Source organism: Schistocerca americana, chromosome 5, assembly GCF_021461395.2.
Source record: "Schistocerca americana isolate TAMUIC-IGC-003095 chromosome 5, iqSchAmer2.1, whole genome shotgun sequence".
Lineage (NCBI taxonomy): Eukaryota > Metazoa > Arthropoda > Insecta > Orthoptera > Acrididae > Schistocerca > Schistocerca americana.
Genome location: NC_060123.1, coordinates 246,323,811 through 246,900,526, shown reverse-complemented (window position 1 = coordinate 246,900,526; position 576,716 = coordinate 246,323,811). Strand labels below are relative to the sequence as shown.

The following is a 576,716-nucleotide window of genomic DNA, read 5'->3' as shown; positions in this document are numbered from 1 at the left end:
CACTTTCTGTTGCGGAGTACACATTGTTGCTGAGTTGCTCTGTACTGCACTGAACGCACGCCTGGACTGAACTATGGGAACAGAGGGAAAAAAACAGCACTGGTGCCGTCTCAAGGTCAAGCAGACCTGCCAACTGCAGGGGAGCCAAACTTGGAGAGTAGATGAATCAAAGACCACGCACTAGAAGAGTGTATGTCACTTTTTACAGATTCTAGGACACATTAAAACTAGGGAGTTCTTTCTCAAGCCCCCTGTATCTCTTCACAAAGACTGACTACCAGTGTACCAAGTACAAGTCGAGAACCTATAGCTCCGGACAGTTGTAGAAATGGTGGACGTCAGAGCACCTGACTTGTTGCCAATGAAGAGCGCGCATCTTTAGGCTTGCGTGCATTTAAGTAGCCAACATGACAAACGTAGCTAGTTTAAAATCGCAATACCTTGTCGGCCCCGGCCGGGGTGGCCGAGCGGTTCTAGGCGCTAAAGTCTGGAACCGCGCGACCGCTACAAACGCAGGTTCGAATCCTGCCTCGGGCATGGATGTGTGTGGTGTCCTTAGGTTAGTTAGGTTTAAGTAGTTCTAAGTTCTAGGGGACTGATGACTTCAGAAGTTAAGTCCCATAGTGCTCAGAGCCATTTGAACCAATCCCGTCGGCAGTCTCTAATGTCAGATCATACATTTTCAGTCGCTTACTTTGAGAACACTCCAATTTGTTGCTTCTTAACATACGTCTATTTAGTCCTGAAATGCTCTGTAGAAAGTGTGTATTATGCTCCATCACTTACCGATTGATATAAAATGCTACTGTAGCTTGCTCGTTTCTTTTGGCTTTGGGAGGATCGAAATGAAAGAAATAAATGGGTTCTAGACGTCACTGTCTTCCCTACTATATGATTACAAGGATCTACTGGTCTCCAGGCCGCAATGTAGCTACTGCATTCATTTCGATTGCTGACTGAAATTAACTGCTTGATGAAGAGTACAGGGGGAGGCCACAGACTGGTAACAGACAAGCAGATATCTTCTCGTAAAGACATTGAAACGAGAGCCAGCTTCGACACACACAGATGGTACCTAGCCAGTCCACAATTTCGGACTACACGGCGATCCGCAGGTTTGTTGTGGGCCAAGCCAAAAGTACATGGAGAGACATAAAATACGAATAAAGATGACGATAACTGTTCCAGTCCATAGAGAGTTTTGATGCAGCTTAAAAAAAGACAAACTATTGAATTCGCATTACAAATTAAGGTAAAGGGCCATGAGAAGAAACACGTTGCGAACACACCGACAGTGCCAGCACGACAGCGACTACCCAGTTATCAGTGATAAAACAGTGAGGCTGATCTGTCGCGGTGCAAACCGAATATTCGCATCTTAAACACGGTGAGTTTACTATCAGCGTTCAGTAGCCAATCACTTGATAAAAACAGAGAGTAACTATGCGTTGTTGCTTCCGTGTCTGTGGAAACGAACACAAGAATCACAAAATGGCGGATACTACAGTGCCATTGCTGGTCATGAAGTAAAGCTTACCAAGTACTACCACGAACTGAGACAATGCAATGAACTGGGTCTACCGAGCACTGCAACCAACTGAGACGAGAGGGTGACCCTCAGCAGTGTTGTAAACTCGGGTCTTCGCACACTGTAAAAGGTTTCTGCTGCCAACATTGGCGGGGACGGGAAAGACAACGGTCGCTTGGACAGTCAGCCGAGGGGCAGTTCGGCCAGCACACTCACAGGTCGGCGTTACTGCCGACAGCTATTTTGAGGAATTTATGAATTAGCTGATAATTCAACCCAGAAATTTCTCCGTCCTCACCATTTGATAGTCCTGTATTCAGGGAAGCTATCTGTGGTTCTAATTGCCTTGAGAAAATTACTTTTAATGCATAACCAAGCAAATTAAATTCATCGTCTTTTGAATACAGTATTGTGCTGCCCTGTGCCTACTATCATTGATCTCGTAATCGTATCAGCAACCCGAATCCGTGATTGGAACTCGAGTTTTAACTTTATTTTACTCCCTCTCTACAAAGAGGGGCTGGGCAGGACTGCTGTAGAAACTTCATCGTTTGTTCTAAACGTCTCTGGATTGCCTCTGTGTTACACTTCATTTTGAAAAGTTAACTTCTCAGAAAAGTTGAAATAGTATAAAACCTGTTAAATATGTATCGCCAAAGCACAAAACGAAGAAATTGTATTGTATTGTATGTTGACCGGGGACCTAGAAACGATGGAGAGGCTCCGTCCCCGCCGCAGCCACAGTGGTCCACAACCCCACGACGACTACCGCAGTCCACTTCACCCCACCGCCGCCCCACACCGAACCCAGGGTTATTGTGCGGTTCGGCCCCCGGTGGACCCCCCCCCCCCCTCCCCAGGGAACGTCTCACACCAAACGAGTGTAGCCCCTATGTTTGCTTGGTAGAGTTATGGTGGTGTACGCGTACATGGAGAACTTGTTTGCTTAGCAATCGCCGACATAGTGTAACTGAGGCGGAATAAGGGGAACCAGCCCGCATTCGCCGAGGCAGATGGAAAACCGCCTAAAAACCATCCACCGACTGGCCGGCTCACCGGACCTCGACACAAATCCGCCGGGCGGGTTAGTGCCGGGGACCAGGCGCTCCTTCCCGCCCGGAAAGCCGTGCGTTAGACCGCACGGCCAATCGGGCGGGCAAATGAAGAAATAGAAGTAGAGGCCTTGATTCTACGAAAGAGAACTACACTCGAAGCAACTGTTGCAAGTCAGACGACACAAACGCTCTTTTCATTTCTTTCATTTGACAGTATGATGCATCGTCGTACACTTATTTTCTTATTTATGTAAGTTAAAAATGGTTCTTACTTATAATTTTAAGGAATAATATACTAATTACTCTTAGACAATCAGAGTGATGCATTTAACAAGAATATTTGAAATAATTATTAAAAATGGGGAACATTGCAGAGCATTATTTTAAGTTCAAAATATATTCCATAAGACTGGAAATTACATTAAATACCACCTTTCAAAAATCACTTCACTAAATCGCTGTCCATTTTGCCGTACATGTGCAATGCAGCCTGAGATGTTGACGACTTTCTGTCCAATCTGACTTGAACCGTGCGTGGGATCTTGGTCTAGTCTCGCATATAACGCTCTACAGGTGTCCCTATAGAAAGCAGACAGAGACTGGAAGGTCCGGAGACCAAGCCGATATATCATTTTAGCATTCCATGAAATTTTGCGAGCCGCAAGCAGACGTTTCACGATTGCCATAGACTCTTACCAGTGTGATAAAACTGCCATGAAACGAAGTGTGCTGAGTGTTGGGTCCAAAATAAAAACGTCCCTAGGTTCAGGTGGGTCAAGTACCTCGTTCATCCTCATAAAAATAAGAGCCGAGTGAGTTTTTCCTACGCACAGTAGCGGAAGTTCAGCTTATGCAATCGGATTTCATTCAACATCCAAAGGTTTTAAATGGCGCCTGTCCTTCATTGACTTTAGCCAACAATTCTCTATAAATTTGCACCGCGCTACACAATCACTAACAATTTTTGGAAAATCACGTGTTTGTACGACTGAAATCAAAGTTGAATGAGTATTCTTTAAACGCTCCAACGATCTACCCGCAATGACGACGCGATTTTTAGCATCAAAGTACGAGGACTCTTTACTATGGCGTCTTGCATGGCAACAATGTTTTCAAACTCTGCTCTGCCCTCAAAGACTTTTCTTCAAGGCTCACAGTTCTTAGAAAATCCAGTCCCATGTTCCCTACGCGTGTCACGAATAAACTTCACCACAGTATCTGTTCTGATAGTGCGCCGAAATTCTCTTTGTGCAATTGTCACTCTGCCACCACGTCAGAAAACCGAATGCTCTAAATCAGACCACTGCTTCATGGAAACTAAATGTCTGTTAACGTGTACACAATTTGTCGCCATTTCTGCAGTGCACGCATTTGGTAACTTTGTTGCTATGTAACTTACTAGCCTTCCTGCACTCCTGTTGCTCTGCACCATCCCGTACCGTTTATCTTAATCTTCACCACATCTGCCGGCCGATGTGACCGAACGGTTCTAGGTGCTTCGGTCTGGAACCGCGCGACCGCTACGGTCGCAGGTTCGAATCCTGCCTCGGGCATGGATGTGTGTGATGTCCTTAGGTTAATTAGGTTTAAGTAGTTCTAAGTTCTAGGGGACTGATGACCTCAGAAGTTAAGTCCCATAGTGCTCAGAGCCATTTGAACAACTTTCACTACATCTCTGTAAATCTTTGATGAATATCATATCAGCTGACTCATTCATAGCCTCTGAATATGTCCTACAAATGATTCCTGTCATACGTAATGCGGCATGATGGGGTGAATGAGTTAAATCACCTTTTCAGCTTTTTTGAGGTTTCTGAACTATTCCAACTGCTAGGAATGATTTCATTGATGTGTCTGCTACTGTTTCATCATCAGATATGATTAGTGCTCTTCATTACATACAGCCTCTTGTTCATTACTGTTCTTCTGTCGCTCTGTGGCTATATATCAAAGGTCAAACCACTAAGTCGTAGTCATCATTTTACGGTTCATTCAGTTACTATCTCAGATCCATAACTTCTGCTGATGTTTGTGGTCACTTTCGCTGTGTTATAGCGCAGATTAAAAAGTAAAAGAAAATGTAAGAATATTTCGATTATGCGCCTGTAGATTATTTATAATTGGACAGGAAAATTGTTGTAGCACCAGTTGACTTCAAGTATTCGTGGTTGTATCTGGACTAGGGCCCCACAGTTCCGCAATTGATCCCCTGTGAACAGCTGACAACTTGAAAGGCACGTCGGCGGCCATTGTGGTGGTAAACTTACCTGCTTTTCGTTATAACGCATCTTCTTATGAATTATGCCACAAGAAAATGCTAATTTAAGACTGTAACTATAAGACAGCAATTCAGTTTATGAACCAACGGCAACTATTCACTGTTTGCTGATTCTTTTATAGATATTATAAGAAACTTGCCGTAACTTTGTGTGCACGACTAAATGCATCTTATTACGAGGGTCGTTCAATAAGTAATGCCCCAATTTTTTTTCTCAAAACATATTTATTGTTAAGATTCAGAATTTGGTGACAATGTACATAAACATGTCTTGTCCGCGTCCTATTTTCTACACAGTCTCCATCACGTTCTATGGCTGTAAGCCAACGTTGTGGAAGAGCATGTTTTCCCTGCTGGTTTTTTATTTATTTTATTTATTTATTGTTCCGTGGGACCAAATTAAAGAGAAGTCTCCATGGTCATGGCACGAGTCAATACTTGAAATTATAACACGATAGCAGAAACAGATAAAATGAAATACAAGAAACGTATTCAGGCGACAATTCGTAAGTTTAAATAAGGAAAATCAACAATGTAACACTGGAATTTGCTTAATTTTCCAGCTCTTTCAGGAGCTCCTCGACAGAATAGAAGGAGTGAGCCATGAGGAAAGTCTTCAGTTTAGACTTAAAAGCGTTTGGGCTACTGCTAAGATTTTCGAGTTCTTGTGGTAGCTTATTGAAAATGGATGCAGCAGAATAGTGCACTCCTTTCCGCACAAGAGTCAAGGAAGTGCATTCCACATGCAGATATGATTGCTGCCTAGTATTAAGTGAGTGAAAGCTGCTAACTCTTGGGAATAAGCTAATATTGCTAACAACAAACGACATTAAAGAAAATATATACTGTGAGGGCAATGACAGAATTGCCAGACTATGGAATAGGGGTCGACAAGAGGTTCTCGAACTTACACCATATATAGCTCGAACAGCCCGTTTTTGAGCCAAAAATACCCTTGTTGAATAAGAAGAATTACCCCAAAAAATAATACCATATGACGTAAGTGTATGAAAATATGCGAAGTAGACTACTTTTCGTATTGAACTGTCACTTATTTCAGATACTATTCTAATGGTAAATAAAGCAGCATTTAGTTTCTGAACAAGATCCTGGACATGGGCTTTCCACAACAGCTTACTATCTATCCGAACGCATAGGAACTTGAACTGTTCCGTCTCGCTTATAATATGATCATTCTGTCTGATCAAAATATCAGTCCTTGTTGAATTGTGAGTTAGAAACTGTAAAAACGGAGCCTTACTGTGATTTAGCATCAAATTATTTTCCACAAGCCACGAACGTATTTCATGAGCTACGTTATTTGATAATGTTTCAATATTACACACAAGATCCTTCACTACCAAGCTGGTGTCATCAGCAAACAGAAATACTTTTGAATCACCTGTAATACTATTTATATAAATAAGAAACAGCAGCGACCCCAACACCGACCCTTGGGGAACGCCCCACTTAACAGTGCCCCATTGGGACTGAACATCACTACCACTCTCAATATTGCGGAGAATTACCTTCTGCTTTCTGTTCTTAAAGTAAGAGGCGAACCAATTGTAAGCTACTCCCCTTACTCCATAATGGTCCAACCCCTGGAGTAATATTTTGTGGTCAACACAGTCAAAAGCCTTCGTTAAATCAAAGAAAACACCTAGCGTTCGCAACCTTTTATTTAATCCGTCCAAAACCTCACAGAGAAAAGAGAATATAGCAGTTTCAGTTGTTAAACCATTTCTAAAACCAAACTGTACATTTGACAGTGAATTTAAATGCTCCAGTAACCTTGTATATACAACCTTCTCGATAACTTTAGCAAACACCGATGGCATAGAAATAGATCTATAATTGTCAACATTATCCCTGTCTCCCTTTTTATAAAGTGGCTTCACTACCGAGTACTTAAATCGGTCAGGAAACCGATCACTCCTAAAGGAAAAGTTACAGATATGGCTAAGTACTGGGCCAGCATACATAGAACAATACTTCAATATTTTGCTAGATACCCCATCATATCCATGAGAGGTCTTGGTCTTTAGTGATTTAATTATTAACTCAATCTCCCTCTTGTCAGTATCATGGAGGAGCATTTCAGGTAACAGTCCCGGAACACTTTTTTCTACGAGCGCTATATCATTCCCTGTTGGGACTAGGTTTCTATTTAGTTCACCTGCTATATTCAGAAAGTGATTATTAAATACTGTACATATATGCGACTTATCAGTAACACGGACATTCCCACTATGCACTGATTCTATATCCTCGACCTGTCTCTGCAGACCAGCCACTTCCTTTACGACTGACCATATGGTTTTAATTTTATCCTGAGACTTAGCTATTCTATCTGCATACCACATACCCTTGTCCTGTAGCCGTAACGATGTTTCCATAGCTTGACTGACACTTTCGCCATGTTCAAAGTGTGTTCCCCGTAGAGAATCTTTAAGTGGCTCAAAGAGATGGAAGTCAGAGGTTGCCAGGTCTGGACTGTAGGGTGGATGAGGCGATGATGTCCAACCCAATTTGGCGATGTGTTCCGGGTTCTCAGACTTGTGTGTGGGCGTTCATTATCGTGATGGAGCAAGATTTCCGCTGGTTCAGTCGAACACGGTTCTTGAGTTTATTCAGTGGCTTCACGTATGCCTCTGAATTGACGGTTGACCCTCTTGGCATCACACCCACGAGAATGACGCCATCAAAATCCCGGGAGACTGTCACCATGACTTTTCCGGCAGAGGGGGTTGTCTTGAATTTCTTCTTTTGTGGTGAATGTGATTTATGTCACTCTATTGACTGCCTTTTTGTTTCCATAGCAAAATAGTGCACCCAGCTTTCGGTCCCCGTAACGATCCATGACAGAAACGCATCTCCGTCAGTCTCAAAATGGTCCAAGAATTCAGATGAAATGGCCTTTCTTTGAATCTTGTAGTCTGCTGTGAGCATTCGTGGAACCCATCGTGAGCACCTCTTTGAATATCCGAGAGTCTCGATCATTGCAGACGCACTTCCAATGCTGACCGACAACTGCAGAGCCAACTGTCGAGTTTTGATTCGCCGGTCGGCACGAATAACGGCATCCACACCATTCAGCATGTCTCGAGCAGTGGCTGTGACAGGCCGGTCCCGAGTGTGGCTGATCATGGAGTTCTGTTTCTGCGTTTCCTGATACTGCAACTACCTTTGCCCATCGCCCATCTGTACCCCTATCAATTGCAGCATCGCCATACACTGCACTGCGCTGCTGTTCCCCTAGGTGCGCCGCTTATTGTTGCCTCAGCAGCTGTTCGTGAGCGAGGTGCCCTTTGGTGATCCCGTCAAGTGCGAGATTCGCTCACCACGGTTTCTTTTTCTGCACACAATAATTCAATAACAGGGCGCTGCTTGTAATGTGAGTCGTATATAGACGCCATTTTAACTCTGTACTACGGCTCTGCCATCTGCCAGAACGGTTCGAAACTTCACTGGCGCACAGAAAAAGCATCAACTGTGAAGCACCAACAAGGACGTTTGTCTATGTATATTAACGACATTTTTCAAAAAATGTGGAGCATTACTTATTGAACAACCCTCGTACATTAGCACGAGCGCAAATTGCAGTATTTCGTTGTTCAGTGCTCCAAATATATGAAGTGAAATGTATTTAGAATCACAAGATTTTTCTGGTAAGAGGTAGACTACATAATTACCTTTTCGCACCTACGAAGCATGCAAGCGAATCCAGAAATCCGATGTTTGGTGTTCTCACCAACATCTGAGTTATTTTACAGCACCACAAAATGAAACGCTTTAAGCCTCACGTCCACCAGCAGGTAACTGTCAAAAACAGCAGCCGCCATTAGAAAAAAAGAATGTCAAGTCAGTGATGTATTCCCTCTAAAAATGTTTAGTGCTACGACTGAAAGTCCCCAATATAACAAATCTAAACATCCACGTACCTGAGAAAGGTAACAGGGGTAGCTTTCCTGTATTTTTTCGTGCAAATAAATGGTGCACAATTTCCCTTCACTTACACGGGGTTGTGTAGAAAATGGTATAGTTAAATCAAATGGCTCTGCGCACTATGGGACTTAACATCTGAGGTCATCAGTCCCCTAGAAGTTAGAACTACTTAAACTTTACTAACCTAAGGACGCCACACACGTCCATGCCCGAGGCAGGATTCGAACCTGCGAGCGTAGCGGTCGCGCGGTTCCGGACTGAAGCGCCTAGAACCGCTCGGCCACAGCGGCCGGCTGACGGTATAGTTACTGCTTAAAAATACTGTATGTATTCCCTAATGAATATAAGAGAGAGCCACTTAAACACTTCACCGCAAATATGTCTGGAACAACAACAAATATTGAAAAACGACTTTCACGGGTATGTATGTAAGGTAGGGGTTCATGAAATACTACACTGAAGAGCCAAAGGTATTGGTACATCTGCCTAATATCGTGTAGGGCCCCCGCGAGGACGAAGAAGTGCAGCAACTTGACATGGAATGGGTTTGACTAATGTCTGAAGTAGTGATGGAGGGAATTGATACCATGAATTCTGCAGGGCTGCTGGGACACCTGAGAGTTCTTACTGTACGAGAGCTTTGACCGAAAAATTCTGGTATCACAAGTGTTGCACTCGATGGGTACCACATATGCTGACAGCAGAACATAAGGAGAAACGCCTTCATTGTGCTCGCCAATTTCTTCAGAAGTGTCGAGAAGATAAAGGAGGATTGTTGGACTCCATTGTTACGAGAGATGAAACGAAAGAAAAATCCAAGCAATGGCGTCATTCAGTGTCACCAGTTGCAAAGAAGTTCAAACACACTCCTTCTGCTGGCAAAATCATGGCCACTGTGCTTTGGGATCGTAAGGGGATACTGGCGATTGATTTCATGGAACCTGGGACAACAATCAACTCAGACAGTTATTGTTAAACACTACGAAAACTCAGACGGGCTATCCAGAAACGCCAGAGAGGACGACTGACAGAAGGTGTAACGCTGCTTCAGGATGACGCCCGACCTAACGTCTGCCGCCAAACCCAGGAACTTTTGGCAAACTTTGGTTGGACTGCCATGCCCCACGCTCCTTACAGTCCGGACCTCACGGCTAGTGATCACTTGTTCCCCAAGTTAAAGGAAACACTTGGGTGGCCAACGCTTCTAGAGCGACAATGAAGGCAAAGACGAGGTGAAACGCTTCCTCAACGGGTTGGCGGCGGAGTCCTACGACATGGGGATACAGAAATTGGAGCACCGTCTACAAAAATGTATAGAAAAAGATTATGTAGAAAAATAGAGCTAAGTCTCTTTTTTCCAATGATGTAAATGTCTATTAGAATAAACTATGCTGTCTATTTGAAAAAATGATGGGAGCTTTACTTTTGGATCAAACCTCGTATTTAAGCTGTTATTAAATGGACTGGAAACAGTACAGACGTTGAGTCACAAACTACATAGAAATATCATTTACCCTTCTGTTAGATCCTTGGTTAGCTATTAATTATGTTTACCGTGGCCGGCGATATTCGGTTATTCGTTGCCGTTATGTCCATTCAAGTACTGATGTAAAGATCAACAAAGGACGAACGAGTAAACCCTTTCCTTATTTTTCAGTGCATGTAACTGGAGATTCTATTATTCCGAGTCCACTTAATAACAGTGTAAATATTCAAAGTTAGTTGCATCGTCGGAATGTGCATTAATTAGCAGCGGGTTTCGTTTATTTCAAGCGTCTACATCGCTTTATAATTACTCGGAATGTAGCTGACGTATTACAACTCAACCAACGCCATTCTTTTCGTGATTTTTCGTGTTATTGCTTAGGTAAGAAATAATATGGGGTGTCCATTTAAAAAAACATATGTTTGTGTTGAAAATTATATTTGCTTACGTTTTAAAGTTTCTTATATTCATTCCCGTGAAAGTCGTTTTTGAATATCTATTGTTTTCCAGAGATATTTGACCTGAAACATTTAAGTGGACTATCCTGTATAATTTGGTATGTGTCATTACAAACGACAACACGCTTCAATTTACCAGACTCTTAAAACCGCAATGGCGTCCAGTTGAAGGTTCAAAATAGTTTGCAGTTAGCATGGGGACTCTAGTTTTCTTTTTCCAGGGTCTTTAATTTGTACACATAGTCCTTTGACGACGATGGAGAAACCAGTCGGTTGCAAATACCGTCCATCCAAAAAGTTCTGAGACTGATTTTATGCCTGTCACGTGTGGGACGTCAGTGCTGTAACCACGGTGGCAACTTTAACTAACAACTGTAAACAATAGTCGACAGTCGACAAGTCAGTTGCTAACAGGGAATGTTAAGTACTGGGCGTGTGGCTTTAGTGTGTCAACTTCGTCGTGTCACAAATGGAACTGGAGCAACATCTCTTAATCAAGTATTCAAGACATTCTCTAGAATGTTTTTTTTTCTGTTTCTATAGATTCAGTTTCTAACTTATTGGACTAACGGGCTGGTAAACATAAATGGACAGACTGTCAGTTCGTCGATAGCTGAACCTTGTACCAAAACTTCCTTCCTTCCTAATCCAATTCTTGAGGAAGTGTGTTGTAAGTTAACAGCCACTAATATTTATTCAGACGTATGAAACAATCATGGCACACCCCAGGGAACACGTCAGTATTTATCTACAGCTAAACAATTAATCATTGACATTCTAATGAAGTACGCTCTAACAAAGAAAAAGAAAAGAACGACGAACCACGGAAATTGGTAGACGTGCCGTAAAAGAACAGACAAAAAAATTATTGTAATTTCAGAGAAGTTGGATGATTTAGTCAAGAGAAACAGCTTCACAAACTGAGCAAGTCAATAACACGTTGGTCCACCTCTGGTCCTTATGCAAGCAATTATTCGGCTTGCCATTAATTGATAGTTGTTGTCCAATTGGGACATAAGATCGTCAAAATCCTCAGATGGTTGGACGGCCCTCCCCATAACGCTCCAAACTTTCCCAGTTGGCGAGAGATCTGGCTACCTTGTTGCCCAAGGTAAGGTCTGGCAAGAACGAACACAAGCAGTAGAAATTCTCGCAGTGTGAAGAAGGGTGTTATCTTGCTTAAATGTAAGCCCAGAATGGGTTGCCACGAAGGGCAACAAAATGGGGCCTTGACTACCGTCGATTTTTCGGTGCGCTGTAAAGGTGCCGCAGTTGAAAACCAAAGAGGTCCTAGCATGAAAACGAAATGGCACCTCAGACCATCACTCAAGGTTCTCGGGACGTATGGCAGCTGAGTCAGTCTGGTATCCCACCGGGTCCTGGGGTGTCTCCAGAGACTTCTTCACTGGTTACATTAATCAAATATCTTTTTTTGTAAGAGCTGGGCGGAAAGGTCATTATGTCCCCTTCATACGTGTGGGAAACATTGACAGTAAGCCTCAGTGTTTACAATTGCCCCCAGCAAGGATTTCAAGAGGAGAGACGTCTGTCTTTCTTCAAAACAAACTTCTCCCCGTTACCAAGAACCAAGTAACGACAACAAACTTAGATATACGTTATAAAACTGTACACGCAAAAACCCAATGTTAATTACAATGAGAAAAATGAAACTCTGTTTTCTTTGAGACTACCGTAGTAACAATACTGAAAGTTCTAAACAAGTTTCTATGATGAAAAAATATTTTCCATCAGGTGGACAGGTTCCGCAGACAGTGTCACTCAAATTCAACAATATGCAGGGTGGTCCATTAATCGTGACCGGGCCAAATATCTCACGAAATAAGCGTTAAACGAAAAAACTACAAAGAACGAAACTTGTCTAGCTTGAAGGGGTAAACCAGATGGCGCTATGGTTGGCCCACTAGATGGCGCTGCCATAGGTCAAACGGATATCAACTGCGTTTTTATAAATAGGAACCCGAATTTTTTATTACATATTCGTGTAGTACGTAAAGAAATATGAATATTTTAGTTGGACCACTTTTTTCGCTTTGTGACAGATAGCACTGTAATAGTCACAAACATATGGTTCCCAATTTTAGACGAACAGTTGGTAACAGGTAGGTTTTTAATATTAAAATACAGAACGTAGGTACGTTTGAACATTTTACTTCGGTTGTTCCAATGTGATACATGTACCTTCGTGAACTTATCATTTCTGAGAACGCGTGCTGTTACAGCGTGATTACCTGTAAATACCATATTAATGGCAATAAATGCTCAAAATGATGTCCGTCAACCTCACTGCATTTGGCAATACGTGTAACGACATTCCTCTCAACAGCGAGTAGTTCGACTTCCGTAATGTTCGCACATGCATTTACAATGCGCTGACGCATGTTGTCAGGCGTTGTCGGTGGATCACGATAGCAAATATCCTTCAACTTTGCCCACAGAAACAAATCCGGGGACGTCAGATCCGGTGGACGTGCGGGTTATGGTATGGTACTTCGACGACCAATCTAACTGTCATGAAATATGCTATTCAATACCGCTTCAACCGCACGCTAGCTATGTGCCGGACATCCATCATGTTGGAAGTACATCAACATTCTGTCATGCAGTGAAACATCTTGTAGTAACATCGGTAGAACATTACGTAGGAAATCAGCTTACATTGCACCATTTAGATTGCCATCGATAAAATGGGGGCCAATTATCCTTCCTTCCATAATGCCGCGCCATACATTAACCCTCCAAGGTCGCTGATGTTCCACTTGTCGCAGCCATCGTGGATTTTCCGTTGCCCAATAGTGCATATTATGCCGGTTTACGTTACCGCTGTTGTTGAATGACGCTTCTTCGCTAAATAGAAGGCGTGCAAAAAATCTGTCATCGCCCCATAATTTCTCTTGTGCCCAGTGGCAGAACTGCACACGACGTTCAAAGTCGTCACCATGCAATTCCTGGTGCATAGAAATAGCGTACGGGTTCAGTCGATGTTGATGTAGCATTCTCAACAACGACGTTTTTGATATTCCCGATTCTCGCGCAATTTGTCTGCTACTGATGTGCGGATTAGCCGCGACAGCAGCTAAAACACCTACTTGGGCATCATCATTTGTTGCAGGTCATGGTTGACGTTTCACATGTCGTTTGACCTATGGCAACGCCATCTAGCGGGCCAACCATATCGCCATCTGGTTTCCCCCTGCAACCTAGACAAGTTTCCTTCTTTGTTCTTCGTTGTTTTATCGTTTGACGTCTATTTCGTGAGATATTTGGCCCGGTCACTATCAATGGACCACCCTGTATACTGGAATAAAAGAAACAACTTTGGATGCATGCCTGCTCTGTCAAGAATAGTCTCTCCTAGAGATATCCTTCCAAATCAACAAACAAGCAAGACAAAATAAATTAAACATATTTTTCTGACTTTATCTGCAATTACAGTTGTCATTACTTTGCTCATTCTCACTTTTCTTAGGTCTTTGGGGATGATTGTACCCACATCATGTTGGTGGAATTGACGAACTGTCAATGAGAAGTGGGAGGGAGGAGGAGGAGATGGAAGGAATGGTCACACAGTACTTTCCATTCGTACCTGGTTTCATTCACTAGTGCAGTGGTGCAGTTGTGTTTGCTGGTTGCAAATGGGCGACTTTTTTCCCTGAGGAGGAGTCGTTGGCCAGGCAGCCTGACCAAGTGGCTGGCCAGCTCCACAAGGGAGAAATTAATTACAAGCAACGTCCAGCAGGAGGCGCTGCCTGAGTGCCAGCTGTCAGCCTGTGGCTGTTGTCTCAATCCGAGGTGGTTGGCTGCAGGTGTGCAGGTGAAACAAGACCTCATATCTCAGTGAACAGTTTTTTATCTCCGAGCTCCCTGAGAGAAATCTGTCTTGTGCGCAGCTGTTGCTGCACCGATCAAATCCTTTGGCAGTCGGCCTTTTTGGCTCATGAAGCTCTTCCTTCCCCGTGTGGGCACTCTTTGCTTGATTTGCCGATTAGATGCCAGGAATGATGAATAAGCTGTGCGCATACTGTCTCAGTTTCCAGATTTGGTTTCTGCAAAGCAAATACTCCTCTTAATAACAATACAAAAATAATAAAGAATGTTGTTATCAATACTATTCTGCGATCACCTTTCTACAAGTGTGGCTCCGATCACTAATTCCAGGGCGTCTTGAGCTTCTAATTTACCATATTTTTCTTAATTCCACAAGGGGTGCTCAATAAGTAATATAGCACATTTTTTTCTGAAAGCAGGCTGGTTTTATTCAGGATTCTAATATACTGTATCATTCCCCACCCTTTTGGCTACAAAATCCTCTTTTTAAATCTCCATTCAAAGCGATGACCTTATGCCACCATACTGGCAAGGCTCGTATGCCTGCATGGTATCACTTTACTGGTCGACGTCAGAGCCAACGTCTTGCTGCATCAATAACCTCCCTATCTTCCACGCACTGCTCCCCGCCGAGTGCATTCTTCATTGGACATAACAGTTGGAAGCCGGAATGTGCGAGATCTGGGCTGTAGGACAGATGAGGAACAACAGTCCAACGAAGTTTTGTGAGCTCCTCTCGGGCGACAGACTTATGTGAGGCCTTTCGTTGACATGGAAGAGAAGAAGTTCGTTTGCATTTTTCTGAAGTCGTTTCTTCAATTTCCAGAGGCCGGCCGGCACACGGGAAATGGTACACGTTTACATAATCTTGTTTTGATGGTAACAGAACCCTTGCACAACCACTCACCGGCTTTTGTTCGGTGCCAGGTCTCCGTATACATTCTTCAAGCGCCTATGATTATCTACAATACCTTGATTTTCCTCCAAAAGAAACTTAACGACAGCTCTCTGCTTGGAACGCACCTCCGTTACAGACGCCATTTTGAAGGCTATTTTAGCGCTGCCATCTGTTGGAACTTCCTGAAACTATAGGGTCTCAATTGGGAATATTCCAAGATATGTAACAACAAATTCCATGTTTTTTCAACCGAAACTGGTCGAGAAAATAATGTATTGTGTTACTTATTGAATGTCCCTTGTAGTATCTAGCATTTAGATTACTCTGCTCCACATTGTTTTGGTGGAGTAGAGGGACACTGGTCTCATTTTGCCTCATTAAATTCATTCAAGTCCATCCACTTTTAAAGCTGTGACCGGTATTAGATAAGATGCCTTGTGAGACAAGGTTAATACAGAATATGTTTATAGGTTATCTTTCCCTCAAAGTGCCACTGACCAAACTGGCTGCGAGAACCAACACAATCCTCATTACTGCCAAGCACTAGTTTGTTGTTGTAGTCTTCAGTCCAGAGACTGGTTTGATGCAGCTTTCCATGCTACTCTATCCTGTGCAAAAAATGGTTCAAATGCCTCTGAGCACTATGGGACTTAACATCTATGGTCATCAGTCCCCTAGAACTTAGAACTACTTAAACCTAACTAACCTAAGGACATCACACACATCCATGCCCGAGGCAGGATTCGAACCTGCGACCGTAGCAGTCGCGCGGCTCCGGACTGAGCGCCTAGAACCGCTAGACCACCACGGCCGTCTACCCTGTGCAAACTTCTTCATCTCCCAGTACCTACTGCAACCTACATCCTTCTGAATCTGTTTAGTGTATTCATCTCTTGGTCTGCCTCTACGATTTTTACCCTCCGCTCTGCCCTCCAATGCTAAATTTGTGATCCCTTGATGCCTCAGAACATGTCCTACCAACCGGTCCCTTCTTCTTGTCAAGTTGTGCCACAAACTCCTCTTCTCCCAATTCTATTCAATACCTCCTCATTAGTTATGTGATCTACCCATCTAATCTTCAGCATTCTTCTGTAGCACCACATTTCGAAAGCTTCTATTCTCTTTTTGTCTAAACTATTTATCGTCCACGTATCACTTCCATACATGGCTACACTCCGTACAAATACTTTCAGAAAAGACTTCCTGACACTTAAATCTATACTCGATGTTAACAAATTTTTCTTCTTCAGAAAAGCTTTTCTTACCATTGCTAGTCTGCATTTCATATCCTCACTACTTCGATCATCATCAGTTATTCTCCTCCCTAAACAGCAAAACTCATTTACTATTTTAAGCGTCTCATTTCCTAATCAAATACTCTCAGCATCACCCGATTTAATTCGACTACATTCCATTATCCTCGTTTTGCTTTTGTTGATGTTCATCTTATATCCTCGCTTTCAAGACACTGTCCTTTCCGTTCAGCTGCTCTTCCAGGTCCTTTGCTGTCTTTATCGCATGGATTTCTCTCCTCGAGTACCGTCTCTACTGTTCGCTTTTCTGCTTTACTTTTAATGCCGAGTTCGGCTATACAACGTGGTATACCGTCATTTCGATTTCACCTTGCTTATCGACGAAGACCTTAGTCTCATGCTTTCGTTTCGCGCTATGCTAATATCGCGATCTCAGTCACCTTTTATTCTTCTCCCATCTTAATATTGTCTTTTTATCGGATCTCTTTTTCTTTTTTTAACAGATATTTCACAATATTAGATGGTAATCTGGACTCCTTCTTCCTCAGCACGTTTGCAGCTGGGAACATGCATAGAAGGACTATTCCTTCCAAAGTCATTGGCCTCTATGTTTGTCAATAATTGTTTGCGCTCACGCTTAATGTCGACAGATTATTTGGTGAATTTTCGGCCGCGTGCTTTGTGGGAGGACCTCAGTGCTGCGGATCGATCCTTTGGTCTAGTCTGCCTCTGGATGGTATTCTGTGGGAGATGTGCACCAATCCAAACCCACTACGCACTAGCAGTAACTGAACAGAGCATCCTGCTGCAAGGGGAACAGTTACTTTACCGTTTCCGCTGCTGTCAAATCAATCCCACCTGAAGATATGGATCCGTATCTCCATCTTCATCTCTATGATGAACTAAGGGCCTCTCCTGGCTATTTCAGAGACTGTCCATTGACAGAGGAATTTTCTTTCCCTTTCCACTGAGTTCCCACAACGGAAGTTCCCACACTTAAACAGTTTGTTACGACATATAAGTACTTACTTGCACAGAAAGCAGTACTTCCACGAAACAAAACTTATGTGCTACACACTGAGACATACCGAAACATAAAAGACATTTCTCATTGCCTTAAAGATTACTCCTTAAATTCTAGTTTGTCACAGGAACGAGACAGAGGGTTGGGCTGAGGGGCCACGAAGGGCGGGAGGAGGGGGAGGAATGTTCTCCAACTAATAATCACCTTTGCCTTTGATTGCGGTATTTTGTATTCACCTGTGACAGGGTATGCTATGTAAGAGTGCTCATCTAGGACCTTCTAACTTTGTACGAGCTATCAAACAAAAAAATAAAACGTAGAGCTTCTTCTCCACTACATCCGACCGTAGGTGGACCAGCGCTAGATCACCCACCTTAATCAAGGACTTTGTTCAGTCACGTTATTCCTTTCGCTAAACTTCCTTTCTTCATAAGCAATCTCTACTTTCTTTTCAGGTTCATATCTGGGAGAGGCGGTGACCTAGCCACTTCTCTAATGGGCATGATTGTTGTCCTATTTAGAATCAGTTCGACAGGCAGATAACCTAAGGCGCCATGAACTGAGCTATTAATGAGAGATTTTATTCAAGGATGCGCTTTAATCACTTTGTATGTTTCTACGGACGGTGTACGTGGGCCAATTTACTGATATCTTAGAAACATCTTTCTATCAGGTTTGCCATGGCATTATACTGTTGATTTCTTGGCGTTGTACCTCATTGGTCCACGTTCGTAAGATGACTGCAGAGCGTTTTCAACTATATTCCTTTAGGGATACCTATGCTAGTATAACTTGAACTCAAGCAGCTGTCTTCACGAATTTTGTTTTCTGATTCTCATTCTGGCGAATGTGAGGGCAGTTGCTTCTGTCTCTTGGTTTTACCATTCTCGCCCACAACCGGGGACAAAGGGCACGTATATATGCCACTTCTTTCCCTGTCTCCAGATAAATGAATGAATGATAACTTACCTGAGGATCTTCCTGTCTCCTTTACTGTGGCAACACCAGAGATCGAGTCTAGAACAGTTTTTCCAGCCAGGTGTAGAACAAAATACACAGTGAAGGTCACAAACATGTAACAGAAAGGGAGAAAGTCAGTTATAGCCACACAAGAGAACGGAAGAGAGGAGAGTATTTACAGAATGGGACAGCACAAGTCAACAATGTTGGATTTCCGTAGTATTACCTCCCCTTCTTGGGAATAAGAATTTATGAAATACTAGCAGGTACCTGTGACTCCACTCACATATCAGTAATTTTGTTGTGATAAGTGACGGTGAGTAAGTAAGCTACTGTGCGTCCTACAACGTGAGCTGCCCTCACATGTCGGTATATTTGGGTAAGCATAGCTGATGATTCGTGCCACCCCCAACCCACAATTGGAAAATTTTGGAAATTTGTGGTAAGTTCTGCGGGACCAAACTGATGAGGTCATCGGTCCCTAGGCTTACACACTACTTGCTCTAACTTAAATTAACTTGCGCTAAGGACAACACACACGCCCATGCCCAAGGGAGGACTCGAATCTCCGACGGGGGGAGCTGCGCGAACCGTGACAAAGGGCCTAGACCGCACGGCTACCACGCGCGGCCCAATTGGTACAGAGCACAAATGACGCAACATGCGTTGTCATAAATCCATAATTTTTAGGTCTAAGTTGAGAATCTTCCTTTATGTATAGGAATCCCATGCATTTCATTAGAGAATTACGCTATGAATTATTATTTATTGCACATATTATTGTAACTCATTTCTGTGATTTTTGTCTTCTACTCCGGTTTTTAAAATATCCTTGTTGACAAAAATATGGAAACACTGCGAGAAATGCATGTTTGAACGTACGAGTAAATGCAAATGCTGCCCAGTACGGTGGTTGCACTGTTGTATTTGACCACGAATGGCACCAGTGCAATATCATCAACATGTTGCAAGTGTCAATCGGGTCAAAACAGCGTTCTGTGTAGTTATGAGTGCCGTATATCGTATGTCGTATGTCGGAACTCAGTTAATTCACCCAGAGTGGGTAAATTGTTAGTGCTCGAATGGTGGGCACTTCCGTAACCAAGACGGCCGATGTGTTTGGTGTCTCAAGAGGTAACCTATCATACTAAGTCACAACGTGAGCGAAAGTGTGTTTTGAGTGACTGTGACAACGCTCAGTGAAGAGCACTGTGGCGATAAATAAAAGGGCGATAGCTGCTAAAGCCACTGCAAAACTAAATATCGCACTCGCGGACATTGTCAGCAGAAAACAACACGAGGGAGCCCCATAAGTTTTTCATTGCAGGTTGAGCTGGGATACAAAATTCACTCGTCAGTGATTCAAATTCCCGTAACAGAAAAACAAGGTGCTGAAGCCATAATGCCTGGACTATGAAGCAGTCGAAGAAAGTCATTTGATCGGGTGACTGTACTTCTAACTTCTGGCCGAGTGTGAAACACGGCAGGGATGATTTGGACAGCCATATTCCATCGTCCGCACGGTTACCAGCTGTGCATGTATGAAACCGGAATTTGCCTATAGATGGTGCTAGCCGTCAGTGTAGGGCCCGTGAGACCGTGTCTGCAGCACCATTAGCCGGCCGCTGTGGCCGAGCGGTTCGAATCCTGCCTCGGGCATGGATGTGTGTGATGTCCTTAGGTTAGTTAGGTTTAAGTAGTTCTAAGTCTAGGGGACTGATGACCTCAGATGTTAAGTCCCATAGTTCTCAGAGCCATTTGATTTTGCAGCACCATCTGCTTTATGTAACGGCTGACGACGAATGTCAACACACAGTAACTCAAGTTCCATACATTGGTATCTGTTTCAAACACGTAAACATCTCGAGTTTTGTGCCTACGAACTATGATTTGCGCACAGCATTAGTGTTCTGTTATCATTTGAACAAAATGCTGCAGAATCGCATCGAATACGAGTCAAAGCTTCGGCGAACATGCTCTTGGTTCAAAAATGGCTCTGAGCACTATGGGACTTCACATCTGAGGTCATCAGTCCCCTAGAAATTAGTGCTACTTAAACCTAACTAACCTAAGGACATCACACACATCCATGCCCGAGGCAGGATTCGAACCTGCGACATTAGCGGTCGCGCGGTTCCAGACTGAAGCGCCTAGAACCGCTCGGCCACTCCGGCCGGCATGCTCTTGGGAAAACAGTGTTTCGGGTAGTTCAAAAAATTCAAACGTGGTGATTTTGACATGAGAAACGACGAGCTCAGTAAACCACTGATGAAGTTCGAAGACAACGAATTGCAGTCCTTATTGAATGAAGATGATGCTCAAACTCAATAGGAACTCGCGGAACAATTGAATGTGACGCAGAATACCATTTCTCTTCGGTTGAAAGGTATGCGAATGGTGCAGACAGTGGTAAAATGGATTCCGCATGAACCGAATGAAAGATAGCAAACAGTTCTAAAGAGCACTTGTGAAATGCTACTCGCCAGATACAAAAGAAAGTCGTTTCTCCATCGAATAGCGACAGGTGATGAAAAACGGCTATATTTTGAGAATCCTGAGCATCATAAATCATAGGTGAATCCAGGCAAACGCCACCATCCACTGCAAGACCAAATCGCTTTGGAAAGAAGACACTGTTCTGTGTTTGGTGCGATCAGAGGGGTGTCATCAATTTTGAGCTGCTAAAACCTGGTGAAGCCGTTAACACTGATTGCTACCAACAGAAAATGATCTATCTGAATCGACCATTATGTGAAAAACAACTGGAATATGGGAAAAGGCAACACAAAGTCATATTCCTCCATGATAACGCCCTATCACACACAACAAAACGGGTCAGGGAAACGATCGAAGCATTCAGTTGGGAAATACTAGGGCATGCGGCTTATTCTCCTGACTTGGCTCCTTCCATTTATCATCTATTCGCATCACTGGGACACGCTCTCACTGAACAACGCTTCAATTAGTATAAAAATGAACTAAAACGGTTCGCCGACTGGTTCACTTCAAAAGAAGTACTGTTTTTTTAGCGTGGCATTCACAGCCTGCCGGAGAGATGAGAGAAATGTGCAAATAGCAGTGGAGTTTATTTTCAACAACCGCTCGCTCAGATCTGCACCTACAGATTGGAAAATTGCGCAGGTCGCACCAGTGTTTAAGAAGGGTAGTAGGAGTAATCCATCGAACTACAGACCTATATCATTGACGCCGGTTTGCAGTAGGGTTTCGGAGTATATACTGTATTCAAACATTATGAATCACCTCGAAGGGAACGATCTATTGATACGTAATCAGCATGGTTTCAGAAAACATCGTTCTTGTGCAACGCAGCTAGCTCTTTATTCGCGCCGGCCGCGGTAGTCTCGCGGTTAAGGCGCTCAGTCCGGAACCGCGCGACTGCTACGGTCGCAGGTTCGAATCCTGCCTCGGGCATGGATGTGTGTGATGTCATTAGGTTAGTTAGGTTTAAGTAGTTCTAAGTTCTAGGGGACTGATGACCACAGATGTTAAGTCCCATAGTGCTCAGAGCCATTTGAACCATTTGAACCATCTTTATTCGCACGAAATAATGGCCGCTATCGACAGGGGATCTCAAGTTGATTCCGTATTTCTAGATTTCCGGAAAACTTTCTACACCATTCCTCACAAGCGACTCCTAATCAAGCTGCGGGCCTATGGGGTATCGTCTCAGTTGTGCGACTGGATTCTTGATTTCCTGTCAGGAAGGTCGCAGTTGGTAGTAATAGACGGCAAATCATCGACTAAACTGAAGTGATATCAGGTGTTCCCCAGGGAAGCGTCCTGGGACCTCTGCTGTTCCTGATCTATATAAATGACCTGGGTGACAGTTGCGTTTCATTGGCAGGACACTTAGAAGATGCAACAAGTCCACTAAAGAGACAGCTTACACTACACTCGTTTGTCCTCTGTTAGAATATTGCTGCGCGGTGTGGGATCCTTACCAGGCGGGATTGACGGAGGACATCGAAAGGGTGCAAAAAAGGGCAGCTCGTTTTGTACTATCACGTAATAGGGGAGAGAGTGTGGCAGATATGATACGGGAGTTGGGATGGAAGTAATTAAAGCAAAGACGTTTTTCGTCAAGGCGAGATCTATTAACGAAATTTCACTCACCAACATTCTCTTCCGAATGCGAAAATATTTTTGTTGAGCCCAACCTACATAGGTAGGAATGATCATCAAAATAAAGTAAGAGAAATCAGAGCTCAAACAGAAAGGTTTAGGTGTTCGTATTTCCCGCGCGCTGTTCGGGAGTGGAATGGTAGAGAGATAGTATGATTGTGGTTCGATGAACCATCTGCCAAGCACTTAAATGTGAATTGCAGAGTAATCATGTAGAAGCAGATGTACTGTTTATCAGTTTCAAACAACAGACCTGTAATTATTGCAATCGAATTCCAGTTTCATACTTCTACAGCTGGTAATCTGCGAGGTCGCCTTACTGTCCAGTGTTAAGTGACAATTTTGGCGGATCACATCCATCCCATGGTACACTTCGTGTTCTACAGTGGTGATGCAGTGTTACAAGACCACAGGACCCTGTTCGCACAGCTCGCATTATCTAGGACTAGTTTAGTTAATTCGAGGATCTCCCCTGTCATCCTGAGTCACCAATGTAAACATTACTGAGCCTTTATGGCCGACTTTCCAGAGGAGAATGCCTGGTTGCTATGCACCTAATGAACCTACCACTATAGGGCAGAAAATGTGATATACACTACTGGCCATTAAAATTGCTACACCAAGAAGAAATGCAGATGATAAACGGATATTCATTGGACAAATATATTATACTAGAACTGACATGTGATTACATTTTCACGCAATTTGGGTGCATAGATCCTGAGAAATCAGTACACAGAACAACCACCTCTGGCCGTAATAACGGCTTTGATACGCCTGGGCATTGAGTCAAACAGAGCTTGGATGCCGTGTACAGGTACAGCTGCCCGTGCAGCTTCAACACGATACCACAGTTCATCAAGAGTAGTGACTGGCGTATTGTGACAAGCCAGTTGCACGGCCACCATTGACCAGATGTTTCCAATTGGTGAGAGATCTGGAGAATGTGCTGGCCAAGGCAGCAGTCGAACATTTTCTGTATCCAGAAAGGCCCGTACAGGACCTGCAACATGCGGTCGTGCATTACCCTGCTGAAATGTAGGGTTTCGCAGGGATCGAATGAAGGGTAGAGCCACGGGTCGTAACATATCTGAAATGCATCGACCACTATTCATAGAGCCGTCAATGCGAACAAGAGGTGACCGAGACTTGTAACCAATGGCACCCCATACCATCACGCCGGGTGATACGCCAGTATGGCGATGACGAATACACGCTTCCAATGTGCGTTCATCGCGATGTCGCCAAACACGGGTGCGACCATCATGATGCTGTAAACAGAACTTGGATTCATCCGAAAAATGACGTTTTGCCATTCGTGCACCCAGGTTCGTCGTTGAGTACACCATCGCAGGCACTCCTGTCTGTAATGCAGCGTCAAGGGTAACCGCAGTCACGGTCTCCGATAGTCCATGCTGCTGCAAACGTCGTCGAACTGTTCGTGCAGATGATTGTTGTCTTGCAAACGTCCCCATCTGTTGACTCAGGGATCGAGACGTGGCTGCACGATCTGTTACAGCCATGCGGATAAGATGCCTGTCATCTCGACTGCTAGTGATAAGAGGCCGTTGGGATCCAGCACGGCGTTCCGTATTACCCTCCTGAACCCACCGATTCCATATTCTGCTAACAGTCATTGGATCTCGACCACCGCGAGCAGCATTGTCACGATACGATAAACCATAGTCGCGATAGGCTGCAATCCGACCTTTATCGAAGTCGGAAACGTGATGGTACGCATTTCTCCTCCTTACACGAGGCATCACACCAACGTTTCACCAGGCAACGCCAGTCAACTGCTGTTCGTGTATGAGAAATCGGTTGGAAACTTTCTTCATGTCAGCACGTTGTAGGTGCCGGTGGCGGCACCAACCTTGTGTGAATGCTCTGAAAAACTAATCATTTGCATATCACAGCATCTTCTTCCTGTCGGTTAAATTTCGCGTCTGTAGCGCGTCATCTTCAAGTTCTTCAAATGGCTCTGAGCACTATGCGACTTAACTTCTGAGGTCATCAGTCGCCTAGAACTTAGAACTATTTAAACCTAACTAACCTAAGGACATCACACACATCCATGCCCGAGGCAGCATTCGAACCTGCGACCTTAACGGGTGTCATCTTCGTGGTATAGCAATTGTAATGGCCAGTAGTGTAAGATACTCTTGAAAACCATACAGGACCTGTGTTTTTCCGTTCCGAAACGACTGCAATCTTTTTGAAAGAGAGGGGTTTCCGAGCGCCGTATCAGGCATGGTAATGTGTTGTATTTTCGGTGTTTCCGTATTTTTGCCCGCCCTCTGTAATGAATCGTTCCATGAACCAGAGCTTTCACCTCACATGGTCCCCTCATGCTGCGACCTGTAGTGTAGTGTTTGTGTGTGGCAGGTACCGGTTCGAGCAGAGCGCGGGCTGGGGTTTCCGCAGCCGCGGCGGCAGCTGGAACGGCCTGGTGGGGCGGCCGCTGTCGGGGCGCGTCGAGGTGGCCGTCGCCTTCGTCATGATGACGCCCGAGCGCCACCGCGCCGTCGACTTCTCCCTGCCCCTCGTCTTCTCAGGGTCAGTGGCCGTCCTTCCTCCAGGGACGACAAGTTCTCCTTGGCTTAAACAGCCGGTTCACTGCCAACTTCTTATCATCCGTAACACCACTTCGCATAAACTGTCCATATAATGAAAGCGAAAAAATTTATTTAGTTGGCCCTGGGTTCCCTCGAGAGTAAAACCAAATTTGTGTGTAGAGTATTTATACAAGGTGGTGCATTGATAGTGACCGGGCCAAATATCTCACGAAATAAGCGTCAAACGAAAAACTACAAAGAACGAAACTCGTCTAGCTTGAAGGGGGAAACCAGATGGCGCTATGGTTGGCCCGCTAGATGGCGCTGCAATAGCTCAAACGGATATTAACTGCGTTTGTTTAAAAATAGGAACCCCCATTTTTATTACATATTTGTGTAGTACGTAAAGAAATATGAATGTTTTAGTTGGACCACTTTTTTCGCTTTGTGACAGATGGCGCTGTAATAGTCACAAACGTATAAGTACGTGGTATCACGTAACATTCCGCCAGTGCGGACGGTATTTGCTTCGTGATACATTACCCGTGTTAAAATGGACCGTTTACCAATTGCGGAAAAGGTCGATATCGTGTTGATGTATGGCTATTGTGATCAAAATGCCCTACGGGCGTGTGCTATGGATGCTGATCGGTATCCTGGACTACATCATCCAAGTGTCTGGACCGTTCGCCGAATAGTTACTTTATTTAAGGAAACAGGAAGTGTTCAGCCACATGTGAAACGTCAACCATGACCTGCAACAAATGATGATGCCCAAGTAGGTGTTTTAGCTGCTGTCGCGGCTAATCCGCACATTAGTAGCACACAAATTGCGAGAGAATCGGGAATCTCAAAAACGTCGGTGTTGAGAATGCTACATCAACATCGTTTGCACCCATATCATATTTCTATGCGCCAGGAATTGCATGGCGACGACTTTGAACGCCGTGTACAGTTCTGCCACTGGGCGCAAGGGAAATTACGGGACGATGACAGATTTCTTGCACGCGTTCTATTTAGCGACGAAGCGTCATTCATCTGCGTCTACATCTACATCCATACTCCGCAAGCCACCTGACGGTGTGTGGCGGAGGGTACCTGAGTACCTCTATCGGTTCTCCCTTCTATTCCAGTCTCGTATCGTTCGTGGAAAGAAGGATTGTCGGTATCCTTCTGTGAGGGCTCTAATCTCTCTGATTTTATCCTAATGGTCTCTCGCGAGATATAGGTAGGAGGGAGTAATATACTGCTTGACTCCTCGGTGAAACTTCAACAAAAGCCCGTACCAAGCTACTGAGCATCTCTCCTGCAGAGTCTTCCACTGGAGTTTATCTATCATCTCCGTAACGCTTTCGCGATTACTAAATGATCCTGTAACGAAGCGCGCTGCTCTCCGTTGGATCTTCTCTATCTCTTCAATCAACACTATCTGGTACGGATCCCACACTGCTGAGCAGTATTCAAGCAGTGTGCAAACAAGCGTACTGTAACATACTTCCTTTGTTTTCGGATAGCATTTCCTTAGGATTCTTCCAATGAATCTGTCTGGCATCTGCTTTACCGACGATCAACTTTATATGATCATTCCATTTTAAATCACTCCTAATGCGTACTTCCAGATAATTTATGGAATTAACTGCTTCCAGTTGCTGACCTGCTATATTGTAGCTAAATGAAATGGGATCTTTCTATGTATTCGCAGCACATTACACTTGTCTACATTGAGATTCAATTGCCATTCCCTGCACCATGCGTCAATTCGCTGCAGATCCTCCTGCATTTCAGTACAATTTTCCATTGATACGACCTCTCGATATACCACAGCATCATCCGCAAAAAGCCTCAGTGAACTTCCGATGTCACCCACAAGGCCATTTATGTATATTGTGAATAGCAACGATCCTACGACTATCCCCTGCGGCACACCTGAAATCACTCTTACTTCGGAAGACCTCTGCATTGAGAATGACATGCTGCGTTCTGTTATCTAGGAACTCTTCAATCCAATTCACCAATAGCGGTAACGTAAACCGGCATAATATGCACTATTGGGAAACGGAAAATCCACGATGGCTGCGACAATTGGAACATCAGCGACCTCGGCGGGTTAATGTATGGTGCGGCATTATGGGAGGAAGGATAATTGGCGCCCATTTATCGATGGCAATCTAAATGGTCCAATGTAAGCTGATTTCCTACGTAATGTTTTAACGATGTTACTACAAGATGTTTCACTGCATGACAGAATGTGCGATGTACTTCCAACATGATGGATGTCTGTCACATAGCTTGCGTGCAGTTGAAGCGGTATTGAATAGCATATTTCATGATAGGTGGATTGGTTGTCGAAGAACCATACCGTGGCCCGCACGTTCACCGGATCTGACGTCCCCGGGTTTCATTCCGTGGGGAAAGTTGAAGGACATTTCCTATCGTGAACTACCGACAACGCCTGACAACATGCGTCAGCGCATTGTCAATGCATGTGCGAACATTACGGAAGGCGAACTACTCGCTGTTGAGAGGATTGTCGTTACACGTATTGCCAAATGCATTGAGGTTGACGAACATCATTTTGAGCATTTATTGCATTATTGTGGAATTTACATGTAATCACGCTGTAACAGCATGCGTTCTCAGAAATGATAAGTCCACAAAGGTACACGTATCACATTGGAACAACCGAAATAAAATGTTCAAACGTAACTACGTTCTGTATTTTAATTTGAGAAACCTAACCTGTTACCAAATGTTCGACCATATTTTTCTGACTATTACAGCGTCATCTATCACAAAGCGAAAAAAGTGGTCTAACTAAAACATTCATATTTCTTTACGTACTACACGACTATGTAATAAAAAATGGGGGTTCCTATTTTTAAAAAAACGCGGTTGATACCCGTTTGACCTATGGCAGCGCTATCTAGCAGGCCAACCATAAGACCATCTGGTTTCCCTGTTCAAGCCAGACGAGTTTCGTTCTTTGTAGTTTTTTCGTTTAACGCTTATTTCGTGAGTTATTTGGCCCGGTCACGATCAATGGACGGACCACCCTGTATGCAGTGACTATCCAGAAAGTAACCATCATCCGGCTATAATACACTCCGACACAAAAAAAAAAACTGACACACCACAAAAGAATTATCCGAATGGGTCGGAAATCAGTAGATGTGGCGTACATGTACAGACAAACAAAGGATAACAATTTATTAAAAAACTGGATGATTTATTCGAGAAAAAGAGCTTCACAAAATGAGCAACTCAAGAACCCGTTGATCCATCTCTGACCCCTACACACGAAGTTATTCGGATTGGGATTTACTGATATTTGTTGAATGTCAACGAGAGGGTATCATGTCAAATTGTGTGCAATTGACGCGTTAGATCGTCAAAAACCCGATATTGCTCTTAACATTCTCTATTGGAGAGAGACTCCTGGAGGAGCTTCAGTATGCGGGTGCAGCGTGTGGGAGGAAACACCACCCGGCATTGAAATTCGTCTCTACCTAACAAAATCACACCCACAGAGACTTTAAGTCTGTGCCGTAAGAAAAAAAATGCGCCATTCCGCGTTAGTGTTCTTAGGCAAATGCTCTGGCCAACCTCGGCACATAGCAGCCAACACACTGTGGAGTAGCGGATTACAATCTATTTCTGCTGCTACTTCGCCCGCCGTAATCGAAAATTTGTTAAGATGTATCATTGATTTGCACGTAAGGCAAAATACAGAACTCCGTGCCTATCAATCTCTGTATCTGGGCTACACAGCAAGTGGGAAAATGTGTCGGGGTTGGAGCGTTGGATCTCATAGGTTTAGTTCCTTACGAACAACACCCACCACTGCAACTGCTGCGCCATCCTACTTGGAAGTTTCGAATGGAGATGGAAAAGTGAAATGAGGGATTTGTGATTGGTGAAACTCAGTACCACAGAGATACACATGAAACTTCCTGACGCCGTATTTGATAGCCAGAGCTTCTTTCTCAATCTGCGAATAGTTCCTGTGCGCCACATTCAATGTGTTGGATGCAAATGTAACGGGCTGTTCTGTGCCAGCGGCGTATTTGTTGACACCGTGACATCGATGTCACAATCTGATGCATCAGTGACAATTGTTAAATGTTTGTTTGGATGGAAGATTACTAAAAAGCGGCCGACCTAAGGTATTTGTTAAGTTGCAAGACAGCCTTCTGTCACACCTCTGACCATGCAAACCGAACAACTCTTTTATGCAATTCATTAAGGGGGTAGAAAATCTGGGCCGCATTGGGAATAAACTTTCCATAATAATTTACTTTACCAAGAAACAACTGAAGCTTTTGGAGATTGAGATCTTTAGGAGCTGGTAAGTTAGTGACTGCATCCAAATTATCCTTTGTGGGTATGAGCTCATCTTTACTTAATGCATGCCCCGAGTACTTGACATTCGGCTCAAAGAAACTACATTTGTCGAAGCTACAATGCAGACCACGGGTTTTTTGCTGCCATACAACATCTGTAGGTTGCACAGGTGCTGCTCTCTCATGGACCCAGTAATTAGCAAGTCATATAAATAATTAACACAGTTTCGGTACCTTGGATGAGCTGCTCAAGCTCTCTCTGAAATATCATGGGAGCACTTACGAATCCAAATGACAACCTGTTATAATGATATGAGTCAAATGACGTATTAATCGCTAAAAATTGTTTTGTCTCATCATCGACAGACAACTGCAAATACTTCTCAGCGAGATCTGTGTTTCAAAAAAATATGTCTGAAAAATAATGGTCCCCAGCCAATTTTGCCAATAATTCCTCTGGCGTAAGAAGTGGATACAAAGCAACATTTGGTTGAGCATTAAAGTAAGACTTAAAATCACTACAAATTCGAAGTGATCCATTAGGTTTCTTAAGTACGACCCTAGGCATAGCCCAATGGCTAGATCATACTGGGGATATAACTCCCATACGCTACAACTTATCTAGTTCTGCTTTGACTTGGTCCCACGCGGCAAAAGGCACTGCCAACTGCTTTAAGGATGCGTGGGCCTGGAACCGCATTTTAGATTCAAACAGCTGCTTAAAGTGCACACATAACGTATCACAATCTGTGAATGGAATCGCAGATGAAACTAGATTTACCTGGTCCTGACTTTCAAAACCAAGTGGTAGAAGCGTCTAAATGAAAAAGTTACTTGACGTCCAAAGTTGACTGCTAGCAAGTTTAGTTGCTAAACTATATCTCTATATTTAGCTTGGACTACGATGTGGCCCAACAATGGGATGAACTAGCTATTGTTTGTCATCACTTTATGCTGAGGAGGCCTCAGCTGCAAGGAGCCAATCCACTGGTACAGTCCTGCTCAAAAGTATCCGAACGACCTGAATTGAATTTCGCCTTATTCGCATGCAACCCGCATAACGCAGCTGTCTAGCAGGTCCACTAATCGCTCCTTGGTACAGACGTTTGACTATTGAAAATGGTTCCAACAGGTCATCACCACACTGCTCTCTATCGCAATAACTCAAGATGTAAAGGAATACCACGATACTACAAATATCAGGGAACACCTTATCACAGATAAGACTGCCCTTGAGGCTTGTAAGCTCACTTTTGTTACAACAAATGACATACCTGAAATGTTACCACCCTCATTAATACGTCAGATAGGTAATGTACGTAGTAATTTCGTCGTATTCATGATTTCCTCTTCAAAGTAACATACTGTACTTATTATTTAACACAAAATGACATTGAAAATTTAAGTTATTCACGAGCAGCTTGTTGAGAATATGTATGAACTTCAAATCATACGACGAACCGTCTCGTTCTGCATATGGATTCATACCCAGGTAATGCAGACTAAGCAAATATTTCGTGACTGACGGAAACTAACAGTCATTCCTGATTAGGCATACAGAGAGTGATATACCTCGATTTTAGACAGTACCAGTTAGCAAATATCTACATTAAATTACATAACGTAAACATTTTTAACGGATGTGAATCCCTACCCAGCATCTAATGTCGCTGTTAACGAACAGCCACTCGTCCTCCCACCGACACATGACTCGGGAGCTCAACAGCGAGGTGAGTGCGTGCAAGGGGATAGCACACTGAGATACGTGTGGACCAAGGAAGCGTGTCTTGATCCACACGTATCTCAGTGTGCTATCCCCTTGCACGCACTCACCTCGCTGTTGAGCTCCCGAGTCATGTGTCGGTGGGAGGACGAGTGGCTGGACGTGACTGACAATAAGCTCCGTCTAGTCAAGCCCACAACGCGTGTGTGGTGTACTTCCTTTCAGCCCCATCGACGGGACGAGGTTCTCCTCACTCGGCTTCGAATAGGCCACAGCCCTATGACGCATGGCTTCCTGCTCCGGCGGGAGGACCCTCCACTGTGTGGTGCTTGCGGCGTCCAGGTCACTGTGCGCCACGTTTTACTGGATTGCGTTTTATTTTCTGACCAGCAGGCCGCGGCTGCCTTGCCAGCGGACCTGCCAACTCTTTTAGGCAACACTCGGACGAATGTGGTTAAAGTTTTAAAGTTCTGTGCCATGTCGAATGTTTTTACAAAGATTTTAGGGAGGGGATTTTAACTTGTTTCCTGTGTGACAAGCTCGCCCATATTTTATGTAAGTGGCCAGACACTGACGGTTTCCTATGTCATTCTTGTCGCTATGTTATCCCTTACCTTAGGTTTTACCTTCTCAGGTCGTATTTTCCCTCTTTTCCTGCTTTGAGTGTGTTTTTCAGTTTTATTAGGTCTCTCCACATTCGTTCCTTTTACTGTGTGTCAGGGCGCTGATGACCTCGATGTTGAGCGCCCATAAACCCCAACACACACACACACACACACGAACTACGAGAGACGTTAAATATCGCTTCTTCACAAATAACTTACTTGAAATGCCGTGAAGTAAAGCTTTGTGTTGGATAGGGATTCGAACCCAGAACCTAATCGGATTGTTATCGAAGCACAATCAACTGTGACATATCGGATTTTGTCGGCAGTAGCTAGATGTTTTAACTGAAATGACGAGACGAAACATTAATTTTTTCCTTCCCAGGACTCCAACCCGGCATCTATCGCTGTTATATTCTAGAGAAAACGAACGTTAAATATGGGTTTCTTACACCAGCAACGACATGTGAGCTTGTCTGAACTTGAAATAATTTGACGAAGAGTTCAGTGCTGACTGGGAATCGAACCCCACACATATCGTTGTTGACTACACACAAAGAGAAGTCAGCTACCGAATTTTTCTCCACCAGCAGATCGGAATAACATAATTGAACTTAAACTGATCTCGCAAATAGTTCTGTGTCTCACTGTGAGTCAAAAACGTCAGATATCTTTAGTGTTGACAACGAATGAAAATACAATAATAATCAAATTTATTATCCACCAGCAGATAGGCGTTCTCATGCTAGAGCTTGATAATACATAATAAAAACTTTAGTGCCTGGTCAGGATTCGAACCCATTCACGCGCACTATGTGGAGATGTTGAGAACTCTGCAGTTTTGAACAAACAACAAGTTGTAGTCGAGCTGTATTGTCACGAAGAGATCAAAATCCGCGTTAAGGGCGGTCTGAGTTGCATTCCAAGTTCAGAACCAATTTTATAGACATACAGAAGCTCAAATAAAAGATGGAATAAGTGTCCTGTGACCATATATAGCGTTTGTTTCGTCACTAGAAATAAATAACTAGTATAAGAAAGGTTACTGGTAATAGAGTTTCTACATGTCGCCACTCCTGACTTTATTGTGGTTCAACCTAATGTCTACTTGGTAGAGAAGGAATATCATGTTTAATGTGAATTTCAGACCACAATGCCGTTATCCCTTCTTCACTTGACGTAGCCAGAAGAGAATAGAATCTGTCTCTTCCTATCAAAAACCATTGGCAGTAGTTGGAATTGAACCCACAGCATTAGTATATGAAACTATCATCAATACAACAGAATACCAAATCCTCATTTGTCTAGCATAACGCCGTTGCGCCACATTGGATGAGAATTCTGACACACGGGCTCCCTGTAGTGGTTTTTCAGCATGTTCAGTACATTCATTTACTTTGTTGACCGAGTCGCGATGAACTAGCTGCCTGGGCTACCCAGTGCATCTGCCTCGGCTACCCAGTGCATACAGTCGACTCTATTTTGTAATCATTGAAATAAAATCACGTAACTGCTACCTTCACAGAACTGCCAACAGTGTGGGATGCAGAAATTTAAATAGGAAGTGTTCTTTTCCAGTTGCGCTACTCTATTGCGCTATCTGTTTGTTGAAAACGTCGTGCAGTACAAAAGAAAAGCTTTAACTGTTTGTCTCTCAGAAGTCTAGATCCGGCCATATGCATTATCTCACAGCACTGTGGAATGTGGAAGTTCTGGAGGAATTGTTGTTGACTTCTGGAGCCACTGTAGTTACGTATCAGCTAGTAGCGTAACGGTAAAGCGTCATGCACCATATACCGGGTGATCAAGAAGTCAGTATAAATTCGAAAACTGAATCAAATCACGGAATAATGTAGATAGAGAGGTACAAATTGACACACATGCTTGGATTGACATGGCGTTTTATTAGAACCAAAAAAATACAAACGTTCAAAAAATGTCCGAAAGATGGCGCTTCATCTCATCAGAATAGCAATAATTAGCATAACAAAGTAAGACAAAGCAAAGATGATGTTCTTTACAGGAAATGCTCAATATGTCCACCATCATTCCTCAACAATAGCTGTAGTCGAGGAATAATGTTGTGAACAGCACTGTAAAGCATATCAGGAGTTATGGTGAGGCACTGGCGTCGGATGTTGTCTTTCAGCATCCCTAGAGATGTCGGTCGATCGTGATACACTTGCGACTTTAGGTAACCCCAAGGCCAATAATCGCACGGACTGAGGTCTGGGGACCTGGGAGGCCAAGCATGACGAAAGTGGCGGCTGAGCACACGATCATCACCAAACGACGCGCGCAAGAGATCTTTCACGCGTCTAGCAATACTTTGTTTTTTTTGTTTTGTTCTAATAAAACCCCATGTCATTCCAAGCATGTGTGTCAATTTTTACCTCTCTATCTACATTATTCCGTGGTTTATTATGTTTTCAAATTTATACTGACTTTTTGATCACCTGGTATAAGACTTCGTGATTTTGAGTACATTCAGTGCTACATTTTTTAAAACGCAATTCTGCTGTCTGCTGAAGTTATCAATCTAATGGAACTTTGAACATAATTCCCTTCACTTCTCAACCCAAAATAGTCGCATTTCGAAGAAGTGCTAACTTCTGTGACATTTTGTTCTTTTCAGGTTTAATAGACAGCCAGGCAGCAGATGCATCTCGAAACTTTTGTATTATGTATCGTGCCCAAATACGTCATAAAAGTATTTTCTACTTTAGCTGTCGTGTGGTAGTGGCATTTTATTCTTCTTCAAACCTGTTTGACAGCTTTAACTCAGAACAAGTTTTCTACATGCATGTAATCAATAAACTGCATGTGCAGTGTCAGACTGTTATAGATAACATCAGAGAATTCCCATATATCATTGATGATTAGTTTCTCTCTCATGTTTACTATTGCTTTAACAACACTAAAAGAAACCTTGCGAAAATCGTTCCTTGTATTGTAAGAAAGGAAATAAAACTACCCATGATAACCTTACGACAAAAATCTGTTTTAAGAAAAATTAAGTATCTGTACACAAGCGTACCTCCATGGGCATGTATTAGTAAAATACTACTCACTTAGATTTCGATAGGGTCTGTGTTTAATTGGTATGCTGTATCATACTCAAGAGATATGCAAATGTGCAATTTCATAAATAAAGTTATGTATTCCCAGAAACCCAAAATTGGCTTGTCAGCAGTGGAAAGAGGCGTTACCTGTTGTGCAACATTGTAAGTTTGTCACCATTGCACTATGAGCTGAAAGTATTTTTTTGCGATTTCCTTATCGATGTTTGATCTGACTGCTTATAGTTCTTTCACAAAAGGGATAAAAACGTTACAATCAGCGAGGGTGGAGCCGCGAACCAGAACAGAGGCTTTTTTACAGGTCAGCACGTTACCACAGAGCTAGCGAATAGGTCCATGAGGATTATATAGCACGAGTCATTCAAATGGAAAGGGAATATCAAGTGAATTTAGCGAGTCAATTCAATACCATACGCGAAAGTGATTGCACTGTCACAATGTTGCCAAATGTTTGTGACGATGCTGCCAGTTCTCAGCTGTGCTAGGAACAGCTCTGTAGCGGTATGCGAGGAGAAGCCCGTGCTCGTGTCATAGGAGGATATGCAGAGGAGGCGCGGGGTTTGGTTAATATGCAGCGTTTTCTCCTACTAGTTGTGTCAAATATTCAGGTGTATAATCTTCCATCACGATTATAGTTTCCCACAAAATATATACGAATAAAACACCTTGTTAATTTGTGACAAAATTTTATTTCAGTACAATAAAAAGTCTTTGGAAATCAACTTTGCCCACCTGTCACGAAAAGTAAGATTAACACTTTGCACCTCGAAATCGATTGCATCTGTGTGCAGTCTTGTGATCATACAAGTAGAGTTTCATGAATTGCACGACAATGTAGAGAAATGTTGGTGCGAATGGAAGCTATAAGAAACACAGTTAACTAATTATTCAGTGCCACGTAATAATCAATTCATATGAAAATTCAGAAGATAAGAAACTAAAAAGTATGCCCATTAAGACAGAAACTAAAGTGCAGATGCGGACACTGTGCAGATCTGCGCTTCTTCATCTTCAGATGTATACAAATAATGTATACTAAACAGTGTATTCATTGCTTTCGTAATGTTTCCCTCTTGGTTAGTCTTCTAATGATGAACTGGATCCACATTCATGAGTCTGATTGTTTCTTTGTATCCTTCCAGCTACTATCTTTATGTGTTATTGCTCGGTGTTCAAAACGAAAAATATTATGCATGCTCCCACGAGGTATTAGGACGAGGTCGCAAGAAGGCTAACGAATTATAATCAAAATACACTGAGACGCCAATTTGTCTGTCGTCATGGTGTTAAGTCGACAGAAATAGTTGGGTATTATTGCCTGCATCACCAGCATCCTGTTGTCGTCTTCTCTTACTGAGATTTTCATATTACTCTGAACACAAGACGTCGACATAAATGTGTATATTCTTCGTGACGAAACATCCCACATCCCATTCATCCTGATCTATTCGTTACATGCATCGATAGCAATGAGTGATAGGAAAGCTGTTGTGATGTGACAAATAACAATAACAATGGTAGTAATAACAAATCAGTAATCAAGGATGTTTACTGCATTACAGACAATTGTTAACGATTAACAAAATAACCAAGAAAGGCTGAGTGTTTAATTGGCGCACTGCATAGGTGTTCTTACCATTTTCTTACTGAATTCTGTTCTGGTTGTTTGCAAAGAGAAGAGGAAAAACCTTGCAGCCATACATAAGGCAAGTACAACGAGATATTACCTATCAACTATCCTTGCTTTATATCACGAGACGAACATGGCGTCACCATGCTGATATTTGAAATACATTTCTGTTTTCTCTCTCTGTCTCTCTCTTTTTATTATTCTTTTTATGTTTTGAGGAAAGCATCGAGAAGCGCGAGTAATAAGCAAGCAGGCATATAATCCATTTACAGTTATTTTCATCGGGATACATAATGCAAAAATACATCTTTTAAGTGTGTTATTGCATAATTACAATTATTGACAGTCTATTCGTGAGCTTGCTCGCATTCAGTGGGGTGAAACATATCACAGAAGCAAGCAAAACACAAATATTTCTTGCACCATGCGCAACACACAAACGAAATATCGCTGCGCTGACGTGTTTTCCGATATATTGCTCGGAAAACATACCTGATTCATGCTGCTAAATACAGCTCTATCAGATATCAATTTGGATGCGTACCAAGTGTATAAATGTATATCTTGAAATACACAGAAAGGCACATAGAGGTATTCAACTGAAACATAGCCATGACCAAGATCGTCTTGACAACTCGAACGTTGACAGTGCTCGGCCGGTTACTTACGTTTACTGGTATCAAAGCTACAGCATGAAAACACAAAAATGTTAATAACCCGAGGACCATTAACTTTGGAACCCATAGTAAAGTAAAGCAGTTGGAAGACTGGTTTGAACACCACACTGCTTTAATAAGCACTGTCCTGTTTGAGGTGGTATGCCGTTGTTTTGAGTTGACTTGCCTAGCCAGTTAATAGGGGAACCTACAGTTTAACATGGTTTTCGGACCACAGCGCAACTCGGATAGCTTAGAATGAAAATCTTTATGGTAATTTCAAAGGAAAACAATTAATTTTCTAAAACATTCTCTCTCATACACAACTGAAAACAGGTCGTCGACCAAATCATATGGAAGAACTGACAGCGACATATATCTGAGGCAGTAAGATCCCTTGGCTTTTGGTTTGGCAGTATTCGACAGCCATTTCTAGGCGCAAGTAAATGAAGAAAGGCAGCGCGTTTTTGTTATCAAGTAACATCTTCATCAATTACTTTAGTTTTAATGTAATCTACGAGTAATTGCTGATGTTTGATATTAACATGAAAAAGATTCCGTAGATAGGGAAAGAATCTGTTCTTGGGCAACTACTTCTATAACGACCAAAAGCCATTAAATGATCTTCAGGCACATGTGTTCCAGCAGCGGTATCAAGAAAATGATGGTAATAATCGAATTATCCGGTAACTTCACACTTCACAGTGGATTTTTCTCGGACTAAGACATTTGCTGAATTAGTGAAAATTTCAAAATGGCTTCACATCGAGGCTATAATGCCTAGAAGAGTCTTTACATCCTGCTGACATGAGAATAGCAAAATCTCCGCGTCAGAAGCTTGCTTTTACTTAACCATTTAATAGACTCGTATTTTTTCCACCGTGGCTAATTTTGTAAGCTAAGCACATCAATCCGTTACAGCACACTCCTGGGGCTGGGAAATGTGGCCACAATGGCCTGGTGGAACGAACTATCACAGGTGTAATGCGTGGGTTCAGGAATTTACTTTTAAGAGACACAAACAGATTTGCTTTACCTCTGGTAACCTGAAGAGAAAGACGTTATAATCCAGAATCCGCATTAAACATCACGTTCCTTCATTACCAACTGGGCAGAGCCAGTTCACGTTGGATAATGACATAGGCGGAAATCATGGTAAACAGAAACACTATCGCCAATAAACTTACTTACATTAGAAAATTTTATTTTATTTGATGAACCGATAGCCATTTAAAGGAACAGGGCTCTTATTTTACTTGTACTTGATTGAACTATAGACGTTGAAAAATTTCGTGCTGGACTGTGATTCGAATTCGTATCTCCTCTTTCGAGGATCTGAAACTCTTGGAACAGTATAGTTCAATCATTTCGTTCCTTTTCCCAAGACTGCAATCTTCTCTAGGTGTCCTCCAAAGGTATGTGGGTCAGAATCCTGATCCAGTACAAAAATATTCATAATTTCACTTCAAGCCCTATCAAGTGCACACCGGCCTGCTAGTGAAAATTAACGTGCATTTTTAATGTCTATTCATGTGTTGCCAACAAAGGCAATAGGCGTCGTTATTTCTGGTCAAACACGCACACATCCTACTGTTGGTGAGTAAGCACTTGAAACTTAAACTATACTCGTGGATTTTAAAGAAGGGCGGTAGGTGTGCGGTTCGATTGTCGCTCAGGCACAAAAATTTGTATCCTTATTTCGATTCAAACACCTAGCAGCTGGTTAGGAAAACCGATACGTAACATTTGATTTTGCATAGTTAACAATCCGCTTACATGTTGGGTTCGTATCTCCGTCACAGAACTTCACATCATGCACTTCATCTTTAAATGCATGCACACTTTGTTACTTCAGAATAGAGGTATATCAGACATCTTTCGTGGTTACTTAACAGGGATGAAAGGGTCTTGATAGGAGTCCCGGTTCATTACCGAAACTGTTGTCTTTTATTTTCACGTTTAGATTTGGTTACTGATATTGGCGAAAATTTCGGTAATTCATGGCCCTTAAGCAAGTAGACGTTAGGTTGAACCACAATAAAGTGGTGACATGTAGAAACTCTATCACCAGTAACCTTTCTTATACTAGTTATTTATTTCTAGTGACGAAACAAACGCTATATATGGTCACAGGACACTTATTCCATCTTTAATTTGAGCTTCTGTATGTCTATAAAATTGGTTCTGATCTTGGAATGCAACTCAGACCGCCCTTAAAGCGGAATTTGATCTCTTCGTGACAATACAGCTCGACTACAACTTGTTGTTTGTTCAAAACTGCAGAGTCCTCAACATCTCCACATATTGCGCGTGAATGGGTTCGAAACCTGACCTGGCACTAAAGTTTTCATTATGTGTTATCAAGCTCTAGCATGAGAACGCCTATCTGCTGGTGGATAATAATTTTGATTTTTATTGTATTTTCATTCGTTGTCAGCACTAACGATATCTGACGTTTTTGACTCACAGTGAGACACAGAACTATTTGCGAGATCAGTTTAAGTTCAATTATGTTATTCCGATCTGCTGGTGGAGAAAAATTCGGTAGCTGACGTCTCTTTGTGTGTAGTCAACAACAATATGTGTGGGATTCGATTCCCAGTCAGCACTGAACTCTTCGTCATATTATTTCTAGTTCAAACATGCTCACATGTCGTTGCTGGTGTAAGAAACCCATATTTAACGTTCGTTTTCTCTAGAATATAACAGTGATAGGTGCCGGGTTGGAGTCCTGGGAAGGAAAAAATTAATGTTTCGTCTCGTCATTTCAGTTAAAACATCTAGCTACTGCCGACAAAATCCGATATGTCACAGTTGATTGTGCTTCGATAACAATCCGATTAGGTTCTGGGTTCGAATCCCTATCCAACACAAAGCTTTACCTCACGGCATTTCAAGTAAGTTACTTGTGAAGAAGCGATATTTAACATCTCTCGTAGTTCGTTAACAGCGACATTAGATGCTGGGTAGGAATTCACATCCGTTAAAAATGTTTACGTTATGTAATTTAAAGTTGATATTTGCCAACTAAAATCGAGGTATATCACTCTCTGTATGCCTAATCAGCAATGACTGTTAGTTTCCGTCAGTCACGAAATATTTGCTTGATCTGCATTAGCTGGGTATGAATCCATATGCAGAACGAGACGGTTCGTCGTATGATTTGAAGTTCATACATATTCTCAACAAGCTGCTCGTGAAATTTAAATTTTTAATGTCATTTTGTGTTAAATAATAAGTACAGTATGTTACTTTGAAGAGGAAATCATGAATACGACGAAATTACTACGTGCATTACCTATCTGAGGATTGTTGCGCTCGCTTACGCCATTGTTGCATGATTGTTGCGCGTCCGTATATTTACTTGATCCGTGTTGCAGAAGAATTCACTTCCGGTCTGTGTTATTCTTATGGAGATACCGCGCTGATAACGAATAATTGCTGAAAAATGACTTATTTAAACAGTATACGTACTGTTTGGGTGGTCCACTGAGTTTAGGAGCGGGGACGGTGGGTGGGTCTCGCGTAATACATGTCTTATGCGAGTTATTGCGCTAGAACTTGAATTCGGACTTAGTTTCTGGCCGCTGCAACACAACACGGGTCCTAGTATTACTAGACCCGTGTTGCAGAAGAATTAGGTTCCGGTTGCGCAACGGCGCTGATAACGGCTGATAAGGCTCCCTGCAGGGGTCCAGCGGCACTTCCTGTTTCAGCGGCAGTCGCTCCGCGTCCGCCGAGCAGTGCGGATGTATAGGGCTATTCATTATGAGGAGCGTCTAGCGGTGTATTTTAGAGTTGTCGATTATAAAATCGAGATTCTTATATTTACTTGATCCGTGTTGCAGAAGAATTCACTTCCGGTCTGTGTTATTCTTATGGAGATACCGCGCTGATAACGAATTGGTCGCGCCAGACCGCTCGTGCGGATAATCGGCTATAGTTGTAATCGCGACATTAACATCAGGCAAGACATTTTAGAGGACTAGAATTCAGTAACACGAAGCCTTTAATCGAACTCATTACATTCAAAATTTGTCACTACTAGACTCACACTACCTTTCAAGCTTGGTTTGTTACTGCTGTCATTTCGAATGGAAACGGTGTTGAGTGTCAGAATACGCAAGTCGTATTCTTATAGGCGCGAGCTTAACGTTTCCTGTTTCACGTCTGCACTGAAATGTCTCCCCAAACTGCTTTATTCAAAAAACTGGAATTCAAACCCAGTAGTTGCGTACTATTAAACTAACTTTTTTTTCCTTGTAGCTTATCAACCGCCGAGCTTCTAGAAAGTTATCACACAAGTACATTTACACAACTTCTTTGTTTGTGCTAGTGTTATTAGCTTAGAAAATGTACTTCGAAGCCCACATTTCTACTGTTTTGTCTGCAGGTATAACGTATACATACAGCAACCGAGTGAGCAAGAGTTCACATGGGACCACTTTCTACGACCTTTCGAGAGTCGCCTCTGGCTGTGCACCATGACGTTGGTAGTCACTACTTGGGTGGTGCTCAGAATGCAGAGGAAGTTTGGACAAGCTTCCGAGAAAGAAGGAGATGACAAGGGAACATACAGCGATTTCCTGCAGGTCATGGGAATATTCCTTATGCAAGGTAAGGGCATAACTTTTGGATAATTGAAGCTATGTGGCTTAAATCTGCATGGAAGCTTACGATGAGCACATAAATTTATCTTTTTTACTTGAAAAATAGGAACGGCACTTACCTAACGCTATACGGGTCGTTTCCGTAAAAGCGGGCAAAAGTGTAACAGGACATAGGGAATGCTCCACTGAACAATTTGAGGTTGGAAGCCTGAGGTCGGGTGATGTGGAAGTAAACTTGTCTACCGCTTTGTCTAGCATTAGTGTTTTCCACCTTATTTATAAACTAACATACATAAAGTGATTCTTCAGTTTCTCCCGGCGTATTTCTTACTCGAACAGTACACGGGTGTACTGCCGGTCCATAGTGTCCAACGGGCACAATATTTCGGCGATCATACATGTCGCCATCGTCGGGTGCGCTGACGAACTGAGCTCCTGAGCCACTGCAGAATATATTGGGGTATCTAGGATTGCCCAGTCTGAAAATAGAAGTTCAAGCCTTGCGGCTACGCCTTCAATAATAAAAAATGACAATAAAACAAGAGCTTTTTGGTTATCTTGTTTTTTCTGCATTTAAATTGGCTGAATGTTGTTTCTTTATTTTTTATTTTAGGTTTTTTAAATTTTTTTATTTTTGTTATTTTTATTTTTATTTTTTCCCCATTCGCTCACACATTCACACGATATATACATTGTACACACTGATACATATTACAGTGAACACATTTGCACACATATGCATTCTATTTTTTAAAAAAATAAAAAAATAAAAAAAATAAAATTAATTTTAAAGATTTTAAAATATATATACACAAGATGTATAGTCTTGTTATTCGCTTAGGTCGTTGGGCCATCTGGTGGAGGCCAGGTAGTGCTCCCTGCGTCCAAGTTCTCGTACGAGGTTGTTATCTGACTGTTGTGTGCTTTCGTAGAAGCCTTTGTCAGTGGTTCTGAATCGTTCGCTCAAATAGGGTACCCCTGCGAGTTGATGAAGTTCGTTCGTTGGGAACCGGTATGGCAGGTGGAGTGCCCTTTTCAGAGCACGGTTCTGAATTCTTTGTAACCGTTCCATGTGGGCTGGAGCAGCATTGCCCCACACAACAGCGGCTTAGTCCAAGATTGGTTGCACCAATGCGAGGTACAATATCACCCCCAGTCTTGATGGTAGTGTTGACGATGGATCTAGTAGTGGGTAAGGCTGTGCCATTCTTCATCTGGCTTTCTCTCGAATGTTTTCTATATGAGGTTGCCATGTCAACGCCTGTCAAGGGTCACACCCAGGTATTTTGTTGTTTTTGACCATGGGACTGGGGTGCCCCTTATCTCAATGGGCTGGATGTTAGGTGGAAGAGGTCTTCTGCAAATAGCTGTTGCCTGCGTCTTCGTGGCGTTGAAAGACAATCGCCATTTCGTCGCCCATTCCCTCAGCTTATTACATGCTTATCGCAGTCTTGCCTGGAGGTGTGCAGCATTCATACTTCGAGAGTAGATGGCTGTCTCATCGACATAGGTGTGTTCTGGCCGTCGATGGTAGGTCAGATAACAGTGGTCCCAGTACACTGCCCTGAGGTACTCCTGCTTTGATGGGTCTGCTGGACGATGTACCATCTTGAGTGTGGACATGAAATGTCCGGTTTTCGAGATAGTTTTTCAGGAGTGTTGCGTGTGACACAGGGACCCCTATATCTAGGAGTTTATACAGGAGTCCCTCGTGCCACACGCAATCAAAGGCGATGGGTTTGTCAGGCGAATAGGTATAGACTCCCCATTGCCTTTTCGAGATTTCCTCCGTGACTTTCATAAAATCCGCGGTAGTTATGGTTTGAAGCTTGTAGAGATCTTTACCAGCTGTTCTGAAGTGGAAAGGGTTACTGAGAAGGCCCTAAATAGTTTGCAGAAGGATTTTATACGCCTCCTTGAATTCTATAATGATGGGAGGAGGTTTCTGTGCTTTTGTAGTAGTCTGGGCCGTGGTAGCCAAGGTGTCGTTTTGGTCGGTTGGGTCGGCGTCCATAGCCGCGAAAGAGTTGTTTGTTGATATCGGAGCAGCACTCGTGATCTTACGGGCAGGAGCCGTCCGAGTGGCTGGGATGAATCCCTCCTCGTCAGAGATGGGGCGGGACTTCTTGTGTCGATTTTCGCTAGCTGACGAGTTCGGGGTTGTCTCGTCCGTCTTTTTCCTCTTGGCAGGCCCAGAAGGTTCTTCTGTTGGCGTAGAACACATGGTAGTGGTTGGCATTAAGCCAGTAAGAAGCTTCAGGCTTTCATTTGGATCCTGCTCGGCATTGCTGGACGTTGAAGTGCCTGTCTGATGCAGGTCAGTGTCTCTCTTGGCGATGAGTTCTTGCTTCTTCTTCGTAGCCTCGGACGAGCGAGGTGCGTTTCGTGTGCAGACATAGCGCCAGTGAAAGCGACGAGATTTGGACATAGAAGAAGGAAAGCTAGCCTTGGCCTCTGCGAGCGCGGGCTTGTCCCATGCGAAGGGGACCATGACTCGCTAAATCCCTCACTATCGGTCCCTAGGTGCGCGGGGTTTTATTTCTGAATAAAGCACTGCGCAACCAACAAGCGCTGGAACACGACGGCGTGAGCTCCTGAGGGCGGGTGGCCGACTTAAATCCCCTCCCCTCACGAGGCGTTCTCTCCTCGGTCCGCGCCCGCGCGTCAGCCGTCGTTGAGACGCTGGCGTCGGCGTCTGTGGTAGCGTCGGTGCAATTGCCTCGTCCGCCCTAGTCGCCCGTTCGTTTCCTTTGCTGAGCGTCTTTTTAATTAGACTCAATGCTGGTTCCCATTCCCTGCTGAGGCTGTAGTCGCAAACTCGGTTGATGAGTCCGTCCCTGGTACGAATTTCGATAGCCTCTCTAACGACGCTGTCCCAGTATTTAGATGTCTGTGCCAGGACCCTGGAATTTCGTGATTTTCGGACAAACAGTGGTCTGCGACCGCCGACTTGTTGGGGTACCCAAGTCGAGTGTGCCTCTGATATTCTCGGCCACGATCTTCGATGGTGCGCACTGTCTGCCCAATATGAGTCTTCCAACACTGACACGGAATCTGGTATATACCGGCCTTCCGCAAACCGAGATCGTCTTTGACACTTCCCGATAATGCTCGCGTTTTATTTGGTGGGCAAAAGACAGTTCCTACTCGGTGTTTCCTCAGTATTCGTCCTATTTTCCCCGATAGTGCGCCAGTATATGATATATAGGCAGTGGCTATATCTTTCTCCGTGACTTCTTCCGTCTCCACACGCTGTACTGTAGAGGTGGGGCGGAAAGCGCGTCTGATCTGCCATTCCGAGTACCCGTTTTCCCGGAATACAATTTCGAGGTGTTCCAGCTCTTGGGGCAGACTCTCTGCGTCAGAGATGGTGTGCGCCCTGTGCACCAGTGTTTTTAGCACTTCGAGGAGGAAGCTTTCGCGTCATCCAAATGGAAACCCACTGGTTTTCTACGTTATGTGGATGACACGTTCGTGATCTCGCCCCATGGAAGGGACAAGCTCCTAGACTTCCCTGAACTCAATACATCCGAACAAATTCACTGTGGAGACCGAAGCAGAAGGAAAATTACCATTCCTGGACGTCATGGTCAAAAGAAGAGCGGATGGCACTCTGGGCCACGGGGTATACAGGAAGAAAACGCAAACCCACCTGTATTTGCAAGCGGATAGCTGCCACCACCCTGCGCAGAGAAATGGGGTGCTAGTTGTCGGTATGATGACGCTTCGCCTTTGGCCTAATACATCCACTAATTCTGTTGGGAAGGATGTCGTAAAGCCATGATGTCCTCTCCTGAGGCAAGATGGCCCACAACAGCTATAACTCTTCCGTGGTATCCTGGACGATGGCACTGGGACAGAGCTGATGTCCCAGCTGAACCAACATATGTTCTGTTGAGGACCGATCTAGGGATTCTGCTGGCCTCGCGAGTACCTCAACAGCACCCAAATGGTTTATTGAGATACGTGCCATGTGCGGACAATTGTCCTGTCGAAAAATGGCACGATGATACTGTTACATGAGAATGCAGGGTGCCTGTGACGTGCCGTTGCGCCATCAGAGTTCCTTCAACCACTACCAGCCGTAACCTGAATTCATACTCGATGGTGCGCGACACCATGATGCCAGAATAAACGCTGCTGTACCTCTCCAAAACACTTGCCGAACGGGTCATCTTACCAGGTCGCAACCATAGTCGCCAACGATAGTCGTATGGGTTATTGCGAAAACATTACTCGTTGATCAAAACAGTACGACGCCATTCAACAGAACAGCAGTCCACGCTTCTCGGTCACGCGGCCACTCTAAACGCAGCCGTGTGTGTTATAGTGTTAACAACAGACTACGCATCGGACGGTGATTTCCTAGTGCGGCTGCTGCTAGTCGCTGGCCAAAGGTGCGAGATCACACAGAATGTTGCAGGCAGTCCATTACCTGCTCTCGGACGGCAGGCGAAGATGTGAAGGGAGTATAATGTGCTTGGTGGACACTATTGCAATCGTCCCTTGTTGTGATAAGACGTGATCGACCAGAACCTTAGCGACGAAAATGCCTGCCCTCAAATTGCCGCATGATCCAATCTCGGATCACTGTCACAACCGAACGCCGCACAAATCTGGATATTGCACGATTCGACCTGCCGTCCAATTAGGTGCTGAGAATGCTGCTTACAAGTACGCAGCATGTCCGTTTCCCTCACTGATCACTCAACATCTGAAGCTGTTCACGTCCCTTCTTTGTCTTACCAGACCTCTTAACAACACAAAACACGAACAACACTAATGCTCTCTGGTGGAAGTTCTGCCAGAGCGAACTGCAACTCATTATACCGATCAACGGTGTGTACATGTACACAGTTACGCTGACATCCGACCTCGTCCCCTGGGTGTCTTATTATTATTATTATTATTATTATTATTATTATTATTTTGTCAGGCAGTGTACAAGCAGTATTTTGTGTATCTGCTATTTCCATTATCTCTGATCTCTCAGGTTTTCTCATTGCAGTTGATTAATGTTGCATTTCTGGGTGTTCTGCCGAGTTCTTCTTCCCATTTTCTTCTTCTTCTCATTTTGTGCTCAATATTCCGACGACCGACCTAGCTGTTCTGCCGTTGGGCGTACTCGCTGCCTGGAGTCCAACCACACTGTAACATGTTCTTGGTCTCGCACCGCCATCTATAGCCAAGTTCGATTCCCGACACTCCTTCCTCTGTTTTCTCAGGGCATGTACTGATATTCAGTGAAACATAAATTCTCTCAGCGTTTCTACAAATGAAAACATCTCGGCAAAACACCCGGAAGCACACCGTTTGCTTGCCAGTTCATTTTCGTAGCGCCTCCGGTATGGTCTTCCATGGGTCAGACAAACTTGTGACCACAATTAATAAAATATTCTGGGCTATTATGCCGTGCTCTAAGGGATTTCACTTCAAAACCCGACGTTTCGTCCCCATCTGCAGAGGACAGTTTCAAGGGGGATCGTAGCTTTGTTGAACGTCCGATTCACACCTTGTCTCGCCCGACGTTTCGCCCCCATCTGCCGAGAACATTTTCAAGAGGGATCGTAGCTTTGTTGCAGGTCCGATTCAGCGAGCCAGGCTGTGAATCGGACGATGAACAAAGCTACGATATCCCTTGAAAATGTCCTCCGCAGATAGGGACGAAACGTCGGGTTTTGAAGTGAAATCCCTTAGACCACAGCATAAGAGCCCGGAATATTTTATTAATTGTGACTCATCCGGCCGTGAAAGTTTACATTTTACAAATTTGTGACCGTTTTTGCCTGTATTTGTATACAGGGTGAATTGCCTAAAACTTGGACCGCAAATATTGCGTAAATGGCAAGTGCTATTGATGTGCAGTTTTCACAGAATTGATTGGTAGTATTGTTAGCCAATCAACAGATTGTAATAATACTTACAAAGTGTATTTTTCTGCAAACATACATTTTGTTTAAAAATGGAACAATACTTATTGGCATTAACAAACTAAACGTGGGGTAAATTAGGATGTCGGTGGTGTTTGCCGCAGGAGTCTAGTGCGATTCATTCAAGAGTTATCCTAGTTTGAAAAGGTTCCACATTGACATTTGTGCCTTTCAACCTGCGTACCTGCTGCGTACGATTGTTACGTTCGCTTACATTGTGCTTTTGTGGTCCTTCAGTGCATTGTAACTCGCTAGACAGTTAGTGTGTGACAGTCTAAGCAGTACGTTGCGAGTGAACGTTGGGATTTACCAATGCAGAAAAGCTAGCATGGTCATGGTGTACGGAGAGTGGAAGAATAGTGCAGTTCTAGTACGGTCTATGCGGCATGATATCCCAATAGACGTCAACCATCTCGGCAGTTATTTATCATCCTTTTCAACCAATTACGTGAAAGTGGTAATGTAACACTCAGACAACGTAAAAGAACGAAACAAGCGGTGACAAAAGAGGGCGAATTTAATATCCTTACTGAAGTTGCAGTTGGTCTGTACCTTAGCTCCCGCGCTATCGCAAGAGTTAGTGGCATGAGTCAGGCAGGCGTCCTACACACTATCCATCAACATAGGTTCCATCCCTATCACATCTCTCTTCATCAACAGCTGCGTGCAAATGATTACGAGAATCGTGTTAATTTCTGAACATGCGCGTTAAGGCAGGTTACTCTAGATATACCATATTCCTTGTTTAAGACGAAGCCATATTTACCAATCATGGCCACATAAACCGCCAAAACGTGCACTATTAGTCTGTTGACAGTCCCCGTTGGCTTCGACTAGTGGAACATCAGCTTCCAAGGAGTGTAAACGTGTTGTGTGGGATAGTGAACCATCAGCTTGTAGATCCGTTTACCACAGACAGAACACTGAAAAGCCGCGTAAGTTTTACCGCCTCCTAACAGACCATCTTCCATGGATGCTAAAAGACCTTCCTCTGCAGACTTGGTACCAATATGATGGCTGTCCAGCAAATAGTGCACGAAGCACTACAGCATGTCTTCACGAATTGTTTCTAAATCATTGGATTTGACGAAAAGGATATGTACCTTGGCCACCCGCTCCCCGGCTTGGACGCCAATAGACTTTTTTCTGCGGGGAAAGCTGAAAGACGCCGTCTACAAGGACATACCAACTATAACTGATGATATACAATGACATATTACTGCAACCTGTTCGGATATCTCCGCTGAAATGTTAGCAAATGTGTTGCAGTCTACCAGACTGGAAGCGTGTATTGCCACTGCGCCACTTCTGGCAGTCATTTTTAACACGACCTGTGATAGTCAGTTGTCTCGTTACTGGTCAGAATCCACATAACTAGTTACGCGCTGTGTTGTTCCTTAGTGTGTGCTGTGACAGGTATTGTACAAGTGTCATCTGTCATGTTGAGTGGCAGATTATACACTTTTAACTGAGTCCGAATAATCATACCAGCTTTGCAGAGTGTAAGCAAATTACAGAGACCCTACATTCTCATTGAATGCACTAAACGAGATAGTTATATATATATAGTGAGAAAGAGAGAGAGAGAGAGAGGTTGCGGTCATGTAAGTATTGGAACAACCTGTGTTCTGAACCACTCTGCATTGTTGCCAGATGTATCCAAGATGGCGGCAGTGATGTCATCAAAGATGGCGGATTTTGGCGGAATGTTTGAATTTTGGCAGGAAGATAGGTCAATTGGGCTACCTCCACTAACCTCACCCCCATCCCCTCCCCACCCCCAGAAAAATGGCGGGAAGTTCAAATTCCAATAGGATAATGCATCCCACCATGGTTACCTCCACTAACCTCAGAAAATGGCAGGAAAATAGTTCAATTAGGCAACCGCCACTAACCTAAGTCATCTGACCACCACCTCGTCTTATGAACGGCGCCAAGCTTGAATTTTGGCTGTGAAATAGGTCAATTGGGGTTTCTCTACCAACCTAAGAAAATGGCGGGAAAGGTAGCTCACCTCCACTAGCCTAAGTCACCCGACCGCCACCTCCTCCTAAAGGATTTGTGGGAAAAGACCTCGACCAGTGCTAGACCTAAGTCTTTAATATTTTGCATGCACTACTTTATTTGAACAATTAGAGGCACTAACACCATCCAGTGTAGTCGCCATCAGGTCTGTACTCCAGCTGACCTAGTACACAGTACCACCACCAGAAGGCACTCTCATCCATGATGTAATCCAAGATGGACATCATGACACGAGTACCATTATCCAAGATGGCGGGAAACTGTGTTCGCCATGAGGTACAGGTCTAGTACACAGTACCACCACCAGAGGCCGTTGACATCTGTTCCATGATGTAATCCAACATGACAGTCTGTGGTTGGGGAAATGGCGGGAAAAGGACTCTGCCTGTGCTGGACATAAGTCTTTAGTTTGCAGATAGTGTCTCCGCTATGAGATCTAGAGTCCAACTGGCCTAGTACACAGTACTACCACCAAAGAGTGCTGTCATCTCCCCTGTGACTCAGCCTGCGCTGGGCTGGTGGAGAGACTGAGGAAGGAGTGTACTTTATTTATTTTGGAACAGTTTATTTAGGGATGAAGTATATTCGTCACACTGATACAAAACACACGCTCTGATACGCTTAGGGTCACACCACACAGCCCACAGATCTGTAAACTACTCCTAAATAACGCTCTACGGACACACAAATAACTCCTAACTTACTGAAATAATTTCAGTACATACCTGCAAACTGCTCCTAAATAATGCAGCACAGTGATGTGTAGACACGCTCAGCACTCATAAACTGTCCAAATAGCGCATAGCCCAGCCTACAGACCAGCACGCAAAATAATGTAACAGGCACGCGCAGACACCGGCCTCCGCACCCTGTCCACTAGACCGCACAGCAGGCTACCGACACCCCTGCAAAGTGACGCGGCCGTCAGTTGTCAAACCACACAGAGGCACCTGTTCAGGTCCCGCACACATGAGGCAAAGGCATCCGTTTCATACCCAACACCCGAGAAATTCCTGTCGAAATACGTGATGACGCAACTGGATGGGAGCAAAGACCTATTTACGAATCGCAGATGTTCCAAGGTGGGCCGCGCACCCCTTTGTTCACCGCTACTGGTGTGAATATCCCCCTCTACCTGCGGTCCAGCGAAGAGCTAATTGCCGGGTGATGCTGCAGAAATCCATTCCAGAATAGCACAAGCTGCTTTCTCCCTAGTGATTCCAACGGACCATACGTGACATGTGGCTGACGCATGGGCATGCTTAGCTACATACCATCACAAGTGCATCTAGCAACGTTCTCAATGTTATATTGAAGCCACATGGCTATCTAAAATAATAACGAAGTCGAATTCTGGTAAATTGCATAGTGTCCCAGAAATATTTAACGTGCACCTTTGTAGTAGTTTTCGTGATGTCTCAGCTTGTATGCACGGAAATTCTTGAACTAACAGAACCTGTTTACGAAAATAGAACAGAATAACATCGAATGCACAAAACCCGATCGCAACAACTACTGTATGTTACTGTCACTAGCGGTCTTGGTTCTACAGGTACAAACAAGTATCCATGTTAAAAGCTATACTTGCTTTATAAATCCACGTATCGCGTTACCTACGAATCACGTGGGTTTTCCAGACAAATACCGAGACGGTGATCGTCTTACAAACAGCCAGATGTTAAAAAACCCGATCCTAACAACTACTGTATGTTACTGTCATAAGCGGTCTTAGTTCTACAGATGCACACAAGTATCCATGTTAAAAGCTATACCGACTTAATAAATCCACATTTGGCAATAGCTATGAATGACGTGGTTTTTCCAGACAATTACCATGACACTGAACATAGACGGTGAGCGCCGGAGTGTATATTATCACACCAGCAGTGCAGTTACATGTCGCCGACAGTGCACCCTTGTAATAAAATTATTCAATTTTGAAAGTGATTCGGCTAAGTAGCGTGGTATGGAACAGATATGTGCAGCACCCTCACGCCGCCGCCACTAGATATTTCTCCAGTATTTGAAACACATTCTGTCTTGATGTCATATCATATTTCTGGCACTCACATATCTCGAAAACAAGCCACCTTTCTCGAACCTATTTGCTACAGTAAAATTGCAACGTGGTTTTAGGTAGCCCCTGTGTACCTTGCAACTACCCCTCAGACTCTACACTACCGTTCCTACAGCTTTGCACATGTGATTGTTCCAATGTAAGTCAGAACTGAGTACCACCTTCGGCAACCCGTGTAGAAACAGTCGAAGCTGAGTTACTGAGACAGAACTGTGTTTGGATCATTTGCCGGAAAAGAAGCCTGATTCTGCAACACGAGGAAGTATAAAATACAGTACGGGAGCTGGGGTAAGGACATGGATTTTGCTACTACATTGTGGTGCTTCTGCAAACTACAAGCAAGACAACAGATCCACATCCCCTCAGGGTCCATTCACGTCTATCACCCCAGCATTCTGTCCTCCTTATTCAATACCATCCACCAGCGAAAAATTATGAACTATAAAAGCTCAAATAACTTCATCCGATAGAGAACAGGATAAAATTTTTAACGCATCTCTCTCCTCCCATATATCGAAACCAAATACCGCATGTGTGCAGGCATCAAGCACATGTGACGATCCTATTAAATATACTGGTACTGATCAACTGCACAGACAATTTTAAGGTTTCATCATCCGTACTGTAGGATGATGACCGTATCCCGCAGACTAAACTGTATGTCGCAAGAGACACTCCCTGTGGCCCTGTGTCGTTGTTTGAAACATTGTTTTCTAATATGCTTTGTACACCGCCATACATTTTATTTTTCTGCCACGACTTTGAGGTCTGTGTCAGGTCCTAAACTGACATTCAGACGCTCTGATCCACGGCAGAAAATTAGACATCACACAGTGTAAATCATTTTGTTACTGCGGTTACCATAACACACGACACACAGTGGATACTTTTCAATAAAAGATAGTTACAACATAAGGAAACTAGAAGAGTTTGGCTGTGTTGAGGAGAGTTTCCAAACTGACGTCAGAAAGTGATTGACGACCTCTACATGTAAAGTAATATGCCCCAGTGACGGAATAGATGATGTCTCTGTGTTCCCTTTCGACTGATTCCTCGTATTGCACTCATGCACGCAATCACTGTTTCGGTGCTAGCAACCCCCAGAAGGTGTCACCCATCTACGAAACTCATTCCCTAACTCAAACAAGAGCTGTCAGTCAATCATTGTGTGGTAACGAACAGTGCACCAATGCACAGATGGGATGGAAAAGACACCACCGATGTACTGTAATAATAAGCATCACAGTTGATAGTGCGAACAATTTTAGCAATTTTGCAGCAATTTCAACACCGGTCAATGATGTGACAGCATGTTTCCCCAATTTCAGTATCACATCTAAACTGCCCCTTCTCTACTTTGCGAGTATCATTGCGAATGTAGATAAATGACTTCGCAGTACGTCCATTCAGTGTTAATTCTTAAACACATAAATCATCAAAGTATACCAGACAGAGCTCTACATATTTCTAACACCTCGAGCACAGTGCTTAATTTGTGATCTACCTCTCTGCGTATGAGAGTCACAGGGCATACTCTTAAGTATTGTTCTAGAGACTAGGGTCGGTACCTGGAAGGTATTGGTAAGAGAGAACATAAACACATGCACTCCTAGGGCTACAACGTTCTGCACTTAAAATGGGCTATTGTGTTAGATCGCCTGCATTTCCAACCTATCAGTCATATGGAATGTAGCGCTGTTAATATTCCAATGTAAGAAATATATTTCAAGTGCTGGACATACATCCTTCTTCCCGGTTTCTCTACGATAAACTGTTATCGAGCCGTAAAACGAAAAAACTACTTCCTTAAAACATTATCCCTGTGTGATATGAGTACAATATAGGTTTCCAGAGATGTATAGTGCCCACTGTTCACATACAATCACGGTTTGGAAATTATACCATGCCTACATCAGCCCTCTATAAAATGATCGTTAGTAATGGCGAATACCTCTTGCAAGGAAACAGATAAACGCATAGCAGCAGCGTCTGACATGTGAAAATTACAAGTCATTCCGTCACTAACTTTGTAAACAGGACACCTGTCAGGCAAATGTTTAAATGTGGAATGCAATGCCTCACAACACCTATCGCTAACTTAGTTTGACGCTGAAGTCCAGATTTTACACCCAAGATGCGACATAGGGGATGGAGAACATCGCATAAATCAAAGTTCGTTTAGAGGAATGTGTCACGTTTCATCACACATGAGATGGAAGTCCTCTGATGACCGATAGGTTTACCGTTAACGGTCGCAAGTAGACAGTGCTTTAAACCACATACAGAACACGTGACTGTATACGAGTAGAAAGGAGGCTATATCATGCGACTGATGCATCCTGACAGAACTGTAGAAAAATTGACCTGCAGCAACTTCCTCTTCTCTAGAATGCATTGTCAGTCAACCATCAAATCGTACCTCATTACAGCTCCATATCAATCGATCACCCTGTCCACACTCTGTTATCCTTTAACAGAGATGCAAGTAAGTTTAGAGGCGGATGGTTCTCTGTCTTCCTGAAAAGTATCAAATACAGCAGTCAACTCGCGTGTATCACTGGTACCTCAAGACATACTGTATAATGCTGCCTCGAAGGAGGAAAATTGACTGCCTCCCTGATTCCCTTCGTTTCCCTTCGTCGGCGTTTTCTCGGATTCCTCTTGCTGCTGCACACTTGTTCCCAAGTACAAATTGTTCAGCGAGAACCACGAGATACACAAATACTTCCTCAATTGCCCCACATTTCGATGTACACTACTGGCCATTAACAATGCTACACCAAGAAGAAATGCAGATGATAAACGAGTATTCATTGGACAAATGTATTATACTAGAACTGATATCCGATTACATTTTCACGCAATTTGGGTGCATAGATCCTAAGAAATCAGTACCCAGAACAACCACCTCTAGCCCTAATTGAGTCAAAAAGAGCTTGGATGGTGTGTACAGGTACAGCTGCCAATGCAGCTTCAACACGATACAACAGTTCATCAAGAATAGTGACGGGCATATTGTGACGAGCCAGTTGCTCGGTCACCGTTGACCAGACGTTTTCAGTTGGTGAGAGATCTGGAGAATGTGCTGGCCAGAGCAGCAGTCGAACATTTTCTGTATCCAGAAAAGCTCGTACAGGACCTGCAACATGTGGTCGTGCATTATCCTGCTGAAATGTAGGGTTTCGCAGAAATCGAATGAAGGGTAGAGCCACGGGTCGTAAAACATCTGAAATGTAACGTCCACTGTTCAAAGTGCCGTCAATGCGAACAAGACGTGACCGAGACGTGTAATCAATGGCACCCCATAACATCACGCCAGGTGATACGCCAGTATGGCGACGACATATACACGCTTCCAATGTGCGTTCTCCATGATGTCGCCAAATACGGATGCGACCATCATGATGCTGTAAACAGAACCTGGATTCATCCGAAAATATGACGTTTTGCCATTCGTGCACCCAGGTTCGTCGTTGAGTACACCATCGCAGGCACTCCTGTCTGTGAAGCAGCATCAAGGGTAACCGCAACCATGGTCTCCAAGCTGATAGTCCATTCTGCTGCAAACGTCGTCGAACTGTTGGTGCAGATGTTTGTTGTCTTGCAAACGTCCCCATCTATTGACTCAGGGATCGAGACGTGGCTGCACGACCCGTTATAGCCATGCGGATAACGTGCCTGTCATGTGGACTGCTAGTGATACGAGTTCGTTGGGATCTAGCACAGCGTTCCATATTACACTTCTGAACCCACCGATTCCATATTCTGCTAACAGTCATTGGATCTCGACCAACGCGAGCAGCAATGTCGCGATACGATAAACCGCAATCGCGTTAGGCTACAATCCGACCTTTATCAAAGTCGTAAACGTGATGGTACCCATTTCTCCTCCTTATACGAGGCATCACAACAACGTTTCACCAGGCAACGCCGGTCAACTGCTGTTTGTGTATGAGAAATCGGTTGGAAACTTTCCTCATGTCAGCACGTTGTAGGTGTCGCCACTGGCACCAACCTTGTGTGAATGCTCTGACAAGCTAATCATTTGCATATCACAGCATCTTTTCCTGTCGGTTAAATTTCGCGTCTGTAGCACGTCATCATCGTGGTGTAGCAATTTTAAAGGCCAGTAGTGTATATTCGGTCAATTTATGTCTATTCTCTCGTCATTTTCCGCAATGCTCTCGATTTTATGTCAGATCTTTCCATGCAGTCATGACATAGCCTCTCGTTCTGTGTTCTAAAATTGCTTGTAAATGTAGTGCAGCTGCCAACACCTAGCCCAAATGCACTGCTTGGGAGGCGTAATACAGCACTGTACTCGACTGTATCCAGTCACCTCCACATTTGGAGAACGTTTGCTCTGTTTTCTGCCTTCCATGAAGCATGCAAATACACAGACATACAGAAAACAGAGAAAACACTCTTCAAATGTGGAGGTGACTGGATGATGCAGATACTCAATGGGCATGTGAATGCTGACTGAGCTGTCTTAACTCTGTAACAGTGTGCTGAGTCCGTTTTGCATTACTAGCGTCAGCAGTGGCAGCTACGCTGTCTTACAGCGCCCTCACGCGCTGCTGTTGTGTACAGGTGTCGGCACCGGACAGGATACGACGTCACGTGACTGCATGCGGGCGTCGCTGGCGGTGGCGTCTTTGTCTGCGCTTCTGCTGTACACAGCCTACTGCGGCGTTATCACAGCTATCAAGGCGTCGGGGCAGCCGCGGCTGCCTTTCCAAAACATGTCAGGACTGCTGCGTGATGGCTCATACACTCTCATTACAATCGCAGATTCTTCTCCAATGAACACCTTAAGCGTTAGTAGTTTTATTTCTTCCTTTTGCCGAGCAGGCTACGCAACGAGAAGTTGGTTTGTGTCTAAGAGTTAACTTTAAAACGCGACTGCAAGTAACAGATGTAAGTTACTGCGTGATGTCTTGTGTATGTGTGTGTGTAGATGTAACTCAATCTTCTTGCTGATTTCCTTAGATTATTAATGCTGCTGCAAGGTGTCTACCTACTTTTTAAATCGGGCTCGATGCAGTAATTTTTAAGTAAAAAATATTCTTATACTATTTTACAGGTATGTATAAGGCCGTCGACACACGGAACATGCTGTCGACCGTTAACGTTGAGTGTGCCAAGTTCAACGTGCTGTTGAACGCTCAGGAACGATGCGACTTGTGCATACAGTAGGTGGGCCCCAACATGGTATACGCGATCAGAAGGCACACAGTTGAGGGATGTTTCTAGTTCGTAAGTCACACTGTTTACTCAACGGGTAAAATTCCCATGTTAGCCGGCCGGAGTGGCCGAGCGGTTCTAGGCGCTTCAGTCTGGAACCACACGACCGCTACGGTCGCAGGTTCGAATCTTGCCTCGGGCATGGATGTGTGTGATGTCCTTAGGCTAGTAGTTCTAAGTCTAGGGGACTGATGACCTCAGATGTTAAGTCCCATAGTGCTCAGAGCCATTTTGAAATTCCCATGTTAGCTCTATTAAAACGCACATTTTCTCCATCGTCCGCGAAAAGGAAAGTACCATGTCCAATCAATAAGGACACAGGCTTATAAAAGTTCCATTACAAACAGTGCAGTACAAATGTGGAATACTTCTCCGCATAAGATAAACATATTTAATCATTCCTACATTTTAATAAAACCCCAAGGTCAGTCTTACTTGATCACTGTTCCTACCTAGTAGCAGAATCTTTGCAACATGTGAATTATGAAGCGTAAAAGAAAAAAAGGAGCAAAATATCTTTATACAGGGTTATTACAAATGATTGAAGCGATTTCACAGCTCTACAATAACTTTATTATTTGAGATATTTTCACAATGCTTTCACACATATACAAAAACTCAAAAAGTTTTTTAGGCATTCACAAATGTTCGATATGTGCCCGTTTAGTGATTCGGCAGACATCAAGCCGATAATCAAGTTCCTCCCACACTCGGTGCAGCATGTCCCCATCAATGAGTTTGAAAGCATCGTTGATGCAAGCTCGCAGTTCTGGCACTTTTCTTGGTAGAGGAGGTTTAAACACTGAATCTTTCACATAACCCCACAGAAAGAAATCGCATGGGGTTAAGTCGGGAGAGCATGGAGGCCATGACATGAATTGTTGATCATGATCTCCACCACGACCGATCCATCGGTTTTCCAATCTCCTGTTTAAGAAATGCTTCTGCTTTAGCCTTTTCCGTAAGATTTTCCAAACCAGCGGCTGTGGTACGGTTAGCTCCCTGCTTGCTTTATTCGTCGACTTCCGCAGATACGCGTGAAACATGCCCGCACGCGTTCCACCGTTTCTTCGCTCACTGCAGGCCGACCCGTTGATTTCCCCTTACAGAGGCATCCAGAAGTTTTAAACTGCGCATACCATCGCCGAATGGAGTTAGCAGTTGGTGGATCTTTGTTGAACTTCGTCCAGAAGTGTCGTTGCACTGTTATGACTGACTGATGTGAGTGCATTTCAAGCACGACATACGCTTTCTCGGCTCCTGTCACCATTTTGTCTCACTGCGCTCTCGAGCGCTCTGGCGGCAGAAACCTGAAGTGCGGCTTCAGCCGAACAAAACTTTATGAGTTTTGCTACGTATCTGTAGTGTGTCGTGACCATATGTCAATGAATGGAGATACAGTGAATTTATGAAATCGCTTCAATCGTTTGTAATAGCCCTGTACAAGTTGTGCAAGCTGTCCTGTAGATTAAGCCAATCGAACAAAGTCACCCCTCAAAAGAAGGTGAACTTATATTTACATAACATCAAATATTATAGCATATACTTATATCAAACTAATAATAAAGTATCAGAACCTAATAAAAACGCGAATGTTAGGAAAAAAAATTTGAAAATACTTAGATGTGAACCACCACGCCAACAAAGAACTCTTATATCAGGCATGCGTGTGACGTAGGTGGCGTTGTGCCATCTCATTGGTCAACGCTCAGTCGCATGCTCAGAATATCTGACATACCAGATACTGCTCTGCACGTTCAGAAAGACTCCCAAATGTGCTGTTCCACGCTATGACGTCAGAAACTTGGCACGCTCAATGCTCAATGCCTGGATGCACGGTCCGTGTGCCGACGGATTAAGACTGAGTTTCAACAGACACTGAACTCACACCATTCCACACTGCCCAGCACTGCCCCAATGGGCACAAACGCCATGGTATAAATATACACCAACAATTAACATATTTTATAGCATTGTTAAATACTTGTTTTTTTGACAAATTGTAAAGAAACTCTTGCTAATGTAATCAGTTTAGTGGTGAATTAAACTATGACATAACTCAAAGCTTTCCACAAGATAATGATTTTACAAATCCACTAACATGAAAATGTGCAGTTACGTAAAGGAAATACAATAACAATAACACACCTGCCTCTGTGGCCGAGGTCGTAGCAAACGTTTGTGCGGTGACAATTGATTCGAGGGTAACCTATTTCGAATTCTGGCAGTGGTAAAAAATTTCACTTCCCGTATTTGGCCGTCAAGGGCTTCAGGTGCCGGTGTAAACTTTCTGACCACCCAAGTTTGCACCAATGTCCTGTTTTAAATACCAAACATCTCCGCAGTGTCTCATGAAGTGAAGGCATGTGACGCTATTGATGGAGATCTGTCTGTCAGATGGGGATGTTAACCTTGGCATCGCCTTGGTTCTATTTGCGAGGAGTAGGTTATGTGCCGGCACCGGGTTTCACCCTCACCCTTCTATCACCACCATCACAGAACACAAGCATTGCACTACACTCCATTCACACATTCAATACATACAAGTAATATTACAAATAATGTAAAGGAGCACATTGTAAACAAATAAACAAAACAAAATGACAGCTAAAGAAACACGAATTACAATGACGCTTAGATGAATTGTAGATTACTAATATGTTTTCAGCAATTTTACATCAAGTAGTTTTTACTAAGCTAATAGTTTTTGTTTAGTAAGGTCGTGAAATCTAGATTCTGGAGTTTGTCTATGTTGTGAGAATGATAAAACGTTTTGCAGTTGGTTACTTTTTTGAATATTTCAGCTGTTTGACAATAAAATAGTTAAAAACAATTTCTGAAGATTACAAATATTTTTCTGCAACTCACATGCATCTATACAAAACTGTAGGTTGTTCACTGTGAATGAATACAATATGTGACAATGGGTACCATAAACTGTGGTTGAAAAAGGTATCGATAGATTTGTTTCGTCCATGCCCATTCTGTCTGTTGAAACGTAACTTCATCCTCATATTGATTTACTTTCTTCTTGTGGTCTGCCATATGTCACTGTAGCAACAATGTCAATATAGATCACTTAACAAAACAAAAAAGCCTAGGGCAGGAATTGTGTGTCCATTTGGGGAAACACACTTGCACTACGTACGCATATTTGAGGAGAAAATGCTAAACCAAAATTGTATGAATTGCAGTTGTTTTTATAGCTTCTTTGCTGTCATGGCACTATTCTTTTTTCACACTACCTACACTCCTGGAAATTGAAATAAGAACACCGTGAATTCATTGTCCCAGGAAGGGGAAACTTTATTGACACATTCCTGGGGTCAGATACATCACATGATCACACTGACAGAACCACAGGCACATAGACACAGGCAACAGAGCATGCACAATGTCGGCACTAGTACAGTGTATATCCACCTTTCGCAGCAATGCAGGCTGCTATTCTCCCATGGAGACGATCGTAGAGATGCTGGTAGTAGTCCTGTGGAACGGGTTGCCATGCCATTTCCACCTGGCGCCTCAGTTGGACCAGCGTTCGTGCTGGACGTGCAGACCGCGTGAGACGATGCTTCATCCAGTCCCAAACATGCTCAATGGGGGACAGATCCGGAGATCTTGCTGGCCAGGGTAGTTGACTTACACCTTCTAGAGCACGTTGGGTGGCACGGGATACATGCGGACGTGCATTGTCCTGTTGGAACAGCAAGTTCCCTTGCCGGTCTAGGAATGGTAGAACGATGGGTTCGATGACGGTTTGGATGTACCGTGCACTATTCAGTGTCCCCTCGACGATCACCAGTGGTGTACGGCCAGTGTAGGAGATCGCTCCCTACACCATGATGCCGGGTGTTGGCCCTGTGTGCCTCGGTCGTATGCAGTCCTGATTGTGGCGCTCACCTGCACGGCGCCAAACACGCGTACGACCATCATTGGCACCAAGGCAGAAGCGACTCTCATCGCTGAAGACGACACGTCTCCATTCGTCCCTCCATTCACGCCTGTCGCGACACCACTGGAGGCGGGCTGCACGATGTTGGGGCGTGAGCGGAAGATGGCCTAACGGTGTGCGGGACCGTAGCCCAGCTTCATGGAGACGGTTGCGAATGGTCCTCGCCGATACCCCAGGAGCAACAGTGTCCCTAATTTGCTGGGAAGTGGCGGTGCGGTCCCCTACGGCACTGCGTAGGATCCTACGGTCTTGGCGTGCATCCGTGCGTCGCTGCGGTCCGGTCCCAGGTCGACGGGCACGTGCACCTTCCGCCGACCACTGGCGGCAACATCGATGTACTGTGGAGACCTCACGCCCCACGTGTTGAGCAATTCAGCGGTACGTCCACCCGGCCTCCCGCATGCCCACTATACGCCCTCGCTCAAAGTCCGTCAACTGCACATACGGTTCACGTCCACGCTGTCGCGGCATGCTACCAGTGTTAAAGACTGCGATGGAGCTCCGTATGCCACGGCAAACTGGCTGACACTGACGGCGGCAGTGCACAAATGCTGCGCAGCTAGCGCCATTCGACGGCCAACACCGCGGTTCCTGGTGTGTCCGCTGTGCCGTGGGTGTGATCATTGCTTGTACAGCCCTCTCGCAGTGTCTGGAGCAAGTATGGTTGGTCTGACACACCGGTGTCAATGTGTTCATTTTTCCATTTCCAGGAGTGTATTTTAATTCAATTTCCAGCAAAAGAATGTATTCAGAAGTGTGATAGATTGTCCCTAGAAACTTACTTCCCTTTCTCTCATTACATGCAATTCGCGTAAAAGGGATTAACAAAATGTGTGACCAATTTGAAAACTCAATAATTAACATTGGCTTCCGGGAACTGCATGATTACCGTTCTTCTAACTTCTAGATAACTTACAAAAATGCAAACAGGATGTGGTTGGCGAAATAAAAGTGTCCTTAATACAGAGTGGTACATTTCAGTAAATAAATATGTTTGTCTTATACTTTATGCCTGCTGTAAGTGGAACAACAGACTTTTGTTGACTGTGGAAAATTTTTCTATGTCCAAGAACTTGTGCAGCTATTTTACAAAGTCATGGACTTGTCACGTGAATATCTCCAAACACTTTTGATTGCAACTGGTACACTGCACATCCACACAAATCTTGCTTCGACATGTCCGTACAACCAACTGTCCTAGGCCAACATGTTCGCTGCCCCCAAATATGTCTTCCATCTGTCGTTGCAAAACTCTAAAAATGCATTTACTATACAGTTATTACAAAAATTGCGCATCTAAACATTTTATATAACTCATGCATACATATTCATACATTCAGCAAGATGCCAACTGGATTTTTTCTATACATTGGAGAGAATAACTTTCACATGACATGTCACTGCCAAATAACATAGCTTGATGGAAGTTGGACCATTTGTAGAAAGAACTGTTACAGTACACTACAGAACGTCCCTGAAAGAAATACACAATAAGACGAACAGAAACGACACTCTTAGTCAAAGGCAATAATTAAACTGAAGTAACCGCTGCTGTGTTGAGGCCTTGCACCTACTCAGCCAGCAACCAACAACACAGAGTTTATGCTCAGACCTTGCAAGAGATAGATCTTCAGATGACAGTAAGGAATGGTCATGCTCCGCTTGGCCACTAGGTGGCAACCTAGGCGCCGCACAGTGGGCCAAAATCTTGAAAAGGTGGCCAAAAAGGCAAAAAAAGTTTATAGATGGGAAGTTTGGGCTATCGGATAGACTTCAGCAATGCTGGAACAACTGAATGCTGGCTGTGCGGACGACCACATGTTCATTTTTTCGGTTATATCTCAGGTCAAATGCGGCAGTTCATTGTTAACTACGTGCAGCTGGCCGGGCTACAGAAACAGCCTTGTTGTTAAAGATAGTTATCTGTGTTTTGTGCAAGTGAAGCTAATGTTTCCAACATGGAAGGTATTCCAGGAGGTATGTACTAATGAAAAACATTTATATCACTATCAAATCATCAATTATGCATGTTTATTTTTCAATTAACGTACTATAGGAAAAAGGACAAGAAAATTTTAAATGCGCTTAAAAAATGGAGATAAGTTATGAATTCCATGACATTCCGCTTTCTTTTGCGCTGTGTCCGCAAGTATATATTATTACCTTTGTAAATTAAGCTTCAAATCCTGATACTGGTCGCTACTCTGGCTTTGAGCCAAGTTTCAAATGACACTTGTAAAATGTCATTGTTGAGACATCTTCAAAAATGACAATAGAATTAATTAACTATGAGCTGCATTGGTACAATTTAAATTATAATCGAAGCGTAGAAGCATTGTAAAGAATAAAATAATTAGAAAAATAACGGATAGTGTAACACAGAACTTTTTTCTTTTAATTTCAGTTTCATCCGCTCCAGCATATTCCAGAATCGGATTTTCGAGGAAAGATATTTTTCTAATAACAAAAGAGTATTTGTCAAATGATTTGCGGTCATAGCACATTTGGAAAAGTCGTCGACAGAAAAAAGTGAATATACATTTATAATTCCCGATGATATGAGGCCAACCATTTCGATTTTGTTGACAAAGTTAAGAAGCAAATATAAGGAAGAAACTGGGCGACAGGATTATTTTTTCAAGAAGAACGAAAGCTGGTTAAATACAATAGTATATATTCCGATTGATGCAAGTGTGACTAAATCCACAGGCCGACCTGCTATAAAATTTGAAACATTATCTGATAGGTCCAAAGGAAGGAGAACTGAGGAGATTCGTACGAAGTTCAGTATTGTCGAATTATCGTTCGCTGCACAAATGAGTCTTCGATCTTCGGGGCACCCAGACGCTGCGAAGATTGTGAAAGACGGCACACTCTCAAGTCCATCCAAGGTGAAGAGTGTCAACATCATCGCCATCCTTGTATGACGCAAATGAAGGTCTAACACTTCTTTTAGACTTGAAATTATCAAAAGAGTCTTACCACAATTTGAGAAATGGGGCTAAAGGAAAAGGCTTAAACACTCTTCATCCACGGTACTCAGCTGTTTTGACAGCAAAACAAGCTTGCTGAGCTCCAAACGAAACCTGCACTTTTAACGAATCAAAAGCTGAGGTACGTTTGCAAGCTTTGTTAGACCACGCCGTTTAACGTGTTCTACTGCTGAAATGAGACAATATTGTGCGTATGAGTGATTCGGAAATGTCTAATATGGCTTTTATTTGTAAGTGGGGCTTCGGCGGATTTTCCGGGCAAAGCATGTATAAAATGAAGTTTTCAGATGCAATTTTATTTTTCACTTCGCTTTTTTCACTGAAACTTGCAGGTGTAAATGAAGAAAGAACAAAAGATCTTATGGATTAATCCGAAGCCGTCTTCACCCCTCTTTTGCAGACCACTCAAGTTAGAATTTACAAAAAAAACAGGGCAAACGTCTGTAAATGAGAAAGCGTATTATGACAAACGGATCGACACAACTCCAGCCATTCGAAACAGTCATTCATGGGAAAGACATTTCCATTAAATACAATTTAAGCATGACCATGGTAGATGGTAAAGTGTGCAATGCTATGACCAACACAAAATCTGCACAACGGTGTTATCTCTGCCAGGCCATGTCCGCCCAATTTAATAACATTGACGATGTTTTGAAAAGACAAGTTACCGCCGATTATCTGTATTATGGACTGCAACTCTTCACACCTGGATTCGATGTTTTGAATGCAGTATTCATTTGGCATACCAAATGAAAACAAAAAAATGGCAAGCTCGTAAAGCAGAAGATAAAGAGGAAAAAGCAATACTGAAGACCAACATTCGAAAAGCTTTCAAAGAGTGGCTTGGAATTTTAATCGATATGCCAAAACAAGGATCTGGCAGTACGAATGACGGAAACATCGCTCGACGTTTTTTTTTTTTTTTTTTTTTTTTTTTTTTTTTTTTTTTTTTAAAAACACTCCAACATCAGCGCTGATATTTGAAGTTTTCGAAGAACTAATCCATCGTTTTCATATAATTTTGCAGATGATTTCGAGCGGACATCAGGTCGACGTTGAAAAGTTTCGAGCATACACTTTAGCAACTGCCAGGCACTACGACAAAGAATACCCCTGCCACGAAATGTCAGCAGCAGTCCATAGATTGTTGATCCACGATCCAGACATTGTTTCTTCAGCCATTTTAATGATCGGTCAACAGTCGAGGATGCTTGGGAATCAACCGACAAGTTGATAAAGCAATATCACCTGAGTATTTCTCAAAAGTTTTCAAGAGCTAACACTGGAAGACGTGTTGAGGACATTGTTGGCAACGACCGACCCCTACATTTCTTCCTTATGCAAATCTTCGCCAAAGAAACTGAAGAGTTTGTCGCTAGAAGCCGTTGCCCTCTTAGTTCCTGTGGCGAATGATTGTGAAGATTCAGATTCAGATGATTAGGAAACAGATGATGATTGTTCAGCTGAAGCAGAAAAAGAAGATGATGAAGGTGAAAAAGAATAAGAAAACGAAAACTTGTAATTTAGTTATAAAAATTTACAAAATAAATAATTTTAATTGAAATGAAATAATTTTTGTAGTATTTTACACTATCTTCTATCCTCTGTTTGGCCCTTTCTTCGATCTTTCCACTTTTTTGGTTTATATATTTAGCCATTAACTACAACCCCTAAATACTGACTTTTATGTAAATAAATATAAATAAAAAGACTTATCATTTTTTGACCGCCATCTTGGATCGACCATTTTTTTATTATTTTTGAACTCAGTCTTCATCAGCAACCTCGATATTTCCCTAAAAATTACTTTTATATGAATAAAATAATAGTAGTTTACATAGAGCCCGCCATCTTGTTTTTTTTTCAATTTTTCATACTATATTCTTAATCAGAAACTTAGTTAACCCTTGTGTACTCAGTTTGGTACAAATTCAACAACTCCTTATATTTTGACCAGCTTTTTCGGATTTCGACCCACTGTGCGCGGCCTTTTCTCCTCCATAAGCCTTGTGACTGGAAGTAGCTGCAGTTTCCTGGCGCTCAGGCAATATTTTGGCTGGCTCCTGGGCTATGCTCGAGAAGTATGCTCCAAGTGAGTTTCCTGGGCCTGGTGCCAACTGGGAAAGCATTCTCACAATCAGAATCTCACTCCGCAGCTGCCACTACGACGATGCCACATTCCACATCTACCTTTGCCTACAGGAGCTGGCAGCTGTGGATCTACACAAACTGTGCCCTTTCAAATGAAGAGACGTGGCCTACAACACTGTGACCAGCAGTTGGATTTTGTAATATGTGTCTTTGTTTCTCATCAGCAATACTTCTGACTTAAACCTTTGTGTGTGCCTTTGGGATTTTTAACTTTGACTCATCATTTCAGGACTTTAACTTTTTGGATGTCCCTTCTGGACTTTGACTGTGGCATGCCTAGTTCATGGACATTGGGTTTTGAAACTTTCAGTTTACTGTTACGTTTTCAGGCTTTCATCTTTCTGATATCATTATTATTCTTTCAGTTTTCAAGAAGTGATTTGTTTGCAGATATTGTGTTCAAAATTATCTCCTGTTGGAGAAGATTGTTTATGTGGCCTAAAATAAACTTCATAGTAATTTATACCTGGGTATTTTTCCTGGACCGCCCTCAGCAGACATATGAACCACAGTTCATTATGGTTCACTGGACATAAGAAAAGGTGGGAGGTTTTTAATAGGATACGTGATCACCTCAGAAGACAACGCACACTCTGAAAGATGCTCCCATGCGCACGATAACGGCGCGAAATTTCGATTTGTTATTACAAATTTAAAGGTTTTCATTTGACTCACCATCGTAAATTGAACTGTTTAAATATATCTAAATTTTGTATTTAGTAGTTTAGCATTATTCTGAATAAAATAAAATGGAGAAAAAGATAAGAGCAGGTATCCAACCTGTCAGTGTGCTTGACCCCTCCATCACAGCACCGTTACGGAAATTGCTTCTCAAAAATCCCTCACACTCTATGCTTGCATTATACGTTACACATATTTTCAAAGAAAAATACTGACTTGATGCTGTAAGAAACGGAGAATCCATAACGCTGGAAAGGATGACGTCACATCACAGTATCTACAATCGAAAACAGACAGCTGTGTCCCTTCTCAGAATTGATCTTAGTCCAGCTGACCATCATTTCAGCGCTTGGCACTGATTTATAGTTATCGTGGAGAGAGCACTACAAAACATGTTTTCGTCCGTTTTATTTGCGTAAAACCTCGCATTTGAAAAGAAATGACGTAATTTTTGGGTGATATCTACAGTGTGCTGTAGCACATTAGCATGCGATAACAGACCACCATTGCCGGTGAGTGTGCCGAGTTCAAAGATTTGGAGGTCAGCATGTCCATGCAACATTATATCTCACCACACCACAACACCTGAACTACCAAAACGGTCATGTTGGACAATGCAAGATTTACCTTCATGTGGAGAGAGGTGGGAATGTGTAATGCGGCCAGGAACATTGTTGAACATCATCCCTTTGGTGGCCCTGGTATTATGATGCATGGGAATACTGACCTCCAAGTCTTAGAATCCGGTACATTCACCGGTCAACGTGACACTGTACTCCTTCCCCATGCACGTCTTTTCTGGGGTGCATTTCGCCATGACCTCGTTTTACGGATGAAAATACGCGATCACATGGAACAGTGCTGGTGGATGAGCTCCTGGGACGAAATGATATTCGGCGAATTGATTGGCCAGACCGCTCCCCGACTTAAATCCCATCGAACATGAGTGGGATGCGTTGGAGAGTCGTGTTTCAGCAGGTCCACATGCGCCAAAGATCATCCAGTAGTTGTCAGGTAAACTAATAGAGCGCTCTATCACAAGAACCCTTGCCAATGTTTTGGCTAGTAAATGTGAATGTTAAGAGCATGAGCTGCCATCCTTGATGATCACACACCCTGTCAAGAACTATTTCTCGTCTTTTGTAATGCTTTGAGGATCATCATGTAATGCGGTAACTCCAGCATAATTATTGTCTTTGAATAAAAGTGTAATTTCTGTACGTCTCATTGAGTATTTCTTCCAGTTGCCAGCCATTCTTTATATATGCGGTCCAAGTTCCATAGAGCAATGTTACTCGCAGTGACACATCATATGAAAATTGCTATCGTCCAAGTTTTGCACATCACTGTAGCTTAATCTGTCTCTCACCAATCACATGCACAACTTTTCATGAATAAAAATTGCAGTAAACTTACCGCTGCCACAAGATTACACATCATATAATACCAGAATTTTAGCATCTGAGCTGGTGACGGTTTTCTGCCTGGGTACTAAGTTCATGAGTGATTTGCGTTCATTATGATGAACTGATAAAAATTAGCACCTCTGGCCATTAACAAATTAAACCTAAGAAGAATACATCTCTACAGACAGCTATTCTGATTTATTATGTTATACTGCTAGTATTCTAGTTCCCCACGTATTTTTTCTTAAACATGTTTTTGTGATCGGAATTAATATTCTAGCTCTTTATTCAAATTGCGTTAATAAAAAAATCTGATACGGACTTTCGACAGTCATGTTAAAGTTCTATCAGAAGAAACTTTGTTTCATGCAATCATTTAAGATATTTTTAAGTTCTTAATCTTTGAATTATCTTCAAGGCAAATCAACATTTTCGATTTTCTGCACCTAATATATTACTGCATCTACAGAATGGGTCTTTAAATGTGCTTCCTCACATCGTTTTTCTCTTTAATGTGATCTTTTACGTGATTTGGGATACTGCGTAGATTTATTAATGCTGGTTGTACTCGTGCACCAGCTACAAAATAATGTGCGGTCTTTGAGTTTACTCCCTCACACCACTCACTGTCTTGCAACAGCCACTCACCCAAGGAAGACCACTGACAGTGACCACCTTGTCTGACCATTGCCCTTCTAACACCTGCGGTTTACTTCATGGGTGATACATCCCACCAACAGCAAAGCTCAGGTGCCACGAGAAAGACAGGCTGTGGCACGTACGTCACAGCACGTGATACAAGTGCCAGGAGCCATCTCCGACAGGGAACGAGTAACTATTTCAGACTATTTTAATAATTCTTAACAGATTGTTTACATGCATACAAGCTCTCAATATCACACGACAAAGTTGAGACTTTGCTTGGGTATCTTTTCACTGAAATATCGATTTCCTATGAGCCCTGCACGGAGCTGAACGTTCGCGGCATATGGCAGAATAGGCGATTAGTGTGACGTCACAAGTTCCTTGCAGGCCCCGTATTTCTCGTAGGCCCCGAGCAGAGCTCAAGTGACGTCAGCTGTTAGTGACAGCTCCAACCACGCCGCCATGCAGCGATACTCCCGCCTATCTACAGACTCATCGCACCGTCTGTCAAATCTCTCATGTCACCCATGCCTGTCTGTCATCTCACATTCCGTGTACCCGTCACGCAACAGCACTGGAAGATCTTATTATACCACTCTTCTCAATGACCAGAACTTTTCACCCACGTTCAAGGTTTCTGACAGGCAATTAAATAGCTTGATCAATCGTTCTGATTGACTATTAGGCGCATAATGTCGACTGTTATTGTGGTTTCCTCATATTACATCTGTTGCTGGAATTCAATACTTCTAAAATTTTCCACATAAGGAAACAGATAAACTGCACTCTGTTGCAGTTCTTTAGCTGCCATAAACTTTCAGATTTTTATGCACCAATAAGAGAAGCTTTCTGGATGCATTATTCGTATAATACTCTCAGGAAAACCCACTGCTGTCCATATCAACGGCACTGTCCACCAACACTGTGCGTGATTTCTCTTTATTACTATTATATTGAAATATTTTCAAATTGGAGAAGCCTTCCAGTATACTGTGGGACCTGAATGACATATTTTGTTTCCCGTTTTCTTAAACAGTGGAAACAGTTGCGCCATTGTACTGTGACATCGGTATGGTGTGCAACCATCCCTCTGTGACACTCCTACATTGTCCGACTGTGTTATGTCGAGGGCTCGAGCAACCAGTGCGAAACAACGATTAGAACTGACGTGAACAGTGACTTCCGTCAAGGCCACATATTGTTTTAACTTCAGGAAATCCACCTCTTGTCAAGCAATGAGTAGCTATATGCGCGTACTGCAAAACAGAAGTTAAAGAAAAGCGTGGGCATACCGTCGCGTTTTACCGTTCTGTACCTGTCAGTAAAAAACAGGACCCTTGTACGATCACTTTATCAGTAAATTAGTTTTTCCTGGGCAAAAAATCAAATAAAAATGAAAATTGCACGTTGGAAATACTACAATAATCATATTACAATAATGTAGTAAAATGACCTTTTACTTGCCGATTTTCAGGATTCAAATAATCCAGTCGACAGGATGATTTACAAGAAGTACATTTAGGGCAAAGATATGCCTCGTACATCAGAAGACCTCTTTGGGAGGCTGCGCAGCTCACGGAAGTACGCCGTGATGGTATCCAAGTCGAAGTTCATCCACAGCACTAACTACATGCGGTGCTCAGTCACATGTGTGTACGAGTCCAACGGAATGCAGGAAGCTTTCGCATTCCCAAAGAAAAGTCCTTACCGGGAAGCCATTAATTACCAGTAAGTACATACGCCTGTGATGCAGCAATTACAACAACCAAACATTTATTCTTGATTATTCTGTCCCATGTAAATGGTATTGTGTGCAACACTTTTGCTCAGTTCCTTCTGTTTCAAACTATATTTTTATATCCAAAAACATGCAGGAAAGATCTATAGTGTAACTCATTTTGTGTTGCTAAGACTGAAACAGGGGAGAAATCACTACACTAATACTTGCTCGGAAAGAACTGTTGTAAACGTTAAGTACATAATGCATACAGTGTGGAGATCTGTACCTGAATCGAATTTTCTTTTTAATGTACACTAAAAGGTAAAAAGGCACTGGCATTTTTGTAACAAGATTATTGCATAACATATATCTTAAAGTAACAAGTCCGTTAACACTATGGGTAAATGTTGTCAGGCGTACCAGACTTTTACAGACTTAGACGCTCTTTCACAGTACTGGCTTTGTGGACACAATACACTACTCTCTAAGATACACAAAGACGTTATTTGAATTGTCAGTATGATTACTTAATAATGAAGTATTTGTGTGAACATTGTGAAGATACTGTTTTAGTTTATTTTCAACATCTGTGTTCAGATCAATTAGTTTTCAGCCGTAGCAATGTACTGATGAGTACCGGTGGCAAGTAGTGAGGAGAGTAGCATGGTTGTGGGCAGGTGGGTCCCAGTAGACACTCTGATAACCAAGAAACAATATTTTTTTTCAAATAACTTCCGGGAATTCAGCCAGGTAACACTTTCAGCGACCGCCGATATTTCGGCGGGAGAACACCCCGCCATTTTCAAGGCAAACTGCAACGGACAGGCGACGTACACGCAAATTTAATACCTCGGTTCTCGGACCCAAGCAGGAAAGATAACACACACACACTGAACACTAGTGCCACCAAAGATGGCCAAAGTCAGAGCTATCGATAGTGAGACTATGAATTCGCAGGTGAGGTAGCATTGAGTCTGTCCCTCTGTTTCTTGACAAGGGAGAGAGCCGGATTCCAAACAGAGTTTAAACAGAAACCTCCATCCCTGTTAACAAGGTTGCTCGCTAATTTAGTCTCAACTGCCTCCCGAATCACACTGTCCCAATAGCTGGACGTGCATGCCAATATCTCGGTGTTATTATATAACATGGAGTGACCAGTATCCAAGCAATGTTCGGCAATAGCAGATCTATTTGGCTGCTGTAATCGTGTGTGCCGTTTATGCTCAGTACATCTGTCCTCCACGGTCCTGATAGTTTGACCAATATATGCCGCAGCTACAAGGGACACGATATACACCCGCCTTACGCAGTCCAAGATCATCCTTAACGGAACTCAAAAGTGCTCTAATTTTAGATGGAGGTCGGAAAACACATTTCACATCGTATTTCCGTAAAATACGACCGATCTTATTGGACGTGTTTCCTATGTAAGGCAAGAAGGCTGTAGACTTAGGTGTTGACTCAGAATTATCATCAATCACCTGATGTACAGTTGGTCGATAGCGCAACGCACGTTCAATCTGTCTATCACTGTAACCATTTTGACGAAATGTAACTTCAAGATGGGACAGCTCAGCTGGCAAAGTCTCAGCGTCAGAAACGATATGTGCCCTGTGTACCAAGGTACGAAGTACCCCTTCACGCTGAGCCGAATGGTGACAACTATTAGCTTGTAAGTACAAGTCGGTGTGAGTACGTTTCCTGTAGACTGCATGTCCCAATGATCCATCATCCCTCCTCCTAACCAACACGTCGAGAAAGGGAAGGCAACCATCCTTTTCCACCTCCATCATAAAACGAATGTTCGGGTGGATCGAGTTCAGATGTTCTAGAAAGACATTCAAATTCTCCCTACCGTGAGGCCAAACAACGAAGGTATCGTCAACGTATCTATAGAAACAGGCGGGTTTTAAAGGCGCCGACTCCAATGCACGTTCCTCGAAGTCTTCCATAAACAAATTTGCGATCACAGGAGACAACGGACTACCCATCGCAACTCCATCTGTCTGCTCGTAATACTGGTCATTAAATAAAAAATAAGTGGATGTCAACACATGCCTAAAGAGATTAGTTAAATCAGCACCAAACATGGCTTCAATTAACCGCAACGAATCAGACAGAGGAACACGAGTGAAGAGAGAGACCACATCGAAACTCACTAAAATATCAGAGTCATTCAGCCTCAGTCCCTCCAAACGACGTAAAAAATCAGCTGAGTTCCTGATATGATGTTCACACCGTCCTACTTGTGGACTCAACAGAGATGCAAGATGCTTGGATACACGATATGTCGGGGCGCCGATGTTACTCACTATAGGACGGAAAGGAACCCCTTCCTTATGAACCTTTGGAAGGCCATATAACCTAGGGGGAACCGCACTATAGGTGTTAAGCCTCTTGATTGTGTCCTGCGACAAACCACTTTTCTTCAGGAGGCTGTTGGTCTTTCTCTCAACACTTTTCGTGGGGTCAGCATCGATTCTGCGATACGTTGAATCAGATAGTAAACGTTGCATCTTTTGTACATAATCATGTTTATTTAAAACAACGGTGCCATTGCCCTTGTCAGCAGGTAAAATAACAATACTGGGATCAACCTTGAGAGAGCGTAAAGCAGCCCTCTCTGCTGCTGTTACATTACTCTTGGGTGGACGAGCCCTAGTCAAAACACGGCATGCCTCCCTCCTAACTTCCTCTGCAGCGTCAGGAGGTAGTTTGCAAACTGCCTGTTCAATTGAACTAATAAAATCAACTACCGGCAAATTCTTCGGAGTGGGTGCAAAATTTAATCCTTTCCCTAGCACGGATAAGGTTGCGTCGTCAAAAGATTTCTCTGTGAGATTTATCACAGAACGTCGAGATATAACATCCGACTCCGCGCGATGAAAACGTTCAAACTTTGCCAAATGCCGGGCAGTAACGGAGTTGTACTCCCAGTCAGCTTGGGTCCATGAGGCACCGTCCAACCAATCCCAAGTGAAATCAGACACTTCAGATGCCATCGCGCGGAGTCGGATGTTATATCTCGACGTTCTGTGATAAATCTCACAGAGAAATCTTTTGACGACGCAACCTTATCCGTGCTAAGGAAAGGATTAAATTTTGCACCCACTCCGAAGAATTTGCCGGTAGTTGATTTTATTAGTTCAATTGAACAGGCAGTTTGCAAACTACCTCCTGACGCTGCAGAGGAAGTTAGGAGGGAGGCATGCCGTGTTTTGACTAGGGCTCGTCCACCCAAGAGTAATGTAACAGCAGCAGAGAGGGCTGCTTTACGCTCTCTCAAGGTTGATCCCAGTATTGTTATTTTACCTGCTGACAAGGGCAATGGCACCGTTGTTTTAAATAAACATGATTATGTACAAAAGATGCAACGTTTACTATCTGATTCAACGTATCGCAGAATCGATGCTGACCCCACGAAAAGTGTTGAGAGAAAGACCAACAGCCTCCTGAAGAAAAGTGGTTTGTCGCAGGACACAATCAAGAGGCTTAACACCTATAGTGCGGTCCCCCTAGGTTATATGGCCTTCCAAAGGTTCATAAGGAAGGGGTTCCTTTCCGTCCTATAGTGAGTAACATCGGCGCCCCGACATATCGTGTATCCAAGCATCTTGCATCTCTGTTGAGTCCACAAGTAGGACGGTGTGAACATCATATCAGGAACTCAGCTGATTTTTTACGTCGTTTGGAGGGACTGAGGCTGAATGACTCTGATATTTTAGTGAGTTTCGATGTGGTCTCTCTCTTCACTCGTGTTCCTCTGTCTGATTCGTTGCGGTTAATTGAAGCCAGGTTTGGTGCTGATTTAACTAATCTCTTTAGGCATGTGTTGACATCCACTTATTTTTTATTTAATGACCAGTATTACGAGCAGACAGATGGAGTTGCGATGGGTAGTCCGTTGTCTCCTGTGACCGCAAATTTGTTTATGGAAGACTTCGAGGAACGTGCATTGGAGTCGGCGCCTTTAAAACCCGCCTGTTTCTATAGATACGTTGACGATACCTTCGTTGTTTGGCCTCACGGTAGGGAGAATTTGAATGTCTTTCTAGAACATCTGAACTCGATCCACCCGAACATTCGTTTTACGATGGAGGTGGAAAAGGATGGTTGCCTTCCCTTTCTCGACGTGTTGGTTAGGAGGAGGGATGATGGATCATTGGGACATGCAGTCTACAGGAAACGTACTCACACCGACTTGTACTTACAAGCTAATAGTTGTCACCATTCGGCTCAGCGTGAAGGGGTACTTCGTACCTTGGTACACAGGGCACATATCGTTTCTGACGCTGAGACTTTGCCAGCTGAGCTGTCCCATCTTGAAGTTACATTTCGTCAAAATGGTTACAGTGATAGACAGATTGAACGTGCGTTGCGCTATCGACCAACTGTACATCAGGTGATTGATGATAATTCTGAGTCAACACCTAAGTCTACAGCCTTCTTGCCTTACGTAGGAAACACGTCCAATAAGATCGGTCGTATTTTACGGAAATACGATGTGAAATGTGTTTTCCGACCTCCATCTAAAATTAGAGCACTTTTGAGTTCCGTTAAGGATGATCTTGGACTGCGTAAGGCGGGTGTATATCGTGTCCCTTGTAGCTGCGGCATATATTGGTCAAACTATCAGGACCGTGGAGGACAGATGTACTGAGCATAAACGGCACACACGATTACAGCAGCCAAATAGATCTGCTATTGCCGAACATTGCTTGGATACTGGTCACTCCATGTTATATAATAACACCGAGATATTGGCATGCACGTCCAGCTATTGGGACAGTGTGATTCGGGAGGCAGTTGAGATTAAATTAGCGAGCAACCTTGTTAACAGGGATGGAGGTTTCTGTTTAAACTCTGTTTGGAATCCGGCTCTCTCCCTTGTCAAGAAACAGAGGGACAGACTCAATGCTACCTCACCTGCGAATTCATAGTCTCACTATCGATAGCTCTGACTTTGGCCATCTTTGGTGGCACTAGTGTTCAGTGTGTGTGTGTTATCTTTCCTGCTTGGGTCCGAGAACCGAGGTATTAAATTTGCATGTACGTCGCCTGTCCGTTGCAGTTTGCCTTGAAAATGGCGGGGTGTTCTCCCGCCGAAATATCGGCGGTCGCTGAAAGTGTTACCTGGCTGAATTCCCGGAAGTTATTTGAAAGTTGTATACGCCAGGAGAAACTCAGGTCTCACAATATTTTTTTTAATTTTAGATACACAATACATGTGAGGCAGGCATGCACCATTTCAGTGATGTAGGCTGCTGAAGCCTCACAGGCGTCGGTTTCCACCCCAGCGAGAAGGAACAACGTCAGAGTCCCACAGTGCTGACGTTGGCAGAGTGATAGCCAATGGCCGAGAGTGGGACACGGCCTCGGCATCAATGACCCTCCATGTTACGCTTCGACAGCATACTACAGAGCCGGGTACCCGCACTTAGGTGACTCACACACGGCCATGTCCACCACACAATCAAATAAGAACTGCTGTGCACGGGACACAACCCACTGTCTTGTGGCAGGAGCCAGACAAGGGAATGTGCAGATGGCAGGACAGCGGCGCCGTGGCACTAAGCCCCACAAGGAGGCTCAGTAATGGCAGCCGCTAGCCCGACCCTGTCCCAAACCCAAGGCTACAGACGTCCACAGTGCACCTGGTGTTGTGTTGGTGCTGCTGAGCTTCAAATGCCTCTACCTCAAAATTCGCATTTGTTACACTAAAACTCTGCATCCAGTCACTTAGCACACAACAAACCCTGCCCTGGTGTGATGACATTATCCTGCTTGCTACAGCTATCAGCGCTGCACAGTGCATTTTTCTGTTGAGTACGACTAAAATGTCTCACAGCCCTTTTGCGTAGATGTTATTCTATCCCACATGTTGATACACTGCACTTACTGACCAGTGCTAGTTCGATGCAATACTACACCGTGACTCCTCATAAATTATTCCAGGTTCTACTAAAACTACACACATCACTCCGGTTCCCAGAACTCCTGAAGATGGACGTTGACTGTGGATACTGTATCACAGACACAGTCCCTTTGACTGTTCAGAGATGTCACTAAACCCGCCCAAAGATGTAAACAACCATGCATGAGCAGCACCTATTAGACGGAGGGGGTCCGACAGCCAATCACTTCCAGTCATTCCACGAGGAAGATGGTAAACAGCTCATGTTGTCTGTAGTTCAACCACGCCTAGATGGTCAATACTGCGGTTCGATTGTGTCCGCATTGTAACTTTGTGCTGGGAAGGGCTCTCAACAAGGGAAGTGTCCAAGTGTCTCTGGGCCCAAGAACATGTCAAATGGACCGCTCAAGATTGCCATCATGTTCTCTTCACCAATGTCCTGCCATCAACCAGACAACCGTCAGAGACATGTTTGGAGGCAACCCGGTCAGGCTGAACACCTTAGACACACTGTCCAGCGAAGGCAGCAAGGTGGAGGTTCCCTGCTGTTTTGGGGTGGCTTTATGTGGGGCCGACGTATGCCGCTGGTGGTCATGGAAGGCGCTGTAATGGATGATTGATACGTGAATACCGTCCTCCGACCGACAGTGCAACAATATCGGCAGCATATTGGTGAGGCATTTGTCTTCATGGACGATAATTCACGCTCCCATCATGCACATCTTGTGAATGACTTTCTTCAGGATAACGACATCGCTCGACAAGAGTGGCCAGCATGTTCTCCAGACATGAACTCTATCAAACATCCCTGGGATATATTGAAAAGCCGGCTGCTGTGGCCGAGCGGTTCTAGGTGCTTCAGTCTGGAATTGCGCTGCTGCTACAGTGACAGGTTCGAATCCTGCCTTCGGCATGGATGTGTGTGATGTCCTTAGAATAGTTAGGTTTATGTAGTTCTAAGTCTAGGGGACTGATGACCTCAGATGTTAAGTCCCATAGTGCTTGGAGCCATTTGAACCATTTAGATTGAAAAGGGCTGTTTATGGCCGATGTGACCCACCAACCACTCTGAGGGATCTACACCGAAATGCCATTGAGAAGTGGGCAATCTGGACCAACAGTGCCTTGATGAACTTTAGGATGGTATGCCACAACGAATACAGGCTTGCATCAATGTAAGAGGACGTGCTACTGGGTATTACAGGTACAGCAATCTGGAGGTCTCCCTGTATGGTGGTACAACATGCAATGTGTGGGTTTCATGACCAATAAAAAGGGCTGAAACAATGTTTGTGTTGATCTCTCGGAACTGAGATGATGCAAAACTTTTTTTTTATGTGTATAGATACTGACACTATTTTACCTCCTGCTGAAGACCTGTCCCCTCGAGTCTTCCCTAGTACCGGTTCCCCACCATAACCACTTCCACCTTTATACTAAAATGTCAACTTCAGATACTGTATATTCATTATCTTAACAGTATATGGCTACCTCCTATCCTCTTCCTCTCCTGCTTTCAGGATCCAATCCACTGGAACCTGGATCACTCATGAAATGAGATTTCTTTATGGCTCACTGTAGCAGATAAACAAAAGCTATGCAGAGCTAAATCAGAGTCACCATAGCATTAGGAGTTGTGACACTCAAGGTCACAGCTGCTAGTTGTCTACCATCCCATTTCTGCTCCACGTGCTGCATTAACAGTGTGATCTGTCTCCCCTGTGTAGCTATCGTCTGACTTATTGAATGGACTAGTCTTCGTTCCCAGGTATCATTCAAGAAGCTAACATTTTGCTTAGGCAACATCTCCAAGGCATCATCTGGCCAATGCAGCTTAAGTTCTGTTATATTTAACTGAAGAACTCCCATTACTGCAGTCGGTAAATGAAAAGTTGGCCCCATAATATCACACATAGCTCCGTTTATCAACAACCTATTACCTCTTAATTCTAAGTGTCTGGCCCCCATGAGCTTCCCTTGCTCAGAGCAGTTCTCAACCACTATTGTTTTATTGTACACTGAATACACCTCAAGTAGTCCTGCTTGCCGGAAGCAGAGTTTTAGTTCCATCACCCCCTTTCAGCGTGGACAACCCTCTGCCTTTCCAGTGGACCACTGCATGGTGCAAGTACTTCCACCTGAATCTTGCGAGGAGTGATAATTTTAGCTGATCAAGTCCATCTCATATACAATGTTTGTTCCCCAGTTGTGATGCTGTGTTCCAAGATGAAAGGGCTTTTGTTAACACAGCTCGCATGGTCAAGGATTGGTTTTGTGAGCACGAGAATAAATAGTCGCATCTCCACTCGAACAGAAAGTACATCTTTTTGGATAGCTCAATTGGAAAGAACACTGACCATGACAGGCAAGTCTTTCCCAGTCTGACACACAGTTTTAATCTATCATTATGTTTCAAAGCAGACATTTGTCCGCTACAGGATGAAAAATTAATTGATTGTTGTGTGTTGCAACAGAAGTCTCTGATGAAACTCCAGGCTTTTTACTCCTCATTATTTTGTTTCACATTTAAGTGTTTCCCTCTGTTATCGTTTGACTCCATTGTCTATTCATAAGCCAATGTAATGAAGCAGCAGCCAGCATGTTAAGTACTAACAGAAGCCTTGTTGAGTGTCACAGTTATCACTGTTTACAGCCTGCTGCGCTTGAGGAATGAGGGGGTGCTGGATCATCTGCTGTGGAACTTGTGGAAAGTGGGCAGCACACAGCACCACCAGCAGCAGTCCACGCCTATGGTAGCTGCGAGGCAAGTCGTCCCAGCACTTGTGGTCCTGGTAGCTGCTGGAGTGATAGCCCTATGCCTGCCGTTGCTGGAGAATGCCTGCTGTAGGAGGGGTGCAGAAGTAGTCTGTGCCACAGGTGGATGCAAAGCTAGTGACTCCAGTTATAGCAGTCACTGTTCTCTCCACCCCATGCCTCCTGCTGCTGTGTACTAATAGAATACAATTACCTTCATGTTAATTTTTTCAGTATGTATTTTACAACTTGTTCAAGGCATAAAAATAGTTGTACATCCATTCTCCCTATTTTATGTGCACACTCAGTAACATTCAGGTGTGTCTCTGAAACAGGGTACGCAATTGAGAGATTAGTTTTCTGATGGGCAAGTAGATTTCATATCATCTTCTTTGACATTACTGTTCCATCAGGCTGCACGTATCCATCTAATACAGTGTTTCTCAACTTTTCTGATATCATCAACCCTAAGCGCAAGCGAATACCCTTACAGGAAAAAAATCACAACACCAAAAAAAATTAATGTAGAATAATAAAATTTCAGGAATACATTGTTCTAGCTAATATATTTCAGTTATTAACATTGCAAGATCACAGGTTAATGTAATTGTGAGATAAGACATTCCAAATGTGTAATTCTGCTACATTAATAAGCGGTGTAACTGGCAGAATGTTGAATGCAAGCATACAAATGTGTATGCATTGTGTTGTGCAGCTGCCAGATATTAGTTTGTGGGATGGAGTAGCTTACCTGTTGCATTTGATCAGTCCATACAGAAACGGTTAATGCTGCTTGAGGATGACACTGGAGTTGTCATACAGTGATGTCGCATATGTGCTTGATTGGAGACAGATCTGGTGATCAAATAGGTCAAGACAACATGTTGACACTCTGTAGAGCACATTGGGATAAAACAGCAGTATACAGATGAGTGTTATTCTATTGGAAAACACCCCCTGGAATGATGTTCATGAATGGCAGCACAACAAGTCGCATTATCAGAATGACATACAAATCTGCAGTCAGGACGCATGAGATAACCAAGAGAGTGCTCCCAGTATCATTCGAAATCATACTCCAGACCATAGCTCCAATGTGTCTAGCACACAGACAAGTTGGTTGCAGGCACTCACCTGGCCTCATAAAAATCATACAGCCTCAATCAGCTTTCATCAGAAAACATAACAGACCTCCAACCTGTCCTCTAATGAGCTCTCACTTGATACCACTGAAGCCACAAGTCGTTGCAGTTTGGGATCAATGGAATGCACGATACAGAGCATCTGCCTTGGACTGTCCTCGAAGTAACTGATTTGTAAAAGTTCGATGTGTCGCTGTGGTGCTCACTACTGTTCAGATTGCTGTTGGAAAAGCAGTACAATGCAATGGGGCCATATGCCTAACACAATGGTCTTCCTTCTTGGTAGTGCTACAAGGCCATCTTGGTCCCGGCCTTCTTGCAACCATACTTTCTCGTGACTATTGCTGCCAGCAATGATGTACAGAGGCTACATTCCTGCTAAATCTTTCTTCAATATTGCAGAAAGAACATCCAGCTTCTCGTAGCCATATTACATGACTTGTTCATGTAGCCCTATTATACAACCTTGTTCAAACTCAGTGAGGTGTTGATAATGGCCTCTTAATCGCCTTACAGGCGCTCTTGACCAGCATCAACTCATCATGTCAAATCTCAAAAATAACTTATGCTCATGATTTTCACAGTGTGTAGTGGCACAAAATTTGACTACACACCATATATCAGATGTGAAAACATGCCTCTCAACTTTCGTTTATGTCACACAACTCCTTCTTGGTGCTGCAGTTTTTTGTTCCTTAGTGTATCAGCTAATGCTCCAAGACCCTGCACCACCATCAACATTAGCACCTGCAATTTCGAATGAAAATTAATTTTCTTTGAACACGTTTGGTTTGCAAATAACTAAAGATAAACAATATTTAGTTTTGTAGGTGTTTTGTTAAACCACATACTAATCAGTGAGAGATTTGGTTTTGCTTATTTCTAATAATATTTTTTTTATAGAACAACAATGCAATTCTCAGTAAACCACAAATGCTACCTACAACTCCTCCTCAGAAAAAAAGCTAACTATCCATACTGAAGTAGACACTCATTCCGAAACATGATTCCTCTGCACCACTCCTCTCTCTAGCAACACTTACTTCTTCCATACATTGCATCCTCATTTAAAATAAACCAAATAAACAATGTATGATCTTTATTTTCTAATCACTGGATTGCTGGTTTCCCCACTTCTGAACTGGCAGAAATTGGTAGACATTGGACAGCCAATGATCTGCATATGACAATTGCCACTAATAATAATAATAATAATAATAATAATATGTAGGCCCTAAAGCAATGTAGTAAGTGGACTATCAGAGCGGTGGCTCATGGGAGCAAACACAAATCCAAAATGCCTTACTGGTCACTCCCATAAGCTGCCGCGACAAGTGTCAACTTAGTTTGTGTAAATAATATTCTGTTGTGCTCCAATTAGTTCGTTTCTCTGTTGCAAAGTGAATAATGAAGCAATTACTGGTCCATTGTGGGTACTGCCTGTAACTTGGAGAAGGCATTTTCATGATATATTTAAAAATATGTGATGTGTTTGGCGTATGTCTTAATTTTACTGTTGTATATACATGGTACAAAGTACAAAATATATGTTGGTGGGCAGACTGTGTGAGGAAGATTACATACATATATGGTATTCTCTTTGAAAGCTGTAACCTTGACTACATTGTGTCACGCATTAATCCTAATATTAAAAAAAAACAAATGTGGTTCTTTGTAGCTTATGTAATAAATATTAGTCTTATGACATAGTGTTAAAAGTTATAATTCATGACCAAAACACACTCAAACACTTTCCTTTTTACCCATTAGAAAATTTCTTTTTGCCCCTCAGGGGTAATTATTTCCGGTTTCCAAACCTCTGGTTTAATAAGTGCTTTAGTAGCAATTTCAACAAATGAGATGCATCACAGAATAGCCACACTTTTCTGTTGTGGTCAGAAGGGGTCAAAAATACATTTAACACATGGATACAAACAAGCAATGTTTGTTTCCTCAAATATGAGGACAGACACCATTTCATAGGATTTAAGCAATGCCATTTTAGTAATAGATTTAATTTTGTAACATCTTTTGAAGTCACCAGTCTAGTCTCCAGTTGCATTGCCAACATTTGAAATCTTGAATGCCTAAACAAATAACTGTGCACTTTAGGGCAAAATTCCCTGTTTTGTTTTCTATCATCATGATTGACACTGGTTGTATATCCTGCTACGTAAACTGATTCGTTCTCCATGTGTGTTTCCTGAATGGCAGCAACGTCAATGTCATTATTGTTTAGAACCTTTTGCAGGACATCACTCTTTGCCCTGCTTATTCCTTCTATATTCAGCTGGCAAATCCTGAGGAAAGGTCCAAGTTTTCTTGTCAGCTGACCATGAGAATGGCCAATGAGTTTCATCTGTGCCATTTCGATTAAGATGTGCTATTAAACAGCCAGGAGATCAATATGATTCCAGAATGAGATATTTTCACTCTGCAGCGGAGTGCGCACTGATATGAAACTTCCTGGCAGATTAAAACTGTGTGCCCGACCGAGACTCGAACTCAGGACCTTTGGAACGTAGGAGGTACTGGTAGAAGTGAAGCTGTGAGGACCGGGTGTGAGTTGTGCTTCAGTAGCTCAGTTGGTAGAGCACTTGCTCGCGAAAGGCAAAGGTCCTGAGTTCGAGTCTCGGTCGGGCACACAGTTTTAATCTGCCAGGAAGTTTCATCAATATGATTGTCTGGCTGCCAGGTAGCACTAATTCATTTAGTTCATATCTATAATTAGATGCTATCCAGGGTGCACATGTAGTATTCTATTACAGACCGAACTAGCCTTACACCCCTGAGCATTGTCAAGCCCTCCCCTGCATCACCGTGACCACCCAGATATGAACTACCATGTAAAATATGGTCATTCCTTAACAGAATACGCACAAATCACAGAAGATATGCAGATACTCTTTAAAGATGGGGAAAAACACCAACTCCCAAATGTGACTGTGGAGCTAACAGACAGGCCATCCACCACATTGTCCAAGAGTGCAACAGAAGAGCATACATTGGCAAGTTCATGGATTTTATGATGGGAACAGACACCACAAAAAACTTTATACATAATCTTGATGTTAGTATTTAATTGTATTGAACATATATAATCTTGGTGTTTGTATTTTTGTTTGTATTTCCCTCTATCTGTATGTTTTATACTTCTTATATAGCATATTTTATTGTGTTTTTATGTATATCTTTCTTTAAACATTTGTAAGAGGTATAAAATGATGTGCATTGCCAAATGCTAAATAAATAAAATAAATAACTGATTTTTTTAGTTTTGTGATTTACAGGAATGTTTTTGTTTTTATCTTGATGATTTTGCTACCGATAAGTAGCTCATTTGGGCATTTATATAACTACTGCCATCTAAGATTCATTTGTCATCAAAAGAAGAAAAACGACATATGAAATTGATGAAAGAAATCGAACTACACCCTTAGGATGGCGTTACTGCAGGGATAGAACTGACAGCATTGTACAAATTTGTATATGTTCATGAGATGATCCGGAAGAGCAAATATTTGAGGTCATTAGCGCTCAGTCACAATTGTTAGAGCACATAGAATCTAGTAAAACTCAAGGGGGGGGGGGGGGGGGGGGAGGTACACCAGAAAGTTCTTACAAAGATGCAGATAAAATAAGTGAAGGAGTTAGATGTCTTTGGACAAGCCAGTCAAAGTAATGAAACGAAGAACACGAGCAGCTGGTCGAGCGTCATCAGCTAAAATATCCTGTAAAGTAGATGGTAGAGACAGGACAACACGAGATTGACTAAAACGGGGACACGACAATAAAACTTGGCACACTGTTAATGCATGACCACAAGGGTGCTGCGGGGCTGGGTCACCGGAGAGCAGGTAGCGGTGGCTAAACCAGCAATGCCCAATCCGCAACCTGGTCAGAAGGACCTCTTCTCGCCGAGATGGTCGGGAGGAGGTTGTCCAAGCAGTTGGGAACAGTTTTACTGCCCGGAGCTTGTTTCCTTGAAGTGATGACCAAGTATCCCACCACAAAGACACAAGCCTCCTACAAACAACCCCACTAATGTCAGATGACGCGACACAATGGGAGGCTGGCCGAGGCAGGAGGACTGCAGCCTTGGCTGCAGCATCAGCAGCCTCATTCCCAGGCACTCCTACATGGCCGGGAACCCACAGAAAGCTAACAGGAGAGTCATCAGCAGCAGAAGAATGGAGGGACTGCTGGATCCGTTGCACCAAGGGATGGACCGGATATGGAGCTCCAAGGCTCTGAAGAGCACTGAGTGAATCAGAGCAGAGTAAATACGACGGATGGCGGTGGCGGCGGGCATACTGAACGGCCTGATGGAGAGCAAAAAGCTCGGCCATAAAGCTGGAACACTGGTCGAGGAGCCGGTATTTAAAGGTGCCGGCCCCGATGACAAAGGCACAGCCGACACCATCGTCAGTTTTGGAGCCATCAGTGTAAATAAAGGTGTGACTGGCAAGTCACGCAATAAGTTTGACAAACCGTGAGCAATACACTGCAGCCGGAGTACCCTCCTTCGGGAGCAAGCTGAGGTCGAGATAAATATGAACCGGAGCGTGGAGCCACAGTGGTGTCGGGCTCTCACCCTCTCTGAAGGTGGTAGGGAGGGCAAAATCCAATTGTCGAAGCAGGCGACGAAAGCAGACTCCAGGGGGCAGCAGGGCAGACACATACAACCCATACTGACGGTCGAGAGAATCAGCGAAGAAGGACTGATAAGAGGGGTGGTCGAGCATTGACAACAGCCGGCAGGCATACCGACAAAGCGGTACGTCGTGCCGGTAGATCAATGGTAATTCGGCAGCTTCAGCATAAAGACTCTCGACGGGACTAGTGTAGAATGCTCCGGTCGCAAGACGTAACCCCCAATGGTGGATGGAGTTGAGACGGCGTAAGAGGGATGGCCAAGCAGACAAGTAGACGAGGCTCCCATAATCCAGCTTTGATCGGACTATGGACCGATACAAGCGAAGCAGGACAGTGCGATCCGCTCCCCAAGACGAACCACTAAGAACTCTGAGGACATTAAGGGAACGTGTACAACGGGCAGCCAAATAAGAGATGTGCGGAGACCAACAAAGTTTCCTGTCCAGTGTGAGCCCTAGAAACTTAGTTGTTTCCACGAATGGGAGAACAATGGGACCGAGATGTAAGGATGGCGGAAGGAACGCTTCATATCGCCAAAAGTTGATGCAAACCGTCTTCTCTTCAGAGAACCGGAAGCCATTTGCCACACTCCATGAGTATAGGCTGTCTAGACAACGCTGAAGGCAGCACTCCAGGAGGCATGTTCTCTGGGCACTGCAGTCATCGACAAAAAGAGAGCCTGAGACATTAGGTGGAATGCAATCCATAATTGGATTGATTGCTATGGCAAAAAGGGCTACGCTCAAGACGGAGCCCTGAAGCACTCCGTTCTCCTGGAGGAAGACGTCGGACAATACGGAACCCACACGTACCCTAAACTTGCCATCTGTTAAAAAGGAATCAATAAAAAGGGGCAGGCGACCGCATAGACCCCACCTGTGCATAGTGCGGAGGATACCTCCTCCCCAACAGGTATCATAAGCCTTCTCCAAATCGAAGAACGCGGCTACCATTTGGCGCTTTCGCAAAAAGTTGTCCATGATGAATGTCGACAGGGTCACAAGGTGGTCAACAGCGGAGTGGCGGCGACGAAAGCCGCATTGAACATTGGTAAGTAGCCGTCGAGATTCAAGAATCCAAACTAACCAAGCATTAACCATGCGCTCCATCACCTTACAGACACAGCTTGTAAGAGAAATGGGGCGGTAACTAGAAGAAAGGTGTCTATCCTTCCCGGGTTTGGGTATAGGAACAACGACAGCGTCACGCCAACGCATGGGGACTTGACCTTCGGTCCAGACGCGATTGTAGGTACGAAGAAGAAAGCTTTTGCCTGCCGGAGAAAGGTGGGCCAGCATCTGAATGTGAATGGCATCTGGCCCCGGAGCAGAGGACCGGGACAGTGCAAGTGCACGTTCGAGTTCCCGCATAGTAAAGGGGGCATTATAATTTTCCAGATTCAGCGAGTGGAAGGAAGGTCGCCGAGCCTCTTCTGCCTCTTTCCTGGGAAGGAAGGCAGGTTGGTAATGGGCGGAGCTTGAAACCTCCGCGAAAAAGCGGCCGAAGGCGTTGGAGACATCCACAGGATCAACAAGGACCTCAGTACCTGTGGTCAGGCCAGGTACCGAGGAGTGGGCCTTAATGCCCGACAGCCGGCGCAGGCCACCCCAGACGACAGAAGAGGGAGTAAAACTGTTACAGGAGCTGGTGAAAGAGGCCCAACAAGCTTTTTTGCTGTCTTTGATGACTCTACGGCATTGCGCTCGGAGTCATTTGTACCCAATACAATTCGCCAACGTAGGATGGCGGCGAAAGGTGCGTAAAGCATGTCGTCGAGCACGGATAGCGTTTCTACAAGCCTCATTCCACCAGGGGACGGAAACGCGACGTGAAGAAGAGGTAGTACGAGGAATGGAACGTTCGTCAGCATTGATGATAACAGCCGTGAGGTATTCAACCTGACTGTCACAACTGAGAAAATCGTGGTCCGGAAAGGTCGCCAGGGAGGAGTAAAGTCCCCAGTCAGCTTTCGGTATGTTCCAGCTCGAAGGACGTGGGGATGGGGTGTGGTGCAGGAGACGAACGACACAGGGGAAGTGGTCGCTCGAATAGGTGTCGGAAAGGACATACCACTCGAACCGACGGGCAAGAGTGGTAGACCAGATCGGGAGGTCCAAGTGGGAGTAGGTATGAGTAGAGTCCGAGATGAAAGTCGGGGCGCCAGTATTGAGGCAGACAAGATTGAGATGGTTGAAGACATCCGCCAAGAGGGAGCCTCTCTGACAGAATGCAGGAGAGCCCCAAAGGGGATGATGGGCATTGAAGTCACCAAACAATAAAAACGGTGGAGGAAGCTGAACAAGCAGGTGCATCATGTCAGCCCGACTAACTGCGGATGATGATGGAGCGTAGACGGTACAAACGGAAAAAGTAAAGGCAGAAAGAGTAAAACGGACAGCTATTGCTTGGAGTGGGGTGGTCAATGGGATGGGATGGCAATAGACATCGTCCCAAACGAGCAACATGACCCCACCATGAGCTGGAATATCGTCCACAGGGGTGAGGTCAGACTGCTCCGAGGTATAGTGGGTAAAAGCAAGACGGTCAGTTGGGCGCAACTTGGTTTCCTGGAGACCAAGGACGAGCGGACAGTGCAGGCGGAGGAGCAGTTGTAATACCTCCCGATTAGATCGAATATCTCTTATGTTCCAATGTAACAACGCCATCGCTAGTCAGAAAAAAGGGGGAATGAAACGGGTGAAGAGCTGGTCACCTCGACGGCCGCGGAGGGCCAGGTTTCGAGGGAACAACGCTACAACCGGCGGGAGGCGGATCCTGTTCCATCGAGTCGTCGCCAGCTGTGGCCGCTTTCCCGGGTTGCGTAGGAGGGGCAGCATCATTCGCCAACGAGAGGCCAGCTGAGCGCCCGGCAGCAGAGCGTCCCGGCGAAACTGATGACGGCCGGGAGCAGCGACTCACGGATGGAGCGTCAGACGAAACGCGACGGGGTGGAGAGGGGGATAAAGACTTCATCTTGGAGGCCTTCTGGGAAGTCTGATGAGGCACGGGGATGGTGGGCTGGACCCGAAGAAGGGCCTCACGCGCGGGGTCCGTTTTGGAACGCCGGACCTGCCGGGGTCCAGAACGTTTCCCCGATGGACGCCTGAGAAGAGGATCGCTTCTCAGGCGGCGGAGGGAGAGGAGGAGGAAGGGTGGCCCCTGCGGCAGAGGGGGCAGGGGCCGCGAGGGAGGAGGATTTGGAAGGGAGGGATTTGGAAGGCGGAGGCATAGACCCCGGATGGGGTGAGGAGGTGGAAGGAGCGGACACGACTGAGGCAAACGAAGTTGTCAACGTCACGGGATGGAGGCGGTCATACTTTTTCCTGGCCTCAGAATAAGAGAGGCGATCCAAAGTTTTTAATTCTTGTATCTTCTTCTCCATCTGATGCGCGGGGCAGTTTAAAGATCTAGGCGAGTGGATGCCAGGACAATTGACGCACCGAGGTGGTGGGGTGCATGTATGTTCCTCACGAAGAGGACGTCCACAATCGCCACAAAGGGGCTCAGCCTCACACCGTGACGACATGTGCCCAAAGCACAAACACCGAAAGCAGCGCACAGGAGGCGGGACATAAGGTCGCACGTCACACCGGTAGCACATCACCTTTACCTTCTCCGGGAGAACGTCCCCCTCGAAGGCGAGGATAAAGGCCCCGGTGTCGATGCGACGGTCTTTGGGGCCGCGCTGGACTCGCCGGACGAAATGCACACCTCGGCGCTCCAGGTTGGCCCTGAACTCCTCATCAGATTGCAGCAGGAGGTCGCGATGAAAAATAACCCCCTGCGTCCTATTCAGTGCCAGATGCGGGACAATGGACACTGGCATGTCCCCTAGTCAGTCGCACGCCTGGAGCGCCGCCGACTGAGTGGCGGAGATGGTCTTTATACGAACGGACCCCGAATGCATTTTACTGAGAGCCTCGATTTCCCCGAAGATGTCCACGATATGCTGGACAAAGAACATGGGCTTGGAGGTGGTGAACGTCCCCCCATCGGTCCGAGAACAGACTAAATAGCGGGGGAAGTACTTCGCCCCAAGCTGGCGGGCCTGTCCTTCCTCCCAGGGAGTGGCCAAGGGGAAAGAGGCAGGAGAACCAGAACCAGAGACAGTACCTTTCTTTTTAAAAGACTCGGCCGCAGAGCGACCCGATACATGTTGACGTTTCATCTGCGAAATGTCCACTTCGATACCACCCACTCCGACCAGGGGCTCTCCCCACGGGCACCACCCAGCCTCAGCAAGGGCCACCTGGCAGGATGATCGTCGCCGGGAGTCCTGATGCACCAAGGAGACGGGCATCTACTCCTTGGCCGACGTGGGGAGCGTGCAGCTCAGGTATCGGCAGTACGATCCCTGTGTTGTCAGGGGGCTACAACCTAGAGGGTACATGACGACCCCACCACAACGGGCTGGCTACCGTGCTGGACTTCGGGTGCCATGGAAAGTCCATCATGATCGTAGGTGCAGATGGGGACGCACTATGGGCGTAACTTGTGCAACCCATCAGGCATTTAGGCCCAATTTGAGGAATAGCGGGTGTGGTTACAACGCCGTTACAATGCTGAGTGCCAAGGTCTTAGTGCACTGAGGACCAGTGAGACACCACGTAACGCGTCCTTCCCCAAAAGGCTCGTACTTCTGTAGAATTTTGAAAAATGGAGGTCAAACCCCAAGGGGGACCATCACATGGAAGCCCGAAACGGTTGAAACTCCTTTTAGTCGCCTCTTACGACAGGCAGGAATACCTCGGGCCTATTCTTACCCCAGACCTGCAGAGGGGACATTGGCATGCAGCAACACAGAGTTCAATACGTGTGCCTGTTAAAAATGTAGGTATGCCATAAAATTGGGTGAATAGAAACAAATTTGAACTTTAGATTGAAAATTTATCTATGGTTTGTTACGTTAAAACAAGAAAATAATACCCAAAACACAGGTCTGTATTGCGCCTGTCAGCTTATGATAGTATTATTAAATTATTTTATTTCATAAAATTTTCAAAAATGTAAACATGGTGTTTTTAATCATCCCACAGATAGGGGAGAATAGAAAGTGTTTTAAAACCATCGTTGTTTCTTTTAAAAGCAAAGAGATGTGGATAGAAACTATGAAATATTTGTATTAGGAAACAAACAGATAAACATTTATTTCACAATAAAATGTCTTGTTAATGTAAAAAATAAGTAATGAATATAATAGAAAGAAACATTCCACATGGGAAAAATATATATAAAACAAAGATGCTGTGACTTACCAAACGGGAAAACACTGGTAGGTAGACACAATAAAAAACACACAAACACACACACAAATTTCAAGCTTTCGCAAACCAAGGTTGCTTCATCAGGAAAGAGGGAAGGAGAGGGAAAGACAAAGGATGTGGGTTTTAAGGGAGAGGGTAAGGAGTCATTCCAGTCCCGGGAGTGGAAAGACTTACCTTAGGGGGAAGAAGGACAGGTGTATATATATATATATACTCCTGGAAATTGAAATAAGAACACCGTGAATTCATTGTTCCAGGAAGGGGAAACTTTATTGACACATTCCTGGGGTCAGATACATCACATGATCACACTGACAGAACCACAGGCACATAGACACAGGCAACAGAGCATGCACAATGTCGGCACTAGTACAGTGTATATCCACCTTTCGCAGCAATGCAGGCTGCTATTCTCCCATGGAGACGATCGTAGAGATGCTGGATGTAGTCCTGTGGAACGGCTAGCCATGCCATTTCCACCTGGCGCCTCAGTTGGACCAGCGTTCGTGCTGGACGTGCAGACCGCGTGAGACGACGCTTCATCCAGTCCCAAACATGCTCAATGGGGGACAGATCCGGAGATCTTGCTGGCCAGGGTAGTTGACTTACACCTTCTAGAGCACGTTGGGTGGCATGGGATACATGCGGACGTGCATTGTCCTGTTGGAACAGCAAGTTCCCTTGCCGGTCTAGGAATGGTAGAACGATGGGTTCGATGACGGTTTGGATGTACTGCGCACTATTCAGTGTCCCCTCGACGATCACCAGTGGTGTACGGCCAGTGTAGGAGATCGCTCCCCACACCATGATGCCGGGTGTTGGCCCTGTGTGCCTCGGTCGTATGCAGTCCTGATTGTGGCGCTCACCTGCACGGCGCCAAACACGCATACGACCATCATTGGCACCAAGGCAGAAGCGACTCTCATTGCTGAAGACGACACGTCTCCATTCGTCCCTCCATTCACGCCTGTCGCGGCACCACTGGAGGCTGGCTGCACGATGTTGGGGCGTGAGTGGAAGACGGCCTAACGGTGTGCGGGACCGTAGCCCAGCTTCATGGAGACGGTTGCGAATGGTCCTCGCCGATACCCCAGGAGCAACAGTGTCCCTAATTTGCTGGGAAGTGGCGGTGGGGTCCCCTACGGCACTGCGTAGGATCCTACGGTCTTGGCGTGCATACGTGCGTCGCTGCGGTCCGGTCCCAGGTTGACGGGCATGTGCACCTTCCGCCGACCACTGGCGACAACATCGATGTACTGTGGAGACCTCACGCCCCACGTGTTGAGCAATTCGGCGGTACGTCCACCCGGCCTCCCGCATGCCCACTATACGTCCTCACTCAAAGTCCGTAAACTGCACATACGGTTCACATCCACGCTGTCGCGGCATGCTACCAGTGTTAAAGACTGCGATGGAGCTCCGTATGCCACGGCAAACTGGCTGACACTGACGGCGGCGGTGCACAAATGCTGCGCAGCTAGTGCCATTCGACGGCCAACACCGCGGTTCCTGGTGTGTCCGCTGTGCCGTGCATGTGATCATTGCTTGTACAGCCCTCTCGCAGTGTCCGGAGCAAGTATGGTGGGTCTGACACACCGGTATCAATGTGTTCTTTTTTCCATTTCCAGGAGTGTATATAGACACACACACACACACACACACACACACACACACACACACACACACAGATATATATTCCTCCGCACATATACAGACAAAGACAGACATATGTAAAGGCAAAGAGGTTGGGCCGAGATGTCAGTCGAGGTGGAAGTACAGAGGCAAAGATGTTGTTGAATGACAAGTGATGTACGAGGGGCGGCAACTTGAAATTAGCGGAGGTTGAGGCCTGGTGGGTAGTAGGAAGAGAGAATATATTGAAGGGCAAGTTCCCATCTCCGGAGTTCTGATAGGTTGGTGTCAGTGGGAAGTAACCAGATAGCCCGGATGGTGTAACACTGTGCCAAGATATGCTGGCCATGCACCAAGGCATGTTTAGCCACAGGGTGATCCTCATTACCAACAAACACTGTCTGCCTGTGTTCATTCATGCGAATGGACAGTTTGTTGCTGGTCATTCCCACATAGAAGGCTTCACAGTGTAGGCAGGTCAGTTGGTAAATCACGTGGGTGCTATCACATGTGGCTCTGCCTTTGATCGTGTACACTTTCCAGGTTACAGGACTGGAGTAAGTTGTGGTGGGAGGGTGCATGGTGAAATATGCTCACTATTTTTATTTACTTAAATTTGGCATATTTCGTGACAGTACCTTTTCCGTGAAATGTTTACAAGACAATATTTGTCTTGGCTTCAGTCGTCTAGTGGAAGTATGATTCCACAATGCAGTTTCGTCGGCTGCAGAAATGACCTGGTTCAATGCGTTTGCCTCATTTTTGGTGCTTCAAATACCATTTCTTTGAATATGGATTCTTCTTAAAGTTTATATAAAAAAAGTAATAACATAATTCATTTTTTTCCTATTCACTAGCAAATATTTATAACGGCAACCTGCACATTGTTCTACCGTCAACACACACCAAGAGTTCACTGCCGACTGACTACAGTCAAAGATGACTCCAGCGTCAAAGATATTTTACACAACACACAAGCTTCCACTTGTAATTGGTCTATTTGATATTCTTCGTCACATCTACTAATAGTAACCAATATGCTGTCACTCTCAAAAATATAAGTAAATTAGCATAAATAAGGCAAATTACAATTTTTAAAAAATTCTGACAAAAATATAAGAAAACATTTACAACTTCCCTCATTAAATTTTGTATTGACAAATCCAGAAGAAAATAACACATCTCCCAGATCCATTACAATAGGACAGGTTTTGCACTTGGGGCAGTTACAAGGGTAGGAGCCAGAGGGTGGGGAAGGTGGTTTGGGGATTTCATAAGGATGAACCAAGAGGTTACGAAGGTTAGGTGGACGGCGGAAAGACACTCTTGGTGGAGTGGGGAGGATTTCATGAAGGATGGATCTCATTTCAGGGCAGGATTTGAGGAAGTCGTATCCCTGCTGGAGAGCCACATTCAGAGTCTGATCCAGGCCCAGAAAGTATCCTGCCACAAGTGGGGCACTTTTGGGGTTCTTCTGTGGGAGGTTCTGGGTTTGAGTGGATGAGGAAGTGGCTCTGGTTATTTGCTTCTGTACCGGGTCGGGAGGGTAGTTGCGGGATGCGAAAGCTGTTTTCAGGTTATTGGTGTAATGGTTTACGGATTCAGGACTGGAGCAGATTCGTTTGCCATGAAGACTTAAGCTGTAGGGAAGGGACCGTTTGATATGGAATGGGTGGCAGCTGTCATAATGGAGGTACTGTTGCTTGTTGGTGGGTTTGATGTGGACGGATGTGTGAAGCTGGCCATTGGAGAGATGGAGGTCAACGTCGAGGAAAGTGGCATGGGATTTGGAGTAGGACCAGGTGAACCTGATGGAACCAGAGGAGTTGAGGTTGGAGAGGAAATTCTGGAGTTCTTCTTCACTGTGAGTGCAGATTATGAAGATGTCATCAATAAATCTTTACCAAACTTTGGGTTGGCAGGCCTGGGTAACCAAGAAGGCTTCCTCTAAGAGACCCATAAATAGGTTGGCGTACGAGGGGGCCATCCTGGTACCCATGGCTGTTCCCTTTAATTATTGGTATGTCTGGCCTTCAAAAGAGAAGAAGTTGTGGGTTAGGATGAAGCTGGCTAAGGTAATGAGGAAAGAGGTTTTAGGTAGGGTGGCAGCTGATCAGCGTGAAAGGAAGTGCTCCATCACAGCAAGGCCCTGGATGTGCAGGATATTTGTGTATAAGGAAGTGGCATCAATGGTTACAAGGATGGTTTCCATGGGTAACAGATTGGGTAAGGATTCTAGGCGTTCAAGAAATTGGTTGGTGTCTTTGATGAAGGATGGGAGACTGCATGTAATGGGTTGGAGGTGTTGATCTACGTAGGCAGAGATACATTCTGTGGAGGCTTGAAACCAGCTACAATGGGGCGGCCGGGATGTTTGGGTTTGTGAATTTTAGGAAGTAGGTAGAAGGTAGGGGTGCGGGGTGTCAGTGGGCTCAGAAGGTTGATGGAGTCAGGTGAAAGGTTTTGTAGGGGTCTAAGGTTCTGAGGATTTCTTGAAGCTCCACCTGGACATCAGGAATGGGATTACCTTGGCAAACTTTGTATGTAGTGTTGTCTGAAAGCTGATGCAGTTCCGCAGCCACATACTCCCGACGATCAAGTACCACGGTCGTGGAACCCCTGTCAGCCGCAAGAATGACGATGGATCGGTCAGCCTTCAGATCACAGATAGCCTGGGCTTCAGCTGTGGTGATGTTGGGAGTAGGATTAAGGTTTTTAAAGAAAGATTGAGAGGCAAGGCTGGAAGTGAGAAATTCCTGGAAGGTTTGGAGAGGGTGATTCTGATGAAGAGGACGTGGGTCCCGCTGTGATGGAGGACAGAACTGTTCCAGGCAGGGTTCAATTTGGCAGGATACTTCCCACTGACACCAACCTATCAGAACTCCAGAGATGGGAACTTGCCCTTCAATATATTCTCTCTTCCCACTACCCACCAGGCCTCAACCTCTGCTAATTTCAAGTTGCCGCCCCTCGTACATCACTTGTCATTCAACATCATCTTTGCCTCTGTACTTCCACCTCGACTGACATCTCTGCCCAACCTCTTTGCCTTTACATATGTCTGCCTGTATCTGTATATGTCCGGAAGAATATGTGTGTGTGTGTGTGTGTGTGTGTGTGTGTTTGTGTGTGTGTGTGTGTGTGTGTGTGTGTGTGTGTGTGTGTGTGTGTGCGCGCGCGCGAGTGTATACCTGTCCCTTTTTCCCCCTAAGGTAAGTCTTTCTGCTCCCGGGACTGGAATGACTCCTTACCCTCTCCCTTAAAACCCACATCCTTTCGTCTTTCCCTCTCCTTCCCTCTTTCCTGATGAAGCAACCTTGGCTTGCGAAAGCTTGAAATTTGTGTGTGTGTTTTTTATTGTGTCTATCTACCAGCGCTTTCCCATTTGGTAAATCACACTATCTTTGTTTTATATATAAAAAATAAGTAAAATATACAAAAATGTTTATCTCACAGGGTCAACGCATTTCTACTTATGGTGCAAAAACAGAATACAACTCTTTACCATGACTCTGGTACTTTATAATTAATAAACTTCTAAATCACACAGATCATCCTCAAATGGCGCGTAATGGGGCCCCTTAGGGAAATGGCAGCAAGAGAGGGGAAGAAAACCAATGTGCACTCCGTGTGCATACCGGGGGGAGTCATTCCAGATGTGGAAAGGGTCCTTCCGGATGCCATGAAGGGTACTGGGTGCACCCACCTGCAGGTGGTTGCTCATGTCGGCACCAATGATGTGTGTCGCTATCGATCGGAGGAAATCCTCTCTGGCTTCCGGCGGCTATCTGATTTGGTGAAGACTGCCAGTCTCGCTAGCGGGATGAAAACAGAGCTCACCATCTGCAGTATCGTCGACAGGACTGACTGTGGACCTTTGGTACAGAGCCCAGTGGAGGGTCTGAATCAGAGGCTGAGACGGTTCTGCGACCGTGTGGGCTGCAGATTCCTCGACTTGTGCTATAGGGTGGTGGGGTTTCGGGTTCCGCTGGATATGTCAGGAGTCCACTACACGCAACAAGCGGCTACACGGGTAGCAGGGGTTGTGTGGCGTGGGCTGGGCGGTTTTTTAGGTTAGATGGCCTTGGGCAAGTACAGAAAGGGCAACAGCCTCAACGGGTGCGGGGCAAAGTCAGGACATGCGGGGACCAAGCAGAAATCGGTATTGTAATTGTCAACTGTCGAAGCTGCGTTGGTAAAGTGCCAGAACTTCAAGCGCTGATAGAAAGCACCGAAGCTGAAATCGTTATAGGTACAGAAAGCTGGCTTAAGCCAGAGATAAATTCTGCCGAAATTTTTACAAAGGTACAGACGGTGTTTAGAAAGGATAGATTGCATGCAACTGGTGGTAGAGTGTTCGTCGCTGTTAGTAGTAGTTTATCCTGTAGTGAAGTAGAAGTGGATAGTTCTTGTGAGTTGTTATGGGTGGAGGTTACACTCAACAACCGAACTAGGTTAATAATTGGCTCCTTTTACCGACCTCCCGACTCAGCAGCATTAGTGGCAGAACAACTGAGAGAAAATTTGGAATACATTTCACATAAATTTTCTCAGCATGTTATAGTCTTAGGTGGAGATTTCAATTTACCAGATATAGACTGGGACACTCAGATGTTTAGGACGGGTGGTAGGGACAGAGCATCGAGTGACATTATACTGAGTGCACTATCCGAAAATTACCTCGAGCAATTAAACAGAGAACCGACTCGTGGAGATAACATCTTGGACCTACTGATAACAAACAGACCCGAACTTTTCGACTCTGTATGTACAGAACAGGGAATCAGTGATCATAAGGCCGTTGCAGCATCCCTGAATATGGAAGTTAATAGGAATATAAAAAAAAAGGAGGAAGGTTTATCTATTTAGCAAGAGTAATAGAAGGCTGATTTCAGACTACCTAACAGATCAAAACGAAAATTTCTGTTCCGACACTGACAATGTTGAGTGTTTATGGAAAACGTTCAAGGCAATCGTAAAATGCGTTTTAGACAGGTACGTGCCGAGTAAAACTGTGAGGGACGGGAAAAACCCACCGTGGTAAAACAACAAAGTTAGGAAACTACTGCGAAAGCAAAGAGAGCTCCACTCCAAGTTTAAACGCAGCCAAAATCTCTCAGACAAACAGAAGCTAAACGATGTCAAAGCGAGCGTAAGGGGGGCTATGCGTGAAGCGTTCAGTGAATTCGAAAGTAAAATTCTATGTACCGACTTGACAGAAAATCCTAGGAAGTTCTGGTCTTACGTTAAATCAGTAAGTGGCTCGAAACAGCATATCCAGACACTACGGGATGATGATGGTATTGAAACAGAGGATGACACGCGTAAAGCTGAAATACTAAACACCTTTTTTCCAAAGCTGTTTCACAGAGGAAGACCGCACTGCAGTTCCTTCTCTAAATCCTCGCACAAATGAAAAAATGGCTGACATCGAAATAAGTGTCCAAGGAATAGAAAAGCAACTGGAATCACTCAATAGAGGAAAGTCCACTGGACCTGATGGGATACCAATTCGATTCTAGACAGAGTACGCGAAAGAACTTGCCCCCCTTCTAACAGCCGTGTACCGCAAGTCTCTAGAGGAACGGAGGGTTCCAAATGATTGGAAAAGAGCACAGATAGTCCCAGTCTTCAAGAAGGGTCATCGAGCAGATGCGCAAAACTATAGACCTATATCTCTGATGTCAATCTGTTGTAGAATTTTAGAACATGTTTTTTGCTCGAGTATCATGTCGTTTTTGGAAACCCAGAATCTACTATGTAGGAATCAACATGGATTCTGGAAACAGCGATCGCGTGAGACCCAACTCGCTTTATTTGTTCATGAGACCCAGAAAATATTAGATACAGGCTCCCAGGTAGATGCTATTTTTCTTGACTTCCGGAAGGCGTTCGATACAGTTCCGCACTGTCGCCTGATAAACAAAGTAAGAGCCTACGGAATATCAGACCAGCTGTGTGGCTGGATTGAAGAGTTTTTAGCAAACTGAACACAGCATGTTGTTATCAATGGAGAGACGTCTACAGACGTTAAAGTAACCTCTGGCGTGCCACAGGGGAGTGTTATGGGACCATTGCTTTTCACAATATATATAAATGACTTAGTAGATAGTGTCGGAAGTTCCATGCGGCTTTTCGCGGATGATGCTGTAGTATACAGAGAAGTTGCTGCATTAGAAAATTGTAGCGAAATACAGGAAGATCTGCAGCGGATAGGCACTTGGTGCAGGGAGTGGCAACTGACCCTTAACATAGACAAATGTAATGTATTGCGAATACATAGAAAGAAGGATCCTTTATTGTATGATTATATGATAGCGGAACAAACACTGGTAGCAGTTACTTCTGTAAAATATCTGGGAGTATGCGTGCGGAACGATTTGAAGTGGAATGATCATATAAAATTAATTGTTGGTAAGGCGGGTACCAGGTTGAGATTCATTGGGAGAGTGCTTAGAAAATGTAGTCCATCAACAAAGGAGGTGGCTTACAAAACACTCGTTCGACCTATACTTGAGTATTGCTCATCAGTGTGGGATCCGTACCAGATCGGTCTGACGGAGGAGATAGAGAAGATCCAAAGAAGAGCGGCGCATTTCGTCACAGGGTTATTTGGTAACCGTGATAGCGTTACGGAGATGTTTAATAAACTCAAGTGGCATACTCTGCAAGAGAGGCGCTCTGCATCGCGGTGTAGATTGCTCGCCAGGTTTCGAGAGGGTGCGTTTCTGGATGAGGTATCGAATATATTGCTTCCCCCTACTTATACCTCCCGAGGAGATCACGAATGTAAAATTAGAGAGATTAGAGCGCGCACGGAGGCTTTCAGACAGTCGTTCTTCCCGCGAACCATACGCGACTGGAACAGGAAAGGGAGGTAATGGCAGTGGCACGTAAAGTGCCCTCCGCCACACACCATTGGGTGGCTTGCGGAGTATAAATGTAGATGTAGAACATTGTCTTGCTTCAAGGAATCGTGCACCTTTTCACCTTAAGTACTGTTGCCTTATTTCTTCCTGGGACTTCCTTCCATTCTTCTAATATTTGGCACCAAGTAATTTTATGAGGCTGAAAAAATACCACGTTCAGCAGTTGTGTGAGGTATGTTGAATTTGCTGGTAGGAATATAAGTCTCATGTCATTGTCTTGACACAGCTTAACTAATTCTATGGACAGTTTTGAAGACAAATTGTCCCCCCAGTAGGCTCATGCTTCTTTAGTGAGTTTGTGCATGGTGCACACGAGGCCCTGAGCTATTGCAGTCAATTCTTCCTTCTCTGGCTGCATTTCCTTCACCCTGCCCTCCCTCCCTATCCTTGCTCCTTCCCTGTTGCCCCCTCCTTCCCCCCTCTCAGTGTTCTGATTTAAATCAACCTGGCTATCCACCTGGTTTCCTGAATTGGTTGCAATTTTGTTCCTTTTGCCTGTTCTTTCATATTTTTGGGCATTTAGGTCCCCACTTGAGGTTTGACCTCCAAAATTTCCTGTTTTTAGTGTGAGCCATTTGCGGAAGAACTCCCTCCCTAGCATCTACGGTGTGCACTCCTCTCCCCACTTCCTTCCCTTCTCCCTTCCCCGCTGTAGCCCCCTTCCACCCTGCTAGGTCACCAACATGTGTAGCTAGTCCATGTGGTAGGGCTGCTATGTTCTCATATGGCTGAGCCCCCTGACAACACAGGGATCACACTACATATACCTGAGCTGTTCCCTCCCCATATATGCCAAGTAGTGGTTGCTTATCTTCTTGGAACATCGGACCTCCTGGCAATGGCCACTGTGCCAGAGGGCCCTTGCTGTGGCTGGGTGGCGCCTATGCGCAGGGAGGAGGGGAGCTGGTCAGTGTGGGTGGTATCAGGGTGGATGCTTGGCACATAAAGTTTACCAAACTGCAAAAATCTGGCATTCTCAAAAGGCTGTTTCTTCAAATGGTGAAGCATCATTGAATGCTGCTTTGTACGACTCAGCAACCTTCCCTTCCCTGGCTATACCATGGGAGGAGGGCCAGGCTCGCCATCTTGGGATGAAACCCTTTCCCCATTACCTCATCTGTACTAATACAAATGGGGGATACACCACAAATCCATTGTTTTTTGTGGTAAATATCGAGTACAAGTTTGGTGAAGTGAAGTCTCTTAGTAAGATCCGGTCAGGCTCCCTGTTGATCAAAGCTTCTTCTGCCATGCAATGCACAGCTGATCATGCCTGTGATTGTCTTGGCAATGTACCGGCGTCTATTACTCCTCACCAATCTCCATATATGGTCCACAAAGTGATTTTTCGTAGGGACCTCATGCTGCAAACTGATGAGAAACTCCAAGCTAATCTGGAGTGGCGCGGCATTCTTTCTGTTCGATGTGTGCAGAAGGGTCATAAAGACAACTGCACTGACACTGGCGCCTTCATTCTGGCTTTCGAGGGGGATACCATCCCAGAGATGGTCAAGGTTATGTGCTACAGATATGACATGAAGCCTTACATCACTCCACCTATGCGGTGCATTTTGGGCATGTCTTCCCGCTGTACGGCAGACCCTTTGTCTGGTGACTGTGGACACCCACTCCATGAAGGAAGCCTCTGTGTTTGTTGTCAGTTGTGCTGACTGCCACTGCCCTCGCTTGCCAGATTGCCTGGCTCACAAGAGAGAAAAGAAGATCCGAGAATACAAGTCCCTAGATCACCTGTTTTATGCTGAGGCTGGCCACAAGTATGAGAAACTCCATCCAGTGTCACTATCTTCAACTTTTTCCTGTGTTACTTCATTTCCTCCTCCTATCTTTTCCTTACTCCAGCCCCATTCCCTCTTCTCTCACCCTCCTCTGCAGTTCCTACGACATCCCAACTGGGAGCCACTCCCCCTCTCTGGCCAAAGAAGTGCCCCCTTCTTCAGCACCTGCTAGTGATTGGGCTCCCTCCCAAGACCCCTCTCCCTGGTGTCTCTCAGGTTACCACAACTTGGCCATGTCATGCACCACCTGTGTACCCCAAGGTCGCCTGCTCTCTTTTGGTTTCATATCTTGCAGACATCTGTACTGCCCTCCTCCACCTCTCGAAGAGGAGGAGGAGGAGGAGGAGAAGAAGAAGAAGAACTTTATGTCTAACCTAGACTATCGCAACACGATCATCCAGCGGAATTTGCAACAGACCCTATCATCACCTACAGGAAATGCAATGTCTTGTTCTACAAGAAACACATTTCCGTGATGACCAACCTTCAACATTTTGTGGTTATCGGGCATTCTGTCAGAACCCTGCCGGCCCCGGGATAGCATTTGGTGCACTTTGATTCGCTATGACATCATTAGTGACTGCATGCCCCTATGTATCAATTTGGAAGCAATAGTCGTTCAAGTGCAAATGACTCTGGCAATAACCGTTTGCAACGTCTACCTCCCTGCAGTAGGCCACTTCCTTATGTTGCACAGTCTACCTTAATCCACCAACTCCCACCCCATTTCTCCTCCTTGGGGACTTCAGTGCCCACCACCCACTGTGGCGGAGTGTCACTTCAACGAGTAGAGGTCTTCTAATTGACCAACGTACCGTGGACCTCAATTTGTGTCACCTCAATTATGGTTCCCCTACCCACTTCAGTGCCGCTCATGGCACCTTCTCTACAATCGATCTCACAGTTTACTCCCCTGCCCTCGTGGCTCCCCTGCATTGTTCATCCCATGATGATCGTGACAGTGACCACTTTCCGGTGATTCTATCATTTCCCTGGTGCCGCCAGGCAGACACGCCACCACGTTGGACATTCTGCAGGGACAATTGGCCTTTATATACGGCTGCTGAGCACTTCAACACCTCCCTCTCAAATTCCATTGAAGTAATCATGCAAGGCATCTCTGCCACAGTTCTTCCCACTGCTGGCACTGCTGTCCCCCTATCCTCATCCCCCCCTCCCCCTTGTCATCAACTGGTACCTTGGTGGACCAAGGATGTCCAGGACCACTGACGGACGCTGCAGCGATTTAAGTAACACCCTTCACAAACCATCCTCCTCGCTTTTAAGCATGTCCGTGCTAAGGCTCATCACCTTATTAAGGGCAGTAAAAAGGAATGCTGGGAGCACTATGTTTCCTCCCTGGGGACATATGCCTCTTCATCGCAGGTTTGGTCCAAGCTCTGTAGCCTTCTGGGCTGCCAGAGACAGTCAACTGTCCAGGTCTTAACCTTCAAGGTGCTCCATGCAATGATCCATTGGTCCTCATGGAACACCTCATGGCACACCTTGAGACAGCATCAGCATCCTCCTCCTATTCTACCACCTTTCTCTAGCAGAAATGCAGAGTTGAACAGACCCCCCTCTGTTTCATCCCACACCATGCTGAGCCCTATAATGCACCCTTCACTGAATAGAAATTCTTGCAGGTTCTTACCTCTTCCTGAGACATGGCCCCAGGCACGGATTCCACCCACAACCAGATGATCCAACACTTGGGCATTCCCCACAGGCAACATCTCCACAGGGTCTTCAACTGCATTTGGCTCATGGGTGCTTTTACATCACAATGGTGAGACAGTATAGTTATCCCCATCCTTAAGCCCAGGATGAACCCAACACCAATTGACAGCTACTGCCAAATTAGCCTGACGAATGTACTTTGTAAACTGCTCAACAGGATAGCCAGCTTCAGATTATGTTGGGTACTCGAATCTCAGGGCCTTTTGTCCCCGTATTAGTGTGGCTTCTGGACAGGACAATCTCCAACTGGCCATTTACTCAGACTGAAAACACCCATCCGACAGGCTTTTATCTCACTACCCGCACCTTGTCACAACCTTCTTTGACCTACATAAGGCATATGACACGGCTTGGCCCCATCACATTTTAGTTACCCGCCATGACTGGGACTTCCATGGTTCCCTTCTTTATCTCACCAGCTCTTCCAGGTTCGAGTTGGCACTTCACTCAGTGCCCCTTGGATTCAGGAGAACAGTATCCTGCAGGCTTCTGTGCTAAGTGTCACCCTCTTCCTCATTGCCATCAATAGGTTTGTGGCCTATGTTGGGGCTCTGGTTACCCTTACATTGTACATCGACAATTTTTACATCTGGTGCAGCTCCCTCTCAGTGGCATCTGCTGAGTGCTGGCTCCAAGGCGCCATCCAACAGGCCTCTGCGTGAACCATCTCCAATGGCTTCCATTTTTCTTCCTCCAAAACGTGGGTTATTCATTTTTGTCATCGACCAACAGTACACCCTGATCCAGGACTTTATTTAGAGTACCAGCTCCTCGCTGTTGTAGGACAGTCACGTTTCTTAGGCCTTATTTTTGATAAAAAGCTGACATGGCTGCCCCACATTTGCCACCTAAAGACTACATGTATACAGAAGCTTGATGCTCTCTGTCTCCTAGCCCACACATCATGGGGTGCAGACCATTCCACTCTTCTCTGTCTTGCTCTGGTCTTGTCCAGACTAGATTATGGTAATGAGGTTTATGGCTCAGCAGCTCCTTCCACTTTGAAACTGCTTGACCCTGTCCATCAATGTGGGGTGCATCTGGATATTGGTGTCTTTTGCACTAGTTCCATTGATAGTCTCCTCACAGAAGTGGGGATTCCCCCTCTACATATAAAACGCAGCCAACTCCTTGTTTCTTACACAACCGCCATTCGCCAATTCCCTGACTGTCCTGTGCTCTTTGCCAATGAGAGATGTCTCCCTCCATGCCAGTTGGCATGCATCTCACATCCTACTGTCGGGATCTCCATCCCCACTCACTGGACTGCACCCCGTGCCTTTCCTCCCATAACCCCCCCCCCCCCCCCCCCTTGTGTCTACTCCACAGATTAGGACTGATCTCTGTCATTCCTATGGTTTTCCAGCATCTTGTATGTGCCATCCTCGCAGAGTTCCAAGGTGCCACCATCTTCTACACTGATGATTCTAAGACAATCGATAAGGTGGGATATGCTTTCACATCTCCTACTGGCTTCGAACACCATTTATTGCCAGGATCATGTAGTGTGTTCACAGCAGAGCTTCTAGCCATTCATAGGGCCCTCCTTTTTGTTTCTCAGGCCTCACTCCACAGTTTTTTAATTTGTTCAGACTCAATGAGCAGCCTGCAGGCTATCGACCAATGATACTCTTGTCTTGGTCTCTGCTATCCATGACCTCCTCTCTGCCCTCGAGTGTGCCACCTGTTTGGTTCTTTCTCTGGGTCCCAAGTCATGTGGGCATCCCAGGGACTGAACTGGCTGACCGTTTGGCTTCCAGCTGCAGATATGCAAATCCACGTCGAATCTCTCATTGCCCAAAAGTATAATGCCATCTGGAGTGCTACTGCTCATAGTAATAAACTCTGTACAATCAAGGAGTCCACTGCAGTTTGGCATTCCTCCTTCAGCTCCTCTCAGAAGGAGTCCACTGTTTTGTGCCATTTACACTTTGGTCATACCCAGCTGACCCATTGTTTCCTCCTACATAACAACCCATTCCCACAATGTGGTTGTGGAGCCAGACTGATGATATCTGACATATTGGTGGAATGTCCCTTTCTATTGGCCCTTCGTATTAAGTATAGTCTTCCTGATTCCCTAAATTTAATATTACCAGACGATCCTCAGTTGGTTGAATTGGTTCTCATTTTCCTCTGTGAAAGTGTGTTTTATTTCCAGATATAAGGCTCCACCTTACTCTTGGAGCAGGGGCAGGTTGGTTGTGTTTGGGACTTCTTTTCCAGTCTTCTTGGTCTGTGACCCCATGACTGCCCCTTTTTTCCAGTTTTTAGCTTCGGTCTCATCTTTTATGCCTCTTACTGTGTGTGTTTAATGTTCATTATTTTATAATTTGACTCCCCTGACTGGATCCGTCCACTTTTAGTGGACCCTCTTTCTTCTGTGATTAACTTTGGAATTGCGGGACTGATGACATCACTGTCTGTTCCCATAACCCCTTGCAGTTAATCAATCAATCAAGATAAATTGTCTCCTATAAGAAATTTCTGCCCTCTTATATTAGATGGTGGCACATTCTCTATTTCATTCGATAGTTCATTGAAGCAACTGTTGATGGTTTCTGGTGTTACACCGGCTCTGGAGTGTTTTATGTTGTGACACATTCACACTGCCAATTGATCTTTTTATTGCCTCTTCCACAAAATCACTACCAGGGAGATTATCCTTAAACCTTTTCACCTCGTCCCCCTTTCTGACCAACAAATCCTTCAGTAAAAATCTTAAGGTTGTAGAGTCGATAGGATAGCCTTATTTGCTGCATATTTTCAATCTATCTACAAACAGCTTCTCTTCTTCAAAATACAAGGTAATTTGTCCATCCTGATATTTAATGTTGAGGTCTCATTTCAGGTGCCTGTGTAGTACATTACAATGAATCCCATGTTTTTTAGCTGCTTTCCACAGGTTAACACCAAATTCAATGTCAGAGAGGACATTTTTTTTATATGTATGATCAGGTCTGTGTTTTCTGTAACCGTCTCCAGCGATGAGTTTGTATCTCCATGGCATATTTGAGCACCAACTCTGAAACAAGAAAGATATGTTAGTTACGCATACAACATAATTATAGAATGAATAATAGGCTTCTATGTAGTATTAATATGGGATAATAGGACCTTTTTTGTGATGTGAATAGGAACACCAGAATTGTTATGTTTCTATTCGTCCCACAAACTTTAAAAACCAAACCTAAGAAATATGAAAATTCTCAGAGCTGATTTCATTAAAAGTAAAAGAAAAATCAACCCCTACTGTTTTATATTAATGTTCTAGGTAGTATTTATGCCATCAACCTTCATATGTATAATATACGTTTACTTACCAGAGAAGTTCGAAGTAGGTAGGCTTGAAAACTTTTGAGGCAGACACTAGGATAAATGTCAACCTACTGTGCTGCCAAACAAACAAAACATAATATCCTTGTTGGTGCAAAGTGTTGCCAACTCAAAAATATTAATAGTTAAAAATAACAGCACAAACATATTGTATCCAAAGTAATTATGTATATGAAGTTTTGTCTCTATTCACCCCACTGTTTCTATTCACCGCTTTTCATGGTAAAACATTTTTGTTATTAAGAGGGAAGTCATAGAAAGTAATTCAAACAAAAATAAGATTATAAAAATTGTGACTGTTGATCAAGATGACAATTTTCTGAGGTGAGCATGCAAAAAACGTCAAAATGGCATGAAGTTTACTACATGGTGGGATTGCAAATGCTTTGTATTTCAGCACAACCACACAAAGTAGGTAGAAATCACGCCATCTAAAGTCTGTGTAACATCACAGAGCCAGGTCATGTTCTGGATCAAGAAATAAGCCTGCTTAGAGCAAGATAAGTATCCACACACACACACACACACACACACACACACACACACACACACACACACACACAGTATAATGACATCCAGAGCACCAAGATGACTGAGTGGCACCACACACTACTTTCAGAGGAGTCCTGCTTCTTGTTATAGCAGCACAGTGGGTGTACCCAAGGAGAACTAATGTTGTTAGATTATACTCATCATTTTCACAAGGGGCTACCACCTGTAAGATTCTATGGAGTACCATTGGGTACAAAATGGTATACTTCCGGTAAACATATCTGGTAATTCAGGAAGCAAATCCACACAATAAACTCAGTTTCAGTGTGGGCAACAATGGGGTGAGACCACTTGTTTTTGCCTCCCTGTGCTAATCAAACCAATTTGGATAGTGTTACATTTCTGACATTTTAAGGTTAGTGGCTGTGCCATATATTTGAAGTTTCAATGATGTTATTTTTCAATAAGACATTGCAAGACTGCATATGATCTGTGTTGTCCTTACCCATCTTGACACAGAGGGCATCCAACTACTGCCTTGGACAGAACTTTCTCCAGAAATCTCACCCAGTGAAAACCTACAGTCATGGGTTGTCGTGGACCAGCGGGGCACCACTTGCCAGTACTGTGATTGATGAACTCTAGCATACAGATGAAGCACTGTGGAGTGATGTAATGAATCTGTTATCCAAATTCACTTCGACTTGATATCCAGCCGGGTTAGAGGGATTGTTGTTGCCAGAGGTGGCAGTCCTATGTATTACAATTTCACACCCATACCTGCACTTCATACTGGTCCCGGCTGGTCATTCAGTACCACCGGTCCACTGTGCCAGCCTTTGCCACTGGCATCGTTCATATTCTGTATGAAGGGGTATGGGGTAGTAATATCATTCTCCCAGCCATTGTCAATTTCCCAGACCTTGGAGCGGCTACGTCTCACACAGGAAGCTCCTCAACTGGTGACACAAAGCTGAATGCAGCCCATTTGAGTTCTCCCACCAAGGAGAAATCTCTGGCAGTACAAGGAATGGAACCCACGTCATCTGCACAGGAATCAGACATGTTGCCCACTTAACTGTGGTGGCAAAGAGTTTCACATCCCGTATACCCACAGATCAGTGACAAATTTAATTGTGTATTTTTGTAATATATTGTACAAGAACAATAAGTAAAATTCCATTATTGGCAGTGTAGTCTCAATCTTAGTCTTAGTTTCAAAAATTTTGAATTGTGCTTTATGTTATTTTACATTAAATTAATTTCTGTAAATTTCATTTCATGGACAAATATGCTAATATGAGTGTATTAAAAACCAGAATTCAAGTTAAAGGAATGGAAGAAACAGCCTGCAGGAAAAAGAGGCAATGGTTACTGGAATAAACACACATTACACTTTGTGTCTATAATAAAATCAGCATTAAGTTTGTAACAGGTCAAGTGATAACAACGTCTTTCCTGAAACATTTTGTGTTTTCTAGTGACTGATTTGGTGCAGTTAGCTGACACGTTTCATATAATGATGGAAGCTGTTTTGTTTGAGACACTATTGTGACTGTGCACACTATGCTACAATGAATATACACTCCTGGAAATTGAAATAAGAACACCGTGAATTCATTGTCCCAGGAAGGGGAAACTTTATTGACACATTCCTGGGGTCAGATACATCACATGATCACACTGACAGAACCACAGGCACATAGACACAGGCAACAGAGCATGCACAATGTCGGCACTAGTACAGTGTATATCCACCTTTCGCAGCAATGCAGGCTGCTATTCTCCCATGGAGACGATCGTAGAGATGCTGGATGTAGTCCTGTGGAACGGGTTGCCATGCCATTTCCACCTGGCGCCTCAGTTGGACCAGCGTTCGTGCTGGACGTGCAGACCGCGTGAGACGACGCTTCATCCAGTCCCAAACATGCTCAATGGGGGACAGATCCGGAGATCTTGCTGGCCAAGGTAGTTGACTTACACCTTCTAGAGCACGTTGGGTGGCACGGGATACATGCGGACGTGCATTGTCCTGTTAGAACAGCAAGTTCCCTTGCCGGTCTAGGAATGGTAGAACGATGGGTTCGATGACGGTTTGGATGTACCGTGCACTATTCAGTGTCCCCTCGACGATCACCAGTGGTGTACGGCCAGTGTAGGAGATCGCTCCCCACACCATGATGCCGGGTGTTGGCCCTGTGTGCCTCGGCCGTATGCAGTCCTGATTGTGGCGCTCACCTGCACGGCGCCAAACACGCATACGACCATCATTGGCACCAAGGCAGAAGCGACTCTCATCGCTGAAGACGACACGTCTCCATTCGTCCCTCCGTTCACGCCTGTCGCGACACCACTGGAGGCGGGCTGCACGATGTTGGGGCGTAAGCGGAAGACGGCCTAACGGTGTGCGGGACCGTAGCCCAGCTTCATGGAGACGGTTGCGAATGGTCCTCGCCTATACCCCAGGAGCAACAGTGTACCTAATTTGCTGGGAAGTGGCGGTGGGGTCCCCTACGGCACTGCGTAGGATCCTACGGTCTTGGCGTGCATCCGTGCGTCGCTGCGGTCCGGTCCCAGGTTGACGGGCATGTGCACCTTCCGCCGACCACTGGTGACAACATCGATGTAGTGTGGAGACCTCACGCCCCACGTGTTGAGCAATTCGGCGGTACGTCCACCCGGCCTCCCGCATGCCCACTATACGCCCTCGCTCAAAGTCCGTCAACTGCACATACGGTTCACGTCCACGCTGTCGCGGCATGCTACCAGTGTTAAAGACTGCGATGGAGCTCCGTATGCCACGGCAAACTGGCTGACACTGACGGCGGCGGTGCACAAATGCTGCGCAGCTAGCGCCATTCGACGGCCAACACCGCGGTTCCTGGTGTGTCCGCTGTGCCGTGCGTGTGATCATTGCTTGTACAGCCCTCTCGCAGTGTCCGGAGCAAGTATGGTGGGTCTGACACACCGGTGTCAATGTGTTCTTTTTTCCATTTCCAGGAGTGTATCTTAATTGCCACTACATTTAATTTTAATTTCCAGTTTGGTGCAAAATTAATTTTTTTGATTGGTTTGGAACAATATATAGTGAAGGAATTTGGTCCTGTCGTAAGTTAAATGATTTCATGCTACATGGATTTGTTTGAGCAGATAAATCAGTTAACAGAAAAAATTAGTAGCCTGATCATGGCCATTGCAACTATGGTTGAGTCACAAAAGAACTGTCAATGAAAGTAGGCAGCACGAGTGAATCACAAAATCAATTGTCAGCACAGCCATTTTGGAACAAGCTATATAGGTAGAAGCAGTCGAGGAAATGCCGACTGAATATGAATATACAATTTTAACACCTAATAGAAAATGCTGTTTAGAGTTGTTTTTTTCCCCTTTGGAAATGTATGTTCACAACACAATTTGATTGGTTGCATTAAGATACCCAAGGCTTTTTTTTTTTTTTTTCAATGACACCAACTACTACTTTTAATTACTATCCTTACAGCCCTTATCTGTAGTTTGAAAACTGTGTTCATGCTTTGATCATTTTATGTGCATATCAAAACTCCATAGCTATGAACTGAATGTACATGGAAATACTGTCACCACAAGACACTAGCTATTACACACTGCTGACATGACACTAAGGACACAATATGTTGCTGATATTCTCCTTGGCAGTATCTTGAAGTGCCACCTACATCAGTTAACAATCAACATTCATCCCTAAAAACTTTGTGTTTGCTACACAGTAAATAGATTTATCATTTATGCTATGGTGCTTTCTCTCTCTAAGCTAAAAGTTATGCTAATTGTTTTCTTTATGTTTGGTTTTAATTTATTACATACCACCAAACTGTACTCATTAACGACAGCTTCATTACATTTAACATTAACTTATTACAAACTGTTCAATTGTACACATTAATGATGGTTTCATTTTCCTTCTCATCTAGAAGTTCTAGTGTTTTATTGGAAACAATAATGTTCTTGCCATCAGGAAAGGGAATTCTTCCTCCGTGTATTACACTGTTTAAAAGGTCTATGGTCTATATTAATAACATAACTGGTCATAATTAGAGTATATTAACATTAATCATAATTTGTCACTGTAGTTTAGAGACATAGCATACAGTAACTACTTCTGCTTGTGAATGTGTAACCTGATTTTTTTGCCACATTCATGAAAGCCCTCCTTGATGATATTTACAGAAAATAATGTGTGAACGAATGCATTAATTCAAGAAGTATGCATTGTACAGTAATTTATCACATATGACACACTGTATTCAGCGGTGAAAATTTACTGTAAAGGGCATCGGATGATTTATGGAGTTCATTTTTATTAAGTCGCCTTTTCTTGACACAATCTAACTAGATACAACACATAACCACAATTTGGCAACAATTTTGTCACTGCAAGGCAAGCTTTTCATTTTCAAATATAGTTTTTACCTCTACGGATCCCTCTAGTATCACAGAAGTTACTCCCTGATGTCTGAACACAAGTTTTCTCACCCTGTAACTTCTTCTTGTTAATGTTTTCTGTCCTTGCTGATTGTGTGGAGAACATCATTTCTTATCTGACCAGTCTACCTAATGTACAGCGTCCTTCTATAGCTCCACATCTCAGACACTTTGATTCTCTTCTTTTCAGCTTCCTCCACAGTCTGTGGTCAGAAATTTCGTCTGCAAAATAAGGACCATGTTTAATTCTAGTAGTCGTCTTGTTCTAATCTGCATTTCATGTTATTCTTGCTTCACCTGTCATATGTTATTTTGCTCCCATGGTACAACAAGCCCTTCACTTCATCTACTTTGAACATCCCAGTTTTAATGATAATTTTGTCACTAAACCCCAACCACATTTCTGCTACTCCTCGTCAATTTCATCTTCCTTCTGTTAACTCTCAGTGCATATTCTGTGCTCACTAGACCGTTCATTTCATTCTGTATGTCCTGTAAGTCTTTCTCACTTCCACTGAGAATAAAAATGTCATCAGCAAGTCTTATCACTGATATTGTTTCACCTTGAATTTTAATCCCACTTCTCAGTCTATCTTTTAATTCCATCATTGCTTCATTGATCTACAGACTGAACAATAACCCAAACACTTCATTCTTGGTCACCATTCTTATTGTTCCTTATTGGTTGTTATACATATTGTGTATTACCCATCTTTCCCTAGTTTCCACCCATTTTTTCGGAGAATTTTGAACATCTTGCACCATCTCACATTGCTGAACACTTTTTGTAGGTTGGCAGATCCTATGAAGGTGTCTTCATTATTCTTAATTCTTGCTTCATTTATCAAGTGCAATGTCAGGATTGCTTTTTGGTGCATTTACCTTCCCTAAAGCCAAATTGATTGTCACCTAAACGATTCTTGATTTTATTTTCCATTCTTTTGCATATTATTCTCATCAGCAACTTTGAGGCAAGAGCTGTTAAGCAGATTCTACTATAGTTTTTGTGCTTTTCTGCCCATGCTATTTTAGAGACTGTGTGGATGATAACTTTAAAAAATTCGGATGGTATGTTTCCATTCTCACATATTCTACACACAACTTGAATAGTTTGCAGCATTGACAAGTACAAACAATATATCTGTCATCGTAAGTTCTTTGAGTCTGAACCTAATGACCCAGGCCATCGTGTTTGTTCAGTTTGCTGTATGATTTGTTGTAATGTGGACATCTGTAGGAAATATACTGATCCTTACAGAAATCAGTGTGTTTCTTTGGGCTACAACCCAACAGAAATCCCACAGTGGTGACCCCAAGTAAGAATTTGCATGTCGTTTCCTCGTAGTGCAAGTATTTTCATGTCTACTGTGCCGGCTTTGTTGATGCCTTCGTTCGTTCCACTTGGCCATGTATCCTGCCATGCAGCAAGAGAATATTGAAGCTCCTGCACCTAAAACGGGACATTTTGTCACTTCACCACCACCTGGATTCTACAACACGTTTCCTGCAGTTTCATCACCTCAACACTTTCGCCATTCAACAATGTGACACGTGACTGCAGACTCAGGCTTTGCCTCTCTAGTGATTGTGCATCGACATGCGCATTTCAAAAACATTAATGAGGAGAGCAAAGTTCCTCCATTTCATCATGCTGATGTGGATTCTGCAATTTCGTGCACAATCTATGTATCAGACGGTTGCTGCCCGGGCGACTGTTACAACAGTGTCGTGTGCAACATCACCTTTGTTAGGACAGACGATGTGTACTGATAGAGCTCCCATGATGTCCGAGCACTTCACCACTTCACCAGTTTACAAAGTGGACAATGCCCAGTGTATATCACAAACAAGTGAAAGACAGTTTCCATCCCCCGTGACCATTCAGCCCCTCAGTGCACTTTACTGGTCCCCACCTGGTGTGAACAGTGTGCCGTGTAGTGATACTAACTGTGGTTTCTGCCCCTCCAAACATGCCCTAGCTCGTCATGTCAACAACCCGGTGGGAACATTTTACTGTGCTGCTCTGTACACATCCGTTATTCAACCTCACCACCACCAAAGTAAACTTGCAGGGGATTTCGGCTGCAGCCATTCCTCCACTTGCTTTTCACATGGCGCCGACTGTGCCTTCTGCGGTGGGACTACCATGCTGCGAACATTGCAATGGACAGTTGTACAGCATCATTTCCTGGTACTTCAATGCCATTCTCATCTCCTCTGACAGACTGCTCGATCGCACCCTACGCAGTGCCTGCCGGTCCAGCATCCACGTCATAAGAGTGATACGAGGGACTCAGATACAGAACTAGCTGCACCTTCATCACCACCACTAGGCCGCTTACTGAGGCTGCCTACGCTATCTGAGGACAACCCAGCAAACCGGTTTGTACTGGCGGAGACCTTGTTCTAACTATACCACGTAACCCATGACAATTCAAAATTCCTGTGCTTCACGACTCAACTGCACGGGCACACAGACCTGATCTGTGACCTATTTCTGACACCGCTGCTAATTTCAAAGAACGATTTCACAAAACAGACTATCATCGAGTGCTCTAAAGTTCCCCACAAGAGGTTATTCTGTGAATACTGTGTGAGGAACATCTTAGCGACCGCACCCCATCCCAGCTTTGGCGCCGGCTATGCCTTCTGGTCAGTAAGCAGATGATGCTGGACAAAACCCTGTGGTTGGTGTGGTTATCAAAACTGCCTACAGATCTCCAGGTTCATCTTCTCGTAAATACCCTTGAATCCATCGATTCGCATTTGCAGATGGCTGACCAGGAATTCACTCACTCACCAGTGCCACCAGCTGGAGCACAAGCAACAGGTTGGCACTCCTGTACCAGTAGCTCACCCGGCCACAGGCACGGCAGGCCACGTTCTGCCCCCCAGACTGCTGCGCCACCTGGCACCCTGCACGTGCCCTCTCTGCCCACCGAGCCGCTGCATATTGTCCCTGCACCGACCACTCCAGTGTATGAACCCAAACACACAGAGGGCAATTGGCCACCTCCTCTCCAAACATACTTTCACTGTTGGTACCACACAGTATTCAGCTACTATGCAAAAAAATGCCACCCCCTATGCAAGCATCCAAAAAGCCAATCGTCTGATAAGTGGCAACCCATGCTACATTCCATCCACACCTCCATCCTATTGAATGACTGCCTTAACGTCAAATACATTATTGGACATTAAAATTGCTACACCATGAAGATGACGTGCTACAGACGCGAAATTTAACCGACAGGAAGAAGATGCTGTGATATGCAAATGATTAGCTTTTCAGAGCATTCACACAAGGTTGGCGCCGGGGCCGACACCTACAATGCGCTGACATGAGAAAAGTTTCCAACCGATTTCTCGTACACAAACAGCAGTTGACCAGCATTGCCTGGTGAAATGTTGTTGTGATGCCTCTTGTAAGGAGGAGAAATGCGTACCATCACGTTTCCGACTTGATAAACGTCGGATTGTAGCCTACCGCAATTGCGGTTTATCGTATTGCGACATTGCTGCTCGCATTCGTCGAGATCCAATGACTGTTAGCAGAATATGGAATCGGTGGGTTCAGGAGTATAATACGGAATGCCGTGCTGGATCCCAATGGCCTCGTATCACTAGCAGTAGAGATCAAAGGCATCTTATCTGCATGGCTGTAATGGATCTTGCAGCCCCGTCTCGATACCTGAGTCAACAGATGGGGACGTCTGCAAGACAACAACCATCTGCACGAACAGTTTGACAACGTTTGCAGCAGTGTGGACTATCAGCTCGGAGACCATGGCTGCGGTTACCCTTGACGCTGCATCACAGACAGGAGTGCCTGCGATGGTGTACCCAACAACGAACCTGGGGGCACGAATGGCAAAACGTCATTTTTTCGGATGAATCCAGGTTCCGTTTACAGCATCATGATGGTCGCATCCGTGTTATGCGACATCGCGGTGAATGCACATTGGAAGCGTGTATTCGTCATTGCCATACTGGCGTATCACCCAGCGTGGTGGTATAGGGAGCCATTGGTTACACGTCTGGGTCACCTCTTGTTCGCATTGACGGCACTTTGAACAGTGGACATTACATTTCAGATGTGTTACGACCCGTGTCTCTACCCTTCATTCGATCCCTGCGAAACCCTACATTTCAGCAGGATAATGCATGAGCACATATTGCAGGTCCTGTACGGGCCTTTCTGGATACAGAAAATGTTCGACTGCTGCCCTGGCCAGCACATTCTCCAGATCTCTCACCAACTGAAAACGTCTGGTCAATGGTGGCCGAGCAACTCGCTCGTCACAATATGCCAGTCCCTACTCTTGATGAACTGTGGTATTGTGTTGAAGCTGCATGGGCAGCTGTACCTGTAAAAGCCATCCAAGCTCTGTTTGACTCAATACCCCGGCATATCAAGGCCGTTGCAACAGCCAGATATGGTTGCTCTGGGTACTGACTTCTCAGGATCTATGCACCAAAATTGCGTGAAAATGTAATCACATGTCAGTTCTAGCATAATATATTTGTCCAATGAACACCCGTTTATCATCTGCATTTCTTCTTGGTGTAACAATTTTAATGGCCAGTAGTGTGTTATTCTTTGAGTCGCAGCTTCCTCATGGACACCGGCGCTGACGTCTCAGTCGTACCTAAATCGATGGTTACATTCCCCCTCACACACACACACACACACACACACACACACACACACACACCTGCAAGCCGTGATCTCATCTACCCTCCAGACCTGCAGTTCCATCAAGCTTCAACTCTGTCTCTCTAACGGCCTCTCCCTCCCCTGGATCTTCCACGTGGCGAACATTGCAGAACTGATCCCAGAAATCAACTTATCACACCACCACCTGTCTCCAAACATTGTTCGAGGTTCTCTATTTCACCACACCTCTAACTCTCACATCCCATGTGACCATGCTCCGCCAACTGCTTGAAGTGTAAACGCCGTTAACTGTTTTGTGAATCAGTGCATGGCTCTCGTGAGAAGGACTTGTGCAACTGTGAATCGCGACCTGGTGGGAAGTGCCAAGACATGCGCTCTCTACTGTGAGAACGCCGTTTTGAAATATCCCATTGCATGCGCTGAGGATGAGCTTGCTGTGATCACTGCCCACATCAATTGACACCGTTCAGCAGCATCGACACCCGAACCTTCATCCGCCGCACCCCACAGCTCTGCTGACAACAGCACGCAGGTTAGCAAGACCACACCTATCTCGTGTGACTCAGTGACTCCAGTCTCAACCACACAGTGTTACCACCCCATCAAGTGTGTTCTGCTCAACATCTCTCTCACCTCTTTCGCAAACTGACACTCTTGCACCTTACAACAATCCACCTGTCTGGGCTCTGACCACACCCCCTGCCGCTGCATGCGCGCCAGCCCAGTGTTGATAAAAACTCCCCCACTCTGACACCTCCTCACACGGCTCGCTCCATAGCTCCAAACAAGCTAGCAGCGCCGCTACTGCCGAGCGTCCCTGTGTTGCACACTATGGGCAATAGACAGCCTCTGCGCACATCACTGACACCCGCCTCATGCTCAGCACTTGCAGACTGCCATCTGCACCGGCGTAAAGATATAAAAATGTGACTTTTTCACTGCCATTCCTCTCTCGAAAAGACAACTATGCTGCTTCCAAGCCATGCGGCCCTAATAAATCGATCAATACCACACCCCACCTGCGCACAGTCATTGAACATTCAGTTTCCCCCATCACGAATGGAACTGTTCATCACATCGTCACGTCCAAGGGCCCACCTTTCCGCCACAAGGCTTGCTGTCTTAACCCACTTGAGTTACGCTAGGGTCGCCAGCAAATACAGGAGCTTTATGAGGTGGGAATTTTACAGCCCTCCAATAGTAGCTGTACATCACCCATACACCTCACCCCTAAACAAGACGGTTCCTTTCGTATGTGTGGCGATTACAGACGCTTTAATGCTGGAATTGTGATGGACAATTACCCAATACCAAACATTTCCGACTTCACTCATCTTCTCGTGGATGCTACAATTTTCAGTGAACTGCACTGTAAATGCACTTATCACCAAATCCAAGTCGCACCAGAAGACATTCCAAAAACAGTGATAATCACGCCCATTGGGTTGTACAAGTACAATTTCATGCAACTCGGGTTAAAAGGCATTGCTTTATTGACTCGCTCTTACTTCAGTTCGACTTCTGTTTCGTATATCTCGATGATATCCTGATCTTCAGCAAATCAGCGCAAGTTCACAAACGTCACATAACTATAGTAAAGGACATTCTCTCTTCAAACAGAGTTGAGATCAACACCGACAAACTGCAACTGCGCCAACAATCTGCCCAATTCTTGGGGAACACAGTCTCGGCCGCCAATAATCATACCCCTGAATCAAAGGTACAACCAATCTTATCCATGCCATGCCCTATCACATACAAAGAGCTACGTTGGTTCCTGGGAACCATAAACTACTAGTGTCGTCATTTGCCTGCAGCAGCCAACACCCAGGCCGCCCTCACTAACGCCATCGCCGGCAAGCAAACTAAAGGGATGCACCCTATTCCATGGACGGAACCAATGTGTGCAGCCTTCCAAGCCCTGAAAGACTCTCTCGCACGAGCCATTACCCTCGCTCATCCAATCTTGGATGTTGAACTCTTCATCACCACGGATGCCAGTGACTCTGTGGTAGGCGTGGTCCTACAACAATGCCGCAACAATGTGGTCATGCCACTTCAGTTCTATTCAAAGAAACTTTCACACACCCAAAAGAAATACTCAGCCTTCGGCTGCGAACTTTTAGCGGTTTATGAGCCAGTGAAACACTTCCACGCCAATGTCATGGGCCAACCTTTCCACATCCTGACTGACCAGAAACCAGTATCAGATGCCATATGCAACCCCCTCTCGACACCCACCCCCCTCCCCCCCGTCACTTTTGGCATTTCGATTTCATCTCTTCAGTTCTCTACAGACATCCGCCATATCAAAGACACCGACAACATCATTGCAGATTTCCTTTCCCACATTAGCACCATCTCAATGGTCAACGACCTTTCCTACCTTGCATCCCTACAGAACCAGGACAAGGATACACAGCAACTTCACAACAGCACCTCCACTATCCTGTCTTTCACCAAAGCAAAATTCGCTGGCATCCAAGAGGAAGTCTGGTGTGACTCCTCCACTAACACCCTAGAACCCCTCATCCCCAACCCCCTCCACCTTCCAGTTTTTGACAAACTACATTCTCTAGCACACCCCAGAATTAAGTTATCGACACGCATTGTGTCCAAATGATTCTTGTGGCGAGACATGAAGTGCGATTGTCAGATCTGGCCCCGGAACTGCATCACCTGCCAGCGCAATAAAGTCACCAGGCACACTGTTCCACCTGTTCGTAAATTCGACATTGCACCTGGCTGCTTTCACCATGTACACCTAGACCTCATCACACCCTTTCCCCCCCACAGAGGGCTTCTGTCATGTTGTTTCTTGCATCGAGCATTTATCTCAGTGGGTAGAGGCCGTACCTCTCACCAACATAACCATCAAGACAACACTGCAGTGTCACGACAGTCTTTAGACCAAGCCCCTCCCGTTGGTACTCCTTGGCCTACAGTCATCGTACAAACCAGATATCAAGGGCACCACAAGTGAGATCATCTATGGTGAAAACCCTGTCCTTCCTGGGGAGCTGTTACAACCTACCTCCCCCGACAATCCCACCCCCCTTCCTGACTTCATAGGCCACATTTTGTGAAAATTTCCATGACCCCTGTCTAGCCATACTTCCCTTCCCTCCGACCCCCCCCCCCCCCCCCGCTCATACTTGCCCTCTGATCCTTTCATGCAAGTTCGTTTTTTTTTCTCTGTGATGACAGTGTCCGGGCCCCATTTGTCCCACCATATTAAGGCCCATACGAGGTCATAAGCCACCCAGCTAACACGGACATCCAGATTAAAGGTTTGCCACTCACTGTTTCTGTCCATTGTGTGAAACTGGCATGTCTTTCATGCCTGCCAACATCATGCACCTCCCAGCACTGAGGACTCACATTCAAGCTATGCCCCCTCAAAGCTGCCACTGCAGCCCTCACCTGAACATGCGTCTGTATCACCATCAATGCCGTTCCTCAGGTTCTCTCTACCTCCTCCCCCCTACCCCCCCTCTATTGGTTCTGCAAACCGACATCCCGCACAAATTTGTGAAGGATGTCACCTTCCTCATCGATGACAATCACATCTTCATCGTGCTGCAAGACAACTCACCCCACCCGACAGGAGATCTGGTTTGTCAGTCAATTGCTGGCTTCCGCCTGCTCACACTTGGGGTCGATTACATGCTCCTCCGAGCTACGGTAAACCCCCTAGGGAGGGTCACAGTTCAAATGCTGCCAGCCAGTCACGCGGGGGGGACAGTCCTTCCCTACACAACTTCATCTTCACATGCGGGCCTACGCCTCTTCCATCCACATCACCTACAGGAGTTACACATCTACCTCCCAGCATGGTCCCTGCCAAAACAACCTCTGGAGATGAACATCCCCATCAGATCACTGCCGTCTCCATCACCGCATTCACCACCGGACACACCCCCCCTTCCACTGCACTCAAACTGTGCACCACACTGCAGAGAGCGGTTTTGTGGCATCGAGAAGTATGAATGATATATCTCTGGCATTGCAAGTTCTTTGACTCTGAACCTAACGGCCCACACCATCTTCCTTGTTAAGTTCACTGTATCATTTGTTGTAATGTGGATGTCTGTAGGAAATATACAATTCTTACAGAAATGAGTGTGTTTCTTTGGGCTACAACCCAACAGAAATCCCACAAATTGTTTGGTTGCCACATCCTCCAGACCGTTTAGAAATTCCAAAAGAATGTTAGCTATTCCTTTCATCTTATTTAATCGCAGTTCTTCTATATCTTTGTTAAAATCTGACTGTAGTACTGGACCACGTATGTCATTCCATATTGATTCTCAATTCTTCTATCTCATCATCAGACAGTACCTCACAGTCACAGAGGACTTTAGTATACTCTTTCCATCCATCTGTTCTCTCCACCACACTTAACAGTGGAATTCCTCTTGCAGTCTTAATGTTGACTCCTTTGCTTTGAATTTCATTCAAGGTTGTTTTGATTTTTCTGCATGCTGAATCTGTCCTTCTGATGACCATTTCTCTTTCGATTACTTCACATTTTTCCTGCTGCCCTTTCGCCATAGCTTCCTGTGATACTTATTTATTTCATTCCTAAGCGACTTATATTGCTGTATTCCTTTCTATTCCTGAGCATTGTTGTACTTCCTTCTTTCATCAATAAATTGAAATATTTCTCCACTGTTATCTTCCTTGTAATTGTATTGTCCTTCCAACTTCTATGACTGCCCTTCTTGGAGATGCCTCTTCAACTGAACTGTAGACTGCTGTACTCATTACAACAGTATATACAGCCTTATAGAATTAAAATGTACATAATCATTCCTCAGTATTTCAGTATCCCACTGCTTCATAGTTACCAAATTCTAGTCTGTGTCTATATCTGCTTCTGGGTATGCCTTATAATCCAATATTTAATATCAGAATCACTTTCTGACCCAGATGTAATCCAGCTGGTATCCTCCCAAGCATTTTCCAAGTATACTATCAACTCTCGTGATTTTTTAACAGTGAATTTGCTATTACCAGTTGAAATTGTGACATGAAAGGTACATATATCACTGTGTGGTATTTGATTTTTTTTTCTGATTGTCTCGGCTATTTTTGAGGAGAGTACATAATTTGCCGACTCAGAAAGAAAGCTTCACATTATCTTGTTACAACCAAGTGGGCCCTCATGTTCACCCGAAGGTCTCACTTGATGACAGGAGGTCAGTCACAGAGGCTCTGAAGGAAGGATGTGGGTCCCCAAACCACTGCAGCTTGTAGACATCAGTTGGACTCAGCCCTGGCTCCACACTTTGTCAGCAAATGTAGTTTGCTCCTTCAAATGCAATCTGCTCCTACATGCCCCTAGTGTATAGTGAGAGTGACAGTCATGTTCCTGTAAGCAAATCAACGAACAGTGCCTTCTCTAACAAATACTGAATTTAGGATGAACTGCGGAAATCACAACCAAAAATCTAAAATTATCATAATCTCCACATAGACAGCCTTGGGCTTGAAATGCAGTTTTATACCCTGGTGCAAAAGTCTGTGACAGGCTGCCAGCAGAAATGACACAAGAGATTGAAAATCCCCAATATTTGAAAATAAAGTAAAAGAACACGTCATTAGCTACTCTTAATATTCCTTATAATATTTGCACTCAGAGTTGTAAATTTACATTAACTCTAACATTGGTATTCAACAAATCTTGTTTTAACTCTTAAATATTCTACTGATAATGTTACATTTCGTGTTGTTGTTGTCATCATCATCGTCTTCAGTCCGAATACTGGTTTGATGCAGCTCTCCATGCAACTCTATCCTGTGCACGCCTCTTCTTCACTGAATAACTACTGCAACCTACATCCATCTGAAACTAATTACTGTATTCATCTCTTGACCTCCCTCTACAAGTTTTACCTCCCACACTTTCTTCCAATACTAAGCTGATGATCACTTGTTTCAGCCAGTGTGTTTTTAACTGATCCCATCTTTCAGTCGAGTTTTGAGGCAGATTTCTTTTCTCTCCAGTTCAATTCAGTACCTCACCTTTAGTTATATGGTCTATCCCCTCTGACTTACAGCATTCTTCTGTATAACTACATTTCAAAAGCTTCTATTCTCATCTTGCCTGAACTGCCTCACTTTCATAAATGGCCACACACCTGACAAATACCTTCAGAAAAGGCTTCCTAACACTTTTTTTTTTTCATTAATGCTTTTCTTTGCATTGCCAGTATACATTTTATATCCTCTCTACTTCGGCCATCTTCATTTTGCTGCACAAACAGCAAAACTCATCTGCTACTTCTCACAACCCATTTCCTAATCTAATTCCCCGTTATTTCCTGATATACTTCAACTATATTCCATTACCCTTGTTTCACTATTGTTGTTGTTCTTAGTCTTATATCCACTTTTCAAGACACTATACATTCCGTTCAATTGCTCTTCCAAGTCCTTTGCAGAACTAAAATGTTATTGGCAAACATCAAAGTTTTTATTTCTTCTCTCTGAACGTTAATTCCACCTCTAAATTTTTGTTTTGTTTTGTTTCCTTTACTGCTTGCTCACTGCACATCTTGAATAACATCAGGGATACGCTACAACCATGTCTCACTCCCTTCTCAATCACTGCTTCCCTTCCATGCCCCTCAACTCTAACAAAAGGCATCTAGATTCTGTACCAGTTGCAAATAGCCTTATGCTCCCTGTATTTTACCCCTGTTACCTGCTTATGTGTAAAGTTGCATAACTATACTGTTTCAAGTATTAGATAAAAACGCCAGGTGAGTGGGAGAAGAGGATTCCTCCTAATACACACGAATATACAGGCAATAATCAAGTAGCAATTCCCTAAATAATTAGTGTGAATATATTATCATACTTAATTTGTTGTTAGTATACTATAAAGAAGCAGGCAGAAGTAGCTGCTTCTACAAGTTAAGGTGTAATCTCACTCACTCCTCATTCCTGAATTAATGGTGGAATTCACAGAATGCTGTGAGAATGAACGAGTGAATGGTTGAAAAGCATAAGGCAATTTCTAGGACTTACTTGTTCAAAATATTTTTTCAGTTTTTATAAATAATGCATTCAGCAACATTTGAGTGCCACAAGCCTCTTAATTTATCTTATGTTGCTCATTAGGACAAAATTATGACCATAATTTAAATGAAAGGCGACTGTTTTGGACATAAAATCTGGCAAATCAATAGGAGATGGACTAAGGAATATCTATGCTAGTTTTCAAGACACAATAAGAGGCCAAGAAGATGACTTAATGAAAGAGGGACAGGCAACATTAGAAAACATCTAGGAGCAAGTGATATTCATTTTCCCATTATACCAGAAACAAGTCACACACATCCTAAAGTTGTTTTCTGCCATCCGTGTTTTTCATTATTGAAGAAATACATGAAATATTTTATGACATACGATGAATGACAAAGTATTCCGTGTGGGTAAACAACCATTTTATAAACATAATCTTTGATAACCCCAGGTCACTTCTCAAACATCTGTGTATATTATAGAAGTGTTGTACATAACTCATCTACTGAGATTTGTGTCTTGGATACTATGTAAATCCTGTTCTCCTTGCCTAGTTTCACTACCTTGTCAAGGAATAAGTTACCTGTCTGTACTCATTACAGTTCATATTATTTTGTCTCCTATGATATATAGCACCTTGCCAATCATTATATCTGCATCTGTTGTTTGGATTTGGCTGGTTCTGGTAGCTTGGTTCCTAGCCACGGCCACCTGTTTTTTGATAACCATTGTTTCCCCAATAACTGAAATTTCTCTACTTATTATCTGGTCGTGACACATTTGGTTGCCAATGGTGGCTGTTGTTCTTGTTACTATAATGGTTGTATCTATTGCTTTGGACACATGACCATACATTTCAATTGTCTCCTTGCCCTCATTCATCCTCATGTATGAGAGCTATGGAATCCAATACCGAGAGAAAATACACAAAGTCAGTTCAGGTACAGTAATAAATTTTCTCACAAATTCGGAAGCAATCTACTTTTCAAGATTTTTAACACATCTTCATGTGAAAGATATGTTGTTGTTGTTGTTGTTGTTGTTGTGATCTTCAGTCCTGAGAGTAGTTTGATGCAGCTCTCCATGCTACTTTATCCTGTGCAAGCTTCTTCATCTCCCAGTACCTACTGCAACCTACATCCTTCTGAATCTGCTTAGTGTATTCATCTCTTGGTCTCCCTCTACAATTTATACCCTCCACACTGCCCTCCAATACTAAATTGGTGATCCCTTGATGCCTCAGAACATGTTCTACCAACCGATCCCTTCTTCTAGTCAAGTTTTGCCACAAACTCTTCTTCTACCCAATCCTATTCAATACCTCCTCATTATTTATGTGATCTACCCATCTAATCTTCAGCATTCTTCTGTAGCACCACATTTCGAAAGCTTCTATTCTCTTCTTGTCCAAACTATTTATCGTCCATGTTTCACTTCCATACATGGCTACACTCCATACAAATACTTTCAGCAACGATTTCCTGACACTTATATCTATATTCGATGTTAACAAATTTATCGTCTTCAGAAACGCTTTCCTTGCCATTGCCAGTCTATATTTATATCCTCTCTATTTCGACCATCATCAGTTATTTTGATCCTCAAATAGCAAAACTCCTTTACTACTTTAAGTGTCTAATTTCCTAATCTAATTCCCTAAGCATCACCCGACTTAATTCAACTACATCTCGTTATCCTCGTTTTGCTTTTGTTGATGTTCGTCTTACATCCTCCTTTCAAGACACTGTCCATTCCGTTCAACTGCTCTTCCAAGTCCTTTGCTGTCTCTGACAGAATTACAACATCATCGGCGAACCTCAAAGTTTTTATTTCGTCTCCATTGATTTTAATACCTACTCCAAATTTTTCTTTTGTTCCCTTCACTGTGAGAGGCTACAACCCTGTCCCACTCCCTTATATATCATCTTTTGTATATATTTTTTTGATTATTTTTGCAATCCTCCATCTTTGCTGTTGAACCTTTGAAGGTCAAACATTTCTCACTGCAATCATTCTTGAACACCAGTGAGCCAAAACTTGTCTAAAAAGACTTGCTCAAACTGTTCATATGTTTGACAATGTCCTGCAACATCTGCTACCCAGAGCAGTGCACCTCTTACGGTGAATATTTCAGTGTAGTGTATTTTTTGTTATTGGTCCAGCTTCATGGCAGTATGTTACAGAACACTCTTGTAAAAGTTAGATGGCAAACCTTTTTTCTCTCTGTGGAAAACACCTGCATTTGGCAGTATTTAATAAACTTCCATCCATCAGTATTGACAAAGCACAGGGTCCTATTTCCAGTGAATGTTGTAGTGAAGTGTGGCAGTGAATGGGGTAATTTTGTCTCCAGTATTGGCAGTTCGCTCTACAAGCTAAAACCCTTTTCATTGACTCTGAGAAACTGGAGAGGTGAAAATGTATTTTCTCTTTCATTTGGAATACTGTTTTGCTTGTTTCTGGTCTTTTAACAGTTTTGTTCAAGCTAACTCTGCAAAGAGTCAGTTTAGAATCTATTTGCTGTACAGTAGCATTGATTTTATTTTACTTTTTGTGCATCCATTTTTCGGTGTCAGTTACATAGGTTTGATGCTGCAATACAAACATTTGAATTAGTGTGATATTGTCGAATGCCCCCACAACTACATTATGTCTTTGTCAATGCATTTTTGTCCTGTTTTTATAAACACTTCATCTTCTGATGGTTTTTTTCACTTTGTTGGGATATTCATTACAACCAGCCCGTATTTCTGAAATCTCTCTCTGAATGTATCTATAGCCTAAGCTATCTGATCATGTGCTGTTTTGAGATTGTTTTGCTTTTCAGTGAGTTCACCTAACCTACCAATTGTTTTCTTAAGTTCAACAAGTAATTGTGAAAATTTTTTGTCAAAACTTTTTGATGCATCTTCAAATTTTTGATCAAGTTTGCTTGACATGTTTGTAAAATCTTGACTGAGAGCATGTGACATATTTGTAATCATCTGTTTGAAAATTTCTACTGTCTCAATCATTGTACTTGGCTTCAGTGAGGTGTTTTTTTCTGATATTTGGGGTACCCTTTTGCTCATAAGGATTTTGTGTTCATGCAATAGCAGACTGTCAGAAATTTCAGTCACCTACAACGCCTCTTCCAAAACTAACAGGTGAAAAATCACTCTCTGTTGACAACTTTGTTGGCAGTGCATCAACTGCTTGCACTGAAATATTTCCTAATAAAATGTGTCTGTCTGTAGTTTTTCTTAAAATGCTAAAAGGAAGGAAAGCAAGGGTCTACTACTATTGAATCGAACTACAGAACACTAATCATTATGATAATTGTTTCTTACCTTCCGCTGATGTGCTCATTTATATAAATTTTCTTTTCAATGTTGATTTTGTATTTCCTTTTACAAGGTGCTATACAAAATTTTTGAGACTGGTGCTGCCATCTGTTGAAAACCTTACCTTTGGACTAATGGTCACCATCACCGTCAAAATGGTTCCTATCCGAAAGTACACACCAGTCCCAGCACTTCTGCACTGGCCAAACATTTTCTGGAAGTCCTGTTCTTTGAGGGTGTTTATCACTGCCAACAACGCTTCTTGAATCCTCTCTAGTGTGTCGAACCAACGGCCTTTCAACTCGAGTTTCAGTTTTGGGAATAGCATGAACTCGCAAGGTGCCAAATCTGGCAAGTCTGGTGCGTGTGGTACAAACGCCATGTTGTTTTTTGCCAAAATGGTCCTGGTGAGCAAGGATGTGTAACAGGGCATGTTGTCATGATGCAGCAGCCAGCTCCCTTGAAGTCAAAGTTTGGGCCATTGTCACCGCACATCTTCATGGAGCTGTCACAAAACGTCCAATAGTATGCAGAATTCACCACTTTGCTCTTCACCTGTGTCCCTTTTTTGGGTCTTGGAGAGCCCGGGCTCTTCCACTGGGGTGATTGTTGCTTTGTCTCTGGGTCATAACCATAAATCCAGCTCTCATCGCCAGTGATAACCCGTGACAAGAAGGTTGGGTCATCAGATGTGATCTGACGGAGATCCATGCACACTTCAACACTGTGCCTTCTGATCAGCAGACAAGATCCTTGGCACAAATTTTGCACCGACATGATGCATGCCCAATTCATCGGTCAACATCCGTTGACATGTCCATAACCAATACCCACTTCATCCACAAGGGCTTAAATGGTTTGACATCGATCCACATGAACCAATTGTTGAAGTTTTGCAACAATGTCTGGCATTCTGCGGCTAATGGGCCTTCCAGTGTGAGCATCGTCTTCGACATCCGTACCGCCAGCCCTGAACCGAGCATGCCACACAAACAAACGTGTACAGCTCATGCTCTATCCCCCAAACACTTGTTGAATCATTGCAATGGTCTCTGTAGCACTTTTCCCAAGATTCACACAGAATTTGATACACACACGCTGTTCTGTTCACGGATCCATCATAAAATCGCCACACACCAAACACAAAAGTATTACGGAAATCACTGTGGACACACAACACATCCTCCCAGCTGAATGCCACTCTGCGCACTGACTCATCAGATATGCAGCTCTCACCACCTAGCAGTGCAAAGATCTACTACTCCTACTTTCCAGATGGCAGCATCAGTCCTAAAAATTTTGGATTCCACCTCGCATTGTAGCTTTGCAAATTTCCCTCTCGGCTTTAATTGTTATTGTTTTCTTGCCAATCTCATATCATGCAACAAAGAAAATGTTCATTATTATTATATGAAAAATAAAATTCTTGACATAGTATCAACAATAGTACTTACATCTGATAAGGTACAGTACCTGTAAGGTCGACAGTCCAATGAAACTACTACTACTACTACTACTACTACTACTACTACTGATAATAATAATAATAATAATAATAATATGCACCACAAAATGTACTGGAAATGATGAATACAAATTATACAGGAACAGAACCATTATAACAGATAAAACAACACCACATAACAAACCTGACATCTTTCTCACCAATAAAAAGAAGAAATTAACACAACTAATCGAAATATCCATACCCAATACAACAAATATACAGAAGAAAACAGGAGAAAAAATTGAAAAATACATCCAACTGGTTGAGGAAGTCAAGAACATGTGGCCTCAGGATAAAGTTGACAGTATACCAATTATACTATCAGCTACAGGAGTCATACCACGCAATATCCACCAGTACATCAACGCAATACAGCTACATCCAAACTTATATATACAACTACAGAAATCTGTAATTATTGATACATGTTCAATTACCCGAAAGTTCCTAAATGCAATGTAACATATACCGTACAGTTAAAAGGAAGTCACGTTTGATCAAGGTCCGCGTCACTTTCCATTTTTGACCAGACATAACGTCTGAGAAAAGAAAGAAAGATAATAATAATAATAACATGTGTAATTATATTGTTTTAATGTGTCCCTCACACAAGCTAAAAGAAACATTAGATAAAAAGATTTTACAATGACCTTTTGTAAACACTGTGTTAAATGTTTGTCGTTTTTTGGATACATGTTGCTACCAATGGGTATGAAATTGTGATCACCTTTTACCTCGGGAGTTCATCGTATTTCAGTTCCTCTGAGTTAACTGTGGTCCACCCAATATGTCCTTTACTGTTTCTGTGTAGCATAGACTCAGCAATCTGACATGGTTTTGCGTTCCATCATGCAGAGTTTCTTTTTCCATCGATATTTCTTCTTTCACATACAAATAAGTAAAAAATTTTGCGTTCAACAACTTTGGCAATCATATTTTCCATTTAAGTGTTTTTATTACAGAGCACTGTTGTGTATGCTCAGTACAGGCATCGCTCTCAACATATCATCAGACCAAGGGAAGAAGTTCATTAAAAAAAATTTGGATGAATTCTACTTTCATTTTCTGCTTCACAGATATTTTATTTCTTGGTTATCATTACACTGTACAGTTTACCACAAGTTGTTGAAAGATAATAAAGTTTATAGTCAAAACAAAACAGAAAAATATGACTTTTTTTCTTTCCTTATGTTTGTATACATTCAAAATATCTTAACCAAAAGAGGCCCTTAGCCATCTAATTTACTTTTCGGATTTGCACTTAGCAGTTACTTCCAATTCCCCAAGCTTATTGCATCATTATTAAGTTCTGCATATATTTTTTTGTAAAAGTCCTTGCAGCATCTCTGAATGAGGTGCGCCACAGGTATAATAAAGTATCCTGAACTTTGAACACACATACAAGAAACGCACGAGCATGTAGTTCTTACTCTTTATTTATATCTAAAAACAAAGATGATGTGACTTGCCAAATGAAAGTGCTGGCAGGTCGACAGACGCACAAACAAACACAAACATACACACAAAATTCTAGCTTTCGCAACCAATGGTTGCTTTGTCAGGAAAGAGGGAAGGAGAGGGAAAGATGAAAGGATGTGGGTTTTAAAGGAGAGGGTAAGGAGTCATTCCAATGCCGGGAGCGGAAAGATTTACCTTGGGGGAAAAAAGGACAGGTATACACTCGCACACACACACACACACACATCCATCCGCACATACACAGACACGAGCAGACATTTGTAAAGGCAAAGAGTTCGGGCAGAGATGTCAGTCGAGGCGGAAGTACAGAGGCAAAGATGTTGAAAGACAGGTGAGGTATGAGCGGCGGCAACTTGAAATTAGCGGAGGTTGAGGCCTGGCGGATAACGAGAGGAGAGGATATACTGAAGGGCAAGTTCCCATCTCCGGCGTTCTGAAAGGTTGGTGTTAGTGGGAAGTATCCAGATAACCCGGACGGTGTAACACTGTGCCAAGATGTTCTGGCCGTGCACCAAGGCATGTTTAGCCACAGGGTGATCCTCATTACCAACAAACACTGTCTGCCTGTGTCCATTCATGTGAATGGACAGTTTGTTGCTGGTCATTCCCACATAGAAAGCTTCACAGTGTAGGCAGGTCAGTTGGTAAATCACGTGGGTGCTTTCACACGTGGCTCTGCCTTTGATCGTGTACACCTTCCGGGTTACAGGACTGGAGTAGGTGGTGGTGGGAGGGTGCATGGGACAGGTTTTACAGCGGGGGCGGTTACAAGGGTAGGAAAGTTCACAATCGAATGCAAGTACTTGGAACAACAAAGGGAAGACTTTCACAGTTAGAGTTGGTTCACTATAAGTTTACTATCCAATATTTAAGACTTCGTTGTCCTTGAGCAGAGCACTTTGGAACAAATTAACACTTACAGTCTATATGAGTACGCAGTTTCTACAGTCTTGCCAAGCGAGACTGACAGAATACCAACGGAACTGCAAGCAGGTTCCAAGGTCTCAGCAGCAATGGTGGCCTGCAGACAGTGGCTCTGGACCTGCAGCAGACTTCCTCTTTTGGCTGGCTGCATTATAACTGCTGTGAGTGTCTTGGACACGGTCCTAAATACCTGCACAGGGGGGGGTTACACTTCTTCCTGATTGGCTGCCCATGGCACTAGCGGTCAAAAGGTTCATGATGTGAGCGACCTCTGTACTGTGATCTGCTGTACATGAACGTCCTCTGCAGATTGCGCTGCAAATCACTGAGTCGGAACATCGTGTAGTCGCAAGGGCTGAGATGGCAGCCAGCCAGACAGCGGTGTGTTGCCTTATGGCATCAGCGCTTGGCGGCTTTTGCAACACATCATATAAAATGCACAATACATTTATTCAGCTCAAACTTTTGGACAATTTTGTACTGTTAGGACACTGTCTATACATAAATATAGGTTGGGGTTTAAAGAGAATAATAAATATTTGTATCTGAAATTGAGAAGTACGAAATATTTTGCCTTGTGGCTCTGATAGTCCAGCATGGTGATTTTGAAATCCCACTGGAGGGTACGGAACTTGATGACAGCCTCTAGATGGCACTGCTAAACCTACAAGTGCCTGTAATCGCCTTTGCAGCACTGGCTGCACATTGCCACCAGGACATGTCCATCTTGCCAGCCAATTAGTGCTTGTGACTGCATCTTCACTCTCATATCATTCTCATTACACATCATTGGTGTGGTTTTAGATTATTCAATTTTTTTTATGTTTTTGATCTTGGATCACTTGTTTGGACTATCATTCTGTGGTGCTGCTCCATTGTTTGTTCTTTTTGTTGCTGTCCTTGTGTCCACACTCAGTAAATCGCTGTTGACAGTCTGTGCAGTTTCTTTGGCTGTTCCTAACTTTCTGCTGAATCCCTGTCACTATAACTGGCAACAAGGTAAAAGGTTAGCAGCGTCCCATGGACACAAAAAGTTCATGCAATTCATGGAACAGAAACAACAACATCTGCTCCAGCTGCTGCAGATGTAACAGCAGTTCCAGCGACAACAACTACAACTACTACTACTACTACTACAGCAGCAGCAAACTGAGTTGCTCCATTAGGAAAGTCTGACTACAAAAGGATCAACTCTATGTTCAGAATACCCACCACCTAAAGGCGAAGATCACCTCCAAGGCGGAGAAGCACACACCCATGTTTCCACTGTTTAACAATGCCAAAGAAGATTGGGACATGTATTCACAGCAGCTGAAACAGCGCTTCACCATCTTTCCATTCTCTTATGACTCTTCAGTGGCCACTTTTCCTTTCTTGGGCTTCCCTAGAGACGTTTCCTTACTGTAGAAGTTGTCTCCCTTCTCAAATCCAGTCGCACTAACATCTGAGGAGAAATGCATGTTTCTTTCAAATTATTATTCGCAACAACTTCATTTGGTCACATCATGACTCAAATTTCATCAGTCTCACAAGCAATTTGGTCTGTTGCAGTGCTCGTAGATGACCAAATTACAGAGATCTAGTTGCTGATGATATTCCACTTGTGTGAACACAGCAGGCAAAACCTCATATGATGACCCTTTTAATTTGAGATTTTGTTGTCCAGTTTGCTCTCCGTCTAGAAGTAAACATAGCAACCTTCAAACCGGACAATCATTTCTTTGACAATTTGAAAATCACATTCATGACTACAAGTAGCAGCAGTTCTGCCCCACATGGGACCAGAATACTGGTACACCACTTCCCAGATGGCAGTGGCATTAATCATTGATTTCTGATGTCAGTGCCCTCTGAACATACAGTCACACCCTGCCAGTGAGATCTTCCATCACATTCAGACTGTTTCACAGCACACACACGTGAACTGTCTGGATCGCTGGGTGCACCACATCCATTGCAGAAAATATGGATTTCTTCAAACTGTCTGTTGTAAACTGTCAAGCTAATTGAACTATGTTCCCTGAATGTGTCAAGGGGTAGTGCATGAACGTAAAAGCAACTGTTCTGCTGGGCATTCCTTTCACAATCAAGTTGCTTATCAACCTCATATCTGTGAACAAGGTGTCTGTATCCAGGCAGACATAGGAGGTTCCATTTCCATGGTAAACCTCCAAATATATGATTGTATGGGTTCCCTCAAAATGGCCTGGCCCTCCCATACATTGGTCACATTTGGTGACTGTTTAATTCCCCACTGTGGTCAGTTCACTGTCAATACCACCTACAAACAAGCCACATGGCTGATAACACTGTCGTCAATATAACCACTTGGCTGGAAACATTTTTGACTTCTAGATGCCTTCTCATCTGGATTCTCCATCACCGATGATGTTCAGGCTGTATCAGATATGTCTCTTCCAGGAACTTTCAAACATTTGAGCCGCATTCGCACAAATCTTTGAGTCTGGCCTATGATGCACCGCAGATATCCAGGACTTCTGTCCTGATGTAGTGCCCTGTTTCTGCAAGGTTAAACCCACACCATCCTCCTAGCACATGGACTTTACACAGGAAGTCAATCACATCCATGAGGCTGGGGTGAGTGAACCTGTTGAAATCAGTGCTTTGGCTACGCCCGTGGTAGTGATCAAAAAACCTAATGGCTCCTCTGGCTATGTGCAGATTTTAAATTGACAATCAGTGCCGAGGCACAGGTGGAAATGTATCCTATACTTCATCTAGAGGGCCTCTTCACGAAACTTGTCAGAGGTGAAAATTTCTGACACATAATTTGCATATCCCATTGGATAAGCAGTTGCAATGCATCACAGTTATTAACACCCCCTTTGGTTTATAAAAATAAAAGTACTCGCCTTTTAGAATTTCTCTCTCTGCGGCAATCTTCCAGTGATACAGGAATACTTAACCTTCTCCATCCTCGCTTCCACTATCTTGATGATTTAATTTTCATGGGCACTATGAGGTCAGGACCACCTGTGCACCCTATTTACTATGTTGTGTGACACAGGGCTCAAGTGTCACACAAATGCCAGTTTTTTCAGGAACAAGTGGGATACCATGGACACTTGTTCAATAAAGAAGTGATTCAGCCTACTGACTGCAATACTGCACTCATTTGATTCTCTATCCCACCCTCCCACAACTTACAGGAGATTCAGGCCTTTTGGGAAAAGGTGAATTGTTATTCTAAGTCTCTCCCACAATTGGCTCACACTATACATCTCTAAACCAGTTGCAGAAGAAGGGCGTTCAGTACAGGTGAACAGCTGCCTGTGAACAAGTTTTCAAGCAGCTGAAGCATATGCTGCACTCAACACTTTAATTTACATTCCTTTCCCCATAATGTCCACTAGTTTTGGGCGTGGGTGCCTCTCCATGTGGCACTGGTGCAGTGCTGGCGCATAGGAACGATGATGGTACTGAGGAACCGATTGCCTGTGCATCAAAGGTGTTGTTGACACTCACTCAAAAGAACCACTCACAGCTCACAGGTAGGAAAGGAAGCTTTCACATTATCACCGCAATTAAAAAGTTCCATATTTACCTATTTGTGACTAAGTTTACACTCAAAACATAACACAATGCACTATTCCGGCAGCGCTCTTGCCTTCCAGAGCAGACAGCACAATGCCTATGACACTGGATGTGTCTCTGCAGCTCCTAAAATTATACCATTAAATACAAGCCCACAGCACATGAAAATGTGGACACATTATCTTGTCTACCCATAGGACCTAACCTGACCTTTGACCAGCAGGAAATCTTATGTTTCCACACAGATGAGGAATGGCGATACATCTTGGATGAGTTTCTCATTACGGCTGCTCAAATCACTGTACAGACAGCTACGGCCCTGTCTTACAGAGTGTCGTGCATTGTGTCTCCCACTGTCTGGCAGTATATCACCAATGACGTTAAGCAGTATACTCATTGTATCATCATCCCAATTGCCCTGCGACATCAAGTCTCACAACTCTTCCATCGTGGGCACTGTGGTGTGTAATGTGTGCAAGCCCTCGCGCTGTGGCATGCCTACTGACTAGTGGTGACCAAGGATGTGGCAGCCATGGTGCACAGCTGTTCCACTTGCAGCTAGTGTTATGGCTCTCCACCCCAATCTTTTGTCACCTGGCCCACCCACATCGCTTCTGTCTTAGTGGGTCCCTTTGTGGGGTTTATGTGACTCATTGCCATGGACACTCACTCTAACTACACACACGGTCAGGACAGTGACAAGCACAACAGATGCCGCAATAAGCACACTCATCCAGAATCTCAACATCAAAGGGCTTCCTCGAACCATTTCAGACAGAGGGCCCCAATTTGTGGCAACAATCATGCATCTCAAATGGCATCAGGCACACATTTAGTCCAATGGCGAAATACACCGTATGGCGCAGACGTTTAAAAAGCAAGTGTTAAATCAGTGGGAACCACCACCACCACCACCACCACCACCACCACCACCTGCACCACCACAACTGCACTCATAATGTTCTTGAGGACCACTAGCATCCAGTCATATCCCAGGAGAGCTCCTTCATGGGTGGCAGCCACACACTCTCCTCCATCTCCTAGCCCCATAGCTCTAAAAATCCCAGACCCAGCACACTGGAAGCTACCCACCGGTCACAACAGTGTGGGCATGCTCATACAGGGCAAAAGAAGCATGGATGCTGGCTACAATGCTTACCACCCACGGGTGGCATCTTACAACAGTTGACACTCCAAGGGGTTTGGAGTGCCATCATACCTACCAACCAAGTCCTCACCTTCTGACTGCAGCACTGTTAGTGGCATAATTGGACTTAGATGGCCCACTTTTGCTGATACCACAACAGCATGGGTAAAACCTGAGTATAGAAATGGACATCTGAACATGGCTCCTGCAATCTAAGCCACCATCACGAAATCATCACACCCCAGTACTTTGTTGAATGGTCCCCAGTTCTTCCCACCAGCCAATGGGTTTAAGTGCCAGGACACCAACCATGCTGCCAGTTCACCCCTCCAAACCATCATCATGGATACTTCTGGGGGAGAGATCCAGTTTACCGGACCAAACCACTGGAGGGCACATGAGTTGATGACAGCCACTAGATAACACTGCTACGTCAGTATGCACTAGTATCACCTGTGAAGCGCTGGCTGCGCGATGCCGCAGGTCCAAGCCCACCTTGCAAGTCAGTCAGTGCCTGCAGCCGTGCTATGACACCAGTTGCATAGGGGCTCTCCTATCTTCAGTTGCGTATTCACTGTACCCTCATATCGCTTTCATTACAGACTTTTGTTATGTCTTAGGTTTTGGTCTTGTTACACTCGTTTGGACTATGGAATGTGCTGTGTGTTCCTCTTTTTGAAATCGTTGAGTTCACATTTGGTGAATGCGTTAGGTCTATTGGTCGATGATGATGATGATGATTGGTTTTTTGTGGGGTGCTCAACTGTGCGGTTATCAACGCCCGACTATTGGTCGATTTTGGAATAACCGTGCTGAGAGGAAGCCCAACAGCCAACACAAAGAATATGAATCAGCATGAAATTTACGTAATGAGGGATCATTACTACTGGAAATACTGGAATTAAAGCATGAATTCTTGTTGAAACTAAATTGGTGCCATGAATAGTCTTCCTCACAGCATAAGAAAAATATATTGTAACATACCAATACTGAAGTCACATAAATTGTATTTTTCAGTAAACTTAGTGCTTAACAAAAAGTCAAGTGTTCGATTATTACATACATATATTTTTAATAGAAGTCACTATTGAGTTATACTGACATCATTAATTTACCTTGAATTTTCCGTGGTTGCCGATCATAGAGTCTGTCCCCTAAATCTTGATGATTAGCACATATAGTATTTTAAGATGTCTTGATGGATGGAAGAAATTACTGCCTCTTCTAATGATTGCAGGCAAAAGACATGCTTGTGAAGAAATATTGGTGTAACACATAAAAATATTCCTGCATGTATGATAATTCTTTACACACAAACACACAAACACAAACACACACACACACACACACACACACACACACACACTTGCATTTTCATCATGCATAACATTTACTACACATTGTTGATGGATGAGTAAAAATCACACGTCCTTTTTGTGTGAGATCTAAAACATAAGTACTCTCAAGCGAGATTGAAAGAAAAGTTGTTAAAAAAATTGAATATTCCCGGGACATTGCCTTTTTATTACAAAGATAATTTTAAAAGCCTATCCTTGCCTTCTTCTGCAGCAATGTACAAATTTTTTATTACTAATGAGGAAAAGAAAACATTTCTAGAAATTAATAATGAGAAAAAAAAAGGTATGATATTGGGAGCTAGTTTTTTTTTGTATTAGACATGAACTGTTGCTGACAACCCGTGACCAGTCAGTTCAGTCTCAGTGGGCTCTCTGATTGTTCCCGAATTTCTGCCAAATATTGGACACTATACTGACTAACAATTGTGACTGCTCCTGGTATCTCAAGATGATTACCAGAGTGGAAGAGATCCCAAAACGTAAGCACTTGTTTTTGTTTAAGCCAAATGGAGACTTGTTAGGAGCTCCAATGTGAGGTGCGTAATGGGGGCCCTTAGGAACATGGCTGCCAAGGAGGGGAAGGAAATCAGTGTGCATTCCGGAGGGAGTCATTCCGGATAAGGTAGGGGTGCTTCCGGATGCCATGAAGAGTACAGGGTGCAGCCAACTGCAGGTGGTGACTCATGTCGGTACCAATGACGTGTGTCGCTTTGGATCAGAGCAGATTCTGTCTGGGTTTTGGCGGCTAGCGGGAATGGTAAAGACTGCCAGTCTTGCTTCCGAGATTAAGGCAGAGCTCACCATCTGCAGCTTCGTTGGTAGAAGCGACTGTGGTCCTTTGGTGCAGAGCTGAGTGGAGGGCCTGAATCAGAGGCTCAGCCAGTTCTATGACTGTGTAGGCTGCAGATTCCTTGACGTGCGCCATCGGATGGTAGGTTTCCGGGTTCCGCTTAACAGGTCAGGAGTCCACTACACACAGGAGATGGCTACACGGGTAGCAGAGGCTGTGTGGAAGGGTGTGGGTGGTTTTTTAGGTTAGAGGGTCTCAGAGAACCACAGAAGGGACATCCATCTAAAAGTGGGCAGGTAAAACACAGTAAGGTAGTTGTAGAAACGATTGGTATTGTAGTTGTAAATTGTCGTAGCTGTGTTGGGAAAGAACCAGACCTCCAAGCCCTAATAGAAAGCACTAAAGCTCAGATAGTTGTAGGTACAGAGAGCTGGCTAAAGCCAGAAATAACTTCAGCTGAAATTTTTTCAAATGATCTAACAGTGTTCAGAAAGGATAGATTAAATACAGTTGATGGTAGAGTATCTATTGCTGTCAGAGGTAGTTTACCTTGTGGCGAAATTGAAGTAGACAGTTTGTGTGAAATAGTATGGGTAGACATTATACCTGACAGCCAGACTAAACTATTAATAGGATAGTTTTACCGATCCCCTGACTCAGAAGATATACTTGCTGAACAGTTCAAAGAAAACTTGAGTCTCATTTCAAATAAGTACCCCGCTCATACAATTATAGTCGGTGGTGACTTCAATCTACCCTCGATATGCTGGAAAAATTATACGTTTAAAGCCGGCGGCAGGCATAAAATGTCATCCGAAATTATACTGAACGCTTTCTCAGAAAATTATTTTGAACAATTAGTTCATGACCCCACTTGAAGCGCAAATGGTTGCAAAAGCGTACTTGACCTTTTAGCAACAAATAATCCTGGACAAATAGTGAGTATTGTGATGAATACAGGGATTAGTGACCACAAGGCAGTTGCTGCTAGGCTGAATACCATAACACCAACAACCACCAAAAAGAAACGCAAAGTATATCTATTTAAAAAATCTGATAAAAATGCTCTTACTGCTTTTTTAAGAGACAGTCTTCACTCCTTCCGATCTGATCATGTAAGTGTAGAAAAGTTGTGGAATGTTTTCAAAAAGATAGTATCGACAGCAATTGAGAGATACATACCACATAAATTAATAAGTGATGGTACTGATCCCCCACGGTACACAAAACGGGTCAGATTGTTGTTGCAGAAGCAACGAAAAAAGCATGCCAAATTTAAAAGAACGCAACATCCCCGAGACTGGCAAAGTTTTACAGAAGTTCAAAATATAATGTGTGCTTCAATGCGAGACGCTTTTAACAATTTCCACAACGAAATTCTGTCTCGAAATCTGGCAGAAAACCCAAAGAGATTCTGGTCATACATAAAGCACACCAGTGGCAAGACGCAATCAATACCTTCACTGCGCAATAACAACGGTGAAGTCACTGATGACAGTGCCACTAAAGCAGAGTTATTAAACACTGCTTTCCGAAACTCCTTCACCAAAGAAGATGAAGTAAATATTCCTGAATTCCAATTAAGAACAACTGCCAAGATGAAAAACATAGAATAGATACCCTCGATGTAACAAAGCAGCTTAAACCACTTAATAAAGGCAAGGCCTCCGGTCCAGTTGTATACCAGTCAGGTTCCTCTCAGAGTATGCTGATAAAATAGCTCCATATTTAGCAATTATATACAACCACTCGCTCACAGAAAGATCCATACCTAAAGACTGGAAAATTGCTCAAGCCGCACCAATACCCAAAAAGGGAAGTAGGAGTAATCCGCTGAATTACAGTCCTATATCACTAACTTCGATTTGCAGTAGGGTTTTGGAACATATACTGGTTTCGAGCATCATGAAGTACCTCAAAGAAAATGATTTATTGACACATAGTCAGCACGGATTCAGAAAATATCGTTCTTGCGAAACACAACTAGCTCTTTATACTCATGATGTAATAATTGCTATTGGCAGGGGATGTCAAATTGATTCCACATTTTTAGATTACCAGAAGGCTTTTGACACCATTCCTCACAAGCATCTTCTGACCAAACCGCATGCCTACGGAGTATCGCCTCAGTTGTGCGACTGGATTCGTGATTTCCTGTCAGAAAGGTCACAGTTTGTAGTAATAGAAGGAAAGTCATCGAGTGCAACAGAAGTAATATCTGGCGTTCCCCAAGGAAGTGTTAGAGGCCCTCTATTGTTCCTGATCTATATTAACGACATAGGAGACAATCTGAGTAGCAGTCTTAGACTGTCTGTAGATGATGCTGTCAATTACCGTCTAGTAAAGTCATCAGATGATCAAAATGACTTGAAAAATGATTTATATAAGATATCTGTATGGTGTGAAAAGTAGCAATTGACCCTGAATAAAGAAAAGTGTGAAGTTATTCACGAGTACTAAAATAAATCAGTTAAATTTCGATTACGCGATAAGTCATACAAATCTGAAGGCTGTAAATTCTGCTATATACTTAGGGATTACAATAACAATTAACCTAAATTGGAATGATCACACAGACAATATTGTTGGTAGAGCAAACCAAAGTCTGTGATTCATTGGCAGAACACTTAGAAGGTGCAACGGGTCTACTAAAGAGACTACTTACACCACACTTGTCCGCCCTATTCTGGAGTATTGCTGTGCGGTGTGGCATCCGCATCGGGTGGGACTGATGGATAACATCAGAAAAGTACAAAGAAGGGCAGCTCGTTTTGTATTTTCACGTAATAGGGGAGATAGTGTCACAGACATGATATGTGAATTGGAGTGGCAATCATTAAATCAAAGACGTTTTATGTTGCGACGGGATCTTATCATGAAATTTCAATCATCAGTTTTATCCTCTGATTGCGAAAACATTCTATTGGCACCCACCTACATAGGGAGAAATGAGCATCACGATAAAATAAGAGAAATCAGGGCTTGCACAGAAAAATTTAGTGCTCGTTTTTCCCACGTGCCCTTCAAGAGTGGAATGGTAGAGAGACAGCTTGAAGGTGGTTCATTGAACCCTCTGCCAGGCATTTTATTGTGAATAGCACAGTAATCACGTAGATGTAGATGAAATAATCACTATGCATTGCAACTCCTTGTCCGGCAGAAGCTGCAAAGTATGAGTCATCCAAATCTAGCTTGAAAAACTAGTCATATCTGACAAGCTTTATGAAGAGGGCTTCTAGATGGGGTATGGGGTAGGTTTGCACTTATGCCTGGGTATTGACTGCCAGTCATCACATAGCTGGATGGAGCCATTAAGTTTCTTGGCCACTACCAGGGGCGTAGCCGAAGTGCTGGTTGTAACAAGTTCAGTCATCAAAACCTCATAAAGGCAGTCGTGTTCTTGCCTAACAGATGTCTGTAGAGAGATTGGAACTGGTTTTGCCCAGCAGAAACCGGGCACTGCATCTGATGCAAGGAGATATGAGCCTGGAAATCTCTGACACAACCCAAGCCAGGGTTGAATGTCATCAAGGACTATTGACAACAAACAGTATCAGTTGCGTGACCCATTTGTAAAACACAATGACTGTGAACTGACCCCAGTGTGGAATCGAAGTCACCATATGTGATCAATGTTCAGGAGGGCTGGGCCATTTTGGAGGAACCCACACAATCACACATTTGGAGGTTTACTAAGAAAAGAAAAGCTCTGGTGTCCACCTGGATACACAGATATCCTGATTCGTAATTGTGAGGTTGATAAGCAACTTGGTATTGGAAAGGGTCACATCTGGGGAACAAATTCCTTATGTTCATTCAACGCCGCTTGACGGAAGAAAGGAATGGGATTCAATTGTCCTGACAGTTTACAACAGACAGTTCGAAGATGCCCTTCTTTCACACAATGTGTGCAGTGCACCCAATGATTAAGACTGACTATACTTGAGAGTGCTATGGGACAGTCTGGACGTGACGTAAGACCCCACTGATGGGATGTGAGTGGCTGTTGAGAGGCAGTCGACAAAGTATGGCATTTGGATAGCTGCAACCTGTAGACAAGCCATGAGGTGCTCATTTTCTGCCCATGCAATTTCAAAAGAACATGACATTTTCAAAATTTTGTCCTCCATATATATATAAAACTGCTGCTGCGTTTTCGTCAGGGTCTACAGTAGAGTTGTGCAGCACGTGCCAATAGTCCGTTTATCTGCATAGTTTAGTTTTCCATGGCCTTTAGTATGAACAGGGACTGCAATTGTTGTGTGCGGATGTGAGCCGAGTTGGTGACACTTCGCTCTCAGCTTCAGGCTGTGATGGCTTCTGTTACACAGCTTGAGGCTGCAGTGGATGGGCACCACTGTTGTGGGCCGGCCATGGGGATCCAATGGACTTACAGCAGAGTCCTCCAATCTGTCCTCACCGGTGGACAACCCAGTTATTACCGGCACTGCGGTTGACCCCTCACCTGGGGTAGAGTGGGAGGTCGCCCTGGGGGGGAAGTAGGCGGTGAAAGGCTTCCCAGGCGGCTGTACTTAAGGCCTCCCCAGTTTGTCTGACAAACAGGTTCCAGGTGTTGTCTGTGGCTAACACTGTAGCTGAGCCAGATGCTATCGCCTGTCCTGTTCCAGAGGAAACCACTCAGCCTGCAAGATCCGGGCAATCGCAGAGGGTGGGATTATTGGTAGTTGGGAGCTCCAACGTTAGGCGTGTTATGGGGCCCCTTAGGGACTTGGCCGACATGGAGGGTAAGAAATCCATTGTGCACTCTGTGTGCATACCGAGTGGAGTCATTCCAGATGTGGAAAGGGTCCTCTCGGATGCCATGAAGAGTGCACGGTGCAGCCAGCTGTGGGTGGTGGTTCACATCGGTACCAATGATGTGTGTCACTTTGGATCAAAAGAGATTCTCTCTGGTTTCGAGCGGCTAACAGAAGTGGTAAAGGCTGCCAGTCTTGCTTGCAAGATGAAAGCAGAGCTGACCATTTGCAGCATAGTCGACAGGACCGATTGCGGACCTCTGGTACAGAGCCGAGTAGAGGGTCTGAACCAGAGGCTTAGACGGTTCTGCGACCGTGTAGGCTGCAGATTCCTCGACTTGCGCCAAAGGGTGGTTGGGTTTCGGGTTCAGCTGAATAGGTCAGGTGTCCACTATACTCAGGAGGCGGCTACACGGGTAGCAGGAGCTGTGTGGCGTGGAATGGGTGGTTTTTTAGGGTAGAGGGTTTCGGGAAAACACAAGAAGGGTTTCAGTCACAAAGGGTGCAGGTTGAACACAGGAAAAACGTAGATACAGAAACCATTGGTATAACAGTTGTAAATTGTCGTAGCTGTGTTGGGAAAGTACCAGAGCTCCAAGTGCTAATAGAAAGCACTGATGGTCAAATCAGCTGGCTAAAGCCGGATATAAGCTCAGCCGAAATTTTTGCGAAGAACCTAACGGTGTTCCAAAAGGAAAGGCTAAACACGGTTGGCGGTGGCGTGTTTATTGCTGTCAGCAGTTTAGCTTGCTGTGGAATTGAAGTAGGTACTTCCTGTTAGTTAGTATGGGCAGAGGTCATTGTTGGCAACCGGAATAAAATAATAATTGGATCCTTTTACTGACCTCCCAATTCAGATGATACAGTTGCTGAAAGGTTCAAAGAAAACACGTACCCAACTCATACGATAACAGTTGGTGGTGACTTTAATTTACCCTCGATATGTTGGAGAAAATACATGTTTAATTCCGGAGGTACGCATAAAATATCATCCCAAATTTTGCTAAACGCATTCTCTGAAAATTATTTCGAGCAGTTAGTTCATGAGCCCACGTGAATAGTAAACGGTTGTGAAAACACACTTGACCTCTTAGCAACAAATAATCCTGAGTTAATAACAAGCATCAAAACCGATTCAGAGATTAGTGAATACAGGGTTGTCGTAGTGAGATTGAATACTGTAATCCCCAATTCCTCGAAAAATAAACAAAAAAGATACCTATTCAAAAAAGCAGATAAAAATTCACTTGACACCTTCCTGAGAGACAATCTCCACTCATTCCAAATTAATAATATAAGTGTAGACCAGATGTGGCTTAAATTCAAAGAAATAGTATCGGCAGCAATTGAGAGATTTATACCAAATAAATTAACAAATGACGAAGCTGATCCTCCTTGGTACACAAAACGGATTAGAACAATGTTGCAGAAACAACAAAACAAACATGTCAAATTTAAACAGACGCAAAATCCCCAAGATTGGCGATGTTTTACAGAAACTCGAAATTTAGTGCGGACTTCAATGTGAGATGCCTATAACAGTTTCCACAACGAAACTGTCTCGAAACCTGACAGAAAATCCAAAGAGATTCTGGTCGTATGTGAAGTATGTTAGCGGCAAGAAACAATCAATGCCTTCTCTGCACGATAGCAATGGAGATACTATCGAAGACAGTGCTGCCAAAGCAGAGTTACTAAACACAGCCTTCCGAAATGCCTTCACAAAAGACAATGAAGTAAATATTCCAGAATTTGAATCGAGAAGAGCTGCCAGCATGAGTAACGTAGAAGTAAATATCCTCGGAGTAGTGGAGCAACTTAAATCACTTAATAAAAGCAAGTCTTCTAGTCCAGACTGTATACCAATTAGGTTCCTTTCGGAGTATGCTGATGCATTAGCTCCATACTTAACAATCATGTACAAACATTCACTTGACGAAAGATCCGTACCCAAAGACTGGGAAGTTGCACAGGTCACACCAATATTCAAGAAAGGTAGTAGGAGTAATCCACCAAATTACAGGCCCATATCGTTAACGTCGATATGCAGCAGGATTTTAGAACATATATTGTGTTCGAACATTATGAATTACCTTGAAGAAAACAGTCTATTGATACACAGTCAATATGGATTTAGAAAACATCGTTCCTGTGAAACACAACTATCTCCTTATTCACATGAAGTGTTGAGTGCTATTGACAAGGAATTTCAAATCAATTCCGTATTTCTGGATTTTCGGAAGGCTTTTGACACTGTACCACACAAGTGGCTTGTAGTGAAATTGGGTGCTTATGGAATATCGTCTCAGTTATGAGACTGGATTTGTGATTTCCTGACAGAGAGGTCACAGTTCATAGTAACTGAAGGAAAGTCATCAAGTAAAACAGAAGTGATTTCTGGCGCTCCCCTAGGTAGTGTTATGACCTTTGCTGTTCCTTATCTATATTAATGATTTTGGAGACAATCTGAGCATCCGTCTTCGGTTGTTTGAAGATAACGCTGTCGTTTATTGGCTAATAAAGTCATCAGAAGACCAAAACAAACTGCAAAACGATTTAGAAAAGGTACCTGAATGGTGCGAAAAGTGGCAGTCGACCCTAAATAATGAAAAGTGTGAGGTCATCCACATGAGTGCTAAAAGGAACTCGTTAAACTTCTGTTACACAATAAATCAGTCTAATCTAAAAGCAATAAATTCAACTAAATACCTAGGTATTACTACTACAAACAACTTAAATTGGAAGGAACACACAGATAATATTGTAGGGCAGGCTAACCAAAGACTGTATTTTATTGACAGGACACTTAGAAAATGTAACAGATCTACTAAGGAGACTGCCTACACTACGCTTGTCCAACATCTTTTCGAATACTGCTGCGTGGTGTGGGATCCTTACCAGATAGGACTGACGGAGTACACTGAAATAGTTCAAAGAAAGGCAGCACATTTTGTAATATCGCGAAATATGGGAGAGAGAGTCACAGAAATGATACAGGATTTGAGCTGGACATCATTAAAAGAAAGGCGTTTTTCACTGCGACAGAATCTCCTTACGAAATTCCCATCACCAACTTTCTCCTCAGAATGCGAAAATATTTTGTTAACACCGACTTACATAGGGCGGAACGATCACCACGATAAAATAAGGGAAATCAGAACTCGTACGGAACGATATAGGTGTCCATTCTTTCCACGCGCTATACGAGATTGGAATAATAGAGAATTGTGAGGGTGGTTCGATGAACCCTCTGCCAGGCACTTAAATGTGATTTGCAGAGTATCCATGTAGATGTAGAGAGCTGATCACACAACGAAGTCTCATATTAGAGTGTCAGCATAAGAGGTTTTGCATGCTGTGTTCACACAAGTGAAATAGCATTGGCGATTAAATCTTTGCAATTCAGTCACCCAAAAGAAATACAACTGACCAGCTTGCTTGTGATATTGATGATATTCGAGTCACAATGTGTCTAGATGAAATGTTTGTGAATAATAATTCGAAAGCAATATGCACATTTCCTTAAAAGTAAGCGCAACTGCATTAAATAGGGAAGCCTACTTCTATAGTGTGAAAAGGTCTCCAGAAGTGCCTGAGAAAGGAACAGCAATCACTGGAGAGAGTCATCAGAGACCCAAAAGATGGTGAAGCGCCGTTTCATCTGCTGTGAAGACATGTCCCAATTTTCTTCCACATTGTTAAAAGGTGGAAATCTAGGTGTGCGACTCTCCGCCTCGGAGGTGACATCCTCCTGTATGGGGTGGGTATCCTGGACCTACAGTAGTAGTAGTAGTAGTAGTAGTAGTAGTAGTTGTTGTTGTTGTTGTTGTTGTCACTGTCTTGGTGAAACTGCTGTTGGAACTGCTGCTGTTCCACAAGTAAACTTTGTGCCCATGGGATGCTACCAATGTTTTATTCTATCATCAATTATGGTGACCGAGATTCAGCAGAAAGTTGGGAATAATGAAAGAACCTGCTGAGACTGGACTGAGCAGACAGGGTTGTCAAGAGTGGTCTGTTAAGTGTGAACACAAGGCCAAGAACAAGAGGAACACACAGTGGAGACATCATCGCAGAATAACAAGGTCCAAACAACTAGTGTGCAATGAAAATGATATGACAATGCAGCAAATACACAAATGAGGACAGAGTTGCTGCATGGTTAGGTTTAACGTAAGCCATGAGCACCAATTGGCTGGAATGGTGGGCTTGGCCCATGGCGCTGCACACCCAGTGCTGATGACGTGATTACTGGTATTTGTAGGAGTAGCAGTGCCATCTAGTGGCTGTTATCAAGTTCCCAGCTCTCCAATGGAATTTCAAACTGCTGGGCCGGACTACCAGAGCCAGACTTAACTTCAGGAGGTGGAATATTTAATACTGCTTATAGGCAGCTATTACAAATATTTATAATTCCCTCCTAACCCCAGCCTTTATTGGGATACAGACAGTGTAATAAACTAAACTAAACTCCGTCCGAACAGACCATGAAGGTGCAACAGTACCGACCAGCCGCCATGTCATCCTCAGCCCTCAGGTATCACTGGATGTGGATATGGAGAGGCATGTGTTCTGCACACCACTCTCCCTGCTGTATGTCAGTTTTCAAGAACAGAGCTGCTACTTCTCAATCAAGTAGCTCCTCAGTTTGCCTCACAAAGACTGAATGCATCCTGTTGTCAAAAGTGCTTGGCAGACCAGATGGTCACCCATTCAAGTGCTAACCCAGCTCAACAGCACTTAACTTTGGTGATCTGATGGGAACCGTGTTACCACTACAGTAAGGCCAATGGTCTCTACAGTGTCATAGCAGTAAAAAATTGCCCAATAGTCTGGGAGCAACTGCCAAGTGCAAATCCGAAAAGTAAATTAGGTGGCTAAAGGGTCTCTTTTGGTTCAGATGCATTAAAGCAGTTTCTCAATGTGTTGTTATGAAGAAGAGGCCAGCATTGAATCCCTGTTCTCCACACTCTAAAGCACTCATATGTCATTGCCTTCGTAACTACGTAATGACTTACTTGCATACTGAGAAACTAACGTATTTTAACTGACTGTAATATCTAAGACTGGGCTGAATGTTGTCAACAAACTCCCTCTCTACATCACATCATTTCCATGTCAACTCTGTCACTGGCAGTGCAACATTATACCACACTTCTCACCCAGTTAATCCTGAACATTAGCATACTAACAGATTGTAGAAGACTTTCTCTCATATAAATTAAGCTCTTTTATCTCAAATGCTACTGGATTATTTGAAAGTAGTAGAACAATATAAAATTAAAATTCTCTGTAGCAGCCATTTCATGCTTTGTTTGCTGAATATCTTTCTGGAGACAGCACATATTCTCTGCTGCCAGTAGCAGATCTCTCGTATATCAATATGCTTTTGTTTGATAACACTGCTTCACCATTCAACAGAACAAGAAACTTGTAACACAAATAAAAAATTTCATGTATTTCTTCAATAACAAAAAACGGATGGCAGAAAACAACTTCAAAATGTGTGTGGCATGTTTCTTGTATAATGGAAAAGTGAAGATCACCTACATATCCAAAAAATAGAAAACTCTGTTGTGTGTTATTCTTCAAATAAACTTATTATAGACGACTAATGATTATCTATCTTTTATAGGTAATTAAACACTGGAATATCCAAAATGGAGTATACAAAAGTAATGTCTCCAAGAAAGTTTACATGACACAGTTAACTTCACACAGCATGTGGAAAATAATTTGATATTTGAGTATATTCACTCATTTCTAAAAGGCAACCTTATTCTGCCTATCAGTAACAGAAAAAACTATGTACACATTACTGAATACTGTCCCTGAAATTCGGAAGACTATTGCCTTTATAAGGAAAACATCCTAAGAACATTAAATATATACTGCTGTAACTTTCCACTTTTTCATTTGCTTATAGAGAAGACAATTTATAGTTACTGCTGATCATCAGTAGATCACTCTGATCAGTGTTCTGGATTTAATTGTCTCCCATGATGTGTTAATAACATGCCAGTTTTAATAAAGCACCATTTCCTAGGTGAGCTTATTACTAGGATAAGTAAGATACTTCATGCTGCAACCAGTCTTGGTAGATGCTTTTCAGGTCTGCTCCACCACTTTGAGATGTCATTATTCATCACCAGGGTGAATTAAAATGTAGAGATCTAGGACATGAATATGTTTTGTTATTCTTCCAGTCCCTAAAACCATCTCTCCTTCTGGGTAACTATGACACTGGACTTGCTGAAGGCCATATGTTAATAAACAAAAAGTGAGAAGTAATGCAGCATGGTGTGAAAAGCATGAAGGTGACACCTGGAGAGCAAAAAATGGTTTTATGTGAGAAAATATTATACAAATTATACTACTTCTGTGTGGCTATAAGACACTATACACTAACTGTACAACAATGATTATGTTAAAAACTGCATGTTGTACCTGAACAACTTACGCACATTTGTCACACACAACTAGGAATTTTCTGCTTTTCATTTATGTCGAGCATACTGAGATCACGGAAAGATGGCCAAAGAAACAGTAAAAACTCCATGTTTGGAAGTAATTACAACCTTGTCAAACTTCAAATCTACAATTTCCTTTTATCATAATGAAACAGTACTTGTAACTGTAGCAAGTAAGTTCACCTCACAATCATTGTCATTGACACTGTATATTTGATAAATTTGTGAAACCAAACAACAGCTGACAGGATTGTAGGTTCTTTTTCATCTTCTAATTCACCTGTGACCTCTTTAAAAGGTTTCAGGAAATCCACTATTCTTCCTGCAAGCTCATTATCATATCCCTTTAACCTGTAAATGAAATTCTTTTCCATTAGTAAAACAGTAACTTTGTGATATCAACTGTGTAAGGACTCCAGCATAGTTTACTCTTAACTGTTCCACAATGTGCTGTCCTCTTGTTTCAAAGATTTGCAGAGGCCAATTTCCTTCATGTTCTGTACAAAATATTATGCAATATGTGTTGTTGCTATGATGTTCAGGACGTGATTTAATGATAAGATATCTTCATCAAAAGTGCACCTAACTTCTCTGTTTATACAATAAGCAGCACAAGGAAGTCTTTTATGATTTTTCGTGCTTTTATTAATCGGCAGCCTGGTCGAAGATAAAAAACAAAATAATGCAATATGTCAGGCAAAACGTTCCAATCAATCAGCCATTCTATCTATTATTTGTTTCATAACATTTACTCATGTCTTCTTAATGTCTGTAAATTTGGTTTTAAATAATATATGTCACAAAGGACCAGTCTGTGTTTCTGTAATGTGCTGTAAGTATCAAACAATGTATCTGATCAGTCAACATATTGACTGTCACAATACATGTTTTGTTAATAAGTTACATGATTACAGAAGGCATTACACTGTTTCAGCAGTGTCAGCCTGTTTGTTGACACGTCGATTTACAGTAGATGAATGTGGCATGACTTCTAAATAATGTGCATTTATATCTGTTAACTCTCAGGTTAGTTCTTTGAAACCTTCACCAGAAGTAGCATCAAAAAGGTCTCATATCTTAAGCACATTTTGCTGTTATACTATTTTTTTTATTACTGCTGGTATCCCTGGAAGGTCTGTGCTTACATGGGATCTCATACAACTGTGTTTCTGTAAATAATTTGTTTCTGACTGGAAACAGAATAATGCAGAGCAGTTTATGCACGATATGTACACAGTACATTTGCTACGAGGATGAGTCAAATGAAAACCTTAAATATTTTTTAAATATTATTTATTGTGCAGAAGTGGTACAAAGCTGTATCACTTTTCAACATAATCTCCCCCATGCTCAATGCAGGTCCTCCAGTTCTTACAAAGAGCATAAATTCCTTTAGAAAAAAATTCTTTTGGTAGTCCATGCAACCACTCACTCATGCACCGCGGCATACCTCTTCATCAGAACAGAACTTCTTTCCTCCCATTGCGTCTTTGAGTGGTCCAAACATATGGAAATCACTTGGGGGGCAAGGTATGGTGGATGAGGAAGACACTCAAAATGCAGGTCTGTGATTGTTGCAACTGTTGTATGGGCAGTGTGGGGCCTTGCATTGTCATGTTGCAAAAGGACACCTGCTGACAGCAATCCACATTGCTTTGATTTGATTGCAGGTCGCAGATGATTTTTTAGGAGATCTGTGTATGATACACTGGTGATAGTGGTCCCTCTAGGCATGTAATGCTCCAAAATGACACATTTTTCGTCCCAAAAGAGAGTCAGCGTAACCTTCCCTGCTGATGGTTCTGTTTGAAACTTCTTTGGTTTTGGTGATGAGGAATGGCGCCATTCCTTGCTCGCTTTCGTTTCAGGTTGGTGGAGGTGAACCCAGGTTTTGTCCCCAGTAACGATTCTCGCAAGGAAGCCATCACCTTCTGGTTCAAAGTGCCGAAGAAGTTCTTCACAAGCATCAACACGTTGTTCTCTCATTTCAGGAGTCACCTGCCATGGCACCCATCTTGCAGACACTTTGTGAAACTGGAGCACATCATGCACAATGTGGTGTGCTGACCTTTGACTAATCTGTAAACATGCTGCAATGTCATTCAGTGTCACTCGGCGGTTTTCCTTCACTATGGCTTCAACTGCTGCAATGTTCTGTGGAGGCACAACTCACTGTGCCAGACCTGGACGAGGAGCACCTTCCACTGAAGTCACACCGTTTGTGAACTTCCTACTCCATTCGTAGACTTGCTGCTGTGAGAAACATGCATCACCGTACTGAAACTTCATTCGTCGATGAATTTCAATAGGTTTCACACCTTCACTACGCAAAAACCAAATAACAGAACGCTGTTCTTCCCTGGTGCAAGTCGCAAGTGGAGCGGCAATCTTTGTACTGATACTGTGACGGTATGTGTGCATCTGCACTATGCTGCCACCTACAGGCCATTCTGCATGGTGCTTGTAACACGCTTACCAACTTACAGGATAACGGTGCAAAATTTTGATTTGTTATTACAAATTTAAGGTTTTTATCTGAAAACCCTCGTATTTTTGTCTACAGTTAACAGAAATCTGTTGCATATTTTGCTTTTTACACCCTCCTTTTTCTTCAATGGATACGCATTGTTTCACTCTTACTGCGCTGGTTTTCCTAAGCTGCATGATTACAGACAGACATACTGCACTGGACATAGTTGTGCACTGAGAAAGGCACATTTAGCATCTTAGGAGTCAAACATTGCCTAGGATTCAGTCATTACTTCTCACACACACACACACACACACACACAAACACACACACACACACACACACACACATTGTGTTACAAATTTCTTCTTCTGTTGGGCCTCAGCACCAGGAGATGAGCTCCTAGATGTTTTTACTCTCGCCTGCCTCTCTTTCATTACACAATCTGGCCATTTACTGTGACTTGGAATCCAGTAAATGAATTCCTTTGTCCACTTCCTATCGATTTGTGTGAATATATGTCTCTATTTCATTTTCATTATGATCATAATTACATTCTGACGAGCAAAATAGGACGTGTCAAGTTAAGAGACTTGTGACACTTGAGAATTACTGAGGGCAATATTTATAAAAATTGAAGAGGTATTAAAAGAAAGTGGGTTCAACAAATTGTCTTGAGGCTTTCCATCCACCCCTTCCATTCACACAATGTTCTGTGAATTCTACCATGAAGGAGAACCCTCAGAGATGAAGAATGAGTCAGTAGGAGCAGCCACTTCCGGCTGCTTCTTTAAAGTATACTAACAACAAACTGTATCTATAGTCCAATTAAAATTACTTGATGGTTGACATCTGTCACTTGCCACTAGCACTGCCACATCTAATGCCAGCTACTGCTCAGTTATAGGCAACACACAAACATGACAGGTCACTTCACATATGCTGTTAATGTGTAACACGGAGCAATGGTGGAAGCGGCTGCCGCAAGGTATGACACAAATGGGAGATGCTCTGTTGACAGCTGAATTTTAAGTGATGAATGACTGAACTGTGCCAAACGACAGGTTTTGTAGCCGTGAATTTAAACTCATGTCCTAACCTGAACACAACCTCTTGATGTGCAATGTGTCCGAGAAAATGGAAATCAACACACTGCGGCAAAACAAAAAAATCTTGATCTCTTTGTTCATGGCATTTAAAGCTAACCTCTATAAGCAAACTCAAGAGAGAAAAATTTCTTAATATGTTTCTTGCATAGCCATCTTCTATAGCAAACTTTCAGGTTTAGTGGTAAAAGCAAACGGTAATTTCTCACTGTCACTGTTTACCTGGAACTATCCTCACATTGGCTACACAAGCTGCCGTGTTACCAACTGATGAGCAGTCCTGGTTGGTACTTGCAGATTATAAGCAACAGAGCAGATTCCAAATGAAAAAAAGAATGATGGGAAGGAAAATAAAATCAAACAAAAAAAGTCAATATGATGATACAAATGACACAGCAAAGTATTAGAAATAAAAAAAATACACTTAAACCAACTAATTGATTAAAAATAATAATCACAGTCTTCTGTTTAAATTTATAAAAATTAAAAATTTCACTGGGCTTGATGAGATTTGTTCCTTCAACCTTCTACATGTCAGGTTTATATGCTAACCACTATGCTATGCCATTACACTGTGAAAGAATGTATTTACTCTGGTATCCCAGTCACGACTGACAGCCTTCAAAAATTCGGCTTTACACACTGTCATGTGTAGCTTGCCTAATGTAAGCCAATCTCTGTGATTTCCATAACTGTGTAAATGAATCTGAAGTGCATCTTGTGCAGAAGAATCCAGTAGTATTCGATTAGTGCCGTGTATGAAACGCGTGTATTCTGTTAGCATCATTTGTGTGTGTGTGTGTGTGTGTGCGTGTGTGGTTGGGGGGGGGGGCAGAAGGGGAGGGGGGGGGGGGGGGTTCGTTGTGGTTATCATGTGTGATGAAATACAAAATAAAAGGGGCCAAACCCAGGATTCAGAATCCAAACATATCAAGAAAGAATGTCCAACAATAAATTGGAACTGAACAAATTGTTGCAGCAGTTTGACAACAGCAAATGGTTCAGGTGTGATACTAAGGGTTCTGATTGGAGGAAACCAGCCACAACACATGAAATGTCAACTATCAAGTAATTTTAATCATAGTATAGAGATAATCTACTCACACTAATAAATTTGGAAATTACTTCAAGATCATTCTACTTAGGTACATGTATATTAGGAAAAAACAGCTATTTTGGGGAAAAAATTGTTCCTCATCTTCTATCACACTTAACACGCAGTATTATCAGTACAATATGTAACAACTGTCAAGCTCCGTTGAATAGCAGCTTTAGAGTTAAGCTAAATTACAGCCCTGAGGCCAAATATTCCAAGGAATTGCAGGAGTGGCTAATGAAGTGTCCTCTTACTTTGTTTTTAAATATATGGGGATTTTCGATTTCCTATGGTGATTTCTGCTAGCAACTTGTTATAGATTTTTGCACCAGAGAATGAAACCACATTCCTAGCCCACAATTATTGTATGTCTATATGGAAAGTATGTTAATTTTAGTTTTGTGATTGTGATATGCACATCATCCTACGTTCATTCTTGTTAGAGGAAGGCATCATGGTCTAGAGGTAGTGTGTTTGAGTGGTAATCAAAACATTCCAGGTGCTGATTTCGAACCCAGTCACTCCTTCAATTTTGAATGACAGCAAGAGACTTCTGGCATAAGGAGTCACCCTAATTCCGCTAACAGTCTTGTCAAAGAGAGCAGAGGAATGGAAAGAGGCTCCGGACAACCTTGTGGTAAGAAACAGTGCCCAAAGGCAGAAGAATCAGTTTTGACCAACAGCATGAGGATGATCCACAGGACATGTATCCTGTAATTGAAAAAGTGTCATGATGATCTCTGCATTGACTAAAGATTCTAGATTAGTTCCTCACTCACATCTCCAGGAGAGAATCATCAATATGGAAGTGACTGTGAGTAAAGGACTGAATAACCAGGAAAGACTAGTATTCTACGAGATGGAGTGTGAAATGTAAGAAGTCTCAATGAGATAGGGAAGCTAGAAAATCTGAAAAGGGAAATGCAAAGGCTCAACCTAGATACAGTGGGAATCAATGAAGTCACATATAGGGTAATATCTATAACTTCATAGAGTAGAATTCATTATGAATAGGAAAATAAGGTGAGAGTGAGTTACTTTGAAAATTGAGTGTTAGGACTGCTCTCATCTGAATCAACAATGACCCAATGCCAACAACAATAGTTCAAGTGTACATGTCGACATCGGAAGTAAATGATAAAGAGAGAGAACGTTTATAAGTACAAGTTTATCAGTACAAAAAGGGGGATGAAAATTTGATAATTGTGGATGATTGGAAACAAAAGTGGAGGAAAAAACAGAAGAGGAGGTTAGAGGAGAATATGGACACTGTAGCCTAGAGCACGGAGAAAGACTAAAAAAGTTCTTTGGAAAACTTCAATTGGTAATACCGAATACAATGTTCAAAAATCACAAGAGGCAGTATACTTGGAAAATGCTTGTAGACATGGAGAGATATCAGCTGGATTACCTCAAGGTCAAACAGTGATTCTGAAATTAGACATTGGATTGTAAGATATACCCAGAAGCAAATACAGACACAGACTACATTTCATAATGATGAAGAAATGAGATACTGAAGTACTGAGAAATGATTATGTATGTTAGAAGTTCCATAAAACTGTAGATCCTATGATAACGAATAACATAGCACACAGTTCAGTTGAAGAGGAATGGACATCTCTAAAAAGGGCTGTCACAGGATGTGGACGAACAGTTTTAAATGCAAGGAAGATAACTGCGAAGAAACCTTTGGTAACAGAAGAAATACTTCATTTTTTTGACAAAAGAATGAAATACAAACATTTTCCAGTAAAGGCAGGAAAAATATGATGAAATCAAAAGAGAAATGATCATAAGGAGGACAGATTCAGCATATACGAAAGTTAAAACAACCTTCAGTGAACTTCATAGTAAAGAAGACAAAGGAGAGAACAGAGGTGGGTGGAAGAAGCACACTGAAGTTTTTTACAAAGAAAGGGAGGAAATGCCTGATGTTGTGACAAAAGAAAAATTTGGAGTCAATTGGATGACACAGTCAATTTCAAGAAATTTTCAAAATTTGCCATCAAATACGCGAAAGGCATAGATAACATTCCTTTGGAATTTCTCAACTCACTGGAGGAAATGGCAACAAAACGCCTATTCGAGTTGATGTGTAGAATATAAGAGAATGGAGACATACAATCCGACTTTTGGAAAAATCCACACATTCCTGAAGATAGCAAGGGCAGATAATTACAAAAACTGTGGTGGAATTCACTTACAAAACAGCTGACAAGAATAATACGCAGAATGTAAAAAAAATTAGGATTTTCTACACGACAATTAGTTTGGCTTTAGAAAAGGTAAAGGCACTGGAGAGGTAATTCTGACATTGCTCTTGATAACTGAAGCAAGAATTAAGAAAAATCAAGACACCTTCATATGATTTGTCAACCTACAAAAATTGTTCAGTCATGTAAAATGATGCAATATGTTTAACATTCTCATAAAAATTGATGTAAACTGTAGAGAAAGATGAGTAATATACAATATGTATAAGATCCAATAAGGAACAATATCAATGGAGAGCACAAATGAAATGCTTGTACTAAAAAGGGTATAATACAAGGATGCATCCTTTCTCCACTAATGTTCAATCTGTACACTGAAGAAGCAATGACAGAAATAGAAGCTAATTTCAGAAGTGCAATTAAAATTCAGGGTGAGAAAATATCAATGATAAGATCTGTTGATAAGATTAACATACACAGTGGAAGTGGGAAAGACTTGAAGGGCATACAGAATGAAATAAACAGTCTATCAGGCTCAGGACATGGACTGAGAGTAAACAGAAGGTATATGAAAGTGACGAGGATTAGAAGCAATGAGTTTTGGGATTAGTGTCAAAATTAACATCATCAACACAGCAGACAAACTGGACATCTGCTACCTTGGAAGCAAAATAACATGTGCCAAACAAACCAAGAACAAAATAAGAAGCAGATTAGCAGGTTGAATGAGAGCATTCCAGGCCAAAAGTAGCCTACCAGAATTAAACACTGGCCTTAATTTGAGGAAGAAATTTCTGATAATGAATGTCTGGACCACAGCATCATGTGGAGGTGGAGCATGAACTATGGAAGAAGCTAAGAAGAAGAGAATTGAAGTGTTGAGATATGGAGGTATAGAACGAAGCTGAAAATTAGCTGGACCGATAAGATAAGAAATGATGTTATCCATGGAATCAGGAAGGATAGAAATATGTGGAAAACATTGAGAAGATGGGACACAATGACAGGATTTGTATTAAGGCAGCAGGGATGACTTCTGTGGTATTAGAGGGAGCCGCAGAGGGTAAAAACTGCATTCTAAAATGAAATGCATGCCTTACAGTGATAAGAGTTGTATCAAATTGTGGTTAAGCATTATATCTAATAAGATTGTTTTAAGAAGCAGAAAGCGACTTAGTAGAAATGATTTTCCAAAACCATATGCTGGCCTGTGTAGTAAATTTTCACCACTGGTTGTCATGTATCACATGTGATTTATTACAGTACAGTGTGTACTTCCTGAATTCATGCATTCATTCACATGTCTTGTTCCATAAATCTCATCATCAAGGACAGCCTTCACAAATATGGAACAAGTCAAGTTATACATTCACGAGCAGAATTTGTATGCTGTGTCTGTAAATTACAGTTTACAATGATATAGAATTTATCAATGTAATACAAGTAAGAGTTAAGTGATATATAGACACAGGAATGTACCTACATCGTTAATGAGAAGAGGATAATACCATTGGCTGGTCATATGAACAAATTTTATGATTACTGTTAATGTACTCACAGTATTATGAACTCTGATCTTAATATATGTCAATGACTTCCTAAACAATACATGAAGAAAGATGAACTAGAACAGTCACAACCATAGGAAACGTCTTTTTTTTATGAGGTTAGCGTTCATTGAGTCCTCTGTTCACAGTCAATGTGTACCATTACAGAGTCAGGTCTGAAGATGGTCCAAAACTGGTAACAACATAAAAAAAGAAATTTCTTGCAGTTGTGACTGTTCATGTTCACTTTTAAGTAATAAAAAACTGCTGTACTGCAAGAGAAATGTGCTCAAAAATTACATGAAGGAAGAATTCTTTTTCCTCATAGCAGCAACATATATAGTCACTGATAAAATGACAGAACTCCTAGTTGGGACGACAAATGGAACCCTCTTTAATGAGTACAACTGGGATATATGTAAAAATTAACATTATACATAAAGAAAACAATCAGCATAAATTTTAGCTTACAGAGAGAAAACAGTTTTAAATCTCAGTGATAAATCTGTACAGGGTATCTCATTTACCTTGACCATCCTAAATAACTGTTTGTCCAGGTGCAAATTACAAAATGTTTCAAGCAAATGTTCTTTAGCTGTCAAGAGGACATCAAACAGAATGATTGCCTTCGTTGCAGCTTTGTTTTTTGCAAAGATATGAACAGCACTATGACTTTTTTAAATGGCACCCTGCATTTTTTATTCAGTAATTCATTTCCTCTCCTAAAGATCTATTCAAAAATATATCACAGTATACCATTTACTGAAACATAATGTTATTAATTACATAACAACATTGATGTTGATATTCCCAGCGCTTAGTGCAGGAACTCGGGGTAATGAAACGCATCCACGCGATGACGATGACAAATGTAAACATAAGTAGAATGCACACCCATCATTCCATCAACCATTGTCAGTTGAAGAGTTGTGTGAGTAGAATGTACACCAACAAAGAGAAGGTAGAAATGCTATTCATCTATGGGGAATGTAAGTTAGCAGAGCAGTAATTGCAATACTGTTTTCTTATGTATGGGTACATTTAGTAGAGTAGTTTAGTCCTTCTAAATACTATTGTGTAGAGTAAGCATACAGTAAAGGCTATCCTTCCTACAAACTGCATTGACATAACGTTAATTTTATTATTGTTGCTGTTGTTGAAGGTAGACAAAATGCTGCGCAGGCAGCGGAACTGTACAGAGAGCAATATCCTGACAAGAACCCACCTTCCCGACGGATGTTTTCTCGTCTTGTTATGAAGCTTCAGGACACGGGAAGTTTCAACCCACGACAACGCAATCGTCGTAGCACTCGCACAGACAAAGCTGCCGAAGTTACTGCTTCCATTGCTATGAATCCACATGTGAGCACACGACAGCTTGAACATAAGATTAGTATTCCTAAAACCAGTGTACATCATATTCTTACACGTTACCGATTCCATCCTTACCACGTACACTTGCATCAAGAATTGCATGGGAACGATTTCCAGAATTGTGTACAGTTCTGTCAGTGGGCACAGCAGCAAATCCTCGCCAACCTGAACTACTTCTCCAAAGTTCTATTTACCGATGAATGTTCCTTCTCAAACAAAGGACAGATAAATACAAGGACAACTCACTATGGCTTAGACAGAAGGCACTTCAGCGTCAATGGAGGGTTAACATCTGGTGTGGGATGACTGGTACTACAATTATTGACCCTTATTTCATCCACAGTAGTCTAAATGGCACAGCGTATGCCAACTTCCTCAGACAACTACTTCCTCCTCTTCTGGCTGAAGTGCTGCTAAGAACCAGAATGCTTATGTGTTATCAACACGGTGGTCCAGCACATAATGCCTTGCATTCACATCATGTTCTGAACCGAAGGTATCCTGCCAGATGGATTGGTCAAGGAGGAACAGTTACTTGGCCTGCTGAGTCTCCTGATTTAAATCCTCTGGACTTTTTTTTCTTTGGGGATGCATTAAAGACATTGTATATCGCAATATTCCAACAACTACAGAGGACATACAGGAACGTATCGTGCTTGCTTGTAATTCACTTCAGCAGGCAACACTGGAAGCAGTAAATAATTCTTTCATTCGACAGGTGCACCAGTGTATCAGTGTCCAGGGTCACAACTTTGAGCACCTTTGAATGTTCTACTCCTGGGCATTGGTACAGGAGAGTCAAAGTCAATTTTGTGTTATGTTTTTACTAGGTTTTCATTTGTTCTCTGACAACTCCAGCAAGTGGACGGGTTTGTGATCCAGAGCTCAAAGTCAATGGTGTGTTAGGGGCCTATGTAATTAATAACATTGTGTTTCAGTGAAAGGTACATTGTGATACATTTTTGAATAGGTCTTTAGGAGAGGAAATGAATTACCAAATAAAAAATACAGGGTTCCACTTAAAAAAGTCATACCACTGTTCATATCTTTGTAAAAAACAAAGCTACAACAAAGGCAATCATGCCGATTGATGTCCCCTTGATGGCTAAAGCACATTTGCTTGAAACATTTTGTAATTTGCACCTAAACAAACAGTTATTTAAGGTGGTCAAGATAAATGGGACACCCTGTATAATGTGTAGCAAACACGATATTTTTAGAGACGAACATCGGTTAACTGATGTGGATGAACACATGAAGACACTGACAAAAAGATCACCAGCAAGTTATGCTCTTAGTGTCATATCATCAGTGCGTAATAGCCAGTGTCCTGTGATTCGGACTTACATTTGCCATGGGCAAAGAAATAAAAAGAGCTAAACAGCAATTTCTGTCAGGTATTAAAACTATGTAATAATTTATAATAATTTGCCTGAGGAAATGAGTGTGACACCTAGCTAAAAATACCTCTTAAATATAGCAGTTAATGATTAATTAGTGTGTTTTGGTGTATGGGGAGGGGGGGGGGGGGGGGGGGGGAGAGAGAAGGTCTAGTTAGTGTATAATACTAATGTTCACCATGTTCTTCCAAGTTCAATGTCCTACTCATCCTGAGGGGATGCTGACACCATTTTTTTGGACGAGCGGAAGGGAAGACATGGTGAAGTAACAATGGAGCGGCAGCACAGTCGTATGCAGCAAAAAGGCTAAATGAACAGTGTATAATAATTATTCAAGTTGTTATGTTAAATGAACATGGCATAATTAATTTCATGTTCAGCTAACTTGTTCCCAGTACATACAAACATAAGAGAACTACATATTAGATATATCCGATGAGGTAATGCATTTGTTAAACCACGGGTGTCAGATTCGGCAGGATAGAAGTTTACGTTTGGTCCAGCCACCCTGATTTAGGTTTTTGTAAATCAGTTCAAGCAAATGTTGAGACAGATCCTTCAACAAGTACAGAGCCAGCCAATTGTCCTGTCTTCTTCTCATTAAAGACATAGGTATATTCCTATGTCTCTATATATCACTTAACTATTTCTTGAATTAAACTTATAAATCCTATATCATTGTAGAGCAATCCTTGGACACACAAATGACTAATTCAGAAGTAATTACATAGCTACAAAGTTTACAGTATTTCATTTCAGAATAAATTAGAGTATCTGTCCTATTCTTTGCCAGTTTTCTCCCCTTCTTTTTCTTTACCTTGAATTTATCTCATCTGGTCTGGGATCCAATCTTCCAGTATTTGGCAAAATTTCATTCTATTATTTAAATTTTAACCCAGATGCTCTTCCTGACACCACAGTAATTAAGTTATCCTAAGGGAGGTGCACTATCTGCCTGTGAATCCTGTAAACTTTGTTTCGTGTGTTATCATATTTGAACTCTCTGTATATCATATTCTCTGAGGTGGGATTGGGGACCAGCTCATCATCTGCCTAAAAGAATGTGAGAAACCACTCTGGATGGCCAGTGTACCACCCTACAGTCATATGCTGTGGACATTAAATTTGATTCTGCTTCACTTCTCTGTCTCACAAGTTAGTGTGCTACATATTTAGCTCTATGAGCAAATCCTCTCCCCTCCCCCAATCATCTAAAATAAATGTCAATGGTCACAGAGACATATTCTAGCCTGAAACATCTATTATGTGTATATGTAGACTGAAGAAACAAATGAATATATGTACCACGGCCGGGATTTGAAGCCATGTCTCCTGCTCACTAGGCAGATGCACTAACCACTAGCCATCGTTGCAGAGTGGCTATGTATCACTGCACAAACTATCCCTTGCATGCCTCCCTCCTCAATCCAAATTCCCACTCGCACCTCAGCCCACTGGGTATATCCTCTAAACTTGAATAGCATTGCAGACGTCCTCCAACTGTATTGGAATAGCACTTCAGCATCAGATAAAATGGGGGAGGTGCTATTCCAACACAATTGGAGAACTTCTACAACGCTGCTCAAGTTAAGGGAAATACAACATCGGATGAGGCACGAAAGGGAATTTCGACTAATGAGGGAGGCATGCTAGGGTAGACTGTACACTTGTACAAAGCCAGGGAGATGTAGTGGTTAGCGCACATGCCCAGTGAGCAGGAGGCTCGGAAAGGAAAATAATTATATGGTGATGTTTAGAGCATAAATTAATTTGCAATATGAATGTAAAATAACTCATTCCACATCATGATGATTTATCGTACAAAATTATCAGTGGAACATGAAAGTAAGTAACTAACTAACTATGTGGCACCTACCCAACAAAGTGATGATCACATAATATAGACATTACACACTGATAAAAAACAGCTGGCTAGGGATCATAGGGCTCCACCTCTGGACAATTGTATTTGGAACACACAACCTTGGGAAACAGTTTTCAGGTAAAAGGGAAACTGATTCATGTGGAATCGTCAACAACTATGATGTCAGTCAGACATAAGGACAAATCAGGTAGGCCTATAGCTAAAGTACACACTCTCTGGCACTAACTACAAAGTAAATACTTCTAACGCAGAAGCATTTTATGCCATTATATCCACGTACTAAAATATTAAGAAATCTTTAAAAGCACAGCAGGAGCAAGACAGAAAAAAAGGATAGATATAACATCCAAATTACCACAGAGCGAAATATAGTCACAACCATGAAAATTTCTTGTCATTTGGTACTTCATACTAACAGAAGATTGTTTGCGCCATACTAGTACAACAACCACAAAGCTTTTGTCAAAACTCTATAATTATGTATAACAGTATGTACGTACTAACAAATAGTGTACTAATGGAATGTGTCACTGCATCATAACTGTACTGGTCTAATTGTTTATATTTGCCAATGTAAGCATTTTACAATATCACAAAAGGAGACTTTGTCCACAACATGTATTTGAGTCATTCCAACAGTACCTCTCTTTCACTAACCTGTCCATCTGCTACATATTCCTGGCTTCTTCCTTGTTCTTTGAATTCCACAATATCTAACAGCTTGTTGAAATATTATTAAAATGTAATCTTCCTCTAGAAGCTCTTCCTGCATATCTACCACCATTATCTTCCACATCAACTAATTTCATGGCATCAAAATTTGATCTTTAAGGATTCAGATTGCTTTCTTACATATTACCCGATTAGGATCTACCATTGCCAGAATGTTTCTACAATTTTTCCCAGAAATGACTCATCCTTTCTGCTTCATCCCTTAGAACTTTAAATTTTCTACTCTCCTACAAAAACTATACTTCGAAAAGAAACGTTTTTTTCCCTTCCTCCCATAGTGCAACTATCACAAAAATTATGCTTAAAACAGAAAAATAAATTCTTCCAAGTGTTGGCTATCAAAATTGACAATCCGGGGTCTTTCAAGATCATAATAAAAGAAGTACTCACGATGTGAAGTTATATTTCATTCATAAACTAACTATAATACATCATACAGATAATTCACACTTGCTACACTGTAAAAAACATGGCTGAATATATTCTGACAAATGGCAAACGAAGAATAGTAAATTGATGGTATCAGAACTCAACTTTAATATAAGACTATGACTGCTTTAAGGATTCCATGTTATACCACTGTTATCAATTTTATACAAAATACATTTAGTTTTGCCTTGTCCACTAATCTGTGCATAGAACATATTATTCAATTGGCCCTGACACTGCTGGAGATGAATTCTGTATGTAGGTGTGGTCTTATCATCATGACCGTCTGTGGAAGATTTTGTTGATTGGAAATATGTTTGCTTGGTATACATTAGCACTAGTTTATACTCCATGAGGCACTTCTTTATCGTCTGAAGCATTTTCTTCACGTAAAGATCCATTTTACGAACGCCACCATGGGCTACATCCTGCCAATAGTACGCCGTTATGCTATCTAGCACGAGCAGACTAACATATCGGTTGACGCTTAACAGTCTTTCTAAAGAATGCAATGTAATTTGATACTGTGCACTGTCGTAGCATTTAAGAATTATAAGTTTTCTTAGAGATTCCTTGATTATTTTCTCCGCCGTCGCCGAATCTAACACTGTTTTGTTGTCCTCAACATCTTCACTGTGTGTCCTACATTTCATAAGATGTAGCTCCATCAAATTTACAAGTTTTAGCAAATGAAAGTGATGGTCTGTATCCATCAATATAGCCCCAACATTCAGCCCGCCAATATGGAATTTTCCCCATTCTTTCGGTAATACGCATTTCACTAAAAACTTCGTCACAAGTAACGTCTTTCCACACGATGGATCGCCAGTAATTTCAATCACATCATTTAATTCGGGGCCAGTTTCAAATATCACCGTGTCTATCCCTTTAAGGCTCAAATTGGCACCACATCTGGATAGAAACTGAACTCCGGATTCCGCATCGCATTGAAATGCCATTACAACCAATAAAAATTACATTTCAATACAGCGAATACACAACACTCAATAAAACTACTGCTATTTAAATAAGGACTTTTCGCGGGGAAAACAAATCCACTTCAAAGATTATAAGAAAACGCGGAAGGCATGTAAATACAACAAAAGTTGATTACTAAACGCCTGAGTCAATCGAAGGCGCCTTCTATTAGCTGACAACGCCGTAGCACGTAACGCCAGTGGCCAAACTAGGTCGAGATTATATTCAATTCATATTGTAATTTAGATTTCGTCGAGTGCAGACGGCAGGACAGATATTATAAATTTGGGGTCTAGTGTAGCAGGGGATACAAGCCGTCGGCTTTGGACAATGACGTCACAAGTCGCCAGAGAGCAGTTTACCATTTTCGCTTTTGCTGTTATGTTTCAGTTTCGTTTTTTTACTGATTGCTTAATAAAGTGGATCTGTTTATTCTATCTCGTGAGATTTTTTTTAAAAAGCCAAAAAACACTTGTCAGCCACTGAAGGGGGCTACAACACTAAGAAGAATCGCTTCTCGATTGGCGACTTGTGACGTCATTGTCCAAAGCCGACGGGTTGTATCCCCTGCTACACTAGTCCCTAAATTTGTAATCAGTTTCCTTTTGTTGGTATGATTTTAACAAATTACACAGTAACTTTGACAACCTAATTTGTTGCAGTGTTATGCAACCTTTTATTGCCACTGCACATTTTATTATATGTCGCAACGATTACAAACTTTTCTGATAGCTTCTCGGAAACATACACCTACTTCAGGATAACATATTATGATGTTTCTCATTCGAGATTTGCAGTTACAAGTTTAGCGATCATGCATTCTAGTTACGTTGGGTTTCCACATTCAACTAAAAAGATGCCACAGCAAGCTGCATGACAATTAAAACGCCAGTGACGGGCGTATGCTGCTGTTTTCACACGTTCCTTTTAACATTCTAGTTGTACGTCTGTCAACACTGCCTCAACTGAGATTACTCTGGACCATGACTCAGTTTGGGTAAAAATACGTACAGATAGGCCTAATATGGACTATAAGGAGTTTAGAGAGCCTAAAATAGTCATCAGAAGACCAGCAACGCAAGAAAAATGCGACTGATCACATATGTTTAACATTAATGGCCAGGGCTCTGCCAATACATTGTTCCATAGATTTTTTCATTTTTTCTTAAATATATTCGAGACCAACTGCCCTCAGTACAAATGTAAAGTTAACCCTAAAATAACAGTGATAGACATAGGGATAAGAATCCACGGTACTCTGCTCAACTAGCCAAAATTAAAAGGAGGTTGTTGTTGTATAGAGATTCTTACAGACTTCAGAAAACTGATATGGCTAAACAAAGGCACTCAAGAGCACAATAGGAATATAAGTATGCTTTAAATGAAGCCAAAAAACAACATAACCTTGTCAGCATTGAGTCATTAAAAAATAAATGCAAAAAAAGCATGGCCTATAATAAATTCAGTGGCCAAAAGCAAGCAGAAAGCTGAGGTAGAAATTTCAGCAGATGAATTTAATAACTACTGTATAAAATCTGTTAACTAAATTAGGGAAAGCATTGGGAGGCCGCAAGAAACTTTAGCTGATCTCATTAAATATAATAACGTAGACAATTCCCTGAAAGATAAATTCCTTTTAACAGAGGTCACATCAGATGTTGTTTTAACTATTGTAAATAATTTTAGGCCCTCTGATAGTGTGGACATATATGGTATTTCTTGTAATATGTTAAAAAAGGTAATTGGGCCCATAGCATATCCTCTTACTAAATGTATAAACAGATGTCGAATTGAAGGAGTCATCCCAGATCTATTAAAATTATCCAGGGTAGTGCCCATTTACAAGAAAGGAGAGAAAAATTGCCCATCTAACTATCGCCCAATATCTCTGACACCTATTTTATCTAAAGTTTTGGAATCTATCATCAACTCATAGTTGTGTGATTATCTGACATGTAATAACATTATTACTGCGGTACAATTTGGCTTTAGGAAGGGCAATCCACAGTCCATGCCATTGACTCCCTAATTAAAAAAGTGCTTAATGCTTATGAAGGAAAAAATTTTGCTCACGCTACCTTTTGTGATCTTAGCAAAGCCTTCGAATGTGTGGAGCATATTTCACTCCTCAACAAACTAGTTTATTATGGAATCACAAACAGTGAAGTTGACAACATTTTAGAATCTTTCCTCAGCAACTGTAAACAAATTGTTTGTATTGATAAACAGAGATTACAGCTAGCTGAAGTTAAGTATGGTGTGTCACAAGGCTCTGTATTAGGACCTCTGCTATTTATCCTAATGACAATCGATCTACCATCTAACATAAATACTCACTCCATTCTCTATGCAGATGATACCACTTTTTTCAATACAAGCTCAGGCATGGATATGCTCCAAACTGTGACAAATGACACAATATCACAAGCATCAGCCTGGTTTCGAGCTAATGGGTTCCTGCTTAATGCGAGTAAAACTCAAAAGATCGTATTTAGTTTAAGAGATCTGCCAGTAGCAGACTTCATGGATAGTGTTAAGTTCTTAGGTATTGTTATAAATAGTAAACTGACTTGGGAGCCACATATTAAATACATTAGTGCAAACCTGTCTAGAGTAGTGTATTTGTTAAGGAATTTAAAAAACCATGTACCTAAGGCCTATGTGAGATCGGCCTACTTTGCTTTTTTTCAAAGCATTATATCTTATGGGCTTTTAATATTCGGCAATAGCTCACACCTTCAGGACATTTTGGTACTTCAGAAGAAAGTAATTCGAGTTATCACAAACAGTGATAAACTGGCCCACTCCAAACCACTGTTTATCAACTTAAAAATATTAACTGTTATAAACACATATATTTACACTACCCTACTGCATATAAAGAGCGACTTATCAGAATACCAGCGTAGAAGAGATGTACAGTTTCATGGAACCAGAAATAGTAGCCATCTTGACATACCTTACTACAGATTATCCAAGTCACAAACAGCTATGGCATTCCCGTTCAGGCTGCAGAGGTGAGCTGATCGCTGCACGTTAAGTGCTCGCTCCCCAGCGTGCTTGGACGTCATGGAAAGGGAGGTAAAGGCGCCGGCCTGCTGCAATTCCTGGGCCTCGTGCTCGGCGCATCAGAAGACGGAGGATGCAAGAAGACGGCGGAGCGAAAGGAGCAGTGCTATCGCTGCCAAAAACTTGGACATGTTGCCAAGTACTGTCGTGATCTAGTGGCGTACCTTCGGTGTGCACAAGCACACGATTCGCACTACTGCACGAAGAAGGACGCCACACGATGCTGCACCAATTGTGGTGGCGCTCATGCGGCGAATTACCGCGGCTACAGCTACATCAAGAATTGGACTCGCGGTGATAAAGCTAGACAGAGACACAAGACCTCCAAGAAGGCGGATACAGCCGAGGCCGTTGCGTCCCTGCCACCCCCCCCCCCCCCCCCCGCCTTTGGCGGATCCGTGGTGGCTGATGACGTGGCACCGCCAACGCCGACGAAGAAATTGCTGCCCACAAAGCCACAATGGCGGAAGAGACGGCAACACTCCAACCCGCACTAGCCGAGGCTCGGTAGCTGGTACACAGTCTCCGTGATGCACTGGCCAGCCAGCCCCACCCAGCACAGAAGAAGGATGCTGACACGCAGACTGCCACCCCCGTGGAACCTGTATTAATGCAGGAAGCCACGAGGGTGGAAACACAAGACGCAGCCGCACAGACAATCGTCGCGGCGAAGAACAAGGCAACTTAGGTCATCATGCAGGAGGCCCCTTCCCCCTCTCCAAGACGCAGCTGCAGAAGATAGTGTCCATTCACTTGGAAACTCTCAAGTCCTACAAAGCCCACACTCCTCTCACATCTGTTGCCTCAATAGAACAAGCCCAGAATGCAAGGAAAGAACAAGGGGCGAGGACCGCCGAAGACGCCGAAGCCGCCAGCTGGGAGGATGTGACAGATCCTGAAGTGTCACAAGCAGACACATACAAGAAGAAGAAAAAGGATAAGAAGAGGTACCCAGACGAAAGGAGGACTTAGAAGACTCTCCTCCTTACTGCGCCTGACACCCATCACCATCATCATCATCATCAACAACAATTCGTCGTGTCAGTCGTTGACTGGCAGTCCCAGGCGTCAACAGGGCCAGTCAAGTAAAGGCCCCTAGCCGACGCATCGCCGTTATTCACATAACATACCGCCTGTCCTTGACCGGCAATCATTAGTACATACTATGCACTACTGTCCCAGTTATTCCTAAATGTCCCAGCAAACTTCAACCCCCTAAGTGAAGTATATGTCTCCTCCTTGCCATTCTCAAGAAGAGGAATTCAAGTGTGAAGCAGCAGCACTGAACAGATACGAAGTGGTAGGTATAAAGATGTTTAACAAACTACCACTACAATGGGTAGAAGCTACATTTGATTTATTTAAACACAAATTATTCAGTTGGTTAGCTGCAAATCTATGCTACTCACTTCAGGAATTTTATGACTGTAAAATATCGTAGTGGTACCAGTTTGGAGAGTACAGCATAATTTCTTTAGCTGAGTAATTTATGATGCAATGCTTTTCATATTATTTGATTTTAAATATTGTATTTTATAGAAAACCAATAGTGACATATTGATATTCAACCCATGTATATATGTTGAATAACTTGTATATATGTAACTTGACTTTGTCAATTGCTGTAATAGCTAAACGGCAGTAAAATTTCATTCAATTCAATTCAGACATTGGTGTTGTCATCCAGGTTGTGGCATTAGATTTGAGTTAAGAATCCAATAAGAAAATGCAGAGATAACTCAGAGGTATCAAACACACTTATAAATGAAGTAGTCCTCGAAAACGAACAGCCATTTGAGACTCGCTTTCGAACAACAAAAGTAAATTCCGAGTGCTTATTGAGATGTATATCGAGCTCTGTTAAAAAAATACAATACTGACATCAGAAAGGCAGTACTTGCTCGAGTGAAACTACAAATAAAACTGATATATTTGACATCTGGTAATTAGCTGTCACCTCTCTACATACACCACGATCCCAAAAACAGAATTCCATCGTTGCATTCAACCTTAATTAATTTCTAAGTAGTACTTGCTTACTCATACACAAAGAATATTCATGGATCAGAAAACATATACACTCCTGGAAATGGAAAAAAGAACACATTGACACCGGTGTGTCAGACCCACCATACTTGCTCCGGACACTGTGAGAGGGCTGTACAAGCAATGATCACACGCACAGCACACCGGACACACCAGGAACCGCGGTGTTGGCCGTCGAATGGCGCTAGCTGCGCAGCATTTGTGCACCGCCGCCGTCAGTGTCAGCCAGTTTGCCGTGGCATACGGAGCTCCATCGCAGTCTTTAACACTGGTAGCATGCCGCGACAGTGTGGACGTGAACCGTATGTGCAGTTGACGGACTTTGAGCGAGGGCGTATAGTGGGCATGCGGGAGGCCGGGTGGACGTACCGCCGAATTGCTCAACACGTGGGGCGTGAGGTCTCCACAGTACATCGATGTTGTCGCCAGTGGTCGGCGGAAGGTGCACGTGCCCGTCGACCTGGGACCGGACCGCAGCGACGCACGGATGCACGCCAAGACCGTAGGATCCTACGCAGTGCCGTAGGGGACCGCACCGCCACTTCCCAGCAAATTAGGGACACTGTTGCTCCTGGGGTATCGGCGAGGACCATTCGCAACCGTCTCCATGAAGCTGGGCTACGGTCCCGCACACCGTTAGGCCGTCTTCCACTCACGCCCCAACATCGTGCAGCCCGCCTCCAGTGGTGTCGCGACAGCGTGAATGGAGGGACGAATGGAGACGTGTCGTCTTCAGCGATGAGAGTCGCTTCTGCCTTGGTGCCAATGATGGTCGTATGCGTGTTTGGCGCCGTGCAGGTGAGCGCCACAATCAGGACTGCATACGACCGAGGCACACAGGGCCAACACCCGGCATCATGGTGTGGGGAGCGATCTCCTACACTGGCCGTACACCACTGGTGATCGTCGAGGGGACACTGAATAGTGCACGGTACATCCAAACCGTCATCGAACCCATCGTTCTACCATTCCTAGACCGGCAAGGGAACTTGCTGTTCCAACAGGACAATGCACATCCGCATGTATCCCGTGCCACCCAACGTGCTCTAGAAGGTGTAAGTCAACTACCCTGGCCAGCAAGATCTCCGGATCTGTCCCCCATTGAGCATGTTTGGGACTGGATGAAGCGTCGTCTCACGCGGTCTGTATGTCCAGCACGAACGCTGGTCCAACTGAGGCGCCAGGTGGAAATGGCATGGCAAGCCGTTCCACAGGACTACATCCAGCATCTCTACGATCGTCTCCATGGGAGAATAGCAGCCTGCATTGCTGCGAAAGGTGGATATACACTGTACTAGTGCCGACATTGTGCATGCTCTGTTGCCTGTGTCTATGTGCCTGTGGTTCTGTCAGTGTGATCATGTGATGTATCTGACCCCAGGAATGTGTCAATAAAGTTTCCCCTTCCTGGGACAATGAATTCACGGTGTTCTTATTTCAATTTCCAGGAGTGTATATTACGCACTTTCACCACATAAATGAATAAGCTAATAACTGCAATAGCAAAACCTAAGCTACCAGCATCCTTAATTGTAGAAAGGTAGTATAATACACCTGTTAAAATACACACCATGTTGTCGTGGACCTAGGCAAATATCATTTACAATAAAAACACACATCTCATATCAGTAATCATCGTATAGAATAAAATCTTACGCTGCATCACTTTGTAGTGTGGTTCCACATGTAAGCTCACTTGTGCAACAGGTAGGTGAAGAACACATGAAAGAAATTCATACATGTAGGAACCTGGCATTTGCAATAATCTCAAGTGGGCACATATTCTGACATATGATCCACAATTTGAGGCAATACTCGAACTACTGTATTTGTAGCACTCGTTTTTGCGCTTCCGTATACAAAATCACTCCTCACGCAGTTCAATAAACTGAGGATGTTAACAACCAGTTTGTAGACATTTTGGAGTACAATACTGCGCAACACATACACACAGAAAAGTTGTTTATATGAAAACCAAAATATTGCTCTTGTGCTTCGAAATTCAGCAACGAGAGCGAAGTAGAACGACGCTAATTGGTGGTGGGGGAATGAAAGTGGTGTCACGAAGTTAAGACGACTTTAACTTTTTTTGCGTGGTTAGAAGTGCCGTCGCTTGAGTGGCGCAAAGGGAATCTGTGTGCATTCACATACAAACAAGATGACGCCACTCGAGTGGCAGCAAAGTGGCGTCACTTTTGTTATACGTGGAAACCTAGGTTTAGATGCCTACTCTACACAAGCTGTAGCCTTCTATATGACAACACTGTGTAGTTGTCAAATAGACGCCAGACTTCCAGAATGGATCTCTCATTGCACATTAAAAATACAGCTGTTTCACTCTCTAATGCATGCACTTGTACGTTTAACACATGCACATAAGAATGACTCACTGATATCTTTCCCTTCACATAGCAAGAAATGGAATTTTAACAAGCCCCCAAAAGCTATTGAACACAAAAATGGACCTAAGTACAGATGGCAGTATATGGCAAAACATGTCATATGCACATAGATGAGCACAATGCTACGATTAGGGCATGTGCACATGAAAGAAACAGTAACACTACTTCCATTTAAATAGTAAAGTATGAAATCTTAACAAATGATGAAAATTACAGTACGTGAAAATAAAACGTCTTACAGCTGTCAAGGATAGGGGCAAATGAACAGTATGTACATACATAACTAAAAAGAATTTTCCCACCCCTGCAAATGTGAAATATGATGGTAACTTCCCAGTATGTACTAAATTTAACATGCTTCAATGTTGTTATTTTATTGCTTAAGGTACATGAATTTGATTATCAGTTTAAACTAAAATTGGGCTTGATGAAGTAGTTTGTAAAGGCTCTCCCACAGGATGGGCATTGTATCAAGTACCTTACCAAGAAATTTCTCTTCACCACATGACACAAACTGAAAGCTGGAATTCTTTTTTAGTCCTTAAATAGATAAACTGATGAAGGGTGAAGAGTCTCGGAAGAGAATGAATAAAAGAGAAAAATGGTGCACGATCCCCTTCCAACCAGTTACTGAGAACTTTCTATGGAATAACAAAGCACCTAATAACAAGGCTATTGCTACAAAAAGCTGCAAAATTTCAAGAAGATGGGTTATTAACTGAGTGTGAAAATCCACTTCCTACACTCACATACCGACTACCAAGATACTCGTATTAAGAGGAAATACCAGTGGCACTTGACAGCAGGTATGTTGATGACTACTGTTGGATGTTGAAGAGGGACAGTCATCATATACCAGGATCTACAAGCAAGTCAAAGACGATAAATTTTAAAAATTCATGCAACATTGTTGACTTCTTGCTTTTATATAAGTCAGTCACAAAACAAATTAGGGGAGTTCTGAGGAGTATTTTTTAAAATTATTTCATTTTTTAAATGTGTTTTGATTAAAAACTCACATTGTGTGAAATGGTGTTAGAATGTATTTGTGGGTACATAAGTGAAAATCGTCAAAATTTTACTTCCTATTTTGTGTAAAAACCTGATGTGACACACACAAATGGTAGTTACTTCCAGAATCAGCATAAAAAATGATTCAAGAACACCTACTTTCAGCAGATCATCTGACAAAAAGTCTGAAAATGCTGACTGGTGTAATCTATTGGAAACTGCTGAAGTTGGAATTCGGCGTGCCACAGATGTAGTAAATGAAATAGGGAATTTGTCATACATGGAAGGTGAGATGGCATTTATTAGCTGTGATATTCCCTTCTGGGTTTGGTCGCCATATTTCAAATCTTTTTAGTTGAGGTCACTTTGGCGACTTGTATGTCAGTGATGATGAGAACGATGATGGATACATAACACCCAGTCCCCTGCCAGGAATCAAACCCAGGCCCCCTTGTGTGGTAGGCAGTAACGCTACTGCTGCGCTATGGAGGCGGACACACGTAAGGTGAACAGATGGAAAGCATTGGTGGACAGAAAGCTAAAAGACAGATTACCGAAATGAAGTACATAGTGTAACTATATGTTCGCCTATTCCTGATCAATTTACGCAACTATTACACGGCTGGTCCCGGCACAGGTTCAAGTCCTCCCTCGGGCATGGGTGGTCGATTTGCTAAACTATTGGTTTGGTAGGGTGAAATTGTATTAAACATCTGTCACTAAGCAAAGCATTTTTGAGTTTCGGAAATGCGTCTTGACAATCTTTAGTCCACACAAACGGTACAGTTCTGCGACGCAAGCGATGCAATGGAACCGCGATCTGAGCGGCATTCGGTATGAACCGAATGTAGTACGTCATCTTGCCTGTCACTAACTCCAGTTCAGACACACTGCGAGGAACAGGCAGGTCACGGATTGCAAGCAAATGAGACTGGATGGCGTGCACACCCCAACTGTTTATCACATAACCTAAGTACTGTAGTTCAGTTTGAAAAAAGTCATACTTTTCGAGGTGACACTTGAGTCGTGCTTCTGACAACACACTAAAAAGAGAACGTCAATTGGCAATGTGTTCCTCTGGTGTACGACCTGAGACGACTATATCGCCAAGGTAGTTTGAACAAAATGTCACTTTTCCAGTCAGCTGTTCCAAGTAACGTTGAAAAATGGCGAGCGCGGAGGCACTGTCGAAGCGCAAACGCAAATACTTGAACAGTCCTAAGTGTGTATTTGCAACAAACACTTTCTGTGATTTTTCATCCAATGGAACTTGCAATAGGCATCACGCAAATCTATCTTAGAAAATAACGTCCTGCACCAAGCCTATCCATGAGCTCCTCAGGCAAAGGTAACCAATAAGTGTCAACTACTGTCTGTGGGTTGGCTGTAAACTTCAAGTCAACACAAATTCGAATGTGACAAGAAGGCTTAGGCAACAAAACGAGGAGACTTGCCCGTTGACTAGGTTGAGTGGGAGCAATTACATCATTATCTTGCAATTCTTTCAATTCATTGGCAACTTTGTCTCTTAAAAATTTAGGCTGTGCATTGTCTTTCAATGTAACATACTCTTCAAAGTTATCAGCTTTGGCCATTCCTTCTTAAAACAGTTCAGGAAATTCTTTAAGCAAGCTAGCTACATGGTCTTTTGGCTCAAAAGCCGAGACTGAAAGCACATTGCCTTGGATATTAAGGCCAATCAAATCAAAGTCATCTAAATCGAATGTTTACTCACTGTCTTTTGATTTCAATACGGTAAATTCCACTGTCCTAGAGTGAGGTTAGTAAGTGGCAGGCAAACTACATTGTGCAAGCACTGGAATTTCCTGTCCATTGTAAGCAGTGAGGTGCTTGCTAGATTTCGATAGGCGTGCAGAGCCTAACTGTTCGTACGTTGCGTGATTAAGCAAAGTTACTGAAGCACCTGTGTGTAACTGAAAGTTCACACAACGGCAAGTATCTCGTAATGAGACAAATAGTATGTTACAACGGCATTGACAGTACTAGGGCGAGAAGGAAGTACAATCTTAATCTTACTTTTTTCACAACCTGTTGTAACTTTGAAAAACAAAGCCTTTACTGCATGTCCATGAGCCAGTTTTTCCTGGGAGTGGGCAAAATTGGCGTTTTTGTGCCGTTGCAAACAAACTGCTTCGACATGGCACTTTTTTCCAAATGTGTTACACGTTGCGTTACGTGAAGGGCAGTCCTGTCATTTATGGCAAGCAAAACATCTAGGGCAAGGCTTCACTAAAATTCACAGGCCTGTTTAGCTGTCTACGTGGCTGTCCGCACGGCTGTATAAGCGCCAGTTGCGGATGCCTTTGCGAACAAAGGGTGACTCGACCCCACAAATCGTGGCCTGGTCAAACTTACCAGCCGCTATGGCGCCCAAATCATGTTGGTCTAAGATGTGCAATACTTGGGGAAGTGATGGATCAGAATACTCTAAGATTTGTTCCTGTATTGTACTATCTCGGACATCGAATGTTATAGCATCATGTATCATGAGATCACTGTAGAAGTTGCCACAATTATACGTAAATTTACACTTCCTAGTCATGCCCATTAATTAAGCAGCAAGTACAGGTGGTATTTAGAATAGATGCTGGAGCTACAAAATGCACCTTCCTAGTAGCCTAGGGACTATCGGTTGCCCATATACTCAGCTGCGAATCCCTTCAAGAGAGAAAAGCAAACATTGGATTCTGATAAGGAGGAATTAGTATTATGAATGAAGAGTAAATGATTTTACAGGCAATGGTTAAAACCATAGAGGTGCATGATAATATTGTAAGCCCATTTTGGTGATGTGTAGGAGGCCAAGTGTGATGCAAATTTGTGACACTCAATACAACAAAGGAATTTACTATTCTAAATCTGAAAAAATTAACTTACCTCGCATTGAAAGTTCGATTGTCTTGAAAACTCAAGAGTTGGAATATCTTAACACAGGCCCACAAGTTAAGTTATCATAGCTGTTGTGTAAATATTTAGAGTGTTTTCTGACAATTCAGCACTATCAAAGGATGCCAATACAAAACAGAGGTAGTGCCACTTACTGTCTTTCCAACTACTTTGAACTGTGTGCTAAAAACGAGTCTGTTATGAAAGAAATCGGAAGATGGTGGAATGGGGATAATAGAACCATCCCTGCCCTTATCTAGAAATTCTCTAACAGCGGTAGCTAAAGCCAGAGGAAAGATCTGACTAGTTTAGACACTAGCAAAATAAAGAAAACTAACATACCTTTCGTTTGAGGTTAGAGAACTTGGTCGAACAGACACAGAAGTTCTATGGGGTTAAGTACCTTATCTTCATAGATTGGTGATGTTCATACTGCCAAATTCCGATAACAGAGGATTTTAAGAAATTTACAGCTTTTATATACAGTGGTAGAAGTTACAGTTCAAGCTACTACTATTGGGCCTGAATGTGAGCACAGGCATGTTGATAACAGCTTTAGATACTGTGCTTGACCTGGAAATGTTGCACAGAGTAATACTGTATGTGGAAGATCTATGGATTGCTACCAAGACGTGGAAGAACCAACTAGAGTTACTAGGGAAATTTGTAGAGGCTGGTGTAATTGTAAACTCAGAATATCCAAATTCGGCAGGCAGCAAACAAAGTTCTTTGGACATATGATTTCAGTACTATTACTCCTGGCCCAAAGGAAATGTGAGCAATGGGAAGTTTCATCAACCACGAGCCAAAAAACAACTAAAAGCATTTGTTGGACTCGTGTTGTTTATTGAGGCATTTCATGCCCTATCAGATCCTAAACAGTGAACCAATATTTAGTTTACCTAAGAAAAATGCACCATGGGTATGAAAAACAGAATTCCAATTAGAATTTGTGACTATTAAAAGAGTAGGGTATTCATACGCTGTGAACCCTCGTATTCTGTGAAAAAATTGGAAGCCTTAGTGGTTGTGTGTCAGCATAAAAGTTCCACTTGTATATCTGTGGTAAACCGGTAGTCGTGTATTGTGACTACCAAATGCTGTAAGCTATTACACGATCGATTAGCGTGCTCAAACATGTCGGAAGGGCTTCATATAGTATTTGCACATGTCGGCATAAACAACTGTGTGACTGTTATCAAAGAGTATTGCCATCAAAAATCTAAGGAGACAAGTGCAAAATACTGTATGAACATGCATCATGATGTGTCAACATGATGTGTCTGATAATTTCATACAGTCTCATATGTAATTCGTCGAATTGCATTACATCATAACATATGGGGACGCCATAAATCCCTCTATGATGAACGTGCACACGAATTAATTAAGATTGTAGTAGTCATTCTACTGGCGTTCCTACAAAGTTTCACTGTTCTTTTACTGATATGTACTACACTTTCTCACACTGAGATTAACTGCAGATGTTCATGTATGACATAGGCGCAATTAGTTCATTTAGTGCTCTTTTGTTTAATAACACTGTTTCTCATCAAGTCCATTTATCATTGAAGTTCAGACATTTGATTCGTATTGGCTATCAACTTCTGTTGCACTTTACTCTGTACAGTTCTTGCAGCTGATTTCTTTTACCATCAATAGACGTTACTCGATATTGATTAACTATTGAGCTACTAATGCATTCTACTGACAAGTGGGGATAAAGATCTGAGGGCTTAGGTCGTTTACAGTATGGTCCTCCCATTCAGGGACGATTCAAGGGGAACAAGGGACATACAAGGAAAAACTTCGAAAGGACCTGTCTTCATCCCAGTATATACTCTGTTTCATTAAGTTCTCAAAAATTATATTACTTTAATAGCAAGATTATTATAAGGTTTGAAATGAATATACATATATAGAAATCTTGCTTGCATACAAATAAGTTAATGTCTTTGGTTTGAAAAATATTCAGGTAGTTTCTCTGCAAAGAGTGATTCAAAATTATACAATGCAAAAGTTGTTTCTTTGTGTCGATCTTCTCTCTTGTTGGAGTCTTCTCCACTGAAGTTGAAGGTATGACACTGGAGCAAAGGTTCTCTAATGAGATATTGCTTAGCGTCTGGCCAGAACTAAAGGTCGAACCCAGGATACTCCACAGACTTCAGGTGTGCTGCTGCTGCTCATGTGCTGTTGTCTCATATTGTGTCCCAGTACTGCTAATCTGCTCATGTTCGGCATATGTGTTCATAAAATCATTTAAACGTGGCATTAGACACAGTTAAAAATTTTACACACTACAGAAGAAATACAGAAGATTAGATGTTTATTATTGTTCACTCATGATCAATATGGCATTACATTCACCACAGCTGCTATTTTGATTTGACACATTGTCATATGCTCTAAGTAAAATTTAGTATTCATAAGCACCCCCCCCCCCTCCCAAGACCCATGGACCTTGCCGTTGGTGGGGGGGCTTGCATGCCTCAGTGATGCAGATAGCCATACTGTAGGTGCATCCACAACGGAGGGGTATCTGTTGAGAGGCCAGACAAACGTGTGGCTCCTGAAGAGCGGCAGCAGCCATTTCAGTAGTTGCAGGGGCAACAGTCTGGATGATTGACTGATCTGGCCTTGTAACACTAGCCAAAACGGCCTTGTTGTGCTGGTACTGTGAACGGCTGAAAGCAAGGGGAAGCTACAGCTGTAATTTTTCCTAAGTCCATGCAGCTTTACTGTATGGTTTAATGATAATGGCGTCCTCTTGGGTAAAATATTCCAGAGGTAAAATAGTCCCCCATTCAGATCTCCGGGCGGGGACCACACAGGAGGACGATATTATCAGGAGAAAGAAAACTGGCGTTCTATGGATCGGAGCATGGAATGTCAGATCCCTTAATCGAGCAGGAAGGTTAGAAAATTTAAAAAGGGAAATGGATAGGTTAAGGTTATATATAGTAGGAATTAGTGAAGTTCGCTGGCAGGAGGATCAAGACTTTTGGTCGGGCAAATACGGGGTGATAAATACAAAATCAAATAGGTGTAATGCAGGAGTCGGTTTACTAATGAATAAAAAATAGGAGTGTGGGTAAAGTACTACAAACAGCATAGTGAACGCATTATTGTGGCTAAGATAGACACGAAGCCCATGTCTACTACAGTAGTACAAGTTTATATGCCAACTAGCTCTGCAGATGATGAAGAAATTGAAGAAATGTGTGATGAAATAAAAGAAATTATTCAAATAGTGAAGGGAGACGAAAATTTAATAGTCATGGGTGACTGGAATTCGGTAGTAGGAAAAGGGAGAGAAGGAAACGTAGTAGGTCAATATGGAATGGGGGTGAGGAATGAAACAGGAAGCTGCCTGATAGAATTTTGCACAGAGCACAACTTAATCATAGCTAACACTTGGTTCAAGAATCATAAAAGTAGGTTGTATACGTGGAAGAAGCCTGGAGATACTGACAGGTTTCAGATAGATTACATAATGGTAAGACAGAGTTTTAGGAACCAGTTTTTAAAATGTAAGACATTTCTAGGGGCAGATGTGGACTCTGACCACAATCTATTGGTTATGAACTGTAGATTAAAACTGAAAAAACTGCAAAAAAGTGGGAATTTAAGGAGATGGGACCTGGATAAACTGACTAAACCAGAGATTGTACAGAGTTTCAGGGAGAGCATAAGGGAAGAATTGACAGGAATGGGGGAAAGAAATACAGTAGAAGAAGAATGGGTAGCTTTGAGAGATGAAGTAGTGAAAGCAGCAGAGGACCTAGTAGGTAAAAAGACGAGGGCTAGTAGAAATCCTTGGGTAACAGATGAAATATTAAATTTAATTGATGAAAGGAGAAAATATAAAAATGCAGTAAATGAAGCAAGCAAAAAGGAATACAAACGTCTCAAAAATGAGATTGACAGGAAGTGCAAAATGGCTAAGCAGGCATGGCTAGAGGACAAATGTAAGGATATAGAGGCTTATCTCACTAGGGGTAAGATAGATACCGCCTACAGGGAAATTAAAGAGACCTTTGGAGAAAAGAGAACCACTTTATGAATATCAAGAGCTCAGATGGAAACCCACTTCTAAGCAAAGAAGGGAAAGCAGAAAGGAGGAGGGAGTATATAGAGTGTCTATACAAGGGCAATGTACTTGAGGACAATATTATGGAAATGGAAGACGATGTAGATGAAGATGAAATGGGAGGTACGATACTGCGTGAAGAGTTTGACAGAGTACTGAAAGACCTGAATCGAAACTAGGCCCCAGGAGTAGACAACATTCCATTAGAACTACTGACAGCCTTGGGAGATCCAGTCCTGACAAAACTCTACCATCTGGTGAGCAAGATGTATGAGACAGGCGAAATACGCTCAGACTTCAAGAAAAATATAATAATTCCAATCCCAAAGAAAGCAGGTGTTGACAGATGTGAAAATCACCGAACTATCAGTTTAATAAGTCACAGCTGCAAAATACTAACGCGAATTCTTTACAAATGAATGGAAAAACTGGTAGAAGCCGACCTCGGGGAAGATCAGTTTGGATTCCGTAGAAATATTGGAACACGTGAGGCAATACAGACCCTACGACTTATCTTAGAAGCTAGATTAAGGAAAGGCAAACCTACGTTTCTAGCATTTGTAGGCTTAGAGAAAGCTTTTGAGAATGTTGACTGGAATACTCTCTTTCAAATTCTGAAGGTGGCAGGGGTAAAATACAGGGAGCGAAAGGCTATTTACAATTTGTAAAGAAACCAGATGGCAGTTATAAGAGTCGAAAGGCATCAAAGAGAAGCAGTGGTTGGGAAGGTAGTGAGACAGGGTTGTAGCCTCTCCCCGATGTTATTCAATCTGTATATTGAGCAAGCAGTGAAGGAAACAAAAGAAAAATTCGGAGTAGGTATTAAAATCCATGGAGAAGAAATAAAAACTTTGAGGTTCGCCGATGACATTGTAATTCTGTCAGAGACAGCAAAGGACATGGAAGAGCAGTTGAACGGAATGGACAGCGTCAGGAAAGGAGGGTATAAGATGAACATCAACAAAAGTAAAACGAGGATAATGGAATGTAGTCGAATTAAGTCAGGTGATGCTGAAGGAATTAGATTAGAAAATGAGACACTTAAAGTAGTAAAGGAGTTTTGCTATCTGGGGAGCAAAATAACTGATGATGGTCGAAGTGAAGAGGATATAAAATGTAGACTGGCAATGGGAAGGAAAGCGTTTCTGAAGAAGAGAAATTTGTTGACATCGAATATAGATTTAAGTGTCAGGAAGTCGTTTCTGAAAGTATTTGTATGGAGCGTAGCCATGTATGGAAGTGAAACATGGACGATAAATAGTTTGGACAAGAAGAGAATAGAAGCTTTCGATATGTGGTGCTACAGAAGAATGCTGAAGATTAGATGGGTAGATCACATAACTAATGAGGAGGTATTGAATAGAATTGGGGAGAAGAGGAGTTTGTGGCACAACTTGACTAGATGAAGGGATCGGTTGGTAGGACATGTTCTGAGGCATCTAGGGATCACCAATTTAGTACTGGAGGGCAGCGTGGAGGGTAAAAATCGTAGAGGGAGACCAAGAGATGAATACACTAAACAGATTCAGAAGGTTGTAGGTTGCAGTAGGTACTGGGAGATGAAGAAGCTTGACAGAATAGAGTAGCATGGAGAGCTGCATCAAACCAGTCTCCGGACTGAAGACCACAACAACAACAACGGAAGCACACACAGTTTTGCTACAGTTTGTTGCGTTTCACATTTCACAGCTAGTGCGGACACATTACTATACCGCAAAGCGAATACTTTCGGCGTCGCGATTGTGCGCTGTCGCCGGTGCGCTGCCGGTAGTTACAGAAGTATACCGATTGTTGGAAGTGAATATTTTCAGTCAGTCCGAACACATCGGCAGCAATCCTTTACGTGCATCGCCACACTGTCACAGTATGCACTGTTCTTGTAAAGGCGCTAAGTACAGTAGGTTTCTGTGTCACAACTTGGTTTTAGGAATAAAAAGTGTTACAATGACATTTCAAAGTAGTCGAGTTCTCGAAATAACATCCATCATTTGCTCTGTCCTTCATCAAGAGGCGTTATACACTTGAGCCAAATATCATACTGCAAAACTTGCACCCTGGCTACAGATTCGCGTAGTTTTACAATAATTGGCATAGTCTTTACACTCATGTATATTATTATATAATTTTAAAATTGCTATGGAGATGTCTCCATTACAAGCATAGTGTATGTACCTCAAATTTACATGACGCACACACATTGCAAAACTAACGTATGATTATTAACCCAGAAGGAGAAAATATGTCTACATGTTGTAGTATGCACTAATGGGTTACACTTTTCCTACTTGAATTCATCTCTGAGTGACACACAAAAGGTATCCTGTTCTAACTACTTCTTTCCATTATTTACTGATGCTTATGCTGACTGACATGACTATCATTTCTCTACACATATCCTGATATATACATAAATTTATTACATTACATTGCAAATACACTAAGACTGCAATTGAAACTTGTCAAGTACTGCTTAAGGCAGGTTGCCTTCTATGATTACAACTTTTTTTATAAGTTTCATTTTAGCCATCTGCAATGTGTATTGCACATTTTGGACATAAAGTTCACGAAGAACTGCTGAAGGCAGTTCATGTTTTCAAATACCTCTCCTGGCTGATAGCCACTAAGGTTTTCTTACAAATTAATAGCAAACATGATGCAAATATTTACTGTATTGGACATAAATCTACTATTTACAAGTTTTACATGTAATGCACATATTTCTTAAGAATCCTTATATGGATAAAATCCCTTGACTTTGCTAGTTTTGATGTCAGCTAAAACATGTTGCATGTTGATAACTTTGTATGGACCTTCACATAACAGCTGCCATTTTTCTTCTTTTTCTGTAATAATGATGGCTTTGGATGACATCCCAGTAGCACCAAATCACCGACTTCAAATGATTATGCACTGTTCACATAAGAGTCACACTTTGCTTTTCTTGCCTCGGCACATGGAGACAAATTAACCACGACTTCAACATGGATCAGGTTTTGCAGCTTGTCTTGCCCAGGAAAGTGTGGTAATGGAATAAGCCAGTCTTTCCTACCTGATTTACCATTGAATACCTCAGCTGGTGCCTATCCCATTGTGGCATGAGGTAAGGTTTTACGAATGTTTTCAAAGGCTGGTATGTAAACTATCCACTTTGCATAGAGGTTTGGTATGTAAGTCCTCATAATTCGACTGAATTCTTTAAGCATTCTTCCAATTGGGTTTGCCTCTGGTGACACATTAAATCATTCTTGTTTGATTCCTTGTTTTTTGAGGAATTGTTCCCAATTAAAAACAGAAAAAGAATGCAATATTATCAGTCATCGCTGCCTGAGGCTCGCTGATCTTGGTCAATCAACACTAATTGCATTGGATTTGTGGGTACAGCTGTATGGAACACGTTTTTGTTTGAAAGATTCATGTGTTTAGCATTTTGGCAGATGATGCATGTTCGTACAGTATTTTGCACTTGTCTCCTTCGATTTTTGATGGCAATACTCTTTCATAACAGTCACACAGTTGTTTATGCCAACACGTGCAAATACCATATAAAGCCCCTCAGACATGTTTGTGCACGCTAATCGATCGTGTTATGGCTTACAGCGTTTCGTGGTCACAGTACACGACTACCGATTTACTACAGATATACAAGTGGAACTTTTATGCTGCCACACCACCACTGAGGCCTCTAATTTTGTCGCAGTAAATGAGTGCTCACAGCTTATGAATACCCTACTCTTTTAATAGTCACAAATTCTAATTGGAATTCTGTTTACCACACCCATGGTGCATTGTTCTTACAAGGGAACCTCCCCATCGCACCCCCCTCAGATTTAGTTATAAGTTGGCACAGTGGATAGGCCTTGAAAAACTGAACACAGATCAATTGAGAAAACAGGAAGAAGTTGTGTGGAACAGAGAAAAAATAAGCAAAATATACAAACTGAGTAGCTCATGCCATGATAGGTAACATCAAGGACGCTAGAATTGCAGGAGCTCCGTGGTCTCGTGGTAACGTGGGCAGCTCTGGAACGAAAGGTCCTTGGTTCAGATCTTCAATTCAGTGAACATTTTAATTTTTTATTTTCAGTTTATGTGACAAACTCTTATGTTTTCATCACTTTTTTGGAAGTAATTATCACATCCACATGAAAACCTAAATCGGGCAAGGTAGAAGAGTCTTTTTACCCATTCGCCAAGTGTACAAGTTAGGTCGGTCGACAACATATTCCTGTCATGTGACGCACATGCCGTCACCAGTGTCGTATAGAATATATCAGATGTGTTTTCCTGTGGAGGAATCGGTTGACCTATGACCTTGCGATCAAATGTTTTCCGTTCCCATTGGAGAGGCACGTCCTTTCGTCTACTAATCGCACGGTTTTGCGATGCGGTCGCAAAACACAGACACTAAACTTATTACAGTGAACAGAGACGTCAATGAACGAACGGACAGGTAATAACTATGCAAAAATAAAGAAAGTAAAATTTTCACTTGTGCGAAGACTTGAACCAAGGACTTTGACCTCCTTATTTGCAGCTGCTCACGCTACCACGAGACCACGGCGCTCCTGAACTCACGTACTCCTTGAAGTTGCATATGTGACCCATGGACTACTCAGTTTGTATATTTTGCTTATTTTTTCACAGTTCCACGCAACTTCTTCCTGTTTTCTCAGTTGATCTGTGTTCGGTTTATCAAGGCCTATCCACCGTGCCAAGTTATAACTAAATCTGAGGGGGGTGCGATGGGGAGGTTCCCTTGTTAGGTAAACTAAATATTGGTTCACTGTTTAGGATCTGATAGGGCATGAAATGCCTCAATAAACAACACGAGTCCAACAAATGCTTTTAGTTGTTTTTTGGCTCGAGGTTGATGAAACTTCTCATTGCTCACATTTTCTTTGCGCCAGCGGTAATAGTGCTGAAATGTCTAAAAAGCTTTGTTTGTGACCTGCCAAACTTGGATGTTGAGTTTTACAATTACACCAGCCTCTACAAATCTTCTTAGAAACTTCTCTAGAAGCTCTAGGTGGTCCTCCCACGTCTTCGTAGCGATCCACAGATCGTCCACATACAGTGTTACTCTGTGCAACATTTCCAGGTTAAGCACAGTATCTAAAGCTGTTATCAACATGGGTGTGCTCATATTCAGGCCAAATGGTAGTACCCTGATCTGTAACTTTTACCACTGATTATAAAAGCTGTAAATTTCTTAAAATCCTCTGTTATCGGAATTTGCCAGTAGGAATATCACAAGGTACCCTCCGCCACACACCGTCAGGTGGCTTGCGGGGTATGGATGTACATGTAGATGTAGAAATCTATGGAGATAAGGTACTTAACCCCATAGAACTTCGGTGTCTGTTTGACGAAGTTCTCTGACCTCAAACGAAAAAGTATGATAATTTCCTTTATTTCGCTGGTGTCTAAACCAGTCAGGTCTTTCCTCTGGCTGTAGCTACCACTATTAGAGGATTTCTAGATAGGGGCAGGGATGGTTCTATTATCCCCATTCCACCATCTTCCGAATTTCTTTCGTAACAGACTCGTTTTTGGCACGCAGTACAGAGCAGGTGGAAAGACAGTAAGTGGCACTACCTCTGTTTTGTATTGGCATCCTTTGATAGTGCTGAATTGTCAGAAAACACTCTAAATATTTACACAACAGCTGTGATAACTTAACTTGGGGGCCTGTGTTAAGATATTCCAACTCTCGAGTTTTCAAGACAATCGAACTTTCAATGCGAGGTAAGTTAATTTTTTCAGATTTAGAATAGTAAATTCCTTTGTTGTATTGTGTGTCACAAATTTGCATCACACTTGGCCTCCTGCACATCACCAAAATGGGCTTACAATATTATCATGCACCTCTATGGTTTTAACCATTGCCTGTAAAATCATTTGCTCTTCATTCATAATACTAATTTCTCCTTATCAGAATCCAATGTTTACTTTTCTCTCTTGAAGGGATTCGCAGCTGAGTATATGGGCAACCGATAGTCCCTAGGCTACTAGGAAGGTGCATTTTGTAGCTCCAGCACCTATTCTAAATACCACATGTACTTGCTGCTTAATTATCTGTGACTGTGCGCCAATAACACCTGTCAGCCCACATTTTTTTTTTTTTTTTTTTTTTTTTGCTGGCAGAATGGGTAGTTTCTAGACCTGTGATATTTTTCGAAATATATCTCCAGTCATTACTTTACCTGTAGCTCCTGTATCTATAATTAAGTTTTTAGGTACGCCACGTATTTCTCCTATCACAATGGCTTACACAAGTTCTGTGTCAGACCTAAAATATGGATGGCGTTTGTTCATTAGATCTCCAAGCACGCTAACGTCAGCATTACATCTTAACATAGATATGTCATTACCAATAACGTATGTAACATTACTCTCACTACGCTGTTCGGACTACAATCAGCTTGCAGCCATGTTTTGCTCTACTGTTCAGACGGGCATGGCTGGTTGACATCTGTAACTTCTACAATACGCAAGCAACAAGCCGCCAACGCCCTCTTGACTGCAAGTATTTAGACTGCCGCCACTGACAGGCTGTCTCAGTCTCAGTCACAAGCTCAGTTCATATCACCGGCTACCAGAGTGTCTAGCGACTAGAGTAGTGTTTATAGCAGGACTTATACGTTACCAGCAGTGTAGCTAATGTGGACTAATATTGAAGAGCTCATACCACAATACATGGACATTGTTAAAGTTAAGTAGCTATTATGCATTTAACTAAATAGAGAACCCAGTTATCACACGTGTGCAGTTGTGTTGTAGAAAGAGGATACTGGCCACCAAACAACATCGTTCCCCTTGATTCCTATGGTAAAAAACTCTACAGCTTCAATGAGGATATAACACTGGCGACCGAAGTTAATCAATTTGGCTGAAGATTTTGCTAGCGTGTCTTGTGTTTTTGCTTGCAGGAGTGCTCATTTCTATATGCTCAATAGTTATTGTGTTCTTGCACTTATTCCAGGAGGGTAGCTGCAGAACTAATCAATTTTCTCTTTTCAGAGGCTATAACGTATTTGTGTAAGCCTTGGCTACCCCAACCACTCCACTTGCTGCTCCCCCACCTAGGCTGCAGATGGCCAATGTGAAGGATCTAACACAAGTTTACAATTTCGGAACCAACAAACTGCTACCTTGCTGACGACGGTACAACAACTACTGGCTGCACAAGCTGTGTTGGCCGTGCAACTGATCAAGCAACCGACTTAACAAGTGCCACCGACCAGCATACCTCCATTCCGGCAATTTAACGACACCGTAAACGAACGGCTCGAATACCTGTCTCAGTTCCAAGCTCACGGTCAAGTTCAACGTGTTCAAGGTAATGTGAAGTTACAATACTTCCTTTAGGTCATGGAGTCCCCAGTGTTCATGTTGATACAAAAAACTATTCCCAACCACATTTTCCGACAAACTCAGCCACGACCCAGTAATCGCTACATTAACTCAGTATTGTGACCAGTAAGTCCAAGTAGCTGCAGCTAGATATCAGTTCTTTCGCTTGCAGGGAAAGCCGGAACAGACGTACTGGCAGCGGTACACAGAATTAACGGGCATGACTAGGAAGTGTAAATTTATGACATTCGATGTCCCAGATAGTACAATATGGGAACTAATCTTAAAGTATTCTGATCCATAACCTTCCCAAGTACTGCAAATTTTAGACCAACATGATTCGGGTTCCATAGCGGCTGGTAAGTCTGACCAGGCCACGATTTGTTGGGTTGAGTCGCCCCATTTTCGCGAGCGACGCAAGCACCCACAACAGGCGCTTATACAGCCACGTGGACGGGTAAACTGGCCTGTGAATTTAGTGAAGCCTTTCCCTAGATGTTTTGCTCGCCGTAAATGACAGGACTGCCCATCACGTAACGCAAAGTGTGATATGTGTGGAAAAAATGGCCATGTCGAAGCAATTTGTTTGCAACGGCACAAAAACGCCAATTTTGCCCACTCCCAGAAAAAACGGGCTCGTGCACATGTAGTGAACGTTTTGTTTTCCAAAGTTGCAACAGGTTCTGAAAAAAGTAAGATTATGATTGTGCTCCCTTCTCGCCCTAATACTGTGCAGTGACGTTGTAACATACTATTTGTCTCATTATGAGTTGCTGGCCGTTGTGTGAACCTTCAGTTAGACACAGGTGGTTCAGTAACTTTACTTAATCATGCAACGTACGAACAGTTAGTTGATGCTTCGAAAACGAACAGTAATACTGTTTACTGACGGTCTGCTGTGGAGGAACGTTATGCGTTAGGGTAACACCATCTCAGTCGTACATGAGAATCACCATTACTTTAGACCGCTCCATTCGCATCATCAACAGAACAGGTTTGCAAACGGTATACTACCCCTTCCACATCGCTGGCAACGGGTTCTACACAACGCTGGTGACTCCTTTGAAGGACAGTAACGGGTGCAAACGTGTTACACTTTTGTACCGGCAGTGAATCAAGAGTTGCCACTATTTAAGTTGCAACCCTCATATTCTTTTTAACATTACTATTATGTATTCTTTCTTAGTAAGTTCATTATTACTTGACCGAGGCATACTGATTTTATTTAGGACACCTTGTATAATTTTCCTACAATTTACACTTTATGAAACAATGTTCATGGAGAAAAGCCTGACGCAATTGACAGAATGGAAGTGATATTGTGTTGGTCTTCATGTAGGATTTACAAACATTAGACGGTTAAATTTCTTGACACCTTGACGCTCTACTCAACAGATCTGAATTGGTTGATGTTGGAACAATTCATGTTTTGTCTCCTGCTAGTGCCAAATTCATGAGCGACTAAAAGGAGTATGATACAATCGGCATTTGGTGTTCAGCTGGCGTTGAGGTAATGTGACGTCTATCACTTTCTGTTTTGGGACATGCTATATTGGATTTCATAGTATTTTGTTGTTTCCATATTATACCTGCGTGTTATGCCAGTATGTCATTTCAAGGCAATGGTACACTGAAGATTTATCACAACCACGTCACTCTGGTTACGAAAAGTTACAATAATATGCCATTTAATAACACATTGGTGGTGAAAGCATTTAGCAGACACTAAAATGAACAATAGTAATGCACGAACTTAGAAGCATTCATTGTGATCTTGTGTTCAGAGGCATGTATTTACGAGACTCAAAGAAGTTGCTTTGGGTCCCATTACACGCTAATAATTTTTTTCCATCTTTGCGTTTCTAACATATTCAGGTTCTTTCTTATTCGTTTGACAGAAATATGTTCTACAATATTTGACATTATTTACATATAAGAGCACACTCCATCACGAATTATTTTCATCGAGTTTGTGACATCAGCGTGGTTAAAAATATATATTCTCGCTTGCCACAAATATATGGCCGTTTTTTCCGAATATGTTGCGGTATCTGTGGGTGTGGTTTGGAAGGTACCTGAGAGTACAGCTTAAACTTCTGCGAGTGTAAGGAGCATGAATGATATTTATATTCTTGCCTGTCATTTCACGATATCCGAGGGTGTCACCTCAGTTCCGAGAGTTCCCGTACCTGTGCAGAAAATTGGAATAGAGATTAATATAATTATCATTTCCGTCCTTTTTATTGCCCGTGAAAACCACACATTGCATTTTGTACCACCATACAGCGAGACCTTCAGAGGTGGCGGTCCAGATTTCTGTACACACCGGCGATTCAGCATAGATCCCTTAGAGTGGTAGGTGGGTCGCGTCATCCATAAACAGTCTATCCTAGGCATGTCGATAGGGTTCGTGCCTGGAGAACATGCAGGCCACTCAAGTCGAGCAATGTCGTTATCCTGAAGGAAGTCATTCACAAGATGTACACGATGGGGTCGCGAATTGTCGTCCATGAAGACGAATGCCTCGCCAATATGATGCTTGTATGGTTGCACTATCGGTCGGAGGATGGCATTTACGTACCGTACATCCGGTATGGCGCCTTCCATGACCACCCGCAGCGTACGTAAGCCCCACGTAATGCCACCCCAAAACAGCAAGGAACCTCTACCTTGCTGCACTCGCTGGACAGTGTGTCTAAGGCATTCAGAGTTGCCTCCAAACACGTCTCCGACGTTGCCTGGTTGAAGGCATATGCGGCACTCATCGGTGAAGAGAACGTAATGTCAATCCTGAGTGGTCCATTCGGCATGTTGTTGGGCCCCTCTGTACTGCGCTGCATGGTGTTGTGTTTGCAAAGATGGACCTCACCATGGACATCAGGAGTAAAGTTGCGCAATATGTGGCCTATTGCGCACAGTTTGAGACGTAACAAGATGTCCTGTAGCTGCACAAAAAGCATTGTTCAACATGGTGGCGTTCCTGTCAGGATTCCTCTGAGCCATAATCCGTAGGTAGCGGTTATCCACTGCAGTAGTAGCCGTTGGGCGGCCTGTGCGAGGCATGTCATCGACAGTTCCTGTCTCTCTGTATCTCCTCCACATCCAAACAACATCGCTTTGGTTCACTCTGAGAAGCTTGGACACTTCCCATCTTGAGAGCCCCTCCTAGCACAACGTAACAATGCTGATGCGTTCGAACCGCAGTATTGACCGTCTACGCATCGTTGAACTACAGACAACATGAGCCGTGTACCTCCTTCCTGGCGGAATGACTGGAACTGATCGGCTGTCGGACCTCCTCCGTCTAATAGACACTGCTCATGCAAGGTTGTTTACATCTTTGGGCGGGTTTAGTAACATTTCTGAACAGTCAAAGAGACTGTCTGTGATACAAAATCCATAGTCAACGTCTATCTTCAGAAGTTCTGGGAACTGGGGTGATGCCTTCGACCATAGATACTAATAGACTGGGCAAGCAGTGCAGCGGCTATACATCTGGCGTGGCTGCAACATAGAATCACGTGACTGTTGGCAAAACGTCGGCGGGAGTTCAAGGCAGCATTTTGATTCCTGATTTCACTTCCAGTATTCCTCAGTGGATTTCCTGCTAACTTCACCACATTAAATGTAGCTTATGTAAACACAGCTAGAAGTGATAAATTATTGCGTAACCACTGTACAAATTTAGTTTTACAGCCATTACTTCACAATGAACTGCTGAAACACTTTCGATGTTCGGCAATATATTCGCTGCGAATATTTGAGTGTTACCAATTATGAGATGCATTCTCTACTAACAATACGCGTTATGCACTGCATAAAATGTAAATATTGCGTGTGTGTGTTTTAGTGCCTTGGTTGTAGAAAGTGTTATAGACTTCATAAATCGACATAAACAACGAAACCTGTAACGTAAACACACGTGTTCACATCGAATGTAACGAACTCAATTGTGTCGTTCACCCACAAAACGTAAAGCAGTTTCATTTGAAAGCTCGTTTTTGGTTTAAACAGTTTGTTTCGTAGGCGTATCAAATAAGATATCTACAAAATCAGTACTTACTTACATGAATACTTGTTCCACAGATCATGAATACGATACATCGCAATGATGTGTCAGTTTAATAAAAGGTAGACCTATCATTACATGACAATTCTTCCAATCACTTATTTATACCTAAAAAATCGCCTACTGAGTAGGAGCTGTCATTCATAGATTCTTTTAGTTTGATTTTAAATGCTGGTTGGCTATCTGTCAGGCTTTTAATACTTTTTCGTAAATGACCATAGATTTTTGTAGCAGCATATTATTTATCCCATACATTATAGCTTATTATCTGGAAACTAACATAGGCCATACAACTACCTTTTTGCAAATGGTATTCAGTATCTGTTTCTGATATTCATATGTTTTGTAACTGGGAAGTACAAAATAAAACTAAACCCTGATGAGAAATCAAACCCCTAACTTGTTTTTGCAAATTGTTCTTTAAAATAATACCAGCATAATTCACCCCTTTTTGTACCAAAGTCAGATTTAATCTAGGATAGTAAAAAGGTAGACCTATCATTACATGACAATTCTTCCAATCACTTATTTATACCTAAAAAATCGTCTACTGAGTAGGAGCTGTCATTCATAGATTCTTTTAGTTTGATTTTAAATGCTGGTTGGCTATCTGTCAGGCTTTTAATACTTTTTCGTAAATGACCATAGATTTTTGTAGCAGCATATTATTTATCCCATACATTACAGCTTATTATCTGGAAACTAACATAGGCCATACAACTACCTTTTTGCAAATGGTATTCAGTATCTGTTTCTGATATTCATATGTTTTGTAACTGGGAAGTACAAAATAAAACTAAACCCTGATGAGAAATCAAACCCCTAACTTGTTTTTGCAAATTGTTCTTTAAAATAATACCAGCATAATTCACCCCTTTTTGTACCAAAGTCAGATTTAATCTAGGATAGTAAAAATCATCATTTCTTCTTATGTAGTAGCAATGCACATTGCCATTGCTTTTGGAGTGGGAAGGGTTATTGGTAATAAATATCTCTCTCTCTCTCTCTCTCTCTCTCTCTCTCACACACACACAATATATATATATATATATATATATATATATATATATATATATATATATATTCTTCAAAGTGCTTCGAACAGATGCGTGTGTGCGCAGTAGGCTTGAAATCTTTTCGTTTCACTGCCTGTATCCACATCTGCCTGCGCCCTTCATCCTTTGGAAACCTATACGAAAGAGAAGAAGCAGCTTTGTAGCTTACCATTTCAAGAAATATATACGATTGCAATGTGCGCCTGGAAACACACACAGCACTTCAATTTACGTAACTGTGGCGTTCTGGGTAAGGATATGATACACACAATAGCTTATCAGTATTCAAGAAATGCCGCTAAATTAAACTAATAATACTTACACGTGAAATTTAATGTTACTTCCCTTCACAAAACGCTCGGTACAACCATAAGCACAACAGGATACCACCATTGTTTTGCCAATAGTCACGTGGTATAGCAGTAGAGATGTTAGGTTCGTTTGAGCAGTTACCAGAAAGCGCCAGACAACAGGCTGTACTGCGCATGCGCAGCTACGATGACGTAGGCAGCCCGTGCTTGGTGCTTGCTCTGCTCATACGCTTTTCGTCGTATTTCTGGTGGGGCATCACGTGATCATGTGTAGCCGTGCCGCCCGTGTGGCATGTTGCTGAGAGGACAACTGAGTTGTACTTAGAGCAATTGTTTTATCATATCCCACACAGATAAAGGATGCAAATAAGGAAGAAGTTCTTGGCAAAATATCATTTCAAAATTAGACTCCACAGCTCGAAGCACCATAAAATTTTGCTAAGGGGTGACTGACAGATTTTTTTTAATTTTTTTTTTTAATTCGTACTCTCCAATATTGTTATGCAGCATTTCCGACAGGTTTACGTCTACACAGCACTGCAAAAAGCTACTAGTATGGAATACAAGTTCCTTGCAACAAAAAAAGAGAGAGTTTCTTGTGTAGCTTATACCGGAATAAAGGACAATAAGTTTCATGACTATTTCAAAATGTGAAAAAATTAACATGGTTGTCTGTGAGGCAAAGAAACTGTACAACTGACAGTTTATATTCTACCCTAGTAATAAATATGAAGCCATGTGGGGAGTTAGAACGATAAAACATGGTATGCTGCCAGTCTAAAATTTAGCATAGAATGGCATTCTATAAATTTAAGACGTAAACACAAATTAAGAAATAACTTTAGGCCCAGAGGAAGTACTAGACAAGTGCCTTGTGATCGAAAAACACTTTCACACAAGGCAGATCTACAAAATTCTGCTGCAGCTGTCATTACATTTGAAACAAAATATTTAGTTCAAAAATACTGACCAAATTTGCCTACTTAGCTTCAAGTCAATGTTTACGTATGTTCGTACGTATATAGCATTAAGAGATCTTACAGTGTCATAAAAGGAACAGGACATCAGAGACTACTCCAGCAGCATCGGAATTTCATAAACCATTCTAAAATACTTCATTCCGCTCTAATTGCGCGTTTCTATGTCCAGATGGACTTTGAAGTACCTGATATTCAGCTTTTCATGTGGTTCTCGTGGTACCAATTTTCTTGGAGGACCCGTACTGTATTCTCATGTTTGGTTCTTTATTATGGTATAACGTCATTCGTCCCAGAAAATGAAATTTTGCACTTTAAACTGAACGAGGTTGAAAGTAGCCAATAGCGCGGAATGAAACACTTCGTTTCAAATAAACTAACTGCCTCAGCGGTAAAAAATTAACTGAAGCAAATTTCTCTATAAAACAGACAGAAATAGCTTCATTAAGACATTAATGGTTGATTGCTAATAACGTGGAAATAATATAAAATCAGAAAATTGAAACTTCTAACTTATTTTGGTCTTTCATGGTTATGAGAATGTATATTAATTCACTTGATGGCTACCGGCTACAGAAATCTGTTTTGTTTTCATTTGACGTGGGAGCTGTAAACGAAGACACGAAGCATATACACGGGTACGAGTCACGTGGGGAAGGACCCCCCACTATAACTCAGCTTGCTCTACGCATGCGCGAATCTGGCAGCTTGGGCGCGCCAAGAAAATTTTTCCGGGTAGCTTCTGGCTACTTGCTGCACACGAGCCCGCTGGCAACTGCTCACCAGTCTACCAATATCTATGGTCGAAGGGTGATGCACAACCTTTTTTGGTGTGTGTACTTTTGGTTTCCCCAAGGCATTGCCTCTGTTGTCAACGTCCCCTTATTTCCTCACGTGCGGTTATTTCCTTGACCAAAAATACATTCCATTCCAAGGATAAGTCTCGGCAGCGCAGCCAACCAATGAGAACCAAGTTACCATAAACCAATGAAAATGTTCGGCGCGTATCGTTTGGAAATTAACTTCCGACGTTTACAAAATATTTGTGTGTGTGTCAGTAAACGATTAGAGAAAAAAAAGAAATATTCGCTACGAAACGGCTTGGAGTTGCAAAAGCCGCAAATCGTACCAGTTTGGCCAACCATGAAACTGTGTGTGTTACCTCTTTTCATCCCCATAGAGTCATGGTTCACCTTGTCATTTAATGTTTCGAGTTTGTTAATGTTATAATGTGGAATTCGTTGAATCTGTGAATATAAAGTCTATAGCAGCGTAAACACTGTGCACCAGTGAAATACGAAATGAGTATTTATGCCACCACAAAAATTTTATATTTCGTGTATGTAGGTCTAATTTGATTTTGTGTTGTGGAAGTCATTAAAACTTTGGATGTGGTGTAGTTACTGTGTTTTCATTAGCTGACTGTAACCGCTGTCACCTTTTGGCTGATTTCGAAATGGAGCAGATCTCTTTTGAATGGAATGTATCTTAGGTTGGGCAAATAAGCATGTGTCTGTTGTCAAGGTCGAATCAAGGCAGAAGCTCTTTATTTGTTCAGCTGGTTCATTTACTACAAATTTGTCTTTTGCTGTCTCTGACAGTATTACAATGTCATCGGTGAACCTCAAGGTTTTTCTTTCTTCTCCATGGATTTTAATACCTACTCCGAATTTTTCTTTCGTTTCCTTCACTGCTTGCTCAATATACAGATTGAATAACATCGGGGAGAGGCTACAACACTGTCTCACTACCTTCCCAACCACTCCTTCCCTTTCATGCCCCTCAACTCTTATAACTGCCATTTGGTTTCTGTACAAATTGTAAATAGCCTTTCGCTCCCTGTATTTTACCCCTGCCACCTTCAGAATCTGAAAGAGAGTATTCCAGTCAACATTGTCAAAAGCTTTCTCTAAGTCTACAAATGCTAGAAACGTAGGTTTGCCTTTCCTTAATCTAGCTTCCAAGATAAGACATAGGGTCAGTATTGCCTCACGTGTTCCAATATTTCTACGGAATCCAAACTGATCTTCCCCGAGGTCAGCTTCTACTAGTTTTGCCATTTGTCTGTAAAGAATTTGTGTTAGTATTTTGCAGCTGTGGCTTATTAAATTGATAGTTCGGTAATTTTCACATCTGTCAGCACCTGATTTCTTTGGGATTGGAATTATTATATTCTTCTTGAAGTCTGAGCGTATTTCGCCTGTCTCATACATCTTGCTGACCAGATGGTAGAGTTTTGTCAGGACTGGATCTCCCAAGGCTGTCAGTAGTTCTAATGGAATGTTATTTACTCCCAGGGCCTTGTTTTGACTCAGGTCTTTCAGTGCTCTGTCAGACTCTTCACGCAGTATCGTACCTCCCATTTCCTCTTCATCTACATCGTCTTCCATTTCCATAATATTGTCCTCAAGTACATTGCCCTTGTATAGACTCTCTATATACTCCTTCCACCTTTCTGCTTTACCTTCTTTGCTTAGAAGTGGGTTTCCATCTGAGCTCTTGATATTCATGAAGTGGTTCTCTTTTCTGCAAAGGTCTCTTTAATTTCCCTGTAGGCAGTATCTATCTCACCCCTAGTGAGATAAGCCTCTATATCCCTACATTTGTCCTCTAGCCATCCCTGCTTAGCCATTTTGCACTTCCTGTCGATCTCATTTTTGAGACGTTTGTATTCCTTTTTGCCTGCTTCATTTACTGCATTTTTATATTTTCTCCTTTCATCAATTAAATTCAATATTTCTTCTGTTACCCAAGGATTCCTAGTAGCCCTCATTTTTTTACCTACTTGATCCTCTGCTGCCTTCACTGCTTCATCCCTCAAAGCTACCCATTCTTCTTCCACTGTATTTCTTTCCCCCATTCCTGTCAATTCTTCCCTTATGCTCTCCCTGAAACTCTGTACAATCTCTGGTTTAGTCAGTTTATGCAGGTCCCATCTCCTTAAATTCCAACTTTTTTGCAGTTTTTTCAGTTTTAATCTACAGTTCATAACCAATAGATTGTGGTCAGAGTCCACATCTGCCCCTAGAAATGTCTTACATTTTAAAAACTGGTTCCTAAAACTCTGTCTTACCATTATGTAATCTATCTGAAACCTGTCAGTATTTCCAGGCTTCTTCCATGTATACAACCTTCTTTTATGATTCTTGAACCAAGTGTTAGCTATGATTAAGTTGTGCTCTGTGCAAAATTCTATCAGGCGGCTTCGTTTTTCATTACTTAGCCCCAATCCATATTCACCTACTATGTTTCCTTCTCTCCCTTTTCCTACTACCGAATTCCAGTCACCCATGACTATTAAATTTTCGTCTCCCTTCACTATCTTAATAATTTCTTTTATTTCGTCGTACATTTCTTCAATTTCATCATCATCTGCAGAGCTAGTTGGCATATAAATTTGTACTACTGTAGTAGGCATGGGCTTCGTGTCTATCTTGGCCACAATAATGCGTTCACTATGCTGTTCGTAGTAGCTTACCTGCATTCCTATTTTTTTTAATTCATTATTAAACCTACTCCTGCATTACCCCTATTTGACTTTGAATTTATAACCCTGTATTCGCCTGACCAAAAGTCTTGTTCCTCCTGCCACTAAACTTCATTAATTCCCACTATATCTAACTTTAACCTATCGATTTCCGTTTTTAAATTTTCTAACCTACCTGCCCGATTAAGTGGTCTGACATTCCACACTCCGATCCGTAGAACATCAGTTTTCTTTCTCCTGATAACGACGTCCTCTTGAGTAGTCCCCGCCCGGAGATCCGAATGGGGGACTATTTTACCTCCGGAATATTTTGCCCAAGAGGACGCCATCATCATTAACCATACAGTAAAGCTGTGTGCCCTCGGGAAAAATTACAGCTGTAGTTTCCTCATGGTTTCAACCGTTCGCAGTACCAGCACAGCAAGGCCGTTTTGGTTAGCGTTACAAGGCCAGATCAGTCAGTCATCCAGACTGTTGCCCCTGCAACTACTGAAAAGGCTGCTGCCGCTCTTCAGGAACCACATGTTGGTCTGGCCTCTCAACAGATACCCCTCCGTTGTGGTTGCACCTACGGTACGGCTATCTGTATTGCTGAGGCACGCAAGCCTCCCCACCAATGGCAAGGTCCATGGTTCATGGGAGGGCTGAAATAACTAGTTCGCATATTTCCTTTTATGCTTTCTAAGACGATGACGGTAATGCTAAGTCACATTTTAATTCTGTCTCACATATGTCAGTGTTTTTTATGTATTTTGTTCTGACAGTAACGGGTGGTTTGTTTTTAGAAACAATATGTTTTGAATATTCACTCTAATCTCGATGTTTCATGCTTAATTTGCAAATTATTGACACTGACAAGCCCCAGTAGCTCGCAGAAACTGAATGTGAATAATAAATTTTTTCCAGTGGCAAGACAGGAAAGATACCTTTTCGAGAGATCTCCTCTATGTGCATTTTGGAACAGCATTTATTTATAGGACATAATTTATAATCCAAATCACACAAAATATGAGCTTGACAAAATCCAGTATGACCTCACCTAGGCGCTTCAACCAAAATATATCTTTGAAATATATACTATAGAGATCACTAACAACCACCATAGACATACTAAAATGAGGCAAGCACAATACTTGGAGTGTCTCGTCTCAGTAAATCATGCGGTTGCATTGATGTTTTGGACCGGAAACCGGCATTTCGCCTCTAGCTGCTGTACATACTTGACTGTAAATACTTGGCTGCAATGATAGATGAATAGCTGAAGCGGAATTCTGCACTTGTCTGGAATATGATTGTATATTTGTAGCTATAAAATCCGTGTACTTTTCCTCATTGTCATCCACCTGTTATCTACGTACATCACATGAAGTAGCGAGTGTGCTTAAATGGCTGACTGCTGTTTAAAGAGTCGAAGCAAGTTGGCTGGAGCATTAAACAGTCCAAAAAACATAACTTTGAATTTATAGATGCTGTCAGGTGTTGTGGAGGCAGTCTCTTCCTAGTCAGCTTCATCAAAATTGATTTGCCAGTAACCTGGCCACATGTCCTTAGTTGTGAAATACCTTCTTCTTTTCAAGCCGTTTACGAAGTCTTCAATGCACAATAATGGACAGACATCATTTTTTTGTCACTTTGTTCAGTCATTAGTACTCTAAGCAAAAATACCTTGAACCACCCTCCTTTTTCACAAGGATCATAGGAGAGAACCAAGGACACTCTGATTGTTCAGTGATATCATTTTACAGCATCTCCATTTCCCCCAGATTATCCCTCATTGAGCTAGCAATGCCCTATGTAAGTGCTGGCTAATTAATGGATGATCTCCAGCATCAATATGATGTTTCACCATGGACCACTTGGTCTATCCTTTCTCTACTGTGCTATGGTTCGCCGGAGAGTGGCGTCATTTAGGGTACCTTCTTGATGGCCTTGTTTTATATGTCAACTGTGATCATCTGCAGATGATTGTTGTGATGAGTGATATGTGGACCATAGTAGTCATCGAAGACTACACATTCTTTCTCTCTTATGGTACGTGTCCCGGGCTTCCACAGTGGAAACACAGGAGCATATTGTCCTCTGTCTCCAAATTTCTGTTGCTCTGTGGGACATTGCACTTGGCTGAGGGATTGGTTGTACCTGCATTAGTCGGGTGCTAGATTGTCTGACAGCTGTGGTGTACATCGAAGTTGCCCCAGCCCATTCTTTCTGATGCATTCGACTGGTGTTTGAGATTGGAGCTAAGGATTAGTACACCACCTATTCATGGCTGCTACCTCTTGCACCACTTGGTCAAACAGTTCCGACTGCAATAAAATACTGTACATCTTCTCTCTCTACAAGTCATATTGGAGATGTAAGGACGTGATGGCACCACTTGATGAATTCCTCAGTTTTTGTGACCCCCTTTACCAGAAGAGCTCAGCGTTTACACCTACATCATATTCTGCGAATCACCGTGAAGTGGTACATACCATTGTGCCAGTTATTAGGGCTTGTTCCCATTCCATACATTACGAAGCACAGGAAAAATGGTTATTTAAGTGCCTCTGTGTATGCTGTAATTAATCTAATGTTATCCTCATAGTACGTATGGGAACCATATGCAGCGGACCATAGTACATTCTTAGAGCCGTTAATTAAAGCCGCTTCTTTAAAGTTTGTTAGTGAACTACCTCAGGATAATTTCCATCAGTCTTCAACAGTCTGCTAGTTCATTCTTCCCACATCTCCGTGACACTCAAACAAACATGTTACCATTTGTGCTGCCCTTCCCTGTGCATGTTCAATATATCCTGCTAATCCTAATTCGTACAGGTCCCACACACTTTAGCAGTATTCTGGGAGGGGTAATGTGAGTGATTTGTAAGCTACCTCCTTTGTGGACTAACTTCATTTCGCTTGTGTTCTTCCAATAAACCAACACATGCTACTCTGAGCCTATGTGACCATTCCATTTCACATCCCTACAAAGTGTTACACACAAATATTTGATCAAGTTTATAGAGTTCAAGTGACTCACTCTTATAATATTCATAGAAAACTATGCTTTTTTCCCCATTTTGGATTTACATTTTGAACATTTGAAGCACACTGCCAATCACTGCACCACTTTGAAATCTTATCAAGGTCTTACTGAACATTTGTACAGCATCATTGTGACTGTACTTTATTACAGATAACAGTATCGTCTGCAAAAAATCTGAGGTTACCGTTAATATTGTTCACAAGATCGTTACTATACAACACGAACAACAAGGGATGCAACACACTTTCCAGGGGTACACCTGAAGTTATGGATGTTGGGAATGATATACTACTTGTATTCTGGTTTCTGTTCATGTAAAAGATGGCTTTTACATTGCTTAAATGTATGCATGGTAATGTATATGTTTTGAAGTACCCAACATCTCCACCAAACAATGTCACACTGTAACCACATCCAAAAGCAGGATCTTCCATGAAGTACTACACTTAGCAGTGAAAGCATGTTTATCATAAACACCAATGTACAGCCAGATCTGATTTGAATCCCTGGATGGAGAGTGCCGTTCTTTGTACAGACATGTAACACTCCAAAATATACAAAAATAAGACATTTCAAGTATTTTTCAGAAATGATAAATACTAAATAACAAGTCAGTTCTGAGCTTCAAGTGGCTCTGACCACTATGGGACTTAACTTCTGAGGTCATCAGTCCCCTAGAACTTAGAACTACTTAAACCTAACTGACCTAAGGACATCACACACAACCATGCCCGAGGAAGGATTTGAACCTGTGATCGTAGCTGTCGCGCGGCTCCAGACTGTAGCGCCTAGAACCGCTCGGCCACTCTGGCCGGCTCAGTTCTGAACTGACAAGCTGCAGGACACCAGCCAGCAACATCAGCTGCCACACTCCGAGCACCACAGCTCCTGGCAGTATTGTGTGACACTAATAGTTTTGCTAAATTAAATGAGATTATATAATACTTATAGCTGCAAAGTAGCATTTATTTATTTTACACACTGACAGAAAACATCACATGTTGTTTCCAGCTCTGATAAGCTATACGACAGGTGTGAAAAGTGTCAGTCCTTGAATGATCAATATAAAGGACAGAGAGACACTGTGTACTCGTGTGACAGTGTTATCCGCACCTGACAAAGTTTGAAATATGCCTCAATGTGGGTCTCCATTCAGCCATCTGGTAAAATTGTGCAATATCCAGGTTTGTGGAGCATTCAGAAGTGTCAGTAGCCCAATGTTGGATTGAATGGGAACATGAGGGCAGACATATTGTTCAAGAATCTGGTCTATGAAATCTGGCCACCACAAGGGAGGATCATCCTATTGTACACCAAGCACATTGCAGTCCCTTCATATCTGCACCTGCCATCCGAGAACAAGTAACAGACACCATGGAACATTCTGTGTCACACTGCATCATTGGTGGATCAGCAAGAGGGAATTGCCATTCCATGTTTAGGACGCTGTTAACACAACCCAAGTGGCTGAATTTGGAAGGGTGTTGTGACATTGGAGCATGAACTTGTGATGAATGGCATCGGACTGTGTTTAGTGATGAATTATGGTTCTGCATTAGTTTAGAACACGGCTGTCTCTCAGCAGCAGATATAAGTTTCATTGGAGAACTAACACAACCAACCAGTATCAAATAATTTTTAATACATTGACCTAGGTTTCAACACCTCTAAAGATGTCTTCACCAGAATGAAATTTTAACAACCCAATAAAATATGGTACATAGAAAACATTAACAAAGATGAAAATGTCGGTAACTTAAAGGTTACTTGCGAGCTGCCAATAGTCAAAATTATGAGCAGACATACTTAGATCAAAAATTAAAAAAAGTTCCAGCATTTGGTATGTATACCTTGTACTGAACATTAGACTGATTGGTCCAGTGGTATACATTGCGGCCACAAAAACAGAATACAAGTTCACCACCTATTAGGTGTGGAAAGTGACATATGCCAATTTGAGACATCACAACAGAAATAATTGAATTAAACAACAGTAAAACATAAAAAACAAAAACTCAAAGAATGTGAGCTTAATGAATTTTTAAAAGTACAAAGTAGTCAATTAAATTAAGTACAACTGAGTGCCATCTATTACATAAAGTACAGAATGTTTACACAAACAGCTGCATAGTAGAAAAAAAAGTGTGTGCATGAAGAAAACTTTAATAGTGCAACTAGGGGCAGAAAAATATAGTAAAAAATTGAAGGAATAAAAATTTTGCAAGCAGTGAATTAAAGCCATTTAAAACATTTTTGTTACATAATAGTGACTGTTTGTCAAGAAAGAGGCCATCGTTCATAGAAATATGTTTGAAAATGAACAGCTCTTCGAGTATGTCAAGTCTGTGATCTTTCTTTTCTCTACATAAAATGGAAATTTCTTCCACACTTTTTGGTTTGCGACCAGAAATTAACATATGATCAGCAAAAGTGCAATTATGCACATTAATGTCTTTTTTTTCCCAATAAATATATGCCTAAAGAAGCAACTTTAGCATCAGTTTTCACTCTGAAAATGTTTCCAACTAACATGGGATCACAACTGTTATTGAGTGCAATAGTTTTTATAAATTCACCTCAGCATTAAGGTCTACTATGAATTGCTGAATGTAAAAATACTTTATGGGAATGAGGATGCAATGAACTAGTGGGCACAGTCTGATCTGTATAAGTGGTTTCTCAGAAAATATTGAATGAAAGTTTGTTGTCGTATATCAAAATACTAAGGTCCAAGTAATGTACTTTATGATCATTATTTTCTAATTCACAAATGAAGTTGATATTTTCATGAAGACTATAAAAATTCAGGGCAATTGCTTAATATCTTCCTGGGAACCAACTGTATATGATCAAAATGTCATCTGCATATCAAGAATATGACAAAATACCCAGGTCAGTAGCTGAAAAATTATTAAAGAATTTTTCTTTCAGCAAATTAATGAATATGTTGGCCAAGACACCTGCCTGTAGATTACCCATTGCCAGGATGTCAGGCTGATGGTACAGTTTGCCACTGACAGCAAAATAGTGGTATTTTACAACTATTCTTAGCACACAAATTAGGTCAGTATTTTGCCCATCAGAAATATCAATGAATTAGGTCAGTGATTTGCTTATCAGAAATATCATGATAAAATAAAAAAGTCTTTTGTTTTTCAAAATAATTATTCTGTCATCAATAGTCAAAAGCTAGTCAGTAAAATCAAAGATTTGCAGTGTGGTCAGGATACTAAATTGCTTTTACTAGACATTACAAACCTATACACTAATGTACCCGTTCAAACAATTACTGACATAATTGAAAAATACGTTTGTACTTTTCAAAAAAATATTTCTAATGAGCAAATCACCGACCTAATACAATTGCTAAGAACAGCATCAAAATAAAACTGATGACATTTTCATCATGAACAGTGGTTCCCCAGAAGGCTTCGAGCAATTGCTTGGAATTTTTAATGCTCTTAATGAAAAAATCAGCTTCACATGTGAATTCGAAAATAATGATTGCCAGCTACATTGCTTGGACCTCAGTATTGCCATGGACAGCAACAGATTTTCCTTTGATATTTTCTGAAAAGCCATTAATACAGAAGAGACTGTGACCCTTAGTTCAGTGCATCCTCATTCCCCTCCCCCCCCCCCCCCCTCCCAAAAAAAATAAATAAAATTGCATTCAGCCATTCATCGTGCATCTTATTGATGGGATGAACTGATGCATCTTAGTGATGGGATGAACTGAATACAAACTATTGCATTCAATAATGGTTAAGATCCCTCATTAGTTGAAAACATCTTCAGAATGAAAACTGATGCTAAAGTGACTACTCCATGACAACCAGTATGGTTTTCAAAAAAATCGATCAAGCACTTTTCTCAAGACATAGTCAAAGCTTTGGCTCAAGGGAACCAGGTAGACGCAGTGTTTACGGATTTCCAAAAAGCATTTGACTCAGTTCTGCATTTAAGCCAATTGTCAAAAGTGTGATCACATGGGGTATCAACTGAAATTTGTGACTGGACTGAGGACTTTTTGGTAGGGAAGACACAGCATGTTACTGTGGATGACGAGTCATTGTCGGATGTAGAAGTAACTTCGGGTGTGCTCCAGGGAAGTGTGTTGGGACCCTTGCTGTTCATGTTGTATATTAACGGCTTCACAGACAATATTAATAGTAAAATCAGGCCTTTTGCAGGTGATGCAGTCATCTATAATGAAGTACTGTGTGAGAGAAGCTGAATAAATGTTCAGTCACATCTTGATAAGATTTCAACATGGAGCAGAGATTGGCAACTTGCTCTAAATGTTTAGAAATGTACAGTTATGTACTTCACAAAATGAAAAAAATGTAGTATACTATGAATATAATATCAATGTGTCACTGCTGGAATCAGGCAACTCATAAAAATACTTGGGTGTAACTCTTTGTAGGGAAATGAAATGGAATGACAACTTAGGTTCAGTCATGGCTAAAGCAGATGGAAGACTCCGGTTTATTGGTAGGATACTGGGGAATGCAATCAGTCTACAAAAGACATTGCTTACGAGCCACTAGTGTAACCCATGCTAGAATATTGCTCGAGTGTGTGGGACACCTACCAGACAGGACTAAGAGAAGATATTGGACATATACAGAGAAGGAGGGCAGCATGAATGGTCAATGTTTGGTTAATCCGTGGGAGAGTGTCACAGAGATACTGAAGAAACCGAAACTGCAGCCTCTTGAAGACAGACATAAACTATTCTGAGACAGTCTATTAAGAAAGATTCAAGAACCAGCTTTAAGTGATTACTCTAGGAGTATACCACAATCCCCGACGTATCACTCACACAGGGATCATGAGGATAAGATTGCAATAATTACTGCACGTACAAAGGCATTCAAACAATCATTCTTCCCATGGTCCAAAGATGAATGCAATAAGAAGAAACCCTAATAACTGGTACAATGAGATGTACCCTCTGTCATGCACCTCATGGTGGTTTGCAGAGAGTAGGTGTAGATATAGACTTTAGGCATCAGTGTTGTGTCTGACAGTAATGAGTATAAAAAAAAGCTTTCTCAATTCCATTTTTAGGCTCTATTGCTTATAGAATCTGTCATCTTCTAGTTAAAAAATGCAGATGCCAAATTGTCTTTACTACTAACAATAGCTTGCAGAAAATCTCATTTACCATATCAAGTCCACAGTTGCTCCTATATATATATAAAATAACTTGCTATATTTGTCGTGTTTACTATACAGGACAAACTGGAATATCTTTCAGTGTCAGGTACAAGGAAGAGTTAGTGGTAAAAAAGAAGAAGAAGAAGAAGAAGAAGAAGAAGAAGAAGAAGAAGAAGAGACACTGATGTACATAATTCCACTTTTGCTGATCATCTGTTAATTTCTAGTCACAAACCAAAAAGTGCTGAAGAAATTTCCATTTTACACAGAGGGAAGAAAGACCACAGGCTCAATGTACTCTAAGAGTTGGAGATTTTCAAGCATATTTCTATGAACTATGGCCTCATAGTCAACAGTTATAAATATGTAACAAAATTTTTTTAAATGTCTTTAATCTACTGTTTGCAAAATTTTGATTTCTTGATTTTTTTTATTATGTTCTCCTGCCTCTATTTCTGAAACATCTTTTCCTTCACATCTCATACAGGTACGTGCTACTGAAGTTTCCTTCATGCACTTTTTCTTTTTGACTGTGCAGCTGTTTGTGTAAATATTCTGCAATACTCTGCACTTTATGTGATGGTCATTTCTGTAAAGCCAAATTGATGGCTCTCAGTAGTACTTAATTTAGTCGACTACTTTGTACTTTAAAAATTTCATTAACCTCTCATCCTTTGAATTTTTGTTTTTATGATTAAATGTTGTTTAATTAAATTGTTTCTGTTGTAATGTCTCAAATTGGCGTATGTCATGGTCCATGCCCGATAGATGGAGCAACTTGTATCCTGTTTTTGTGCCAACAATGTAAGCCACTGTACTGATCAGTCAGATGATTTTCATTGCCAGGTGTACATACCAAACACTGGAACAGTTTTAATTTTTGACTCGAGCACGTCTGCTTGTATTTTGACTATTGTGGGCTCGCAATGTAACTTGACCTAAGTAACCTTTAGGTAATGACATTTTCATCTTTGTTAATATTCCTGTGAAATTTATTTTTCTGTGTATTTTATAGTGTCGTTAAAATTTCAGTCTGATGAAGGATGAAGAGGTGTCAAAACCTAAGTCAATGTATTGAAAATTATTTGCAATCAGTTCTGCATTACCCCAGATGACCACCGTCAGTAACCTGGTCTCATTTCTCCAACATTGCAAGAAGATACTACGGTGTTACTCCTGGCTTCACGGTGTGAGTAACCATCAGGTATTAATTCAGGACAGGGCTCATAGTGATTGAGAAAACTCCAATAGCTCTACAATACATTGTGGACATTCTGCATCCTCTTGCGTTACCTCTCATGTGACAGTATTGTGATATCCATTTTTCAACAGGTCAATGACTGTCTACATGCGGCACTTGCCACTTTGAACTGTTTGCACGATGTTGTGATACTCCCATGGCCAGCAGGGTTCCCCGATGTGTCTGCAATGGTACAAATGTGGAACTAGCTCGGACGTCAATTCCGTCCAAGTCCTAAGCCCCAGGATATCGAGGGCCAGTTATAACAGTTTCCACAGCTAGTTTGCCTAAGGAGAAGATAAAATGGGTTTATGCCACCTTTCCCAAGGGGATACAGTGGCAAGCTAATAAGAGGATCTTTATACATTTGACTCAGTTTTGCAGTCAGTGCAATAAAATCCAATAATATCACATACTCTCTCAACCCGTGAAGGTTTTAGTTTCCACCTCCCCTTCTGTGGACTGACATTTGTTAGGCAGTGTATTTGTGCCATTTTGCATTCTACTGCCACTACAGCACACTGGTCTTCAGCCTATAGCTCCATTTATGGCTGCTTTGTTACAACTCTTTGTTCATGGATTTTTAACTTGTTTTGTTAATAATTTATTGTGAAATAACAATACAGGAAATTTTTAAAAATCTATTTATTTCTTCATTTGTATCAAAGAAATTCTTGTCATTCTTTTAGTATGACTCCCTTTTTGACATTGCTTGTGCTGTCAACCAAACAACAACAATAAAAACAAGAACAAACTATATACTGAGTGGCATCTCAGCATTCAGACGACGACTTATTTTATTCTGTAAATATCTAATAAAATGCTCCTCAGGCAATAACAACTGACTAAACAAATACTAAAACAGTATAATGCACAGAAACAAAGTACAAACCTACAAACACAGAAAAACTGCCATTGTTTTGCAATATTCTGAATCTCATATTTTTTACATATTTACACTACTATATTTCATACACATTTCTTCAACACACAGAAACGAAAGGAAAACATTGCTGAGTGCATATTGATACAGATATCAGAAACTGAACAAGAATAACTTTTTAATAAAAAGTGGGATTTAAGAGACATTATCACAATCTTGCAATGAAGTATAATTAGCTGGTACCCAAAGAGTTAAACCTGCAGCAAGAAGAATAGCCATGAACAAAATATAATCCATTATGAAAGGAAAGCAGATCAAGAGAAACTGGTACAATCAGTATCTGTTCACATGTACACCAGATTATAGTTCTGTATATTGCTTTATGTCACCATGGTCTGTTTTAATAATTGTCATAGAAATATTGGTTACAACCATGAGTGATTTAATCTGTTCAATAAATTTTCTCTCTATATCGCGACTTTGTAAAATTTTACAAGAAATTCAACTAGATGTTTACTGTGAGATACAGGCTTCAGCAGCAGAACAAGGACCTGTGCTGTTGATTGCAGAACACGTACTTTGTATCTACTTAATTTTTTTTGTTACTAAAAGAGGTATAAAGACAACTGTCAACACTGACTTTCTCCCTTTAATCCTTGTCAAAGATAAGAGGTTCTCTTGATTGTAATTTTAGTTTCAGGATTAGCGATAAAACTGCAAAAACTTTACCAGTCACTCTTGTGTGCTAAAAAACAATTACAAAATATTTCAGTATATATACTCTGTCACTATACCAACATTAAACTGTGTAATGATGCTTTCTGTCAGTCATATTTTATGTTGCATTTTTATGCATTCAACAGTAAAACTGGTCTGGCTGAAAATGAGTGAATAGTACGTGAAACATTACACCTATCATGTGTCCAACAAAACAGATTTTTGTTTGTTTGTTAAGACCATAAGATATCAGAATAAGTGAAAACTTTATTTTGTTTTCCTTTAAAGACTAGGCTCATAAAAAACTGAATAGTTACTGCACAAGTTAATTAACAAGTAGTAATTATATTGGTTTCCTACCTAACCATCTTTATACATTTTGGCATGGTTAACAGAGAAAGTACACACACTCATTAAGCAATGTTAAATTACTGTAACAGCAGCAAAAAGGCTTGTCAAGAAGACCTAGATTTCACTTATCTTTTCAGATGTGATTTCAAGAAGAGATGGGAAAATGAAGAGGAACATACGAGGTCATAGTGTGTTTATTAGGTGTTGGAATGAAGGGAAACATGTATGGCTAACAACTCTGTTTGTAGCAGTGGCCACAATGCAAAAACATGCTTCAATTCTTTTCAGTAATAGACAAATGCAGTGGTAAGTGTCTCACATTCATCTGTGAAAGCAGCATGAGGCTTATATCATATCACTGGATGGCAACCATTGACAAATTGTTCTCGCACTGTGGCAAACTGAATTTTCTGAATAGTGTGAATAACAGATATCTGTGAGCAACTAAAAAAACTTATTCAAATATGACTCAATTTTATAAATGATTATGTATTATGAATATGCTTAATAAACAAACAGTAAAATCAGAATAGAAAGCAGAACGTATGAAATAGATATTACATTAAAACAAATAGCATGTGATAGCAAAATTTAGTGGGCTGGATAACAAGCTGAAAGTACTACTATGTCGAAGCTACAAGTGATCAATAAAATAAAAACATCTCAAATGTATGCGTAAGAAAACTAGTCAACTATTTCCGTTTTGAAAGAAGGCAATATTTCACACATTTCTCCCAATGAAAAATGTATTTTCTGTAAGAGAAGTAGTTTGCAAATGACAGAACTCTTAATGTTTGCAATAAAATCTTTGAGTTTCTTGCTGTTTATATTGTCAGTGTGGTCATGACATTATGAAAGGTATGTACCCTTTTTCCGTGTTTAAACACCCAGCTGCTCTGTGGCCACTTAACTCACACCTAGCCTCTGTTCAGTTGTGTTATTGCATATATTTTCAGTGCACTATATTGTAAAACAGTGTAGTGCCTGTCTGCACCTTACTTTGGACAGAAGCAGAGCTATACCACCATATGTTGCACTAGACAGCTACACAATTTAAGACTCATCCAAGAAGTAAATCATTACAATGAGCACAGCTTAGTGGAGGAAAATGTATGCAATTTCAATAATACATATTATCTGTCCAGTGAGTGTTTTTTGGGACAGTATTACTACAGAGACCACCAAAATGAGTGTGACACTAAATCTTGTGAATTGTTCTACAGGTTTTGCTCTCAGAGGAGCTTCACAACCAGCAGAGAAAGTAATAAGATGGAGCAACAAAATGCTGCATTTTGTGGCGCAGATGTGAGAAGTGAGTGTGAACTGCTGGCCATATAATCACAGGCCTGGTTGGAGGTTAAATTGGTTATAGAGTGGCTGTTGCAGGGAATTAAATGTTCACCATCACAGAAGACTATGTAAAGAGAGAGACTGTGCAATACCTACACTTCACCAGAACATGGAAGGAGAGTTTATGCCTTCTGACATGTTGCAGACACACCGAATTGATGACAAGAAACGGGTGAAAAATTTATTGCACTGACATGTTACACGAACCTTCATTTACACTTAATCCTTGTTTGGACTGTTATTTTGTCCTATGTGTGTTTCTTGCAGACTTCCGATAAATTATGAATTTAGATGTTAAGGACAGGGCTCAATCAATTCTTATATCCACATAACAAAGTTAATCAGAGGTACATTCTTACCTCCTAATTACTTTAGATGATACGCTATTGCACTGAGAAAGCAGAGGACAGGTTCATTTCAGCTGCCTTCTGTCTTCATTTATTAATAGTATGGCAAAAAGCTCCCTCTCACCACATGCTCCCCCTCCTCAAACTTGATGCTGCTGTGCCCTAACTACTGGTGACCTGTCCTCTCAATTTGTTTCAATTCCATCTCCAGTTTTTCACAATAATATTTTTTTTTTATCTTTTGTTCTTGTAGAATAATGCCAAAAAATAATATAATATTATTCATGACACCTAAGTTTGCATTTTTGAAGCACAGTAACAAAGCAAAAAATAACTTACTTTATTCAGTTATGTAAAAATATGTGCCAGGTGGCATGTCAATAACATATTGTGTCCCTTCATGCCACCAGGTATTATTTCATTTATCGTACACTCAAGAATTGTCCACGCCACTCTTTTATCCTACATTTTCAGCCAAACACCACTCATTATATACAATGTTAAAAGGTAAAGCATTTACACAAGCATTACAAACTGTTTAAGACCCAGCAGGAAAAGGTGATGGTTGATACAGAATTGGAAGCTCACAAACTAAGGTTTCCCCAAGAAAAATGAGCCGACAATGGAATAAATAGAAAGGCAGCAAACAGAACTTAAATTGAAATGAACACACAAAGTACAGGATGATGTCAATCTATAGAACACAAGATACAAACTGCATTCCTGAGACACTGCTAAAGCAAAGTTAGACAGGAATCGGCCATCTATTCTGAGAATAATGTGTGAAACTGGAGACACAAACAATGAAGGAGGTATTTGGGGAGCAGAACTGAGAATAAATATGTAAGTAACATAAAATTATAGATTCAAGGCAAGACTTTTCGTTCTGTTGGCAGGCTTCTATGACTCAAAGTAATTCACCATTTTATCTGTTTTTAACACAGTTTGTTCCTCTTTTGGTTGTTCTCACTGTCATAAAAATATGACATTGTAAATGGCTTGCATTTCGTACAATGTGGCAATTTATTTCATGAGAATCTCCCAACTTCCAGTTAACGAACTCATTATGTCGACTACAATGCTTTAAAATGCAGTTATTGAAAGAATGAACAGCAGAGTCTGAACTGTAATAGACTAGATGGGCCATTCACTGACTACTGTGCCTTTGTTACGTCATCAGAAACCTAGATAAAGAAAAGCAATCAACAAAACCAACTATTGAATAATTTTTTACAATCTTCCCTCTTAAACGCATAAACATGAAGTGAAACTACAAACCTGGCTTCACATAATTGGCTTGATTATATTAGTTCAGCTGAACAAAATGGCTATAATTTAGACAAAGGAATTTTTGTTTGTTCGTAGTATAAGGTAAGTTCCTCATTTGGCTTCATAAGGCTGAGTGGACCTCATTCCAGATCTCCCACCTCAGATATTTTTTTCTGAGGTCGTACTGGGAATGGAACCCAGGTCCATCCGTACCGAAGGCAGTGATGCTAATCATTCAGCTATGGAGCTTGGATAAAGAAGCAGTGCACAATCAAGATTCATCTACTTGCAATAACAGCTGGATGGATTGGCGACACGCCAATCACGTCCCACGATCACGGATAGCTCCTCGTATTGCCTTGTACGCGCCAGTCAGCCAGTCGGAACAGGCCCAAGGCCTAATACTTTATGTTATGCTTTATAAAGTAAGTAACCATATCCAGCGAAAACATCAAAGCAGACAAGGTAAGGATGAACTCAGATTCATGATGTATTCTAAGCAACTGAGAAAGTGGGAAAAAATTAGAAACCTCTGGGAATGTAACTTGCAGTTAATAAACCAAAGTTTACATTTTTACAGTTATTAATGCTGGAGCCTTCCTGTGCACTAGTAACTTTTGGTTATGACATACATACATACATACATACATACATACATACATCTTTTCCGCAGTAGTATATGCAACGCCAAAAATATTGTGCCCAGAGGGCAGAAAATAAAATGGTTTATGTACAAACTATACCAATAAGAATGGCAAAATCAAATGACAAAGAGAAAAAACAACAAATGTAGCAACACAGAAGATGATGCAACTAACTACCCTTTTTTTAAAGACACTGCATATTTATTTTTCTGCAATATTTCAATCTTACCATGTCCTGCCAATTCTTATAATTGCATTCCTTTCTATGTTTTACAATGTGTGTTTAAATACATGTAAAAGAGCTGTCAATGAAATCCTCATTTTCACAAAATATTACTTACATAAATATTAATCTGAATTACACTAATAGGAATATTCTGAAAGTACATGCCAAACAAACAACGTTAGGATAACAAACAGAGGCAGATTTATTCCAAGAATTTTAGTGATCATACTTGGCAAATCTAAAACATTGGAGTGCAAATACATACCTGATCCTAATTAATCAAAAATAAATAAAATATTCCGATTCTTCAGTTATATCACAAAAGATGACATTGATAATATCTCAATGAGATATGAGCATGTACAATATACAAAAATAAAAATATAATGGCAACTTCAACAAGAAAGTAATGCAGTATATGTCCAACTAATATGCAGAGTCCACATAGATTATTTTTTTTTTTTTTTTTTAAGAATTAAATCTTCATGTTTCTCTTTAAATTTGTTTATTTTACCAATAATGAAATGGTTTTAACATATTCCTCTGCAGTTGCTTATTTGTACTGCATATACTAGCACTTATTATTTTTAGCAACAGAGGAATGCAATATTATGCAGGCTGATCAGGGTCCAGCTCAATGGAATATAATCTTTCTGATTTTCAATATCTGATTCCATACATTACTGTATAAATTAGCAAACAATAAAAAAGTTCTTAAGGACCACTTTGTAAGAGATACGCACACACTTCCATGCATGATTAAGATAAATACTTTCACATAAAACATCTCAAATGGAAAACTAGGCACTATACCATCATTTATGACCTGAGTACCTCCAAAATAAGGAACTCCCACTGTAGTTAATAAACTACACAATTTTTGTATCAGAAACAGGAACAACTGGCGTATTGTCTACTACCAGTGCTGATTCAACATGCCACACTTGAGCCACACTATCTGCTTCTGGAGCACCACGGGCACGACACCACACTTCCAGAGAAGAACCGAGGTCGAAGGTACCTGGACCCGTCGTAACTGCACACAGTGACACGGAAGTACTGTCGTGAGGACTCAGTTCTGAGCACGAGCCTGCCAAGCCAACCCAGTGGAACGTACTTGAAGAATGTGGAGAATACAGCTTGTTTTTACTTGATGATGAACTGCAGGATAAAAAATATATACATGTTTGTCACAGGGTATTTTACAGGCTACTGATGACAATGGCACATTTAGTTTGTACAGAAAAACATTTTATTTAAGGGAATATTAACAATTTTGAAGTTATGCAAACCAAATTCTTTTCAAAATTGTACCCCAATAATAAATGTTTGTTTCAAGATAAACACAGGTTATTTGAAAGCCCTCATTTTACTCTTTCAAACAAACATTTTCCTTTTTTAAAAAACTTTGTATTTAAAATGTAATTCACATTTCACATATTCCAGACTGTTCCAATTTGAAAATGCAATCCTATCACATTTCTACTATTATAGTTTTCTAGCCATGGTTATTCTGATCACAAAAATGTATAACTTTCCAGAATTAACATGTTAGTTTATGAAAAATCCAAAATCTAAACTATTAATTTCCAGAAAATTATTGTAGGCTTTGTAATTCCCAGTGTACATTAAAAACTTCCGTTAAAATTTTTGACATGACTGGAGACGTCAGTCATGTGTGCATGAGGTGTGCTTGCTTGTGTGAATACTAACATGTCATCTCTACAGTGAGTAGCAGTCTATCCTTTCCATAATATTGTGGTATTCCAACCTGGACTTTCCACTGTTTGGTTTTACTGATGTTTTTGCGATATTTTGATTATATAGCTCATTCTTAATCTCAATAACTTTACTGCCTAATTTGTTTCTGCAGTTTTTACTTTTACTGTGTTTTATGCCAATATCTAAAATGTAATAGTCCTATATTTTCCAATTTCATCATTACTGTACTGCATGCCTCTCTATATAGGCCTCAATGCACAAAGGTATAGACAGTTGTGGGCAAGCATTCAACCAGTTCTGACACTATGCTATCCATTTTATTCGTATAGTCAGTTGGCAGTCAGTACTTATGATTCCAAGTAGTTACTATGGGAATCTGTAATTTTGTAAGACCAGTCGCAATCTATGTCGCTTACTGGTGTGTATTACAAAACTGATGTTTGTATATTACAAGCAAGCTGGTCATTGAAACTGTGTTTTGTGTCAATACATGTGAAGAGAATGAAAAACTAAATTTAACTGAGCTGTGTAGATTTATTTATACTGGCTATTAAAACACGTGTAAGACAAGAGGAAAACTAAAATAACGACACATGGAAATGTGACTGGATGATCATCATGGCGTGAAGGTTTTAACCTTATAGAACCTAAAAAGGGCTAAATCATACTTAAAGGCCGAAGAGGGGCTACACAGTATTTCAACAGAAAAAGTAGGACTAAAGAGAAGTTTTGGAGAAAAAACATGGTTTTTAAATAGCTTTCTTGAATTAATACTAAGAAAAATTGATGACGTGTATCTGCATATTTTTAAGAAATGACATAATAAATATATACATACTCAGCTAAATTGTTCCGAAATAATTTCATACAACCATCAACAGGTAAGAATTTCTTTTCTTTCAGACATGTGAGTAAATAAAATTTCTTGTTAGTTGCTGTATTAGATTAGGATTGTCACCATATACTGGTACACATCTCAAGAGAGTGTGAGTGTGTGTGTGTGTGTGTGTGTGTGTGTGTGTGTGTGTGTGTGTGTGGGGTCACATGAATTTTTCAATAAAAGACTTTCCATTAAAACATTATAAAAGGAGAAAACAACTGTAGCACATGTAATTATCTCAACATTTTATGCTTTCTTCTAGTGCCAATATAAGGAATAGTTAATAGTTTATTTTTCGAGAATAACTACAATAACTGTGTCAAAATTATAATAAAATTTTCTATTTAAACATTAGTGTTCATTATATTACTCATTAAAAGTCTCCAAAAACGCTAAAATAGTTTAAAATGAAACAGAAAATAAAGAGCTAAAATCCATTTTATAAAAAGTTGAAAATCCAAGTCCTAGTCATGAGGTACCTGCCAGAGATTCCGCTCATTACTGCTTAATACAGCATTGAAGAGTTGTGTGTGTTAATGGTTTTCAAGCTGTTTCAATCAGTTCAATTCTGCATAAGGCACATCAAAACTTTGCAGATAAAGCACAACATATGCATATCACTGCCAAAATACTTTCTCAAATACAACTTGAAACAACAAGTGTGTTGTTCAAGCATGAGTATTCAGACAGTGCTATATTTGAATGAAAGATACAATAACTGGAGAGTCATCAGCTGTAATGGCTGACGTAAACTTTTACAATTAGTTGGATCTTTTCATTTTCATTTTGGGAATCTATGATGATTATGAGATTTAATCTCACTACAAATTGTTCATGAAATGCAAATCAAAAGTGCATTTAACAAAAATTATGATCTGAAATTACACAAACTGGCCTTCTATTTGTCTTCAGTCATAAAAAAGTATCTTTTCTTGGGACACCAGGGGATATAGGCAAATTAATGTAGAAATCTATGGACATGGTATAGATGTTCAACACACTATTTAAAGTAACTATTAATCTAATCAGCTCCAAAATAGCTTTAAACTAGTTTGCCAGTATTCATTAAAAATGAATACTGGCAATATTTCTGAGAGCACAGGAGTCTGTATTTAACAGCATCCAAAACACCTGAAATATGAATAATAGGGGAAGAAAGGCAAGCATGTTTGTGTATCTTTAGAAGTACAATGTCTGTGAGTTATGTGCAGTAAGATGTTTTACCTGAAATAGTTATGAAGTATAGGCCAGTTTCCCATACTGTTATCAAGGTCTTCATGTACAATTCAATACACATATACTTACCTTCCACTGTCTGACGCATTCACCCTGACAACAAGACTGGTATCTGAACAGTTCTGCAACTGAAGCTGAACGGGTACAAAGCAGAGCCTGTAAGGAAACAAAATTATGTTACCAGTATGAATCTTTCAATCTGCAGTGAAGTGTGTGCCATCTTGAAACTTCCTGCCAGACTAAAACAGTGTCCTCAACTGGTGCTTAAGTTCAGAACCTTTCGTGTCCAATGCTCTTACCGATGAAACTTTCCAGGTGTGACTCTCAACCGAGGTTATGGGTTTGTATACTGATCTGGCACACAGTTTTAATTTTCCACCAAGTTTCAACAATATATTAAATTATCATTTAATGTTAAGGTGTCATCAAACCCTACATGTGGTCCTATTGGAGGTGAAATGCCACTACCTTGCTCTCACATTTGGACCGTCTTACTCAGCCAATTATAAATGAATCAACAGTTTCACAAGGACACCAAACCATAGTGCAAATCAGCATTTTTCATATTGACATTGCCATAGTTGAAAGATGTGATAAGTGGTAGACAAACATCCTTTGACTGACTGAGCAATTATTAGGCTTGATTAAATAAACCATTATACTATAAATAATTTTAAGTACAACTATCTATGCCAATCCTTAAATCCTTACCTTTCTTCCCCAAAAATGTAGCAATTTTAAAGAAAAATATTCTCTCTCTCTCTCTCTCTCTCTCTCTCTCTCTCTCTCTCTCTCTCTCTCTTTGGTGGAAAGATTAACAACAGTATAACACGAATGTTTTGGCTCTGGATTTGGTGAAGTGTTGGTAGGCAGTTTTGGGGGATGTGGCAAGTTGAAAAGGTCAGTTAGGCAGAGTTTAGGTGTTATGAGAGTTGGAAGAGGAGGAACACTGTGATTAGGATACAGGTTGGATAGTGGAGCCCCTCAGCTCCACAGAAGTTTCAGTCATATCCGAAGGCCTGACCTTTAGCCTTACACTCAAATTTAACCATGCAATGAAAACCCTTCTTTGCTGCAAATCCCTCCAGCCAAAGCCAACCTAATTCCAACACTGAACCCCACCTCTCCCAATTCATACACCATCCCAACCATACTCCTCCTCCCCCTTCCACCTAACCACCCACTGGTCATCTTCCAAAAATTCATTACCTCAAACTTGGCCTCACCATCCTTCCCTAGTTCCTTTCCTCAGAACAGCAACTGTTCAGCAGAAGAATGAATAGCCATATGTAACCTCAAAAACAAATCCTGATCTAATCATCCTACCTGCAGGCACAGATGCCACTACTTTCGTTCTGAATCGCAATGATTATCTGGCAGAAAGGCCTCTGCTAATTATCTTTCTCCTCCACCTACAAGCTCTGCCATAGCGATTCCATCCCAGATGCCCAACACAACCTCTAATACCTGCTTAAAGCCTCAGGCCCTTCTTCCATTTTCACCCCAATAACACCATGTGCACCCACCTTCTACATGCTCCCCAAAACTACAGACCCAAAAATCCTGGAGGCACCATTGTGGCTAGTTATTGTGCGCCCACTGAAAGAATTTCAGTCCGCAATGCCCAACACCCCAACCAATTGCATGTAATCTAGCCTCCCATGTCAAAGATACCAACCTCCACCATTCCCGCCCCTTTATCTCCTGGCTCCCTACTCGTAGTAGTGTGAGGAGGGCTATGCGAGAGACGTTCAATGAATTCGAAAGTAAAGTTCTATGTACTGACTTGGCAGAAAATCCTAAGAAATTTTGGTCTTGTGTCAAAGCGGTAGGTGGATCAAAACAAAATGTCCAGACACTCTGTGACCAAAATGGTACTGAAACAGAGGATGACAGACTAAAGGCCGAAATACTAAATGTCTTTTTCCAAAGTTGTTTCACAGAGGAAGATTGCACTGTAGTTCCTTCTCTAGATTGTCGCACAGATGACAAAATGGAAGATATCGAAATAGACGACAGAGGGATAGAGAAACAATTAAAATCGCTCAAAAGAGGAAAGGCCTCTGGACCTGATGGGATACCAGTTCAATTTTACACAGAGTACGCGAAGGAACTTGCCCCCCTTCTTGCAGCGGTGTACCGTAGGTCTCTAGAAGAGCGTAGCGTTCCAAAGGATTGGAAAAGGGCACAGGTCATCCCCGTTTTCAAGAAGGGACGTCGAGCAGATGTGCAGAACTATAGACCTATATCTCTAACGTCGATCAGTTGTAGAATTTTGGAACACGTATTGTGTTCAAGTATAATGACTTTTCTGGAGACTAGAAATCTACTCTGTAGGAATCAGCATGGGTTTCGAAAAAGACGGTCATGTGAAACCCAGCTCGCGCTATTCGTCCACGAGACTCAGAGGGCCATAGACACGGGTTCACAGGTAGATGCCGTGTTTCTTGACTTCCACAAGGCGTTCAATACAGTTCCCCACAGTCGTTTAATGAACAAAGTAAGAGCAAATGGGCTATCAGACCAATTGTGTGATTGGATTGAGGAGTTCCTAGATAACAGGACGCAGCATGTCATTCTCAATGGAGAGAAGTCTTCCGAAGTAAGAGTGATGTCAGGTGTGCCGCAGGGGAGTGTCATAGGACCGTTGCTATTCACAATATACATAAATGACCTTGTGGATGACGTCGGAAGTTCACTGAGGCTTTTTGCAGATGATGCTGTGGTTTATCGAGAGATTGTAACAATGGAAAATTGTACTGAAATGCAGGAGGATCTGCAGCGAATTGACGCATGGTGCAGGGAATGGCAATTGAATCTCAATGTAGACAAGTGTAATGTGCTGCGAATACACAGAAAGATAGATCCTTTATCATTTAGCTACCAAATAGCAGGCCAGCAACTGGAAGCAGTTAATACCATAAATTATGTGGGAGTACGCATTAGGAGTGATTTAAAATGGAATGATCATATAATGTTGATCGTCGGTAAAGCAGACGCCAGACTGAGATTCATTGGAAGAATCCTAAGGAAATGCAGTCCGAAAACAAAGGAAGTAGGTTACAGTACGCTTGTTCACCCACTGCTTGAATACTGCTCAGCAGTGTGGGATCCGTACCAGATAGGGCTGATAGAAGATATAGAGAAGATCCAACGGAGAGCAGTGCGCTTCGTTACAGGATCATTTAGTAATCGCGAAAGCGTTACGGAGATGATAGATAAACTCCAGTGGAAGACTCTGCAGGAGAGACGCTCAGTAGCTCGGTACGGGCTTTTGTCAAAGTTTCGAGAACATACCTCCACCGAAGAGTCAAGCAGTATATTGCTCCCTCCTACGTATATCTCGCGAAGAGACCATGAGGATAAAATCAGAGAGATTAGAGCCTACACAGAGGCATACCGACAATCCTTCTTTCCACGAACAATAAGAGACTGGAATAGAAGGGGGAACCGATAGAGGTACTCAAGGTACCCTCCGCCACACACCGTCAGGTGGCTTGCGGAGTATGGATGTAGATGTAGATGTAGATGTCACTCTTGACGCCACCACCTTATACACCGATATACCGCTTACATAGGGGTTTTTAATACTACCTTTTCCAACATCCTTCAGTCTCCTAAACCACTTCCTCATTCCTCATAAACCTTACTAACTTTTTCCTAACCCACTACTACTTCTCCTTTGAAGAAAAGGTATACAAACAAATCTGCAGCACAGCCACAGGCACCCACATGGCACCTTCCTGTTTGTGGGCCATCTAGAGCAGACCTTCCTAGTCTCCCAAAATGATAAAGTGTTAGACAACCTTGTAGATGGGGGAACCACAGCTATGAGTAGTCATCTTGGGTATTAATAACTGTTTCAGCTGTGATTAGTCCTGTATTATTGGAGGGCACTAAAAGCTACATCTTCAGGTGAGCTTTCTGTACACCAAAACTAACCTTACTGTGTGGTTCAAAAATAGATCCCAGTGATCCACCTCCATACCATACACACAGCACTCCTTGTACATCTGTCAACCAGCCATAAGGAAAGTCCTCTCCCCTTTCATAACTAGTATCACCAATGACTGGCAAATGAACCACATTCTCCACCAAGCATTTGTCACATTTATCACATCATCAAATAAGGAATATGCCTCTGTTCCCTCCTAAAGTGGTATTCTACTGCCTACCCAACGTATGCAATATCCTTATTCATCTGTATGCCACCCCTCAATCGACCCTGCACCCTTGGCTCATATACCTGTGAAAGACTCGACCTTTCTCAAACATCTACCAACCATTGCTTATTCCAGCCATGTCACTGGGATTCCTTACTCTGTCAAGTGCAGAGCCAAATTTTAAATCAGTCACATTGTGCATCATCTTACTGCAATAACTGATCAAATTTCTATGTGGATATGAACATGAGAAAACTAATCTCCCAGTTGAATGAGCACTGCCAAATGGTTCTAGATCAACTAAATCAATCAGTTAAAAATAATGTTGAACTGATTCAGGCTGATCAACTAATTCTCCTCCCGCTCCTCACACAACGTACCCTCTAGTTCCCTACAACCCACCACAGACAAGTCTGCTGTGAATATCAGCCAGTGAAGAATCTCTCTCTCTCTCTCTCTCTCTCTCTCTCTCTCTCTCTCTCTGTGTGTGTGTGTGTGTGTGTGTGTGTGTGTGTGTGTGTGTGTTTGTGTGTTTTCCCACATTACTACTATTTGGTGCTTAGAGATATGTATGTCCTTATAGACATATTATTTAAGGTCAGATGTGACATCATCTCCAAAGTCAAGAAGCTACAATAATGATTCATAAACTAGACACAATTGCCCAATGAAAGAGTCAGAAAGACAATACAGAGTGTACTCACAACCTAAGATTTCAAACGTCCACTCCTGCAGAAAATAACTGACCATCAATATTTACACCAACATTCATACTCCGCAAGTCACTGTGAAGTTCTTGGAAAAGAGTACTTCCCACTGTACTCTGTATTAGATTTTCTTCTCATTCTGTTTGTGTATTCGTCACAGGAAGAATGCCTTTATTTGCTGTCCCTATGGGAGCAATGCATATGAATCTGTAGTATATTGCTAGATTTCTCACTTAATAACTGTTTCTGAAACTCTGTAAGTTGGCTTCCACAGGATGGTTGGGTTCTTTCTTCGGGCACCTGGCAGTTCAAATTTTTCATCATTTCCATTAATCAAACAAACTTGCAAGCATTTGTGGTGCCCTTCTTTGTATATGTTTAACATTCACTGCAAGTTCTATTTGGTACCACCCCACGTACTTGAGCAAAATTCCAGGACAGATGATGAGTATTTTTTAACTAATCTCCTTGGGGCACTAGATGAAATTGCAATATAATAAGGAATTAAAAGTATTTCTGGGCACCGTCATAAATAAACTTTTTCTGTACAGATATTGTTAACATGAAACCCTGCAGTAATGGAATGTAAATGTGTAAAGGTATATTGAAGTACCAGTGGTTTAAAACTGCTGATAATATTATCATGTATCCATGCACATTGAGTAAGAACAAAGGTACCTGAAAACAGACACAATCACATAAAGGAATTATTGTGAAAAAGAGAAAACAACAGAATTTATTTACTTAAAAAAACTGAAAGAAAAGGTAGTAAACAAGGTGGCTAAACTTGTTACACAATAAAAAAGATTCAGCAACAGAAAAGACAAAGTAGACATTTTTAGTATCATGAAGCCACAAAACTATTATTCGCAAGGCTACTGAAAAAGTGCACTAAAGGACAATACAGTGGATATTCACAATTAAACATTCAAATAAGTACAACTGAAGAGAACATGTAAGCACCTCTACAGAAATTACAGTCTCTGGACAATAAGCTACACTTGTGAGGCAACTATGATAAAACTCACTAATTGGTGAATAACAATGTGGTTTTAAGAAAAAAATAGATAATGTTCAGAGTAGATTCTCAACTTTTAAGTCAATAATAATGTATGTGAAAAGACACTGTAAAATATTCATAACCTCTTTTGTTGACTTATTAAAAGCCTATGACTTGGTCAATATGAAGTTATTGTTTGAAATTCTCAAAAATATGGGCTTAGGTAATAAAACTGCAGCTCTTATTAAGCAAACACAAACACACACCCATTCTAAACTGAAATTTAGGTGTGCGATTAAGACTTAAGTCAGACAAGGAGATGGTCTCTGCCCACTGTCTAGCGTTTGCAGATGACCTAGTTATTTTTTCAGTCTGATGAAAACAGCACCTAGACAGAGAGAATTACTGAATGAACAAGCTGAAAAGCAGGCTTACAAATCATCTTTGAGAGAAAAAAGATGAACTTTAGATGGGTAGATCACATAACTAATGAGGTGGTGTTGAACAGAATTGGGGAGAAGAGATATTTGTGGCACAACTTGACTAGGAGAAGGGATCGGTTGGTAGGGCATGTTCTGAGGCATCAAGAGATCACCAATTTAGTATTGGAGGGCAGTGTGGAGGGTAAAAATCGTAGAGGGAGACCAAGAGATGAATACGCTAAGCAGGTTGCAGTAGATACTGCGAGATGAAGAAGCTTGTACAGGATCGAGTAGCATGGAGAGTTGCATCAAACCCGTCTCTGGACTGAAGACCACAACAACAACATAGGGGAGCCCACAGGATAATACTAAGTAAATATGGAAAAACTGAGAGAACTGACTAATTCAAGTACTACGAGAAGTAACTGAATCAGAAAATGTGTCACAGACAGGCACCATGAAATACAGAAAAATGAGTAAGCTTTCGGCCAAAAGACCTGCGATATACCCCCCCCCTCCCCCACACAAAAAAAACTACTGTCTCTGGCTGCCCTACGAACAACTGCACATAATGGGAGAAACAGTCTGGGTGACGGTGGGAGGGGGGGGGGGGGAGGGGGGTAAGGAGGAGACTGTGGCAGGGAGGGGAAGGGATAGCACGATAGGGGTGGTGGATACTGAAGTGCTGGTTGTGGGTGCATAAAAAGTCATAGTGGAGAAAGGGTAGGGCAGCTAAGTGCAATCACGAGATTAGATGGAAGGTGAGGGTGAGAGCAGGAGTGGGAAGGAAGGAAAGTATAAAGACTGTGGCTAGTGCTGAAATGAAAGGTTGTGTGGTGCTGGAGTGGGAACAAGGAAAGGGACAGTTGGCTGAAGAACAGTGACTAATGAAGGCTGAGGACAGGGTGATTACGGGAATGTAGTATATATTGCAGGCAGGCTTCCCACCGGGACAGTTCAGAAAAGCTGGTTGTGGTAGGAAGGATCCAGATGGTGCAGCTTGTGAAGCAGTCATTGAAGAGAAGAATGTCGTATTGGACAGATGTTCTGCAACTGGTTGGTCTAACTGTTTCTTGGCTACAGTTTGTTGGTGTCTATTCATATGTACAGACAGTTTTTTGGTTGTCACACCCAAATAGAACACAGCACAAAGGTTGCAGCTTAGCCTGTAGATCATATGATTGGTTTCACAAGTAACCCTGCCTATGATGGGACAGGCAATGCTTGTGATCGCACTGGAGTAGGTGGAGGCGACTATCCACGAGAGCAGTTATGTGACCTACACGATAAGCTGCAACCACTGTGCTGTATTCTACATGGGCATGAAAACCAACAAGTTGTCTGTCCGTATGAAAGGCTAGCAGCAAACTGTGACCAAGAAACAGCTGGACAACCCAGTTGCTGAGTACACTGCTCAACAACATTCTTCACTTCAACGACTGCTTCACAGCCTGTGTCTTCTGGATCCATCCTACCAACACCAGCTTTTCTGAATTGCACAGGTGGGAACTCTGCCTGTGACATATCCTATGTTCCTGTAACTCCCCTGGCCTTGCCCTTACTAAGTCACTGTCTATCATGCATCTGTCGCCTTCCCCAATCCAACTGCAGCAGTACACAACCTTTATTACACCAACGCACCGACAGTCTTTTTACTCTCTGTTTCCATTTGCCCTACTCTGTCCTCGCTGCATCCATGTATATTCCCGTAAGCAGCACTTTACTTTCCCCCACTCCTACCCAGGTATCCCTCCCCATCCCTGCCCCAGACTATGCCTTATCTCCACAACCCAGATTGCTTCTGCTATTGTGCGCTGTTGCTCGCAGTCTGGCCTTAGTGGCCAGAATCACTGGTGTGTGTGTTTTGCCTATTTCAGTAACAACCTTTTGAAGGTAATAAGTAACGTAAGATAAGACATCAGTATCCCTCAATGGTGAACTTAGACACTATTCTACAGTAATTTGCCTAGAAGTGCTTTATGTAGCACAATGATTAAACAAAAAGGTGATGAGGAAAACACTGGAATTCACAGAAAGAAAAATACTAAAGAATGCCATTGAGGCAGATGGTTGAATTCTCAAAGATCCTATTAAAATTCTGTCCAATGAAACTACTCATAAATGACCTGTATCGGAATCTGCCTAAGGCCTTACCTGTATTTTTTGCAGACAACATGGATTTCCTTTTCCAAAATTCATCTCGTCAGATTGTAAAGGATTTAATAATAAATCCTATCAACAGTATAATTTTCTACATACACATAAACAAGCTATCATTAAACAAAAAGTGTTCATTTGCTTTTCACTGCCACCAAAGATCATCCTACCTACATGGAGCCCATTCTGATCAACTATGAAGCAACGGAACAAGTCAATGAGATTACATTTCTTGGGGTGTGGATGGACGATAACTTACAATGGAATATTCACAGACGAAAGCTGCTAAAGAAACTGAGCAGTCTGTGCTACACTTCTCAGATTTTTAGTCAGTCTTATGATACCTCAACCCTAAAAACAGTTTATTTTGCTTTAGCAGACTCAGTTCCCTCTTATGGAATCCGATTTTGGGGGTCAGCATTTAGTACAATTTTTGTGCGAGAAACGCTTTTAAAGATAATAAGGCCAGGCTCTCTGCATACCTCCACTAAGCCCACTTTTAGGGAACTGAAGAAAACAGCCAATTAGATCTTAGAAAATAGGACTTTCGTTAATAAGAATTTGCATTTGTTTGTGAACAATACATCTATTCACAATCATAGTATTTATTCTAGTGCAGAAATTCATGTTAATAGTTGAAGACTTACAGTTTACTTGGTATAAGAAATATGGGCAGTGTGCTTTGCAGTAAATTACCCCTACCTGTTAAGGAAAACAGAAATGCATTTAGGAATAAAGTAAAAAATATTTTAGTTACACCCTGTTTTTCACCTGTTTGTGACTACCTAAAATCCAATTTGTTTCTAATAGTTCTTTTGCATTTGGTCTATAGTGTGTCTAAATCTAAAAGTTTACTCACACATGACCACTGTCTCTGGCCACCAACGCCAGACTGCGAGCAACTGCGCATGATGGGAGAAGTAATCCGTGTGATTGGGATAAGGATGAGGCTGGGCTGGGGATGGAGAGGTATAGCAGCATAGGGGTGGGGGGACAGTAAAGATCTGGTTGTGGGAGCATACAGGGTCATGGTGGGAAACAGGTAGGGAAGTTAGGTGCATTCAGGTGGTTAGAGTGAAGGTGGGGGTGGGAGTGGAAAAGAAGTAAAGGAACTGTGGGGGCACTGGTGGAACAGAAGGCTGTATAATGCTGGAGTGGGAACAAGGATGGGGACACATAGGTGAGGACAGTGACAAACGAAGGTTGAGGCCAGGTGAATTATGGGAATGTAGTTTATTTTGTAGGCAGAGTTACCATCTGCGCATTTCAGGAAAGCTGGTGTTGGTAGGAAGGATCCAGACGGCATAGGTTGTGAATCTGCTATTGATGCAAAGAACATTGTGTGGGGCAGTGTGCTCAGCAACTGGTCTAGTTGTTTCTTGGCTACAGTTTGACAGTGACCATTCATGTGGGCAGACACCTTGTTGATTGGCATTCCCAAGTGGAATACAGCACAGTGGTTGCAGCATAGGCTGTAGATTACATGACTGCTTTCACAGGTATCTCCATCTTTGATGAGATAGGTGATGCTTGTGAGTGGCTGGAGTAGGTGGTGGCAGGAGGGCGTATGGGACAGATCTTGCACCTAGGTCTAATACAGGGATATGAGCCATGAGGCAAGGGGTTGGGGGCAGGGTTGGAGTAGGGATGGACAAGGATATAGCGTAGTAGCATAGGTTCAATGTGTGGTGGAATATCACTGCGGGAGTGGTTGGAAGTATAGTGGACAGAAAATTCCTCATTTCAGGGCATGATGAAAGGTAATCTGAACTCTGGCAGAGAATGTGAGTCAGTTGCTCCAGTCCTGAATAATATTGAACCATGAGGGGAATTCTCCTCTGTGGCCAGGCAGTGAGACTTTGGAGAGATAAGACATTGGAGACCTGTTCCTGTACCAGGTTGGAGGGTAATCACATAAGTGATGGCCTCGGTGAGATCCTCAGTATATTTCAAGAGGGTCTGTTCAGCACTGACAGATGCAATGGCCATGAGTGGCTAGGCTGTATGGAAGGGACTTCTTGGTATGTAATGGGTGGCAGCTATTGAAGTCGAGGTATTGCTAGGAATTGGTAGGTTTCATATGGACGGAGGTACTGATCTAGCCATATTTGAGGTAAAAAAAACTTTGGAGAGTCGGTGGAGGAAATGGTTGGTGTCTTTTATATAGGAGAGTAGGTTCAGGGAACAGGCTGCAGGTTTTGGTCTCCAAGAGCAGAGATTCTTCCAGTGGGAGGGGGGGGGGGAGGGGGGGGGGGGGTGTTACAGTCACCAACCACAATAGAGCATCCTGGGTGGTTGGGCTTATGGACTTTAAGTAGCATGTTGAAGGTATGTATGCTAGGAGTGGTACAGGCGAGGAAAGAGATAGACTCAGGGGAAAGGCTCTGAGAGGGCCTGAGGATTTAAGGAGACACTGGAGATTCTCTTGGGTTTCTAAAACGGAATCACTGTGGCAGGGTTTGTAGGTGGACGAATTAACAGCTGCCGGAGTCCTTCTGCAGGTAACCCCTGTGGTTCAAAAGCACAGTGGTGGAGCCTTTGTCAACAGATAGGCTTACAAGTTGAGGATGAGTGTGGTTTGTTCTGCTGTAAGGTTATTGTGCATGTTGAGGGATTTAAGGAATGATGGCAAGGAAAGGTTTGAGGGTAACGGGATGATTTGAGGGCAATAAGGGTGGCTCACAGTTGGATGGAGGAGTGCATCGAATCAGGTATGATTTAACATTGGTTTTGGCTTAAGAATGATTGGTAGGTTTGGCAATGAAAAAGTGTTTCCTCTGTAGGGACTGGGAGGAGGAGAGAAGGTCTTTAACAAGTCCAGCATGATTGAATTTGGGAGCAGGACAGAATGTAAGGGTTTGGAAAAGACTAATACTTCTGTGGGACTAACACTTTTGGAGGAAAGTTTTATCACCGTGTCTTCGGCCTGTTTAGGTTCTGGATTCTAAGTGGTGGTGGGAGGGAGTTTTTGAGGGCGTGATAAATGTAGTAGGTCTGTGAGGCAGTGTTTATCAGCTATGAGGGGATGTGGGGGAGGTTCGGAGGCTGTTGTAGAGGTGGTGGATAGTGGTAGTCCAAGGTGGGAGCAGGAGGTGAACAGGTTGGAGTATCTGAAGTGGTGTTGAGCATGCTGCTCTAGTTCCTGGAGGACAAGAGTTTCCATGTGAAAGTGGGATATAGAAATTTGGGACTGCACAGTAGGAGAATTTTACAGATGGAGAGGAAATATGTCAAGAAGGTTTGGGACTGATTTACATGGTTTTGCAAGACTAGATTGGTGAGCACTAAGTACTGATGGAATCTGAGAAGATGGAGGTCACTGTGAAAGGAGAGGTTGCAGCAGGAGGTCAGAAATATGATAGTACAGCATGTTGGGGGGGATTTCAAGAGACAGGCAACAACAAAGGAACAGTATGTGAGACTGGGTTCTGGCATACGTTAAGGAAACTTCTCTGTATTGGTGCAGATGGAAGGAGCAAGGATCCATTCTCAAGGATAAAAATACATAAATAATGCATGAAAATGAGTCACAAAAATATGAAAAAATACATGGGGAAAATCACAAAAATGACAGAACGGATCAAGTAAGGGGAAACAAGAGAATCCTGAGGGAATAAACTGATAGTGAGAGATAAAAACCAAATGAAATTGATGTGAAAATACTTTGAGACTTAAGATAAAAATAAATAAAAAGACTATAACATAGGTTGCAAGTAGGTGGGTGGATATGTATGAAGAAGGGAGGCAGAAGATGTGATTAGATAAGGTGAGGTTAGTAAATGCAAATTGGAATAAGAGAGGAGAAAGGTTGAAGGGTGAGGAGGAAGTTGGTAGTACAAGGTAGAAGTTCTTGTGGCACAGGAAGGTACTGAAAATAACATGCAAAAATGTGCGAGAGTACAGGAAGAGTGATCAATGTGAAATCTCAAAATTTACCAAAGGTGTCACTGAGGACTTCATAGGCCAAAATTACCTTACCAACTTTGTACAGAAATAGATCTCCAATGTCTAGTCCCTCTAGTCACCCACCACCTCCCAAAGTCCCACCTTCTGGCCACAAAGCGGCATTCCCTTTGTGACTCAGTACCACCCATCAACTCGCGCACACACACACATATCCATCCACATATATACAGACACAAGCAGACAGATTCAAAGGCAAAGTATTCTGCCCAAACTCTTTGCCTTTGAATATGTCTGCTTGTGTCTGTTTATGTGTGGATGGATATGCGTGTGTGTGTGTGTGCGCACGAGTGTATACCCATCCTTTATTCCCCCTAAGGTAAGTCTTTCCGCTCCCGGGATTGGAATGACTCCTTACCCTCTCCCTTAAAACCCACATCCTTTTGTCTTTCCCTCTCCTTCCCTCTTTCCTGACGAAGCAACCGTTGGTTGCGAAAGCTAGAATTTTGTGTGTATGTATGTGTTTGTTTGTTTTTCTACCGACCTGCCAGTACTTTCATATGGTAAGTTACATCATCTTTGTTTTTAAATATATTTTTCTCGCATGGAATGTTTCCCTATTATATTCATTAATTTGAACCCAACAATTACGTTTGTTATTGTCACTGTTGCATTTCGAAATCTTTTCCGTCGTCTTATTTTCTCTTTCTGTTTTTTGCCAGTAGTTTCATTTTGTATTCACCATCTCCTTTTTACCGTAATCTACTATACAATTTTATCCCGCCGATATATACTCAATAATACGTAATAATACGTAACCCACTTCCAAACCATAACCAAAAAAATTTTTTTTCCGCTTTCAACACTACCGCCGCATAAAATCCACCGTTTCTAGTTCACAAACAGTTCCTTTCACCTATTAAACAACCATTTCGGCTAGTTCTAATAACTTTCGCTTTATTTCCATTTCCGTTTTTTCACACATCATTGATCATTTTTAGCCGCTTCCCACAGGTTTTAACGTCATTATTTCTTCGTCAGACAATTGTTAGACTCATTCTCATGATCTGCCACCACAAAACCACTCCTTTTAATACATTTACACGTAGTTTTTTCGCAATTTTCCCGAATTTCTCTACCCTTCAACGTGTTTTGGCGGCAACACAATCACCTAACCTTTATGCACATCGTTGTCTACCAACCCAAGTTCACCACAGGATCAACACAGCCCAGCTTTAACCAACACTTTTTCGCCTTTTTTCACACCAGATCTCCAGTTGGTTTCTAGTTCACTTTTATCTCTCCCCATATATATATTTTTTTCATTTTTATTTGGGATATGTGTGTGTGTGCGCGCGAGTGTATACCTGTCCTTTTTCCCCCTAAGGTAAGTCTTTCCGCTCCCGGGATTGGAATGACTCCTTACCCTCTCCCTTAAAACCCACATCCTTTCGTCTTTCCCTCTCCTTCCCTATTTCCTGACGAAGCAACCATTGGTTGCGAAAGCTAGAATTTTGTGTGTATGTATGTGTTTCTTTGTTTTTCTATCGACCTGCCAGCGCTTTCGTATGGTAAGTCACATCATCTTTGTTTTTAAATATATTTTTCCCGCGTGGAATGTTTCCCTATTATATGAAGGCATGTTTGTGGAGGGAATGTAAATAAAACTTAATGGGGTCGTTGTGAGGATGTTGTGAGGGTGTCGTGCGCTCAGCCATTAGTTGTCGTCATAGCGATGTAAAAGGCTGTGCAGTGCAGTCATGTCAGCTGATAAATGACATGTGTTGTTTCACATGTGGCCCTGCCTCGAATTGTGTATGTTTTACCAGTAGCGGGGCTGGAGTAGTTGGTTGTAGGGGGATGCATGGGGCAGGTTTTGCAGCAGGGTTGGTTACAGGGGTAGGAACCGCTGGGTAGAGAAGGTGGTCTGGGAATATTGTAGGGTTTGACAAGGATATTACGGAGGTTGGGGGGGGCGACGAAAGGCAACTCTGGGTGGTGTTCCCACCCACAACCACCTACTCCAGCTCCACACCTGTGTGTCTATCAACCTGCCAGCGCTTTCGTTTGATAAGTCACATCTTCTTTGTTTTTAGATATATTTTTCCCACATGGAATGTTTCCCTCTATTATATATATATATATCTAAAAACAAAGATGATAGACACACAAACAAACACAAATGTACACACAAAATTCTAGCTTTTGCAACCAACGGTTGCTTCATCAGGAAAGAGGGAAGGAGAGGGAATGACGAAAGGACGTGGGTTTTAAAGGAGAGGGTAAGGAGTCATTCCAATCCTGGGAGCGGAAAGACTTACCTTAGGGGGAAAAAAGGACAGGTATACACTCGCACACACACACACATATCCATCCACACATATACAGACACAAGCAGACATATTAAAAGGCAAAGAGTTTGGGCAGAGATATATTTTTCCCACGTGGAATGTTTCCCTCTATTATATCGGCTGCCAAAACTCTTTGCCTTTTAACATGTCTGCTTGTGGCTGTATATGTGTGGATGGATACGTGTGTGTGTGTGTGTGTGTGTGTGTGTGTGTGGTGTGTGTGTGTGTGTGTGTGTGTGTGCGCGCGCGCACCCACATCCTTTCGTCTTTCCCTCTTTCCTGACGAAGCAACCATTGGTTGCGAAAGCTAGAATTCTGTGTGTATATTTGTGTGTCTATCGACATGCCAGCGCTTTCGTTTGGTAAGTCACATCATCTTTGTTTTTAGATATATTTTTCCCACGTGGAATGTTTCCCTATATATATATATATATATAAAAAAAGACAAAGATGATGTGACTTACCATACGAAAGCGCTGGCAGGTCGATAGAAACACAAACAGACACATACATACACACAAAATTCAAGCTTTCGCAACCAACGGTTGCTTCATCAGGAAAGAGGGGAGGAGAGGGAAAGATGAAAGGAAGTGGGTTTTAAGGGAGAGGGTAAGGAGTCATTCCAATCTCGGGAGCGGAAAGACTTACCTTAGGGGGAAAAAAGGACGGGTATACACTCGCGCACACATACACACATATCCATCCACACATATACAGACTGGCTTGTGTCTGTGTTCCGAAAGCTAGGAATGTAAATTTTCTGTTCTGTTTTGTGTATCTATCGGCTGTACTGAGCTGAGGTAAGTACTGGCTAGCCTCTCTATCTCTTTGTTAGTATTTGTTTCACATCTATAAATGAGATTTTCCATTAATCATTAAGAAAAAGACAAGGGCAAACATGTGTACCAACATAGATGAAATCCAAATTGAGCCATGTAACAGTCAGACAAAGACTAAAGACTCGAACTCCTGCGATGGTTAGTGGCAGTAGGCAGAAAACATGCTTTGTTGGTGTTGCGAATCTTGGTGATTTTGACTGAAGTAAGCTCACACTGCAGTGTTGTTCTTCGGCACACCAGTGTAGAAGTGTGCACAGAAATAATGTAAGTGACAGATCAGTGAAATATGCACAATTATTTATACAGCAAAGGTGACTTCGGAATTTTCCTTTGTGTGAGATTGCATGTACAAGATTCGTGTGCCGATTTGAAGTTCTAGATCAGCATATTTTACAGTTTGCACTGATTGTATCAGTATCCATTTATATTGTGATATAGCATGAAATTCTGGTCATTTGTGCATGTCATGACAAACTCTAAGTGTTCTTGTCAATTGTAAGCTTAAGCTTAAATGTGCTCTTTTAAATTGTTTGAGAACAGTAGGCCTATCCTTAAAAAACTGTTCTCAAATTTCATTGTATAATTATGTGAGAAACATGTTATTTTTTAGAAATTTCAGATACTTACAAAACTATATTTTTTGTAAGTTACCGGTACGAGTGTTTTGGATATGTAACTTGCTTTGCACTCAATCAACATTTGTGGTTCACAGTTACTGCCAAAGAATACATCACCCCTGAATTCCATCATATATCATTGCAAATAAATGAGCATTTTTGAGTATTTTTTGAAGATACCACACTCTACAAGTAATTTTGTAGTATCTCAGCATTTGTGATTTAGTAACTATAACAGATATTCTACCTAACATATTGTGTGACATCTAGTTTTCCCTTAAAGAGTAGCAGTGCTACACATAACCTACAGTTATCATAAATTTACTCTGTTTTCACCATACATTTGAACTGCCAACAACCAATAGACCCTTACCCTTTTGCATTTGCCTCCTCTTGGCACTAGATAAAACATGTTCCACCAAAACATGTGGAGTGAGTCCCACTGGGTCAGTTTGAGTGAAAGACAGCACCTCAAACTTGTTGCTTAGGGGAAACCCTAATTAACCTCAAAACATGTTAGGAAATCAGCAATTTTTACTACACTTTTAAGTGTTGCCTTTATAGAAATCTCATTTTGTATATTTGCATAAGGTATTAGCAATTTTTTAGCTCAACAGATTAAAAGACAGCACACTTAATTTAAAGTTGTTTGTTCATTGCCCTGTAAAACACTGCATCAGCCAAAATGCAGCCCCACTGTGAATGCTGCTCTCTAACATGGTTGATATTCATAAGCAGTCCGAAATCGCCCTGACTACTGTCAAATGATTGGCAGCTGCTGCGAATCAGCATGTTGGATGAGCTCCTGAGAGTCATGTACCTGTGATACCAGTATAAGAGGTACCTTAAGTATCATACTCTCCTGTGGATCCTGTCTCGTCTGCAAAATGTACAAGATCTGTCATTATTTGCCCACTTCATTGTGAGTGGCGTGGCAATGGTAGATATAGGAATCCTGTACAGGGTGGATGGGGTCAGGGAGGACTCAGGATGTTTTACTGACCCCCCTAACCAACAAGTCTGAGGTGCTGTCTTTCAATGAAACTGACACAGTTGGACTCACTTCACCTGTTTTGGGGGAACACATTTTATCCGGTGTCAAGAGGTGGCAAATGCAAAAGGGCACAAGTCTATTCATCACTGGCAGTTCAAATTTATGGTGAATAATGGTACCCCTAAGGGAAATGGCAGCAAGGGACAAACAAGGACACCAGATGCACTCAGTGTGTATGCCTGGAGACCTCATTCATGTTTAAGAGGCTATTCCAGCAGCCACTGAGGGAACAGGTTGCAACCAGCTGCAGATTGTGGCATGCATTGGAAAATGATGCCTGTCTTCTGGGCTCTGAGTGCATACTTGGATCACTCCTAACTCTGGCAAAGAAGGTTGAGAAGACCAGGCTTGTGCATGGCATTTCAACAAAGCTCACACTTTGCAGTATTGTCCTAAGAACTAATCCTGGGCTCGTGGTTCTGAATCAAATATAAGGACTAAAGGAATGTTTGTGTGATAAGCTAGGCTGTGACTTCCTGGACTTGTGCCATAGGGTTTCATTACACATCAAAGATTAAAGATTACTACTCAGGTAGCTGAGCGTGGTGTGCACACGAGGTGTTTTTTTTTTTTTTTGCTTAGGTGACTCTCCAGCCAATGTAGATAACGGTAGCTGTAGGAAACCCAGATGTATCACTGTAAGATTGAAATAAATGCCTTCCACAGCTTCCACAAAATTCTAATGGTAACTCTCGAAGCATTTGCAACAAAGTGCCAGAGTTTGAAGCACTCATGAAAAGCAGTGAAGCTCACATAATACTAGGTACAGGAAGCTGGTTGAAACCTGAAATTTATAGCAAGGAGATTTTTGGGGAAAATTTAAGTCTGTATCGAAAGGGTAGGCAAACAGGAAGTGCAGTTGAGGTATTTGTTACAGTAGAAAAAAAATTCAAATCCTCTGAGATAGAAATTAAAGCCGCATGTGAGATTGTTTGGGCAAGACTCAGAATCACAGATGAGCATAAAATGATAATTGGATCCTTCTACTGCCCACGAGCCTCATTTCCCAATGTAACTGAAAACTTCAGAGAAAAACCTTAGTTCACTTGTATGTAAGTTCCCCATCATACTTTAGTCATCCAACAATTAACTGTGAAAATTACAGTTTTGTTAGTGGTGGGATAATAATACATCTTGTAAAACATTACTAAATCCCTTCTTTGAAAACAAAAGGCTTCGTATCCAGGCAAAGGGACTGTCACCAATTATGGTCAACACAGTGTTGAATCAAGTTCTCAGACAATGGACAGCAATAAATGAGGAAATAGAAATAAAAAAGATTTACATGAGGGGAAAAAAATAAAAAACAAACAACAGGGGAAAAAAAGCGCTGCCTTCCCTTTGTGAGCAACACCCAACACCGCAATAGTGATGCAAAAGAAGATACACAACCCTACAACTTAAGCAAAATTTCCAGAAGGATGGGAATGAAAATCAACTACAACAAGGTCAACAGACTGAATACCACTCTGCATCAGAATCATCAGAAAACAAAAATAAAAGGTAGATCAATACGAATATGTGGGAGACTTGATAAAACAAATGAACAATAGTAATCGTGGAATAATAGGGAGGGTGACGAAAATGAAGTCAGCCATTTATATGGCCAGAGATAGAGTACAAAGAACATACATAAATACACAATGACCAGACACTACAAGGCAACAATGAGGACTGTAGTATTATAGATGTCAGAGACAATAACACTAGGAAGACATTAAGCAGAACAACTACAAGAAGAAGAGAGAAAAGTACCGATATAAATATTGGGCCCTAAAAGAGACAGTGTAAGATGATTGTGAAACTCTAAGAAAGACATGTATAGGGACATGAGGGCAATATCAGGAGAAATCAGACTGAAAAGACAAGATTTATGGGACGTGTGATAAGAATGAATACGGATAAAATGACCAAAATAGTATGGGAAACAGTGAGTAAAACAAGGTGAAAGACAGGAACCAAGTGGGGTGTAGATCTCTAGGAAGACTGTTCTGAACTGGGGATCAAGGTGGAAGTACAAATCAACTAGTACATCAGAGGTCAAACACAGAGAAGAACACAACAAAATGATACACATTCACCAGTGGAGAAGACAATAGAAGAAAATACTGAAGACATTAGAAGAAGAATGTAAGAAAAGAGCATAAAAGATGAAGAGGCTCTGGGAGGAGGCACAGGAGCAAATGCTATCTCAAAGGACTACCCAAGGTCCTTTGGAGGCCACAACAAAAGAAGAAGACGAAGAAACTGTTACAATCCTGCTTCAAGCTATTCATGATCATTCCAGCTAAATTTGCTCAAGTAAATAAAAAAGAAATCTGCTAGTCCGAATGAAATCAAATAAATAAATAAAGCTGCTCCACTCTCAGTTGTACTAGGTGGCTGGTATTTATCTGCCATTGCTGGCTTAGTGTTTATTTGACTACAAAGGTATTTTTCAAAAACATCATAATATCCCACCTTCCAGAACCACACGTCAACTATTCCGCTGGAGAGCTGTTTCTCCAATACAGTTTATTATCTACATGGTATTATGGTACTTCTAGTGTATCTGATTTAATAGTCAAGGTTGCCACCACAGAAAATTCTTGTCTAATGTTACAGTCACGGACAGTTGCCTAGCTTTGACTCTTCAGCTGTAACCATTATCTTCAACTAATTTAATTAGTAACTGCATTAACTAGTAGCTGCATTCTGTAACATAACAGACATTAAATGGGGCAAGTTAGTTAAAGCACACGCATTTTTGTATGCTTGTCATTGCTTGGGTGTCATTTTATAGTTGTAGCTCCATAATGATGCACCTATGATCTATGATTATTTTTGCTCAATTTGATGACCCCTAACTTGCTCCAACTATTATTAGGTTGTTTCTCTTCACCTGTACGCATGCATTTACATACCTCCAGGCTTAGTTTGAGAAGGATGGGGCAGGCAGTCTGCCATAGCCTGCAGCAATTTAGGTATAACAAAAAAATCAAAAGCAATATGGACAGATGGAGATTAGAATGTCCACCCTCCTGACTACAAGGTCAGTTTGTCTGAAATGGCACAACCTCATTCAGTCAGTTCCTAGAGTAAAGTACTGTTTTGTTTTCACATTCTTGCAAAGAAGTTATTTAATAATGCGAAAGCCAGCCGGTGTGGCCGTGCGGTTCTAAGCGCGTCAGTTTGGAACCGCGTGACCGGTACGGTCGCAGGTTCGAATCCTGCCTCGGGCATGGATGTGTGTGATGTCCTTAGGTTAGTTAGGTTTAAGTAGTTCTTAGTTCTAGGGGACTGATGACCTCAGTAGTTAAGTCCCATAGTGCTCAGAGCCATTTGAGCCAATAATGCGAAAAACTAGTGCAATGCTGTTCATTCTTTTCTCAAGAACCATCACTACACACTATATTAAGTTCTGGTTTTGATATTTTGGATAAACAACCTATAGCTATTTTAAATTTTGTATTTCGGACAATCATTTTAAATTTTGTATTTCGGACAATCATTTGAAAATGTATACACAGACAAAAATATGCAGTGCCTATGCAAAATGAATGTATTTTTTAATCCAAACAGTCACAGTTTGTGCAGCAAAACGTTATCATTTTTGAAAAAAATAGGTATTACTGAGGAACTGTACATCACCGAGGGAATGGGGAATCTGAAGTCAAAATGTGGCAGAAAAAATTGAGAATGTGTGTGACAAAAGAATCATTCTTCCAAAAGCACTAGTCCAGCAAGGTACGCACGAGAGCATCTGTAAACTTTGTAAAGTATGAGAGAGGAACTGTCAGAATTAATGCTGTGATGGTAGATCAGGAGCTATGCCTTGGCATTGCCTCAGAAAGTTATGGTTCAGCATTCCAAATTCCAAATCCCAGCCCACCATACAGTTGTAATCTGTTTGGAATGCTCAGCCCAGTGCACATACTACTAAGACTGGAAGATGCATTCTAGAAGAACCAGTTACTACCAGATGTGAAAACTAACAGCTGCAGTTGTCTTCACAAGTACATAAATGTAAAAACATTTGATGATCAGAAGCAAAAGTAGGTCCTTACCGTGGATAGAAAAAAAAGCCAGAGAGTGAGGTAAGGTGTCAAAAGTAATCAACAGAGTAGAATTTGAAAGCACAAACTAAATATACTCAACTGCACTATAGTGTAATTATGTATACTACTATGTGAATGAAGATCTCTCTTCCTGAAACTCATGTACTCTACTTTTTTACTCTCTAGGCACAAAACAAATGAAATTGCAAAACACAAAGCACAATCGGTGACTTTTAGCTTACCTCGATACACTAAAGTCGTGGCACACCTTAGGCGAATGCCGAATGTTATGTATGACTAGCCTCTGGAGAACATCGAGAGTGGGGTACTTTTCACTAGTGACACTCTTGTAAGATGAGTCATCTGGCCCAAATATCCTAAGTGGACCTTCAATCTCTGATGGTACTGGTACTTTAGCATCATCTGCTGAGGAAACAGACAACACTGCAATTTTATCCAGTATTAAATGGTGCTGTCCTAGGGCCATCCTTTTTGTTCCTTTCCCATTCCTAATCTCCGTCTGTAATAAAGAGCAATATAATTTAGCCACACACTACGTTCTCTTGTGATAGCATAAATAATTAAAAGAAGTACAGAATGTTGACAGATAAGACTTATAACACAACAACTACAGGTACACAGATACTGGAAGCTATGGATATATTGGACATCTACAAAGTGGCAGATCATAAATTTTGTGACATGTTCGATTTCTCTCAACTGTACATTTCAGTGGCCATCTCTCAACTGTGGATTTCACAGGTAACTGTTCATTTAAAATACTGACACATTTCCTTATCTGTCCTTTTTTTAATGCTCTTTCAAGGACCCCTTGCTTCAAAAGCTCAACATTCAGCTCCCAATTTTCTGAGCAGCTACAGCTAATTTTTGTAACTATAATCTATATTCACCTTATTACATTATTATAAAGTTATAACAGATTTTACGCTTCCGTTGCCAATGGAAAAGGATAAGCGTACAGAAAAAAGTTGTGCAGAATAACAGCAACTGATATTACAGATGGACCACGTCCACGTCCACGACTACGTCTACGTCTACACAATTGCTCTGCTACTCACAATAAAGCGTTTTGGCCTTGTTCTGCAATTGAAATTGATCACTAGATTAAGTTTAGTACAGTCAGCACAACATGAAAGGACAACAGAGTAGTGCATTTTTTTCATGTCCACTTGTTTTCATAGTTACAGTCTTAGCACCTTTTGTGGCAACAGTTCTGTTACTCTGCACATTAAATGTCAAAGGAGTTTTGTCTATACTCACTATCTGGCTTAGTTCCACACTGGTTTTCTTTCGTTGTTGAATAACAAAGCGACGGAAAGATAATATTCTCTCTTCATATTCCTGTAGTTATTTTCTGAGATATTTTGGTTTGGTTTGCATGCTAAGACCATGATGCTTCATAAACCTGTAGCACCAACCAACTCTCCCCTTAAAGCCTGTAGCACTAGTTTACGACATGTATTTGAATCATTTTTGTATTAATTCCAAATCCATTTTGATGGTGTCCTTGATTCCATGGTCTTCTGCACATGCTATTACTTTTAATTTATAGCCTGCATCATATTTATTTTTTCCATTTTCAAAACTAGCTACCAACAAAAATACTGTACTGATACCAAAAACAAAACTTAATTTCAATTCAAGTTCACTGGCACTGTAGACTGAAATGACACATAACACACCAAAGACTAGACGGTGTTAGCTAGCTTGTGAATCCCACAACTTATGTTAATTGCATCAGTGCACTGCTGCTGCCAGTTGAATCCAATGTTTCCAGCTAGAGATAGGTTTACTGCAGCATAGAATATATGGCCATTTTTTTCTCGAAGAAAAAAGTACTTCTTACAGTCCGTAAAATATGGTATGTACGACTCTGGGCCCACTTGTTTCACACAATGTCCACAGGTTTGCACTCGAGCACCTAACAGAGAGTAATGAAATCTTTGAAGACATGCTTCAGTTGGTAGTTACACATCATTCCAACATTCGGTGGGCATCTCCTCCACACCTTTTCCACGAGACAAGTGTGGCAACCCTTAGGTGATTACTGCCGATTGCTTGCTAGTACTGTCCTGGATGAGTATCCTGTGCCTAATATCAAAGACGTCACATGTGCTTTGACAGGTGTAAATGTTTTCACTGCTCTGGACTACCACAAGGCTTATATCAAATTTTGGCAGTGTTCACAAAGCAGCACATTCAGAGACAAAAGCCATGACTAAATTATTAACAAACCATTTAATGAGGCTATCAATAAAAAATGATGCTCAGCCCTTTGCTCATGTGTGCCTTCACTGCAGCACTGCAAGGTGGAATGCCACATTCATGCAGATATCAGGTATTTCCCTGTGTCTCCAGTGAGATTTATTCACATACATATCGATCTTGTTGAAACTATACCGCCTTCAGAAGGTTAAAGTACCTATTAATGGCAACTACTGGATTCACTAGATGGGCAGAACCTATAGCAATCATTGATATATCACTAAGACTATTGAAAAAACTTTCACCACAAATTGGTTAGCGCACTTCAGCTGTCCTCTCTGCGTGGTTTCCAATGCCACCACACTAGAAGTTGTCATTCTGGCAGCAATTGAATTTTTGAAAGATGGCATAGAACTTTTAATGTCACTCTTATGTCACCAACAGAAGTAGATGAATGTTCTTCCTTTGCTCCTATTATGACTAGACAGCTTATAAATCTGATACCAGTGCACTATTGGCTGAAATAGCACATGGGGAGCCACTAAAGATTCCGGGATTGGAACTACCATTATTGGTACAACAATTCAGGAACTGTTGCAAAGTCATCTACTTCATGACACAGCAAACACCTGTTTTTTGTACAAAAACATTTGATGGACTGTTCCCATGTCATGCTCCACATGGATTTAATTCAAGCCCCTTTTCAGCCACCATACATAGGAATTTTCAAGTGTTGTGAATTCGGGACCACATGTTATGTATCTGCCGAGGCACTGAAACCAGTGTGGTACTGTCACTACCTTTGGGCAGCACACCGAAAACCACACTTACATACCACCCTGACACGCCCAAGCAGATCTCAACTATAGGGTCAATGCCATGTCACCCACCCTTAGCCACACTATGACTGCACCAGAACCACAATCAACTGTCCACACAGAGAGACAGTGAGAGGGTTCAGTGGGTGGTGAAACTATAATAAATCTTGTTGTATCTCGCCTTTAAGTATATTCCTTATTGTTGCTATTCTTTTCTATACACTTGAAATGATTATCCACAGGATTACATAACAGTGTGCATTTATTATGTAAACTTACACAACATACTGTATATGTGGATAGTTCAATATCAATTCTAATACTAAAATAAACTCTAAGCATTTTTGTATGAGTTACATAAGGGAGGATCAGAACGTAATGCACAGTATCTCCCCTCCTTCTATGAACTGGGCATATTGAAACTGGTACCACAATGTAAGAAATGTATTGAGAATGGGGTGACCACACAGAAAAGTACGTGAAAGACGCAACTTCATTTGTGATTTTTTTGTTTTCTCACCTATTAAACTTTTAGGTATTAAAATTATTGTGCAATACTTTTTGATCTTCCCTCATATTATAAACATTCTATCATATATAGCTCCTTGACAGATTAAACCTCTTATTCTGAGGTCCAACCTATGACATCCACGCAAAGTTGGAGGCTCTTAGCCACACTTGCTGTGACATAATGGGCACCTGCTGACTAACCTCAAATGCTGCAAGCCTCCCAAGGAGTACCTCAGACAGATATTAATACAACACAAACTGTACACTGATCAGTCAGAACATTACTACCACCAACCTACTATCGATATAAAACCATCCAGGCAATAGCAGTGCCACTTGGTGAGAAATGACTGCTAGTAAGACACACATACAGTGCATGTGATATCAGTGAGCATGCTGCTGTGCGTAGAATGGGGAATGCATGTGATCTATCAGAGTTTGACCGAGGGCAGATTGTGATGGCCCACAGGCTGGGCATCAGCATTTCAGAAACTGCTTGACTTTTTGAGTGGACGAGGAGTGCTGTGGTAAGCATCTTCAAAACATGGTGAAACCAAGGTTAAACCATGTCCAGGCATCCTGAGGTTGGGTGGCAACCCCTCATTACAGACGTCAGATATTAAAGGCTCGGGACACTGGTAAAACAGGACATGTGCTGAACTGTGCTGGCACTAACATCACACTTTATTGATCAGTAGAGTATAAGTGTGTCTGCGCACATAGTGCACACTCCTAACAATAGGCCTCCACAGCCAACAATCCAGGCATGTACCAATGTTAATACCATGACATTGGCAACTATGACTGAAACGGGCACGTGGCCATCTGCACTGGACATTGGCGCAGTGGCAGAGCATTACATGGTCTGATGACACCTGATACCTTCTTGATCACGCTGGTCAGAGGGAGCAAATTGTCTTCTTCTAGGGGAACAGCTGCTTGACACCTATAATGTGGGATAAGGACAAGCTGGTGGCAGTTCCATTATGTTCTGGGCAGTATTCACAAGGGCATCCAAGTGTCCAGTGGAGCTCGTTCAAGGCACCATGTAAGCCAAACAGTGTTGTAAACTGGTTGCAGATCACCGATACCCCTTCATGCTGATCCTGTTTCCCCAACAGCAGTGGCATTTTTCAACAAGATAATGCGCCATGTCACAAGACCAAGGATGTGATGGAGTGGTTAGAGGAACACACTGGTGAGTTCCAATTGATGGGCTGGCCCCACAACTCAACAGATGTGAACCCTGTCGAATACATCTCAGATTGAACATGACATCAGAGTTCATAAGGTGACTTGTGTGTGCAGATGTGCCATCTCCCTCCACTGATCAACCAAGGCCTCATTGCTTCCATGCCATGATGCTTGCCACTGTTTATATATGTCAAAGGTGGACATACCAGCTATTAGGTAGGTGGTCATGATGTTCTGGTTGATCAGTATATGCAAAACATGGACTTATGTTCCACAATATTATTAATAAACTGCACAATTAGTCATTTATGCAAGATGACAAGGGTAAAAAATCTTTGGAAAATCCAGGATGGAATGGTGACACTATTATGAAAAGGCTAGTTGCTCACCACCAAATGGCGGAGATGCTGAGTTACAGATAGGCACAACAAAAACGCTGATGACAGTCTTTTTTGTTTTGCCTATCTGCAATTCAGCATCTCTGCTATACGGTGAGTAGGAACTATCCTTTTGATAATATTGTACATGAAACTTGCACTTCTGACATTTAAAAAGAGAAAAAACCTGAACATAATTATGCAAAATTCTATGCTCTCACATATGCTGACCCATATAAATGAAAAAAAAAAAAAAAAAAAAAAAAAAAAAAGCATGTTACTGCTTCATAAATAATTTAACCGGAATACACGTACACAAAGTACCTTAAACAAATTTCTTTAAACATCCTGTCTTGTTACTTATATTTGGTTTTTAGAAGCTATTGACTACATAAGTAAAGTATACGTATTTCCTTTTTATATCATTGTTTCTCCTTCTTCATTCCCATTTTTTTTCTAAAAGAAAATCATAACCATATACGTTTCAACAAAACAGTTCTTTTAACTGAGTTACTGTGGTTAACATAATATTTCTAAACATTGAAACTGCTGTAATAAAACATGTATGTACATATTCATCCGTTTAGTACTCCTGAAGTTTCATCATTAAAGCAGCTGAAAAATGCTCGTGTCAGAGTACAAAAAAAATGCAAATCTGTTCCTCTTTAAAAGATTCTGACAGAAAATTGGGAAACCACCTGAATCAATCTTCATCCTGCCTTCATCATCAAAAATTTTGGTGTGTGGACGTACTTTTGTTCTTTTAACACAAGAATGTTCTAAATCTTTTCACCAGCTCTCTCCTTGTAGTGAAGCCTTCGTGCTCAGCATCTCCCTCTCACTGTCACTGACTGTATGTGTCTCCCTTCCACTGTGTACTTTTTTTCCTGTTGACTCTCTCACCCCCCCCCCCCCCCTCCTCCTCTCTCTCTCTCTCTCTCTCTCTCTCTCTCTCTCTCTCTCTCTCTCTCTCTCACACACACACACACACACACACACACACACACACACACACACACACAAACAAACAAACTGGCATTGTCTCCTCTCTCTTCCACCATCATTGTCTTTCTACTACTCTTTTTCGGTACAAAAAGTGTGAATATGTTTGCATGGCAAAATTTTTGTTGAGGAAGGTGGAATGAGGAGTGAGGCAGTTGGTTCCTCACTTTTCTGTCAGAATCTTTTAAAGAGGGGCATATTCCCTTTTTTCTGCTCTGAAAGGAGCATTGTTCAGCTGGTTTCCTCCTTTTCCCTGTGCACCAGGGTGTGCTGCTTATATAAAACGAATTCTGTAGGTCAGTACAGTTTTGACAGTTTATTTCTACATTTCAACACATTTAAAAACTTTAATTGGATAGATAAAAAATCTACTCACCAAGTGGCGGCAGAACACACACACAAAAGACTGTTGTGATTGGCAAGCTTTCGGAGCCAGTCGCTCCTCCTTCAGGCACAAGGGTTGAAGGGGAAGGAAGAAGGGTGAAGGAAAAGGACTGGAGAGGTCTAGGAAAAGGGGTAGATTTTAGGAAAGCCACCCAGAACTGCAAGTCATCCCTTATGGTAAGTCTCCCCTGCCCTATGGTTTTGGATGACTTTCCTGAAATCTACCCCTTTTCCTAGACCTCTGCCATCCTTTTCTTTCACATTTTGTCCTTCCCCTTCAACCCTTCTGCCAGAAGAAGGAGCCACTGGCTCCAAAAGCTTGCCAATCACAACAGTCTTTTGTGTTCTGCTGCCGCTTCATGAGTAGATTTTTTATCTTCTATACAGTTAAATAATTTTATCAATAATTGATTGTTTTCATTGTTGCATTTAAATACTTTGACACATATAAACAACAAATAAGTATCCACAATATAAAGCTAACACAAAATCGACTCTCATGCAACCCAAGTTAACTTAACACTACATTAAAATGCACAACATTTGTAGGCTATGCCTATAGTATACCAAAAAATGCAGATTTGGATTTGTAAGTACAAATTCATAAGACAAAAATTATTTTTTGTAAGGTGCTTATGCTGCCAGGTGGCAACATCGAATAATTTCCAGGTCATGAAAGTGTGTGTAGGTGTGAAGCGCCTATTATACAGAGACAGGGCTTCACACAATTCTATTGCTGAAAAAACTGCAACTAAAAACATTGTTTGGTGACCTCGGAACCCTTCTGATGACCCCAGAACTCTGGCCATGTGTTAAACATGTTGGTTAAAACTCCATTTTCACCCCAGACCATATATTACATGCTAATTTTACATATATAAGCACAGTAACTTCAAAACTGTGGCTCTTTGTAATGGCTAATTATATCAAAAAAATTTCATGGCTTCCCGGGATCATCATCTAAAGAACATACGGTAACAAATTTGACAATTTGCCATGAATGGATGATATAGAAGTGGCCATCCCCACAATTGGTACTTTTGGTACCCAAAAATCATGGTTTTTCAGGGTTTTCTTAGAACAGTCCCTGAAAAATGGTGCTTTTATAAGCCACTTACGGCCCACCCTAGTACACACATAATGCAAAGGATTTGCTCTGTTTGCCTGTGCTGGAGGAAATGTACCATGTTTAAATTTTCATTCTGTATGCCTGCTTTTCCGACAGATGTACAAATAGTCATTAGGCTGAGGTGGTCAACTGATCACAGAGATAAGGGATGTCAACTGTTGCGGACAGCCCTCCGCCTAATGAAAATTTGTATATCTATCAGAAGAATGGGCATACAGTAGCTATACTGCAGTAAAGGATGAAAATTTAAACATAGCACATTTCCTCCAGCCCAGGCAAATTGAACAAATCTTTTGCATTAGGTATGTACTAGGGTGGGCCTTAGGTGACTTATAAAAGCACCATTTCTTCATGGGTGGTTCTCAGAAAACACTGAAAAACCATGAGTTTTGGGTACCAAAAGTACCAATTGTGGGTACTTTTTTGCACTTGGCTTTTTGAAACATATTGGTTCTGTGTATTGTAATGCACGGACCGATCTTAGAAAATATTATTGTAACAAGGTCTTCCTTTGAGTCCCTTGTCACATTTCTATGTGGGAAGTTACTTGAGTGTTCCTTCAATCCTACTTGTTAACTAAAATATGATAAGGTCTGATTGGATGTTAGCACTTTTGACTTAAAATTAAGTCCTTTTTAGCTGAGTTGGGTAACTAATTAAGTTAACTAGTTAATCTAAGCTTAGTTACTTCCTTGATACAAACATATAACAATTAACATTACTACCACCCAGTATAAGCCCTCACCAAATTTGTCATTTAATAGGTTAAGTACACAAAAGTGCACTACACTACATGCCATAGAAGGTTCACTTGTAATTTGTTGTTGGCTAAACACAATCATTTATTCAGATAATACAATAATCTTAATCTAAACTTGTTAGGGGATTGATGTCATTAAATTATAGCAGGTCTCTCACATTGAAAGTCTTACCGAATGTTCCTTTCCCTCAAACATTTTAATAAATTTTAATTTAATTAAATTAATTTCAGCCAGAAACTGGTCATTCTCTGTTGGAGAGAAAAACTGTTTCTCTGCACAGGATACTTAGGGTACCTTCCTTGCACAGAGGACAAGGGTACTAAGACCACAATAAATCTTCATAGACTGCCCACAAGCCCCACTCCTTCACACTACATTAATTTACAACATGTAGGTCGTCATTCCTTAAAGGGAAAAAGAAAATGGCTACTTGACCTAACATTAATGTTACAATACCTCTTGAATCTTCATATTAGTCAGTCTATCAAAATTCACTCTAATGAGTGCTGCCTTCTAACCAGGGCACAAAATGTTCCTAGACCACTGCACAATAGTACTTATATAACTTACCAAATGAAAGCGTTGGCATGTTGATAGACACACAAACAAACACAAACACACACACAAAATTCAAACCCTCGCAACCAAAAGCCGCCCCACCAGGAAAGAGGGAAGGAGAGGGAAAGACAAAAGGATGTGGGCTTTAAGGGAGAGGGCAAGGAGTCACCCCAATCCCTGGAGCGGAAAGACTTACCTTAGGGGGGAAAAAGTCAGGTATACACTCGCGCACACACACACACACATATCCATCTGCACATATACAGACACAAGCAGACATTTGTTAAGGCAAAGAGTTTGGGCAGAGATGTCAGTCGAGGCGGAAGTACAGAGGCAAAGCTGTTGTTGAATGACAGGTGAGGTATGAGCGGCGGCAACTTGAAATTCGTGGAGGTTGAGGCTTGGTGGGTAACGGGAAGAGAGGATATACTGAAGGGCAAGTTCCCATCTCCGGAGTTCTGACGGGGGGGAGGGGGGGGGGGGGGTTCGGTAACAATTTGAATGGCTCTATCATGGTAATCCATGGGTACCATGGTTACTCTATGGGGCCTAGTTACTGCCAATGCCAAGGATTAAGTGATCATTTTGCTGATCAGGTCCATGCCATAGTATAATGTTTGTCCCCCCAGTGGTGATGATGTGTCTGAAGATGACAGAGCCCCTATCCATACAGCTCACGTCATCCAAGACAGGTTTTGTGGGCATGAGGATGAAGTGTCTCATTTTCCCTGGCCAGTTACCATATCACTATCCACTTTTACTGAAACTTAACACTATTTTGCATGAAGAATGGTACAAGATTCCACTGAAAATCAAACAGGACATGTATTTATCCATTCCAAGATGAATGGAAGTGCTTCTGAATGTCAATAGTTTTCCTACATCATATTAGGCATAATAATGTGTTATGTTTTTTGTGTTCCCACAATTCTGGCCACCCCTTGTACATGAAAATACTTCCACTTCCCTTAATACTAGTTACTCATATGCTTCCCACTTTGATGATCTAATCACTGGCCATCATCTAGCAATCCCATACAGTTATCAAGACAAATACACTGTTGTCATAATCTATGAAAAAACAGATTGCTATTTACTATAAAGAAAACACACGTTAAGTTGCAGACAGCACAATTAAAAGACTCTTCCACAAAGCTTTCAGCCCAGCCTTCATCAGAAAAAAAAAGAAACAGAGAAACACACACCATGTGTGTTTGAATGGTGTGTGTTTCTCTGTTTCTCTTTTGCTGATGAAGGCCGTGGCCAAAAGCTTTGTGTAAGTGATTTTTAATTTAGCCTGTCTGCAATTTAAAGTGTCTTCATTATGGTAAGTAGCAATCTAACTTTTCCTACATGGTTGACATTCCGAATGTGAAGTTCCATTGTTTGAAATACACTTATTTATGACATTTCCAAATGAAATATAATCTTAATTCATTGCAACACCAAATGTTTTACACTCTCAAGTGCCCACCCATAGATACTTCAATAACCTAAATTTTGAAATTTGGCACATTGGTCACTTGGTACGGGTTTCCATAATAATTATCACATTCTATCTATATTGTCATTAAGTCTACTTTAAAATCAGTAATACTGATTGTCATCATAACCTGTAATAATGTTTATCACTAAATGTGTGTATACAACACAAATACATGCCAGTAGGAGTGCCTGCCGTTCGCCCCCACCACGAGAGAGTGGACCAGCAAGGTTCACTGCCACAAAATTGCTAAATACCTCTGGTATTAATAAACGTAAAATATTATGTGTGCCTGTAATAAATACTTTCACTTTCTGTCATATATACTAACTGTTCTCACTGCTTTCTTTACTATATTAAACATAAGCTTTAGGTAATAATGTTTTCTGATTTTGACCACTCACTTCTTGTGTCGAACATATAATTTATTTAACTATTTACTTACTTCAACATAACTTAATCTAAGGTGAAATAAGTATTAATATCTCCATAATGTGCAGTAACTCACTTATTTCTATTATAAATAAATGAGGCACCAACCTCAACTAGTGCAACAGTATCAGTAACTTAAGATACAAGTAATAGCAGCAGGTAATAAATTTTCATTAGGAGTCTCTTTGTAAAAACAGAGCATACCAATTTCTCATTTGTAACTGTATACATTAAATTTTCAGTAACCACAAACCATGAAAAATTGTTAGTAGAAGCTAATGTTGGTATAATATTTGTACTACAGTGAGCTGGTGGAAGTCCCAGCAAGCAATTTCTCAATGGGGAGCACAGCTCCTACATCCTCAGTAATAACAGAAGGTATACCCTCTTTAAAATTACTTTGTGATTGACAGATTACAGTGGTGTAAGTTTTGTACGTGGTTTGGGGGAGGAGGGAGGGGGTGTAAATGACTAGAAACAGGCAACACAGTGAGCACATGGCACTCGAGAAAGAACTATGATTGGCTGCTGGCAGCTGGCCCCTACTACTCAACTAGCTGAAATGTCAATTACAATTTTAATCAGAGTACAGTAAGTCCTAAGCAGTAATCAATAACAGTAAATTCTCTGAAGAAGTATGTTGTAACCATTTTCCATGGTAATTGACAACATTAAACTGTCAGTAGTAACTGATAATTCTAATTTGTTAAAATTAATAAATGAAATTAGATTATAATTTATCAGACTGTTATAATCAGTTTCGTCACTATTAGATATAATCAGTTTCATCACTATTAGAGGACTCTACAACAGCCTGTAGTTCCTCCAACTACAGTTGTCTTTCATCTGTAATTACTGTAACAGTTTTTACTTTCTTAACTGTATTATACACAAAAGCACTTTCTGTTTCTAATGTTTGTTCTTCAATTGCTAGAATATTCTCTACTAAACCAATAGTAACAGAATGTTCCACACTGTTATCAGTCTTTTCCTCCACTAAATCTAAATAATTATCAAAATTTTGTACCTCATTTTTGCCCATATATATTGTATTCCCTAATCTGATCATCCTTTCATTTAACAGAGAACTTATCTAGACTAGTGGTTTATAATCATCATTTTCTTGTGTCTTTGCCCGTATCAGTGCAAGAGTGGCAAGGTTTTTAAAAGATTTAGCATGGTTAATTTACAAGGTGGCCGGATGCCCTTCCCGTCACCACCTCGTTACCCCCCAGGACAGAATGTGTGTACCCCAAACACCTGCGTATAGTGTTATCCACGTAAAAGTGAGTGAAAGTTTCTTAAATGTTTGCAAATCACACTGTTTGCAAATCACATAACTGAGGCAGGACTTGGGTATCAGCTCAGTATTCATCTAGTGGAATGTGGAACATTGCCTACAAATCATACCCAGGTTTGCTGGTACACTGACTAGTCATTAATGTACTAGGAGGATTCAATCCAGAAGTAGCACATCTCCCCATCCCACAAGCAGCACTAACACGTATTGCTATCATGGCAGGTGACAAGAGTTGTATCCACTTTTCAAAATCTGTTTTCTATTTGAGTAAATTTGTTATCTATTTGATAATATTCTCTCATTCATGTCTGTTGACTGCTGAGAAAGTAACAGTGTTAAATCTGTTGAATGCTGTGAAAGTACCTGAATTAAATCTGTTCATTATTGTGCAGTCACTTGCATTTTTATTTCAAAATTAATATTTTTCTTTATGAGAGCCACTGTCAATTTTCTAAGAACTAGTAAGTAAAAATAAAAAAAAGTTAATGTAAAGTAATTAATAGAAAATATTTAGTTCTCTCTTTCTTTTAACTTTTGGCAAAAAATTACATTCCCTCAACTAGTTTTATTTTTACACTGAAATGTGTTTGATAAACTGACTTCACAATTGCATAGTCCTCTAAACATTTCAGTTGATGACCTGACAATCACTGCACCTGAGTACCCACTTTACAACATTTAATCCATTAAATACAGAGCCCACCAGATTTTAATTAGTGGACCCCACTGGGAAGTGCCAATTGCATCTGATGTCAGCCCCTGCCATCTTTACGTGTTGTCAAATCTCCTCTGCTTGGAGCACCAACTGCATATATTGCTCATGTCTCTGCACGCCGTCTGCCCTGTCAGACTGCCGCTGGATACCGATGTTGGTTGTTGACTGCTAGTCGTGTAGATGCTGTGATGACTGCCAACAGTACTGGCTGATTGTGTTTTGTTCAAATAATTTGTTATGGACAACAGATTTGCAATAATGGTTAAACTTGATAGTGTGCAGCTACTGCATACTCTTCTAGTGCTTCTTCAAAAAAAAAAAAAAAAAAAATTTCACCGATTCAACTTAAGTTAGAAGAACATGAAATGCCTGCAAATCATCTTTATTGTTTTTTTACATCCAATGTATTCGTAAAATCTTATAAATAACAATGTATAATTATGTTACTTATAATTTCTTTATAACTGTTGAATACTATTGGATGTCATTTGACAGTGTCTAACTGCATAATCTTTTTCTTGCTTATTTTTCCAATATTAATGTCAATTTAAATCTTGAATCATTGCATGGAAGAGGAAGTCCACAATCTGGTTGTATTTTCCACTTCAGATGTTGCAAAGTCTTTGGTTTCTTCTATTGTATAGTTTCCATCCTCAGTCAATGTGCTAAGACACTCACACACATAATGACATCATTTGTATTTATTAATTGTTTTACACATGTAATGATATAATCTTCTGTTTTGATAAACTTGTAACAGGGTTTCTGGCCCTTTGTGAAAGTGTAATAACTTCTCAGAGTCAAATTCTTCTTTGTTATTTTCATCTTCAATTGTAGCACCCAGTTCGATCTTTTTTCATTCCAGGTTCATACTACACTTCAGGGCCATAATGTGACAGTTTATGTGACAGAAAAAATGTAATTAATTCTTGATCCATCAATTCTCCTGCAAATTCTTTATAATTATTTTCATCTTCTATTTTAACTGTCAAATCAAACTATTACTGTTCCACATTCATGTTACACTACAGGATTGCCATGTGAGAGGGATAACTGGTGGTGAAATCATAGTAAAAATTGCAGTATCTTGATTTAAGTATGTCTGTTGTTGTTGTTGTTGTTACCATCATCATTGTTATTATTCTTTTCAATATATTTGAAATGATTATCCACAGTATTAAATAACCATGTGCACTTATCAGCTGAACTTGTGCAACATACTGTGTATGTGAATAGTTTAACATCATTTCCAATACTTAAACATACTCTAAGCTTTGTTGTATAAGTTATACCATACACATTCTTGTGAATATACTTCCTTGATGGTCTTCAACCTCTTATTCTGTGGTGCTCCTTATGATATCCATGTCGGGTAGGGAGCTCTGAAGCATATTTGCTGAGATATAAAGGATGTCCGCTGATTAACTTCAAATGCACCGTGTTTCCCAAGGAGAACCTCTGTTACAATAATATTACAATACAAACAAACTATATGTACTAACACACAACACTAAGGGCAAAATATAGACTTATGTGTCACAATACTATTAATAAACTGTGTGATTACTCATTTATACACTCCTGGAAATTGAAATAAGAACACCGTGAATTCATTGTCCCAGGAAGGGGAAACTTTATTGACACATTCCTGGGGTCAGATACATCACATGATCACACTGACAGAACCACAGGCACATAGACACAGGCAACAGAGCATGCACAATGTCGGCACTAGTACAGTGTATATCCACCTTTCGCAGCAATGCAGGCTGCTATTCTCCCATGGAGACGATCGTAGAGATGCTGGATGTAGTCCTGTGGAATGGCTTGCCATGCCATTTCCACCTGGCGCCTCAGTTGGACCAGCGTTCGTGCTGGACGTGCAGACCGCGTGAGACGACGCTTCATCCAGTCCCAAACATGCTCAATGGGGGACAGATCCGGAGATCTTGCTGGCCAGGATAGTTGACTTACACCTTCTAGAGCACGTTGGGTGGCACGGGATACATGCGGACGTGCATTGTCCTGTTGGAACAGCAAGTTCCCTTGCCGGTCTAGGAATGGTAGAACGATGGGTTCGATGACGGTTTGGATGTACCGTGACTATTCAGTGTCCCCTCGACGATCACCAGTGGTGTACGGCCAGTGTAGGAGATCGCTCCCCACACCATGATGCCGGGTGTTGGCCCTGTGTGCCTCGGCCGTATGCAGTCCTGATTGTGGCGCTCACCTGCACGGCGCCAAACACGCATACGACCATCGTTGGCACCAAGGCAGAAGCGACTCTCATCGCTGAAGACGACACGTCTCCATTCGTCCCTCCATTCACGCTGTCGCGACACCACTGGAGGCGGGCTGCACGATGTTGGGGCGTGAGCGGAAGACGGCCTAACGGTGTGCGGGACCGTAGCCCAGCTTCATGGAGACGGTTGCGAATGGTCCTCGCCGATACCCCAGGAGCAACAGTGTCCCTAATTTGCTGGGAAGTGGCGGTGCGGTCCCCTACGGCACTGCGTAGGATCCTATGGTCTTGGCGTGCATCCGTGCATCGCTGCGGTCCGGTCCCAGGTCGACGGGCACGTGCACCTTCCGCCGACCACTGGCGACAACATCGATGTACTGTGGAGACCTCACGCCCCACGTGTTGAGCAATTCGGCGGTACGTCCACCCGGCCTCCCGCATGCCCACTATACGCCCTCGCTCAAAGTCCGTCAACTGCACATACGGTTCACGTCCACGCTGTCGCGGCATGCTACCAGTGTTAAAGACTGCGATGGAGCTCCGTATGCCACGGCAAACTGGCTGACACTGACGGCGGCGGTGCACAAATGCTGCGCAGCTGGCGCCATTCGACGGCCAACACCACGGTTCCTGCTGTGTCCGCTGTGCCGTGCGTGTGATCATTGCTTGTACAGCCCTCTCGCAGTGTCCGGAGCAAGTATGGTGGGTCTGACACACCGGTGTCAATGTGTTCTTTTTTCCATTTCCAGGAGTGTATAACACAACAACAGCACAGAAAACTTCACGCTTCTGATGTTTGATAGGGAAAGATCCCAAATCTAACTATGCAAAATTCTGTACTCTCACGCTTGATGACAGGTGGGGTTTAAGTATCTCTACAGCCCAAGTGCTCCGCACTTTATGGAATGGGCTGTGTGGCAATAAACAATTGATCAATCAAGTTTCATACATGTTCTGTGAAAGTATTGATTGTTCTCTGTCCAATTTGTTCTTCATATCATTTGACATTATCGGTGAATTTCTCAATAAGATGTGTTTAGCATTATTAAGTTCGCCTACAAGTTATGTCTTCTGGTGCTGTTTCACACATACCATCTTTTTATAGAACAGGGGCCAATAATTTACTCCCTTTTCTGGATATCTTCTGGTTTCATTATGATTTTAGTAGAAGTGTTGAATCAGTTACTAAAATTCAGAATACTTGTTTAAGACTCTCTCTCTCTCTCTCTCTCTCTCTCTCTCTCTCTCTCTCTCTCTCTCTCTCTCTCTCTCATTCACTCACTCACTCACTGCCCATCTTGCTTTTACCCTTGTGTTGTGTAAAGTATTCAAGACTGGCTGAGAGAGTGTGTGTAAACTTCTGCACAGTTGCATGCACCTGATTAAAGAGCTCCTTTCATTCCATCCCCATGTCACAGGTGAAAGGATATATGCTTTAAGACGCACTGATTTAGTGGGGCAGAAGGAAGAAGAGAAAATTATCACACAGTAAACTGTATCGATACTGTTTTCACTAATCATGTCTCTAAAGATTAGGCAGGAACATTTAAGGTATGAAAACTAACTTGAAAAGGAACTCTGGCACAGAATAATTGTTAATGTTTAGAAATAAGATAAAAGAGCCAAAAAGGCTCTTAAATGTTTTCAATAAAACATTTTCATGCCAAGGAAATAAAGTGACAAATAAATTAAAATGGATCACACAGGGCATGAAAATTTCTAGGGCAAGGAAAAGGCAGATGCACAAACAACTAAAATATAACAGACATACTGATTTCATTGAATATGTGAGACTATATAAAATTATATTTAAAAGAGTGGCAAAAGCAGAAAAGCAAATATCTGGATAATTTTAAACCAGAATATAAAGCTATGGCTTTGAGGTCAGTCATTAAATCTGAATAAATGTTGATGCCTGTAATGAAGAAATTTCAAAAATTACCTCTAAGAAACAGAAGTCCATCCAACTCAAATGACAGTGTGCTTCAATGAATTATTTATTAATGTAGCACAATCTGTTGTCAATGGAACAGATTACCATAACAAAGTGAGTAAATTTTGGTCTTGATGAAAATTCTCAACATCTTACAAAATTTCAAAGTATTTCCATAAAGGACACAGAAAATTAATATTTAGCATTAAAAAGCAAAAATTCTCTGGGTTGGAATGGAATACACACCAAAGTTATTAAAACAGCATGCACCATAATTGCACACCACCAGCTAAAGTAATTAATGTTTTGAAACTGGTTGCTTCCCACAGGCACTGAAGAATGCCAAAGTTAAACGAGTTTTCATAAAGAGATCAAGAGATATTGTGGGACATTATTGTCCTATCTCAGTTATTTCAGTCACATCTAAAATATTTGAAGTAGCTGCAGTTATCAAACCCAAAACTTTATCGCATATATTCCATTATCCTAAACAGTCAGTTTGGTTATCAACAAGCGAAAAACACTATAGATGCAGTTAACAGTTTTGTTGGTGAAATAAGCACATAATTAAACAAGGACAATAAGATCACAGGAAACTTCTTTGATCTCATCAAGGCTTTTGATTATGTAAACTAAGCCTTGCTTATTTACAAAATCATCAAATTTTGCATTAGGAGCAGTGACCTACAATGACTTATATCCAATTTCTGTAACAGAAAACACAGAGTGGGGTAAATTATTATTCCAATTGAGAAATAATGTCTCTGGATTTTTCACAAGGTTCCATATTCGAGAGAAATCTTTTGTTCATACACAAACACAAGAAACAAAAAAAACTTGATGCTTCACACTGGGTAAAACCGTATACCTAGCTTTGCAGTAAAGGAAACAAAAATTTGTAATAAATTGAAAGAGAACAATTAGGTCCACTGAAAAGAAAGCTATATGAGGCACTGCTACTGAAATGTTATTATTCAGAGGATGAATTATTAATCTGAGTTGCACACAACTGGTCACATATCCAGTTAAGTAAACATAATCATTTATAAAAATATATGAATGAAAATAATTTTTGATAATCTAATGTAACGGGATGGATAAAAAAACCTTCTCAACATGCGGCAGTAGGAGAAAATACGTATACAGCTTGCATATTTCAATACCTTTATAAGCATTCTCTCCTGCTGCTGCTTGGTGAATAGACACAATATCTATCCAGTTACATTATGTTCACTACGGATCAATTGGAATGAAAGTAAATTTAATCTAATCTAATCTTATAAAAATATCATTTTACAGTTATGTTATTGTTTACTAGCATCAAAATTGCTTTAACTATAATGCAAATTTCTGGTATTTCTCCTCTGTGCAAACCAAATGGATTGCAAATGTATGCCATGATATGAATAAATCAATCACAGTTCACACAAATTACTGTACACTGAGAGTGCACAACGATTTCCACTTAATTATCCCAAGGTAAATTATTGTTCATTTCCTTCCATTAACATGCTATGCAGAGTGGGATGAAGTAGACAAAGGAAATTCGAGGTGATGGAAATCATAACATTTCAATACAACAGAATTTTCTACAAATCAAACACAGCAGCACTTATTAGATACTGTATGCAAAGTTCTATATTAACTCTCATATCGCATTTCTCCCACAGCTACTGTTTTAATTTTTCCTCTCTCCCCCTGAAAGTGATCTGCTGAAGTTCCCCTGATTCAAAACTGTCTCAAAAAAGTCAGTGCTTTAAAATCTTCTACTATTATTCCAACAGTTTCCTCCATTTCCATGGATGAAAGACAGAGGAGTGAGGACAATGACAGATAGCTGCATTGTAAATTACAAGAAGTTCACATGTCAACAATAAATATTGTCTTTGTACTTCGGGTATTTTTTGTGCACTGCTGTGATGGAAACTCCATTTTAACATACACAGTTTCAATGAGTAATATGGTCACTGAAATGCTGTGCATAAAAATGAGATCTTCAACCAGGCAAACCTGCTAGACATCTCAGAATATACTTCACAGACAATCTCATGAACCAAATATACACAAAACTATTTACCTGCCACCTGAGAATTAAGGTTGCATTAATATTGAGAGCCTCCTCCATGCCGGTAGTATCATCATTCTCTAGTTGACTAGCAACAGAATTCCTTGAGACTTCTGCAGTTTCATCTGCCCCTGAACTGGAGATGACTCTTGCCCTGTGTCTGTTATAGAAGTCCACATACGGGCTCTCCCTAGCAGAAGTTACATTCTCTACATGGTCTTCAATGGGAAGATCAGAAAATGGATCAGCTCTTTCCTCTGAAACAGAATTATTGTTGATTTTTCTTATACTTAAATTTTTTATGAAATGTAGTCAAAAGTAGTTAGGTATGATATAGCACAGCATTGTAAGTACATCACTGTGTATCACCAGGAGTAAATATGACACAAAGACAAGGTTGGACTTGTGTTATGCTGACTGCCAACGGATTCAAACAATTCAATGCTGAATGGTATGTCTGAAATAAATTTCTCAATGCACAGCATGGGGAACATTTTGAAGAGCTATTTGCATAAATTATTTTATATTTATACCCTCGAGAAAGAAATCCAAGAGAGAGAGAGAGAGAGAGAGAGAGAGAGAGAGAGAGAGAGAGAGAGAGAGAGAGAGAGAGAGAAAAGTAGATTCAGTACACGATGGTTGTATCCAGTATTTCGAGTAAGAAATGTGTACTCCATATGATGGGAGAAGAGCTCTGACAGTTGATGCGGCCTTGGCATGCATGCTTAACGCATCCACGATGGCCAATTACATCGTGAGCTTTTGCTTACGTTACCATGGTAACGGCCCAGTGTTGCTGTAGTGTTGGGCGACTTCATCTATGCATGTTCTGTAGATCTCATCACAAGAAGAGGCGCTACAGATGTGTAACGTCTCAAAATACACAGTCTGTAAACTACACTAATGAGTGTCATTAGTGTATTATTTGTAAACAATATTTGCTTTATTCCACACACACACACACACACACACACACACACACACACACACACACACACAAAATGGGCTCACATTAGTGTCATCTATAATTAACAGAAAAGCAGTTACTGTTCAGTTGATTTTTATCTACAGCAATGTTGAAAATTATGTTATATTGATTGCTATTGAAAGTTAAAAATTATTAATTACATACATAAAATTTTATCTGTAATAAATAATACTTCTTTATAGTGCTACAAGATTTGCAAATCCAGAATTCAAATAATATATCAAACTGAATGTTATCCCAAAATTTGATACTGCTAAAAAACCTGAACTCTAACAAGCGAACTTGACAAAAAACAGTCCAATAATTAGAAAAAGTTAAAAGAAAAGTTCATCAGAACAGCACAAAATTTAATTCCACTTTGAAAGAAACAAAACACCCTTGGTGGAATGCAGATTGTGAAACAGCAGTTAAGTCTACGCATGAGGCATTCAAAAATTGGAACAGTAACAAAGCTGAATACGCACACCACCTTTCAAACAGTAAGTAAAGAAATATCTAAATTAATCTGACAGACTAAACGAAACTACAAACTTTTTGAAACTGAAAAAGACTTCCAAACAAACAATACAAGAAACTTTTATAAAACATTCAAAGCAAAACTAACCGATTACCAACCTCAAAGTCTTTGCTTCAAAGATGAAAATGTCAGTCTGGCTCTTAGCAACCAGGAAAATTGTAAGGTACTTACTAATTATTTAGAAAAACTATTAAACTGTAATCAGCAAATAACTTCCAACCACAGCGAACTAGTAACACCAACCCTAACTCTAAAGAACCGCACAAAATAGAAATAACTAAACAAATTAAGAGACTTAAAAACAATAAAGCATCTGGAGAAGACAGTACACTTGCAGAACTACTAAAATCAGCTGGCACTAATACCATAAAAAAGGTCACTCAACTAATAGGACATATCTGGCAAACTGAGAAAGTATCTGAGGATTGGAAAACTGGCCTAATTCATCCATTGCATAAAAAAGGGGGTGAAACCAATGTTAATAATTGCTGAGGACTCTTGCTTTCTTCTCCCGGTCACATACAAAATTCTACTGCCATTTTTTTTGATTGAGCCCAAGAACAGTTAGAACCTAAAATTGGTGAACAACAAACAGGTTTTAGACCAAACAGAGCTTGTCTGGAACAAATTCTAAATTTAAAACTAATCCTTAGGCACCAAAGTATTTCTAGTAACAATACTGTACGTACATTTGTGCAGTGTCATTTTTTCCTCGTTCCAATTGAGTGCAACAGGAAAGAGAATGTCTAGCAGTGATATAAGGTATCCTGAGCAAAACACCATATGGTCACCTGTGGAATATGTATACAGATGTAGATTGTGGGCCAGTTGCACCTCTCTACTAGCGTAGTTACTGCTTCCTATCATTAAAACACATGTTGTGACCAGTGTGAATAATCTTGACAAATGTTTGCATAAACTCAGTCTTCTTGTGGGTAATTCAGGCAACATTGAAGAATTACAAAAAAATGAAGATCACCACAGAAAAGTACCAGTGAGATGACTGTTGTTAAGCATGAGTAAAGTCATTAGCAATAAGGAAATGCAAGTTACACCATGAGGTGTAACATACCACTACAGTGAAGTGATGTGTTTCAGAACGTTTATAGTACCAATGAATAATGATTGTCAAACATGTAGTTAATTTTTATCAATTGGTTTAGTAAGTTTCGACACACATACTGCCTGGAGATTTTGCGTTATCTGTGCAAGTAACTGAGTCCAGTTGGAGACAGTATTTCTGCAAGAGGGGGTGATGCTGGCAGTTTGGTCAGGCTTTAAGGCACCTGCTAGTTTGGCAGTTATTCTATGCAGCTGTACCCTTGCCTCAGAGACATACTGCGCTCCTTGGAATCGCACACACCATGAAAATGGACAACATCATGAAAGAAAGAGAAGATAGTCTGCTCTGAAGTACGATACAAAGTTTGCATTGAACTATCTATCAATTTGTATTTCTTGATATAATTGCCAAACAATAAAGGCACACAATTATTGTATAGGACGTTCTGAGATTGTATGAGCTGAAAGAATCTATGTATGTCTTAAAAGAGTGACTTCTATTAGTTAGTAGCTTATTGGAACAAGCGCAATTCCATTTCCAGCACAAGCTAAACTGTACAGGAGACAAAGTCCACAAAAAGAAGAAAGAAGACACCAGGAGGGGAAAAATACTCCAGATAAGTAAGCCAGTAATATCTGGACAGTTCACAACATCATGAGAATTAATGCATGAAATCCCGCTCCAAGTATATGTCAAACACAGCTAGGAACTGTCCCAACATTCCGCACCAACGTCCCTACTCACTTCAATTGAGTGACAGGACATGCTTATCCAGGATGAGTTTTTGATTATATCACCAAAACTTTGCAAAACACGGAAATACTTTTTAGACAAAAATAGTCAGTTGTGAGAGTTTTTTGCGATGGTCGTAATTTTGTCCTCATGTTTCCATTTGATATTCTGCAGCTGATTTCAGTTCCTCCTTTTCCAGCAGCTTCCATGCAATGTAAGCCTCACCATTCCATTGCCCTTACTATTTGCTTAAAACATATTTAACTTGGAAAAGATCACCTATACACTGCTGAGAAAGAAAGCCTATACGTTAGGTCTGAGGCATTCGGTATACAAGGACACAAGAGGTATTTCTGAATATTATCCAAAATAGGAAGGAAGGAGGTCAGGCAGGACTGGAGTAGGTACAGATTTCAAAATATCTAGTATGTTATGCATGTCTGGATAAAGCTGGAGATTATGAACAATTGTTTCTGTGAGTTATTCAAGCAAATCAGAAATCTGTTCAGTAGGATATGAGGACAGTAATACTACTACTACTACTACTACTACTACTACTACTACTACTAATAATAATAATAATAATAATAATAATAATAATAATAACACAGGATTTTGATTCTGTTGACAGAGAAACTATAGATAAAATAATCCGAGAATTAGGTGTAAAGTCTAAACTGGCAAAACTGATCCTTGAAACACTTACAGATTCAGCCCGTAAAGTAAAATTTATGGGAAAAATTTCACAGCCTTTCAAAATAAAAAACAGGTGAATGACAAGGTTATGGCCTATCTCCAAATCTTTTTAATAGTGGATTAAAGAAAACAATAAGAATTTGGAATGAAAAATTTATTGAACTCAACACCTCGCCTATAAAGTTAGGAAGAGGGAGCAAAAAGAATGAAATCAACTGTCTTGCATTTTCAGATGATTTTGCTATACTTTCCAAAAATGTGGCATCTGCTATAACACAAATGAATCTCTTTGAAAAAAAAAACACCCAGCAGAACTGGCTTAAGAATTTCTGCAGAAAAAAAGAAAATTTGTAACAAACATTAAGGATGCTCCAAAACTCTTGAAAAACAGATACTGGCCAAATAAAGAGGGTAAAAAAAATTCAAATATCTAGGGGAGATAATCCAAGAAAATGCTTTGGAAAAATCTCCCATACAGGAAAGATTGAATAAAATTGGGAGAGCATATAGTATCATCAAGGAGCTGTAAAATAAAAAGTGTCTATCCAAAAATGCAAAAACCAGGCATTACAACACAGTAGTGAAGCCAGAATGCCTATATACAAGCAAATGTCTGGCATTAAACTAAAATTTAGATAAATTAGAAATACTAGAAAGGTGAATTATAAGGAAAATATTAGGACCACAAAAGAAAATATTAAGTAGAACCACAAAACACAGGAGGAGGTTGAAAACTATGAAGTAATGCTGAAATATACTGAAATGTAGAAAATAATGAGAAAAAGAAAACATGTTTTTTGGACATTTATTTTGAATGCAAGACAGTGGATAGATAAATAAGATTTTCAAATATTTGTGAAGTAAAAAGTCCCAACAAGCCACATCAACAAAGTAAAATAAGATTTAGAAAGAAACAACATAAAATCAGAAGCTATAAACAAAAGAGAAGTCTTTCGGGAAAAAGTATTGAAAATGGAAGGATTCCAAGGCAGGGTAGCTAACAAGATTAGTTCAAAATGGTCTGAAGACAGAAAGAAGAAACATAGTGAACAGATGAAAGCATGCTAGAAGAAAAGAAAGAACAAAGAATGAAGAACTGAAATTGGAATTTGGTCCTTAGGTGGCCTGTTCACAGAATAATAATAATAATAATAATAATAAAGATAACGTAATGAATACCCAAGACCAATGGAAGGAGGGAGATTAGGTTTTAACATTCTGCTGACCATGAAGTCATTAACATTATTAATGGAATATAAGCAAGGATATGACACGAGATCAACTGAAGCCTTTTCAAATGATAGATCTCAGCATTAACATCAAATATTTTAGGAAAAACAATGGAAAGCCTAAATATGGGGATTTGATTCTCACTCCACTGCATATAATTTCAATGCTGCTGCTGAAACATCTCACTAAGCATATTAATGGAAAGGAGGTGAAGGAAGGGCATGCGAGGTTTTGGTAAAATGAGAAAATTTATAAGTTCGGAATTATGACTCAGAATGAGTCTGGTGTATTACGGGTACTTCTACTTTAATGTGTAAAAGGAGAATAGGGCTGTTGTGGAATCCCTATGCAGACTGTATATTTATTCTGAATGAAGTTAAACTGAATATTTTCTTCAATGGTAAAGTGTGTGGAGTGCCATTACTTTGATTTTCATGTATCCTCAGGTTGTGTGATAAGGCAAACACGTTTTATTGCATGTCACAATCCAGCAAAGGAAAATCATTTTGTCCATTACAGCATGAATTTTGCAGTTAGTAAGATTTAGAATTGGCAAGCTTTTATGAATTCACTGTTGGATCATAACACTGCTACAAGCAATGATGGTGAGTTCTGACGTGTGACATGGGCAACAGAAAAAACTACAGAGCCAGCTACTCTGAGGAGAAAACTTGTGTTCTATTATTTATACACTATACACTGATCAGCCACAACATTATGGGCACCTGCCTAATAGCTGGTATGTCCACCTTTGGCCCAGACAACAGTGGTGACGCATCATGGTGTGGAAGCAATGAGGCCTTGGTAGGTTGCTGGAAGGAGTTGGCACCACATCTGCACACGTCATCCAATTCCCGTAAAGGAAGGGGGTGATAAGCTCTGACACCTCATTTAATCATATCCCTGATGTGTTCGAACGGGTTCAGATCCGGCAAGTTGGGAGGAGAGCACATCAAATGGAACATGTCACTGTGTTCCTCAAACCACTCCATCACACTCCTCATCTTGTGATGCGACCCATTAACTTGTTGAAAAATGCTGCTGCCATATGGAAACAATCGTCATGATGGGGACGTACATGGTCTGCAAGCAATGTATGATGCACTTTGGCCATCATTATGCCTCAAACAAGCTCCACTGGACCCATGGATGCCCACGTGAATGTTCCCCTGAGCATAATGCAGCTGCCACCAGCTTGTCTTCGTTTCACAGTAAAGGCGTCAAAGAGCTGCTCCCTCTGGAAGATGATGGATTCACTCCCTCACACCAGCAAGATGAAGAAGGTATTGGGATTCATCAGATCATGCAACACACTGCCACTGCACCACACTCCAGTGCCGATTGTCACATGCCCATTTCAGTCATGGTTGCCAATGTCACGATGTAAACATTGGCACATGCATGGGTTGTTGGCTGCGGAGGCCCATCATTAAGAGTGTTTGGTACATTGTGTGTTCAGACACAGTAGTACTCTGCTCAGCATTAACGTCTAATGCTAGTCCCTTCACAGTTCATTGCCTGTCCTGTTTTACTAGTCTGCCCAACCTATGATGTCTAAAACCTGTAATGAAGGGTGGCCACCCAACTCTGCGATGTTGGGATGAGGTTTTACCACGTGTTGAAGACACTGATTGCAGCATTCCTCTAACACCCGACAAGTCATGCAGTTTCTGAAATGCTCGTGCCGAGCCTCCATACCATCACAACTTGCCCTCGGTCAAACTCAGATGGATCGCATGCCTTCCCGATTCTACACACGGACAGCACGCTCACTGATACTACGTGCAACAACCGTGTCTCTCACTAGAGTGGTTCCTCACCAGCTGACATCGCCTGGACGGGTTTATATCAATAGTAATCAGTGAACTTAGTTTCTAGGTAAGCTTGATGATCATTTAAAGAAAAACTTGTATGATGTTTGAGTTATTCTTGCAAGATTTAACAAAGGCGTAATTGTGAAGCAATTTTATTGTTATTAAGTTGAATGCTGGCCTTCAACAAAAGAATTGGAACAATGACTTGCTGTTTTATGGAAACAAAGATGCTCAATGGGACATCTGGATTGACACTGCTCCATGATCACATCACATATGATGAAGTTCGTAAGTTACATGAAGTATCGACAACAGTAGAGCAGATGCAGCAACAGTAGGGCAGATGCCACAACAGTGGCTAAGACTGGTATTAGTTTGAGAGTAAAGTGTTTCTGGCCAGTAGGATGACTTAGGCAACAATGGCTTGACACCCTGCACAAAGATCTCACGATCTCAGTCCTGCACGTTCATTAGCACAAGATCGGATAAAATTGCAACAGAACACTAAAACAGTGGACCCCGTCAGCAAGAGGGACAGATGGTGAGGGTGAGGAAGAGGAGGAGGAGGAGGAGGAAAAAGAAAAAAAAAAGAAGAAGAACACATTATTTATGCAATTTCTAAAGATGAAATTGTTGACTTGTATAACACGAATGCAACAGCTAAGCTTCTCTAGCTTTGTGCCAAAATAAATGTTATAACATAAAAATCAATGTATACTCCACAAAATTATAAAGGAGGGGTCTCTCTTCCAATAGTGTTTCATCCATCCTTGCGCCACAAAGATTACTTGCGTTTATCATAAATACCACCCAAGGGAAAAAAGGAACTTAAAGTTCAATAACAGTATCTACAATTATACACACAACCAATACCACTTAAAGAAAAATGTCACATTAAAAAGAAATAGTCAAGTCATTAATGAGGGGAACAGCTTCTGCAAAGAATGAAATTTATAGCCAGAAGATAACTAATCTTAGGGACAGCGAACACTGTTTGTGAGTGATAAGCAGTCATATATAAGCAGCTAATATAACATTCTCATCTGCTATGAACCTCTTACACGCTACCATACACCTGATGTACAGAATTTTTAATCATTATTATCTGAAACAATTATTACACCATCCAGTGGTTCTGTATCACAAAATACGATTAACTTACTTTTATGTTTCTGTCTGCGTGCACTAAACACAAAGTGGATTGACTCTTGTGCCTGAAGTTTCACTCCTGAAATGAAATAATATTTAACTCAGTTGAATTAACAAATTATTAACAGCTACAATGATGTTAAAACAAATATAAATTGCAAACTATATCTACATACTACCTGTAGGAACAGCTATTTTTCCACATAGCTGCCACGTTTTGCTGACGAGTGAAACCTGAGAGACTGATACCTCTGTCAATATAGGATCGTGTACCTGCAAATTAAGATAAGGGCATATAGAAATTATTCCTTGTTTCAGTATTACATGATAACATATAAAGAGTAGTTTTAGTATTCACAAATGGGTACAAGGAAGATGCTTCCTCAAAGCTTGAGGAACAATGAGGCGTATCTTTGGCAACATCGAGGAAACCTATGTGGCTGAATCTTCAACCACTGAAGACGCTAAATATTTTAATTTGTTTTTGACTCTGATAAATAAATAAAAAGTACGACATATCAAATAGTAATTATTATTGTCCGTTAACAGTTACATGCACAAAAAGACTGTTCATGCACTTGCAGAGTACAGCAAAATGATTACTTGTACACATTTGGCTCTTCTGAGAGAAGTCTCTGGTGTGTGAGAAGTTGTCACAGATCTGTGTTTCATATGATATTGAGTTAATTTTACGAAATATAGTAGTACTAGAGGCACTGCCTGACTGCAGCTGGTCAGAGTAAATATTTACTGTTACCTTGTTTTTTGGTTACTATCAAATAAATATTTTGTTTTTGTCACTGTTCCTTTTTTATATTTTATTGGAACACTTGCTTATGTACTTTTAATGTTGGCAATCTGATTCAGACATCACATACCTATATGTCACCCTTGAATTATTTTTGTGCCAAAGTACCTACATGTCTACCCTACTTTCCCAACAACAACTGGAAACTGACTATTATTTCGTGGGATCATAAAGGAAGACCACAAATTCTACATTGCATGTTGCATCTAGTCGAATTTCACGAAGTGTGTGAATTTTCTTTCTATTTTTTTCCTTCTGCTATTGTTGTTCACCTGATTTTCAGTTTCCATATGAACATTCTCTAATTCTCACATCTTCTCTCACATTTTCACATAGTTCTTCACTTCAACCTTCTCTTACACATTTTTCTTTCTTTTTTTTTTCAAATTACAGTATGGCGTCTTTTTTCTTCCTTACTGTTTCTCCATGCCCTCTTATATCTTTTAGATTTTGCATGACACTATGTAAACTCGCTCTTATGATATGGCATTTTAGTGACATATAAACAATATTTATTTGTTGCTAAAATAATATTAATGCATTAGCACAAACCGTTATATACCTTAAAGTGGCAAAATTTGTAGAACATAGGCATTTATGATTTATGGTTTCAGAACATTTCTAAAAGCACCTAGAACATTTGACTCTCTCCCATACAGCATTGGTTTCACTGATACATCTTCAGTCTTGCCCATACATCTCTGTTACCAGCACCCTTCTGTATCCATCACGGGCATCAAACTCGTAGTCCCCTGCCAATATAACAGTATGTAAACATTGTGTCATCTTGCATGTAGGCTCACAAAACCTGACTAGTAGTGAATATTTTGGTAGGTGACTACCGAATGACACATGCAAAGAGTATAAAATGAGATTGTCACTTAGGTGTTTCGCAAACTCTTCCCTTCAAAATGTGCTGCTGCTGTGCCCATGGAGCAACAGTGACTGCTTTAACTGAAGAGTGCACTACTGCAGATTCAAGCATAAACAATGCTGGTGTAAGTCGGTAATCTTTGTGACTATGATGTCACACTGTTTTGCACTGGTGCCAATAACATCATTCCAACAGTTGTGGCATCGCATATGGTTGGTGAACAGCTGTTCAGAATTCATTAATAAAGCAATTAGTGATGAAGCTATTCCTGACCAATAATTACTTGTGCTTTGCACAAAATTTTTCTATATAAATTTATATTACTATGAAAACTAAATTTGAAATGTTTCTTTTTTGTATTGTTTTTATATCCTACCTAAATCTGAACCTCGCTCACTTGGCACATGTCAGGTTATGAGTTGGAATCCTTGGTACATTCAATATTTACAAGCATTGTAGGTCTTTTCATGAAACAATAATATTTTGGAATGAGAGAGATTACATCTCACTACACACCCAGTCGCATCCCACACAGTCACTGTTATTAAATTTTCTTATTAGCAAAAGGAGACGAAGAGCTATCTGCTATCAAAACTGTGTATATGTGGTAGTGGACAACAGTGAATGCTTACTAACACACACTTAAAGATATTGGAATCTCTACACTGAGAGAGAAGTGTCTTGTAATGAAAAACTAGTACACTACAACATGGTTCTTGTACAAGAAGCCTTGTATGTGACAGAAACCACATTAACTAGAGGGATTATAACAATCGGTTACACTGAGACATGATTGGAAAATTCTTTGAAAAATCTACAGTGGTGCTCTCTGAGACACAGACAATATCACAGATAAATTTAGGAAAAGATGCCTACACTTGTATTGGCACCTATGTGTGATGGATGAAAAAATGTTCACTAAGAAAATATTTATCATAATTAATGCAATTAAATTAAAGACCACTTGGATGAAAGAAACACAAGACAACCAGGAATAACTGAAAATATCAGAAGAAATTAAGGGCAGAAAACAACTCAGAAATGAACATCAGAAACAAGAAATTGAACAAGTACGAAGAAAAGAAACAACAGGCGAAAAAACAGAGAGAAAAGAAAGAAAAAAACACAGTGAATTAATAAAGAGGCTTTTAAAATTGAAGACAAGGAAGTGAACCTGTGACTGGCTCAAGTGCACACACTCTCCTAAGGCAGGATAATCAAAGAGTGAGAGATAGTATTTTTAATAGGCAATCTGTTAAAGATATTTGCACAAGGCTCTAGAAATCCTTTAAGAATTCTAGAGTAGCAGGCAAAGTCTACATTGATCTTATTTTTGTTTTTTGTATTTTTTTAAGATTGTGATTAATCTGAAATAGGTCTTCAGTATTAATTTCAGATACTGGAGTTCACAGGTTTGACAATTTAATGTATTTTTATATTTGGACAGTTTAAGAGTCACTTATATTTTCTTGAACACAGGAAGAGTTGTTCAGAGAAAGCTACTACTTTCCATATATATGAAGTACACAATAAGGACTCTTACAACACAATTATACTCAAGGTGTCCAGGGAATGAGCAGATGTAGATGTCCAATAGAGGCGGAACATTATTACTATGGGACCCACCACTAATTAGATTTTTTAATTTATTTTATGACCTTTTTCTAGTAAAATATTGGATGAGTTTTGGAACATGATCTGTTCAGTAATTCAGTGAGTGAAATACATCGGTGACACACACAGGAAACTTTCAAACTAATTTAATGTTGCCATTTACTGCAGAAGATAACATTAAAGAGCACTTCACCAAGGTGTCATGTAACAATATTATGAAAAAGATAGTTGCTACTCACCATATAGCAGAGACACAGTCGCAGATACGCACAACAAAAATACTGTCAGAAAGCGAGCTTTTGGCCTACACGGCTTTAGTCAGTTCAGGGGGTTGAGTATGTTACATCAGTCTTTCCATGATGACCATTTTTCCTATGAAAGCCTGGGACAACGGGAGAGAGTAGCTGCATACATGTACACCCTGTGATCATGCTGTATGTAGTGTGTGCTCATACAGAGACATGTGTTCAGAAGGGAAGCTATAATGTTAACTTCTTTGCACGTGTATCATCTGCCTGGAGGTTAATCTATACCATATAGTGGTAATATTTTTTTGTACAATTATTTGCAATTCTGTTATAAATTTTCATTAACTGATTAGAAAAACTCTTATCACTGAATACTCTACTCGTCTACAGTGGTCTGCATCCATTTGACAAGAACACAGAAACTGAAGTATTCGCAAAAGCTCTCCTTACTTGTTAACTTGCTCAATTTTAATAATAGCTTCGACTAGGTTTGTGTATGTTTGTAGCTGAGTGGTACAGCACAGCTGACTGCTACCACGGGGACCCAGATTTGATTCCTTGTATTGCTAGGGATTTATCCTTGGTGGGAAGACTTGTACAGGGTGTATTCTGCATCATGAGGCCAATTGAGGAGCTACTCAATAGGTTAGCAGCAGTTCTAAGGTCAAGAAACCCAACAACAATCGGGAGAGCAGTGTGCTGACCACATGCCCCTCCACACCATGTCCAATGTTGCCACTGGCGGAGGATGACACGGGGGTCAGTTGGGTCTGAGTACAGAGTGTACATAAAGTCTGGGAACACTTTCAATTATTTGTTGCACAAGAACCAAACATTGTACAGATATAATGTATATGTTATTTTGAAGAGGAAGTCTCTCTCTCTCCCCCTCTTCCCCCCCCCCCCCCCTTTCATGTATATTGCCACAGCGTAGTTTGGTAATTTGCCGATAGTCAGCACTAGTCACAAATAGGGCGAGTTCAGGTGCGGACCGAGCTTTCTGTGTGTTGGATTTCGACAAAAACAAATATGCTACAGCTGTTCAACAGATGTTTAGCACCAAGTATGGTAGGAAGCCACCAACAAGGAAGGCCATTTACCACTGGCACAACAAATTCGCTACGACAGGTTGTTTGTGCCCGGCAAAAAGAAGCGGATGTCCCAGTGTGAGTGGAGTGAATGTGGAGTGTGTAAGAAAGACATTCATAAGGAGTCCAAAGAAACTGGTGCGTGGTGCATCCCATGAACTTGAAATGGCTCCAATGGCAGCGTGGAAAGCCTGCGACAGAAGCTGTCTATGAAACCATTCAAATTGGAGCTAGAGCAGAACTACAGTCGACGACGCCATGCTTGGATGGGTATGGCAAGAATTTGATTACCATATTGACATCTGCCGGGTCACTCATGGTTCGCATATCGAATGTTTGTAAAAAAAAAAAAAAAAAAAAAAAAAAAAAAAACGGCTTTCAGAGTTTCTCTTCAAAATGGCAATATGTATGACACCTGTACAATGTTTACTTCTTGTGCAATAAATAACTGAAAGTGTTCCTGGACTTTACGTAAACCGTGTACTGATAAAATAAAATTTTTCTATAAGATCATTTTAGCAGAAAGCTTTATGTACCTCAGATACATGCCATCCATCATCTGTTCATGTCATGCTGTCTTCAACCCAGAACTTGGTTTCTTCTTTCACCTGCAAACTTTCAGTATCAGGCAATTAGGCATTTTTTGCTACGGGACTTCATACACCTTTTTCAGCATCCACTTGTTAGTGTTTATGTACATTGCAGTGCCCAACTGGTGTCTCAGTGTGACTAGCTATCTTACTTGGTACAGTCCAATTTCATTCAATAATGTCAAAAAATCAGATTTTATCTTGTCTATTTTACTTTTTGCATTCCTTTTCACATGTCCTATGACTTTATTTAGTTTTTTGTCTAACACAATGAACTAATACTGGCATATCAAGTAGGTCATAGGGTAATGTTCTGTTGTCCACACATGATCCTATGGTCATGAAAATGTCATCATCTAGATTTATATGGTAATTTCTGGTCAACACAAAAGGAAATTAAAACAACATGTTGATACCAAAGTTTCCAATTACATTTGATCAGTGTCACACGCTGAAAGTGTGATAATGAAAATAGTGAAATATCTGCTTCTAAGTAATAACACTTTTACTATGTAAAATTCAATAATAATTTAAAGCAATCTCACCTGATTAACATTTTTAACTTGTAGTGCCAGATTCAAAACTTGGCTACTCTCATCAGTGGAGGCTACACAACTGTTTGTTGCCATAGATGTACACTGAACTGAACCCAAAACGGTTATCTCCCATGAATGTCTTACTAACCGATACCTGTAACATGTGGTAATACCAACTTATATTTGGTACAGAAATCACTTTAAATCAAGCTACACATAATGAACATATCTTTATAAATAAAATAAACTATTACTTCTTAAATGAAAAAAGGTAGCAAATGCACTATGTTAACTGCTAAGAAGGAAGGAAGGAAGGAAGGAAGGAAAGAAGGTAGATTAGGACTTAACATCCTGTTAACATCATGGTTATTGGAGATGGAGAACAAGCTTGATGTGCTTCAAGAATCGGGAAGGAAATTGGCTATGCCCTTTAAAAGAAATCATTTGACATTTGCCTGGAGGGATTTAGGGATATCACAGAAAACATAAATCAGGATGGTCATATGCAGATACAGACAGACATCCTCCCGAACTGCAATGAATACAAGTCCATTGCTGTGACATAAAATTGCCACAATATTAAGTACGTAGTTACTACTACTGAGATTCAGAAAAATGCTTAGTTAATTGTGTGTGTGTGTATGTGTTTGTGTGTGTGTGTGTGTGTGTGTGTGTGTGTGTGTGTGTGTGTGTGTGTGTGTGTGACGAGGGCGCGAGCATGTGTGCATTGGGAGCTTACGGGCACTCAATGACGGGGTTATCAGTGCCTTTTGTTAATGGAAGAACACTTCAATACCGAAGTCTGCCACTAGTCACTACAAATTCATTACGAAATGGTGATTACAGATGAGGACGTAATTTAACTGTGACAGTAACATTGCATTCAAAAGTCCCCAAATAAATGTGACGTTTTAAATGACTACAGCAAAAAGTCTTAAGGATGAGAGACATAATGAAAAATTTACATAATTATATAAAAACATATTTTACTGCTGGCAGAAAGTCTATGATTATGTCACAACTTCATATAGACAAGAAAATGGTCATTTAGTACCACAATAAACTAATAGTATTTATTTATTTACATTTCTCCGCACAGAGTCACTGACATGAAGACTTTTGCAAATACCATACTTATGGGCACTAGTCTTAAAAGTAGTAATTGCAATTAATAATAATTATCAAAATTTATTACATCCACACATGTATTAGGATAACAAGAAACATTAATTTATCACATACTTAATACCACATGCCTAATTTTTATAATAAAAACATTATTATTTATTTATAAAAACATTGGAAACATTATACACCTAGTTTGCATATACTTTATGTTAAAATGCATCAGTGGACTCTATTTGCTACTTTAAAATGCACTGAGTGGATACAATCATGTTTCAATTAAAAATAGTAAAAAAATTAACTTTCATTTAAACAGCCCCTGGTCACAAGTTTCCAGTGGTTCTGGCAGTTTGTTATCCCTTTTCATTCCATTAATACACTCATGTTCAGCTAAAACAGAACACTTTGAATGACTAGAGATAGGATGTTTAGTATGTTCTGCAGGATTAGCATTTCAGTCACTTTCATGCAGCATGTGTCCTATTGCCTAGTAGGCATAGGATCTGCAATGGCCATGATAACGTGTTCCACGCACGATGGCATCGACATGCACAAAGCACAAATGGTGTCCAGTGATATAGCCATCCATGCTGCATTCACCTGGTTCTGAAGTTCATCTGTGGTGGTTGGCATTGGGTCATAGCACTGCACCCTCCATTTCACCATCTCCCACACATTTTCGATTTGCGACAAGTCTGGTGATCTGGCAGGACAGGGCAAAATGCTGATACCCTGTGACACAAAGAAGGCATGTGCTCATGCAGCAACATGCAGTTGTCCATTGTCTTGCTGAAAAATTGTATCTGGGGTGTTGCGCATAAAGGATATGGCCATGGGTTGCAGGATGTCATTCACGTAGGTCACATTGGTCACAACACCCTGGATATGCACCAACTGTGATTTGTGGTTACACCCAATAGCATGCCACACCATCAGGCCTTGATTTGGCACTGTATGTCTTGTGCAAATGCAGTCACAGTGAACCTGCTCCCCCTGTTTGTGGCGAACCAAAATGCAGCCATCATTTTCAAACAAACAAAACCTGGATTGATTCAAAAACACTGTCTGATACCATTCCTGTCCCTGGTGATGTCATTCCATACTCCACTACTGTCAGGCATGTTTCTGCACATTAGTCAAACGTAGGTGGCGAAGCGGACGATGCGCAAGTAAGCAATGTTGTAATAAATGGTGACATACTACCACCCCTGATAGTGTACAATGTGTTCCACTGTTGCACCAGAGCCAAGGAGGACGCAGATCTGTCCTGCAATACCATTTGCACCAGATGTCGATCTTCTTGGCGGGTGTTCCGAGTGGAGCGACTTGATGCATCTCGTCGTATTCTATGGCCTTCAGTGAACCATTCTGCACATACTCGTTGCACAGCTGAAACACTTGGTCCCACACAAGCAGCAATTTCCTGGATGGATGGAACACATTCTCTCATGCCAATAATGCATCCTCTTTGAAACTCACTGATTTGATGATACGGTGCGCGCATACATCTGTGAAGCATCATGCATATCTGCTGAAGTCACACTGGTCCGTTACCTTCCGTTTATTCCGACAGCAGGAGCCACAGGCACATTTTACCATCAGATGGTGTTACGCTGCAATCTTTATGTTGTCCTTGAACTGTGGGCCAACTTGGTTCAAATGCTAATCGTTTCTGCAGAACATAGTAATGTACACATCCAGTGAATATGAATGTCCTGTCTCCAGTCATTCAAGATGTTCTGTTTTTTTTTCTGAAGATGAGTGTACATAGGCTCCCATCAATCATTTTTAATTTTGTTCTTTGTCTGAAGTACTTGAATTTTGTGTTTTGGTCATGTATATCAATACATTTACTTAGTTAAGGATGCAAAAAAGTAATTAACTCATAGGTGGATGAAGAATAGATTGTGGAGTATCTGTGCTGTACAAAAGCTTCATGACAAGATTCTCTAGAGCCTAATCTGCGTTCAATCCTGAGTGTTCCTTTATTTGTAGCAGCAATATTCTGTTCTGCACCAGAATTCTGTATTTCTGCACAGTAGCTATTGTAGGGATAGATTGTCCCACAATATACAGTTTTCAATGTGTGCTTGAGCACCTGGCTAAAAAGTTACATATCATTACCGATTTTATACTGCACAACACTAATATGTTTAACCATCAGAGGTCCGAGTCCAGATTGACACCAAAGACTTTACAGCTGTCTGCTTCATCTGCCATTATTCCATGGACATCGTTTGCGCATGAGTGATGTAAGCTTCTGGTTGCAAATATTAGCTTCTAGGATTTACTTTCATTGATCTTAGTCTCTTATCATGGGAAGATGTACTTAATTCTAATAGCACCAGCTGACAAAAATTCACACTTGAGTTGAAGGGATGCATAATGTCATTAACACATCCCAGGAAAAGGAAAGGACCAAGCACTGAGCCCTGAGGAATTCTTTATATCACTGCTTCACTAGAGGATTTGAAAGTTACTACCTTATTATCACTGCTTCACTGGAGGATTTGAAAGTTACTAACTTATTATCAATTTGATATCTAAGTTTAATATAATGTTTCAGATTCATCAGTTACTTGGCTAGAAGTATCACTGACACATTATTGATACCATATGGCCTCATTTTCCTTAGAATAAGCCAATGTTTTACATAATTAAAAGATTTTCTCTGGTCAAGAAATATTACAACAATATGTGTACTCTGTTCTCTACAACAGTATGCTTCATGGAAGAATATGGTAATATCAGTGGTTGCACTTGGCTATTTCTTCTATCAATACTGAAATTCAGTAACCATTTTGTGTCTAGAGAGGAAGGCAGCAAGCTGAGATAGGATACTATTATTTTACTGAAGGTGGGATTAGTGACATTGTTCTATAATTTGAAACTTTCCCCTTGCTTCCCTTTTCATGCATCTTACTTATTTTTAAGACATTTGGATATAAGTTTTCTCTAATACTGCTGTTCATAGGATAGGTTTTGATAAATTGCCACTAAATTATCAATGCTGTTTGTCAGTATTGAACTCCTGGGCTATATATGCTGGAGGGATTCTGATGAAAACTCGATTGTAAAGTACAGCCTAAAATTTTACATGTATAAGTTGTTTCTGATGTAAGATAACAAACACTTTTGATTGAAACATAAGATTGCTCTATTCATATTAGAAATTTACTTATATATAGCTCTCATTGTGAAATTCAAATTTTCACTTTTGGTTTCCGTTTTAGAAATTATGCTACCACCACAAACATTTATTGAATGTCAAACCCACCTCTTATCCACAGGGGCATAGTAAGTTACGTGGGAATAGTTTCCATGAATTGACCCTGCCAAGCCTGGTGGAGAGAAACGTTCACCTTAATTTTTATACCCTTTCTTTAAAGCTTTGACGCAAATTATGTATTTTGATTGAAGCATGGGGTCAAAATATCTTGACTGTAACTAGTTTTGCTTAAAAGACAGTGTTTTAATTACTATCAATTAATTAAACCATCAGTAAGAATAGATTGATAATTCCTGTAATACTTTGCCTGGACTAAATCCAACTTCTATTTTGTAATCCTCTGATAAAAACAGAATTGTTTGATGCATTTCACAATATGAGGGGGGGAGTGGAGTGGTCGAAAAGATTCTAGCCTAACAAATAAAGAATGACAGAAATTTCATAATACCAATTTATTTTTCAATACACTTGCAGGCACACTCAGATAACTTCTACAAACTATTCAAATAAAAGGTCTTTGATTTCGAGTCCAACCAAGCATTCACAGCATCAATCACTGAATCATCATTGTCAAATCATCTTTCTTTAGGTATGGGAAAAGAAAAAAGTCTGATGGAGCCAAATCTGGAGAACATAACACAGTTTCAAGTGTTGCGAGGGCTTTGTGCACCGGTGCGTTGTCCTGATGCAAAAAAGCTCCATGCACCAATTTTCTGTGCCATTTTTTCTTTCTCTCTTCTCCCAAATGGCGCAGGAGGATGCAATAGTATGATGCATTGAGAGATATGCCCTTTTGCAAGTAATCCACAATAATTACCCTTTCTGCATCCCGGAAGACCAATGCTATCACGTTACCAGCTGATTTTTGCACCCGGAATTTTTACGGGTTAGGGGATGAAGGTGGTTTTCAGTTTTGTGACTTGTTTTGTCTCAGGATCAAAGTGGTGAATCCACGTTTTGTCCGTTGTCACATACCTTGCAAGAAAGCTGTCTTCATCCACTTCGAATTGGCAGACAATTTCTTCACAACACCGCAAACACTCCCGTGTCTGATTTGCATTCAAGTCTTTCGGGACCCACTGAGATGAAACTTTCCACATTCCCAAAATATCCACAACACTGTCATGAGCACACCCATGGGAGATTCCAAATGTGGTTCCAATGTGCTGCAACATTGTTCGATGACCCTGCAAAATCGTATCGTGAATTGCAGTCACTGTTTCATCATTGGCAACAGTGACAGGCCTTCCACTCCTTGGCGCATCTTCCTCACTTGTTCTTCCATGTTGAACACCCAGTTTTTCACTGTTGCATAAGGCGCAGCACTGTCCTTAAGCGTATTCCGCATGTCCCCTGCAATTTCCTTTGGTGTCATTCCCTTCAAATGAAGATACTCAATAAGAGCATGGTTCTCGATTCTCTTGATATTCACCATTTTGCTTACACTGTGGTATACAATGCATCCTAGAGGCGAAAGTAACACAGATGGAGCCATAAAATTTGACTTGCACACCCACAAAGGGTCACCACAAATGTAGCTGGCGGTGTTTGTGCAAGACATTACGGTAACTAGGGCTCTTTTCAACTGCCCCAAGTAATATTGTCTGATTTTTATCTTCACATTTTTCTAGCAATTTTTGTTTTTGTATATTTTCAGACCTTCAACCCCACTTTTTAATTCAGTTCAATCAAAATATTATAAACATGATTTGCATGTATACAGAACCAGCAATTTTTGAGATGTTACCAAGAGTCAGTTGGATGGGCTTAATTCCTTTTTAGAAACCATCAGCAAAATTAGAATTATATGAATCTTAATTTGAAACAGAAGACCACTGTAATTCTGATGTAAAACTCAAATTATGCCTGAACAATTTCATCACAAGTCACCATGTCAAAAGCACACCCCTCAGCTGGAGACAGCAGTTTTGGCACAATATGAGTAGCAACCAAACATTTTGACAGCTACAGATGTGCATATTTTCAGGATAGCACAATATTTTCATCATCTTTTTTTGCTTGGTATGAAAGTTGCAACACTGATTGCAGCAATATTGCAAGTTTTGCTTGGGAACCAACCACAACTAACATTCCAAAGTTAAATGAAGCTGTGGACCTGCAACCCTCGAGGAAAACTGACCCAACCAAGAAAAGATTATCTACAGGAGTTGCAGAATTGGGATTTTACATTATTAGTGAGGCCTTGTAGTAATGCTGTGTCAAATGAATGTAGCTGGACCTGAAAGTAAGGGGTTCAGTTATTTCATTTGCACATTTCTTTACCATCATACTTGAGATATCATCCATCCAGATGAGTATTTGCTCTAATTTTTGCGTTGCTTGAGCCTGACACAATGTGTGATTTTATATGGTCTCAGCCTGGAAGTCTATAATGGGGCTGATTGGTCATAAGGAGAGATCAAGTACTTATTGATCAAATTACATATTCCATTTGCACCTTTTACTAAGTTGTCCTCAAGCCTAATGTTGGCTGGTTTACTGCACATCTTACTGATAGTTATTCAGTGTTTATTGATTAGTCTCCAGGATGTCTTACTTATGTTTGGATGCACTATGGCATCACTGTTTTGGCCGTAGGGCTAAATAGTGGCCCAACCAACCGGTTAGCCTGCTTAGTTTATAATAAAATGCACAAATGATACCTCCTATGCTGGGATGCCAATGATTGCATTTGTAGGTCAAGTAACACAGAAAATCTTTTAAACACACTGTATGCCAAGACAAGACTCATGAAAAAATGAATAAGACTCTTAATGACTAGTCACTAAGGGCTAGCACAGTGACCATCCCAGCATAACTCACAGAGTAAAGATTAACAAATAAATTGCTATAAACTAGGAGTAAACAGTATTGAGTTAATAGATAAAACACAGTACTCCTGGCAGCTGGCATGGAACTAATTTTACATAACGAAATCTAACACTTGTGGCATGATACTTGTGTGAAACACTTGCGCACTACAGTGTACAGAACAGCTGGGTTGCTAAAACAGCCCCCTTGGCAGAGTGCCACCCAGGAAGCCACGAAGTGTGCGAGGAACTGGGCTTGTCGACCAGATCTCATGGGGCGCTGGTCTTCTGGATCTGAGGTGGCCATTGCTGGTGTCATAGTTGCTGTTGCTGGACCAGGTGTTGAGAGGGGTTGCATCTGTCAAGTCTCAGTGGGGTGTGGCTCATTGAGGACATATGCCAGGATGAACCTGTCTATTATGATGGCAATGTGTTTGCCACTGACTAGAATGTTCAATGGTGCGAATGGTCAGTGGGTGTGGCTCACTGAAGACATATGCCAGGATGAACCTGTCTATTATGATGGCAATGTGTTTGCCATTGACCAGAATGTTCCACGATGCAGCCTTGTGTATGGTTGTTGCAGGGCTGGTTTGACACCATCAGTATGCAACATCATGAGTGTGCACATACTGTGATCTTTGTGGACAAACGTGGTGACAGTTCCCTGTCTGGATGCCTGTGGTGGTCAGATCTTTTTGACATGATCTCTAAGGTAACCAATGAAGGTAGATGGCTCTGTATCAGGCTGTAAAGCCACATCTACAAATTCACCAGGTAGTATTAGTGATTCTTCGTACACCATTCCTGCAGAGGAACCAGATTGTATACATTCTGTAGGCTAGGTACAACCACTGGCAGAGTTCCTGTCCATCCAGTGGTGTGGCACATTAGAGCTGCTTTTAGTGTTCTGTGCCAACACTATATCATTACATTGCTGGCCTGGTGGTAGCTGGTTGTTTTGTGACGAGTCATGCTACAGAATGCTGCGATTTTAATGAACGATTCTGCTTTGAACTGCTTGCCACAATCTGCTGTAATATCCTGAGGACAGCTGAAACATGATAACCAGTTCAGCATACAGGCATGTGCCAAAGTTTCCACATAGATTTGTCCACAGTTGCTACTTCTGGCCAATGTATGAACAGGTCAGTAATTGCCAGCAGGTACTGTTGACCATTTGATGATAGTAGGGGCTCATGATGTCCATGTGCATGTGAGTGAAACGTGGTAGTGTTGGGAAAGTTGCTGATCAGCACATGTATATGCCTGCTAACCTCGTAACGCTGACACTGTACACAACATCATGTGCACTCTTGGCAGTCTTTCTTCATTCCTGGACACAAGAAGTGATCTATGATGAGGCATAACATAGATTACACACCAAGGTGACACAGGTTGTGGAAATATTCAAAGGCCTTCTTCCAAAATCCTGCTGGTAAAAATTGCCACGGCTTTACTGTTGACACGCACAGTATAACTAGATGCCTGTGCCAGGAATGTTGACTAACTGCAACTCTAATGATGATATTGTTTCCCGCAACAGCTCTTGCAGTTCCTGGTCAGTACGTTGTGCTTCTGTAATGTGTATGGTGGAGACACTGCTGACCCAGGAGGGACAGTCTGCTACTACATTCTCAATCCTGGATGTGTTGAATGTTGATGCTAAATTGTGTAATAAACATAAGCTGGTTACGCTGCCACAGCGAACAATTGATGTTTTGCCAAAATTCATGTGTGAGCCACTTGTAGTCGGTAAAGATTGTGAACTCTAAAGTATTTGACTGCCTCGTATATCACTAACAGTTCATGGTCATAAGTGGTACACTTTTGTTGATATGTTGACAGTTTCTGCGAGAAAATGCGAGAGGCTGCCACACATCATTGTTGTGTTGCTGCAACACAACATCTACGGCAGTCTGGCTCGCATCTTCCACCAATGCTCTGTCCAAGTTACTGCTGCATTCCTTTTACATTTTGGACCTGTGAACACAGCTGTCAATGATTCTTGAATTTCTGCTACTCATGGTAGATGCCGATGAAACAAAATTAGAATCCCTAGCAATTCTTGCAGCTCCATAACTGTGAGGATTTTCAAAATGGCTTCCACTTTGTAGGTAGCGGTAAGGAGAGGAAAAATCAATTTCTGGCTGACCAAAAATACATTTTGCTGTGTACAGAACAACACCATATTTGTTCAGCCATTTTAAAACTTCTGACTGACAATGTTGTTCTGTTGAGGCTAGAATACCAGTATGTCATCAAGGTAAGCAAAACAGAGTGGCATGTCTCACAACATGGAATTGATAAATCTTAGCCATGTCTGCACTGCACTCCTGAGGCTAAACATCAGGAATTTGCTTTCAAACAGACCAAATGGTGTAATTATGACCATCTTCAGGATGTCTTCCTTAGCAAATGGTATCTGCATATATGCCTTTGTACAGTCCAACACACTGTACAGGCAGGCACCACTCAACTCAAAGTTGTAACTGCGGAGTAGGAGCACTGGATAATAATCTGGCACTGTACAGGTGTTAAGCACTCTATAGTCACCGCAAGGGCACCATGAACCTTACTTCCTTGGTACTAGATGCAGTCATGATGACCAAGGACAACTGGATGGTCACATGATGCCCTCTTGAATCATGCTGTCAAATTCTGTCTTTGCAACTGCTAAGCGATCTGGAGTTAATCCTCACAGCCTACACCCCAGTGGGGATCCCTCAGGAAAATTTACATAGTGCTTGGTGTTAGGCTTCACATTTTTAGGCATACCAGACGGTCTAGCAAGTGCAGGAAAACATTGTTCAAAGTAGGTGCAGTGTGCTCCCCAGCTGTGGCTTTAATCATTTTGTCAAATTGTGTCAATGCCTGGTGCTGGAAGAACACAGCCGTTAGTCTGGTGGTTCAGTTGACCAAGGTATGTTTTGGTGATATCAGGCAGAAGGTTGTAATATGCCAGGAAGTCCGCTCTAATTATTAGCTCTGTGACATCTGCGATTGTGAAGTTCCACACAAATGCTCACCATAGGTCTTGGTCCAGCTCAAATCGGTGTGTGCCATATGTCACAATTGTTAGTGGCAGCTAGAAAGAAAGACATACACAGCCTACAATAATGTAGCACTGTTCATGGGAAGATACACTCATTGGTACCAGTGCCAACTAGGCATTTATGACCTTTTCAGCGATCACTCACAAACAGATGCTGTGACTCAGACCAGCAATTGGATGAAGCATCTACATCCAACTGGCAGTGGCATTTGGGAATGCACAGAGTCTGGTACAGCAATGTGCTCGATTGCCAAAATCAGCTATGGTACCAACATACATCCTGCTGCATTTCCATCCGAAGAGTCTATGATATACTGCATGAACACTTCAGGAATCTGCATTGGCCATGCCCGCTGTTGGTGATATGTCGAGATAACAGCTGCCTGATCTGTGTCAGCACACCCATCTTTGCTGTCAGAACATTGTAGTCAGCGTGTGATACTGTGGCAGACGCCCTTCACACTAAACAGTTGTTACACTGATAAGCAGGGGTGATACAGTGTCTTGCACCTAGTCTGCTAGCTCTGCCACTGTGTCTAAAAGGCATTTCAGATTGCAATGCACTGATTGCTTTAATGACAGGTGCTAACCGACTATTCCAGATAGTTCTTAGCAGGCTATCTGCTACTGTGCCAGCATTGATCTTGCTTTGCAAGTGCTGCAAGGACTGGGATAGTTTGCAATCCCTGAAGTTGTCCTGTGTCAGGATATGGCAGAGGAGTGATTCTTGTGAAGCAGATGCACAAAGCATTATCTCTGCTTTGAGACGGTTATACAAACCACACTCTGGGAGTGAATTTAACACATCTTTCACTTCAGCCACGTGCTGAAGGTCAAGTTGGCTCACAACCAATGTGAACATGGTGGCGTCAGTAGTTATTCCTCAATAAAAGAATCTGGCTTCAACTTGAGCAAACCAAGAAACTGGGTTGTGAGGCCAAAAGGATGGTTATCATACAGCGAGCCTGAACACAGCATGGTTAGTCATTGCTAAATTTCCCATCATGATGCAGTAGTACTTCCTCCAATTTCTGTCAGGATGGTGTAAACCACGTCGGGGGCACCAATTTGGCTGCAGAGCCAAATACTGGCCCATCTGATTGGTTAGCCAGCTTAGTTTATGGTAAATAACACGCAAACGATATGTCCTTTGCTACAATGACAATAACATTACTCGCTCACAGGTCAAGTAATACAGAATGTCTTTTAGACGCAGTGTACGCCAAGACAAGACTCTTGAGACAACAGCAAGTGAGACTCTTGTTAACTGGTTGCTGTGGACTGAGCACAATCAAAGAACTCAGCATAGGTAAACACAAACCTATACATTGCTATAAGCTAAGAGTAAACAGCACAGAAGTAATAGACAAAATGCAATGCTCCTGGCAACCAGCATGGAACTAATTTGAGAGTGTGAAATCTAATGTTCACAGCACAACATACATGTGAAAAGCTGGTGCAAACAATGTACAGTACTGCTAGCCGCGGTTGCTACACTGCTTGTCTGTTTCCTTAAATGTAAGAGGTCTGTCTTAAATATTTTTTTTAGCTTGATTGTTCTTTTCTTAAATATATTAGCTTTGTTTTTTGACCCTTTCCTTATTTTTGTTATTCTATTCTCAACATTCCATTGTTGGTTGCTTTGTTTCTTAACAGACAAGATCACAATGTTATGCCTTTTCTTAATTAGGCTAGGTGGAAGTTTCAGTTTAGTACTACCCTCACTGTCAAAGTGTGTTAGTCCCCAGGCTATTCATTTCATGAAACAGTAGTAGCCAAAATAGCAGAACACAGTTCTATAATATTAATCCCATTTGCTTCCAGACCCTGTACCCTGACAAATGGAGTCCAACTTCTCCTCTGCTAGCTCATTTTTGAAGGTGCTGATGTTGGCACCAATCAGAATCTGTTTGTACTCAACCTTTCAGTTGTTGAGAAAGGAGAGCTTTAGTATTCTAACAACTGGCAATAATGATTATTTTACTTGTGTCTGACTATGTTACTCCAGTGTCAGAGCTTACTACATTTGTGATATGTTCAGGAGACACCGGAAGGTTTGGATTGGTTATATAATGGTAAGAAAGAGATTTTGATACTAAATTTTGAATTGTAAAACATTATCAGGGGCAAGTGTGGGTTCTGATGATAGTCTGTTGATTACAGACTGTAGGTTAAAACTGAAGAAATTGCAAAAAGGTAGAAAATTAAGGAGATGAGACTTGAATAAGTTGAAAGAACCAGAGGTTGCTGAGAGTTTCAGAGGGAACATTACACAATAATTGACAAGAACAAGGCAAAGGAATAGAGTAGAAGAAGAATCAGTAACTTTAAGATATGAAATAGTGAAGGCAGCAGAGGATCAAACAGGTAGAAAGACGAGGGCTAGTAGAAAACGTTCGATAACACAAGAGATATGGAATTTAATTGATGAAAGGAGAAAATATAAAAATGCAATAAATGAAGCAGGCAACAGGGAATACGAACTTCTAAAACTGATATTTACAGGAAGTGCAAAATGGCTAACAAGGGAAGGCCAAAATGTTGGGATCACATATTTACTTCAAACTTTGTAGCTGTAGTGGGCCATTAAAACAACATAATGTGCAAGTAGTAAGGTGCACTACTCTGGAAATTCCAAGAAAATCAAAAGAGAAGTTTTACACATCTATCAAGTGGCTTAATCAAACCATGGAAAATCCAGGATGGGATGTAACAATATTATGAAATTACCACACAATGGAGATGATGAGTCTCAGATAGGCACAACAAAAAAGACTGTTACAAAATAGACAGCACCCCCCCCCCCCCCCCCCCCCCCCCCCACACACACACACACACACACACACACAGTCTCCAGCAGCTGAAGCCTATTTGTTGTGCCTATCTGCGACTCAGCATCTCCACTATATGGTGAGTTACAACCATCCTTTACATAATAGTATTATGTGGTTTATGTATTTGTGTGTAGCTGCTGGACACTTAGAGTTTATGGTGGTCAAGTGATTAGCATTTGAGCCTCGCAAGAATAACTTGTATGAGGTGATGGTTAGACTCCCACTCAAACATTAATTAATAATTATTAATATTTTTTTCATCACTGGTCATATTATTCAGTTTACGTGACATTTCAGAGATAATATAATTTAAAAAAGAGAGAAAAAAATGTGTATTTGCATGAAGTTTTAGTGAATTTCATGTTATTTGATTACTTACTATTTTTAATCAAATTTAATTATTATAACAAACATATTTATAACTATCAACAAGTAAACAAAGAATTGCATAGAGTTTTCCTGAAAATGTATGCCTCTCATCATTTGTGAAATCCCTTATACATACAATCTGGTAGCGCACCCAGAACTATTTCGCACCTTGACATTTCATGCTGCAGGCACAGAGGCAGGCCTCATTTGGCAGTTAACATGCGTAGCTGTGAGACATTGCTCAAGCAGCAAGAACAAATGGTGTAGATGCAAATTTTTTGAATATCACACAATTTACACTTGTACTACAAAAATGAAGATGGCTCCCTGTTTTTTGACTATTGGAGATAATGAATGTCATGACGATTCAATGCATACTGCAGCTACAAAAAGTCTGTTGTGGAAGTCTTTTTCAAGAAGTGAACCTTATTGACACAGAGCAATCACTGAGACAATTTCTGCAGATGCAATGGCAATTGAAAAAGTACTTTATCATTCTATTGTCAAAATGTTAGGAGAAGAGAGACTTACTACTCATGAGGAACTCACTCATTCCGACAAAGTAGATGGAGGTGGTCTATTTCATGAAGTTGACGATATTTCCGACAATGAGAATTTTCAACCAGCCAAAAATAAGGCAAAAGCTGAACACATTGTGTTGGAGACAAAAATAAAGGTAGCAGCACTGGTAAAAAGAGCACCCCATGTGGAATCTATAAACTCTCCACAGAAAAGGATCTCAAATTTTAAAAAGAGAGGACCATTTGAAGAGAGGACCATTTGAAGAGATGAGAAGAAAACATAAAAACTGGAGGATCAGCAATCAATAAATATGCGCTAATGGAGTCATGGACCAATGACTGCTTCGTGGATCCTCACAAAATCACCAGCAAGGAAGTTACAATTTTGTCAACTGCTCTGTTTTTATCTTCAACAATTGTATTTTAACAACAGATTATGACAGTGATGTGTAACTCTGATTGCACATTTCAGGTAACAAGAAGGATTTTACAGCAGTGGGCTTTGGCTGATGCAGGCCAATTTCAGTCCAAGAACTTCATCTTCAAAGCATCAGTTTCATGGGATAAAAAATTCAAACAATGGCACAGAATTCAGAAGAGGAAGATCGCGACATACGTGAGAAACAGGGAGTCTGTGCCTTGGGAAGATACACTGGAAGTCACAAGAAAGTTTCAACTGCAGACGAAGGCACTTATCCCTAATTTTGACAAAAATTTGAGATTAATACAGACCAGACAGTTTGCCAGTACCGGTCAATTTATGACAGAAATCTTGCTGAAAGAAATTCAAAATCTGTGTTTGTTATAAGTGATGAAAATTTAGATAAAAAAAAAATCTACTCACCAAGTGGCAGCAGAACACACACATAAAAAACTGTTGTGATTGGCAAGCTTTCAGAGCCAGTGGACGGAAGGAAGAAGGGTGAAGCAAAAGGACTGGAGAGGTCTAGGGAGAGGGGTAGAGTTTCAGAAAGTCACACAGAACTGTGGATGAAAGGAGACTCACCATACAGGATACGAAGGAAAGACTGATTGTTGGGGACTGCATTGGACAAGATTTGAAAACCTGAGCTCAGGTTTTCAAATCTCGTCCAATGCAAAACAAGGATAATGGAACATAGTCAAATTAATCTGGTGATGCTGAGAGAATTAGATTAGGAAATAAGATAATAAAAGAAGATAAGTTTTGCTATTTGGGCAGCAAAATAATTGATGAAAGCCTAAGTAGGGATGACATAAAATGTAGACTGGCACTGGCAAGCAAAGGGTTGAAGAACAGGATTATTTTATTAACACCAAATATAGATTTGAGTGTCACGAAGTCTTTCCTGGAAGTATTTGTATGGAGTGTAGCCATGTATCGTAGTGAAACATGGGCAATAAACAGTTTGGACAAGAAGAGAACAGAAGGTTTTGACACGTGGTGCTACAGAAGAATGTCGGAGATTATATGGGTAGATCACATAACTAATGATGAGGTACTGAAAGAATTGTGAAGAAAAGAAGTTTGTGGGAGAACTTGAGTAAAAGAATGGCTCTGATGATGGTATACAGTGTAAGGCATCAAGACATCACCAATTTAGTACTGGAGGGAAGCACAGTGAGGGTGGGGGTTAAAGTCATCAAGGGAGACCAAGAGATGTATACAGTAAGCAGCACATTCTCAAGGAAGGATTTAGGTTGCAGTACTTATTCAGAGATGAAGAGGCTTGCACAGATAGAGCAGCATGGAGAGCTGTATCAAAGCAGTCTTTGGACTAAAGACCACAACAACAATGAGCTTATCATAATGGAATTTTTAGCTCCATTCCGTTCTTGGAGAAAATAACAGTAATGAATTAAAGAGAGTCTATCTTCTTGCAAGAACACAATTATTTGTGTTGTTTTATCCCCAAACATATTTCATGACAGTTGTGGCATCTTCAGAGGGATTTTTCTTTTATTGTTCCTGAAATATATACATACTAGTTTTATGAAGGTTAGGAATATAATGCAGGGTTGCCACAAGTTTCCCCAAGTTAAATTCCCTGATTTCCAGACAAGTTTTAGCATTTTTCACTGACAAATTTTGAGATTTCAAGGGTAAGTAAAGATGGAAGTTGGCAATGTGTCTATGCAGCTACGGTACAAGAAACAATAGAGCCAAACGAGGAAATATCTAAATAGAACTTGCAAGCAGATTGCATTTCCTAATGTGAGAAAAAACCTTAAGTACTAACATCAACATCTTTTGTAATAAATTGTATTTAGATGGAGAAAGCAAGCCAAATGGTATATGTGTTTCATTAAGACCAATGAAGTTATTTTATTTCAATAAAACGAAACCCACTTGGTGATAAAAACACACATTCCCTTGGAGTCGCAAGACAGATTTAAAATACCTTCACCAATTTCAGAAATAACCTCAGAAAGAAATAGGTCTGTTGAAAGAAATGTATAAGGTGGGGAAGATTTGTGTAAACCAACAATATAGATGACTGCCAATAAAATGTTGATTCTACTACGTTAATTATTGTTGGTTATTATCCACTGTGTTATATCTATTATTTTACAGATGTTATGTAAGCTTTCTTTCAAGAAATATTTGAGTACATGGTGTACAAACTACCATCAACTGCCACACTTTTCTTCCTCTTATCATCCATACTTTCTAATGTATAAACTACTTTTAAAGTGCCAAAATGTACTAGCATACGGTAAATAAAATATCTATAAAATGCCATACTGCACAACGTATCTGCAATGAACAGTCGCAGTTTTTGAAATCCATCACCTGTGGCCTCTAGCCTGCCGAGGAGCACTGCAGTCCTCGATCCGTGGGTATATCACAAAAATCCACTGCATTACGCCACATACAAACAGACCAATAAAACGAAACCCACTTGGTGATAAAAACACACATTCCCTTGGAGTCGCAAGACAGATTTAAAATACCTTCACCAATTTCAGAAATAACCTCAGAAAGAAATAGGTCTGTTGAAAGAAATGTATAAGGTGGGGAAGATTTGTGTAAACCAACAATATAGATGACTGCCAATAAAATGTTGATTCTACTACGTTAATTATTGTTGGTTATTATCCACTGTGTTATATCTATTATTTTACAGATGTTATGTAAGCTTTCTTTCAAGAAATATTTGAGTACATGGTGTACAAACTACCATCAACTGCCACACTTTTCTTCCTCTTATCATCCATACTTTCTAATGTATAAACTACTTTTAAAGTGCCAAAATGTACTAGCATACGGTAAATAAAATATCTATAAAATGCCATACTGCACAACGTATCTGCAATGAACAGTCGCAGTTTTTGAAATCCATCACCTGTGGCCTCTAGCCTGCCGAGGAGCACTGCAGTCCTCGATCCGTGGGTATATCACAAAAATCCACTGCATTACGCCACATACAAACAGACCAGGCCTGCGGACAGTTCAGTGGGACTAGGTCTGATGGGTAGGACTTGTATTAGTGGAAAATGAAGGGCTTCAGATTGGCAGGCCCCATCCATTAGAGATACCGGCAGAAATGGCCCGCAGTTTTGGCCTATCATGGAAATCCACTCTTGTGGCCAGATATTCGTGAGTGATGGACAGCATGCTGATGAAATGCGACCACAATGATCAATCCACGAAACAGATAATGTCTGCAAATACTCTGAGAATCAATAATAATGAAGATAGGTAGAATTCACTGTAAAGATGACCGCTGAGCCGCAGACAGGCAGATAGAAAAGACAATCACACTCTCAGAACTAAATATTCGGTCATAGCCTTTGTCAGAAAATGACAGCACATGCACATTCAAACAATCACTCACACACAATTGAGGCTCATGTGACCGCCATCTCCGATCACTGAGAATCAGATCCAAACAAACCACTCCTCACACCTCCCTGCCTATCGTCAGCAGCTGCTAGGCTAGAGGCCAAAAGTGGTGGCAGCACTGACTGCAAGCTGAGGGGTGTGGTAGGAAGGGGAGAAGTAGTAATGAGGGAGTAGGGAAGTGGCGCATGTGCTCAGCTGCACCCAACCAGTGACAATTCACAACATCTCAGTAAACAAACCATTTCATCTACTAAGACAAAAATGAGATTTTTCCAGTTTTTTTTTTTTCTCAAATTTCCCTGATATTTCCCAATTCCTTGATTTCCAGAACCTGTGGCAACCCTGATAATGGCATCAGATTTTGTCGTCGTTTGGATGGCATACGTATTTTACATCTTGTAGCTGATAACAGAAATCAGCCACATGCCTATATTACCACCAAATGTGATCTGCAACACAGGGATGTTAGACCAATGTCTGAAATGAATTTCTGTGTAGAATATAACCTCTAAACTATGCATTCCAGTAAAATAAAGGTATATGGCCCTTTGAGCTGCTTAAACACGTCTCCATGCCCTGTAATTAAGCTAACCTTATCCTCATGATACCTAAAGGGGTGATATGTAGCAGGTGGTTGTGTATTCCTAGAGTCATCATTTACAGCTGGTTCTTGAAACTTTGTTAGTAGGCTTTCTCGGGATAGTTCCCATCTACATTCAACAGTCTGCCAGTTTAATTCTTTCAGTATCTTACTGACACTCAGCCACAGGTCAAACAAATCTGTGACCATCTGTTCTGCCAATCTCCATATTAGTTCAATATCCCCTGCTATACCTATTTGGTATGGGTCACACAGACTCCAGCAATATTCTAGAATGGTCACATGAGTGATTTGTAGACTGACTACATTTTCCTAGTATTCTACCAATAAACTGACATCTGCTACCTGCTTATCCATGACTGACCCTATGTGATCGTTCCACTTCATGTTCCTACTAAGTCACAAATTTGATAAGGTAACTGTTTACAGCCATCAAACAATTGAAGAAATGCATCTCTGAGCTATCAGCTGAGCAAATAAATCTTTATTCTCTATTTTTTTTAGTTAAATAATCATTTCTTTGGTGTAGGTGTTTATTTAACACAAACGGGTAGAGAATAAAGGTGTAGCTGATGGCTCAGAGACGGATTTCTTCTTGTATCTGACAGCTGTAAATGGTTACTTTACAATATTCCCAATCAAATTTCGAGGTCTGGCACAAATGGTAACTTTCTTTTGTATCAATGTCCCGAACTGAAAATTAGAGCTTTTTCTCCTGTGAAGATTGTTATTTACTGAAACCAGTACAGAATAAAGGTGTATTTGCACAGCTGATGGCTCAAAAATGCATTTCTCCCATCAAGTACTGTATTTGCTTGAGTTTACAGATTTGAACTTGGTCTCACTAATATTATATTCACAGGATACTATGTTTTCCATTTTGCAAAGTGCACAACTTTACATTATTGAATATTTAAAGCAAGCAGCCAATCATTGCACCACTTTGAAATCTTATGAATGGCTGACTGAATATTTGTACAGTTTAGGTCAAACTGTACTTCATTACCGATAACTGCATCATCTGTGAAAATTCTTTGGCTACTATTAATAACATCCACAAGATCATTAATAAACAACATGAACAACAGGGGACCAAACACGCTTTCCTGGGTTACACCCAGAGTTACTTCTACATCTGTTGATTCTTCTTCCATCCAAGATAACATGCTACATCCTCCCTACCAAAATGTCTTCAATTCAGTCACAAAATTTGTCTGATACCCCATATGATCACAATTTTGATAATAAGTGTCGGTGTCGTATGGACTGAAATGCTTTTTGGAAATTGAGAAATACTAAATCTACCTGACCACTGTGATCTTCAGCTTTCAGGATGACGTTAGAAAAATATGCACAATGATTGCAGCAGAGCTGGTAAATGACATAGCTGCTTTCACAGATGGCCTGGCACCCGATGGAGTAGGACAGGACTGGAATAGGAAGTGCTGGGTGGGTGGATTGGTCAGGGTTTGCACCTGAGTCTTCCACAGAGATATGATCCTTGTGCCAAGGGGCTGGGATTGGGAGTGGCGTAGGGATGGAGATGGACTGGGATGTTGTGGAGGTTAGGTGGGCAATGGAACACTACTTTAGAGGGGTGGGAAGTATCTCGGGTAGGATGTCCTTCATTTCAGGACATGATGATAGATAATCAAAGCCCTGGCAAAGGATGTGGTTCAGTTGTCCATGTCTGGGGTAGTCCTGGTGATGAAGGGGACACTCCTTTGTGGCTGATTTTTGTCAGTGGTGGGAGGATTTTGGTTTTGAGGATAAACGACATGGGACATCTGTTTGTGTACTAGGTCTGGGGGATAGTGCCTGTCTGTGAAGGCCTCGGTGAGACCCTCAGCATACTGAGCAAGAGAGTTTTTGTCATTGCAGATACACCATCCCATTGTATACGAGGGACGTTTTGGTGTAAAAGGGATGACAACTGTCAAAATGCAGGTACTGTTGGTGGGTTTAATGTGGACAGAGGTGCAGATAGAGCCATGAGAGAGGAAGATGTCAACATCTAGGAAGGTGGCACACTGGGTTGAGGGGGACCACTTGAAGCGAACGAGTGAGAAAGTGTTGAGGAACAAAAAAATAGGGTATCTTGGCACTGGGTTCAGACTTCGAAGATATCAATGAACCTGACACAGACTAGGGGTATAGTGTTTTGGGAGGCAAGAAAGATCTCTTCTAGATGACCCATAAAAAAGGTTGGCATACGAGGGTGCCATGGAGGTGCCCAGGGCTGTGCTGCGGATTTGTTTATTACTTTTCCTTCAAATGAGAAGTATCTGTGAGTTAGGAAAACGTTAGGTGTATGAGAAATGAGGTAGTGGGTTTGGAGTCTGAAGGATGCTGGGAAAGGTAGTGTTCAATAGCGGTAAGACCAAGGACATGAGGGATGTTTGTGTATAGGGAAGGGGTGTCAACAGTGACAAGTAGGGATCCAGGAGGAAAACGGGTGGGAATGGTGGACTGTTAGGGAAGGAAGTGGTTGGTGTATTTGATGGGGAAGGCTAGATTATGGCTAATTCATTGGAGGTGTTGGTGAATGAATGCTGAAATTCTTTCAATGGGGGCACTATAACCAGGCACAATGGGGCCCCAAGAATTGTTGGGTTTGTGGATTTTGGATAGCATGTAGAAGATGGGTGTGTGGGGTGTCATAGGGATGAGGAGGGAAATGGAATCAGGGAAGATATTCTGGGAAGGGCCTAAGGCTTTAAGCAGGTACTGGAGTTTGTGTTGGACTTCTCTCCACTGAAAGAATAGTGTTCTGAGGAAGAGACTGGGGAGGGATGGTAAGGCTAAGTTGGAGTGAGGTATTCCTGGAAGGTGATCGGCAGGTTGTTAGGTGGGAGGGGGGAGTATCACAGTTGGATGGCGGTACGAACTGGAAGAGGCAGGGTTCAATGTTGGAATTAAAGTGGTTTTGGTTGGAGGGATTGGAGGCAATGAAATGTTTCCATTGCAGGGGTTGGGAGAAGGGGAGTAGGTGTTTGACAAGTCCAGCATGGTTAAATTTGGGTGTAGGGCTAAAGGTGAGGCCTTTGGATAGGACTGAAACTTCTGTGGAGCTGAGGGTTTTGGTGGAAAGGATAACAATTGTGTTACAGGAATATTTTGGCTCTGGATTGGTGGACGGTTGGTAGGGAGTTTTGGGGGATGTGGCAAGTTGAAAAGGTTAACTAGGGACTGTTTAGCTGCTATGTGGTGTGGACAAAGAGGAACACTGTGGGTATGATAGGGGTTGGATGGTGGTGCCCTGAGATTGGCAGTAGGTTTCTACATTCCTAGATGTTGATCACCTCCTCTCTGCTGGTTCCATCTGCACCTCTGTCGACATTAAACCTACCAACCGCCAACAGTAGTTGCATTTTGTCAGCTGTCATCTCTTTCACACCAAAAAATCCCTCCCATGTAGCCTGGCTGCCTGTGGACTGCAGTGACAAAAACTCCCTTGCTAAATATGCTGAGGGTCTCACCAAGGCCTTCACATGCAGATACTATCCCCCAGACCCCGTACACAAACAGGTCTCCCATGCCATTTCCCCTCACACCCTAAATCCTCCCACCTCCCACAAAAACCAGTTACAAGTGAGTGCCCCTTCGTCACCCAGTAACACCCCAGGCTGTAATAACTGAACTACATCCTTCACCAGGGTTTGATCACCTATTGTTGTGCCCTGAAATAGGGACATTCTACTCGAAATTCTTCCCAGCCCACCTAAAGTTGTGTTCCGTTGCCCATCCAACCTCCACAAGATCTTAGTCCACCCCTGTGCCACTCCCAATCCCAGCCCCTCGCCCCAAGGATCACATCCCTGTGGAAGACCCAGGTGCAAAACTTGCCCAATCCACCCACTCATCACTTCCTATTCCAGTCCTGTCACAGGTTTATCCTACCCCATCAGGGACTGGAGCATCTGCGAAAGCAGCCATGTCATTTATCAGCTCCGCTGCAATCATTGCACATCTTTTTATATTGGTACGACTACCAACCAGCTGTACACTGGGAGTAAAGGCAACCACCAAACTGTGGCACAACATTCAACTGAACATAACACACTTGATATTAATGGCTCATTCACTACTTGAGCCATCTGGATCCTACCCTCTACCACCAACTTTCCTGAACTGCACAGATGGGAGTTATCCTTAGAACACATTATCCACTCCTGTAACTATCCTGGCCTCAACCTATGGAAACATACTGTATGAACACCCTCTACCGAACAGTTTCCACCCCCCAATCCTATTATCTCCTCACATTCTCATCTCCTATCCTTTTTATTTGCAGCCCTGTCAGTGCAGCCACCTGTCTTTCCCCATTCCCCACCCCCACCTCCCTGCCCCACAACCTCCTGACACTGCACCTGTTGGCAGTCTAATCTTTGCATACTCCATCAGACAGCATTTGTCTCTCCCCACCTCCCCCCCTCGCCCCTCCCCACCATTTGTACACCACAATCACTATCACTTCCACTTACCCACCCTCTCCAGATTGCTGCTTGCATTCATATCTTTTTCACGCCTCTTTTCAGTGGTACAAGAAATAAGTTGGGGCAATATTGAATATAACACACAATATTCAAACTTTGATCAACTGTCAACTGCATGTCTGAAAAAAATAAATGTGTACATGTGATCTCAGATTTCCTTGGTGTAATTGATTAATGGTGTGCTACTAGGCATACAGCAAAGTTATTGTTTCCATTATATCCATATTACTTTGACGCCTGGCCTAGTCATCATCTTCAGGCACTATAAATTTTGCCTTTAAGTAGACACAGCAACTTTGCTGTATACCTGGAAGCACACAAACTCACTGCTGCTTCAGTAGCAACACTAGTTTTCTTGGCCTAGGGCCACTGCCCTAAACTAATTTTTGTACCTGATATTTCATTCCCCATTGCAGGAGTATTTGTTAGAGGCAATGGAGAGCAGGTAGATGATTTTCCAATATGAACTGCTTTAAACAGTGTACCAAAGGCTCAATTACCTGAAGCAGCCAAACTTTTTTATTTGTAACTGTAGAGTTGTGATGTCTTTTGATTGTTGCCAAAGATCATGGGTTCAAACCAATGTATATTAAGGAATTTATAAAGCAGAAGGATTGGTGATGTTTACTTTATTTAGCATTAAGGCCCACAACTTCCCTCATTTCAGCCCTCCTTTTCTGTTTAAAGTTGTTTTTGTGTTTCTGAATTTATATGTTCTCTCTAAATACCCTAACAATGTGGTGATTGGACCCTGCCGAAATTTCAGTATCGAAGCATCAAATTTGGTGGTTCCGTGTTCCCATGAATGAACTACTACTGCTAGTTTATCCATACTAATTTATCCGTGCTATCCAGATGATAATTGCTCTCATGTTCATCACGACATCCAGTGAAGCTTTTATTAGTAATTCAGATGTACATGGCTCGACTATTGTGAAGTCACAAATAAATAGTTCAAACAACGGTAAGTCCAGGATGGAACAACAATATGGAAAGGATAAACTGCCACTAACCATAGAGTGGAGGCCTAAATCGGAGACAAGCACAATGAAAAACAATGGGCACAGTGAAAAAGAATGCTAGAAATATATCAGCTTTTGGGCAAAGTTCTTCTTTAGATGTAGAAAACACGTGCATGCGCCAGCGCAATCTAAGTGGGGTGGACTAGGGACTCCCCTCCCCTCCCCTCCCCTCCCCTCCCCACCCCTCCCCTCCCCTCCATCTCCTCTCCTTCCCCAACCCACCCCACCTCCCCTCCCACAGCCTCCTGTTTTGCACCTAGCAGCTCTATCCTGTCACCATGTCACTCCATGCTCCCACAAGCAGCACTAGCATTTCCCCCCAAACCTAACCTGCTATCACCCCCCCCCCCCTCCTCCCTCTTTCCCTACCGGCCAATGTCTCTTCCTTATCCCATTACCCATCTCAGCTAGACTGCTGCTCATGTTAGACACATTCATAGTTGGGCCTTAGGTTGGTTGGTTGGTCGTTATGGGGGAGGGGACCAAGGACAAAGCAGCAAGGTCACCAGTTCCATCGGGTTAGGGAAGGATGGGCAAGGAAGCCAGCCATGCCATTTCGAAGGAACCATCCTGGCATTTTCCTGAAGCAATTTAGGGAAATCATAGAAGACTTACATCAGGATGGCCAGATGCACGATTGAGCCCTCGTCCCCCGAACACGAGTCCAGTGTGCTAACCACTGCGCCACCTCCCTTTGTAGATGTCCCTTAGCTGAGCACATGTAATGTACAGCACTTTGTTTATTTAAGGCTGATTACATTGGTGAATCAATTACCTGCACCGCCACTGGCTCAGAGGATGTCTCCCACAGTAGCAGACACAACATCAGGAACAAAACCCATGACTAAGACTACGCCTAATTCCCAGAAAACCAAAGTCATTAAGAGAGTAACCACTGATTACTTGTCCTTTTAGAAAAATAATAATTATCAGGAAAAACTGTTTAATAATCATAACTTAAGTCCTTACAGGTTCTAACAAAATGGAGATCACAATCCCATGCCTTCTTGACAATTTCAATACAGAGCACTAGGTTAAACTGGCCAAGGAACTGTAAAAGAATTCTCTACTGATTTGCCAAGGGCACAATTGCATTATTTGCATCAAAAAATTCAGGGAAACCATGGAAATCCTAGGTTTTCAGTGTTTTTACTTCATTGCACTATCATGACTGATCTCATTGTTCTCCTGAAATAATATTACAACATTTCTCAAAACCCTTCCATTCACTATAAAAATTGTAGCACTCTGTTGCCTAAATTTTATATGAGTGCAGCACATACACAATTTGTGAATGTGTGGTGGTGGGGAGAAGGTGCGAGGCACATAATATTATGTTCGAATGCAGAAGTATAAGGAACTGTTGTACTTACCGTGGAATGCATTTGGTGTTATTATTTTCATAGTAAAACATAATTTCTAAGTTGGTGATGCCTCTATAGTCAGGTGCACGAAGCCACATGGATTCCATGTGTTTCTGACCGGGTGCAAGTTGCCCACCCGGAAGGGAAATTTTTATGACTTCTGGAATAGTCCCCTGTCCAGTATCACAAACTGGATAACCAGCACATGAAATCAATTCCGGTACAGATGATGCAAGATATAAATTACTCAATGGAGCACTACCAATGTTCTTGAAACGTATGCTAACATTCTGCATTTCACCACAAAGCATCTGTGAACTCATATTTTGAAATGATACCTGCAAAAGTGAAATGAGATACATTATAATAATACTACTTTAAATATATTATGGCAACTACAGAAAACTAGGTCTTGAAAACTATCCATTTAATGAAAGCACTTTAGAAATTATTGAGTTCTGGATGATTTAAAAGTTGACTTCATCCAAACAAATGGAAAGACGAAATGGTGCTCACTGTTAGATAGCTCAGAATTTCCAATTACGGTTCAGAATTGTATGTACAAATTAAAGCTAGAGGTTCAGTCCTGTAACTGACAATACCAATGCAGAAAAAGTTTTTTATTACTGCGTTCCTTACTACTGTTAATAATGAAAATACAGTTGCAACAAACAATTAAAAACTGACACGTAAAGATTTCAACATGTGGCATCTCAAGAAATTACAACACATGAGAATGGGAGAGTTAACATTTATTACTTTTACTGTGAAAACAGGTTACCCTATGTAACAGGACAATAAATTGAAGAAAAGAGCCAAGTGCTTACAGCTTCAACTGAGGGTTCACTCAGCTCTCTCCAACACAGGAGTGGACCCTGTTGGTGAAGGATGTTTGTAGTTGTTGTTGTTGTTGTTGTTGTGGTCTTCAGTCCTGAGACTGGTTTGATGCAGCTCTCCATGCTACTCTATCCTGTGCAAGCTTCATCATCTCCCATTACCTACTGCAACCTACACCCTTCTGTATCTGTTTAGTGTATTCATCTCTTGGTCTCCCTCTACAATTTTTACCGTCCACACTGCCCTCCAATACCAAATTGGTGATCCCTTGATACCTCAGAACATGTCCTACCAACCGATCCCTCCTTCTAGTCAAGTTGTGCCACAAACGTCTCTTCTCTCCAATCCTATTCAATACCTCCTCATTAGTTATATGATCTACCCACCTAATCTTCAGCATTCTTCTGTAGCACCACATTTCAAAAGCTTCTGTTCTCTTCCTGTCCAAACTATTTATCATCCATGTTTCACTTCCATACATGGCTACACTCCATACAAATACTTTCAGAAACGACTTCCTGACCCTTTAATATATATTCGATGTTAACAAATTTCTCTTCTTCAGAAACGCTTTCCTTGCCATTGCCAGTCTAAATTTTATATCCTCTCTACTTCAACCATCATCAGTTATTTTGCTTCCCAAATAACAAAACTCCTTTACTACTTTAAGTGTCTCATTTCCTAATCTAATCCCTTCAGCATCACCCGACTTAATTCGACTACATTCCATTATCCTCGTTTTGCTTTTGTTGATGTTCATCTTATATCCTCCTTTCAAGACACTATCCATTCCGTTCAACTGCTCTTCTAAGTCCTTTGCTGTCTCTGACAGAATTACATTGTCATCGGCGAACCTCAAAGTTTTTATTTATTCTCCATGGATTTTAATACCTACTCCAAATTTTTCTTTTGTTTCCTTCACTGCTTGCTCAATATACAGATTGAACAACATCGGGGAGAGGCTACAACCCTGTCTTACTCCCTTCCCAACCACTGCTTCCCTTTCATGTCCCTCAACTCTTATAACTGCCATCTGGTTTCTGTACAAATTGTAAATAGCCTTTCGCTCCCTGTATTTTACCACTGCCACCTTCAAAATTTGAAAGAGAGTATTCCAGTCAACATTGTCAAAAGTTTTCTCTAAGTTTACAAATGCTAGAAACATAGGTTTGCCTTTCCTTAGTCTAGCTACTAAGATAAGTCATAGGGTCAGTATTGCCTCACGTGTTCCAACATTTCTACGAAATCCAAACTGATCTTCCCCGAGGTCAGCTTCTACTAGCTTTTCCATTTGTCTGTAAAGAATTTGCGTTAGTATTTTGCATCCGTGTCTTTTTAAACTGATTGTCCGGTAATTTTCACATCTGTCAGCACCTGCTTTCTTTGCGATTGGAATTATTATATTCTTCTTGAAGTCTGAGGGTATTTCGCCTGTCTCATACATCTTGCTCACCAGATGGTAGAGTTTTGTCAGGACTGGCTCTCCCAACGCCGTCATTAGTTCTGATGGAATGCTGTCTACTCCCGGGGACAACCAGAACTGATCCACATTGGCATTGCCACTGACAGCCACATATCTCCCCCTCTTCAGCTTCTTTTCCCCACACTACAGCTTTCTCAATCCTTTAGCCTCCCACAACATGCATCCAGCACTCACATGAAGAGAGATAGAAAGCAGTTTTCTGACCTTTTAAGTTTACATATGCACATCCATCATTCACGTGCAAGAAAGTGGCGGCCATTCTTCATTTCTGGTTTGTCATTTACATTCTCTTAACGAATAAAACAGACACATCAACTGTGTACATAAGTTTCTTCTTCACCACCTTGTGATTTAATAACTGACATTTTACTCTTTCTGGTACTGTATCTCTCATGGAATCTTTCAACCCACATGACATAAGGGCACAAAGATTGTAAAGGACATCATCCCGAGATAGGAAGATTTTTAAGAAGAGCTGCATAACACAGATCACAATCCAGTAACTTTGGAACGTGAATTATTGTACAGTGTGGATGATGATGATGATGAAAACTAGATGACTTACAAACTCATCATATTAAAATTAAAAACCATGAATGAAGGTGAGAGGGGACAGTACCGGCTAGATGCAACTACAAAAATAGTATACAACAGTATTCACTATCTTGGACCATTTTCAGTCTGTATTTAGAAAATACAATGACCACTGGCTGCTAGATTTATTTATTTGGGTCAGAAGCCATACAAAATTCTAAATCACATGACTGTACACTATTAAGAGATACTAGAAAATCAACAGTTACATTATTTACAATTTACATAGATTACATAATTAACTAAACGATCTTCACCCAGAATTGAGCAACAGCAACTGCACCCCCTTCAGCCTTCATCAGCTCTTCATTGCTACATGACTGCAAGGTGATCCACTTTCTGTGCTATTATTTATTCACATTGTGCTGGTACTTTCGAAAATGCCCATTTGACAAGGTTGTCCTTGGAGTTAACAACACTTGACCTTTGTCTGCTCAATGATCTCCAAGAGAACCTATCTAAAGTACCTCCTGTTGGTAGACACTCAGCAGATTTCATGCACGTCTGAAGTTGGACACTTCTACCTACACATACTTTTTCTCTGGCAGCAAGGTAAGATATAATGCTGACAATTAACTAGGGAAACTACAACTGGATTTCAACCTAGATCTCAGTGGTCGATGGCTACAGAGAGATTTTAGGTAACATGGGAGTAAAAATTGGAATAAGAATAATATTGTGTTTGAGATTTGATGATGACATGGTCTTTCTAGCAACAGACAAAAAAGAATTACAGGATATAGCTGAAGTTCAGGGAAAGATTAATGGAATGAAAATCACTACAAATTAAACAAAAGCAATGCCACTAACAAGAAATAAAAGGGTGAAGGTAACACTGAATAATGGAATAGTACAACATGTGCAAAGTTTTAGATCCCTACGAAGCAGGATAGAAACCAAATGGAAGAGCAACATTGAAGCTGAAACAAGGATGGCAATGGCGAAAGTGGTATTTTGTAAGAAAAAGAGAATTTTCTGCAACAATATGAACAAAGATTTGAAGAAAAAACTAGTAAAATGCTTTGACCCATCTGGATTCTTGGATTTGGGGAGATGCACCAGGCCTGGGTTGAATCTGTCCTGCAAATTAAAGGCAAGGGCCCGTACGCTGGCCACCATGGATGTGGTTTTTAGGCAGTTTCCTCACATCTGACTTGGTGAGTACCAAGCTGGTACCAATGCATTGTCTCAGATACACAATTTGCAAACATACAGAAAACTCCACATACTTTCACACGAGATAACACTACACAGAGAGACAGTAATTGTGCCACAAATTCCACACTGTGGGAGAGAGAGTGCAAGAAGGGCATCCAGCCACGCTTTATCTCTAACTCTGCAAACTCTAATAATTAACATGCCAACCCCATGAAGGAATAAAGGCCAGCTACACATCCTCTCTATCTTCATACAATTTTCACAATGACCACAGTAATGTCTACTACTCTTATGTTCCCTCCTCCATCTTTTCGTTTACTTGTGTCTCAGAATAATTCTCAGTACGCAATTCTACAGTACTTACAGAGCAATTTTTGAACGGTTTTTCTATTAAAAGTCCATGTCTCACTGCTAAAAGACAAAAATAGTAAAATTTTACAATTTTAACCTTTCCTTTTCAGATGAATGGGAAGCATGACTTTGAAACCTCTTCTTTACTACAAGCATTCTAGGCCATAATTTACTCTGTTCATTTTTCTTCTTCCTGTCCATTCACTGTTTGTCTTCATATCTATTTTTGAACTTACTTTATTAAATTCTTTCATTCACTGTTCATGTTTGATTACACTAGAGGCTGTTGTTGCAGTCTTCAGTCTGAAGAATGGTTGGATGCACTCCATTCGATTCTAACGTGTGTAAATCTCTACATAACCCCCCTCCCCCTCTCATTTTGGTGATAGTTAATCTCCCGGGCTGATTCTTCTTTCAGTATTGAATTTCTCAATAATATGATGAAATCTAATAGAAGCTATTGTACTGACATACATATCCTTCATGATAACAACACTGGTTGGAGCAATGTCTTGTGTAACTGACCCTGTTCCAGACATTTCCATGTTACATGACAATACACAACCCCCTCTGCAAAGTCACTCCTGGACAGATGCTTGGAAAGATCGGCACAGTGGAATCGCGCATGGCACCCGCTGTGTGTAGTTGTCGCCACGAGTTTTATTCGCGTGACCTGGTGTCTATGCTGTAATTACACTGCAGCCACCAGTACCAGTGCTGGGTTCTGAACAAATGACAACTGCCCGTTTGCTCAGGCACTTCAAAGCTCTGCAATTGGTCACCTCCATGAGACTTTGTCACCAGGATTCTGCTGCCACCTCATGGACATGGCATGACAGGCTACCATGCAGCTCTGTGCCTTCAGAATCTGCCAGCTGCCGCTCACAGGCCATCAGTCCAATGTTACAGCCTGGGCAACACTGGGACCTGCCATTCAGGACAGCCGTGTCCAGTGTGAGGCCGCCACCACTGACTCAGCGCCAGAATGCCACTGCTGTTAGCTCAGCATGCCACCTCCCCTGTCGCAGGCCACATGCTATGTCTCTCTCGCCTACCACTATGCCACGAAATAATATAACTGCAGACCATCTCGGAGCCAAGAATACACCCAAATGACTGTTAAAATTTAATGGACTGATAAATAATTTTTTATGTTCAGTATATGTTTGTCTGCAGTTTCACACACTGCAACACCTGTATCCCAAGCTGGCAAAGCCCCAGATGGGAGTCAAGACCACCCACACCCACACACACACACACACACACACACACACACACACACACACACATGCACACGCACATGCACACCACATTTGTTAATACAAAACTTATTGAAAACAAGTTAAATATTTTCCGTAGATCTATACTGGTGATTACACTTAAGTGGCTGAAATCATGAGACTCTTCCTATATTGTCGCTCATGCCCTTTTGACCAGCATAGTGCAGTAACTCGATGTGGTATAGTCTCAACAAGTCATTGGAAGTCCCCTGCAGAAATATTGAGCCATGCTGCATCTATAACCATCCATAATTGGAAGTCCCCTGCAGAAATATTGAGCCATGCTGCATCTATAACCGTCCATAATTGGGAAAGAGTTGGTGGTGCAGGATTTTGTGCATGAACTGACATCTCAATTATGTCCAAAAATGTTCTATGGGATTCATGTTGGGTGATCTGTGTGGCCAAACCATTCACAACTGTCCAGAATGTTCTTCAAACTGATGGTGATAGTTTTAGGGACCTTTTTTTTTGTGGGGTTTTAGGGCGTTCAACTACTAAGGTCGTTAGCGCCCAGTCACAAATGTAAGTGTACATATAATCTGGTAAATCTCAAGGGGGGGAGGAACACCAGAAAGTTCTTAGAAAGACGCAGATAAAACAATTAAAAGAGTTAGATGTCTTTGGACAAGTCCGTCAAAGTAATAAAATGAAGAACACGAGCATCTGCTCGAGTGTCATCAGCTAAAATTTCTTGTAAGGTAGATGGCAGAGACAGGACAACACGAGATTGATTAAAACGGGGATACGACAATAAAACATGGCGCACTGTCAATGCATGACCACAAGGGCACTGCGGGGCGAGGTCACCAGATAGCAGGTAGCGGTGGCTAAACCGGCAATGCGTAATCCGCAACCTGGCCAAAACGACCTCCTCTCGCCGAGATGGTGGGGAGGAGGTTGTCCAAGCTGTTGGGAACGGTTTTATGGCCCGGAGCTTATTTTCGTGAAGTGACGACCAAGTATCCCACCATAATGACACAAACCTCTTACAAACAACCCCACTAATGTCAGACGATGGGACACAAAGGGAGGCTGGCTGAGGCAGGAGGACTGCAGCCTTGGCCGCAGCATCAGCCGCCTCATTCCCAGGCACTCCTACATGGCCTGGAACCCACATAAAACTAACAGGAGAGCCATCATCAGCAAAAGAATGGAGGGATTGCTGGATCTGTTGCACCAAGGGATGCACCGGATATGGAGCTCCAAGGCTCTGAAGAGCACTGAGTGTATCAGAGCAGAGTACATACGGAGAATGGTGGTGGCGGCGGACATACTGAAAGGCCTGTTAGAGAGCAAAAAGCTCGGCCGTAAAGCTGGAACACTGGTCGAGGAGCTGGTATTTAAAGGTGATGTCCCTGACGACAAAGGCACAGCCGACACCATCGTCAGTTTTAGAGCCATCAGTGTAAATGAAGGTGTTACTGGCGAGTCGCGCATGATGTTGGACAAACCATGAGCAATACACTGCATCCGGAGTACCCTCCTTCGGGAGCAAGCTGAGGTCAAGATGAATGGGAACTGGAGCCTGGAGCCAAGGTGGTGTCAGGCTCTCACCCTCTCTGAAGATGGTAGGGAGGGCAAAATCCAATTGTCGAAGCAGGCGATGAAAGCACACTCCAGGGGGCAGCAGGGCAGACACATACAACCCATACTGACGGTCGAGAGAATCGTCGAAGGAGGACTGATAAGAGGGGTGGTCGGGCATTGACAACAGCTGGCAGGTATACCGACAAAGCAGTACGTCGCGCCAGTAGGTCAATGGTAATTCGGCAGCTTCAGCATAAAGACTCTCGACAGGACTAGTATAGAAGGCTCTAGTCGCAAGACGTAACCCCCGATGATGGATGAGTTGAGACAGCATAAGAGGGATGGCCAAGCAGACGAGTAGACGAGGCTCTCATAATGCAGCTTCGATCGGACTATGGACTGCTATAAGCGAAGCAGGACAGTGCGATCTGCTCCCCAAGATGAACCACTAAGAACACGGAGGACATTAAGTGAACGTGTACAACGGGCAGCCAAATAAGAGACATGTGGAGACCAACAAAGTTTCCTGTCCAGAGTGAGCCCTAAAACCTTCGTTGTCTCTATGAATGGGAGAACAACGGGACTGAGATGTAAGGATGGTGGAAGGAATGCTTTATATCGCGAAAAGTTGATGCAAACCGTCTTCTCTTCTGAGAACCGGAAGCCATTAGCCACAATCCATGAGTATAGGCTGTCAAAGACAACGCTGAAGGCAGTGCTCCAGGAGGCATGTTCTCTGGGCACTGCAGTAGATTGCGAAGTCATCGACGAAAAGAGAGCCGGAAATGTTAGGTGGAATGCAATCCATAATTGGATTGATCGCTATGGCAAAAAGGGCTACGCTCAAAACGGAGCCCTGAGGCACTCCGTTCACCTGGAGGAAGACATTGGACAATGCGGAACCTACACGTACCCTAAACATTCGATCTGTTAAAAATGAATCAATAAAAAGGGGCAGGCGACTACGTAGACTCCACCTGTGCATAGTGCGGAGGATACCTCCTCTCCAACAGGTATCGTAAGCCTCCTCCAAATCGAAGAACACATCTACCGTTTCGCGCTTTCGCAAAAAGTTGTTCATGATGAACGTCGACAAGGTCACAAGGTGGTCAACAGCAGAGCGGCGTCGACGAAAGCTGCATCGAACATTGGTAAGTAGCCGTCGATATTCAAGAATCCAAACCAACCGAGTGTTAACCATGCGCTCCATCACCTTACAGACACAGGTTGTAAGAGAAATGGGGTGGTAACTAGAAGGAGGGTGTCTATCCTTCCCGGGTTTAGGTATGGGAACGACGACAGCCTCATGCCAATGCATGGGGACCTGACCTTCGGTCCAGACGCGATTATAGGTACGAAGAAGAAAGCATTTTCCTGCCGGAGAAAGGTGTGTCAGCATCTGAACGTGAATGGCATCTGGACCAGGAGCAGAGGACCAGGACAGTGCAAGTGCACGGTCGAGTCCCCACATGGTAAAGGTGGCATTATAATCTTCCCGATTCAGCGAGTGGAAGGAAGGTCGCCGAGCCTCTTCTGCCTCTTTTCTGGGAAGGAAGGCAGGGTGGTAATGGGCGGAGCTTGAAACCTCCGCAAAAAAGTGGCCGAAGGTGTTGGAGACATCCACAGGGTCCACAAGTACCTCATTACCTGAAGTCAGGCCAGGTATCACAGAGTGGGCCTTAATGCCCGACAGCCAGCGCAGGCCACCCCAGATGACAGAAGAGGGAGTAAAACTGTTAAAGGAGCTTGTGAAAGAGGCCCAACAAGCTTTTTTGCTGTCTTTGATGACTCGACGACATTACGCTTGGAGTCGTTTGTAATTAATACAATTTGCCAGCTTAGGATGGCGGCGAAAGGTGCGTAAAGCACGTCGTCGAGCATGGATAGCGTCTCTGCAAGCCTCATTCCACCAGGGGACTGAAACGCATCGTGAAGAAGAGGTAGTACGAGGAATGGAACGTTCGGCAGCATTGATGGTAACAGCCGTGAGGTATTTGACCTGACTGTCACAGCTGAGAAAATCTTGGTCCGGAAAGGTCACCAGGGAGGAGTAGTAATAGTAATAATAATAATAATAATAATAATAATAATAATAATGGCGTGTGACGAGGGCCTCCCGTCAGGTAGACCGCTCGCCTGGTGCAAGTCTTTCGATTTGACGCCACTTCGGTGACTTGCGTGTCGATGTGGATGAAATGATGATGATTAGGACAACACAACACTCAGTCCCTGAGCGGAGAAAATCTCTGACCCAGCCAGGGATCGAACCCGGGCCCTTAGGATTGAAAATCTGTCGCTCTGACCACTCAGCTACTGGTGGCGGACAGGGAGGAGTAGAGTCCCCAGTCAGCTTTCAGTATGTTCCAGCTCGAGGGACGTGGGGATGGGGTGTGGTGCAGGAGACGGACGACACAGGGGAAATGGTCACTCGAATAGGTGTCAGAAAGGACATACCACTCGAACAGACAGGCAAGAGTGGTAGAACGGATAGAGAGGTCCAAGTGGGAGAAGGTATGAGTAGAGTCCGAGAGGAAAGTTGGGGCGCCAGTATTGAGGCAGGCAAGATTGAGATGGTTGAAAACATCCACAAAGAGGGAGCCTCTCTCACAGGATGCAGGAGTACCCCAAAGGGGATGATGGGCATTGAAGTCGCCAAACAAAAAAAGGCGGAAGAAATTGAGCAATCAGGTGCATCATGTCAGCCCAACTAACTGAGGATGAAGATGGAGTGTAGACAGTACAAACAGAAAAAGTAAAGGCAGAAAGAGTAATACGGACAGCTATTGCTTGGAGTGGGGTGGTCAATGGGATGGGAAGGTAATAGACATCGTCCCAAACGAGCAACATGACCCCACCATGAGCTGGAATACTGTCTAAAGGGGACACGTCACATCACTCAGAGGTATAGTGGGTAAAAACAATACGGTCAGTTGGGCGTAACTTCGTTTCATGGAGACCAATGACAAGCGGACAGTGCAGGCGGAGGAGCAGTTGTAATTCCACCCAATTAGATGAAATACCGCTTATGTTCCAATGTAACAGAGCCATTGCGAATCAGAGAAAGGGGGAACGAAACGGGTGAAGAACTGGTCACCTCGACGGCCGTGGAGGGCCAGGTTTCGAGAGAACAGTGCTTCAACCATCGAGAGGCGGATCCTGTTCCATCGAGTTGTCGCCAGCTGCGGCCACATTCCTGGGTTGCGCAGGAGAGGCAGCATTGTCCACCAATGACAGGCCAGCTGAGCGCCTGGCAGCAGAGCGTACCGGCGAAACCGAGGACAGCTGGGAGCAGCGACTGTCGGATGGAGCATCAGACGAAACACGCCGGGGTGGAGAGGGAGATAAAGACTTCTTCTTTGAGGCCTTCTTGGAAGACCGATGAGTCACAGGGATGGTGGGCTGTGAGGGCTACACCCGAAGAAAGTCCTCACGCTCGAGGTCCTTGTTTGAACGCCAGACCTTGGAAGCCAGGGTCCGTAACGTTTCCCCGATGGACGCCTGAGAAGAGGATCGCTTCTCAGGCGGCGGCAGAGGAGGCGGAGGAAGGAAGGAGGTTAGTGTTTAACGTCCCTTCGACAACGAGGTCATTAGAGACGGAGTGCAAGCTCGGGTTAGGGAAGGATGGGGAAGGAAATCGGCCGTGCCCTTTCAAAGGAACCATCCCGGCATTTGCCTGAAACGATTTAGGGAAATCACGGAAAACCTAAATCAGGATGGCTGAAGACGGGATTGAACCGTCGTCCTTCCGAATGCGAGTCCAGTGTGCTAACCACTGCACCACCTCGAGAGGAGGCGGAGGAGGAGGAAGGGTGGCCCCTGGGGCAGAGGGGGCAGGGGCCGCGAGGGAGGACGATTTGGAAGGGAGGGATTTGGGAGGTGGAGGCATAGACCCTGGATGGGGTGAGGAGGTGGAGGGGGGACAGGATAGGGGTGAGGATACTGCGGAAGGAGTGGACACGACCGAAGCAAAAGATGTTGTCAACATCACGGGATGGGGGTGGTCATATTTCTTCCTGGGCTCAGAATAAGACAGATGGTTCAAGATTTTCAATTCTTGTGTCTTCTTCTCCTTCCGACATGCGGGGCAGTCGAAAGATCGAGGCGAGTGGAGGCCAGAACAATTGACGCACCGGGGTGGTGGGGTGCATGTATGTCCCTCACGAAGAGGACATCCACAATCGCCACAAAGTGGCTCAGCTTCACACCGTGACGACATGTGCCCGAAGTGCAAACATCGAAAGCATCGCATAGGAGGCGGGACGTAAGGTCGCACATCACACCGGTAGCACATCACCTTTACTTTCTGTGGGAGAACATCCCCCTTGAAGACGAGGATAAAGGCCCCAGTGTCAATGCGACGATCTTTGGGGCCGCACTGGACTCGCCGGACGAAATGCATGCCACGGCACTCCAGGTTGGCCCTGAGCTCCTCATCAGATTGCAGCAGGAGGTCCCGATGGAAAATAATCCCCTGCGACCTATTGAGTGCCAGATGTGGGACAATGGACACTGGGATGTCCCCTAGTCGGTCGCATGCCTGGAGCGCTGCCGACTGTGTAGTGGAGGTGGTCTTTATGAGAATGGACCCCAAACGCATTTTCCTAAGAGCCTCGATTTCTCCAAAGATATCCTCAATATGCTGTACAAAGAACATGGGCTTGGAGGTGGCGAACGTCCCCCCGTCCGAGAACAGACTAAATAGCGGGGGAAGTATTTCGCCCCAAGCCGGCGGGCCTGTCCTTCCTGCCAGGGAGTGGCCAAGGGGGGAAAGGCAGAAGTACCAGAACCAGAGACAGAGACAGAACCTTTCCTCTTAGAAGACGCGGCCGCAGAGCGACTTGATGCATGTTGACGTTTCATCTGTGAAACGTCTGCCCCGATACCACCCACTCCGACCAGGGGCTCTCCCCAAGGGCGCCACCCAGCCTCAGCAAGGGCCACCTGGCAGGATGACCGTTGCTGGGAGTCTTGATGCCCCAGGTACACGGGCATCTACTCCTTGGCTTACGTGGGGAGCGTGCAGCTCAGGTATCGGCAGTACGATCCCTGTGTTGTCAGGGGGCTACAACCTAGAGGGTACATGACGACCCCACCACAACGGGCTGGCTACTGTGCCATGGAAAGCCCATCATGATTGTATGTGCAGATGGGGACGCACTATGGGCGTAACTTGTGCAACCCATCAGGTGTTTAGGCCCAAACTGATGAACAGTGGGTGCAGTTACGACGCCTTTACGATGATGAGTGCCAAGGTCTTAGTGCAATGAGGACCGGTGATACACCACATAAGGTGTCTTTCCCCAAAAGGCTTGTACTTCTGTAGAATTTTTAAAAATGGAGGTCAAACCCCAATGGGGACCATCCCATTGAAGGCCAAAATGGTTGAAATCCTTTAGTCGCCTCTTACGACAGGCAGGAGTACCTCGGGCCTATTCTTACCCCGGACCCACAGAGGAAATAGTTTTAGGAAGTATCGTGTAAAATCTGGAGAGGGAGTCAATAGGTCAAGAGTCTGTTGTGCTCATATTCACTTGGCAGTCCAACTGCCGCACTAGTACAATATAATCAGCCGGGATAATATAGCCATGCTGGTTGTGTGTGTGTGCGTGTGTGTGTGTGTGTGTGTGTGTGTGTGTGTGTAGTCTGCATAAAAATAGCTCTGTTTGACATCATCCAAAGTCTTAACAACATTTTCAGTTACATGCCTATCAAGTGCTTAACACCTCAACTAATGGTCAATTATTTATATTCTATCCATGACTTTCCATCATCACACTTAAAACACTCTTATCAGTTCTTCAATATTATCTGACAGTGAGACATCCTTACCAAGATTAACGAAAAACAATAAAATACAGAAGAGCTGTGTGGTTAGTCAAATATTATCTTACTAACATGAAGCCAGCATTAAATTGCTCAAAAATGTCTCATCAGAGGCTTCTTTCAAAATAAACACGCATTCTAAATGAGTCAAAAACAATTATGATTATGCAGCTGTATATGGGAGTAAATACTATAATAGTAAAATTAGAGAAATTTGGGCTAATATAGAGAAGTATGGACAGCATACCATCCAGAAATGGAATTTGAAGGATTAACATGATACTGAAGGACTATATACCTTCTGACACACATAAGGTAGCTTGTTAAGTATAGATGTAGGTAAAGGAACTGGCGCAGTATTTGTTTCCGTTATCTAGAGAAATACTAGAAAACTTGTAATAGGGTAACCAGATGGAGATTTGATTCCCTTCACACGACTTGATCCACATGCCTCACAAAAACTCAAGAGACAAGGGTTCAATACATTTGTAACAAGTATTTACAAATCAGATGCTTTTATTAAACGCTGCACTCTATCGAAATCTTCTAAACCTAATCTGTAGAAGAACTAGTGCTTTCTGCTACTACTGAAAAAATTGTCCAATTGTTAAATGAAAAACTGAGAATTTCTCTCTTTAATAAAAGCTGGCATCATCTACATAGTTTGTCCATTCTTGTCTTCCTTTCCTACTTTGATCTGTTATCTGACAAGTTTACTTATATTACACACACATTATAGGTCAGAGACCTAAACATGTAATTATTTCTGGAGGGACTATGGACGAAATCATTGAGATGTAAATATGGGTGGCAGATAGTCACGCAAATGTATAGGGAGATGTATTTCAATGCCAAAACATAGTAACATTATTAACCATACATTAAGAAGAATGAACAGTGGTCCATGTGATGCACCAACTGGAACAGCTTTCTATTGTGAATATTTATGTCAAACAAGTGAAACTGATTATGACATCAGCACAGTAAAAAATGATACATCTGAAAAGGTACATTGTGCCAGTTCAGAAACACAAGCACAGAGAAATGTCAGAAGACTATACAATACATAAAAGAACCAATCTTTCAGTTCTCAATAGAAATAAGGTATGACAGTCTCACAGATACATGTAGTTTGGTATGACGCACCAAGCTGGCCAGCCTGCAGGAAGTGATGACAATGTCAAACGTGTTTTACTAATGTTTAAGCATTTACCTCTGCGTATCAGTGAATCTCACAAGAACTGAAAGGAACGGTGAAATTTTCTCAGTCTTGCAATGGAATTTCATTTTTAGGCAATTAAAATATACTAATTTCTCAACAAATCCCTTTTCACGGCCGTAAAATTTGTCCAATGGCTTTCCACTGAGGAGATTCTGCCTAACCTTGAAGATAGATTCTTTTTCTCCACACACAAATGTTTCATTTCAATTTTTCCTGCAGACTTGGATCAATACCTGTTTAGTCTTTGCGAGGTAATCAATGTGAATATCTTCTGTATAACAGCTAAGACATGCCAAAATCTTTCTGGCAACCGAAAGAAATTTTGCTTTTTGTGTTGTATGGCCTCCAACTTTCAGTCACTGCTTTGATTATTACACTGGCCAACGATGCAAAAACTTTTTTGCTGAAAATTATCTTATTCTTTTGTTTTTTAGGGTGGTAAATACAAATATGATACTTAAAAAAACTGTATCACCCACCATTTCTTCACATTTTACAGTTAAATTTATTAAATTAGGCGATTTTTTAAAGAATTTAACAGCTTTTATACAGTTAAAATAATTTAAAAAAGAGGCGTAATAAATGTAGATGATGTTGGTAGCACTGCTGAAAAACATTTGCTGTCAAAAACAGGTCGATTCTAGTTTTGTGTAAACCAATGGTGTTATGTTTACTGTCAACCTAACCTCACTTTCCAGTTTCCTGTACATATGCTCAGTACAATATCTAATTGTGGTTGTAAAAACTCTGCCTAAGAGTTCTTTTTATATTTATGGTGGATTTGTGATTAAAAACACCAAAGAAACATTACAGACTTTGTGAAAAAAGTTTATCTATCACACTTTGGATCTAAACTTGGTGATCAAGATAAATCTTGGGCATTGCATAACATATGGTGTGTGTGTGTGTGTGTGTGTGTGTGTGTGTGTGTGTGTGTTGAAGATCTGAGAAAATGGTCCAAAAAGGAGAAAAAAAAAGCCTTCAGATTTGCTATTACTATGATATGGAACGAGCCAAGAAATCATTCCGATGATTGCTACTTTTGCAGTGTTGATATTACTGATCATAATTCAAAAAACAAGAAAGTAATAAGCTAGCATAACCTTCTGTCCACCATCCGACCAGTGTACATTTGCCGGTTCCTGAACCACCAGACGATTTAAATTCTATTCCAACAGAAGTATTTTCTGATGTACAATCTGAGTTACATGAACCAGAACATGATGATTTCCACTGTAATACAGAAAGTCTAGAGCCCAAATTGTTTAATCAGACCAAGCTTAAAGATCTGGTTTTGAATCTGGGCTTAACGAAAGAAAAAGCTGAATTGCTTGGCTCTAGATTAAAAGAGAAGAACTTATTGGCAGCTGGAACCAGCATATACATATATAGCAAGAGAGAGAGCAGCAATTTTCCAGGCTTTTTCAACAAGAAGGTGATTTAGTGTACTGCTCAGACATTCCCAGTCTGATGAATGAGTTTGGTAGGAAGACTGGAGGCTGTTTACTGATTCATTCAAAACTAGTTTTATTACACAATTTTAGCAGATGACACTGTAATTTACCATCTAGTAAAATCATCAGACCATCACTTCCAATTACAAAATGATATAGAGAGAATTTCTGTATGGTGTGAAGGGGGGAAGGCAAAACAAAGACTGTGCTTTGTTGGCAGAACACTTAGAAGATGCGACAAACCCACTAAAGAGACAGCCTACATTACACTTGCCCGTCCTCTGCTGGAATACTGCTGCGCGGTATGGTATCCTTACCAGGTAGGATTGATGGAGGACATCAAAAAAGTGCAAAGAAGGGCAGCCCGTTTTGTGTTATCGCACAATAGGGGTGAGAGTGTCACTGATATAATACACGAGTTGGGGTGGCAGTCACTGAAACAAAGGTGGTTTTCTTTGCAGTGAGATCTATTTACGAAATTTCAATCACCAACTTTCTCTTCCTAATGCGTAAATATTTTGTTGACACCCATCTATGTACGGAGAAATGATCATAATAATAAAATAAGAGAAATCAGAGATTGAATGGATAGATTTAGGTGTTACTTTTTCCCACACACCATTCAAGAGTGGAATGGTAGAGAAGTAGAATGAAAATGGTTCAATGAACCCTCCGCTAGGCACTTAAGTGTGAATTGCAGGGTAGCCATGTAGATGTAGATGAAATGGTAGCACGTATGCATCTATACCTGTTTGACATTCTGTACATATGAAAGAAAGCTCCGAAAACCTAGAAATAGTGCTAAATAAACTAGGCTACTCTGTTCATGGTTGGATGATATGTGGCACTCTAAAAGTAACATGCATGCTCCTTTGTCAGCAAGGTGGCTTTACCAAATTTCCGTGTTTCTTGCGTGAATGGGACGGTAGGGCTAGAGATCAACATTGGTGCAGAAAGTCTTTAAAACCTGGTGAGATGAACATTCTACACAAAAACCTTGTAGATCCAAAAAACATACTCCTACCACCTCTACATATAAAGTTAGGCCTAATGAAACAGTTTGTAGAGGCTTTGCTTAAAGATGGACCATGTTTTAAGTATTTCTGCCAAAAGTTTCCACACCTTTCAGAAGCTAAACTAAAAGAAGGTGTCTTTGTCAGACCCGACATTAGACAATTGATTTCTGATGTTACTTTTAAATTCACAATGACCTTAAATGAGAAAGAAGCGTGGGTATGATTCAAGCAAGTTGTTACAAAGTTCTTAGGACACGAAAAAGATCCAGAATATGTTTCTATTATAGCTACAATGTTAAAGAAGTTTAACACTTTAGGATGTTTAATGAGCCTGAAAGTTCACATTTTGAACAGTCACCTTGATTACTTCCTGGACAATATGAGGGATGTTAGTGAGGAGCAAGGAGAGCATTTTCAGCAGATTTGAAAGTGATGGAAAAACGCTACCAAGGCCGCTGGAACACCAACATGACGGGGGACTACTGATGCTCACTTCACCGAGAAGTTCCGCAAGAGATGCACCATAGAAAAAGCTACACGAGAAGCTTCAAAGAAAAAAGAGAAAGAAAATACAAACCAATTCCAGCTGACAAGTGAAACCTCTGTTAACACATATCACTGTTTTAAGTAGCTTACTGTAAATACAAACCATGCTTATGTTGTAACAAAGCGTTTCATTAATTTCCCCGTTTAATGTATAGCATAGGATTTTTATACTATATAGTAAGAAGCACATTGCTTGAAAACTGTGGGTGATACAAAAAAACTAAAGCTATATTTGGACCCAGCTCATAAAAATCGATACAGATCTGCAATCAAAGTAAAAAAAGTTCTTCAAAAAACATTTTTTGCTGGCCTGTGGTGGTGTTTCCTTCGAGAATGCTTTTGATCAGTATACAATAAATGATGTTTCAGTTGCCTACAGGATTCTCTCGTGGTTAATTTTACTATAAAATGTACAATATTCTTTCTAGTGATATGCTTATGGCATCACCTATTAAATGAACCCGTAATTGCCAATCATCAAATACCATGTTTTGTAATTTCTAGATGTTTTCTTTCGTGGTAGCAGTTTTGGGACATCCTTTATATATACCATTTTAAACAGAAGTATGGCCAGATTTGTTGCTGCTGCTCATTTCTTAATCTATATAAAGTGGAGAAGACTTCATATAAACTTTAACCAGCTGTCTTACTGATGGTCAAAACAAATGTTAATAAAACACAACAGGGAATTATGGGAAAGATGTACAAACAAAGCCATACTGAAAATTAAACTGACATCTTATTGTCATTAATAATCAAAATGAAGCATCACAGAAAAGGCAAATTTTACTGATATCAGCACAGTTCTATGCCAGCCCAAATATTTTCTCCTTGTCCTTGTAAAAATCCCTACTAAAACTGTCCAATGTGTTAAACATGTTCTTCAGCTATTTTTATAGGAAATGCAATTATACAATAAATTAAATCAGTGGCATTCTTCCTCGTATATGGATGGATATACATCTCTTAAGGAAAAAAGATATTGTGATGAATCAACTTTTACAAGTGTAACAGCAAATAAACGTAGCCAGTAGATATGGTTCTTAGGAAATGCTTGCTGTATTGGTAAGGGTGCATTATTTACCGATGAGAGCCAATGGTACAATATGTTGAAGCTGTATCTATCACCTCAGTTAGATGACTATCAACTGAAAGCATTCTCCAATAGGATGGTGCACCACTGCACCTGGGCATAAGATTTGTGTCTTTTATGTATTCTGATCTTTCGTTCCATTCACTCATTCCTTAGCGCTCTCTGTGGAACTCTGCCAACTAAGTGATTCTTTCAATTTATCCAGTCCCCATAATCTTAATTACCAAGCATTCTGCAGTTTCTTCAGTTTTAATCTGTGGTCCACAGCCAGCAAATTATTGTAAGAATTTACATCTGCCCCAGCACTATTTTGCATCTTGAAAACTGGTTTCAAAATCTCTATCTTACCATTACATAACGTAAAGAGACTCAGTCTCTTTCACAAAGCTTTCAGCCACAGTCTTCTTCAATAAAACACACACATAGAAGTGCCTGCACCTGCCAATTCAAGCATCTCAGGCCGGAGTGCAAGTATAATGTGCAATGCAAGCAGCAGTCTGAAGGAGCAGGGAAGGGGAAGGGATAGCCACTTACACCTTGGGAAAGAGGCAAACGCTATCTGGTGGAGTGTGCAGGGACTAACCTCAACATCATCTCTCCCATCCGCTTCACATGGTCCTCCTCAACCCAGCATGCCACCTTCCAAGATGTTGACATCCTCCTCTCTGATGGCTCCATCTGCACCTCTGTCCACATTAAACTCACCAACCACCTACAGAACCTGCATTTTACCAGCTGTCATCCCTTTCACACCAAAAAATCCCTCACATACAGCATGGCCAGCCGGGACAGTGTATCTGCAGTGACAAAAACTCCCTCGCTCAGTATACTGACGGTCTCGCCCAGGCCTTCAGATACAGGCACTATCTCCCATACCTAGTCAGCAAACAGATCTCTTGTGTCATTTCCCCCTCACACCCCAAATACTTCCACCACCCACAAAAATCAGCCACAAAAGAGTGTCGCCTTCATCACCCAGTACTACCCCAGACTGGAGCAACTGAACCACATGCTTCGCCAGAGCTTTGATTACCTATCATCACACCCTGAAAAGAGGGACATCCTACCTGAGATACTTCCCACCCCTCCTAAAGTGGTGTTCCTTTGCCCACCTAACCTCCACAACATCCCAGTCCATCCCTATGCTGCTCCCTGTTCCAACCCCTTGCCACAAGCATTGTATTCCTGTAGAAGACTCAGGAGACCCAGGTTCAAAACCTGTCCAATCCACCCATGCAGCACTTCCTATTCCAGTTCTGTCGCAGGTTTATCCTACCCTATCAGGGAACGGGTTGCCTGTGAAAGCAGCTATGTCATTTGCCAGCTCTGCTGCAATCATTGCATAGCTTTTTATATTGGTATGTCTATCAACCAGCTGTCCGCCAGGATGAACAGACACCGCCAAACTGTGGCCAAGAGCAAAGTAGACGACCCTGTGGCACAACATGCAGCTGAACATAACACACTTGATTTCAATGGCTGCTTCACTACCTGAGCCATTTGGACCCTTCCCTCCACCACCAGCTTTTCTGAACTGCACAGATGGGAGTTATAGTTACAACGCATTCTCCGTACCTCTAACTATCCTGGCCTCAACCTATGGTAACATACTGTCCGCACACCCTCCACCCAACAGTTTCCACCCCTCTGTATTATCATCTCCTCCCATTCTCCTCTGCCACCCTGTTTATTGGCAGCCCTCTGCCAACACAGCCGCCTGTCTTTCACTACTCCTCTTTTTTTCCCCCTACCTCCCCACCCTATAACTTTCTGATGCTGCGCCTGTTGGCACTCTAGTCCCTGCACACTCCACCAGACAATATTTGTATCTCCCTCAACTCATACACCACTATCCCTTACACTTCCCCTCCCTTCCCCACCCCCTCCAGATTGCTGCTTGCATCCCACCTGATGTTTCAGTGAGTGAATTGTGCCTCTCTGCAATTTAACGTGTCTTTTTTACGGGAAGTAGCAATCTGCCTTTTCCCACATTGTTAATATTTCTATCTGGAGTTTCCATTGTTTGACATATATAAATTTCATCAATCAAGTATTTGCAATGATTAAACTGTGCTCTTTGTTAAATTTTACCACATAGTTTCCCTTTTCATTTTTTTCTCTCAGTCCACGTTCTCCTAGTATTTTTCCTACTCTTCCTTTTCCTACTATCAAATCTCAGTCAATCATTATAATTAAATTTTTGTCTCCACTTATAATTTGAATGATTTCTTTTCTCTGATCATACATTACTTCATTCATCAGCAGAGCTACTACGCCGACATACTTATACTACTGTGGTGGGCTGCTGGGTACTTGCTTTGTGTCTATTGTGGCACCTATAATGTGTTCATTATGCTGTTCATAATACCTCACCTGTACTCTTATTTTCATACTCATTATTAGTTCTACTCCACATAACCCCTATTTGATTTTGTATTCATAAGCTTTAACTAACTTGTGGAGACATCATGTTCTTCCTGCTACTGCACTTCAGTAATTCCCACTGTGTCCAATTTTAACCTACTCATCATTTCTCTTTTATAAAATCTCTAACCTACTTACACTAAGATTACAACAGTCTGTGATTAAACCTGTAGAATGTCAGATTTGTGCAACAGATCACCTAGTCGACCTAGGGATATTATAAATTTAGATTTTTATTTCAAATTTTTCCACTTAAATTTTCATCTGTGATGTACAAGTACAGTCCATTGTGGCCTATATGCTGAGTAGGATCATTGTTTCAGCAAAGGTTGTTTGTTCCTGTGGAATGTGCTGACAAACAAGCTACTATGCACTGCTATGAGAGGAATCGAGTGAAAGAAACCAAATGTTGGCTGCTGAGCATCATCTGGAGCGTTATATTTAGACAGAACACACTTTGTCGTGTCTCCTTTCACCTGACAATGTTGTGAACTAGCTTGTCTTCCCTTATTTCTCACACTTCCTTCTGCCAAACGTAACAGCTTGTTATGACCATCTTGACTGGCTGAAGGCCTCACAGACTGACTTGGGTGTGCCCATATGTATTCTGTATAAAAGAATATAGGGAACTGAAGTTTACTTCTTTCATTGTGAAAACTCCTTTCAGTTGGCCATATCCCTGACAATCTTGGCCAGGAGCCGCTCTGACCCTGTGCAGATTTGCCTTTCCTGAAGACAATATATTCCTGAAGAGTCCCTGTCCATACTTCCCAATGGGAGTCAATTTTACCTCTGGAATGTTTTATCCATCAGGATGCCACCATCATTTAACCTTACAGCAGAGCTACAAGCCCCCAGGAAATTAAAAGGTTGTAGTTTCCCCTTGTTTTCAGCTTTCACAGTACCATGATACCAAGGCAATAACGAGTAACGTTACTAGGCCATATCAGTCAGCCATCAAGCATGTTGGTACTTGCATCTATGGTACTCCTATCTGTATGACTGAGGTGTGCAAGCAACCCCACCACATCAAGGTCCATGGTCTGTGAGGGGATTAGTTATCTTACTGCACTAAAAAGTTTTAAAGTATTTTCTGGGATATGCCACAAACATGTCTATATTAAGTCATCTAAGTCTCACTGTTTACAGCAAGAAGATGTTATCATACTCACTTATGGTATAACAGTTTAGGTGGTATAAACGGTGGTTATGACTTAGGAGGTAAAATTGCAGGGAAAATGGAGGAGAAAAATGGCCAGTTGGGTAAGAATACAGGGATGTCAAGCCATGACAGATCCACAAAAATGAAGGGTTGATAAAAATAGGTGCCTTGTCAAAAATCTGCCATCTGAATGGACGAGAGGGTCAAGAATGATAGAATGGGGCCCCTGGAACACCACATAAAATATGAAAGGAATCTCTCATTACAGTACTAACATTACAATGGAGCCATGCAAGGGATAGTTACTGATATTCAAGATAGTTTCATGAAAAGTGAAGACTACCAGAGGAGTCGGAGAATAATTCCCACAATTCTGAAAAATGCCGAGTGCTAACCTCTCCTAATTTCTACGTACATTTAGTGTCAGTTAAAATGGTACTCATGGTTCACTAAATTTACATGTAGTCTGTTATACAACTGCATCTTACTACTTCATTTCTAAACATTAATTAAGGTGAGAACTTCTATGAGCTCACAGAATAAAGTGTAATGAATGTCCATGGCTTGTGTTAAACTATAACATTTCAACAGTTACAGACTTACCTGAAGACAAGGTGCCGATGTTACAACATTTATTTCCAGTCTTTTGTCATTTACTTCTTGACTTCCTTTGTCTTTTGTTATTTTTGCACGAGGGCACCTTACACGGAAGACTTGCTTTCCTGGTATAGTTATAATACTAGGAGCATTGTTAGTTGTTTGTTCAGGTAATTGTTGTATTGCTGTATTTGTTAAATGGTAAGCAACACCAGTAATGTTCAATTCCCCAACACACTTGGGTATAACACTGAGTATCACCTGAAACAGAAAAGAGAGACTCAATCAGTACACAAAACCCTGCAATCAAAACTGCCAAGTGGGTTAATTTCTTCATTCACATAAATGAAACTGATTTCAAATGCAACTTTTTATTAGTTTGAATTAATGATATGAATATAATAGAGGGAAACATTCCAAGTGGGAAAAATATATCTAAAAACACAGATGATGTGACTTACCGAATGAAAGTGCTGGCAGGTCGATAGACACACAAACATACACATGAAATTCAAGCTTTCACAACAAACTGTTGCCTCATCAGGAAAGAGGGAAGGAGAGGGAAAGACGAAAGGATGTGGGTTTTAAGGGAGAGGGTAAGGAGTCATTCCAATTCCGGGAGCAGAAAGACTTACCTTAGGTCTGCTTGTGTCTGTGTATGTGCGGATGGATGTGTGTGTGTGCGAGTGTATACCCCTTCTTTCCCCCTAAGGTAAGTCTTTCTGCTCCCAGGAGTGGAATGACTCCTTACCCTCTCCCTTAAAACCCACATCCTTTCATCTTTCCCTCTCCTTCGCTCTTTCCTGATGAGGCAACAGTTTGTCGCGAAAGCTTGAATTTCATGTGTATGTTTGTGTGTCTATCGACCTGCCAGCACTTTCGTTTGGTAAGTCACATCATCTGTGTTTTTAGATATATTTTTATTAGTTTGAGTTATACGTAACATGAGTCTGAAATGCTGAGAAAGAGAGGGACTATTTCTGTCTTTCAAGATCTCTCTCACATACTCATTGAATGAAAGACCAGGCTTGGTGGTCTAGTGGTAAAGTGCGAGCCTGAAGACCCGTAATGTCACAGGATCAAAAATCCTGGTCAGACACTGGAATTTTTCCATCTTGCTTTGTGCTACCCTTCACCTCTCAATGACATGAAGAAATGCCAGGAACGACAACTGGATTGATTCCGTGTTAAACTGTAGGGTTACTCTCCTTGGTAGGATTACTAGGGCAGGTTAAGGGCCCACAAGTCACTGAACTGGCATCCAATTGAAAGAACTTGCAAATACGTGGATGAATAATACCTCTTGAGGGGCTCACAACCTATCATGCCAAATAAATTTGGTTTTAACAAATAAAGGGCTATTGAGTTTGTCAATAGCAAACTTATTACATTGACTGGCAAGATCAATGAATGTATCAGGAAAAGCAGTATTCCAAATATGGAATACACCACCATACCCAGTCAGATGAAATGTCAATACCTCTTGCAGTGTAATGTAAATATCCTATTCATCTTTTTATGAATAAAACATTAAAGAATTGTAATAGGACTTCAATTCTTAAGGTTTTATTCATCAAAAAGATGAATTGTAATAATGACATTGTAATTCTGTCAGAGACAGCAAAGGATCTGGAAGAGCAGCTGAACGGAATGGACAGAGTCTTGAAGGAGGATATAAGATGACCATCAACAAAAGAAAAATGAGGATGCAGTCAAATTAAATCATGTTATGCTGAGCGAATTAGATTAGCAAATGAAACACTTAAAGTAGTAAATGGGTTCTGCAATTTGGGAAGTAAAATAACTGTTGATGGTCAAAAGAGGGGACATAAAATGTAGACTGGCAGTGGCAAGGAAAGCATTTATGAAGAATAGAAATTTGTTAACATCAATCGAATATGGATTTAAGTGTCAGGATGCCTTTTCTGAAAGTATTTGTATGGAGTGTCGCCATGTATGGAAGTGAAACTTGGACTATAAACAATACAGATAAGAAAAGAATAGAAGCTTTCGAAATGTGGTGCTACAGAAGAATGTTGAGGATTAGATGGGTAGATCATGTAACTAATGAGGAGGTAGTTAAAAGAATTGGGGAGAAGAGAAATTTGTGGCACAACTTGACAAGAAAAAGGGATCCATTGGTAGGACACGTTCTGAGGCATCAAGGGCTCTCCAGTTTAGTATTGGAGGGAAGCATGGAGGGTAAAAATCATAGAGGGAGATCAAGAGCTGAATACAGTAAGCAGATTCAGAAAGATGTAGGTTGCAGTAGTTATTCAGAGACGATGGGGCTTGCACAGGATAGAGTAGCATGGACAGCTGCACCAAACAAGTCTCTGGATTGACTACCGCAACAACAATAAGTTTTGAAAAGTTGGTGATTTGTAAATTTACATACCATAGAGTTATAAATTTGTTAAATGACTAACGCCATTACATATCTCAGCAACAACAATGTCACAAGTGCTTTGTTAAAAATGGGCATTATGAATCTTAGCAGCTTGTTACTCTTCCCATATTTGCTACAGAATCATGATCTTGGCAATTTTGTGCAACCTGTGATGAAGAAATGATTAATTTCCTTGGCTCTATTACTAAATTACGTGGTGAAGACACATTATCAAAAAATGATAATCGGTGCTAGAACTTGACTATTTGCTCAAGTGCTTCAAGCCCTGGTTTGTTTCAGAATAACCATCTCTTCTGTTCATAGACATGATGAGCAATGAATGCCCTTTTCTGTATTTGTAAGTATTACTTGTGACTAACAGAGTTAAATGAGGTATTTCTTTAACAGTAACTATGTGAGAGATAAATGGATTGAAATCTTATCTTTGGCTATCAATTCATATCTTTTCCAAGTGGAATCTACTCTAAATTAGCACAGAAAGCACAAGGAAGTCAATTAGTGTGGAACTTTTAAGAAATACATGGTAAATCAGAATTTAACACTGGTTTAACAGTGACAGGTTATGTCACTGGGAAAAATATATAAATTGATAAATTGCATAATTATTGTGACATACCTAGAGAGATTTTTTTTTTTTTTGGTACGGTTTAAGGACGCTCAACTGCTGAGGTCATTAGCGCCCAGACACTGGTGTTAGAGCAAATAGAATCTGCTAAAACTCAAGGGGATGGGGGGACACCAGAAGTACCTGACAAAGATGCAGATAAAATAAGTAAAAAGGTTAAATGTCTTTGGACAAGCCAGTTAAAGTTATAAAACGCAGAATACGAGCAGCTGCTCGAGCGTCATCAGCTAAAACATCCGGTAAAGTAGATGGCAGGGACAGGATAACACGAAATTGACTAAAACGGGGACACGACAATAAAACATGGCGCACTGTTAATGCCTGACCACAAGGGCACTGCGGGGCTGGATCACCGGAGAGCAGGTAGCGGTGGCTAAACCGGCAATGCCCAATCCGCAACCTGGTCAGAAGGACCTCCTCGCGCCGAGATGGTCGGGAGGATGTTGTCCAAGCAGTTGGGAGCGGTTTTACTGCCCGGAGCTTGTTTCCTTGGAGGGATGACCAAGCATCCCACCACAACGACACAAGCCTCTTACATACAGCCCCACGAACGTCAGATGACGGGACACAATGGGAGGCTGGCCGAGGCAGGAGGACTGCAGCCTTGGCTGCAGCATCCGCAGTCTCATTCCCAGGCACTCCTACATGGCCGGGAACCCACAGAAAGCTGACAGAACCACCATTATTAGCGAAAGAATGGAGGGACTGCTGTATCCGTTGAATCAAGGGATGGACCGGAGAGGGAACTCCAAGGCTCTGAAGAGCACTGAGTGAGTCAGAGCAGAGTACATACGATGAATGGCGGTGGCGGCGGGCATACTGAACGGCCAGATGGAGAGCAAAAAGCTCGGCCGTAAAGCTGGAACATTGGTCGAGGAGCCGGTATTTAAAGGTGGCGGCCCCGATGACAAAGGCACAGCCGACACCATCGTCAGTTTTGGAGCCATCGGTGTAAATAAAGGTGTGACCGGCAAGTCGAGCACGAAGTTCGACAAACCGTGAGCAATGCACCGCAGCCGGAGTACCCTCCTTCGGGAGTGAGCTGAGGTCGAGATAAATAGGAACCGGAGTCTGGAGCCAAGGTGGTGTCGGGCTCTCACCCTCTCTGAAGGTGGTAGGGAGGGCAAAATCCAATTGTCGAAGCAGGCGACGGAAGCGGACTCTGGGGGGCAGCAGGGCAGACACATACAACCCGTACTGACGGTCGAGAGAATCGGCGAAGAAGGACTCGTAAGAGGGGTGGTCGGGCATAGACAACAGCCGGCAGGCATACCGACACAGCAGTATGTCGCTCCGGTAGGTCAATGGTAACTCGGCAGCTTCAGCATAAAGACTCTCGACAGGACTAGTGTAGAAGGCTCCGGTCGCAAGACGTATCCCCCGATGGTGGATGGAGTTGAGCCGGCGTAAGAGGGACGGCCGAGCGGACGAGTAGACAAAGCTCCCATAATCCAGCTTCGATCGGACTATGGACCGATACAAGCGAAGCAGGACAGTGCGATCCGCTCCCCAAGATGAACCGCTAAGAACTCTTAGGACATTAAGGGAACGTGTACAATGGGCCGCCAAATAAGAGACATGTGGAGACCAACACAGTTTCCTGTCCAACATGAGCCCTAGAAACTTAGTTGTGTCCACGAATGGGAGAACAACGGGACCGAGATGTAAGGATGGCGGAAGGAACGCTTTATATCGCCAAAAGTTGATACAAACTGTCTTCTCTTCAGAGAACCGGAAGCCATTTGCCACGCTCCATGAGTAGAGGCTGTCTAGACAACGCTGAAGGCAGCGCTCCAGGAGGCATGTTCTCTGGGCACTGCAGTAGATCACAAAGTCATCGACAAAGAGAGAGCCTGAGACATTAGGTGGAATGCAATCCATAATTGGATTGACCACAATGGCAAAAAGGGCTACACTCAAGACGGAGCCCTGAGGCACTCCGTTCTCCTGGAGGAAGACGTCGGACAATACGGAACCCACATGTACCCTAAACTTTCGTTCCGTTAAAAAGGAATCAATAAAAAGGGGCAGGCGACCGCGTAGGCCCCACCTGTGCACAGTGCGGAGGATACCTCCTCTCCAACAGGTACCATAAGCCTTCTCCAAGTCGAAGAACACGGCTACCGTTTGGCGCCGTCGCAGAAAGTTGTTCATGATGAATGTCGACAAGGTCACAAGGTGGTCAACAGCGGAGCGGCGGCGATGAAAGCCGCATTGGACATTAGTAAGTAGTCGTCGAGATTCAAGAATCCAAACTAACCGAGCATTAACCATGCGCTCCATCACCTTACAGACGCAGCTTGTAAGAGAAATGGGGCGGTAACTAGAAGGAAGGTGTCTATCCTTCCCGGGTTTGGGTATAGGAACAACAACGGCGTCACGCCAACGCATGGGGACTTGACCTTCGGTCCAGACGCGATTATAGGTACGAAGAAGGAAGCTTTTGCCCGCCGGAGAAAGGTGTGCCAGCATCTGAACGTGAATGGCATCTGGCCCCGGAGCAGAGGACCGGGACAGTGCAAGCGCACGTTCGAGTTCCCGCATAGTAAAGGGGGCATTATAAGTTTCCAGATTCAGCGAGTGGAAGGAAGGTCGCCGAGCCTCTTCTGCCTCTTTCCTGGGAAGGAAGGCAGGATGGTAATGGGCGGAGCTTGAAACCTCCGCGAAAAAGCGGCCAAAGGCGTTGGAGACAGCCACAGGATCAACAAGGACCTCATTACCTGAGGTCAGGCCAGGTACTGAGGAGTAGGCCTTAATGCCCGACAGCCGGCGCAGGCTACCCCAAACGACGGAAGTGGGAGTAAAACTGTTAAAGGAGCTGGTGAAAGAGGCCCAACAAGCTTTTTTGCTGTCTTTGATGACTCTACGGCTTTGCGCTCGGAGTCGTTTGTATTCAATACAATTCGCCAACGTAGGATGGCGGCGAAAGGTGCGTAAAGCACGTCGTCGAGCACGGATAGCGTCCCTACAAGCCTCGTTCCACCAGGGGACGGAAACGCGACGTGAAGAAGAAGTAGTACGAGGAATGGAACGTTCGGCAGCATTAATGATAACAGCCGTGAGGTATTCGACCTGACTGTCACAACTGGGAAAATCGTGGTCCAGAAAGGTCGCCAGGGAGGAGTAAAGTCCCCAGTCAGCTTTCAGTATGTTCCAGCTCGAAGGACGTGGGGATGGGGTGTGGTGCAGGAGACGAACGACACAGGGGAAGTGGTCGCTTGAATAGGTGTCAGAAAGGACATACCACTCGAATCGACGGGCAAGAGTGGCAGAACAGATCGAGAGGTCCAAGTGGGAGTAGGTATGAGTAGAGTCCGAGAGGAAAGTCGGGGCGCCGGTATTGAGGCAGACAAGATAGAGATGGTTGAAGACATCCGCCAAGAGTGAGCCTCTTGGACAGGACGCAGGAGAGCCCCAAAGGGGATGATGGGCATTGAAGTCGCCAAACAATAAAAACGGCGGGGGAAGCTGAACGAGCAGGTGCATCATGTCAGCCCGACTAACAGCAGATGATGGTGGAGTGTAGATGGTACAAACGGAAAAAGTAAAACCAGAAAGAGTAATGCGGACAGCTATTGCTTGGAGTGGGGTGGTCAACGGGATGGGATGGTAATAAACATCGTCCCGAACGAGCAACATGACCCCACCATGAGCTGGGATACCGTCCACAGGGGTGAGGTCATACCGCTCCGAGGTATAGTGGGTAAAGGCAATACGGTCAGTCGGGCGCAACTTGGTTTCCTGGAGACCAAGGACGAGCGGACAGTGCAGGCGGAGGAGCAGTTGTGATTCCTCCCGATTAGATCGAATACCTCTTATGTTCCAATGAAACAACGCCATCGCTAGTCAAAAGGTTGGGGGAACGAGGCGGGGGAAGAGCTGGTCACCTCGACGGCCACGGAGGGCCAGGTTGCGAGGGAACTACGCTACAACCGACGGGAGGCGGATCCGGTTCCATCGACTCGTCGCCAGCTGCGGCCGCTGTCCCTGGTTGTGTAGGACGGGCCGCATCATTTGCCGACGAAAGGCCGGCGGAGCGCCTGGCAGCAGAGCGTCCCGGCGAACCTGAGGACGGCCGGGAGCAGCGACTCACGGATGGAGCGTCAGACGAAACGCGCCGGGGTGGAGAGGGGGATAGAGACTTCTTCTTGGAGGCCTACTTGGAAGGCTGAGGAGGCACAGGGATGGTGGACTGGACCCGAAGAAGGTCCTCACGCGCGGGGTCTGTTTTGGAACACCGGACCTCGGAAGCTGGGGTCCGGAACGTTTCCCCGATGGACGCCTGAGAATAGGATCGCTTCTCAGGTGGCGTGGGGGGGGGGGGGGGGAGGAGGAGGAGGAGGAGGGAGGTTGGCCCCTGGGGCAGAGGGGGTGGGGGCCACGGGGGAGGATGATTTGGAAGGGAGGGATTTGGGAGGCGGAGGCAGAGCCCCCTGATGGGCGGAGGAGGCGGAGGGGGGACAGGATAGGGGTGAGGATACCGCGGAAGGAGTGGACACAACTGAGGCAAACGAGGTGGTCAATGGCATGGGATAGAGGCGGTCGTACTTCTTCCGGGCCTCAGAATAAGAGAGCCGATCCAAAGTTTTGATTTCTTGTATCTTCTTCTCCTTCTGATATGCGGGGCAGTCTGACGATCTAGGCGAGTGGACACCAGGACAATTAACGCACCGAGGTGGTGGGGTGCATGTATGTTCCTCACGAAGAGGACGTCCACAATCGCCACAAAGGGGCTCAGCCTCACACCGTGACGACATGTGCCCAAAGCGCAAACCCCTAAAACAGCGCATAGGAGGCGGGACGTAAGGTCGCACGTCACACCGGTAGCACATCACCTTCACCTTCTCCGGGAGAACGTCCCCCTCGAAGGCGAGGATAAAGGCCCCGGTGTCGATGCGACGGTCTTTGGGGCCGCGCTGGACTCGCCGGACGAAATGCACGCCTCGGCGCTCCAGGTTGGCCCTGAGCTCCTCATCAGATTGTAGCAGGAGGTCACGATGAAAAATAACCCCCTGCGTCCTATTTAGTGCCAGATGTGGGACAATGGATACTGGGATGTCCCCTAGGCGGTCGCACGCCTGGAGCGCCGCCGACTGTGTGGCGGAGGTGGTCTTTATAAGAACGGACCCTGATTGCATCTTGCTGAGAGCCTCGATTTCCCCGAAGACGTCCTCAATGTGCTGAACAAAGAACATGGGCTTGGAGGTGGCGAACGTCCCCCCCATCGGTTCGAGAACAGACCAAATAGCGGGGGAAGTACTTCGCCCCAAGCCGGCGGGCCTGTCCCTCCTCCCATGGAGTGGCCAAGGGGGAAAGGGCAGGAGAACCAGAACTAGAAACGGTACCTTTTCTTTTGAAAGACTCGGCCGCAGAGTGACCTGATACGTGTTGACGTTTCATCTGTGAAACATCTGCCCCGATACCACCCACTCCGACCAGGGGCTCTCCCCACGGGCGCCACCCAGCCGCAGCAAGGGCCACCTGGCAGGATGACCATTGCCGGGAGTCCTGATGCCCCAAGGAGACGGGCATCTACTCCTTGGCCGACGTGGGGAGGGTGCAGCTCAGGTATTGGCAGTACGATCCCTGTGTTGTCAGGGGGCTACAACCTAGAGGGTACATGACGACCCCACCACAACGGGCTGGCTACCGTGCTGGATTTCTGGTGCCATGGAAAGTCCATCATGATCGCTGGTGCAGATGGAGATGCACTATGGGCGTAACTTGGACAACCCATCAGGCGTTTAGGCCCAATTTGAGGAATAGTGGGTATGGTTACAACGCCGGTGCAATGCTGAGTGCCAAGGTCTTAGTGCACTTAGGACCAGTGGTACACCATGTAAGGTGTCCTTCCCCAAAAGGCTCGTACTTCTGTAGAATTTTGAAAAATGGAGGTCAAACCCCAAGGGGGACCATTACATGGAGGGCCGAAACGGTTAAAACTCCTTTTAGTCACCTCTTACGACAGGCAGGAATACCTCGGGCCTATTCTTACCCCGGACCCGCAGGGGGGGCCCTAGAGAGAGCGAGAGAGAGAGAGAGAGAGAGAGAGAGAGAGAGAGAGAGAATTCTCTGTGTTTCTTTAAGACGCATTCAACATGTTGGGCAAAGGAGTCTTCATCACTGCACAGCAAAAGAGTTCTTGTCACTGCAGATATGCAATCCACAGGTTATCTGAGTGCATGGGAGGTATTTTTTGCTGTGGAAGAGATGACATCTGACAGAGTGCAGATACTGTCGATGGTTAGTGGGTTTCATATGGTCAGAGGTGTGGATGGAGCCATCAGAGAGGTGAAGGTCAACATCCAGGAAGGTGGCACGTTGTGCTGAGGAAGACCAGGAGAAGTGGATGGGAGAGAAAGTGTTAAGGTTGTGAAGGAATGAAAATAGTGTGTCTTGGCCCTGAGTTTAAATCATGATGATATCATCAATGAACTTCAACCAAATAAGGAGCTTAGGGTTTTGGAAGGTGAGGTGGTTTCCTCTACATGGCTCATAAAAAGGTTGGCATCAGAGGGTGACCATGGCCATGGCTTTTCTGTGGTTCGGTTTATGTTCCTTCCACTCAAAGGAGAAGTAGTTGTCTGTCAGTATATAGTTGCTAAGATGTATGAGGAAGGTGGTAGTGAGTTTGACAATGGCAAGGCAATGAGCATGAAAGATGTTTGTCTATAGGGAGGTGGCATCAACAGTGACAAGCCAGGATCCAGGAGGTAAAACAGTGGGTATGGTGGATAACTGACGAAGGAAGTTGTTAGTATTTTTGATGTGAGAGACTATGTTTCAGGGAATGGGTTGGAAGTATTGTTCAACAAGTGCAGTAATTCATTCTGTGGGAGCACAATAAACCAGCTGCAACAGGGTGTCCAGGATATGTGCCACAGGGTGGGAGTATGATTCTGGAAACCCCTTCATTAACCTCTCATAGCATCCAGACCCTTCCTGGCTAACCTTTTCAAATAGTCACATACTCTGAATGTTCCTCCCAGCACTCCATGAAATCCAGAACCCAAACAAAACTGTTATTAACCTTCCCAGCAAAAATCTCAATCCCAGAGAAGTTTCAGTCCTATCCAAAGGCCTCACCTTCAACCCTACGCACAAGTTTAACCATGCTGGACTTGTCAAAGACCCACTCTCCTACTCATGATGCCTACAATGGAAACGTTTCTTTGCCACCAATCCATCCACCCACAGCCAACCTAATCCCAACATTGAACTTTGCCTTTCACAGTTCATACCACCACCCAACCATGACCATCCCCTCCCCATCTCACTCCTTTGCCGCTTTCCAGGAATTTATTACCTCCAACTTGGACTCACCTTCCTTCTTCAGGTGCCTTCCTAAGAGCACTAATCTTTCAGAAGAAGAAAGGACAGCCATACATAACCTCAAAAATGGTCCCGACCTAATCATCCTCCCTGCTAACAAAGGCTCCACACCACTGTCCTGCTGAACAGCAGTGATTATTCGACACATGTTCCTGTCAACTGTCTGACTCCTCCATCCACAAGCTCTGCCACAGTGATCCCATCCCAAAGGTCTAACGTGGCCTCCAATCCCTAGTGGAATCCCAGAACCTCTCCCATAAGTCCATCTCTCTCCTCACCCGAACGACATGCCCCAAATACCCATTTTCTTCATGTTCCCTAATACCTGTAAACCAAACAATCCTGAAAGTCCCTTTGTCGCTGGGTATTGTGCTCCCACTGAAAGAATTTTCACTCTTGTTGACCAACACCTCCATCTCATCTCATTACCTGAAACACAGCCTCTCACATCAAGAATACTAACAACTTCCTTCATTAATTATCTACCATCTCCACCCCCTACCTCTTGGATCTGTACCTGTCACTTCTGATGCCATCTTCCTCTTCACTAACATCCTTCTTGCCCATGGCCTTCCTGCTATCAAACACTACCTCTCCCAATGTCCTTCACATTTCAACTCACTAATTCATTCCTCTTACACCTTAGCAACTATATCCCGACACACAACTACTTCTCCTTTGAGGAGAAATCTGTGGCACAGCCATGAACATCCAAGTGACTCACTCCAGTGCCAATCTTTGTTGGGCTACCTAGAGGAAACCACGTTATTCTCCCAAAACCCCAGGCCCCTTGTCTGGTTTATGATCACTGACAGTATCTTCATGATCTGTGCTCAAGGCCAATACACCCTATGTTCATTCCTTCACAGCCTCTATACCTTCTCTCCCAACCACTTTATCTGGTCCTCCTCAGCACAACATGCCCCCTTCATGAATGTTGACCTCCACCTTTCTATGTCTCAATCCACACCTCTGTCCACAATAAACCCATCAAACACCAACGGTATCTGCATTCTGTCTGATGTCATCCCTTCCACAGCAAAAAATCCCTCCCATACATTCAGACTGCTTGTTGGCAGCATATCTGCAATGACAAGAACTCCTTACACCACCCCAAGAATCAGCTACAAAAGAGAAACAACCCACTCCCCCCCCCCCCCCCCCCCCCTCAAGAAAAAAAACCATCACTCAGTACTACATTGGACTACAATAACTGAACTATATTCTTCACCAGGGCTTCGATTATCTACCTACCATGCCATGAAATTAGGGGCATCCCAGCCAAGATCCTTCCACCCACTCCTAAAGTGGTGTTCCATTGTCCACTCAACCTACACACTATCCTAGTCTATCTTGTTCTGGTGTAAAGACAAGTGCCAGAATGAAGAGGAAGAACGCAAGACCAGAGAAGGTGGTGGGGAAACGTCAACCGATAGCCCGCTGACAAGGACCGTGCCACGCCAGGAGCGACCTCTGCAAGAAGTGAATATAAGCGCCACTCCTGCCAGCCTTCGCCACTCAGGTCAGCACTGTATAGGGATATTAGTGGAAGGTATTCCTGGAGTATTAGCACGGCGTAGCAGAGAGGTTGTATACATGGAAGAACCCTGGAGATACTAAAAGGTATCAGATAGATTATATAATGGTAAGACAGAGATTTAGGAACCAGGTTTTAAATTGTAAGACATTTCCAGGGGCAGATGTGGACTATGACCACAATCTATCAGTTATGACCTGTAGATTAAAACTGAAGAAACTGCAAAAAGGTGGGAATTTAAGGAGATGGGACCTGGATAAACTGAAAGAACCAGAGGTTGTACAGAGTTTCAGGAAGAGCATAAGGGAGCAATTGACAGGAATGGGGGAAAGAAATACAGTAGAAGAAGAATGGGTAGCTTTGAGGGATGGAGTAGTGAAGGCAGCAGAGGATCAAGCAGGTAAAAGGACGAGGGCTAGTAGAAATCCTTGGGTAACAGAATATTGAATTTAATTGATGAAAGGAGAAAATATAAAAATGCAGTAAATGAAGCAGGCAAAAAGGAACACAAACGTCTCAAAAATGAGATCGACAGGAAGTGCAAAATGGCTAAGCAGGGATGGCTAGAGGACAAATGTAAGGATGTAGAGGCTTATCTCACTAGGGGTAAGATAGATACTGCCTATAGGAAAATTAAAGAGACCTTTGGAGATAAGAGAATGACTTGTATGAATATCAAGAGCTCAGATGGAAACCCAGTTCTAAGCAAAGAAGGGAAAGCAGAAAGGTGGAAGGAGTATATAGAGGGTGTATACAAGGGCAATGTGCTTGAGGACAATATTATGGAAATGGAAGAGGATGTAGATGAAGATGAAATGGGAGATACGATACTGCGTGAAGAGTTTGACAGAGCACTGAAAGACCTGAGTCGAAACAAGGCCCCCAGAGTAGACAACATTCCATTGGAACTACTGACGGCCTTGGGAGAGCCAGTCCTGACAAAACTCTACCATCTGGTGAGCAAGGTGTATGAAACAGGCGAAATACCCTCAGACTTCAAGAAGAATATAATAATTCGAATCCCAAAGAAAGCAGGTGTTGACAGATGTGAAAATTACCGGACAATCAGTTTAATAAGTCACAGCTGCAAAATACTAACACGAATTCTTTACAGACGAATGGAAAAACTAGTAGAAGCCAACCTCGGAGAAGATCAGTTTGGATTCCGTAGAAATGTTGGAACACGCTAGGCAATACTGACCCTACGACTTATCTTAGAAGTTAGATTAAGGAAAGGCAAACCTACATTTCTAGCATTTGTAGACTTAGAGAAAGCTTTTGACAATGTTGATTGGAATACTCTCTTTCAAATTCTAAAGGTGGCAGGGGTAAAAATCAGGGAGCGAAAGGCTATTTACAATTTGTACAGAAACCAGATGGCAGTTATAAGAGTCGAGGGACATGAAAGGGAAGCAGTGGTTGGGAAGGGAGTAAGACAGGGTTGTAGCCTCTCCCCGATGTTGTTCAATCTGTATATTGAGCAAGCAGTAAAGGAAACAAAAGAAAAATTCGGAGTAGGTATTACAATCCATGGAGAAGAAATAAAGACTTTGAGGTTCGCCGATGACATTGTAATTCTGTCAGAGACAGCAAAGGACTTGGAAGAGCAGTTGAATGGAATGGACAGTGGCTTGAAAGGAGGCTATAAGTTGAACATCAACAAAAGCAAAACGAGGATAATGGAATGTAGTCGAATTAAGTTGGGTGATGCTGAGGGAATTAGATTAGGAAATGAAAGACTTAAAGTAGTAAAGGAGTCTTGCTATTTGGGGAGCAAAATAACTGATGATGGTCGAAGTAGAGGATATAAAATGTAGACTGGCAATGGCAAGGAAAGCTTTTCTGAAGAAGAGAAATTTGTTAACATCGAGTATAGATTTAAGTGTCAGGAAGTCATTTCTGAAAGTATTTGTATGGAGTGTAGCCATGTATGGAAGTGAAACATGGACGATAAATAGTTTGGACAAGAAGAGAATAGAAGCATTCGAAATGTGGTGCTACAGAAGAATGCTGAAGATTAGATGGGTAGATCACAGAACTAATGAGGAAGTATTGAACAGGATTGGGGAGAAGAGGAGTTTGTGGCACAACTTGACCAGAAGACGGGATCGGTTGGTAGGACATGTTCTGAGGCATCAAGGGATCACCAATTTAGTATTGGAGGGCAGCGTGGAGGGTAAAAATCGTAGAGGGAGACCAAGAGATGAATACACTAAGCAGATTCAGAAGGATGTAGATTGCAGTAGGTACTGGGAGATGAAGAAGCTTGCACAGGATAGAGTAGCATGGAGAGCTGCATCAAACCAGTCTCAGGACTGAAGACCACAACAACAACAACAACAAACAACAACATCAGAGAGTGCTACAAGAATAGTTAGTAGTGATTCATAAACAGTTAATGCAGATGTTTTAGTTTCAGATGCAGCACTACTCAACACAGTGCAGCAGCTACTCCCCAACAGAACAAGCACCACCTACTACAGCTCCTGTACCACCTTTTCGACAGTTTAGTGAACCAGATGAGGAATGGCTCGAGTGGCTGCACCAGTCTGATGATCATATGGTAGCTCACAGTGTCTGAGGTACTGTGAAAGTTCTATATCTATTATTCACGGTAGGAAGTGAAGTGTTCAGATTAATTCAAAAACTCTTATCTAACGACACTACAAGTGACCTTATGTATGACAGTGTGATCTTAAATGGAAAGCACCAGTTTGCTTTTGTTCTTCAATATCTCTTCACTGACTGACTATTATGACCAACAAGTGAATGTGGTAGCAGCTAGGTATCGATTCTTTCATTGCAAAAAACTGCCAGAAAAAACTTATCGCGATTGGGTAACAGATTTGCAAGGTATGACAAATAAATGCAAATTCAAATGTGCTTGTGGTGCTTTGTAGTCTGATGTCATGTTGCATTATGCAATCGTGTACAATGTGCCTGATGTCAAAATCAGAGAACAAATTTTGAAACAGTCCGATCCATCATTTCAGCAGGTAGTGCACATACTAGATCAGTACGATTCTGGTGCCTTGTGGGCTCATAGATTTGAGCAGCCAACTATTTATCGCATTGAGTCCCTAGCTTGCGATCACCCTAGTCCACATCAGGGGCGTGTGCTAGTCCTGCCAAGTAAACAACCTTCCACGCCGCATAAGCAGTTCACTAAACGGGTGGCTACACAGGCAAACAGAATAAAGTCTCGCCCTCGCTGTTACACACAGCACAAATGCCAAGACTGCTCCTCCCAACAAGCTCAGTGTTATGCTTCTGGTAGGAAAGGACATGTACAATCTGTATGTTTGCAACAGAACAAACATAAGAATTCGGCTCAATCACAAAAATCTAGCCACAAGGCCCACATCATTAATGCAGTATACTCCAAGTCTGCAACAGGCAAGCGTGCAGTTTCTTCAGTGATACATCAGTCAAACAAACTCTTTGTTCATTTACTTATTTGGGGGAAACATGTGAAATTTCAGTCGGACATGGTTGCCTCTGTCCATTGATCAATAGTCACACATATGAACTGTTAGGCTCTCCACACTTGTCTAAAACTAGCATGCAGCTGACAGCTTATAACGGACAAGACATTCCCATTCTCAGAACATGTAGTTTGCCTGACTTGTATTGCTCGCATATGCAGACAGTGACTTTTACAGTATTACAATCATGTGAGTGTGAGAACATATACGGTTTTGATTCTTTTGATTTGTTTGGCTTTAACATTCAGGACAATGTGTTGTAAGTGTCTGTAGTCAAGGCAAAAGGCAGTGTCACTACTTTGCTAAGAGAATTCCTGGAACTCTTTTCGGAAGGTTTAGGCAAAACTAACAATTTTGTTGCACGTATTATTCTGAAAGACAATGCTCAGCAAAAATTTTGCCAGGTCAGTACTGTTCCCATTGCATTACGGGGTCGCAGCTGAACTTAAAAGAATTGCAAGATAGTAGAGTTATTGCACACATCTCAGCTAGTCAATGTTTTGCTCCCTAAACCTTTAGGTCACATTTGCCTCTGTGTTGACTTTAAGTCTACAGTCAACCCATAAATGGTCATTGATACTTGTCCATAGCCATGTCCAGAGGATCTCGTGGACAAATTAGATGCTGGACACTCTTTTTCAAAAATTGATTTGCGCGGCACTTATCTTCAAATACTGCTCAACAACAAATCTCAGAAAATGTGTGTAGTAAACACTCATTTGGGCTTGTTTACATATTTGCATTTGCCTTTTGGCAGTGCTTCTGCACCCATCATTTTCCGACAGTATTTGGAACAGCAGACTGATCAAATGCCTAACTGTTCAACTATTTGGATGACATTATCATAGCAGATCCTACACCTGAAGAACGTATTGCAAATTTAAGTGTTTTGGTTCACGTGTTATCTGAGGCAGGACTAAAATGTAGACTGGACAAGTGTAATTTCTTTAAACCTGAGTTGCAGTATTTTGGTCATGTCAAACAGTGAAGGTGTACATCCTCTGCAGTCGCATTTGTTAGACATATGAGACTTGTCAGTTCCTCGCAGTATCACTTAATTGCAGTCAGTTTTAGGGAAAATGAACTATTATATTTGGTTCATACCGAATGTTGCACAAATCGCAGCTCCATTGCATCACTTGCATCATAAGAATGACCCCATTGTTTGGACAGATGAGTGCCAAGTAGCTTTTCAAAAACTTAAAGAAGCATTGCTCAGTGATGGATGTTTGGTTCACTTTGATCCTGACAGACCAGTTGTATTGAAAGTTGACGCTTCCTGTTATAGAATCAGTGCAGTGCTTTCACACAGAATTGGTGATAAAGACAGGCCTATTGCTTTTGCATCAAAAGGGTTGCCCAAAGCTCAGTGTAAGTATTCACAAATTGAAAAAGAGGTTTTGGCTATAGTTTATGATGTCACCAAATTCCCCCACTACTTGTATGGCAGAAAATTCTACTTCATAACGGATCACAAGCCTTTGCAGTCCTTGTTTTGTCCAACGAAACTGGTTCCTGTACGAACTGCCCAACAATTGCAAAGATGAGCTTTGTTGTCTCAATACCAGTACGAGATTGTATATCGTCTGACGGCTAAACACGGTAATGTGGACACAGTTTCACGTCTTCCAATTGACCCTGACACATACTTTGATGCTTCTGCTGCATCTTGTTGTCACATCAATGCTAGGATTCTGAATTGCTTCAGTCTTTTCTGCTGAACTATAGAAAAATTGCACAGGGCATGGAATATGATCCAGATTTGAATATTTTGTTAACACATGTTCACTCATCATGGCTTCACTCAATGAACAGCATAAAGAACTCTGTAGTGCGCTTATACTTTGCACGTCGGCATAGCCTCAATCTACAGAAAGATGTAATCCATGTTCAAAATAACAGTGGACAGTCACATGTGCTGACCCCTAAAGCTTTGCAGAAAGAAATGTTGCAGTTACTTCACCAAGGACACTGGGGGATTGTTTGTGCGAAACAGTTAGCGCGTTGACACTGTACTTGGCCCAAATTGAACAGATGACGTCACAGTGTCACACATGCACGGAAACTCAGTCCGCTCCACCACAAAACTTCTCTGCTTGGCGTAAGTCGCAATCACCATGGCACTGTGAGCACGTAGACTTTGCGGGACCTTTTTGGAACACTCAATGATTAATTGTGCTGTGCCAATGAACTTGAGAATGTCATGTACCACAATTCAGGTGTTTTATCGATTTTTTGCCTAGGAAGTTTATCTGAAGTAATAATATCAGACAATGACCCTCAGTTCACCTAAAATGAATTTGAAACATTCTATGAATGCAATGGCATACAGCATCTAACTAGTGCACCCTTCCATCCACAGTGAAACGACAAAGCAGAACATTTTGTCAGACCTTTAAGCAGCAGACGGCCAAACTTCACCCCGCACACACCAGGGATCAAGCGTTGCAACTGTTTTTCGCCTCGTATCGTTCACACCCACAAGATGGACCATCACTGTAGGAACTGCTTCACGGATGCCGCGATCGGGCACTGCTCCACCTGCTGCATCCTCCTCAGCATCTGGTGCTGAAGGAAGGCTGCAAGTGTCACTCGTGCTACATGATATTGTCTTTCACAGGGTTTTTAGCAGCAACAGAAAAGACAGAGGCAAGATTGTCTGTCGACTTGGCCCTTGAATGCAACTTCTTTCAGATCCAGATGATTTGCAGAGCCACCATCAAAATCAGCTTTGCATCTGTCATGTGCATGATGATCTTTCAGTCCCTCTTCCCCCCACATTCACAGGCCCAGAGGACAGCGTGGCCACAGCAGCCACCAGAAGCTATCATCACGACACCATGGGATGACCCCATGGAGACGGAGCCTCTGCCTCCTCTCATCCTACCGATGGAGCTGGACCTGCCCACACTGCAGCAGTTGCTGCTTTCTTCATCTGGTTCATGGCAGCAGGTGGTGGACGTGTACCCTTCTGGTCGTTTTCCGGGGCACATTTCCGCCAGAGCGCAAGCCGGATGGCGAGGTACAGCCGGAAGCTTTGTGTCCCCTGCAGCCACAGCTTCCGGCACAATGTTGTGACCACACTCCTGTGCCCTCACCGTGGTCGCACTCCCTACACAATGACGATCTGTTGCTTTGGGGGGAGGAATGTTCTGGTATAACTACAAGCACCGAAACGAAGAGTAGGAATGCAAGACCAGAGAAGGCGGTGGGGAAAAGTCAGCCAACAGCCCGCTGACAAGGACTGTGCCGCACCAGGAGTGAGCTCTGCAAGAAGAGAATATAAGCGCAACTCCTGCCAGCCTTGGTCCTCTGTATAGAGACATTCGCGGACATTAGTGGAAAGTTTTCACAGAGTATTAGCACGGTATAGCAGAGAGTGCTATGAAAACAGTTAGTAATGATCAACAAACTCTGTGACATACTTGCCTGAACATTGGATATATCACAGGACTCTGATTTATACTGCCTGTCACCCATCGCTTGCAACATTTGTTCTAAATCCAAAGTTAAGTATTGTCAATCTGCTTTATTGAAATAAAACTACTAATGTTATTTGCTTGAATTGTTATATATCATTCTGAGAATGCAGCATCATTCAGGCACCCTATAGGAGACGAGTGGGCAAGACCCAACACATCTCTATGCCACTTCCATTCCAAAACCCTTTCCCCAGGGATCATATCTCTGTGGAATACCCAGGTGCAAGACTGGCCCCCTCCACCCACCCAGCACTTCCTATTTCAGTCCTGTCACCAGCTTTTCCTACCATATCAGAGGCGAGGCTACCTGTGAAACCAGCCACACCATATACATAGAAGTGCCAAAGAAACCAGTATAGGCATGTGTATTCAAGTATAGAGATATGTCAACAGGCAGAATACGGTACTGCAGTCAGCAATGTATATACAAGATAACAAGTGTCTGGCGCAGCTGTTAGATCCATTGCTGCCGTTACAATGAAAGTTATCAAGATTTAAATGAGTTTGAATGTGGTGTTGTAGTCTGCCCACGAGTGATGGGACACAGCATCTCCAAGGTAGAGATGAAATGGGGATCTTCCCATACAATCATTTTACGAGTGTACTGTGAATATCAGGAATCCGGTAAAACATCAAATCTCTGACATCGCTGCGGCTGGGAAAAGATCCTGCAAGAACGGGACCAACAACAACTGAAGAGAATCGTTCAACGCGACGGAAGTGCAACTCTTGTGTTGTGGCACTTCTGCGTGCTTGCGAGGGCTATACACAATATTAGGCAGGTGTACCAGTTTCTTTGGCTCTTCAATATAGTAACTCTGTTGCAATCACTAAACAGCTTTTTATAGGTATGACAACTGACCCACTGTGAATCAGAATGAATAGCCACTGCCCAACTATGACCAAGAACCAAACAAACCACATGTTAACACAACATGCAGCTCAGCACAACATGCTCGATTTCAATGCCTCCTTCATGACCCAGGCCATCAGGATTCTTTCCTCCAACACCAGCTTTTCTAGACCATGCAGATGGGAGTTATCCTTTTGATACATCCTTGGCTCCTGCAAAGATCCTGGCCTCCATTTTCGTTAACAAATTTCCTCATACCCTCCAACCAGCAGCTTCCCCTTTCTCTGCCCTATCACCCCTTCCAAACTCATCTCTACCCGTCACTTCATCTGCCCACCTGCTACAACATCCGTGCATTGCATACCTAACCTGTGCACCTGTCAACACCTCGCCCTCCCCAGCATTCCTAGCAAGCAAACCAGCTGCCTCCCCCCCTAGTTGCTAGCTACCCAGCCACAATCTTTCTTCCTGCCTCCCATGTTTTTCTACCTCCACTCACCCGAATCCACCTTGGGAACTGCATTCCTGGTATTGTGTGCCTGGCCAGCAAAGAGAGAGAGAGAGAGAGAGAGAGAGAGAGAGAGAGAGAGAGAGAGAGAGAGAGAGAGTGTATGTGTGTGTTCTCACTCACTCTAGCCTGATAAAGGATTTACTCTGAAAACTAGCAACTTTTCTTTTTTGTGTGGACCTGTCATCAAGTCAACGCTTCTGCTTTTCAGTAAGTGGTCTCCAGTACTTATGAAGTATTTACATTACACCAGAACCTTCTTACTAAAATGATTGCTTTAAATCAAATGACAATATCCATTTCCCCATATGTAGGTTAAAACATGGGCTGCTTTTGTTGCATTACCATCTACAATCTGTGGCAATGACTTTTAAGACATAATCTACATTGTACAATGTGGCTGACTCAATATCACTCTGCAGATCTACTGAGGATGCTCCTCTTTCACATTACGTAGCCACGTATGAGATAAGTAGACCAGTACGGATACAATGTAAGACTATAACTTCTCTCTGTGAGTGTCAACGTGTTATTCTCCTCTTTGATGTAGGTTTTTATCAAACTTAGATTGTTGAGCTGATTGTTGTCCATCCATTTATCTTCCTATTTTTGTAATATATGGCATCCGAGGCGTGTCAGCGCAGATTTCCTTGGCTACAGTATCAGCACGATGTGCGTGGTGCCTACATGACTCGCATCAGGAGAAATGTCACAGAAGTTCCTGTATTCTGGACATTGTTTAAAATGTAGTGAATGGCAGAGAGCAACAGGTGTATCAAAGAGTAGTTTTCAATTGCCTCCCAACTACTGAGGGATTCACTGCACAGGAGAATATTTCTATGTGGTTGAATTTGTAGGTCTGTGACAGCTTTACATATTAATATTAATGCTCCATATACATACTGCATCAGTAGGAAGACATACTAGTTTTTACACATTTTTGTTGGCTTCTGCTGTGAAGTACAGGGCCTAATAGGTCTACAATAGAAGGGATCGCAGATCCGTAAGTAACACATGCATAGACTAGAGATTGTTGATCTGCTCCTGAAGAAGTGTTTCTGTGGAGGTGCAGAGAGTTTAATTTCCACATACAAATTGTCTTCAGCTGCTTTGTTTGCGGTAACAATGTCAGTTTGTGCTCAAACTAATTTTCTAAAAAGTGATAGTCATGAACGACTTCCAGCCCTTGGCTATTTAGATAAACTTGGGTTTGAGTGGGCAAATCAAATTCTGCCCAAGTGCATGATCTGGGATCTTTTGGATGGAAAACTACACCCATGATTTTGGGCCCACATGTATGTCTTCTGAATGGCTGGCTAAAGGCAATATTCTGCTGAGCTTAACGACACAGAACTATGGTACAGACTTCTCTCAAATGAAATATTATCAGTGTGGATTACAAAAGTGTGGGTGTGGTAGGCATAGTTAGGAACATTCATAGCTGGGAACCAATAAAGTAAGTTTACATGCATTGTGTTGTCATTTATAGCATATCCTGATCATCTGTAATTACCAAGTAGATGATAATTAATTACTGACAAGTCATGACCGACAGGTAGGCAATTTGTTTCTGTGTCAGACAGTTTGTCGTTAAGTTTTGTCCCTTAAAAGTCCAAGCACAGAAGAACTAACAATAAAAATGTTAAATCCAAAAGGGTATGCTTACTCACACCAGTGGTAGCAACAGCCCTGTATTGAAATGCTAAATTTGTTACATTCACTAACGTGTTGTAGCAAATGGTTGTCAGTGTTATCTGGGCATAAGAGTGTTTCCTTGGCACTGTGCTAGTGCACTGTTGGATTCCCCGAATTTAAAATGGGTGTTCTACGTCTCTATCTGTTGAGTCTTAAAAGACAATACTCTGTTCTGTTAATATTCAATGTTAAGTAAAATCTGGGTGAAAATTCTGTGAACTCAATATTTTGGCACAGTGCTTCACTAGTTAATTAGTTATTTCAAAATGAGTGATCTTATGAACTACTCAGTCTAAAACTTCAGATATTCCAACTGAGAAAGAATGTCCATTGTTATGCTGCAATTTTGCCTACACCTAGGCATCTCCTGTAAGTGTGTTCATTGCATATTAATTCAATTGCAGGAAAGCTACCATGGATGGCAGTATGATGAGTTGGGGCCCTGTGTTCATTAGAGAAAAGTTAAAATCCATGAGGTGGTCCTAAAATAGTTGACCTCTACCAACACAGGCCTGTACAGCTACATTGTGACATTGTAGCGGTTGAATACTGGGAATGCAGTTCTAGATGTAGCCTGGGGTAAGGCGTCATGTATGGTGAAATGGCCAAGGGGGGAAGGGACGTGGGAAGTGGGAGGGGGGAGCAGAAGGAGCCAGAAGGTGTACAGGATAGTAATGAGACACACAGACACCTGCACCAATGACTTCATGCAGCAACAAAGACGACGTGGTGGAGTGGGTTTAACATAATTCAACAGTGATTTCAAAATTATGGCCCGCATATTAGCAAGAAGAATAAAAATAGTTATTAACTCTGTACTGGCCCGTACCAAACATGTGTAGGCAAAGACAGAAACATCTATCAGACTATATGCGAATATAGGGATATAATATCAACCACAAATGTATGCCGAATAAAATGTGCAGTGTCATTAGACTTCAAGAAGGCATTTGACAGAACAGATCATAAGTATCTCCTCGGAATCATGGAAGTAATGGGATTCCCACCACAATTCGCGAGGATTATTCAACAAATTTTGAAAAACAGTATAGCACAAATAATGATAAACGGACGACTAAGTAACGAGATTGAGTTGACTGGACCCATACGACAAGGTTGCCCAATGTCAATGGGCCTTTTCGCAATAGCAATAAAACCTCTCCTCATGACACTCAAGCATCACCTGCAAGGATTATGCATAAACGGCAAGAAAATAGTGTGCAATGCTTACGCAGATGACGTGGGCGTCCTGGTTATAAATGAAGATGAAGTGGCAAAAGCTGTTCAGATTGTACACACATATGAACTTGCTTCTGGTGCCAAACTAAATAAAAGGAAGTCAGACATCATGAACGTAAGCAGAGGAATATGCATGCAAAATCAGGGACAATTGACGGAGGTATCCACATTGAAATGTTTGGGTATTGAATTTAGGAGCAACATCGAACACACCATTGCTGTCAATTATAAAAAAACTACTTGCAAGCATATGAGCATCTGTACAAGGAAACAGTATGTGGCAACTGGATGAGATACAGAAAACCACTCTAGTAAATGTGTATATAACATCCAAACTTAACTAAGTTGTACAAGCTTTCCCGGTGTCATTAGAAACAGCCAGAAGAATTTTGTCCGCGACAGGAAGCTTTATAAGCCAAGGCAACATTTTCAAAGTGAAGTTCGATACACTAACAGTCCCAATAAGGAAAGGAGGTTTAAACCACGTTGATGTCAGTTACAGGTCACATGCATTATACGTGTGTTGAATGTACAAGCAATGGAAACAGTTGCCGGGCAGCTTAACAGCCCACTTGCTGAATGACATTGCTCCTGCAAGCATGCAGCCACCAACAGATGTGCAGCATATACCAGCTGGTCTTTGTCACCTAAAAACTTTTCTCGTTGGGTACAGTTATATCTCATCGAGGCTCTCAGAGCAGCAGTTGACGAAAGTAAAGGACATCTGTCCATATTTGATGGAAGATAAGGAAGGATATATTACTGAAAGAAAATACCCCAGAAATGACTGGTCTGCAATTTGGAAAAATATCCACGATCGGAACTTACCCTCTAAGGTGAAAGGAACTTGGAATAATGCAGTCGACAGGAAAATATCAACTAATTCCAAATTGCATGCTATACATCTCACAAATTCGGCCTTGTGTGCGTCATGCAACCTCTTTGACACTGAAGAACACTGATTCGTGTATGAAAGAGTAAGAGACGTATGGCATATAGTTAAGCAGAAATTAGTGACCATTAACAGAACATCTCCAACCGTTTTCACCGCCGCAGATTTTCTGACTCCAGACACAGTGCCACATCCTAATACGAAAAGAAATGCAGTTAACTAGCTAAAAGGTCACATGCTGCACTGTATCTTGAAGGCAGAAAATAAAAGCAAAGAAGATTACTGGGTGTATCTAATGACTCAGCACCATCATATCATGCGGACAAAAGACTACAAAAGAAATTACGCATGCTTCCTAAATAGAATCATGGAATAAAATTATACACAGAACAATAATAGATTAAGATTGGTACAGAATTCAGAGATGTCAGCCTTGCATGATTACAGATAACTGGTACCATAATGTCTTCGATCCTTTCGCGAGACACTACAGAAAAGAAATCAAGTCTGTGGCAAGACGCACCAGACTACATCCTCATGAAGAAATTAGACATCAATTTTATGTATTTTATTTTTTGATCATCTTATGCTATAAGCAGAGAAGTTTTAAGTTCTAAAAAAAGTTTTTCAAAAGTATACAAGATTTTATGTTTTCCTTATGAAGATGAGACTTCACGTTCAGTTTATTTTAATAAATTTGTCCTTCCATTATCAAGAGGAAGATTAATTTCCTGTAATTGATATTAAGAAGAAATATTTATTCTTGTTTATGTTAGTAAAGGTAATTAAGGCATCCAGCTTACATAAAAAAATAGGAAGCCGGATGGGGGGGGGGGGGGGTTGGGGGAAGGGAGGTGGGGGGGAAGAGGCGAGGGGGAGGGGGGGGAGGGGGAGAGGGGGAGAGAGAGAGAGAGGGGGAGAGAGAGAGAGAGAGAGAGAGAGAGAGAGAGAGAGAGAGAGAGAGAGAGAGGCCGAGCACCTGCAAAAAAGTAAGAAAAATGAGGATTTGGCTTCAAAAACATAAAAAAAGTAAAAAAGTTGGTAGAAGGATGGACTCTTAATAATAATAATAATAATAATAAAAACGACAAAAGCATAGAAGCTAGCCGAAGAAGGCAAAACAAGGTGAGCGTTTGGAAGGGCCGTGAGGGTAGAAGGGAGGCCCTAAAAATCAGTTGGATCTTTGTGTAAACCTGAAAATGGTGCAAAAAGGTTTTTTCTTGTAGTGGACCATTGTGTTTTGAATGCTCACACTCTTTACAGATAATTTTCATTTATGTCTGGTACGAGAACTTGGAAAAATTTACTACAGAACAGAGAGGAGATAAGAAAGGAAGATGCTCTGATGACGAGAATTCTCTGCGCTTTACTGGAAGGCACTTTCCACACGTCATTACAAGTGACCAGTCCAAGAAACGTGGACTATAGAATAGACGTACAGCCTGCTCGATAGAGAATGTGCCCCGAGAAACAAAATATGAATGCAAAACACGCAACATGCCCTTGTATGTTGTGCCATGGTTGTGAAACATACCACACAAAGAAAGTTTTAGCCTAGTTTCTACATCTGCAAGATGAAATTAAGCCCTCACTTCTGAAAAAATTATTTAAAAATTAAAAAACAAAAATGCAAAAACAGAAAAATAAGTACAAAAATAAAAAAAATCCTTTTAACTTCACCATTGCCGGTTGAAAGCCTGCATCAGAAAGAAGGATGGGAAATATAACAGTGAAAAAAACATAAAATAAAATAAAAATAAATAAATAAAAATGAAAGTAAATAAGTAAAACCTCGAAATTATCTGAGCTTTAAGAGCCTCTCCAAATGAATTACTCTGCTGACAAACACCTGATTCACGAACAAGTGAAACATCCAGTCTGTGCTAACAAACACAGACTGGATGCTTCAAGTCTAAGACCATAATGAACAAAACAAAAAAAGAATTATTCATATCAATTGTTTCAATCATGAATAACAAATATCGTTGAAAATCACAGAAAATAGCCCTTTCAGTATTTCCAGAACTTTCCAATTTTCTAGGCAACTTTTCCAAACTTTTCTTTCACACAAACCTTGCCTTAACAATTATGAATGCAACCAAAAAAGAATCATCCAAATCGGTTAAGCCATTTTTGAGTTTTAGTGAGACTAGTGGACAGCAGTTCATTTTTATATATAGAGATGTTACGCTCAAAAAAAATATGTATTTATGTTACGTATATATAGAGATGTCATGTACAGTATATTTCTGTTGTACAGTAGCAATTGCATACTGTATAAAAAGAATTCAGAAATGCTGACTTTTTGATTTTTAAGATTCCCTGAGGATAATTTATTGGGTTAATGAGCTCAAGACATAGTGAATAGCTTCGAAAGTATATCTCGGCATCTGACACTTCCTTCAAAAGCTGTTTGTGGGCAAATTATTGTGGTAGTACAGGCGAACGTCAATGTTTGATCGTTACGGGTTCTCCCGAGTTTACATCATAAGTTATGTTTAAAAACCTGATAAGTATCAGATGTCAAATAAAACTCAGATGTATACAGAGGCCTTATGATGATTCACAAGAACTAATTGCAAATGAAAGAAAACCTTCGATGGGGAGTTACATGTTAGCAGCATAAGCAGTTTCAGTGTACATTATGTCTGTCGAGCAGTTCACCTCCAGATTTAAAGGTATGGAATAAGTATCCAGATACACTGTGGTTATTTGTAATGTCGGTGATGACACTCAGACTGCACTGGCTCCAGAAATACTCAGCACATTGCGAGCTTGGTGGAGCCAAGAGCTCTGGCACAGATAGCAGTCCACGAAGATGGCTGTTAGCGCAGATAAATGACTGAGGTGACCTGAAGGGCATGCCTGACATGGCCAGCTGGATGTGCAGCTGCAACAGCCGAAGGGTTAATATACTGTGACTTTGATAAGATTTTTATTGACTGGTCCATGAAACTTCACTCATGAAAACATTCCGAGATTAATGATAGCCCTCTCTCAGAACAGGAAGTAGACAACATTGAGAAATAACATCACAGGAATAAAACTAAACTTACAATGGAGAAGCAAAGTATGGATTGTCATAAAGTTTGGTACTGCCCATTTCTGTTCTTAATGTACAAAAAAAGGCTCTCCAATGTGTGCAAAGGACTGCATGAACGCTAATGTTTACTGATGACACATGCATCCCAATGAAGGGCTTAAACTCAACCATTACATGACTGATAACTAAACAAGTCAACAACTGGTCTACAGCAAACATGAGTAGTCTTAATTTCACAAAACCTTACACTCAGGTGAGAAAAGTCATGGGATACCTTCTAATATTGTGTTAAACCTCTTTTTGCCTGCCATAGTGCAACAACACGATATGGCACGAGTCGTGGGATACCTTTCAATATTGTGTTGGACCTCCTTTTGAGCAGTGTAGTGCAACAACTTGACATGGCATGGAGTCAGCAAGTTGTCGGAAGTCCCTTGCAGAAATACTGAGATATGCTGCCTCTACAGCCATCCGTAACAAAGAAAGTGTTGCCGGAGAGAATTTTGTGCATAAACTGACCTCTCAACTATGTCCCATAAGTGTCCCTTGGGATTCATGTTGGCCAAGCCGAGTGGCAAAATCATTTGCTTGAATTGTCCAGAATGTTCTTCAAACAAATCGCTAGCAATTTTAACCCAGTGATACGGCGCACTGTCATCCATAATAATTCCAACTTTCTTTCGGTCTCCAAGTAGCTGAACATAACCATTTAGAGCCATTGATTGGTTCAGTTGGATCAGAGGTCCTAGTCCATTCCATGTACACAGCCCATACCAAGATAAAAACAGACTTTAAAATAGCTGGTTGGTGATGAAATAATAGTCACAGTCTGTTTTTGGACTATTTCTTCATGCATTATGCATTTTGAGCTCAGTTCATCTTCAGATGACCTGGTGACAAATATACTTTGTCACAATCTTGCAAAATTTACACACACGTATAAATGGAGACCCTGTGCTAAACCACCATATAGTAACAAGACATTTACGATGTAATACATAGGCTTTGATACAAAGTGAACATACAACTTTGACAAAGTTGTCAAGCAATGTCAAAAGTGACAGTTCCATACAGCAAAATAAGATTTCAGCTACACATGTGTGCTGCTAACAGCCGAGTGATGTGGCTGGTGGCCATTCATGCTCAAGAGAACTAGTTGATACTAGGTGGCATGTGCCCTGTGGAGCTGCTGTCAAGGTTGATAAGTCATTACAAATAGAAATAATATTATCAATTACAAAATTTGTACAATTTTTCAATTTTTTATGCCACCCTTACGTGCAGGCAAACTTAAGTCATATATGGTTTTATTTCTTAGTGTGTGCTTGTTCACACTGGCTAGCTTATATGCTAAGGTGCTACCGTGTTTGACGCACACATAATTACAATTTGCAATTTATAAGCACGTTAGATCAAATTATAGACTATACATGAACTTTTCTTTCCTTCCTCTGTTTTATATTATACATAAAATACTATGCCAACATGAGAATAGGTAGTTACAAACAATTTATGGATATTTTCAATAAAGCCATTTAAAAAATATACAATAAAAATCGAAGACAGAGCTTGTGTCAATATGTAAATGCTTTTACAGGCAACATAATGCTTGGAAAAAAGCAATGCCTAACCATGTGAAACATGGAGCTGCAGTTATTGATTTATTTATTTAATTTTATTTTTTCATTCACACCCTCTATATGAATTAAGAACTCATTTATGATGTATACAGGATTCTGTATTAAAACACTAAGTGGTCGGCATTAACAAAGTTCAGTCTGCAAAAAACAAGGGCCTTTTTCGATACCTCCCTGTGGGTAGACTGGGATTCTCCTACATATCCATTGGTTTACCTAGCAACTTTTAACGTAGGGTAAAACTATTAGCCTATATTCTAAAAAAATGTGTTTTAGTACAAAATCCTGTATACATCACATATGAGTTCTTGATTAAAATAGAGGGTATTTATGAATAAATAAATAAATAACTGTAACTCCATGTTTCACATGGCTAGGCATCACTTTTTTGTATGCATTATGGTGGACATAAAAGCTTTTACATATTGACACAGGCTCTGTCTTTCCTGTTTAAAGTATATTTTTTGAACAGTTTTATTGCAAGTAACTGTAACTTGATTGTAACTGCCTATTCTCATGCTGGCATAGTGTGGTGTGTATAACTTAAGAGGGGGCAAGGAAAGAAAAGTTATGTATAGTCTATTTTTCAATCTAACGTGCTTATAAATTGCAAATTATAAATTGTAATTACATGTGCATCATATGTGGTAGCACCTTAGCACTTAAGCTAGCCAGTGTTAACAAGCACACTCTATGAAATAAAACCCTATATGACTTAAATTTGTCTTCGCCTAAGGTTGGCATAAAAAACTGAAAATTGTATGAGTTTTGTAATTGATGTGTTATTTCTATTTGTAACGAAGTATCAGCCATGACGGCAGTGCCACAGGGCGTAAGCCACCTCGTCCCATCTAGTTCTCTTAAGTAGGAACAGCTGACAGCCACATCACTTGGCTGTTAGCAGAACACATGTTTAGTTGAAATCTCATTTTGCTGTGTGTAATTGTAAAACTTACATCACTTTTGACTTTACTTGACAACTTTGTCAAAGTTTTATGTTCACTTTGTATCAAAGAGTATGTAATACCTCTTAAATGTCCTGTTGTTATATGGTGGTTTAGTATAGGGGCTCTGTTTATATATGTGTGTAATTTTACAAGACTGTAACAAAATATATTTGTCATTCGGTCATTTGAAGATGGGGAGAGCCCAAAACGGATGCCTTTACCGTGACTTTCAGTCACATCTATGACATATATCTTATACCATTAGGGATCACCACCAGCTAGCACAGTGCCTTGTTGACAACTTGGATGTACGAGTTTGTAGTGTCTGTTCCACACCCTAACCCTACCGTCATCTCTTACGAACTGACACTGGGACTTAACTGATCAGGCCATGTTTTTCCAGTTGTCTAGGGTCCAACCGATATGGTCACGAGCACAGGAGAGACACTGCAGGTGGTGTCATGCTATTTGCAAAGGCACTCACATTGGTCGTCTGCTGCTATAGTCCATTAATGGCAGATTTCACTGCACTGTTCTAACGGATATGTTCATCATATGTCCGACATTGATTTCTGTAGTTATTTCACGCAGTGCTGCTTGTCTGTTAGCACTGACAACACTATGCAAACGCAAACGCTCTCAGTCATTAAGTGAAGGCTGTTGGTTACTGTGTTGTCCGTGGTGAGAGGTAATACTTGAAATACGGTATTCTCAGCACACTTGACACTGCGACTCTCAGAATATTGAATTTCATAACGATTTCCAAAATGGAATGGCCTGCATGTCTAGTTCCAACAATCGTTCCGCTTTCAAAGTCTCAATTCCCATCGTGCCGCCATAATCACATCATGCACCTTTTCACATGAATCACCTGTGTACAAATGACAGCTCCACCAAAGCACTACCCTTTCAAACATTGCGCACAAAACACTGTTGTCATCTGCATATCGCTATTCCATGACTTTCATCACCTCAGTGTACACTGTGCAATGACTTGCTGGTACTAGAAAGAGACATTAATGGTCATACAGTACATGATACAGTACATATGAAATTACGTAGGGCCCAATTGGATAACCATTAAATAGATTTAAGACATCAAAAAACTAACCAAGAAGCTCAATTCAACAATTCTTCACTTAAAAGTTTCTCTCAGCATTTTGACATCAAGGCACAGGTGGTGGCATATTTCCACTTTCAGTCCCTTTTGTTTTACTGAAGTATCTTCCAGATGCATTGCAGCTAAGGAAGCAAAGAATTCATCTAACAAAAGCTAACAATACAAACTTAGTGTAAAGCAATTAATCATACCTCAGAAGACCTCTCTTCTATGAATTTGTAAACATTATACTCAATTGCAGTGTATTTCTTACTTAATGGTATTTGTTGCTAGTAATAAAATTCCACTTCAGATAAATTTCAAATGTGCAATTTACACAATAACACTAAGACAAAAATTACTTCAAAGTAAACTTTCCCTGCTTGATTGGGGGTTTATTTTCTTGTGCAAAAGTATTCGAACGTTCCCATTTGATATAAGGCAATAAAATGGGGAAAGCCAACAAATTCGAACAAAATTAATGACCTCTCTTACTAACCACGCCTTCTCCAAATTATCTCATTGTACTGATTAAAGATCTCAACATACATGTTAACTGTGTTACACAGATAATTGATGTTTGCAGACAGATTACTATTTTTAAATGCTATAGGTGAGTTACTCTTGACCAATATCAACTGAGTCATTTCATTAATAAACAAGAGGGAGTATTTAAATAACAATGAGTCAATATAACTGATGAAGATCATTTTTTTCTGTAACAGAATGAAAAGAAAAGAGTGTTTAACACTCCAGAAGAGGATTTAGGAAGCCAATGTAGCACACAAAAATACAAATAATATAATATTTCAATGTTTCACAACACACCCTTACCTCTTCATCACTGTCCGGCTTAACAACAACAGCATCTATGCATTGTGTTTCAATTTCAACATTCTTTGTACTTTTGCTGGATTCATTACTTATCTCACTTTTACCATTTTTAAAGTTCCATAATAAATGAACATTCAAAAGAGGCAGTGGAATGTGTAAAGGATTCTTCAGAATTATTCTCACATATATTGGCTCTGTTAATGAGAAAGAGAACCAGTATACAGTTTCCCATTATACATCAACAAATTACAAGGCTAATTCTATTGATAATTTAGCATTATATGAACATAATATCAATCACAAAACCATCTTACCTCTCACAATAGCAATGGGTTTGGAGGTATTCACAGTCTCATTGGAAAAAAGTTGGAGTGTTGGTCTGAAGATCATCGGCAAAGTACCTTGTGCTTCATTTACTAATGTCTCTTCTAATTTTGTCCACCTATGTCAAGTAGAGACTGACATTCAAAAAAGAACAAACCAAAAATATTTACATCTATTTGATCACAATGTTAAAATTCAAAACCTGGGAGAGCAAATTAACTTCGTGTGCTTTAAGATTATAGGACTGAGTTACACCACCTTTTTACCAATGTTAGTTTTTTTCCCAAGCATATTTTAGCACATATGTGCAATTAACAGTGGATCTTATTTTACTGACAATCTGGAAGAGGAAGAAAAGATGTTTCATCATAACAATTGTTAGTGAAAGATAGGTCTAAAATTTATTGTGTCTATTGAAGTTTCTGTTTCTAAATTATTGGTTAGACAGATTTTTTTTACAAGTTCCATTAAATGGTTAGACAGTAAAATCCAGAGTATGACATATGTCTGTGTTAAATGTGGATATAAATATCCAGTTACTGTTAATCCAGTATGGAGAAAGTAGGAACTGCGATGTACATTAAGAGGAGACACTAATAATAATAATAATAATAATAATAATAATAATAATAACAATAATAATTCCCATGGAGGCCCGGGAAAAGAACAGGCCTCCGGTATGTTCTGCCAGTCGTAAAAGGCGACGAAAAGAACAAACCACTAATAGGGCTAACCCCCCTTTTAGTGTGATTACTTGGTTCAGGACAGAACTAAAGAAGCCTCGGACAAGCGCTGTCATGGTCGGGGACGACGCTTGAACCCTATGCCCGCCCACAATGGTAACGACACTGCTAGCCATCTGGAAAATGATTCAAATCCAAATAGAGGTGTTTTGCAGGATATGCTTCCTGCAACCACCCTAGAAGGAAAACAAAGACAGAGGATGAGATGGTCAGATGAAGTTAATCGACACATGTTCTGCTATTACCAAGCAACAAACCTAGGAACCAACACAACTGGATACAGATCACAAGTATACACAACATTTATTACCAGATACCCAGAATTAAAATTTTTAACAGAACAACGACTAGCTGATCAGATCCATGTAATAATCAAAAATAACAGGATACCCCAGTCAGAATTAGAAAACATCAAACAACAAGTACAACAAATACTGGAACAAAATAATGTGCAATCAGAAGAAGAAGAAAATACAGTAATGGACTCAAACATCCAGAGCAAACAAACAAAGAACAACACGCATCAATTAAACAGTCAGAGGAAAACAAAATCTTAAGACAGCCACCAGAACAAGCACAAAGAGAACACGAAGTGACACACATGTTAGATATAGAAGAAAAATTTCAGCTGACATATATAGAATACAAAGACACAAATACAGATATTAGACCATTCTTGCATAGACCGCCAAATAACCCACAAGTCGAAACAACAATAAAAACTATCAACACAATCATACACAACAAAATAAACGGAAACACAACTATGGAAGAGTTACAACTACTGGTTTATATAGGAGCACTCACTACACTAAATATACACACTAGGCAGAGATCAGAACCAACCAACACACAGAAGAAACCCACAAAACCAGCATGGCAACACAGGCTACAGATCAGAATAGAAAAACTGAGAAAAGACATTGGACAGCTAACACAATTTATAAGAAATGAAATGTCAGAAAAAAAAAATGAAAAAGGTTAGGTAAAATCTCACAACAAGAAGTGATAGAGCAATTAGATGAAAAGAAGCAGAAATTACAAGCATTGGCCAAACGACTTAGAAGATACAAAAAAAGTGAAAATAGAAGGAAACAAAACCAAACATTCAACACAAACCAAAAGAAATTTTACCAGACAATAGATAACACACACATTAAAATAGACAATCCACCAAACACAACAGACATGGAACACTTCTGGAGCAACATATGGTCAAACCCGGTACAACATAACAGGCATGCACGGTGGATACAAGCAGAAACAGATACATACAAGATGATACCACAAATGCCTGAAGTGATAATTTTGCAACATGAAGTCACCCAAGCAATTAATTCTACACACAATTGGAAAGCCCCTGGAAAAGACAAAATAGCAAATTTCTGGCTAAAGAAATTCACCTCAACACATTCACATCTAACTAAATTATTTAACATAATAGAGGGAAACATCCCACGTGGGAAAAATATATCTAAAAACAAAGATGATGTGACTTACCAAACGAAAGCGCTGGCAGGTCGATAGACACACAAACAAACATAAACATACACACAAAATTCAAGCTATCGCAACAAACTGTTGCCTCATCAGGAAAGAGGGAAGGAGAGGGAAAGACGAAAGGATGTGGGTTTTAAGGGAGAGGATAAGGAGTCATTCCAATCCCGGGAGCGGAAAGACTTACCTTAGGGGGAAAAAAGGACGGGTGTACACTCGCGCACACACACACATATCCATCCACACATATACAGACACAAGCAGACATATTTAAAGACAAAGAGTTTGGGCAGAGATGTCAGTCGAGGCGGAAGTGCAGAGGCAAAGATGATGTTGAATGACAGATGAGGTATGAGTGGCGGCAACTTGAAATTAGCGGAGATTGAGGCCTGGTGGGTAACGGGAAGAGAGGATATATTGAAGAGCAAGTTCCCATCTCCGGAGTTCGGATAGGTTGGTGTTGGTGGGAAGTATCCAGATAACCCAGACGGTGTAACACTGTGCCAAGATGTGCTGGCCGTGCACCAAGGCATGTTTAGTCACAGGGTGATCCTCATTACCAACAAACACTGTCTGCCTGTGTCCATTCATGCGACTGGACAGTTTGTTGCTGGTCATTCCCACATAGAAAGCTTCACAGTGTAGGCAGGTCAGTTGGTAAATCACATGGGTGCTTTCACACGTGGCTCTGCCTTTGATCGTGTACACCTTCTGGGTTACAGGACTGGAGTAGGTGGTGGTGGTGGTGGGAGGGTGCGTGGGACAGGTTTTACACCGGGGGCGGTTACAAGGATAGGAGCCAGAGGGTAGGAAAGGTGGTTTGGGGATTTCATAGGGATGAACTAACAGGTTACGAAGGTTAGGTGGACGGCGGAAAGACACTCTTGGTGGAGTGGGGAGGATTTCATGAAGGATGGATCTCATTTCAGGGCAGGATTTGAGGAAGTCGTATCCCTGCTGGAGAGCCACATTCAGAGTCTGGTCCAGTCCCGGAAAGTATCGCCCCATAACATGCCTACCAACAATATACAAAATATTAACTTCAGTCATTACACAGAAATTAATGACACATACAACACAGAACAAAATTATAAATGAAGAACAAAAAGGCTGTTGCAAAGGAGCACGAGGATGTAAAGAGCAACTAATAATAGATGCAGAGGTGACATATCAAGCTAAAACTAAACAAAGGTTGCTACACTATGCATACATTGATTACCAAAAAGCTTTTGATAGTGTACCCCACTCACGGTTACTACAAATATTGGAAATATACAAAGTAGATCCTAAATTGATACAGTTCCTAAACATAGTAATGAAAAATTGGAAAACCACACTTAATATCCAAACAAATTCAAATAATATCACATCACAGCCAATACAGATTAAGCGTGGAGTATACCAAGAAGACTCATTAAGTCCTTTCTGGTTCTGCCTTGCTCTGAACCCACTATCCAACATGCAAAATAATACAAATTATGGATACAATATTACTGGAACATACCCACACAAAATCACACATCTGCTATACATGGATGATCTAAAACTACTGGCAGCAACAAATCAACAACTCAACCAATTACTAAAGATAACAGAAGTATTCAGCAATGATATAAATATGGCTTTTGGAACAGACAAATGTAAGAAAAATAGCATAGTCAAGAGAAAACACACTAAGCAAGAAGATTACATATTGGATAACCACAGCGACTGCATATAAGCGATGGAAAAAACAGATGCCTATAAATATCTAGGATACAGACAAAAAAATAGGAATAGATAATACAAATATTAAAGAAGAACTAAAAGAAAAATATAGACAAAGACTAACAAAAATACTGAAAACAGAATTGACAGCAAGAAACAAGACAAAAGCTATAAATACTTATGCTATACCAATATTGACCTACTCATTTGGAGTAGTGAAATGGAGTAACACAGACCTAGAAGCACTCACTACACTTACACGATCACAATGCCACAAATATAGAATACATCACATACATTCAGTAACTGAAAGATTCACATTAAGCAGAAAGGAAGGAGGAAGGGGATTTATTGACACAAAAAAACCTACATTATGGACAGGTACACAATTTAAGAAAATTCTTTATAGAACAAGCAGAAACTAGCAAAATACACAAAGCAATCACTCATATAAATACATCGGCTACACCACTGCAATTTCATAACCACTTCTACAACCCTTTAGATCACATAACATCAACAGATACGAAGAAAGTAAATTGGAAAAAGAAAACACTACATGGCAAGCACCCGTATCATCTAACACAGCCACACATCGATCAAGACACATCCAACACATGGCTAAGAAAAGGCAATATATACAGTGAGACGGAAGGATTCATGATTGCAATACAGGATCAAACAATAAACACCAGATATTACAGCAAGCATATTATTAAAGATCCCAATACCACAACAGATAAATGCAGACTTTGCAAACAACAAATAGAAACAGTAGATCACATCACAAGTGGATGTACAATACTAGCAAATACAGAATACCCCAGAAGACACGACAATGTAGCAAAAATAATACATCAACAGCTTGCCTTACAACATAAACTTATAAAACAACATGTTCCCACATACAAGTATGCACCACAAAATGTACTGGAGAACGATGAATACAAATTATACTGGAACAGAACCATTATAACAGATAAAACAACACCATTAACAAACCTGACACCATACTCACCAATAAAAAGAAGAAATTAACACAACTAATTGAAATATCCATACCCAATACAAAAAATATACAAAAGAAAAGAGGAGAAAAAATTGACAAATACATCCAACTGGCTGAGGAAGTCAAGGACATGTGGCATCAGGATAAAGTGGACATTACACCAATTATAATATCAACTACAGGATTCATACCACACAATATCCACCAGTACATCAATGCAATACAGCTACATCCAAACTTATATATACAACTACAGAAATCTGTAATTATTGACACTTGTTCAATTACCCGAAAGTTCCTAAACGCAATGTAACATATACCGTACAGTTAAAAGGAAGTCACGCTTGATCAAGGTCCGCGTCACCTTCCATTTTTAACCAGACATAACGTCTGAGACAAGAAAGAAATAACAATAATAATAGTCACAATAAACAGGGCTACAGCTGGCAATTTTGAATTAGTTATGACACAATTTGTGCATTATTTAACTTCTTGACTTCCAAGCAGAATGAGTCAGTAATAATGAAATTCAATTTTTTTAGAGCACTCTTATACTAGAGGTATACTTGGGCCCCTTGCCATGTCATATAATCTAGGTCCACTCATGCAATTTGCAGCAATAATTAGAGGAGCTACTGACAGCATTTTTATAGATGCAATGAGACTGGAAAATCATACGGTAATTTCTATAATTAAGTGCTTCTCAGACCACGAAGGTTTACTCCTGATGTTCAGTAGCGGAGTGCATGTCACATAAAAACAATGGGAAAACTACAAGGGTAATAAATGTACAAGGAGTTGAGAGAACTTCAAAAAGAATATAAAGAATACAGACTGAAAATGTGTGTTATTAAGCCCTGGTGTAAGTAAAAAATCTAATGCATTCCATAATTAGTCATAGACTACCATGACAACTGTTTTCCAAAGAAATTAAACTGTGAACGCAGATTAAATGTACCTAAATCCTGGAATACAGAAACGATAGAAATATCATATCAGCCCCTATCACTTTATACGGGAAAACATGCTACATAGTACATAGTCCGTATTTCAAAATGGACTGTCACTTGAAGACGCTTGACAGATGATGCACCAGAACCAACAAATGCAAAATTACTCCCACTGGGAATATTTTGTAACTTGGCTACAATTTTTGATAATATGAGTCATCAAAAAGTTAAAAACAATATGGGATCAAACAGTGGTAAGTCAAGGGTGGAATAACAATAATATTGTGAAAAAGATAGACTGCTACTCACTGTACAGAGAAGTGCTGAGTCACTAACAGACACGATGAAAGTACTGCTATACACTTAAATATTTCGGCAAAAGGCCGCCCCTCCTGAAGTAAGTAAGGGCGCCGCCGCAACCCCCCCCCCCCCCCCCCCCCCCCACACACACACACACAAAACCTGTCTCTGGTTGCTGTGGCAAGCCGGACTATATTATGGAATAGTATATGCAGCAAGTTCATGATTTTTATCTTATATGAATTACAGAAAGCAACGTGTATCAGTTCTGTGCCAATCACATAACAACGGGCATTCAGAATTTGAAGTTATCATATGTGGCATACCACAAGGTTCTATTTTGGGTGTTCTGTTGTTTCTAATATACATAAATATCTTCAACTTGCAGTTTCAGAAGATGCAAATTTTTGGCCTTTTTGTGTATGATACAAGCATATGAATAAAATATAGTACCTATCCCTTTACTGAAATGGCAGCTAATGAAAATTTGGTAACATCAACAGATGGTTTGTGGAAAGTGTTAGGTTTTCAGGACTACAGATAGACCACCACCTTAATTGGAAAACTCACTGTCTACTGCTAATGAAGCACCTTAGTTAAGCTATGTTTGTAGTGTAAGAACTATTAAGTCAATGATTTTTGGGTTAGAACTATCTGTATGCAACTAATAAAGGCAATAAGTGTTTTTGGGGTCATATTCCACTTCAGTTTATTACGGAATTATCAATGGCCTGAAACACACATATATTTTCATTTGTTTGCATCACATTCAACTTATATGTTGTGGTACTGTAGACATAAGTGACAGAACACACTGTCCTAGATCCTTTTCTCTGAATATACTTCTTATAACTTACTGAGGGTATTGAAATGAAATGTAAAGATAGTATGGCATTGTTGGCTGGGAAGCCCCATTAGGGGGAGTTTGGCCGCCGTATTGCAAGTCCTTTTTAGGTGATGCCACATCGGCGACTTGAGAGTCAATGATGCTGAAAATGATGATGAAAGACACACAACACCCAGTCCTCTGCTGGGAATCGAACCCGGGCCCCCTGTGTGGTAGGTGGTAACGCTACCGCTACGGTACGGAGGCGGACACTGAGGGTACTGTGCTCTTGCCACACTGTTGAAGAAGCACTGTCATTCTGCTTTTAAAACTTTGCCATCCGCACATCTCATACAAAATTATTTGCTTGGTGCCAGCAGCACTAATTCGGATTACTTGGCTTGTCGCCAGCCGTTCTTGACATTAATGGGAGATTATAAATTATATATAAAATCAAAGATGAGGTGACTTACCGAACGAAAGCGCTGGCAGGTCGATATACACACACAAACAAACACAAACATACACACAAAATTCAAGCTTTCGCAACAAACTGTTGCCTCATCAGGAAAGAGGGAAGGAGAGGGGAAGACGAAAGGAAGTGGGTTTTAAGGGAGAGGGTGAGGAGTCATTCCAATCCCGGGAGCGGAAAGACTTGCCTTAGGGGGAAAAAAGGACAGGTATACACTCGCACACACGCACATATCCATCCACACATACAGACACAAGCAGACATATTTAAATATTTATATTTGGTCTTTAAATATGTCTGCTTGTGTCTGTGTGTGTGGATGGATATGTGCGTGTGTGCGAGTGTATACCTGTCCTTTTTTCCCCCTAAGGCAAGTCTTTCCGCTCCCGGGATTGGAATGACTCCTCACCCTCTCCCTTAAAACCCACTTCCTTTCGTCTTCCCCTCTCCTTCCCTCTTTCCTGATGAGGCAACAGTTTGTTGCGAAAGCTTGAATTTTGTGTGTATGTTTGTGTTTGTTTGTGTGTCTATCGACCTGCCAGCGCTTTCGTTCGGTAAGTCACCTCATCTTTGATTTTATATATAATTTTTCCCACGTGGAATGTTTCCTTCTATTATATGGAGATTATAAATTGTTACATTTTACTAATATCATCATTATTTCTCATAATATCTCAACCCTGTTCCCCTACTTTCATGAAATTTTGAAGATATAAATACGTAAATAAATAGAAAATTTGTTGGTTTCATATATTTGTTTATTTGCATTGTCTTTGGTAGTTCGTATTTCTCTTTCATATGATATGCAGCAAAACAGTCTCCAAGATGTAACACAACTCCACATGACTGTACATTAAGTTGTTTTTTTTTTTTTTGGGAACATACATGGCAGTTTCTTCATTTTTGTTTATTTGTTTTGGAAATACGTAGGCCTATTAGTTGGTCTTGCTTTATGTGACCGGAAAGTCTGTCAACCGTATCATGATGAGAAGTATGCGACGTAGTGGCAACCTCCAAGTTTTACTCCGCGCATCGTAAATAATCATATCGTCTCTTTCGTCTCCCATGATGAAAGGGCGCAAGTACTTATAAAAACAAAAAACTTGTTGTCGTTTGTAACTTCTTGTTACCTAAACAAAACACACACAGAATGCAAAAGATACTAAAGTGCTGTCGCTGGCCACTGTGCGATATTGTGCTCATGACACCACTGTGGTGTCACTGGCCACTGAGTGATACTATGCATATGACACCACTGTGGTGTCGCCGGCCGTTGACCGCTATTTCGTGCACGGTACCACTGTGGTGTCGCCGGATGGCAGAGTGTTAACACTTAACACAATTTTCAGCACATGATGCAAACTGTACACAAGTGCTCTTCCACCATGTCAACCTTTTAAGTGTTGTGCATTATTTAGGAATAAAGGAGATGACTCACAGAAACGTGGAACCATTGTGTCATCAACAGGCACACAAACAAAAGGTACAGAGCTTTGCTAGATTTCGAAATGAATTTCCTTTATCAGGCTTGTAGGAGAAACATATGTGCGCACACGCACGCACGCGCGCGCGCACACACACACACACACACACACACACACACGCACACACACACACACACACACACACACACACACTTGGGTTGTGGGTGGGGGCCAGTGAGATATCTTAGGTTAGGCCAACGGGAGCAAAGGATGTGCTGTAAGGATAGCTCCCATCTGTGCAGGTCAGAAAAATAGATGGTGGTGGGGAGGATACAGATGGCACGAATTGTGAAGCAGCCATTGAAATATTGCATGTTATGCTCTGCTGCATGTTGTGCCACTGGGTGGTCCACCTTGTTTTTGGCAACAGTTTGGCAGTGGCCACTCATTCTAGTTGACAGCTGGATGGTTGTCATCCCTAGGTAAAATGCTATGCAGTGATTGCAGCAGAGCTAATATACGACATGGCTGCTATCACATGTGACCCAGCCTCTGATGGGTTAGGATAAGCCTGTGACAAGACTGGAGTAGGTGGTGCTGGGTAGATGGATTGGGCAGGTCTTGCATCTGGGTCACCTACCATTGTAAATGTAAGTTAGTTTTGACCTGGGTACTTTTTCCTCTATTATTTGTTATTGCTTACTGTGAATGCTGATACTGTTCAATGTGTGCTCTTTCTTTAGTGCTAATGAAGCTGCTCTGTACGTAGCACATCATACAATCCCTGTGGCAGGGGACTGCGACTGGGAGTGGCATAGGGATGGACTAGGATGTTGCTGAGGTTGGGTGGGCAGTGGAAGACCACTTTAGGAGGGTTTGGAATTATCTCGAGTAGAATGTCCCTCATTTCAGGGCATGATGATAGACAATCAAAGCCCTGACGAAATACATGGTTCAGTCATTCCAGTACCATGTGGTATTGGGTGACAGGGAGATGCTTCTTTGTCATTTATGCTTCGAATGGATGTGAGGATCAGGTGTGTGTGGGGATCAGCTGTGTGTGGGGATATGGCACAGGAGATCTGTTTGTGAATTAGGTCTGGAGGGTATTGCCTGCCTGTGAAGGCCTTTGTGAGGCTTTCAGCATACTGGGTGAGGTAGTTTTCATCACCGCAGATGCATCTACCATGGGTGGCCAGGCTGTATGGGAGGGATTTTTTGGTGTGGAAGGAGTGGCAGCTGCAAAGTGCAGGTATTGTTGGTGATTGGCGGGTTTGATGTGGACTGAGGTGTGGATGGAGCCACCTGAGAGGAGGAGATCAACATCTAGGAAGGTGGCACAATGGGTGGAGGAGGACCACGTGAAGTGGATGAGAGAAGGTGTTGAGGTTGTGGAGGAATGAGGATAAGGCACCCTGGCCTTGGGTCCAGATTATAAAGGTGTCATCAATAAACCTGAACCAGAGGGGGGGGGGGGGGGTTGGGGAGCTAATCATGTTTCCTCTAAGTGGCCCATGAAGAGATTGGCATAGCATGGTGGCATGTGGGTGCCATAGCTGTACCACATATTTGTTTGTATGGCTTTCCTTCACAGGTGAAGTAGTTAGGCATTAGGATGTAGTTGGTTCGGTGTACGAAGTATGAAGTAGTGGGTTTGGAATCTGCAGGGCATTGGGAGAGGTAGTGTTCAATCACAGCAAGGCCATGGGCTTGAGGAATGTTGGTGTATATGGAGGTTGCATCAACAATAATAAGTAGGGACCCAGGAGGTATGGGTGTGGAGATGGTGAAGAGCCAGTGCAGGAAGAGGTTATCTTCAACGTGAGAGGCTAAGTTTCGGACAATTGGTTGCAGATGTTGGTCAACAAGGACAGATTCTTTCAGTGGGGACACTGTAACCAGCCACAATGGAGCACCCAGGATTGTTATTTTTGTGGATTTTGGGGCAGCACAAAGAAGGTTGTGGTGAGTAAGGAGACAAATTCAGGGGAGAGGTTCCAGGAAAGGCTTAATGATTTCAGCAGGGATTGGACTTCTGGGATGGGGTCACTTAGGCAGAGCTTGTAAGTGTAGACGTCAGACAACTGGCAGAAGCCCTCTGCCAGGTAGTCACTCTGATTCATCACAACAGTGGTGGAATCTATGTCTGCCAGGTGGATGCTCAGGTCAGGATCCATTTTTAGGTTGTGTAGGGCACTCTTTTCTTCTGTTGAAAGGTTGGTGTTCTTAGGGAGGGATCTGGGGAAGGATGGTGCGACCAGGTTGGAAAGTTGGAATTCCTGGAAGGTAACCAGGGGATGGTTAGGCAGGAGTGTGGAAGGGTCATGGTTGGGCGGCGGTACGAATTGGGCCAGGCAGGGTTCAATGTTGGGACTGGATTGGCTCTGGTTGGAAGGGTTAGTAGCAAAGAAGTGTTTCCATTGTATGGAGCAGGAGAAAGAGAGTAGATCTTTCACAAGTCTAACACAGTTAAACCTGGCTGTAGGGCTGAATTTGAGGCCCCCAGATAGGGCTGAAACTTCTGTGGGGCTGAAGATTTTAGTGGAGAGGTTAACAACAGTGTTCTGGGATTGTTTCGGCTCCTCCCACCTCACACCAGTACACTCACTGTGGGCTAGGAAAGAGCTGACAGTCAACTGAGAACCAGCGGTTCTGTCTTTCAATGGGTCGTCTCCTTTGCTCCTAAACGATTCGTAATTCTCAACCAGAACTTTCCAAACATTGTTAAATGTTACATATTGTTGTCATTTTTAGTGCTACATGCAGAACAGCTTCACCAGCACTAAAGAAAGAGCACACATCAAGCAGTATTAGCATACACAGTCAGCAATAACAAATAATTGAGGAAAAAGTACCCAGGTCAAAACTAAATTAGATGTACAATGGTAGAATATGCAAGTTGAAAGTGCTGCATATAAATGAAATAGTACACGTACTTCAGGCCACTGATTATGCCTTAATAAACTGAGGTGAAACCAAGTCTGGTAAAACAAATACTACCTTTACTCAGTTGCATACAAATGGTCGTAATCTAAAAATCATTAACATAATATTAACTGCAACTGAGCACTGACATATCACCAACATTAAAGATGTTACTGAAAAAAGTTAGTTTAGTCTGCATATTTCCAACCACTAATGAGTTACAGAAGCATTTTCTCCAGAAAACATACAAGGACAGTATTTTCGGAATACAGAAATGTGTTATAAGAACTATATCTAGTGTCAATTCTAGAATGTTCTGCAGAGATCTCTTCAGAAAACAGAGTATTTTGGCAACTACTACATAAAATTAGTATTCTTTGTTGTTACCAACATTTCTCTTATCTTAAAAAATAGTGGCAAATATAAATACCACTAGGACCAGAAACAAGCTCTACAAAGCCTTCAAGAGGCTATCAATAGTACAAGAAGGAGTAATACACAAGGTTACCCATGTACTCAACAATCTACCAGAGCACGCTATGTATCAGGTAGATAATGTGCTGTTGTTGAAGACTGAATGAAAGAAATGGTTCAAATGGCTCTGAGCACTATGGGACTTAACTGCTGTGGTCATCAGTCCCCTAGAACTAAGAACTACTTAAACCTAACTAACCTAAGGACAACACACACACCCATGCCCGAGGCAGGATTCGAACCTGAGACCGTAGCGGTTGTGCCGCTCCAGACTGTAGCGCCTAGAACCGCTCGGCCACTCCGACCGGCTACTGAATGAAAGAACTTCCGCACCTTCTTCTATTCCACTGAAGATTTTCTTCACACAAATTCTTAAATGTAATATTTTAGTTTGTTTTAGTTTATATTTAAAATTAGCCCTGTAATAAAGTAATGCCTCTGTATTACACTTAAATTAAATCTTCAACTTCTTTCATCCACATCAATAGCTAAGTGGTCAGCACAGCTGACCGCCATGTGGGGGACCCAGGTACAATTCCTGGTATGCCTGAGATTTTTTCCTTGGTGGGAGGACTGGTACGGGATGTGCTCAGCCTCATGAGGCTACTGAGGAGCTATTTAACCCATTAGTATTGGTTCAAAGATCAAGAAATGGTAGGACAGTGAACTGACGACACGCCCCTCCCTACTGCATCCGATGACACCACCAACAGAGGATTACATGGTGATCAGTTGGGCATGACTGGTGCATGTAAAGACAGAATGTGGAACACACTGACTTATTTCCACACGCCAGAGACTACTCTGTAAAAGATCCATGGAATACAGCTTGTGCACCGTAATGTAATGTAATGTAATGTAAAATCCATGACATTGGTGCCCACATCATCTGCACTTATCAGTCAAGCAGTAACAAATTCTAATCACAGATTCAGAATCTATTGATAGATTTTTGTTCTTATGCACTCAAAAGTATATAACTGTGCCCCCAGCTGCGGGCCATTACTGCAGCCATTAAAATAGAAATATCACCAGTACTCTGTGCAGAAACCTTCACACAGTTAGTATGTATATGAGGCAACTAGCCACATGTCTCAAATCATTCTTTTGGGATATTATATGAAGTATGTGAAAGAGATAAAAATTAAGTCTTGAACATACCTTCTGTTGTCAGACTGATCATCTTCAAATTTAACACCAGTTGCGTAGACTATGGCTGCTTCACTTGAGGGTGTTGATGTTAACGAACCAAGTAAAACTTTGATGCTGTCATTGTCCACAACTGGTAGAGGAAGAACAGTTAAATTGTCCGACACATTGCGCTCCTCTGCCATTAACTGCTGGAAAATTAGACACACACATACACACTAAGGACAATTGTGAGCACAATTCTTACTACTTGAATATATACACAAAGCAAAATCAATGTACTGACTATTACAAACAAATTTTAGGTAAAAACTTTTGAACCTAAGTTTTTACTGTTTTGACGGCTATGATCTGCGACAGACATCTATTATAGATTCTAGCTCCAAAAGAACCCAAGTATATTTGGTATAAAGGTTCTTATACTCCTATCACTAACCTTTAAATCAGAAGATAGGCACACATTGTTTGAAAATTGTTTCCAGTTCTTGGGAAGGACTTATAATAATTGTGCTGTGACCCCTCCATTCCCAGTCATTCATTTATTTAAAAAATGCTGCAAGGTTCTAGCTGTCATCATCGCCCCCATCATCACCAAGATTAGCTTTGCATGGTGTACAACTTTAGCACCCTTACACACATAGATAATACAGCACTGCAGGTGACAAATAGAAATTTATCTTGAAAAGTAGAAAAATACCAACATCAGTTATCTATGTCAGTCTCATTTACTACTAACATCGAAGGCATAATTGGTGTGTGTACACCTGATCTTCAAGCAGATATAGTTGAGTTTTTTCAGATGTAGCAGCTGGATGAAAGTCATCAGTTTTATATCTCTTTTTTGCTCTCCAATAGTTACAATATGTCATGTTTATCAGATACACTGCTGAAGTTTATAAATTGTGTTAAAATTGCTTAGATAGGTTTCCAGTAATCTGAACACAATATACAGTTACTACATACATAAATTTGTAACACTGAATTGTGTATCAAAACATAAATAGCCCAAACAGTGTATAAATAAGGATAGGTAGAGCATCGTAAGTCAAAAATCACCCAAACAATTCCAGAGTGCAGATGACAATTCTAAGAAAACAACTAAATTAAATAATTCATCACAATTCAGATATTAAGTACTTAGTATTTATTTCCTATTTTTGCAGTTTTTACATACACATCGTAAATTTAAATTCTTAGATACTATATTTTATAACATATTTATGTAACTGAGTCGCAGGTGACTTCTGGTTTTCATCCTTTTTATTGCTACAGCAGAAACAGCTGTACCTTGTTACCAATAATTAACCAGTGGGTCAGTGAAGCTTTTAGAAAGCTCACTGCAACTGTATTTTATCGTTTTGTTCTTTTTGTATGAAAATTTCTCATTCTACATATAGGTTCACTTTTTAGCCTTTATTTATGTCACTAACCTGGTTATTGTCTGTATTGTCAAAAGCATGTTATGTGACACATATGTAGATACCTAATGCAAATTTACCCAGTATGTTTTATTAAAACACAATTATATATTCCTTGAATCTGGTCTTTAAGTTTGGCCTGTCTGCCCTACGTATTGTAGTAGACACACGTTACACTTTATCTTACAGATGGCAGAGTTGGAGAATTTATTAGTATTTGTTTTTATGATGTGCAGTGTCTTACTAAATGATGTGTTGTTGGAGGATAAAGACGTTTTTATATTGTATGATATAAACCCATCAGCAGGTGGGTTTTTTTTTTTTGTTAAATAACACCAATATATGGAACGCACACTCTGCTGGTGTTAGGTGCATTGTCTTGAATTTTGTTATTGATTATCAATTTTTTAATTACTGAAATATAGGAAGACAACGCCACCCTCAAGCTAAATGTTGATGTTAACACCATAATGGTTTAGTAGGCATAGTGCTTTTCAATATATTATGCTACTGGCTTTCTCTGACATCTGAACCCACCCAGTTACAGGGGGAGCTACTGTTTAAAAAACTGAATCAAGAGTCACAGTGCAGTTTGGCATATTTCACACTAACAATCCATGAATACAGGTGAAGGAAGCAATAAATGACAAAAAAGTTCTAGCAGTGGCAGGACTGAATCCTGGGTGTTTGGATTTGTTGTCTTACACTTTCCCACCTAGCCACTGAATTTATCTATGAGAAAAGGTTTGAACTAATTTGCAGTAGATATTTGTGTTGCTGTTTCGAAGTCAGTTTGGTACTCTTATTAGTGGGTGGCATTTTGAGTGACCTGTGCAGCACAGAGCAATGTGCTGCTAACATGTGAGCATGTAGGTCGCAGTGCACAAATGTATCTGCTGCTGTTTAAGTTTTCTGTAAATGTTAAGAACGTGTTCATCTGTTTGCCCAGAAACAGTGAGGCCAAAAAGATATGAGGCATGCAGCTGCTTTGCTTTGCTTTGTTTCTGTCAAACAACTGCAGCTTTCCAAAAAACATTTCAACATGGATGAAATAACAGTATAGTAAATAACAAAAATGATTCTTAAAGGATGTGTTTGCCACAATAAGGATGTTAAAAATTAAGGATAGCCACATTCTTAGTACTAAAATTTTGAGGTCAAAAAGAGAATCTGAAAGAAGAACTATAATACTCCTGAGGAGTTTCCTGTCATCACCTAAAACAAAGTGTACATTCACATATAAAGTCTTGGACTGCCATGTCATTACTAAACAATCTCCTTTCTACCGTCACGTAGTGTAAAGATGTTTGCAAACCACAACCATCACACAATGCTCTGTCTTTGTGTCTGAAAAAGAAACCACACACAATGCAACAAGGTCTAATTCAGTAGAGCGTTAGAACAGCATTCCTACCTGCCTCATGTGGAAGATGGCATTTTCTGTACTCCACATTTTATATTGTTTTAATACGATATACAGGAATACTAACACTATAGTGTTCATCTTTGGCACGCTAATGCAGAAGGTGTGAAGAAACCAGCTAAGCGCAAAATCCATGCATTTCAGACATTTATTTACTTATATTTGTGTGTATAAGCTGATTCCTGGTATATCCAGTGTGTCAAAATAAAATCACATGTGTCAGGTGCGTTCACTTTGAAAACCTGGGTCCTAAAACTTCATGTAAAATTTAAATGTGTTTTCCATGTTAATTATATCAAAACGTGTGCACTTGTCATGGTATGCTGAGTAGTTTTGAATGTTGAGTGCTACGAAAAATGAAATTTCAGCTGTGGCATCATCTGAATTCTACATTTATGCTTTAAACAACTTTAGTAGTAGTATCTTCATTCAAAAATAATCTTTCATGACAAATTTCAGTTTTTATCCCTGTAAATATAGAGATATTTCTGAGAATTTTTGGAAGTTTTTAGAGCTGTGCGTAACATATTTCATAGTATATCAGAGTTTGTTACTTACAGTTTCTATTTCAGCAACAGCATACACTGATGAGCAAAACATTATGACCACTGCCCACTGCAACATTTGATGCTGTCTGGTGGTATTGCAGGCACGTGATGCCATAACAAATGAGTGTAAGTGGAGCAGACATGGATGTGGGATCACCCTAGCAAAGATATGGGCTGCAAGTGGGGAAATACATTGAGATAAGCAACTTTGACAAAGGGCTAATTATAATTACACAGGGCCTGTGAACGAGTATCTCGAAAATGGTAAAGCTGGTCGAATGTTCATGTGCTACTGTCATTATAATCTATGTAATGAGGTAGAAGGGCAGTGAAACTAACACTAGGCACAAAATGGTTGGACATCCACAACTTTACAGAATATGAGACTATCTGCACCAGACCATCTCTACATGTTCATGTGTTCATCCAATGGTATCGTCACTTACGACTGCAGCGGACTATTGGGATTTGACCTTTGATCAATGGAAACATGTTGGCTCTTTGAGTGAATCACACTAGGTCGATGGTCAACCTCACAAATGAAGTTATCAAGGTGAATGGCAGCTCAAAAAGTGCTGTGTGCAACAAACACAGGCTGTTGGGAGCAGTCTTATGCTTTCTCCTGTGCTTGCATGAGATTTGTAGTAGTAATCAAAGACACACAGACGGGTTTGAGGAGCACAGTGAGCACATGTAGTTGTCTCAGTAACCAAATTCACCTGATGTAATTCTAAAAATTCCATTTGGGTCACTATTGAGTGCCATCAGAACATACGCAAGTCAGCGACCCTTTATTTACACAAATTGCACAAGCTGTGCATAGGCATATATGCCACACAACTCCACAAACCTACCAACAAATTGTCAGACCCTTGATTATGTAGAATCAATGATTTATTTCATTTCAAAGATGGATGAGCTATTAGACAGTCAATCATAATATTTTGGCTCATCAGTGTATTTTATCTGTATTTATTGTAAATTAAAGCTGATGTCTAGCTTGTTCATGACCAAACAATAAAAAAATAAAAATTAAAAAAAAATTTGTCTCCCCGATTTTACTGTTGTCATGGAAGTTGCTGTGAAGGGTGTGTTGAGATGGCTACCAAGGCTCGTGAACCTCAAGCACTATCCTCTCCTCTGTTTACTGTCTGCTCTACATGAAGTACAAGACCTATCACTCATCTACTTGACTGTGAATGATGTGTCACTGGTGATGCTAAGTGTCCTGTATAATTAAGACAGGGGCCATGGAGAACTCAAGAGTGTCACAGCTGTCCTCAAGAAAACACATTTGAAGTGCTGTGTTCCACTGAAACTGAAATTAAGTCAGTGAAACTCACTTGACATGTTAGGAAACCTGCTATCTCCAACATGAAGATGAGGCAAATGCAAACTAGCTGGGGTCTATAAATTACTGGCAGTTCCAATGTACGGTAGATGGTGGTACCCTTTGGAAAATGGCAGCATGGAATGGAAAGGAAAACAAGGTGCACTTGTTGAAGGAGCTATTCTGGCAACTAGTGTGGGAACAGCTTACAACTAATTGCAGATTGTGGGCACATTGAAAGCAACAATGCCTCTCATCTGGATTCAGAGGTCATACTTTTATCGCTCCAATGAGTAGCAGAGTAGGTTGAGAAGAACAGCCTTGATCAAGTTTTAAGGAAGCTCATAATCCGTAGCAATGTCAACCAAACTTATTGTGAACCCCTGGTTCTGAGTCAGGTGGAGTACTTGGATTAGACTTTGATAACTCTGTGAGAAACTAGGCTGTAGCTCCCTAGACATGTGTCATAGGACTGAGAACTGTAGTATTGCATTAAATGGGTCAGGTTTGTACTACACAAAAGGGGCTGCTACAAAAATTGCTAACTGTGTGGGGTACACACCAGGGTTTTGTTTCTAGATTAGGTGACTTTTCAGCCATTCGAGATTACAATAACTGTAGGAGACCCCAAAGTATCAGTACACAATCAGAAGAAATGTCCTCACAGGTTAGAGCATTAAAATCCTAATGATTAACAACTAAAGCATTTGCAACAAAGTGTTAGAATTTAAAGTGTTCACATACTACTAGGTACAGAAAGCCTCTTAACATTATAAAATGGCAGCAGTAAGATTTTTGGGGTAATTTAAATGTATGACGAAAGGAGGTGTGGCTCACGATTTCCATACTGGGGAAGGTTGCAACTAACCTTGACCTGAGGCTATGCTACATATCAGTCTGTCACTATAACCAGGGGGATAGACTGGATGGAATAGGAGGGATAGATGGGATGGAATGAGATGGGATGGGAGGGAGGGAATGGTAATATTGCACTCTAGCCAAATTTTTTACATGCTGCATCTTTTTTCCGTTTCATAACCAACTACTAAATAACATCAAAAGCTACCTGCAAGATAAAATCTATAGGCAGGTTATCTATCCCACAATGTCACATTTCCCAACAATTTACCACAACAAACTGTATTGAAAGCCATGTTTTGGAGGAATCTTTAATGTGGCATATGTTAGCTTTGCTGCTTGCTTTATGTTTTTGGTATTTTCATTTTTAAACTTCAGACGTTTAATGTTATGTAAGCTGAAACTGTGGAGTCTATAAGTTTGCCTGACAAAACAGTGATGTTTCCATGATTTCACATATCTTGTGCTGTGATTGGCTGACATGACTTGGCTAAGTAACTGCCATGTCATTTACACACCATATTCGTCATATTTATAGTTGTGTATTATAAAAATATGCATCACAAGTGACACAGCACACAAAATCACTCAGCAGCAATGTATATTGGTTTGTGCTACTATACCCTTGTCTTGATTTATACAGTTCTTGTTCTTTATTTTTGTTTACATCGGATCTGGGCATACCAAGTTCCTTCACTTTCATCTTAACTGCATGTTCCAAAAATTTACCAGATAAATTGCACACTGACTTCATATTGTGTTGTTTTCAAACTTGGGGTATGCTACTGTTACGTGTAAGAAAGCAAAACTCACAAAACTCATGCATAATACACTCACAAAAAGAAACTTGCTAATAATGCACATTACCTGCAATCAGCAAGCAAAGAAACCAAGTAATAGAAGATCTTTCATACGCAGGGTATGTTTTGCATACTTTTTTCTCTAATCATTCACGAAACTCTTCCTAGGTGGTGATACTTATGCTACCATACTGCAGTGTACTCTAGCGAGACATTTGCAAACTATAGCCAATGTCAGAAACAAAAATACTGTCCAAAGTACTATCAAAGCACGTCAAAGCATAATAGAGATATATAGAGACAGGGATTTGATAGTGAAGTTTCAGCAGCTCTGTTCATTCCCTTTGGATGTATAAGCGGTGAAATGTGAAAATTGTGTGCAGGTTGGTAGGACACCCTCAGGCTAGAACACCAGAGCCTTCTGGATGTCCATGACAGCTGTACTCTGAGGCAGCTATGCCCCAAAACCTCTGCTACACATAGCTAAGCAACATTTCAAGGTGCAGTCTTAAGAGTAGTTACTACTCATTCAAGAAACATTTCAGTATCACATACCAAGCCCTAAAAAATTCTGTAAAACATTATTTAGAAATACATTTTAATGCACATTTTGGGGCAGCTCCACTTCAGAGCGTTTAATTATGAGCCGCACCTGATTGAAATGGTAATCTAATGGGAAATGTAGGTGATGTATTTTTCACAGTGGACAAGAAACTCAATTCCTCTGAGATAGAAATTGAAGCTGTATGGGAGATTGATTGGACAAGATTTAGCATGAAAGATGGGCATTAATTTGTAATTAGATATTTTTAACAACCAACGGACTCATTCCCAGATGTAAACAAAAACTTTAGAGAAAAACTTCAGTTCAGTAATACACAAGTTCCACAATAACAAAATCATCGGATGAGGCCTTAATCATTCAATAATCAAATGGGATAGTTACAGTTACGTAAGCGGTGGGCAACACAGAGTTCAGAACCTTAATCAAGATGAAAATACATTATCTCTAATGGAAACAAATAACACATCCTCTTACAGCATGCCCTCACAAGTGACCATGAAATAATTGTTGTAACAATGATGTCAAAGTACAATGGGCAACTAAAACAGCTAGAAAGATTTATATGTACAGCAAACTAGACACAGAGGCCGAGTGGCATTTCTCAAAGAGGAAACACACATTTAGCTCTGGACAGGAACATCTATAAGAACATTGGCTCAAGATTAAAAGAACCGTTGACCATGCGCTTGATAGATAAGTGCACAGAAAAAAAAAAAGAATTATTTTTTAAAAGCTATATATTTTCAAATTGTTTACAAAACAACATTATCCCCTTCAAAATACCCTGCGTTACAACTAATACATTTGTCCCACTGGTGCTTCCACTGTTCAAAACATTTTTTGTAGTCATCTTTAGAAATGTCTGACAGCTCCTCCCTTTAATTTATGTGATTAAATTAAGACAACATAAGCATAAATAGCATTAGGCAGTATTCTGATACTATTGTTGATATACTACACAGATTCAGTTTCTATGACTTTCTTCTGTTTCCTTAATGTGTAACTTTACCTGTGTCGTACCCCTGGAGGCTTTCCTTGTTGATGTGGTCTACAGAACACTAATGCACATATGAAGGTAAACATACAGAAGATTGAAGAAAATCAACCATTCCTATGAATCTGCTAACTGTATTCATCTCTTGGTCTCCCTCTACAATTTTTACCTTCACGCTTTCCTCCAGTACTAAACTGGTGATTCCCTGATGTCCCAGAATGTGTCCTAACAACCAATCCTTCCTCCTAGTCAGGTTGTGCGACAAATTTCTTTTCTGCCCAGTTCTATTCAGTATTCCTAATCAGTTGCGTGATCTTCCCATCTGATCTGCATTCCTTCTGTAGTATCACATTTCAAAAGCTTCTATTCCCTTCTTGTCTAAAGAGTTTATCATCCATGTTTCACTTCCACACATTGTAACACTCCATACAAATATTTTCAAAAAAAGACTTCCCAACACTCAAAACTGTATTTGATGTTAACAAATTTGTCCTGTTCAGAAATCCTTTTCTTGCCAGTGTCACTCTACATTTTATGTCCTCTCTACTTTTGCCATCATCAATTACTTTTCTCCCCAAATAGAAAACTCGTCTACTTTTAGTATCTCATTTCCTAATCTAATTCTCCCAGCATCATGTGATTAACTCCATTATCCTTTGTTTTGTTTTTGTTGATGTTCATCTTACATCCTCCTTTCAAGGCACTGTCCATTCTGTTCAACTGTTCTTGTTGGTCATGTGCTGGCTCTGACAGAATGACAATGTCACTGGCAAACCTCAAAGTTTTTATTTCTTAGCCCTGCACTTTAATTCCTGCTCCAAATTTTTCTTTGGTTTCCTTTACTGCTTGCTCAATATTGCTTGCTCAGATTGAATAACATCAGATATAAGCTACAACCCCTTCTCATACCCTTCTCAACCAATGCTTCCTTTTTACACCTGCTATCTTTAGAATTTGAAAGAGGATACTCCAGTCAACATTGTAAAAGCTTTCTCTAAGTCTGCAAATGCTATAAACATAGATTTGCCTTTCCTTAACCTATCTTCTATAAGAAGTCATAGGATCAGTATTGCCTCACATGTTCCAACATTTCTCCGGAATCCAAACTGATCTTCCCCAAGGTCGGCTTCTGCCAGTTTTTCCATTCTTCTGCAAAGAAGAATCAGTGTTAGTATTTTTCAACTGTGACTTATTACAATGATAGTTTGGTAATTTTCACATCTGTCAGCACCTGCTTTCTTTGGAATTGGAATTATTACATTATACTCTAAGTCTGAGGGCATTTCACCTGTCTCATACATCTTGTTCACCAGAGGGAAGAATTTAGTCATGGGTGGCTCTCCCCAAGCTATCAGTAATCCCAATGGAATGTTGTCTACTCCTGGGCCTTGTTTCATCTTAGGTCTTTCAGTGCTCTGTCAAATGCTCCATATAGTATCATATCTCCCATCTCATCTTCATCTAAGTCCTCTTCCATTTCCATAATATTATCAAGTGCTTCTCCCTTGTATAGACCCTCTACACACTCCTTTCACCTTTCAGCTTCCACTTCTTTGCTTAGGTCTGGTTTTCCACCTTAGCTCTTGTTATTAATACAGCTGTTTCTCTTTCTCTGAAGTTCTCTTTAATTTTTCAGGAGACAGCATCTATCTTTTCCCTAGTGATATATCCTTCTAAATCCTTAGATTTGTCCTCTAACTATTCCTGCTTAGCCATTTTGCACTTCCTGTCAATCTCATTTTGTAGACATTTGTATTCCTTTTCAATCACTTCATTTACTGCGTGTTATATTTTCTCCTTTCATCATTTAAATCCAATATATCTAGTGTTACCAAAGGATTTCTTCCAGCCCTCATCTTTTTACCTACTTGATCCACTGCTGCCTTCACTATTTCATCTCTCAAAGCTACCCATTCTTCTTCTACTCTTATCGTCAATAGTTCCCTAATACTCCCTTTGCAATTATCTGGTTCTTTCAGTTTATACAGGCCCCATCTCCTTAAATTCCTACCTTTTTGCAGTTTCTTCACTTTTAATCTACAGTTCATGGCCAATAAATTGTGGTCAGAGTTAACATCTGCTCCTGGAAATGTCTTACAATTTAAAATTTGGTTCTGAAATCTTTGTCTTACCATTATATAATCAATCTGAAACCTTCAAGTGTCTCCAAGTCTCTTCCTTGTACACATCCTTCTTTCATATTTCTTAAAACAAGAGTTAGCTATGGTCTGTGCAAACTTGTATGAGACAGCTCCCCCCCCCCCCCCCCCCCCCCCACACACACACACACACACACACACAGTCCATATTCACCTATTATTTTTCCTCCTCTTTCTTTTCCTACTATAGATTTCCAGTTCCCATGACTATTAAATTTTTGTCTCCCTTAATTATCTGAATAACTTCATTTATCTCATCACACATTTCTTCAGCCTCTTCATCATCTGCAAAGCTAGTTAGGATATAAACTTGTTTTACTGTGGAGGGTGAGAGTTTTGTGTCTACCTTGGCTACAACAATGCATTCACTGTGCTGTTCATAGCTGCTTATCCACGTTCCTTTTTTTTCTCTTCATTATTAAACCTACTCCTGCATTACCCCTAACTGATTTTGTATTTATAACCCTGTATTCACCTGACCAAAAATCCTGTTCCTCCTGCCACCGAACTCTGCTAACTCCCACTACATCTAACTTTAACCTACCCATTTCCATTTATAAATTTTCTAAGCTGCCTGCTCAATTATGGTATTTAACATTCCACACTCCAATCCATAGAACATCAGTTTTGTTTCTCTTAGTAACAACATCCTCCTGAGTAGCCCCACCCGGAGATCCGAATGGGGGACTACTTTAACTCCGGAATATTTTAGGCAAGAGGATGCCATCATCATTTAACCACAGGTTAATCAAGTCAAAACAAGCATAAGAACGGCTGTGTGACAAGTGTTCAATGAATTTGAAAAACAAGCTTTTAAATGTCGGATGGTCAAATAAGGCTGAACAGTTCTCATACCCCATTAAGCCAACTAATGGATCAAAGTAATTTTTCCACAAGGTTATTTGTCATTATGGCAGATCATAATATGAAGACTGAAACACTAAATACTGTCTTCCAAAATTGATTCACCAAGGAAGATTAAAAGGCATTTCTTGCATATGATTTTTGCACAGACTCGAATATGATATATATCTATAAGTGAGCACAGAAGTGAAATCTTGCTCAAGACATTTTATAATAAAAAGTCAAGTCTCACTTTTAGTAATAGACCATAAAAGGCTGCTGGGCTAATGGGGCATGTCATTTAACTGCAAATCAGTAACAAGTCACTTCAATCTGTTAAGCGACACTAGAGTGTTGTAATGACACACCTCACTTTCTTTCGCATTACCCCAGTAATCTGGAATGCTAAATTTAGGGAATGAGACGGCCATGTCACCTTGCCAACAAAGGATATCACACAGTTTGGAAATGTATGTTTGATTATAGTCTTCTTTGACATGCTGTTGCAGGCAAAAAAACTCCTCTCTAGAAATAAAAACTGTCACTGAAACAACTTACTATGTCAGTTTTATTATGTTGCATTCTACTTGGGCATGCCAACCAACAAGCTGTTTGTCTGCATGAATGGCCACCGACAAACTGTGGCCAAAAAACAGCTGGACTAGTTGGTGAGCTTGCTGCCAAACACAATGTTTTTCACTTCTATGACTGCTTCACAGTCTGCGCCATCTGGATCCTTCCAACCAACACCAGCTTTTTTGAATTGTGCACTTGGGAACTCTATGTTCTCATAACCCCACTCCTGGCCTCGACCTTCATTTGTCACTGTCCTTCATCCACTTATCTCCTTCCCTGCTCCCATTCCAGCAGTACACAGCCTTCTATTCCACCAACACACCCACAGTCCTTTTAATTCTCTCCTTTCCCAGTGTGTGAATGAATTTAATGGGCTGCTGCTCAATCATCATCAATATTGCGGACTTCTAAACTTAGTTCGAATTCACTTACAACTTTTTTTTCTAGCATTAGGCATAATGGGAAATTATGAGATAAAAGAAGCAGATGACAATGTTTCAGAACTACAAACCATCTTCGAACTGAAGGCATAGGAACATCTTGTGAGAAGCAGATTGTTCTTGGTGAGATTCTTCAAAATTTTCTAATAGCCTCAAAAGGAAGTGTCTTCCATGAACACTGCACTGTACATTTACCTGCACAATTATAAAATTTAGAGTAAAATAACTCTGCAACTGGTTTCTGTAAGTACCAAAGAATGAAGACTTTACCACCACCTAATAATGGACAACATGAACACCATTAATAATTACTATGCAGACGGAGGAAACTGATTGTTAACCTTACATCCTTAGCTGTGCATAATTCTAAGATTATTTGTACCCACACTTTGAGAGATTAAAATTTTTGAAGCAGCAACTTAGAATAGAAGCAGATTTCTGAAATAGTCCAATTACCATGGTTTGCATTTATTTATACTGTCGCATTCTATGGTACAACATGGCACGTTTTGTATTTATTGTCCCTAATCTTCAGAGGTTGTTACTCGCAGAATGCACACACATATGAACAACCACTTAGCAGTACAATTTTTGTTCTAAAAAATTGAATCAATGAAAACAGAAAACCTAAAATTACACCAACTCTAGAACTGCTTGTTCAAAATGTATATTTACTTGCTGAATAGTGAGATATTCACGAAGAAAAGCTGACTGCTGAGGAGCTGATTGTTTGCTTGCTGGGGTGAGAAGCTTGGAGAATGACAGTGAGGCATCTGAAATTTGCTTGAGGTATGCTGCCTGCCTGCCAATCGTGAAATGGATATGATCTTCAGCCAAACTCCAGTTTCTGTTTTCATATATCTGTAACACAGGAAAACATTAATACCTCACAATTAGTTACAACCTGCATCTTCAAAATCTTGTTACTAACTTGGTATGCCTGCTTGTAGCATCTGAGTGAATGTTTTCGCTGTCCAGCTTTGGAGAAACGGTGTCCAGCTAATACAATATGGAATGCATATTTTCTTGCCATGCGAGGTCGAGTTGACTTTAAGAAACAGTAGGACGCTTGCTCCAATAGCAAAGCACTGCGCAAGTCAGAATCTTCACTTGTCATTCTGATGAACTGCTTTGCAGCTTCTCCATACAAACTTCGACCCTTGAGACACTCAGTACTGAGTAGTGTTGCTCGAGTCGCAAACTGAGGCATTCTGGAAGACAAGAAACATTGTATATAAGAAATGTTTAACACTACCAGCAGTACAGAACAGAATTACGATGGCTAACATAAGTTAAGTAGGGTACAGAATGTTGATTGTTATTTCATAATGATCCCATTTCTCATTCAGTCTCATTCTAAAATTCAATGCACATTCCACACGTCTTTCAAAGAAAGATTTTAAGACATTAGTCTCTGGAGACAGCAAAGTTTTCATGAGAAATGCGCGCACACACACACACACACACACACACACACACACACACACACACACACACACACACACACACGTGTGTAAATGAGTAATACTAATACATAAAATGAGTAATAAATGAGTAATACTAATACATAAAAAACATACTTTCAATAACATTATTATTTTAAATGTACTGTTCCTTCACCTGTAACTACACCCCCACCTTCCTCAAGTATTTATTAATTTTTAATTCCTCAAGAACTGTGAATTGTATAATACTTTTGTGCCCATTTATTATGATTATAATCTTAATTTACCTGTACTATTTTTATCTGTAATCATGACATTTACTATTCCTCATGCATTCATTTGGTTCATAGTCTTTAGAGAATGGTGGTTTCCATATATAATACTGTGACTTCTGTAAGCTCATAATGTTATTTTACTATCTCAACTTAGCTATGTTGTTTTACCTGGAATTATGACAGCTATTCCTCCAAAACTTGCCTATTTTATATGTGTTATAGAATTGTGCATTAGTTATGAACTATTTTAACTTCTGGGTGCCTGCACTTTTTTGTTTATTAATATTACAATCTTAATCAAGTGGATTAGTCCTAACTGGAATTAGATCACTAATGATTACCAGTCTTTCAATTTGGTAGAACTGTGTGGTACTTGCATAAATTTTAGAAGTGATCATCCTTTCTGGAGCATCCCATAAGGGTCACCCTCCATTCCTGCAATTTGTTTCAGTCTACTTGTCTTTTTATTGTAAATAATTTAACAATTTACCTTCCCTACCTACATATATTAAAACTATGTGCTTTGTGCACTAGAAAGATTTATATACTGTTTATCTTACAGCACTGTAGCACTATATAAGGCAGAGATGGAATTTGAATACTTTACGTATGCACAATGTACTAGAACTTCAACTTAGTGTATTATACACAAATGTTTATCTCGATGTAAATTATTCTGTTCCCTCATTAATAATTTACTAATGGACATTTTATTTGACTAATATGCACCATAAGGATGTCCAGCATATTTTTTAGTGGTGTTAATATGACAATGAATGTTACATTTGTATAAAACAATAGGGCAGTTTTCAGGTTATGTTGGCTAATTAACATAATCATCTGCACTACTGTATTGTTTTTGTGCCACATATGCACAGAAATATCATGTATGCATGACCACATGTACCAGCGATGTATTACAATGAAACTGGAAGCTTAAGGTAAGTAAGTATCTTGAGTTATAAAGTATACGTATATGCGAGAGCTTGAATAAAATTTAGGTATAAACCAGTATCACTATCTCTGAATGTATTACACGTGCTTGAAAATGACCCAAAGTTGAAATTGGCCAATTCCACGGATAATACGAACAATGCAGCCTACTTGAAACATGTTTTCATTCTCAAAGTATTACCGAGGTTAAAATCCAACATCTCCTTTAATTGCTGACGCCATTACAGTAATTCTCACATTGGTTTAACAGTACTTGTTCCTTAATATTTACACAACGCACCTTGATTGCTGTGAGTAGTAGTAAGATGAGTTGTTGCAAAATGAAACATTAAGTTCACATCATCTAGAATTTCTCCTCCTGCATTTAACACTTTCTTGTATCCCTCTTTTCAGTAAGTATTTAAATCTGACATACTTCTAGCCTTACATTTTGTCTCTTTAGTAGTAAAATAGTACATACTCTTTAAAGGTACAACATGTTGCCTATGAGAATTTTATGAGTTTTACCTCAATTTTGTTCAGTGGGGATAAAACCTCCGCACACAGGCCCAGATGGCCCCATCGATACAGATCAGCCGCTAAGTCGGCCTTTACCAATGGCGTCATTGGAAATGGTAAGGACCAGAGGTGTACAAATTACTGTTTTGATATACCCATGCTTGCCTGTTAGCCGGGTGGGCAAGCTGCTGCATGATAGCAGCAGAATGGGCAGATTGTGTTACTCGCACCTAAGCCTAACTATGCCTAACACAAGCAGGCTAAAGGAAGCTTGCCTGCCCTTCTTCCCACTGTGCTATGCTATGTAGCAGTTTATCCTGTATTTTTTCAGTGTTATAAATAGGGTTCAGAAGTTGATGGAAAGTCTTTTTTACCTGAGTATCACAAGATGAGGGTCAATGAAGTATATATTTATTTTGGGTCATTGTATAGGCCAGAAAATGGAGGTTTTTATTCACCCTTTTCTTCCTTTTCACCATATTTCATGCTTGCTTAGTTATTTCGATATGAACAGTTTTCTCTGTAAATTCACCCTATTTTGATTGCTACTGACTGTTCTGAATTCAAACCATCATCAGGTCAACCACAATACCGTACATCTTTCCTGTAGTAAGCAGAATTGTCTCTGAAAGCCGAGGTTCTTTGCACCTAAGAAATTGAAGATGTTTATCACACAGCAACACCAATTGAAGTAAAGTTTTGGAAGTCTAGTTTCTGTAGCCTCAGCGTGTTTCAGCCAAATATGACCCAGGTATAACAATTTTAATTACTTTTCCCAGTATTTGCACTGCAAGGTCATTGAAAAACAGTTAATTCTAAATTCCCTAAAAGCATTTTAGCAAACATGACGTTTGTTTTTCAGTTTAAATTAAAAAAACTGCGTATCTGAAAGAAGAAGCTTTTCTTTCACACTAAGCTTTCTTTGCACTACATCGCATACCACCAAACGAAGTTTTTTATGTCCACTGACCTATTTTTTTTTTTCCTGTTTCAGTCAATGTTTGCCCTAAATTTAGAAAGCGTATATACTGCTAAATGGCCTTAAGTCCTTAGCATACATTTCCACACATTTGTCAGCCACTAAGCCATTGTTCAGTTTCAAAATATTTAAAGTGAGGAAACTGCTGATCAAATTTAAAACATGCTTTGATATACTCCAGGTTTCTGACAATGTTTAGTAATGCCTCATACAATTTGCACTGCACAACCCATACCAATTTATTTGAAGTTGCCTCAAACACATGAAAACCTTTCCCTTACTGGACTAGGGTTCTGTTTTGCAACTGGTATATTTTCCCCAAATCCTAATTTCTCTTCAATTTTAGGTTTGGTTTGCTCACTTTACTGCTGCCACCAATATGATAAATGAGCTGAAATGAAACTACCCATGCAAACATATACCTGACAAGCCACAATGGATTGATAGCGCAACCGGTTGTCAGGTGTAGCAGGCTGAACAGGTCCCATGAATCTTGCCAGGATTGCGGAAATCCAAGTTGGTCCACTTTACCCACTGTGGTTCGGTACACGTGTACTCTTCTGTCTCCATCACGACAAAAAGAGCTGCTTAAATGGTTGCAGCGAAGACAGGGGCAGACGGGCTGGAAAGAGAACTTGTACATCTCTGGTATGGATGGGGATGGGGTCAGCACACCACTATCCTAGCTATTGTCAGCTGATGTGGCATGGAGCCACTACTACTCTGTGAAGTAGACCCTCAACTGGTGCCCTGAGTTTGAGTACATTTTGTTCCAGTCCTCCCACCAAGGAAAACTCCCTGACTGTACTGGGAATCAAACTCAGGTCCTATGCCTGGCAGTCAGCCACGCTAACCACTCTGCTACAGAGAGAGGTAGACCAGGGGGTGGGAGGCTACAGTGGGGCATTTATATACTGACCAATAAACTGCCACCTGGTATAACACTACACAACTTTATGAAAATAATCATAACTATACATAATTAAATCATGGACACTTTGGTGCATTGCACTGCATTTACCAATGCCTGTAAGCAGCAAAAGGTCTAGATTTCATTATAACTTCATTCTTCGAGAGCTGCAGGATTACCAATGATACCTATACAGATACCAGCTTCGCATAATTATTCAGCGATTGTTTTGAAGTAACTACAGAGTAACAATTATAAATGTAACCAATATAGAAGACATCGTAAGTTGCAGATGGCACAATTAGAAGACACTTACACAAAGCTTTCGGTCACAGCCTTCATCTGCAAAAGAGAAACAGAGAAACACACCAGCCATACACACAAGCAAGAACACCTCAGACACATAACTGCCAACTCCAGCAGCTCAGGCCAGAATGCAACTATCATGTGGGATGGCAGCAGCAATCTGGAAAGGATAGTAGTGCACAGGTGGGGGGACAGAGGAACACTGTCTGGCGGAGTGTGCACGGACTAGAGTGCCAAGGGGTATGGCATTAGGAAGTTGTGGGGTTGGGAGGTAGAGAAAAAAGGAGCAAAAAGGAGAGGAGCGGGAAAAGATGGGTGGGTGTGTTGGCAGAGGCAGCAGACAAAGAGACTGGGAGATGAGAATGAGGAAGAAATGATTCTCATCTGGCATTCTCTTTGTTTGCCACCTCTGTCAATGGACCTGCCATTCTTTCCCCACTCCTCTCCTTTTCACTTCTTTTTTCCCCACCTCCCTACCCCACAAACTCCTGAAACTGTACCTGTTAGCATTCTAGTCCCTGTACTCTCTGTCAGACAATATTGCTCTGTCCCCCACATGTACAACACTCCTATTCCTTCCCTGCCCCCTGCAGATTACTGCTGCAATCACACATGATAGTTGCATTCTGGCCTGAGCTGCTGGAGCTGGCAGTCATGTTTATGTCAAGTGTGCTTGCATGTGTGTGTTTCTCTTTCCCTGATGAAAGCTGTGGCTGGAAGCTTTATGTAAGTGTCTTAATTGTGCCTGCCTGGAACTTAACATGTCTTCTTTATGGTAAGTAGTAATATACCTTTGCCTACATTGTTATATTCCTATGTGGATTTTCCATTGTTTGAAAGTAACAGTGTTCTTATTAATACAGTGGGCTCATTCAGCAACAATAACTGTGCCTCATTCCTCGTATTTTGAGCAGTGAGACTACAACTGTGACAAAGTCTTACATAACCTGCAATGTAAATTATTTCTCAACAACAATGAGGTCCATAAATTAGTCATTAATATTAAAGCAGATCAAAAATATGTAAAAATGTGCATTACTTTCCATCAGATGAATAACAACGTAACTCTGATCATCGCTACATCAAGTTTTAACAATTTTTTTTTTCTGGAACACTGGAAATTATGTTTTTAAAAGTGATTTTCTATGTCATTTTTTGTGTATTTTTATGTGTGGCTATGCATGTATGAAAGTTCCAAAGTAGTTCCTTACAGTCAGTCCCAGATAAATGTACACTGATGAGCCAAAATATTATGACCACCTGCTTAATAGCTTGTTTCTCCAACTTTGGAACGAAATACATCCCTGATTCTGCATATCAGGGATCCAACAGTTTGTTGGTAGGTTTTTGGAGGTATGTGGCATGAGTTGTCTATGTCCAGGTCACATAATTCGCATAAATATTGGCCCATTGATTTGTGTACATTGTGACGGCACCAATAGTGATGCAGATGAATTCCACAGGAATTACATTTCCACAATTTGGTCACCGAGACATCAACACGAGTTCAGTATAATGCTCCTCAAATCACTGTAGCACGCTTCTGACTCAGACATCTGAGACACAGACAATTATATTGCTGAAAGATAGCAACACCATTGGGGAAGACATCAAGCACGAAGGGATGCAAGTAGTTCGCAGCTGTCAGTGTGTCTTCAGTTACCACCACAGGTCCCATGCAAGCACAGGGGGATGACTCCCATAGCATAATACTGCTCCACCAGCCAGCATTCATGGTGTGCTGCACGTTTCGAGCCACGGTTCACCTCAATGACAGCATTTGTGGAGATGACAATCGACCTAGTGTGGCAAAAATGCGATTCACATGAAGAGCCAAAACGTTTCCATTGATCAACGGTTGAATGCTGATGGTCCTGTACCCAATGCAATCATAATCGACAATGCCATTGGGTCAAAATATAAACACATTGGGGTGGTCTGCTGTGGAGCTCCATGTTCGACAATACATGATGAACAGTGTGCTCCGAAACACTTGGGCATGCACCAGCACTGTGCTCTTTCAGCAGAGATGTCACAAATCACAATCTGTCCTACTTTACAGAGCAGACAAGGCTCCAAATACCATGTTCTGTGATGAGTTGTGCACGTCCAACCACTTAGTGCCTAATGGTAGTTTCAGTGTCCTACTTCTTTCCATAGATTCTCAAGACAGTTGCAAGTGCACATTTGACCAGCTCCCCTGTTTTCGAGATACTCATTTACAGGTTCTGTGCAATAATAATTTGCCCTCTGTAAAGTTGCTTACTTCAATGGGTTTCCCCATTTGCAGCCCATATTTTTGCTGAGGCAATCTCCCATCCATGTCTGCTCCACATACATACTTCTGTTGCTGCATCATTGCTCACAATGGCATCAGGCAGCATCCAATGTTGTTGTGGGCATTGTTCATAATGTTTTGGCTCAGTGTACTTTGGCAACACGAGAACATACTGATTTTCCAAAGTTCTTATTTAGAAACCAAGTGAGAGCATTCACTGAAAATCATCTCTTTACTAAATAAAATTAATAGTTTTCCGACACTTTTTATAGGAACTGTGATGTGAAATTACCAATCTATCACTATCAGAAAAAAAAAAAAATACTTGGGATATTTTATATTTTTCAAAATTAGTTTACTTCTGCAGAGACTAGAAGTGGCGCAATGTCCTGGCAGGACAGTATTGTTTCTGAACACTGTCCTATTAAGAATCCTGTAGTGTTTAGAAATTACTATTAAACAAGAAGTGAGTGACCAGCTTTCAGGCTTGGGGGGATAAAAAAGTGCAAAACAATGGAAAGGAGCTTCCTCTAAAGAGTATGGAACAAGTGTTATCTATTTAACCAGAATCAGTTATGGAAAAGGAAGAATGTGTAAAATGTGAAACTGTCAGCGCATTGCAGTTAATACTGAGAAAAACAGAAGCTGTTAGTCACAAAAACTTGGTGAAGAGAGAAAAAAAGGTAAATGAAAAATTCAAACAAAAATTGGACAAATTTAAACAGGAATTGGACTCTGCATTACAAAAGAAAATTTCTGAGGCTAAATTAGGAATGAATAAAGACTGAGAAACTTGAAAATGAAGTTTCAGAAATACAATGGAAACAACAGGTTGGAATAACAACAATATAAGGAAAAGATAGATTCCTACACTCTGTAAAAATGACAAGCTGGAGACAGCCAACACATATAGCTTTCGGCCAAAGCCTTCTTCAGGAAAGGAAAGGAAAACAAACACACACACACACACACACACACACACACACACACACACACACATTGTGCCTGTCTGCAACTCAGTGTCTCATCTTTACAGTGAGTAGCAATCTATCTTTTCCTTATATTGTTAAGTTTCAGAAACAGTCTGAAGTCAAACTTGAGATATTTGTAAAACAAGAAATGTTGATAATCACATAAATCGGGAATGGCCAAGAATTCTTTACACATGCAGTGCTCTCACTTGCGTGCAGAGTTCTGTCACCTGGCAGCATTCTAACCCCACTATGCACCGTGCTGTCTGAGGGGGAATGAGGGGGAAACTGAGTATGTGCAGTATTTGGATAGCAATGCAATTGTGTGACGGTCACTTAACGTGTTACAAACAGCTTGGTTCATATTTCACAACAACATTCTTCTTATACTGTCATCATAGACTCCGTAACATGTTAAAAGTGTGTGTATATCAGTGTAATTGTTAGATGTTCTCTGAAGAGAGATTAAATGCAATGGAAATGAAGTCCCATGCTACTTGACAGAGCACAGGGGATAGATGTGAGAGACTCACACCACCGTACTATGCAAGGTCCTAATGGAGGTGGTTTGCCATTGCCTTCCCCCGACCGTAATGGGGATGAATGATGACGATGATGATGAAGATGACAACAACACCCAGTAATCTTTGGGCAGGTGAAAATCCCTGACCCTGCTGGGAATCGAACCGAGGACCCTGTGCTCGGGAAACAAGAACGCTACCGCAACACCACGAGTTGCGGACTAGACATTAAATAAAAAAATAAATTTACAGCTGTCTTCCAAAACCTTTAATACATGTGCATACCTACATACAAACACACATACCTCTAAATTACATAAATACATTCTCTCTCTCTCTCTCTCTCTCTCTCTCTCTCTCTCTCTCTCTCTCTCACACACACACACACACACACACACACACACACACACACACACACGATCCATCAGGTCAAAAAGGATTTAGAAAATTCTCATACAGGTCCAACAAATATTATTACCAGCAAGTCATACAGACAAAAACTCAGCAAATGGGAAGTACCGCCATAGAATGAAGTCAGTGGCAGACCAGTGACACAATGTACTGAAAAAGGAAAATGCGCCCATCCAGAAAAAAATTAGAGGTGCCTGAAGACTCTGTAGACTGAAACATACGAGCTCTACGTGATCCAATAGGATCTACCTCTGGCAGAAAGATGCTTTGGACTAACGATGAAATGTGCAATAATTGTTTACTCTCTATATAAGAAACAGATCTCAAATACAGAGTTCATGGATGTTGCCCACATTACAAAAGTTCAAAACCAAATGTCAATCCAACACTTTCCCAGGGATACACCTACACAACAGAATCCATGAGTTATAATAGCAGAGAGGAATAGGATGACAGCCAGTAGAAGCCAACCTACTCTGAGCATGCTTCAAGGACGTTGGGCATCAGCAAATCTCATAGGTGTAGCTCGACAACGATAACAGCAAGTGGAACAATGATGCTTCTGGGATGTTGGGCACCAGCAAAGGTCAGAGGCAATGGCTCAACAATGGCACTTACTGGTGGGATGAAGTGTAGCGAGGCACAACACCTGGGATTGGCAGACAGTTGTCTGGTGTAGTGTCAGTGGCAGATGCCTATGGCGACGAATGTTGGTGTGGCCAGCAGGAAGCCCAGAGGGGTACTGGCTGTAGCATGTCCAGTAGTGGCCTAAATACTGTCCAGCAAAGGGATAACACTGTGGCACTGAGTGGGCACACAATATGGTGTAAGAAAGTGGTGCTTTGACAACAGCATGCTCAATGCAATAGGCATGTCACCTATCAGTGAGGTTGGCACTGCCAGTTCCCAAAGGAGGTTGGGCTTGTAAATGGTTACATTGATGTGAACCGTTTACTCACGCCCCCTCGACAGGTGACACCCCACAATACATGCCTGGTACACGATGCAGTGTAGACATAGATGTTTACAATATGCCCCTCCTCTTACAAGAGGAGGTATAGTCAGTCCGAAGGCGTCATGGAAATGATGTGCTGGCAATGGTGTCAACAAGCGTCTATGAACCATGGGAACAACATTTAACCAACAGCAGTCAGCCAGAGGGTGATGCTGTCAAGAGGCCAGCGAGCATCTGATGTGCCCAACAAAAGGCGACCTCGATAAGGGACCTGTAAAACTACAGACTGGCAGCAGCAGCTGGCCAAGACAGACACTGAAACAGGGAAGTAACCAATTCTATGCCTTTTATGAGTTCCTAACCTGGAATGAATTGTATATCACCTGTGTGCTTCAATAGCTTAATTTCTCAAGTTTCTGCATGTTAATTTAATATCTAATAGCCACCGTTCTCGTATTTTTGTTTGTGTCGGGAAGTAAACTGATTTTGCGACATATTACAAGTTCCTAATCAGGGGCAAATTATTTAGTTTCACCTTAGTGCTTTGGTAGTTACATTTTTGAATCTGTGCATTAATCTAATTTATTAGACACAGTTCCTGCGTTTTCATCAGGGTCTATAGTAGAGTCCCATAGCGTGAGTCAATAGTCATTTGTTTGTTCTTTTTAAGCTAGTGGCTGCTTGTTGGTGTTAGTCATCCAGTCAGGTAGCAGCAGCCAGCAGAGACAGACACAGTAACAGCGAAGTAACCGATTTTGTGACTTTTATAAATTCCTAACCTGGAGCAAATTCTATAATATCATCCATGTGCATTAATAGTTTAGTTTCTTGAGTTTCTGTGTGTTAATTTAATATCTAATAGCCTCAGTTCTCATGTTTTCATTTGTGTCGGAAAGTATACCGATTTTGTGACCCATTACAAGTTCCTAATCAGGGGCGGGTTATTTAGTTTCACCAGAGTGCTTCGGTAGTTAGGATATTGAATCTCTGTGTATTAATCTAATTTATTAGACACAGTTCCTGCATTTTCGTCAGGATCTACTGTAGAGTTCTGCAGCACGTACTGATAACCTATCTCGGTAGTTTAGTTTTCCACGGTCTTTTTGTATGGACAGGGACTATGATTGTTGTGTGCGGATGTGAGCCGAGATGGTAACACTTCGCTCTCAGCTCCAGGCTGTGATGGTGTCGGCTAACAGCTTGAAGCTGCAGTGGATAGGCACCACTGTTGTTGGCCGGCCGAGGGGATTCAATGGATGTCCAGCATGTCCGAGTCCTCCAATTGGTCCTCACTGCTGGCCAGCCCAGTTACTGCTTGCACTGAGGTTGATCCCCTCACTTGTGTTCGAGTGGCAGGTCACCTCCGGGCATAGCAGGCAGTGAAAAACTTTCTAACCTTCCTGGTTAGTCTGACAAACAGGTTCCAGGTGCTGCCTGTGACTGACACTGTTGCTCAGCCAGATGCCGTTGCCTGTCCTGTTTCAGAGGAAAACTCTCAGCCTGCAAGATCCGGTCAATCACAGAGGGTGGGATTATTGATAGTTGGGAGCTCCAACATTAGCCGTCTTATGGAGACCCTTAGGGACATGGCTGCCAAGAAGGGGAAGAAAGCCAATGTGCATTCCATGTGCATACCAGGTGGAGTCATTCCAGATGGGGAAAGGATCCTTTCGGATGCCATGAAGAACACAGAGTGCAGCCAACTGCAGGTGAAGGCTCACGTCGGTACCAATGATGTGTGTCACTTTGGATCAGAAGAGATTCTCTCTGGTTTCAAGTGGCTAAAAAGAGTGGTAAAGGCTGCCAGTCTTGCTTGCAAGATGAAAGCAGAGCTGAAAATTTGCAGCATAGTTGACAGGGCCTATTTTGGACCTCCAGTACACAGCCAAGTAGAGGGTCTCAATCAGAGGCTCAGATGGTTCTGCGAGTGTGTAGGCTGCAGATTCCTCAACTTGCGCCACAGTATGGTTGGGTTTTGGGTTCCACTGAATAGGTCAGGAGTCCACTATATGCAGGAGGCAGCTACACGGGTATCAGGGGCTGTGTGGCACGGACTGGGCAGGTTTTTAGGTTAGTGGATCTCAGGAAAACACAAACAGGATGCAGACCGAACACAGGAAGAATGTAGATATAGGAATCATCAGTATAACAGTTGTAAATTGTAGTAGCAGTGTTGGGAAAGTACCAGAGCTCCAAGTGCTAATAGAAAGCACTGATGCTCATATCGATATAAGCCCTGAAGGCTGTCCAAAGCCGGAGATTAACTCAGCTGAAATTTCTGCTAATAACTTAATGTTGTTTCAAAAGGATGGGCTAAACATGGCTGATGGTAGCATGTTTGTTGCTGTTAGAAGTAGTTTATCCTGTCGCGAAACTGGAGTAGACAGTTCCTGTGAGTTAGTACAGGCAGAGATTGTTGGCAACCGGAATAAAATAATAATTGGATCATTTTACTGACTTCCCAATTCAGATGACACATTTGATGAATGGTTCAAAGAGAACTTGAGTTTGATTTCAAACATGTACCTGACTAATTTAATCTCAATATGTTGGCGAAAATACATGTTTAATTCCAGAGGTATGCATAAAACAACATCCAAAATTGTGCTAAATGCATTCTCTGAAAATTATTTCAAGCAGTTAGTTCATGAGCCCATACAGATAGTAAATGGTTGTAAAAAACACACTTGACCTCTTAACAACAAATAATCCTGAGTTAATAATGAGCATCAAAATGGATACAGGGATTAGTGAACACCGGGTTGCCATAGTGAGAGTGAACATTGCAACCCCCAAATCATCCAAAAATAAACAAAAAAATATACCTATTCAGAAAAGCAGATAAAAATTCACTTGATGCCTTCCAGAGAGAATCTCCATTCCTTTCAAATTAACAATAAGCGTAGATCAGATGTGGCTTGAATTAAAAAAAATAGTACTAGCAGAAATTGAGAGATTTATACCAAATAAATTAACAAATGATGGAGCTGATCCCCCATAGTACACAAAACGGGTCAGAACACTGTAACAGAAACAACAATAAAAACATGCCAAATTTAAACAGATGCAAATTCTCCAAGACTGGCGATCTTTTGTAGAAGTTGAAATTTAGTGCGGACTTCAATGTGAGATGCTTATAATAGTTTCCACAATGAAACTTTGTCTCAAAAGCTGGCAGAAATCCAAAGACATTCTGGTCGTATGTGAAGTATGCTAGCAGCAAGACACAGTGAATGCCTTCTCTGGGCAATAGCAATGGAGATACCACCAAACACAGTGGTGCCAAAGCAGAGTTACTAAACACAGCCTTCCAAAATGCCATCACAAAAGATGATGAAGTAAATATTCCAGAATTCGAATCAAGAACAGCTGCCAACATGAGTAACATAGAAGTAGATAGCCTTGGAGTAGTGAAGCACAAATCACCTAACGAAAAGCAAGTCTTCTGGTACAGACTGTATACCAATAGGTTCCTTTTACAGTATGCTGATGCATTAGCTCCAAACTTAACAATCATATACAACTGTTCGCTCGAAGAAAAATCTGTGTACAAAGACAGGAAATTTGCACGGGTCACAGCAATCTCCAAGAAAGGTAGTAGGAGTAATCCACTAAATTGCAGGCCCGTATCATTAAAGTCAATAGGTAGCAGGATTTTGAAACATATATTGTGTTCAAACATTATGAATTACCTTGAAGAATATGGTCTATTGACACACAGTCAACACGGATTTAGAAAACATTGTTCTTGTGAAACACAACTAGCTCTTTACTTGCATGAAGTGTTGAGTGCTTTTAAGTAACAATGCAAAGAAATTTTGTGAACCCTGATAGACGAAACCTTCCAAAATTTTATGTCTTTATGGCTTACGACCACATCATTTGGCAACAAAGTCAGCCTGTGTCTCCCTCTACTGGAATTACATAAAATAAAGCATCAGTAGCATGCAAGCTGTAGCAGCAAAGTTGGTAAAGTGACAAACTGCTGTGGCAAAGGACGTAGGTTCGTATGCTGTACACGAAAATATTTTTTGTCCTCCTTGTGTTTGCAATGCATTATGAGACTTCGTTAATCATCAAAGTTAAGCATTTTTCTGAAATATTCATTGTAATTTACACATAAGAGTGCCCTTTCTCAGTAACGAGTATCTCCGATTTTGTGACTTCCATACGTTCAAGAAATGAAAGATGAAATTACTGTGTGTGAAACAACTGACAGTGACATTTATACTACTTCGTGTCAAAAATAATTCACCATTTTTTTTTTTTGGAATACGTAGCTATTTCCGAGTGTGTGGTCACACAGGAATCTAAGGGCACAATGTAAATTACTGCAAATGAAACTAGCAGCAATTGTCTTTATATTCTTATCTGTGATCAAATCACTGACAACAGTAAACAGAGCTAAAAGGTTCGTGCCATAATATTTTCATACTAAAAAAATGGTTGAAATGGCTCTAAGCACTATGGGACTTAGCATCTGAGGTCATCAGTCCCCTAGACGTGGAACTACTTAAACCTAACTAACCTAAGGACATCACACACATCCGTGTCCGAGGCAGGATTCAAACCTGCGACCGTAGCAGCAGCACGGTTCCAGACTGAAACGCCTAGAACCGCTCGGCCACAGTGGCCAGCTATTTTCAGACTACACCACCATATATGAAACATTTTGGTTCATCAGGTGTATGTTATAAACTACAACAAACTTCTATAGCTGCACTAGCCACACGCCCTTGAAAAGGCGATTTTTTTACAATTTTGTTTTTATGAACCAAATCGTTGATGTATCATGTAGGGAAGTAGGTTACTTCATCATCTGGAATACTAGGAGTGAGCTACAACCATATTCTATGCATCATCATATTCTTTGACACTCTCTTAAACAATTTTTCGGTTCATGGAGAGGTGTTCTGTCTATGCAAATAATTGAAGGCAATTTATTCCCATACATGTTTTGCTTCTTTTATTTGTGAAGCATCATCACGAATACAGGAAGCAAAATACGTATGGCAATAAACAAAATGCCTTTAATTAGTTGCATAGACAGAATGTACCTCCATGAATTTTGAAGCAACTAAGGAATGATGGAAAACAGAAAAAAAATGACAAATTTTCCAAGTGTTTCTATAGATGTATTTGTACAATGTGGTACTACACTCCATTTCTAACACTTATTACAAAACGTAAAATCCAAAACAAGGCATCGATGTAAATGAGAATAAAATGACAATGTGACATTTACGAAAGTTTCCAGAACACAGTCAATTTCTATTGTTATCATGCATTCATGCAAGCCCACAGTCAGTGAAATCTGAACAGTATTACATACTCTAACCACACTTTTTGGTACTGTGAAGAATGGTATGCCTGAGATGGCTGCTAGCCGCTTCGAGTTTGTGCCACTGTGGCGATGCAGTGCGCGTGCGCAGATCTGAGTCAGATTGCTTTTCATTGGTTGACGAGAGGAGAACTGACAACTGTGTTTCGGTTCACTAGGACTGTTTGGCACCGCTTTTGAATTGCTTACTGAATAAAGTTGGAGCTCTGTTTCGGAAACAAGACTGTTTGGTGCACTCACGTACCAAACCGATCCGTTACTGAGAAAGTTCACTCTTATTTATAAATTACAATGAATATTTCAGAAAAATGCTTAACTTTGATGATTAACGAAGTCTCAGAATATGTTGCAAACACGAAAAGGAAAAAAAATATTTTTGTAGCCAGCAGTATACGAACCTACACCTTGCCACAGTAATTCCTCGCCTTACCAACTTCACTACTACAATTTGCATAATGTCGGTGTTTTAATCTATGTAATTCCATTTGAGAGAGACGCAGGCTAACTTCGTTGCCAAATGATGTGGCTGTAAGCTGTAAATGCACGAGATTATAGAAGGTTTCCTCTATCAGACTTCACAAAATTTCTTTGCATTGTTACTTAAAAATTTTAAACATGTTTTGATAGTTAACATATTAACTATTTGTGGAAAAGAGTATGTGAAATCACTAGTAATTTCAGCCAACACTCATGTAATATACATAAGCAGAGCCAATGTCTTGGTATTTAATGATCTTTAAACTCTCAATTGCATAAAAATAACAAGTATTTTGAGAGAATATTGACCAAAAACTTTTTTTTTTTTTTTTGATGTTGTAATCATTCACAGTAAAAACCTAACCTAACCATATTTCTAATAAAGGGTCTATTACGAACTCACTCACGAACCAGGTGCGTCCTGTGGTGATTCTTTAGTACCACAATCACTAAATCCAAAGCTACAACCGCTAAATATGTTTAAAATAAAAAATTATACATTTAAATAAATCACAGCTAACTGAACGATAGGGCCATACTGAAATCCAAAAACTCTTGGTACAGTTGTCAAAAAATCAGAGAGAGTACCGTTCGGTAACAGGCTTTAGAAGCTTGCTGAATACGAAATTTGAATAAAGAACCAAAAATGACGTCACTACCAAGACTAACCTACTGCACCGATCGGTATGAATGATATAGAATAGGGCCCCAGGTAGGAGTGATGAAGTACAACGGAAAAGTTCAAAGAAGGGCAGCACGTTTTGTATTATAGCAGAATTGGGGCGAGAGAGACAGTGAAATACATCGATGTAGATGTAAATGTAGACAGAGAGACAGCATAGGGAAAGATCATCCAGCCACCGGTGGCAGGGTGAAAGGAGGAGGGTGAGTAATGACAGGGCACAGCCCTCCATTGGCCCAGATTTGCAGTGAAATTTCCACGAATGCCAAAACAAAAGCACAGCGACAGAGAGGAGTAGACTGTGACCAGCACAGCCAAAGAAGGGAGCAGCATCAAATGTAAGGCAGAAGTCCCCTGAGAGTGTATGCACAGTGTGCCCAAGAGGCAGAGGAAATGAGGTGCAAGAAGAAACCAACAGTGCCTAAGCAATGGGCGACTAGTCGGCCACAGGGTTGGCTGCAGTGATGGCAGGGATTGTGGCCACAAAACTTGAGAAGATGGGGCAAAGACCACCTGCAATAGGCTTGACAATGACCAAGGTGACGGAGGACGGGTCGGCACCAGCTGAGACAAGGCTGTCCGGAACAGGACCAGTGTCAACTGGGCTCAAGATTAGAGCTGGTGCTGCAGGTAAGATCGACCCCTGGGTAACGAGATCAAAGGATGATATATGCCAAATAGCAGGAAGAGGTCGCAGCAGCAGTGGAGGTAGATGTGGTCACGAAAGTGGCAATGGGTGGCGAGTTGTCAATAGCTGGTTTTGGGAGACGTGGAGGTGAAGATGTCTCTGCAGTCACCCAGGCTAACATTGATGCAGTAACTAGGGAGGGCACAAACATATCAATAGCATTGGAGGCACTCCCCACAGTGGTGGAGGCGGTGCATGTAAACTTGTTGACACCTGAAGCCAGTGTCAGGAGTGGCAGAGGAGAAGGTATCTCCACAATTGCCCCAGGCCAACACTACTGTGCTGACGGGTACCGGAACTTGTGTCGACAAATCCTGGGGTAACAGATGACGCCGAGTGCCCTGGAAATGAAACAGACAAAGGACAGCATAGTAGGCTGTGACCTGGTCCCACAGGTGCACTTCCAAAACAGAGGAAAGATCGACCCCTCAGTTAAGAGATCAAAGGATAATAAATGCCAAATAGCTGGACCAGAAGAAGAGGAACAATTGGTAATGAGAGTCTTCACAGTTTACAGAGGCCTTAAGAACAGTTCCAGTGGACAAAGAAAGCCGGCCACTGCTCCATGTCGTCATGAAAGGCCCGCAATTGCCACACACCATTATTGGAAACCAGATAACAATGTCACCTATTTCACACATGTTGGAACAAAGGTGTGTAGTTGATGCCCATGCATAATTTTCATTGGCAGTTTTGCTTACAAACCCCATCCCCCACAAAAAATAAATAAATAAAATAAACTCAAAGAAACAAACAACTACCATTAGAGAACACGAAGAACAGTCTCAGCACCAGTTGAGTGTGGTGGATGATGGTAGGAGACAAGAACCATACACATTTTGACACTAAAAGAACTGTAACACATATGAGAAACAGACTCTTAACAAGTTGCACGCATGCATGCGCGCGTGTGTCTGAGGGGTGCTACAGACTACCAATGAAATGCGCAAGCATCACAACAGCTGCTTATTATTGATATAAGAAACAGAACTCAAATGTAGTGTCCATGGACAGCTGTCCACACTACTAAAGTACAAACAGAAATGTCACTCCTAGACACTGCCTGGTATGCACCTACATGATGAAGTCCACGAATCCTAGTAGGCAGCAGAGCAGAAGTGTTGAGGATGATCAATGTTAGGACCCAACATGGCACACTGAGTGCACCATAGAGGATCATAGCTTCAGGGATGTAGTGCATTGGCGGGTGTCTGAGATGATAGCTTGATGACAACAGTGGCTGGTGGGACGATGATGCTTCAGGGACATTGTGCACAAGCGGATGGCGGAGGTGTAGCTCACTGACAATCCCAGCAGGTCAAACGATGATGCTTCCAGGGTGTCAGGCATTGGCTCAATATTCGTAGACATGTGGCAAAACACGGCACCTGGGAGTAGCGGACAGCAGTCCAGTGGAGTGTTAGCGGTAGGTACTTGCAGTGAGGGTGAAAACTCTGATTGGTGGCTCAATACTCTCCAACACAGGGATACCAGTGTGGTGCTGAGTGAGCACGTGAAGTAGAGGAAGAAAGTTGTGTCCTGACATCAGCATTCTCTAATGCAATGGGCGTGCTGCCTATCAGTGAAGGTGTCACTGTCAAATGATATGGAGATTGTGTGAAGCTAAGATGTAAACTGACTGAGCTGTCGGACATTAGGTTTGCAAACAGCTTGGTGAGTTATGATGATATGAGCTGTTCACTCATGCCCTCCCAGTAAGATGGCAGCCAACAAGACAACCCTGGTATGTGGTGCAGTATATCCCACGTAGATACAAAAATTGCTAATCAATCTGTCATTGTGCTGGTAGTCAATACCCAATGGTTGTTAACATATCAGTAATGCCTTAAGTCCTCAATTACACTCGCAAACTTGTGTTCTCTCTCTCTCTCTCTCTCTCTCTCTCTCTCTCTCTCTCTCTCTCTCTCTCTCTCTCTCTCCCTCTCTCCCCCCCCCCCCCCCCCTCCCCTCTTCTACCCTGGTAGAGTCCACTTGAACTCAACAAGACTTGAGCAACAAGTGTACAGTTATAAATGGGCAGTGTTGGAGACTAGCGAGTAGAACTTTCGAGTGTATGGGAACGAGTTCAGAGGTGACATCATAGGACCTGGTGGAAAGTTTACAGTGAGTGTATGGAGCTCATTTCTGATCTCTAATGCCCAGAGCCTAGGGTTACAGAGGGCAGGCAATGCTCACCAGTCTTCAGCTCATGAAGCCTCGTTTCACCACACTCCTACACAGCAAACAAATGCTGACACCTCTGAGAAGTTCACCATTACGTATGACCCAAGAGGCATGTGTATCTTATTTTATTTGTTACAACCCAGTTACACGAGTCTGAATTAGTACACCTAACACTTATTCTTGTGGAGGGGGGGGCGCAGAGGGGAGGGGGGGGGGGCAGGGGAAATGGTAAACACTGATGAACTAGGGGGGTACGAGTAACGATACTGCACACTGAATAGTAATGCCTTTCTTTCGTTTTCTTTTTCACTATTTCTCTGTCATATTTTCTCAGGTTACAAGGTTGAGTGAAATATTGTTCTGACTGAGTCACAAAGTGCACTTGCACGCCATCTGGTGCTGGTCAGAGTAACAAGCTGGTCCAAACCTTGCAAGAGCACTTACTTGCCTTACATTGGTAGCCAGAATAGTTGTTATCGTAATCTGTGTGTGTGCATGACAGTGTACGGTATGCATATGTTCCAGAAAACCACATGTGAAAATGTGTTTTTTCAGGCAGTCGTTCATGGGCAGTTCCTGAGAAAACCCTGGAAAACCATGATTCTGGGGTAACAGAAACTGGGTCATTCCGTGTCAAAACACTCAAGGCTTTGTAACCCTCTATCTCAGATTTTCACAAAATTTTGCACATTTGCTTATACTTATAACATAGAAACTTTTGCAAAATCTTTTTGGTCTCAGACTACAACTTTTTTTTATTTATAATTTTAAATATAGTGATAGTTTGATAACTGGGCTCTGCAAGAATGTCAATGCAATATGGTACTTATCTGCATAAATGCCCATAAATCAGGTGTTTATGAAGCTTTTGATATGGAATTTTTTCAGAAGTAAGGCATATAGTTAACAGATATCCAGTTATTGAAGCAGTAAAGCTACAAAGAAAATTTTTAAAAAATATTAATCTATGTAAATTTTAGATTTCAGAAAAATTGCGAGGATGTGGAAAAATGCTTATATCACATTTCTCCAACCTGCTGGGAATCATTTTGGCGCTAAATAATCTCCTTGACTGTAAGCTTCCTAATAAAATAAAATTTTAATGTGACATCTGCTAAATGACAAACACATGTGAAATCAAAATACTTTTGCTGTGTTGGAAAAGGGTCATTTCAAATAAGTTTATCCACTCACTATCTCACTGCCTCAGAGGCAAGAGTGTCAAATTAGCATACTCATGTATAACTCATTCTAGACAGGCAAGTTAATCTTTAAGAGTGAAAATTTATTTCCTTTGATTTGACCAATTCAGTAATTTTTTTTAATGACTATAATCTATATGATTTATGCAATCAGCCAAATCAGCTGCTCACACTTATTAAAAAGTGTATTTAGGCAGCAGTAGCTTGTTTGAAGCATTTATAGGCATGGAAACAATGCAACAATTGCTGACATTCATTAATGAGAATAACTGGCATGCAACAATTAGTCTGTTTGGCCAGTTGCTCTTTGTCTTTCTGTGAAACAGGTCATATCCGTATGTGATGCGGCCCTATCATTCTATTTGTCTAATGTTTGAATATAATAGAGGGAAACATTCCACATGGGAAAAATATATCTAAAAACACAGATGATGTGACTTACCGAACGAAAGTGCTGGCAGGTCGATAGACACACAAACAAACACAAACATACACACGAAATTCAAGCTTTCGCAACAAACTGTTGCCTCATCAGGAAAGAGGGAAGGAGAGGGAAAGACGAAAGGACGTGGGTTTTAAGGGAGAGGGTAAGGAGTCATTCCAATCCCAGGAGTGGAAAGACTTACCTTAGGGGGAAAAAAGGACAGGTATACACTCGCGCGCGCGCACGCGCGCGCACGCACACACACACACACACACACACACACACACACACACACACACACACATATCCATCCGCACATACACAGACACAAGCATGTATAATGTTGTTGTTGTTGTGGTCTTCAGTCCTGAGACTGGTTTGATGCAGCTCTCCCTGCTACTCTATCCTGTGCAAGCTTCTTCATCTCCCAGTACCTACTGCAACCTACATCCTTCTGAATCTGCTTAGTGTATTCATCTCTTGGTCTCCCTCTACGATTTTTAACCTCCACGCTGCCTTCCAATGCTAAATTTGTGATCCCCTGATGCCTCAGAACATGTCATACCAACTGGTCCCTTCTTCTTGTAAAGTTGTGCCACAAACTCCTCTTCTCCCCAATTCTATTCAATACCTCCTCATTAGTTATGTGATCTACCCATCTAATCTTCAGCATTCTTCTGTAGCACCACATTTCAAAAGCTTCTATTCTCTTCTTGTCCAAACTATTTATCGTCCATGTTTCACTTCCATACATGGCTACACTCCATACAAATACTTTCAGAAACGACTTCCTGACACTTAAATCTATACTCGATGTTAACAAATTTCTCTTCTTCAGAAATGCTTTCCTTGCCATTGCCAGTCTACATTTTATATCCTCTCTACTTTGACCATCATCAGTTATTTTGCTCCCTAAATAGCAAAACTCCTTTACTACTTTAAGTGTCTCATTTCCTAATCTAATTTCCTCAGCATCACCCAACTTAATTCAATTACATTCCATTATCCTCGTTTTGCTTTTGTTGTTGTTCATCTTATATCCTCCTTTCAAGACATTGTCCATTCCGTTCAACTGCTCTTCTAAGTCCTTTGCTGTCTCTGACAGAATTACAATGTCATCGGCGAACCTCAAAGTTTTTATTTCTTCTCCATGGATTTTAATGCCTACTCCGAACTTTTCTTTTGTTTCCTTTACTGCTTGCGCAATACACACACTGAACAACATCGGGCAGAGGCTACAACCCTGTCTTACTCCCTTCCCAACCACTGCTTCCCTTTCATGCTGCTCGACTCTTATAACTGCCATCTGTTTCTGTACAAATTGTAAATAGCCTTTCGCTCCCTGTATTTTACCCCTGCCACCTTCAGAATTTGACAGAGAGTATTCCAGTCGACATTGTCAAAAGCATTCTCAAAGTCTACAAATGCAAGAAACGTAGGTTTGCCTTTCCTTAACCTATTTTCTAAGATCAGTCACAGGGTCAGTATTGCATCACATGTTCCAATATTTCTACGGAATCCAAACTGATCTCCCCGAGGTCGGCTTCTACCAGTTTTTCCATTCGTCTGTAAAGAATTTGCATTAGCATTTTGCAGCTGTGATTTATTAAATTGATAGTTTGGTAATTTTCACATCTGTCAACACCTGCTTTCTTTGGGATTGGAATTATTATATTCTTCTTGAAGTCTGTGGGTATTTCGCCTGTCTCATACATCTTGCTCACCAGATGGTAGAGTTTTGTCAGGACTGGCTCTCCCAAGGCCGTCAGTACTTCTAATGGAATGTTGTCTACTCCTGGGGCCTTGTTTCGACTCAGGTCTTTCAGTGCTCTGTCACACTCTTCACGCAGTATTGTATCTCCCATTACATCTTCATCTACATCCTCTTCCATTTCCATAATATGGTCCTCAAGTACATCACCCTTGTATAGACCCTCTATATACTCCTTCCACCTTTCTGCTTTCCCTTCTTTGCTTAGAACTGGGTTTCCATCTGAGCTCTTGATATTCATACAAGTGGTTCTCTTTTCTCCAAAGGTCTCTTTAATTTTCCTATAGGCAGTATCTATCTTGCCCCTAGTGAGATAAGCCTCTACATCCTTACATTTGTCCTCTAGCCATACCTGCTTAGCCATTTTGCACTTCCTGTCGATTTCATTTTTGAGACGTTTGTATTCCTTTTTGCCTGCTTCATTTACTGCATTTTTATATTTTCTCCTTTCATCAATTAAATTCAATATTTCTTCTGTTACCCAAGGATTTCTACTAGCCCTCATCTTTTTATCTACCTGATCCTCTGCTGCCTTCGCTACTTCATCCCTCAGAGCTACCCATTCTTCTTCTACTGTATTTCTTTCCCCCATTCCTGTCAATTGTTCTCTTATGCTCTCCCTGAAACTCTGTACAACCTGTGGTTTAGTCAGTTTATCCAGGTCCCATCTCCTTAAATTCCCACCTTTTTGCAGTTTCTTCAGTTTTAATCTACAGTTCATAACCAATAGATTGTGGTCAGAGTCGACATCTGCCCCTGGAAATGTCTTACAATTTAAAACCTGGCTCCTAAATCTCTGTCTTACTATTATATAATCTATCTGAAACCTGTCAGTATTTCCAGGCTTTTTCCATGTATACAACCTTCTTTTATTATTCTTGAACCAAGTGTTAGCTAGGATTAAGTTGTGCTCTGTGCAAAATTCTACAAGATGGCTTCCTCTTGCATTTCTTACCCCCAGTCCATATTCACCTACTATGCTTCCTTCTCTCCCTTTTCCTACTCTCGAATTCCAGTCACCCATGATTATTAAATTTTCGTCTAAAGTATGTTTCAAATGAAGTAGCGCTCAGTTACTTGCAATGAAAAATGTGAATTCATGCACTGTTGGAAAATTACTAAAAACACTCTGTCATTTAATAACCTATACCTTAGTAAAAACTCTACAAACAATAGAATAGCTGAGTGAAGACCAACGAGATTTGATATTGCTATGATCCAACATAAGCCTTCCACAGGATCAAGGAAGTGCTACTATGTGTGGACATCACAGATACCATTACTTGAAAGTTATCAAAGAACTTCTTGTGATCCTTCCAAAAAACAGAGACATACAGTTAAAAAGATCTTTGTGGTCAGTTTGCTTGTCTTTGTCCAAAACATTAAGTGCTCAAAGAAACGATGTAAAACCAGGCCAGAAACTGTGTACAACAAGCTGTAAGATTTGTGAACAGAAAACTGACATCAGTGATAGATATGAAAGTGATGCAGATGACCCGGAGGTGACACTTCATGAATCAGCATTAAAAAGTCTAAGTATTGGGGAAAGGAAAGTGTGCCGGGCATTAGAATGCAGTATTGAAGATTCTGACCATAGAGAAGAAAAAATTAATGACGAAATTGTCAAGGAAGTCAAGGATTTTGATTCCATGATATTGTTAATGAAAGAAAAAGTGGCTAGTGTAAGAGACCTGAAAAAACTCAAATTTCAAATTTAGCTCCACTCTCTTGGTCAAAAGAAAACAATGTCGAAATTCAGTGTTAGTGAGTATGGGGCTTGACAAGCAAGGAAAGTGAAAACAGATATAGGTATTTTATCAATTCCTAGACCAAAAAGGGGGAAGTTATTGCTGATGAAGTGCTAAGGTTGTCACTGGTTTCTACCAAAATGATGAATATATTCGAATGTTACCAGGAGGAAAAGACAAAGTTAGCATTCAGAAGAATGTGTATACACAAAAAAGACTCATCCTTTGCAACTTAAGAGAACTGTTCTCTTGTTTTAAATGGGAGAATCCAAACATTAACACTGGTCTTTCTAAATTTTGTTCACTAAGACCAAAGTTGTGTATTTCAGCTGATGCTGCCAGTACTCATTCAGTGTGTGTGTGTGTGTGTGTGTGTGTGTGGTATCCACGAAAATGTAAAACTGCTTTTGGATGTAGAACACATTAAAGAAACATACAAACAACTTATAAAATTTCTTGTATGTAACTCTGAACACTATGACTGCATGCTTAATCATTGTGATAATTGTCCCAGTGATGACAAACTATCAGAATAATTAAAAACAGAAATTAGCTTACAAAGATGCTGATGATGAAATTGAGTTCAGCCAGTAGATAAACACAAATCATTAGGCAGAACTGGTAAAGCAGTCTGCAACTGTTGGTAAATATGCAGTCTCATTGGTAACAAAATTACAGTCACTTAATCCACACTGATTTATATCTAAGGGTCCGTCAAAATCATTGAAAAATATTGAAAGAAAATCTAATCCTGGAAAAAGCAATTCTGTTAATGACCTTTGCACAGAACTACAGTTTTGAAAAATTCCTGGCAGATTAAAACTTTGGGCCGGACCACGGCTCGAACTCTGGCCGTAATTCAGAATTAAATTCAGAGTTACCACTGGATGAGAAGCAGCTGTACAATCCCACCTGTGTGCGTTTATGTGACAATGAAGAAAGTAAATTGGTAAAAGTGAACCACTGCTTTACAAGTGATGATATGGAACATGATGTAGGATTTTTAAATGCTGTCCACAAAGTAATGGTAAAGCGGCTGGCAGAGCATTACCAACATGCGAAGAAAGTGCATTATTTCACTGATGAGTGTGCTGCTCAATATAAGAATAGAAAAAGTTTTAAAAATGTGTGTGAGCACAAAAACGATTTTTCTATTGATGCTGAGCATTCCGTTTTTGCTACTAGACATGGTAAATCTGTGTGCAATGGTTGGGGAAGAACTATAAACGTATACTGAGAAGAGCTAGCCTTCAACTGGCAGCTGACACACGCAAACTGGTGTTTACCATTTCTGCAAAGCTAATACCGACAAAAGCTTTTTTCACTTCTTAGAGAAAGTCTATGTAGATTTCCTATGCAAGAAACTCAAGAAGAGATTTTCGATAACGTGCACAATACCTGGTACCAGGAATTTTCACCATAACAAACCACTTTCTTGCGATTTTTTAAAGATTAGGAGAGTAACATCTTCTGAAAAGTCTTCCTTGATTTTTTCATTCAATGAAAATGCGCTGCAATCAACATCATTAGGTGGAATGTATTACTTTAATGAAAAGATACAAAGTTAATTTGTCACAGTGGATTAAAAACAGAGATGCTTTTAAAAAGTTTCATTGGTGGTTTCACAGATCTTCACTGCTAAACATTTACATTTCAAATTAACATTAGCGTGGCTAGAATAACTGTTTGTTTAAAGATGCTGATTTGACACCCTAAATAAAGTGTAATGAAAATGTTTCAATTAAATTTATAACTTTTGGCTCTGTTCTTTCAAGAGGCAGCCTTGCTACAGGTTGTCAGTTTACATAATCTGATCTGAATGATGTTCTGAACAACGATGTGATATATGTTCAGTATACATCCAGTTTCTATGAAAACTCAGGATGCTGCTGCTTTTTTCTTTTAACAATATCAGAGTTTTGATAAAAATAAATCTTGTATCAGCTATCAGAAAGTGTTTTACATATTTAAAAATCATTGTTTTGACCACAACAGCTTAAGTTGATTTTCTATATTCCCATAAATCAGGAACAGTTATTAATTTTTTTCCCATAAAGATACAGCCCTTCTGTGACATCTGGGGAAATATGACAGTGATGTGTTGAAAATAAGATACTTTCTGAGGGAGAGAGGGAGAGAGGGAGAGACTGACTGGGTGAAAGGATTTAGAATGTCCTGTGTTAAAACAGCGCACATATGTTCACACGTCACAAGGAGGAAGGCGGAATGAGGATTGGGACAGCTGGTTTCCCAATTTTCGGTCAGAGTCTTTTAAAAGGAGACATACTCACCTTTCTGTGATGTCCGGAGCATTTTTCAACTTATATTAATATATTTCAAAATTTTTGTGTGTACGAAAACACAACTTTAATATATTTTAGATTAAATATATAAGGACTAGTGAACCCAGAAATGCTAAATATGTATAGGGAATTAATATAGACCCTGAATTCCTCGTCCCCCTCTCTCTGCCCACCTTCCTCCTAACTACCGCGAGCCATGGAAGAGCATGTGCCGCAAGAGCGTCGAGCTTCCTAGGTCATTGTTGGACAACGTCAAAGGAAGAGATATTCTGCTTTCTCTTTGGAAACAGATAGATCGAGTCTTGAAAGGTTCATGTAAAACGTATAGGCGGGTGACACATTAGGTGGGACCCGATGCCTGTAATACTTCCACAGTTATTAAAAAGTTGTTAAACGGCAAAACCAATGGTTAATCATTTATATAGATAAAAGTAGTAAAGATATAGGAAAGGAAGAGTTGCAGCATCAGAACGAAAAGTGATACATCGCTCAGCAATGAAGAAGGACATAGACAGCGGGCATTACGTGGTGAAAACAAATCAACTGATAAAATAGTAAGTCTGTAATTAAGCATGCAATCTCCTCCTCCTCCCCCCCCCCCCCCCCCCCCCCGCCTCTCTGTCCATCTCCTTCTCCTTTCTTTCTATGTCCATTCCTGTCTGAATGTTCAGTAGAGTATCAGGTAAAAATGTGAATTAAACGATGTTTTCAAAATTTTTGGTAACAATATTTCCCATTTATATACTACACAGACACATATACGTAACACATCACAAAAATACATAGCCTACGTCCATCCAAATGTTTACTATACTATCACGTAAAAACTGAAAGTAAGATCTTCTTGAGATTTGTTGTAACAATGCTTCTCCAAATATGTAGACTACCTAACTATGTCAATGTTAGAGCAAATCAGACAATAACTTTTCAAGATCTTTGGTAATTGTGCTTCCCAAGTCAATCAGAACATTCGTTATAGTGTCATGGAAAAATTTGTAGTAAATAAGCCAAGAAATTGTTGGTAACAATGTTTATAACTTTTTCTGTAATGAAAACATGTGACAGCAGAACTGCCAAATTGAACGTAACTTTTTTTTACTTTCTTTTTCGTACCAAGAATGTCATTAACATAAGGAGAAGAAAAGGAACACTCAAATTGGTTGAGCAATTTTCAAGTGATGATCTTTCACAACTGATTATGATTTCTGACTTTTCAAGTGGATTTGCCAAAGATTTTCTTTTGTACAAAGCTTGTCCTGACAATTACGAACACAACAAAGACAAAAATCAACCAAGCCTGTTGGGCCATTCTTAACTGATGATATTTCATACATGTGGCAATAGATGTTAATTGTTGGATTTTCCAAAAATTTTCTTTTGCCCAAACCTTGTCCTGGCAATAATAAAAATAACAACAAAAAATCAACCAAAGTGGGCAAGCTGTTTTCAGGAGGTGATCTTTCATACATGTAGCAACTGGTTTTTATTTACACAGATTTTGTGTCTTACATTCTATAATTTTGTAAGAGAAATTTCTACTAACATTAACTGTACTGTTCATACCATTGAGTAAGGAGTGCATTTTAGGCTGAGTAGAAGTGTGAAATCATAGTTTGGAGAGTGTGGCTCTAGACTCTGAGTGATAATACATTTATGATCTGCATGCAAGATGGATGCACTCAAAACAGAAGGAAACATTATAGAAAAGAGTTTTTAAATGGTGTGTAAAGAGATCAATGAGTGTAAGGCTGAGCAGCCATCATGCTTTAATAGCTGTGTCAGAAAACTGCTACATAAACATAGAGCACTTCATTAGAGATTCAAGAGAAGCCAGAACCTAGCTCAAAAAAGTGAAAATGAGCATAAGGAAAGCAATGAGAGAAGCAATGAGTGACTCTGAAACTAAAATTTTGTCAATCAACCTTGCATAAAAACCATAAATTGTTTTGTTCTTGTGTAAAATCAGTAAGTGGTTTGGAATCCTCTCTTCTTTCACTGTGATCATACTGGCACTGAAATTGAAGATAACAGAGAGGAGGCTGACATACAGAATTTGGTATTCCAAAATTGTTTCACCATGGAAGAGTCTAACATGGTCCCTCCTTTAAATTGTCACACAAACACCAAAATGGCAGATACTGAGCTAAATGATGGTGGAGTATCAGTACATCATAGATACTGCCAGAGCCAATGCCTTTAAGATTCCTGCATGTGCCGCTAGCAGTCTTTGAACATTGCCACCAATGAATAACCTCTAGTCTGTCGACCAATGAAGAATGCCAGGATGGTGTTATAAGCAGCAGCCACTTGGGCACCAGTATCTGCTTCTTTTTCGGTTTGTAGTTCCTTGCTTCTACTGAGAGTTCCATGTTGCCAGTTGGTGCCAAACATTACTCCAGGTTGTTGATAGTAGCTCTATTGACAAACATTAGGTGTTTATAGACACATGCCTATATCAGGCCCCTGCTTATTGCTAGCCACATCTGTAACAAGTTGGCAATAGTGAGCAGTTCTTCAGATTATATTTAGTACAATATATTTATTCACACTGCATTTGCATTAACTACTCTTTTGCTTGCCTGTCCAGATTCCTATGGCTGCAGATCCTTTGGGCATCTTCCATCCATATATCATTAGCAACATGGGCATAATAACTGCCAATGTTCAATACCACGGACTGCAGAATAGAAAAGCAACTCCAATCACTTAGTTGTGGAAATGCATGAAAATCAGATGAGATACTTATAAGATTCCCTTCTAGCAGCTGTACTTCTTAGATCATTGAAGCAACGAAGGCTACATAGCAACTAGAAAAAAATACAGGACATTCCTGTTTTCAAGATGGGCCATAGGACATATGCACATAATATAGGCCTATGTCATTGATGTCAACATGTTGTAGAGTTACAGAACATGTTTTATGTTCAAGAATTACAAAATTTCTGGAGAACGAAAATCTCTTCTATAAAAATCAACATGGTTTCTGCAATCTGAGATCTTACGAAACTCAGCTTGTTCTTTTCCTCCACGAGATGTGCAGTGCTGTAGACAACAGTGCTCAGGCTGATGCCATGTTCCTTGACTTCAGGAAGACATTTGACATCATCCTGTACAGCCAGTTAGTGAAACAAATAAGACTTATTGAGTATTGGGCCAGATTTGCCACTGGATTCAAGACTTCCCTGCAGACGGAGCTCAACACGTCACCTCCTCCTCCTCCTCCTCCTCCTTCTTCTTCTTCTTTTCTTCTTCTTCTTCTTCTTCTTCTTCTTGTGTGGCTCTACAACTCATGCTGAGTCTTGGCCTCTTCAACTATCTCCTCCCATTTATCCTGGTCCCTTGCTAGCATTTTCCAGTTCCTGTAGCCCATTTTCTGAAGGTCTTCCATGACTCCATCCTCCCATCTAGTTTTTAGTTGACCATGTTCTCTCTGTCCACCTCCCTTTCCTTGTAACATCTTTTTTGGTATTTCTGTATCATTCATCTGTGCCATGTGTCCAGCCCACCTCAGCCTAGATGACTTCACAATTCTTCTAACAAGCTGGTCTTTGTAGATGGCGTACAATTCATGGTTGTCTCTCCTCCTCCATCTTTCCCTTTCGCAAATTGGGCTGATGATTCTCATGAATATCCTTCTCCTGAATGCATCCAGTGATTCAGGATCCTTTGCTACCATAGCCCAGGTCTCAGAGGCTGTATGTAAGCACTGATCTAATCAGTGTTTTAAGAATGGTTAGTTTTATGGTCCTAGTTAGAAGCCTTGAACATAGAAGCTTTGTGAACATAAAATAAGCTTTATTGCCAGCAATTAGTCTTTGCTTTATTTAATATGAGGAATCATTTAGGCTGGTTACCATCTAAACCAGGTACTTGAAATGATTGACTCTTTCAAAGGCAAAACTACCCATTGTTATTTTGGGTGGTATGTTCTCCCTGTGCACTTTCCCAGAAGCTAGGTATTTTGTTTTCTGCCTATTGATATTTAGTCCAACATTCCTGCCGGGCTTTTCAAGTGCAGTGAATGTGTCTTCCATTGTCATCATAGTTCTTGCTACTATGTCAATGTCGCCCGCATCTGCACACATTTATGAAAAATCTGTTTCCCTACTCAAGATATATGCTTCTCTCATCACCTTCTACAAGGCGGCACTGAATAGGAGGCATGCCAGTGCATCACCTTTCCATACTCCATTTTTAATTTCCAAAGTATTGGACAATATTTCTCCAGTTTTTATGCAACCTTTCATTTCTCTCGGTGTCATTCTTACTACCCTTATCAGTATTTTTGGAAAACTCAATTTACCTAGAACTTGATATAGTTGCTCTCTGTCCATGCTATTATAAGCTGCTTTAAAATCAATAAAAAGATATGTTTTGATCCCATATTCCTATGTTTTTTCAAGAATTTGTCTTAAGGTAAATAGCTAGTCAATGGTCAACTTACTGGGAATAAATCTGTATTGGTATGGCCCTGTTTCCCTCACTATTATTGGAAGGAGATGGTCGTACAGCATGTTATAGAGGATTTTCTATCCCAGATTAAGCATTGTGATCCCTCTATAGTTACCACATTCCATCTGTTCACCTTTCTTATATATTGGGCATATAATTTCCTCTTTCCATGCTTGAGGCATTTCCTCTTCTTCCCATAGTAAATTAACCAGTTTCATGATGTTCATTTCCAATTCAGAGCCTCTCCTTGCTTGAAAAGTTCTGTTGGTATGCCGTCTGTTCCTACTGCCTTGTTGTTCTTTAATTTCCTCATTGAAGTTCTCACCTCTTCTAAGTTAGGTGGGTCCACACTGTTATCTGAGTCCTCTTCTTCCTGTATTTCTGTTGGATTCCCTGGTACAACTGGTCTCAGATTCAGGAGTTTATCAAAGTAGTGATGCCACATCTCACATATCTCCTTCCCTTCACTTATAATTTCGCCATTATCTTTTATGAAACTTGTTGAACCCTTAAAAGGTTTCCGTACCTTTTTCACCTCCCTATGAAATTCCCTTGCCTCGTCTGCACTTCCCAGAAACCCCATTTCTTCAGTATTTACCTCCATCTACTCCATCTTTTTCCTCTGATGGGTCGTTTTTTTTTTAATTCTCTGTTTTTCTTTATATTCTTCCATTATCCTCCTGGTACAATGTGGTTGTAATGTCCTTCTGTATGCTTTATTTTTTTCATTTGTTACTGCTTCACATTCAGTACCAAACCACGAATTTCTTGTTTGCCTTATGCTGTTCCCAAGTATCTCGCTTGCTGCTGCTTGCACTGTCTTTTTTATCTTTTCCAAATGATGTTCAATGTTTCCAGAATGAGATTTTCACTCTGCAGCGGAGTGTGCGCTGATATGAAACTTCCTGGCAGATTAAAACTGTGTGCCCGACCGAGACTCGAACTCAGGACCTTTGCCTTTCGCGGGCAAGTGCTCTACCACTGAGCTACCAAAGCACGACTCACGCCTGGTCCTCACAGCTTTACTTCTGCCAGTATCCGTCTCCTACCTTCCAAACTTTACAGAATCTCTCCTGCGAAGCAGGCAAAGGCAGCGAAAGGCAAAGGTCCTGAGTTCGAGTCTCGGTTGGGCACACAGTTTTAATCTGCCAGGAAGTTTCATCTTCAATGTTGTTACATTCTACAGCACTTCAAATGGCCTGAATTATTCTCTCCTGGTATCATTCCCTTGCTTCCTCTGATTCTAAAGTTGTGATGTTCTATTTCTGTGTATCGGGCCAGGTTCCTTTCACTGCATTTGATGGTCTTGCCCTCACCCGTGCCCAAACTAGAAAGTGATCCATGTTTATACTTGGACCTCTTAAACTCCTTACATCCAATAAGTCTGACTTGTGCCTCACATCAATTAGTACATAGTCGATCTGATGTACTGTATTTCCATCTGGTGCTGTCCATGCTCCCTCATGTTTTTATTTGTGTAGGAACAATGGTGAGCCTACCACGTTTCTAAATGTTGCAAATAATATCAATCTTGTTGCATTGTCATTACTTATGGCATGTTTACGATAGATGCCAATTATTCATCTATAGCTCTGTTCTCTTCCCATCTGGGCATTTAGGTCTCCAGCTGGTATTTTTATATCCTTCCCTGGGCATTCATCATACACTCATTCCAGATATTTGTAGAAATCATCTTTCTCCTCATCCTCTGATTCTACAGTTTGTGCGTCGGCATTAATCATGGAGTAATTGAAGAATTTCCCTTTTATCCTAAGTGTTGATAGTCTCCGGTTTATGGGGTTGAATCCAATTATGAAATGCTTTACTTGATGATGCACCACAAATCCTGTCCCAAACTCATGGTTCCTTTCATTACAGCTAAAAAACATGTTTGCTTCTTTCTTTTCTAGGATTCCACATCTGGTCCATCTTACTTCTTGTAATGCTATGATTCTCTGCTTCAGGTTCATAATCTGATCTAACTCCCTTCTTCTGTAACTGTCAATGAGAAATAATTCCCTTTTTCCGCAGTTGTAAGTGCATATCTGCTGTATGTTTGGACACTCTCCAAATAGCATCCGACTGGAACAGTGATCACAAATCAGCTGTCTATAGGTTATTTAGTTTGCATAGTAACATTCCACTTGTTCATTGAGCAACTGCCTGCACAGATACAGGTGCATCTTATATTCAAAATTAATATAAAATTTGATTTAAAATTCCTGCCAGTTTTAAAAGTGGCCATATGTTTTCGATGGCATGGGAAACATATCTCTAACTGACAATAGCAGTGCACAAATGCGATGAACTTGAGTTGTGGAGACTGACAAGCTTGCTAACACTGTCTCTCTCCCATCCCACCATCACAAACCCAGAAAACTGTCTAGCCTATGATGCGTCATTGCGGTGATAGTGAGCTTGAATTGAAAATGATTTGTGTTATCAGTAACAGTATGACAATTTTGTTAGTAGCGAGTTTTATAATGGAAAAAACAAAAGGTGTTCATAAGATGTCGGCAATAAATTTAAAGTAACAGCATATGCAGAACAACATGGAAACAGAGCAGCTGAGCAACATTTTGGCCCTCCACCAACAGGAAAAAAAAAAGAGGAAGACTCAATGTGCAGACAGATGACTAAATGCAAAAAGGCCAAAGCTAAATTATGACTTACTGAAATGTATTCAAGGGCACCATCAAAACAGCATTGGAATTAAGACAAAAATGATTCAAGTAAACACTCATAAGCTAGCACTACAGCGGAACTTAACAAACTTAAGGGTGGAGTGGATTGGTGCTACAGGTTTATGAAGCATCATAGACTTAGCATGGGAACCAAAACCAAAATATCTCAGTAAATGCTACAGGGGTATGAAGAGAAAAAAATATCTTCCCATTGCTTTATTATTCAACACTAAAAGAAAACCAGCATGGAACTACGCCAAACAGTGAATATGGACGAAACTCCTCTGACGTTCAATGTATCGAGTCACAGAACTGTTACCAAGCACTGTTGTCACGAAATTATAACAACAAGTAGACAAGAAAAAGTGCATTACATTGTTGTCCTTTCATGTTGTGCTGATGGAATTAAGCTTAATCCCATGATCATTTTCAAGCACATAACAATGCCAACGCCTTCTGAAATACTGCCAGGTGGTGGTGTTCATGTATATGACAAGGGCTGGACGAGGCTGGTATGGAATTATGGATTAGCAGAATGTGGGAGGGAAGGAGAGGTGCTTTACTAAAGAAGAGTTCTCTTCTTGTGCTAAATCAGTTTTGTAGTCATTTGAAAAATTCTTTGAAAGAGAAAATGAGGCAGGGAAATGCAGAGCTTTCTGTTATTCTGGCAGAACTTATTTCACAATTTGCAACTTCTTGGTGTCTCGATAAATAAACCATTTAAAGTGTATACAAGAAAGGGCTGGAACAAATGGATGATGGATGAAACTCGGCATGAATTCACGTCGAAGGGAGCTTTAACCCTCAAGCGGGTGCGCCGTTTTTCGTAACACGAGCGGGTGCGCGGCGCACTTTGTACACGTGAAAAGAATATGTTTCCTTATGTTACCAACATAAGTCATGTATGATCAAAATCACAGTTTAATCTTAGTTTATTTCAACAAGGAGAAAATAAACGTACATAATATGAGCTAAACTACCTACTGTTTTATTAAACAATAATGAAATAAATTTTCACTATAAAACACTGTTGCCAAGGACAGGTGTTAAAAAGACAATAATGACACATTCGAAGCACTAAGCAGTGCAGCTGCACCAAATCTCAGTCAGCTGCTTATTCGATGACTAATTATCTCATAGACAACTGCCTTAACGTGTGATTATGTTGCTAGTTCATAACTGGGGTCATTTTTTTTAACTGATCGTAAATTTTCTCACACCAAGCTCGCTTTGTATTTTATATTACTGCTGCTCCCTTGGACGTACAACAATGCAATTTATCGCTGTGTTACCTGAAGTAATACTGAAGGAATAGGTATAGGTTTGTAGTTATGAAACAAAAATGGAACCGCACAAAATCATTTTATTTTTGGTTGACGCACTGTATACACAGGTTTACCCGCTCGAGGGTTAAAATGATCTACAATCAAACAAGTGAGTCAGTGGATAAAACAGTCTTGGTCTAGAGTCAGAGAAGACATTACTGTTAAGAGGAAGAAGAAGAAATTTCAGATGACAATTCCCAGGGATTCTGGAGGTTAGTTTGGTTGTATAAACAAATTTTTCTTTTGTCTGGTTTCGCACTCCAATAATAAAAGTGGTAAAAACATTAGTTTTAAAAAAATGCTTAAAAATCAAGGTGCATTTACAGTCCATAAAATATGATAACAATAATATATACTCAAGCCTCTACAATATAAAGGCAGTGGACAGTGAGCACGGTGTTAGTCTTCTGCAAAAGTTCCTAGGGAGAAATCTGTTGTACAACATCCTAGTGATCAGATTATCAGCAAATGCAGCACAACATCTGCACAGTTCAGACTCTTTTAATAATTTTCATATGGCTTTAGACTCAGAATATTTTAAGGACAGATTGGACTTTGTTTATGTAGTGCACAGAGTAGACTTAGCTTGTTTTCATCTACAGTTTGTATAATCGGAATACCTGTTGCAGCAAGATCATATGAAGGCTTAGATGAATTAAGATGGTTGCCAATAAATTAGTAGATTTTCCCACTTGCACAGTTTTCTGTCCACTAATGGTCAGAGTTGACTACCTATTCCCTCAGTTAAATATAAGGTCAGTGTAGAAGATGAAAGCAGTAAATACGACAACCTCATTTCTGGGCCACCTAGACACACATATATAGAACCAGCAAATCCAAGTTCCAGTAGGGACAATTAGGTTTTGCCCACAAGAGCCACAGTATCAGTATCACACACCTGTATCACCAGGAGTAGTTTAGAATTATAAATATAGCTTCCGTCAAGTAAAGATAATGTAGAAAACACTTCACAAGTCCATTGGAAAGAGTTCAAAGCCTGTAGCAGGACTGGCATGATTCAACAACATCTGGATGCAGCTTCCACAAATTGTGTGAACAAGCACTAAAAACATACTACTAATGCAGATAATTAAATTGTATGACCACAAGTTAAGGATGAAACCATAAAATAAAAAACCATAAGTTTACAACATCCATATAAGAATGTTTCTGAGCAATGGTGTTTTAGATTTCCTGACATCATACAAAAAGGCATCTACTTTGAAAATCAATTTTTAAAAGAAAGTATTCATTGTATTTTCGTAAAGAAAGATTTTCAGTGCTCATCCCTGAAACTGGCAATGTAATATAGTATTTCCCTTTCACACAACGTACAGAAGCACGGCATTCTAAAGGGAAAGGAAGAGCATCAGACAGAGTGGAGCATATACCATCACCAACACATAAATGCACCACCTCTATTTAATTAAGGGTATTTCTCAAAAATACTAAGCACAATTTCGCTCCTCCTCCTCCACCTGTTCTGATTTCACTAATTACCCCATTCTCTGAGGAAACAGAAAAATTATTTTAGACACTAACAGAATTTCTTTCGTTTATCTTAGTTTCTGAACTTGAGCAATTAGCCCAAAATTAGGTTATAAGGGTAACTATAAATCTATGAAGCTTTTGTTGGTATAGGTAAAGGGCTAAACATAACGTAACAACTTTTTTAAGTGGGTTCAGCAAGTTAGTTCAAAAGAACCATCACCCACTGCTGGGAGTGTCATTGGCTGTAGAAAAAAAGAAAGCGAATAAGAGAGAGAAAGCATTTTGTGTGATGGAATTTGCCTGTTACCAATTGGAAATGAGTGTGCAGAGAGTCTTCCATGGCAAGACATCACCAGTTTACAACAGCACAGTGAAATTGTACAAGAAAATAGAGGACGAAAGTCGTTTGTGCAATGTAAAACAATGGGGCCAACAGCACATGTCAGAATAGATAATGGATGGTGTGAGTGACATGATGATGTAATATACCACAAAATCTACATGTCAAGCTAGTATACAAACTGAACATCCCTCATCAAACAGTGTGGAATATCCTTTGTACATGATTTAGAGTGAAGCCATACACTCCTGCAAGTCATAAGCCACAATGACTAATTGTGCCATCTGCATTTCCACACAGATATGCAAAAACATCTTGAAAATCTTCAGTGAGAAAGTCACTTTTCATCTTCCTGGGAAGGTCAGCCAACCTAACACATGCATATGGGGGGCAGAAAATCCTTAAGCAACTGTTAAATTTGTAAAGGGTTCCAAGAAAGTTAAGGTGTTCTGTGCTATATCCAACAACACTAACACGCCCTTCTTCTTCACTGAGAGGACTATCTACGGTTTCACCTATATCGACAAGATGCAATTGTGGCTCATGCCACAAGCTGAAACTGGTAACAGATTTCATCTTTCCAACATGAGACTGCCCATCCACATTTGACAGTTGTGATTACATGAAGGAGACGTTGCTAGACTGCTGCACAGGCCATGCTGTGGCCACTGGCCTGCCACTACTTGAGGGGCTGCTGCAGTCACCAGACTTTATGCCTTATGATTTTTTTTAATTTTTTTTATTAATTGATTACATCAAGGTCAACATTTATGCTCCAACTCTACCATAGAAACTCAAAGACTTGCAACACTCCAGCACAGCGGCTGTTCTTAGCATCACCCCCGATAGGCTGGGTCAGGTATGGTGAGAATTGGACTATCGATTAAATATTTGTCATGTGATGTGAACACACAGAACATTTATAAATACTATAAAAAATTAGTGTGTCTTTCACATGATGTATCACCTGTTATGTTATTCTTGGCCATTTATCTGTATCAATTTTTTGAAATACTTCATGAACTTTATAATTATCCTGCATATGAAGTCATGCTAAATTTAAAAAAAATATTCAAATCAGCAGAATATAACTCTGCAACTGAGATTTATAGATGGGAAGGAATTAACTTCTGTGAACATACTTGCACGAGTTGAGGTAAGTCGATATGCTCTCCTCCATGTACTCCTGTGCCTTCCTCGTTGGCTCCCCTTGCATAAAGGCAGAGAGTGCTGCCATTTCCAGTGCTCCTGCATAGTAAAGCCACGCTTGGTCAGCAGAGAAATCCCGCTTAGCAGAATGGTATGCTTGGAAAGCCAATGTGTAGTGACCAAACATGAAGCACAAATCACCGAGTCTTCTCAGCTGCAGTTCTGGTGAGTCAGTACTATAGCTGAAAGAAACACACATTACTGAATTGTAATTCATATAGTCTTTCATTAACCATGTTCTTAGATCCCAACAATGAGACCCTTCAGGGCTGTGGAATGAGATGAGTTACACATTAACAAAACAAAAGCAAATCATAAAAACTTAATCTGTACATTGAATTAACAGTAAACTATCACTATCATGGGGAATTATTGTGACACCACTGTCTTTGTTGTCTAAGGTGTGTAATGAGCCAACCACATTTCATCTACAGTCACAATAGAGCTCAGAAAATCCTCACTTTCTAATTCAAGTTGTTCAAGAAATTAGCAGGCACTACTAACACGATTTGTCTTGTGCTCCTCTGTCACCTGTTTTGTGACCCCATCTTGCACACAGTTTCTGGTATACCATCACTTCTGTCGGTGTCTCGTATAAGGTAATTCTGGAGAGTTGTAGAAATATTACAGAAATTTCATCCACTGTCAACTGGTGGTCTTCATGAAAAGTTTCCTTGTTTTCTGCCACCAACTAATCAGTCAAAATGGAAGGTCTTCCACTCCTGTCTTGTTACAGGGTGACAATTATTGAACTATGTGAAATAAAATCATCATAACTTCTGAACGGTTTGCATTATGACATTAAAACTGCATGGTTGACCATGGGGCATGACGGGGATTAGTATGCGCATATGGTTTGGTTTAGTGATGAAGCCCACTTTCATTTGGATGGGTTCATCAATGAGGAAAACTGACCCATTTTAGTTACTGAGAACCCGCATTTCATGATCAGGAAGTCTCTTCACCCTCAACGTGTAACTCTGTGGTGTGCAGTGTTCAGTCACGAAATAATTGGTGCAATATTCCTTGATGGCACACTGACTACCAAACGGTACATGAAAGTTTTGGAAGATGGTTTCATCCCCATTATCCAAAGCGACCCTAATTTTGACAGGATGTGGTTCATGCAAGTCGGAGCTCGACCGCATTGAAGCAGGAGAGAGTTTGATAACATGGAGGAGCACTTTGGGGACTGCATTCTGGCTCTGGGGTATCCAGAGGCCACTGGCATGGGCCTCTATCGGTGGCCATATTCTCCAGATCTGTACACAAGTGACTCCATTTTGTGGGGCTATATTAAAGACAAGGTGTAGAGCAATAACCCCAAATCATTGCTGAGCTGAAAACAGCCATTCAGGGGGTCACTGACAATCAATTTTCCGACACTTTAGCGCGTCATGCAGAATTTTGCTATTCATCTGCACCACACCACCACCAATAATGGCAGGCATACCAAACATGTCATAATCGAAATTTGAATATCTGTAGTGACATTTAAATGTTGAATAATGTTTTTGCATGCCATAGTTTGTAACTAACTTATGTTTATTTATATATATAACTGTCACCTTGTATGAACAATTGTTCTGCCATCTTTAAACTCCCTACACCACATAAAAACACTCTTTCTGTTCATAACACCTTCACCATAAGCAATTCTGATTCACACAAAAAAGTGGGTAGGTGTCACCCCTTCCATGAATAGGAAGCGGATCACAGCAACCGGCTCACACTTGGCGGAAATCCTTACTGATATCTTTCATGCGACTGGACACTACAAAGTGATTTAAGTACTACCACATTCCTGCGATGTTTGCTCTGTTCAGAGGAACCCCCTCTATCACTCAGTGTTGCCAACCCATAAAAAACCACAGCCTGTTACGATAACAGTACACTTACTTTCTGAACATGCTTCGTATGTAGAAGTATTCTCCTCATAGAACAAGATACTTTAATCTCAGTAGTAACCTATCCCTCATCTTTGTTCTGTTTGATTTTACAATAATTTGTTCCAGAGGAAAACAAGACAAGGTGCTACTGGAATATGTTTAAGAAAGATTTAAATTCTCAGTCTACTCTATTTGGCTTTTAAATTTCTCCCAAATATTTCTTCCCATAATTTCTCACTAAATACTAGAATTGAGCCATAGTTGTCAATTCTGTATTACAATCCATCTGATTTGTAAATAACAGGCCAGGATATTTTATGGTTAACTTCGGACCGTCATGGTCTGATGTACCACTGACTATTGGTTTTACAGCTAAATCACTGCAAGTTGTTGGCTCTAAACAAAATGTCAATAGGTGCTGCACTACGTGCCTCCATCTTTATAGGGAATTTTACTGTGGAAAATAATCCAAAGCTGGATATCAACCCTGGGTGCCCTCAGTCAGTGCTCTGTGACAGACTGCCTATTACTGTACTTTTAAACTATTATCGAGTACAATGCTAAAAGTAATTACATCTTGAAGGCATGTCTAGTCTCATTTATCTGATTTGGGCTGACTATCAGATATGACATGTTAATGGTATAAGAACTTTTAGCATTGTCCTCGATAATGGCCAAAGTTTAGATAGTGCAGAAGAAAAATACAGTAATAAACAGTCAAATGGTGGTCTAGTGTTTCAAAAGATTCTACACGACTGTGCCCCCAGTACTATCGAAAACTTTTTACCAAGACTGAAGCCTCTACAAACAATGATCCTCCTGTTAAGTTTGTGTAATCCCATTAAAACCATTTCTAGCTGCTTTGTAAAACTCACAATACTCTCTGTTAATGGCCTATAAACTGTCAGTACTACAAGTTTTGTTTGTTTCTTGATATACTATTGTAGCACAGCAAGCAAAGTTGTTAAACAATATTCACTAAACTGAAGGGCCTGACACACAGCTCTATTTTTACCATATATAGTTACTCTCCTTTTCTTCTTGTTAGTTTTACAGTTGTACAACATTGGTTTGTATCCATCAAGAAGAATCAGTTCAGTTTAAGTGATTTTCATGTCATGTTCAAGCAGTTCATCTCATTTATTCATCTTTCATTTGAATCCCATAAACAAAAATCTAAAGATGTGAAGTCCGGTGATCTTGGTGGCCAGTTAACTTAACTATCATGATCAATCTAATGATTAGAGTAAGTGTGGTTGAGATGTTTACTGCCACATCTAATACAATGTGAAGAGGTTCCATCATGCTGGAAGTACACTGCAGACCCTGGGGATAAAGGAACATCGTCAAGGTGTTTAACACCTTCTCCATGCAGATGGAGAAGCTCGCATGTTTGCAAGAAGCTGAGAGCTACGCCAAGGGTACTGCAGCTACCGGCATCATCTCCCGTGCCAGAGAGGCCTATCCTGTTTTATTTTTTCCATCTAATTTTATCCATTCAACCGCCTAAGTAGTTTATGAAAAAGAGTAAAATGACCACACCAATGAAGCCTATGAAGCTAACGAAAAGAGATGAAGAACATTAATTTTCATATGTTTGTAAAAACTCCTGCCACATGTTTCATCAATCTTGTTCTGTGCCTTTTGCCGTCCATGACAGAGAGATGAAGTGAATTTCTGTTTAGTTCACTAATAATATGGAATATATTAATTCTTATGGTACAAAGTTAATGTCACTTATTAGCTCCTTATTTCACCTGATCTATCTGTCACAGGTACCCGTGATACCTCAGAGAAACAAGAAATTTAAGCATAGAAAGCTGGACACCGTAGTGTTGCCTTTAAAGAATAAGAGTAGGTAAATAGCTTCGAGGCTCAAACAACTATCAAATTGATAACATATTTTTCATTCATATGAAAAATCATAAGCAGTGCTGTGCATAAATTAGCTGAGACACATCCTCCCAAGTGAACTAACTGTTGTTGCGTTTCTTGTGCGGCGCCACAACCGGGTAGCGTCGTAATTTCGCCATAATATTTCACCAGACGTACACGCTGCCATCTTCAGATGGTTCCTGATGAATGCTGTGCTGTTCCTCTCGGCGTCCTATATATACTAGCAGTTATCCCCTCCACCGTTACTCTCCTGGTGTCTTTGATGTGGCTAGTGTGGCAGCTACTGGAGGTGGTGGGGGAAGCGGCGCCTGGGCCTGAACTGGGGTCTGCAGTCTCCCTGCTACCGCTGTCGGGGGCGGTCCTCGATCTCTGGGGCCGCATCTTTCTCTCCAGGCTGAGTGCAGGGTTCCAAGCCTGACTAAGTTGAAGGCCGCTGTCTTTATTAATTAGATCGTCGGTAGCAGTCCCAGAAGTGGGAGGATTGACAGAGTATTTTTGTTTTTTCAAAGTCCATAGTATGGCCAGTCTTTATACAATGGTCAGCCACAGCTGATTTAGTGGCCTGGCATAATTCGGTATGGCGCTTGTGTTCACGGCACCTCTCTTCTACAGTGCAGACTGTCTCCCCAATGTATGATTTTCCGCACTGACAGGGAATTTGATCAACGCCTGGTTTTCAAAGGCCTAGGCCATCTTTCACTGAACCCAGTAGAGTCAAGGTTTTTGCAGGGGGTTGGAATACACATTTTACATTGTGTTTCCCCAGTATTCTGCCAATTTTTTTTTTTTTTGAGGTGTTTCCGACAAACAGAATGCACGCCAATGACTTGTGTTGTTCTGTTTCTTCTTCATGTTCTCTTGGCACAGTCTGTCTGAGTGCATATCTTATTTGCTTCTGGTTGTACCCATTAATCCGAAACGTCTCTAAGTGCTGCAGTTCTGCTGGAAGGCTCTCCTGATCGCAGATCGATCGTGCCCTGTGAAGAAGTGTGTGCAAAATGCGCTACAGGACGATCTAATTAATAAAGACAGCGGCCTTCAAATTGGTCAGGCTTGGAACCCTGCACTCAGCCTGGAGAGAAAGATGCAGTCCCAGAGATCGAGGACCGCCCCCCGAAGGCAGCAGCAGGGAGACTGCAGACCCCAGTTCAGACCCAGGCACTGCTTCCCCCACCACCTCCAGTAGCCGCCGCACCGGCCACATTAAAGACACCAGGAGAGGATCGGTGGAAGGGATAACGGCTAGTATATATACGGCGCCGAGTGGAATGGCACAGCATTCATCAGGAACCAGCTGAAGATGGCAGCGTGTACATCTGCAGAAATATTGTGGAGAAATTACGACACGCAATTGGATACCCGAGAACTGTTCAAATTGGAAATATGCCAGGAAAACTTCAGATCCCATATCAAGTACCTCTACAGGGAGGAAATGCTTCAACAGATGAAGATGCTGGACAAGCTGCGGAACAAGAAGGAGCAACTGCTGTGTTCGCTTGCGTTCCTGCTTAGATGCTGAGACGGTACTGTCGTGCTGCCTTTCGCCAAGATAACTCATCACATAAGGACTGCAACGGCCAGGCGCATCATGAGATGAGCCAGCTTAGCACTGGTAACAGAGAGAATTCATTGTACTCCCCGCTGCCTGGATGACACTTCGAAGAAAATGCCGGATGTCCATCTCAAGATATCTTCAGTTCTACCTCCCATATCACGGGAAAGGGCTGACGCTGCCACCTGGACACAAGGAGATGGCGCACGAAGAAAAGCTATGAGTAAGCAGATATCGAAGTTTGAACGCCTTGTAGGAGGACAGAAGACTACGCAAGAACCACCTAAGCGTACTGTCATCAATCTTACAGGAAGAACGATCAATGATGTAGCAATGTCGGTGCTCAAGAAAGGACTCAACTTCGCCCCAACCCTGACACCTCTACTGATTGTGGACATTATAAGCAGTGTGGAGCAGGTCACCTACACTCTGCCAGCCAATGAAGCAGAAGAAATAAGTCACGAAACGTGCCGTGCGCTCACCAGGCCCATACCACTGAAACAGAACATCTCTAAGGAGGAGAAGGCGGCCATCCGCGAGTTACGCAGCAATCCTGAGTTGGTGGTCTTGCCTGCTGACAAAGGCAATGCTACAGTACTGCTCCAGCACTCAGAATATAAGAGGAAAATGTACGAACTTCTCGATGACGGAGCCTACAGAAGGATAGAAGGAGACCCAACAAGTCGCCTTCAAAGTACCTTTGATGGAAAAACTGTCAAGAAACTTCTACCACAAGCGGCTGCACCGCCACAGCTGTACGGGCTACCAAAGGTCCACAAGGATGGGACACCAATGTGTCCAATAGTCAGCAAAATAAGAGCAGCAACCTATGAACTGGTCCAACACCTGATGGGTGCCCTTAGTCCATTTCTGGGAAAATGCGAACACCACATCCGCAATGCCGTCCACTTTGTGCAGCGTATACAAGAATTTCGGCTCCAGAATAGCGACTTGTTAGTGAGCTTCGACATAGTGTCCCTCTTCACTAGGGTACCACTGAAAGACTCCATCGATCTGATAAGCAAGAAATTCGACAACAACCTAACAAGGCTCTTCGAGTTCGTGCTCACCTCAACATACTTCATGTTTGACGGAAATTATTATGAACAGACAGATGGCATTGCCATGGGATGCCCGCTTTCACCGGTTGTAGCCAACTTTTTTATGGAAAATTTCGAACAGAAGGCATTAGAAAAAGTCAAACAAAAACCAACTTGTTTGTTCCACTACGTGGATGACACGTTCATTGTTTGTTCATGTGGACGGGACAGCTTAAATGAATTTCTCGAACACCTCAACTCGCTGCACCTCAACATACAATTCACAGTGGAGGTGGAGCAGGATGATGCCCTACCGTCCTTGACGTCCTGGTGAAACGGAAACCTGACGGCAAGCTGGGACACAGTGTATACAGAAAACCTACACACACCGATTTGTACCTAAATGCCTTCAGTTGCCACCACAACTCCCAGCGTGAAGGTGTTTTGCGCACACTTGTTCACAGGGCATGATCGATCTCCAATCAGGACAGCCTACCAGCAGAACTGCAGCACCTCAAGACAACATTTCGGAAAAATGGGTACAACCAGAAGCAAATAAGACATGCCCTCAGACAGACTGCGCCAAGAGAACAAGAAGAAGAAACAGAAGAACACAAGTCATTGGCATGCATTCTGTTTGTCGGAAACACCTCAAGAAAAAATGGTAAAATCCTGGAGAAACACAATGTGAAATGTGTATTCCGACCCCCTGCAAAAACCTTGACTCTACTGCGTTCAGTGAAAGATGACCTAGGCCTTCGAAAACAGGCGTTTATCAAATTCCCTGTCAGTGCGGAAAATCATACATTGGGGAGACAGTCTGCACTGTAGAAGAGAGGTGCCGCAAACACAAGCGCCATACCGAATTACGCCAGGCCACTAAATCAGCCATGGCTGACCATTTTATAAAGACTGGCCATACTATGGACTATGAAAAAACAAAAATACTCTGTCAATCCTCCCACTTCTGGGACTGCATTACTAAAGATGCCATCAAAATCCGACTACAGGACGATCTAATTAATAAAGACAGCAGCCTTCAACTTAGTCAGGCTTGGAACCCTGCACTCAGCCTGGAGAGATAGATGCAGTCCCAGAGATCGAGGACCACCCCTGATGGTGGCAGCAGGGAGACTGCAGACCCCAGTTCAGGCCCAGGCGCCGCTTCCCCCACCACCTCCAGTAGCCACCACGCCGGCCACACCAAAGACACCAGGAGAGGAACGGTGGAGGGGGTAACGGCTAGTATACATAGGGCGCCAAGAGGAACGGCACAGCATTCAGCAGGAACCATCTGAAGATAGCAGTGTGTATGTCTGGTGAAATATTGTGGAGAAATTACGACACTACCTGGTCAGATACCCAAGAACTGTTCAAATTGGAAATACGCCGGAAAAACTCCACATTGCACATCATAATTATTATTCTTAAAATTATTAATATATAACTGGTGACTGTTCTCTTGATGGGGCCAAATAGATTACACAGGTCCAATAGTTAAATGATATGAAACATATTGTGCAACATTATATTGTAGTAATTGTTTTTTATTTACTTTGTTTCATGATTGGAATATCACCGAGAGAAAAGCAAGGTCAAACTCTACATGGAATGCATAAATTACAAATGGTTAACCAGAGGAATTGTACCAACATCGTTTAAGATGATTATCTATATGGCAAGAAAGAACTCCATCTTATAGCTCCAATCACTGCTGTTGATAATGCCTCGATCAAAAGTAATATCAATATCTTACCTTGTCCATACATAAACGAAGCATTTCTTTTTGTAAAACAATAGAGATATGAGTTAAAATTATTTTCATTTTTTGAAATGCGGATACAAAAATTGTAAACAGCAACAATAAGCTGCAATACTGGTATAGCATACATCACGTACTGATCAGGAAAATTCTCGCGATCAGTTTGAAGATCAAAATTTGATTTTACTTCATATTTACAAAATGTAACCAGTTAAAAAGGTTGTGCCAACTAATGAAAATAGTGTAGAGATACAAAATGTTGCCACAATGAATGCGATGACAAATGATAGTGACACTGAAAATGTTGATCACATCAACAACAGCTGGGGATACTACACAAATTCAGTTTATGCTAATGGCAATAATGTCTTACCTCATGATGCTACCAGGCTCACAGCAGACAGGACTAATTCCCAATTCTCACAGAGATACATTTTCTCGCATGAAGCCAATGAAAGACACGCTAGTGTGGAGTCAGTAAGTTTCAACTTCCCCATGTCACGAGAATTTGTCTCAAATGTGACAGAACAAGACACAGGTACACAAGATGCTAATGCATCATAGTGCATTCAATGGAGGACATGTATAAAAGGCCTCACTGACCTAATGAAGAATTTATTTAACAATTTTGCTACACAACAAACAGACCAAAAGTTTAATGATTTAAAAATGAACAAAAGCAAATGTTTGATGGTTTTAAGACTGACCTATCACAGAGGTTCAACGTTTTAAGACTGACCCATCACAGAGGTTCAACAATTTAAGTCAAAATCTACACACTACATTTCTAATGATTTAACATACAAACTTACAGATATGGGGAAGAAATTAAAGGTGGAATTATCCACTGATTTGTCTCAGGAAATTGACAACCTAGATCAAGCAGTGTCATCTATAGATGAGGCACAATAGGAAATGGTAGGTAATCTAAAGATCATGAGTGAAGTGCAGACTCAGATACAAGAGGCTCAGTCAGAAATTTGCAGAAATTTAGGAACTGAAACCAGTACTGTTAATGAGTTGCAATCTTCACATAAAAGTTGCTGGAAGCAGTACAGAAGCTGTCAGTAAAACTGAGCACAAGAGCATAAGACTTAAATCAAAGCAGGTGAAGAGGCAGTAAAGGAAAGGGAAAATGAAATGACTGCTAGGACTGAGCTAAGCTTTAAGGCAGCAGGTGAGAAGTTGCAGAGCAGTATAATTAATGCTGCAGATGTCACAAGAGAGATGCCAATAGTAAGCAATCAGGTGCAGTCAGAAAGGATAGATAGTAGTAACACTTATCAATCATTTGCTACCAACCCTTCAGACGGAGAAGAAAGGAATTAAAAAATGCAACAGGCACTGCCAATGCAATACCAGTTGTGCAAACATATCCAGAGTACAATCATGTGCCTCCAAACAATGCCATGGCAGCAACAGACAATATTGTGTGCTTGTCTACTTCATTAATGGATGGGGGTCTGCTCTGTCATGGGCAATTTTCGATTTGTTTCAACAGAGGGTAAGACAACAAAATCCATAGTGTTTATCAGAGCCTTTCACAACATGTTACCCTGCAACTGGTTAAAACCACAGAAAATCCGGTTCATTGTGGGTTACACACAATGTGATGTTTTATTGCGGGCAACAGATATGGCTCAGAGATGCCATATGTATGAGCAATTTTAATGGGCTTTCTTGGACAAATATTGGTCCACAGCAGTCCAAGAGAGGCCACATCGAGAGGCATTCGACTCACCACCATTCAGTAGTAAACATAGGAGACTGAGGAAGTATTTTGAAAAATACTTAAACTAACCTAGGTGATGGACAAACCCAGTTTCCCACATGGACATAATGAAAATACTGAAAAGTCGCCTACCCGCCCACATCAGGAAAAAGCTGATCACAACACCTGGAAAGATATAGAGTACTTCTTATTCGTACTCAACTCGGTTGACATAATTCATAAAGAGAGGCCATCACAACCACAGAACATTAATACACAGTGCAGTGTGCACCTTAGCCAAATAGTCAACAGCAGAATGGCGACGGTGGCAATAACCAACACCGTTGGCACCCACATGCCCTGTGCAACAGCAATAATACAAAAAATAATTATAGTAATGGTGAAACTCAAAGAACACACAAGGTTTCAAAGGAAATCACAAACAGAACTACAACAGACCAGCTTATACTGAACAGAACAGCTATAACCAACAAGTTCACAATGTGCACACAGCAGGCAGCAATAACCAATACACTAATTGGCAGGAACCAACTGCAAATAGACCATTCAGCAGTCCTCTGCCTGGGAATTATAATCAATGGAATAGCAATCATATACCCAGTGTGCGTCAAGATCAAAGATAATTTAATTCTAGGGCAATACAGCACACGGACTGGCAAGGTCAAACCTACAAAGCGCCAGTTGTTGAAGTTACTCACAATGAAGAGGCTAACCCCTCGGGTCAGGAAAACTAACAGGTCACAACAATCCTCCACTTGCAAACCAATAGAAGGGATGGTGACATGCAATTTATTCCAAATTACTTTCCCAGATATGACTGAGTGGAAGATATGAAAGACCAACTGTTTCGGGAAGATGTAAACAACTTAGACAAGGATAATGAGGAGTCACTGCAAGCTGTAATTAATTCTGGGATATGTGATCTAGATGTACCTGTGGTATTTGATATGGGTGCATCAACAAATCTAATATCACAAGGTCTGTATAACAAGTTACAAAGATGATGATATATACCAACTTTTCCGGTACTGAATTGTTGTATTCTGATTGCGATGGGGAGCAAGACAAAAGCAACTAAACTTCAGGCATTAACACCTATTACCACACCCATATTGTAGCTCCATTTTAGCTGTCACCAACCCCAAAGGTGGCATCAGGCTTGCACTTGACGCCTGAAGTACAAACAAAATCATTGTTCCTGTCAGGACATGCCCTGACAACCTTGAAGAATAGTTAATGAAATTTCACAATGTTAAATACTTCACTATAATTGATTTAAAAGAGTCATATTGGCGAACAGCAGCACATGAAAACAGTGGGAAGTACACAGCCTTTGTGTGTGGGGACAGGAGCTAAGAATTTTGTGTTTCATTGTTTGGCTTGAAAGTAAGCACAGGTGTTTTCATTTCCACATTGGACAAAGTTTTGGGACCAGAACTCCTCAGCTGAGTCACTCTCTACGTTGATGACCGGTTAATAATTAATCCCACATGGGTAGAACGTCTGAGGTTTTTGGCACATGTATTATGCCGATTAGCAGAATATGGGGTCGCAGCTAATTTAACAAAATCGAAGTTTAGAATAGAGAAGGTCAAATTTCTGGGTCACACTGCCTTGCCACAGGGTATAATACCTGATCCAGGAAAACTTGATGTGATCAAACATTTCCCAATGTTACAAATAAAGAATAACTCAAATGTTGATGAAAATGAGCAAAAAGTGGTGGGGGATCACCGCTTAACAAATGGCAATGGCTAAAGTGACAGTGCCCAATACGCAACCTAACTAAAATGATCTCACGGTGAGAGGACCAAGAGGATGTCGGCCAAGCTGCTGGGTAAGATTTAATTCCCCGGAGCTTGTTCCCTTGAAGGGAAGACCAGTGGTGATGCCAAAGTGACACCACATGCTAACAGACAGCAACATGGAGATCAGAAGAAATAGGAGAACTAGTGGGCTGAGATAGGAGGACTGCAGCCTTGGCAGCAGGCTCAACAACTTCATTTCCCGTCAGACCTATGTGACCAGGAACCCACATAAACATCACAGTAGCTCCCTCAAAGAGTGAGTAAGTGAAAGCTTTCTTGCAGGCTCTGAAGTGCAGTGTGATAATCGGAGCAGATGACAATTGAAAAGCCTGTGCCACTGGATGTACTGTAAGGCCTGATACTGGGCAAAGAGCTCTGTTATAAATACTGGGCAGCATTCAGGAAACTGATGCCAAAAATCGTCAGTGCCAATGGCAATGGCACGCCCCACAGCTCTGTCAGTCTGAGAGCCAACAGTGTACACAAATGTACCATCAATAAATACCACCTTCACCTTAAAAACTGCCAATTGGGTTTACATGTAAGTGAGATAGCAGTCAGCAAATGGGTAGCACAAGGGAAATGGTCACTCAAGTCGATGCCAGAGAGATGGACCACATGTGCTGATGGGCAAGGTGGGCAGTGCAGAATGAAAGGTCCAAATAAAAATAGGTGTACATGCAGCCTGAAAGAAATGTGGGTGCTCCAGTGTAAAGGCAGATGAGAGTTGATTGAGAAGGTAAGCCAAGAGGGCACCTATCAGATTAGGTTCTGGTTGGTTGGTTTGTTTGGGGAGTAAAGGGATTATCAGTTCCTATTTTTGAGGTCACACAGGTCTCAAATGAAAACCATACCCCAAATGAACCCTACCACTTAAAATTGTGGAAAGTAAAAAAAAAACATAAAAAGAACTGTAACGACACAGCAGGAGAAAATGAAAGAAGCAAGCCAACAGGTTCTCGAAGAGCCCCAAAGGGGACGGTATGCATTAAAAATCACTGAGCAGCAGAAAGGGGTGAGGGAGTTGCCCAATACGCTGGTGGAAGTCTGTCCTGATGACATCGTATGGCGGAGGGATGCAGAAGGTACAAAGAGAAAAGGTAAAGCAAAGTAGGAAAATGCAGACTGTAACAACTAAAAGTATGGTGTTCAGTAAGATGATTTGACTATGAACATCATTCTGGATGAGCAGCACAACTCCCCCATGAGATGGAATGCCATTATTGGGGTGAAGTGGACTGGAAAGAATTGTGAGAGATCAAAGCAGTCACAAGGCTGAAATTTTGTTTCCTGGAGGCATAAAACAAGTGGAAGCTGGGATTCCAAGAGCATCCGCAATTCCTCATTGTTGGTTCTAATGCTGAAAATGTTTTGTTGGGGGAAAGTCATGATGGGGAAAGGAGAGGAGGGAAAAAAATGAAAGGTTGTCACCTCAGCAGCTGCCTATCTGCAGCCTTTAAAGACTCACTGCAACAGGGCATAGAGGCTGGAGGAACCAGTTCCATGAGATCTACAGAGGTGTCAGCATTCTCACTGGGTCGACCTCCACTGGAGGGTGCCCACAAAGAGGGTTTAGTCACCACTACTGTGGAACCTAGTGATGAATGAACTTACTGAACAGTGCAATACTAGAGGCTGATTTTGCCACTGATACACAGATGACAGTCAGGGTAATACTTGGAAAACAATGGCACATAGTACTGTTAGAATTCGCAAACTGTACAACTTTTGTTCAATCATTGCTGTGGTGTCTTCCACATGTGGCAAAACCAAGGTGAAACTACATTCAGACATCGTGGGGTTGGGCAGCCACCCCTCATTACAGAAGTCAGACGTCGGAGGCTGGGCAGACTGGTAAACTGGACAGGCGGCAAACTGAGAGGGAACAAACATCAGACTTTAATGCTGGGCACAGTAAAAATGTGTGTGAACACACAGCACAGCGAACACACTGAATGATGGGCCTCCACAGCTGACAACCTGTGTATGTGACAATGTTAACACCATGACATCGGCAACTATGACTGAAATGGGCATGTGACCATCAGCTCTGGACATTGACACAGTGGCAGAGAGTAGCGTGGTCTGATGAATCCCAATACCTTTATCATGCCGATGGGAGGGCACAAGTCCATTGTCTTCCAGAGGAACAGCTCCTTGACACCTGCGCTGCAGGATGGAGAAAAGCTGATGGTGGCTCTATTATGCTCTGGGGAACATTTCCATGGGCATCCATGGGTCAAGTGGTGCTTGTGCAAGGCACCACGATGGCCAAGGAGTATCATACAGTGGTTGCAGACTATGTATACCCTTTCATGATAATCATTTTTCCCGATGGCAGTAGCATTTTTCAGCAAAATAATGCACCATGTAACAGCCAGGAGTGTGATGGATTGGCTCAAGGAACACTCGGGCAAGTTCCAATTGATGTGCTGGCTCCCCAATACACCAGATACGAACACAATTAAACACATCTGGGATGCGACTGAGTATGGCATCAGATCTCATTGTCCACCTCCCCGGAATTTAGGGGAATTAGGTGTGTTGTATGTGCAGAAGTGATGCCGACTCCCTCCAGCAACCTACCAAGGCCTCACTGCTTCCATGCTACAATGAGTCTCCACTGTTATCCTGGCTATTAGATAGGTGGTCATAATGTTCTGCCTCATCAATGTATGAGGAAAGCATATCCAGCTTACCTACTGGAATTTTGAGATTCTCAATGGAACTACCAGTGGAGTGGATAGTGAAGTATCTATGGACAACTCAAAGTATGAAACTATCATGGAGTCCTCACATAAGCAATACATGTTCGAAGATGAAACGTACTCTTATAACAGGGTGTAATAAATAAAAAAAATCCCTGATTTTTTGGGTTAAAAATACACTACTTCCATTTTAAGTGACAGTATACTTTCCCTCAGAACTGTAAAACTGATAAATACTTTGAATGGTCAAGGTTTTATACACCAGTCGAGAACATTCCGGCACTAAACGGTGAGTTTTGGAGACATCTTTTATGAGCAGCAGTATGTACACTGCATATTTTTGTATTACAGAAGTATAATTTCGAATTCCATCATTCCACCAAACACACACATTAGTTTCCGAAGCATTGAAATTGAGATTGTGATGCACTTTTGTACACCAATCATAGCTCATGTCACATGATCCCACCAAATGACAGCAGATATTCAGAGATAAGATATGTGACATAGTTGGCCAATAGCAACATCACTGTTAATTAACACGAACACAAATAGGTAAAGTTAATTGTTTAAATTAATATATGTAGCATAGTTACATATAATATTGGTCTTTAATAAGTTGCAAGAAAAACTCAGCTTTTACATATAATACTGGTGTTTTTCTGCATATGTTACACTTAGAGATACATAGCACAACTGTGTCAGTGAAATTTTATATAATGACAAATTCCTAGTCTTCTGGGCTCAAAATCTTTCTAAGTTGCATGTCCTTAAAGTGTTAAGTTTTACATGAGAGTCAAACGCTCTGCAATTTAAGAAATTTATTGCACATTCTCACACATTAACATAATCTTGGGAAAAATGAAATTTACTTCAAAAGCAATGCTTTTCAAACCACCATTCACAATATTTTCCTGCAACCTGTTAGAAATAGGTTTGTTTCAGCAGTTGCCAGAGAATGACAGAAGACAGGCATTATTGTGCATGCACAGCTACGATGACATAGGAAGCCTGTTTGTTCATACATATATAGCATTAGAAGATATTACATTACATTGTAGAAGAAACAAGACATCAAAGGATATTCCAAGAGCAGCAGAATTACATAAACCATACTAAAATGCAGAATACAGCTTAAAGTGTACATTTATATGTCCAGATTCACAATGAAGTTGGCCCCAATTTGATATTAAGCTTTTCAGCGTGGTTTTCAGGATGCAAATTTTCTAGCAGTTTCAGTACAATAATATCTTATGTTTGATTCTTTATTATGCCATAATGCCATACATGTCAGATGATGAAAACATTCTCCTGAAATTCAGCAAACAGTTGGAATTAACCAATGGTGTGGAATGAAACACTTTGTTTAAAATAAATTGACTGCCTCTGCAGAAAAGATTAATAAAAGCCAAATACTTTCAAGGATATCCTGAATCCCACACCATACAGCGAATGTGGTAAAAACAGGAATGGTCAGAGAAACACTGGCTGACTATACGAGAACTTCCAGCTGGTTCAGTAAAACTATAACCGTTGAGTGGGTGCACCTATGAATAAAGTGCGTCAACCCCAAAAAAATATTGACTTGTACTGTTCCATTGCTGTTTTACAATAGGGAGCCCATATCTAGTCCTTCATTATTGCTTCAGCTAACACAGTGATGAATTGCGCTGTCATACATCAAAATAAGCAGCAGTAATATAAAATAAACGGCCATCTCGGTAAGAAAAGAAATTACGATACATGCAAGAAAGTGATCCAGATTCTGAGCTGGCAGCACAACCCCAAAATGAGGCACTTGTCTGTGAGGTAATTAATAACTGAATAAGTGGTTGGCTGGGATCTGATGCAATTGTGCTGTTTAATGCTTTGAGTGGGACATTACTGTTGGGTAGCACTTTTATGTGGCAACAGAGTGCTATAATGAAAATTTATTTTATTATTGTTTAATTAAACAGCAATTTAGATCATATAATGTAAGTTTATTTTATCATTGTTCAATTAAACTATGGTTAAACTGTGGTTATGCTCATACTGCATACCTCGGTTACAAAGCTGCTATTCTTTATACATGTGTACAAAGAAGATCGCAGCATAACTACTCATAAAAAATGGTGCAACTGCTCAAGGGTTAAATGCAACAGTAGCAGTGGAAGTATGAACCATGACATCATTCAGGACATGTAGTCTGGTTTACTAATCAGTCGAAAACAGATGAAGGCACTGGGGCTGGGGTACATGGGGTACAGCTTAAGACTACAGAGAGCAATTTCTCTAGCGAAGCTGGCCACAGTATTCCAGGTAGAAATGTCTGCTACCAGGGCATGGGCAGAAGAGAATTTCCATAGGCAATAGAAGATCATAGTATTTACATTCTTTCACACAGTCAAGCAGCTCTGTAATTTTTTCAGCCTCTGCAGAAAGATCAAAGATAATTGCAAAATGTCACAAAGCCCTTCCGAGAATGAGGAAAAGCAAACAGGATAAACCTGCTGTGGGCCCCTGATCCCACAGGAATCAGTGACAATGAACAAGCTGATAGGTTGGCCAGGACATGTGTGATCACTCCATTTATTGGACCAGAACCTGTCCTAACCATCACTAAGTTTATGGTTAAGCAAAAACTATTAAACTGGATCAGAAAGCATGTGCATAATATTGGACTATGACCCAAAAACAAGAAGCTGGCAAGTTAATGGTGTCAAAGTCACGTTTCGAAGAAGCTGTGTGGTGAGGGTGATGAAACTGCTCCACACCTAATCTTCCATTGTGAAGTGTTACAGGTCAAAAGACACAGAATATTCAAGTAATCAAATCCTGAAGAAATTGTATCTAACAAAGAACTAGTAAAAGGCCTCTTACTACTCTAAGAGAACAGATTGGCTTTACTATAATCACAGTGAGCAAAACCACACAATAACCCTGTTTCAGCTCGGCCAATAGAGGGCTAGGACCACTTATGTTTTTACCTCGCGGTTCAAATCAAATCAAGATTAGAAAATTATGCAAGCTATATTAGTGAAAAGACAGACTACAATAATGTGATGTGTTGGTTTCTGAATGGATATGGCAATCAGGTACATGAAATCACCTGTTTCATATATTTTTATCTTTCCATTTTATAATCTCAAATATTTGTCTTAGGGAAAAAATGAAATCATCTTCCTCATAAATACACGGCTTGTAATCGTAGCACCGGCCTAAAGTATTCAGACTGAATTTTCACTCTACGGCAGATTGTGCCAATTTGAAACTTCCTGGGAAATTGAAACTGTGTGCCACAAAAGCACTCAGACCTGGGACCTTTGCCTTTCACACACAAGTACTTTACCAATTGAGCTATCCAAGCACAAATCGCAACCCACACTCACAGCTTTACTTCCATCACTACCTCATCTTCTAGTTATCAACCTTCTCTCAATAACATCCTACTTTACTGGAGTGTGAATCCTGCCAGATGTGGAGAAGAACTGTGAAATCTGGAAGGTAGAGGAGATGACGAAATGATGAAATAAAGCTATGAGAGCAGGTCATGACTTGTGGTCAGCTAGCTCAATCAGTAGAGCACTTGTCCATGTAAGGCAAAGGTCCCAGATTCAGGTCCTGGTCTACCACACAGTTTTAATCAGTCAGAAAGATTTAAATCAGCACACACTCCATTGTAAAGTGAAAATTCATTCTGGAAATATTCTTTCATTCTTTCAAATTTAAAGGAAATTGCTGGAAGTGGTACTGTTAAGCTTCAGCTGCTGTATAATAAGATCAAAAGTTCCATTTAAAACTGAGAAATAGTGCTGTAACATGCATTGTCATTCCATGTCAGCAAAGCATGAAGAGGGCAATGGCAGCAACAATAACCATTATTTTTATCATCAAATTAAAATACACTTTTTTATTGAGTTCATTACTAACGACAAGATGTGTGTGGGGCTCATGGTACAATTCCACTCACTGTTCAATCCCTTCAATTGAAATGAACGTCAACACTGTCATATTCTTTTTTCTTTATTGTGGGATCTGCAGCACATATCTTTTAGTAAACAACTAGCTGTCAAGCTTAAATTTCTACAACCGTTCAGATAATAAAATGCATTCTAATATATGTGAGCAACAGGAAAAACATTGCTGAAAAAATATTGCACCCAACAACTACAGACAGCAATAATGGTTTACTCAAAGTTGACATATGTCCATCTACTTCAGGACATGTACTGATGAAGGCAATGAAGCTGAAACAAGCTTTTTAAATACCAAGCAGCATACTGTCTTCCAATTCTGCGCATACTGCCATACTCAATTTTAAAATGTATGCTCAGGCATCTTTCACAATACAAAACCACTAAAAGTGAAGTGCACATACGCCATCAACTTTAAACCATACAAAAATTGACTCAGGGACAACATTACCAGTACTTATAACAAGAGGCATACTGAAACTGAAATATTATGTTCCAATGTCCCTATTAAGTTTACTTCTGATATATGAATTGTGCAATAAGCATTAATGTCACAGGTGTTGAAAGATTCAAGGACAAGCTTATCTTTAATATTACCACAACATACAATTGTGGCTGTTATTCACCAACACCCATGTTGAGCAGTATCATTCTTCTCTGTGAGTCGCAGCTCATGATTTGCCGCACAACTCTGAGCCGTATGAAAGGAGGGGCATGAGGGGAGGTGGTGCGGCCAATGACATAACACTAATTTTACTAGGCACCACACTTGCTACTGCTGATGTATTGGAAGTAGATAAGGAAGCCAGACCAGAAGTTGTGGTTAGCGATAAGTGATGCCTACATAAGTAATGTATCTGAAAGGAAGGAGTCTGCTGTCGTCCAGATGTTCATGCAACAGCATTTTATGACTTACAGAGATGCCGCATTACTATAGCAGGACAAGGCGAATCTGTGGTATTGTTTATAAGTCTGTTGACAATATATCAATTACTACACAGGGCCAATTAGGAGCTCCCCCTTTCCTTCTGGGTTATCTGTTTTTGCTGAAGGAGTTTTGAACTTTAAGTTTATGAAGAATAATACTGCTCAACATGGGTGTGGGTGGATAACAGCCACAATTGTACATTGTGGTAATGTTAAATATAAGTTTGGCCTTGAGTCTTTTGATGCCTGCGACATTATTGCTTATTGCACTTTGCAGACATCAGAAGTGTTCAATAGGGACTTTGGAACATTATATTTCAGTTCAAGTATGCCTCTTAAGGACTCAATGCTTGTAAGGCCTATGAGTCCGAGTCTATTTTTGTATGATTTAACCCTTTCCACTCCAACGTCAAGTGGCGCTCGACATTGCGAATTCTGTTTTCCGCTGCGATGTCGAACCTTAGACACGATTTTACTGCTCTCACATGATCAATTCTTAATTCTGACAGTACTAGGCATCAATGGTGCTTAGTGCTGCCATCTAGGGGAACCTGCCCTAACTGGTGTCACACTGATGCAGCTGTGTTGAAAGGAATGTTGGAATTATTACATTAAAGTTTGTGCATGCACAATGGCTAATTCCTCACATTCAGTTCATTCTGAGGAAGAGATTTACAGCTTTTAGAGGAATCTTTAAGTGACACTGATATTGAGAGTTATTTGGATGATTAGTGTGATCCATTTCTAAACAATTCTAATGAAGAAGATGATGAAAACCAAGAAAATGCACATTTTTCTAGTGATTCACCAGAAGAGTCAAAGCAGATGTTGAGGGAAAATGACATTGACTTTACAGACTTTCCTTTTGACAATTCAAAGTGTGGTTTTATCCCTGAAACATATAATGTTCCATCATAGCCAGTTTGTTTCTTTCAGATAATTTTTACAGACAACCTATTTCAACAAATACCAGAATAAACAAACAGATGTGCTACAGCAAAAATATGTAAAGTGACACCACTTCCACAACATTCTGCTTGGTGGGATTGGAGAAATGTTACCAAGGAAGAAATGAAACACTTCCGTGGTGTGCTACTGAATATGGCATTACAAAAGAGTAAGGACTTGCAGGACTTTTTTTCAGGAGAGTGGTTATAATCACCTGACTTCTTTTCAGACTGTTTTACACACAGGCGATTTATGCCAATTTTCTGGGCACTTCATGTTTCTAATCCAGAGAGTGCTACACATGTCAACACTCAGGTTCATCCATATCTGAGTAAAGTGAAGAATGTGTTGGGCTACTTGTCTCGCACATTCCTCAAAATTTATCAAAGGTATGTAGCTGCTGATGAATCTTCAGTATGATTCAAGTCCCTTGTGCTATTCAAAATGTACAATCCCAAAAAAACAAGAAAATGAGGACTCAGCGTTTATGTGATTTCAGATTCATCAAATGGTTATATTTGCAGTTTGATACCCTATTTTGGAGCTGTGACAACAGAGTCATCAATTTGTCCAGACTCAGATGTTTCCAAGAATAGTTCTTCAATTGCTGGCTAATATCACAAATGCTACAGGCCAGCCAGGGTATCATTTGTACACTGACTGTTTTTATATAGGTGTTGCATTAGCTGATGAACTGATGAAACAGAATTCGCACCTCATAAGAACAATCCAAGACAATAGCAAAAATGTTCCAGCTCCAATCAAGAAGGAAGTTCTGTGTCTGAAGAAGCACAAAATAAAATGCATCTGCAATAAAAATAATGATGGTTCTAGCATGGCAAGATACATGAACAGTTCTCATGCTTTCTACAACAGTAAATAACTCAATGGCACTTATAGAAAGCAGATACAGAAAGGAACGGAAAGAAATAATGAAACCAAATGTCATTATTGATTATACTTCAAAGATGGGTGGGTCTGATCAATCTCACCATTTTATTCCAGTTATGGTTTTCTAATGAAAGTCTGAAGTGGTGACAAAAACTGTACTTCTGTTTGTTGGAGGTAGGACTTGTAAACACCTATTCGTTACACAAGAATCACTGCGAGAAAAAGAAATTGAAAACTGTCTCACAAAGTATTCCGTAAAACTCTTATAAGATACTTAGTTGGTGAAGAAAGAAATCCAGGACAGAAACAAGTATGTCGTTCAACTTCTGATGATGATGAATGCTTGAATGGACAGTTGCACATTATCAACAAGTTCCTGGGAACAAGCATAAGTATTGTGCAGTGTGTTCAGGTAGAAAAAGAGAAAGGTGGCAGGAATGAAATTGTGTATTACTGTGAATCATGCACATGACACCCAACTCTCCACCCTGATGAGTGTTTGAAAAAATATCATACACTGAAAAGTTTTGTACTGTAATGTTTTGGAAATATATTTGCGTGAAAGTGCACTTTTTGTTTTAATGTATACCCTAGCTGCTGGTCAGTGGCGTCATTGATCCATAAAGAGACTGTGCAATTCTCTGTGGTGTGATTTCCACCCAGGCAATGGTGATTTAAATAAGAATGCGTGGAGTCACACTGTGTCTGCCTTATGGAGTGCAAAGGGTTAATGGTGTGCATACAACTGTCATATTCAGTTTTAAAATGTACACTTAGCCACCTTTCACAATATAAAAGCACTAAAATTGAAATGTTTTGAAGGAGCAAGCTTTTGTCATCAGAATTATTCTTGTGGAATGCAAAAGCACTAAAACTGATACATTTTGAAGGAGCAAGCTTTCATCATCAGAATTTTATTGCAAAAATAATTCTGCTGCTAAAGGTGAAAGATGGTTGAGCCTACATTTTAACATAGAGTTAAATAACTGACCTCATATTCATCATGGATAAAATGAAACTGTGATTCACTACTTACATGACTGCGTTTACTGGATTATTTGCACCTGGTGTCCCTGGTTTGTTGCTTCCGAACCAACGTTTTGTTGCACTAAAAAGAGACCTACTGACTCCTTTCTTATTGGAAATCTGAAACACATCACAAATTGATTGATTTAAACTGTTGTTATACCTCCAGTTTATATGCAAGTGAATTACACACTGCTAATCAGACTGCAAGAGTACCAATCTTCCTGAGAAATATTAGTTTTGTTACAAAGTTGTGGAAAGCTGCCAATGTGCACTTAATCTATAAATTAGCATGTCTACCATAGCCAAAAAAAATACTAGCTTCTAATATTTATACTTACAATATCACTCAATAGCTGAATTTGCTTTTCAACAAAGGGGAGAAGAGATTTAAGGCAGAAATCTTGAGCAAATAATCTTAGCCGCTCCAAATCGCTTGCACTCAAGCAGCTGCCATGCTGAATAACAATGTTGTTGGCACCAGCTGCAGAATGGCCAGCCCAAACATTGTCATTAATGTGGCATGGAGCAGAGAGAACTTCATTGTGCTGTTTCTGTAAGCAAATAAACGAAATGTTACACAGTAGCTAATTACACTAGTGTGTTAATTAATGTGGGGAAAAACAGACTTTCAGAACACAAAATTACAGCCGACCATCTTCATCCTAGTATGCAATACTTCTAAGGTGCAAACCAAGCTTCCCAATTCATAGTTTAGCAGTAAAGGAGACCACTCACCAAACAGCAGAAGTATTGAGTCATCAAAAGGCACACACAAAAGATAATGAAGACTTGCAAGCTTTAGGAAGAGATTCTTTGACAAACCCAAGTACAAACATGCCCCCCCCCCTCTCACACACACACACACACACACACACACACACACACACACACACAAGTGTCCCTAGATTGTGCTGGCTAAATACACCTGACTCTGCTTCGTATGTTAATAATACTGGAATATAGTGCAATGATACTTTTATTTGAGTACATCCATTGTGCAAGTAGTGATACTCTATGCTCGTACTATTATAATTAACTGCTTCTACACGAAGTAGGACTATACCAGATGGATGGTTTGATTCCATGTTCATCACATATACTGATCACCTTCCATTTCCATTATTCACTTGCGAATATCGACACCATACATTTCTTATTTGAGAGTTATGAAGTACATGATGGTGTAACGCATGTGTACAGTATTTATAATAGCTCTTTGAAAGCATGTGTTACCCATTTTTATTTGCTGACAAACCTCGTTCAGTGGCAGACATCTGCCAATTTATCCACCATTGGACTTCTTTGCTGGGTGGACACAAATCATAATGAACTTTCAAAGCAAATTATTTACACATGTTTACATCAGAGAAAAATCATAAAACAGTAACCCTGAAAAACAGCACAGCTGACAGGAAGTCGAGTATATTATCACAGTATAACACCATTAAATGATCTAAAGCACATCAACATTGCATGAATCCACCTGCATCATTGTACATAGCAGGCAGCTGTGCTTTTGGGAGTTAAGATGGGAGCTAATGCTAGCAGGGCAACATAAGTTGGTCAACTCAGTCAAATTAACACTAGGCAACAACATTAATGGCTTCTGGTCGTTCAACTCATGAAGAATGCTGTGTTATCAACTTGGTTGAATGTGCACAGACAGCAGCTACCTTTTCTTTTACAGACAGCTGCAATAGTTGAAGCGTAATCTACTTCCCTACAATCTGGTTCATTATGCACTACAAACCATTTCATAATAAATGAAGTGTATCTAATAAGTATGAGATACACATTACAGAATGTAATGCATATTCATGCTTTTCCAGCCATAAAAACATGAAGAAAAAACCAGTAACACAGATTCTCATGCCGCAGAATGGTTTTTATAATGAACTGCACCTTAAAGAATGGATTACACCCTCTGTTGCCTCCTACTTTATCAACAAAATGAAAGAATCAATTCTAAAACACTCACAGCAGGATGAACAGCATTTTTAACTGTGTTGTATTTTAGTCAGAAAAGTGAGATAAGTAAAATAAAAAGTCCATTACAGAACAGATTATGCTCTGAACTACTTTTTACTGCACAGACAGCTTGACAAGAAAGTAAATGTACTATGAAAATTAGAAAATAAATTTACATCCCATTCACATACATATTTATTCAGATGTTTCACTGTCATTGCCTTCAGAACAAACTGCTGGATGTGGATGCCACACTGACAATTCCCAAATCCATTATTTTGCCTCTAACGACTTTTCTGGTAATCTTCTTCTTTCAGTTTGTCAGTGGGATGTAAGCAACCTTCCCAATCAACAGTACCGATTTTTGTCAATTGCTTCATGGATCAGCCTTCCAGTGCTGACTCCCCTAAATGCATTATTTTTTATCTGCTACATACCCCTTCATCGTTGCCCACATCACTTCTACTGAAAATGATAAGGAGGTTCTCTTATCACCCCGTGACCACATTACAGTGTTATGGAACCAGTTGCATACTTTTTAACCTTCCATTTCACTGATGAAGTCTTCCATTTGTAAGGTATGAGACCATCCAAACTGGCATGTAGTAATTCCATGGAAACATTTTTATCACAGAAAACTTTATTTCTGATGCGTTTTGAGTCACCAACTGATAACTGTTGCGAAATATACTTAAGAGACTAATTAGAAAAACTAATACATAATAATTAGAAGGGCAATGTAACATCACGAACCGAAGTACTGCACATACTAAGTACAAGTGGGTGCCAGACTGACTTTTGGAATCTTAATCAGCTCCAAGAGGTCTGTTCTTGCTTGTGTTTCAGTATGTCATATTATTACAACACAGACATGAAAGAATATCACTTTTTCTTGTGTTTGTAGTGGGAGGCTTGTCGAGAATAACAGTGACAGCTTGCATTGTCCATAACAATAACAGCGCCTCGATTAAAGTAAGTCAAGAGCTGACTCTGAAACCATTCTCAAAATGTTTCTCCATTCATTTCGAAATAAGAGTCAATTTTGGAATTTCACTGGAATATAAGTTAACTTTGATGCACAAATCTGGTAGCAGCAGAACCAGTATGACATATTATAAGATGCTTCCCTTTTCCCATTGGAACTTTGAAGAAGCCTTGTCCCTATGCTGTTTGCAAAATAAAATTTCTAGTGCAGTTTTGATTTACCAAAGTCTTGTCCAAGTAACGCATAGGTGCCATTCAATTTGGTCTGACGTCATGCACTGTTCTTAGCTCGTGTCATTAAAAATTTCTGCCTGTCATTGGATTTTACGTATTTAAATCTGATGTTCTTCAATATTCTTTGGACTGATCTTGCACTTACTTCAAACCCAGTAGCTTGACCCATAACAATTAGCAATTTCATTGTCATGGGCAACTTGCCTACTTCATAAAATTTGAAAACCTTTTTACACAAAACAGCCTGATTGAAGTCATCTATTCCTGTTACCTGCTTTGGCACATTATATTTCTTCCATGGAGATCGAAATTCCATATTTCCAGTTGTCTGCTGACACAGCTTGACCTCTTGCACAATTCATCTGGCAGTATGTACACCAAAATCATCACAGGCCACTGCAGGATGCACCTTGGCGACTGCACAGACTGGCTCGTCTCATGTTTGAAGAACGAGTACACTTTAAAAATAGGGTCCCTTGCCTGTTTTTAAGTGCCTGATGCCTTCTAGGTGTCCTACCCATTATGAGAAAACTTACAGAACACACAGAATACAACAAAAATCAGCCAATCTTAGTTTTGCACTTGTAAAACTCAATAGAACATTCAAATATAATGGAAGTTCACACAGTACAGAGTGCAGAAACCGACTGGCTGGCTGCACAGTGTCTACTGTGCATTCCCTGCCCAGAGGCCATCAACACTGTTGCAGACTGTAGTATCTGAACTACAATAGTAGAAATTTGGCATATCGAGGCACGCCTAAATTCAGAGATGTCAAAGTAATTAAACGTTTACTCTCCTTATTTTCAAAGTTGGCTGCAGCAACTGCTAACCACAGATATGACATCCAAATTGTCAAAGATTCATTGGTAAATCCAGGATAGAATAACGGCAATATTATGAAAATGATAGATTGCTACTCACCATCTTACCATATAGTGAAGATGTTGCGTCGCAGCCAGGTCCAATGAAAAAGATTGCTAAACAAGTAAGCTTTTGACCAAAAGGCCTCCTCTTGACTTATACAACATACATACACACACATTCATGCAACTACAACTCATAGACATATCACCACTGTCTCGACTGCCAAGGCCAGACTGCAAGCAACAATATATGACAAGTGAAGCAGTCTTGATAGTGAGATACAGTAAAGAGCTGCTTGCGGGAGCACACAGGGATGAAGTGGGAAGAAGGTAGGACAGCTAGGTGCTTGAGGAGGTTATATGGAGTGCAGGGGGGGGGGGGGGTGAGGTGGAAAAGGGGAGTGGGAAGACTGAGTGCGTTGGTGGAATAGAAGGCTTTGTAGTGCTGGAGTGGGGATAGGGAAGGGGATGGCAGGTGAAGGACAGTGACAAACAAAGCTTGAGACAAAGAAGTTTACAGGAATCTCGTATATATTGCAGAGAGAGTTCACAACATTGCAATTCAGAAAAGCTGTTGTTGGTAGGAAGGATCCAGATGGCAGAGGTTGTAAAGCAGCCACTCAAATGAAGAATGTTGTTTTGGTCAGTGTGCTCAGCAGCTGGGTGGTCCAGCTATATCTTGGACACAGTTTGTTTGTGACCATTCATGTGGACAGACAGCTTGTTGGTTATCCTGGCCACATATAATGCAGCACAGTACTTGCAGCTTAGCTTGTATATCATATGACTGATTTTCACAGATAGCCATGCTTTTCATAGGTTACATGATACTTGCCTGAAGTGGGTGGTGGTGGTGGTGGTGGTGGTGGTGGTGGTGGTAGGATATATGGGACAGAATGTGTGTCTAGGTCTATTACAGGGGTATAAGCCATGAGGCAAGAGGTTGGGAGCAGGGGTTGAGTGGGGATGAACAAGGATATTGTGTAGGTTCGTTGAGCAGCAGAACACCACTGCGGGAGGGTCATTTTAGGGCATGACAAGAGGTAGTTGAAAACCAGATGGAAAACATGATTCAGTTGCTCCAGACCTGAATGGTACTGAATTATAAGGGGAATGCTCCTCTGTGCCCAGGCTGTGAGACTTTGGGAGGTATAGGTGACTGGATAAATAAGGCGTGGGACATTTGTTTCTCTACAAGGTTGGGCGGGTAATTACAGTCTTTGAAGGCGTCAATGAGATGCTTGGTATATCTGCAAAGGGACTGCTTGTCACTTCGGCTGTGACAGACACAGGTGGTTAAGCTGTTTGGAAGGGACTTCTTGGTATGGAATGGGTGGCAGCTGTCGAATTGGAGATAGTGGTATTAGTTGCTATGTTTGATATGGACAGAGGTACTGATGATGCCATTTTTGAGGTGGAGGTCAACATCAAGGAAAGTTGCTTGTTAGGTTGAGGAGGAAGAGGTGAAGTGAATGGAAGAGAAGGTGTTGAGGTTCTGGAGGAGTGTGGACAGGGTGTACTCACTCTCAATCCAGATCACCAAAATTTCAACAACAAATCTGACCCAGGGGAGAGGGTGGTATTCAGGATCGTTAGGAAGGATTCCTCTAGATGGCACACGAATAGGTTGGCATAGGATGGTGTAATGCCTGTGCCCATTGCTCTACCATCTATAGGTTTGTTGTTGATGCCTTTAAAGGAGAAGTAATTGTGGGTGAGGGTATAGTTGGTCATGGTGAGCAGGAAGGACGTTGTACGTTTGGAACCCATCGAGTATTGAGAAAGGTATTCTTCAATAACGGCAAGGCCATGGGCACTAGGGAAGTTAATGTAAAGGGAGGTAGTATCAATACTGAAGAGCAGGACATCATGTGGTAGAGGAACAGGAACTGTGAAGAGCTGGCCGAGGACATTAGCTTGCCGCTATTGAACACTACCTTCCCCAACGCCTGATGGATTCCTAACATACAACCTCCTTCCTGCTCACCACTATCAACTATACCCTTACCCACAATTACTTTCCTTTGAAGGCATCAACTACAAACCTGGGCACCTGCATGGCACCATCCTATGCCAACCTATTCATGGGTCATCTAGAGGAATCCTTCCTAACCACCCAGAATTCCAACCCCTCATCTGGTTCAGATTCATTGATGACATTTTTATGACATGGATGAAGAGTGAGGATACCCTGTCCACATTCCTGCAGAACCTCGACACCTTCCCCCATTCACTACATCTGATCCTTCTCAACGCAACAAACCACCTTCCTCAATATTGACCTCCACCTCAAAGATGGCTACATTAGTACCTCTGTCCATATCAAACCTACCAACCAATACCCATACCTCCAATTCAACAGCTGCCACACATTCCATACCGAGAAGTCCCTTACATAAAGCCTAACCACCTGTGGCCACTGCATCTACAGTGACAAACAGTCCCTCTCCAAATATAGCAAGCGTCTCACTTAGGCCTTCATAGACTGTAATTACCCATCCAAACTTTTAGAGAAACACATCTACCATGTCTTACCTATCCAGTCATCCATACCTCCCAAAGTCTCACTGTCTGGCCACAGAGGAGCATTCCCCTCACGAGTCAGTACCACCCATGACTGGAGCAACTGAATCACGTTCTCCTCCAGGGTTTCAACTATGCCTCATCATGCCCTGAAATGAGGAATGTATTACTCACCCCTCTCACAGTGGTATTCCACTGCCCACCAAACCTACTCAATATCCACCTTCATTCCTACTCAACCCCCGCTCCCAACCCATTGCCTCATGGCTCATATCCCTGTAATAGACCTAGATGCAAGTCCTGTCAGTCACAAGCAAACAAAAGCGCTGGCAGGTCGATAGACACACAAACAAACACAAACATACACACAAAATTCAAGCTTTCGCAACAAACGGTTGCTCCATCAGGAAAGAGGGAAGGAGAGGGAAAGACAAAAGGATGTGGGTTTTAAGGGAGAGGGTAAGGAGTCATTCCAATCCTGGGAGCGGAAAGACTTACCTTAGGGGGAAAAAAGGACAGGTACCCTTGTCCGGTTTTCAGCTACGCTACAGGTCAATTTATTTATGAAAATATAAAGTACAGTCTCCAACAAATTTAACATATTCACATGTACCTTTACCTTTAATCCAAATAAATACGGTTGCATTAACAGATATCTTATGTCTATTACGTGTATACAAGGAAAAGGGCGAGGGTGACATATAACATGATTTTCCAAAGTCTTTATTTGCGAATTCGGTCACGTGATATGTTCGATAGGCTATGACGTCACGATCGACAAAACTCTCCGGTCCTGATACATTGGGTACGCCTGTACCACCTCGTACAATTGCGACTGTTAACCAGCCATTACCATGGGAAAATGTATCATTCAGATCAATATTGAAGTTCAGTCGGCATCCACAGAAGACTGCGGGTCCATCTAGTAGCGAGTGTGCAGCGACAGACTTGATAGTATTCTTTTTCTTGTCAGCAAAGGATGTTGTCATTTCTACGTCTTCAATAGTTTTATACATTGTCTGTCTTGCACGACGTCGATATCTTCTGTATGGCACGTAATAGATACAGAAGATATCGACGTCGTGCAAGACAGACAATGTATAAAACTATTGAAGACATAGAAATGACAACATCCTTTGCCGACAAGAAAAAGAATACTATCAAGTCTGTCGCTGCACACTCGCTACTAGATGGACCCGCAGTCTTCTGTGGATGCCGACTGAACTTCAGTATTGATCTGAATGATACATTTTCCCATGGTAATGGCTGGTTAACAGTCGCAATTGTACGAGGTGGTACAGGCGTACCCAATGTATCAGGACTGGAGAGCTTCGTCGATCGTGACGTCATAGCCTATCGAACATATCATGTGACTGAATTCGCAAATAAAGACTTTGGAAAATCATGTTATATGTCACCCTCACCCTTCTCCTTGTATACACGTAATAGACGTAAAATATCTGTTAATGAAACTGTATTTATTTGGATTAAAGGTAAAGGTACATGTGAATATGTAAAATTTGTTGGAGATTGTACGTTGTATTTTCATAAATAAATTGATCTGTAGCGTAGCTGAGAACCGGACAAGGGTACATCTAGAATCTGTCGGCATAGAGTATGCAACAGCATGTTACGTCAGCTCTCTGAGCGCTTGACCTTTGACCCCGCCGATAAGGCGGCTCAAGGCCATCTTGGCAGCGCGCCAGCCGCGGACTTAGCTTGCTATAAAAGCGAGCGAGCGCCGCGCAGCGGCTCATTCGCGCTGCTGCTGCTGCACAGGCAACTGCATTGAACGCTGCCAAGATGCCATACAGAAGATATCGACGTCGTGCAAGACAGACAATGTATAAAACTATTGAAGACGCAGAAATGACAGCATCCTTTCCTGACAAGAAAAAGAATACTATCAAGTCTGTCGCTGCACACTCGCTACTAGATGGACCCGCAGTCTTCTGTGGATGCCGACTGAACTTCAGTATTGATCTGAATGATACATTTTCCCATGGTAATGGGAAAATGTGTGCGCGCGCGCACACACACACACACACACACACACACACACACACACACACACACACACACACACACACACACACACACACCATCCCCACATACACAGACACAAGCAGACATTTGTAAAGGCAAAGAGTTTGGGCAGAGATGTCAGTCGAGGCGGAAGTAAGGAGGCAAAGATGTTGTTGAAAGACAGGTGAGGTATGAGTGGCGGCAACTTGAAATTAGCGGAGGTTGAGGCCTGGCAGATAACGAGAAAAGAGGATATACTGAAGGGCAAGTTCCCATCTCCGGAGTTCTGACAGGTTGGTGTTGGTGGGAAGTATCCAGATAACCCGGACGGTGTAACACTGTGCCAAGATGTGCTGGCTGTGCACCAAGGCATGTTTAGCCACAGGGTGATCCTCATTACCAACAAACACTGTCTGCCTGTGTCCATTCATGCGAATGGACAGTTTGTTGCTGGTCATTCCCACATAGAAAGCTTCACAGTGTAGGCAGGTCAGTTGGTAAATCACGTGGGTGCTTTCACACGTGGCTCTGCCTTTGATCGTGTACACCTTCCGGGTTACAGGACTGGAGTAGGTGGTGGTGGGAGGGTGCATAGGACAGATTTTACACCGGGGGCGGTTACAAGGGTAGGAGCCAGAGGGTAGGGAAGGAGGTTTGAGGATTTCATAGGGATGAACTAAGAGGTTACGAAGGTTAGGTGGATGGCGGAAAGACACTCTTGGTGGAGTGGGGAGGATTTCATGAAGGATGGATCTCATTTCAGGGCAGGATTTGAGGAAGTCGTATCCCTGCTGGAGAGCCACATTCAGAGTCTGATCCAGTCCCGGAAAGTATCCTGTCACAAGTGGGGCACTTTTGAGGTTCTTCTGTGGGAGGTTCTGGGTTTGAAGGGATGAGGAAGTGGCTCTGGTTATTTGCTTCTGTACCAGGTCAGGAGGGTAGTTGCGGGATGCGAAAGCTGTTTTCAGGTTATTGGTGTAATGGTTTAGGGATTCAGGACTGGAGCAGATTTGTTTGCCATGAAGACTTAAGCTGTAGGGAAGGGACCGTTTGATGTGGAATGGGTGGCAGCTGTCATAATGGAGGTACTGTTGCTTGTTGGTGGGTTTGATGTCGACGGACGTGTGAAGCTGGCCATTGGACAGATGGAGGTCAACGTCAAGGAAAGTGGCATGGGATTTAGAGTAGGACCAGGTGAATCTGATGGAACCAAAGGAGTTGAGGTTGGAGAGGAAATTCTGGAGCTTTTCTTCACTGTGAGTCCAGATCATGAAGATGTCATCAATAAATCTGTACCAAACTTTGGGTTGGCAGACCTGGGTAACCAAGAAGGCTTCCTCTAAGCGACCCATGAATAGGTTGGCGTACGAGGGGGCCATCCTGGTACCCATGGCTGTTCCCTTTAATTGTTGGTATGTCTGGCCTTCAAAAGTGAAGAAGTTGTGGGTCAGGATGAAGCTGGCTAAGATAGTCCATTCTTTTCATAATACTGCCAATATGTGTTGCCATGCAGTCAAAGAAAGTAAGTTCTCATTAGGTGCTTTCTGCAGACTCCAGCTTAATCAAACAACATTACCATCACCAATAAGTGGCAGTTTAGCTTTGAAAATGATGAAGTATTTTGCCTCCAGCAAAAAGCTGGAAGCCATTAGTATCCATCAAAGGAAAGGACAGCCCGTGTAAGAGTGGTGGATATTTTGCTGCTCACTAGATCTCCATCACTTCCTATGTGGAGTGCTAAATTTGTGCAGTGTGGTAAAATTTCACTCTACAGGATGACAATACATTGTTAGAAGAACTTGACTCATGGAACTTCAACAGCAAACAATTCAGCACACAGTTCAGCTAACTTGATCTTCCAATCTGAAAGCCATCCATCATGCTGGGATACTTTTTGGAGGAATACTGCTGTTCAAGGTCATCCCCCAAGACTCATACCAAATTGGGAGCAGCTTTGTGTAAAGTATGGCATTCAATTCCTATGGATCATCTTTCTTTTTCAGATCCCCATGTTAACCCTGATCATAATTTTCTTACAGCTAGTAAGTAGCTCTATTTAAAAAGACTGTCAACAGCGTAAAGTTCTGCAGAAACTCAAATTAAATATGTTTTATTAGTTTTACAAGATACTTTCAACTACCTTTTATTAACAGCACAATAGTCTAAATTCAAAAGATATAATACCTCACACACTGAATGTAAGGCATTATGTCAGTCAAAACTTCATTTCATACACAATACTGGCTTTAAATAATAACAGAACATGGAGCAGAATGGAGAGAAATGGCTAAATGCTAGCTGTGAATTAAAAACCAGTCACTACATTCATGCAATGAGATGATTTCAGGGAATTTGTTATTCCTGTAGTATAACTTAAGTGAAGAGCAGAGCACTATTACCTACACTTATTCAAAGTACTGTCTAAAACATGCAAAATGATCTTCCGCAGAAGAATGTGTTAGAGAAATTATCCTTATTATCAAGTTGTATTTATACTCTGTAACCAATCACTTTGTAACACCATTTGGTTTAATTATTGGAAATGCTTTGTGGAAGCATAAATAAAGCTGTTGTTACTTATATATGTAAATTTCAATTGCTGTTCTTAACTCACAGTTACTCGCAACCAAAAAATGTCTACATGTTTTATAACTTCTGACAAACCAAACTGTAACAGGATTCAAGAGTGAGCTGTCAAAATATTGGACAATATCTATCTTCCTAACTGTGTCTCAAAATGCAGGTATGTGTCAAATTTTGGCATTCCTATAAGGTCAGTCATATTTTTGCACCCCAAGGACGTAGCTGAAGAAAATTAAGGTATTTCCCTCTGCCACTGCCAGAGTAACAGGTCAAGTCAGATGGCTGAGCAAAGTTTCACCAGAGACATGTGCCTATTGCAATGAGTATTGCTACCAATGTGCCACGGCAGTTATCTCACATTGTCACCACACACACTGACTGGGGGTACAACAGTACTGAAGCACCTGAAAGCCGTAGTCACACATATTGGATGACCTGGTTACTTTACATCTCATCCACAGACTTCTTGTGGCTTACATGATCAAAACTGATGTAGTAGCAAAGCAAGGATGGGCCAAGGCCATACAAAAACTCAATTTTTAGTCAAAGGCATCTCCACTCAGCTGATCACCTGTCTCAAGGATGGACCTATGTTGATCCACGAGTCAACACGGTTCAACCAGTATCCTCTTCAACCTCTGACACTGCTAGCTGTGACAATGCTGCTTGTGTCAAATTCGACACTGTGGACTTGGTGCTCACCACTTCGGGGCCTACTTCAGTCAGTGCCCGCCTTCCATCCTGTAAGCGTCCGGCTCTTGCCTGGAGACATGCAGCCACTCAGCCACTGTTGCCTATGCAGACAAACTTCTTACTGTCTGCCTTTGCACACATTGGCAGACTTAGCTGCTGTGAGCTGCCTCTTCTACCCTGGATCTACAGGGCAATCCGGCAAGCCTCATCCCAAGCTGTTCGGCTGCCACTAAGCAGTGGGGCTGACACAGAGACCTCGCCATGCTGGGATGGGGATCTCCTGGTGCCACTGGGACTGACCCCATCACTCACTCGCCCACTACCTGCTGTGGCCATGTGCCACATACTTACTGTGAAACCCCCTTCAACTGGGCATGTCCTATTTACATATTGTGGGCACCAGCATCCAGGGCAATGACACAGCCGATGTTCTTTGAGTAATAAATGAATGGTTTTTCAATGTTTTTTCCCTGATGTCTCAGCAGGCATCTAACAGCCATGCACTCACAGTTGCGCTGCAAATATAGCCTTCCGTAGTGATATTCCAGCATCGTGACCTCAGTCTAGAAAGATCCATGACCCACCATAGCAGCTGATCAATCTGGTAATTACAATATATATTCTGATCTATTGCTATCTTATTATCAGCAACATCAGGAGGGAGGGTAGATGACACCAGCAAAAGTGCAGAAGTAATATGGATGAATATGGTAAAAGACCATAATCCATGGGAAACTCTAGTGTACTCCTTAATCCAGCACACTATACGAAATCCCAGATGATATTTGTGAAGCAACACGACGTTAATTCCCTAACTCACAGTTAAATCACTACTTATGTTACTGAGTTATAATTTGAGTAAAAATTTGCCCTAACTCTTTTACACTCTTAATGCCCATGCATAGGTCACACCCATCTACAAGAAGTGATCCACAAAATATCATCCAATATCCTTGATATCAATTTGTTGTAGGATCATAGAACATATTCTGAGCTCGAACATAATATGGTATCTTTAACAGAATGACCTCCTCCATGCCAACCAGCACTGATTCCAAAAACATCAATCATGTGAAACCCAATTTGTTCTTTTCTCACATGACAGTGAAAGCTTTCTATCAAGGCAATCAAGTAAATGCAGTACTTCTTGATTTCTGGAAAGCATTTGACTTAGTGCCACATGTAGACTTAGTGTTGAAAGTACAATTATACGGCATATCAAGTTAAATTTGAGACTGGATTGAGGAGTTTGTGGTAGTGAGGACGCAGCATGTTATCTTGTATGGACAGCCATTGTCAGATTTTGAAGTAGCTTCAAGTGAGCCCCAGAGAAGTGTGTTGGGGCCCTTGCTGTTCATGTCATATATTAATGACCTTGCAGATGATATTAATAGTAACCTCAGACTTTTTGTAGATAATGTAGTTACCTATAATGAAGTAATGTCTGAAAGAAAGCTGCATAAATATTCAGTCAGCTCTTGATAATATTTCAAAGGGGTGCAAATATTGGCAACTTCCTTTAAATGTTCAGAAATGTAAAATTTTACACTTAAAAAAAACATAATATCCTATGACAATGAGTCACAGATGAAATTGGCCATATCATACAAATACATGAGTGCAACACTGTAGGGATATGAAATTGAATAATATAAGCTCAATTGTGAATAAAGCAGACGGTAGACTTCAGTTTGTTGGTAGAATACTGGGGAAATGCAATCAGTCTACTAAGGAGATTGCTTACAAATCACTTGTGGGACCGATTCTATAATATTAAACACATTTGTGGGACCTGTATCAAACAGGACTAGCAGGGGATATTGAACGTATAAGAGAAGGGTAGCATGAATAGCCACATGTTTGATCTGTGGAAGTGTCACAAAGATACTGAAGGAACTGAAATGGAAGACTTTTGAAGACAGATGTAAACTATCTCAATAAAGTATATTAATAAGTTTCAAGAACCAGTTTTAAATGATGACTCTAGCAATATACTGCAGCCCCCTACACATCACACACGTAGGAATTGTGAAGACAAGCCTGGAATGATTACTGCACGCACAGAGGCATTCAAATAAACATTCTTCCTGCACTCCATACATGACTGGGATGGGGAAAAAACCATAATAACTGGTACAATATGGCTTATCATCCACCATGTACTTCATGGAGGTTTACAGAGTACAGATGCAGATGTGATTTTCCCCACAATTACGCTTGAAAATTTAACATTTTTCAACTTCGAAGTCCATATCAGATTAGTGAAATATAGCCCAGTTTAGTCCATAAGATTCTTGTGTATCTTCAGCTGAAGGCAATTTCAGTGGGGTTCCTTAGGAATCACATGTCTATGATGCCCCCTGACAGTGGTTACAGTTCAAGTTCTTGACAACAGAATACAGTGATCAATGACTGACTATAAAACAGTAGTGTTAGTTACCCTTCCTAAAAAATTAAAAAAAAATCCATTGCTTGTTGTGAAAGCCTTTCCGCGGAGTTCTTAATATGCTGTTTCAGAAGGTCAACTGTTTAGAAGTTGTCTCATTCACCCTTTCAACAACAAACCTTTCAGAAGCTGTAGCCACTACCTGTTACTAGTGTTCTGGAATAAAAATTTCTCACTGACAATAATGTACAGTTTTCCCAATGATGCCAAATTCCTGATAAAAGAAATCTTGTTAAAAAAAGTCCACTCAGCAACTACAGTTTCAAAAACTGTATCATCCACAACCAAGAGATAGAAATTCATACCTGCAACAAGAGGTAAAATTTAAAACAACCCAGCAAGCGACAAATAGTTTCTTGGCAGCCCAAATAAAATTCATCCATACTCTTAATAACCATTACCTAAGCGAATATATTTGCAATTTTCCCTGCAATTATGCTTGAAAATCTTATCTCTTAAAACATTTTCAACTTCAAAGTCCATATCAGCATATATATTTATCACTTTTGAGCCACAGCATACTGCCAAGGGGACAACATTTTGAGAATAATTTGGCTATGCAGTTTTATTTTCCTTAGCAACCAAGGAATACATTTTAAATCAGGCTGGGCTACTTATTTCTTCTGCTAGATCTCTGAACCTCTCATCACAACTTATATCCCATGGTATGTCAACACAAGAACTCTTACCCACTCAATGATGTAATCAACTCCAGGTACCCAAAAATTGTACTTACCTCCTTGGCTTTTAGATGTCTCCATTTTATTATGGATCACGTAAGTGTGTGCTAGTGACAGGAGTAAAGAAAATTAAAATGATGAAGTGACTCCCATATAGCATATTTCTATTGACATTACTTTAGAAAAAATTGCTTTTCAGTAGCAGAAAGTGGGATAACTGTTTCACACCTAAAGCATACCCGAAGCAAAGTGCACATATTTATTGCAAACAATATTGGAAGATGATTATACAAAGAAAATGTCATGACAGCAAGAGAAAGCTTTGAATACCTAAAGTCAGATTAACAAAAAGTAAGCTCACTTTTAATATACAGGGTGTTGCAAAAAGGTACGGCCAAACTTTCAGGAAACATTCCTCACACACAAATAAAGAAAAGATGTTATGTGGACATGTGTCCGGAAATGCTTAATTTCCATGTTAGAGCTCATTTTAGTTTCATCAGTATGTACTGTACTTCTTCGATTCACTGCCAGTTGGCCTAATTGAAGGAAGGTAATGTTGACTTCGGTGCTTGTGTTGACATGCGACTCATTGCTCTACAGTACTAGCATCAAGCACATCAGTACGTAGCATCAACAGGTTAGTGTTCATCAGGAACGTGGTTTTGCAGTCAGTGCAATGTTTACAAATGCGGAGTTGGCAGATGCCCATTTGATGTATGGATTAGCACGGGGCAGTAGCCGTGGCGCGGTACGTTTGTATCGAGACAGATTTCCAGAACGAAGGTGTCCCGACAGGAAGACGTTCGAAGCAATTGATCGGCATCCTAGGGAGCACGGAACATTCCAGCCTATGACTTGCGACTGGGGAAGACCTAGAACGACGAGGACACCTGCAATGGACGAGGCAATTCTTCGTGCAGTTGACGATAACCCTAATGTCAGCGTCAGAGAAATTGCTGCTGTACAAGGTAACGTTGACCACGCCACTGTATGGAGAGTGCTACAGGAGAACCAGTTGTTTCAGTACCATGTACAGTGTGTGCAGGCACTATCAGCTGCTGATTGGCCTCCACGGGTACACTTCTGCGAATGGTTCACCCAACAATGTGTCAATCCTCATTTCAGTGCAAATGTTCTCTTTACGGATGGGGCTTCATTCCAACGTGATCAAATTGTAAATTTTCACAATCAACATGTGTGGGCTGACGAGAATCCGCACGCAATTGTGCAATCACCTCATCAACACATATTTTCTGTGAACGTTTGGGCAGGCATTGTTGGTGGTGTCTTGACTGGGCCCCATGTTCTTCCATCTACGCTCAATGGAGCACATTATCATGATTTCATACGGGATACTCTACCTGTGCTGCTAGAACATGTGCCTTTACAAGTAAGACACAACATGTGGTTCATACACGATGGAGCTCCTGCACACTTCAGTCGAAGTGTTCGTACGCTTCTCAGCAACAGATTCGGTGACCGATGGATTGGTAGAGGCGGACCAATTCCATGGCCTCCACGCTCTCCTGACCTCAACCCTCTTGACTTTCATTTATGGGGGCATTTGAAAGCTCTTGTCTACGCAACCTCGGTACCAAATGTAGAGACTCTTTGTGCTCGTATTGTGGACAGCTGTGATAGAATACGCCATTCTCCAGGGCTGCATCAGCGCATCAGGGATTCCATGCAATGGAGGGTGGATGCATGTATCCTCGCTAACGGAGGACATTTTGATCATTTCCTTTAACAAAGTGTTTGAAGTCACGCTGGTACATTCTGTTGCTGTATGTTTTCATTCCATGATTAATGTGATTTGAAGAGAAGTAATAAAATGAGCTCTAACATGGAAAGTAAGAGTTTCCAGACACACGTCCATATAACGTATTTTCTTTCTTTGTGTGTGAGGAATGTTTCCTGAAAGTTTGGCCGTACCTTTTTTTAACACCCTGTAGAAGTCAGATACCAAATTTTAGGTGGTAATGTTTATTTACTGTGGATAAATTCAATCAGAATTGCACTCTTGCAAAAAGATAAACAAGAATATTTGACATTTGTTTTTCAAAGAATATGCTCAGAAAATTGGGACTGCAGACATACTTACTGGGTTGCCTGTGTACCTTGGAACTTCTATTTAATAATATACTTTTTATGTAGGTACTGCCTAGAAAGGTCAGTATTTGTGGACTAAGCAGTTCAACTCAGAAATATTTTAAAAAAGGGAACTATTACACATTTTGTAGCAAACTTTCTAAAAGGCTATGTACACAGACTACTGATATATTCCAATAACGATAATTTATCAAAAGAGTGACATTTTAACATCACATACAGATCAGTCAATCAATAACAGTCTTCTTTAGGTAACAAGATGAATTACCAATGAAAAGCTGTGGGTATAAAGTAGTGCTTTTGACAGTGCTGTCTTCACATGCTACAGTATCAGTAAAAAAACCTTCACTTTGTTAGCATAATACATACATCACAATGTTGTTGCATCTGGTAGGGGTCCGCAATATACCGTATAAACAAAGATTTTATATTTAGTCCGCTATTGGAGTTTACATGTGCAACAATGACTTACCACTAAGTGTAACAGGAAACAAAATCTGAGTGACCCTATATTCCAGTCCGTTAATTTAAAGGCTAAGCATGTGTTGTTATAAAATTTCCAAATATAACTGAATGAAGTATTTGCCTCAAAAACAGTGTTACTGTACCTTTGGATGTTGTACTCAGCTTTGCGCACTTCTGCAGCTGTCATGGAAGCCTACTGTAGTATAGAATATGAACAAAAACTTATCTCCATGCACCAATGCAACAGGCAATGAAATAAGTATCATGTTCTAAACAACTCAAGCCTCTGTTATACTTCAAGGCAGGTGACACTTGAGGCAATACAAGACAGAAGTATTAAAAATAGATCAGTTCAAAAATGTTTTAAATTCTCTATACTTATTCCAAGTAAATAACTAGCTGCATTTCTCACAAGACAAAGAAACTACCTAGTTCCCTCTTTATTAACACCTTGATCAATGATAGTTTTCCGCTAGATTTTCACAACAAATATAAACAATATGCAGTATGTGGGCAGCAATAGAAAAACAAACAATGATTAGGTAATTAATTCAATACTTCCCAATATTTACCAAGTTTGAAGAAAAAAATTTTACTATCAAGGTAATACCTCGTCTGAGTTAACTACTAAACAATCTCGGACATCGGCATCAGGGCTGAGGGGGTGGTGGGTGACCGGGACAGGTGAGTTCTCGCCCGCTTCCTGGGCCACTTCGAGAGCACTGCCGGACTTTATTACCTCAGTTGGAGAGGCACTGTCACAGCTAACGTCGGCACTCACACAGCTCGGCATACCCGTCACCCCGCCAACCTCTGCAGGAGTCCGTGGACTACTATCGTGATCACTGGCATCCTACAAACAAGACACACACAAAGCTACAACTAAATTTACCAAAAATGGTGCAGCATACTACTGAACTTCAGAACAACAAAATGTACAGTATCAGTAGTGAAAATGTGACAATATGACAAAAAGACATTACTCAGTGGATAACATGACAAATCTAGTATCCATAGTTAATGCCAGTTTCACATGCAGTAAAAATAACACCATGTCAATGAAAGGGAAATTTCTCAGCAACTTTCCTCTCTCATTGGAGTTAACCGAGTTAACTAGTTTTGCTTCTGAGAGGGGTACAAAACGGAATGAAATGATCACAAAAACTCAGTTGTAGATAAAGCGTGTGGTAGACTCAATCTGTGTGTGTGTGTGTGTGTGTGTGTGTGTGTGTGTGAGAGAGAGAGAGAGAGAGAGAGAGAGAGAGAGAGAGAGAGATGGGGGGGATTTAGGTTTAGGGGAACTCAATGGCAAGGTTATCAGCGCCCTCGATTCATGGATAGTATACGGGGACCATGCACTAGGTCTACAAAGGACGCTAGAATATTGCTCAAGTGTTTGGGACCCACAGAAACATGGGATATTTAAATGTACACAAAGAAGGGCAGCACATATATGGTAATAGGTTTGTTTGACCCACAGAGACAGGGAAATATTTGAACTGGCCAATGTTTGAAAATGGACACCAAGTATCCCATGAAAGCCAGCATTATGAAGTTCTGAGAACCAGTATTTAGTAAGAAATCTAGAAATATATTACAACTGCTCCATATTGTTTCTACAGCGGCTGCAATATAAATAGTAATTTCAGGTATGTAACTGACAACTCATTTTTATTAAAAAATTTCTTTTGGAGGAGTTGTTATTTGTAGATGAAGAATATCTCGGCTTCGTACTTAAAAGGTGACACACCAAATTTGAGTAAGCAGCAGCTGGAAAAAATCAGCTATAGTTTCTCATTTCCAGCCACTTCTCTTCCCACTTATGCACAACATAGTACCTTAATAGTGAAGAGAGTGTATTTAGGGGCACAACAAATTCAACAAAATGATTTTCAGTATATGCTTTCCCAGATATCATCTGCTTTTCATCCTGAATGCCAATGCAGGCTGGTACCAAGTGAAATTGAACCACTGACCCATGCCTTTGTAGGCATTCAAGGATATTCTGGATAGCTTAGATTCGTTTGTTTGCTGAGTGCATTTGTTGTACAGCAGTAGACTCAAGGAGTAAGAGCTGATGAAAAATTCCACAGTCCTGGTATATCTCACTTGCTCCAGTGTTATCAAAATCCTATATAATTCTGAATCAAACACAGTAAATTTGATTGGTAAATGGATCTACAGGTCATACTCAGCGTAAATCACAGAGCAGCCATGACAGCCCCCTGTTAAGGCAGATTGTGGAAATGGTCATGTAATTGTGGTAAACATTAAGAACTATAAGACAATGCATTAATAACAACAAATCCAGGAGTGACGCCCCCTACAATTCATTAAATCTAAAATAATTCTTTACATAGCTCAGGGCTGGAGCCACCCAGTTTCTAGGTGGCTCTAACCCTGAGTTGAGTAGAGTTGGTATTTGTCAGACACTTACAAGGGGACTATGTCTCCTTGTCATCACCAATTTCGCTTAAATGTATGGTATATGCAGGGCTTGGCCAGAAATGAAAATGACAGAAGCGGGAGCTCCAGATAATGAAGCATTTAGAAAAAAATAGCATTTCTGGTATGCGTCAGACAAGGCACAAGCCACTTATGTTGTGTAGTTTCTATGCAGCAGCAGGCACAGTAGAAAGAGCACCGAACAGTAATCCAGGGGTCGTGGGGTTGAGTCTCTAAGCAGAAACTTCTTTTTTTTTTTTCAACTTTTGCATTATTCACACTGCACATTAACTGCTATAATGTCCATATGGTGTATTTATTAATATTTTCATAAAGGGCATAAAATGGAAAGGCAGAGGACATTTTGGGATTGCAGACAAATTTCCAAGAAAGGATTACACTTACAGCTTCCACATAGACTTTGCAAATAAGTTTCAAGGAAGATTGTAATTACAGGAAAGACAGGACTTCATGTTTCATCAGTTTCATGAATGTAAACCAAGTCTGTTTTCCTACAGAAACTTAAAAAGAACCATGTAATTTTAAAAATATAGTGCTTAAAAAGGGTGCGAATATGGAGAAAATTATTGCTTCCCCTGTAGTTACTATGAATATCATCCCAGCACATGTAAATCAACACCAAAACAACAAAAGCATTTAATTTTATATATTAAGTTCTCATGTATGCTTTACAATACCTTCCTGGAAATTTACTTGCAATTTCAAATTTTTCTCTGCCTTTCCTTTTCATGCCTTTTATGAAAATATTAATAAATGTAATATACTGAGCATTATATGTTGATTTATTTGCAGCATAACATAAAAATTTAAAGAGATTGTGCCTAGAGAACCACTTAATTTTAAAAATACTGAGCGGTACGGAGGATATAAAACGTAGATTAGCTGTGGCAAGGAAAGCATTTCTGAAGAAGAAAATTTGTTAACATCAATTACAGATTTAAGTGTCAGGAAATCTTTTCTGAAAGTATTTGTATGGAGTGTAGCCATGTATGGAACTGAAACATGGACGATAACTAGTTTAGACAAGAAGATAATAGAAGCTTTCGAAATGTGTGCTACAGAAGAATGCTGAAGATTAGATGGGTAGTTCACATAACTAATGAGGAGGTATTGAACAGAATTGGGGAAAACAGGAATTTGTAGCACTACTTGACTAGAAGAAGGGTTCGGTTGGTAGGACACGTTCTGAGGTATCAAGGGATCACCAATTTAGTACTGGAGGGAAGTGTGGAGGGTAAAAATCATAGTGGGAAACCAAGAGATGAATAAAGTAAGAAGATTCAGAAGGATGTAGATTGCAGTAGTTATTCAGAGATGGAAATACTTGCACAGGATAGAGTAGCATGGAGAGCTGCATCAAACCAGTCTCTGAACTGGGAAAAAAAAACCAACAACAGAGACTCGACCCCACGACCCTCAGATTATCATGTTATACTGTCTCTGTTGCGCCAGGCACTGCCTGGAAACTGTGGTAACACAAATAGTTCATGCCTGACCTGACACATGCCACATATGCTATTTTTTCTTAATGCCCAGCCATCTGGAACTCCCACTTCTGTACCTATATTTCTGACCAAGCCTTACATTCACCACAAATTTGGGCAAACTCAGTGATGATGAGTAGTTCCAGTCCCCTTGTTAATGCTGCTATGTGGTACTTTGTGTGGATGCCCTGAACACTCACAGTCCTGAAATTAGATCCTAATGAATGGCAACCAACAGTATGCCAATACTAGTGATTCTACAACCACAAGGATCTGCCACTGGATGACACATTGCAGCCCTCCAGCCTTGGCACAGAGGCCAGCCTAATATCTTCATGGAGGTTTGAGTCAATAGCCTTTATATATGTATCTCCGATCTGTATACTGTGGGTCCACAATTCAGCCAGATTAACACAACAGCTTCAGCTTCATGAAACTGGAGTAGACTCTGTCTGTTTTCTTTCAAGGACTTGTGACTAAGGTGCTTGAAGACAGTCAATGCCTTCAAGGACGTTGGGTACAAATCATTCAGTTAGGATAACTGCAATAGCTTTGATTCAAATCTAAAACTTAGAATAGCTTTGTAAGCTCAGCCGATTAAAAATGTTATAAATAGACGAGCAGATAAAAAGGAATGGCCATGGGCAGTTCCCCATCTTCAGTGGTTGCCAATCTGCTCGTGGAGAAATTTTAGGAAGAAGCGTTAGAGACAGCTAGATACAACCCCACATGCTTCTTCAGGTATGTGGCTGATACATTTGTGGAGAGTGTTTGGAACACCTTAACTCATACTACCCAAATCTAAAGTTCACTATGAAAGTGGAAAATAATGGTCTGGTTGGTTGGTTTAAAGGCGGGAAGGGACCAAACTACGAGATCATCAGTCCCTTGTTCCTAATAAAACAATACAAGTGTGAGAATAAAACAGACGAATCATATAACACAAAACGGAAAGAAAGGGAAAGCCACAAGAATTAAGGGAAGGCAGTGAACACTAAAAGGAACAAAAGAGGACAAGAAAACAACAGAGAGATGCTAAAAACAGAAGAGTAAAACATGAAAGATTACAGTTGCTGGCCAACAACGAGAATAAAATGGGAAAACCAGCCACTCTGCAACACATTAAAACCTCCACCCTAAAAGCACTAGGGTGGAGGGGACAGAGGGACAAAGGACATGTGCTGAAACCTACACAGAAGTATAAAACCCAGTCTCACGGATAAAACAAAACTAGAGCTGCTGTGGAGGCATTGTCACCCAACACCGAAGGCAGCATGCTGAGGAAGTTAAAAGTCTGCTGCAGAGCGGCTAAAAGTGGGCAATCCAGTAAGAGTTGGACGACTATCATTTGGGAGCCACAGCGACACTGAGGTGGGGCCTCACGATGGAGTAGCTAACCATGCATTAGCCACATATGGCCAATGCGGAGCCGGCAGAGGACAACTGATTCCCTGCGAGAGGACTGCATGGAAGACTTCCACACAATCATAGTCTCCTTAATGACATGCAGTTTATTGTGTGTGCTGTTAGGCCATTCCGTCTCCCAAAGCTGGAAAACCCTGCGGTGTAAGACAGAATGCAGGTCAGCTTCAGAGATGCCTATCTCCAGAAGTGGTTTCCACATAGCCTGTTTGGCCAGCCTGTCGGCAAGTTCGTTTCCAGGAATTCCAATGTGTCCTGGGGTCCACACAAACACCACGGACACTACAGAGGGTGGCGAGGGTAGCATTGGTTGATAGCTTGTAGGCTGCTCAATGAGCCAGTACACAGGAGAAATGACTCGTCAGGGCATGAGCGGATGTACTCAAGAGCACGAGATACGGCCGCCAGCTCTGCAGTGAAAACACTGCAGCCAACCGGCAAGGAGTGCTGTTCAATATGTTCTCCATGAAGATAAGCAAAGCCTAGGTGATCATCAGCCATCAAGCCATCTGTGTAAACCACTTCAGAACCCCAGAACACGTCATGAATCGAGAGGCAGTGACAGTGGAGAGCGGCAGGGTTAACAGAGTTCTTAGGGCCATGCAAAAGGTCCAGACGAAGTTGCGACCAAGGCGTACACCATGGAGGTGTATGTGAATGGACCGCAAGTAGAGGTGGTAAAGGAAAGGACTCCAGTGCGGAGAGAAGGGGCCGCATGTGAACCACAATCGTTAGCCTCGATCTGGGTCACCGATGCGAGAGATGGACTGCCGCGGGTGGGAAAAGGAGACGGTAATTCGGATGCTCAGGGGAACTATGAACGTGTACTGCGTAACTGGTGAGCAGTTGCACATGTCTGATCCCTCCACCAGTACGCAGGTCACCGGATTCGTCCTAAAAGCTCCTATCACTAATCGAACCCCACAGTGGTGCTTAGGGTCAAGTAAATGCAATGCTGAAGGCACTGCCGAACCATAAACCACACTCTCATAGTCGATTCGAGATTGGACAAGGGCTGTGTAGAGCTGCAGCGGCATACAGCGATCTGCACCCCAATTGATGATGTTCAGGCAACGGAGGGCATTGAGGTGCTGCCAGCACTTCTGCTTAAGCTGACGAAGATGAGAGAACCAAGTCAATTGAGTATCAAAAACCAGTCTTGAAATTGATATGTCTCCACTACAGTCAGTGGATTGTCATTAACGTAAAGTGCGGGTTCCAGATGAACGGCATCACACCGACAGAAGTGCACAACACACGACGTTGCGGCTGAAAACTGGAAGCCGTGGGCTAGAGCCCATGACTGCACCTTGTGGATGGCTCCCTGGATGCACCGCTCAGCAACAACGGTACAACAGAAGCCAGTCTGCATACAGAGAAGGTGAGATGGAGGACCATTAATGGCCACTAAAAAGAGAGAGACACTCAATACAGAGCCCTGCGGGACTCAATTCTCCTGGATACGGAAGGAAATATGGGACTCACCAACATGGACACGCAAAGTACGGAGCAACAGGAAGTTTTGGATAAAAATCGGGAATGGTCCTCTGAGACCCTACTCATACAATGTGGCAAGGATATGATGTCGCCAAGTCATGTTGTATGCTTTACGTAAGTCAAAGCAGACGGCAATCAGGTGTTGCCATCTGGAAAAGGCCGTTCGGATGGCAGACTCGATGGACACAAGATTATCAGTGGTAGAGCGACCCAGGCGGAAGCCGCCCTGATATGGAGCCAGCAAGCCACTTGACTCCAGGGACCAACCCAACCGCCGACATACTATACGTGCCGGATGCTCACAAGGAATGTTGGTGAGGCTGATGGGCCGATAGCTATCCACATCAAGCAGATTTTTACCAGGTTTGAGCACTGGAATGATGGTGCTCTCCCGCCACTTCGATGAAAAGACGCCATTGCACCAAATCCGGTTGAAGATGACAAGAAGATGTTGCTTGTAGTCAGATGAGGGATGTTTAATCATCTGGCTGTGGATGCAATCAGGCCCAGGAGCTGTGTTGGGGCAATGTGCAAGAGCACTGTAGAGCTCCCACTCTGTAAATGTGGGCGTTATAGGATTCACTGCAGCATGTAGTGAATGAGAGGACGTTCCCTTCCAAACACCGTTTGATTGTGCGAAAAGCTGGGGGGTAATTCTCCAATGCAGAGGCTCGAGCACAGTGCTCAGCAATGTGCTCAGCAATTGTGTATGCGTCAGTACATAACTCGCTATTTATGGTAACACCAGGGAGAGCTGTTGGGGCCTAGTACCTGAAAATATGTTTGATCTTTGCCCAGGCTTGGGAAGGTGACGTGTGGCACCCAATGGTGGAGACGTATCTTTCCGAACACTCCTCCTTCCATTGTTTGATAAGGTAGCGAACATGGGCACAGAGCCATTTAAAGGCTATGACGTGCTCCGGGGAAGGGTGCCACTTATGCCACTGTAGAGCTCGCTGATGCTCCTTAATTGCTTCAGCGACTTCCAGCGACCACCAAGGGACTGCCTTACGCCTCGGGCACCCTAAAGAGCGAGGCATCAAGTTTTCTGCCGTAGAAACAATTGTGCTAGTCACCTGCTCAGCCATCACATCAATGTTACTGTGTAGGGGAGATTCAGCAGTGACAGCAGAGGTGACAGTTCCCCAGTCCGCCTAGTTCAAAACCCATCTGGGCAGGCATTTGAGTGCCTTATGCTGGGGCAGTGACAGGAAGATGGGGAAGTGGTCACCACCACAAAGGTCATCATGTGCTCTCCAGTGGATAGATGGGAGAAGTCCTGGGCTGCAAATTGATAAATCAATGGCCAAGTAACTACCATGAGCCACACTGAAATGTGTGGCGGCCCCAGTATTTAAGAGGCAGAGGTCAAATTGCGCCAGTAAAGCTTCAGCATCTCTGCCTCGGCCAGTAAGCATAGCACAACCCCACAATGGGTTATGGGCATTAAAATCTCCCAGAAGTAGGAAAGGTTTAGGGAGTCGAACAATCAGTGCTGTTAATACATTCAGGGGTACTGCACCATCTGGAGGAAAATATACATTGCAGACAGTTATTTCCTGCGTCATCCTTATTCTGACAACCACAGCTTCAAGAGGGGTCTGAAGGGGCACATGTTCACCACAGACCGAGTTTAGGACATAAACACAAACTCCACCTGACACTCGATTATAGTCGCTACGGTTCCTGTAATACACCTTATAGCCGCGGAGGGCAGGGGTCCGCATTTCTGGGAACCAGGTTTCCTGGAGGGCAATGCAGATAGCAGGTGTAAAGCTTAACAGTTGCCATAGCTCGGCCAGGTGGTGGAAAACACCACTGCAATTCCACTGGAGGATGACATCTTGAGACTGGGGAGGCATGGAACATTCAGTGAGGCAGTTTACACCTGTCACCTGCTGCCACAGATATATTGCCTGAGCAGTCTATATCCATTGTGTCCGAGGGTCTGGTGAGATCTAGATCCTCAGCGGACGCCAAAATCTCCACCCCATCCTCAGCCGCAGAGCTTGTACGTACCGGTGGTGTGGGTGGCACCACAGTTTCCTTGGTCTTAAGGGTTTCCTGTTTGGATTTCTCTTGCTGCTCCTTAGGGTTCCCTGGCTGGGAGAACTTCACTGGCTCAGCCTCTGGGACTGAGGATGAGTGTGAAGCTGTACAACCAGCTGCTTTTGGCCTCTTCAGCCACTGGCGTGTGTCATCTTTACCACTAGAAGAAACCTGGGAAGGGAGTGACCCAAGGCAGCACTTCTTCGCAAAAGAAGCCAAAGAAGACTTAAGCTTCTCCAGATTAGAAGTGGGGATGGACGTCCTCAATGGTTGGGGCGGTGTTGGTCCCAAAGTAGGTGGTGTAGAAGCAACAGGGAGGGAAACGGCCTCCACCATCAAGGGGGTAGGTGTAGTCTTCCGGCTCTGAGAGGTGACCTGGGCTGGCGGAACTGATGGTGTCAGAACTGTTGTAGCGGGAGCGTAAGACGATGTCATACGCACAGGATGCAGGCGTTCAAATTTTCTCTTAGCCTCAGTGTAGGTCAGTCTGTCCAGGGCCTTGTACTCCATTATTCTCCTTTCTTTCTGCAGTGAGGTGACCAAGGTGAATGGTGCTCTCCGCAGATGGCACAAATGGGAGGTGGGGCACATGGAGTATTGGGATGTGATGGGCATCTGCAATCTCGACATGTGATGCTGGCTGTACAGCAGGAAGACATGGCCAAACTTCCAGCACTTAAAGCACCGCATCGGGGGAGGGATATAGGGCTTTATATCACACTGGTAGGCCATCACCTTGACCTTCTCAGGCAATTTATCACCCTCAAAGGCCAAGATGAAGGCACTGGTGGCAACCTGATTATCCTTCGGACCCCAGTGGACACACCGGACGAAATGTACACCTTGCTGCCCTAAATTGGTCAGCAGCTCATCGTCGGACTGCAAAAGAAGGTCTCTGTGAAATATGATACCCTGGACCATATTTAAGTTCTTATGGGGCGTGATGGTTACAGAAACATCCCCCAGCTTGTCACAAGCGAGTACCTTCAGTGACTGGGCAGAGGATGCTGTTTTGATCAAGACTAACCAAGATCTCATTTTGGACAAGCCCTCCACCTCCCTGAGCTTGTCCTCTAAATGCTCAACAAAAAACTGAGGCTTCATCATCGTGAAAGATTCCCCATCAGCTCTCGAACGTACAAGGTACCGGGACGAATAAGATCCACTGCCATCCTTAGCCTGACGTTCCTCCCATGGTGTGGCAAGGGAGGGGAACGATTTTGGGTTGTACTTCTGTGCGTTGATTTCAGCTCGTGATTGCTTAGAGACTGCTGTGTTTCACCACCAGCAAGAGATGATGGACTACACTTCATCGCATGTCATCTGCCCTGATGCCACCCACTCCGACCAGGGGCCCTCCCCACGGGCGCCACCCAGCCGCAGCAAAGGCCACCTGGCAGGATGGCCATTGCCGGGAGTCCCGATGCCCCAGGGGGATGGACATCTACCCCTTGGTATTAGTGGGGAGTTAACGGCACAGGCATCAGCAGAGCGATCCCTGTGTGGTCAGGGGGCTTCAACCAACAAGGCACATGGCGGCTCCACCACAACAGACTGGCTACTGTGCTTGATATCAGGTGCAAAGAAGTCCATGGTCATCATCAATGCAGGAATTGACCCTGCATAGTGGATGGTTGAAAACGCACCCAGGAAGGTGTCCCCGCCCAAGAGATGGAGAATGGGCAGGACTGCAATCCAACGATGAGAAAGTGGGCTAAAGATCTCAATGCACGGTGGACACGATGCACCTTGTAAGGTGCCCTTCGCCAATTGGATCGCTCTTCAGGAAAATTTTGAAGAATGGAGGTCAAACCCTACAGGGGAACATCACATAAAGACCAAAACGTGTGAAATTCCTTTTAGTTGCCTCATACGACAAGCAGGAATACCTCGGGTCTATTCTAACACCGGACCCACAGGGGGGAAAAGAATGGTCAGCTGAAATTTCTGGATGTTCTAGTGAAAAGGAGTGCAGATGGGCCATTTGCCCATTGTGTGCACCTCAAACCAACAAACACTGATTTATAACTGCAGGCTAGCAGCTGTCATCTCCAGCACAGAAAAATGGAGTTCTGAAGACACTGGTCCCCAGGGCACCTATCTTGCCACACTAAGATTGTTTGACATCAGAAATAAAGCATCTACAGTCAAGCACGTTCAGAAGGTCTTTCAATCAGCCACTCTACCACACGACAGAGAAGAAGAGGAAGATGAAGTAAACACTGTGGCTTACTTGTCCTATGCAGGATCTATTTCTACAGAGATCAACAGGATTCTCAAGAAGCATAACTTGAGTATGCATTCTGTCCACCTATCAAAATAAAACAGCTACTAAGAACTGTGAAAGATTACTTCAGTTTACAAACATCAGGAATTTATAATATACCTTGGCATTGGGGCATGTCCTACATTGGCCAAAATAGGACAGCGGACATCAGATGCCAAGAGTATCAGAGGCACACCTGGCTGAGACAGACGACTAAATTTCACACTGCTGAGCACTTCTGGAACTTAATCATACCATAATCTACGGAGGAGCGAGTCTTCTGGCACAACCCCCAGATACTGAGATGGTGTTGTATAGGACTTGCAAGAGATAAAGGCTGCAGAAAACCTCATGAATAATGACACTGGATTCCAACACAGCAGAGTCTGGGATCCTGCACCAGAGTTGCTAAAAGATGCAACTATGCATAGTGAAGAACTGAGTATGTGGACATGGGGAACAAGTCTCAGACAGAGCACCAGATACACCATACCGAGATTAGAACACCAGATTGCTAACAGGTGTACCAGACAGAAATGAAATGCCAGCTCACGGCTCTGTGCACCGGTTTGAAGACACTACATCTCAGGACATTTCTAGGGGAAAGAGACCGTAGGTGGAGCACCTGGAACAGGCAATGGAGGTAAAGTCAATAAATATAAATACTGGACCCATTCTACTCTGTGAGCAGTCTCAGGTAGCACCTGATGAAGGTAAGAGTCACATTGTTGAAATATTGTGCTTGCATGACACTGATATCTGGCAGGACACATGATACCTCAAGATGTCATGATGGGAACAGTTAAAACCAACACAAAGACTCATCTAACATGGCTACAACAGTCAAGTAGCTGTGGCAAAGTTGAAGGAAGAACAAAATAAACTGAAAAGTTGTCCAAGAATAAGGAGAATTTTACTGGACACATTAATACAGATTTTACACTATTAATGGCAAAGACAAAGATCAATGCATAAAACAATTGCATTGAGAGAAATCATTCTCCTACTGAAAACTGCTGCTTCCAATCTCCAGCCATGCTGTATTTAATTTTTTAGAAACTGTAACACGGTAGGATACATACTACTTTTCAATGCTGCTCAAATCACTAACTACCACATATCTGTAGGCACAAATTTTCACATGCTTCATTCACTTCACTTGTCTTATTACATGCAGAGTAATGCATTTTTACATATCTGTTTTAGTTTTAATACCACAGTTTTTACTAGGATGGTGATGTCAGATATGGTAAGCTTTTACCTTTCTCCAAATTGAGATTTTTCTTACTCAAGCATTATCACTGAATTAAAACCATGCATGACCTGGCTTTTTCTTATTCAGAAGGCTTTGCCAATGATAAAAATATAACTGTCACCGTTCGTATTATAATACAAGTGCATGTAACATAGTTGCGAATTTCTGGCAGAAAGAATTTATAGACAATGTGCTGCCATTACATTACCCACTAATTACAGAGACCCACATTTTAATGTGACACCTAAGTAGAAAATTAACTGGATTTTTATAGAGAGAAAACTCTAAACGCACTGAGAGTTGTACGATATACCATCAAAAATCAAAAAATGACCAGAGCTTTATAACAGCATAATCACATTACATGACATTATGTCAGGGACCATAACAATCACTTGGCAAGGAAACACATCTGATTCCTGTTATTTGAAAAATGTATTATTTCAGTTAAAAATTACAAATCTTCAATAGTGACACAGAAATTGTGTGACATATGAGAATATTTTAAACGAAATTAGTAAGAATACTGAAGTGTTATTTTAATATTGTTGCAAAGGGGAAAATTTATCAATAGCACAATGCAAAAGTGACTTCAGATTACACTGTGCATCAATTAACATACATGATACTTGAAAAATTAGTCAACTAAGCGAAGGAATAAGACACAAAAATGGGAATGGAATCTAAAAAAATTAAGTACACTCATAACTAACATGACAAGGACAACGTTCCTTGACCTGGTATGGAGATGGCAATGGTACCTATTAACAGACTTATGCAAATGGACAGAGGCAAATAGCATGAATAACTGACACACAGATTATATGCACTGTGTTTTCTGCACACTAGTACATTCTAGTTATATATCGCAGCACTGACCACTCCATTAGTTGTTAAGCTGCATACAAAATTTTGTTATTGAACATGTTGCACAATAACGTAAATCAACTGTCAATTTGATCTGCTTAATATCATTGTTTGTGTGGCATTTTACAGTAACTGTGTGTGGTTCATCCAAATGGGTAAACTGAAATTGCATGCTATCACAAAATTATGTGCTTAGGATGATTTTTTGGTTGATGAAAATTCATTCAATGTTCATGTAGGTTTTTAACCTGTCTGCTGTTTTATCACTGAACAGTTAAGAAATCGCTGGCCCAATACAAATATAATCCACTTGAAGGACATCCCAAAACTGCAACCGTGGATGAAAATATTACAAAAGCATGCAAAATGATGCTGGACAATCAGCAATTTGTATTAAACAGCCGATGTCACAGGCATGTCAGAATAACCATCATTTTTCATCTTCCTCGAAAAATCAGCTTTGATAAAATTTGTGAAATGTAGTATTAGTCAAATATTGACCAAAAGTAGATGTGAAATGAATGTCAGGACAATTTTTAAGAGAATCCTACTGATAGTGTGTGCTGATTTCCTACTGTGGATGAGACAGGATTCACTATTTCAAGTCAGAAATGATAGATATATGGGCAACATTTTCTGATATGGAGAAGCAATTATTCTTTTGATAAACACTAACTTACAAATATTACTTAAGTCTTGCAGATGAAATAGCTACAAAACATTTCAAGTGGTCATGATTGCAAATGTAAAAAGAGTAATCCTCCTTTAGGACAACATACACATCCACAAAGATGCTTTGACAAATGGAAAAATAAGGGATTTTAAGTAAGCAACGTTTGACCACTCTGATTACCATGTATTTCTATCTCATGGAATTTGTGGCTGGAAGATGTTTTGAACTCAATCAAAATATTATGAAAGCTGAAGGCAGGGTATTTTGGAGATCTTCCAGAATCATACTCTGGAGATGGAAAATCTTTAGACTTTTTTTGACCACAATGAGAATCAAGTAAAAAAAAATATTTTTCAACTGTAAAACACTACCTCCCATGGACAGACCACAAAATGTTGTTCTTTCCTTGTACAAACATTCAGAAATGATACTAGATGGAGGGTGAAAAAATTAAAAATATAATTAATTAAACAAGGCAGCATTCAGCACTCATGTCTTGAAAAATGAATATGTAACTGTAATGCAAAGCTCATTCATACGTAAATCAATGAAGTGCAATATTTGCAAACATGGAAGAAAATCTAATTTCATGCACTAAAAATGCAAAAATCAACATATATAATACATACCACCTATAAAAATCTACTTATCAATTTTTCCTGGGACTTGCTGCTGAGTGACACAAAGAAACTTCCACAATAAAATATATCAGAACTACTATTAGCATAAAAAACTACAAACCTGACTATCATGTTGACGGGTGAGAAACTGGCACCAAGGGTCTGGAAGGTGACTCAGGTCCTCCTTATGTCCTGCAACTCTAGAATTTATCTGCAACATATAGCAAGAATTTATTCCATACGTAGTTTTCATTGTCTCAAATACGGCTTCCGCCCTTTCACTGGTAGAGCCTGATACATCATGCAGCAGCACATAATATCGAAGAACATCAGGACAAAACCACTTGGGCAGCTTTGCGGGAGTAACATTCTGCAGCTGTTGGAGTTGCTGTCCCATGTGCACCAACATGTCCAGAGGGTTAGTTTCAGCAGAAGAGACAACCAATATACCTGTATTTCAGTGTCAAGGATACATGCAACTAATGACAATGCTTAAAAGGTAACAAACAGACAATCTGCCAGAAAAACTCACAAATTTGAAGTAATAATCACAACTGTCTGTGGTGTTATACATCATTCTGGATCGAGACCTTACACATATTAAAAGAAAAACAAATAGGGATAAAATCACTAAAATTGTTACACAGTGAGCATCAACCCTACAAAATGACACTGATGCCCCTAACTCCCACCTCACATGCACTGACACACGCAATCACTCCATCTTGCACATTTTAAGACAACAAAGAAATGGTGAAATTAAATGCGCTATACCAAGGATTACAAATTCAGACATGCCAACTTTCAAACGTGAAAAATCAGAAGAATTTTAGCGGTGTGCTATTGTGAATAACAACATATCCCTGACGATTAAAGTTGCAATAATTCAATACCTGTAACAACTCAATTACATTTGCTTTATTATTTACATGTAAGTACTAAATAATGGACATACCTGAGCCTTCAGACTGTATAATTTATCAGTCAACATGCTGAACAACATGAATGATGAGCTCTGCAGGCTCGAGAGAACTACAGTTCGAAATTACGATCCGAGAAAACAAATTAACATCTATTAGATTCCTGTTTTGACATCAGCACACTTTCACATGAATAAATCACTGTTAAATGATCATACGTTTTCATTTCATAATGCAACCCATATTTGCATCGCATCTTATATCCGTAAGACATCTTTCCCTAATTTAAATCAATTTTATGCAGGATGTACCTGTTAGGTTTAGCAAATAATCTGAATAGTTTTTCAGTCTGAATTTGTTTGATTACGGTAATTACTTATTCAGCACACCCGGAGATGACCTAGCCTTCTTCAAAAACCCTGAACTAAATTTCTACTCAAAGCATTTGCCATTTTGAACTGATTTTAAAATAAAAATTTCTCCAAAGACATTCTGGAAGCATGGACCTGAACTGAGTTCTGCTCTTTGTAACCGTGTTAAAAATTCTCTCTCATTCCGCATTACTATGTGGAATTGACAAAATAGCCAGCATCACCTTTGCAAGTTTATCATATTGAAGAACGCCATCAGCCGATTTCATATGACCTACCAACGTCCACTGAACATCAATTCTCTCTGCTGCCAAGTTGGTTTCTTCCAGCTGAAAGTTACAGAACTGAGAGTGGAGAACATCAACTTCTGTATCTAAGTGTTCACTTTTGCTAGTGAGAATATTAGTTAACATAGCCAAGTAGCAGCCATACCTTGTCATCCACCAATATATCGAAGGCACATGGTTTTTAAATTTTAAGGAAAGTATTGAAACTGCTCTGAAAATCGGGAGATCGGTCTTCATGGTAGGAAGATCGGGAGGAAGAAGAAAAAATCGGAGTCTCCTGCTTAAATCGGGAGAGTTGGCACATCTGCAAATTATGTAGAATGACAGAGTAGCTAAAAGAAAGACACAGGAGAAGGTGATTGACTGACCACTTACAAAAAACATGGGTGAACCAGTCATCCTGTTAACATATTAAGAGTGTCTTCCTAAAACCTTAGGAAACATTGGTTAATTCACAAAACTTTAAAACTCTAATCATGTTCATTTGAAAGTCACTAGAGGGTAGGTCTATTGGCAAATCTACTGCTGCCCTCTGTACTGAAAAGTCAGTCTAATAAAATGGGGCGCACTGATCTGCACGCAATAAGAACCACACATTGGAGGGTCCTCTTACCAGAGAAAGAATCGATGCGTCATAGGGCTGTGTTCCATGCAATGATGAGCAAGGAGGACCTCATCCCATCTATGTGGCTGGAAGGAGGTACGCCACAGCCGTATTGTGGACTTTACTATCTAGAGCTTATTGTTCGTCATTTCCACCCACTCATTCCTCCCAATCAACGCTTGACTCTGTATCTCAACAGACAGACGATAGCATGCAGGGGGATAGCATACTAAACCAACCGAGGATCACAACATGCCTCCTTAGTTGCTACATCCACCCTTTCATTCCCTGCAATATCCATGGGCCTTAGCACCTAGCAGAAAGACATTTCCTTCCCCAGCCTTTGTAGTTAAAAGAGGATGTCCTGGATATTTTGAGCTACTTTATCTACTAGATACAACTATTGGAGAGAATGAAGGCTACTCAAGTAATCTGAATGGACAAGGAATTTAGCACTCAAACATCTCATCTGCTGCAGTGCCCACAATATCGCATATAATACCATATTGGAGACACTAAGGTCTCGAGGCAAATGATCCTGAGGTCACAATCAGGCAAAACAATAAAGCAACCAGCAGAATCCCCCAGTTTAAAACCATCCCCAAATACAGCTACAGAGTTGTGATGCTTATCTAAGGTGGCTCTAAATAAATTATTAAAAATGTATGCAGGAGTGCAAAATCTCCAATACTGCACTAAAACTAAAATTACTTGGGACTCTGCAGTAACTAGAGCGTCAGTCACTTAAAACCTCTGATTTCAGCCTGTACATGGCCCGTACCAAGGGACTCCAGCACATACTTCGCACAGATCCCTAACAGCCGCATTGCCCATGGATGACTGTTAACAGGGCATTCCATATCCGGACAGGCAATGGTATGGTATGTAGGGAAAGTAGGAGCAGTGAGGAATGTACACACCTCCTGCACCATGAGGAGCTGCCACCATATGGTGAGTGGCAGTTCACCAACCTCAACAAAGAGGTTGGGCTAGTCTGATAAGCACCTGTGGCCAGCCTGATCCCCTCATGGTGTATAATGTCAATGATCTTTAGGTAAGAAGGTCTCACTAACCCATATACTCTGCACCCATAGTTCAGTCTTGATCATAATATGACCCTACAAAACTGGAGCAGACACAACCTGTCCATTCCCCAACACCTGTGGCTATCACCCTTCAGTATGTTTAGTGCCTTCTAGACCCTTGCATTCAGGTCTTGTAGGTATGGTAATCACAACATTTTGGAATAAAAAATGGGGCCCAAAAATTCCACCTCTTCACTGTAAGTTACAACTGATGACTCACTGCTGCAGTGTTGGAAGAAGAGCAGAACCACAAAATTGTCCACAAATAAGGAGCTTTGGACAGGACACCTTACCATGAACAGGATACTGTTAATGGTTATGGCAAAGAGTGTGACACTTAAACACTGCCCTGGGAAACATCATTCTCCAGCACAAAACTATCTGACAGCTTGTCATCAACTCTGTGCCTAAAAAGGCATCTGGAGAGGAAGGATTGAATGAAGGTGGGGAGGTGGTACACCCCAGGTGTTGCATGCTTCACCCACTGTCCCTGCTGTCGAGACATCTTCGCGGGTACCGGGCGTGGTTGGGCCACCCTCTCCCCAAAGGGAGTGGCGGGTTCAGCGGCATTCGCGGCGCACGAGGCGGAGGGTCCATGTGGAAGCTGGCCATTTGGCATTGCCCGCTCTGCCTGTGAGTGGACATGTGGCCGCTCCTTCAGCAAGGTCCAAGCAGGCACATGGGGGGAGAGGTTTATTAGTTATTGGGAGCTCCAACGTTAGGCGGGTGATGGAGCTCCTTAGGGAAATGGCAGAAAGGTCGGGGAAGAAGGCCAGTGTTCACTCTGTCTGCTTGCCGGGGGGGTCTCATCTGAGATGTGGAGGAGGCCCTGCCGGCAGCGATAGAGAGCACTGGGTGCACCCGACTGCAAATTGTTGCTCATGTCAGCACCAATGACTCCTGCCGTCTGGGTTCAGAGGTCATCCTCAGTTCGTACATGCAGTTGGCGGAATTGGTGAAGGCGGAAAGCCTTGCTCGCAGGGTGGAATCTGAGCTAACTATTTGTAGTATCGTTCCCAGAACCGATCGCGGTCCTCTGGTTTGGAGCTGAGTAGAAGGCTTAAACCAGAAGCTCAGACGATTCTGCGGTGATCTGGGTGCAAATTTCTCGACCTCCGCTATCGGATGGAGAAATGTACAGTCCCCCTGAATAGATCAGGCGTGCACTATACGCCGGAAGCGGTTACAAGGGTAGCGGAGTACGTATGGAGTGCACATGGGGGTTTTTTAGGTTAGAGAATTCCCTCCCTAGGCCCGAAAGGACGCCTCCTGAGACGTGGCAAGGTAGGAGTAGGCAAAATGCAACAGGGAACAACAATATTAATGTGCTAATAGTAAACTGCAGGAGCGTCTATAGAATGGTCATTAATAAACGGTCACAATGCCCATATAGTACTAAGGACAGAAAGTTGGCTGAAACCAGGCGTAAACAGTAATGAAATCCTAAACTCAGATTGGAATGTATACCGCAGAGAGAGGCTGGACAGTGAAGGGGGAGGCATGTTTATAGCGATAAGAAGTGCAATAGTATCGAAGGAAATTGACGGAGATCCGAAATGTGAAATAATTTGGGCAAAGGTCATGGTTAAAGCAGGCTCAGACATGGTAATTGGATGTCTCTATAGGCCCCCTGGCTCAGCAGCTTTTGAGGCTGAGCACCTGAGGGATAATTTCGAAAATATTTCGAGTAGATTTCCCCACCATGTTATAGTTCTGGGTGGAGATTTTAATTTGCCGGATATAGACTGGGAGACTCAAAGGTTCATAATGGGTGGCAGGGACAAAGAATCCAGTGAATTTTTTTAAGTGCTTTATTTGAAAACTACCTTGAGCAGTTAAACAGAGAACCGACTCGTGGCGATAACATATTAGACCTTCTGGTGACAAAACAGACCCGAACTATTTGAAACAGTTAACGCAGAACAGGGAATCAGCGATCATAAAGCGGTTACTGCATCGATGATTTCATCCGTAAATAGAAATATTAAAAAAGGTAGGAAGATTTTTCTGTTTAGCAAAAGTGACAAAAAGCAGATTACAGAGTACCTGACGGCTAACACAAAAGTTTTGTCTCAAGTACAGATAGTGTTGAGGATCTGTGGACAAAGTTCAAAACCATCCTACAATATGTGTTACATGAGTATGTGCCACGCAACATTGTAAGAGATGAAAAAGAGCCACTATGGTACAACAACCGAGTTGGAAAACTGCTGCAGAAGCAAAGGGAACTTCACAGCAAACATAAACATAGCCAAAGCCTTGCAGACAAACAAAAATTACGAAAAGCGAAATGTAGTGTGAGCAGGGCTATGCGAGAGGCTTTCAATGAATTCAAAAGTAAAGTTCTATGTACTGACTTGGCAGAAAATCCTAAGAAATTTTGGTCTTGTGTCAAAGCAGTAGGTGGATCAAAACAAAATGTTCAGACACTCTGTGACCAAAATGGTACTGAAACAGAGGATGACAGACCAAAATGCCGGAATACTAAATGTCTTTTTCCAAAGCTGTTTCACAGAGGAAGACTGCACTGTAGTTCCTTCTCTAGATTGTCGCACAGATGACAAAATGGTAGATATCGAAATAGACAACAAAGGGCAACTAAAATCACTCAAAAGAGGAAAGGCCGCTGGACCTGATGGGATAACAGTTCGATTTTACACAGAGTACACGAAGGAACTTGCCCCCCTTCTTGCAGCGGTGTACCGTAGGTCTCTAGAAGAGCGTAGCATTCCAAAGGATTGGAAAAGGGCACAGGTCATCCCCGTTTTCAAGAAGGGACGTCAGACAGATGTGCAGAACTATAGACCTATATCTCTAACGTCGATCAGTTGTAGAAATTTGGAACACGTATTATGTTCGAGTATAATGACTTTTCTGGTGACTAGAAATCTACACTGTAGGAATCAGCATGGGTTTCGAAAAAGACAGTCATGTGAAACCCAGCTCGCGCTATTCGTCCACGAGACTCAGAGGGCCATAGACACGGGTTCACAGGTAGATGCCGTGTTTCTTGACTTCCGCAAGGCGTTCGATACAGTTCCCCACAGTCGTTTAATGAACAAAGTAAGAGCTTACGGACTATCAGACCAATTGTGTGATTGGATTGAAGAGTTCCTAGATAACAGAACACAGCATGTCATTCTCAATGGAGAGAAGTCTTCCGAAGCAAGAGTGATTTCAGGTGTGCCACAGGGGAGTGTCATAGGACCGTTGCTATTCACATTATACATAAATGACCTTGTGGATGACATCAGAAGTTCACTGAGGCTTTTTGCAGATGATGCTGTGGTGTATCAAGAGGTTGTAACAATGGACAATTGTACTGAAATGCAGGAGGATCTGCAGCGAATTGACGCATGGAGCAGGGAATGGCAATCGAATCTCAATGTAGACAAGTGTAATGTGCTGTGAATACATAGAAAGATAGATCCCTTATCATTTAGCTACAAAATAGCAGGTCAGCAACTGGAAGCAGTTAATTCCATAAATTATCTGGGAGTACGCATTAGGAGTGATTTAAAATGGAATGATCATATAAAGTTGATCGTCGGTAAAGCAGATGCCAGACTGAGATTCATTGGAAGAATCCTAAGGAAGTGCAATCAGAAAACAAAGGAAGTAGGTCACAGTACGCTTGTTCGCCCACTGCTTGAATACTGCTCAGCGGTGTGGGATCCGTACCAGATAGGGTTGATAGAAGAGAGAGAGAAGATCCAATGGAGAGCATCGCGCTTCGTTACAGGATCATTTAGTAATTGCGAAAGCGTTACAGAGATGATAGATAAACTCCAGTGGAAGACTCTGCAGGAGAGACGCTCAGTAGCTTGGTATGGGCTTTCGTTAAAGTTCCGAGAACATACCTTCACCGAAGAGTCAAGCAGTATATTGCTCCCTCCTACATATATCTCGCGAAGAGACCATGAGTATAAAATCAGAGAGATTAGAGCCCACACAGAAGCATACCGACAATCCTCCTTTCCACGAACAATAAGAGACTGGAATAGAAGGAAGAACCGATAGAGGTACTCAAGGTACCCTCCGCCACACACCGTCAGGTGGCTTGCGGAGTATGGATGCAGATGTAGATGTAGAAGCCTCATTGATGTAGCTGACAGAATATTATACCTCCAAGTGGTGTCTTATACTTTACTGAAGTCAAAAAACACTCTTAGACAATATTTTTTTACACAGGAAATCCTGCTGGATTTCCACTTCTAGCAGTGTCAGGTGGTTGACAGTGGATCAACATCTCCTAAATTCACACTGAGACCGGCTAAGGAGCTGCCTGGTCTCTAATATCCAGACCAGACAACAGTTGACATGCACTCTAGGGTCTTTCCTACACAGCTCGTTACGGTGAGACTTCGATAACTACTGAGACATGTTTGGTCCTTTCCTGGTTTGGGAACAGGTATCAAAATTGCCTCCTGCCACAAGTCAGGGAATTGGGCTGTCAGCCATATTGAATTAAAACATCATAAGAGGATTTCCTTGGACACAGTTTGCAAGTGTTCCAGCATGCAGTAACGTATTTGGCTGTGACTGTGCTCCGTATCCCAAGCATCAGACATTGCCGAATCAAACTCCCAAATGGACAATTGCAGGACTCAGAATCGGTGGACCTCAAGTCCGACTCAACCCTTTCCACGGTAGCACAGTAACGATGGAACACTGCATCCCAGCTGGCAGTGGCAGTAGTTAGTGCAAAATGCTCTGTAAATGTCTGTTCAAAGTCTTCAGGGATTGCTTGGAAACACTCATTTCAACAATGTTGCTATAGGTAATCAACTGCCTTTACTGAAAATTCTCCTCATGGCTTCCCACACTATTGTACAATAAGTGCAATGGCTGACAGAGTCCAGAAACACTTATCATGACCATTTCTTGCTCTCCTTGATGATGTGTTGAGCCTTTGCCCTTGCTAAGCAAAAGGCTGCAAGGTTCCCCACTGTTGGGGAACACTTAAATTGCAGCAGAGTGACATGCCTGCCCTGGATTACTGAATGACATTCAGCAGTTTACCAAGGGTCAGGTTGCCTCCACGATGATCTGGAGAAAGCAACAGCACGGTAGATTACTCATGTGATGAAGTTCACACACTCCTGGCTGCTGTAGCAGTATTCAAACACAGCCAGCTTGGTGAACAGCATTCAGTCACCTCTGCTAATCATCCATCGTTTGTGGCTGTGTCCTATCAGGGAGAGCTGCATCCAGTAGGTGAATGCGGAGTGGGAAGTGGTCACTGGAATGTAGGTCATCAATGACTTCCCACTGAATGGAGTCTGTGAGGGCTGGAGAGCAGAAAGATGGCTGAAAATGATCCATTAGCAGCACAGAAATGAATGGAAGTCTCTGATCTGCACAACAGGTGAGATTTCATAAGGTTCTCCGAAACCCGACTCCGAGGCACGTAGAAGCCTTGCCTCACAATACATAATGGCCACTGAACTCTCCCTGTACAAGAAAAGGCCGGAGTAGTTGAGCTACAAGGCCTGTGAGAGCCTTGGAATCTTATCACCTCTTGTGGAGGTTAGTACAATGAGCAAACAGTGATCCTCTGACAACTGAATTTCAACTGCAACTGCTTGCATTTCAGTAGACAGGGGGAGTCCAGAGGATTGGTGCGCATAGCTGACAAACACATCAACCCCTCCCATGGCCCTTTCCCCAGTCGTATCAATGTTGCAATGAAGATTATAGTCCCATGTCACAGAGGCATCAGATGCTTTAAAATGCATTTCCTGCAACACTTTCACCCTGTCTTTCCACCGGGGAGGTGAGCTCAGAATGGGTACAGGCTCACTCTTGAGGCAAGACAAGTGCCCCAGGCCGATATCAAGGTTCATCGGTTATAAAGATGAAGCATGAAAAACATCACAGAGGCGTTGAATTCGTCTTATTGCTTACTACCCAGTAGGTGCTTTGTCTTTAATTTTTTGGCCTGGGGAAGCTTTGGAGCCACAACCACAGTAGTAGTAGTAGTAGTAGTAGTAGTAGTAGTAGTATTGGTGGTGGTGGTGATGGTGGTGGTGGTGATGGTGGTGGTAGAGCTGGATGGTGGACCAGACAATCTTTGGAGGGGCAGGGAGCACCGTAACATTGGTAACTGCAGCCTTTTCTGAATTTTTGTAGAGAGATACAGGCATTGAAATAACTGCAGCAGCACAAGTGCACTGACAAATGCAGTTACTAGTGCTGACACTGTAGTTGGAGTCGTGAGCAATGGCAGTTGGGTTTAGGCTCGTTCTGTGCACTTAAATCATACGTACTCCAACAGCCAGTGAGCATTCAGTAGTGTTCCGAGTGCTCTGCTCTGAATGCCGTTGCTAATGCGAGCATTAAACATGATTTTAGCAAGTTGTTTTGTGAATGTATATTTCATTTGTTGTGAGTTGTCATTGCAGATGGTGGTGGTAAATGATAAATTCTGAATAAACAAGCAAGAGACATAATTTGAAGGATATATGCTTCCTTCAAGCGGAAAGCATGCACATGCATACACCATAGCTGTCACTTGTAATCATCAACAATGCCATTCCCATCCGTGCCTCAACATGGGTGAACTGCTATTATTTGTGGATCGGACTACAGCAACCTCAGCTTGTGTAGCAGCATCAGCTTTCTGAACTGGCTGTTTAATAACCGAAGCAAAGAAGCTAGTGAACATTTGGGTGAGGGGGGGGGGGAGCATGGTCTTTTACATCTTTCTGGCTTCACTATACAGGATACACTTCGTAGTTTTAAGCTCTAGTATCTTCCTTTCTTTAAAGAAGACACTGCATTCCCTAATCCAGACAGAGTGTTCCCCAAAGCAAGTCACACACTTTGGAGGAGACAAACAACAGGCCCCTTCCTGAGCTGCCTGACCACATCTGCTACAAGTTGGTTCTCCCTAAGAACCTAGAGTAATGTGCTGGCATTTAAAAGCATGTGTTGGGTTGTAGACATAAGGCTGCAAGCTTTCGAGAAGGAAACCTACCTTGACATGCTCTAGAAGTTTCATGATGTTAAATGTAAGTACAAATGAGTCTGATTTGAGCAGATCATCATCCACTTTTTTCATTATATTTTGCTCATCAACAATGCCTCCTGGGGCCCACTCAACTTCCAATTTCTCTTTGGGAATATCTACCAGATCCCTGCATAACAACAGCTTTGCTGTATTTCAAGATGATGTGAAGCTCAGTTTGTACGGCCCTTCCCCAAGGCATTGAGCGTTTTGTACATTCTTAACTTGTTGGAAACTACAAGTTTCTACCAACAGTGTCCTATCACACAACTGCATGACTAATTTTAAAGTGCCAGCAATGCACTTTTTTTAGTATAGACAGGCAAAACTTTCCTGAAGCTGCCCTCTCCCCCTTTCACTACCAAAAACACATTCTGATTATCAGCATGCATTCTGTTGCTAGATGCAAAACTTTTGGAATTAATTTCCGAGTTAACATCCTATCGACAAGGTCATTAGAGATGGAGCACAAGCACGGATTAGGGAAGGATGGGAAGGAAATTGGCTGAGCCCTTTCAAAGGAACCATCCTGGCATTTGCCTGAAACGATTTAGGGAAACCACAGCAAACCTAAATCAGAATGGCCAGACACAGGTTTGAACAGTCGTCCTCCCAAATGCAAGTCCAGTGTGCTAACCAATGTGTCACCTTGCTCGCTGGGGAAATAAACATCTAACTAGACACAACCCCACATGCCTAGGTAAGCCTTATGCAACTGAGGTGCAACAGTTCCCCCAGAGGTTGCCTCCTACCAACTGTTACATCTCAACAGCCACTTATCTCCCCAGCATGCAGCACATCTTAAGATTGAGGGATATATTTTTCTTTTTTTTTTATAAAGGGTTTTACCATTCTCACAATCCAGGGTGCCAACCCAAAATCACCTTTCCCTAAGGCACACAACATTCCACCAAAGCACCTTACAATGCTTGTGAAGCACGCCCAGCGGTTACGGCGATGGAGTACTGGCAACACTAACCAGTCCCCAGCTCGCAAACCCCAGGGTTGCCAAGCCTGTATCCAGCAAACGAATTCTGAGTCCCCGTGGGCAAGTGTATAGGAGAGCACAACTACTGTGCAGATTTATTTTTATTTGTATATGGAGAACGAGGCCAACGGACAACATGTCTGCTAGATGGGACAGCAATCGCAGTAACTTCACATGAGCAAGTGTCTGTGTAGGTGAGATATAGAGGCTCAGAGATTCGCCAGCATGTCATTCCCAGAATTAATGCAGAAAATATGGCAGTTGCTGCACTGATAGTGAAATAAACAAATTATGTATTTATATGTCATTCTAAATGGTCATGGTTAATTCTGAATCCTTGATGCTGTGTAAATGGAACTTTGACACAGCGTTTCCAAGTTGGACAGTGTGAAGGACATCTTTTGTTATCTGATGGACACAGTGAATGCTTACAAACAATATATGGAGTACACAAATGAAAGGTGTCTGAACAATTATGGAAGAAGAGTAGAAATTGTTAAATTACGTTTCCTTTCAGCATAAGTTGTTTAACAGGAGAAGTCTTTGACTGCCAAATACACGGGAACGGTCAATTGAGGAGGAGGTTATGATTTAAGAAAGAGTGACATATTTAGTATAGCATAGAATCGACAAGAAAACGAAGCCATTTTTAAAAAACTAACTGAGGAAGTAGAGGGGTGGTATCTATAAAATTTCTCAATAAGACTTTTGTCTCAATTTATATAGTAAGAAGGAAGGAAGATTGGTTTTAATGTCCCTTCGACATTGAAGTCATTGCAGATGGAGCACAAGCTCAGATTGTGTCAAGGATAGGAAAAGATATCTGCTGTGCTCTCTCAAAAGAACCCTCTGGCATTCCCTGGAACGATTTAGGGAAATCTAGGAAAACCCAAATCTGGATGGTTGGACATGGTTTGATTTATCATCCTCCAAAATGCGAGTCCAGGGTGTTAACCACTGTGCGTTCTCGTTTGGTACAGCAATTTTTATAATAAGCTTTATGTCAGGATGTAGATTAGTGGCAACACTATCAATCACATGAAGAAAAGTGCATAACTTATCAAACTTACTATGAAGCTAAATAAAGGTAGTAATTACACTATTTTAGAAGGCAGTGATTGACACTGTGCTCTTTCACTTCTGTGGTGTGACATCAGGCAAAATAAGTCACACACTAGTGATTTATAAAACTAGGCCAGTGTCCGATCCTGTACCTGAAAACAAAAGTAATGCTACACGTTATAAAACTTCATGAACCTCTCTCAGGAGGCCAAGCTCTTGTCAGAAGCCAGAATAAAGAGGAAGGGTGGAGGAGGGAGGTGGGGGAAGATGGAGGGGCGGGGGTGGTGATAGAATAATACCTCCTTAAAAATACCTTGGTCGAACTGGTTCAGCATCCAGTATCATGTAAGGGCCTTTTGCCACAGTTAAGGTATGAAGACTGCCACAGCATACAAGGTGAATGGGACCAAATCTCCAACTTAGCTCATAGGATGGAAGCCTGCAACTCTCTTTTGGTGTTTGTAAACATACAAGCTCCATCCTGAAGGAAGCTTTTTCTGAACTTTAATCGTAGCTCAACACACTGGTCTATAAATAGAATTACTGTCATGCCACACAAGTTTTCCAGTCATAAATACTTTGTGCTACCTGTGCGAAGATAGGGTAAGTCACTAGTATATTACAAATAGTCATAATTATGCTTAATTGTTTTCTAACAGCTATTGTTTCAAGCATAGTGTTCACAGTTATTTGTTCACTGAAGGTGTTAGATCTGACTTTTGTGCAAACACTTCTGAAAATTCACTCTGTATTACACTATTGCAATACATGTGACTTTTTCTAATATAAGTGTTATGCCCCAGGATAGTATCACTGGGGGGGGGGGGGGGGGACAATAAAAATTCATCCAAGTTCTACCTTGGCAGTTTCCAGAAGCCGAATCAGCAGTGTTAGTAGACTGCCAGCTATGGGAAATGCTGAGCGAGTTACAGCAAACATGGAAGTTACCACAGCACGGGGTAACGACTGAGCACCCAAGTCCACAAGCGAAGCATAATAATATCACGGAAGCTGAGAGATACCGTCATACTAGTGATAAAGCAAAGTGTCGTATGATAGGCTAGGTACAACGCAACAATAAGTATTCAGGTGGTGAACCAGCAGAAAAAAGCTTCTGAAAAGTGAAGATACGAATGTCTGAAGTCACTAGGAGACCTAACAGTGAGGGAAAACCTGTATGTATGTCATTATAGCCATTCCCATCACCACAGAGAGCACTGGAAGCACCAAATAAACTTCCCACCCTTCTTAACAAATGGCCGATTGCCGAGTGTCCATTGCCAACTTCCCAGTGTGTAATCTCAGCCCTTGTGTCAGTTGCAGCTATCCAGTGAGAGCCCAGGTTATGGAGGTTGACCCTCTGCACATTTAGCTGCCTTCAACCATCTATGGAACCATGACTCCAGCTGGAAGGACACTGCTGCTGCCAGCTGCACTGCCAACTTCCGAGGCAACGCTCATGGGGTGTGGAGGCTGCCATCACCCTACACATCTGCTGGAGGCTTGACCTGCATGGCCTGGATATTATCTGTCATCTATCTTTGAGGGGGATGCCCACTGCTGTTGCTTATCCCATTCCAGTGGCAGACACTGATGCTGCTGGCTCTGTCTCCTAAGTGGGGGCTGAGAGCTGACTCCTGCGAGAAAGCAAGTACTTCATGTGGACTTGGGAGTGTGACTCCCAAGTGCAAATCTTAGAGGTCAACAAGAACACTTTGGATGTAGAGCTAGGGGGCCACTGGCATCCATGGGTCAACAGTCACCCTGTGACGTAACAACTGCCACTCAATGCTTCACTGAGCTGGGTAAACTGCAAAGCTGAGAGCATGCCAGCCTTCCTCTGCTGATGAGGCCACTGCTCTACCAGCCTCTGAGGGGGCCAGGCAAGCTGTGAAAGCTGCAAAGTCATATACCAGTTCAGTTATGATCACTGCACATTTTTATATCAGTATGACTGTTAACCTCCTGTCCCCACGATGAATGGCCACTGCCAACCTGTGGACGAGAGCAAAATATACCACCCTATAGCACAACACACAACTGAACATAACATGCTTGATTTCAATGGCTGCTTCACTACCCAAACCATCTGTATCCTCCTCTCCACCACAAGCTTTACTGAACTGCAAAGATGGGAGTTATCCTTACAACACATTCTTCATTCCCGTATTTATCTTGACCTCTACCTACAGTAACATTCTGTCCCCACACCATCCACCCAACAGTTTCCACCCCTGTCCCCTCACCCTCTTTGTAAGCACCCTCTGTAAATGCACCCCCATTTCTTTCCTCTTCCGCGCTACTCTACTTCTCCCCCCCCCCCCCCCCCCCATTCCACAGCCTCCCGATATACGCGTCCATTGGCAGTCTAGTCCCTGCACACTCTGCCAGACTACACTCTTCTCTTCCCCCATCTATACACTGCTGTCCCTTACAATTCCCCACCCAATCCAGATTGCTGCTTCCGCTCTATGTGACAACTGCATTCTGGTCTGAGATGCCCGAGATGGTGGTCATGTCTTCGTGAGGTGTGCTTGCTCGTGTGAATGAGTGCGTGCATTTCCTTTTCTGAAAAAGGCTGTGGCCAAAAGCTGAAATCTAAGTGTCTTTTCATTGTACCTATCTGCAGCTCAACATGTCACCTTTATAGTGAGTGGCAATCTACCTTTTCCTTACATTATTGATATTCCAATCTGGAGTTTCCATTGTTTGAAATATATATGACAGGAATTATACATGACCCACACACACATTTCAACTGTAGGACTGCAGTAAACCAATTTCACATATCCCCTCCTAAATTTGCAAAACACTCAAACATGTATAAGAAGACACAGAAATAAGTTTAAAGAATGATCCAGGCATCGGTAGGGACACATTTTAACGACACTTCATCCACATTTGCAGTAGGCTTTACAAAAATGAACAAGGAACGGGAGGAAGAGAACAGTTTTGTCAATCTAAAATCACTTTCAGCCACATGCCTACACAAACATTGTATTTTATACATTTAGTGCCTAAGAAATTTGGGAATCATTGATAAAGGACATGCACAGTGTTGTTCTGTCTGTTTTCACATGAGGTGGAGGAGAACATAAAAAATTCATAAGTAATCATGAAAAAAATCACTTTGCATACAGTTGAAATGGTTTTTCATTAATTTTTGACACTTTCCTATAAGTATGTTGTTGTAGGTAACCAATCCCCAGGCAAATCTAATGAAAGTTCTAAAAAGCAAACAAAGTAGCAATAAGGTAAAAAACTCAACAGTAACAACACCCATTAATGATGATGCTTAACTGTAAGACATTATTCTTAGAGCCCAAACATTAAATTATCTCTGATATGCCACAGAAGTAACACCCACTGATGATGGCAAAAGTATGGGCAAGAAAACTTAAAAGATTTTGTGTTTTATGAAAACCGGCCATAATTTATCTTGCAACAAAAGTGGCTAACTTACAAACTAACAAATGATTAAGCACACTGTTGCACCATTCTGTACATTTTCCATTTTGTACTTAACAACTAGCCCCCTCTGTATAAACGGTAACAGCTAATAATGCCAACAAAGTGCTGCTACTTGCCTAACTCTGTCACAGCCCTTCAAAGATGGGACCATAACAGAAGTATTATTTTGCTTTGATGTCTCCATTCTCATACAATATATTCACAGTAAATCCAGACCGGTGACAAAAGAATCTTCCACTATTATACTAATGCTAACACTTCTGTCATAATTTTATCTCCCACACTACAACAGAAAATCAGAACAAAAATAGTTTACTGCAAGCATCAGCAGCTTGTAGTAGTTGAAAAAGTAAAAGGGGTGGGAATAAAGAAAATGATCCAAATTAAAAATATAGAAACATAGGGTGATGGAAAGGGAGACAGAAATTATGGAAAGAAACATCATGGCAACAAAAGAAAGAAGAGAAACATATGAGAATGTAAGTGGATACAACATTTTAGTAATTACTTCACATAATCAACAATAACAAAACCATAACGGACATAAAAAATTCAGTTTAAACCAAGGCACAAAGTGTAAAGAAAGAGGCAGACACACTGTGTGTGTGTGTGTGTGTGTGTGTGTGTGTGTGTGTGTGTGTGTGTGAGAGAGAGAGAGAGAGAGAGAGAGAGAGAGAGAGAGAGAGAGAGAGAGGGGGGGGGGGGGGGGGGGGGGGGGGAGGAGAAGGAGAGAGAAAACTCTTTCTGATAACACAGTTTATTGCTCAACACATGTCTGTACTCAGTATTGTAATCACAGAGGCAAACCTGATTCTGTTCATCTCTGAAATTCATTAAGTCAATAAAGAAGCATTATTACAGTTTTGACATTTCTTTGTCAAAGGATACAGCCCAAGAAATGTTTTGTGAATTCATGGTCAGAGGGAAACTGAACCTGAAGAAAGGTTTCTCTCCATGCTTCAAACCACGGAGCAGATGCTGGAATTTCTACAGTCTGGTCACCTGAAAACATACAAATTTGATTATTTTCTGTGTGTTTTTAAAATCAGCATGTAAAATTATGCTCCTCCAGATGCGTCCAATGGAAAATGGATCAATACTATGAAAGAAAATATAACTGGCAATATTTTATGAAAATAACATAGACATATTTTGCAACAATCACTGTACTTACAGGCCAGGATCACTATAGGTGAAGCATTCCTCATCCTACCACTATAAAAAAAAGAGAGAAAGAAAAAAGTGGGAATACAGAAGCGTCCGATTCCACCCGTCTGCTCTGACCCATGACGTGACCAATATGGCGGAAACGACCATTCACTACGACTCCAATATGGTGCCTATGACGTCATTACATAAACATAACAAAGATGAAAATAAATTGAAAAACCAACAATATACACATCTTCCCCCAAAAATATAAACAAACTAATGGGACAAGTGTGGGAAATTGGGGTTTTTTGGGTGGGGACAAACTAAATTTAAACACACATAAACACAGACCATCATACCAAATGACACAAAATGACGAAATAAATCGATAACATAAAATTCCCAAATTCCACTACACACAATATCCTCTGGAATCAGTCACTTACCTTCACTCATATACCTCAACCGCAGCTCACAATACCAAACCATAGATACAACTGCAACAAAATAGATCCTCCACAACATAATCACAAAACAACCAGCACCCCCTACCCACCTACCTCCACAAATATTACCAGCAACTATACTTCTCCCAAGTGCCCCCTCCCCCCCCCCCCCCCCCCCCATGAGCCACAGACACCCACTCTCACACCGCCACCTTACCCAACCAGTAGCTCTCAGGGACGCTCTTCTGCCAACAGTACTCATCTAAATGAGACTGAAGGTTAGAAGAGCTTCTATTCCCCCTCCCAATAACTGACTTAACCACCCCCAAAACCCCTCTATCATATTTTTACAAGACCCAGTCTCATAATTTTTGAATTCCAAACTATGGTTAACTACTAAATGCTGATACCCACTCTCATCCAACCCATTATAAAACGAAAAAGCGTCAAACTACTGTACTGCCCTCTTCAATAAACTCCTCAATCAATCCCACCAATTCCCTTTTCATCTGCCCCTCCAAAACCCTAAAAATGCACTCTGAAAAACCACCCCCAGATACAACAGCCCCCCACACCCATAAAGCAACCAGAGACTTAGCCTTCCCGCACTACTACTTCCCAAACCATGACTCGTCAACCTCCACCACCACCCCAGGCCAACCCAACTTACCCCTGTACTTAATATACTCAGAACACACTTCCCTACAAAATGAAAACCAGTCAAGAACTGTCCTCTCACTCACACCAGTCTCATGCGCACAAAAACTGTGAGAGGATCTATAACAAAAATAATACGTCATCAACACAATCTCTCGCAAGCCCAACCTAGACCTCTCGAACCAGGTACCACGCCTTATGGAGTGTCATAGGTTGTCCCTACGGCACTGCCACGTGTAGCCGTCCATGGTCTGAGACGCCGGAACTTTTGCCAACCGTATTTCCTGCCAACACACGCTGCACCTAACCACTTCTGCCAGCAGCCCATACAATAGCAAAAACTTTATAAGGGAAAAAGCACTGTCCCCCATTTCCACATGCAAACGAGCGCTGTTGAATTTATCCATCATATCCATACCTAACAAAAGCAGCCACAAATTAAACTAAACAAAGTAACACATGGCATACAGCAAACAGCACTACAATAACTTGGACACAACAAAAACTAAATTGTTCACTCACTGAAAGCAATTTCTGTCGCGGCACACTCAAACTGATACCTTGCAGGACAAACAGCAATACCAGAATGAAGCCAATACACCACACAACACGCAAACTGCAAACACACCACCAGGCGGCACCACCAACCGCAACGAAATGACAACTATAAATACCACACAAACAAACTAAACTCCGCGGGGTCATGACGTCACATGCCACAACACCCTTACGTCATGGGTCAAAGCCGACGGGTGGGATTAGATGCCTCCATTGACCCAAAAAAGTTGCTACCTGCAGTATTCAACATCCACAACTGCTCTCAAGCAGTGCTCAATAGGATCTCTCTCACTTTATTGACATCACTGTCACAAACAAATTGTTATCACCGTTTTCAAACACCAGTAACTCTATGGTATTGTTTTTAGATCTTGTACCCTTTTTGCCAAACTGTTCTGTAACAACAGATTTCTCAATGTTTCTGAAATTTATGTATTGCAAGTGTTCAGGGCATTATCCAGTGATCACAATACCTGAAAAGTGCCGTAAATAATGTACATGCTATAAACCTGTGTTCACCGCAAGTGGCACTATGGTCAGACCTCACCTCATAATGATCCTGTGTATTGGTGTATTGTGCAAGGGAATACCATCCTTGTCTTACCAACACGCAAGAGTTGTCAGCCAATGACAGCAGAGCTAGTCTATATTTAGAAAGACATGCACAGCAAATGCTTAAGTTAATTTTACTGCTGATGCAGGAGGAAATAGTCTTCAAAATTGTGACCTCTTACTATGTTAAAACAAACACACACACACACACACACACACACACACACACACACACACACACACAAAAGTGACATACTGCGCAAATATCCATTAAATTCCTTATATCACTGGAAAGCTGCTAAAACGTATTTTATGGCTGCACATCTCATTCATTTCTGTGTCATAATATGACTGAGCAACGTACACAAATAATTTCTCTTATTGGTATTATACACCGATGGAAAAAAATACACCACTATGAGGATGCAAATCAGGTTTGCTTTAAATACACGATGTGACGCCCACGGGCATCAGTTATCTTTTGAGACTGGAAATGGCGAGCTGATGTTAGTCAAGAATGACTAAGATGACAAAAGACACCATCATCAACACCTCACTGAGTTTGAGAAGCTGAATGTTCCTTTTGCGATACAGCAGAAACACTTGGCAGGAATGCAGTCACTACACATGTTTCCTGGGAAGTGTGGTCACACGAATGTACGATCACAAGAAGTCTGGGCTCTAAATGGCCACATGGTGCTATCGAGAGATAAGACCACCGTGTTCGGCATATGGCTCCAGTGCATTGTATTGCATATGCAGCAGCAATCTGAGCAGCAGTTGGCAATACAGTTACACAACAAACTGTTACAAATCTACTACTTCAAGGACAGCGCAGAACCAGATGCCCTATAGTGTTCATTCCACTGGCACCAAACCACCACCATTTGCAACTTCAGTCATGTCAAGCAATAACTCAATGGAGGGCAGGGTGGAAGTCTGTTGTGTTTTCTGATGGAAGCTGGTTCTGTCTCAGTGCCAGTGACGACCATGTTTTGGTTAGGATGACGCCACTTGAGAGGCTGCAAGCAACCTGTCTGTGTGCTACATGCACTGGACCTACACCTGAAGTTATGGCCTGGGGTGCGATTTCATAAGACAGCAGGAGCACTCTCGTGGTTATCCCGTGCATACTGACAGAAAATTTGCACATCAATTTAGTGATTCAGTCTGTTGTGCAGCCAATCATGAACAGCATTCACTTTATGTAAAGAGCTTGGTTAATGACAGGCTAACCATTTGATCAATAAATTAGAATTACACTTAGGCACTATTGTGCTTTTACAATGCTGTCAGAAAATCAAATGTTGGCAGCCGAGTTCACTATATGAGGTTTAAAGATTCACTGTCAAATACATCAAACTCAATATGTGTCATAATTTTGAAGACTCTGAAGTGAAACCAAAAGTGTAGTGTTTTTCTGTTATTTACACATCATACCTATTAATTGGAATGAAGGCAATTAATTTATTTCCAGATCTTCTAATTTGTACACCATACAACAGATCTGATATACAGATTTAATCTCCAGTTGAGACTAGAGTAGCATATGGAGTATACATAAAAAAGTCAAGCAGCTCAAATAAACATCAGACACTACCTATAATTTGGAGAACTGTGCAGAGCACGCAAATATTAGTCTTACCACTGGGAAGCACTAATGGTGTTTGTAAGGCTATATGCATAACTGTGGTAACAATATCAGTTGACAATGGACTGCACAGTAACTGTCCATTGTCATTAGATGCAAAGCAGGGTACTTCTTGTGGTCCACATAATGTCTGTCCTTTCAGTCAGTGAAACAACAGATTTGCCATTCTTTATAAGCTTATGCATATTGACGCTGGAAGTGTACAGATAAGGTCTTCCAGGATAGGCTGTCACATCACAGTATATGACAATTATCGAAATGTGAGAGGTTCATTAGTTTGATGTCCAAATACATGCAAGAATTTCTAGACATAAAAGAAACCAAGCATGGAATCTCATTTGGCAAAATGTTGAGTTAAAAAAAATCTTGAACGAAAATATAAATACCATATTACCTATATTGATGGGGTAGTTTCGCTCACTAGATGCAAAGCTTACAGATTCATTAAGAAACTTCCTTGCCAGCGTTGGCTGAGGTGGCCGAGCGTTAACATCCAACACTGTAAATCTTAAGTTTCTCACTGGTATAACACCACCTGATGGTTCTCGGAAATGGGCTGCAACATAACCGTTAACAACATACACAACCTGTATACGGCCAATTGAAACTTGAGTATCACTGTAAACTAATTCAGCTAAACTGTAAGCTGTTGAGGGCACACTTTATCGTTGTCACTATCACACCTGTAATTAACACAAACCTTCTGTATTCAATTTGCAAAACGGCTGAATCATTTCTGTAAAAGATAAGTTGTTTTTCTGGCATGCCTGATCGACCAAGGGGCTACACATAGCGGCTATAAGTGGCGAAAAAGCATTCTGGATGAATTCATGGGGTGTCAACTTGCACTGAGCCATTTCGTAGCGTTAATGACAGTCGTCCCGGTAAATGACAGGTTATGGTATTACTTCGATCATGCCTTTCCCACCATAGTTCAGGTGCAGGTCTTTTCTTTTTGCACTTTCACTACTAACACTTTCATATTATCCCTAACCCCCATTACTCCCATGTTTCACATTAACGTAGATTTGAACTATCTACAGTGTTTGTTGGTTTGTGTCATTATCTTTGATGTATCTCAGCTGATTCGTCAAAGATAACATTCGTGAAGTGTCCAAACGCGAGTCGTGTGGCAAGTAACGTAATATGCGTCGTGCGTGAATGGCACTGCTGCACTGAATGTCATAGAAGTGTAGAGGAGTCGGAGTTGCGCTTCTTAGTGTAAAATTTTGTTACTGTAAAAATAAATTATTTTGCTTCTGTTCAAGAAATTTGTCACTATCCCTTTTTTCTGTGAGAGCGCGGTGCGACTGCTGTTTACGCACGTGACTTGGTATTTTGACGTTTATCGCGTTCGAAACGGCGTCGTGGTTGTGATAACATGTTTCATGTGTGCCAGTATGCGTAAGCGATTGAGGCTTCTTTTATGTCTCCGTAACAGTTTTGTCGGAATTTCTATACAGGAAGCAAAAATGTCAGGAGTAAAAGAGAAGCAAACACAATTTACTGTGCTCGTGGAAGGGAACATAGGGAGTGGAAAAACGACATTTTTAAACCATTTTGCGAATGATGATGCTTTAATCCTTTCAGAACCAGTGGAAAGATGGAGAAATTTAAGAGGACATAATTTGCTTGTTAGTATGACTCGGGCAGAGTCAGTTGCTTTACAAAAAATCTGATGCAGTGTTAAAGCTACGATGATGAATTTGTGTTTCAGGGTCTTTTGTACGAAAATCCAACGCGGTGGGCCCACGTTTTCCAATCGTATGTGCAGTTAACTATGCTGGATTTTCATATGCAACGCTCGAATCATCGTGTGAAATTAATGGAAAGATCCATATATAGTGCGAGGTTAATAATTTGCCATTATTTGTTCACTTCCCAGTAGGAAATATTTGACAAGATTTATTAGACAAAATTTGATATGGCATCTAATTCATTTTGCACAGTCATGAAATAATCTTCTGTAGAACATTCATTTGCAGTCGCCAGAAATTCTGCTGTACACTTTTTTGCCATTTGAGGATGTGGTGGTGCATATCTCCATCTGGCCATACTACAAGAGTATAGGTAACCTTTAAAAGCAAATGGAAAAAAAATCATATGAGTTACCACAACTAGGATGAAATCAACCCATTATTAAGTTCCTTGGAATAGTGAAAATTTCTTCATGTGTTGTAAAAAATCATAAAAACTGTTTCATTGAATTTCAACTTTATCTGTACTTGTTGCTTGGAGGAAATGCTTTGTACACGAGGCTGTGTATTAATAATACTGTTGACATGACATGGTTGGGGTCACCAAGCAAGGTGATGCAGTAATTAAGACACGGGAGTCGCATTTGAGGATGTGGTGCTGCATATATCCATCTGACAATCTAGATATAAGCCACAATTTCCCTAAATCACTTTAGGCAAATGCCAGATTGGTTCCCTGCCAAGTAACATGGCTGATATCCTTCCACTATCCAACATGCTCTTCATCTCTAATAACCTTGTCAAAGACTTGACATTAAAACCTAAATGCCGGCAACATGTGAGAAAGAGGTTGAGCAAGATTAGCAAACACTTTTGAATAAAGCTGTCTGAAATACAGTTCATACAACACTATAGCACATCTGTGAATTTCCACATTTTGCAAACTTGATATCTAAGCAAAAGACTTGTCTTCTACAGACCAACATTCCATATTCTCACTTATGTGCACTCTTCATATGTATATGAGTAAGCTTCCAAAGGACATTCTCTCAAGCTTTTACCTCCAGCTACAACTTCTGCCCTCCATGCTGACACACATGACAAGTTTTGCAACTGTCCCAAAATCTTCTTATAGTTTTATTCTGATTCGAGTGCTTCATCCAGACTTGTTTCCAACTCAATCCATATCATTGCTTGCACATAATATATGCTCAGTCATTCTTTTGCATTATGGAATTACAATGATTTGAAATAGCTGTGCAAGATTTTAGAATTATTTCTTCTTCGTACACTGCATATCAGCTCGGTTTTCCCATATTATAATATCTTCTAAATATATAAAATTTTCTGTTCCTTATGACAATTTTTTCTCTGTTTCATTATACAGCTGCCATTCTTTTATCTTATACTAACTTAGCCCGTGTTGCTTTGCTCGCACTGTATGGTCTGCACAGATTTTTTTTTTGTTTTCCTTTAGTCGAATGTTTATATTGCTCACAAACGGCAACAACTAAACGCTAATTAAGGTCATAGAAGCAGGGATGTACTTCTGACAAAAAAAAAATGATTCTGGCAGCTAGAGTCAAAGGTCTTAGTTAATCTTGCCTTTACAGTCTTTATGCTGATATTTCCAAGGAAATCAAATAAAAATTTTCATAGATTTAACTTTAAAAATTTGTGACATGATAATAATTGTCATCCACTATTTCGACTCCTTAGAGGCTGAATTTCTGAAAAACACTGAAACAAATTCGTTTATTTCCAAACAAGAAGCTAAATATCAGTTTTCTTAGATTTAGCTTAAAATGCTTTCATAATGAAATGATTTTATTAAAGTTTTCCTCCCATATTTAGCTCCATTGGGGGTTGAATTTCCAAAAACACTGAAACACATGTTTTATTATTTCTAACTGAGAAGTCAAATACTAATTGTCATATATCTTGCTTTAAAAATGTTTAATTGGTGCTTTAATGATGATTTATTTTCCAAAACAGGTTTCACTCAATTTTTACCCCCTTATTGGCTGAATTTCCAAAAATACTGAAGCTCTCAAAAAAGACTGAGAAGTGAAATATCTATGTTCATAGATGTAGCTTTAAAAATGCTTCAGTAGTTCTTTAATAATGATTTCTTTTCAAAAAAAACTATCACCAACTGTTTTACTCTTAGGGGTTAAATTTTCAAAAAAGCTGAAACGTGTATGTCTTTATATTTGAGTATGAGATTTAATACCAGTTTTCGCAGTTCCAGCTTCAAAATTGCAGATATAGTGACATATTTTCAAAAAACCTTTTGTCCTTTATTTCAGCCCCTTAGGGGTGAGGGGTGAAATTTTGAAAGAACCCTTGTTTAACAATGCCTACAGTGTAAGATCAACACCCGCTCTAAATTTCAAGTTCCTATACATGATAGTTTGGGATGGGCAGTGAAGAGTCAAGCCAGTCAGACCGTTTCCTTTTATACATAGAGGTTTGTTTTGCTTCAGTGAATCGCAATGCATTGCTTAATATTGTACGCACCTTTTTCAGTTCGTGTCAGTTCCTCAGCCCATTAATGCTCATAGATCCATTTTAATGGTGTGTTCCCATTGCTGAAAGTCACCAGTGGAGTATGTATTCTTTATTAGCATGAGCATAACAGAAATTGTGCGACAAAAATTTGGGTCAAGCTAGTTAACATACAGTGACTGAAAGGCCATAAGAGCTTAAACAGACAACATCTGCCTGCAAATTAGTATGCATGCTACGATACCATGACTCCCTCTTGAGGGTCTCACAACTCTTTGGTGAGTATGTGTATGGTAAACACAGGACACCCAGCCTTGGCAGTACTATCTCCATTCTGCAAGCCTAATCTCGGACTGTTATATGCCCATAGGGGCATAGTTGGTAATCACTGTGTAAGGTCATAGCAATTCTGGTGTGCACACATTGTGGGCTCTTCAACGCTGCCAGTTTCCTATTACCATATACTCTGGGCATGTTTCGGTGACCATCAAGGGGCATCATGGTATAAAATAGCGTGCTTCAGAAAGCAATAATCTTGGTTTAACTATCCAGCTTGTGAGGATGGTAAAAACCACTGTAATGTTAGTGAATAAATTTCCAGTTTTGCCATGGTGTCTTCTGTTAATAAGCCAGCTATCAAGGTTTGATCCATAGTCTTCCGGCATCACAATGTCAAACATAAGACGAAACCAGCCTGTACGCCTAGCTGTAGTGTAACAAAATTAACATGATTAATTTTGAAAAGGAATTTCGGCATGTTGCACAGCATCCTCAGCTTCCTGATGCCTCAGGACGGAGGATTAATCCTCTAAACTGCTAAAATTATTATTAAAGGACATTGTGGCAGAGGCGGAATTTTATTCACTGCAATCAGTAACTACACTTGACTAGTCAGGCCATAGAAAATTTGTGTGTTCCTCAGGAGACTGTGTGAAGGGGCAACCAACTACACTTATTCAGACTAGCTGGGACTCTTATCTTAGAGGACATTGATTGCCCTAGAATCTTTTAGGAACAAAATTATTTTTTATGCCAAAATTACAAGAAAAAGGGTGAACCATAAGGCAGTAATAACGCCAGACAGACAGAGAAAACTTGGATGGTCAGTACTCATGAGAAAGTTTGATCAATCGCAAGGTACCGGTAAAATATTTGTTTTTAAACTGGTCCATGTTGTTGAGAAAAAATTTCATTAGTGAGTAAATGTACTGTGAGGCTGTTGTAAGAATTCCCAGTCTTTTAAAAAGATGCCTGCAAGATGTGTGACTATGAACCCCACACATTATTCTGACCACTTTCTGCTGAGCAGTGAATACTTTTTGTCTAAATGGTGAGTTAACCCAAAATATTATTCCTTATGACATCAGAGAGTGAAAGTATGCAAAGTATGTTAGCTTACTAATTTCTGTAACCTCAAAAGTGGCAATTATTCTGATTACAAAAGTTGCTGAACCTAGTCACTTTAGAAGATCCAAAATACAAATTTTCCATTTAAGATTCTCATCTATATGTACACTCAAAAACTTAGTTTGCTCTACCCTGTTTACTGACTTCTGTTGATGTATTATATTTATTGAAGGAACTGTACCTTTTGCAGCAGAGAATTGGATTTACTGGTTTTTTTTTCTCAAAGTTTAGAGCAAGTCCATTTGCAGAAAACCAATTAATGACTTTCCCAAAGACCTTATTTGTATCATTTTCAATTGGAGTTTCTTTTACTGGATTAATAATGATGCCTGTATCATTAGCAAACAGTGTCAGCTCACATTCCTGTTTCAGATAGGAAGGGAGGTCATTCACATATATCAAGAACAGAAGGGGACCCATGACTGAACCCTGTGGAACACCTAATGTAATTTCACCCCAGTTAGATGAAGTGGCAAACTAATTTAAATCACTTGACCCATATAAGGAAACTTTTTGCTTCCTGTTCTGTAGGTATGACTTAAACCACTCATATGCTATTCCCTTTATACCATAGAATTGTAATTTCTGTAACATGGTTCGCACAATGAAATGCTTTGGACAAGTCACAGAAAATTCCTATGGGTGACATTTTACTATTTAAAGACTATATTACGTGGACAGTGAAACTGTATATTGTTGTCTCAATGGAACAGCATTTTTGAAATCTGAACTTTGATTTACTAAGTATCCCATTACTGTTGAGATGGCTAACCACTCTTGAGTTCATTACTTTCTTGAAGATTTTTGAAAATGCTGTAAGCAAGGATACTGGCCAATAATTATTGACATCTGTGGTGTCCTCCTTTTTGTAGAGAGGCCTGACAATGACGTATTTTAACCTACCTGGGAAAGTACCTTGAGTTAGTGATGCATTAATATGAGAGTCAGAACATCAGCTGTAATTGCTCCACATTGTTTTAATATCTTATTAGAGATGTCATCCATTCCAACAGAACATTTATTTTTCAAAGCTTTAATAATTTTACTTATTTCACAAGAGGTTGTTAGGTGAAAGTTAATCTGACTAAATTTTTTCAAAAGAGACTGGCTTTTTCTTTTGAACTGTTCTCACCAATTTTTTCTCCTACACTTAAGAAATGATTGTTAAATACATTAGCTACTTGTATACTGTTGGTTAGGATGGTCTTGTTCTCTTTAATGGTAATACTACCTACCCCAGTGGTTACTTTTCCTGTCTCCCTCGTAACAACATTCTGTATTGATTTGATTTTATTGCCAGAGTTGTTAATTTCTTCTCTAACACACATATTTCTTGATTTTCATACAACTTTTCTCAGTATGTTAAAATAATTTTTATAATCTAAAACTGCTTCTGGATCTTTACTAGTTCTTGCTGTCTCATACACTTTTCTTTTCCTTTCTGAAGACACTTTAATACCTGTAGTAATCCAAGGTTTCTTTGAAAAGTGTGTGGTGTTACATTTAGTAATTATCTTTGGGAAACAATGTTCAAAAAGGGATATAAATTTATCAAGAAATATGTTGCATTTATCATTAACATTTGGCTCATTATATACGTCTCCCCAACTAACATTTCTTAAGTTTTCTCTGAAGTGCTCTATAGATACCGGGTTGACCAACCTCACGCTTTTACTTAATGGTTTCTGAACTGTACACCCTGTTAGGTTTTGTAAGTTAATCAGTTGTTCATCATGGTCTTGACAATCTATTTACCACAGGGAAAGCATGTGTTTGTTTTACATCCTCTTTCTGTACAAATACATTATCTATTAGAGTGCTACTGTCCTGAGCTTTATATGTAGGGAAACTGATCACTGATCCTAAGTTATTATGTTGTTAATAACACTTCTAGTTCACTTTTCTTATCAGAATTACTTAGAAAGTTTACATTGGAATCACCACAGATTAATAACTTCATCTTTTTGTCTGACAGACAGCATAATAGGAAGTCAAACTTTTTTATGAACAGCTTCCAGTAATGCGAGCAACATGGCAAATTTCATTTATAGTAATCAAGAGAGAGGAGGGATCCTTTCAAATCAGCTCTTAGTTTTCACAGTATTTGGAAGCATCTGATGAAACTTTGAAATATGTCTTTGAAATGGCTTTATAGAGGCCTGTTCTGCTCTTAGGTTAAGTGTTTAGAGTCTAGAAATCAGACAATTTACCTATAGCAACTAATATGAAAAACACCATTAGTTACAGCAAGAGATTCTCATAATATAATGAAAATTTACCCAGAGATATAAGAATGGTCGTTTGTCCAGACGTAAAGGACATCATGAAAAATGTAAATGATCTCTACAACAAAATTTGGAATTTAGATTAACATTTAACTCCTCCATATAAGTAGCTCACATAGCAGCTGTGTTTATTAAGCTCAAAGTTTGACCCAATGTACCAAACTGTATGAGATGTTTTCAATTCCAAAAGTTTGAGCATACGTATAGCTTCATGATTTAACTAAGAATGCGTTAAATTCGTATCGCAGGCATTCACAGAAAATTAACTGTATATGATACCGTCTGCAAGGCATAAGTGCATGAAGGGGGAGGGGGCAAAAGGAAAGGAAATGGTAGGGAACTAATGATATCAGCTGCATCGAGACTCTATATGGAATCAACAGTGATGTATGCCAGACTGAGTCTCAAACCCAGCATCTCCCGCTTACTAGGCAGTTGCATTAACCACTGTGCTACCCAGACACAGTATTTATTGCAAATGAGATGATCATCTCGGCAAGCTCCCCAGCCAGCCGACTCACATTCCCACGCAGTGCCACCTACCTGCAGCTTCTGTCCATGTCCTTCATGTTTACTAATTTTAGGCACCCGCTGGAGGTCATACATAGATGTGCATCCACACTGAAGGTTGTGGATTCATTGCCCATCAAGGTGAACCAGTTACATGAATATGTGGTTCTGTTCTTTCAGACATGTGCTGCTTACCATGTTGAGGAGACATTGAGATGTGGAGAGGCATAACAAAAAGACTACTGTACGTTTAAGCTTTTGGCCACAAGGCCTTCTTCTGAAGTAGAAAATACACATACATTCTCACAAGCATATGCAACCTGACCGCAGCAGCGAGAGGCAGTGGTCTCGTATGTGTGTGTTTTTACACAGTCTTGTTTTTTGCTTTATATATATATTACATTTTATGGTTTCTTGTCAGACACATTTTGCCATGTTAGATCTTTTTAATTAATGACTATACATATTCTGTTTTAAGCTATTGAATTTATGATGCTGATTCCTTATGTGTCTCAGCACTAGTAACCTTTACTGGCTTTAGCTATGTTTGTACAAGTAGGCTATATGATGCCCCATGGCCATCACCAGCATTTGTTATGTACCAATGTTTTGATGCTGATACCTCTTATCAGAATGCTTTTAAGGGTACATATAGTTGCCAGACTCATTGTCTTTTTTTATGGATTAGCCCTCAGTCAATTGAATTTTGTTGTTTGGTACTAGTGATTTTTCTGTTTTGTCCATCTTGATCACATCAAGATGGACATTTATTAATAAAGTGCCACACATTATTGCAGACTTGTTTACAGACCTTACGTCTTCTGTCGATAATTACTTCATCTACCTGAGTGCCTAGAACCGTAGCTTTCATTATACCACATGAGAAAAGTGTGAGTTGATTTTCACAGGACTGATGTTTTTGGAATCCACATTGGTTAGTTTGAAGGAGGTTGTGACATTCTGTCGCCCCACATCGATCTTAGCAGTACGGCCTCATACCATACATGCTTCACTCTCTACAGCCGTCTGCTAAGGCAGCGAGTCTCTTTCTTCATGTGCCTATTTCTGTCCAAAGCTCTCAATTTTGCTGTGCAACCTGATACCCATCTACTATAATTGCTGGGCAATAGGTTTGAGACAATAGCTGCTGAACTAGCTAGGCTTCCACTGCCTTAATGTCATCCTCATTTCTGATTTTCCCTCCACAGTGACACCACTGGATATTAGCACCACACACATGCCACATGGCAATGTACTTCACATCCAAGACACTTGTAGCAAAGTATTGCAACTCACCTGTGCCACACCATTCTCCATACATGCACCACAGTTCAGTATGTAAAATGGTGTTTCATGCTGTAAGATGTTCAATCCAGCCTGCAAGTGTTTGTGTGCACATTACACTAGCCAAAACTCGAGCTCCCACCTATCACAGCTGGTGCACTTGAGTGATAACTGTATTCTGTTCCAGTGGATCTTCCTGGCCATTTTTCCCATGAGAGACGATCAATTCCACACTTCGTGTCAGTAAAAATCGTGTTTGTGCTGGTAAATACTTGGCTACAAGTTAGTGCCTTTGTTCTGTGTCCCGTAATTGTGTGAAATTTTTGCAGAAAATTTTTTTTCTGTATGAGTCAGCACCAAGATACTATTCTTACCGCTGCTCTTTTATTTAGTGCTAACATATCACCAAGTGACTTTTGCTAAAAACTGTTAAATTCTGAGATAATTTTCTGATATCATTCCATTGCTTCCTGTAATAATTTAGTTATTTGAATGAACTTGTTGTTTTTCTTAACCTCTTATGATCATTATTCATTGTGCAGTACCCAATAAGCCATTTCTCATGCCTTCAACTTCAGCTAGTTATTGTCATTATTTTATTAAGTTAGGAAGGAATATTTTCCTACGCTGATGACTGACAGTAAACTCAGGTGACTTAGTTTTCAAATTTGGTATGTTGTTGGTTGCCTCATTCCTTTAAACATGCATTCAGACTTCCACTCCTGTGCACCCCTTGAGCAAATTCCAGTTCTGTCATATGAACTCTGTCACACTAAGAATGTTTGCATGATGAATTATTTTTGTGCTGTGCATGCTATTGCACCATGACCCATATTTTGTGCTTAATACCACAAGCTATTTCCCTTGTGTGCATTTTGTGTATTCACCTCCACACAACCTAACGACCATAAGACTTCCACCACTGGCCCAACCAGCAGCTCACCGCCCACAGTTGGCACTCCAGTATCCCCTGATGTCATCAGCGACCTAGCGCATGTCTCGCAGAACTGCAACGTAAGCGTGCTTAGGCACCTCATGGTGACACAGTGACTGGCGGCCCAGTCTCCACACTGATGCCCTCACCTACCTGTGCATCTCTGCTATTCCACAAGATCTCGAAGTGCCAAAACCCAAGACCTCCTCCCACTGCCACTACTACGTCCAGCTATGCCACAGCTCATTGCTGACCTTCAATCCCCAGAATCTGTATCTGTGATTTTCATCAGCATATGTCATCTTTGCTGGCTGCGACATCACCCATGATGACACCAAGTTTGCAATGGTGATCAGCAAGCTCAAGCTGACGTACACAGTGGAGATCTGCAGTGTCATCTCATCACCCCCAATCACTGACCACTGTGAGACAATCCAGAGACACACTTGTGCAACTCACGTTGTCTGAGATGCAGTGAATTTGGGTCGTCCTTTCCCTCGAGCAGTTTGGGGACTGGCAGCCCTTGCAATTCCTGTGCCACCTCCAAAGCCCAACAAAGTCACACACAGTCTCCAATTGTTTCCTGTACAACATCTGGCTAGCTCGCCTTGTGTCCTGATACAGACAGCTGTGGTGTTGCACGCCGATTTCCCCCTTACTGACATTACCAGCCTCAAGAGACACTGACCTCCCTGCGTACTACTGCCGACACCTTCAAGCACCAGCTCCTGCCCTGCTCATTTCCACTGGTCATTAACACTGATGATGACACCACCACGGAGTGGCACTCGCTGCTCAACATGGTGCTGATGATGTCACTGTCAGCTCCCCTCTCTGCCAAACCACAGCACAGCACCTAGCAACTGGAAGTATAAGACATTCTTGTCTGTCTCAGCACTGACATGGCAATGCTGCAGGCTACGGTTGCCGGCCTGGATTCTGCCCACCACCAATTGCACAGCCTCATCTGTCAGCACAATGACTGCTACCAACACTGCAGCTCCACTCACCTCCCTGATGCCTCCCACGACATGGCTGGTCTCTGCTACTACTGTGAACACCTTGGCCCAGATGCTACTAACTGCTTTTGGGCCTCAATCTGCCACTCCATTCCTGCTCATCAGTGGCAGAGAGTTGTCTGTCATCCTACAGTGACTCATACAGAATCCTGGCACTGTCTCAGTGATCCCCCTGATAGCAACAAACAACGCTACAATTGCTTCCTGCAGCATTCGTCATTGTGTGTTTGACCTCTGCCTATCACAGGACCTCCACTGGGTCTTCCCTGTCACGGACATCACTGACTTCATTATCAGAATGAACTTCATCGGGCACTATCGTCTCCTCCGTGATGTCGCCAGCCATAAAGCAAGTGGCATACTTCAGCCCACATGCCAATCTCTTGGTGTAGTTTCCTGCTTTTACATATCTATCCCCTCACCTCCTCGAGATATCTGTCATTCAACTGTCCATCACATCTATACCATTCCTGAACCACCTGTCTTCTGCCTACCAGTAGACAGTCTCAAGATTGCAAAGACGGAGTTTGATGAGCTGATCGCCATCAGCATTCAGCATCCTTTGAAGAGCTCGTGGGTATCTGTCCTTCACCTTGTCAAGAACGAGGATGGCTCCTGACACCCATGCAGAAATTACCAGCTGCTTAACTCCTGTACCATTCCTGACTGGTATCCAATGTCACCTCTATGTAGCTACACTGACTATAACACTTTGGCATGATCAACTGCACCAAGGCTTTCACCCAGACCACTGTTGCACCCAAGGGTATCCAGAAGACTACCATCATCATGCCCTATAGCCTGTATGAGAGTGCCTTTACGAACTGCCCAAATGTGGCAAAATTTCCTGGCCAGCGTCTTGTGAGGCTTGCCCTGGTATTTTGCCTACAATAGCCTCATTTTCTCCTCAACGCCTAAATAACACTGTGAGCACTTCTGCATAATCTTTGAAAGCCTCCAGGACACCAGCATCATTGCCAACACAGCAAACTGAATTTTTGGTGTCATTGAAGTGGTATTCCTGGGCTATACCATCTCCTCCACAACTTCTCATTCCCTGCCCGGAAAGGTACAAGCCAGCCTTCAGTTTCTGCATCCTGAAACATTCGAAGACCTATGGCATTTCCTTGGCACATTAAACATTTTCTGCTGCCATCAGAGGAATGCCATTGCTATGCAGGAGCCACCAACTGCTGTCCTTCACGACGTCAAAAGAAAGCGGTAGAAGCCAGTGCCAAGGACACCACAAATGGAAGACAGCCTTGCTGTCATCATGTTTGACTTGGGAGATGCTACCCTGCTTGCCCACCCCCACCCCACTGTCCCACTTGCCATCATGGTTGATGGCATACATATCCCCATCACTGCATTCCCAGTCATCAGGTGGCACTTCACACGTGTTCATATGTACGTCATCAGCTCTCAACCTTCCTCTGACAACTGCCGCTGCATCCTCACCATAGTGGAAAGTTTCATCCACTGGCCTGAGGCAACACAAATACCCAACATCACCACCTTCACAGTAGCCACTGCTTTCATCTCCATGTGGATTATCCGTTTCAGTTGCTAGTGTCACATCACAACGGACCATGACTGTCAATTAACATCTTCCCTTTTTTGCACACTGAGGAGCCTCTGTGTGGCTGACCTGCGCTTGACATCGAGTTTTCATCCAGCTGCCAGTGGTATGGTGGAACAGCTCCACCACGCCTTGAAGGCTGCCCTTGCATGCCTCAACAGCAGGTGGATTGCTTCCCCGACTCTAGAACATCTTGGCCTCAATGTCACTCATAAGGCTGACCTGGAGATGTCAGCCACTAATGTTCTCTGTGGCTGCTCACCCTGCTGGGCAACTTCCTGGAGCTCACTCACCTACCAGCAGATGAGGCCATGCCTGACCTCATCACCAACTTGCAGTACTGCATGGCTTGCCTGCAACCCAAACCAGCTCCAGTGCCACAGCAAATGCAGGACATTCATTCACAGTGGCCTCGCCTCTTGAACCTATGCCTTGCTGCACATCGATGCTTAGCAGCAGAAACTTTGCTCCCACTAGGTCCTACGGTGGGACTCCAAAACGTTCATCCTACATCTTCATAGCACCCTTCCCAGCATCTCAATCGACAGGCTGAAGTCCACCTATATGCTGCCTGAACTGGAACAACTCAGTCCATCCACCATCATTGTCAACCACTGTCATTGCCAACTCTGCTCAGTACACCCCCTCACACCTTTCCCTCACTGCCTCCCTCCCCCAAAAAACCACCAGCCTACTGTACCATTGCTGAGGAAGCAGCCAGAAACCAACCAAGCTACCCTGGCATTGCCCCCATGATGCGACCCTGACCCACTGGTCATTGACAATGTAGGTGGCAGCACCTCCAACATACGGAACACTCATACCCTTGCCATTCGACCTGTACTGCAGCCTACATCTGATGTAGTGATTTCACCTCTGCTGTCGCCAACAGCCAACTGTGCCATTGCCCCCCCCCCCCCCCCCAATGCGACTCCAGCCCCCTTTGCTGCACCACCAGCTGATACATCACTTGCACTTGCTTCTGGGATCTCACCAGCCCTTTTTATCATGCACTGGCCTGACACTACGGACACGTGGCCACCCCACTGGTACTGCCCTCATTCATCACCACCTTTCTTCTCCTCCACCCTTGTAAGAGGGATCTGTGTGGTAGCCCTTCACCATCCATCAGTCTTAGCAGTCCAGCCCCATTCCATACATGCCTGTCTCAAGGTGGCCATGTGTTAAGGCACCAGTTTTCTTTGTGTGTGCCTACTTCCACCCAAAGCTCTCCATTCTGCCATGTGAGCAGACACCCATCTATGGTCGCTGGCTATGGGACCAAGACCATAGTTCTGGAGATAGATAGGCTTCCACCTGCCTGTTGTTGTCCTCAGTTACAATCTGCCCTCCATGGCGACAAAATTGGATTTTGGCCCCACACATGTACCATGATGGTCACAGCAAATGATGACACACTTCATATCTGAGATGCTTCTTGCAACTTGGAATGCAAAACATTGCTTTGTGCTGCAAGGCATTAAATCTGACTAACAAGTGCTAGTGCTAACATGAGTATTAGCAGAGATTCAAAATCCTCCATCACTGAAGTACGTACACATGATAACATTGTTCCATTCCTTTGGATCTTGTCCTGGCGATTTTTCCCACAAGAGACTATTAATTCATAAAGCATTTATTATCTTAGCAAGTCAGCACTGAGGACGCTATTCTTACCACACCACCCTTTTAGTTAATGTTGACAGATCACAAGTGACTTTCACTTAGAGCTATTAAATTTTGAGATCATTTCAGAGCTCCCTGCAGTAATTTAGTTATTTGAAGAAACCTGTTGTTTTTCTTAATCTCTTGTGATCATTATTCATTATGCAGAACCACAGGCTACAATTGTCCCAATATGGAAAGTGCAGAAGAAGATGATGATGGATGTCAGTGATATTGGACAGTTATTTTGTGTATCCCTTCTGCTATCCTTTCTGTAAATGGGTGTGACCTGTGCTTTCTTCTAAGTTCTGGGCACAACTTTTTGTTCGAGGGGTCTCTGTTAGATTACAGTTAACAGAGGGGGCAAACTGCTCACTTTAAACCTACTTTTTATAAAACAATATCCATTTTTAACAAACTGATAAGTTACTGTAGATAGTTGTTTGTCTCAAATAACAGCTGACCTGTTATGGAAGAATTTGAGGTTAAAGCATTTCAGTCACCTGTTTTGATCACACTTTCAATATTTATTCTTATAATTCATTGTTTCTTTGCATTTGCTTCATTGCCACCCCTGCCAGTTGGTGCATAGAAATCATCATTTAAGGAAGAAAACTACAATTGTAACTTTTTTATATCATAAGATGGCTTTGTCTTGTACATTTGTACAACCAGTTTACATAAAACTTTCTTAAACTTTGCATGTGGCTTTATTATTTTTTATTTGGTAAAAGTAAAGGTAGCTCAAGTTATCTTTAGCGCCCCCCTCCTTGAGGTTTTTCTGTATCTGCCACTGCCTTGGGCCATGACATGTTAACCAACACATACTTACCTGTATGTATGAGCAACCAGCTGTAATAACCTATCTCATCATACAGTCAACTACAGCCACTCATTCATAGAATGCAAACTATATCACTTCCAGGGACCTTGTGTTCAAATCTTACCACCCCACTCTTCAACTGCTCAGAGTGGATAATTGAAGAAGAAAATCCACTGCATATTTTAACCTGCTTGACATTTAATCTTGTAAACAGCAAGGAGATATGATGATCATGACTATGGTGATTCTGTTGTCCAATGTTGGTTGTGTGTCATTCAAGATTGGTAGTCTATTTATGAAATGCTGAATGATATATGTCATCCATCCTCTGGCATGAGTCCACACATTGCTGAGCTCCATAAAAGAATATCTTATACAAGGGAAGTGGCTACGTATAGAGAAATTGATGTTAAGTTCTAAGGTCTATTAATTAAATAAATTGTGTTAAATAGCTCTTTCAGTGATGTGCAACAACAGTAGATTCGAAACAAAACAGGCTGGCTGTACTGGAAGTTTGGAGGCCACTTGCAGGAAATGCATTATGTTCATTAGACAGTTCAATTGTGCAATGTTTATAAAGTAAAGTCAGCTTTAGTAGAGAATCATTATTTGTAGGTATGTAACTCTTGATATTCTGACTGATAATTCTGATCACAGACACCTAGAGTTGTCAATGTCCAAATCAATGGTTTGATTGAGATGTTTAGAGAAAACTTGCAGGAAGAACACTAGGAAGATGCTTACAAAGCAGACAGATTTGATGAAAAAAGTAACTCTATCTTAAAAGTATTTGCTTAGACCAGCTGTACAATAACACAAAGGTAAAATTAAAGCAAAGCATGATAAACAATTGATAACTAATCAGATTAAAGTGTCTTGTATCAGAAAGAGAAATCACTACAAGTTACTAATGAAAGTTAAAACTCCATTACAATATTGTAAAATACTGCTGTCACATAAAGAGAGCATAACATGTTGTGAAGTCCTGGGTGGAATACAGAGTTGCACATCATTTGTCTGGCTCTTAAAATATATGCAATACAAGTCAGTCTTTGAGTAGTCCACTGGCACATAAACAAGACCACTGGGATTAGGGATGGTGTCAGCTGGAGTGGGTAAGAGGAACAAGGAGACAGGGAAGAGAAGGAAGAAAGGGGTGACTGGAAGGGAGTGATGGCTGAGAGGAGAGGCAGAAAGAGAACAGGAATGTGGTGCCAGTGGCTCGGACAGGGGACATTGTGTATGGGAAGAGAGAGAAAGCAGTGTTGTGGGTGTAGACTAGTGGGATGAAGAGGGAAGATTTTTTGGTGCTTATTTAGATTTAGGTGAGGGACAGGTACGTCCAGAGACTGAAGCCAGGTAGGACTGTAAGATTGAAGAATGTGTTGTAAGGACAAATCTAATCTACGTAATTGAGAGTAGCTGGTATTTGGGGAAATGGGGGGAGGGGCTGTTCAGATGGCATTTTTAACTAAGCAATTATTGTAATGAAAGATCCACTCTGGAAACACTCCTTTAGGTGGAGCTTAAGGCATTTCTCCACAGTATCTTTTCTTCCAGGAGTGCAAGTCCCACAAAATATGAGGTAGATCTGTGAAGTTTGGAAGGCAGGAGAGAGCTACTGGCAGAAGTAAAGTTGTGAGAGTGGCTTGTATGTCATGCCTGGATAGTTCAGTTGGTACCAGTCCATCACAGTTTTAATATACCAGAGATTGTCAGAGCAGTACAGACTCAATTACAGAGTGAAAATTACATTCATTCACAAACACTCTTTGCAAAATTATTTCTATTGGTATTCTACTAAATTTTCTTTGGATAATGTGAATGAGTTGGCATTTATGATTATGTGAAACTATACTGTTCCCATAGCTGAATGTGACTGATGGGGATGATTTAATGCTGCCATTTGACCCTGTTGTTATGGGATTCGCTTGTATTTCACAATGTGCTTCTATGTGCAAAACACTCTGGACTGCATTGTTGATTAGTTTGCTTTTCTGTTTAGAAAGAAAGGAAGATCAACATTTAACAACCCATTAACAATGAGACCATTAGAGATGGAGAGCACTTCAGATTGAGGAAAGATTGGCAAGGAAATCAGCTGAGTCCTTTTCACAGGAACCACTCTGGCCTTTACATGAAACATTTTAGGGATAGCACGGAAAACCTGTGGCTGGACAGAGATTTGAAGTACTGTCCTGAATGTGTGTCCAGTGTTTTATCAGTGTGCCACCTCAGATGATTTTTATATTGAATCTATTTTTGCTTGTTATCTAGCCAGACTATCAGAAATTCAGCATGTATCATTTCATGTGTTGCATCACCATTTGTGTTTATTTTGGGTACCAGCAGGTCATTTTAATTTATTTAAAGTTGCATAAGATGGATCTTTGTGAAATTAAGACACTGTCAGTTGCAAACCAACTCTAATGCTGTTCGGATATAATCTGGACTGCGTTTTGTGTGTTTGTATTTGGGAGCTTTATTAGTATGCTACTTTTAAACAATCAGGTTAAGTTACTAGAAGGTCATTATTGTACTGAGGTCAGGTACAAGAGTGGACTTAATACCAAACCATTTGGGACCTCACATTTTTTATTTCCTCATTCTTAGTTTATTTTTATTCATGTGGTATAAACAGTCAATCTGACCCTCTGTTTTCAGTTATGATTATATGACACCAACTGTGCAACTAGAATGCTGTTACAGCTACAGTATTCTGGTTTCCAAAGCAGAATTTTATGGTTCACACTCTCAAATTCCTTGGCAAAGTTGCAGAATATATCAGTGTGATGATTTTTGTTGTTCCCATCAGCTAGGACTTCATTTGTTAGATCATATTAAGCCTTATATGTAGAGAATCCTCTGCAAAACCTAAACTGAAAGGCAATTAGAATGTTATTTGTGGCAAATGAATCAGTATTCAATTGCAAGCAGCTTTCTGAGTTACATATATATACTCTTGTCTGCTTGTGTCTGTATATGTGTGGATGGATATGTGTGTGTGTGTGTGTGTGTGTGTGTGTGTGTGTGTGTGTGTGTGTGTGTGCGCGCGAGTGTATACCCGTCCTTTTTTCCCCCTAAGGTAAGTCTTTCCGCTCCCGGGATTGGAATGACTCCTTACCCTCTCCCTTAAAACCCAAATCCTTTCGTTTTTCCCTCTCCTTCCCTCTTTCCTGACAAGGCAACCGATGGTTGCAAAAGCTAGAATTTTGTGTGTATGTTTGTGTTTGTTTGTGTGTCTATCGACGTGCCAGCGCTTTCGTATGGTAAGTCACATCATCTTTCTTTTTAGATTCCCCCCCCCCCCCCACGTGGAATGTTTCCTTCTGTTATATTCTACTCTTATATTTTCTTAGACGATGTTTTTGTGTGACTAGACAGGCTGATGATTCCATATTTTTTGATAAAGTCTTTTGAGGTTTACCCCATATCTTACTTCATTGGTAAATAAGAACAATAAATCAAATCTGGACATCTAGACTGATGTACAGTGGTACTTTTCAGGTAGACAAAAAATTTTATGGACAGTATTTTGATTGCTGGCACAGTAGACATTTTCATTTGCTAAGCACATGTGGCAACCACAATCACAGAACCTGATGAAGATATATCAGTTGTCAAAAAACTGTGCAGAAATTTGACATGAGCAACATTGTTGGATCCAAAATTATACCATCAATCAATCTTGCTGAGAAAACCTCAGAAATTAAAAGTCTTCTGTGGCTTGTTAACTTCCCTCTTCTTCACTTTTAACTTGTCATGTCACCAGATCTCATATACTAGTATTTCATTTTTAGTTAATGTCTTCTCCCATCTTACAGTGTCTCCCCCAATTTAGGACCTTAGTGACCTCCACTGTTTGTTGTCATTTCCTATTCCTCTTCCACTCTTTTGCCAGTCATAGTACCCATGGTTAAGAAATCTTGTTTGTGACTCTGTGTAACCACTTATTCCGAGTGGGGTAGTTCAGTGGTCCGAGTGGGGTAGTTCAGTGGTTAGCACACTGGACTGGTATTCGGGGGGGGATGACAGGTCAAACCCATATCCAGCCATCCTGATTTAGGTTTCCTGTGATTTCTCTAAGTCACTTAAGGTAAATGCCATGATTGTTCCTTCAAAAGGGCACAGCCGCTTTCCTTCTCCATCCTTCCCCGATCTGAGCTCGTGCTCTGTCTCTAAAAAACTCATTGTCAACAGGGCGCTAGACACTAATCTCCTCCTCCTCCTCCTGTAACCAATTGTGGATCTGCTTGACATATAGATTTTTTGTGTGATATGTTTATCCAGATGTGTGCACTTGGAAAATGTAGAGTCAGTGAGTGTTGAAAATGAATATTGGACAAGGAAATCATGGCCAGAGACAAATTATGTTAGTGAAGTAAGAATATGCCCAAAGCATATTATTGTATATCACTGGCAAGAAAAACATAAGAATTGCTGTTGTGTAAGTGGTAGTAAATTGTAACAGATTTTTGAAACATGATTCATATTGTTTAATAGCTGGAGCACCCAGTTACATTCGACACTTCACATGGTGCTAGACAATAACTAAGGAAGTTTTTGTCTACACTGTATCTATTACCAAAGATACATATTCAAATACACTCAAAGATAATAGATATACACACTTACAAAAGAACAATCAGAGATAATAAGTGCAAAAAGCTATACTATGCTACAATTACTAGTGATGATGGTATTTTCAATCAAGAAAGTGAAATGCCTGTAATGATTATATAATTTTTAGTAAGGACTGATACACAAAACCTGCACTCAGAAAGTGTTTCTGTATCATATTTATTCGCACATTGTGATCTGCAAATCCTTTCATGGGAGAGAGCTTTTAGGGATGAGCACAAGTTACCCATTTGCAGCCCACGAATAAACATAGGAAGAAAAATATAACAATTTATTTCAAAATCTAGCTTTACTGTCACAAAAAGCAATAATATGATATAATAACAATAGAATTTTAATTTCATAGTATTAAGTTGGTGCATAAGTTTATAGCATTTTGTATTGCTTGTTGGTATTCAGGTTATCAATTGTCATTTTTTATTTGTATTTCACTGTTGCTATTTAAGTTTACAATTTGCCATTTTGTCATTTGGAGGTAGTGATTGGAGCTGTGGATGCTATAAAATTGAGTGCCATGTGGAAAAATAAGAACATTTCTAACATATTATTCAGTTTGAGTTCAATAGAGGTGAGACAGCAGTGGAGGCAGCCAGAAACATTTGCACTGTGTATGGGAATAGTGCCATTGGACAGAGCATGGCAAGAATTTTTTTTTCTCAGTTTAAATAGGAACACTTTGACATTAGTGACTCCTCACGTTCAGGGAGACCTGTAGGGTGTGATGAAGGCCATTTTAACACATTAGTACGCAATGATCCACACCACTCGAGAACTCGCAAATGTGATGAACTGTGATCATTCCACCATCATGCAGTATTTGCATGCAGTGAGGGGGGGGTTCAAAAAGTGGATGTGTGGATACCATGAGCTCTAAGCCAAAGTCACACATTGTTCTCTTGACCTGTCCAATATCGTATGTACAACCTTACAATTCTATGATTTGTATTAACTGTTTTGTTTAAGGTAGATAATTTCCTTGCAACAAAATAATGTAAAAATCAATTTGTAAACATTACTTGTAAATAGCTCTCTTGACCTGTCCAATATCATATGTACAGCTGTACAATACTATGATTGCCTGGATCAATAAAAATACAATACAATACAATACACAAATCAATGGGTGGCCATACGAGCTTGCTCGTCATCTATTGGCTCATGAACAACACTGACCATTCCTATCCTGTATCATTACTGGTGATGAGAAATTGTGTCTTTACACTAATGTAAGGCAAAGGAAGGAATGGTTGAACCCAAATGAAGCAGCAACTCCCTGTACAAAGACCTGCACACCTCCACAAAAGATAACATTGTGCATCTGGTGGAATGGCGACAGTGTGGTGTGCTGAAAATTGCTTGCCTGAGGTGTAATGTCACTGCTGACGTTTCTTGCCAATAACTGAGGTGTCTGGCGGACACAATCCATGAACAACTACTAGGAAGACTGTGTGAAGTGATGCTATTCCACAATGATGCCCACCCACATTCTGGTAGACTGACAAAAAACAGAGTATACACGAGCTGGGTTGGGAAGCCATTCTCCCTTCACTTTATTCACCTGATCTTCCACATTCAGATTTTCATCTTTTCCACTCTTTATTAAACAACCTTCAAGGAACTTCCTTTCTGAATGAAAATGTGCTCTGAACATGGCTCGACAAGTGTTTCGCCTCAAAACCACTTGATTTCTGTAGTTGCGGAATCAAAAAATTAAGCCCAGCATTGGCAGATTGGTGTAAATAGTGAAGGAGAATATATTATTGATAACTAAAATTTCTGTTATGTGTATCTGTTTTGTCTATTCAGCTTATGGAGAAACGCTATGAACTTAGGCACCAACCTAATATTTTGGGTAATCTTAAAGTGAAAACACTGGGCCGTTATGATGATTTTAATGCCTACATTTTTTGTGGAAGTGAGTGAAACACTTCTTTGTATTCATTATACACAAATTTACATTGCATGTTTTACTCTCTGAGAGTGTGCAGTGAGGTACTTTAGCAGTACTACAGTGTACACATCTTCAAGGTAGTCATTGTTCCGGCACACTGGATGCATTGTCAGAATGCTTTTCTTGTGCAATGAATGGTTTGAATCAGTTCTGCTGGATCTGATACCTCTTGTGACTAGGAGTTGATGAAGATACTCCAACTGCACCAGCAGTTAAAAGTGTCTGAATGACTTCAAGGATATTTACCCATGATTGCAATGTTCATTATAAATGTGTGAAGGCATTTACAACAGTGACACCTAGAAAATGCCAGAAAATCCTGTGCTGCTAATTTTTCTCTATAAATTTCATAAATTGATTTTAACATGTTGGATTTGCCTACAAGCCACATTACAATATCTGTGCAAGAAATTTCTACATTGGAACCAGCTTTACATTTCTGATAAGCTGTGCATACATTTTCAATATTATGGAAATTTAAAAGAAACTATATTGGTTTGTGATTTTTCCAAACCATTGTTGTGATACATTGGGTACTACATTGAAACCGAAATTCTCCTGAGGACATATTCATTTCATTCTCAAAGTATTTTGGAAACCCAACTCCCTTTCCTCACTTCCCCTAGACATATGTTCCCTGTTTCTTCAGATCAAGCTTAAATGGTACAGAAGTAAAATAATTATCAAACTACAGCTTGTGATATTTTACTGTAGATTCTGAACCAAGGTGTTTCATAACTTGGGAACTTAAGCACTTTTCTGTCTCCAGGCCAATTTTCCCTGCATAGAGTTGACATCTGGAAAGGAAACCAGATTCATTTGACAGTGCCTAAACTTTTTACCCACATTTTACATGTTTCTGTGACATATACTACTTGAGGCTTCACCTCCCTTTGAAACAAATCATTGATTCATCCTTGATAAGGTGATCTGTTAGTTTATAACTTTTGTAGTAGCTCTTGCTAAACAGTCCAGCAATGGGCTATCTTGAACCATTTTTCGTAGTCTTTCTCCCACTTTTTCGGCTGCTAATCGTTATGTGATTATGAGATCTGTCCAAAAATTCCAGAACATTCATAATTTCATGCCAATGCTGTGTTGGAGCAAAATGTGCTTTGCATCCTTGCACATGCCTTTGTTTAACGTGTAACTGCCAGGATTTTCATTGTTGTATGTCTATTAGTTACTGTTCAGTGCCGTATTGAGCAGAACACTGTGTAACTGAGTTTGCAAATTATGATATGGCAGAGTTAGCGGAGCAATGTGTCTGGTTTAAATTGTGGGTGAAACTCAAGAAAACCTTTACAGAGACACACCAAATTATGCAGGAAGCCTACGGTGATGAGTGTTTAAGCCATACTAATATTACAAATAGTTCAAACAGTTTAAAAATGGCCAGACAGAAGTTAATGATGACCCTCATTCAGGACACCCTTTAATGTCTACCAACAATGCTCATGTCTGTAACATCTATGAAATTTTTCATGCCAATTGAAGACTGACTGTGCAAGAGACTGCAGAAGAATTACGATGAGGAATAATTCTATTTATTGCATCAGAAGTATTATTCTTCGTTTCATCCTTCTGAGCCTTCTTCAGAAGAAGACTAGCACCAACATTTCAGTTGGATCATGTCATGGAATCCTGACACAGCATCTTGGAATGCATCATGTTGCCGCCAAGTTCATCCTACAGCTCATGAGTCAAAATCAGAAAGAACTTTGCCTCGCACTCTGTAAAGAGCTTTTGGATCATCCAAATGTGAATGTGATGTTCGTTAAGAGAATCATAACTGGTGATGAAATGTAGATCTAATGTTATGATGCCGAGACCAAGATTCAGTCTTCGCAATGGGTCGGGAAAGGTTCTCCAAGACCAAAAAAGGCTCATCAGGTCAGGTCAAATGTTAAAGCCATGCTGATAGTTTTCTTTGATTTTGAAGGATTAGTTCATCATGAGTTCATGCCGCAGGCACAAACTGTTAATCAGTGGTATTATTGGGACATGTTGCAAAGCTGGTGAGAAAATGTGAGAAGGAAATAGCCTGAAATGTGGGGAGATAATTCATGGCTCTTGCATCACATTAATGCACCCATCCGTTCATCCCTTTAGGTGCATGACTATTGTACAAAAAACAAAATCACTGTGCTGCCTTAGCCCCTGTACTATCCAGACCTGGCCGCTGTTTCCCTCCCTCCCCCCCCCCCCCCCTCCCAAAATCCCATTGAAAGGATGAAGATTTCCAGCGACAGATGAGATAAAAGAAAATTCGCAGGTGGCACTTTGTGTGATCCAGCAAGAGGCATACCAAGACTGTTTCTGGAGGTGGAAATTCCGTTGGGAGCAGAGTACCAATTGTGGAGGAGAGTATTTCAAAAGAGACCATGCACAATAAGTGAAAGGCAAGTGTAGAAAAGTTTTGTAGACAAAGTTCCAGAATTTTTTGAACAGACCTCGTATACAGGGTGTTACAAAAAGGTACGGCCAAACTTTCAGGAAACATTTCTCACACACAAATCAAGAAAAGAAGGTATGTGGAAATGTGTCCAGAAACGCTTAATTTCCATGTTAGAGCTCATTTTAGTTTCGTCAGTATGTACTGTGCTTCCTCGATTCACTGCCAGTTGGCCCAATTGAAGGAAGGTAATGTTGACTTCGGTGCTCGTGTTGACATGCGACTCATTGCTCTACAGTACTAGCATCAAGCACATCAGTACGTAGCATCAACAGGTTAGTGTTCACCACGAACAAGGTTTTGCAGTCAGTGCAATGTTTACAAATGCAGAGTTGGCAGATGCCCATTCGATGTATGGATTAGCATGGGGCAATACCCGTGGTGCGGTACGTTTGTATCGAGACAGATTTCCAGAACGAAGGTGTCCCGACAAGAAGACGTTCGAAGCAATTGATCGGCATCTTAGGGAGCACGGAACATTCCAGCCTATGACTCGTGACTAGGGAAAATCTAGAACGACGAGGACACCTGCAATGGACGAGGCAATTCTTTGTGCAGTTGACGATAACCCTAATGTCAGTGTCAGAGAAGTTGCTGCTGTACAAGGTAATGTTGACAACGTCACTGTATGGAGAGTGCTACGGGAGAACCAGTTGTTTCCATACCATGTACAGCGTGTGCAGGCACTACCAGCAGCTGATTGGCCTCCACGGGTACACTTCTGCGAATGGTTCAAGCAACAATGTGTCAATCCTCATTTCAGTGCAAATGTTCTCTTTACGGATGAGGCTTCGTTGCAACGTGATCAAATTGTAAATTTTCACAATCAACATGTGTGGGCTGACGAGAATCTGCACGCAATTGTGCAATCACGTCATCAACACAGATTTTCTGTGAACGTTTGGGCAGGCATTGTTGGTGATGTCTTGATTGGGCCCCATGTTCTTCCACCTACGCTCAATGGAGCACGTTATCATGATTTCATACAGGATACTCTACCTGTGCTGCTAGAACATATGCCTTTACAAGTATGACACAACATGTGATTCATGCACGATTGAGCTCCTGCACATTTCAGTCGAAGTGTTTGTATGCTTCTCAACAACAGATTCGGTGACCGATGGATTGGTAGAGGTGGACCAATTCCGTGGCCTCCACGTTCTCCTGACCTCAACCCTCTTGACTTTCATTTATGGGCGCATTTGAAAGCTCTTGTCTACGCAACCCCAGTACCAAATGTAGAGACTCTTCATGCTCGTATTGTGGACGGCTGTGATTCAATACGCCATTCTCCAGGGCTGCATCAGCACATCAGGGATTCCATGCGACGGAGGGTGGATGCACGTATCCTCGCTAACGGAGGACATTTTGAACATTTCCTGTAACAAAGTGTTTGAAGTCATTCTGGTACGTTCTGTTGCTGTGTGTTTCCATTACAGGATTAATGTGATTTGAAGAGAAGTAATAAAATGAGCTCTAACATGGGAAGTAAGCGTTTCCGGACACATGTCCACATAACATATTTTCTTTCTTTGTCTGTGAGGAATGTTTCCTGAAAGTTTGGCCATACCTTTTTGTAGCACCCTGTATATGGCCTAATGACCACAAAAATCTATTCTGAGGTATGAGAACTGAAATGTTGGTATCATGCCTGCTGGGGCAGAAGACCAATAATCCCTGTATGAAGGATATTTCCCGATACTTGTTAATAAATTGATAGCAATAAATTTCTTTATTTTGTCAATATCAGTTGGTTTGAAAGCTGTTGAACCTCCAGGCTTTTGAGTTCCATACATATCTGTTTGGAAGACTGGTTGTTCTAGTAAATCATCACCAAATAAGCAGCCAAGTATTTTAGTGGGGCTTGCTTTGTCAGAAAGTATATTTGAATCATATTTATATGTAAGTTCGATAGTTTCTTTAGTAAGTATTTCTTGCACTCATTCTATTTGCTCTATTAGTTTTGCATTGTCATTACACACAGCATTGACATTGATGCCGTTACTAATGTGAACAGAATCAATTTCAACATCCCCTCCAAGTTCAATTGTGTTCTCACCATGTGCAATAAGTTGTGGCTGTTGATCAGTCCATCTGATTCCGTGTCAATATCTGAAGCAACTGACTTTGGAGCACTAGAAATTCCAGGAAGTATTCCATTAGCATATTTGTGCTGAGGTCACAAGGTCTAAATGTTTTGTTTCCTCTTGGCAGTGGTCTATTATCTATATTAACAATCTATAAAGAAAAAAGATTCTGCATCTATATTGACCGTATGAGGACTGTTACATCCCAGTTGTTCAGAATGAAACTGCATGTAATTTTGTGAGAAACAAAACTGGTTATTATAATTATAAATAAAAAACATCTTCAAAAATCATTAAGTGAAGTATGAGGACAAAGCACTACATGACATTTTGAAGATCTGCTGTATAAATGTCACAAATTGAGTATACATCCAACTAATCATACAACACTATACTGAAAAGGCAATTAACCTTCAACAATCACTTTGCTGATGCAGCTAATTGGTAATCAGTGTATGGTGCAGGCTTCAAGATAAAACCAGAGGGCCGGTTAAGGAAGTGAAGTAAAAATATGATTTAAGACTGAAACCACTGTGCTGGAAACGGTTATACATCAAGAGGCAGAAGCAGTCACTTCTGTAAAGTACACTAACAACATATTCTAACTAGTGCTAAGCCACTCAGACTGTTAATTATGGTAATTACTTCTATATTACTTTATACATGTATATAAGGAGAAAAATACCTGCTTTGAAAAAAGCCAGTGCTCCACTCACTATACTACTTAGTTGCTGCTCATAGTTCATGCGTAAACTTCATACAAAGCATATATGTAACTTCACAAAAAGCACTATCAGCTGTCTATATATTGGCAAAATCGTAATCTATCTAGCACAAATATTAAGTGTTATGCAGAATATACATGCTTGAGTCCAATTATTCTTATAAATTGTGGGAGGAGAGGCTAGTGGAGTATTATTTTACTTTGATCGAAATATTTGCGAATGCTCAGTTTCCTTCCCAATGTCCACTAGCAACCTGTTATAGACTTTTTGCATCAGAGTAAAAGTCCATTCTGAAGTGTAAAGAGGAATGTGTAGTCTATATGGAAATTATTGCTCCCTCTAGTGTTGTAGTTGTGAATTACTGGTTTCATCCTAAATTCAGTGTTGTTGTTAACCACAAATATCATTAGGGAGAGTATGTACTGGCATGTAAGCTTATTCTGAAGAGGCATGTGCAAGATGTTTGGTTATCAACTTTCTACAATGTTCTTATCACACACTTCAATCAAATGAATACTTTCTGCATCTTAGCTGCCATGTCCCAAAATATTATGCCACAGGATCGAACTGAATGAAAGTATGAAAGTGCTCCTGTATGCAGATCAACACAGTGAGAGTGTCAAAGCAGGCAGAATTGAGATTTTTTGGTTAACTTATCCACATGCTGGTGACACCTCAGTTAATTATCCATCTGGATGCCTAGGAACTTCACACATGGACCCTCAGCCAGTGTGTACCCATTGATCTCTACTTCTGATACCTGTAAGTCATTTTATTATTTCAGAAATGCATTATAAGAGTATTTGGAAGGTTAAGGGTTAATCTGTTGGCTGAAAACCATTTGTAAGCCCGCACCATTATTTGCCTAACTATATCTGGCATCAGCTGCTGGGAAGGGAGATATTTTTCTGTTGGTTACCAGGGCACACAGGTAATGCAGGAAATGAAAGTGCATATGTAGCAGTCAAGGAGGTGTATCATGATGCTCAGTTATTTCTGCGTGTCATCCCTTGACATGCTATCACCTGACTGTTGAGGTGCAGAGTTGCATGTTGATGGGAAGATGAGTGGGTGCAAGTGACAGGTAATAAGCTGTGCATAGTGAAGCACACTACACGGCTATGGCATACCCCGTTCCAGCCACGAAGATGGGATGAGGTCCTCCTTACTCATCTTTTGCATGGGCCATAGTCCTCTAACATGTAGCTTCTTGCACCAGCGAGAGGGCTTTCCAGTGTGTGGTGCTTGTGGCATACAGATCACAGTGTATCATATTTTAGTAGACTGTCTCTTATTTTTTGATCAGAGGGCAGCAATAGATTTGCCAGCAGATCTGCCCTCTATTTTAAGTGACACTGAATGTGGTCAAAGTTTTAAGATTTTGTGATCTGCGAGTGAGTTTGTGAGTGTGTGGGTGAGTGGGTGTGCTAACATTTTTAGCCTTTTTAACTATATTTGTTTCTTTTAATATTTGTCAGGGTGCTGATAACCTTGCTGTTGAGCACCCAAACACCCCAAAAATGTACCTAGTATGGTTGTGTTTGAACCTGTTATCAATATACTTGTGTCATCATCAGCAAACATTACAGTTTTTGAAGCATCCTCGAATGTCCCAAGTAAATCATTTATATAGGAAAAGAACAGGAGCAACCACACTATGCAACACACTATATTTAACATTTCTCAACTCTGAATTTAATCTTGTTCCTGTTGCATCATTTGCTAATGTAACACACTGTTTTCTGTTGTTATAATATGACTTTATCCACAAAAGAAGATCTTTAATGTCACCCTTTTAGCTTTGCCAGGCAGAGTTTTATGATCTGCACAATCCAAAGGTAGAGAAGCCTTTACGGAAGCCCAACTCAGTTGTTGTCAAAAGGTTAGTCTTAAAAAGTGGTTCAGTATTCTGTTTTAAGCTAATTTCTCAAACATTTTTGAGAACGTGGGAAGGAGGTATGTGGGCCAATAATTACAGGTCCATTGCTTCCATCCACTTATACAGGGTGTTTAGAAATTCTCATTACAAACTTTCAGGACTTGTAGAGGGAAGTGAGTACATAATATTTTGAATAGGAAATCATGTCTGGAAATTTTCCGTTTACATTCTACAATGGTTTCAGTTCAGGCGCTCAGCTCATCCACTTCTGCATGAGGAATTGGATTAAGCATGACACAGTACAGTTATTAGATAACAGTTCAAAAGGAAACACAATGAAGCATCCCTATATCACTTAAGCACATTTGTTTGTATTAAAACTCAACCATTACATTCTGTATATACAGTACGCTGGGTTCTTTTTTTGTTTTGGAATAATGTGAACAAGTAATGTTAAAGTGGTAATACAAACAAGTGGCTTAAGTGATATATGGATGTTTTATTGTGTTTTCTTTTGAACTGTTACATAATAACTGTACTGCATCATACCTAATTCAATTCCTCAAGCAGAAGTGGATGAGTTAAACATCTGAATTAAAACCATCTTGGAACAGAAATTGTGTTTTTCTGTACATGTGTTTCTATTCAAAATACTTTGTGTTCACTCCCCTCTATAAATCATAGAACTCCATAACGGGAATTTCTGAACATCCTTTATAAACGGCCTGACAAAAAAATGAAGCTCTCAGAAGTGGAGTATGAAATGAAACTTCACTGTTTGAGAAGGTATGTGATGGTATTTCACTGGTTACAAAACTGAGCTAAACATACAGTTAACTCGGCAGGATGAGCCCACTTATCAGTATTACATTGTGCCCTCTGTGGCCTGCATGCTGGCACTGACATGGTTGGGAAGGGTGTCATAAAGCCATTGTATCCTCTCCTGAGGAAAGCCGATGCGGCTATCCCTGAAATCTTGGTTATTGACACTCGGACAGAGTTGAAATCTGAGCTGGTCCAACACATGTTCTATAGTAGAGAGATATGGGCATCTTGTTAGCCACAACAATACCTTAACATCACAAAGACAGTCCATAGAGACACATACTATGTTTGAGTGAGCACTATCTTGTGAAATGGCATCATGATATTGTCACATGAGAGATAACACATGACCATTGTGCTGTCAGAATTCCCTCAATCATTATCAGTCACAACTTGAAGTTATATCTGACAGCTCACCACATCATGATACCAGGAGTAGCACAGCTATCTCTCTCCAAAACATTGTAAGAATGGGACCTCTCCCCACATCACCACCAAACTCACAGATGTTGGTCATCAGGGTAGCGCAGAACTGTGGTTCAGTAGTGCACACAGTAAAACACCTTTCATCATCAGTCTGTGCTGGTCACAGCACACTCCAGATGCAGCCTTTTGTGTTGTGATGGTAGTAGCAGCCTGTGCATGGTACAATAATTCCGTAATCCTGCCATTGCTAGTCTCTGACCAAGGGCTCAGGATGGCACAGAATGTTGCAGGAAGTCCATTACTTGTTCTCAGGTGACAGTCACTTATGTAAGAGGTTAAGATGTGCTTCGTGCACAATATGACAATCCTATCTTGTGGTGTTCAGATGTGGTCGATCAGAACCTTTGCAATGAGTGTTCCAGCCCTCACATTCACAAATCATCCAACATCAGGTTACTGTCACATCTGAATGCCCGACAAATCTGGATATTGCATGATTCACCCAAATGGCTGAATGGAGGTCCACTATCAAAACCCCTTTCAAGCTCTGTCAGATGCTGATAATGCTGTCTCACAGGAGTATGGGGCACTTCCATGACCTTTACAGTGCTCACCGTATATCTGACATTGTTGAAGCTCCTTATATAACCCACCAGGTCTGGTAACAACACTAAACATGAACATCATTCTATACATCACAGAGGAATGCAACTCCAATCATTTGCATACTCACCAATGGTATGTATGTGCACAAAGTCACTCTGATGTCAAAACATGACTTCTGGGTGCTTTGCGTTTTTTGCCAAGTACTGCTGCTTATTTCAGTCTTTCAGAAAATACTCCTTGAGTTGTTGACTGATTACAAAGGTTACTCAAGGGTGGCACTATCAGTTGTAGCACTTTGGCTGAGATACCACCATAGCCAGTGTATTGTTGCCAGTGAGCTATTGATTTTGAGATCCCTCTAACAGATGAGTTTTCAAAACTGAAATCTGGTGGTGGGATACATACTGCCCTTCTAGGTAAGTTTATGGATCTGCTTTCAATAGACCATTTTTGTCACCATGTTTTCAGTTACTCCTCCTCCTCCTTCTTGAAATATTTCTGCTTATGTAGGTCATTCACAGAGCCTCTTCTAATCTTCTCTCTTTTTCCAGAGTCTGCCGTTCACCATTTCCTCCCCTTGTAGTCCTCTGTGATTCACATCATCCTTGCCCTGGTGTCTCCATCTTGTTTGTGGTCTTCCAGTTGATCTTCTTCCAGTTACTGCCCATTCCAGAGCTGTTCATGGTAGCTTTTCTTTTCCAATTCTATTAACATGGCCAAACAATTTCAGCCTATTTCTCTCCATAGTTTCTTTTAGGGGATTAATCTGAAGTGTGTTTTGTATTATTTCATTTCTTGTCCTGTCCCTTCTCATCTTACCGGGCTCTCTTGTAGAAACCACATCCATTTCGTTTTTATTCTACTCAGATCTTTCTTTGCCCATGTGCAACATTCTGATCAACTAGTCACAATTCATAGATTATACAATTTTTATATCATGATCTTTGCTTTGGCTGGTATTTTCCAATTCCTAATTGTGTCAAATATACAGTAATAATATTTGTAGCTATTTTCTTTCCCCTCTGAAATGTCTTGCTTGATGTTTTCTTTCTTGGTTAGCTTACTTCCTTCTACTTCTTTAATATTTTTTCTATTGCTGCTTGTGTTCTTCCCCCCCTCCCCCTCCCCCCCTCACCCCCCCTCCCCCCCCCCCTCCCCCTCCCCTCCCTCTTGCTGATTTTATTACCTCACTTTCTGTTAAGTTTATTTCTATGCTTGCTTTGTCAATTACCCTCTGGAAGGTATTTAGTTGTTCTGCTCATTGCCTTCCCATATAATCACATCATCTACATATGCTATAGTTTTTATATACTGTGCTGTTGACTCTTGGCAAACTTTCCATATAATGTCCATAGTGAGAACATGCCAACTATTAGAACGCAGTTCAGGTATTTGTTATAAATGTCTCTGATTCTGAGTTTCATTCCATTTGGCAACTCCAGTCTATTCAGACCTTCCCATATCTCTTCCCCTCTTTTATATCATTGAATCCAAATATGGTGTCTTTCCTGAATTCCCATTTCTGTCTGATACCTGTCAAGCTGTAAACATGGCAGCTATAGTTGATCTTCCAAGCTAAAATCTTTGTTGTTCTCTTAATTGTGATTCTATATTGTTCCTGATTTTCTATTAAAAAAAAATAGCTTTTCACAATTTTCATGCAATGCATATTAATTCTGTTCATCTGTAGTTCTCACAGAGCACTTGATTTTCCCTTCTTAAAAATAGTTTCAATAATTGCCTGTGTCCACTCATCATGAATCTCTCCATAGGTTCATACTATCATCATTATTCTATACAGTCACTGAAGTCTAATAAGTCCTGCAGCTTTGACAAGTTTCTCTGTGATGTCATCTACTCCAGGAACTTTGCCATATTTCTATTACAGTTTTCTCAATGTCAGATACCCGTAGATCTTCTTGTTCTGTTTCACCGTGTTGTTTATACATCTTTTCCTCCATAATGGTGCTATTTCTTCCATTTCCTTCCATTTTGTTATGTGTATTTATTTCATCTTGTCCATCATATAGATTTTGGAAGTATTCTTTCCATACCTTCAAAGCTACTACTTCCTCTCATGCAAGTTTTCCTTGTTTGTTGTTGTTTTTTGAAGTGATGTCCATGTTTTTCCTTCTGTTACCTAAAATGCAATATGATATCTTCTTGTCTTTCTCAAAATTCTCTTCTATTCCTTTTTTTGTAATTTTTCTCAGGACATCAACATAGCCAATTCTGTCACCATCCTTGCTGCTCTGCTTAGTGATTTCCATTTCTCTCTATTATGTTCCATTATATTTTTGAACTATTCTCCACACGTGTTATTGTTCTTTGTGAGTGCTTCTGCAGTTCCCTCAATTCAATTCACCAAGGAGTTTATTTTGTCTGACTTTTATTGATGCCCTTCCACATGTTCCTTCTGCTGGCTCGATAAGGCATTATAGAGGCCATAGTAGTAGGTGTCTACGGTGGGTGGTGGAACGGGTAGTCAGAGATTGGGATGCCAATAGTTAACACCTTGGGTGGAATAGCAGTGGAATGGTGAGTGACACCTGGTACTTGTCTTATGTGTCACCAAGAAAACAGCATTGTTAAACCATTCATTTATTATTCAGTACTACAACAGTGATGCCCAGAGAGGCCAGCTCTTGCAGAGCACAAGCCATACACGTCTGGTGAGAAAGATGCTACTGTCACATGTGGCTCCTAGTCACAGGCAGCAGGCAGTGCCACGCAGATGGGGAAGTGATGGCAAAGCTGCTGACACCAGCAAGACGGCTCTCCACAGTGACAGCCATTCTTCCTAGAGGCAACCGAGCAGCTCTTGCAGTGCGTCATGGCACGTGGGATCATACCATGGACCCAGTGTAGAAAGAACATCTAACAACACTAGTGTCTGCCCACATGAGCAGAGGCAGACAAGGAGTTTGCCTGCACGGGCAATGGCAATTGAAAGGCTACACAGACCCAGGATTGAGCTGTAGACCTTTTGGAACTGATACTAGCAGCATTGCCACAGCTAGCTGTAGCAGAGTACACAGAGGGTAATTGGTTCAGCCATGTAGACTTGTAAACAAGTGGACTGACATAAAATCTCCCCCCCTCCCCCCAATTCCTTGGTACTGGTGGTTGGCAGACTGCAATAGCTTTGACTAAAGATTATGAGTATTTAAACAATGGATAATCCAGGATGGAATGTAACAATATTATGAAAAAGATAGTTGTTACCATATAATGGAGATGCTGAGTCGCAGACAGACACAACAAAAAGACTCTCAAAAGTGAGCTTTCAACCAACAAGGCCTTCGTCAAAAATAGACACTGCCTCTCACACAGATGCGCCTCACACACACATGATTACAGTCCCATCTGCCAAAGACGGTGGTCATGTGTGTGAGTTGTGTTTGTGTTAGTGTTTATGCATATGTTGTCTATTTTTCATGAAGGCCTTGTTGGCTGAAAGTTCACTTTCTGACAGTCTTATCGTTATTCCTATCTGCAACTCAGCACCTGCACTATATGGTGGGTAGCAACTATCCTTTACATAATATGATTATGAGTATTTATACAGACTTGGTTTGTCCTTGTTTTGCCACAGCATCAGTTTTGGTCACATAAGCCAGAACAAGTCTGTACCTCAGATATGAAGTAACGGGGTCACTGATGCTACAGCAGTGCCACATTCTTGCTGAGCTGGTGATATTCCAACTCTGGTCCCTCAGCTGCACCTGATGATGTGCAGCTTGGCATTGTAATGGCAGTTTCTGTTGTACCAGCAGACAGCCCCCGATATAACAACATTTGGTCAGCTCTGGTCCGACCTGCCTATGTGTCCTCTTGCATTAGTCTTGACAGTTGTCTTAATTGTATTCACTTGTGCCCAGTCAATTATTTGTGGCACAACAGACTGTTTGAATCTCCTCCATTCTTCTTCTACATCTTTCCTTCCATCTTTTCTCTGTATGTCTCTTTTGTTTCTATTTCTTCCAGTTTCCAGAATTTTATTTTTCCCCATCTTCTTTCACTGTATTTACACTCTCTGAATATCTTCAGTGCCCTAGCAATAGTTTGGTCACCACCAAAATTAGTGCTTGGTATTATTTTCACTTCTGTCAGGCATCTTCTGATTTCTGCAATTATTGTTATAAACTCTACTACAGATTTCTGTTGTAAAATTCAATCATATCTGGTGAACTTGTTCCTATCTCTTTCCTTATACCATCCATTACCAATGATCCATTTATTTATCAAATATGTATAATAATACCTCCCCTTCATCGTATCATGATTTTCACTGTGGCTTGCTATGACTGTTTTATATCACCTTCCCAACTCTAGCATCAAATTCTCCAACAATCACAGTCTTTGTTGGATGTTACAGCATCATCCAGTTTAATGGTAATCTCTTCCTTTTCATCTGTCATGTATCTTATTTCTGGAGTTTAAACCTGTTTTGCATCAAGGATATTTCCTTCCATCATTATCTCAACTTTAATTATTCTATCGGATGCAGCTCCCCATCAGATTCTTTCTTCTCCAGTTCTTTATCCATTATTCAGTTACTGTTAGAAAGAATAAATTGAATTTAGTATCCAAAGTGTTGAATTTCATTCCTCTATCTCATTGGTACTGTCATCTGAGAGCTCAATAACATTTTTGTTACCAATTTCAAATGTATTTGCTTCAGGCCTAATAATGCCCCAAACTGTTCATGCCTTGTTCTTGAAATTTTGAATTTTTTTTATAGTACATGGGTTTTGCCTTTTTCATGACAGACTGAAGAATTTTGCATTACTACTTGTAGTGCATTTTTGTCTTGAATAGAGCTAGTCCTTTGCAGGAAAAACAGCTCTCTCTTACTAATGCTACACTGGTGTCCAAAATTAAAGCAACAAACTGCTATTTCCCCATTCTGTGCGTAATTCATGATATAATAATACAAACTGTCAACAGATGTCTATACAATCGCGTTCTGCACAGAAAATGGTATCCCAGGTAATGGACAACCATGCCAATGATGACGTCTGGGAACCTATCGAACGGGATAGCGTTTGCCATGTAGTCCCACATCCACAGTCATTGGGTACACAGTCACATGCGGTGCAGTATGGCACAGAGAAAATCCCTACCCAACTGTCAGCAGTGGAGGGCCATGTGAAGACTGGAAGCTGGATGCTCACAAACTGATGTGACCCAATGGCTTAATATGAATTGTTCTGTTGTTTCTCAACAGTTTATAGAGACCATTCCAAGGCCAAACACATGTGACATCAGAAAGAGAGGACCATTATTTGGCTGTAAGGGCACAAGAGTACCACCTAGTACTGTACGGCAACTGGTATCTGACTTCACAGCATCTACTGGACATGTTGCATCAAGGCAAATGGTATGCAGAAGGCTTTGGTAGAGTGGCCTTTATTGCTGGAGAGCTACTGTCTGTGTACCTCTGACACATCTCCACAAAAGGGAACATCAAAAGTGGAGTCGCCAACATGCAACCTGGACAGTCAAACAGTGGGCCAATGTTCTTTTCACAGATGAGTCCCAATTTGGTCTGGAGAGTTATTCTCGATGGATCACATCTGGAGGGAATGTGGAACACAATTTCGGGATACAAACATTGTGGAAAGAAACAAATATTGTGAAGAATCCCTTATGATGTGGGCAGGGATTATATTGACCACTCAGACACTTCTTCATGAATTTGTAAAGGTGAATTGGCAAGTTTTAACTGCTGTCAGGTATCGTGATGAGATCTTGGGACCTCATGTGCAGTTGTTGTGTGGTGCTGTGCTCCCAGACTTTGTATTGAAGGGTGATAATGCTCGAACTCATAAAGCACAGATGGTTGATATTTCCCTGGAAACAGAGAAGATACTGCCTACATGGTGTAGTCTGCTCATTCTCTCGATATGAATCCCACAGAGCATGTCTGGGATGCATTAGGGAGATGAGTTGCATCATGTCAGCATCCACCAACCACTCTCCAAGACCTGTGAGCAGTTCTGCAGAAAGAATGGGCGTTATTGCTCCAGCAAGAAATGGATGGCATCATTCACAGCATGCCCCATTGTTGTCAGGCCTGTATTGGTGCCAGAGGTGGTCGCGCTCCATACTGAGCACATTAACCTGTTGTCGGAACATGTGCAAATCCGTTAAGTTGGAAAAAAATTAAGAACATTTTTGTCTACTATTTTGTGGCAATATAAATGTAACCTTGTAAAATTTCTGTTTGTTGCTCTAAGTTTGGACACCAGTGTAGATATTTTGATCCCAGATATTGGCAACCTTATTCCTCAGTTTCTATTGTAAATATCCCTGACCCACTGTGAAAGAAAATATAATGTTGTGAGAATATTTTTGGGAAAGAGTTAAATTTCTCATCTGCTGTGGATTCTAGGAAAACTTCTTTCTATTTTTCTTCCTGTAAATAGTCTCTGAATAGTGTTACTGAGTCATTATTTACAGTCTGTGAAATTTTCCTTTTCCTTTCTTGGTTAAACATGATTGACCAGTGTTCTTTATTACTATCATTTAATCATCATAGTCAGATGAACCATTTATTATGGTGCTCACATCTATTTTGTTAAAGACAGATGGATTTATATATAAATCAATAGCTGTTGCACTCTGTCCTATTCTTGATGGGAGTGTTACTGTGTGAGTCAAGCCAAAGTTGGACATCAGTAACTCCATGTACCCTCAATCATAACTATATATGAGATGAAATCTTCATTGAAAGCTCCACACACAGTAACTTCACAGTTATTTCTTTTAAGTCAGACTATTAGAACTGCTGTCTTATATGTTTCTGAGTCTGTTATTCAGGAGGACTACAGTTCAAACTCGTGTCCGACGGTTCTGATTTAGATTTTTCATAATTTCCCTCAATCACTCAAGGCAAATGTTGGGATGGTCCCTTCAAAAGAGAATGGGCGATTTCCTTCTCCATCCTTCACTAATCCAAGCCTATGATCCATCTCCAATGGTCTCATTGTTGACGAGACATTAAACACTAATCTCCTCCTCCTCCTACAAGTCTATTTCTGAAGTACAGCACTTAGAAAGATGTTCAATGCAGTATTCAGTAAAGTCTGTTGCCTAGAACATTATTCCCTTTTTTGTGTAAATACTCACCCTCTTCCCCCTATCCTCAAGTTATATTGAAATTAATGTGATACCAACTTGTATCCTTCTAGGTAGATCTGTTTAATTTCTGTAACTTTTGTATGATGTTCTATTAGACATAGCACATCAGTAGAAATACCTTAATATTTTTAAATGTTTTTTATTGACTAAGAAGCTCATTTTTCTTATTGAACTAGCTTGCTATATTTCAGTGTGAAAGTCTAAGTGTGTTATGATTGTTAACTTTTGCCCTGTCCAAGCTATCATTTTTTGTTTGTCCATTTATTATTGTAGTTAAGTCCAGTCATTGAGCAGCTCTGCCTTTTGGAAATATTTACGCTAAAAATGTCCTAGTGCAAACATTGGAGATCACAGGATTGGACAGAGAGTATTCTGGTTACATTGAATGCTTCTAGAAACTAGTCATCCAAGTAACCTCTTACTGGAAAGCATTCAGACATAGACCAGGTGCTGTGTGGTATGAGTGTGTGAATTGTGATGCATCAGTTCTGCATTTACTTGTTAAACAGAACACTTCATCCAAGGCTTGTCACATTGCTCAAAGAGCGACACAATCTTCACATTCGTGTGAGGAGCGTTTCCAGTGATGTGCCTGATGTCATGCCCCATAGTGTAGTTGAGGGTATGTTCCAAACTGTTCCTGGCACCCCAAAAGTCTAATACATGATTGTGTGTGTTTGTGTGTGTGTGTGTGTGTGTGTGTGTGTGTGTGTGTGTGTTCCTTTCTGGAGAAGGCTCTGGCCAAAATGTGTATCAGTCTTTACATTGTGCCTCCCTACAACATCTATCCTTTTTGTAATATTGTTGATATTCCTACCTGGACTTCCAATTGTTCAGTATATGATCTTCCCACAGAGAGCCTAAATGACAGGTGACATCACTGAGCCTAGAACTCAGTTTAGAAATGCTAGTCATCCAATAATCACTACCTGACAAGTTCTGTATTAGTTAAGATATGTATACTCGCTAGCAGGAGCTCCTCTGACTATTACTAACCTTAGCTCACACTTTGTTCCCTGTTGTGTCGCAGTGTTCCTGACTCCATGGGTTATATGCACACTTGTGTCTTCAGTATCCAAAACAGTTAAGTTGTTGAAGAGATCTAGACTCAAACAGGGAGACTTGCAGCATCTGTTGAATCCCTTCCCTGCTCTGGCAGGTTTGGCCGGAGTCCAACCATCCCCCCTAATGTAACTTTATGGCTACCAACTACAGTTATCAACTCTTTTAATTCCAAATGTGCTACATCCAGTTCAGATTTGAGTTTCAAGATCAGCTGCTCTTTCTCCATAATCATGGTGTGACAGTCGCAACTACTACAGTGTCAAAAGCCATGTCTCTATGTCAGCTGGTTGCATGCAAGCTGAACCACCTAGTTAGGAAAATTGTGCAATTCATGTTGTGTCAATGTTCTTGAATTGGTGCTAGGATTTATTGAGGTGTGGGCTAGTGAATGACCCTGACAACAAAGTATGGTGCTACAGTCATAAGAGTGGGTCATCCGCCATCGTGTATATGCTCTAATAACAGCACCAGCAATCTACAATAGATTTGTTCCACACACATGGTTTACATGTATGAAGTTTAGCACGTACTGTAGCAATTAATGAACAGAGAAATAATTTAAATAAATGAATGAAAATATTGTAGAAACAAAATAATAAATAATTTAGTGAAGACTGTTCACTAAAACCACAAGAATAAATATGATAAACAGACATAAAATTATCAAATGTGTATAGATACTTTGTTATTTAATTGTCTTGATTGCAAAGTTTTCTGAACAAGATAATGGGTTGCAGCTATGTAATAGCTGTCTTCAAAATCTACAACAGATATAAAAGAAGAAAGCATCACTGTCTATTACATTGAAAGGTTACAAATCAAAACAGAAATCATAATATAAACACAATCTACCTCTCATGCTGCTACACTGCGACAAATCATAAACATGTAAAAATAAACATTAGTGAAAGTTACCATGCATACTTCAACCAGTATATACAGGGTGGAGAAAAATTGTGTCACAATATATTAACCCTGGATAGCTGATACCAGTAGGAACAAGAATTACTAATGTTGTGTAGGTCGACAACGCACAATTTTTGAACCACAGAAACTTGGCGCCATGTGCTCCGATTGGCTGTGGGATTGCCCTGTTGCCGGATGATCTGGACAACATATCATGTTGGGGGAGTAATGGGGTGAGGGACATTTTTATGTGTGAACCGACAACCATAGCACTGTCCGTCAACCGACAAACTGCAACGGCAGCTATATGTAATGAAATATAAAAGTTCTTTTACTCACTTATATACACCTGAGAATATTTTTAAAAAATGTATCTCTAAATGGACCTTCTTTTAATTACATTGTACAATTATCTGCGTGCATCAGTGACATCCAGAACAGCATTTGCATCCTACAGTATATATACACTTGAAGCATGCATGGCAACTTAAACTCATGTTATTTTTAGAATAGAGGGAAACATTCCACGTGGGAAAAATATATCAAAAAACAAAGATGATGTGACTTACCAAATGAAAGCGCTGGCACGTCTATCGACGTGCCAGCGCTTTCATGTTATTTTTACATGTTTATGACATGTTGCAGTGCAGCAGAATGAGAGATATATCATGTTTTTATTATAATTCCTGTTTTGTTTTGTAATGTTTTAATGTAGCAGAGAGTAATGTTTTCTCCTTCTAGTTTTATTGTAGATTCTGAAGATGGCTACTGCATAGCTGAAACCAGTAATCTTGTTCTAAACTTTGCGATCAAGACTGTTAAATAAAATACACTCCTGGAAATGGAAAAAAGAACACATTGACACCGGTGTGTCAGACCCACCATACTTGCTCCGGACACTGCGAGAGGGCTGTACAAGCAATGATCACACGCACGGCACAGCGGACACACCAGGAACCGCGGTGTTGGCCATCGAATGGCGCTAGCTGCGCAGCATTTGTGCACCGCCGCCGTCAGTGTCAGCCAGTTTGCCGTGGCATACGGAGCTCCATCGCAGTCTTTAACACTGATAGCATGCCGTGACAGCATGGACGTGAACCGTATGTGCAGTTGACGGACTTTGAGCGAGGGCGTATAGTGGGCATGCGGGAGGCCGGGTGGACGTACCGCCGAATTGCTCAACACGTGGGGCGTGAGGTCTCCACAGTACATCAATGTTGTCGTCAGTGGTCGGCGGAAGGTGCATGTGCCCGTCGACCTGGGACCGGACCGCAGCGACGCACGGATGCACGCCAAGACCGTAGGATCCTACGCAGTGCCATAGGGGACCGCACCGCCACTTCCCAGCAAATTAGGGACACTGTTGCTCCTGGGGTATCGGCGAGGACCATTCGCAACCGTCTCCATGAAGCTGGGCTATGGTCCCGCACACCGTTAGGCCGTCTTCCGCTTACGCCCCAACATCGTGCAGCCCGCCTCCAGTGGTGTCGCGACAGGCGTGAATGGAGGGACGAATGGAGACATGTCGTCTTCAGCGATGAGAGTCGCTTCTGCCTTGGTGCCAATGATGGTCGTATGCGTGTTTGGCGCCGTGCAGGTGAGCGCCACAATCAGGACTGCATACGACCGAGGCACACAGGGCCAACACCCGGCATCATGGTGTGGGGAGCGATCTCCTACACTGGCCGTACACCACTGGTGATCGTCGAGGGGACACTGAATAGTGCACGGTACATCCAAACCGTCATCGAACCCATCGTTCTACCATTCCTAGACCGGCAAGGGAACTTGCTGTTCCAGCAGGACAATGCATGTCCGCATGTATCCCGTGCCACCCAACGTGCTCTAGAAGGTGTAAGTCAACTACCCTGGCCAGCAAGATCTCCGGATCTGTCCCCCATTGAGCATGTTTGGGACTGGATGAAGCGTCGTCTCACGCGGTCTGCACGTCCAGCACGAACGCTGGTCCAACTGAGGCGCCAGGTGGAAATGGCATGGCAAGCCGTTCCACAGGACTACATCCAGCATCTCTACGATCGTCTCCATGGGAGAATAGCAGCCTGCATTGCTGCGAAAGGTGGATATACACTGTACTAGTGCCGACATTGTGCATGCTCTGTTGCCTGTGTCTATGTGCCTGTGGTTCTGTCAGTGTGATCATGTGATGTATCTGACCCCAGGAATGTGTCAATAAAGTTTCCCCTTCCTGGGACAATGAATTCACGGTGTTCTTATTTCAATTTCCAGGAGTGTATTATGTAAAATGTAGGAGTGCTCTCCAGACTCTCATTTTATATCAAATTTTACACAAATATGTATAGGCTTCTGCAACAAGGTTAAAGAATTAAGATGATGGCTAAATGCAGTTAAGATTGCGTGAATAGTGAAAAAGATTTGGCAGATTCCCCAGTTTGATCACCTATCACAAAAGCTGAGCCAAAATCCTCTTCCTGACTACAAGTCAATATTAAAGTTATCAGTGATGCTGCTTCACAGTGCACTAAACTTCAGTACAAAACAGAACTATCAATTGTGCAAAGCTAAACTCTTCCAGTTGCAACAACATACAACATTCAAAAGCAGCTAGAAAATGCCTAAGTCCCCATGCACTGCTCAAAAATTCTACCACCCATAAAATTTTCAAGTGTCGAAATGGTGATGCTGGATTTCTCTGAGAGACCAGGTTCAAAATCATGCCAAAAGCTACCCAGACTCACAACCGACTGTCCATCAGACACAATCAAGTGATAGTGATTAAGTGCAAAAGACCATGAGGCACAGCAGCCCCACCTATTTAAACCAATGGAAACCATATTATTGTATTCACCAAATATACATTGTGTCCATTATAAATAGGTGGCAGGAAGAGAACCCCTTACCGAGAAATGTGGTTGCCATTCTGAAGCAGCTTTCTTGCATGCAGCAGCTATACAGCCTCCTCAAAGGGCCTAGTAGGTTTGTACAAACTACGGCAGAATTATGGAAACGCAGATTAGCAACAATTTGCAGTAATTCATTTAGAGAAAATATACATTAACAGGGTGTATATGACCCGGGACAGCCGAGAGATCTGGGAAAAACCCGGGAATTTTTTCATCCGGGAGAAAACTGGAAAAAACCTGGGAATTTTTTAGGATTCCGGGGATCTTTCATCGTTTTTGTTATCAGTTAAATTTTTGTAATTGTGACTGGTAAGAACCGATACTCCAACAAAGGATATTACTGTATCCTGTGCGAGAATGTACGATGAATTTCTTAAATCGCAGAGCGTTTGACTCTCATTTAAAAATTGACTCCTTGATGATGAGCCATTTAGATGAACGAGCCCAGAAGATCAGACATTTATGCCGTTATTAAAAATTTTACTGGCACATTTGTGTGATATACCTTAAAGTGTAATACGTGCATAAAAGACGAACTTTATATGTGAAAGCTTACCTTCTCTTGCAGCATATTAATCTTATATACCAATATTATATGTGAAAGCTTTGCGTTTCGTGTAGCAACACTATGTATATTAATTTAAACCATTAACTTTTTCTATTTGTGTGCTCGCGCTACTTAACAGTGATGTTGCTATTGGCTGACTACATCACATGTCCTATGCTCTGAATACCCGCTGTCATCGGCTGGCGAGATCACATGACATGAGCTATGACTGGCTTACAAAAGTGCATTGCAATCTCGATTTCAATGCTTTGGAAAGTTATATGCGGTGTTTGGTGGAATTCGAATTTATACTTTCGTAATACGAAAATATGCAGCGTACATGTTGCTGCACATCAAAGATCTTTCCAAAACTCATTTTTTTACCCTATGTTTAGTTTTCTAAAGCACCAGGAAATTCTACGCCCGTGTATAAAACCATAATCATTCAAAGGACTGATAAGTTATACAGTTCCGAGAGAAAATATCCTGCCAGTTAACAGGGAAAAAGTATGTTTTCACCCAGGAGAAAGTGTATTTTTAACTGGGAAATCCAGGAGAAACCTGAGAATTTTTTTTCCTTGTCCACGTATACACCCTGATTAAGTATGTTGAGTGTGAAGATGATCTGTGGCAATGTTTTTGAAAGTTCACATGCACTGAGCTATCTGTGAAAATTGGCTCCATAATGTCCACTTGGGCTCTTTGGGGTGGCAACTGTACACATTGTCCTGATGCAGCCTTGTGGTATTGTTGATACTAAGTGACTAAATGAAGTGGTGCATCTGCTTATATCACCATCACCATTTGGCAGGTGATTGTTCTCTTGGTAACTATCTGCTTGACATTAGGCAGAAGCATAATATAGTCTAATCATGTTTACAACTTCTTACAAAATTATGTCAAAATGTTAATAACTGAAAGTATGTAATTTCTCTTAAAACTTATTGAAATGGCCACCTGCTCACGGGGGTCACTTGCTGATCTTACAAAACCAACATACTTATTACACTAACTATTGATGAAAACATTATATGGTGCCATATGCACAACTTTTAAAATAAGCAAATACAAGTAAATATTTCTATACTTACAATTGTGGCATCTTAAAACAGAGCACAATTCCCTGCTTGTTTATGTGTTGCTATTGGTTTTTATGCTGCACACACTAAATTTTAATCACAGCCGACTTAACTGGAGGCACAATCTAATTGCAAAATACTTAATTTGGCACAGAAATATCTTACATATCTAAACACAAATTCGTTTAGGAAAGTGGTAAAGGTATAGGGTAACACATGCTGACATCAGTAAATGTGTGACTGTTGAGTATGTTTCATTCTGTTCAATTTAATTAGTTTATTTTAATCAAATCATTGGTACTCTGGATCCAGTTAAGTGCCAAACAAACCATGTCAGTATGTATTCACTGTACAGTTCATCTTCTGTTTGATATAATGTTTATGATTGTGGCAGTTTTGATTCACTAGTTGTGTAATTTTAAGTGTTTTTGCTGTCATTACTTTGTGACGATTTTGATTTACCAGTTGTGTAAATTAAAGTGTTTTTGCTACCATTGCTTATAAAACTTGAAGTTAATTAAACATGAGAGTTTTTGCAGCATCATGCTATGCTACACTAAACTCATGATACACACTTTAGTATCCTCATTTATTACATAGGTCCATTGGATTCAATTCTGTATTTTTGTATGTAATTTTGGTGAGAAATATTTCAAAGCTGGAAAGTGACACTGGCAGTTGAGCATGCGTTCATAGCTGGCTCGAGAATCGGTATCCTTTCACATATTTTCGGCTGTTACCTATGCTAGACCACCTTTGTACTCAACACCCTGCTGTGATCAAGCTTATTAAAATCTACCCTGCCAAAGCATTAGCCTCCCAGGCCAAGCCAGGAGCCAGCTAGGCCTGTAAACTCACATACTTCACACCTTCACAGCTGACCACTTCTCACTACTCTGCAGCAGTTTCCAAACTTTACCATTATGAAAGTAGTTTTTTGTCTAGGAAGATTGCTGTGTGGTAACAGTTCAATGAAAAATTTTATTACATGACTTCTTGTAATTTTATTTACTAAAGAATGACTGACATGATAATGAAATGTCATTTATGCAAGAAGCTTGTGTAAATGATATACACACATCATTGAGCTAGCTAAATATTATACAGGGTGTCCCACTCAAACTTCCCTGTTTTCAAAGACCCAGGAAACAAAAATCACAGTAGATATGACAATGAAAAATGCACCACATTGTAGAGCATCTCAAATAATTTATTTATTTATCATCAATACACCTCTATATGTGAACCATTTGTAGTACGAAGAATATCGAGTCTATATTCAATTTCTTGCCAATTTCTTAGTAACATTTCCTCTGTTATTGTTGCAATCGCATTAGTGATATTGATGTCGCAACATAGGAATATCGTCTACCTTGGTTACATATATGTGGTCCTTCACAAATCCCCACATGAAGGAATCAAGCAGCATAATGTCGGGTGAATTTGGTGGCCAGGTCCTCCGCATCCGATCCAACGATTGGGAAATTTCCTATCCAGGAACTTACGAACAGCCATTGACCAATGCGGCAGAGCTCTGTCTTGTTGAAAACTGATGTTGGGTGGCAAGTCTCATATCTGAGGGTACACAAACTGCTCCAACATGTCCAGATACACTGTCCCATTCACTGTTTGTTCCACAAAGAAGAACGGTCCAACAGTCGTGTCGTGCATTAGCCTGCACCAGACATTTAGTTTACGGCTATCACAAACATGTTCAATGACAATGTGCAGATTATGCAAACCCCAAATCCAAACATTATGCCTATTAACTCTTAATGATAGATGAAAAGTTGCCTCATCTGAAAATAAACATCTTTCCAGGAAGCTGGCATCCATATCAATATGCTGCAGCATATCTGCAGAAAATTGTTGTCAGTGTGGTTTGTTGTTCAGCATCAGATTTGCAGAATTTGCACTTTGTAAGCACACATATGAAGACGCTGGTGAACTACATGATGCAATGTTGATCGAGGTACATCAAGTTGCCTAGATGCTTGACAAATTGACTTATGTGGGCTTCTGAGAAACGTTTGTCTGATGTCCTCCACTTTCGCTTCTGAAACTCCGTAATGTGCACTGCCAGAATGTTTCAGAACACTCCCTGTCACCAGAAACTTCCTATACCATTCCTTAATTGTTTTCACATCAGGTGGATCATATTCACACACACGACGATAATTTCTTTGCGCAGTAATTGGCGATTTTGTTTCTGCAAACCACATTACTGCTTGCGCGCACTGCTATGGAGTTGCCATTTTTGCTTCATGCTACCCTGCTGCACTCTGCCGACGATACTTTGCACTTCTGATGTGGGAATATAAATTCTTTGATACGCTCTACAATGTTGTGCATTTCTCATTGTCATATCTACTGTGGTTTTTCTCTCCTGAGACCTTGAAATCAGGGAGGTTTGAGTGGGACACCATGTATTATTAAATATTTTCATAAAAGATGTTTCCTGTACTTGATTTAATTGTGGCTATTCCGGAGACTGAGATCAGGTTAAGTTGCATTTATTGCACAGATATAATGTGAAACAACTTTTCACTAAAATGTAGTAACACAGTTTGTTATTTTATCCTCTTAATTAATAAAAAGAGTGCAAATGCTTTATTTATAAATAATGTGTTCGAAAATATTGACTATTGTTTGTAACAATACTATAGTAAGTAGCCGTTAGCGTCATTGTCCTGAAAACTCTGACTACTATCACTATTTAACACTTAGTTACTGTAAATATATTTATGCTAACACTTTTTCAGCTGCAGATGCACTGAAATTAAACTTTTAATCAACTGTAACTTTAACAACAGCTTTTTAATGAGTGCAGTATCCAAATTTAGGGGTACTTAGAAGTTTTATCAATGTTTACAGTGAATGAACAGTGTTATTTATTCATTTAACAGGTATTGCTTTGTTGAGAATTTAAAAAATAATGGGAATCTGGCTGATGCTGAGTATGTTGTGCTGGATGAGTGGTTCAAGTGGCTTATGTCCAGAGTAGATCTGCGCTGTGACCTGATTGGTTTGTAACATGTTTGGGAAATGTACCATGCATTTACAGAAAGTATTCATTTATTTAAAATTTATTTCTTGTTGTGTATCATTGCAGTTTATCTCAGAACAGATCCAAAGGTTGTTCATAAAAGAATTGTATCTAGAGGTCGTAAAGAAGAGGCCAACATTTCATTGGAGTATTTAGAGAAACTTCACCAGTTGCATGAGAGATGGCTGTATGAGAGAAGTGCGTTTTCGTGTCCTGCTCCTGTAAGTATTAAACTTATGTGAGTAGAATGGGAAGTACTTGTAGATTAGGCTACAATTTATTAAAAAATATTGAAATACAGTATTATGTCGCAAAGTAAAAGTAATTTATCTCAAAAACAGATTTTGCTTCAACTTTAAATGTTGGGTGGTTGGATGAATCAGGAAAAATCACTCTCAGCATTCAGAGGGAATTCATACTTTGCTCATTACCCATATGTTCATTCATTCATTCAACATTTACGAACCCAATAGCTGTGCCACATTGGTGCCACTGGTTCCCACCAGATCACCAAAGCTAAGCAACATTGTGCATAGCCAATACTTGGATGGGTGACTGCCTGGAAAAAAATGGGTGCTGTCGGTTTTAATGATATTCAAGTCACCAATGTGGCACCAATTGAAAGACTTGTGATTATTATTATTATTATTATTATTATTATTATTAACATCTCCAATGATCCCACTGAAAGGAACTTTTGGAAATGTGAACTGAAAATATCCAATGTGTAATCAGTCTCTCAAGAACAATTGTCCTTTCTCCTGCAGTTGAGCAAACAATGACTTGAATTATAGTAATGTTTATTTCTTTTGCCTTATTTTAATGGGTATATAACAAAAGTAATGGTAAGTCACAAGAAATAAGATACCATTTTTGTGTCAGTTATAAATAAAAAACACATTGACAGTTAGATTAAATCATTACATTGCACAATATATCAGTGTGGAATCTGAGTAGAAATGAAAGTTCCAAACTTTATCTATGATCACATTAAATATGTGTATATTAAGTCATCACCACCACCACCATCATCCATTAACCATCTCCAGTTGTATGGGTGAGGTATAAGATCATTTTCCATCTTTGTCTGTCCATGTATACTTCTGTCTCAACCTGGTACCATTCCACTCCTTATCCTTCAAAATCTGTGGTTCATTTGAGTGATCCAACATTTCCTGGGCCACCTTTAGGTCTCTTGCCTCCAAGCTTATTTTCGAGTTATTTTTCTCACTATAATTGTTTGATCCATTGTCTCTACACATACAAACAATTTCAACCTTGATTTTCTTATGTTTTTGCATAATGGTTGCCTTGCTTGTTTCTTGACAGATCTATTCATTTTGTCCCTTGGCTTTTCTTGTTATTTGGAGCACTGATCTTAGGAATTCCATTTCTGTAGCCAGGAACTACCATTTTCTCTACTGTTGATGTTACTCACTTCAAGGACATAACAATAATATTATGAAAGGGACAGATTACTACTCACAATATGTTGTGTCTAGACAAGACAGCCTAGACACAATGAGAGGAAGCCGAAAGGCACGCGCTACGCTCACGCATATGGGCGTGAGGTCTGAAACAGGATACGTAATGAATGCTATAAAGAAAAGTACATAGCTTCTGGAATACTTAACTTTAATCCATCCTTTTGGTACATCTGGAGATTGTGGCGATACAAGTGAGACTCTTTAGATACATGCAATGTTACTAATGGCGCCTTGCTAGGTCGTAGCCATTGACTTAGCTGAAGGCTATTCTAACTATTGGCTCGGCTAATGAGCAATGCTTCATCCATGTAGTCGCTAGCAAAGTCGTCCGTACAACTGGGGTGAGTGCTAGTCCGTATCTCGAGACCTGCCTTGTGGTGGCGCTTGGTCTGCGATCCCTGACAGTGGCGACATGCAGGTCCGACATGTACTAATGGACCGCGGCCGATTTAAAGCTACCACCTAGCAAGTGTGGTGTCTGGCGGTGACACCACACAATATACTAGAGATGTTGAGCCACAGGTAGGCACGACAAAAAGACTGTCAAACACGTAAGCTTTCGACTGAAAAGGCCTTCATCAGCATTAAACAAAAAACACACACACACAAATGCAACTCTAACACATGTGACCACAGTCTCTGGCTGCCAAGACCATTCATAGATAGTGCTAAACAATATGTCTGATACTGACTTTTTTTTGGTCTTACAGGAAGTAGGTTAACCCAAAGGAGGGACTTAACTTGGTGGTAAAAGTAGCTGCTTTTTGAATTCTATTCATGATTTCTGCAGAAGATTTTCCTCCTTTAGCTACAATACTACCAAGGCACTGGAAGAGATTAACATTTTCTAACTTATTTCAATCCAGATTGATGGTCACATGTAATCTTTGTCTGTTGGCTGTCATCAGAATTATTTTTGTGTGCCTGATTATTAAGACCAAACTGCTTCAGCTGGTGATTCCACATAATTAGTTTCTTCTGTGCTTCTCATATCACCACATCATCTGCAAAGGCAATGTGTTGAATTCCTTAACAGCTTTTTATTTCACTCTTCATTATTTTTCATCAGTGACAGTGATGAAAAGTTACAACAAACTCCCTGTTGCACTCCTTTGTTTATGGTAAATCATCTGAATGTAGCTCTAGCAGTGGTTGTACAACATTACTCAGTTGTTGATAAGAGTCTGGTACATTCCTCCTTGCCAGACATCCCTGTAATTTGTTTCTTTGCAAACTATCATAGACATCTTTCTTAACACTAGGAAGATAAAGATGGTATATCGTCCTTTCTCTCAGTATATTTCAATTATTATTATAACAGCAAAAATTATTTTTTTGTTTTTTTACCTCTAAAACCATACTGCTCTCCCTCAAGCTATGGTTCAACAGTGGTTCTTATATAGCATTCAGTAATTTTCTCTTTCAACTAAGTCCACAAGACAGGAGTGTGGTTCCTCTATTGTTGCCCCTTTTCTGCCTGCTTCCTTTCTTGAAGATGAGTGATAGATGTCTTTTGTGCAATTTACTGGTATTTTTCCTTTTTTCCAAACAGTATTTTCTGGCCATCCTGATTTAGGTTTTCCGTGATTTCCCTAAATCACTCCAGGCAAATGCCGGGATGGTTCCTCTGAAAGGGCACGGCCGACTTCCTTCCCAATCCTTCCCTAATCCGATGAGACCGATGACCACGCTGTCTGGTCTCCTTCCCCAAACCAACCAACCAACCAAACAGTATTTATAACTTTGTACAGCCAGTGGAGCTCATGAATTCCAGCAGCTTTGATCACGTCTGTACTCACTTCATATATGTCGGATGATTTGCCTTTCTTCATGCTCTTCAGGGTATTTTCAACTTCAGACCAAGTCAGTGGCATGTCACCTCCCTGAGTTTCAGATTTTCCTGGTTCTTTCTCTGTTAGATCCAGTCCAACATAAAAAATATTTCTCCATCCATTTTCATATACCCTCATACCTCGATATGATGCTTCAGCAGTTTATTGTTGTTTCTACAGTCTCCTTCCAGTTTCTCACAAAATTTTGTCCAGTATTATTATTGTTTTCAGAATTAATACATCTCTTAGCTTTAGTGTCACGTCTCTGTATTTTTATCTAATTCTCAAAGCTCAGCCACATTCTTTTCTGCAGCTCTCTGGTTCTCCTTAACGTGCTGTGTTCCTTTTTTGTACCACTGAACGGAATCATTCCAGCAAGGGATCTCCTTCAGTTTCACTGTTGTATTAGGGGTCATTGCCTTTGGCAAAAAACCTCTAAGGAGATCGATGACTATATTTCCACTAAATGTTAAAACGCTAGTCTTGATTCCAAAAATAATTTTATTTATCATCTCATTGTGGTGACTGGTACTGCAAAGACCTGCATAAAGTGAAAAACATGATGCTACGTTGACATATCCCCATTAATTCCTCATCAGCAAAAAATGCATTTGCATGAGCACATTGGAATAAATAAGTATTTATTGTAACTGTATTGAAAGTTATCACAGAAAAGGCAGCAGTGTTACTGACAGTCTCCCTAATTCTAAATATATCCCCCTTCCTAACTGAGCAATGCACGTCTTTAAGATTGTTATTTTAAATAATTTTGTACATAAATTACAGCACCTGATATGCTAAGTTTTCTTTACTGTTTTGACAATTACAAGAACAACATGAGTTGCAGTCTTATTACAAATCATTAATTCAACTGTATGCACATTAAGCGATAAGCTTCTTCATAACTCTTAACAGTTGCAACAAGAAGATAAGTTACAGTTGTCTCACATCTTGCCATTCTTATTGCTGCTACTTTTTTTAAAGTCATTATTTGCGCTGTACACATTCACCACTCTACAGCTGGTTCATGTTTCAATGACTGATCTTGTGATTCAGCAAATAGATTGTCAGTGACACTCCAATTATTACTGTACTCTGCCTTTATTTCAGGCATCATATTACCATTTAAAAATGATGTCACTGTTATTCAACACAAATTACATGGTCACTGATTAGAGAAGTCATCAATGGACAATTGTGTCATCGTTGCCACTGTAGAATCTTGCACCATGGGAAGCAGGGAGAGGATATTGTTTGGTTGCCTGTATCCTCTTTCTACAACACAACTGCACACATGTATTAACAGTGTTCTTTATTAACCAGAACAGAAAGCTACTTATCTTTAAGCTAGTCCAAGTGTTGAGGTACAAGCTCTCCTGTGATAGTCCACATTAGCCTCACTGCTGGTGAAGTACAAGTCCTGCTATGTACACTACTCTGGTCACTATGTACTGACTAACTCTAAGCTAAAGACTGTGACTCTGCAACTGGCTGGTCCCTCTGGTCCGTGACAGTAATCTAAATGCTTGCGGTCGAGAGGGCATTGGTGACGCATTGCTTGCAAGGCTGTCTTTGGCCTCTCTCCCAATAGCCGGACTTTATTGAGCGCCTGTTATCTTGCAACCTCTTTGCCAACTGCTGTGCTGGTGACAGCTTATGCCTGCACATTCCTCCCCCCCAGAATGCTGCACTGTTGTCGCATAGTGAGGGTGCAAACAACAACAGGGAGGAAGGCAGGATGCTGGACATAGAGATGAGCCAGGAACCATATCCCATCATTTGGCTTACTGGCTTGTGAGACAACAGAAACATCTTCTGGAAAACTGCTTCCAGAGCAAATGTTCAGGCCTGAAGGCATGTCCTGGGATGATGATGATGATGACAGTGACAGCAACAGCAGTGGTGGGTCCAGGTCCATTGGGTCGGCAAGTTCGGATGGCGGAGCTGAGGATGCAGCATCCATCTCCTCCTCCTGGGGTGCCGTGGTGGCACCAGTGGGCAGCTGCGAAGGCTTTGTGGCCCCATGAAGCCATGAATGTGGGGGAAGAAAAGCAGAAGAATCACTGGGCAAATGACATGCGCAAATTTGGTTATGGTGACGGCGCTGTAAAATCATCGGGACCTGCAGTCAAATACATAAAAGAACCAATGCATTCCTGGATCATGCCTCTTTCCCAGCACCCACAGTTGCCATAAACCCTGAAAATAATGAGCTCATGCAGCACAAAGCAATACTTGTAGACCACTGGTGGTGCCAGATGCTGTGAAGGATGTAGCAAGTGTAACAGCATCCAATGGCCGTGGCCATGCAGAAGTTCCACCGGTGATAATCTACCTCATGGGTGGAAGCGATAGGAGGCAAGAAAGGGTTGCAGCACCTCTTCCCTTGTGTGGGTGGTGCAAAGCTTGGCCATCTGTTGCTTAAAAGTGCGTACAAAGTATTCTGCTTCTCCGATGGACCGCGGGTGAAACAGAGCACTTGTTAGGTGATGAATGCCATTTAGTTCACAAAATTGGTCAAAATCACATGAAGTGAACTGTGTCCATTGTCTGACACAAGTACTTCTGGCAAACCTTCTATGTAAAATATGGAGGACAATACTTGAGTTCATAGGCATTGCAAATGGAAACTTGCTGAAAGAGTCTACCACTATGAGGCAACGAGTGTTCCAGAATGGCCCTGCAAACTCTATGTGCACTTGCTGCCATGGTGCATTGAGTCTTAGGCCAAGTTGAGAATGTTTGTGGTGGAGCGAATTGGTTATTTGCAGATGCACGACACTGTGATGTCATCTGTTCAATGTGGGTGTCCATGCCCTACCAAGTACAGTGCCGTCACGCTAACTGTTTAGTGTGAACATATCATCAATGTACTTGGTGGAGTGGTGGAGCAATTGCAACACATCCTTTTGCAATACTTTTGGAATAAGCACACACAATTGTCCACTGTCATTTTGAACTAGAATCACACCTTGTTGTACAGAAAGGTTATGCCAACGAACAAAGTATTGGCTCACAGCTGATTTCTGGATACTGTTCAATGAACGAGGCCAAGATGTACGAATGTAATGCAACAAAATCTTGAGGTCTGGGTCTGCTTCCATGGCCTGTGCAATTTTTCTGTAGTGCAAGAGAAATAATACCAGCAACTCAGAGTCCTGTATATCCTTTTGGCAACAAGATGCGGCAGATTCATCAAAATTGGAGTCTGGGTCACTCGGAAGGTGAGACAGGGCATCTGCATTGCCATGCTTTGCCATACGTCTGTACAAAATTTCATACTGATACTCTGAAAGCAGTGAAGTCTGTCATTGCAATTTTTTAGCAGAGTGAGTAGGAACCAGCTTTGACAGATGAAACAAGGACTGCAAAGGCTTATGATCTGTCACTAAATAGAACTTGCGATTATACGAATAGTGATGGAATTTTGCCACTCCATATACAATAGCAAGAGCTTCTTTTTCAATTTGAGGATAATTGCACTGAGTTTGAGTTAACAACTTTGAGGCAAAAGCAATAGGTTTGTCTTGTGCACCAATTTTGTGTGAAAGCACAGCGCCAATTCTCTAGGAAGAAGCATTGACTTGCAAAACTACCGGCTTGGTAGGGTCAAAATGCACTAAACATCTAAGAAAAGCATTTTTGAGTTTCTGAAATGCGTCTTGACAGTCTTTAATCCATACAAAAGGTAAATTTTTGTGATGCAAGCGAGCAATGGAGCCATGATTTGAGCGGTATGAACCAAATTTAGGATGTCATCTTGGCTAGTACTGGCTGCAGTTCAGACACATTGCGAGGAACAGGCAGGTCATGGATTGCTAGCAAATGATATTGGAGGGGAAGCATACCCTGACTGTTTATGAAATGACCTAATTACTGTAGTTCAACTCGAAAAATTCACACTTTTCAAGACAACACTTGAGTCCTGCTTCTGACAACACTCAAAAAAGAGTATGCAAGTTGATGTGTTCCTCTGGTGTTTGACCTGAGATGATAATATCATCAAGGTAAGTTGAACAAAATGGCACTATTGCAGTCAGTTGTTCCAAGTAATGTTGAAAAATGGTGGGTGCGGAAGCACTGCCAAAGGGCAAATGCAAATACTTGAACAGGCCTAAATGTGTATTTACAACAAACACTTTCTGTGATTCTTCATCCAATGGTATTTGCAAGTAGGTATCACACAAATCTATCTTAGAATAGCAAAGTCCAGCACCAAGCCTGTCCATGAGTTCATCAGGGTGAGGTAACGGATAAGTGTCAACTACTGTCTGTGGTTTGAATGTAGACTTAGAAGTCAACACAAATGCGGATGCAACCAGAAGGCTTACGCAACAAAACAAGAGGACTTGGCCACTGACTAGCTTGAGTAGGAGCAATTACACCAGTATCTTGCAATTCTTTCAGTTCACTGGCTATTTTGTCTCTTAATGCAATTGGAACGGGGTGGGCCCAGAAAAACTTAGGCTGTGCATTGTCCATAACATGCACTGTGAAGTCATTAGCTTTCCCCATTCCTTCTGAAAATAGTTTATGAAATTCTTTAAACAAGCCAGCGACACTGTCTTTTGATGCAAAGGCTGATATGGAAAGCATGTTGCCATTGATGCTTAGTCCAAACAAATCAAAAGCATCTAAACTGAAAATGTACTCACTCTCTCTGGATTTCAACATTGTAAAATTCACTGTCCTAGAGTGAGATTTGTAAGTGGCCAACAAACTGTCCAAGCACTGGACAGTGTAAGATTTAGAAAGGCGTGGTGAGCCTAGCTGTTTATACATGCCGGCCGAAGTGGCCGCGCGGTTCTGGCGCTGCAGTCTGGAACCGCGAGACCGCTACGGTCGCAGGTTCGAATCCTGCCTCGGGCATGGATGTGTGTGATGTCCTTAGGTTAGTTAGGTTTAACTAGTTCTAAGTTCTAGGGGACTAATGACCTCAGCAGTTGAGTCCCATAGTGCTCAGAGCCATTTGTTCATACATGGCATGATTAAACAAAGTTACTGAGGCACCTGTGTTCAACTGAAAGTTCACACAATGACCAGCAATGTGTAATGAGACAAATAGTTTGATAGAATGTCGTTGCACAGCACTAGTGTGAGAATGAGGCACAACCTTAATCTTACTTTTGTCAGAACCTGTTGTAGGTTTGGAAAACACAATGTTCACTGCATGTGCATGAGCCTGTTTTTTCTGAGAGTGGGCAAAATTGACATTTTTGTGCCATTGCAAACAAACTGCTTGGACAAGGCCTTTTTTTTCCATACTTGTAACATGTTGCATTTCATGATGTGCGATCCTGTCTTTTGTGGCAAGCAAAACATCTAGGGCAAGACTTCACTAAGTTCACAGGGCTGTTTACATGTCTACATGCCTGTCCTTGCAACTGTGTACACACTCAGTGATGTGGCTGCTTGGGACTGTCGCAAGCAAGGGGTGGCTCGACCCGACGAATCGGCGCCTTATCAGCCACTATGGCACCCAAATCATATTGCTCTAAGATTTGCAACACTTGAGGAAGTGATGGATCAGAGTACTTTAAGATCTGTACTTGTATTCGACTATCTGGGACGTTTAATGTTATTGCATCTCTAATTATTAAATCACTGTAAAAGTTGCCACAACTACACTTAAATATACACTTCCTAGTCATGCCTGTTAATTCTGTGTACCACTGATGGTACATCTGTTCTGGAGGCTTTTTCTGCAAGCAAAAAAACTGACATCTGGCTGCAGCCACTTGGACTTGCTGGTCATAATATTCAGTTAATGCGGCGATTACTTGGTCATAACTGAGTTCATTGGGAGATGCAGCTGGGAATAGTTTTTGTATCAACCTGAACGCTGGGGATCCCACAATCGAAAGTAAGTGTCGTAGCTTTACAGTTCCTCGAACTTCATGAACGTCAGGTATTCGAGCCATTACTTTTCATTGTCGTTAAATTGCCGGAGCAGTGGTGTGCTTGTCGGCGGCACTTGGGCTGATTTGTTGGTCTGTTGTGTGGCCGATGCAGTTTGTGCAGCCAGTAGTTGTTGTACCGTCATCAGCAATTTGTTGGTTCTGAAACTAAAAACATTGTGTTAGATCCATCGTTTTGGCCATCTGTGGCTGAGGCATGGGGGCTGGGACTGGAAGGTGTGGGGTAACCATTGTTTACACAAATACATTATAGCAAACAAGCAAGCAAAGCCTCCGAAAAGAGAAATTCGATTAGTTCTGCGGCTCCCCTCCCGGAATACACGCAAGAACAAATGACACATTAGCTAAATGAACACCTCTGCAAGCTAAAAAACAAGAGAAGCTAACAAAATCTTCATCCAAGTTGATTAACTTCGATCTGCACAAAATTTTTGTCAGTACCACTTTTGTATCATCATTGCCGCTGTAGAGTCTTGTACCATGGGAAGCGAGGAGAGGATGTTGGTTGGTGGCTTGTATCCTCTTTCTATAACACAACTGCACACATGTATTAACAGGGTTCTTTATTAACAAGAACAGAAAGGTACTTATGTCTAAGCTAGTCCACATGTTGTGGTACAAGCTCTTCTGTGATAGTCCACGTTAGCTTCACTGTGTGGTGTGACCGTCAGACACCACACTTGCTAGGTGGTAGCCTTTAAATCGGCCGCAGTCCATTAGTATACGTCGGACCCGCGTGTTGCCACTGTCAGTGATCGCAGACCGAGCGCCACCACACGGCAGGTCTAGAGAGACGTACTAGCACTCGCCTCAGTTGTACAGCCGACTTTGCAAGGAATGGTTCACTGACAAATACGCTCTCATTTGCCGAGACGATAGTTAGCGTAGCCTTCAGCTACATTTGCTACGACCTAGCAAGGCGCCGTATTCAATTGATATTGACATTCTATTAATGTATCATCAAGAGCGATGTTCTACAAATGTGGATTAAAGTTAAGTATTCCAGAAGCTACGTACTTTTCTTTATAGCATTCATTACGTATCCTGTTTCAGACTTCACGCCAGCCTGCGTGAGTTTGAGCGTGTGCCGTTTGGCTTCCTCTCATTGTGTCTAGGCTGTCTTGTCTAGACACAACACACTGCTGGTGAAGTAGAAGTCCCACCATGTACACTACTCTGGTCACTATGTACTGTCTGACTCTGAAGTAGAGACTGTGACTCTGACTGCGACTGACTGGACCCTCCACTGCGATCTAAATACTTGTAGATGAGAAGTCATTGGCAGCGAGTTGCTTGTGAGTCTGTCTTTGGTCTCTCTCCTGATAAGAGTGCTCGATTCAGTGCTAATTATCGATCTTCTTGCAACCTCTTTGTCAACCAGTGTGCTGGCGACAGTTTATGCCAGCACAGGATGATTGACAGATTTGCCAGTTAGCACATGTCTTTAATATTGGGCAGCTTTTAACTAATTTCTGCCATGAACCAAAGATACAATTTATGAGAACATTCTTTAGAAATACTGTTCACATCACAGTATCCATTTGAAAGAATTTGCTACTGTAAGATGTTTTGTTATCTACAAGGATTGCAGTGAACAAAATTATAGAAAATAGGAATTTAAATCAGGTCTCTGCACAGAGTGCCAGGAAAGAAAGGTAAAAAAGATAGTAAATACTTCCGGGCTAAATTGCCGTGGTCAATCTGTAGAACTTCTTCTCCCTGACATTTCGTTCTCAACTACGGAGAACATCTTCCGAGGTGAGTCGACGACTGGCTGCTAGGATTTTATTAAGGATGGGGCCCCTCCACGCCCGCACCAACGTGGTGACCATCACAAAAGTTCTACTGTCACCTCCGTATGCATGTTAGTTTTGAATCAAGGCGTCACAGGATGCAGGCTGTGATGTTATCCATGCGTCTGGATAAGGCTACTCATTAACATGGTCCATCAGGAGATAGTAGTGGTCGAAAGCAATCGAAGGGTAGCGGTTGTAAGAGCAGAGGAAAAAAAGTGCCAAGGCCAGCGCCAAGGGAAAAAACCCTCTGCGACAGTAGGACGGGAAGTAAGAGCAGTAGCGGTTTGCTAGCTGCGACAGAGCATGCAAGGTGAGGGGGGTTAGCGTGAGGTATCGTGCAACGTTACCTATGTACTGCGTGGTCGTTCGCTGGGTCAGTCCGGTGCCGCGGCTGGGCTCCCTCGTTGTCTCCTGGGCCGGCCGCAGTGGCTTACTCCCTGTACCACAAAAGTTCGGCGCGGCAGCGCGGCGACGCTTGCACGATGAAGACTGCCCTGGCGGTTTTCTTCTTTGCACCTTTCACCTGCGGTGCTGCTGGGGCAACCGCTCGGACAGGCGCGTGAACGTCCTTCTGCGAGGTCGCAGGAGTGTTCGCAGGTACGACTGCACTGAGGCCTTGGGCGAAGACTGCACGGAGTTGCCTCAAGGCCTCTTCCTTCTCTGCAGCCACGGCGGCTGCGAAGGCAGCCCTCTCCGCCGCCATTACGGCTTTGAGGGCTGCTGTGGCCTCCTTCACGGCGATGCCGAGCTCGAGGTCACATCTCTTCGCGGGAGGGCGAGCTGCGTCCTGGCGGCCCGTTTCCGAGCGGCCGTCCCCGCCCCTGGCAGGTGGATCTGCTGCTGCGCCGTCCCTCAGCTGCACCGGGCTGTTCTCCGCCCTACGCCGTTTCCGACGTCGTCTTCTCTTCTGCTGCTGCGTCGGTGCGGCCGCTTCGCCGCCCCCGGCATGGCTGCGGCTAGAGAAAGCCGCGCAACCGCGCCAGCTGGCGACGTGCGGGCCGCCACACCGGACACAAGTCGGCAGAGCATTGCTGCCGCGGTCGCAGGCGCGGCTGTCGTGCTCACCTGAGCACTTGACGCACCGCGTCGCGTTGCGGCAGTACTTCGCAACATGGCCCTCGCCCTGGCACCTGAAGCACTGGGGCTGAGGATCCATGGCGGTCGGGAGAGCCTCCGTCATAACCGGGAAGCCCAGCAACTTCCGCAAGTCAAAGATGTCGCTCCCGCCGTCGACCGTTTGCACGGTCACGGCATAGAGCGGCGCCCTCTATATATATATATATATATATATATATATATATATATATATATATATATATCCACCATCAGACCTGGTACACACAGTTTTTTTTATATATATATATATATATATATATATATATATATATATATATATATATATATTTTAAAAAAACTGTGTGTACCAGGTCTGATGGTGGATAAGTGTGAAGAATGGGGATGGCAGATGTGACTAGATGGTGGAATTGTGGGTGCAAACTGGGATAGAATGGAGAAACAGCGGGGAGTGGGGAGGGTTTCGTAGGATAATATACAAGATCACGTGGCACCGGAAATGTGTGGGAGTTAATATGCAAAAATACAGGAAATGATGCAGACAGAGTGATCAGTTTGAAAGTATAGTATTAATTATATAAATGGGAGTAATGTGAGACATAAGATGCTGCACCAACAATCAGCATGGTCTTGTAGCCGTCTGTTGTGCATGGCCAAGACAATTGTTACAGTGTGGCTTGTAAATAGTGCATTTTGTAAGGTGACAAGAGAAACACAGGAAAAAAGAGAAAGGAGGACAGACATTGGGTATAGTGATGCAAAAGAAAATAGTAACAAAGGAAAACAGCACTGAGTCAGGATTGAAGAAAAGCCGTCCGGCAAAAGTCAAACAATGGAAAATACAGGATGGAATGTAACAATTATGAGAATGAAAGTTGCTACTCACCACATAGCAGAAATGCTGAGCCACAGATAGGCACAACAAAAAGCCTCTCAGTTTCTCGGCCACAGTTCGTCAGTGGGCACCCATGCAGACAGACAGATTATTGGTTGTCTTGCCTACATAGAATACAGCACAGGGTTGCAGCTTAGCTTGTAGACCACATGACTGCTTTCACAGGTAGCCCCGCCTCTGATGGGATAGGAGATGTTAGTGACTGGACTGGAGACAACCTCCTTCCTAGTTGCCATGACCAACTATATCCTCAACCACAATTACTTCTACTTTGAGGGGATTACCTACAAACATATCCAGGGTAGGGCTATGGGCACCTGCATGACACCATCCTATGCCAATCTATTCATGAGTCACCTAAAGGAATCCTTAAAAACCCAGGTTCCTAAACCCCTCACCTGGTTCAGATTCATTGATGACATCTTTGCTATGTGGATCAAAGGTGAGGACACCCTATCCACATTCTTCCAGGACCTCAACAACTTCTCCCCCATTTCCTTTGCCTAGCCCTACTCAACCCAACAAGCTACTTTCATAGATGTTGACCTCCACCTCAAAAATGGCTACATCAGTACCTCCACCTGTATCAAGCCTACTGACCACCAGCAATATCTCCATTTTGACAGGTGCCATGCGTTCCATTCCAAGAAGTCCCTTCTGTAAAGCCTAGCCACCCGTGATCATCGCAGGTTGCCCTGCAGCAACTTGAGCAACATGCACAATGCCACTTCGAAAAGCTCTCCATCCTGCTCACTTCCTACCCCCACCTTGAAGTACCATTGCCCACCATCTCTACAACCATCTCAAACCTCCCACAAGTCCCCTCATAGCTGATGACCCTGTCTCGCAGACCTACTACTTTTACTCCACCCTCCAAAATCCCTCCCACAACCACACAGAATCCAGAACCTAAACAGACCTGCAACACAGTCATGAACCTTTCCTACAGAACCCTTAGGCCCACAGAAATATCAGTCCTTTCCAAAGGCCTCACCTTTTGGCCCATTCCCAAATTCAATTATGCCAGACTTGTTAAAGATCTTCTCTCCACCACTCGGTCCCTACAGTGGAAACACTTTTTTGCCATGAACCCTACCAATCAGACTCAAACAAAGACCAATATTGAACCTCACCTAACTCAGTTCACTCCTCCACTGAGCTGTCATCCACCCCCACTGCCCCCAAACTACCCCCTGTTAACTTTCCAGAATCTCTTAACCTCTAAACTTGCCTCACCATCGTACCCCAAATCCCTGAACAAGCAAACTAACCTTACATCCACAGAAAGAGCCACAGTCTACCATGTAAAAATTGATCCCGATCTAATAATCCTACCTGCAGACAGAGGCTCCACAACTGTTATTGTGAACCGCACCGATTATCTGGCAGAAGGACTCTGCCAGCTCTCAGATATTTCCACCTACAAATCTTGCCACAGTGACTCCATTCCAGTAATCCATCAGGATCTCCAGTAACTACTCAAATCCTGAGGCCCATCCCAGAACCTCTCCCCAGACTCCATCTCTCTACTCACCCCCACCACTCCCCGCATTCCTACCTTCTACATGCTTCCTAAAGTCCATAAACCTAACCACCCAGGATGCCCCATTGTGGCCGGTTACTGTGCCTCCACCAAGAGAATCTTTGCTCTCGTAGACCAACACCTTCAACCTATTACCCAGAACCTACCCTCCTATATAAAAGATATAAACCATTTCCTAAACTGACTCTCAACATTTCATGTCCCTTTACTACATGGTGCCCTGCTCATCACTGTTGATACCACCTCCCTGTATATTAACTAACATTCCTAATCCACATGGCCTTACTGCTATTGAACACAAACTTTCCCAATGCCCGATGGATTCCAAACCAACAACCTCCTTCCTAGTCGCCATAACTAACTATATCCTCACCCACAATTACTTCTCCTTTGAAGGGATTACCTACAAACAAATCTGCGGTACAGGAATCCTCCTTAAAAATCCAGAGTCCTAAACCCATCACCTGATTCCGATTCTTTGATGGCATCTTTGCTATCTGGATCAAAGGTGAGAACACCCTATCCACCTTTCTCCAGAACCTCAACTATTTCTCCCCCATTTGCTTCACCTGGTCCTACTCAACACAACTAGCCACCTTCCTAATGTTGACCTCCACCTCAAAGACAGCTACGTCAGTACCTCCGCCCACATCAAACCTACTAACCACCAGCAATACCTCCATTTCGACAGCTGCCATACACTCCATACTAAGGAGTCCCTTCCCTACAGCCTTGCTACCCATGGTCATCACATCTGCAGTGACGGGCAGTCCCTCTCGAAATATAGTGATGGGTTCGCTAAAGCCTTCAGAGCCTGTAATTATTGTCCCAGCCTTGCACAAAACAAATCTTGTGTGCCTTATCTTTCCAGTCTCCCATCACCTCCCAAAGTCCCACCGTCCAGCCACAGAAGAGCACTCTCTTTGTAACTCAGTTCCACTCAGGACTGGAACTACTGAATTACATTCTCTGACAGGGTTTTGATTATCTCTCATCATGTCTTGAAATGAGGAAAATGTCATGCCAACTATCCTTTCCACCCCTCTCCCTCCCCTCCTCCACACACACAGTGGTATTCCGCCATCCACCGAACCTACACAATGTGTATTCGTCGCTCATCCTTACACAACCCCTGCTCCCAATTCCTTACCTCATGGCTCTTACCCCAATAATAGACCTAGATGCAAGACCTGTCCCATACATCATCCAACCACCACCTACTCCAGTCCAGTCACTAACATCACCTTGGCAGCACTACGTGTGAAACCAGTCATGTGGCCTACAAGATAAGCTGCAACCACTGTGCTGCATTCTATGTAGGCACGACAACCAACAAGCTGTTTGTTCACATGAATGGCCACCGACAAACTGTGGCCAAGAAACAAGTGGATCCCCCTGTTGCTGAACACGCTGCCAAACATGACATCCTTCATGTCAGTGACTGCTTCACAGCCTGTGCCGTATGGATCCTCCACACCGACACCCACTTTTCTGAATTGGGCACATGGGAACTTTCCCTGCAATACACCCTATGTTCCCGTAACCTTCCTGGTCTCAACTTTCATTAGCAAGTGTCCTCACCCATCCAGCGCCGTCCTTGTTTCCAGTCCAGCATTACACAGCCATCATTCCACCACTACACCCACTCTTTTTATTTCTCTCCTTTGCTACTACTTCCCCCTCCCCCACCTCCCCACCCCTCCCCTGCCATCCATCTGACCTGTAGCACTTCACTGTCCGCCACCCCCACCTTACTATCCTTCTCCCCCCCTGCCCCATCCTCCTCTTTACCCCAGTCACCACTTCCATCACGTACTGGTGCTGCTGCTCGCAGAGTGGTTTCAGTTGCCTGAGACAGCAGTCGTGTGTAGGAGTTGCGTTTGCACGCGTGTGTGTGTGTGTGTGTGTGTGTGTGTGTGTGTGTGTGTGTGTGTGTGTGTCTAATGTTGACGAAGACCTTAATGGCCAGAAGTTTTAATTGTGAGAGTCTTTTGTTGTGCTTATCTGCGACCCAGCATCTCTGCTCTATGGTGAGTAGCAACTTTCCTTCTCATAATGGTTGCTGATAATTAAAGTACTTGAAAACTTACAAAAGTTGAAAATTTATGTCGAAAGTTTTTTGACCACAATAACTATGTGAACCACAGGAATTTAAAAAATAGCCCCCACCAGCTGATATGCAATTATCTCAACAAACTGATTGAACTGAAAAATCAACCGTTCATTAATTTAGAGATGTAATTTTGTAACCAAAAATATTCATGGAATTACATAACTTTTAGATCTTCATTCTTGAGGTGTAGCTTTGGTGCATATACTCCTGAGTTCTTCTCTGTGCTGCTCTACAAAACGCATTGTGTAATATATGAAAGAGGAAAGCAAATAACAAGTAGTAGTACAGGCACCCTCCACCACGCACCTTACAGTGGCCTACAGAATATCTTTGTAGATGCACATCTAGAAATAAATTCCAGGTACAGATTTTCCACAAAATTGGTTTATTCGCACACAAGATGTTTGGTGACGAAAAACACGTAAACAAAATTCTACGTGCTGTGCTGTTGACGGTTGGTACGAAACAGGCTTTCTGCTGTAAACAAACTGCTGGTATTTATATGATTTATGATGATCATTGACAATCAGAATTTACAAATTTTAAGAAATGACAATTAAAAGTGGGTAACAAAAGTAATTCACACTCATAGAAAAATAACAAAAATAATGCTTAACAATTGTGTTTGGACGCAGACATGATTTCATTAATAATTCTGAAATAATGTACAGGTTTCCAGAAAATAACAATATATTACATTTTAGTTAATTACAGTCAAAAGAAAAAATGAAAAGTATTCGTGCCATGTGTGTGAACTCCAGATAATATGTTTATGAAAAATAGCCAGCTGATTTGCCAAAAATAAAATTGTAAGCTGCAAAATACATTTTGCACTAATTGGCATAGCAAGTTTAGATCAATTACTTAGTAATTATTGAAAACAAGATATTCCTACCATGTTGACAAACTGCCTACTGGCTTGTGTCTCGGGTTCTTCGGCCGACATTCATCTAATGATTTTTCTGACGTTTCGCCAGCACGAGTGGCTGGCATTGTCAAAGCTTCACCCTTAATTGCCGGTGGTGAACTGGAGCCGAGCTCGCGGGCGCAGACTATATGTACCTGGCGCGCCAACATCCAAGGGCTTCTCCGCGGTCATTTCCAGTGCGGTTCTCCTCTTGCTACCTGCGACGGTCGTTCGCTGCAGTACGGGAAGCCAGGATCCGTTTACCTTAAGGCTTTCCTCTTTCTTGTTCAAACTGTTCTCGTGTTTTTGTATTTCCACAGCTTCTCTGAACAAGCGCATGTGATAGTGCTTCTCTACAGCCAGAACTTCTGTGTCGGCGAATTTTATTACGTGGTTGGTCTCATTCAGTGTGTGCTCTGCCACGGCCGATTTCTCCACCTGCCCCAACCTGCAATGTCGCTTGTGCTCTTTGATCCTGGTGTTAATGGATCGTCCAGTCATTCCGACATAAACTTTTCTGCATGTGCATGGTATACGGTATATTCCCGACATTGCAAGTGGGTCTCTTTTCTCCTTCGCCGATCTAAGACACTCTTTGATCTTCCTTGTCGGTTTGAAAATCGTCTTTACGACATGTTTGCGCAATATACGGCCGATTCTGTCCGTCACTCTGGGAATGTAGGGCAGAAAGGCCATACCCGACATTTCTTTTTCTGGTTCCTTACTTCGCCGAGTGTTTGGCTCTGTTACACTTCTAATATAATTTGTGGAGTACCCATTGCTCCTCAGGGCATTTTCCAGGTGTTGCATTTCTCGTTTGAGGTGTTGCGGCTCACATATCTGTCCTGCTCTCATTATGAGCGTACTGATCATGCCTCTTTTCTGGCTCGGGTGGTGTTTGACAGTTTGTGCAGGTATCGGTCCGTGTTTGTCGGTTTTCGATACACACTGTGTCCCACGTTTTCGCCATCCCTTGTGACCAACACATCTAGAAATGGCAGTTTCTTGTCCTTTTCTACTTCCATGATAAATGCTATGTTGGCATGGAGGCTGTTCAAGTGTCTTAGGAAGTCACCGAGCTGTTCTTCACCATGGCTCCACACCACGAAAGTATCCTCGACGTACCTGTACCACACCTTAGGTTTGCAAGTCGCCGAGTCCAGTGCCTGTGCTTCGAATTGTTCCGTGAAGAAGTTGGCCACCACTGGACTGAGAGGGCTACCCATGGCGACGCCTTCCAGCTGTTCGTAGAAATCGCCATTCCACGTGAAATAGCTCGTGGTGAGACATGCATGGAAGAGCTTTCTGATGTCTTGCAGGAAAATGGAACCGATGTGCTCCAGAGCGTCACCGAGTGGCACTTCCGTAAATAACGAAACAACATCAAAGCTGACCAGGATGTCGTTTGGTGCAAGTTTCAGTTTCTTCAGCTTCTCAATGAAATGTCCTGAGTCCTTAATGTATGTGTCGGTCTTCCCCACGTGTGGCTGGAGCAGAGAGGCCAAGTGTTTTGCCAGTTTATATGATGGTGATCCAGGAGCGCTAACGATCGGTCTCAGTGGAACGTTGTTCTTATGGATCGTGGGTAATCCATACAGCCGAGGTGGTAGGGCTTCTGTGTTGTGCAGTTTTCTCTGTATGTCCGCCGGCAGAGAAGATGCCTTGATTAATCGATTCGTATTCCGTGTGATACGCTGCGTCGGATCTGCGCTTAGTTTTTGGTACGTCATCGGATCTAATAGGTCTCGGATCTTTTGCTCATAATCTTCGGTCTTCATTACAACGGTTGCATTCCCCTTATCGGCAGGCAGTACCAATATACTCTTGTCGGCGTTGAGATTCTTAATGGCTTGTACCTCTTCTCTCTTCAGGTTGCAGGCTGGTGGTTTTGCTCAGCACAGTATCCTGGCTGCTTCAGTGCGTATTTCCTCCGCCCTTTCACAGGGAAGGGTCCGAATGGCTGCTTCGGTGTTGGCAATGATGTTCTCCATAGGTATAGTTCTCGGGATGATAGCCACGAAAGCCTCAACAATTTTGTATTCATACCATGTTCATAAACATGTTACTGAGTGCAAAATACAAAAGCAAACTGAGATTTTATGTGAGTTACATCAGACAGATTAATTACTGGTATGAGTGCACTGTAGCACTGTTCATTAAACAATTAATTAAGCATAAAATAAATGTAGGAATACCAAAAAAATGTAATTTGGAATAATTGCACAGACTAATTTGTTCAATATATTAACACATTAGGTACACAAAATAAAGAAAGGTAAAATTTGCAAATGACTTAAGTAAAAGTTTTAAATAACTATTTCATTTACACTTGTGTATGATATTGTATTTATGAAATTTGTTTTTTCAGTTTTCTGAAATGTACAACTTTAATCAGCTTGACATACAAATTAGTAAGATTATCATCATGTTATAAAGTCACAGTATAGCCTACGAAACTACAATTGTTATTTAAATAACATATACAAAATTTAGTGTCTAAGATCTGCGCAACTTAATGCACTATTCATGCAAGTCAATTAATATTATTCAAAAATACCATATTCATCTCTAATTCAAATGATATGGTTCATACAAAACATTGTCACATAATGTAGGCGTAAGAATTTCTGAACTTAATACTAAAATTTCCAATATGTGAGGGCTTCTCACAAATAATTATAGCACTGTGTAAACTTTTGTTAAAATAAATGTCAGTGTGAAAGAATTATATCATAAATTTCAAGAGGATTTACATATTTACAATACAAAGTGTGTTTTCGTATGTGAGGATATGTACCATAGTATGCCAGACACCCAGTTCAGTTTCTTGGATCAATGCCAACTGCAAAATCGTGAAAACTACTTCTCAAACTTTATTAAAGCAAACAAGCAATATCCTTGGTATAAAATACTCAATCTCAAAGTAATTATTGGTTAGAATATCTTTATCTGCCATGTAACCTCTTATATGAGTGTAAGCTCAAAGGCAAGCAGTGGAATCATGTAATCAATTCTTTATACATCCTCTTCTTCAACAAACAAAAATCAATAAAGTATCATAATTATTTTATGTCAGTGTAAAATCAGTCTTTGATGTCTAGCATAAGAGTGTAATTTTCTCTTTCCTTATTACAGTATCTCATTCTAACGCCTTCATGCAAACTCATTCCATTCAGTCAAGTTCAGCTTAAGAACCTATAATCATCAATTTGACTGTAGCATACCTCACATCAGCATGGTGTAAGATAATATGCAATACATCATCATAGTATAATGTCATCACAGCATCACAGAATATATGTATAAAAGCATAAGCATAATAGTGTCTTTTTACCTCTCAGTTTCAGTCATCATTATTCTTCCACAAGCTTCTGCAAAATAATTGTAATATCAGAAAATCTCAAATAAAAGTGTCTTTAAGTATATATTGTTTTGTTGTAGACAAGTATTCAATATATGTAAGCATCACAAGCAACCAATGTATGTAGCAGAGAATTCAGTGGTGATAAGTACATATATCAGGACCACACAGTTGCAAAAGTATCTTCTAAAAATTGTGATCCACCCTCTCATAGCAAAACCCTTCTTTGTTGGTTTGCAGATAAGCACAGAATGTGTGTAAGCATAGTGTAATTGTAACATGTGTAGAAAATCTTATAATCATAAAGCCCCTTAAGGGTCTGATATTGAAAATTGTAAGCTAACATATGTAGAAATGGTATTTAGTTGGTAAAATTCCCACAAGTAAACTGACAGAGTGTAGATAAATGTCAGCCAGCTAGATACTTGTGATGAAATATGTTAAGTAAAATGATGCAGGCTAAGATAGTCATTAGTTGATAGGTGTGTAAGTAAAGAGTGAACAAAAAATATGACATTGGTATTGTTCCTGTGAAGCAAATTCACATTGGATGGGGAACTTTGTGTACGCCACACACATTGTACACAAAGTGTGTGTACCTGCTAAGGGTTTGTCATTATTGATAATAAGGCTTCAATTGAGTGATATTCTTAGTCCAAATAATTTGCATGATTTAGGATATATCATTCTGTATGCATTTGGATGTGGAATTTCCATGATCTCAAATGGTCCAATACAGATATCAAAAAATTTCTCTCTTTGGTGATGGCTTTAGATTTTTCATAGCTTTTAGTTAAGACAGGATCTCCTACTTTGAACTGGATGACTTTCAGTTTCCTATTATGTTTTTGTTTTCTTTTATTATCATACAATTCCATTGTTTTCTCAATCTCGTCTCTTTCTTTCATCTGCAGATAATTCTATCATGTTGGATAACTAATTAATTCATAAGGGAAAAATGTATCTAAAAACACAGATGATGTGACTTACCGAACAAAAGTGCTGGCAGGTCGATAGACACACAAACAAACACAAACATACATACGAAATTCAAGCTTTCGCAACAAACTGTTGCCCCATCAGGAAAGAGGGAAGGAGAGGGAAAGACGAAAGGATGTGGGTTTTAAGGGAGAGGGTAAGGAGCCATTCCAATCCCAGGAGTGGAAAGACTTACCTTAAGGGGAAAAAGGGACAGGTATACACTCGCACACACACACACATATCCATCCGCACATACACAGACACAAGCAGACATTTGTAAAGGCAGAGAGTATTAAGTATATTTGCTGGCTTCTTGCTGAAATGTTCCTCACCTGCTGTAAAAGCCATGATAGTGTGGTGTAACCTATTTAATACATCTTCAAACTGACTAATGTAACAGTACCAATTAGTATGACCTTTTGCACAAGATGTTCAACAAAGTCTGCCATCTCTCTCATATATCTTACAGTTGGATTCTTTTGCATCACTAACAAACTCTTTCCATACATCTGACGTAAACTGACTTCCATAGTCAGATAAGGTAGCACGTGGTTCACCTACTTTCTGAAAATAATCATTTGTGAAGCAGTGTGTTCCCCTTTTTACTTGTAGCTTTCTTCAGGGGACATAGTTTGACAAGTTTTGAAAATAAATCCACAGTAACAAACAAATAGGTGTATTCTTCTTTAGTGTGGGGTAGTTGCCCAGATAAATCAATGCCTACTAATTCTGATTTACCTTTTGGAATAATATTCTATGTAAAACCATTGTGTTTTTTATTAGTAACCTTCACACTCTAGCATCTGTCACTTGTTGCTTAAACATTTTCTAACTCTCCTAGCAATTTTGTTGAAATAAACATTGTCCTGAATCTTTTGAATACATTTCACTGTACCACAATGTTTGAAACTGGTTTCTGTATATAATCAAAGAGTCATTGTGTTGCTCAGATATCAGAATCTGAACAGTGTCTTCGAAATGACCTTTCTTTCCTAAATAACATGCCAAATTCCACTCATAGTCTTGGTTCTGATTTCATCTTAACTGTTCACCATTTTTTGAAGTTCTCTTTGTCCCTTAATTCCCTGAATATAGATTATTCTGAAATTTCTGTATAGTCAAACTGTTGCAAGTTTACTGCCCACCTGGTAATTCTGCTGTGGTACAATCTGAACTATTGTATATAACATAATCCTTTGTCGTTGGTGTAAACAATAAGTTTTTGTACTTCTAGGTTATTCTTGAATTTCTTAAAACCCCAAAACGATGGCCAATAGTTCATTTTCAGTAACAGTGTAGTTCTTCTCATGTTGCTGTAAATCTCTACTAGGAAAACTAATTGAACGGTGTTCTAACTTTCCTTTAATTTCTCTCTCTTGAAACAAGTGTACGAGTAAACTGTAATCACTTCCATCAGTCATTAAATGAAATGGCAATGACACATCTGGTCTGTGTAGTGTTTCACTATTGCATAACCCTTTTAATAACTACATCAGATGCTTCCTGACACTCTTTAGTCCATTCCCAGATACTATTTTTCTTTGACAGCTCAGGAGACATGGTGCATTAAGTGCTTCTTGTGTTCTGATGTGCTTATGTAAAACTGCGTAAGTGTAGAATGATCTAAGTTATTTCTTCGTATTTGGTTTCAGAAACTCTGTAGTGGCCAAAAGTTTGTTTTTATCAGGCAGAATTCCCTCTTCACTAATCATGTGATGCAAAAAATTGCTAAATTTGCACTTTTTTAATTTTAAGATCATGCCTCCGAGTCTAAACTTTTCTCCAACCTCTGTCAAAATTTCTGTGTGCTCTTCCCAAATTTTACTAGTAACCAAAATGTCATCTACATAGATAATCAATTTAGAAAGTAAATCACTACCTAACACAAAGTCCAAAGCATGTATAAATTCTGCAACAGACATATTTAGACCAAAATGTCCAACACAGTACTGAAAACTCTTTCCATTGCTCAGAAATGCTGTGTATTGCCTAGGGTTGGAGTCTAAAGTAATTTGGTGAAAACCTGATGTCAAGTCAAGGCTGTTCTTAGTGACATGGAATTTCTTCAAAAGTTGTTCCATGGATTCAGGATGATTTGTCTTTCTTTCTAAGAATTCATTTAAGTGTCAAGAATCAAGAACTAATCTTACACCTCCACCTTTCTTGAATACAACAACCAGTGGGTTGTTATACTGACTGCTGCTCCTTTCTACTATCCTCCATTTCTGCAGTTTCTGTTATTCTCTTTTAACTATTTTTCTTTTGCAAGTGGCAATATCACAGGGTTTGATATAAATGGCTATGTTGTCTCAGTTTCATTCTACACATATAGTCTTTCACTCTACCTGGCTTTTTCTCTAAAGTTTTCACAATAATACCATAAAATTTATCTATATCATCTCTCTCTGTTCTACTCAAATTATCTGCTGTGTTGATTTTATCTGGAATTAACTACGAGGGTCACCCCAAAAGAAAAGCACACTATTTTTTTAAAAAAATCCATCTTTTATTCTACATGATTGAAAGTTTTACGGTGTGTAGATACATCCTTTAGGAACAATATTTTCATTTCTCCACATAATTTCCACCCCTCTCAACTGCCTTATACCATCTTGGAACCAACCCCTATATACTCGCACGGTAAAATTCTGGACCAACCTGTTGGAGCCACTGTTTGGCAATGTGTACAAGGGAGTCATCATCTACAAACCTTGTTCCACGAAGAGAGTCTTTCAGTTTCCCAGGTGAGGACTGTAAGGCGGGTGTTTCAGTGTTGTCCATCCGAGTTTTGTGATCGCTTCCATGTTTTTTTGCCTGACATGTGGCCATGCATTGTCGTGCAACAGCAAAACATCCTGCTTTTGCCGATGTGGTCGAACACAACTCAGTCAAACTTGGAAGTTTCTTCAGTGTCATCACATACGCATTAGAATTTATGGTGGTTCCACTTGACATGATGTCCACAAGCAAGAGTCCTTCGGAATTGAAAAACACCGTAGCCATAACTTTTCGAGCAGGTGTGGTTTTGAATTTTTTTTTTTTTTTTCCTTGGGTGAATTTACATGATGCCACTCCATTGATTGCCTCTTTGTCGCTGGTGAAAAATGACGGAGCCATGTTTCATCACCTGTCACAATTCTTCCAAGAAATTCATCTCCACCTTTCTCGTACTGTTCCAAAAGTTCGTGCATACCATTTTTCTTGTTTCTTTGTGAGCCATTGTCAACATCCTGGGAACCCACCTGGCATAAACCTTTTTTAACGCCCACACTTCCAGTATTCTGCAAATACTTCCTTCCCCTATCCCAAAAGTAGCGTGACAATTCGTTCACTGTGATGCGTCTGTCATCAGTCACCAATTCGTTAACTCTCTGCACATTGTCTAGAGTGAGTGCAGTATGAGGTCTGGCGCTGCGAGGACAATTCTCAATATTGCCATATCAGCATCTCCATACACCTTTTTCAACCTCTTGTGGATCTTTCCCATTGTCTTGCTTTCACAGCACGGGAGTTTATGACAACACGTTGCTTCTGACGAACGTCAAGTGTAGCAGCCATCTTGAAGACATGCTGTGATGGCACCACTCACGGGAACTGGTTGAATTAAGTTCATAAACAAGCGGGAAGAATGTATCAACACACTGTAAAATTTTCACACATGCAGAGTGAAAACTGTATTTTTACAAAAATAGTGTGCATTTCTTTTGGAGTGACCCTTGTATGAAAAGCTATCTCTAACCAATTGATTCTCATAAAATTCATCATTCTCCTCAATGTTAATTCCTATCATCAAAAACTTCAACACCTCTTGATTAATTGCTACAGTTTTGATTAAATCTCCTGTTTAATTTAGTTTCTCCACAAATTCCAGATTTTGGTTCTGCAGAACAATAACTTCATATTGTCCCAGTCAAAACTGACATTGCCTTTGACTATCCAGTCCATCCCCAACAAATTGTGTTCATTCAGATCAGCTGCCACTAGACAACCTTTTTCAAATGTAAAATTACCAACTGTGAATGAAATCAGAGCTTGCCTACTAGTCAGTTTACTAAATTTCCTATGGCTCCTGTAATTCTAACACTAGTGATAGGAAGTTCCGTATAATATTCTGTATTCTTCAATCTATCTCTTAACTTACCAGAAATCCCACAAATAGGACTACCAGTGTCTACTAAGCGAATTCCTTTCCAAGTACCAATAGAAATCTCAATTTACGGGCTACCAAGTATTTCAGGCTTATCAATATTTTCATCTTCTGCTAGTAAATCACCTTCAATCTCCTTAAAATTTAAATCGGTTTCACCTGTAGGTCACTTGCTGCTGTCACTTGTAACACACTCAATGGCAACTTACAACTAGACTAGGTACCTTCTAAAACTGTCAAATCACTCTCACGTGTAGGTTGTGTTGTTGTTGTGGTCTTCAGTTCCGAGATTGGTTTGATGCAGCTCTCCATGCCACTCTATCCTGTGCATGCTTCTTCATCTCCCAGTTCTTACTGCAACCTACATCCTTCTGAATCTACTTATAGTATTCATCTCTTGGTCTCCCTCTATGATTTTTACCCTCCACGCTGCCCTCCAATGCTAAATTTGTGATCCCTTGTTGCCTCAGAACATGTCCTACCAACCAGTCCCTTCTTCTTGTCAAGTTGTGCTGCAAACTCCTCTTCTCCCCAATTCTATTCAATACCTCCTCATTAGTTATGTGATCTACCCATCTAATCTTCAGCATTCTTCTTTAGCACCACATTTCAAAAGCTTCTATTCTCTTCTTGTCCAAACTATTTATCGTCCATGTTTCACTTCCATACATGGCTACACTCCATACAAATACTTTGAGAAATGACTTCCTGACACTTAAATCTATACTCAATGTTAACAAATTTCTCTTCTTCAGAAATGCTTTCCTTGCCATTGCCAGTCTACATCTTATATCTTCTCTATTTCGACCATCATCAGTTATTTTGCTCCACAAATAGCAAAACTCCTTTACTATTTTAAGTGTCTCATTTCCTAATCTAATTCCCTCAGCATCACCCAACTTAATTTGACTACATTCCATTATCCTCGTTTTGCTTTTGTTGATGTTCATCTTATATCCTACTTTAAAGACACTGTCCATTCCGTTCAACTGATCTTCCAAGTCCTTTGCTGTCTCTGACAGAATTACAATGTCATCGACGAACCTCAAAGTTTTTATTTCTTCTCCATGGATTTTAATACCTACTCCAAATTTTTCTTTTGTTTCCTTTACTGCTTGCTCATTATACAGATTGAATGACATCAGGGAGAAGTTACAACCCTGTCTCACTCCCTTCCCAACCAGTGCTTCCCTTTCATGTCCCTCGACTCTTATAACTGCCATCTGGTTTCTGTACAAATCGTAAATAGCCTTTCGTTCCCTGTATTTTACCCCTGCCACCTTTAGAATTTGAAAGAGAGTATTCCAGTCAACATTGTCAAAAGCTTTCTCTAAGTCTACAAATGCTTGAAACGTAGGCTTGCCTTTCCTTAACCTTTCTTCTAAGATAAGTCGTAAGGTCAGTATTGCCTCACGTGTTCCAACATTTCTGCAGAATCCAAACTGATCTTCCCCGAGGTCGGCTTCTACCAGTTTTTCCATTCGTCTGTAAAGAATTCGCATTAGTATTTTGCAGCTGTGACTTATTAAACTGATAGTTTGGTAATTTTCACATCTGTCAACACCTGCTTTCTTTGGGATTGGAATTATTATATTCTTCTTGAAGCCCAAGGGTATTTCGCCTGTCTCATACATCTTGCTCACCAGATGGTCGAGTTTTGTCAGGACTAGCTCTCCCAAGGCTGTCAGTAGTTCTAATGGAATGTTGTCTACTCCCGGTGCCTTGTTTCAACTCAGGTCTTTCAGTGCTCTGTCAAACTCTTCACCTGTATCTATCTGACACAGTTAACTTCAACATCATTTGATCTGTTCAAAATTTCAAGTATCTTGTTACTAATCTGCCTAGTTAGTTCATATTTATTGCTACACCTGGTCTCACTGACATCAGCGGGGATTCATTGACTCCCGTGTACCTTCTCCATCAACATCAAAGCATCATCATCAAATCCTATGATCTTGTGACTTACATCATCATCCAACACTTCTACAAAAATCATACCATCTAAGTCATCACAGAGCAATGCATCAGCATCAACATCAAGAATATTATCACATCTATTAAAATCATCATCAAAATTATCAGTAGTATCACTAGCATCAATATGAACATCTGCTTCTAATTCATAACTCTCTACAACTGAATCATCATCAGTACTACTTTTGTTTGTGCAAGTAGACAAACAGATAGAATTAATTATCAAATCCTCAGCCTCCTTAGGTACAAGATTATTAACTTCTGCCACATCTACCTCAGATAAGACACTGCATCCTTACATAACAAACTGGGTAAACCATATCCATCAACATCATTACACATAACATCATTAGAAACACACACAGATCATCAAAAAGACTAGTCAACTCATCACAATAAAGTTCAAACTGCTTTTCTCCTGGCATATCATCACCGCTCATCTCTAGTAGCATGAAATCCTAAAACTCACTCCCGAAATTAACTGTGTTTATCTGATAATCACTACTGTGTCTGGTGTGGTGTCTGTAACATGAACTACTTCTACATCTTCTATGATTAGCCTGGTTTCTAGCAATCCTTCTCACCTCAAACTGGCAGGCTCTGAATGAGGAATGAGTTGGTTATCTGTTTTCCTGATTATTATTTCTATTCTCATTTGATCTAGTATTGGTTCTCCTCTCATAATTATTACTTTGGTTATTTCTGTGATAATTACTAATACTGTAATTATTCCTATTCTGAGTGTGATGGTTATTACCTTAATTGTTTTTTGCTCTATAATAATAATAATAATGATAATAATAATAATAATAATAATAATTATTATTATTATTATTATTATTATTATTATTATTATTAATGATAATAATAATAATAATTATTATTATTATTATTATTATTATTATTATACTATTTCTGTTGTTGAGAGGAACTCCCCAACTTGGAACTGATTCTCTCTATGACCACAGCTGTTATCTGACCCATCACTATTTTCGCAGACATGATCCAGTTCGACAACATATGAGTATTTAAGAAATTCTTCTGCCGAATCATCTATTTCGTAGACCAGACCCCACTGAATACAATTAGGCAAGTGCCATTTCAGTGTGTGAATTTGTATGGGATCATGTAATGGCTTGTCAACGTGCTCTGTTGTCCTAAGCTGTCTTTCACAAAATTCATATGTCCTCATATTTCTTCACAACATCTGTTACTATTTAGAAATTCTGTCTTAATTCTGGCCTTTTTACTTTTTGACCAAAATTTGTTCAAATATAATCTTTCAAAACTGGCAAAAGTCATTTCTGGGTTAACATGCTGGTTAGCCCAGGACAAAGGTTCAGCCAGATAATGCTTTCTTAATTTCATTTTAGGCAGTTCTGGCATTCGGATTCAAAGATGTCCTTGCACTGGTATATAAAATCCACAGGATGTAATAAAATCTCCCCAGAAAAATTTCAATGTAACGTTATTACAATTATTTACAAACATCCTGCCACAGCTGTAGGTGCTACTAAACATGTTTGTTTCCAAATTGTCTACTTTGAAGTTGAGTGTTTGAACGTTTTGAGCAACAGTGTAAACTTTATTGCTAATGGAAGAAATTTGTTTGGTAACAAGCACTGAATTTAATTTCAATTTTTTGTCAGTATAATAACTCTCAGTCTCAATATAGAATTGCATTATTTAGAGCTCAGATTTACTCCTGTTTAACTCGTCAGTGACAACACTTTCATTCTCTTTTACTTGCTCTTCAACTACATCCACTTAATCATTAACCAAGTTTAATTCAACGACTGTGAATTTCTTCAGTCAACTTCTAATTCTACATCACCTACTCACTTATTACTTCAACAATATCCTACTTAATTGAGTTTAGGCTATTATTTAGTTTTCAAACTTTACATCCATTCTTTAAAATTTTTATCAGCATTTTTAAAATTATCATCCATTTTCTTATTTTGTTCTAATAATTTACTGTCTAGTAGCTAAGAAAGCTGTTCAATTCAATTAACAGGCTGTCCCATATGCTGAAAATCTTGAAACGATACAGTGAGACGTATTTCCACAATTCCAATCTGGAAAATTTGACACCCTATTCACATGGGGATACTCAAATCAGCTCTGCAGCTACCTGACAACCAAGAGATTGGGAGACTGGATGACTCAAGTAGCCGATCACATTCACACAGGCACAACACCCATCTCCCATACTACCAAATCACTTGCAGTGTGAACAGAAAATTAAATCAATTTCATTGGCTGTGGGCAAAGGATGTATGTACCACATTTCTTTGTGTACCGTGCTCCCAGTAGTACAATGTCTAGTTACTCTAGTAGTGATGATAATATTATAATACAGTATTATTATTACTGCTGGTACAGTAGGAGAAAAGTGAGAAAGTTGTGGGGCCATCCTTACACTGAGAATAATATAAATTGTAGGTTGCAAGTTGTTGTAAAAGAACTGCAGGAATCAGATTCAAAATTCTTCACATTCTATGAGATGAGAAAGGAGTCTTATCTAGATCCAAACAAATGGTTACTCCTTACATTCATTACACTTTCACAAACATGAGGGAATGTGTGAGCCCTAATGAGCGACCTCTAATAACACTGAGGTAAGTCTCAAATCACATTGTACCAATATTTTGGATTTTACTTTTTCCATATGTATCTACACAAAAACAAACAATGTAGGTGTGTATCCATATTAAAGAAAACAAAATATTGATGTAAAGATCAATGTAAAGATTATGTGCTGATAGAACAGTACACAAAAGTTATTTAACTGGTGGTTGTCAAAAATAAATTCTGTGGTGGTATCAATGGAATCTAAAACATCACACACAACTTCATAATATGTTGAAGAGTCCTGTCAGTCCTCCAGTATCGTGTGGCTTCCATATCTCTCACTCCGAATAGAATACATGGCTGCCTCAGTAGGGGCCTGTCGGCTGTGTGCTTTGGATTGGTTGCAATACATTATGTCATTAGTTGCTTGGAGGACTCTATTCCTGAATGTCTTTATTTGTACTTCCATCGTTGGTTTGATTTATGACAGTAAACTGAGAAGAAATGTTATTTTGCCTTGGGAATTGCTGGTTGTAGTAGCAAGTTGCCTTTTTTTTATCATTGAGATAATCCTTGAAGGTTTTATCCACACCTGTGAGGGATTGTTGTTTTCATTTAAGCAGTCATGGGCTGTCTGATTCCATAGTCTGGAGCACGTCTTCCTGTGGCAATGGTGTGGTTGAAGAAGGTGGCGGCAGTGGTGGTGGTGTAGGTGTAATATTTTCTGCCTACTCTGTGAGACAATTCACACAACTGCTGTGACACAATAGGTGTAATTTCTGCTTTCTCTGACAGATTTCTGTCAGGTGCAGTCATCATTTTGATAAACAGAAGCCTGAACTTCATTTCCTCTGACAAAAATACGGTTTCTCACTTCCACGGGAACCACTGGGCAGGGGCTTCAGATGCACACAAATACGGATCATAAATTTTGCCACTTCTCCTTGCATTAAATCACTGCAAAAAAGTATTATAAATAAATAATTTAATAATTAATAAACAATGTGAAATATGGCAGTACACACACAGGTTTCCAAATACGAACATACGCACAGGTACCAATGGTATGGATGTTATTGTGCTACAACTGTATTATCTCTTGCAGGTACCTGGCAACAGGATCTATTTTTGCATCATTGTTGCTTTACTTTGCTAGAGAGCACAGCACAATTGCATACATCATCCATGAAACTACCATAATAATTTGGGAAGTGTTGAATGACATGAAACCTACATGCTAATTCAAATGAACAGCAGTGGAAAACGACAGCTCAACATTTTTATTCACTACAGAATTTTCCTAATTGCTTGCAGTGGATGGGAAGTGTATCCACATTGAAAAATTACTTGGAATGGATTCAGCTAACTTCAGTTATAAACAGTACCACTCCATAGTGTTGTTGGCATGCAGTGATGCTGATGGTTTCTTCATTGTAATTGAAACTGACTATGCAGGTAGAAATAGAGATGAAGGTATATTTCATGCTGCAGCAACCAAATTCTGGATTACAAATAGAAGATTAAAGTTGCCATTGCCTTCAATATTACCAGATGATGAAAATCAATACGATTTTGGTTATTACTTTGTAGGAGATGAAGCATTTCCATTATCGTGCTACTTGATGCAGCCATACCCACAAAGAACACTTGATAATCTGATGAGAATTTAAATTACAGATTAAGCAGAGGAAGAAAATCTGTAGAATGCACATTTGGAATCATGACCAAAGAGTTCCAAATCTGGAGCAGTCCTATGCATTCTCGAACTACAGAAAGAGTGGTTGACATGATAAAATCCATTTGCATTCTGCATAATTTCATTTGAAAGCAGGAAAGTATGCTCTACAGTTGTGGTGAACAACAATGCAACAAATCCGAAATGCCATCAGAATACAGCCAAGGAGAGACATTGTGCTGCATCCTCATTCTGCTGCTTATGAAGTAAACAATTATTTAGCCAAGTGCTTTCTGGCACCTTGTGCTTCCCTCCTATGGCAGTCAAGGCACTGCACCAACAATAATCAGGATCTACTATAATTGCTTTTGCTACACCCTTTTTTGATTTGTAACATGAATTTATGTAAAACTTATGAATGAATTTCTGTGTGTTTTTAATTATGTAATTAAAAATGTTTTAGTTACATTTTTATTACATGTATTGTGTAGTGGGTGCTTATAAATATTTGATTAGTTTTTCAAGAAAATGGGTTTTAAAGCATAGTGAGTAGAGCACACTTATTTTATGTTGAAATTTTGATTACTGATAATGAACTTACCTGATAGATTAACCTCCTTGGCCACTTCATGCCATGGTCTCTCTGTCACCTCATTCCTTGAACACCCTTTCAATTTGTAATTGCATAGGTCCAGACATTTCTCCACTTCTCCCACAAATTTCAGATTAAACATTTGTTCACACACTGCACAACCCAATTGTACGAATACATCTGAGAGTGGGAGACTCAGTGACTCGCATGTCAGATTGTGTAGAATCCCAACTCTGGGATACCACTACTGAAGTACCGCGTCTGAATGACCCCGCCTAGTTACACATTCCAGGTCTTTTTGTTGCAGAATATCTCAGTCGCTTGGAGGCTTAAGTATCTTTTTGTGAATAGGGCCTAAGTTTGGAGTCGACGCAGCTAGCCGATGTCTGGATCTGGTCATAATGCTCACTTGATCTAAGTCACTTTTACTCATACTGGCCTCTTTATTAAACAAATCACAAAAAAACACTTTTCCTGGCAAATTCTTTCAAAACTCTCACACGCAGTATTCTCTGACTGACTATATGGTGTGAACAATGAAAGCACTTCATGCTATCGAATTGTTTAAATACTGAAAGTAGAGAAAGAAAAGAAAATCAATAAATGTACTCATCTGATAAAATCCGCTGTATCAGTGATGGCCCACACTTTCGCACATATACTTTTTCCCAGATGGATCCGTCCATCCAAAGGCAAGGACAGCACTTTTTGCAATCAGTTATTGTCCCTGAAACTTAACACACATTAACACTCTGTACAGACTTGCACATTGAAATGGAACTGCTGATGGTGAAAAAGTCAGCATGGTGTGGGATGTGTATTATATGGATGCTGATAATTAAAATATTTACAGACTTACAAAAGTTGAAAGTTTATGTCAGTTTCATGGCCACAAAAGTAGGTGAACCACAAGAATAAAAAAAAAAAGGGGGCTGCACCAGATGAGGTGCAACTCTCTCAACAAATTGATTGAACTGAAAAATGCAGAACTGTTCATTAATTTAGAGATGAAATGTTGTTACCAAAAATGTTTGTGAAATTTACACAAAATGTAGATCTTCATTCTTGAGATGCAGCTTTCTGCAAATACTCTGAAGCTTCTCTCTGTGCTGCTGAAAAACTCACCGTGTACTGTACAAAATTAAATCCAGGTACAGATTCCCCACAAAACTGCTTTATTATCATGCAAGATTTTCGGTGGCGAAAAATATGTAAACAAAGTTTTACATGCCATGATGTTGATGGTTGGTAACAAACTGCCTTTCTGCTGTTCACAAACTGCTGGTATTTATATGATTTACAACAGTCACTGACGATCAGAATTTACAAATTTTAAGAAATGACAATTAAAAGTGTCTAACAAATGTAATTCACGTACATAGAAAAATAATGAAAATAATGCTTTACAATTTTGTGTGGACGCAGACATGATTTCAGTAAGAATTACCAAGTAATTTACAAGTTTCCAGAAAATAACATACATATTACATTTTAGTTAATTACAGTTGAAAGAATGAATGAAAAGTATTCCTACCATGCATATGAATTCCAAATAATATGTTTATTAAAAGTAGCTACCCAATTTGTCAAAAATAAATTTGTAAGCTGCAAAACAGATATTGTACTCATAAGCATAGCAAGTTTAGATCAATTAAGTAGTAATTATCGAAAACAAAATATTTCTAGCATGTTCACAAAATTGTTACTGTGTGCAGAATACAATAGCAAACTCAGATTTTACATAAGCTGCCTTAAACAGGCTGATTACTGGTATGGTTGCATTGTATCATTGTACATTAAACAATTAACTAAGCATATTATAAATGTAGTCTCTCCAGGGGTGCAAAGGATGCCTAAATGGCAGTTTTATTACATAACCCATCCTGCACCCTCCCCAACGATCCTTGTGTTCAAGCAGTGCCTTCCCCCACAGCCAGAGGACTGATGATCATCTTCCTACAGAACCAGTGATGTGGTCTTCCCTACTGCAGCCCCCCCCCCCCCCCCCCAAAAATGTGATTCCAACTGCTGTGATTATAAAATTTCACTGTTCAGAAAAAGCTTTAATACTGCTCCTCAACAATGCACTAACCACAGCCATCTACTAGCTTATTAGTATGTAATTACTCTCTTCACATGAACTTTAAATGTGTTTGAATTATTATAATAATGAGTTCAGCTACCCCTAACAAACGGATATTTGTCAACATAATATTCCCTTTCCTTCTTAAAACTACTAGCCATTAAACGAGCTATAAAAGTACAAAAAAATATGACACAATCGCTATTGTATTGATTTTTGGGTTCAGTTCTATGTGTATTCTGTTTTTGCAAACTAGGTTCTTTTACTGAAGTTCCCAATATTTTTCTGGCATTCTCTTGATTCTATAATACTGTTATGATGTCTGTTAAAGGGTCTTGAAACAGTGATGCTTTGGGATGGGAATTTCAATTACTTCCTAAGGTTCTTCATATAAAGATGAAAGAATTTATTCATTCCTTTTTGTACTTTATATGGAATTAAGACTTTTTAGCCATTTTATTGTATTTCTCAGACTTTGGCAACACAAACTTTTAAATCATTTTTTGTGGTTGGCTGTTGTATTTCTAACATTTGACATTGCATACACCGATGAGCCAAAGAAACTGGCACACCTGCCTAGTATCATTTAGGACCCCCATGAGCACACAGAAGTGCTGCAGCATGAAGTGGCATGGACTCAACCAATGTCTGAAGTAGTGCTGGAGGGAACTGGTACCACGAATCCTGCAGGGCTGTCCATAAATTCATAAGAGTACGAAGGGGTGGATATCTCTTCTGAACAGCATGTTGCAAGGCATCCCAGATATGCTCAATAATGTTCGTGTCTGGGAAATTTGGTGGCCAGTGGAAGTGTTTAAAATCAGAAGAGTGTTCCTGGAGCCACTCTGTAGCAATTCTGGATGTGTGGAGTGTCACAGTATCCTGCTGGAATTATGAGAGTCTGTCAGAATGCACAATGGACATGAATGGACACACATGATCAGGCAGGATGTTTACATATGTGTCACCTGCCAGAGTTATATCTAGACATATAGGGGGTCCCATATCACCCCAACTGCACATGCCAAACACCATTACAGAGCCTCCACCAACTTAAACAGTCCCTGCTGACATGCAGGGACCAAGGATTCATGAGGTTGTCTCCATATCCATAAACGTCCATTCGCTCAATACAATTTGAAATAAGACTTGTCCGACCAGGCAGCATGTTTCCAGTCATCAACAGTCCAATGTAGGTGTTGACAGGCCCAGACGAGGTGTAAAATTTTGTGTCATGCACTCATCAAGGGTACACGAGTGGGCGTTCGGCTCCGAAAGCCCATGTCAATGATGTTTCATTGAATGGTTCACACACTGACACTTGTTGATGGCCCAGCACTGAAATCTGAGGCAGGGTTGCACTTCTGTCTCACTGAACAATTCTTGTCAGTCTTTGTTGGTCCCATTCTTGCAGGATCTTTTCCCACCCGCGGAGATGTTGGAAATTTGATGTTTTACCAGATTCCTGATTTTCACGGTACACTTGTGAAATGAGCATACAGGAAAATTCCCACTTCATCGCCACCTTGGACATTCTGTGTCCCATTGCTACTGCACCACTATAACACCACATTCAAACTCACTTAAATCTTGATAACCTGTCATTGTAGCAACAGTAACCAATCTAACAACTGTGCCAGACACTTGTTGTCTTATATAGGTGTTGCCAACCGCAGCACAGTAACCAGTCTAACAACTGTGCCAGACACTTGCTGTCTTATATAGGTGTTGCCAACTGCAGCACCACATTCCGCCTGTTTACATATCTCTGTATTTGAATATGCATGCATAGACCAGTTTCTTTGGTGCTTCAGTTTAAGTCGTAATATCTTTGCTGGTTAATGGATGGACTTCTTCTATTGCACATTATTAGCATTTTCATGAGTTAAAGACTCACTTTCTTCTTGTTCTTCTTCTTCTCTCCTACTTCAGTGCTTATAATAGTGTTATTGATATGCATCAAATATAATGTGAGCAATTAATTTTTTTTTAAAGAAATTGTCATTTTTTGAAATGGCCTGAAGGTAATTAATTTACAGGTCATCTAGGCATTTAATTATTTCATCAAATTTTTCTTAAATTATTTTCTTGAATTATTCAATTGTAATTCAGTGTGACCTCTATGCCAAGTATGGTTATAACTTCAGCAGGGATAGCCTGTTCATGCGAACCTTGAATTGTTGACAATCTGCTCTCTATGTAGTCACTGTGTGTAGCCAGTAGGAACCAAGGAAGAGGAGTCTGGCTGGTAGCTTAACAAACCAACCAGGGCATGAACTACCTGCATAAGGAATAAACTTCCTTTTGATTAATAAACCATTATATCTTGTTATTTAACATCTTGTAAGGTTACCCACATCTTAGAAAGAGAAAGAGAGGGGGGGGGGGGGGGGGAGACATTGTCTTAAAGCATAAAAGTGAAACAGACTATTTCATCAAACTTGGAGTGAACTCATATTGAAGATAACCTTTTTCACAATATAAAAATATTCATAAAAGACAGTCACTCAACAATCATTCTGCACGTATTTATTTTCTGTGTGACAGCTGTTGTAGAGCCCTTAGAATCAGCAAAGACAATGGTCAGAATCATAATATTCTGGCCCAATAAAAATATGCTTAGCATCTGCTTTGTGCTGAATGCCATTGCCACTCTCCATCCAGAATAATGTGCAAGAACAAATTGATAAAAACAGGAGAAAGCTATATAGTCTTGAAAAGAATATTTAACTTTTAATAGTATGGCAGGCTTCATTGAACTATAAAACATATTTTTAAGGGTGAGAGCAAACTAATTTCATATTGTTTCTAAAATATTTGTTTGTTACTAACTGCTTTTCAACATATTAGACCATTGTTAAGTGAGTTGATATGTAATGAGGGTCTAATAAGTTGAAAATCAGTTTGTAACTTACAGATATTAGTTGAACAAAATGCAATTCATTTACATTTCATTCGAAAATATGAACTTGGCCTCATAAGAAGTCATCAGAGAATCCAGAAATTATTTTATTCATGTTTGTGGTGTGATTTTGACACAGTAAATTTTTTCACATCAAACTGCATTTGGTCACTATTATCTTAAGCTTGTGTGAGTTGTGCTTGTGTGAATGTGTGCGAGTTTTCTACTTCTGAAGATAGACTTTGGCCAAATTCTTAAATATCTCTAGCATTCTTTATCATTGTGCCTGTCTGCGACTCAATGCTTCCTCTAAGTTGTGATTAGCAATCTCTCCTTTCCAGATTGTTGTTATTCCATTCTGGAGTTTCCACTGTATTTGGTGATTCATATTTGTTTTAACTTTGTACAAAATACAAGAATGCTTTCACTTTCTTAATGAACAAGGATAGAACCTTACTGTTTGTGTACAGACATTGTTGTTGGCTGGGTGGTGTAATCATAACTTGTTTCTTGTAAAGCTTTTCCCCAATTTATGTTCCATGTAAAGTAAGTTACTTGTCTTTTCTTTCTGTTTACAGGTTAAGGTACTGGATGCAAATCAAGATATAAAAAAAATAAAAGAAAATTTCCAGAAGTGTCGAAGTGAAATATATAATGATATTTTCATAAATGAATGCAGTTCTCCAGTAATTCAGAGTGCCACATAAAAGGGCCAGAATATTTACACCTAAAGCTTAGGATCAGCTTCTTTTCAAGAAGTTATGAGGCATAAAATGCTGCATTTACTGCAATCAGTATTTTGTAAAAGTTGATTTTTAAACACTCAAGTGGAGTAGGTCAGTAGATAAACAGAATTTAAAGAGATATAATCTCTATCTTTTCCATAAGTTACTGCTTTTGCCAAACAAACTTCTGTTGATCTTTCTTATCAGTGATTACCATTTATTAAGACACCCAGCCATCTGCACTACTTTCTCACTGCTTAGAAGTAACTAAGTGCATTATCTTTCTTCATGTCAATGTTCAAATAGCAAGAGAAACTTCAGTAAAGCAATTTGCCTTAGAATGTTGTGTATTTCACCAAAAAGAGTAGAAAATTCAGGCGAAATGCAATTGGATACTTAATTCCAAGTAATATAAGTGTCTGTTATGCAAAACAGAAGAAGAAAATAATTAAACTACTATTGTAATAAATTTAAATAAATCATTTATTTTCAAAAATACAAAACTCATATTTTCTTTGTGTATGTATCCTCCATATACATGTATTAATGAATATCACATCTAGCAATCATCATTTATCTTTTCCCTAGATAGCCCTCCAGTTCAAAGTGTACACCATGTGCTTTATGATGACAGAGAAGTCTGTGTATACTTTTTGCCAGTTGACTTTACAAGGTAACTGCATATTTTAATACATTATTTTTACTCCAGCTTTTAAATTATTTTCTTCATCATCTGTCCTCCGAAAAGGCAATGTCATCTACATCTGTAGCCATCCTTCTCTTTTTCACTCTGTTATTTAGTATGTGTCACACATCAAAACACTTCTGATACACAAAGAACTCTGAAAAATGGAAAACTTTTATTAAACTGTAATGCATAGTTTAATTAAAAAATCTTTTCTTTTTGTAAATTTTGTTTCATCTTCTAATGAAGTGAAAACATATTTGTTAATTTCCTCTGTTTGATGCTTTAGCCTGTAATCTCATTGACTGAAGTAGAACTGTTTTCAGTGATGACACCCACTTCGAAATGGGTACTGATGACCAGTGAAGTCATGTCTGAAGACACCCCGGACAGTGGTGAGATACCAACCTGACTGTCGCCCAACATATGACCTGGCATTCAGGAGTGATGGTCTGGGTGCCATTTCTTTTCATAGCAGAATCCTTGTGGTTGTTATCCGCAGCACCCTCAGAGCACAGCAGTATGTTGACAATATTCCATGCCCTGTTTTGTTATCCTTCACTGAAAGCCGTCCTGGGCTTACACTTCAGCAAAGTAATGCCCCTCCCACCCTCCACCTACACACACAAACCAATAAGAGTTTCCAATGCTTGACTTCATGCTTGTCAGATCCTACCTTGACCAGTAAGATCGCCAGACCTCCCTCAATTGAGAATGTTTGGAGCTTTATGGGCAAGCATTCTTGTCATCTCAGGATTTTGATGATTTAATTAGCTAATTGGACAGAATATGGCATGATGTCCCTCAGGAGTTCATCCAACAACACTATCAATCAATGCCAAGCTGAATAACTGCTTGCATAAGGACCAGAGGTGGACCAATGCATTA

General features: G+C 41.3%; 4 protein-coding genes across 6 annotated transcripts; 2 read left to right on the top strand and 2 right to left on the bottom strand.

Moving 5' to 3' along the window:
* Positions 1-70,803: 70,803 nt before the first annotated feature.
* LOC124616080 lies at positions 70,804-80,028 on the top strand. The gene is made up of 2 exons (XM_047144329.1): positions 70,804-70,917; positions 79,477-80,028. Exons 1-2 carry the CDS (start codon positions 70,820-70,822, stop codon positions 79,775-79,777), a joined length of 399 nt encoding a protein of 132 aa, XP_047000285.1. The 5' UTR covers positions 70,804-70,819; the 3' UTR covers positions 79,778-80,028.
* Positions 80,029-162,298: 82,270 nt separating this feature from the next.
* Positions 162,299-163,384, bottom strand: LOC124615889 (DNA repair protein XRCC2-like). Its single transcript, XM_047144062.1, has one exon. It carries the CDS (start codon positions 163,257-163,259, stop codon positions 162,429-162,431), a length of 831 nt encoding a protein of 276 aa, XP_047000018.1. The 5' UTR covers positions 163,260-163,384; the 3' UTR covers positions 162,299-162,428.
* A 42,735-nt stretch (positions 163,385-206,119) lies between these two features.
* On the bottom strand, positions 206,120-489,670 carry LOC124615731 (trafficking protein particle complex subunit 8). Of its 3 annotated transcripts, none has more exons than XM_047143805.1 (22): positions 489,288-489,670; positions 488,982-489,143; positions 484,460-484,573; positions 467,896-468,224; positions 453,786-454,028; positions 435,935-436,147; positions 435,604-435,713; positions 413,392-413,640; positions 375,566-375,845; positions 375,310-375,495; positions 362,693-362,868; positions 349,195-349,322; positions 348,881-349,074; positions 317,269-317,523; positions 294,702-295,030; positions 269,450-269,594; positions 263,862-263,955; positions 263,696-263,761; positions 255,506-255,750; positions 236,607-236,884; positions 215,184-215,270; positions 206,120-212,437 (listed from the first exon to the last, which is right to left on the bottom strand). In XM_047143805.1, exons 1-22 carry the CDS (start codon positions 489,442-489,444, stop codon positions 212,146-212,148), a joined length of 4,332 nt encoding a protein of 1,443 aa, XP_046999761.1. In that variant the 5' UTR covers positions 489,445-489,670; the 3' UTR covers positions 206,120-212,145. The 3 variants fall into 3 exon arrangements, with proteins under 3 accessions (XP_046999761.1, XP_046999759.1, XP_046999762.1); XM_047143803.1 differs by having other exon boundaries at positions 362,693-362,871; positions 489,288-489,669; XM_047143806.1 differs by lacking the exon at positions 453,786-454,028 and having other exon boundaries at positions 362,693-362,871; positions 489,288-489,669.
* A 155-nt stretch (positions 489,671-489,825) lies between these two features.
* LOC124615732 (deoxynucleoside kinase-like) lies at positions 489,826-575,594 on the top strand. The gene is made up of 5 exons (XM_047143807.1): positions 489,826-490,221; positions 490,305-490,438; positions 536,425-536,543; positions 536,631-536,785; positions 574,997-575,594. Exons 1-5 carry the CDS (start codon positions 489,976-489,978, stop codon positions 575,123-575,125), a joined length of 783 nt encoding a protein of 260 aa, XP_046999763.1. The 5' UTR covers positions 489,826-489,975; the 3' UTR covers positions 575,126-575,594.
* Positions 575,595-576,716: the final 1,122 nt, after the last annotated feature.

What these genes read in the sequence shown, in the direction of transcription:
- LOC124616080 (XM_047144329.1), top strand. Translation starts at nt 70,820, where the DNA reads ATGCGGTGCTCAGTCACATGTGTGTACGAGTCCAACGGAATGCAGGAA. An exon ending in CGGGAAGCCATTAATTACCA is followed by an intron (nt 70,918 to 79,476) that starts GTAAGTACATAC and finishes CACTGTTTACAG; the next exon opens with CCTGCTGCGCTTGAGGAATG.
- LOC124615889 (XM_047144062.1), bottom strand. Translation starts at nt 163,259, where the DNA reads ATGGCATTTCAATGCGATGCGGAATCCGGAGTTCAGTTTCTATCCAGA.
- LOC124615731 (XM_047143803.1), bottom strand. Translation starts at nt 489,444, where the DNA reads ATGGCTCAGTGCAAGTTGACACCCCATGAATTCATCCAGAATGCTTTT. An exon ending in TTCAGCTATTGAGTGATATT is followed by an intron (nt 435,714 to 435,934) that starts GTAAGTATAAAT and finishes GATGTGTTTCAG; the next exon opens with ATTTCCAATAAGAAAGGAGT. An exon ending in AATATCTCACTATTCAGCAA is followed by an intron (nt 362,872 to 375,309) that starts GTAAATATACAT and finishes CTAATTTTCCAG; the next exon opens with CAGTTAATGGCAGAGGAGCG.
- LOC124615732 (XM_047143807.1), top strand. Translation starts at nt 489,976, where the DNA reads ATGTGTGCCAGTATGCGTAAGCGATTGAGGCTTCTTTTATGTCTCCGT. An exon ending in AGATCCATATATAGTGCGAG is followed by an intron (nt 490,439 to 536,424) that starts GTTAATAATTTG and finishes TTCATTTAACAG; the next exon opens with GTATTGCTTTGTTGAGAATT. An exon ending in CGTTTTCGTGTCCTGCTCCT is followed by an intron (nt 536,786 to 574,996) that starts GTAAGTATTAAA and finishes TTCTGTTTACAG; the next exon opens with GTTAAGGTACTGGATGCAAA.